The 576,716-nt window shown below is 44.1% G+C and overlaps 6 protein-coding genes across 7 annotated transcripts; 3 read left to right on the top strand and 3 right to left on the bottom strand.

The window, feature by feature from the left end:
- Positions 1-97,710: 97,710 nt before the first annotated feature.
- Snd1 (staphylococcal nuclease and tudor domain containing 1) lies at positions 97,711-501,611 on the bottom strand. Its single transcript, XM_041675559.1, has 24 exons — positions 501,304-501,611; positions 468,272-468,421; positions 461,083-461,203; positions 457,127-457,205; positions 454,885-455,045; positions 454,437-454,528; positions 453,675-453,833; positions 452,367-452,473; positions 449,645-449,735; positions 438,637-438,750; positions 356,232-356,321; positions 320,834-320,934; positions 282,155-282,265; positions 268,662-268,734; positions 245,523-245,664; positions 196,669-196,778; positions 117,550-117,738; positions 105,573-105,714; positions 102,645-102,768; positions 101,782-101,851; positions 100,889-101,002; positions 99,377-99,580; positions 98,395-98,439; positions 97,711-98,294 (listed from the first exon to the last, which is right to left on the bottom strand). The coding sequence occupies exons 1-24, from the start codon at positions 501,379-501,381 to the stop codon at positions 98,229-98,231; spliced, it is 2,733 nt and encodes a 910-aa protein (XP_041531493.1). The 5' UTR covers positions 501,382-501,611; the 3' UTR covers positions 97,711-98,228.
- Lrrc4 (leucine rich repeat containing 4) lies at positions 159,886-163,712 on the top strand. Its single transcript, XM_041675560.1, has 2 exons — positions 159,886-160,020; positions 160,198-163,712. The coding sequence occupies exon 2, from the start codon at positions 160,298-160,300 to the stop codon at positions 162,254-162,256; it is 1,959 nt and encodes a 652-aa protein (XP_041531494.1). The 5' UTR covers positions 159,886-160,020; positions 160,198-160,297; the 3' UTR covers positions 162,257-163,712.
- A 32,804-nt stretch (positions 501,612-534,415) lies between the features above and the next one.
- On the top strand, positions 534,416-539,256 carry Pax4 (paired box 4). The gene is made up of 10 exons (XM_041675383.1): positions 534,416-534,428; positions 534,779-534,909; positions 535,218-535,433; positions 535,721-535,796; positions 536,352-536,477; positions 536,627-536,709; positions 537,064-537,133; positions 537,929-537,984; positions 538,253-538,394; positions 539,105-539,256. The coding sequence occupies exons 1-10, from the start codon at positions 534,416-534,418 to the stop codon at positions 539,254-539,256; spliced, it is 1,065 nt and encodes a 354-aa protein (XP_041531317.1).
- Positions 539,257-543,909: 4,653 nt separating this feature from the next.
- On the bottom strand, positions 543,910-552,615 carry Fscn3 (fascin actin-bundling protein 3). The gene is made up of 7 exons (XM_041675684.1): positions 552,472-552,615; positions 550,174-550,870; positions 549,347-549,465; positions 548,788-548,947; positions 547,595-547,765; positions 547,011-547,216; positions 543,910-544,846 (listed from the first exon to the last, which is right to left on the bottom strand). Exons 1-6 carry the CDS (start codon positions 552,613-552,615, stop codon positions 547,011-547,013), a joined length of 1,497 nt encoding a protein of 498 aa, XP_041531618.1. The 3' UTR covers positions 543,910-544,846.
- Positions 552,616-554,043: 1,428 nt separating this feature from the next.
- Arf5 (ADP ribosylation factor 5) lies at positions 554,044-557,051 on the bottom strand. Its single transcript, XM_041675520.1, has 6 exons — positions 556,891-557,051; positions 556,286-556,366; positions 555,683-555,792; positions 555,258-555,329; positions 554,653-554,778; positions 554,044-554,531 (listed from the first exon to the last, which is right to left on the bottom strand). The coding sequence occupies exons 1-6, from the start codon at positions 556,955-556,957 to the stop codon at positions 554,445-554,447; spliced, it is 543 nt and encodes a 180-aa protein (XP_041531454.1). The 5' UTR covers positions 556,958-557,051; the 3' UTR covers positions 554,044-554,444.
- On the top strand, positions 556,538-563,728 carry Gcc1 (GRIP and coiled-coil domain containing 1). 2 transcript variants are annotated; one of them, XM_041675519.1, is made up of 3 exons: positions 556,538-556,805; positions 559,123-560,220; positions 561,186-563,728. In XM_041675519.1, the coding sequence occupies exons 2-3, from the start codon at positions 559,189-559,191 to the stop codon at positions 562,488-562,490; spliced, it is 2,337 nt and encodes a 778-aa protein (XP_041531453.1). In that variant the 5' UTR covers positions 556,538-556,805; positions 559,123-559,188; the 3' UTR covers positions 562,491-563,728. The 2 variants fall into 2 exon arrangements, with proteins under 2 accessions (XP_041531453.1, XP_041531452.1); XM_041675518.1 differs by having other exon boundaries at positions 558,692-560,220.
- The last annotated feature ends 12,988 nt before the right edge of the window (positions 563,729-576,716 follow it).

Genomic DNA, 576,716 nt, shown 5'->3' with positions numbered 1-576,716 from the left:
CAACAGGGAAACCCTGTCTTGAAAAACGAAAATAATAAATAAATAGATAAGGCATTGTAGAGGAGAGATGGCTGAGAGGTTAACAGTGCCTGATGTTCTTGCAGAAGATCAGAGTTATGGTTCCCAGCATCCAAATGACAGCTCACAGCTGCCTGGAATTCCAGTTCCAGGGAATCTGGTGTAGGAGGTCCTCCTGTATTTGTGTTGCTTTCATTGGGTATTAAAGAAACTGCCTTGGCCCGGTTGACAGGGCAGTACTTTGACAGACTTAGACTTAGAACTGAGTGCTGGGAGGAGGAAGGCAGACAGGGAGAGCTGCCATGAAGTCGTCAGGTCAGGGACACTGAATCTTTCCCGGTAAGCCACGACCTCGTGGTGATACACAGATTAAATGGAAATGGGTTAGATCAGGATGTGAGAGTTGGCCAAGAAGAGGCTAGATATAATGGGCCAGGCAGTAATTAAATTAATACAATTTCTTTGTGGTTATTTCGGGGGTTAAACTAGCCAGGCGGCAGGATGCAGCTCGCTCCTCCTACTACAGGACTCCGATGTCCTCTTCTGCTCTCTGAAGGTACCTGCACACGTATGAGGCACAGGCACGTATGTATGCTCAGGCATGCACACATACACTTAAATATTTAAAAATTAGACATTGGTGATGAGAGATCTGTACACATGTTCATGAGGTTTTGTCAATAGCTAAATTTGACTGAGAGCCATTTGCCATTTTTAGGGACCATTTAATTGTACCAAGAAGAAACTTCTAGCCCTCTGACGGAAGGGTAGAGCTCCGAATGAAAGCAAATTGCTTAATAACGCTGTGGACTGTAGCACAGTGGGCTTTCAAATTTGCTCCTGCCACCCCAAGCCCTTTGCAGATAGCTTTCCATCGGAAGGATGAAGACCCTTCTTCCCTCCCCACACTCCTTCTCTGGGTACTCTAAGCTAAGCTTCCTCACCCTTCAACATGGTCACCTTATACCGGCCCCTGCTTTCGGTCTTGTTAAATTTGATGGAGGCTTCCCTCTGGGCATGCCCTTTCCTCATCATTCCTTGGCAATGTTTTTCCCCTTTAAACAACCTCGCTCCCTCTCTCTCTAGAGCAGCCTGAGGAGAAGGAGGTGGGGCTGTGTGTCAACCTGTCCTTTATGGGATCTCACTCCCTGCTGAACTCTGGAGATAAAAGGTGTTTCTTTATCACCTCTGCTTCCAGGGCACGGTGCAGTGGATGCCAGAAGTTGTCCGAGAGTCTATAAAATAACCACCGAGGAACTAAACTACCCGGTCTCTCTGAATCCCTCGCTCTTAGTGCACTATCTAGACTGACCCACATAACAAGGGGCGCCCAAAGAAGGTCACATAGAGAAGATTCTGTCTGGATGGAAATATTGGGGATGGGCAGGTGGGAGTGCGTGGAGCCAGTGATATCCACACATATCAGGAAGCGCTCTGGTAGGAGAACTGTCACTATGTACCTTGCTGGACATAACCAGGACTGCCACTGACAGGAGGTACCAAGAGGCAGGCTCTGTCTCCCTGTGTGATTCTCTGTAAACACCAGCTCCCTGGTGATGAGCAGACTGCTCAGGCAGGTTGGGAGTTCCCACCCTGGAGCTGTTCAAGCAGGCAGCAAGGGGAGTTACTGTAGAGAGAATTCAACTCAATCATTGAAAAATCGGGCTAAGTCCTCTTCAACTGTACCAGAATTGAACATCCTCTTTTATACCAAACCTTTGTAATAGTTGTTACCTTGAGATAAAACAACAGAAAATCCCATTTCCATTTTCAAGAAATAAGAATTTGAAAAGAAATCAATATAGCTTTCTAATTGATACACGAAATTAAAATGACTTCGTTTATAACTCATAATGACAGAGCTTATATTTCAACCTGTGAAAGTATAATCTCTTCTCGACTTACATACAGAAATGGCTCTACAGGACTCAAGGGTGTTAACGTGTAAACTCCACTCACAGATTATTGTGAATAGTGTTTTACTGCTTGGGAAAATGTGTGGAAGCTGTGACAGACAAGGGACCCATCAGGCTGTCTGGGCAAGCCTGTTTTATGCACTGCACACAGGCAGGCGTGCCTGGCCTCCTCCTTCCTAATGTCAATGGCATGCCTCTAATCATTATGATGGCCAAAGTCACCCTTATTTCCAAATGCCTCCAGGGGTCACCACTGCTTGATGGCCACCACTAAGGCTCCCTCCAGCCCTGAGAACCTGAGATTCCCCCAAGGGCTGAAGAGCAAACCTCCAGAGGTAAAGGCAGAGGTGTCCTGTCCATAGAACTAGCCACGAGTCTGAGACAGAGAAGCAGCTGCTGCAAGTGGATCCTGGAAGGCTCCGCTTTCTCCAAACAGCTCCATACATAGCCGAGGAACCAGTAGGCCCAATGTTCTTCGCCTTTCTGAGGGAGGCTTATCGAAGGCTATGGCTGCCCTAGTGTTTGACCTTCATCAGACAAAGATGATGGTATCCATGCATCAACCGAGTTCTTCCCCATCATCCTTAGGCCCTCTCTTGTTCTTTTTTTTTTTTTTTTTTTTTTTGGCAAAAAAAATTCTCCAAACCTAAAGAAAGAACTAGTCACCTTCACAGTCCTTACCTCCCGAGCCTGTCACCGGAAACAATGTAACATACTGTAGGCTCTTGGGGTCACCACAGAAGGGGCCTCCCAGCTCCCACCTGCGTCCTGTTCCCAGGAGCCTTTACCCACTACTCCTTCGGTGGAAGGTGAGGGAGCCTCTCCCCAAGGGATACGAAGGACAATGACGAGTACCATTTTAACACGCCTCCTCTCCGAGATAAACTCTCTCTGTTCTCAGAATGACTAGCAGCTCCCTGCTCTCCCTCCTCATCCTTCACAGATTTTGACTCATCCTCTTTGCTCAGAAACTGTCTCATTTCCTCTAACCCAAACAGGAAACAAAGCCCTCGCGTCTTGCCTCTCTGTGGAACAACTGCTCCATTGTCCCCTCTTCCCATGCACGACGAGGCAGTGCCCACGCTTGCACGGTGGTCTCCGTCTTCTGTGTGATCTGCTCTCTCCACTGCTACCTCCATCCGGGTCACTAATGGTCTAACCACTAACTCCTGTGTGCAGTGTTCATCTGCTTGAATCCTCTGCATCATTTGACGCCATGAATTATGCTCTCTGTGCCCTCCTGGAGTCCGGTTCTGTTTCCCTTTTCTGACCTAGTCTCTCATGATGTGCTCCTTGGCTCCCTTGCCCTGCTCCAACCTCTTTTCCTTTCCTCTCTCTCTTTCCTTGTACACAGTGCGGTTCAGTGTGCTACTGATCCCCCTTTTCTCTAAATTCTGGCTTTTCACTCCCACGGTTTCAACAGTCCCTGAACACCATGGGCTCTTAGATCCACAGACTTTAGCTCCCCTCCTTTGTTCTGGCCCCAAGCACACAATCAGCCGCTCAGCCTGTCTTGGTATACTCAGTGTCACAGGCCTTTATCTCACTGAGTGCGGTCACCTCCACCTGTGTAAGCACTACACGCCTGCAAGTCTTCCTCAGATGCTACCTGTTCCCAAACCCAGGGGTCCCTCTACCGCAACCACCTCTCAAGCGTCCCCTTCCTCACTGGGCCTTCAAGTACTTTTCTGGATTTCTCCACCTCGAAGAACAAATAACTCATGACACCCCACCCTTTTCTTCTACCAGAAACTTCCACGGACTTCTCATTGTCCACAGTTAAAGCTGTAATTCCTCTGAAGGTTCTGTACACCCTTTACCAGCCTGTCCTGTCCCTCTCCTCTGCAGCTATCTTGAGCCTCTGTAACCCACCTGCTCAGACGGCTGGATCTTTTGCTCCCAGAACAAAGAAGGGCACATTCCTCGGATTCCCATAGAATATCCTCCTCACGCTTCTACAAGTCCTGGTGTCACCTTTGTGGTCTAACTGACAGCTGGATGCCATCTTCAGCCCTATTCTTCTTTGAATAAGTGGTGCCCAGCATGGTACCCGCAGGTAGCAAGTGCCCAAGGGTTATTAACAGAATGGCCAAATTAATGAGTCAGCAGAGGGAATGGTTGGGGTTTTTTTGGGAGGGGGGTAGGGTGGTGGGGAGGAAAAGTCTATATCTGCTTTTTCATTCTATCATAGGCTCTTAAAAATTAATCAGTTTCTCCTTCCCTCCCTCTTTCCTTTCCCTTCCTTCCTTCCTTCCTTCCTTCCTTTATTTATTTTTGAGGCAGGGTCTCACCATGTAGCTCTGGATAGCCTGAAACTCACTATTGTAGACCAAGTTGCCCTCAGACTCACAGAAACCCTCTACTTTTGCCTATTGAGTCCTGCAATTAAAACTTTACATCAAGCAAAGACCTCACTGAGCCAATATTTAAGATGTATGCAAATTACCTGGAAATCTTGCTAAAATGTGATGCTAATTCAGAAGGCCAAGGTGGGTCTGAAACTGTGTTTCCAAGAGGCTTCCAGGGCCTCTTAATGCTGTTGGCTTTTCGGGGGAATCTGTTCTCTGTGTAACAGTTCTGGCTATCCTGGAACTTGACTTTGTAGACCAGGTGGACCCCAAACTCAGAGGTATCCGCCTGTCTCTGCCTCTTGAGTTCTGGGATTAAAGGCGTGTGCTACCACCTCTGGTTTGATGCTGTTAGCCTTTTGACCACACCTAGAGGAGCAAGGTCTGATCTAGGACAAAACTTTCAAGCTTGGCTGAATAGGGTCACCTGGAGAACTTTCTAAACTCCTAATAGGCTTACTGATTATATTGGGCTAAGAAGATAGCTCACTTGGTACAGTGCTTGCAAAAGCCCTGGGTTCGAACACCAGCCCTGAATAGATTGGGTATAGCATAACTTGCTGGGAATGCGTGAACCCCAGCACTCCTACCATGCAGGCAGGGGGATAACGAGTTTAAGGCTATCCTCAGTTACGTGCAAGTTCAAAGCCAGCCTGAGACACTTGAGAGCCTGTCTCAAGAAACAAAAACAAAAAATAATTCATTAATAAGACCATCTAGAGGAGGCAGTCAGAAACTAGCAGGCAGTAAGGTCTGGAAGATTCTGGCCTGAGCTTTTTTTTTCAGTCCTGGAGGATCCTCAGCCCTGGGGCTCAATAGAATTGCCTGGGGTTTTTGCTTTTTGTTTTTTACAAACTGTTGATGCCTGGACCACACCCGTATTAATTAAATCAGGATCTCTGGGGTGGACTTGAACGTCCTATAAGTTCCCTAGGTGAGTTTCCCCCTGGGGTGGAAGCCATTGTCTCCAGGCTGTGCTTAGAAGGAATGGCCACCAATGTTTGGGGGGGAGGGGTGTCACAAACGCAGAGAAAGCAGAGTGTGAAGTTCAGCCTGACTCCTCGCTCCCCGGTCTCCTGCTAAGTGCTGTATAAGGGTAGAGAAGTTAATCCTGACTCACTTCAATGTGGAAGTCAAACCACGCATCTTCTTACTCTCCTGGAAATCATCAAGACCCCCATGGCACGTGGAAGTGTCCAGGCAAGATCCTGTCTTCACCTCACCCCTAAGTCGTGGCCCCTTGAGTTCAGCCAGCCAGAGTGCCTGCCTGCAGGGGAGGTCTCTCGTTTTCATAAACTCATGGCTCAGAAGACCAGCCAGGGAGCAGATGGCATGTTAGCAGCCAGGCCACCAAAGGGGAGTCACAAGGACATGGATTTGCCTCAGCCTGAGAGGCAGAATCGAGCACCAGCCTTTTAAAGCCGGCTACGCGGAGATGGGGCTCATCCACTGCAGGTAGTAGTGCAGCAATGAGCCCGCAGGTGCTCAGCAGGCTGTCCTCACCTACTGCCGCTGGACGTCCACACTGATGGGAAGGTAGAGCGCATAGAAGCGCAAAGGCCTTCGGTTCAAACCTCCTTACTGCCCCCGGAGATGTGAGCTTCAATCCCACCTCCCTCTGCAGCTGTCATTATTTTTTTTGTTTTGTTAGCACACTCGTGTTTGTTCCTGTAGGCAGCAGAAACCCTGAACCTCGGGGTAAAGGGGCTAGGGACAGAGGAGGGAGATGCAGGATGCACAGGGACTTTTGAGACTTTTTTTTTAAAGCTGTGTTTATCTGAAATTAAACCTTAAGTGATAGTTATTTTCTAAGTCCCATAGGAAGGGAAGGAAAGAGCTAGAAGGCACAGCAAGCGCACAGGCTCACCGGGAAGAGCCTAGAAGGAGCCTGCTGACTGAGCTCAGAGTTCAAAGCTTCGGCGGTCTGAAACCAAGATGGAAAACTAGCTTATACCTTCTGTCCCCAGAGGAATTTCTGATAACTACCCTTGGCCAGCCAAGTCCAGTCACTTCCCTGAGTCAGGCCCGACTGGACTGGGGTTAGCCTCGACTCACTTGTCCGCCATTCATTCATTACAAAGGACTGGGTGGATCTGACAGCAGGGCCACACCTGTGCTGGAACCCACTTTCTCTAGAGATGGGACTTTCTATTTTACAGATTCGAGTTATGAAAGACTCACAACACCCTCAAGTTAGAAGAAACTCCATGCTCATCCATCTTCCTATGGTTCTGCTGAGAAGTCTGAACCCAGAAAAGAGTAAATGAGGCCAAAGCCACACAGCAGGGGAGTGACAGAGGTTGGCCGGGACTCAGTCTTCTTACTAATGGAGTCAGCTCTACCTCATGCTCGTGAACCCACTCTGGCCTTCATCATTGAAATTCTGGTGCCTTAAAATGTAAATAATTCACTAACTCCATGATCTGGAAGCAGAGGTGTCAAAAGTGCTTTAGATTCTCTGTCGTGGCATCCCAGCTACAATTGAAGAAGAGCTGCAGAGAATTCTGGGATATCTGGAGACTGTGTTTCTCCCTGTCCCTGCTGTGAGAAGTCATTGCAGACATCACAGAGAGAGCACACCCTCGTCAGGAGACATGGACCACAGCTCAACCCGCGTGATCAGATCGTAGCCTCAGTTTCTTCCTAAGTCCTCTTGCAGGGACTTCCATGAGGATGAACGAGACTGACCATGCAGCCTGGAGCATTGTGTGTGAAAGCTGACATCTAAGTCCCAGAGAGTCCTAACAACCATGCGCTCCTCTGCTTTCTCCAGACATGTCTCCACTCCATGGAGAAACAATCCCCATGCGGCCAGTTCCCCTCACAGCCAGTCAGTGGTTCACCACCTGGTCCTCAGCCCAAGCGCCTTACTCCCCCATCAGCCCACGAGGTGATCTGAACAAGCCCAGCGAATCCTCCTAGAGATGCTCATCACCTTGTCCCCATACAGCCTGCATCTCACAAATCCTTCCAGTTTACTAAGCCCCGGATGTGGCTCTGAGCGCATGCCTCACATGGCCCTGCGTGGCATGTACTGTCTTCCAGACCTGGGCTGTGAATTAGGGACTAACACGCTACTGCCCAACACACCTGACTGGGAGACTCGGTTTACACGTCCGCATGACATTCTTGTCTTCACCACAGCTCACCATTTGATGGCTCCATGAAAGGCATTGATAGACGCTTCGTCCATTTTCATGCTGGCAATGACAGGACTTGCCCAAGGTTACATAGGCAAGAGGACTCACAACTGCTGTTCCAATGGCCATGTTGGCCCTGCACGTGCGGCCTCTGGGTCAGTGGTCCTCAACCTTCCTAGTGCTTTGCCCCTTTAATACAGTTCCTCATGTTGTAGTGACCCCTCAGCCATAAAAAACCATTACCGTTGCTACTGCATGATTGCAATTTTGCTACTGGTATGAATTGTACTGTAAATGTCTGTGTTTCCCTAGGGTCTTAGGTGGCCCCTAGGAAACGGTTATTCAACCCCCAAAGGGGTGGTAACCTGCAGGCTGAGAACCACCGCTCTGCGGGAAGCAGGGGTGTTGTGTGTGAGCGCTGCTCCTCTCTGCTGAAATGAAGCCCCCAGTCCACTTCACCCTTGGGAGAGTGGTGGAGTGATGGCGCAGGATTGTAGATCTCCTAAGAGGTGCAGAATCCAAAGGCTGCCCACACCTGAGACTAGTGCTTCATGGGAGCACACAGGGACACAGACGAGAGAGATCTTGTCCTTGATCTTGTCTCAGTGCCCTTGGGCTCTGGGCTCTAGCTGGAAGACAGCATGGTGGGCAGCTTGTATGCAATACTTCAGGTGAGGAAAACCCCAAACTTCTTAGCCTCAAGAACAAACTTTCACGCCACTGCGATTTTGTGTGAAACCCCTTAGCCCATCCGTTAGTTGAGAGCTGGGGTATGCAAGATAGGGTCAACGGCTGGGTCGGGGTGGCTTTGGCCAAGCTGAAGCTAGCTATTCCTTATCCATGCCTCCATAGGGAGAGGAGAGATGTCTGGTTCCACTCAGTGGAAGCCAAGTTTCTTCCTACAGGCACAGATTGAGACTCTGGTGAGAAGAGATCTTCACCAGGCAGCAGAGAAGTTACCCCCTGACCCAGATTCATCTTCCTCAAGAGCCAGGCTGTTCCAGACTGTCAAGATCTGTCGGGAATTTTGTGAATAAAGGAACCAGGTCTCTCAGCCAAATCTCAGATGCTAACACAATGGTGGCCAGGAACCCTCAGAACAAGCCAACTCTTGAACTGTGGGTGTCACTAATCCCCCTCATGCAGACGGAGGATCCGAGGTTCGTCATGAAGACCGCTTAAGCACGGGGCTGAAGGGAGCATTTGGGGCCTACGCCGGCACTGGGGTTCTATTAGTTCAGCTTCCTATACAGCACCTGGCCGTGAGGACCAGAAGCTGTTCTGGCTTGTCATGCCTGCAGTTAGGCAAGGAGAGCCACAGGGTTCTCTCTGCTACGCGCTGACTTCCAGCACCCAAGGTCAGTCACCTTCCCTGACTCCTCCCTGAGGTCCCTACTCTGAATAACTCGAGAAGCCAGGCCTGTATCGCAGGACATTCTTTCTCCCTTGTACCTGCTGGAGCATGGCCACTCTGCCCTGAGGCTGTAGCCAGATGTTACCCAACTGAACATGAAGGGAAGCCAGGGAGCCAAGGACACTTGGCAAATGACCAGAATTGGGGCCAGGTAGACGACAGCAGCTCAGTACATGGAGACAAGAGAGTTTTGGCTGGAAGACTCTGGGGAGTTCATTGGCCCTTAGTTGAGGGCACATCTTCTTACAGTTTGCATGCGTGTCCACGCTGCCACCTCTTTAACCTGGTCACACGTGGCTTTTCTGTTAGGAAATGAATTCATTTTGGAGAACAGTCATTTCCTTGTGCCTCTAAGAACCGAGGAAACACTGAGGATTTCACAGGAGCTGGGGTGTGAAAAGGAAGCGCCCCTAGACTGGGATGGCTGTCACTCCTTTTCTCGGTCCCAGCCAGGGGGTCTTTTCTTTGCCTCTCCCTCACAGCCCAGCAGCAAACAGAACAATGGCTTTTTCAGAAGAAAGGTCATTTCCTGCTGACAGCGTGTGTGCCAGCGTCAGGCCCCAGAGCTTTCTGTGGGGGGTGGCCACCTCCCCAAGGCCAGACCTCACCCGGTGCTGCTGACCTTGGCAGTGCAATGACAACACCTGGATCTGCCCTGGGTCAGATCTGACAATGCTGGCCTAATCCCTACTGGCCAGAGAGAATATCTAATGAAGAGAGCTGTTTGAAGCTCAGGCTTCAGGGTGGGAACGTGCTCTATCTCTGAAACAGGGTGGAACGGAATGGAAAGAGGCAACTTTTCCCTGTTCCTTCTGCTCATCCCTGGGCCAACTGGGATATCCTACAGGCGCTTCCAGCTCTTCTTGGGGGAACTGGGATGACAAGGGGACTCCCGAAAGGGAGGACTGAGGTGTGTCTGGGATGATCTCACATCACCGTGCTGGTCACGACAGTCAGAATGGAGTGAGCTACAGGCCCCATTGCTTTGTCCTTTATCCTGGACTCCATTGATGCTGGGTGTGTGTGTGTGCTGCTGTCTCCAGCTTGCTGGTGGTCACAACCTAGTAAGTGTGAATTGCATAGAACTCTGCCACAAAGATAAAAAAGAAAAGAAAAAAAGCCCAGAACACACGCCCCTAAGAACCTGCTCAAGTATTAGTCCAGACAGAGTTTCTGAACCATGACATCATCTGAACCCTCTGACCACTCATGGGGGATGGATTCACCCCAGACCTCATACCCAAGGAAGCCTGGATTATAGGAAAAGAGACCAAGGGGGGTATGAGAATGGAGGGGGCGTGTCTTAAGGTTTCCCCACTTCCACCCTTCTTCTTACAAGGGCTGGCTTGCCTTTCAGGGAATGGAAAACTCTTGATTCACTTAACGAATTGAATTGAAAAAGGAGAGCTTTTGTGGGCAGTCTCTCTTTAGAATCACCTATCCCATGAATGTAGCTAGGAATTCCTGGCTACCTAACACAGAAGGCTCCTGTGTGGTGTGTATGTTGAGGGACTGACAGAAGAATCTCGAATCGGGTTCTGGAGCAAATTAGAAATTGAGAAGGCCTGGGACGGCAGCGGTAGGCTGGGGCCAGGGGTCGCTCACTCTCAGGCCTGACTCCCAGAATTGGCAAGAGGAGCAGGCTACGCAGGAGCCGGCCTGGAACTGTCCATGCCGTGGTGCTGAAATCGGAGAGTTGCGGCCTAAAAGGAGGAGCCCCGAGGAGGTAGTGCTTTTGCCACAAGTTAGAGGGGGCGGGTAGAAAGGGATTCCCACTCGGTCCCCCTCTTCTACTTATCCTCAAAGGACGCACACGAACGAGTTGGGACAGGAAGATAGGTTGAGCTCTGAGCAGTATGCAGACGTCTGAGGCTGCGGTCAGCTTGGGGAAAGCGGGCCAGGATCCTCCGGGGAGCAAGGTGCAATCTGGGCCAACCGTCGTCGGGGCCCAGCAGGGGAAGGACCCTGCGCTTCTCTATGACCTCCTGCACTCAGGGAAGAGGCCACGAACGCAAAGCAAGGAAGGATACACAAGGCGTTCCCATGTACACGGGTGACACAGACGCATTTGCACATAGACCTCCTGGAGTAGGTGCACACACCAAATACATCCAAGCAGTTCTGATCACTCTAAACACCAGCACTGGCTCCCACCAGTCACCAAGGTACCTGTCCAGCATCACCCTAGCCTGTGTGGCCAGGACGTCCCTCCCGCTTTGTGTCTGTCTGGGCCGCAGATGTTGAGCCCAAGGGAGGCACAACCAGCAAGGGAACCCTAATTCTAGCCTGAGATTAGGGAAGATGCTGAAGTGGAGCAGTCTGCCCTTAGGCCCACAGCGAGGGAGTGCGACGGGTCACAAGGGTACCTCCTTAAAACAAAAACCTTTTTTCATTCCCCAAACGCCCATTTATGGTGCCAGGACAGTAGAGGAGAGTGGACGGAAGTGTGACTCCCTCCCAAACTGAAGATACCCAGAGGACCAGCGCGTACCTGTGCGTGGGAGGCCCCGCGTGGAGCCCCCTCAGCGAGTCCGGACCTGCTGGCTCCTCTGGTTTCCCTTGGATAGATGTGGATTAGGAGTGGGGGTTACCCTGCTTGCCCTCCACACCTCCTCCTGGATGTCCGTGGGCAACGGAGAAACTCCGTCCCCGGCAGTGGGAAGTTGCCCGTGGCAGAGCGCTGAGAGGGAGTGCCCTCCGGTCTCTGGGCTTGGCCGGGGCTGTTGCGCCCCCGCACCTGCCGCCCTCACCACCTCCCCGGCACCCTCCCGCCCGCAGACTGCGCGGAGCCTGAAAGCCGGGAGCCCGCCCGCCCTCCCGGAGAGTCTGCTGCTGACCTGCATTGACGTCATTGCGTCATTAGGTTTCCCCTGGAAACACTGGCTCGCCCGAAATAGTAACACATTAATTCAGGCCGGGGGAGCAGGAGAGACTGTTTGTAACCCTGCAGCTAACTCTGCGCGCCACAGAGCACTCAGCAGCCCCCACCCCTCCCGAGAGCAGTGCCGGCAGCGCTCGCGTACTATTTTGAGAACAAAGGAAGGCAAATTATAGAATACCAGAGAGAGAGAGAGAGGGAGAGAGAGAGTGCGGGGGATGCCGAGACCCTTTCGCCTTGCACGCGCAGACATCCACGGACACACACACACACACACACACACACACACGTCTGCGCGCCACATCTGGGCCTGTCAACCCTCGGGTGGGTGGGTCCCGCGTTCAGATTCTTTCTTGGACCTGCTGTTGTGTGCGCCGGAGTCCGAGTGCCCAGGATAGGTTCTAGTCAGGCTATAACTTCCTATAAGGACTGGCTTCCTCCCACCACCCGCGACTCAGCACCGCGGGCTACTCCGCCCACCTCCCATCCACCCCAGGGTCCAGCGCAGCCCTGGGGCCAGAGCGGTAGATGCTCCTCCCGAAATTAGGGACACCCTGCCCTTTCTCCTTCAACTGTGCCCCGCCCTACGGGTGGAGGAAACCCCGCAGGGATCCATCCTTCTGCTTGAGGTTCTCCCCACCCCTGGGCTGAGGACGGGCTGGACGTCCTCTGGCGTGTGGTCTAAGAGGGAGCCTCCTCTTAGAAGGTCGACTGATTTGGGAAAGTCTGAGGACCGGGTTGCTGTAGTAAGTTCCCGAATCCTTTGGGCCAAAAAGTGACCGACTTCTCTGAGTGCTACAGGCTTCAGACTTCTGGGACAAGCGAGTCGAAGAAGCAGGCTGTCTAAGGGGAAGCCCCGACCTCAAAGATACTTAGCGTCTGCACTTCCCAGTCTGAGCCCTTGACTCAATCTCTTTCCACCAGATCAAAATAGCAAGCGCCTAGCCTAGGGCTGTAGGCCAAGACAGGGAGGTGGCAGCTGAACCGCAGAGCTCCCCTGAGGCAAAATGCCACCAGGCAAATCCGTAGGGATTTGCTGCGGGTCCTGCAGGGGCGGATGATAAGACCTGGGGAGTGAGGCCGGGTGTGTTGAAATCACCCCTGCCTTCTCCTTCTTCCGGAGGCTCTCAGGATCCTAATGAAGAGGTCCCAGAGGTTACTGTTTCTTCCACTCTAAATGCTGCTCACCTCTGCTCACTCTTGCCAGAGAAGCATGTGACTTGTGTCCCAAGGTTCCTGTCTGCCTGTCCCTGTGTCCAGGGCCCACCTCTCCCTCTGGTAAAGGAAGGAATGGTCTTTCTCACATCACCTGGTAGCTTCCTCTTGACCACGGAGGAAACTCATTTGCCACAGAAACAAACTTAGCTGTCTCTATCAGGTAGAAGCAGACGAAGAACAGGATTTAGAGTAGACATGCCCGATCTGACCTCTGGGGAGTTGTATGGCGCAATCTCCACAAGCCCCTTCTCTCTCCCTGAGCCAGAATGTCCTTGACTGTAAGTGAGGCGTGGTTCCCTTTCATTTAATTGCTATTTCCCTTGCTCTAACAGAAGAATTTAGGAAAGGGAGGGACTTATTTTGACTCAGGCTTACTTCACAGTAGGGAAGATGTAGCTGTGGGAGGGGGTCACAAGTCAGGATGTAGAGGTGGTGGCTGCTGCTGCTGTCTTCTTCCCCTCTTTTTAATCTGTGTGGGACCCAGGTCATGGGACAGAGCCAGGCAGGTTCAGGATGTGTCTTATCTCTTAGGTGTGAAAACACCCTCAAGTCACACCCAGAGGCGCATTTCCTGGGTGCTTCTGGATCCAATCAAGTCGGTAATGAAGATTAATCATCCCCTCCCTCCACAGGGCTGGAGTGTGAACACAAGAGCCAAGACAAGAGTGTGCTGAAGAAACTGTGTACCTCCTTCCTGCTCCTACCCAACAAGGGATTCTCTCAGCTGTGTGTGAACCTGCCTTCTCCGCTGTACATCCACTTCCTGGCGACATATTTGGGTCACTGGTCAAGGGACATCTGGGGAACAATAACACTGAGGGTCCTGTCCCCTCCAAAGATGATACTGCAGTCTCTCCTTCCGGACCATCCATCAGCCCCTGTCTGAGTGCCCCTCCCTTAGCAAAGCAGCTCTAATGTGTTCAGACTCAAGTTCAGGCAGGAGGTGGTGGGAATAGTGATGGTTGGGGGTGACGATCTGGATTTCTCCCTCCTTCTACGGTTATGTTCCAGCAAGATGTGCGCCAAGCCTACGTGGTCTGAACATCTACCCACACCATCCCTTCCCTGCCCATGAAGCTGTGGCCTTCATCTGCTAGTCAGGTTCCCTGCCTGAACCACTACAGGGATCCCATGGTACTCCTCCTCTGTTTTCCCAAATCCTTCAGGCGCAGCGCCTGGCACAATAACCAACATGTGTTTGTGAACAGAGATCAGTAATCCCTCTCTCGAACATCTATTTCCACGTACCTCCTCCCCTAAACCCAGATCAAATGTTGGCTTTTTGGTGCGGGCCTCTGGCCGCCATGGTTGTAGGATTTTATGTTGTTGGTCTCTGAGAACCTGGAAGGAGCGCCTGGTTTAGTCATTTGGATTGCCATTCTCTGAGTCAGGCATGAAGCCTTCTGGGATAAATCTCCTCAGAGCTGGAGTGGGCCTTCCATGTTAGGGCCCCGAACACCTGTGACGGCACTGGTGGAAACGCCCTCACTGAATGACTTTAGCTAGGTAAACAGAAGGACTGTTACTGGGTAAACAATAGCCTAATGGTGGGCTTCTGTTTGCCAGGAAATGTTTCCTTTGCCAGGTCACCTACTGTGGGCAGGGCATCTAGTTCTTCCGCCAATTCAGCCTGTATGCATTCAAAGATCCCACTCTACTGACTTCCTTTTCTGCCATGTTGCTTCTCTCTGCCCGCCCCCCCCTCCCCCCCAGAGATGGCCTTTGCGATTTGATCCTCAATAACCATTTCTTTCTGTGCTTGGAGTGGTGGCCTGATTTACATTACCCATCTCCGTGGGTTCTATGTGGCCCAGCTATGCCAATAGGCACACAGTGGGTGCTCAGGGAATGGCTTCCAAGCTGAGCTTTGCAGGCTCTGCATCGTCTGTGTACACCGCATCGTCTGAGAAAAACGGTGGTGCGGCTGACTGCTGTTCCCACCAGAGAAGCCCACTCGGACAACGGTCTAAACCAATAGAATAGAAGGTCTTTATTAGCAGCTGGTGACAACACTGAACGTTTGGGGTCTCCGTATAGCCCTGACTCTTTCTCAAAATGAGCTTTCAAGCACAAAAACCATGTTTTAGGTTGACATACTTCAGTTAACAAGAACAGTTAGCCGGAAGCAGAACTACAGAAGCCAAAAAAACAAGGTTAGTACATTCAGAGACTTTCCCAGAACGATGGACGTTGATGGACTAAACCTTTCTTTTAGTTTTCTGCAGGTGGTGGTGTCTACGTGCCAAGTTTATAACCTGAAAGGTACTTCCATCATGGAGTCAGTTGTACTAAGGTCTGGTGATGTGGGATGTCCTTCTGTATATGTGTTGCTTTTATTGGATGATGAATAAAGCTGTTTTGGCCAATGGCTTAGCAGAGTAAAACCAGGCAAGAAATCCAAATAGAGATAAAGAGAGTGGGTGGAGTCAAGGAGATACCATGTAGCTACCAAAGGAGAAAGATGCCAGAACTTTACTGGTAAGCCATAGCCTTGTGGTGATATATAGATTAATAAAAATGGGTTAATTTAAGATATAAGAGCTAGCTAGGAATATGCCCGAGCCATTGGCCAGTATTGTAATTAATACAGTTTTATGTGATTATTTGGGTCTGGGTGGCCAGGAAATGAAAGCACAGTCTCTATTTACAGTCTGGAGTCCTTCCAAAATCCGGGGGCTTGTTACATTGATGATGGCTATGCAGGCCTGGGCTGGGAGAGAATTTCTCAGATCCGGAGGATACATCTTAGGATACCCAGCCCCTGGAAGGGACATCCCAAGTCAGCATCTTTCCCGTTTTTCCTTTACCCCGAGGGAGACTGCAATAGTGTGTTTGGTGATGTGTGGGAATGAGGCAAAGGGAAAGAAGGACAGGGCCCACAGTCTGCCCAGGGAGCTGTTGTGTAGGAAAGCCAGTGTTTACCGTCATAGAAATGACTGATCCCTCTGAGGCCCACAGCAGTGTCTGGGGCAGCCGCTAGCTCTCTCCACAGCCGCTGTCTCTTGTGCCCAGCCTTTCTTGGCCACATTGCCCCAAGACTGCCTTAGTATCTACTGAAAATCTCTAGGGGCCTAATGGGTCCTCTGCTCCAACACTTCTGAGCCTATGAGATGAGGATAGAGGATTTCTCAGTGTGGGAAGAGGCAGCCACACCTCCCTTTGCCTCCTGGGTACTACTAGGGTTTCTCCTGCCATTTTCCAAGCCTCTTTCAAAGGACCTCAGTCAGGTGCCCCCAGGAAACTGGGCTAGTTGTGAGAAGTCATGGGGACGAGGAAGTGAAGCTTCTGGGCATGTGCACATTGCGGGCACTGAAACACTGGACATGCCCGGAAGGGGGTTTGGAATAGAGGGACCTCTAGTCACTGGCTGGGCTGGCTCTGCAGCTGAGGAAGGTGACGGAATTCAGGTCTGAGTACCATTTAGAGTGTTTGCTCATGGCTCATTCATCTCTGCTGCCTTCTGTCTTCCTCTGGTGATCTTCAGTTCACATTCATGCGGAAGAATCAGAATGACTCAGGTAAGAATTTGAATGACACGGGGCCTCCTCACGGAAGTCCTGGGGCTTTCTGTGGGAAGCAGGAAAGCCAGGAAAAGAGCCCCCCACCCCAAGCCTTCCACCCAAGACTTGTTCTTGGGGTGTTTTTGTTTTGTTTCTGTTTTTGAGATAGGGTCTCACTGTGTACCCTTGAATGGCTTGGAACTCGCTGTGTAGACCAAGCTACCTTCAAACTCATAAACAAAGATTTGCCTTGTTTGTAGACCTGCAAACACAGAGTGAGTAATACCAACAACCAAGTCAAGAAGGAAAAGCCCCACCCAGGTTTGGAATTAGAACCGGCTTCTAATTGCAGCTTGGCTTGAATCAAGGCAAGAGGTCACTCCTTCCCTACCCCCAGCTCCGGACTTCTTTAACCACCTGATCTATAAATGAGTAGATTTGATTTCAGCAGAGGTGTGGAGCCCTGCTGACAACCTCAGCTTCAGTGGAGACTGGTTCAGAGCTTCAGGAGCAGGCGACAGAGTGGTCTGTTCTTGAGATTTGGTGTAAGTGCTCTAGGTAACCACTGGTCCTCTCCTTCCAACCATCCCTCCACGGAAGTGTGGTGGTTTAAACGAGAAAGGCTCCCATAGGCTCACTCATTTGAGTTGTTCTGTGGTTGATAGAGTGGTTAGGGGAGGATTAGGAGGTGTGGCCTTGTTGGAGGAGGTGTGTCACTATGGGCTGGACTTTGAGGTCTTATTTGTTTGGTTTTTTTTTTTTTGTTTGTTTGTTTGTTATTTTGAGACAGGGTTCCTCTGTGTAGCCCCAACCATCCTGGTGGAGCAGGCTGTGCTGACCTCAGATTCAGAGATCTGCCTGCCTCCTGAGTGCTGGGATTAAAGGCCTGTACCTCAGCACCTGGTGTGGTTTTAAAAGCTTACACCACTCCCAGTTAGCTCTCTCTGCCTCGCGCTTGTTAATCAAGGTGTATGTTCTCAGCGACTGCTCCAGCGCCACGCCTACCTGCGGCTAGACTCTTCACCATGATAGCAGTGGACTCTAGCCCTCTGGAAGTACAAGCCCCAACTTAAATGTGTTCTTTTATAGGTTGCCTTGATCATGGGGTCTCGTCACAACAATAGAAAGACGTTAAACCTCACCCTCCATTGTCTGACAGCAAAGCAGTAGCGTCATGGCTCCTAAGTTCTTCCCCACCATCCAGGAGACTGTCTGTTCATTCTGTCAATCTTTAGCAACCTCAGCTGACACAATGCCACCTCTGCTTGAATTGTTCTCTTCTCATTCCCTGACCTTTGACCGTCACCAAATTTCATTATCCCCGGCTCTGTTCACATTCTGCTCTCAACATCTGTTTGTCCACAGACCCAACTAGATCCTTGGCCATGTCACCACTTCCGTCATGATCTGATTGACTCCCATGTTCACACGTGAGGTCCTGGGAGAGCGGCACGAGCTCCCTTCCTCCATTTCTCTAGAACTGCTGCCCACTAGCCACAATCTCCTGGCAGTGGGGTTGCTTAGGGTGACCCACAGATTCAGGACTACCACTTGGCAAGACCCCGAGTTTAAGCCTTGCTTTCCGCTAGAGGAGCAACTGTGCTTGTTGCTATTTGGAGCAGAGGTGGAGGTAGCTGAGCAGCAAATGATGAAACGGGCAAAGTCTGCCAAGGATCCAGAGGCATGAAGCCAAGAGGAGGTAGGTCCAAACTGAAGAGCAGGACACGTGCCAGCGTAGCTGGGATGGACAAGTTGTGCCACCTGCATTTGGGAAAGGGAAGGCTATGCAGGTGGAAAAAGTAGGTCAGGTCTACCAAGGGATGGCATGGGCTGAACCCCAAGAGAAGGAGGACACAAAGCGGCTAAGGAGATGGGTGGAAGACAGGTGGGAACACCTTGGCAAAGCAATTCTCAACCTGGTTTCCCATCAGGGTCCCTGGGAGATAATTTGATTCAACTTAAAATGAACTAGAGTGTACTCAGACCCTCATTCCCAGAAAATTACCTCTTCTTCAGTTTGGGGTGAGGGCCAGGAATTGATAGTATTTAATATTTCACTTGTACTTTGTGATTTGTTGGCGGCTTTGTATTCTACTGGAAACTATTTTTAATTTGTAATAGAGTCAAGACTTGGAGTGGAGGAAAGTCCTCACTGTTGGAATCTGACTCTCTACTCACAGGCCAGGAAAGGTGCCCTAAACTTCCTGCCTCTTCCTCTCTCTGCTGTAGCCTGATGACGGTAACGTTTCCAGCATCTCCCAGGGCCGTGGGTCCATGAAAATAATGCCTTTGCCCTGCATGCCAGCCCTCTGGGCATCAACCCTGTCCAATAACTTCCCAAACGGTTCTAATGTAAAACCAGGGATGAAAGGCGTCGGCAAAACATAGGTGAGAAAGTTCAGAGAAAGTGGCCTATACTGGAGCTTAGTGTTGGGAACAATCATCAGAGGAAGGAGAAACTGAAAATTCAGGAGACTAGATTAAAATAATAAGACTACATGTCTTATTAAACGTAAGTGAGTCCACAGGGTTTTGGGGGGGGGGGGGCGGTGAGCGTGAGGAATGACTTGATGAACATAATGATATTCTGGAATCTGGGGTGGGTCCGTCCTGACTGGAGGGAAGGAGATGGGGTTCGGAAGACAGTAAGCTCAAGAGGACCGGGGAAGTTGCAGAAAGGGAAGCATTTGAGAGGAAACATAAAGGAAAACCGAATGGAATTTGCTACCTTAGTGAACTAAGGTCTTAGAGAGATTGAGGAAAGAGCACTAATAAGTTCTCACAGCTAAGACTAAGGGTAGTTCCTGTGCTGGATACGACTGTATTTAACTGAGTATCAGTGGCTTAAACCCAATTCAAGTTTAGTTCTCTACCTGTTAAACTTCTAGAACTATTACAGTGTTTCTGGTTTACAAAGTCTGTAAAGATTCAGGCTCCTGACATCTCTATTCTGATGGAACCAGGTACTGGTACTTGGGGTCCAGCATCCATAGATGGAGAAAGGAATGGACGAAATGGCTAAAGAGGACTGGGGGTGTCATTCGTTGTGAAGCATTTCTAAAGCACCGGGTTCCATCCTCTCCCCTACATACGTGGGATGTGGTACCATACACCTGTATTCCCAGAATTTGACAGAAGCAGGAGGATCAGAAGAATTTCAAGGTCATCTTTGCCTACAGTGTTTGGTGTACGCGAGACTCTGAAAAAAAAAAACAGGCAAAAGTCAGGGTCTCTTGAGAAGGCTCCTTATAGCCTCTCATGGCTTACTTATATTCTTTTCCTAAAGAAATATTCGTAGCTGCACTTATTCAGCAGAAAAGCCAGAAAACATGATATCTATTTTCTAATTAGGTTTGCATCAGAATGTCTATGACACCTCTTGTGACAGAAGGAGATGTTAGGGAAGCTCTCATAATCTCTTCAGTTGTCTCGTTTTGTTAGAAGGTAAACTTGAACCATAAGAGTCCACTGGGGAAAACCATGTATAAAATACGTAGGGTTGGAAACCTGAGTAGAGCACTGTGTTCTAAGACAGACAGAATTCAGAGACAGCCCTGTGATCACTGGCTTCGGTTGTACCCGCCTGTCTAATCCCTCTCCTGTGGATGGGACTACAGCACGTGATGGGAGTTTTCAGAATGTTTAGAGTGGCATAGAGGAGAAGCAAGGCAAATGCAGGGGTTAACGAGGAGCGACGCGGTTCATGAGGAGGAGGCAGCCAGCTGCATGGAGAGAAATCTTAGCTCAGTGCTCAGAATCTTCCATGGACTGGCTTCTGCCTCCCTGTCTCCTGTTGGCCACACCCCTTAACATCTTGATCCAGTTCTACCCAACTGCTGTATGCTTGATGGTTTCATCTCCACAGCACCTGGCCTGTTCTCTGCCTGGTCCCTTTACAATTTCCTCCAGTCAACCTCAAATCATGCATTGCTTTACCACTAACCCACAAGGACTAGTGGATGTCTCTTTGTCGTACTTCCATGGCACCCCAAACCTTGCGCCCTCGTATTTTCAGACTTTTACAGTTGGTCATGAGTTCATCTCCCTCTCAAGCTTCTGGAAGTCAAGCACACAGCAGATTGTTTTCGTAGCCACAAAATGTAGCGCCACGCCTGGTGTACAGTGAACTCTCATATATGTGGGCAGTAGATCTAAAAAAGATCCCTCAAGAGCATAGGATGAGGAACATCTATTCTGAGACTGGTAGACAGAATGGGAGGACAAGTGTGGAGTGGGAAGCTTTAAGTGAGGACCCATTATAACCAGGTTCTTCTGCCGCCATCCAGTAAAGATGAATTTTGGCACTTTAATAAGCGAGCTCTGGTGACCTTTGAATTAGACGGTGAGTAATGGGATCTTGATAACCGAAATGGCAGGGGGCAGGGTAAAGCATGTCTATTTCCAATGCAAAGGGACACTGAACCGATAAGAGGAAAAGGAAAATCAAAGGAATAAATTTGGCATTCAATCCATAAATTAATCTCAAGTCTCAACTGCAGTAAGGGACAATCACATTCTCGGTGGTAGGACTCAGGGTCATTTTCCCCTAGGCTTGCTCTCCCAACCATTACCCTGTTCAGTTCCATTTAATTCAGCAGAAGCTAATTATGACCTACTATGTGACAGAGGACTTCCTTTTTCTACAGTGGCCAGGCATTGAGAATGCAGCTACGAACAAGAAAAACTCTATGCTCATGCACAGGAGAATGATTTAAGTGGATTCGACCATTTCATGTGTGACAGAAGCAGAAGCAGGAACCACCCTTCCTCCACTGCCTCTGATTCCAGCCCTAGTCATGGGGGACAAACCTTCACGATCCCAGACCCATATCTTGTTGGCAGTATCTCCCTTGAAGCATACACACTCCAGGTCTGTGTGATCACACTTTGCTCGTGGCCTGCACTGTGGGACCTAACCAAACACAGCCGGATCTCCGAGCGTTGTGAGACTTCAACCTGAGGCATCCTTAGGAAGCTCTTAGGGTAACGATGCCGAAACTGACTCGGGCAGAAGGAGGTGGAAGATGGGTGTACACAGGGCCAGATGTGAGCAGAGACTCCGAATCCATCCTGGACATGTTTTTGATGAGCTGTAAGGCTGATGAACACCCAGAGAAGGGGAGGGAGAGGGTGGGAGGCTCAGATAGACAGAACATGAAACTCGAGTGTTTAGTGAGGAGTGATGGTGAAGGAAGGAGGGTGTCGGTGCGAGGATGACACTCTGGCTTCTGACTCGAGGGACTAGGTCAAAGCCAAAGACACAGGCCAGTGGTTAGGAGCAGCACGTACCAGTAGTTCTTGCAGAGGACCTCAGTTGGCTCTCAGCACCCACGGCAGTCAGTTCCCAACCAGCTGCAACTCTAGCTCCTGGGAATCTGGTCACCCGCACTCACACGCACATATCCACACACAGGCACTAGTGCATAAATAAAGTAAATTTGAAGGAAACTGGATAGATATGTGTAGTGAGCTGGACAGGATCGCCATTACAAGATGGCGCCGACATCCTGTCTTGTTGGAAATAAACAACTCCATAGTTGGCTATGCCTTTGAGAGCTGCGTGTCCCCCGCTTCCGGCATGCACGGTGGATGAGGATCCTTGAGCCTATCCCGATGCGGTCTAGTGTCAGCTGATGGTGGCAGCCAATCACAGGGCGACCCATGTGCCAATTCCCTATTTAAGCAGCTGCCTCCCTGCCCTTCACCCCTTCGCTTCATGCTCTCCCTGCCCTTAGCTCCCTGCCCCTTCGCTTCCTGCCCCTTCGCTTCATGCCCCTTCGCTTCATGCTCTCCCTGCCCTTCCCTTCCTGCCCCTCGTTTCCTGCCCCTTTTGTTTCATGCTCCCCATCAATCAAGGGTACTCCAGTAAAGCGTGATCTGAGTGGAATCCTGATGTGGTGGTTGTTCTTTCTCGCCGGTCGAGAAGTCCGCCATAGATATGGGAAAAACACTGACAAAAGTGTGTATTTGAGGAAACAATTTTCTATTAAGTTCACTGTGTCTGCAATAGAGACCATATGCAAAGGTGGGATGGGGGATGGGAAGAGACAAATTCCCCTGTGTCAAAGAGTAAACCCACTCGCTCACCTCATTTTGTAAGTTAGCAGTTTGCTGGCTTACAAAGATTTGAGTCAGTTTATAAGGAAACAGGCTGGCTCTGGTTGGTGCTGAGCCCCTAGGGCGCCTACGATGGACAACTTCTCCCTGGGCTGCAGTTTGCTTGGCTGCATCTGCCCTCCCCCACGGCATCTCTATAAATAGGTAAGTTAAGGCAACACGGTCGCTCCCAACCAAATGGTTCCAGGCTCATCTTTAGATGCCTCCATCAATATCTGTGAATCAGAGTCTGGGAAAGTGACTAAAAAAGTCGTCTCTATTTAGGATGGAGGGAGGAGGGAGGACCGCGGATAAACTGCCTTTCCTCCGGAGGAGGTGGACTTGAGATTCAGCGACAGAACGGATACTCATGGGGGAACAGAGGCTCTCCCTTCCTTCTCCCACTCCAGAGATGCTCAGCAGTATCTGGGAGCATTTGGGGTTATCCTGACTAGAGGTGGGTGGGGTTTTTTTTTTCTGGTTCTCGTGGGAAGACGCCAAGGATGCTGCTACAGGGGTGTGATGCACAGCCTCCACGTGGAAGAATATCTGGCCCTGAAAGTCATAGTGCCAAAGATGTGATGCCCTGAGTTAGAAGGGTTTTATTTTTAATTTCTTGGGCAGGTGTGAGTCGGTGTGAGTGTGTGTGTGCAAGTGTACAAGGGTCCATTCAACTTTTTTTTTTTTTTTTTGGAAACAGGGTTTCTTACCTGGCTTGAAACCTGTGCCGTAAACAAGGATGGCTGATCAGCAAGCCCGAAGAGTCTTCCCGTGTTTACTGCCCAGAGCTGGGATTCAAAGCATGTGCCACCATGCCCAGTTTTTGTTTGTTTGTTTTGTTCTTAGGTAGATCTGGGAGTCAAACTCAGATCTTCATGTGCTCACAACAAGTACTTTACCAACTTAGCCATCTCCTCAGCCCTATTTTAATGTCCTTGTGTGTGCAGAGTTTACGGCCTTATGCGTGACGAGAACTGGGCTACATTCTCAGCTTTCAATTTCTTCTGAAACACAGAACGAAAAGGCTCTCAGGCCCCTGAGAGGGAAACGGTCATTTATTGGATTGCTGTTGAAGGACAGAGATGATACAGATGATGACTGATTCAGTCAGGATGGCCATTAACACCCCAGCTTTCTCAATGAAATGTCTTCTTTACTCTTTGTCTCTTCTCAACGTTGACTGGCTGAACAGTCTGAATAAGGGCTGGGAATGTAGCTAGGTGGCAAAGCACTTACTTGAATTCACGGAGACCTGGATTCCATCTTCCACATCAACACACGAACGTCGGCAGGAAGCAGCCCCATAGGTACATCATCACTGCTCCTGTGGAGACTATTTTTCCATACTGTGGCATTTTGTGGGTTAAACGATAGCCGTTGGATTGTGACTTACCTCCGTCTAACTAGAGGCTGTGTTTAAACAAGGAACAATGTACACACACACACACACACACACACACACACTTTCCTGCCCTTATGGTATCAGCCACATTTCCAGAGCCTGGAATGCACATGTGGCCCCTGGTTCCTTGTTGGATGCTGTACACAGAGACCATGTCTGTCACTGCAAATGTGGAGGCATAGCATTCTAAAAGAGAACGGTGCTGGCTGTGTCTGGAAACACATCTTAGGGCAGCCTCTGAAAAGAAACCTGAATTCTTTTACTTATCCATAATCCTTAACGCATGGAATGCACGGCGTGCTGTGAGGAGCCGTGGTTGCTCCCAAGTTCATACCTTGGCTGGGGATGCCCCCCAGGGGTGTATGCCTCTGCTCACTGAGGCGGGAGCCTGGAGAAAAGCTTTACCCAGGGAAGATTGCTGTAACTTACCGTTCACAAGGGTGCTATTGATGTTTTCAGAGTAAGAGTGGTTGGGGAGCTACGAATAAAGCATAGTAAGGTTTTCAACACCGTGACAATGGATGGCACTTGGGACTCTGCAGCTCAGGCAAACAGGGCCAGAGCCGTTAGTCTCGCTGGTGTGCCTCTGCAGGTCCACCAGGGCTTCCTCTCTCGGCTCTCATCTTCCTGCGCTTTCCTTCCTACCACCGTCTCCACACAGAGCGGTCTTCCCTCACATGTGGGGGTCTTGGCTCTCCATCCAGTGCTCGCAACCTCTTCTAGGCTCAGGAGAAGATTGCACCCCATTCCTGTGATGTGGGACTGAGCTCATGGGATGAACCTGGGGGGTCAGCAGAAGCGGTCACTGCTCTTCACGGCAGCGCCTAACAGCTGATGTGGGAGCTCCAGGGGTCTCTTTTGGGCTTGGCCACCAGCAACGTTCAAGATGACCTCTGTCTGTTCCACCACCTGGCTCCCGGAGAGGTCACCATGTTGACAACCCTGTCAGGAACAAATGTGCTGTTCCAGGCATCGATACTTGGGAACTTTGTTTTCCCAACATCATCTAATCTATCTGCCCAGTTACGTACTTCTCGTGTGTTTCTCCCTCAGTCTTACTGCCTACGACACTGCCTTCCACTGTGTTTATTAGCTGAAGGTGTTTCCTGTTCCTTGGGAAGAAAAGCAAATTGAAAGTTTTTATATTTGTACCAGTCAGTAGACTTGGGTGCTGCCACGACAAATCTTTTTAATAGATTGGTGTTCTGGAATCTTGAAGGAACAGTCCCTTTACTTGCTAAGGGAAGTATGTCTTTCCTAAACTGGTTAAGTAGCAGCTGTCTTCGTGGTTCCCTGCAAACAATCTCAAGGCAGACAGCATCTCTGGAAAGAAACTCACAGTGATGAATAACAGTCATGAGTCCAAGAGGAGGAAAAAAAATCACTAGGAAAGAAATGACAGGGTCTGTGCTGATCTAGGAGGCAGAAGCCATTCTGCTAGCCAAATGGATACACAGCTCTTGGACCACAAAAAGAGCTCATCCATCCATCCATCCATCCATCCATCCATCCATCCACAAACATTCATTGATGCATGAATGAAAACATGCATTCATTTAATATAGGTGCTGCCCTGATGGAGCTTATGATCAGATGAATGTCACAGACGCTACTTTAAACCCACGTGAGGCTAAGCATAGGCAAAATGGAAAAACAAAGCTGAGTGCAGTGAAGGAAATAAGTGGGGGTCAGATGGAATACATAGGAAGAGACAGAAGTGAACAGCGTCTTTAAAGCGTTTGAGCTGAATCTTTTTATATGTGTACCAGTCAGTAGACTTGGGTGCTGCCACTACTAATCTTTTTAATAGATTGGTGTTCTGGAATCTTGAAGGAGCAGCCCCTTTACCTGCTAAGGGAAATATGTCTTTCCTAAACTGGTTAAGTAGCAGCTGTCTTCGTGGTTCCCTGCAAACAATCTCAAGGCAGACAGCATCTTTGGAAGGAAACTTCAAAGTCATTTGGTCATTGTTTGACCAAAATACCTCAGAGCAATGTGGAGCGAGAAGTATTCTCTTGGCTTCACAGGGCTCAGTCCATCCCAGCTGACAGGGCTTAGCGGAACACATTCTACTGGGCAGGGAGGCTGGGTTGAGGAGGCAGGCTATGCTGGAGACCTGCTTGCTTGCTTTCTCCAACTGTTACTGCACACGCACACGCACACACACGCATGCATGCACACAGACCCTGCCTTCATTTAGGCTAAGTGTTCCTTCTTCAGGTGATCCTCTCAGGAAACCTATTCCGACACAGGTGATTCTGAATTCAGCCAATTCTGAATTCAACAATGAAGATTCACTACTAAACCTGGATCAAAAGATAACAGCTCTACAAAGAGCCGAGGAACATTCTAGACAGACAAACAGCCATGCAGGAAGGAAGGAGCTTCATATCATAAGTGGGGTAGAAACCCCATGCCAGAAAGACAGGAGAACGGATGTGGCAAGTGAGCACAGGTAGTCAGGACCTTACGTCGGAAGTAAGGAAGACTTGGGGACTCTGGGTGGAGAGGAGGCCATTGGATGAGGGGCATGGGTCAGCAAAGCTGCCAAGGCCCAGCAGGAAGCATTACAGGCTTGGCCAGTCACTACCTACCACAACCACCCATCTCTGTGGAAGCAGACAAAGTCAGTCAACAGATAAGCGATAGCCTGTATCTGATAAAATTCCACTTCTGGACAATACAAATCTAAATTCCATAATATTTTCTGTCACCAAATATCATTATAATGGCTTTCCTCCATCATTTAATAATAGAAAGTTGTTTGTTTTTGTTTTTTGTTTTACTTGCGTGACTGATACAGGCAGCAGTCCAGGTCTGGGCCCCAGGGCATGCTGGGCCAGACCCTGACTAGTAGGAGTCCTGATTCCCAGCTCTTGGGCATCCATCCAGCACAGGAGGCTGAGAGCTGGTTAAGAGAAATCCCTCAAAAGGTGATGAAGGCTGTGGGTGGCTCAGTGGAAGCCAAGGGGGATTCCAGACAGTGCTGATGTACAAGGTGTGAGGCCGAGACCAAGGGGAAAGAGGACCGACTAAGATGGTTGCCATTCCCCTAGAGGGGCTGGCCAGAAAGGAATGGGTCGCCAGTAAGAAACCTGACTCGTCACTTTACCGTGGCTTCTGTTGGTGTCTGGAAAGATTCAGACCTGACCTGGAGCCCAGCCAGCTGGAAGTCTCCACATCTAGATTTTTTTTACCCCCTCAAAGCCTGTTGTTTCCAGGGTTTGTGGCTTCAGGCGAATAACCGCTGGTCATTCTTCTTGCTTGCGTCAGGTGACAGAACATTTTCTTAGTTAGTGGTGCAGCCAGTGAGATTTCACTAGAGACGGGCAAGGGATCCCCTTCAGTTTCGGCACCTCAGCCCTCCATCCCCCACCCACTCCCGATCCGCTCCAAATGCCGCAGTGACAGATTTTCATGGTGAGTGGGGGAAATGGTGATATAGCTCAGCCATTGTACAGCGAGGCTTTCCGAAGCTCCCCTCCAACCCCCACAGCCCCGTGAAGTCCTCACTGTGGCAGCCGGCCTACCTGGGCCATGCCTCTGTTTGATTTTTCCTTTCTCCCCATCCCCTCTTGGGTTTCACAAAGCTCTGTCAGGGGCTGGAGCAGAGGGGAGATCCTCGTGGTGAGCGCTGTGTGTCTTGATCATGGTGTATACTGTGAACCCATGTGCCTTAGCTACGCTCTGTGGCTGTGATAAAATACCGCAGCAGAAGAAGCTTATGGGGAAAGCGTTTGTTTTGGCTTACCATTACCGCAGGACCCAGTTCACCACGGTGGGTGAGGCATGGTGGCAGGAGCAGGAGACTGGATGGCCACACTGCATCCAAACTCAACACCATTGCCTGCTCGTGATATTGTGACTACAGTTTTACCGTGGGGGAAGTAGATAAAGGGCACATGAATTTTCAATGTAACATTTTTTTTACCAATGAACGCAAATCTGCAATAATCTCAATAGGTTTAGTTTATATACCTTGGAGCCATTGAGGTTTTTAGCAGGTAAAGACACTGGACACCAGGCCTGATGATCAGAATTTGATCCCAAGATCCATGTGTTGGGAGGAGAGAACCAACTCCTACAAAATGTCCTCTGAGCTCCACATGTGTGTGCCTGTACACACACACACACACACACACACACACAGAGAGAGAGAGAGAGAGAGAGAGAGAGAGAGAGAGAGAGAGAACCCAGTTACATAGCCTGTTCACCCAGAAGCCAGTTGCAGAAATGGCTTCCCTTAGGCTTCCCTTTCAGAGGAGAATTGCTGGTGTGTTACTAAAACAAGAGCCCTATGGTCCAACAAGTTTAGAAATCTGTCTTTGCTCTCATTATCTTTTAAAAATTTCTCCTTGAAGATTTGCACACTGCGGAGAATTGAAAGGTCCGGGTTAGTCCAGCAATTAAACAGGTTTAACTCTGTCTTAACTCAGCAGTTTGCTACATGTGTGATCAGCGCCTCAACTGTCCCGTGTGTGGAGGAACGCGTCTTTGCTGCAAGCAAGCGGACACACCTGCTACGCTAGGCATCTGCCTTTCTTGTCTCTTCATCTCATCTTCCCTTTGCTCTTCTGGATGGGTCGGAGGCCTAAGCTTCCCCAGAGAGGGAACTAGTCTTGGGTTGATTTATGTTCTGGAGTTAACAAGTCATCAGGTGGTATTATGAGATAAACGAGCAGGGAGAAAGGGGTCCTGTGGGGGCAGTTTCCTGAGCAGAGATGGGGCTCTGGAAAGTGCTCCGAAGTAGCCCCAGTAAGGCCACCGTAAGGAGGGCGATTTGAAACCCCAGCAGCCAGTGGGTGCTGAGGCCTTTGCTGTGGGGCAGAGGGAATTCCACCTATGCTGACTTAGTGTCACCACCAGAACCCAGGCCTTGGCTGCCCCCTTCACCCCTGCATTCAGCCAGAGCAATCCTTTGCACAACCCATCTTTCCCCTTTTCCACACTGCCCCTTCTCAGCCTCTAACAATCCTATACATCCCAGACCCCAGGACATGGGGTATGATCTTGAATTTTACATGTGGCAGTGGGCCGAGTGGTGATGGCGCACACCTTTAATTCCTGAACTCGGGAGTCAGAGGCAGGGAGAGCTCTGCAAGTTCAAGGCCAGTATGGTTGACAAGAGCTAGTTCCAGGACAGGCTCCAATGCTACAGAGAAATCCTGTGTGTGTGTGTGGGGGGGTGGTGGTGGTGGAGGAGGCAGGTGCCTGGATAACTCACTGAAAGCAGTTCTGGGTCACTGATTACAGACACCCTTGCAAGGAGGACATCATATAGACGAGAAGACAGAGGCCTGAGCACTGTGGGTGATATATCTGAGACTTAGAACTCAAGAAGGTCTTACTTAAAAGCCTGGCTTCTGGGCAATGGGTGACCCCACCTCTACCCTGCTGAGTGACAGTTCCCTCTCCAGCTCACAGCTACCTCCACAGGACCCCTGCCCAGCACAGCAAGAGCCTGGCACCTGCACCACTTCACAGCTGTTTTCCAAAGCAGCTGTCTCCAGGTCTCCACCTCATTTACTTTTCTAAGATCAGCGAATATTTACTGGGTCTCCGTGAGTCCTCAAGATAGGAGGTGCATGCTTGACTTGACTGTCATAATCTCTCAGAATGGCAAACTGTAAAGAAGATTTTAAATTAAAACCTTACCACAGAGACCACAGGGATATAGAGATGACATTATCTATATTTTTGTACCCAAGAAGTCACTTCCAGATGACATATTGGCATTTTGGTTTTTCTGCTTTGTATTTTCCGTTTATACAGGAAAGTGTATGCAGTAAGTAATATCTCAGCAGTTAGGCAAAATGAATAAGGCAGTTATGTAACAAGGGATTGTCAGCCTTGGAGGCCATTGAGGAATGACCTTTCTCTTGTGGTCGGCTTCAGGCCACACCTCTCATTTCAGCGGTAACCATAGAAAGGGGAGCGCCACAACTGCCCCTTAACATGTAATTACCGATGGGGGTGCACCTTCAGTCCCAACACTGGCAAGGCAGAGGCAGGTGGATCTCAGTGAGACCAAGGCTAGCTTGGTCTACAAAGTGAGTTCCAGGACAGCCAGGGATACATAGTAAGACTTTGTAAAACAAAAATATTAACATGTGAAAAGGTGGAACTTCCAGGGGTTTATGGAGGCCTCTTAGTAGAAAACCACTTCTTCTTTATCAGAATAGTGAGTCTACCTCATGGCACTCTGATCTGTCCCAAAGATGAGAACATCACACACTGTTGTCCTCTTCTAAGAGTCAATGGAGAGCCAGGCGGTGGTGGCACACGCCTCTAATCCCAGCACTCAGGAGGCAGAGGCAGGGGGATCTCAGTGACTCAAGGATCTCAAGACCAGTCTGGTCCACAAAGTGAGTTCCGGGACAGCCAGGGCTATACAGATAAACCCTGTCTCGAAAACGAAAACAAAAACAAAAAAGTATTAATAAATGACTGGGCATGTCTCAGCAGGTAAAGGTGCTCGTTACCAGTCCTGAGGAGTGGAATTCCACCCCTCGAACTTAGGTGGTTGAAGGAGAGAGCAGACTCCCACGGGATGTTCTCTGAGCTTCATGTGTGCAAACAAAGAAACAAATAAATAAAATAGTGTTTTTGTTACGAGCTGGGGGACTTCAATTCCAAATTCTTTTCTAGTAATATCTATGAGGACTCTGTGCCCTTCTCCCCAGAGAGTGCTGAGTAACCAGATCAAACAAGAGAATTGTTTTTATAATGATTCTTTACTAGCAACTTCAATATCCAATGCATCAGTGGAGTTTACAATCTTAATAGGTATGAAGGATTGATAATGGGCAACACACAGGCACTTCAATATCACAATTATTAATCCTACTAAACCTAATACACAAAACCAATTCATAACCTTAATCTAATTTATCACTTATCCATAAGATACTTCTTAACCTTAATACAACTTATCCATTACTTATCTATAAAACACTTCTTAACGTTAACTTATCCATTACTTGTCTATAAAACACTTCTTAACCTTAACTTATCCATTAACATCCTCATCTTATCAATTACCCATAAAATATCTCTTAACATTTCACACACCAAACATATGTATTAACACGTCTATGCTTAACATATCATACACACACAAAATAGCATCATACGACCTGGTATTCCCTGGCTTAAAAAGGGCTTTTTGAATTTCTTCTGGCTCGGCTCTTGTCCACACTGGGGACTGGGTAGCGTAGATTTACTCTTGACCCCGTAGTCTGCGCTCAGGAGATAAGGTTCCGATGTCAGAATATAGGGCCTTGGACTCAGCTTTCGGGTGAAAGAGTCTCGGGAGACAAGGCTTTTAGCTCTCTACTCTCAAAGACGAAGCTCTGCTCTCGGGATGGCAAAGCATTCTGAAAGGCAGAGTATCTTGTCTGTTCTCGGGAGACAGACCTTCACTCTCCACTCTCAGGAAATGCGGCTTTGCATTCAGGATGCAAGGTGTTAAATGTCTGTTTTCGGGAGATGAAGCTCTGTACTCGGGAGACAGAGCACTAAATGTTTAGGCAAGGCGTTTAATATTTCTGCTTTTCAGGAGGCAGGCTTGGAGGATCTCTCTTTCCACAGAGGCCTGATGCCAGAGCCATTGTGAGACGTGAGATGACCGTCCTGCTTCAGCCCTCTCTTTTATTCCAGTTCGACACTGTCCCTCGTTTGATCCTTCTGATAACCAAGTGTCCTAGGTTATCAGTATTTACTGGCCACAGAAGGGTGGGGGTCCCTCTTGTGTGGCAAGATTATTTCGTTACCACAGCTGCTGGGTGCAGCACCCCCCCCATCTGGCAGGGCCAGATGGGTATGGCAGCCTTCAAGCGGGCAAATGTTCTCTTAATATTTCACTTTAGTAATTTTCCACACCACACACAAGAAGAAATGCTTTTACATTATACCAAGTTACATTCTTATTCTATAAATTTCCTGCTCTATCTACACTACAGATTCCCCCTTTTTTATTCATTCAGAGGAATCTGCTTCCATGCTCATTACAGTTTTTAAAAAGACTCTGAACCAGAAGGATGGCTCAGTGGGTAAAGGCTCTTACGGCCAAACCTGACAACCTGAGAGTGTTTGAAGGCCCGCGAGGTGGAAGAAGAGAACCAACGTCCACAATTTTTTCCCTCTGACCTCCACACTCAAGCTGTAGTTCATGTGCACTCACAGACACACACACACACACAAAGAGGGGGAGCTAGAGAGATGACTCAACAGTTAAGAGAACTGGCTGCTCTTCTAAAGGACCTGGGTTCGATTCCCAGCACCCACACAGAGGATGTAACTGTGCAACTCGGTCCCAGGAGATCTAAAGCCCTTTTCTGGTCTCCAAGAGCACCAAGCAAGCGTGTGGTGCACAGACATCTGCAGACAAAACACCCACACACATAAATTCCTTTTAGTCACCTGTCCAGGATACCCCACCCCAGAAAACTGACTCACCTGATGGTTTACTAAGAGTTGGGAGGAGCTAACTATCCCCTTAGTACTTATCTTCCCGCCCCCAGTGTGGTCCCCTACAGAGCTTCCGTGGGGCACTAAGCTTGCCCAATTCCTGAGATGTCCCTCAAAATACATAACGTTTCCTTTCTTACAGTCTCTCGTTCTTTCAGACACCGCTGACCAAAGCCTGAGCATGTTCTTGCCGCACGCACGCACACCGCCGGGCTTCTCCAGTGTCTCTTCCACGAGTGATGTAAAAGGCCTGGCTTCCTCCCCACCCTCCTCCTCCCCCAGCTACTGAAAGTCTCACCTTGTCTGATGTTTTTCCCTTCAACGTTAATAAAATTGTCCTTGAGCTTCATTCTGAGTTGGTTTCTAAGTTCTCTTATTAACAAGACTAAGAACCCAAAAGAGAAGCCCGAATTACTGGCTAACATTACCTCCACTCCATCGCGCAGGACCCCCTTCTCCCTGTGCGAACTCTTCCCACCTCCAGGAAAAATGCTTTTATGAATTGTATGGTCACTAAAAACAATCATGAATATGGGAGGGGTTCACGAGGCCCTGCCCCTCCTGGAGGAGCTATTGGCTGCTAATGGCCACTGCAAAGAAGAAGAAATTTTCTCCGGTGGTGGAGGCGCAGGTCAGTTGCCCAAGCTCCAATAAAATCCCACACTCAAGACCTCAGGGAAACAACCCTAATTAAACTCATTTAGATCCTTAAAACAAAACAAAAAAAAGACGGAAGTAGGAAGAGACTTGATGGTGGGGGCATGATGGGCCTTGATGGGGGGGGTAAGACAGGGTTAGGGTAAATATGATCACAGTACACGCATAAAATTGTCAAAAAATAACTTTGTTAAACAGATTTTAAATGATCACCTTTCAAGTCATTGAAAACGCATTTTAGTTGAGTGTAGTATAGTATACCTTTAATCCTAGCACTTGGAAGGCTGAGGCAGGAGGATTAGGAATCCAAGTCCAGTCTTGGCTACACAAGACCCTATCTCCAAAAACAACAAAGGAGGAATTTTTATGTGTCCGCAGAAAATGTCTGACTTTAATTCAAAACTTCCCTTTTCTAAATCCACGCAATGCTACACACGTCACTGAGGACCTCACTTTGTTTGTTTGGTTTTGGTTTGTTGAGACAGGGTTTCTCTGTGTAACAGTTCTGCCTGTCCTGGAATTTGCTTGGTAAACCTCAAACTCACAGAGATCCACCTGCTCTGCCTCCCGAATGCTGGGATTAAGGGCATGCGCCACCATCGCCCGGCTCAGGACCTCGCTTTTTTCACCCGTGATTCTTTCTTGAGACATCTGTTGGTACTTAATATTCTCATGCATTACTCGGTGACTGCTGAGTGAGGGGAGGGGCCAGGTCTCACGCTCTGCTGGGCACAAGGACGGGAGAAGGCAGTGGGGCTGTGATTGTTCTCCACCTCTGGGAACTGTGTTTGCTTTGACGGTTCTTAATTTGGCACTACACTTTTAAGAAGACCCTTCTTGGTTTGCTCCGGGTTGGAGGTGCTGCTACTCATGACTTCCGGGCATCAGTCTCAGAAAGAGCCGACTTCCGAGAGGTCACATGGGCCAGACCATGTGTCCTGTGCTGCACACGTTCATCATCCTTGGTGGCATATGGTTGTCACTGTTGTGGTGACATGTGGGTTTGACCAGCAGTGTGGCGGTCACCAAAGGACCAACAAAGCCACCAAGTTGATTTCCATGTTCTCCCCTACAAGAGTACTTGAAATGGTCATAGGTTCAAACTTTTTACTTAGCTTCCCTATTTGCAGAGTTGTATAAGACAAAACCAAAATAAAGCAGCAATAAACTTGAAATTACAGGACAACATTTTAAGCCGTCCTTTCTCTGTGTTTCCCCCATAGTTACATCATTCTTTAGAAGCTTGAGGCCCTGTGAGATTGTACAGAAGTGGCGCACACAGGGATGTCTTGAGGGCATGTAAGCTGGAGCCCTTTGTAGCGATCAAGAATTGTGGAGCTTCTGACTTCCCGCAAAAGCCAAGTGTTATAAAAATGAGCCAAATCCCTGAAGACTTCCCCGGCCTCCCCCTTCCTTGAACGCATGCCCCTGTCATGGCTACCCACCATGAGATGATGCCTCCAAGGGACTTGAGCCTTTTCCAGGGCCTGCATCCCGCTGTTTAGACCGACAGTGCCCCAAGCTGTGTTCCCAACAGACCTCGCTCCATTGCAAAGTTGTTCTGCCTCAGGTGCTGCATCACAGTAGCAAAGGGAACCTCCACCCCCAGCTCTCTGCCCTCCTCATCTGGCACCCACCAGCTCACACCTGCACGCTGCTGCAAAAGCCACCCGGAGGAATTGCTTCCTTTATTCCGTTTTCCACACAGCTAAAGGCTGATTTCTTTAAGTGAAATACTTTAAAACTTGGGTCGAGTAAGGAGAGAAATATAATAAAACACCCCATGTGCCCGCTTTATCGACATTATCAATTTTTAACGTTCTGCTGTGTTTACTTCCCATCCATGTTTTATACGTATAGCAACCGCAGCCATAAACAATATAAAGAGCCATTTGCATGGTTTGAAACTTTTTATAAATGGCACCACGCGGCATCCATCCTTCAGGCACTGTAGAGTTAGACATCTGCCTTGATATACGGGGCCATTGTTCATTTACTCTGAATGCTTCGCTGTATTCTTTCAACCGGATCTATCATGATTTATCCATTCTCCTGCGATTCTGGTTGTTCATTATCGCACACAGTGCTGGGGTAGTGGTGAGCATTCCCGTACAGGGTCTCTTTATGCAGATGACAGCTTCTCCGGGGACTGCGGCAGTGAGAAAAATGACTGGGTGTCGGGCGTGGGACTCTGCCAGATTTTGTCAAATTGCTCTTTAAAACAGTTACACAAGCTTTCGCTTCTTAAAGTGCAAACATTTATTAATATTAAATGCCTAATATCCGGCAATGGCGTTTTGGTAGGTATATAATGTGCGATTTCTTGATCATTGTTGAAGTCAAGCAGTTTTTCAGATGGTTGCTGGCCACTTGGGTTTTCCCTTATGCCAAAGCCCATTGGCATCGTTTTCTTTCCTAATTGCGGCATTTAAAATGTTTGATCGGCAAAACTTTTCAGCATATTCTAGATGCCGGCTCGCAGTTATTAGGGTTGTGGTTTTCCCCTCCCTAGTCTGTGTCTTGTCTTTGGCTGTATTCATAGTGTCTTTCAGGGAGATTGCTCAGCCGGGGAATGATTACTGGCTGCCAAGCTGAAGACCCGGATGAAGCCCCAGGTCCCACAGGGCAGGAGAGAAGCCCTCCTACAAATTGTCGTCTGACCACCATGCCCATGCTGCAGCGTGTGCCGCGCCCACACAGATAAATCCATAGTAGATGTGAAAAAGCAGGTGGTGTCTTTTGTTGGAACAGAGTTCTATTTGTTTGCAGTGCTGTGGAATGAACTGGGGGGGGGGGGCTTGGCAAATGCTGTACAGTGTGCAGTAGGCCCCGTCCCAAAGTTCTTGATTTAAATGAGACCAACTTTGCTATTTTTTACAACTGGGAAATTTGGTGCTTGGCTTCAAAAAGTTCTCTCCTTCCAACTTGAGATCATAGAGATTTTTTTTTCTCCTCTTCTAAGAAATAGACAGTTTGGCTTTTCATATTTAATCCATGCAGAATTTGATGTGATGTCTACAGAGATTTTTTTGCCCCATAGAAGTAACAATCTACCTCACCATCATGTATTAAATAGTCTTTCTATCTCCCCATGAATGTAATTCAGCCTCTCCAAAATGAGTGGGCTTATTTTCCAGCAGAAACCTATCTTAATCCGTGGACTCCCTTTTTGTCACTTTGCTAATAGCACACGGTCTCAGTGCTGCTTTTTAAGACATCTCCATCCTTGGCAGGGAGGCCCCGCTCTGCCCCCGCAGCTCCACTGTGTTTCAGGGCCTTCTGCTCTTCCACCACTAACACTAGGATAATTTGTATTGCTCTAAGTTTATAAATTAAATCGAGATGAGCTGATATCTATTCTGCAGCATCTTCTAATCCGGGAATATGACCCATGAACTTTCAAAATACCCCATCTATCCAGACCTGTGTTCTTCAGTGTCTTGGGATTTTGCTTCATACAGGTTTTAGGTAATTTGTTAGATTTAGTCCTAAGTACCTCAACATTCATTGCCATGGTGAATATTTTGTGTTGTTTGCTTCTTTCTCTCTCTCTCTTTCTCCCTCCCTCCCTTGTTTCCTCCCTCCCTCCCTCCCTCCCTCCCTCCCTCCTTCCTTCCTTCCTTTTCTTTCTTGCCTTCCTTCTTTCCTTCGAGACAAGGTTTCTCTGTGTAGTCCTGACTGTCCTGGAACTCGCTTTGTAGACCAGGCTGGCCTGGAATTCACGGAAGTCTGCCTGCCTCTGCCTCTTGAGTGCTGACATTAAAGGCGTGTGCCACCACCGCCCGGCTGTGTTGTATTTTCTAATTGGTAACCACCAGCCATGTACATTTGTTTTTCTTTGTTAACGTCTCTCAGAAACGTTGCTAAATTCTCTTGAGAGGGGGATGACCTCAGCCAACAATTCTTGGCCTTTCCACCTCTGCAAGTGGCAGCCAAGCTACACTGACAAGTCTTGTCATATTCATATGTCTGACCTGCGGGAAACACGGTTCCTCTTGCACAGCCGTGATTGTAGCCAGTAAATGAAATCTCCAAGGACCGAGAGTGCTGACACCGTGGAAGGCATAACCACACCACTGGGATGTAAGAGCCCTGTGTATCAGTGTTCGCACACATAAAAGCAACAAGATGAACTTTGCGGGGGCTGGAGAGATGATGCAGTGGTTAAGAGCTCTTATTGTTCTTGCAGAGGGCCTGAATTTGGCTCCCAGCATCCACGTTACATGGCTCACAAAGGGCTGTAAATCCGGCTCCAAGGGGATTTAATACCTCTGGTTTCTGAGGGCCCCTGCACTCAAATGCACATGCCCACACAGAGACATACAGATAACACACATGCACGCACACGCACGCACGCATGCTTGCTCACATCATTAAAACTAAATCTTTAAAAAAAAAAAACAATAAGACTAAGCTTCAAGCTAACATTGAGGCGACTCCTGCAGTGGGCAGGTACACTAGTGGTCAGGCATTCAGCGTAGCACAAAACTTGGCACCCTGAAAATAAGATGAACACAGTCAGTTGATTCCCACAGAGGAGCATCTATCAATGTAAACTTGGCATCCTGGAAATAAGATGAAAGGGGATCTTTTTCTGAACACAGTCAGTTGATTCCCACAGAGGAGCATCTATCAATGTAAACTCACAATCATCCATCACAAAAAAAAAACACAAGGAAACAGCTCATTGAGGGAGAGAGAGCCCGGAGAAATACCCAGCAACAGAGACAGGGTCTCAAGGACACCAGAGAGTGGAGTCAACAGATTGAAGCATACTCACGTAGGAAACATGCAGAGAAAGAAAGGATTGAATCACAGAACACGGCAGCAAGGAAAGCCATGCAGAAGTGGCCAGGAAGAATGGCAGACACAGATCAGTATGTAGAACTTCTGGGGGCTGGAGAGATAGCTCTGAGGTGAAGAATAGTTGCAGCTCTTCCAGAGGACCTGGGTTCAGTTCCCAGCACCCACATAAGGCAATTCACATTTGCTTGTAACCAAAAGGATCTGACATCCTTCTCTCGCCTCTGTGGGCACTCATGTGCCCATGCCCACACACAGATACACATAAATAAGAAAAAAACTTAAACTTATATACATTCTAAAATGGTAAAAAATGGGATGTTAAAATGAAAAAAAGAGGGGATGAGAACCAGGTAAATCCCAATGAAAGAGTTCATTTTCCAGGTATAGTGATGCATGCTTGTAACTCTAGCATTTGGGAGGCTGAGGCAGGAAGGTCACAGTTCAGGGCCAGGCTGGGCGAATGCAAGGCCCTGTTCAAACACACACACACATGCATACACACACACGTTTATACTTTCTCCAGGTCTAGAGAGAATTAATGAACTGGAAGACAGCAATATTTCAGCACAAATTAGGACAGAAACTAGGTATGAGATAGTTTGGTTTGTGTTTAATAATAGTTCCAGAGGAGAAAAGAGCAAAGAACTGAAGAGACAACAGCTAAGTATTTTCTAAAATACTAAATATCAGTCTTCATTTACTCCAGACATGATACACTAAGAAAATTCTAGAACAGGGCAGTAGTGGTGCAGACCTTAATCCCAGCACTGAGGAGGCAGAGGCAGGCGGATCTCTGTTAGTCAAGGCCAGCCTGGTTTACAAGGCTATGTAGATAACCTGTCTCAAAAAGAAAAGAAGAAAATTCTGTCAATGGAGAAGATGGTCCGCCCACAAGTTTTTCAACTCCTCTCAGGAAGTGGACCCCAATTCCCTTCTTCTTGGGGGTGTGATGTGGTATGTTCTTCTGTATTTGCATTGCTTTTATTTGTTACTGAATAAAGCTGTTCTGGCCAATGTCTTAGCCGAGTACAGCCAGGAGGGAAATCCAAGCAGAGATAGATAGACAGAGAGAGAGAGAGAGAGAGAGAGAGAGAGAGAGAGAAGGTGGAGTCAGAGAGATGAGATGTAGCCGCCCAAGAACATTACCTGTAAACCACAAACCTCATGGTAAAATACAGAATAGTGGGAATGGGTTGATTTAAGAAGGAAGAGTTAGCTAAAAATGTGTATGAGCTAACTGGACAAGCAGTGTTGTAATTGATGTCATTTCTGTGTGATTATTTCGGGTCTGGGCAACTGGGAAAGAACCAGCAGTCGCCATCAACAGAGGTGGGCTAGGTTTCAAGTCTCCCATCTCTCCTAGGGTTCCCCCATCCTTTGTCTTTTCCTTTCATTTTAAGTATTCCCTCATCTGACCCTCCAGTTCACTCCTTTGCTTGTAATTATCCTATTGGTTCATTTTTGCAGTACTGAGACTCAAAATCAACTCCTGGTGCACGCTAGGCAAACGGCCTGCCACTGACCTACACCTCAGCTCCGTTTCGATCATTTTAATGGCTTCATTTTCCATATCTAATATTTTATTTCCAACCAAGACATTTTCACACCCAGCGCTGCACTGCTTCTTGGGTCTTTTTGTTTTCATGTTTTTGCTCCTTATTACTAATATCTTTTTTATTGGCCTATGTTTATGAGGCTAATTAGAAAATTTTGCTCCATCTGTTTTGATATTTATGCTTCTGATCGGGTCTGCAGCCCAGCATGGTATTTTTCCTTTGGAATGTCTGTGCCGATTCTGTGTTTCTGGCAGCTCGCTGAGCAGTGAGAAGGCCAGCCTCTAAGATCATCTCAGTTAGCTCTGGGCCATGGGATGGGGTGGATGAGCTTCATGGTGGAGAGTCCTGGTACCCCAAAACTTCACCTCTCTTCACAAAACGAATTTCCTTAAAGTTAAAATGTGTGGGCTGGTAAGATGGCTCGTAGGCTAAGGGTGCTTGCTGTCATGACTGGCAACCTGAGCTGGATCTCTAGAGACCCATATACTAGAGAACACTGGCTTCCAAAAGTTGTCCCTTTGACTTCCACACATACTCTGTGGCATGTATACACCCCCTTGGCTTCCACGCATACTCTGTGGTACGTACACAATCCTCTTGGCTTTCACACACACTCTGTAGCACTTACACAACCATACATATATGCATTCATACACAAATAAGTAAAACATAATACATATTTTTAAAGTGTGTGTGTGTGTTAGAGACTTTCTTCAGATGTCATAATCTTTGTTTGTCTGCTTGTGGCTCAGACTGGGATCTATAAAGGTGTCTGGTAGCTCTGAGATGCACGAGGTAGGTGGAGAGGGGTGTGGGGTGTGATGGGTCCAGTGGGTGGGCGGATATGGGTGTCAGTGGGCTGTTTGGTATTCCCCGATGTAAGTAGCTGATTTTTCTTTGTTTTTTTCTTCTTTCTGTGTTTGAGATAGGGTTTCATTATAACCCAGGCTAGCCTCAAACTCACTGTACAGCCGAGGATAACTTTGAACTCCTCATCCTCCTGCATCCACCTCCCAAGTGCTGGGATTCCAGGCATGCCCACCACACTCATACAGCCGCTCCTTCTCCTTGGGAATTTAGAGCGGATGGAGGCTGAGCAGTTTCAGCATCTGTGATGGATGCTTTAACTTACGTGTCTTTTGCCCTGTGGCTACAATCTTTACACCCTCACAGCCACTTCCCTTAGTCCAGACTTCTGCCAGGGTGTGGTGGGAGGCTGCTCAGTGGCGGGCCGTCTCAGGAAAGCGTCACTGCTTCCTAATCAGCTTCCAACCTGCGAGTCCATTGACCCCACCTTCACTTCCCACCACAGAAGCAGCTAGCCCTGCCTGCTCTTTGATCCTTTGAGGATGCTGTGGGCAGGTGGAGGGCACCCACTCAACCCTGTCAGTTTGGATATAGAATTCTCGGATCTTCCAAGCCAGGAGCTTTTTGTCTGTTTGCTTCCCAGCTTCTAAAACAGCATCACCGTTAGCCTCTCTTTGGTTTTCCTCGTCCTTGTAGATGTATGTCTAGCCTCCGTGGCATAAACACTCAATGAAATAAAATTGCAAGCTGTCAATCAAAATGATTCTTATGATTTTTGAAGGAACACATATCCCCTGTTTTGATCAGACTTCTAAATATATCCCTTGGATCCCCCTGTCAGTTTGTTTACTTGAGCTATTATCCTGAGGACGCAGAAGAAAAACCAACTTAAACCCCTGTCTCCTATACACGCACAGATCACTTCTGACTTTGGAGGTGGGGAGAGATTTTGCCACATCCTAAGCAAATGACCTTTCAGTAGACACCAGCTGCATGTCCTCCAAGCCTGCTCAGTTCTGACAGTGTCTACCAGAGACGGAGTCACATCCTTACGTCAGGGCTTCAGTCTCCGCGAGCCTTCCTCCCATCCCAGCTGCAAACGGGAGGAACCAGCTTAGCTCTTTCTTTCTTTCTTTCTTTCTCTCTCTCTTTCTCTCTCTCTCTCTCTCCCCCATCCCTCTCTTTCTTCCTTCCCTCCTTCCCTCCTTCCTTTTGTTTTTTTTTTGTTTTTTGGGGGGATTGAGCCTTTTTTTTTTAAACCAGCTAACTAAATTAGGGTTCTCACAGTGTCTGTCTTGAGTTACACTACTTTGCATGAGACTCAGAAAAGTTTATCAATTTACTGAAAAAGATGTTATAAAGAGTATGGACAGAGTTATGCACTTGTCTCGGTGACAGAGGAGGACTCGGAGCTTTCACACCCTTTTTATCAAAGAGTACCTCCGGCACCCCCTCCAGGAACACCCTGTCCGGGTGCACCCCCAGGTACACCCCATCTGGGTGCAGCCCCCCCATACATCCCTTCCAGGTGCACTCCTCTATATCTCCCCCAGGTACACTCCCTCTGGGTGTACTCCTCTAGGTACATCCTCCCCCCCCCCCCCGTACACTCCCTCTGGGTGCACCTCCCCCTACACCCACTCCTGGTACCTTCAAAAGCTGCTGAGCCCAGCCCTTTAGTGTCTTCACAGAGGCTACTGACAGATTGCTGAGGACCAGTGGAGGGAGGTAGCAAGGCCTGACTGATGCTCAGAGACTGCCCCTCCTCTGAACAGCTTCCTTCTTCCAGGCTAGGGTCAGACCCCTCTGGTGTGAGGATCTCTTGACTTACAGAGTTTTAGTGGTCTGTGTTGAGGAAGGACTTCGGAGCTAAGAACTGACAAAAACAAAATGATCTATTTCATATTGCAAAGTGCTGTGGAACAATGGTTTTGTAAAGATTTGTTTCTTGTACTTGTTTGATAGACTGCTGATTGGTCAATAGCCAGGCAGGAAGTATAGGTGGGGTGACCAGGCAGGAAATAGAGGCGGGGCAATGAGAACAGGAGAATTCTGGGAAGAGAAAGGCTCAGTCTGCAGTTGCCACCCAGACACAGAGGAAGCAAGATGAGAATGCCTCGCTAAAAAAAGGTACCAAGCCACGTGGCTAACACAGACAAGACTAATGGGCTGATATAAGATGTAAGAACGAGTTAATCAGAAGCCTGAGCTAATAGGCCAATAGTTTATGATTAATGTAGACCTTTGTGTGTTCCTTTGGGACTGAACAACTGTGGGACCAGGTGGGACAGAAACCTTGGTCAACAAAGTTTCAACAGAGCTACATTAAAATCTCATGGTTCCACCAATTCTTTCTTGTAATTCCAGTTTAGTTTTATACACACTGAGGTTGTATTGCAAGATATGAAATTCAAATCTTTGTTCATTGTTTATTATGCGATGTCTCCTTTATACCTACTATGGGGACTAATTAAAATTGGCATTAATTTTGCTATATCACCTTCATTTAGTTAGTATTTTATGATGTATTTTTCCCTGTCTTTGATTTTCATCCTACTTTATGATTTTCTTTTAGTATATTTAGAAATAGTATAATTCTGGGTTAAAAAAATAATCAAATAAATCTGATCAGTTACCATTGATAGCCAATACATTTATTTCATTGCCTCCTTACACAGTTATTTGTATTCCTGTGTCTTTCTTTGCTTCATTTTCTCTCCTGTCTTTCTGTCGGACTGATTAAAGTTTTCCACATTTCTTGCATGCCTTGGGGCACAAAGACCGAATGCCTTCTCTTTTAACCATGGTCCATCCATTTTTGTTTGTTAGGGGCTGCTGTATGCAGCTGTCCTTGTGTGCACCACTGCGCCCAGGTTTATGTGCCCTGGGGATCTACACTCAAGTCTCCACGCTTGCATGACAGGTGCTTTACCCGCGGAGCCATCTCCCCGGCTCCAACCTTTACATTTTCAATGCTTCACTGCGAATTATCTTGGCATTGCCAAAATGTTAGTATTTCCATTGCCTCGTGAACACTAGTTTAATCACCAAACAAACACCATCTCTGTTTCTACTGTCTCTTCTGAGCTATTATCTTACCTTTCTTCAGTCACAAAGCCTTCCCAAAGTTAATAAATCCCCTAACGTTTTGTCTGTGTCTGAGCTCAGGGCTGTTTGTTGCGTCCCACGTCTTCCTTCCAGGCCCATTTCTCTTCTTGGTGAATTACCTTTTCTTGTAACGACATCTGTGGGAGGCAAATTCTCTGTCTTAAAATATCTCTGTTTTGTCCTTGTTCCTGAATGGCAATTTAGTGGCTTGTAAACGCAGGAGTTTCAGAGCTACTTTTCCACTGTCCTCTGGCAGGTACGGCGGCTTCAGGAAGTAGGCTGGCAGTCTAACACATGAATGCCGCTTATCTTTTCTCTGGATGGCTTTCCCCAGTCCTCTGGGTATCTTCTATATCCTGTGGCTTTTGCAGAGGTCCACTTACTTTTATTTACTTGGCATAGTACCTACAATACATACATCACAAAGAAGTCATTCCTTCTTCAATCTGGGAATTCCCAGCTTCGTCCTCTAAATAGTATTTCTCTGTTCTAGACTCTTTCTATATGTTGAAACTTCCTCTAGTCATTCATCTTAATTAGTCTTTTTTTAAATATCGATTCTTATGTGATATAGTCTAGGCTAATTTTTCCTACTATCTTTAAATCCAATAATAACTTTTCAATTGATTTTTAGATCAATTTTTCAAATGCTCTTTGCATTGCTAGCAATTTATTTCCACTTGAAGGTCTTATTTTTGAATTTTAGAGAAGTTATTCCTTCGGTTACCAATTTGAGCACCTTAAACATACTTATTTTAAAGTATTTCTTTCATAAAAATGAAAAATTATGCATATGTAAGCACACCATGTCCATGTGTGTGCCTGGTGCCAGGAGTAGAGTTCTCCATGATACCCATTGATGGCCCAAGTTTTGGGCCTAAGTCATGTACAGCTCTCCAGGAGGTAATGCAGACCTACCCGTGGGTTGTGCCTGCCTCCTTAGTCAAACAGAAACCTGCCAATAGCTGTCTTCACCATCTGACAAGTCATGACCCCATAGAGGGTCAGCAGCCGGCCCTGGAGTCAACAGTGCAGCCTTTCTGGGTGTGGGTCACCCGCTGGCACCAGCTGGCAGCAGAGATGGGGAAGGAGGGAGAAGATGCGGGACTGACATTGAGCTGCTAGGTTTCCGGTCACGTGCCTGGGGCAGGGAGTAGAAAGAGAACCTCACTCCAAGGACTGCAATGGAACAGAGCCTGTGGGGGATGAGGGATGGGGGAGGCAGAAGCTGGGAAGGCCCTGTCACAAGGCACAAGGCGTGCTGTTGTCAGCCTGACTACAGCTGCCGGGCTCAGGGTGCTGGGATTGACTCTGGATGGGTAGAACGGCCATGCTCTTTGAAGAGCCGTGTTCTGCTGAGAAAGCAGAGTCCCCGTCATGGTAGAGCTACAGAGCCACAGGAAGATTTCTTCTGTGCTCCTTTGGGCAGTGCTTTAACTTAGTTTTTAGGGTAACTGGAAAGAAAAGAAGACTCGAAGGGTTATGCAATTTAGCCCAAATCATCCTGTTAGCTAACAGGGATTTGAACCTCAGTCTGAAGAACCGCAAGCTCTTTGCTGCTGTCCTCAGAGAGGAGCGACACTCGGGTCTGTATAGGAAGGAGAGGATTCAGAGGTTTAAGATAGATAGATAGATAGATAGATAGATAGATAGACAGACAGACAGACAGACAGACAGACAGACAGACAGACAGATAGATAGATAAAAGAACATCCTCCCCAAAGACTGTGGTTTGCTGGGGACCAGCTGGGTGGGAGCCCAACGTCTCTGGTCCTCCCATACCCAGAGTGCTTTAGACACTGAGCTCGCGCGCCCCCTCGTGGTTACCATGAATGCTGCGGATGTGGCACCAACCCCAGGGACCTTGAGGCTCCCTGCAGAGCCCCCAAAATCTTTGGGGGCGCCTGCTAACCCTTCTCCAGTGCCCTTTCTGTTCTCACCCTGCATCTTCCTTCATGCCTAGGCTCCCAGTCTCCTCTCTCCCACGCGTCCTCCTCTTTTCCCGGGTTCATCTGGAACTTGGGTTCCAGTGCAGAAATGGAAAGGAGTCCTCTCAGCCGTCCCCAGTATCTGTTTGCATTCACAATTTGTTCTGGGGTTGAGACACTAAAGCCGACCATCTTGTGCTTGCCCTTGCTGGCGCTGGAGTAGTGTGTACTCTCCCTCAGCCGTCTGAGACTTGCCCAAGAGTTGTGGGCCACATTGTGGGCTTCCGCCTGGAAGAAGTGACCCTACGATGATAATTTCTAGGACCCTGGAAACGTGTCACTTCTAACGGAGGGTAGACTCCTCCGTTAATCAGGAGGTAATCAGACCCAACAGTGGGTTTGAGCAACAGGAGGCCCCATGCTGCAGAACATACCTTAATGCAGTCTCGGGAGGGAGTACGAGAAAGCCTTGCTGAGAGGATTTTCCTCTGACTTGACTTGAGTCCGGGAAGTTCCCCCTCGAGGCCAAGACTCCTTACATGCAAGTCTCCGACCCAGGAACCTTTCTAGGTTTACACCAAGCCTAGCAACCGCTCCGCACAGCTGCCGGGACAGCCGGTTTGGGGGGGTCTTTTCTTCCGGGGAATAATGGCAGTTGTCTGGCTGACAGAGAAACGGAAGTGGCAAGAGTTCAAAAGGGAAGGGTTCTGGCTGGCTCCACAGGAAGGAACGGTTAAAAATGGATTGAACCCAACAGAGAGCCGTATCTGCCCACAGGACACCCATCAATGCATCAAATGCGTCTGCACAAGGGACCTTCACCAATGATAAAATTCCCACTAGAGCGGATGGGAATTCGGGTCTTCCACTCACGAGGTTCAGAAATAAGTGGTTGTGTGAGCATATTCTTGATGTACACTCGTGATGCCTGTTTCTTAGCAAAGCCTCTTCCTCCTCTTGTTTGGTTGTTGTTATTTGAGACAGGGTCTCTCTACATAGCCCTGGCTATCCTAGATCATACGGGCCCTGTACTTGCAGAGATCTGCCCGCCTCTGCTTCCTGTGCGCAGGCTCTGGGTTAAGAGGCCCGCACCACCGCCTGCCTTCAAAGCCTTCTTTTGAAAAGCACCTGGGAGGGGTTGTTCCGAAGATTCCTTCACTTGTTAAGTACGGCTCAGCACTTAGAGCAACAACGCTGGGATTCCAGACATCTTCAAAAGGAAATTGAAAGAATCCAATAAATAGCACTTTTCTCTCTGCCCAGACTCTGAACAAATTGAAAAATCAGCCAGAGTGAGAGGTGAGGAAGAAATCAAACATTACCTTTCCTGCTGGCCAAGTCTAAACTGAAGGGTACACGTCGGTGTGGGAACAGAAAGACCTGCCAATCCAACTTCAGGGGAAGCAGACACTCTCAGAAGGGAATGTTACACCTGAGAAACCTCATCCATATGGAAGAGTACTTCCCCTAATCATGGGGATAGATAGACATCCCCCATCTGACTCAGGAAGTCAGGCATCGTCGGACATGGTGGTGCATGCTTGTAATCCCAGCATTCAGGAGATTGAAGTACAAGGAACCCGAGTTTGGTGCCAGCATGGGCTACCTGCAAGACCCTGTCTCAAAAACAAAAAAAAAACATCAGAACACCACTACAACAAAACCCAAACCAAACCAAACCAAAACAACAACAAACAAAAACCAATCCGCGTTGACAAGCGCAGCTCTGACAATCCACTCTGCAGTGAGCTCCCCTTCCCCTCCACACTCCAGCTCCTGCTCTGCGGAGTGGGAAAGTCTCACTTAAACACTTCCACATTAAACTCTGATGGCTGACAAGCCCTTTCTCATTCATAATTTAAAAGCAATTGCTGAAGGCAGACCAATTCTTGCGAACACCAATGAATATCTAATACAAATAGCAGGATTTTAGAGAGAGCAAAACAGCAGAGCGAAAAGTCCCAAGTAGTTAAGAGAAGGTCTTTGGGAGCAGAAGGGAAAGCAGGCACCCCACAGGCAGCATGAGGCCACCAGGAAGGCTCTGTGATTCACAGATGCATTCTAAACAGGGTGGCTCAGAAAGGTAAGGGGATCTGATCTACAGCAGTGTTTCTCAACCTTCCTAACACCGTGACCCTGATACAGTTAGCTCCTCATGTTGCAGTGACTATAAAATTATTTTGCTACTGTTGTAAATCATAAAAAAATATGTGATATGTGACCCCCAAAGGGGTTGTGATCCCCAGGTTGAGAATCACTGATCTAGAAGCTATTCATGGTCTAAAGAATTTTTTCTGCCAGATGGTGGTGGTGCACACCTTTAATCCCAGCATGCGGGAGGCAGAGGCAGGAAGACCTCTGTGCGTTGGAGGCCAGCCTGGTGTACAGAGCTACTTCCAGGGCAGCCAGGGCTACAGAGAGAAACCCTGTCTTGAAAAACCAAAACAAGCCAAAACAAAAAAGGAGTACCAAATGGATCCCTAAAAATACAATTATGATCATTGAAATTATATTCAGTGGATAGACTGAGCCAAGATTGTGTAACAGGCTCCCAGACCTTTGCAGAACTGACTCATGATGGAAGAGCCATTCATGTCATCAAACTCAACACATATAACATCACCAACCAAAACCAAAACAGAGACCTAATCTATCAAGGTCCATGTCTCCACATGTGCTAGCGTTGCTTTCTGGCCTCTGGAGTTCTGCTTCTGCTAACTGTTCTTGTTAACTGAAGTATGTCAAGCCACGATATGGTTTTCGTGCTTAAAAGCTCCCCCCTGAGAAAGTCTCAGAGCTCAGGGATTCCACACACCCAGTGTAGCCACTGGCTGGCTAACAAAGACGTCCTATTGGCTTAAACCGTGCCCGGGTGGTCTTCTCTGGTGGGTACCCCCAAATTGCCAGCACCAAGCCTATACCAAGCTGACTTTGAGCCCCAAAGCCCCATAGAGGTGAAAGGAGAGAATGTAGTCTACAAAGTTGTCCTCTGACCTCCATACGTATGCAGTGGCACGCACCCCTCCCCATCATGCCATAAACACACAACAATAGACAGCAATGATAAATACAGCTCTAAGAAATGTATTCCTAAGCCACCAGTGGGGTCTGCACTTGTCAGCATCCTCTAAAGGAACAGAACTGATAGGATAGACATATACATATGTTGAATGTATACACACACACACACACATATATATAATCTCGAAAGGGGGGTCATTAGCATGGCTAACAAGCAGTGGTCTGAGTAGCCCAACAATAGCCTCCCCATTAAAAGGCTAAGAAACCAGTAGTTGTCCAGTCTCCAAGACTGCGTGTCTCAGCAGTCCCCGTCTGGTGCTGGCGTCCTGGAGGATTCCTAGAGGGCTGTTGCTCTTCAGTCTGCGTAAGAAGTGCATTCTACCACCGGTACAGGGATGCTTCAGCAACAGGATAGATGAACTTGCAAGAGGGCAAGCAGGCGGGCAAAGCTTCCTTCTTCGTGTCCTTTTACGTGGGTGCCACCAGAAATTGGCCCAGGTTTTGGGTGAGTCTTCCCACCTCAAATGATCCAATGCAGAGAATTAAGAAGAAAAACAAAACCCTAAAATTTCTGGTTTTAGGGGCTGGAGAGATGGCTTAGAGGTAAGAACATTGCCTGCTCTTCCAAAGGTCCTGAGTTCAATTCCCAGAAACCACATGGTGGCTCACAACCATCTGTAATGGGGTCTGGTGCCCTCTTCTGGCCAGCAGGCATACACACAGACAGAACATTGTATACACAATAAATAAATAAATTCTGGTTTTAGTGATTCCAGAATTGGTCAGTTGGCAAGCAAGGTCAGCCATCAGAGTGTTAAAGGGAGGTCACCGAGGAAGTGGAAAAGTTGGGGTGCCTCAAGATGAGTGAGAGGCAAAGTACAGCAATGACCACAAACTCTCTGGCTTCAGAGAAGTCATGCGGAGTGGTGTTTACAGTGGCAAATGCCGCATTCCAAACCAAAGTCAAGCGTTTGCTGAGTCTGAGGGGAACCCCGGCTACTTGGTTGGGGGGAGGGCGCTAAGGCAGAGGAGCATAAGTCCAAGGCCCATCTGGGATATAGAGCTAGCTCCAGGCTATCCTTCATAACCTGGTGAGACCTCATCTCCAAATAAAAACTACAGAAGGTCAGGAAGAACTCAGTGACATGTGCTTGCTTGGCATGCACAGGGCCTGGGTCAACCCTCCAGACTGGAAAATAGGAGAAGGGGAGAGGGGAGAAGAGGCAGGGGAGGAGGAAGGGGGCATTAAAATTAGAGGGAAAGGGGGGAGGGCTGGAGAGATGGCTCAGTGGTTAAGAACACTCACTGCTCTTCCAGACAACCAAGGTTCTGTTCTCAGGACCAGATGGTGACTCATAATCTCTGTAACTGTAGTTCATGGGAAATCCAGCACCCTCTTCTGGCTTCCATGGGCTCCTGTACACAAGTTGTTCATGTACACACACACACACACACACACACACACACACACACACACACACACAAAATAATGGATAGATTTTAAAATGTCTAGGACAAAAATAAGCAAAACTGAATATAGAAAAACAAAAGAGGGAAGAAATGGAACCAGACGTTGCTGGAAAATTATAATAAACTTGAACAAAACCAAGAGCTAAAAAAAAAAAAATACAAGAAGAAAAGAAAAATCCAAACAACTGAGATCAGAGTGGAACAGGAACATTGCTACCTGCAGGCAATACTTGAATAATTTTATGGGAACAAATGAGATAACATACTCTAAGGAGACACATTCCTAGAAACTCAAACTATCAACACTGAATTTAGAAGAAATAAAAAATCTGAACCAACTCATAACAAATAAAGAAATTGAACCAATCATCAAAAATTTTCAGTAAATAAAAGCACAGAACCAGATGATTTCACTAGCGAATTCAATCAAACTTGGACAAGAACACTGGCAAACCTATAAAGCATTACCCTGATACCAAGTCAGATAATCACAGTACAGGATGGCCCAGAGACCTAGGATGGAATCAAACACAACTGGAAAAAAATAGTCAATGAAATGATGCCTAACAATATTCTGCTCTACTCATAGATCGGTGCCTAGTCCAGTTGTCATCAGAGAGGCTTCATCTAGCGATCGATGGGAGCAGATTCAGAGACCAACAGCCAAACAGTGAGTGGAGCTTGGCTAATCCCGAAGAAGAGAGGGAAGAAGGATTGTAGGAGCCAGAGGAGTCAAGGACACCACAAGAATCCAGCCCACAGAATCAACTAACCAGGGCTCATGGGATCTAGCAGAGACTGAACTGACTGGGTCCTCTGCATATATGTAATGATTGTGTAGCTTGTGGGACTCCTAACAAGGGGAGAGGGGAGGTCTTTGACTCTTTTGCCTGCTTTTGGGGCTCTTTTCCTCCTACTGGGTTGCATCATCCAGCCTTAACGTGAGGATATGTGCCTAGTCTTATTGCAACTTGTTATGCCATGTTTGGTTGAGATCCCTGGGAGGTCTGCACTTTGCTGAGGGCTGGGAAAGGGAGAAGGAGTAGATATGGGGGAGAGGGGATGTGGAGGGAGGGACTGGCAAGAGAGGAAAGAGGGGAAACTTCAATTGAGATGTAAGATATGAGAAAAGAATAAATAGACAATTTATTAAAAAGAAAGAAAAGAAAACTGCACACCAACATCCCTTGCAAATATAGACATAGATATTGTCAACAAAACACTAGGGAGTGGATTCTGGCAGTACATTAAAAAGAACAAGAGGTTTTGTCCCATTAATTTTAGGGTGGCTCAACACATGGAAACTAAATGATGTATGTTACGTTTAATGTATGATGAGAAAATAAAGGAGAAACTCCATGGGATCATAGTTGGTAAAGAACCAACATCATTTTGCGGTTAAAAGATAATTCTTGGGGCGGGGACAAAAAAAATAATTCTCAGAAAAATAGAAATAGATGAGGGTTTCTTTAACACAATAAAAAGACCCTACACCGCTCACTGAACATGGAGGAGTTGAGCTGCTGCCTATACAGAGCCTTCACACCTACGTGCTAGTATGCTCAGTACAGGAAGGTACTCTCTGAACGCTCCCAAAGTAGAAATGTAAACACCAACCCAGCCACAAGCCCTTTGATCTACAGCGTTGTCCTGCCTGCAAGATGTTCCGGTGCAATGGTGACACCAACCAATATCTTATTTGACTTAAGGCACACTGTATGAGCTGAAACCCAAACCCAGCACTGTTTGCGTGACCAAGATCCAGTAATTGTGGGATACAAAGTCAATACACACAAATTAGTTGTATTTCTACAAATTATAAATAGATAACTAAAAATTAAGAAAACAATTCCACTTACAATTGCAACAAAAAGAATATAATTTTTAGAATAAATTTAATCAAGGGAATATGACTTTTATACCCAAATTATAAAATATTGTCTGAAAAAAAAAAACAAGAGTCAATAAGCAAATACACATCACATATCCATGGGCTTGAGCACAATATTGTAAATGCTTTCCAAACAAATCTACAGATTCAATTAAATCTCTATCAAGATTTTGGCGTCCTTTTCTAAAGAAATGGAAACACTCTTTATAGACCAGCAAAGACCCTGGAAAGCCAAGACAATCTTAAGAAAGAACCACAAAGCTGAGAGACACAGACTCCATGACTTCAAAATGTATTAAAGGGTTATGATAATAATATTAAGAAGAAGACCTGCAGTGCAGAAGTACAGACAGACAGACCAACTGCGCAGACCCCAGCCTTCAGAAACACCCTCATAGCTATGTAGTCAACTGGTCTTAGGCAAAGGTGCCAACATCGCTCAGTGAGGGAAAGGGTCCCAGGAGAACTGGATATCCATGGGCAGAGGAATGACATCCCCCCTTGTCTCAGAGCACACAAAATTTAGCCCACCACTTGTTGCTAAGTATCAGTTTTTCAATATAAAGTTTACAAAGTGTAAAATAGTTTTCCATAAATATAATTGCCCAAGAGCTAACAATGTGGTCCCTACCCTGATTGCTTTAAATTGCATTTTGGAGGAATCCGAATAAATTGGGGAAAGTGATTTAAATAGCATTTAAAAACATAATGGAAGTGAAAAATTAGATTCAAAATAATTCTTTCTTTTTCTTTCTTTGAATCTGTATTTGGGATATATTTAGCTGCTGGTACATATTTGAAAAGAAATCTAAAGATAAGTAAATTTGGCAGCTGACCCTGAAAGGAATAAAGTACAACGACAACTGAGATAGATTAAAAAAAAAAAATCAACATGACTCAAAGATGCAAGCAGAAGACCCAGAATCATAAACCTCTGAAAGAAAACACAAGAGAAAATCTTCATGACCTTGGATTTAACCATGGTGTCTTAGAAATAATGCCTAGGGAGCAAAGTAGAGAAACTGAGCTTCCTCAAAATTAAAAACTTTTCTGACTCAAAAGACAGCATGGGTGGGGGAGAGGTGTCCCTAAACTCCCCAGCCCCCCATCCCCCTCCCCCACCTATCAATGCCACGCCTGAGGCAGGTGGGAGGGCTATCCCTGCCCCTCGTTAACTGTAGCACTCCGGAGAGAGGCCCCTATGCCACGCCTGGGCAACACCATAGAGCTGGCCCTGACGGTGTAGGTGTGGGAGACCCCAGGACTGAAAGCAGAACTGGCCCGGCCCCTTGCTCACCACTGCAGGAGGTGAACTAGCCGCTGCAATGCAGGAGAGCTCACCCTGGTGGTGAGGACAAGGGAGAGAGCTGGAGGGCTCACCAACCGTGCTGCTACCCAGGTACAGAACCAGGATTATGGGTGGGTCGGCCCCAACATCCACCCCATCTGTGATCTGCTGGAGCACATGAAGGGACCGGCCCTACAGACCCAAAGCGGCAGGACCTCATGACACAGAAAACAACAGGCTATCCAAGGGGAGTCCCAGAAAGGGCCCAGCATTGATAGTATAGCGGAAACCAGAGGCCTTGAGCCAGACCAGTGAGTCTCTGCCATGAACACTTCTTCTAAGAAAATCCATATGGATAAATGTTTACTGCCTGACTCACTGTAGCACACCACGGATTCCATGAATAGATAGATTTTTCTTTTTTTTTCCTCTTAAATTTTATTTTACTTTATTTCGGGGGTGTGATAGTTACAAGGGCAGAGGGTGGATACGAAGGGGTGGGTGGATGAATGGGTTCAAGATGCACGATGTGAAATCCATAAGGAATAAATAAGACGATTATTTAAGAAAGACACTGAAGAAAATGAAAGCAGCTTACGGTTTGGGAGCGAACAGTTGCAAGTCAAGGCATATCTAGGACAAAGATCTAAAGCAGAAGATATAAATAATTCGTTTCTATTTTTTAAAACATTTACATTTTATTTTATGTGCCAGAGTGTTTTGCCCAAATGTATGTTGTGCGCCATGTTTGTGTCTGGTGCCCGTGGCACTCAGACCCCCCAGAACTGGAGCCATGGGTGGGTGTGAGCCACCATGTGGGCGTGGGAACCAGACAAATCCTCACTCAAAAGAGTGCTCTTAACTACTGAACCATCTCTCCAGACCCAAGAGTATAAAGAATCCTTACAAGAATTCACACACACACACACAAAGGAAGCAACCCAATTAAAAGTGGGAGTGGATCAGCCTGGCGGTGGTGGCGCACGCCTTTAATCACAGCACTCGGGAGACAGAGGCAGGCGATCTCTGGGAGTCTGAGGTCAGGCTGATCCACAGAGTGAATTCCAGGTAACTAGGACTATATAAGTGAGACTGTTTCAATTTTTAAAAATTACAATAAAAAAAAAAGAGAGAAGGGCAAGGACTTGAAAAGATATTTCTGTTAGGAAGACATACAAGTGTTCAGAGGTGCCAGAAAATTTGTTAAATACCATTATCCATTCATGAACTACAAATCAAGACCCAGGTGAGAGCAGACTCTGCACCACCCAGAGCGACTGTAATAACCAATTTTGAAAAGGAAAATAGCACATGTTGGCGAGGACACAGACAAGCATCCTTACGTATCGCTGTAGACGGAAAATGATGGGGCCGCTGCAGAGAATCACCGGACAGATGCTCGAGTTAAACATGCGATGTCATCTAACTTAGCAGTCCAGCTCCTAGATGCACACCCAGCAGAACTGCGGGCGGAAGTCTACACAGAAGAAGAGCCGTGAGTGTTCACAGCAGTGCTATTCAAAACAGCCCATAAATGCAGAGAACCAAAGGCCCATCAACTGGAAATAAATAATCAGACCTGCCACACCCACAGTAGAATGTTATTTAGCTACTAGAAAGAATGAAATACTGATAGACACTCCATCATGGATGGACCTTGTTAGTGCAGGAAGTGAAAAAGGACAATACAAAAGACCGCTTGTTGTAGGGTATCACTTACGTGGAATATCCAAAGAGGAGGGAAGCACACGTTGTCTGCCAAGAGCTTAGGCTAAGGGGAAGGGGGAGCGTGTGACTAATGGGGTTGGGGCTTGCTTTTGAGACAAAGAATGTTTTGGAGCTAGATGGTAACGTGTTATAGTGGTAGCCCAAACTAAGACAACACATACAACCAGATTCAATATTTATTAAAGATTTCTGTACTTGATTTCCTTTCTCCTACTTTTCTGAAGTGACTGTACAGACCTCATGGCATTTCAATCCTATAGACTTATTGAAATATGCTTATGAATATGAAAAATGCATTTTCTTACCTAATTGCCATGGATTTTCACACTAAGACTATTAGCAAGGATTACTTGGTAATATCTAATTGAGATTTGTCTCATTGTCTTAAAAATGTCCTCATTAGTCAGCTTTCAGTGATTATAATGAAGCACCCAGGGCAATTAGCTACCAAAATGAAAGTTTTTAGTTGGGGTGCTGGGGGCTCCAGGATCAGGTGCACGCGATTGCTCGGAGCCACTGGCGAGGGTGCTGGATGACAACAGAGACGGTGCCAAAGCCAGACAGCAGAGAGACTCGGGAAAATGGAAATCTCATGGGGACTCGCGGTCTTTTCTTCCTTTTAAGCTGTATAGTTCTTGAATTCACTATGTAATGCAAGTTGGCCCCAAACTGTCTGTCCTTGAAGTCACCATGTAGCCTAAGCTGGCCTCAGCCTCCTGAGTGCCAGGCACAGCTTCCACGGTCCCTTTCGAGGGCACCCCCAGCGACCTCAGGGCTTCCAGGAAGGCCCCGCCTCCCAAAGGTTCTACACCTCGCAGGGGTAATGGTACCACTGGGGAACCAACTAACCAACTTATGTACCTTCAGGGGACATCAGGCGACAGCAACGTGCTTTCAGAGACTGCTGGAATCCGGATCAACACCGCTTTGTTGATCCTCACTCTTAAACCTCCTTAGAGTAGGCCTTCACCCTGGTGTTCCCTTCTTGCTGAAAAAAAAAAACAAAACAACTAATGAATTAACAGGCTTCCCATTAGCAGGTGGCGGTGGCAGCGCACACCTTTAATCTCAGCACTCGGGAGGCAGAGGCAGAGGCAGGGGGATGTCTGTGAGGAGTCATCCCAATCGGGGCTCATTTTCCGCAGTCATTCAGTTGTTGGCTTCCTCGCTCCTGTATTCAGTCCTGTCCTCTTATTTACTGATTTAACATCTGCAGGTGTGTGTGTGTGTGCATGCGTGCACGTGGGTGTTAATTATTTCACACATGAAGAAAAGCTTCCCGGGCGTGAGAGACAGCTCAAAGGAGCTGCGTGTGTCCGGGGACCTGAGTTTGCTCCCTGGAGCCCAGGTAAAGGCTGGAGGGAGAGAGCAGGCTGAACAAAGTTGCCCTCTGACCTCCACGTGCACACCGTTTGCACCATGCCCACACCCACGTCTGCACTAACAACAATTCATTAAATTAAATCAACCTTCTCTCGAACTTTTTGAATGTAGGCTGTTGATATAATACCTTGCCGCTGAAGAATAGGTTAGCCTGTATTTTCTACAAATAAGGTCATTCTCAGTCAGGCATGGTAGTCACATGTCTATGAGCCCAGCACTTGGGAGGCTAAGGCAGGAGGATTGCCAGGAAATTTAAAGTTAGTCTCTGGTGAGACCACTGTCTCAGCTAGGGGTGGTAGCACAGGCCTGTAATCCCAGCACTCAGTAGGTAGAGGTAGAACTGGGAGTCAGAGGCCAGCCTGGGCTACATGAAACTGACTCAAAAACAAACAAAAAAACCCAACAAAACCCACCACAAAACACCAATAACAGCGAAAAACTTAGAAAGAGGGTTGGAGAAGTGGCTCAGCAGTCAAAAGTGTATCACAGGGAGCAGCGTTTGCAGCCTGACACCCAGGGAACAAATCGAACTTCCTCACAAAGGCCCGTAACCTCCGCTCTGAGAAGCCTGAGACTCACCCAAGCTTGCTAACTTCTGGCCTAGCTGAGAAGGTGCAAGTTCCAGGTTCAGGGAAAGACCCCGCCTCCAAAGAAATGGCAGGGGAATGATAGAGGCACCTGGCACCCTCTTCTGGCCTCTGGCGCATGCACCAGCAGCCACACAGATACCCAAATAAGTAAATCTCTTTTCTCAATGGAAAAAAGAAAGTGGAGGTTAATAGTCTCCCACAATAGCACCAGCCAAGCGAGGACTTGGACTTTGAAATGTTACTGTCGCCTGCCTTGTGCCCTTCATTCAGATTTCGGCAGTTGCCCTGACCGCGTCTTTGACAGCGGTACCCACCGGAGGTGGTGCTGTTTCATCTCGTCTTTCCATCTGGTCTCCTCTAGCACCTGGGCCACTTTGTCGTTTCAGCCCACTCATCTTCCCGAGCATCCCTCAGTTCAGGTTCGTCTGAAGCTTTCTCGGTTCACTCTCGGGTTATGCATCTTTGGGAGGAACAGCGCAGAAGCGATGCTGTGTTCTTCTCGCTGAGGCCTGGCAGGAGAGCGTGGATTCAATTTGTCCCACACTGATAATGTTAACCTTGATTAGCAGTTCGAGGTGGCGACTGCCAGGCTTCTCCGCTGAAGTCGTCTCTTCTCCTTAGGTAATCAATGGCTATGGTGAAGCGCGGGGATACCCCGCCACTCTTCCTTTTCCGCTCACTAGTTTTAGTATCGATGATGCTTCCTAGCTGAGTTAATTATTACTAAGAGGGTTGCCAAGTTTTCTGACTCATCATTCTTTCTGCGTTTATTAGTTGACTTCTATTGTAAGGGAAAGCCACAGGTCTGGGTCAGAGGTAGAGTGCTCGCGTCACGTGTGTGAGGGCCTGAGTTCAATTTCTACCATCTCAAGGACACTGACCAGATGTGGCGGCACACGCCTTTAATCCCAGCACTTGGGAGGCAGAGGCTTGAGGACATCTGTGAGTCTGAGGCCAGCCTGGTCTACATCGTTGAGTTCCAGGCCAGCCAGGGCTACACAGTGGGATCTAGTTTGAAAAAAAGAAAAAACAACCTTGCCATTCTCTCTTCCTTATTTCTGTGTATACAACACGATTCCTTCAAATTGACGTGTCAAGTCCCACTTGACTATGACAGGATTTTCTCCTCTTCATGCTTATTACTGTTTTTCTCTTTTAAAATATTACGTGTGTGTGTGTGTGCGCGCGCGCGCGGGCACATGTAGATGAATGAGCAGCCTGGACTACATAGTGAGTACCCAGCTGGTCAGAGCTATCCAACTTAACCCTTTCTCAGAACACAAACAAGGATAGGGGACAACTGAATCAGTGAAGCGCTCGCCTCTCAGGATCAAGACCTGAGTTAGTCTCCAAAACCATGCTAAAAAGCCAGTCATGGAGGCTCACACTTGCAATCACAGCACGGGGGAGATGGAGATGGGGGGATTCCTAGGGCTCATGGGCTAGTCAGGCTAGACTGTTGGGTGACCTTCAGGCCAGTGTGAAACCCTATTTGAAAGGAGTTCTCTGGTCTTTGCATACACACACACACACACACCTGTACACACACATACACACACATGCACACACACATACACACATACACACACACACCTGTACACACACACATGCACACACACATACACACACACCTGTACACACACACATACACACACACATACACACACACCTGTACACACACATGCACACACACACATACACACACACCTGTACACACACACATACACACACATACACACATACACACACACACACTTGTACACACAGATACACACATACACACATACACACACATGCACACACACATACACACACACCTGTACACACACAAACAAGACACAGAGTCCATAAGCTATCATGCAGGAATTTTATGGGACTGGAGGGCTGGCTCAGTGTTTGTTGTTCTTTCAGAGGACCTGAGATAGGGTCCTTGTACCCGTGTCATGTCAGATGGTTCATACCTGCCTGCACATCCAGTTCCAGGCATCTGACACCATCTTCTGGCCTGCATGGGCACCTGCACACATACATAAACATAGATAACAACAACAACAACAAAGATTTTATAGGAGAGTTTTACATAGAGGAAATGTTACAATCACACCCTAAAATTCTCATAGGTTGCCTTAAATATATTTAAAAACTAGTTAACACACTGATGGGCAATTAAAATTTACCATTTATAGACAGCCAGAGTTCAGTTACGAAAAGAGAAAAGAAACCTACTAGAAAAACATGAGCATTGGCTAAACAGGCAAAAGAGAAAACATAAGTGATTGATAAACACAGTGAGGTCCCGGTCCCAGGAGTAACCAAGAAAATGAAAATCAGAACTCCAAGAAGCTATTCTTAGTTACCAGCTTAGAAAAAAATTTTACTCTCAAGCGTTAGTGAAGGCAATGGGAACAGGCGCAGTACGTCCCCACTGCTGAGGAGGGTGCTGAGCGCCATCTACTTGGACGGAGAATATGCGTCTTCTAGAACTGGGAGACCATGCTTCTGTGTTCCTCTGCACAAATGCACAGGTGCCCATGGAAGCCAGAGGACATCTGATTCCATGGAGCTGGTGTTATCAACTGTGTGAGCTGCCCAACATAGGTGCTGGGAACCAAATGCTAGTCCTGGGGGTGGGGGGAGCAGAAGTACTCTTAACCACTGAGCCATCTCTCTAATCCTTTATTGGGCCCCTTTAAAAGTTATGTTTATTGCAGAGGTGGGGCGGGGTGGTGGCAGGTGTTTTGAGAAACCCTGTCTCAAAAAAAAACCAAAAAAATAAAAGTTACAATTATTCATTTATTTAGACAGTTATTTTATGTGTATGTCTTGGTGGTCACACATGCCACTGTGGGGTGTGTATGTGTGTGTGTGTGTGTGTGTGTGTGTGTGTGTTAGTCCCATTTTTGATACATTTAAAGATAAATACATGTATGCCACGTGGTGGTGGCACATGCCTTTAATCTCAGTACTTGGGAAGCAGAGGCAGATGGATCTCTGATGTGGGATGTCCTTCTGTATATGTGTTGCTTTTATTGGTGCGCCAACATGTGCCAGCTAAATCCACTTAAAACCAGAGAGAGTGTTTGGGAAGGAATTCTAGACAGAAAAAAAAAAAAACAGAGTTTAACGCAGCTTCTTGCTCTCTTTGCTGGCTCACCAGCTTCTTTAAGACAGGTGAAGGAAGGCTGTGCAGCCTCTTTAGGAGCCAGCTTCCTGGTTCACCAGTGCAAACGACTCTACTTCTTTCAGGAGGTCTGGCTATGGAGCATTTAAATGGGTTTTGTGACCAGCATGTTACATATTACTTATTGGTACAACATAGATCTGTTGTATACCTGGAACTGTGGAGGTGTGCATGACTCACAGAGGCAGTGAACATGCCTCTGCCATGTTGAACTGAGTGGAGCCAAAAGGCAAAGCAACCTTAGTCCTAGCCACACCGGCTTAGCATTTTAAGAAGCAGTCCTGGTCAGAAAAGGGTTACAGATACACAATAAAGACAAATTCAGATGAAAAAGACCTCTAAATAGATCACGGTGTGTTTAAAAAAATGTACATAGTCTTGGGAGAGAGAAGAAAAAGAGTATAGAGAGTTATAAAAAGAAGTAAATGGTTTTTAAAAAAGTAAAACAAAGTCTTTGAAGAGACAGAGTAAACTTGTAGAAAAAGTAATAGAGTAAGAAAAATAAGCCCCGTAAAGATGGAACATACACAGAGAGTCTGGATTATATATATTTGATGTATTTTCTTTGAATTTTTTGACTGTGAATGAGCTTAGTACAGAGAGAGATTTCATTGTACAGGCTGCTAAGCTAAACCAACATATGTATTTTAAAGATATCTTGACTTCAAAATTTGGGTCTAAGGATTTGTTGCCTTGGAAAAGAAGTTCTGCTTTTGTTTCCACAGAGGATGAGAACCTTCCAGACTAATGTGGCTTGATGGACCAAGACCCTCCAAAAGGTCTTCATGAACACCCCTAAAAAACTTCACTCAACAAAAAGCAGGAAGCAGTTAGGAGAGAACTATGCCTAAATTCCCAAATAATGTTTATAAATGTTTGTTTGCATTTAAAGGGGATATAATATGGAGACTCCTTATGGAGTTGGCTAGCCATTTGGGCAAGAAACTGCTCTTGCCTGAACTGCTTGACTGGACTTGCAGGACCCACAGAAATGACTGTGGAAACTGCCTAAAGAAGATGAGACAGTCCTTTACGGTTCCTGCTTCATGAAAGAGCCTGCCTAAACATGTTGGACTACATTTCTACTTCTGTTTGTGTACAATGGTAAATTTTAATAGATTGTGTATAATAAAAGATTAAGAACTGTTACTCAGCAGAAGAGTCATAAAATTATACTGTAATAGAAATTATATGGATGGAGTTTTCTGTTTCTCAATATCTTCTTATATGTCCATCTTTTCACTTGAAGAAAGCACACGGAGCCTCTTTTTGGAATATCTGAATCACTGCTATCATGACTCTTGTGCTCCATGGCCGTTGTTAAATGGTTATGTGAACTTAAGCACCAAGTGCCATGCCCATCACTCACTCTGATGGAAGAGATGGCTGCTAAGTGGTGATCTGGCAGTAGTTAATACAGGGTGGGCAGAAGCTGGGTTTACATTACAGGCAACATAGAGCGTCTTATCACACTGTCGCTCAAAATGGCACAGAATTTAAAACGTGTAAGTTATTTTTTATTATATTTCTGTTTATATTATGTGGGGAAGGCATGGCATAGGCATGTCTCACAGAGCACATGTATGGAGGTCACAGGGAAACTTCCAGGGCTTGGTTATCTCCTTCCCTCACGTAAGTTTTGGGGGCTGAACTGGGACTGTCAGGGCTGGCAGTAGGTGCTATTGAGCTGTCCCAGTGACATTATTCACTTCTAGAATTTTCCATTTAATATTTTTGGACCATGATTAACAACCGCTAAATAGCTGTGTGATTAAAAGGAGTCCAAACACCAAATAATAACTCCCCCAATATTTTATTGGTGTGGTCTACATATTGCTCGTGGTTTACCAAGCTTACCTATGTTTAATAGCAAACTACGCACGGTTCTCCCCTACTCCGGTTTTCAGCCAATCTTTTTGCCATCTTCTTATATGCTTATGTGTTTTGTGTAATCTAATGTGCATACATGTGCACGTGTTTGTGCACAGTGTGCGCTCATCAAAGATTTCTTCCTCAATTGCTGTCTTGTTTTTTTGAGCTAGGGGCATAGCAGGACAAGCATCTCTCCAGACTGCTTCTGGGGAGGCAGGACTGTAAAGCAGGGTGCCTGGGAGAACTCCTCACACACGTTTCCTGGGGAATGCTGTGGGACCTGGCTTCCCTACGCTCTAGTGATTTCCATAGTGCAAGCCTTTGCATTTCCTCTGCCAAAATTCTACAGTGTCACCGGGGTGTGTGGCAGCGGAAACTCCCAGTCCTTCTATAAACGTGAACACTGCTGGGCCTCACATTAGTTACCTCAGTTCTGTGAACACTCAGCAGTTATCTGCTGCTTCCCAAACACCCTAGTCACTGCCAGCTCATCCCCATGGTTGCCTCCACAGCGACGAATCTGGGATGCAGCTCGGGTGGGTCACACCATCTCCGCCTCGGATTCTGGGCATGATCTGGTGCCAGCCTGAAGGTTCATTCCCAAAGCTGAAGGTCTTGGAGCTCAGGGGTAGGTGGAGGACCTGGAGCCAGCCCTTATGTAGCTGACTGAAGAGGGCCGCCCACCCCACCAGACCCCACCCGACCCCAGCAATCAAGAACATTTGCCGTTTTTCATTCCGGCCAGGAGCTAGACCAGGCTAGCTCCTGTCTTGCCCCAGGACCTCAGGAGAATCTTGCCCAGAATTCCTCCATGCCAAGTCTGGTGCCTGGGGAAGAAGGGATCAGGAAAGAAGCAAGCAGAAGGCGGAACCGTGAGTGGTGGTTGCTACAGGGGGTTAGCCTGCTCAGGGTTCTGAGTTCTAAGGAGATGTGTGCTGTGTCCCTATCTCTCATCCATCGAGCCTTAGTTCAGGATCCTTAGTTCAGGCTTGCCACTCACAGGATGCTCCAGAATATATGTACAACTTAGTGACACGTGGGGAAAAGAAGGCAGGAAGGGGAGGGGCGTGTCATGGGGGCTGGGAGTCGCAGAAATGACTCGTCTGTCTAGCAACTAACCCGCCCCCTTATCAGCAAGGTAACGCGAGAGCAGGAAGCCTGCCTCTGGGTGAGAGCCAGGAACTGGAATGGGAACCCCACAGCCGTCCCTTCCTGTCCCTTCCTTCTCCCTTTGGGGTCTCATTTAGGTAATGCCAGAGCTTAGCAGAAGCTGGCCCACTCCCCTGCTCACCCTTTCTCTTCTCCCTCCGAAGTGGGGGTTGCAGGGGAATGAGGGCTCCTGGGCTCCTACAGCCCAGCCTGAGCCCACCCCTACCCCTCATTGGAACCTATCCCTAGCAGGCTTAATTAACTTCACAAAACACTTGATAGCCCTGGGTGATGGGAGCTATAAAATTGCAAAGTCTGATTAAAAATAATAATGAGAATGCATCGTGCCCATTAGCCTGTTCCTGAGCCCTTAACAAGGATTAATTAATTAATCGGCCTCTTTGCAGCGAGGGGAGCAGGCCAGGGTTATGGGCACCCCTTTAGAAATGGGGTACGGTAGATAAGAGAGGGTGCAGAGAGGAGGCTTTGTCTGACCCACTCTGGATCCTGAGAGCGGCCAGGCTATCCAAACAGCGCTGGCCTGGCCCTCAGCCGCACTCTTTGCGCCAGCCCCTTACTGTACGGCTGGGGAGGTGGCTTCCCTGATCCCATCCTCGGTTTCCTCGTTTGTAATACTCAGAGGGAGGCTGGGATGGTTGCTTTCCAGGACACCCTTCCAGCTTCCCCGCCGGGTGTGACCCAGCACCACACCTGCTGATACCAGAGCCGTCTCTGGGGAGAGAGGCCAGGGTTTTCCTCGGGAAGAGAAAGTCAGTTCCTGCCTTGCAATGAGATTTTGGCTTTTAACCAAGACTGGCGATCTCTGGTGTTCAATCTCCTCCTTTTTGTTTTTTTAAGTAATGCGATAATTTTGTTGTTTGTTTTAAAAAGGATCTATTCTTGATGTCTGCCTGTGTTAGCTTGTACGCAAGTATGTGAAGGAAGAGAAGTTACAGGAGTAAGTTCCCAGTGCTGTGTGGGTTCTGGGGGTTGAACTTAGGCTTCCAGGCAAGTGTCCTTACTCATTGAGCTATTGAATCACCCCCTTGTGTGTGTGTGTGTGTGTGTGTGTGTGTGTGTGTGTGCGCGCGCGCGCGTGCGTGTGTGTGTGTGTGTGTGTGTGTGTGCATGCTAAGTGTATGCAAGTACTTGAGGAGGCCAGAGAGGGTGTGAGCCCCGTGGAGCTGGAGTTACAGGTGGTTGTGAACCGATGCTGGGAACTGAGCTCATGTTCTCTGGAAGAACAGCAAGGGCTCTTAACCGGGAAGCCATCTCTCCACCCCTGTTCTTTGTCGTCTTTTACATAATATAAAATTTACCGTTGTAGACATTTTAATTATCTTATTTGGAGATTATAATGTGATTATATAATTTCCTCCTTCTCTTTCCTCTCTCCAAACCCTCCCATATAACTGTCCTTCCATGGTTTGGTAGCTTGAAGAATAGCAAACTCTCACGGCGGGCGGCCCTCAATACATCCATCTCTACCACTCTTTCTGAAACTGAAATCCTGCACCCAGGAGACATAATGCCTCCCCATCCCTCTCCCCGAGGCCATTGGCCACCATCCTCTGACTTTCTGGCTCTCAGAATTTGACTAATATAAGTACATACCGGAGCGGAACAGCACAGTATTTGCGCTTGTGTAATGAAGTCAAGGTTCGTCCACCTCATTGTGACTGGAGGCGTTCCCACCTTCTAGGAATACGGGAGAGGTGTCGGGAAAGAAAGGTATCGCCGAGGGCCGAAGGGCTTTAAGCTGTTTCTCAGCAGGTGCTTCCAGGCTCCTGGAAGATAAAGGATAAAGGGCCCAGTCTCCAGGTCTGTCACTTCTCACTCATAAATATTGTGAAATGTTATACATTAAAATAAACAAGGATGCGTTTTGTTGCAGAATGCAAAATGCATGAGTTTTTCACCCAAAGCTGGGGCTTGGGAAAAATCCGGGAAAATCCTATGCTTTGAACACATTCTTTTCCAGCCTCGGCCCCTAAAGGAACCTGATGGGCAGTTGAGAGGAACAAGCTCTGAACCCCTGACCTGGCCGGGGACTGGGGGGCGGGGGGGAGGGGTGGGGAGGTGGAGCTGGTTCGCTGCGTTTGAAGGGAGCCAAGCAGCTGAGGTGGCGCGGGGTGGGGGTGGGGCGGGCGGCTTCATTTTGGCTGGTACCCCACTCCCCACTCGAATTCCAACCTTGAAAACCCAAAGCACCGAGAGCCGAGCGCTGCAGTGACCCAACTGGAGAGGTAACTCTCTAAGCCAAAAGCCAAGGGACCTAACTTGAAACTGCACGGTGGAGCGGGAAGCATGAAGGACACAGAGGGAGACATGGCCAGTCTAGAGCCTGTGGCTCCCTGTGTCCCCCAGAGCCTCTCCAAGTTAGGAGGACTCTTCCCAGGGCTGAGGGTCAGTCACCTCCACTGCTGGCCTCTGGGGGAAACCACAGCAAGCACCAGCGTCTGCCACCAGGGGCAGCCTCTGTAACTTGAGACTCCACAATAATTTGGCCTGAGAGATGAGCACCGGAAAGTTGCCCGTTTAATTTAATTTATTTCAATTATATTTTAATTTAAGCTATTCAGCATTTACTCTCCCAGCTATCTTTTCTCATTCCAAGGTTGTTAAATTATTTCGGCTCTTGAAAAAAGATAAGGAAGGAAATGATCAGATGGCCTGGAAGAACAGCCTGATCCCAGGGCCCCCCAACACGCCCCATGTATCTAGCCCCTGGGGCTCTCAAGGCTAGATGGAGAAGTAGCAGGGGACCATACCCCCGATGGACCTGTTCACCTCCCAGATTCAAAGAGTTACCAGCACTGCCTGTCGGCGACACTAACATGAGCCAGCACCCCCTTAGTCCTTGCTTCTTCTCTGGCCCTGCTGGGAGGGAGCAGAAGGCCCATCCCTTCCCATAAAAGAGCATCCCCAGCCTCCACAGTCACGTGGTAGAGCCAAGATCCACAGCCTCTAACTACAAAGAGCGCAAGAACAAGGAGAAGCAACGTGGGAAACATGCCTGAAATCTTAGGCAGCCACGGGGTGGAGGGCCCAGCAGGCACTGGGCCCCAGAGGAGGTCCTGAGCCTCAGCATCCTCGTCAGCCAGAGAGGCTTCCCTGGCTGGGAGTCTCTGAATCGTCTGCCTGAATCCCCAACATCAACTCGGGAATAGGCATTTTAATCAGATGGGGACCACCGCTGAAGCCAGTTGAGCGTACAGTTCGGGCAGCTGTGCATTCTCGAGCATGCGAGTTGCCTGCTCTTCACTTCAGCTTCCAAATGCAAACTGGGATAATACTCTTCTACGGAAAACGGTTTCGATGGCACAGAACGATGAGCTTCATCCATTTTCATGCTGTATCGATTCCTTCCCCTGCTGCTGCTGCGATGATAGAAAGGAAGCCGCCGTGGTTTTGCTTGCTGATTCTGGCTGATTGTAGTCACCCGGAAAGGGGGTTTCAGGAGGGACTGTCACGATTATGTTGGCCTGAGGACGTGTCTGTAAGGACTTGCTACCTTAATTAAGGTGGAAAGAGCCACCCAGCACGGGTGGCAACATTCCCTAGAAAGGGGCTTCTGAGCTTTTTGAGTGTCAAACCTGGGGACCGGAGAGACTACTGCACTTCTGGGGGGGCCTAGGTGTTATTCCCAGGACCCACGATGGCGACTCACAACTGTCTGTAATGCCAGTCCCAGGGTGTTGAACACCCTCTTCCGGCCTACGCAGGGACTTCATGCACGTAGTGAAGAGACATGCATGGAGACAAAACACCCCAACACATAAAACAAAATAAAGGGGAAAAATTTAAGCAGTGGTCAGACTGAGCTATAAACACCAGCATGAGGAACTCACGGCTGTGCGCTCCTGGTAGTGGATGTGATAGCCAACACCCTCAAGCTCTGCACCCTGTCTGTCCTACCGTGATGGGCTCTCATCAGGAATCGTGAGCACAGATTAACCTCTCGCCCCTAAGTTGCCTTCATAGGGGTGTTTTATTACAACTGATGGAAAAGAAGCTAAGAAGAGTGTTTGGCTCACAGTTCGAAGCTGCAGTCTGTCTCAGCGGGGGAGGTCAATGGCAGCAGGTCATGCTGCATTCAGAGTCAGGATGGATGCTGGTGCTTCACCCACTGCCTCCTTCAGATTGAGACTGTAACTCTAGTCCATGGTGCGGCAGCACTCACGTAACTTAGAGTGGTAGACCACCCCCTCTGCCCACTCCCCCAAAGTGAGAGGTGCCCAGAGAGGAGGCAGGGGGTGTGTGGGGGGGGGAGGAAGCTTTTACTTTTTGCCTACTTGTCTTTGCCTCTTGTTTGTGAATGCATCTACTTTGCTGATGCTTCTCTACCATGGTGGCACTTCTTCCCCAACATCAGAATCCAGCTTCTTCAACCTCCTGACATGGACTGAAGACCAGTGTCTGTACAGGAATCCTCCTGGCCTCCAGGGCCTGACTGGGACAGCTTCGTAGTCTGAGCGGGCTATCATGTTCTTGTTCTTTCCAGTATGAAGACATCTGGTTTTGGACTCCCTAGACTGTATCGTATAAGCTGAATATATATATTCAGTTCTATTCCTCTAGAGAACCCTGACTAATACATTTACCTTCTCAGTGAGGCCTTCCCTCCCCACCCTATTTAAAATTGCAGCTCAAGCCCCTAACCTCCAGACTTCCTTCTTTTTCCTGGCATAGTAGCTGTCCCCTTGGCCCTTGGAAGCTGTTGATAGAGGTTCAAATGCCTGGAGCAAAAATGCTTGAGATTTCAGAGGTTTTCCTGTTCAGGAATGTTTCTGGATGTAAATGAGATGCTAATTTTGATGATAATGAGATGCCATGGGTGTGAAGCGCAAGCCCACATACAGCCCCATGTGCATGTCGTATATTTGTTACACACAGCCAGACATACATCAACCTGGAGGTACCATATTGATGCTTCAAAGGATTTGGATTCTAGAATATCTCAGACTTAGAATTTCTGACCGAGGGATCCTCAGCCTGCATACCGTACTGTGTGCATGTGTGTGGCATCTGTGTGCTTCTCTGTCTTAGTCAGTTCAGGTAAGAACCACAGGTGGGTGCCAAAAAACACTTGTGCCTTGCAGTTCTGAGGCTTCTAGTGTGGGGCCAGGGTCTAAACAGGAGCAGGTCTGGTAATGGCTGGCCTCTGTTTGCAGACTGCTCTCCGACCCCTGATGGAAGAGCTAGCTAAATCTCTAACCTCTCCTTAGAATGACACTAATCCTATTTCTTAAGGCCACACCCTCAAAATTTATTACTTCTCAGAGGTGCATTCCAAATACACTGGGAAATAAATTTCAATATATAAATTTGCGTGAGATAAACATTCAATCCTAAGTCTCCCTCAGTAGAATGTGGGGGCCGGGAGGGCGGTCTTCTGTCTGTTTTGTTACTGCTGAGTCAATTAGGCTGACAGCAATGCCAGGCACATAGAAGACATGCAACAAGTGTTGCATGGCTGAATTACATGAAAACATTTGTTTGTAGGAGACAGGAGAGGAGAAGGGCATGTGGCTGGAGAGGGGGGCAAGCCCACTGCTCTCACTTCGCTGGAAGAATGATCTGGAAAAGGGTGAAAGGTGGCTGATCTTACACAGGGACTAAGTTGCATCAGAAAGTCTCTGGAAGGGCATTGCCAGATGGCCAGTGTCAGACACAACCTCTGGTGGTTTCTTTAAAAGGCATGGCTGGTGCTGCAGACGATGAGCGGGCTCAGGTTGGAGTGGAGAAGTCTTTGTTGAGCTATGGTTTGCTCTGCTTGGGCTAGTCTCTGGCTGGCAGCGAGCAAGGCTCTGCACTGCGGAGCCCACCCAGTCGGAGCAGGTGAGGGTTCGTGAGCACCAAGGTCGGCTACGTCCGGTACAACTGGAAGAAGCCAGTTCCAGGCCTCAGAGGAAAAGTCAAAGGGTAGAGGAGAGGTCACTAACTGAGGTTGGAGTAAGGACATGGTTACAGCCATGGGCAGAGACGGGTATGCAGGAGAGCAGAGACTGGGGGACATGGTACAAAGCTAAACACTTTGAGGAGCTCTTTCCGAAGTGTCCTATGTAAGGTGAGTTAACTGCATTAAGAATATTAAATTCTGTAACTAGACTTGGTGGCACATGCCTATAATCCCAGCACTTGAGAGGCTTGGACAGAAGAATCAAAAGTTCAAAGATACGATTGAAACCTCTGTCACAAATAAGTAAATAAATATTAAATTCTAATATAAAATATAGAAGCAAATAGCAGTGAAACATGAGAAATATAAAGTATATACGTGTATTTATTGAACAGATTTAAAATAATGCAACAATAAGAATATTACCTTGTATATTAGTCAGGGTTCTCTGGAGGAACAGAACTGATAGATTATATATATATATATATATATATATATATATATATACACACACATACATATGTGAAAAATATTACATGTGGCGGAAAGGGAAGAAAAGGCACGAAAGTAGATGTGGGCTGAGTGGGAAGGTGAAGCAGATAATAGAGGGGGATATGGTCAAAGTACATGAGATATGCATGAAACTGTTAGATAATCATCATATATGATATTTACCAGTAGCTTCTAATGCCAGAGAAGGAATGTTTCAGCAACAGGATGGATGACCTTGCCAATGAAACTAAAGTCAAGCAGGAAAAAGCATAAAACTTCCTTCTTCCATGTTCTTTCACGTGAACTGCCACCAGGAGGTGTGGCCCAGATTTAGGGTGGGTCTTCCCATCTCAAATGATCCAAATCAGAAAATCCCTCTAGTTGGGTAGTGGCAGCTCATGACTTTATTGATCTCAGCACTTGAGAGGCAGAGACAGGTAGATCTCTGAGTTTGAAGCCAGCCTGTTCTATAAAGTGAGTTCCAGGACTGCCAGGGCTACACAGAGAAACCCTGTCTTGAAAAATCAATGAAGAAAGGAAGGGAGGGAGGGAGGGAGGGAGGGAGGGAGGGAAAGGGAAGGGAAGGAAGGAAAGAAAGAAAGAAAGAAAGAAAGAAAAGATGGATAAAGACCTCCCCAGGTGTGTCCGGCTGTCTTGGCTTTAGTTGACTCACTAACAACCAAGATGAACCACTACACCAAGGTAAGTGTGGTGGCACACTTTTACCATCACTCAGGAGCAGAGGAAGGTGAGTCTCTATGAATTTATATATAAGATGAGAAGATAGCAAGGTACCTAACATCCAAAGCACACTAAACAGGGAGGCACCTCGCCCACTCACTGCCCAGAGCATCTTAGTTCAGCCACACTCTGGTGACACTGGCGCTGGCCCCACAGGTCCAATGCCTAAGAAAGTGAGTCGGTTCTTTACTCCAAACATCCCAGATGTTTTGTCTTGCTGTGGAAAGTCCCTTTTATAATGAGAACATCCCGCGGACTCCAGTCTTTAAGAAACTAAGTAGTTGTTCTTGAGACGGTTGGTTAGGGAGAGCTGAACAGGCACCGCTCAGACTGAGCAGGCAGGGTTGGGCTGCTCTCTGTCTGCTGAGCATCTTGTTCAGTCTGACCGTCCTACCACCCCACCACCGTGACCAGCTGATACAACCAGGACAGGTCACATGACCACTATACCCGCCCCCCCCACCCCCGTCTCTCTGTGAGAACTTCATCTGTGCTCTGAGTTACCTGTTTCTCCTTGCTCCTTCATGTGTGTTTTCAGTTGCTCTAACCTGTATCATGTGAGTTCTTTGTTCTGTCCCATATGTGACTGGTTGGCTGGTGTACAGAGACAATTGCACCAAGGTAGATTTCTAGGTGACGGTGTGTCATGGAGTGGCCCTGAGGGGCAGTCTCTACTGACTGATCGCTTCTCTGACAATTTCAAAGATATATAATGTACTTTGATTGTACCCTCCCACTATTTTCTTAATTATCTGCTTCATACTTCCATGGAATCCCTTCTTCCCAATGGGCCCCCTTCCTACCTTCATGTTTTCTCTTTCCTTTTAGCTCACTGCATTCAATTAATATCATCTGCATGAACATGAGTTTGGAGTTATGTACTTGAATAAGAGCAACTTCCGAGTGACTACACCACTGAAGAATACGATTCCTTCTCTCCCAGCCAGCACCAACTGCCTACGGCTCCTCAGAGCAGAGTGGAACCTTAAAGCCCCTCCGCCTCTCTCCTTGAAGAGATGTTGGTGGGCTCTGTCTCATTTAGGGTTTATCAACCATAGCTGCTGAGCTCATGGGTACAACAGCCACGTCATATCCGGAAGACCGAGCTTCACAGTCCCCTTCCCATCCTTTAGCTCCTACATTCTTTGTACCCTTCTTCTGTGATATTTTCTGGGCCTTGGAGTTGGCTATATAGAAGTCCTGTTTAAGACTGAGCACTAAATTGTCTTTATTCTTAACACATTGACCAGTTATAAGTCTGCACATTTACTGCTGACCACAGCAAGCAGAAGCTTGGGGTGGCACAAATCTGTGGGTGTAAATATAGATATTTAGAAGGTAGTTTAATACCACAGTCATTTAGCAAAATATCAGTAGTAGGTTTGCCCCTTAGGGCCTGTGACCTCAGTAAACTTTTGGCCAGGTTTACAGTGCTAGGTACGAATTTTTGATGTAGGGTAGGCCTAACATCCTAGTCAAAAGTGGTTGGTTACTCCCATACCAGACATTCCACTATTACCCCAGTGGACCTTGGCAGCTTGGCGTTAGAACTCGCAGGGTTTACACCTGAGTAAGACCTCTCCAGCACCTGCTAGCTCTGTGGAAGCGAGCCCCTGCTGGGAACTTATTGCATGACTTTTCTTGGTGAACAAGTATTTGTTCACCTATACAGGATACCACTGTCAATCCAGAAAATTATTCTAGCCAGTACAGCTTGAACTAATAAATTTAGCTGAGTTTATAGGACTGTGGGTGAAGGGTTCCTTACTCCCTATAAATTGTGAAATCTAAGGCAGTTATATCACAGAAGAAAAATATCCCTCTCCCAGCAATTTTTTGTTTAAGTGTGTGTGTGTGTGTGTGTGTGTGTGTGAGTCTGAGTGCAGTACTAGTGGAGGCCAGAAGAGGGCATCCCATCTTCTGGATCTAAAGCTAGAGGAAGTTGTGAGTTGCAGGTCCTCTGCAAGAGCAGTGTGTGCTCTAAACTGCTGAGCTGCCTCTCCAGCCCCAATTCTAGCAATTATTAACTACTTATAGATCCTTGAGAGGAGCCTTAGAAGCTGTGTAAGCCTTGCCCACTTCCACAGATGTTAGCTGAGCCAATCTTTTTGTATGTGTGTGTTTTGGAGGATCACAGTTGATTCAATTTCAGGACATCAATGGCCGGGAGGCCAACAGTCCACAACAGAATTCTTGTGCTCTCTTGTATATGAAAGCCTTCCTTATCTTGCAGACATCAAGTGTAGATAGACTCCACTTTCCAAGGTTGGTTGTGGTACTGTCTCTTGTCCCATAGGCTCTTACCGTATGTCCTTGAATGGCACGAGGAAGTTAAAGTCACCTGGGTCTGGATCTCTGTGCCTGGTGAGGTTGGGAGGTTGTGCTGGGTGAGAACAGAGGTGACGGGACATGATCGACAAGGGGGTACAGTTTCCTCTTTGCTGTCTAGCATGGGTTCTTATGCTGGCAAGCTTCCAGTGCTGGTAAGCAATTGGGCCCCCACGTGATGATCCACATGGAAAGGTTCACTGCCTCAGCTGCGTTCACAGCCACAAAGGAAAAGCATAAAAATGAGACTTGGGTAGTCCTAGCTCTCGGTCCCTGGTTGTAGCAGATGTGACGAGGCCAGGACACACTTGAACAATTGCTGGGCTTGTGGCGCGCGGGGGTGGGGGTTTGCCTGCCATGTCCCTGGGCTACCCAGCCCCAGCTTCCGCCAACCCACCCAGTCCCTGAACTGCAGGTCCAACACGGCACCTCACCGCGCCTCCTCCTGAGAAGCCAGGCCAGGCAGGAAGCCATGATGGGTGGAGAAGCTCCTCTCTCCCCAGCCAGAAAAGAGCATTTCCTCTCTCCCGCTGCTTGGCTCGAGCTCCCCTCAGGCAGCCCGTGAGGCTAAGTCTATAGGTACTGAGAACAGGGGCTTTGGTGTCCATGGGAACCCTGTGCGGGATGAATGGCGGCCCAGAATCTTGGACCACAGGCTCTGACCAGCAAGCCTGCTGCACCCCGCTCTCTCACGTGAGAAGGCGCCCCATGTTGAACCTGGTGGTGCTTGAGTGGGAACTGAAGTCGGGCTGAGTGAGCTAATCAGAGCTGGGGTCTCTGGGGGCAGGCAGGCTGCACGAGCCGAGCAGAAATGAAGCCTCGTGGGGCCGCCAGCATGCGTGCAGTCCATTTGCCGCCTCCTATCCGTCTGCCTCCCCAGGGCCCTTCTTGTCCCTTCCCTTCACAATCATTTTGAAAGGAACATTTTCTCTCCCTCCAGCTCCCAGCCCCACCATCCCTGGCTCCTCACTGCTCTCGGCTCCGCATGCATCTGTTGGTTTCAGACCATTTAGTCTGCTTCCAAGTGCCTCTCCCTCGCTTTTTCAATTGCCAGTCTCTTAGTCTTGCCCCTACACTAACCCTGAGTCCTTCAGCATGGATCTACTGAGCTCTGCACGACGAAAATGGATTTGTCATGACCCCCGAGACTCAGCGCATCTCCCGCCTGCCAGTTACTAGGGTCGGGGTGAAGAGTTGATTAGAAAGTTCCAGGATTTACCAGGAAAAGCCCTGAAGGAACAGAGGCAGCTTACTAGGGGCAGCAAACATGGACTTGGAGACAGACTATAGATCCACACATTGTCCTCTGTGGTGTTGGTGAGGAAAGGAGGGAAGAGTAAGAGTCCACTCACACAGATCCACCTAGGGGATGCAGATGTCTCTAGGAGTTCACTTTGCCCTCATCTCTACCTATGGGGTTGTTTCAGTTAGAATTTCCATTGCTGTGATGAAACTCCATAACCAAGGAAACTTACAAAAGAAAGCATTTAATTTGCTCTTTTAGAGCCCACGATGGCATAGTGAAGGCCTGGTGGCAGGATCATTTGAGAACTCACATCTGGATCCTCAAGAAGGAAACAGAAAAGGAGCACACTGGGAGTGCTCAGGTGCCTTTGAAATCTCAAAGCCTGACCCTCTGATGGACTTCCCCCATAAAAGGCCAAATCTTATGGTCCTTCCCAAACAGTTCCACTGACTGGGGACTGAGTATTCAACATGAGCCCTAAGGCTCCAGGAGTCTTGGTAAATGGCTGCTCAGGGAAGGCATGTCTCTGTTGGGGGACCTCTAATGATACTGAGACAGTCTCAGTGTTCCAGAGAATGTGGGCTGTCTGGAGAGGCATAACAGGGAGCCCAGTGGCCTGGGGTGCAGCAGAACTCTCTGGTCCATTTGCCGGAGTCCTGACCATCCTTTTGGGCCTTCTCAGGGTTCTCAGAAAGGTTCTGGCATCCCTTTCTTATGCGATATTCTGTTGAGTAACTTTGAGAGTCCTCTCGGTACTCAATATTGTGATTTGTTCAGCTATTTCCCATGCCTTTCTGACTACCCGGCTAGACGAGAGCTTGCAGAAGGTAGGGCTTGTGCTGCCCCCTTGCTGGATGCCCACAGTCCTTGGGGATATAACTGAAAGACTACCACCGATAAGAGTGTGGTGAGGACACTTGACTCTTGGGTGTATCTACAGGCTGGTGGTCTTGGAAGAGCATCTACGGGACTCACTCGTGAGAACAGGGAAAATGAAGGTGTGGCCATCACTTCCACTCCCATGACCGACTTTTGTTAAACTCCTTCTGGGTTGAGACTTTCTTTTTACACTTTCTAGAAAACACTGGAGCCATGTGTAGTTCTTCTAGCGGAAGCATAGCCCAAGCAACCTCCAGGAGAGTGAGCAGGGTAACATGACGTCACCCTCTGTAAGCTCCCTTCCAAACAGACACAGTGCTTACTGCGGTGGGCAGGGAGGAAGCAGCAGACGCTAGATAATCCGCCCTAATTATTCATGATTACTGAGAGCTAACACTCTCAGAGCCCTCGCTGTCTGCCAGGCATCGGGCTGGGTACTCTTTCTCTCGATTCTCACAACAGGACTGAGTCAGATCTTCGTGCTGCTACTCCCCACTCCCCTTTCTTTGAGATGTAATGTCACCCTACTGCTCCTGCCAGTCTTGACCTCCTGGCCTTAAGCCCTTCTCCACCTCAACCTCCTGAATAGCTAGGGTCCAGATGCACAGCACTCGGCTTCAGCAGCCCCTTTGTTATATGTGAGGGAAATGAGCCACCAGGAGGCTGAGTAACTTGGCCAGAGACACACTCAGAGCTGCAAGTGGTGGTCTTATCGGTCTACTAAGTGCAACTTTCTTCCCCACATAACAACACTTCCCCGGCTGCTCACTGCACATGAAAGAGCTTTGTGCTGATGTTACAAGCCCGGCTCCATCATTCTTGGGGCTCCCTGGACCCCGGTGTCCCAGTCAGCCCTCAGCGCAGTTCAATAGCATGATAAACCACCATTCCAAAGCCGCAATGGCTTAAAACAGTGCATACCGGTATAAGGGGTCTATGGGCCAACTGCAGCTTGGTTACATTTATCACACAGCCGTGCTGTGTCAAGCATTGACCTTGGGCAGACCTTCAGGATGGGCCACCAGACACTGTCATCAGAAATGCAAGAGTTGTCCAAAGTGCCAGGGTCACAGGGATGAGTTGAGGACAGGGTGACAAGTGAGAGAATTAGATTTCATGAAACATCAAGAGGGCATCTAAAAGCAGGAGCCACCTTAACAAAGGTGCAGGGGTATAAAGATATGGGGGACACTTAAGGAAGGCAGGAGAGAGGAATAGAGTGGATGGGTAGGCAAGCGGGGAGCAGTAAGATGTCCAGAGAGGGAAAAGAGTTGGGCCAGGCAGCCTGAGAAGCTCCTGGACTTTTAAATGGTAGGCTGGGCTGACCAGCTACCAAGGGAAGAGAAATACCAGAGTTGAAGGTGGATAGAGGGTTAGAAAATGGCTCTAGCAGCTGCACGGCTAAGAGCTATTGCACCCCTGAATACCAACCAGTGAGGCTTTTGAGGACCCGGGTAAGGCCGTTGAGGGATGGGTGTGCATGAGTCCAGATCGGAATCACGCGGTTCCCCCACTCCAGCTGAGAGGTCGTGTAGTATATGGCCAACAAACAATCTAAGAATTTTTTTTCCCCCATGGGGCTAAAATAAAGTGAGATTCAGTGTAAAAGGGGAATTATTGCAATGGTGTTTTAATCAATGGCAGCATAATTGAGATAAATCATGTCCTGGTTTGTAAGCCCAGGTGGGTACTTGCAGAATGCTCCTTATTCATCAGCTTTTCATAACTGTAAGGAAACACCAAAGGCCAGCTACTTTAGAGAGCAGAGACTGGGGCTGGGGGAATGGCTCAATCAGTAAAGTTCTTGTAGTGCAAATATGAGGGACCTGAGTGATCCCCAGCACCCACATAAAAGCTGGGCATGGCGAAAACCCTTGTAATCCTAGCCCTGGAGAGCTAGAGACTGGAGGGTCCCCAGAGCTCACTGGTCAGCCAGTCTAGGCAAAGTCACGAGCTTCGGGTTCAGTGAGGGATTTCAAGATGCTGCAGTGTAGCTGGGCCCAAAAATAAGGAGACGAGTGATAGAGAAGGCTGTCCGACATCAGCCTCTGGCTTCTTCTATGTGCACCCGTGTACACACGTGCATACACGTGAATGAATATATCAATCAAGAGCAGAGTTTTAGCTGGGCTCATGACTCTGGAGGTGTCTTGTTCCAACAGCAGGGCATAGGCCCTAGAGAGAGCCCACTGGGCTACATCAGACAGGGGCAGACAGGTTCATGTATTTCAGTCATGGAAACTCAATTCTAAAGACCTGACCTATCCTAATCATTCCCCAAATGCCTCACATTGGCCATAGTGTGTTTAGATTATGCTTCTCCACCCCTCTCCAAGGATTTATTTATTTTAATATGTATTTGCCTGAGTGGACATGTGTCTACCACGTGCCTGCCTGGTGACCTTGAAGGCCAGAAGCTGGTGTCAAGTTCCTCTGGAACAGGAGTTATACAAATGGTTGTGAGCTGCCATGTGGGTTCTGGAAACCAAACCTGAGTTCTCTGCAAGAGCAGTGAGTACTTTTAACTGCTGAGCCATCTCTCTGGCCCTTATCTACTCTTCTATTTTTTATTTTAAAGATTTATTTATTTTATATAGGAGTACTCTGTCTTCATGCACACACCAGCAAAGGGACTCAAATCCAAGTACAGACAGTTGTGAGCCGCCTGTGGTTTCTGGGAATTAAACTCAGGTCCTCTGGAAGAGCAGCGAGTGTTCTTAACCTCTAAACCATCTCTCCAGCCCCCTCTTTTACCTTCTAAGATCAATGATTCTGGGAATTCAGCTTCTGTAGGAGTCTTGTGGGAGTGGACTATATTCTAACTTACCTAGCATTTTGATAATTTTTTCCTTTAGCCAGTTCTTTTTGTTTTGACGGATTATTTTTATTTTTTTAAAGAAAGGGTTTCAGGCAGTCCAGGCTGACCTTGAGCTAAGGATGACCTTCTAACTCCTGGTCCCCTGGATCCATCTCCCAAGTGCTGGGATTATAGGCAAGTACACCACACCTAGCTTAAATTTCTTCTTTAAAGGCAACACGTATTGCCTGCTGGTTGCTATCACAGGCTCTTCCAAGAGCCAGAAGCCTGTGCTAGGATCTCCCCTCTGTGAGCTGCCAGCCACACTCAAAGAGAAGCAATCAAGGTGAGCTCTGGGCTTGCCCTCAAGTGAAGATAGATGGGTTCCAAGGACCCAGCTCAAACATGGTAATTCAGAATCCTTCACCAGTGGCAGTCACAATCCAGGGCTGACAGGAAGAAGCCTGGGGCTACACGGTCACCTCAGGCCTCACTGGGAGCCCCTGGGAGCCAGAGGGACCTCACAACCTTTCTCTTCTCTCATCTTCCAGCCTGTACCTTCCAGCACAGGCCACTCCGGCCATGCCTGAGGCCAGGCCATAGAGCGCCCGACACCTGCCCGGACATGAAGCTCCCTCAGCATGCCAGGCGATGTGGCCAGCTGTCAGGAAAAGGAGGGCGCGGCTGCAGACAGCCTGCTTATTTTTAGCTCTCTTTATTGGCTGGGGCTCTGCAGACCAGGGCTCGGCGTGCGCTCACCGCTGATGTTGTTATTTCTCCCCACCAGGGCTGGGAATTAGTTTATTTCCTAGGCAGCCACCTCAGCAGCTGCCCGCTGTAGCGTTTGGCCCCAGGCAGGCTGCTGTGTGGGTATTATTTTTGATTGACTGTCTGACGGGGCATGAAAGCACCTGGAAGGGGTGAGTGGGCTTGTCGCCGCCCTCCATGCAGCTCAGGAGGTGCCTGGAAGGGACTCTTTAGGATGCAGCTGAGGAGACATCAGGGCGATTTCTGCCAAGCATCTTGGGCCCTCCAGCGTTCCTCTACTGCTCTCTCTGTACTTCAAGCTCCTGCAGGCTCCTGTGTTGTCGAAGCCTGATGCTAAGAAGCAAGAGGCCCACGCCTTCTGGCCGCATGTTGGCCCTGGCTTGTGTAGCTGTTGGCCCAGCCCTTCATGCCCAGGGAGTGCCAAGGTGACATGGTGCCTCAGTTTCTCTTTTCTGCAAAATAAGTAGAATCATGGTCTCCTTAGGGAAAGCTCTGGGGGGGGGGCACCCTTCCTTGATTCTTGTTTCTGGCGACTGCAGGCATTCCTTGGCTTTTGTCCGCATGACTCTAGTCCTTGCCTCTTTGCTTTTTTGTAGATGCCCCTTCTCTGTGGTTCTGTGGCTCAGGTCTCCAGGTCCCTTTCCTTTCTCTTGCAATCCAGCCACTAGGATCTAGTGGCTAGATTTAGGGCCCACCCCCACCAAGTCCACGACGATCTCACATGAAGACTTTTTTCCTTAACCTGACTGTCCTTGTCTGAAGATTTGTGTCATCCCCCATACCTTTCAAGCCTGGTCCTTCATTTGTGTGTTGAAGCCAAACCCCAATATACTGCTATGGAGGTGTTGGGGGATAGGGTCGATAAGGGGTGTAGACATGAGGAGAGAGCTCTTTTCTAAGACCCAGAGAATGACCTCATCCCTGACATCACGTGAGGTCACGCAGGGAGCAGAGAGTGGGCTTCACCATGTACTACATTAATCTTGGATTTCCAGCCTCTAGATGGGCAAGCCATACATTTCTATTATTACATAAGTTTCTATTATTCATAAGCCACCAGTATAAGCTGTTCCAGCAGCTCCGGGAGACTGTCAAGTACTAACTTAACTGTGTCGGTAAGGACCCTATTTCCAGGACTAAGGGTGTGGTTCGGTGGGAGAGTGTTTGCCTACTGTATGTGAGGCCAGGGCACATTCCCAGGCACTAGTCAGACTTAGACGTTTGTTTTAGGGGACCATGTTCAATCTTCCATGGCCAAGTCCTATGGGCATACTTGTAGGGTCTGTTCCCCAGTGCAGTGTGACAGAAGCATGAGGCCAGGGAGCACAAAGTCAGAGGGCATGAGGTTTCTAGAAACAAAACAAGACAAAAAAACCTGCTTTCCAGAAAGCACCTTCTCTTCTGGGATGCTCACTTGCCATCCCGATGTAAATGCGAAATGTGCCCATCATCCGAGCCATGAGCATAGAGTGAATGTGGCCATCAAGCCTGTCTCCTCCCTCACTAGAGGGAAACAGAACATAAAAAGAAGTTTTAAGAGTGCGGGTTTAAACAGAACAGTCCTACAGAATGTGTTCCACCTGTGCAGAGAAGGGAGGCAATAAATCAAGACACAGGAGAAGACCTGAAACCCTCTGAGATGCTGCAGTGCCTCCCTGTCTGACCTCAGCAAGGATGAGAGGTGGGCTGATACCTCAGGGTCCCAGCATGCCCTGCAGCCCCTTCCTGAGCTGAGCAAGGATGAGAGGTGGGCTGATACCTCAGGGTCCCAGCATGCCCTGCAGCCCCTTCCTGAGCTGAGCAAGGATGAGAGGTGGGCTGATACCTCAGGGTCCCAGCATGCCCTGCAGCCCCTCCTTGGCTGACCTGAGCAAGGATGAGGGGTGGGCTGATACCTCAGGGTCCCAGCATGCCCTGCAGCCCCTCCCTGTCTGACCTGAGCAAGGATGAGGGGTAGGCTGATACCTCAGGGTCCCAGCACGCCCTCAGCCGAAGGCTCTGCTTCCCCAGTTGGGACCTCCTCTGTGGAGTCCTGTCCTTACCCTAGCGCCTGTCTCCCAGGGAAGCCCCTCCTCCTTCTCTCCCTCCCGTCCAGATCTAGCCACGCTAGCTCGTCCCTTAGGCTTGCTTTTCTCAGCTTTCCAGGTGATAGGAGCTAATCTGCCAGGCAAACAAACACAGACCCGCCGGGGAGTTAATGACGGAAACTGTCTCAACAGCCAACCACACCGGAGCGGCTGGGCGCACATTTGCATTTGCAGGCGGAAGGGACTCTCTGAAGAGAGGGATCCATGTTAGTGGGGATTCTCAAATTTTTTGACCTGAGGATCTTTATCAGGGCCCCGGTCTTCATCTCCAGAGTGTTGCTCGGGTGGGCAAGTGTGTGCACGCATCACACCCCCAGCCCACGTACACACATGGGCACCGACACGGGAGCCTGCTGGGGAGTCAGTTCCAGGCAGTCCAGGCAGTCCAGGCAGCCTCCTGCCCTGCACACATTGGGCCCGAGGCCTTTGTGGAGCCCCACCCAGGAACGAGTCTCCACGGAGCAGCATTTCAGACAGGTCTGGGTCACATACACACACTACAGGATCTGTTTACTACTGTTTGTGTTTATTTAAAGGTGAAAGCCACAGTGGCGGCTTCTGTGAGCCCACTTCTGGCCTTTAGAGTCCACCTCTCTTAGGATTTTTTTTGTATTAAGGAGAGATAGTTTGTCTCATTCCACTGCCTTTCCTCTCTTGTCTTTCTCCTTGGTGGACTTTTGGGTTGTTAGCCAAGATCCCACATAGCCCAGGCTAGCCTCACACTTGCTGAATAGCCCAGGCTGGCCTTGGACTTGTGATTCTGCTGCCTTGGCCTCCCCCGTGCTGAGATTACAGACATGAGCCACCGTCCTCAGCTCCCTCTCCTAAAGCTGAAGGCTCTGAAGTGTTTGGGTTTGTATGGGTGCTTGCAAAATGGTGTGTGCAGTTTTTAATCTACCCGACTTGTTCAGAATTACAGATTTCATTCTCTCGCTGCTCAGCACGGCTTTTTAACTCTTCCACACACGCCGCAGAGCAATTTCCCTCCCACTGTGCAGAGCCTGCTGTGTTTTGCATCTCCTCCTGACTAGTCTCCTAGGCCTGGGTCCCTCTCCCTCACCACAAGAAACAACGCCAGAGACCCAGCCCCAGCCCTCGTGAGACTGTTCATGAGGCTTCCTTTGAAGCACTTGCTAGGAGCAGAAAAAACTGGACAGCAGTGAGGACTGGTCTTGTGTTGGCCTCGGCACCGCTGCTTCCCTTCTGGAATGGTCGCTTTGGTCAATGCTCCACCTCCTCTGTCTCCATTATAGGACACCCAAAGGGATAACCTAAGGGAGGAATGATCCATTGGGCTCAGGGCTCAGGGAACACAAGGTGATGGGAAAGGCATGGTGTGAGCAGCCGGCCTGAAGCAGGGTCGGCCACTGTCAAGCCTTGGTTGGAGGCATAGACCTATGTACTAGTTAGGTCTCAGGTCTAGAAGGTTCTAGAGCAGAAGTTCTCAACTTGTGGGTCACAATCCCTTTGGGGGTCAAACAACCCTTTCACGGGGTTCTCCTAAGGCCATCTGCAGAGCAGATATTGAAATGATTCATACCAGTAGCAAAATTACAGTTATGAAGTAGGAAGAAAGCTAATTTTATGCTTGGGGTCACCACAACATGAGGAACAGTATTAGGGGGTCACAGCATTAAGAAGGTTGAGAACCACTGCTCTACAGACTCTCAAAAAATGTCACCTGCCAAGCACCAAGTGTTCAGATGGGAGTCTGGAGAGGACATAGAGTGTCCCCTGCCAAGCACCGGGTGCTCACACGTGAATCTGGAGAGCACGTATAACACACAAACCTCACCTAACCACCTTCAGGATTCTTTTCCACATTGTCACGTGGGCTCCCTACTCATAAACATAAAGTCATGTGATGTGAGATTCCCCTCTGTATGCTATGACTATGTTTTATTATCATTGGTTGATAAAGAAGATGCTTTGGCCTATGGCAGGGCAGAATATAGGTAGGCAGGAAAACTATACTGAATGATGGGGGAAAGAAGGCAGAGTCAGGTAGCAGCTATGTAGATGCTAAAAGAGAAAGACACCAGAACTTCACTGCTAAATCATGAGCCTCATGGTAAAATGTAAAATAATAAAATAAGATGTAAGAGCTAACTAGGAATATGCCTGAGCTGTTGACCAAACAATGTTATAATTAATATAGTTTTGTGTGATGATTTGGGTCTGGGTGGCCAGGAAATAAAAAAGCAGTCTCAGTTTACAGTCATGTCATAATATTAAAGTTGACAATGAGGTAAGTTCTGGTGGGCCAAAAAATGTGAGAAGACAAAGCCTATGAACTTGGTCTAACAACATAAACAAATATAGGTGCTACTGTACCCTTCCATTTTCAAAGACTGACTCAGATCCGTGGCTATTTGGGTGCTGGGTGTCTTGTGTTTGCAAGACCGGCTCCACCTGCTCCTCCTGCTCTATGTGCTCCTCCTACTCCACCTGCTCCTCCTACTCCACCTGCTCCTCCTGCTCTATGTGCTCCTCCTACTCCACCTGCTCCTCCTACTCCACCTGCTCCTCCTACTCCACATGCTCCTCCTACTCCACCTGCTCCTCCTGCTCTATGTGCTCCTCCTACTCCACCTGCTCCTCCTACTCCACCTGCTCCTCCTGCTCTATGTGCTCCTCCTACTCCACCTGCTCCTCCTACTCCACCTGCTCCTCCTGCTCCACCTGCTCCTCCTACTCCACCTGCTCCTCCTGCTCTATGTGCTCCTCCTACTCCACCTGCTCCTCCTACTCCACCTACTCCTCCTACTCCACCTGCTCCTCCTACTCCACCTGCTCCTCCTGCTCTATGTGCTCCTCCTACTCCACCTGCTCCTCCTACTCCACCTGCTCCTCCTACTCCACCTGCTCCTCCTACTCCACCTGCTCCTCCTACTCCACCTGCTCCTCCTACTCCACCTGCTCCTCCTGCTCTATGTGCTCCTCCTACTCCACCTGCTCCTCCTACTCCACCTGCTCCTCCTACTCCACCTGCTCCTCCTGCTCTATGTGCTCCTCCTACTCCACCTGCTCCTCCTGCTCTATGTGCTCCTCCTACTCCACCTGCTCCTCCTGCTCTATGTGCTCCTCCTACTCCACCTGCTCCTCCTACTCCACCTGCTCCTCCTACTCCACCTGCTCCTCCTACTCCACCTGCTCCTCCTACTCCACCTGCTCCTCCTACTCCACCTGCTCCTCCTACTCCACCTGCTCCTCCTGCTCTATGTGCTCCTCCTACTCCACCTGCTCCTCCTACTCCACCTGCTCCTCCTACTCCACCTGCTCCTCCTGCTCTATGTGCTCCTCCTACTCCACCTGCTCCTCCTACTCCACCTGCTCCTCCTACTCCACCTGCTCCTCCTGCTCTATGTGCTCCTCCTACTCCACCTGCTCCTCCTACTCCACCTGCTCCTCCTGCTCTATGTGCTCCTCCTACTCCACCTGCTCCTCCTGCTCTATGTGCTCCTCCTACTCCACCTGCTCCTCCTACTCCACCTGCTCCTCCTACTCCACCTGCTCCTCCTACTCCACCTGCTCCTCCTACTCCACCTGCTCCTCCTACTCCACCTGCTCCTCCTGCTCCACGTGCTCCTCCTACTCCACCTGCTCCTCCTACTCCACCTGCTCCTCCTACTCCACCTGCTCCTCCTACTCCACCTGCTCCTCCTACTCCACCTGCTCCTCCTACTCCACCTGCTCCTCCTACTCCACCTGCTCCTCCTACTCTACCTGCTCCTCCTGCTCTATGTGCTCCTCCTACTCCACCTGCTCCTCCTACTCCACCTGCTCCTCCTACTCCACCTGCTCCTCCTGCTCCACCTGCTCCTCCTACTCCACCTGCTCCTCCTACTCCACCTGCTCCTCCTACTCCACTTTTCCTCCTGCTCTTCCTACTCCACCTGCTCGCCTTTCTCCACTTGCTAAGTTCTGCCTCATCACCCTCCAGGCTGCCCTGTGTAGGAGGTTCATTTGACCTTCTTGATTGTTGCCACTGAGGGATATTACCAGGGACTAGAAGAGTCTGGGACAGGAGGTGAATGAAATGGGGATTTATCTCTCTGACTGCTCTGTCTTCAAAAGGTGTCTAGATTTCTTGGACCTTTTCTCAGTGTGTGTGTGTGTGTGTGTGTGTGTGTGTGTGAGAGAGAGAGAGAGAGAGAGACAGAGAGAGAGAGAGAGAGAGAGAGAGAGAGAGAGAGAGAGCAGTGCCTTTCCCTTGTCACTGTGGGCTACTGCACCATCCCTTGTTGGTTTCCCTAAACTCTGTCCAATCATCAGTGTTCACATTCCTTACTGAAGGGACTGTTTGACCTGCTTCCTACAAGGACCCGGTGAATATTTAAAGCAGTGTACAATCACTTCTTGGTGATTTGGCTGGGACAGGGTGTTAAAGGAGCCCACAAAATGATGGGGAGTCTGGATGATGATTGACCATAGACCTAGCTCCTCCCTTGGTCCCCAGTCAAACAACACCCAGACAACATCCTCTCTGAGACACACTTCTCTTCATACCACCAGCTCTCTCTTGTGTCTCCAAAGCCCAAAGTGACCATTGGTCAGCACCACAATCTACTCTACCCTGGGCTCCTTCAGATCTGTGGTTTCCTCTGCCAAAGTCTGGACTCTACTGCCGCATCATAGTGGCCACAGGCTTGTCTTAAAGCCCGGTTTGAGCACCCGGTTTCCTCTCTCAGCTTCTGACCCACAGCAGACTCTTGGTGCCTACGGAGTGCTTGCTGAGAGTGTTTTCCCTGAGCCCACCACTAGTGAACTTTGGCCTCTCCCTGACCTATCTGGGCCCATGGTCTGTCCCTTTTGGAAGGAGCCAATGACAGATGCTGGAAGATGGAGTACAGGGACCCTGGGGGCCAGAGGTCTTGACACTTTAATCGCATAATTATTTCCACAGTGATGTTGGTGCTGGGGAAGATGAGGCCTGCTGCCTGCAAGATGGATGGCATAAGGAGGAGTGAGTTATATTTTCCCAGATAAAAGCACCGATTGCCTATAAACTCTGATTTTGCCTGATGTAAAAGCCACTTTATTGCACATCCAGAAATTACTACCCGTATAAAAGCACATTATTGTGATGTAAAAATAGATTTTTATATAATTTTTTCATGCCACCACCTTGTAATTCCTCATTTCCAAGCACCCCGAGATTGCATTGAGGTTTATTTTTCTCTTTTAATTGTTTGCCATGGCATGCCAATTTATGGTGAGATATTCTGCCTAAGATCAGAGAGAGGCTAAAGCATAAATTTCAGTCATCACTTCATGACAGACAAGGTTCTGGGGCACCCAGGATCCCATCAAACAAAGCCAGGTTCCATGTGACACCACAGCCTGGGTTGTTGAGGGTTCCACTTCATATTCCTCAGGGGAGCAGGGATGGAAAGGGCCTATGCTTCCTCTACTGGGGACCTGCCCTATAGGGTGCATTCCAGCTCTGCCTCCCTGGCTCCTGCCTGTCTGAATATAGCCCAGGAGAGCTGGGCTCTGGTCTGTAGTTCTGAAGCCACACTGGCCTGACCCATCCACTGGTTCCTTGTTATATGGGGACCACACATCCCATAAAAGCTTCCCTGCCAGAACATTGGTCTTTTCTTAGTGTCTCTTCCAAGGCAGATTACATGAGCTTTACTAGGGAGACATGACTGTGTGGTTCGCTTGTCAAAAGCCCTGCCCTGAGGTTAAGCTACTGTTTAGTTACTGTTCCCCTGCTAAAAGGAAGACTCCAAAAGACTCCTGAGGCCCCTGGTGCTGTGTCCTGCATGGATCAGTCCTGAAAACTTGGATGGGGGGGGGGGGGGCTCAGGAATGAAGAAATGACAGACACACATGTGGAAAAGCTGGGATCAGATGGGAAGTGCTCACTTTGATGGAGGCCACGTGAGTTCAGACCCCAGGAAGGCAGCATGACTGAAAGGGGTTAGCTGGTTTTGAGGGGAGTTCTCTGTAGGGGACTAGCTCAGGTTGTAAGCTTCTGAGATGAGGAAGCTGTGGTCCATAGTTGTTACACTGGGTTTAGCTGATGGTCAATCTAGTCAACAAAGGTGCTTGGACCTGAGGAGGTTTTGCCATTTCCATGGGTCTGAGTCATTGGGGTCTTGACATGGCTGTACCTGTGCCAACAATATACTTCACTCAGGACTTCATCCAAGCCCCACAGCCCTGACCTTCCAGAGAGGGCCTCACGTAAGGACCAAGAGGGTTGCTTCCCTTTCCTTACAGTTTTGAGGGTAGGAACTGAGTGCAAGCAAGCAGGAGGCAAAACCAGGCAGTTTCTCATCCTGACAGCCTTCCCTTCCGTCCACCTGGTTCCCAGTCTGTATCTGAGGCCCTCTCTATGGTTCCCAGTGCCAGTACTACACGGGACTAACAGGGAGTACCTCTGTGTGCTAACCAAAAGTGACTAGCTAATCAGCGGGTACTTGAGGTGCCCTCCACCCCTGGTGGACCAGGGAACATGGGAAGGAACGAAGGTGTAAATCACTAGCTCTTGGATTTCAGCGTGCCTCAGAAGCAGCTCTGGAGTGGATCCGGAATGTGACACCTGGGAACCAAGCTTTGAGGGCCACTAGCTGGCTTCAGGCCTTCTGCCCTTCGATTGTAAAGGGGAGGTTGTTGAGGATCGTGTGGAGGGTAGATCAACTGGAGGGCAATCTGGGAAGGTGAGAGAGGTGAGAGGGGAGATGAGAAAGGACAGTTGGTAGAAGTTCCCAGAGACCTGATTAGTACAGAGAACAGGAGTCCAATTCTGCTGTCTCTAAAGCGTCCTAGCTACTCCCAGGGGCCGTCGGCTTCTGCCTGGCTGCTGCGGTTTGGACCTCAGATTAATCTGGGTCAGAATCCTGGAGGCCTTGGGCCTCCCCAGCCTTGTGACAAGCAGTATGCCCATGTGAAAGGGGAATAAGAACCGAATTATCATGGCTTAGGGATGTCGGACCACAAAACCAGAGCTTCGGAGTGGGGTAGTGGAGAGAGTCACCACGGACTTCCAGGAGCTATGACCGCTGGATGGGGGGTTGGTGGTGCACATAGTATAGTGATCCAGGGCTATCGCAGGATCTCCCGGGATGCACAGTGCACGGCCCCTCTGGACCAGAGTGTGATCTCTGGAGGTTACACAAAGGTGCTGAGAACAAGCGCCCTGATTGGGACTGGGCCTGGAAGCAGGGATACACGGCGGGGGGGGGGGGGGGGGGGGGGGGGGCGGCTGCGGAGAGACCGGTTTCTAGCCCCGCCCTATCACTAAAGAGTCCCCACGACCTTGGCCAAATCGCTTCCCCTGCTCTGTCCATCTGTAAAACGGGAGCTTGCTTGGGGTTGAGCCTATGGGGACATTAACTTCCAGGTCTGAAGCTCAGGGGATTTATCATGTGATAGGGGCCCAAATGGTTCAGTTATACTTCCAGCCCAGCCCCGGGTGTCTTTGGAAGCAGGGCAAAGCACAGCCCACGCTCTGCTCATTCCACTGCCTCGCCTGAACCTCTAGGGGGCGATGTCTCCCGACCATGGGCGTGGTTGCCTGGACCAGAATTCTTAAACCCTGTTCCACAGCAGGGCGGTGGTGGGATGCAGGCATCTGATGTGTTTGGCACAGGTGAAGACCTCTGAGGATACAGCTATGTGGTCAGTGGCGACTTAGCCAGCTCTAAATTCTGCCAGACTCTGCAGCAGAGAAGTCTAATATTTCCCCTCAAAATTTGGGAAAGCATCAACCTAGAACAACACAGCGTCTAAGGAGCATGCTTTCCCAACAAGTGAAGGCTTGTCACAGGCTTCCAGACCTCCTGGTGCGGGCGGCGCTCCTTCCTGTGTCTGGTGGGGAATGTGAGGGGGCGGGGTCATCGTAGCCAGTGGTATCTTTCCTTCCCCCTTTCTGGATCTACCTGGAACAATCACACTGATCCGGTCATTCATAATCACTTGCTGAACACATGCTTGGGCACTTTCAGGGGCAGGGCTATATAGATTACAAATAAAACAAAACAAACAACAACAAAACACTCGACAGAACGTGGCTCATCCTGTAGAATACTTATAAAACAGGCAAAAAGACTTCCCGTTAGTTCAGTGCCAGGCACAGAGACCTTCAGCTGTCTCTGCCATGGTGGTCATAATGTAACATTGAGCTTACACTAGAGTGTAGTTCTGCCACCCCTCTGTGCTGTCCCTGGTCCCTAAGTCTGGCCCTGTCCTAGGTGAGGTTAGCTTGCCAGGCCAGGGTCTGGTCCTTACACCTAGATTTCTGGCTCTACGTAAGGTGTTTCATTTGCTTTCAGCATATAAATTCAGGTCTTGTCTGCCTTCCCAGACTCCTCTACTTAGCCACTTCCGGCTGTTAGTTTTGAATCTCTTGGGAGACCGAGAGGAGAACAACTCCTAAGGTGGACCCAAGGCTCCAAGAATCCTCAGGCGGCAGAGGAGCAGTTCCGTGAGTTCAAGGCCAGCCTGGTCTACGTAGAGCGTTCCAGGGCAGCCAGGGTTACAGAGTGAGATCCCAACTCAAAACAAAATAAAACCACTCCCCAAACAAACAAAAGCGTGCGGGGGGGGGGGGGGGGGGGGCTTAGCCTTGCAGCATCCTTCTTGAATCTGAATGTGTATTTTAACAAGCCCCCTCCCTCCAGTGACCTCCCAAGCTGCTGTAGTGTGTGAAGCTGTTCTAGGGCCTGCTGACTGGAACGGCCACTCCCACAAGACAACATGGCAGGATGGTTTTCGGAAAACTCAGTCACCTCTGTGTTTAGAGTCTTCATTCTTTTCACTTCTAGGAAACTTCCTGTTCTTACCCTCAGAATCTTCCCGAAGGAAATAGCTTATGGATTACGGATAACCTTCCAATGCCACCTGCTGACGGGGCCTTGATGGCTCAGCTGCGGGTCCTCTGTGTCCAGTACGGGGTAGGTGCTTATCCCGTGTTTACTGGTCCATTCCCGGTAAATGCAACATGACAACATGCAGGGCAAGAGCTCACTGGGTTGGACCGCGCTGCTTCGAGATATTTCCAGCCCCCCATGTCCGCTGTCAGGGTGCTGTATGGTTTCTTTGAAAAAAAAATCTTGTTATTACATTTATTTCTTTCTCTGTGTCGCCATGCGTGTGACGGCATTTGCATGGAGTCAGAGGACAACTTGCAGGAGTCAGTCTCCCTATACCACGTGGGTCCTAGGGACTGAACTTTAGGTTGTCCAGCTCAGGGGGAAGTGCCCTTATCCACGTAGTCTTTTTCTGCCCAGGATGCTGTATTTCGACAGAATTCCGAATCTTCTGTCCGTGAACGCACAAAGACAAGGACAGCGAATATATGGGACCCACATGACCGTCCCCCTTTCCCACGCTCTGGGCAGACATCAATAATTGATGACAGCTGACTTTCTGGTGTGACCTTCTAGTCTTTTCTCACAGCACCCCAGGGAGCTGCTATCAATTGATCAGACGTGGCACTGTTTGTGACCTTTGCCTCCCGGGTGCTGCCCTCCACAGATCAGTCCAGCTAAGACAAGGCAGTCCGGCTGGAGCTCCAGGATGCCCGTGGTTCCTCACCCCCACCACACTGCCTGTTGTGTATGTGTGCGTGTGTATTCCTGCACCCAGGGAGGTCCTCACAACCTTTGGGTGGCAAGTGCAGCTGGACTCACCTCTGGCACACACACACGTCAAGATCACACATGTAGTTCCTCGGTGTGGCTTTCCATATTCACACCCGACCTCTTCTCATGCCCTGTATATACCCTCACCAGGTACTGACCTCTCTATGTCTGTCCTGTCAAATGGGAATACTTCCAACCATCACACATTGTCTCTCAGCCCTCAGGGCTTTAGAGAATAACATGGAAGGGCAAAAAGTGCCCTTTCATGGGTGTCAACATTTCCGCCTGCCACGGTACCTCAATTTGAGCCTGGAAGGCTCCCTTTATACAACTGGAAGATAACGCCACAAAGACAGCCGCCATCAGTTTTTGATGTCTACCCAGAGTGTGGGAAAGGACAGTTAAATGGGTCCCCTGTTTATTTGCTGACCTTGTCCCTAGCCTTAGATCCATGTTCCTTTTATAGCCAATAAGACCCAGGTGTGCTGGGGCTCACGTGTGCACTGAACTCCTGTGGTGGTTGAGGTAGGAGTGTGGCCTCCCAAGGCAGAGCTTTTTTGGGTGTGACACCCGTGAGGGTCCATCGGTCGCTGATCAGGACTACCGATCAGAATGGCAGTTCAAGACACAGCCGGCCCTACAATAACTTACCCTTTTGTCTGCCAGGTCCAGGTCTGCTGTCCCTGTGTGGGTGCTGGCTGGTTAGCATCTCTCTCTACCAAGCAGAGTGTGATGCATGCTACCGAAGACTGCTGCTCCTTCAGGACCAAACTGTGCTTGGCTTGTGACGAACACTCACTGTTCAGAGACTGGCTACCTCGCTAGTCTCGGGGAGGGTGCACTGCTTTCTCTCAGCTCTGCATCTGTGCTGGTTCTCATGCAAAGGGCCTCAGAAACGTCTTTGTGAATCCTGAGAATTTTTAAAAAATGTTTGTGTGTGTCTACGCGCGCACAGCCGGAAGCTTGCAGGAGTTTCTCTTCTCCTTATCATGAGTCCTGGATATTGAACTTAGGTTGCCAGGTGTGGTGGTAAGCCAGCACTCTAACCCGCTGCGCCATCGGTCCCATCCCTAAGAACTCTTTCGTCTTCAGCTCACAGATGAGAGAACAGCCTTGGAGAGGCTGATGGACTGGGGGTAAGGGTTCTCAGCTAGTCCACGGCATGCAGAACAGTCTAGCCTGCCTGTCATTAAAACTGTGTCCTCCAGCACTATGCTGCGAAGCTCCGTGAGGCAAAGTTAATTTGCAAGTTCTCAACAAGCGTGAACATGTGTGGCCTGGCTGACATCTATCTGTATCAGCCTCTGGCCACAGCCCTGGGCTCAGGCTCAGTAAGGCATTCTTTAACAGAAATTCTTAGCCCACTCAGGCTGGTGAGAAGGCAGCCTAAGAGGAGGCTGACTCAGGTTCCTGCAGAGGAGTTTCCTCTACCCTGAGACACTCCTGACCACAGAGGAGCTGAGTATATGAACACATGGCAAAGCCAAGCATGTGTATCATTTATATAAACTGTAACTTTGGACTCCTCTCCTTCCCCAGTCTCTGGTGCACACCTATAGTATAGCTGAGGGGGAAGCCTGAGAGAGCTGGCCTCTTTGCTAGATCCCAGCAAATCAGACGGTGCCCATAGATCGAGATCATCTGCTCACTGGTTTGCATCAATAACACCCAGTCCCTGGCACAGTCACTGTGCCTGAGGGCCCGAATCATGACTTCATGGATCAGTTCTGCTGACACCCAGGCAGGCCTCAGGGCCCCTGTGTCCTGATAATCTTGACAAGGTTCAGCCATAGTTGTGTGAGGCTCTGATTGGTCCCGCCTTACCCAGTGTCAAGGCTATCCTTGAGATTAGGGCTCTGGCAAAGGTCCCCAGAGTGTGAAACCCCTCACTGCACTAGGGCTGGGCTGTTTCAGAGGAAAATACCTCCCCCCCTCCCAAAACAGGGTTTCTCTGTATCTTTGGAGCCTGTCTGTCCTGGAACTTTCTCTAGACCAGGTTGGCCTTGAACTCAGAGATCAATCTGCCTCTGTCTCCCAAGTGCTGGGATTAAAGGTGTGGGCCACCACCTCCCATCTTGAAAAATGTCTTTTAAGAGAGTAGTGGCTACAACATCTGAGCCATGGCTACCAAGCTTGAAAATCTCAGCAGGTAGCCACTGGGATGCGGTTTCTATAGTTTGACCAGCATGGTAACTTTAGAAGCGTAGTTTGTCAGAAACCCACAAGACATAGACTCAAGATCTGTGGACATTCCAGTTTAAGAAGGGAGCGGGAACTTACAGGTTTCCCAGTGTCCCCTAACACGACTGTTTTCTCCCTACGGGCGAAGGAAAGGTCCCCAGTTTTGCAGCCACACACTGCACTGGGCTGTGGGCAGCCTTCTCCAAGGAGAGCTCTGTATTTGACCAGGTACTGTCTGCTCAAGTCCCTTTCCCTGGAGCCTTCCACAGCTCCTCAGGCGGGGGCTTCATCTCCCAGGAAGTCCGCTTTCCCTTGAGCTCCCACACAGCACAGAAATGTCATGAGCTGTGTACGGTCTTGACGGAGAGGTGGTTTCCGGTCTCCCCAGCATCTTCCTTCCCCTGAGTTTACTATCCACGAGTAGGCCCCTATATGCTCCAGTTTACTATCCACGAGTAGGCCCCTATATGCTCCAGTTTACTCAAGTGGTGTCACAGTCTTGACCCCCACACCCGGACATGTGCCTCCTTGCAATCCCAATGTGGACATCACATGCCTAACCAATGCATTGAAAAGGAAATAATGGTGTAAAATGGGATGGAAGTCCTCTGAGATACACCTCACTCAACATTGCAAGGATGTCTTGTTACCACACACTCATGGCTGTGGTGCCCATCTATTCTTGCATGACTCTTAATGAGGGAACTCTGAGGACATACAGTGTCTGTCATCTTAAGTTAATGCTTGCTCACTCACCTCATCCTCCCCTCATCTGCTCCTTCTTTGAGCCCCAGGAAGTTAGAAACCTTATTGTCCCCAGCCCTCAGAACAGTACCTGCCTGTAACTAGCAACACAGTATGTGTTAATCCATAGGCAGACCCATTCCCATGCTCAAGAAAAACCCCTTAGCTGAGCAGTGGTGGTGCACACCTTTAATCCCAGCACTCGGGAGGCAGAGGCAGGTGGTTCTCTGAGTTCAAGGCCAGCGTGGTCTACGGAGCAAGTTCCAGGACAAACAGACAGGAGAGAAGCCCCGTGTTTGAGGACTCTGGGTCCGCAGCAGGAAGAACTGCCTCTTCTGTAGGTGGACAAGTACCCCGACTTCCCCAACTGAGCCAGGACCCCAGCTCACCCTGCAGCTCTCCGGGGGTCAAGTTGGCTGAGATGGAGCCATGATGAAGAGAAAAATCCCAGGCCTGGGCCGGGAGAGCTACTTTCTGCTCCTGGGCCTGTCGTTAATAAACTGGGGGACCCTGGGTAGGTCACTGTCTCATTTCTCATCTTGTGAAATGAGTCCGGACAGTAACGGCTAGGGCTTGAACCTGAGAACTCATCAGAACCACAGAGGAAGCATGTTAAATGTTAGATTCCCAGGCCCCACCCCACACAGCTTGGGGCAACAGTCCAGAGTGAAATGGATCGGTACAATATTTATATGATAATGAATAAAAACCTGAGCATCAGAAGCGCTTGCCTATGGTTAAAAAACTCAATAGCGCGGCCGCCCCCTGTAGTGCTGTCTACAGGCAACCACTTTTAATCATCTGCGTTTGATCTTCTGGGGGTGACCATCTTATTGCTAAATAACATGCCAGCTCTTGTTTCATCAACTTCAAACACTACCCATTGTCTTCCGGATCTGACAGACGAGACTTCGGTCCCCTGCCCACCCCCACTCTCAATATACTCCTGACACTATTTTTGGCAGCTATATTTTAATGAGCACCCAAGTGATTCCGATGGAGTGGGTCTACCAGCCATGCTTTGGGACAAAACTGCCCTGGGAGACTTTTCGGTAGAGATACATATGCATCCTAACAGCCTGCTGCTTCTTCAAAGAATTCTTTTTTTTTTTTTTTTGTAGTGTCGGGGTTTGAACCGCGGCTCTCATGCTAGGTGAGCACTGTACAGTAAGCTGCACACCCAGCTCTGACCCCCCATTCTGCCAGGCTTCTGGATCTGCTGATAGGTCCTTTCCCCACCTCTGGATGTTCTAGAAGCCTGCCTGCGGGCATCATGCTGGGTTTGGGTAGGGTGTGGAACTGCTCTGTTCACCATTCTGATCGGCTCTTGATGAAGTATTACCAGTGCTTCCAGTGCCAATGATGAGAATTCGCCTTCAGGGACTGGTGTGCCTGTGGCTCTAGCAGCTGGGTAATCCCTGCCTTTGTAACAGCAGGCAGGGTGTCTTCTGAGGTGAATGTGGACAAAGGAGACCACAAACAGGTTTGCTTTTATGTCACCTCCTGGGTCTAAGACACACCAAGTTAAAGAAGGTAGAACACTTAGTGGGAGCCCACTAAATGAAAAATCACAGCCAGGTGAAACTGAAAAGCAAAAACACAGGACAGACAAAGGATGGAGGTCAAGAGGGGTCACCCGTGGGTGATGGCCTCGAGCTTAGTGTGGTGCTGCCCACGTGTCTGAGCTGTGCCCTTGTAACTGAACTTTTCTGAATACGTTTCTTACACACGTTACCTGCAAAGGGAAGGAGCAGCACCAAGTAGCTCCTTCTTCCCTCCTACCATCCGCTCCCACAGCACTGCCCTGGGACTGTTCAGGTAGCAGGCAGCCAGAAACAGGGCTTTTCTGGTGTGGTTTGGGATGCGGGGGAGGCTGAGCATGGCTGGAGCTGGAGCCTGGAGATCCTGCAGGTCTGATGGATTTCAGAATCCCAGCATGGCACCCTGCAGAGTGAAGCCGCCTGCTGGGTCAAGGAAGTGGCTGGAAATGAGATCCAAGCATATTCCCTGGGAAGGATGACAAGACCCTAGGGGACCAAGACTCATGTGCCATCTTCCCCACCTGCTAGCAGCCAAGCTGCTGGGTAGAGGGTGGTGTATGGGCCCCCAGCCCGCCTCCCCAGGCTGCTGGCCAACCTAGTGTAAATATTATTACACTCCCACGCATCTGAAGGACGTTAATTATTAAAACACATGCCACCCAGGGTAGTGCACTGTAATTAGGTTCAAATTAAATTAGCATCCTCTTGTAATTAGGACATCAATAACCACTCTTGAGGCACCGGCTCTCTAGCCCCTCCTTACTGCTTCCCAACATGGGCTAAGGCGAGGAAAGGGGTCCATCTGACTAACTCTCCCCAGGACGTAGAAATAATCAAACCAATAAATAAGGGGAGGCGGCGGTGTGGGCCCGCTTCTCCATGCCTGCCTTCTTTGCTGGCCCTGTGCACAGCAGAGAGGAAGATGATGGTCACTGACATGGACCTTCAAGTATCAGTACCTCCCTGAGTTCTAGGAACTCCCAACACAAAGCCCAGAGATGAGCAAACCATTCCTACCATTTGCCAGACCAGTTTCCCCTCTCAGTGGAAGTTTCTCTAGCCACCTGGGCCCACGGCTTAGACCCTTAGAACTGCAGGGGCACGGCCCACTGCTGGGCTTTATTCCTGTATGGCACAAGTTGCCTCCTTGTCTACCTTATGGGCCCCCTGGAAGATCTCAATGGCCCTGACGTTTCCTGGACCCAATGCTGTGCCGAGGGTTTTTTGGGTATTAACCTGTCTAGTAGAAGCAAGAAGGGAATGAACAGGGCTGGAGACATGGCTCAGGGGTTAAGAGCACTGACTGCTCTTCCAGAGGAGCCGGGTTCAATGCCCACATGGCAGCCCACAATTGTCTGTACCTTCAGTTCCAGTGCAGCTGGCACCCTCACACATACATGCGGGCAAACCAAGAATGCGCATAAAATTAAAGTTAAAAAAAAAAACAAGGAAGTGAACAATTGGGGATGAAACTGGAAAGGCACAGGGAGGGTCCAAGCTCAAGGAGCAAGTTCTAGAAGTCCAGGGGCTGAGGCGGTACTCTGTGGGCTCTTCTGGTATCTCTTGCAGGTGCTGATGCTGGACCAGCATGGACTGAGACAGAACTCACATGGTGACCGTCTCCTTCAGTTCTGTACCCTTAACACTCAGCAGCTCAACAGATGTGGCAGAGAGAGGCACAGCAGGCTCGAGCCTGCAGCAGAGCTTGCCTACCTGGTGACTGCTCTGACCTTTGTCTAAACCAGCCTTGGAAGAGAAAGGAAATAAGAAGTGGGAAGGCTCAGGCATAATTTCAACTGGAAAACTAAGGAAGGCTTATCCTTGGGTGCAGATGTAACCAAGGCAACTGTTACGACAGGGAGATGATTTCAGACCCTTTTACAAAGAGTGGGTTGGCATTTTGCCCCTCTGCAGATTGCACTCATTGTGAATGCAGAGCACCCCGCCTGTGGCCTTACTGGGAGCACTGTGGAGGTAAAGAAATGAGTGAGATAGATGGGCATTCTCTTCTTTATGGATCAAAATGTGAAGGTGTGCTTGCCGACTGGGGGCTGGGTGGCTTCTCCAGGAGTGGGGTGACAAGTCATGGTGGACACCCCCAGGGCTGTGAAGAGTTCGGGGAACGCAGCTCACTCAGCTGTGACGGGTCTGAGTTAAGGAGTACAAGCCTTGTTCTGAGCAGCCCCGAGGGGCTCAAGAGAGAAAAGCAAGCAGAGGGTTCCTGGAGCTGAACTGCCTCCATGTTTCTCCCCACCAATCCTCCTTTCTTCCCTTTGCTAAGATGTATTACTACTGTTTTTTTGAGACAGGGTTTCTCTGTGTGGTTGTCCTTGAACTTGTAGACCAAGCTGTCTTCAAACTTAGAGATCCTCTTGCCTCTGCCTCCACAGTGCTGGGACTAAGGGAGTGCGCCAACACACTAAGATCACAGGTGTATTTCCTACTTTTAAGAATTATGTGTATGAGTCTGGGTATAGTATGTTCATGAGAGTGCAGTGCCCTTGGAAGCTAGAGGAGCCAGAAGCTCCTGGAGCCGGAGCTTACAGATGGTTATGAGCTGTCTGACCTGTGTGCTGGGAACTGAACTCAGGCCAAGAGGAACACCTTCCTTTGTCTAAAGATACTTTCTGAACAGTAGCCCATGTGAAGCCTGCCCATGTGTTTTGGTGGTGTCTGGCTTAAGAGGGCCAGCCTGCTTTCACTGATGCCTCACACAAGGCCAAGGCAGTCTTGGAGTATCACCCTGGTCAGAAAGGCAGAAGGTCATACCATCGGATTTGGTCAAAGTATGCGTCTAGGAAGGGTCAGGGGGATGAGATGGGTAGCTAGACTCTTTCTCTTTGGTCTTGGTCCATCCCTTAGAATTCCCTGCACGTGATGAACTTTCACTGCCTATCACATGACTGCTCTGGGCCTTTCCTAGTCCACAATTATGGACTACAAGTGGCTCTGCATGGCTCAATCTTAAAGATTTGAGATCTCTTATTAGAGTAAAAGCTAGCTCCCTCAGTAGGGACTGGGATCCTTTCCAGAGGTGCCTGTTCTTTCAGTCCTTTTCTCCAAGGGCTTTTATGGCTATTTTTATTTTTTATTTTTAATGGTATTTAGGATTGAACCTAGGGCATCACGTATGCTAGGCAAGCAACTACATCATTAAGCTATAGGCCAGCCCTTTTTAAGGTTTTTGAGACAAGGTCTAAGTTGCTCAGGCTGACCTTGAGTACTCCAGTCTAGGCTGGCCTTAAATCCATGGTCTCCCTGAAGCTGGGATCACAGCCTGAACTGCCTGGCCCAGCTTGTTCTTATCCAGTGTAAGCTCACAGCAGGAACTGGGAACTTCTCATTTGGCTTCCTTTGGGGTCTTTGCTGGGCTCAGGCTGTGGATGAACCCGAGGGATGATCTAGCATTGCAGGCCATGCTATACTGAAGCTCAAGTCCTGGAGGACAGTCACATGCAGTGAGTCTTACATGTCTGCTTTTCCGCAAGATGGCTGTGGTATCCACCAGACCTCCTCCTGGCTGGGGCCAAGAATCCAGTCTTCTGGCTCTACCGAGACAGTAAGGGTTGAAGGGTTGCAGACAGCAGGTACTATTTTATTGGGTCTCAAAGCTTTAAATACAGAACAGGCTGGTGAGAGGGCAGATGCGGTCACACTGGAATTTGAGAACGGATGTATCAGAAGTCACATAATCAACACTTGGACGGAGTCTGGGAAGAAGGGTGGTCTGGGGTAGAGGTGGGTGCCAGCTGGGAGCTGCCTCAAGTACCACGATTATCCCCTTCACTAAGACAAAGTCATTCATGGTTCTTTCCTGATTTGAAGACAATTAAAAAACCCCCACAAACCCTCAAATAAAAATACAAAATCATCCGGTAAAGACTGTGGATGGCAGTGCCACTGTGATGGTCTGCTCCAGCAAGCCTCAGGCTCCCCACCCCAGCTGCAATGCTACCCACCACACAGGAGGCTTCTGTACACTGAAGCAAAGCTAGACCCAATCTATGCTCCCTCAGCTAGGTCTGGAGTTGAAAACGGCCTCCTAGCGGAGGGAAAGGGTCTGGCATCCGTGCTGGGGCCAGGCAGTTCTCCTTAGCGGCTGTAGCCAAACTCATCGGCGTCGTCAGCTCGGAAGTCTCCATAGCGCCACAGGTTCAGCTGTGAGAGAGAGGAAGACAGAAACAACATGGTTCTTCAGGGATCTGGGGTCCAAGGGAGCCACACCTCAGCACCTCCAGGAGCCCAGGCAAGAACTCACCCTGGCACTCTTGGCTGACTCCTGGGCATTCAGGTATTCTGTGATCTGCAGGGCAAGAAGAGGGGAAGTGGTCAAGATGGAGGTGTTCTCAAATGAGCAACTAGGAGTAACCAAGCATGCTGCTGCAGGGTACAGTCTGCTGTCTGGAACTGCTCAACCCGACACTGGTTAATCCATCTCCCTGCATGTCCACCTGGCTATTTATCCCAGCCCTCAAGTCTCTGATGAAACACCACCTTCTTCCTACCATGTCTGCCGGCCCCCATTTAAAACTATGCAACCCCCCCATCCTCTGGACTAGACTTCTATTTCCCCCTTTCCTCCACAGTTATCACCTTGCAGCATTTGATTTGATTAATTATGTTCATTTTCCTTGTCTCATGCTGGAATGTAAATTCCACAAAGTAGGGGTAAGGTTTGTCTGTTTTCATTATAGAGTGAACTCGTAGAAAGTGTTTATCATCATGATGTTGGCAAAGGAATTTCTGGATTATTAGAGCTGTTACAAGTAGCTTCATGCGAGGACATTAAGATAGCCAGTGCCTCTGACCCACAAACGACCAAAACACCATGTGGACCTGTGGGCTGAAGGAGCTTTGGGATGGACTCTTTTGGAACATGGCTATAGGTGGTCCTGGGTAAAAGGACTTGGAGGCGCCATGCTAGAGAAAAGAACTGGGAGGGAAACAGGTTTTGACCCTCTGCATCCCCTAGGAAAGCTCCCGAGTCTGTCAACTGGGACACCTGCAGAGGGAACTTTCTGCTTTAGTTTGCAGTTGCATTCTCAGCCAACCCACAGCTAATTAATTTGTGCTTTAATTAGATTTTTTAAAAACCCCAGCAAACCCAAATCCATTATCTTTCCCCAGCAGGACTGGAGGCTGGTGGATTCCCTGCTTCTGCACTGGCTCTGGGAACAGTCCCCAGTCCCTCATCTGTGACACTGCTTCCAGGACGGGGAGCCCCTCTCCAAATCACGTACCACTTTCTGGAACTGCTTCTCCTTGCGCACCTCCACCATGACCAGTCCCTCCTTCACCAGGCCCAGCCCCACATCGCCTTTGGAATCAGCGAATTGCAGGGTAACATGGGGGCAGCTGGCGCTCAGGTGCTCCACATTGAGCAGGCACTGAGTGTTTTGAATGTCCCGCACCACACTGTCCACAGCATCTGTGCGAGCGTCCTCCTGGACAGGAATATAGCCATGTTAGTGAGGGGGATGTACGAAGGCCAAACAAGAGCTGCCTGGGTCTCCAGGCTGTCTGTCCCTGGACCTCCTCCCTTCAGGTCTCTGTGAGTGACAAGCAGTTCCTGGATATGAAGGAGCCCTTCCTCTACCCCAACCAACTGCACACGAGCCATTCTTACCACCAACTTTTGGACCTTTTTGGCTCAGGCCTCTGTAAACTTCGATGGTCTTGCTCCAGCATGTAGACCCTACCATGTCACTATCTCCCCATGCTCACGGGCGCTCCCCAGCTCAATCTATGGCATTGCCCACATCGTCTGTGATGTTTTCCCGTTGGCACACTTTGTGACCAGGTGCTTCCCACCTTCCCACCTGCATCCAGTGCCCTGCTGTCCTTGGAGGCAGCACCTAGGCGTGCTGCTCTGAGTACCAGGCACCTCCTCAAAGATGAAGCCTCAGTCTACTCACTGGAGCTCCCTGGGGTGGGTTGAGGGGGCAGATGCCGCTGACTGCTTCTCTCTTCTTGGGAATTGGGGCCACTACAATTCTGGGTACAGACTCTACTATCCTCCCTTCCCCCTGCCTCTGGGCTCCTTGCCCCACCTTGCCTGTACCCAAGTCTCTCTCCCCTACTCCCTGACATGGCTTTCACATCACTCTGCACCATCTTAAAGCGCCCACAGTTCTAATGTCTAAATCCACAACTCTAGGCGCGATCTTTCTTCCATACTGGACCCTGTGTAGCACACTGGGGATCCTCCAAGTTCCTCAAACTGTTCCTCCTTTCCCTTGACCAGCAGCAACACATCCCTATGTCAGGATTCAGTGCACATTAGCTTCCCCGCCTTGTCCCACCTCTCTGATATTACCGTGTGTTTCTGAGACTTGCCGCCCGCCCCCCCACTTCCCAGGTGGTCCTGCCCTTATTTCTAGCCTAGATTGTCAGGACCATTTCCAACCATTCCTTCCAATCTACCCCCCACTTACAAAGCTATCAGAAACAGACCTGACCACAACATATTTTGGTTAAAAATGCTGTTGCTTCTCTACCTGCCTTAAGATACAGAGAATAATCTCTTGCTAGGACACACAAGGCCACAGTATCCAGGCCCTTCTCTCTTGCTGTGGGGATGGAGTTTTTATACCAAGTGCAATGTAATTCACCAGGCCCACCCAGTGCTTAAGAACAAACCGAACTGCTATCATAAAACACATTTCCAACTTCTCTTCCCAGGCTGAGGGGCCTGCAGCAATGGCTATGTCAGTCTGTGGGTCCCCCTGAAAAGAGGATGAGCCTGAACTCACATCTTGGGGCACCTGGATGAAGGCGAAGGCATACTCTGTGGCTTGTGCTGGCAACACACGAGTGCTGAAGGCAGGTGGCAGGGTACCCAAGCGGGTAGATGGCAGGATCTCTCTCTATAGAGGAAGCACCAGGACAATATCATCACACACCCAGTGATGTCACTTGCTTTGGGGATAACCCTCTATACCAGGCTGCCGGGAACTTATTTTGGGCCTCTCCCACTTGTTTGGCTCAGTTCCATTTTGCTAGTCTCCTAGGCTTTTCTAGTTGGTAAACCAGCTGCTGGTGGGCAGCTATTATTCCATGCCTGCTCGCATGGGCCTGGTACTGGCATACCCAGAGGCTCCCTGCAGTTAAGATAGTCATGGAGACACTGGGCTTACCTCATCACCCCCCTTCCTTTCAGTACCCTTCGCTCTGCCACACGGGCTCCCTGTCTAGTACTCCCTAGGGGAGGGTGCTCACATCAGAAAGGGTCCTGACAGTGCTGGGCATGCCTCTGGTTCTGGCCCAGGTACCTGGAGCCACTCCAGTTACCGTTTTACTGTCTGCTTCCAGGTACCCAGTATGGTCCCAGACCTGGACTTTCTGCTAGCAGATCCTCATAGCTCATCTTTGAGGGCTGAAAGGACAGTAGATAGGCACTGCCACACCTCAGGAGTGTCAAATCCCTTAGGGTCTATTAGTGTTTGAAGGCCTCTGGCCACATCTACCTGTACTTCCTAGTAGTTCAGGGGGCCTGGCCTGTTTTACGAAGAGCAGAGGTACCCAATGTGTATGTCCCATCAGTATGCAGGACTTTTGAGAGATGAGATGGACTTGACTAAGGGATCTACCAAAAGCCTGATAGTCTCTGCCTTGCCTGTCTTCCACCCTGGTCCCCAGCACTCACATTGCCGTAGTCAATGTAGAAGACATGCACTTTGGCAGGGGACTCCACTTTTTCTACCCGAGCACGGTACCTGCAATGGCATCATGGTTAGAGTTTGCAGAATCGTAGTGCCAGGAACCTGATCCCTGGAACATAGCACTTCCTGCCCAGGGTCTCTGGGGTCATAGAGGTCAGTTTTCAGGGTACGGAGGCCCAGGCTCAGGGAGCTCTGGACAGTATCTATAGGAGTCGGAGTGGGGCTGGGAGCAAGGAGGGAGAAGGGAGCATGTGGAGCAGATTAATGTGTCCTTGGGGCATAAAGCAACAAGAGTAATGACTAGATTGATGCCTGCTGTTTAAGCCCAGCACACTAAACAGCAGCTGTAATTAGCCGGCAGATCTGTCTGGGAGGCTGCAGCAGGGAACACATCCAAGTCACTTCGTCACCCAGGGAAGGCCATGGGCTCTACCCTTGGTAGATCATACATGAGTGACCTTCCGGCCTGGAAGTGCTGCTGCTTGTATCTGAGACAGCAGAGGTGCAGGGTTGGCTGGTAGGTCCGGGCTCATTGTGAACAAATCTTGAGGAGTAAGGGCTGGGTTGGAGGGTATCAATCACCAGTTTTACGATCCTGGTGTCCCCAGGAAAGGGGGGGTGGTACCACTTTATCCTACAATCTCTGGAGGCTGGCTAGATGACAGTACCCCTTCTCCCTGACTGAAGGTGGATACCCTGGAGATCTGGTAGAGGCTGTCACCAACGACCCAAGAGAAAGCAGATGCTGTACAAATGCCTGCCTTAATAGCAGCTTTGCAGGCCTGGGCCCTAGACTGCTTCTCCACCCTGCTTAGTCCCAGTTGCCCTGTTGGCCCACGAGGCTTACCATTCTCCATCTACAAATTTGGCAATGCAGAACTCTCCCCGGCGGGGGGCGTAGGAACCCTCGACAGGAGGGTGATTGGAGATGTCATTGCGCATGTTCTCCATCAGCTTTTCCAGCTGGGTGCCTGTAGAAAAAGGGCAGTGAAACTTGGGGCCTGATTTCTGGGTGAACCCAGGGACTGAGTATGGCGTGAGGTTCCAGAGGGCACCACGCACTGGTTACCTCAGCCAATACAGGGCAGCCCTTTGTGGCTCCCAGTCAAGCAGCTTCACGCCAGCCACATTCAAATGTGAACTGATGACTTGCTTATATCTCGGGCCTTGCATGCGCACACCTTTCTAATATACTGGCCACGGTGCAGGAGCCCTGGGGAATGTACCTGGGTCTTCTAAACTCTTTTCCCAGTGCTAGGGATGTAATTCAGGGCCTGTGCATCCTAGAAGTACACCAATGAGATACATTCCTTGTGGCTAGGTCTTGACTGAAGAAGTAGGTAGGCAAACAGATACTGAGCAAGGGTGAGCAGCTTCAAGAAGAGCTGTTAGCCTACACCCCATGTCTTAAAAGAGACAGCTGGATTTCATGATTAGCAGGAGCCAATCTGCCCAGTGTCTCTTGGAGGCAAAAGGATGGATTCCTTATAATCACAGACAGGAAAGGACCTCAGAATCAGAGCCTTGAAAGATGAGGGGGAATTGAGTAGGGATAGAGGCTCCACCTATTCAAACAGGCACCCTGGCCCTTGCTACTCTGTAAAATTCATGCTGAACAGCACTTCCAGTGCTGCCAGGTTGGGGTCCCCTTTCTACCTCTTCTCAGCAGGGTGCAGCGCCCCACTTTCCTGCCCAGTATTCCTGGCAGAGGGTCAGCCATCCCTTGCTGCTTACCTATAGCTCCTTGACCAGTTTTGGCACTACCCAAGGTCTCCTTTTCCTTCTCTGGCCCCTTCCTGCAGTGCCTTCCCTACCCCGCTTTGCCAGGCATCAGTCCCCTGGGGCCTGTCCTTTTATGGCCCTGCTGGCCCAGATTCTAGTTCACCCTCACAGCCTCCTTGCTCTCTTTCACCTCGTAGGTGAGGACAGAGCTGGCATTCTTCTTTCCCTTCAGGGCTGAGCTCCACTGTAACAGGTGCAGAACACATGTTTATTGTGGTTAAACTTGCCACCATCAGCCTTTTAAGTTCCCTGTCTGTGTTTATGTTTCTGCTATTACACTGTGAGCTCCTTCAGGGCACAGACCACAGCTCACTTGTTTGTTTACTTGCACAGAGGCCTGGTAGGATTCCCAGTGCATGCATGGTGCTTACTAATCCGACCATACTGAAATGATCTCTGCATATGCACACATGTCCTCTTCTTAGGCTAATGTTCACCCACAGTCCTGGCATTGATTCAAGTGAGTGGTGAGGCCTCTGGGCTCCTCCATAGTGTTCTTGCTCACAGATCCCCAAGCTCCAGGGACTGGGAAGCAGCCTTCACATTGACAGGTGCTCCTGAACTGGTCTACTTGTAGTTTATTGGATTTCTGGGTTCCAAGGCAACAGAAAAAAACAGGCTCCTGCCTCCTGCCAGCAGCACAGCCTCCTGGAGGTCCTTAGATAGGGTCTGATTGGTCACTTGCAGCTCAAGTTTTTGTCAGATCCTTTGTGAAGATGAGCTTCAGCAGGAAGGGGACAAGGTGAGAGGATGTGCCTTGAGGAGCCCAAATGGTTCAGAGAAGGAGGCTACAGATTTTGTTCATGTATTTACCAGAGCCAGCAGCATTCTCTCTCGTACTTATTACGATAAGCCAGTGACAATATTCTAGGAATATGGACTTTTTCTAGTCCTTTTTCTTTCCTATTTCTGCCTTGGACACCATTCTCTCCAATCATCCCGGCTTCCTACAGGAGGGAGTCACACAGAAGCTTGTACTGTCAAGCTGTGCCTCTAAACACAATGGGCCAGGAAAGGTGGTCCTTCCTAGTGGAGCTCTCAGCCAGACCAGGATGAGGAATAAGGAAGTTTTCCTTAGTGAAATGACACCGCCACCAGACCAGGATGAGGAACAGGGAAGTTTTCCTTAGTGAAATGACACCGCCACCAAAGCAGCTGACAGGGAAATATCATTTAGGGGGAAGTGGCTGAGACGGGCTGTTGGTAACTTGGAGCAGGTCTGGGAGTAAGATGGAGAAAGTGAGGCAAAAACCTTATCCTGCCATCCTGGGGCTGCCCAGGTCTGCACACCGCACTGCTAGGATTTTGCTCCTTGGACCAAAAGGAGGCCCTAAGAGCTTACCCCAGCCCCAGAGCAGCAAGAAGAGGAGGGAGGTTAGGGAAGTAAGAGAGGCGGATATGGCTGCTACCCCATGCCCTCTAGAAATCTGACGTCTCTGGATGGGGACCCTGGCCATCCGAGGCAGACAGAGGATAGGAGAGAGGAGAAGGAATTTCACAAAGACAGCTAGGGAATAGCTTACCCTAGAGCCTGCTTGTTGCCATGGGAACTGGCCACCACACTTCTATACTAACCTCTGTAGAAGCCCCCACAGAGAGGTGGGGGGGCAGGCTCCTACCCCTCTAGTTTACCCTAATAAGCAGGGATCCCTGACCACATCAGACAATCTACTCCATGATTCCTGACATACTCAGGCAACAAATCCTCATGCCCAGCCCTGCCAGGGGTGTCTGGGAGTAAAAGCATTACCTAAGAGTCTCAGAGAGCTACCCAGATGAATCTGTAATGTCACCTGTCCTCAGAGGACCTGCCTGGCCTGCCACATCCCCAGGTCCACTCCAAGGCTCGCTTGTGAGTTTCTGAGGTGCCCCTTAGGCCCAAGAGAGATGGAGACAGGAGCAGTAGCAGTTGTACGTTCCGTGGGAGGGAGTCTGGAACTCTTGGCTCCCATGCTGGGATCAGCATTTTAGGCTTCAGCACATAGCCACTCACCAGTCTCCACGTCTTGCACATAGAAGTGCAGGTCGTCCGTGATCTCAGTCACAAACACGGGCTTGTAGCTGGCGGAGCGCTCCTTCTCTTCCAGCACAGGCAGCACCTCCTCTACAGGCTGCTCCTCGTAGTGGGCCCAGACCTGTGGGAGGAAGGACATCAGCTAGGGGCTTTGGGTAAATGGGGTCATTCTCTAATCCCAGCACACTCAGGGAGGCAGACGCAGGCGGATCTCTGTGAGTTCTGGGCCAGCCTGGTCTACAGGTGAATTCCAGGTCAGCCAGGGTTACACAGAGAAACCCTGTCTCAGAAAACAAAAACAAAAACAAGCTCCAGGATCTTACCCCAGGCTTATTAAATTATAATCTAAAGAGCTAGGGTGAGAATCAAACCAAAACCAAACCAAGTTTCAGATGATCCCATGCATAGTAGAGCGTGAGGATCCCACCACTGAGCTGCCACGGCTGCCTGCTCAGTTCCTCTGGTTTCAGATCTCCACCTCCCCTCCCATAGTACTCTGCAAGGTCACTTCTGGGGCTACCCCCCTTCCTCAGGCACTCCAAGCTGTGGAGGGGAGAGGGGGACTTGTCTCTGTGCAGAACTGTATCTCCTCTGCTCTGAGCCACTCACCTCTAGCAGGTTGCTCTGACCTCAGCTTAGAGGCTCAGCCACCCCTCTCCACCCTTCCCTCTCTTCCTTCCTTCCCCAAGTCCTGTGCCAGAGCTGCAGCAGCTCAGAAGCTGATTCGACGTGACAGCGCGTCAAGTCCAATCCTGCGGCCAGGAGATTAGCCAAGTAGTGAGGCCTGTCAGAGCAGGGGCGGGAGGTGGCTCTCCAGCTGAGCAGCAGGAAGCGGCTGGGGAGTCAGGGGATAGGACCACACGTGGCATCATGAAGACATACAGAGAAGGAAAGGAATGGTTTAGTATTAGCCAGAAACCTGCATGCTCACTGGTGCCATGCACCTAAGCATTCTCCAAAGATCAGTGCATTTGAGCCTCACCACAACCTTTTGAATGAATATAATACTATTCCAATTTTGTAAATGGGGAAACTGAGGTACACAGGTTTGCAATCAGACGTAGGTCCCTGGTGCTGGCCGGGTGTCCTGAAGGCACTATGGGCTATGGGAAAAGCTTAGAAGGCAGAAAAGCTTAGAACCCTTTACCTTGTGTTTGATTTGAACAAGTCATCTCCTGGTCTACTTCCTTTGATTAGAACATTAACATACAGTCACCGATATTCTCAGCTAATGAGAGATTCTTGGGTGGCCCCTGGAAGGAGCAGAAGGGCAGGTAGGCTGCAATTATGGACCTCCTTGGGTTATCCCCAAGCTTACGCTTCGGCCTTTTATGTGACATCAGTGTGTGTTTTTCTATCAAAAGGAGAAGCAAGCAATGTGAGCTTTCTGAGTTTAGGGGATGCTAATGGGAGTGGTTAAGATCCATGTAGGCCTAAGTTTACTACCTGCTACACAGAGAAGTGCTTTCCATGCAGCACTCGTGGGGCTGTACTTTGTGGCCGGACTCCAGTTGCCAACATTTGTGTTCATCATGACTAGCACTGCTCTCATCCCAGCACCGAGAGACTAAAGACATGCACCAGCCGCCCTGGTTAGCCAGGAGAAGCAGCCAGTGAACTGTTAATGCACAGCTCCATCTTTGCTAAGGGTTCACAGGCCCATGTACCTCTAGCTAGTCAAATTCCCTAGGAGAAGACTTTGGGGGATCGTCACAGGCTATCAAATAAGGCTTTGGCTCTTTTGCTAGGCTTCTCTGGCTGCAAAGTATCTACTCAGCCAGTCATTCTTATCGCCTGGGCTCCCAGACCCTCTAGAGCCCTTGGAAGTCCACAGATCAATAGGACTCACAATGCCTCTAAGACAAGCCTGTCACCACTACCTTGAAAGCTAGAGCCACCGCCAGCCACCTGGCTGACCCAGCAGTCTTCCCCTTACTGCCAGCACCCTGCTTCTCACCTTCCATCTCTCAGCACCCCACGCTTCAGCTGTCTGCAGCAGCCCTTTCCTCCTGCTCCTGCTCGGTCTACTGTTCTCTAGCCTTTCCTAATGACAAGATCTCTGTGCTGGCTGGCAGAGGGAATTCTGGGTCTGGGAGCCATTCAGAGACCAAGCCTACCCAGCCTGGCTTCCTGGCTGCGGCTGCTAGGGAGGGTGCTCCTCAGCTGTTGATGAATCTGGAGCAGACTGACAGGTGAGAGCAGAAACTGCTAATGAGTCCTCAAGTGAAAGAGCCTCAGGCGACAGCACTGGGTTCCCTCCCTGGGGAGAAGGGGTGGAGCTTTGTTCATCACAGGCTCAGGTGGGCAGCAAGCTGAGGTTGCCAATAATGCAAACCAATGCCCGACAGATGCTCCCTGCCACAGGTTTGGTGGCTCCAGGTCGGCTGGAGGACAAGGGGAGGCTGTCTTCTGGGCTGAGAAGACAGTGAAAGCAGGATGCCTACCTATGGAATGGCAGTTCCTTGTTTCCCTCAGGGGAGAGGGGGCAGCACAGCTATTCCTTGGGACTTGGCAGCCAGTGGTCCTATGTGAGTTGGTAAATGCCAAGTCTCTTTTTTGGAGTGATGGAGTCTGTCTGCTGGGATGGGTGTGGTCCTCACCCTTAGAACAGGTCCCCCTGTAGAGTGCTATCTCAGGAGGAAAGCCCCTATAGTCTCTTGGGCTCACAACTCTGCTGTGCTCTTGGTTGGGACAATCTTTGTGGATATTCCTCTTCCTGGACCCATGAGAGGGTGACAGGAAAATTCAAAGACCTTTTCTAGAAGGATCAGTGACTGTGTACATAGACACGCAAAGAGTTAGGGTTTCACTCCTGATGGAGGAAGGTCATTGGCTAATAAAGGCACTGCCCTGGCCCATTTTATTGGTTAGAGGATAGGTGGGAGGAGTAAACAGAACAAAATGCTGGGAGGAAGAGGAAGTGAGCGCAGAGACTCCACAGCTCTCTCGGGAGCAGATGCCTGAGAGAGAGACGCCATGCCCCGCTCCCGGGATGAAGCTCCGACCCAGGATGGACTAGGCTGGAATCTCCCCGGTAAGCGCACCTTGGGGTGCTACATACAGATGATTAGAGGTGGGCTAAATTAATATGTGAGAATTAGCCTAGAAGAGAATGGGCCAGGCAGTGTTTGGAGGAATACCGTGTCTGTGTAATTATTTCGGGGCATAAGCTAGCCGAGCAGGCGGCCGGGGTGCTGGGGACGCAGCCCCGCCGCCCTTATTACTTCATATGGCGCCCCACGTGATAGACTAAATCCACTTAAAAAACCTGAGAAGGCTTAAAAATAAGGGAGAGAGAGTTTAACACAGATTTTTGCCGTTTGTTGGTGGCATGCTGTAGAGAGATTTCCTGATTCGGCAACAGTAGCAGAAAAAACGCTGTGTCATTTTAAAGCGCGACTTCCTGGGGCTGTGCCGCCATTGCGATCTCTGTCTGGCTCCTGCGGGAGACAGAGCTTTTGAATAGACCATTTGGAGTAAAGTGCTATGATTTGTTTGATGGCAACTAGACTCGCTGTGTTCTCGGGTCTGCTCTCCTTGCTAGAGGCAAGCAAGCGCCTCATCTAAGAGAGGCTTCCTGACTCAGCTTCTCTTAAGAGGTCCTGCCATGAAACACTTAAATGGTGTTGACGAAAAGCTGAACGCATGCTTTTCGATTTTCAGCCGTAGCAGGAAAAAAGCTGCGCCGTTTAAAAATGCCAGCTTCCTGGGCCATCCTGCCAGGGCAAACTCTGACTGTTTGAGGCAGGAGAGCCGGCTACGGAGAGAGGACTTGAGTGTTGTCTGTTGTAGCTCACTTGCTGGCAGGGACCTTGAAATGCCATACAGTTGTTGCAGTAAACATGGCTACAGCCTGAATATCCGCTATGAGGCTGGAAAGCTAAGGAATGGACTGGATCTAGCTGGCAAAGCCACGCCTTTAATCCTACCCATATTGCTCAGTAATTTAAAGGCTCACGTGGTCAGAAAAAGAGAGATATACAGTAAAGAGAGATTCAAAGACAGAGAAAATTTCTGAATGGTTTAAAGTGTGTTAAAAATATATGCAGAGTAAAAGTTGAAGTTCTTAAAGTAAAAAACAAAAAAAGGAAGAGAGTTGTTGTGTGTGGTAGCACACGCCTTTAATCCCAGTGCCTAGAAGGCAGAGACAAACGGATCTCTGTGAGTTCAAGGTGTAGCAGTGTACACCTTTAATCCCGAATGCCTGGGAGGCAGAGACAGGCAGATCTCTGAGAGTTCAAAGACAGCCTGGTCTACAGAGTTACTTCAGGTCAAAGATACAGAGAACCTGTCTCAAAAAGTAAAGAGTTAAAAGTAAAAATAAACAAAATAGAGGTTAAAACAAAGCTGCACAAAGATGGAAAATACACAGAGAATTTTGATACTGTATGCTATTATGCTCTCTTTGAATTGTTTGAATGCTGAGGAAAGAGCAAAAGCTACTAAAAGATATTTATTTATAAATACTGCTGAACTAATCCAACATAGATATTATGAATTTGGATCTAAGGATATGATACTTTGGAAAGGAGTTTCTTATTTTGTTTTCACAGAGGATGAGATGCTGTTCATTTCTTCTATTCTGATTTGGTATGATGGACCACGCCCTCCTGAAGGGTTGCAGTGAACATCTTCAGAAAATTGCTTCGCTCAACTGCCAACTGAGATGAAACTAGCACACAGGTTATACCATGAAAGACCTAATTAACGACGCCCCCATTCAGCAGGAAGCAGTTTGGAGAGAAATAACTGCGCCCATATTCCCAAAAAATGTTTATAAGTGTTCTTTTACATTTAAAGGGGGATATGATATAGGTATGAATAATTTGCATTAGTATAGATTTTGCTTTATTGATAGAGATTTACGGTCAATTTTGTTATATATATAAGTGTTTCTGATTTTGATTAAGGTATTGTGATTGTATAGTTCATTTAAATATGTACTGTATAATTAAGAAATATAGGTTGTTAATGGATAATCATCGATAATAGTAAAGCTTGTAGTCATGTTAGTTAAGATTTTCTAGATGTGCGTAGATATATTTTAGATAGGCATTCTTCATATTTTTCAAAGATTATAGAATATGGCATTTTAAATGTTTTAATAACTGAGGACTTTTCATGACAATGAGACACTCTGCTCCTGGCAGCACCAATGTACTTCAAGAGGAAGATGGGCATCGAAGAGGCACCTTATGGAGTTTGATAGCCATTTGGGCAAGAAACTGCTCTTGCCTGGACTACTGCATAAACTGGACACAGAGAACCCACAGAGAGAGGACTACTGAACTTGCCTAAGGCGAGATGATCTTTCGGGGTTCCTGATTCATGAAAGAGTCTGCAAGACATTCTGCAGGACACAACAGATAGTGACTGAACTGACTTTGAATTTTCCTGCTTTATGGAAATGTCTGCTGGATACCATGGGCCTGAAGGCTGAAGATGGATGCCCCAACGGTACAAAAGAACTTTGGGTGACTGTCCAGGCAGCGAGATGTCTCTGTCATTTCTAGAGTTTTAAAAGTTGCTTTTTTCTTGTTTGCTTAGGTAGTATTGTATCTTTCTGGAGTCTTTGATGGAGTTAAGAATAGTTAGTTATAGTTATAGTTTTCCTTAGTTATGATAAAGATTATTGTAACTTTTACTTGATAACTGTTTTGTTATATGTAATTTTGCTATGTTAAAGTTAAAGCTTTTTTTTTTGTTTAAACCGAAAAAGGGGAAATGATGGAGGAAGGTCATTGGCTAATAAAGGCACTGCCCTGGCCCATTTTATTGGTTAGAGGATAGGTGGGAGGAGTAAACAGAACAAAATGCTGGGAGGAAGAGGAAGTGAGCGCAGAGACTCCACAGCTCTCTCGGGAGCAGATGCCTGAGAGAGAGACGCCATGCCCCGCTCCCGGGATGAAGCTCCGACCCAGGATGGACTAGGCTGGAATCTCCCCGGTAAGCGCACCTTGGGGTGCTACATACAGATGATTAGAGGTGGGCTAAATTAATATGTGAGAATTAGCCTAGAAGAGAATGGGCCAGGCAGTGTTTGGAGGAATACCGTGTCTGTGTAATTATTTCGGGGCATAAGCTAGCCGAGCAGGCGGCCGGGGTGCTGGGGACGCAGCCCCGCCGCCCTTATTACTTCATATGGCGCCCCACGTGATAGACTAAATCCACTTAAAAAACCTGAGAAGGCTTAAAAATAAGGGAGAGAGAGTTTAACACAGATTTTTGCCGTTTGTTGGTGGCATGCTGTAGAGAGATTTCCTGATTCGGCAACAGTAGCAGAAAAAACGCTGTGTCATTTTAAAGCGCGACTTCCTGGGGCTGTGCCGCCATTGCGATCTCTGTCTGGCTCCTGCGGGAGACAGAGCTTTTGAATAGACCATTTGGAGTAAAGTGCTATGATTTGTTTGATGGCAACTAGACTCGCTGTGTTCTCGGGTCTGCTCTCCTTGCTAGAGGCAAGCAAGCGCCTCATCTAAGAGAGGCTTCCTGACTCAGCTTCTCTTAAGAGGTCCTGCCATGAAACACTTAAATGGTGTTGACGAAAAGCTGAACGCATGCTTTTCGATTTTCAGCCGTAGCAGGAAAAAAGCTGCGCCGTTTAAAAATGCCAGCTTCCTGGGCCATCCTGCCAGGGCAAACTCTGACTGTTTGAGGCAGGAGAGCCGGCTACGGAGAGAGGACTTGAGTGTTGTCTGTTGTAGCTCACTTGCTGGCAGGGACCTTGAAATGCCATACAGTTGTTGCAGTAAACATGGCTACAGCCTGAATATCCGCTATGAGGCTGGAAAGCTAAGGAATGGACTGGATCTAGCTGGCAAAGCCACGCCTTTAATCCTACCCATATTGCTCAGTAATTTAAAGGCTCACGTGGTCAGAAAAAGAGAGATATACAGTAAAGAGAGATTCAAAGACAGAGAAAATTTCTGAATGGTTTAAAGTGTGTTAAAAATATATGCAGAGTAAAAGTTGAAGTTCTTAAAGTAAAAAACAAAAAAAGGAAGAGAGTTGTTGTGTGTGGTAGCACACGCCTTTAATCCCAGTGCCTAGAAGGCAGAGACAAACGGATCTCTGTGAGTTCAAGGTGTAGCAGTGTACACCTTTAATCCCGAATGCCTGGGAGGCAGAGACAGGCAGATCTCTGAGAGTTCAAAGACAGCCTGGTCTACAGAGTTACTTCAGGTCAAAGATACAGAGAACCTGTCTCAAAAAGTAAAGAGTTAAAAGTAAAAATAAACAAAATAGAGGTTAAAACAAAGCTGCACAAAGATGGAAAATACACAGAGAATTTTGATACTGTATGCTATTATGCTCTCTTTGAATTGTTTGAATGCTGAGGAAAGAGCAAAAGCTACTAAAAGATATTTATTTATAAATACTGCTGAACTAATCCAACATAGATATTATGAATTTGGATCTAAGGATATGATACTTTGGAAAGGAGTTTCTTATTTTGTTTTCACAGAGGATGAGATGCTGTTCATTTCTTCTATTCTGATTTGGTATGATGGACCACGCCCTCCTGAAGGGTTGCAGTGAACATCTTCAGAAAATTGCTTCGCTCAACTGCCAACTGAGATGAAACTAGCACACAGGTTATACCATGAAAGACCTAATTAACGACGCCCCCATTCAGCAGGAAGCAGTTTGGAGAGAAATAACTGCGCCCATATTCCCAAAAAATGTTTATAAGTGTTCTTTTACATTTAAAGGGGGATATGATATAGGTATGAATAATTTGCATTAGTATAGATTTTGCTTTATTGATAGAGATTTACGGTCAATTTTGTTATATATATAAGTGTTTCTGATTTTGATTAAGGTATTGTGATTGTATAGTTCATTTAAATATGTACTGTATAATTAAGAAATATAGGTTGTTAATGGATAATCATCGATAATAGTAAAGCTTGTAGTCATGTTAGTTAAGATTTTCTAGATGTGCGTAGATATATTTTAGATAGGCATTCTTCATATTTTTCAAAGATTATAGAATATGGCATTTTAAATGTTTTAATAACTGAGGACTTTTCATGACAATGAGACACTCTGCTCCTGGCAGCACCAATGTACTTCAAGAGGAAGATGGGCATCGAAGAGGCACCTTATGGAGTTTGATAGCCATTTGGGCAAGAAACTGCTCTTGCCTGGACTACTGCATAAACTGGACACAGAGAACCCACAGAGAGAGGACTACTGAACTTGCCTAAGGCGAGATGATCTTTCGGGGTTCCTGATTCATGAAAGAGTCTGCAAGACATTCTGCAGGACACAACAGATAGTGACTGAACTGACTTTGAATTTTCCTGCTTTATGGAAATGTCTGCTGGATACCATGGGCCTGAAGGCTGAAGATGGATGCCCCAACGGTACAAAAGAACTTTGGGTGACTGTCCAGGCAGCGAGATGTCTCTGTCATTTCTAGAGTTTTAAAAGTTGCTTTTTTCTTGTTTGCTTAGGTAGTATTGTATCTTTCTGGAGTCTTTGATGGAGTTAAGAATAGTTAGTTATAGTTATAGTTTTCCTTAGTTATGATAAAGATTATTGTAACTTTTACTTGATAACTGTTTTGTTATATGTAATTTTGCTATGTTAAAGTTAAAGCTTTTTTTTTTGTTTAAACCGAAAAAGGGGAAATGATGGAGGAAGGTCATTGGCTAATAAAGGCACTGCCCTGGCCCATTTTATTGGTTAGAGGATAGGTGGGAGGAGTAAACAGAACAAAATGCTGGGAGGAAGAGGAAGTGAGCGCAGAGACTCCACAGCTCTCTCGGGAGCAGATGCCTGAGAGAGAGACGCCATGCCCCGCTCCCGGGATGAAGCTCCGACCCAGGATGGACTAGGCTGGAATCTCCCCGGTAAGCGCACCTTGGGGTGCTACATACAGATGATTAGAGGTGGGCTAAATTAATATGTGAGAATTAGCCTAGAAGAGAATGGGCCAGGCAGTGTTTGGAGGAATACCGTGTCTGTGTAATTATTTCGGGGCATAAGCTAGCCGAGCAGGCGGCCGGGGTGCTGGGGACGCAGCCCCGCCGCCCTTATTACTTCACACTCCCAGGCTCTTGACAGAGGGAGGAGCTGGGAAAAGACCCCTATGGCCAAGATGTTTTCCAGGGAAATGTGAGTCTGGTCTCAGCAGCAGGGCCCAGACACAAGGAGCCTGGTAGAGTTAGTCTCCCCTGATCGTGAACCATTTCTGGGTGGATTGATGCTCTGGTGGCGGTAGGTTTACGGCCAGGCTGAAGAAGCGTTTATTTTCTTCTTTGGTCTGTCTTGGAGAAAAGCACTGCTGTGCGGCTTCACAGCTCTGGCTGCAGCCCTAGCCTTTTCCCTCCCCTGTGCCTGCTCCAGGCTGTTCTGCAAAGCAAGTGTCTCATCTTCTCAGGTTCCTTCTACACCTGGGGCTTTTTAGGACCCCCTGTTGCTGCAGCTACCATTAGGGAAGGAGCCTATTATACTGGGCACAGGGATGGGTCAGAATGGGTCAAGATTGGGGCTGTCTCTTCCTGGTTTCTGTACCCCTGGTCCTTTCTCTTCTTTGTGTTTCTTCCCAGGGAATCCCAGACCCTCTTCCTGCCAGGAGAGAAAAAAAGTGTACAGGGAATTCACAGGCTGGAGTCTCTCCGATCTAAATCCTATTTAATATCCCTGCTCACTAGGTTCCAAGGGTGTGACTGGCATGGAGCCAGGGTGGCAGAGGCCTTCAGATGCACAGCAGGGAGGCCAAGCTCAATAAAAACTAATCAATGGTTAATCCAGCTGCGTTCAAGACCCTGCTGGGATGAAAGAGGGAGAGAGGAAAAGGGACAGGAGAGGAAGAGAGAGAATGTGTGTGTGGGGTATCTGCCACCTGTGACTCCCTCCTTGTTCCTATCCAGAACACCCAAGGGCTGAGGAAAGGGAGGTCTTATGGGGCACAGGGAGGAGTTAAACCCAGCAGGGAGGCAGCTGAGTTCTCCAGCCAGACTGAGCTTCTGATCCTAGTCTGTATTGAACAGTCTTAAAGAGGCAGCTCCTAGGCTTCAGCATCTTCGGGTTCCTCCAGAGACACAGTCACTAATGCATGCATGCACGGCCACATTGTCCAAATGGTTCTACACGCACCTGCTCTCACAGTCTCTCAGCATTCCCTTTCCTGGTTTAGCCTGTATGTATAAACATTTGCACATTGTAAAAGAAACATAATCCTTTACTCCTCAATAATAGAAGCAGTCCTCAGGAGGTCACAAGTGAGAAATGCTGGGCTTTTTTAGCGTCACCTGAGATACCCAGGTTCTTTGGCTCCAAACTCCTCCATCAGCTGCTAACTCTTGAGACTCACTAACAGGTTCCGCAGACAAAGCTCCTCCCTAGAAGCAGCCCCACTAGGAGGTGGAAAGCCAGGCTGGTTCCTCAAGATCCTAAGTGGACTGGGATTTGCAGGGGAGGGACCCATGGGGAAGGTGGCCCAGGATAGAGAATTGTGTGCTGCATTTTAATTGGACTGGAATGAAAATGTGCAGCTCATGTAAGTAATTAATCACTGGTAATTACTCCTTAGCATCATCAAGTGGCACCAACAGAATGACAAGTCTACTGTGCAGTAAATAAGGATGCCTCGTGCTGTACCTGGCAAGGAATCTAGCCAGCACCCTCAGGCCAGATACCACTCCCTGACCTTACCTAAGTCCCTCTTGGACCTGAGGAGGCAGCTTCTAGGCTGCTAGTGAGTTCTCATGTGCTGAGGATTCTGCCCTAGGCATAGATACTGCCTTTAGTTTACAGCCTTGGCCCTCACTGCTGCCAGCCTGGCCCTCTATGCATCTATTCTGGGACAGCTGAACCTTGTAACAGGAGATCCACTGTGCCTCCAGTCCCTGCCTCAGACAGATGACACAGGGATGGCAGTCTTAAATTCAGCTGTCATAAAGAGTGTTGACCTCCTTCCCCACCACTCTCAGGAGATGGGGTTTCAAGTGGGCAGGAACTGCAGCAAGGAAAAAGGGAACTTCTTCTGATGCCCTGAAGCTCCTCGAGACCGCAGACAGTCTCTTGTGCCTAGCCTGGGTTTCTAGGCCACTTCCCTATGGAGTCTGACCACCTGTGCTCTCCTGCCACCAAAGTGGGCAACACCCGTCCCAATTCCCAAAGGATGACTAAGGACAGAGATTCCTAGGTCCAGTAATGAAAGAGGAAGGAGGTCCTGAGCCAAGAGGTAGCTGCTTTGGACTGAGGAAGAATACAGTGTGTTAGGGGCACAAAACCCCCTAACTCTATTGGCAGGTGTCTTGGCTTTGGGAAGTGGATTTCAAGCCAGATGGCTGCCCTATGGGGAAGGAAACATTTATTCTTGGAACAATTTATGGTTTAGCATAGTTGTCCCACGAAACCCTCTTCAAGCACAGAGGAGCCCTGACAGATTGGTGGCTGGCTGATTTATCCCATTATTAGGTAGGCTATAAGTCAATGGAGACAGGCCAGTATGGGAGGGGGTCAGCCCAGCTCCCACTCCTATGCCACAGAGTTCCTTAATAGTCAATTTGCGTCCAAAAGCTGCTTTGGACCCACCCTGTCTCTTCAGTGTCTGCAGAGAGATAGGCTGTAAATCTGCTGTTCTAAGGGCTTCCATGCATCTCACTGGGCTGCTTCCCTGCAGGGCAGTAAGAAGGGAATTCAGAGGTGGGCTGCCCAGACCCTTGGTGGGCTCTGACAGAGAAGGACAGGTTGACCCCAGGCTCTTCACCAGTAGTGTCCTGGTCATTTCTTCTAATGCTCCAGGGTCATCTATAGTATCCTGCTGTAGGTCTGGGACACTACTGGGAATCTTACAGAGTGACAGCCTCTGCCCACTGCAGGTCCTTAGAAGGCTATGGCCCAAGGTGGTACCTTATCTTTGGCTCTGTGGTGTGTGGAAAGGAGGAGGTAAGAAAAGGCACATGCCACGGAATGATTAGCACACTCCTGTACTTGGTACCTTCTCTTTCCTCTGCTTTGCGGCCTCCTCAGCAGACAGGAGGGGCTTGTAGTAGGCGCTGCGCTCAGCAGTGAAGTGGACCTTGGAAAGTGCTTGTTCCACCAGCAGGACGGAGAGGTTCGCCCCATCCATGTGGAGCCAGCCAATGAAGTTGCCAGCCTTATCCATGCTCTCGACCTCCACCTCCACCTGGGGACAAAAGACAGCTGTGTGGGTACAATTCTGCACAGGTGCAGGTGTGAAGGCTGAGAGTGATACCAAGGCTCTCAAGCCTCAGTAACTCCTACATTCATTCTACGTAGCAGAAGCAGCTAGAACCAGAGAATTCTTGAGAGAATGTATTGTTGACATGGGTGCAGCGATGTTAAGGACCCCAATGTCTTAGTCCCATGGGAAGTAGTAAAACCTTCCCCACACGAGTCTCAGGGATGACAGCACCTTCCTTGAGTGTGGGTAGGAAAGCTGACAGTGTGCAGCAAATCTCCACATAGCTTTTCCACTCATCAGGTTTATAGCCTGAAGACGGCTCCTACTGAGTTCGCTAAACCTGCCTCCTTGTTCAGCTGTATGTATGTGTCTGTATGTATATGAACCCAGCATCCCTATTCAACAGTAAATAACTATACACTGTGCTTTGGTGTCTCCATCAGGGAGCTCAGGACACCCGATCCCAGCTTTCTGTGTTGTGTGTTTTGTCTTTTCTTCATGTCCTCGCCGCCCCCACTTAGGTCAATCCTGGCAGCTGTGTCGAGCATAGCATTCTAGACTCATCATTCCGCTGTCTTTTCCCCCTTCCTCTTGGTATGGAGCTCCTGGGGTGCAGCTGACTCACCTTGGTTAAAGGAGGCCCTTTGCTTACTGTGTAGGAGTGAGGGGAGAAACAGGCTGAATATGGTGCACCCCACCCTCCCTCAACCACCACAGTTCTTGTGGGGAAGAAAGGCAGGTTCAGGAGCAAGCCAATCCCTGGGGAAAGGGAGACTGAATTCTTCCAGGAAGAACCGAAAGGATTAATGTTTAATGGAGGTAATTAAACAGGCTTCCAGAAAGCAAGTGGGGGGAGGGGGGAAGAGGACAGGTAAGGCAGAGGCTGTGGGTGGAGCTGCATTAGCACACAGGGCAGTTTGGGGGAGCAGGGCAACTCCAGAGGTCATCCTTCATAAGGGCAAGTGGATAGGTTACCACAAGCCCAGACATGCAGCAGAGTTTGAGGGTCTTAGACCATTTTCATGAATGGCTCTATCCACAGGACCCCAGAGCTGGCACAGACTCTGTTCCTCCAAGTTGGTGGCTCAGAATTGTGTCCTTTGGGGAGGTTGCCCTGACCCAACCTCAGAAAAGCAATGGACCACAATAAATTCCTTCCTTCTCTCTCAATCCCTGTTCTTCCTCTGCTAAAGGGGACTATAAAAAGCCTTTGCTGCTAAATGTAAAACTTGTATTAATTTAAATGGCTTCAAGCTCGATTAAGCAATAAAATGAATGTCTAAATACCTGGGAATTCTCAGAGCCTGAGCTGGTGCCAGTGGCAGAGGGCTAAAAGGAATGAGAGGGTAGCTGGGAAGTGTCCGGTGACATTACAAAAGCAGAGAGAGGTGGCTGGGTTCGGAGGGGCAGAGACAAAATAACAGAGATAAAGGTAAAAGGGGAAGGGCCAGGAAGGAGTTTTTCACTGCTATTTTGCTCCTTAGACCCGTTCCTAATGAGTGGAAATGCCAGTTTAAATTGGGGTGTAGCAACCAAGGGGGCATGCAGAGTTCACTAGGGTCTGCAGAAGAGAATAGATTCCATCTGGCCTCATTGTTGAGTGTGCAGGTAAACCAAGGCAAGGGGGTGGAGTTGGCCCTAGCTTGGGCAGAGCCAACAAACGCAGGTGGTCTGACTTGTTTTTTACATTGCTCCAGACAAGCTCACTCTCTCCCCAGGCTCCCCAGCTTGTCTCAGGAACAGTCCCTCCTCCAGCTTCTCTGTTTTCTGAAAGGTAAAGCCGACCCTTCCACCATCCAGACATAGGACCCTGGAACACTTCAGCAAAGTTACATGTAGTGGGAAGAATCAGCACTTTTGCCCGGTAGGTGCTAAAATAGGCTTCTCCTTGCTCTGAGTCTAGCAATTAACTTGTGAAGAAGAGCAAGGGGTGCTAAGAGTTCAATGCTCGATCTACCTCTCAATAGTTCAGGGCACCGCAAACTTGACTGTCCTGCAGGGAGAGGACCTGGTGAGCTGAAGGGGCCATCAGGACTGCAGTAACAAGACAAAAAAAAAAAAAAAAAAAACTGGGATGGGCATGATGTCACTGTGGAAGAAGACCACCTTTCCTTTGCCTTAATTTGCCAAGTTTTCCAAACAGGCTAAGGCCAAGAAGCAGTAGGTCCCAGAAGAACTCGGGGGTGGCAGTGGGAAGAACAGATGGGCTGGCTGCCTTGTGTTTGGAAGCTCAGGGGACATGTGCCCAGCCAAAAGCAAATGGGGCTGGTTCAGTTCCCAGCCAACATGGAGTCTAAGCCCACACCAATTTCCTCCTTCTCTGACCTGTCATGTTCCAGAGTTTTAGTAGCCAAGAGTTTGTTACCCCCCACTAAAACAGAGGCTGTCGTGTCCCCGCTCCCCATGGCCACATAGCATCCCTCTAGGCTTGGCAGGCCCCCAGGCAGCTTGCAGTGGGCCAGTGTGGTTTTCTGCAGCGGGTTGGGCTGTTGGCACTGATGTAAGAAGCTCAGAGATGGGTTGCTGAGGCAACCAGGCAGGAACAATCTCTCTCATCCTACACATTGCCATGCTCAGACCTCGCTACACATGGCAAACCCCAAACTGATACCAAATTCTCTGAAGACAGAATACAGATGCTTTCTCCAGGATTTGCCAGGGATAGCCCAACTAGCAGATGGATGTATCTGGGGCTAACTCATCAAGGAGCAGTGGGCTCTCCCTGGCAGGCAAGCTCAGACCTCGCATGTATCCAGCTTCTTTCTGCCTGCCACTGATGTGCTAACTTGGGCTTGACAAGTCCCTAGGCCCAGCCAGGAGCAGAGGAAAGAAATCTCTGGCCTTGGGCAGTGTGCAGTCACTGTCCCATCTGGGGTTGTAGAAGGAGATAAAGCTGTTGCCAGTAGGGCACAGCTTCCTCTTCATTCCAACTGCCAATGACATAGTAATTTCTCAAACAAACAAAGGCTCTCAGGGGAAGGTGTCCGGGCTACTGTTTTTGCAGGCTTCCGAGTTACTTGGCTCCTGGTCTCTGCAGTCAAGTTCCATGCTATAGCTCTACTTTCCTGGATATACCTAGGCTTGGATAGGTGTTATCTGTGACTCTTCTCTGGTGTGGAGAATTGTGGGCCTCATGAGCAGAGGTTAAGCAGGGAGCTCCCAGAGTGGAATGCACGGCCAGCCTTCTCTACTTGTCTCCTTTAGACTGACTGCCAGGAACCTGTGGTATAACAGTTAACTAAATGAGGATCTACGCCCACACAAATTCTAGGTTTAACTCCAGGACTTGGACTTCTGACATTCCCTCCTCACTTCTCAAAAAGAGCCATGGATGGCTGTGTTTATTAATAGTTCTAGAGACTTAGAATACTTAGAAGGCTGAGGCAAGAGGATCACTTGAGCCCAAGAGTTCAAGCACAAGGCAGGAGGCATCTGTGTAAAACAGACACTACACAGAGACAGATTAATTTTTGTTTGTTTTGAGGCAGGGTTTCATAAAGCCCAGGCTGGCCTCAAGTTCATTTTGTTGCTGGGGATGGCCTTGAATTCCTGATCCTCTTACCTAATTGTCCAAGGAGTGTGCCACTATGCCTGGTTTTATTCTTTCTACTTAGAGTGCCAGGAATCAGTCCAGGGTTATGTGCGTGCTAGACTATTCCTCTGTCCACACACTCCATTCTTGTTATCCATGATAGTATTATAAAGTGACCATGAAGACTGAATTAGAAAAAACTGAATCATTATTCCTAGAGGGAATAAAAGGTTTAGGAGGGCTATAGAGATGCTGAGCTGTTAAAGAGCAAAGGCTGCTCGATCATCCAGAGGACCTGAGTTCAATTTCCAGCACCCCCATGACAGATCACAGCTGTCTGTAACTCCAAGTACAGGGGACCTGACTCCCATGCCAAAACACTAATGCACATAAAATAAAACATAAGTAAATGCTTTCTTTTCTTTTAAGGTGGGGGCGGGGGTTTGAGACACAAGGGTTTCTCTGTGTAGCTTTGGACCCTCTCCTAAAATTCACTCTGTAGACCAGGCTGGCCTCAAACTCATAGAGATCTGCCTGCCTCTGCCTTCTGAGTGCTGGGATTAAAAGGTGTGCGTCACCACTGCCTGGCAATAAATGCTTTCTTTAAAAATAATAATTAAAGAAAAAAAAGGTTTAGAAATCTGGAGTCTCTTATTACCTGTTTGCCAAATATCTAACCTTATTCTAACTAAATGTGTTTGTGTTTAAAGACACCTTATTTAATATGTATCACTGATTCATTTACACCAAGCTCTCAGCACCATAAGAGGTCAGACCTGAATGATAGTTATGTAACATGTATTTTTTCTTTAAGGTAAATCCCAGCTTTCTTGACATACTCTTGCTTGGGACCATTTTCTATGACAAAAATCACTAAGAAAAAAAATCACTTGAGTTTGCTCCCTCCAAAACTCAAGACACTAAACAGATCACAAAGAGAAAAAATTATTTATACTCTGAGAGCTAAAACAAGAAAACAGAGTTATCTAGGCATACTGCACTGCCTTTAATCCTAGCACTTGGGAGGCAGAGGCAGGCAGATCTCTGAGTTCCAGGTCACCCTAGTCTACACAGAGAGCTCCAGGCCAGCTAAGACTACATAGTGAGACCCCCATTTAAAAATAAATAGATAAACTAAAACCTCAAAACACTAGGTACTGTGGTCTATGTCTGTAATCCTAGCACTTGGGAGGGGGAGGGCACAGGTAGGAGGACCAGGAGTTCAAGGTTATTCTCATGTATGTGGTGAGTTTGAGGCCACCCCTGGCTTCTTGAGATCCTATGTCAAAAAGGAGGTGGCAGTATTGCTTTGTTCGACCTGAACTGGGATTGTGCCTGCCAAGTAACTCAAGCATCTTGCCACGCTGCATGTTTACAAATGACTGCAAAAGCACAAGAATTGATCTTGGGGTTAGTGAGCATGTAAATTTGCAAACACAAAACCTGCAAATGAAGAGGCCTGACTACATATAGATCTCTGTGGGGAGAGCTATTCCTTACAAGTTTCCTCAGATTACAGACTGTAGCTACTGGAGATTTATTCCTGTGAAATATACAAGAAACTTGCTCTTGCCCAACTGGCGATTGCAAGCATTAACCGAGATCTTATCCATGGAGTGCTGTATAAACTGCAAAAAGCTATCGGATACTGTCGCTTCAGCATCTTGGAATGTTTTTAACGTGACTTGGGCTCAGTAGTTTCTGTGTGTGGGGGGGACTCCTACAACGCACGGGACACAAGGAATTCATATGGACTGCCATACTCTAGGGGTGGGCATTTGGTGTTTACATCTGTGAGCGGTCATGGTCTTGAGGTACTTCAGGGTATGTGTGTGTTTATATAATAGTAGACAGACAGTGGCTCTGCAGTCTCCCTTTGAGTGTATGACAGTGCTGAGGCCTAGGTGGACATGGTTCTGGAGGAGGCAGGTACTTCCTGACAGACTCTAAGGGGCTTGGGTCGCTGAGCTGACGATCAGATGTGATCATCAGGAGTCAGAAGACACTTGTGGGTTGGCGTACTTGCTCTTGTCAGCGTTTCTAGGCCTCTGCCCTTGATGTTGGTGGAGTGACTGTGAGTTTTGTGGCTGCTGGACACCTGAGCTAGACCAGGCTCAGTGAGCTGTGTTCTGCTTGGCTTCAACGTCACCTTTTCTGGCACCACCAGCAAAAGGTCACCCAATGAATACTTGGGGAATCACTTTGCTGCTTCTGGCTTTTAGGGAGCTAAGTGGAGAAGAGAGGTTGAGTGTGGGCTGTGGAGACAGGAGGCCCGACTTCAAATTCATCTGCCTGCACTTTGGTAAATCATTTCACTTTTCTGGACCTTAAAAAAAAAAACAAAACAAAACAACACGACAACAACAAACCATGGTAGAAACTTGGGATTTCAGCAATACCTGTGTATAAGTTATATACACAGTGTGTAAGTGTTTCCTCATGACTTCTATCACCACAATTTTCCCTGCTACCTGGTAGGAGAACTTATTTCATGCTCAAATGTTTTCATCCTACAAATAGAACGTCAATTTAACCAGGGAATGAAGCTTTTTTTAATACTCAAAATCCTCCCAGAGCTTGGAAATACCTACTGCTAGGGTTGTGAGGAATTAGAAAGCACATGGATCTGAGAATCTGAAAGACTGTAACTCAATCCTTCACACTAGCTGTGAATTTTGGAGCAGACCAAACAATCTCTTTTAGAATTGTTCCATTAACAAGTCTAGAAACAAGGAGAGGGGGATCTGTGCACTAAGTGGAGTTACATGAAATGCTTCTTCTCCTATCAACTAATGCCAAGAGCTCACGGGCAGCTTCTACATCTCTGGGCTGGTGACATGCAAAAGCTGTCCTGCTTGGTCAAGCCATGCGCTGAGCTCTGCACACGGGGGATCAGTCCCTGATTAGTGAGCCCTGTTGTTCTCTGCCCTCCCAATGGAACTTTGGGTTTTTGACACTGGGGGTTCTTCTGAACAAGAGAAGGTAAGCCAAATGGGATTGACAGGAAGTACTCAGGTATGGGTTACTCCCCAAATCCACCTAAACAGACAGATGCCTATCTGCTTGTGTGTGTATTGTGAAGGGGTGGGAGCTCAGAGTCAACCATGCCCCGGGAGACAGAATGCTAGAGACACAGGACCTGGCCTGTTTGTGTGGGCTGGGGCAGCCAGAGGGACCTTCTGCCTCACAGTGGGACACACCTTCTTGCTCCCAAGCACATTAATGTGCCACTAATGAAATTGTTCTGGCTTATTTACCAAATTAATAAAACAGCACAGGCGGTTAATCTGCAAGTCTCCTAATTACTGAAGAAGAGCTCCTGGTGCCCAGGCAACGCGCACACCTCAGTGCCCACCCAGCTGGGTTGTGGGCTCTTCCTTTCTGGCTGAGGCTGGGGTAAGAAAGGCAAGAAACAGCAAGAGGAGGAAGAAAAGGAGGAGGAGGAGGAGAACTGGATGCGACCATCAGTGCTATTGTAGTAGAGGGAGGATGGTGGTGACCATCAATTTGTGTCATTTCTACAGCTTCTCTCTCAGTGGCCTCTGTGCCCTCACTTCCAGAAATATATACTCAGTTTCTGTCTCCGCCTCCAAATTGTCCCCCTTTCCCCTCTTGTCTGGATTCTGTCCAGCTCCTTAACACAGGAACTACTTCAATCAGACAGGCAGTGGGGCTGAGTCATTCTCCTGCTCTAAGTGGGAACATACTCCCTGCCTGGGGTGCAATGCAGGCTGGGGAGCCACTTGGGGTTTGCCAAGGGTGTGGAGGAAGGGAGAGAAGGAAAGGTCAGGCAAAGCTGATAGTTTCATAAATGCTAACACCTCTGGCCTTCCTAGCCATTTGGCTTACAATTTCTGAAATCTCTCCTTGATATGAATGTGAGAGTGCAAGCACTCTTGGGTTCGACTTTAAAACTGCTCGGGTATTAAACGAGAGGAAGTGAGCTCAGCCTGCTCTGGATGCCCAGGGGTACTAAAGAGCAAAGGTGTATAGCCACATCCTCCGCCTGAGGCTCTCCTGGGGTCCTGGTGTAGGAAGGACATAGAAAAAAAAAAAAGAAAGTATGTATCAGAACTTGCATCTTCTGAGTTAAGTAAGGGAGCCTGGGCACCAAGAACAAAAGAATTAGTAGATCTGGGAAAAACAGCAAGGGAAATCCATGTTCCAAGCAATGAACACAGGCAGTCAAAGGAGATGGTTTACACGGGGTTTACTGGCTATGGGCAGGGACCACACACATATACCAGCCTTTCCTATGTTTGCCAGAAGGATGGAGAACAGTAGTCTCTCCCCTAGAGCACTGGCAGAGCCTCTGCACAATGCCTAAGGCAGCACAGAAAATGACTGGAGCCTCCCGTCAGCCTGGGCTCCAGGGCTTGGGAGCCTGGAGAATGCCTGGAACACAGCCCCAGAGCACTGAGAAAGACTGTGTACATGTTGTACACAGCTGCAGGTTTCTCCAGAGGGTGGGAATCTCCACCATTCTCATATGGGCCTGACTCATGCTTTCAACTCCCTCAAGTCACTAGTGACAGGCAGACGGCCAATGGGCACGGTAGCGCATACAGAACTTTGGAGGTTAAGATAGGAGGATCATTGAGTCTAGCTTGGTTTACACAATGAGGTCTTATCTCAACATAATCACCACCATCACCCAGCCAACCAGCCAACCAGCCAACCAGCCAACCAACCAACCAACCAACCAAACAGTGGGGACTGGTAGAAGGGAGCTAGGTCACAGGGATATGACTTTTGGAAGGACCACCTTGTAACAGAAGAGCAAGTCCAGTCCCCCCTCCCCCTTTGTCTTCCGTTTGTGCCATATACTGTATTTCTCTCAAAGGTGCTCCAGATATGATGCCAGTGCTGGTGGCAATGCATCCTCTCAGGTTTTCCAAATAAACTCATTAAAAAGCAAAACAAAACCACAAACTACCTAGTATGTATCATTTTATTCTCTTTTAGCAACACTAGTCAAAGACTTCAACCCACTCATTCTGCCCAGTCTTTTGTGAGACTGTGAGTAGAATTCCAGGGCAACCAGAGCATGACTGAGCTCCCTTTACGACACAGAGAGGGAGCCATGCTATGGAGTGGGTTTTCCACTGTTGCTGATGCTGCATGAAAGCTGTAGTGTGCTGCCACGGCCAGAGTGTGAACGCGAGGAGACACTTCACCTTAATATAGTAGCAGTTTAACACGGCCAACTCAAGGCTTCCCCTCGCCACCACACACATACCAACTTCTTTCAGAGATGATGAACATTAACACAATGCAATTAATAATTCAATGCTCTGGGAGCTGGGAGGCTATGCCTATGAAAGGCCTCCTGGGTCTCATTACTGTCAGTGCAGTACAGTGGGGAGTGGGCAGGCTAGAGGCAGGCAGCAGCAAGCTCTTTCATGTGCTGCTGGCATGTGTGGCTGTCCCCACCTCCTTGAGATGCCCTTTCACCTCTACACTACACGATCCTTTATTATGCTCAACCCAAACTAATAATTGCCTTTCTAATCTCTTCTCTGACATCTTAGCACCAGGCTATGCCAATGCACCAGGGATGCCCAGAAGTCCAGTCAGGGTGGCACAATAGCAAGAGGGGCCAAGGAGCTACTGGAAATGCAGGGTGAGCCTGCATAGCAAGTGAACTGACTAGGCTAGAAGGGCTTCCTTCTCTTCTACCTCTAGGGTAGGGGTAGGATGATGACAGGGTGGGAATACACTTTTGGTCCTGCCTGAGGCAGAGAGGCAGAAGCCAAGGCATTAGTATCGTTGGAGTCTGCTGGGAAATGCAAACCTGCTGACTCCAGGCCTTTGCAAGCGGTAACACAGTTTACAAACTGACGCAATCTGTTCCTTTGGTGCAGACAATAAGGAAAGCAGACTGTTCATCTTCCTAGGAAAACCCCAGGCTGGAGGCCGGAGGGAGAGTTAACTCTTTCTTCCCCAAGCTTCATGCAGGGAGTGTGACAGAACGGGGAAGTGCTTGTACCGTTCCTCACTAAGCAAGAGGTAGGCTTTGAGATCTTTTAAGTGGTGCTGACCCTTCTGGTGCTTGCTAGCGACTATTGAGAACGGTCCTAGCCAAAGGGAGGTGTGAAGACTGCTTTCCATCTGGTGCCTCCACACAGCCTTTCTACCAGAGGCCTTGGCTCGGGTCAGGAGTCCTCTGAGTGGCCCTCTCCCAAGCCCAGCCAGTGTATTCTCTGGCTTCAAAGCTATAATGCCTTGGAGGGACAAAGTTAGGCTTCAACCTATTTTTGTAGTAGGAAAATCAATGTGTCTATGATCTATGGAGTTGCCTGAGGTTAGCAAATCTCTTGCATGGACTATAAGTAACTAAATGTCCTATCAGGTCATGTTCAAGGGCAGTTTCCCACTGCAGACCCCAATTCTTAAACTCCTTTACCTGAAACACTGTGGCAATGTCACTGTGAGAACTCTGCTATTAAGAACCACTTAGATTGGCACCCACAGTTATTTCTCTCCCTCCCATCCATTTTGAAAGGACAAAGAAATCACAAGACACTGGGTCATACCCTCTTTCTGCTTCCTTAGGCAGCGGCTTCTGTCAGTCATCCCCTACCCCGCCTCTCTGCATGCTTTCCCCATCACTCTGCCTACTAAATCTCACCCATCTCAGCAAACCTGGCCTGACCACCCTTTTCTCCCCATCCAGAGTGCTTTCTGCACATGCCCACTCCCTTCTCTTCCATTTTCCCCATCCAATGTAGAAAGTTCCCATAGCCACTATTTCCACTATTGCCATTGTAATAATTTCTTTGTAGACATCATCATTTCTGACCTTTCAAATATCTGACCAAGCTAAGAAACCCCTATCTTTCTGAAACTTTCTCTTTTAGGTCTCTTCTCAATCTTGGCATCGTCTCCACATTTTTCCTTGATTTCAATTGAGAATTCTTCCCCAACAGCATGACCTCTGAATAAGGATATTCCCAGGATACAGCTGTGAACAGTTCTTGGACTCCACTACTCTAAGTGGTCAGAATCCCTGCAACCTAGGCCTCACTACAGGATTCCACCCCACCAGGCAGAGACCAATGACGTGAGTCCAGCCCTCAGTCTCTCACCTTCCCTGTGAAGTCTACTCTTCCCGCATGTCAGCACGGCTCCATGTGCTGTCACATATGACCTCTGCTCCCCTGACTCAACTTACTGCAATTCTCCCGCCTTTTATCACTCTTACAACAGTACCACTCTTTAGGTTGGGTCTTGGCTGTAGGCAACACCCGCCTCACTGCTGTCCTTACCAGCCCGTCTATGTTGTATCTTACAGCCCTCACTATTCTAATCTAGTCATGCCAAATGCCTCCTATTCTATATACATGCTCTGCTGGCTGTTCAGACCTCAGCACGTTATTCCCTTCGGTTGGAATGTTCTTTACTACTATTTCAGCTGCAAACTTCTCCCCATTAAGATTTGGCAATCCCATTTTCACTTGAACCATGCCAGTATACACCGAGGGCTTTCTCTCATGGCTCATCTCACCTCACCAACACAGTATGAGAATGGAAACTTCCTACTGGTCTCCGGTGAGCATTCAATAAGCAGACGAGAGGTTTTAAAGTCCTGGATTCCCTTAGACTGTCATCAGCAGACTCGGAGGAAGTACTTACCACTGTAGCACAGGAATGATGTGAGAAGCACATCTCTGCCACAGGGCTGGCCCACAGTTACCCTGTTGTAGCAGACCTGCCCATGGGAGCCCAGTGGGCCAAAGCCTGGCCTTGGTCAAGGCAGTCAGTGCTGATTGAGGACTCAGATGCAGTCCAGACATAACGAGCAGAAGGGGCTCTTTTGTAGTTGGCTTTGTCTGGGACGAATATAACTGGAGCGAGGATGGATTCCTGTATTTATCCAGGCATGAGTGCAGGCAGCAGCTGTGTATATCTCCCCCTGCTTACACATCCATCGCCTCCTGGTTACTGAGCCCTCAGCAAGGAAGAGGAGAAGAGCAAAAGCAGACTGACACATGAGGCCAGTTCAGGAGCTAGGCGGGTGAAGCAGATGTGGGGATGAAGCCAGAGAGGCCAGTGCTCAATCTTTCAAGCAAGGCTTCAGATGGTAAGTCAAGCCTCTGTCACTTAGGGAACAAGGACTGGGAAAGCTTTATGCTACAGGTCACCTGTGAGTGCCAGGAGGTCTTAGGTACTCTGGGGGAATGCAGAAAACTTGGGCTGTGGCCACAGGGTCTGCTCACAAATTATGGGGGCATTGTCTTTACTATCACCTGACCTCTTAGCAAAAGGGACACAGATACTCATTCCCCTTGCAGACCATAAAAAGGACCACAGCAAAAAGCTGGGACAGAAATCCCACACTTTCAGCAACTGTCTCCTTCCCTTATCACCCATCCTTGCAGACCATCTTGAGGAAACCCCACATCTGTCCCTACCATCTTTAATCCATCCTCTCTCTGTCCAGTCCATGACCATGCTGGCTATGGACAAGTAAGGCACCCTTTACTGACCTGTGCTTAGCACTGCTGCTGTGGGCTAGCAGCAACTTCTGGTCCAGATCAGTACACCCAAGAACAGAAAGTCCCAGGTTCTCCTTGGATTCCTTGTAGGCCCAGGAGAGAAGAGCTCTGAGCATTTTGGGGGCTATACCCCTGTCTAGGATATGTTTCCAAACTGTTTCAATCCTTACCAGAGAGAAAAGAAAACATCCTCTGAGATGATGCCGAGCCTGGAAGACTGGTCTTTGAGCCCAGGCAGTATCAGGGCTAGGAGGCTGTTCTGTGTCCACCTTTCTGCACACAGAACAACCTGATTCTTGCTTTCTGTGACCCAAGGGGCGCATGATCTCCCTGGCATCTCAGTAATGCACAGAAAAGCCCATGGGTAAAAGACACCCATTATAAGGCTTGAGCATGTAAACATGAAATAAGGATAAACGCAGCCTGCCAAAGGCCAGATCGGCCTAGTTAATGACTGGGCCCTGCCCTCCTCCATAGCTTGGGTTTCCTCACTGCTGACTTTTTATTGCTAATGACAATTATAATATGGCATCACTTACCCTCTCAGATTGGAGCCCTAATTGGCTATAAACCCTTCCAAACACTTAGTGTAGGGCTGGAGTTTGCATTAAGACACTTCTTGGTTACAGTCAGCAGTCCTGCCCTCAGTCGTACCTGCCTTATTCTGCGGCAGGTCCCAGTGTTCCCTGCCCCACAGAGAGGAATGGGACAATGGGCCTGGGAGAACTACAGTGGAACCATGTTCTTCCTTCACGTTACTCACAGCCCACGATACAGGCTTTTATACTCATCTGGGCCTAATAATCAGCTTCTGAAAGTTTTCAGGTCACTACATTAAGGCGAGATGCAAACAGGGGAAGTATTAGTAACAAGAAAGAACATGCATAGAGAGTCACAGCTTGGCTGTTGATGGACTCTGTCTTCTTGAAGGAACTAGTGTAGTGTTTCATTAATCTTGATTTTTCTTCCTTTTAATCTCAACTAAATGTCCCAAATACAATTCAGTGTAACAAAGCTCCAGAAGCCAGTTGGTGGTCCCTTTGCCCTACTATCTGCTCAGGCTGATTCTGCCCTGTTCTAAGACAGGGAATAGCTGGCCTCATTCACTCCGTTCCACCTCCCGGCTCTGTTGCACTAGGCAGAATCCCATAGCCACCTGCTCTCTGCTCCCTGTGGGGGAACTGCCTATAAGGAAGGCGTGCTCTAAAACTGGAGAGGAAATGAGGATGCTCAGTGTCTCCTAAGATCACCCAGAAGTCACAATTAGCATCTAAATCCTTTTGACCTGAAGGGAGGACCTGGCATCAGTTGAGCTGCCTCTTCTGACAGAAGACACTTGGATGCAGCTACTGCTGTCAACACAGCTTTTCCCACTGTGGCCTTCTTGCCACAGTGCCCTCGGACAAAGCTTTGAGACTCCTGCCACCAACCCGCCACTCAGTGTAAATACCATTTAAACAATTTGATTTCTTTCAATGCCTTCTGGGGGTACTCTCTATGGCCCGCTGCTCCTGAGCTGCTTCCTGGAGTCAGTGGGCAAGGAAATGCAGAGCATGAGGGTCAGAAGCAGCAAGCAAGAGGGAAAAGGCCAATCCTAATCTCCTTCTAAGCAGGGACTTACTGAGATGCTGCAAGGACCACGGTGGTGGGGGTGTTGAGAGGGGGAACCGAGGATATTCTCAGCATCTCCTACTTTCCCAAGATGAAGCATGTTAGTGTGAATGTAGCATCCCATTTCTCGTGGTATTTCAAGGACCCTCTGTTCTGCCTCAGCAGGCTGGTTTGCTTGCTGTGTGAGCTGCTCATTCCTACCTCTGACATCCATCCCTACATGTCTCAGGGCCACAAGCCTGTGTCAGGACTGTGATGGTTGGACGATGAGTCTCCCCTGCACAGCTACGAGAAGACAGAACTCATTCTGAGGGAACTGTCCATTTACTGTAAAGAACAGTATGGTTAGTCCCTTCTTGACGTTGCTATCCAGAATCAAGAGCAAAACTATGAACAGTAGCTTGTAAGATGCATCCCAAGCCCTTCTGTCTTCCAGGAAGCTAGCCTTCATCCACTTTTCCCAACAACTAACTTCACCTTGGTGTTTGTATCTGCCCTGTATCAACTTGCTCATGCTTTCCATGACCTTTTAAGTGTTCTGCCTTCTGAATGAGGTATTTGTTTTCCTGTTTCTATTCAACCCATTTGGATCCCAAGAGCTTGTACAAGTGTAGCAGGATTCTAGGCAGTGCTGGAAGGGGCTTGATGGCAGAGAATCCTGCACTCCTTGGGGAGAGACTATGCTTGGCTGGGCTCTTTTGCTTCTGGGCAATTCTTTCCATGTGGCTACATTCCTGGTTGCTATTCAGATCTTTCTTAACACAGAGAGCTTCCAAGGCCAGAAGAAAAGACAGGTTTACACTGTAACAAGGTCCTGTGTCTACTGCAAGGGAAGATCAACGTGGCTCAGGAAGATACAACAAAATTGCAGAAGCACTAAGGATACCCAGCTGAGCTGATGAGAGCGGTAACATCCAACAACGAATGACCACGATCCTTCAAAATGGAAGCACAAATGCCAAGGAAACAAGAACACATAAAAATCATTAAGGATATACAAAGAGGCTGAGGTCTCTCAACCAACCCAGGAAGCATTATTTAACATTTGCTAAGCAGAACAGCATGGCATAAGACACTGCAGCTGATTTAAAAGTGGGAAAAATGCAAAGAGCCTGAGATTTAGTTGAGAAGATACAATGAAGCCACATCATGTCAATTAGTGACAAAATGTCATGTAAAACACATAACAACTCACCGATATGGACGGTAAATATCAGATGGGTTCAGAGGAGAGCCTGAGACAGCTTTGAGGGACAGATGAGCAGTCAGAACACTCTTTAAAAAGGGGCAGGGCTTTAAAGGATAAACAAAGACAAACCTGGGTAGCACAGGGAACAGCTTTAAAAGCAATACATATGGGAAGGGAAAGAACGTGATGACAAGATCAGAAGATATAAACAGATGTTAGAGCAGGGAAGAGAGGGGCTGTGGAGGAGGAGGGGCAAATGCAAGCAGCCTTGAACCAAAGCTCTGGAGGACTGACCTTGAGAGAAGGCTGGATTCTGGACACCTTTAAGAAGGCAGAAAGGAAAAAAGGAAGGATGGGGACTTGAACAAGATGAACAAAAATTCTGTTATAATCATGGTTTGGGGGATGAAGGAGTGAGAAGAAATAAAAACACACTGTGGTAGCTTCTTAATGGACCATGAAGTACTTTCTCCCCAAGTCATACTACACAGAGAGAGACCAAAGAAGAGAGAGAGGGGGAGGGAAGAAGAACAATTAAACGACAATGACAGCAACCAAACAAGGCCCAGCCATTGCGAGGCTAGAGAGCCAGCATCAGTTTTCACTCCTTTACTGCAGGAAACACAAGCACTATGCTGTGTCTTACTCAGCCTTCTCCATTCCAGATACTTCTGTCTTTGATTTTGGTAACCATATCTATTGACTGCACTGGTTATCAGTGCAGTCAGATGACTTGGGTTCAAATTTAGCCTGTGCTGTTTCTGAACTCTAAGAAAGGTAATTTTAAATCTCTGCTTACACTTCTTCAAGCTGTGACACATGAGTAAAACGACAACAAAAAACCAGAGTCTCCTTCCTAAGGTTTAAGCAAGTTAATGTGTAGTAGTCAGAAGCGGCGGGGCTGTGTCCCCAGCACCCCGGCCGGCTGCTCGGCTAGCTTATGCTCCGAAATAACAACACACAAACTGTATTCATTTAAACACTGCTTGGCCCTTTAGCTCTAGCCCTTACAGGCTAATTCTCACATCCCGATCAACCCATCTCTAATAATCTGTGAGCACCGGTCTTACCGGGAAAGGTTCAGCATGTCTAACCTGGCGGCTTTCTTCATCGCGTGCGTCTGCCCGGGAGAGCGGAGCATGGCATCTCTCTGAGGCGTCTGCTCCCGAGAGGAGAGCTGTGGAGTCTGAGCTCACTTCCTCTTCCTCCCAGCGTTCTGTTCTGTTTACTCCTCCCACCTAAGGGTGGGCCTATCAAATGGGCCTAGCAGTTTCTTTATTGCTTAACCAATGAAATCAACAGATTGATATATGACATTCCCACATCATTAATGCATATTAAGCTCTTTAAACCATAGCTAATATACAACAATGCTTACTGTACTTACTGGACTGCACACATTTATATATGAAATAGAAACCTAATTTGGATGTACAGGGTGACCAAGTTCTATAGTTTTCGATGGAAAAATGATTGGGTTTTGGCCAGGGTGTAGCCTAGCATTCTTGCTTTAGACCTTGGCTTCTAGAATATGCAGGGAACTTCCCTTCCCCCTGAGAAGTTGAGTGTGAACTGAAGGCACTGTTTCTTGGCCACTGGAACTCTCACTTGGCTGAATTTGCAGCAGATTTAAGGCTTAGCAGGAAGGATAGGGCGTGAGTGCGTCTCCAGTCTCATTTCTATCACCTCCTACCCCCTCACGCCACATAGACCCTGCAGTCTCGCACCTTCATGTCTTGCTGCTTGTGGTAGATATTTCAATAGCCTTTTCTCCTTCCTTTTCCTACTCTTGGGCATTCATATGGTCAGCTCCAAGATTATAGTTCCCAGTCTCTTCTCTCACTGGTGAGATTTAGCAGAAATCTTGGAACAGGACATGTAGGAAAGCTGTTGCTATCTTTGTGCTTTCTCCTTTTGAGTCCCTGGCTAGGAGGAAAATCTGAATGGTGGGTGAGCCAAGAACAACTGAGCAGGGTAAAGTGGCCTTTCTATACACACCCAGAAACGTACCCTGTTGACACTGGGAGACACTGTACTGGTACTGGGCCACCTACCTCTGAGCTTCTTTTATGAATATGAAGAAAAGGTTACTCCTCTTTCAGCAAATGCTGTTTTGGTCTGCACTGAGTGCAACTGGACACAGCTGCTGTGTCGTAACCTCGCTCTGGAGTGCAAGCCCTTCTTTTACTCCGCTGAGCCAACACCTGTTTGTCCCCACTGACTAGACCCACAGCATTTCCTACAAGATGTCTTACTCAGTCCCCTGCTGTGCACTGAGGGAATCCTGGGCAACACAGAGCACAGATCATCCTCTCTGACTGTGTAAGCGTTTGTCAGCCTGCCAACTCCTTGCTACTTGACTTCATGGACCCAACTCCTGCACGTGTCTGATCCACACAGGAAGTCAACACATGAAAGATAAATACATACACTAGTCTACCACTGGCATTTATCAATTTGTCTTTGCTCTTACATAATGTCTGGCCTGAACATAAAATCAACAAAAACACAGTGCTGGGCCCATATTTGGTGCCTGGGGCTACAGTCTGGCTTATTAAGGCTGTATCCAGTAGGCTTGTCTAACAACCAGGCTTGGCAAGGGTGGATGAAAAAGAGGTAAGTTCTAGGTAAGAGCTGTCAATTCCACATCTAAAGGGACGGTCAAGGAAAAGTAAATGAAATCAACATTTCTCAAGTTCTGGTTATGAGTGCTATTCCTGGAAGAACATACATTAGACATGACACATGCTGACTTAGTATGCACAATTGTTTATAAAAAATGCTTTTTATGGTCCCTTTCTACTGATAAGGACAAAAGGCTCGCACTGATTTGGGGTACTGCTGGGGCTGGGGACCTAGCTCCATGGAGGAGCATGCCTAGCAAGTACAAAGCCTTGTGTTCACAGACAGGTTAAAAACAAAGAAGAGGAAGGAAGAAAAAGGAAAGGCTAGGGAAAGGGTGCTCTGAGGTGCTGCTACAGTTAGAAGCTCTAACAGGCTGTTGCACAGTGGGAGGACTACTGACAATGACGACATACTGTGCGTCTAAGGAAGGGTGGGAAAACGGGCTCAGACCTCTAATCCCAGCACTCGGGAGGCAGAGGCAGGTGGATCTCTGTGAATTCAAAGCCAGCCTGGTCTACATAATGATAATGAGTTCCAGGACAACCAGGCCCTGTCTCAAAAAAAAAAAAAAATCCAAAAAAAATCCTCCTTCACTAAATAGATGTGTAAGTGACATTTGAGAAAGACGTTTACAATGATTTAAAGACAATATAGTGTATATGCTATTGAAACATTATATAATGCCCTATTAATATGTAGTCATTAAATTTAATTAAAAGCATATTAGAGGGGAAAAAAAAGGTGAAAGTTATTTGGTAAGTGCAGGCCAGAACTTGAACTCGATTCTGCCTACTTTCAGAAGCTGGCTCTTGTTGCCAACCTTTCGGCAGAGTGACTGTAGGCATCTGGAAGCACCATACTCCCAAATACCTAAATTTCCTGAAAGAACTGAAGTGGAGGCTCTGGCCAGGAAGTGAGGAATGCAGGCAAATTGAGAGAGGACAGGAAGCAGCCCTGGGGAGAGGCATCTGTCTTTCTGCTGGCCTGGTTGCTTTGCTCTTGGCCTGGGTGATGTGTCAGTGAGAAGGGAAAGTCATTAGGAAAGGCAGGTCCCTCATCAGGATCTGCTTGAGCAACTATTCCCAGGACCCCTGCTGAGCACTCCCCTTAGTGGCTCTGGGCTCATTACCCTCTGGGACTCTCCCTGTCTGTTCCCTGCTGACTGTTCAGAATGGGCTAAGCCCCAGAAAGTAGGCAGTCACCTCCTTGACTGTCTAGGAGCCACCGCAGCAACCTCTTCTTGGGCTTCCATGGGGAGGTGGTCCAATGGCATCCCCATTCCATTTCTCCCAGCTTTTCTCCCTCTGTTGAAGCAGGTCCCAGAGAGGGGCTTAACCTTGGTGAGTCCAAACCTCTGAAGCAATAGGACTCCTTTAGATCTCTGTGGGGAACATCAAACTGACAAGAGCAAAGGAAACTGGCCCACAGTGCTGCCTAGGAGAGGGCACAGGATGCTGAGGAGGTAAGGAGAAGTACAGGCTCAGTGTGCACACCCTCCCTGCCTCCCCAAGCCCTCACTGTGCCAGCTGCTTTTAACCTTGACCAAAACAAAATTCTTCCGACTTCCCCAACTGAGAAAAAGTGAGTTTATAATGGAAAAGCCCAGAGAATTTATTGCCGTAGAGATGAGAAAATTTAAAACTCATAACTACCCTGCAGGCCAATAGATCAGGCAGATATCCATCCTATTAGAACAACTCGGGACTATAGATATCCATCTTATTACACTAAATGGTTAAGAAAGCCTGGCCTCACATCACAGAGATGCTCCGTATCGTTTTCTGTTCACTTTCCTAAGTACATTCATCAGCCCGTTTTGTCTCCTCTGCTGAGATCGGCCCCAGAATTACAAACTGCTGAGAGGCAGCAGAAGTTTTAAATTAAGCATTCATGGGCGTAGGTGAGCTTGGGAAATGATGGTGGGTCGCAAGGCAGGCAGGCAGGCAAGATTTAGTGCCTCCTGTGCGTGTATGTGTCTGTGTGTGTGTGTGTGTGTGGCGGGGGGAGCTGAGGCTCATCAACAAGTCTGGATCAAGCCTGGGAATGAGAAGTCAGGAAGAGGGAGAGGAGAAAGAGGGCTAAGGAGAGGAATTTAAAAGCTCTCTGGTCAAAGGGCCAGACATGCTGCATGACAAAATGAAAATCATTGGAGACTTTGAGCCACTGCTAATGCCATCTTCCGTGAGAGGCATAAATATCTGCTGTTTAGACCAAAGCATATGTGAGGTCAGCCAGGGGCAAGCCCCCCCCCCCCCTTCTCTTTGGTATTTCCAGCCTACACCTCTTCCAGTGGGTTTTGTTTCTCCCAGCACTTGCCAGAGATAAAGCAGCTTTATGGACAGTGACTTCTGCTACACTCTGGGACTCCCTTGGGCAGGACTCCTCTCCACTCCTCTCTGACTTTCCCTGTAAGGTGGAATCGCCTTTCTGTTCCTGCCTTCTTGCCATTAGAGGCTGAATCCTGGGGGATGCACTGGGATTGGGTCTACACACAAGCTCTCCTGTGCACACACTGCAGCAACTGCTCCTGCTGGCCATGGCAAAGGAGGCCTGGGGGAAAATCACAGATGCCTCACTGACAACTATCTTAACAGTGATGGGTGGTAGTGGGGAGACAGGCAGCAGCAGGCCCAGTTCTCTGTGGGGCTGCCCCCTGCACCAGCCATTCCCATTACCTTGTTTTATTTTCTTTTATTGCAGAGCGGCTTCAGCATGTGGGCAATAAAGCTTTGACTGCTGCACTCCACAGGCCTAGGGTGAGGAGAGCCCAGCTTGACAAAGTAGGGCAGTGTGGAGAGGAGGCACAAGCAGGGGGCCCATTCCAGCAACCGCATCCCCAGCATCCCCAGGGCAGTCATACCAGAGAATCCTTCCTTGGTTTGAAAGGTCCTTTGAGTGTTGGCAGAAAAAGGAGCCCTCTGGAACTGTGGCTTTTCCCCGGTCTGCTATTCATTCAGAATCTCCATTCTTGTGGGTTTTGCAAGGTAGTCCTTCTCCATCAGAGAAGCCTCACGTTTCTCAGTTGCCTCGGTCTACCCCTGCTCCTGGACTGACCTCTTTCCTCTGCTGCCCAGATAGCCAGCTCACTCGTATCTTTCGAACAGTTTGTGCTCTGGTCTTCCAAGAAGTGAGGAAAAATACCACCTTGCTAAGAGACGGGGCCACCGGCTGCATTTCCCCCTTGGATTCTAAGAACTGTTCAGACCCTGATAGGAGGGAGGGGGTGGATAGCATCACCTGCTCAGCTTCAGACAGAGGTGGGATGGACCCTGCTCTTCTCCACTGAAGAGCCTGTGGAGCGGCCCTGGGAAGTGGGAGTGCTGGAGTGGCTGAGGGCTGGTGAGGGGCTCCTTGAAGGTTCAGGTACAGGCTTGTAGGGGATAAAAGAGGCTTTAGGGAGAGGAGAGAGGCGGTAGCTGGCTGGCTGCCAAAACACAGGGTGGCAGAGCTTTCTGCGGCCCCAAATGGTTTACAAACATAGAACCTTTGCCAAAGTGTGTCCCTGTCAATTCTGAAAACCTTAAAGCCTCATAATCGCCTCTCTAATGAGACTCTCTAAAGAATCCCTTTCCCACCAATTGTCTATAACCTTTACTCTAGCTACGCCCTACTCAATATACACTTGCAACTTTTTTTTTTTTAAATAAAACTCATTTATGGTTTACTTTGTGCCAGTTTAGGATGATTATGTATCAGTTTTTATGCTCTGGACCTATACTGTCTATACAATGACAGCAGCAATGACAATAGACAGTAGCAATAAAGGCGAGTTGCTACAGGGAGGGGGCTGGGAGTATTGGTCTCTCTGCATAATTTTAGTGACTATAATTTTCCTGCCCAGGGGACCCACCAATATAATACTGAAATTCCAAGAGCAATGATTTTCAGGGCATACATGTAGGATGGCACAGCCCACTGGGTCCTGCTTTGGACAAGAAGATGGATTTCGTCTGATTTCCCTTGACGGACGAGTTGTGTTCAGCAAACAGCCTGGCATGCAGCTGTCACTCTGATGCTGAGCTCTGACAGGCATCGATCAGGCTGCAGTGTGAGCATGCATATCCACGCACAGCCTCATCAACACGCCTGCTTGGAAGACAGTTTTGTCTGGGCCAAGATGTCTGTGCACCAGCCTTCCTCCAGTAGATGCTGCTGACAGGGAGCCTGTTCCAATGGAGGGAAGGAGGAGAATGGAACTTCTTCAGAATACCCGTTCCTAGGCAGGAAGACAAGCTATGGCAGTGAAGGGGAATGAAGAGTGGAAGGAGGGGCAGATGCATCCTTGACAGACAAGCTGCCAGATGGATGCTTGTTCAGACAGTTGAGATGAGCAAACCGGGGCACCAGGCTAAAGCCAGGCATAAATGGCTTGTAATCTGTAAGCCTGGACAGGGGAAAGGAACAGTTGGCAGCTCTAGTCTCTCTTCCTGCCTAGCAGCTGTGCTTCATGCCACCTTCTTAAAGCCTTAGGGAATTCCAGAACATTCTACTGGAACCAGAGGTCACCTTTATCTCCCCACGCCCACCTGATGCTGACACTCCCAAACCTCTGACAGATGAATTTCTAGTAAGTGTTTCAGTACCTGGGAGCTTTCTTCCAGAAGAGCTCACCTTACTGTTAGGCCATATGCTCTTTCAAATTCTCTAATCTTTGTGGTCAGAACTCCTAGTGGTCTAAGTTTTGTACTCCAGCACAATGTGGAACAAACAGGATTTCTTTTTTCTTATTATCTGGAAAAGCTCCCTGAGTCCAAACATGCCTTCGAGAGGAGCTTTAAGATGGAAGGAGAAGTGCGTGGAGCAGTATGCAGACAGCATACAAAGGTGTGGAGCCACACTGGGAAGGCTCCTTCCGTTTTCATCCCCATCCTAGTGATTTCCAGCCCGTGACTGAATCCTGTACGTCACATCACTCAAGTTCCTTCCTGGGAGTATATCAAGAGGAAAGGGCGCTAAGATGTCTCAGTGGTTAAGAGCACAGACTACTCTCAAAGAGGACCCACATTCAATTCCCAGCTCAAATCTACTGTAACTTCATGGGGATTTGATGTCTTGGGCCTTGCTGCAACTGCTCCTCACATACATACACCTACATATAGACCCACACATAGAAATAGTAAATCTTAAAATCTTAAAAAAAAAAAATCTTTAGGGTTGGTGAGTTGTCCCTGAGGCTTGCTTGAGTCTGATCCCCCAACCAAGATAAAAGTAGGAGGGAACTGACTCCACAAAGTAGTCCTCTGGTCTCCACAGGAACATTGCGGCCCCCACCTATCCACCCCCACACAACCACTTGCGCATGCTTTCACACAGAACTGAATTATGACAACAGGATTCAAAACTGCGGCACTAAGAAGGAAGCACAGCATCCCAGATACTACTTAGCGGTGGGGGATAATTACCTCCTGCAATCCATACTATTTCTCTGTCAATACGATTTTTATCATTCACCTTGCACTGCTGTAAGTGTACAGTTTGTAGTATACACATCCCCCTGGGGTAGTTCCAAATGAAGTGCTGTTAAGCTGGGTCACCTTCATCTTGTAATTGTATAACTGATTTCTGAACTTAAACAAAGGATGCAACTGGCAAATTATGGTTCACGTTTACATGCAAGCTGTAGTCCATCTCTCTTCACCCTTGTAAGAAATCTCACAGTTTAGTTTTCCTGTGTAAAAGAAAATGGTCTTGTTAGTCCCAAATAATTTTCTAGGCCTCTACCCATGTCTTTGGAAGGCCAGACCCAGGGTCAGAAATGTGTGTGATGGCACCAAGTGGCTCCACGCAGAGGACCCTGTGCTGAAGGCTGCACATGTAGCGCAGGACTAAAGGAGCCAGGCTGTACTCACTGGGTGTGAGGTTTGCACTCAGCAAAGCTACTGCCATCCACAGTGACCTAGAGCTGGATTGCTGAGGCCATACTTAGAATGGAGGTAAGACAGACAGCTCAGAAGTATCGGGGACTGTGGGGCCTTCCTCAGGTTGGGAAGACTGACACAGTCTGTCTCCTCCCTCCTTCCCATACCAGAACCACACACATAATGGTTCTCTCACATTAGAATAGAATTTTTTGGAGAGCACTGGCAGGGTCACTGATGGTGTGGGAATGAAAGGAAGGATCTTAGCAGGATTACAGCAAGGACATTATAAATGATACAGTAAGTGGAGAAGGGTCTGTGCCCAAAGACTGTGAGACAGCACGGATGTTGAGACAGGGAGGATCAAAAACTCAGCCAGGACCTAGAGGCCAAAGCAAGCTTCTGCAACGATTATTTCAGTGATCAAAACTGTTGGAAATCTGAGGGAGGGGAACATGGATTTTACACGACAGTATCATAGCCTATCTGGTGGTTCAGCAGCAGGGTTCTTCTTGCTTCACTGTGGTCACTAGGTTGCAGAAATCAGTGAGGCTGGAACTTAAGGGTCAGTGCTGTCAGGGTGGGTGATCTGCGCACACAGGCAAGGGGGAGGTACTTTCTTCTCTCAGGACCTATTTGATCACATTGATCCCAATTGTCCAAAATTAAGAAAAAATGAAGTTAAGACTGTCTGAACACAGGTATTTTAGAACAAATTGTCTTTAGAAGGGTGTTCAAATAAAACTTTCCACATGGAAAAAAAAGGAAGATGAGAAAGAAAAGGGAGAACCAGGTAAACAGTGTTCCAGGCTTCTTCCTTTTAATCTTTCTCCTGCACCCACCCCATCCTGGGCCTTCTTACAAAGTCCAATGGGAGTCATCCTGTGGTCCCTGAAGTTATGGGATAGACACGCCAACTAGGCCTGTGCTTTTTGGTTCAGAAAACGGTACTGCCTGGAACATGTTTCCTTGATCCTGCCTCTTCAGATTTAGCTAAGCTAAATTTAAAGATCCCAAGACAACCAAGGATCCTTTCCCCATCTCATTGCTCTAAACCACGCCACTCGATCACTCCTTGAGTGCTGGGCTCTCTGGCACACGTCCTGACTATTAGCATCCCTGTTTTATGGGTGGATCTGGCTTTGAAGAAGTGAGGTACCTGAGGTCTGAGGCTGTAAAGCTAGTAAGGAGTTGACAGGGCTAGAACTCAAGGATAAATATGGATCCCACACCAACAATGTCAGGCTGGAATGCTAACCTGATGAAGGTCTAGTCTCACTGTTGTATTCAAAGCTCTTCACTCCTCCCCACAGGAAGTGGCTGGGGAGCTAAATGCTTTAGAACCATGATGGTGGTGGGGCAGATGACAACTATAACAGTTACACATGGTCACTGGGAGACTGGGCAAGACGGGGCAGAATAAGCATTTAGGCAGATGCTAGGGAGGAGCACCAGCAGGGCCCTGCTTCTTTTCGCAAGGGTGGAGTATGTGCTAGGGGACTTGATATGACATGTCAATCATGTAACTCTCTACAATACTGAAATGCAGGTTGAAATGGTCTTGATTTTGTTCCTCTAAGGGCAGCAGAGACAAAGGCTAATGGGAAAGAGAAGGGAGCAGATTTTGAGGGCCTTGGCTCCATGTCCATCCCACCCTGCACCTTGGAAATCAATGCAGGGCCAAAGTATCTGTGGCTGCCTGTAAGGAGATTCCAAAGGCTCTGCGATGGTTAGAGCACTCCCTAAAGCCTCTGCTCTCTGGTAGGCAGGAAGACCATGAACAAAAAGCCATGAGAACACCTAGGAGAAGCTTCAAAGCAGAGGGCATTCTCTACAGCTGACAGTGTACCGTGTTGCACCAGCAGGGCAGAGAGGCCACAGGGGAGGAGCAAGGATTATTTGGAGAACTGACATGTTGTTCTAGCAGCAGGGAGGAAATATGTACATCTCACATTATACAAGACCTTGATGTCATACCTCCCCTAGAGGCTTTCTGGTCTCTTATCTACCTCCATACAAAAGACTGCTGTGGGTACTATCTTCTCCTAGCCATACAGCTAGCCAAACCACCATGACCATTCTTTATTTTTCAACAGGGTTTCTCTGTAGCTTTGGAAGCTATCCTGGTACTAGCTCTGGCTGGCCTTGAACTCACAGAGATCTACTTGCCTCTGCCTGGAATTAAAGGCGTGTGCCACCACTGCCCGGTCTATCGTGACCAATTTTAAGGGACAACACACATTACCTTCCTCCTCTTCTGTTTCCAAATAAGCTGTGAGTTTCCAAGTTTATTCCACACTTTCCAATCACAGCTAATTGAACCACTTAGCTTAAAGACAGTAATATTTGTCATTGTGAACCATTAAGAAATGTTTCTCAATTGAAACTGTTATATGTGAGGCCTGCTTTAGGCTAGAAGTGCACACATACACATATGTGCCCACCAAGGCCTGTGGACACACTCACCATGTAAACATACATAAACTAATAGCCCAAAGAGAAATTTTGTAAAAGTGCAGTCAGTCAGTGCTGGCCAGCCTTTCTCTGTAGAGTCATCAAATTAAAAACAATACAACCAACAGCTCTAATTCAGGGCCTAGAACTACATACAACTCTGGTGCCACCCCATCACAGTGCTTTTATCTCTGAGGTCAGAACAAAAGTGCAGAAAAGGAATGGAGAGGAGATATCATATCCCATATAGCAATCAAACCCTTTTAGGGCAGAAGAAGGTAGCAAAAAGGGGGAAGAGGAAGCCCCTCCTTACCCCACAGTGTCAGGGTTTGTGCTCCATCCTCTAGACTCTAGAGGCTTCCACTAGTAAGCAAGATCATACCTGAAGGGCAAGGCCCACAGGCCCCCAAAACAACCTCTTGCAGTACCTATGTACAGTCCTACCAGGCTCTGGAGGAAGAGGTAAGGGCTCAGGGGAAGCAGCGTTACAGGCTGCTTTAAGCCTCATCAGTTCTGGTGACTGAGGAACAGTCACAATGAACAAGAGTATAGTGGGAAGGTAGGGGTGACCCTGGGAAGATTTTAATCCTTTGGCAGAAAGACAAGAATGTGCTTTGTCCTGAGAGCGTCTTCAATAATGAGTGGAAACAGCTCTGGGCAGCCCTTGGCTCTGCCACTGCTTTATGCTAGTGTGACTTTAGGGAAAACCACTTAAGCTCTCTGGCTTTGCCATACCTCAGCCCTTGCAGGGGGATGGGACTGGTTTCTAGCTTCCTCCCAGCTTCAAGGGCCCTGGTTTAATCTTGGCCTCTGCACCTTGAAGTTGCATGCTCAGTGCCAAGCCATACACTACTGTTTCCTTATGGGCTAAGACAATGGTGGACTTTGGGTTCCTACATCTTTTGGAGCTCTGGGATTGTAACATAAAGGATTTCCACTTCAGTCACAAGGCTGCCCCTTCAAGTCCCACCTAGTAACATCGAGCCCCATCAATTAACTAGTAGGCATGTGTTGTTGGGATCACAAACATCAGAAGGAAGGCTGTGAGAAAGGAGAGAGTCAAATGTTAGCTTGATTTTTTTTTTTCTTTTTTGATTTTTAGGAGGGAAAAAGTGTGTGAGGGGAGCAAAACATAGGTGAGGAAGCTTCAAGCCTACCCTAAACCAAATTCTGGAGCCAGTAACTGAAACTGGTTTTCATGAGCACATAGAAGATAAAGAAATCATTAAGAAATGATTCATGTGCATAAAAAATAAGTTATATTGATCTCCATGGTGGGTGGGTGGGGTCACTAATGGTTAAGACAGGGAGGTGATCATCAACATGCCTTTGCCCACACACTGAATTATTTTAGGTAGGTCAATGACAGGGCACTAAATGGAGAACCACAAACTAAGTTATTCCATTTTCAATTATCTCTCAGCTCTGATTATATTAAGAAGCAAGTCCCAGTGTGCTGCTAATCTGCCTTTAGCATCTCCTTAACAAAAGAGGGGCAGAGCCTTGAGGGCAAATGGGATTGCCAGAGCCCAGGAAACCGCTTCTTTATTCTATGCACTGTGCTTGCTTTTAAAAAAAGGTTTCCTTTCATTTACGATAAGTGACACTTCTATTTAAAAAAATTACTTTAGAAAGACTGAAGTGATTTTAAATAAAAATATTAAGGAATTAACAGCTGGTGGCAGAAAGGGGGCTGTGCAGGCGGCACTTAGGCTCCCTGATTCTGTGACCTAGCCCACAGCCATTTCCCTCCTTCCTCCCCGTGGGTAGGACTTCATCCTCTTGAGTGTGGATCAGGGAAACACTGACTGGTTTCAGTTGTGTGCCATGGCCCTTTCAAGACTAGTGTTCCAACACACACAGGGAAGTAAAATACACAGAGTGCACAGTGAACCAATTTTACTGACACAGTCATTAAAATGTTTTCTAAAAATCCATCTAAATCCAGATATAGTAAGTACATTCACTTCTTTACCAATATGCTAAGTAACAAGGTTATTCCCCCCCCACCGCCGCGATAGGGTTTCTCTGTATCTTTGGAGCCTGTCCTAGAACTAGCTCTTATAAACCAGGCTGGCCCCGAACTCACAGAGATCTGCCTGTCTCTGCCTCCCGAGTGCTGGGTTTAAAGACGTGCACCACCACCACCTGGCTACAAGATTTTAAGGTAGGTCTAAAACCCACTACAATTAACTTTTTTCCCTTTAGTTTTCTTTTATGTGTATGGATTTATTTATTTATTTTTTGCCTGCATGTATGTTTGTGTACCACATGCATGACTGGTGCCTGCAGAGGCCAGAAAATGGTACTGGATTCCCCTGGGACTGGAATTCCAGCAAGGTGGAACTAGAAGGTGTCAGGGATCGAACCCTGGTTCTTTGAAAGATCAGTTTTAACTGCTGAGCCATCTCTCAAGGCACTCCCAACACCGCCACAATTTCAAAGGAGTGACAAGAGTCATATCTACATTGATTTTACTATAACCTACATTCATATTCAAATGAAACGCTAGGTTTTAGTAATGGTTAATAAAAATAAAGATACATTTTTTCTTATGTAAATCCATTGAAACTATAAACTGCAGCCTGTTAGTCACTGGGTGGGGTAGGAGAGTTCCCTTTCTGACCCACATATTGGTTTTGGGCATATCATTCAGATCTGGATAATGTGGATGTAAAAGGGGTCAGCTGACAGGCTTTTAGGGAAGGGTTTTGTTTTGATTAAAACAAACAAACAAACATAAAATTGGAACCTATATTTTTCCTGCATTTGGAGACTGGTGTATAAGCATGAAATGCCTGGAGCTATGGCAACCATCTTGCAGTCAAGAAAGACACCTGCTATAGCAGCAACTTAGAGAGAAGGAAAGTACTAAGGAGCCTGTCTCTGGGGCTGCATTTCTGTTAAAGTAGCACATCCTGGAGCTGCCGTACTTCTGAGACTGTTTTTACATGTAACACAATTATCCTCATTATTAAAGCTGCTTCAAAGTTTTCTTACTTGCATAAAACAGCTGAATGTGACCCATGATTTTTAGCAGTTATGTATGACCTGTTCAGCCCCTGTAACAAAGCAGTCACTGGATCCCGCAGCAGGAGCAGGAGCAGGAGCAGTAGGGGTTGTTGTCCTTGGTGGTCTCTCAGGCTCTGCAGCGTGGAGTGGAAGGTCTGTCTAATGAGAGCTGACAAGTGACGGCCACAGGACTGCTGAGGACAGCTCTTAGCAAAGGGTGCCACCCACAGGGCTGGTGCTCAACTCAGACCTCCACCCCTCCATTCTAGGGGCAGCTGTTGAGGGTGGGGAGGAGGGGGCAGCTCGGCACAGCTGTAAAGTCACCTGGCAGTCAGCAAGTCAAAATTTCATGTTCTTAACTGGTTCTGAACCAAATGTCGAGGCCGACTCACTCCAGCTCTTCCCAAGAGCACCTTTTTTCTTTGTTTTTCTTCAGAAGCCTATATCTGCCCCTAGTTTCCTTCCTATCAGTGTGCACATTTCTCAGATCGTAAATCAGATAGAAAGCTTGGAGAAGACATCAGACAGACCCTGTAATCTCTGCTAATCCTGTAATCGGGAGCTAAACCCAGGACACAAATGGATTTGCAAAATAAGGATTTCAGAAACTCAAATGGTATTAGCAGGTCTCCGAGACAAATGCACATAACAACCAAATGAGATCCATCAATACAGACACAGATATAGTCCACACTAACCACCTGGAAAAAATAAAGGAGCAGATGCATGGCAGACCTCCGGAGGTGACAGTAAAGCCATCTCTTCTTCTGAAAGGCTTCTTGTTCCTCGTCTTTTTTTTTTTTAATGTGCATTTTAAAATTTCATTTTAGCTTTCAATGGACACATAATAATTATACATATCTGCTTTGATATATACACACATTGTATAATGATCGAATCAGGGCAGCAAGCATATCACTTTACACCCTGAAATAAACAACATGACTGGTGAGGTGGCTGATTAGATAAAGCACTTGCTGGCAAAGCCTGACTCCACTCCAGAACCCACATGAAGGCAGAAGGGGAGAACTGACTCCTCAAAGTTGCCCTCTGACCTCTATATGTTCTCCATGGCATATAAAACAAAGACGTATGCAGTGCATTACTGTGAACTAGTCACTTTGCTGTGTAACAGAACCTCAGGACTACTCACCCACTGCTTTACTCTGTACCCACTGATCAACACCCATCATTTTCTCTACCTTAGCTTTGTTTTGGAAGATTCTCTTCTGTTTGAGAATAGAAGAGCAGGGATAAAAGGGATAGGAGAGGAGAAGGGTAAGACAGCTCCTTTTAAAATTCTGATTTTTAATTTTTAATGATCATCTTTGGTACAAAAACAATGAGTAATCCCAGCAAGGTGAAAACAAGCAAATAGTTTAAGGACTGTGTTGAATGGTTTTTGTTTTTATTTTTTTATTTTTCCCTGAGACAGGGTTTCTCTGTGTAACAGCTCTGGCTCTTGAACTCACAGAGATTCTTCTGCCTCTGCCTCCCAAGTGCCGGGATCAAAGGTGTGTACCACTGCCTGGCAAGGGGTCCATGGAAAAAATTCTGCAGAAACAAGCTTTCAAGATACCTGTTTCAAGTTTGCTGCCCTGATGCAGTTCAGGGGACAAAAGCCTCTGGGAAGCAGTAGGCTGGCTTACTCTACAAAGTCTGCTTCTTTAGGACCCTGCCTGCCCCTTGAATCCAATGTTTTTCTGTGCTTGTCCAGGTTGCAAAGCTGCCTGACCACATGGGACATAGACACGGGAACATACAAATCTTAAATGCCAGCGGTCCCACTCGACATAAGAGCTGGGTCTGGACAAGCTATTTCCTTCAGGCAAATGGGAGTATTTCCTTGGGTTTTCTCCTCCAAGTTCCTTGATGTGAAAGCAATAGTACAAACGAGGCCTTGACTAGGGTGACATCTTTGCTCCTACCTGGGAGCAGGCACTGCTCAGGAGAGAGAAGCACAAGGCAGTGCAAGGAGCCCTGCTCTGCTAGCTTTTGTTACTGTAGACTTTCTCTTACTTTGCTCTAACCCTCTCTTGGTGGCTTCAAGAATAAAATAAGGGCATGTGATCTGGTAGAAAAGGCAAAAACTTGTCTTATGACACTGTCCTATTTAATGCCCATTCTCCTGACAACGTGGCGTTGTTCATGATGAACTATGTTTTTTTTTTTCTTTTTTGGCATGTGGGTTGTGTATATATGTGTGGGTGCACGTGAAAACGCAGGGTTGACATCAGCTGTCTCCCTCTGTTGTTCTCCACCTCTATATTGAGAAACGGTTTCTCAGTGAGACTGAAGCTCACCAATTTGGCCAGTCTGGCTAGCCAGCACTGAGACTGACACAGGTTTTACGTGAATTCTAAGGATCCAAACTTGGGTCCTCACGCTTGCACATACTTTATCCATGGAGCCACCCACCTCTTCAAGCTCACTCATTTTTAGCCTGGTCCCTTGATCAGTGAGATATCTGGAAGCAGCAAATTTTGAAAAGTGAGGTTTGTATGAGAAAGGTAATGTGAAATGGGGGTTCAGATCGGAGGTGGGCCACCTGAGCAGACAAAATGCAGTGTGTGGCTGTCTCAGGAAGAGATCAGACGGAAAGGGAGGTGAGTGACCTGCAGGAGGCCAAGCACTCAGAGCCACCCCTCAATGGTCAGCCCCTCTTGTCTTTTAGACTCACATATGAGCCTAAGACCATAGAATACTATTCAATACCCATTTAGTACCTTTTTTCCCTAGAAAACAGTACTTAATGAGAATGGTCTCATTCACAAAAGCAAGTGAGTCAAGCTAATGTGCTTAGAAAACTCATTAATAACGAAGAACATCTAAGAAGAGACAGTGTCAGGTGGGGACGGTAGTGGCAGGAGCCAACTCCTTAAGAGGCATTAAGCATGGGGCTGGGTAGTCATTGCTGTGGTCTGGTTGTGCTTGGCTTCCATCGGCACCAGGATGCCTCTTGGTATTAGTTTAATAGAGTCTTATTCTGCAGCTGTCAGCTATGCGGGCACAAAGGGTCTTATTTCTTTCCTTTTACTAGCAGCTTTAGTTGATTAGGAAATCAAATGGCTCAGGTCCTGCTGGAGGAAAGTGATGGACCAGCACAGAGGGGAGCTCATGCACAGTGAGGCTCCATCCCCTCAGGGCTTTAGGGATCCCACCAGAGAGAAGTGATGTCCCTACTTTGTTGGTCGTTGGTCTGTTCACATTACCTCCTTTCTTTACTTCCTGCCCCTCCTCTAAGTAGACACAGCCCTGAATAGATAGATCCCACTGACTGGCAGGCAGACTGCCAGAACCCAGGCAGGAAGGACAGAGCTCTAGTTGCTCTATGTGTTTGGGATCCCAAGAGGGTCTCTTTGGGGAGGGATCCCCAAGTGCTCTATGCCAGCGCCAAAGCAGCACCAAGTTGCCTGGCCAGAGAAGACACTGGTGGGGGAGGGAGAGCGCCTGCCCAGCTCACACGCTGCTTATTTGCACAAAGAGTCTTTCAGAGTTATTGGCTGGCAGAATTCCTCCCGGGCTTTTTTCAGCGCTTGTGCACAGAATACCAATCAAGCAGTCTCACTGGGCTGCCACACAAACTAGCCACAGTTACCAAGAAAGAGGTACAGAGAGCTCCTCTAGCCTGGCTCCCAGGAGGTGAGTCCCACCCAGTCCCTCAACTGGGAGCTGCAGAACTGGGACTTCAGTTTACTCACTAGAAACAGAACCCCCTCAGTCTGGTGTCCTTTACAGAAAATTTTAAATAGTCCACAACAAAAAGTTCCTATGTGTTTCCCACGTATAGCACCTTTGGCTGGTAGTGACACAAAAATTGAAAGATGAGGCTTTATGGGGGGCAGTATTCTGGGGTGCGAGAGAATAAATTTCAAGAGTCAGGCTAGCCTTAATTTAAAGAAATTGGTTCCAGTCAAATCCAGAAATTATGATAGGAGCAAAAAGTAAATAGGAGAAAATATATATATGAACCAACTACCTAACCAACCAACTAGGAGCACTCCAACCTGTCTAAGCATTTATTTCAACATCAACACCCACAACACCCATCAACAGGCAAGTCCCAATGGCCGCATTTGCAGGTAAAAGCTGCATTGTGAAAATGTGGACTAAGAGCAGGCTGAATGACGAGTAAATCCAGAAGCTCATATCAGAATAAAAGGAACACAGCATCCAGGAACCTGGGTGCCAGCCAACCCACCCATAGTTCACTTGATGACTCATGGGGAAGCCATTGGTGTGGCTGGTTCTGGCATTCCCAGCGCTGTACTCCCTCCACCTCTGAGCATCAGCACCCCTCCTCTGGGTAAGGACAGGATGCAGTGAGGGTGGTCACCACAGACACTGAGACATCACTTTAGCCCCAAAGTATATGTCTTTTGATTATCTCCCAGAATTCCCTAGGACAGGCCACTGAATGCATGGTAGAGGAACCCAAGTTGCTAAGTCAGTACAGAATGACAAACTGTTATATCAGTTGGAATTAGGAAAATCCTAGTCGCAGCTAAATCTGGCAGTGTAGGACTAAAAACAATTGATGAATTATATAAAGCAGATTGGTGGCCAGAAATGATGATCTATAAAGAAAGCAAACAAATCAAGGAGGTTGGCAGAGAGAAGGTAGCAGCGAAGTGGCACTGCTGTATAAATTGAAGGGTTAAGAATGGCCTGTGGGTCGTGGAAGAGCTGCAGGAACTCACACAAGAGGATCCAGCAGGCCAAGTTGAAGAGATTAAAAACAGGGAAGCTCCAAACTTGAACATACCTCTTAAAATTAGCGCCAAACTGCAGAGAGTGAACGCAGAAAGCTCCCACTTACTCACACATTCTAAATACTGACTTCTCAGTAAGGACTCCTAGAATATTCCTGGAAGAGTGGCCTTATGTCTAGTGACTTTGTTTTGTTTTCCTTAAGAACACCCGTGGTGGAGGGAACAGGAATCTTCCCTCTGGGTAAAAGGAAAAAGAGTGGAAGACAACACAGAGGACGGAGACAACACAGAGACGGGCCTGGGCTCCCAGTCCTGCTCCACACTCAGTTTGCTTCCTCTCTACAGTGTTTTAAGTTAATTGAGAGCCGGTTGATGAACCTGCTTGTCCTGCTGCCATACAATTTTAGGGACTGACAGCTATTAGAGAAGGGACAGAAGGAGGCAGAAGTTAGGACTCTTCACCCAGTCCCAACTGTGCTTAAGCTCAGGAGCTCAGTGGGATATTTATAGTAGCCTTTAAATTTACCCAACTTGCCATAGAGGGAGGTAATGGGGCGCCCTTTACTGCAGCTAGTGGTGATTGTCCTAACATTCTTTAATTAGCAGAAAGCGTTGGCACAGCCACTTTCAAAGCATTTGATCTCACTGTCCTGGTGTTCTCTATTTCAGACTCAACAGCCCTCACTCCCTTAGCAGAAAATGCACTTTAGCAGAATTGAAAATGACAGGCACATGCATATGTGAATGCAGGTATGTCTGTACACCTGTGTCCACCCAGCTCATTACTCACAGTCACAACCAGCACGGCTTTCTGTTGCCTTCATAAAAGTGTCTTTTAGAAATCAGCAGGAACTAGAAAAGTCAAAATTGAGAACTGAAACAATTTTGAGATGACCAGGATCCTCTTTAATTTTTCTTGGATTATAAAAACAAAGCAGACAAATTTTCACTTACATTTTCAGATAATAAAGCAGAGTTAGGACAAATGCTATCCATGGGGGGAGGGGTCTGCATTCTTCCCCATGGGCCTAAGAACAGTTCTTGTTTTGAGATAATTATTCACTACTGTAATGAAGGGATGAGAACAAGAAAAAAGGGCCAATATTGTGCTTCCATGAGGGTGTGTAATAAACATACTAACAAATATACAAACAAGATCGTCTCTGGAAATGGTATAAAGCTGATGAAGTTGGTTAATGTGATTAAGCCAGGTACGTTAAGTTTCTGTTGGGAGACCAGCTCAAGAAGTTAAGAACATCCTGGTATCTGATGGCCAGTGTAAATGTCATGCTGGAAGTATGGAGAGTTTTGACAAAACATCAGTGCAGAGGTTGAAAGGAAAGAATGAAGGCTGAGAAGCTGTGGTAAGCAGTTTGGTTGCTATTCAATTTATGAGGCAAATGGAACATTTTAAGTAAATCAATAACATAATCTGATGTAATGTCACCAAGACCACTTTAGTTGCTATGGAGATTATAAAAGGCACGGGTAATCCATGCCCAGCAGAGATTACTTTGGCAATTCTGAATATAAGTTCTGTGGGCAAGTGAGACATTGACACACTGATAAGCCCAGCAGAGCACACGGGAATTTGGTAATATTTGGGATCTGTCTCAAAGTCTAAAATAACTAAAAATAATAGTATTAGGGGCTGGAGAGATGGCTCAGTGGTTAAGAGCATTGCCTGCTCTTCCAAAGGTCATGAGTTCAATTCCTAGCAAACACATGGTGGCTCACAACCACCTGTAATGAGGCTTGGTGCCCTCTTCTGGCCTGCAGACACACACATAGACAGAATATTGTATACATAATAAATAAATAAATATTTAAAAAAAATAGTATTAATTGCTAAGTGTGGTGTTGTTTGGAAATGAGGCCAGCCTGGTCTATATAGTGAGATCATGCCTCAAAAAAAGTATTAACTGATAGAAATAGTAAAAACCACTTTGTAGCATGAATGAAGAATTAGAAGTTCTATACTAGCACCCATATTAAAAATAGATGCTATTATTACTATTTACTGAGGCCAACTATAGATTCCAAAATTTGTTTGCAGTCCAGTATAAAGCAGAATTAAGTTAACTACTTTACACATGAAAATCTGAGGCTTTTATAAAGAATTAGATATATGTAGTATGTAAGAAACAGACCTAAGATTTTAAGTCCTGTGTCTGACTCCAGAGATACTGCATAGCCACCACTGTGCTCTAATGCTTGCTAGATATGCACATACACATGTGCAAGTACGTACGTACACACATACATGCATACATATACACGCGCATACACACGGCATGTAATGTATCTTGTAGACTGTAGTTTAGGTACATGCATGACTTTAACTGATACATCACATGTGCATCTGTGAGGCACTTAATTGTAGGTGTGGACCCCTAATCCATGATCTAGTTTGTACCTGGGGCTCTTGGTTATCCTGCTGGGCCCTACCTCTAACCAGAAACATCTAAATTACAGACAGGAAAGAGAAGACAGTGAGACAGTGTGATGATGGAGGCAGAACCTGAATTGATTACTGACAAGGTAAGGGATGTCTCTAGAGGTCAAGACCAGTCAAGATTCTGGAAGGAGCAAAGTCTTGCTAGATTCTGAACTATGAGCTTCTAGATATCCAAGAGAATTTGCTGTTTGACGTCATCAACTATGTGGAAATGTGTTATGGCAGCCACAGAAATTGAGTCACTCATTACTTCAGTAACCATAACGAAACTTAAATCTACTCGTCAAAAGCATAAGTACCTATACATTCTGAAAAATGTTACTAAATTATTATTGCTGTATATGGCTAATTAAAGAAGGTAAACTATTGGGGTCTGGATATAGCTGTTTATTGGTGCTCCATGGGACCTTTTGGATTGTTGGCCCATATATGTGACCGTGACAAGAATGGCACCCCAAGCTGACTTTCCCAAGAAAGGAAGAGGCAGCTAGCAGTCAGGAGGCTTGTCTCTTCACTACAATCTGGGAGCTTACCCACAAAGCCTGGGGAAACTATTCTCAGCAGAAAAAGAGGTCTCTGCATTCTGTGCAGCTCCTTGTAATCCCCCTCACACTCAAACCACCCCCCTTTTGAGACAGCATCTCATATATCCCAGGCTGGCTGAACTCCTGAGTCTCCTGAACTCTGGGGTTATAGAGGTGTTCCATCATAGCCAGTTAATGCAGTGCTGGGGAGAAACCCAGGCTTTTGTTAGATAGGTCTGAGCTGCTTCACAAGGCCAGTTCTTTGTAATTGTTATTAGCCATCTTATCTTATTTCAGCTGAGGTTTACAAAATTGCTCTTGATAGGCCTTGAGGAGTCCCAACCCCAACTCTCTTTGATACTGGGGACTGAATCTAAGGCATTAAGTATTGCCAAGCTAAAGATCTACCACCAAGCTATGTTCCTAGCCCACTCTGTTACTTTCTTATTTAGTTTTAACATCCCCCATATCCTTGCCTTTCTTTAAAAAAGCAGAGATTTAGAGAAAATAACAGTGAAATTTGGGGCACTAGGAAAAACAGATAACTTTCAGGGCATGTGTTGCCCTGAATCATCCACTCAAGGAAGAAGAGCCATTTTATTTATGACTGTGGACAGTGACAGCATTGTTTGACTATGAGCTCTCAAGGAAGAAAAGTGAAGTTTCCTTTTATGATAGACAGAAACCTCCATGACCAGGTGATCCTAGACAGGTGAGAGGAAGAAAATTAGAAACACAAGAGTCCAGGTGTTCATTGCAGTGGACAGGAGGAGGCGACTACTTCCTACTTTTATTTTTATCTTTTTAAAAACCATTATAAATTCACTAATCAATATCTTTCCTTGTCTCTTTGGGGGAATAATTTTCATATTATTTTTCCTTCCTTCTTCCTGTCTCTAAAATCTCCCCCTTTAAACTTTACTCTCCTTCTTTTCTTGTTGGACTTCCTCAGAAGGGACCCAAAGGCACACTGAAAGCAAGATGGTACCCTGCTATTTCTGGCAAACCCTACAAGGCATTATGGACATCTAGTGGCTGCTTAGGATAATGCCTCAGGGACAGTGGTATAATCAGAGTGGGGACTGTGGTGGCCTGACACCCCCAGAAACCTCTGTGTGACTCCAAGTCATTGGAACAGCATACCAGCACTATTAAAGCCCCATCCGTACCCCGAAACCAGCAAAATATAACATGTTTGTTCACAAAGAATACAGTGCAGGCATTTGGTGATATCTTGAAGCCCAGGGTTTAAAAGCCAATAAGCCACAGAAAACATCTAGACAGGACTGAGCTCAGAAGGGACAGACTTTGATATTAACTAGCCATGTAACTAGTTAAGTCATTGTGCCTCTCTGAGCTTCCTTAACATCAGTAAAGTGTGAGATCAAATCAAGATGATCGATCTCTCTTTCTCTCTAGATGTCTAGATTAAACTGAAGGAAGCATTCTCTCCTCAACTTCATGGCCCATCTCCAAAGCTGGGCTACAATCCCAAATGATCAACCTTTTCCCCAAAGCTGTCTGAAAACGACTATGAGAACTAAAAAGAACGTTCTAGTCCATTTCCCCAACTTTATACATAAAGAAATCAAGATTTACTTTATGATTCATCATGTCTAACAGTGACAGGAAAAAAAATCAACTAGAACTCAGGTATCCCAACCTCAATACAAGGCCCGTTTTTCAAAATTGAGCTGCTGACCGTTCCCAGCCTCTTGAACTCTTGTCTATGCGAAAACTGACTGTTCTCAGACCGGTGTCCTCCTATTTAAGTGCAAGTTACTTCTTCTCATTTCTTGGTGGCACCACTCCGAACTATGGGTGTGAGGGGCAATATACCACAGGGAGAGTTCAGTTTATCTAGAGTAGAGGTCACAGGATTCCTAGTCCAGGAGGACTGTGTACTGAAGGCCTCACAGTCTCTTTAGTCTTCTCTGTAGATTCAGGAACTGTGCTGGCCTAGCTGACCCACTGAGAGCAAAGCAGTCCCAAGTAGAGCTCCACTGAGTTTGCCTTCATCAACAGCAGCCACATTTACTGCGAGCTCATTCCTATGTGGTGGTTTATCCAGCTCAGCCCACCCATCCTATTCCACCTTCACAGTGGAGGGGTGGAGGGCAACAGCTGTCATTTGCTGGGCCTGGAGCTGAACAGATGGGGCTGAGTTTGTCTACACAGGCAGGAAACCAGTTCAGGCAGAGTCCCTCTTCTGACCAAGAAAGGAGGAGCACCATACCCCAGTGTGCCACCCAGACCTTGGTGATGCCCCTGCCTTCCCTAATAGCACAACTCTCTTCCTGCTCAGTGGCAGCTGATCCCCAGGTTCACGTCTCTTGGGGCTTTAGTGAAGAGCGCAAAGAAGAGCTGGAGACACACCTGCAACTCCAGCACTTTAAAGGACGCGGCCAAAGGATTCCATGACTCTGAGGCCAGTTTGGGCTTTAAAATGAAATCCTGTCTCCAAGTGGTAGAAGACAAAGAACTGCTACAGAGTCGAATGGAATTAGATCTCAAAACGAGGGAGTGACTTACCTCAGCTTCTCATTTCTCCTCTTGCTCTCTCATTACCAGTGAGACAAGTTTACAGGACGTATTTTTTTTAGCCCCTCCTCTGACACTCTGATTTTTCATACACCCTCCACTGAATGCTCAGTCTCTCCCCAACCTTGCCCTGAGTAGTGGATACAGCGGATATTGTGTTAGTGATGAAATCGCTGGCCTCATGAATTGAAGACTGACTTGAAAAGCTGACTGTCACTAACTGACAGTCGGACTATAATCAAGTTATTGTTTGCCTGAGCTAAGTGCCTTCACCTGGAAAATGGAGACAATGGGCAATCGTTTCACTGGGGTAAAGAATTCACCAGAACTCTGGAAGAATACTTGGAGGAATCATTTCCATACCCAAGACCCCCAACATCAATCTGTGTAAGGCCTTCCAGGGTTCAAGTCTTGGTGCTATAATCTCTCTCTCTCTCTCTCTCTCTCTCTCTCTCTCTCTCACACACACACACACACACACACACACACACACACACAAGCTCAGAAATAGGTTTTTTCCTTGACAGCAAATGTAAGCTATAAGGTCTTGGTAAAGGATGAAGACATTAAGTTGCCCACACTGGAACTTTCTAGAATTTGAAGGTTTAGATTTTTGGGCAGTCAATATTAATGAGTTTATGGCTGTGTTTGAGTTCAGAAAGTTGGGAAATTCTGGGCTTCAGGATCCTTAAGCAACAGCGCACCTGGGAACAATGGAGTTAAACAAGCATGCTTGTTAGACAACAGGGATTGTTATCAAGGCAAGAGGCTGGAAGGAGGGAATAGTAAACTCATGTCAAATTCTACTGGACCTACATCACAGCGCTAACCTATAGACTGTTTCACCCTCACACAGCTGAGAAAGGAGGTTCTTTTATGGGGTAATGGGTTAGTAAATACTGACCTACGTTTTTACATTAGACTGCCAAAGCATGTTTAGGGGCCAGAACTCCCTTTCCAGAAAACAGCTATAGGAAGCTGCTAGGAGGTGCTCAGGGAGTCCCAGAGAGAGAGGCTAGTGCAGCTCATGGGGCAGAAGGCATAAAGCACCATCCTGGTCCCTGCAAACCAGGGAGGGAAAGGGGGCGACAGGGAGGCAAGGCTGCAGCTCCATGAATGAACCGTGGGTTGCGCCATGGGTTCTGGGAGCTCACCTCAATCCTTCCCAGGTTGTCATTCCCTCAGCTCCTTCAATTTGGTCTTTCTTTCCACTGTTTCCCGCCCCCACAGCCCTCATTAAGAAAACTATCATTTAAAGCCCCGGTTACAGCCGGGGGTGGGTGAGGGTGGGGGTGAGAAAGTGTGCGAGGGAGGGGACTGTTAAGACAGGCTCAGAGCAAGGCAAAGCTTAGGTTCGTGGTCTTCTGACTCAAATCAGCCCTTGCGTCCCCAGCTGCCTGCCCCTGAGTCCACACCATCCTGCAGATCCAAACTCCTGGCCGCGCGGCCAGGCACCCCGTGGGCATTCAGCGGGGGTGCGTATGACGCGGGCATTCGCAGGAGGTCGGCCAATTGCAGCAGCCCTACCGAGGGCCGCCGCACCCGGGCCCCTGAGCCCAGCAGTCCAGGGCTGGAAGGTGCTGGGTGGCCCGGGTGGGGGCCGCGCAGTCTGCCGCTGCAGCCCCGCACCGCTCCAGCCTATCAGGGGCCATTCAGCCACTCGCTCCGACCTGACCAAAATAGCTGCGAACGCCTGCGACTAGCGCGCGGCCCCTCACTTGACGCTCACTCCGACTCACTCGCCCGCTAGCCCTCCCGGGCCGCTCCGAACGTCTGGAGGGGGCGGGGAGGAAGCTGCCGGGGAGGGGGGAGGGGGGAGGGGAGCAAGGAGGAAGGAAGGAAGGAAAAAAGGAAGGAGGGAGGGAGGGAAGGAAGAAGCAAGGAAGGCAGGCAGCCCTCCGCGACTCGGGGCTGCGCGGCGCGGGCTGGCGCGCTCTGGAAGGCGCGGCGTTAACCCCTTGAGGGCAGGCGGCGGAGGGGGAGCGGTGTTAAAACATAAGAGCACTGCATCACGCTAATCTTCTCCCCAGAACAGTATGCGTCAGCAGTACATTCACGTTCTGACTGAAGGACAAAAGGATGAGAGAGCAGTCTGCGTGGCTGCCGCCTGCAACACCGCGAGCCCGGCGCGAGGAGAAGACGGTGGGTGCCGAGCGCAGGGGCCCCGTTGCTGTCGCCGCCGCCGCTAGCCAGCAGGGACCATGTTCACGGGCTCCGGAGCGTTTACCGCAGCCGCGACCCCCACTGCTCACGCCGCTGTCGCCAGAGCTCCGGCCGCTGCAGCAGTTCGCTGGCAGCTCGGCCGCTGAAGACTCCGGGAGCCCCAACGGCGAACTCGCACTCTCCGCACAAAACCGGGGCCGGCGGCGCGCGGGGAGCCCAGCAGTGGCGGGTGGCGGCGGGCGCTTGCGCGCTGCCAGGGGCTGCGGCCGCCGCCGCCGGACCCGCGCCCGCCCCCGGAGTCCCTGAAGGGGCCTGCGGTGCGGGCGCGACCGCGGGCGCTGCGCGCTCCTCCGCTCGCGGACCGGGCCCCGACGCCACGTCCACGCTGCTGCCCCTCCGGGGCTGGACGGATTACCGCTCCTCGCGCCAGCAGACGGCGGGACTGGAGAACTGAGCCCAGTTTTTGTCTTTTTAACCCTTTGGAGAAGAGGCGAGGAGAAAGGGGGTGTGTGCCTAGGGAGGGCGAAGGCGCAGCGAACACCTCTTAACTCTCGCAGCTCCGCGAGCTCACGACTGCAATCATCTGCCGCCAGCTCCAGGCGGCCGACGCCGGGAAAGCGGAGTGGAGAGCAGCGCAGCAGCCGGGGAGCGCGGCCTGGGCGGCTTCGGGGCGCCCCCGCACCCCCATCCCCCGCGACAGCCCAGGGAGAGGGCTGGGGGCGCCGGAGACACACTTTGGCGATGAAGCGCCTTCCCCCGCGGCTGGAGCGAGCTGGTGCCAGGGTCCAAGGACAAAGCAGGGAAGCGCTGGTGGCGCCGCTCCTCAGGATCTCGGGGGGGCATGCACCTGCATAGCCCGCCGGGCCTTGGCTCTCCCTGGCGCGCCTCAACTCCGCGGCTTCGCCGGCTCCGGATTTACTAGAAGCCATTTTGTCTCCCCCACCCCTCCCCTCCCCGCTGCCCTCCCTGCCCCCACCACTTCCCCCTTTGTTAATTAAAACTAAAGTCAGAATGGGAACGATGTACCCAGCTCCCGTGGAGAAAGCTTAAGGACAAGGCGCTAATTCTTTCCTGCTTTCCTTCCGAGGTAGGTGACAGCGAATTGGGTGGGGATGGTTGCAACGTGGGAGAGAAAAGTCTTAGCTTCTCTATGGGCTGGCCTTGGGGGTGGGCTGGTGGATGAGGGGCCGCTCTGTAGTTTGGCAGGATTTTTCTAGGCCGATCTGCTCGTCTCTAATCGCCCCCTCCCCACCTCCTTCTCCAGATGGAAAGAGGAGCTCCTAGCTCACTTAAGCCGGGGTAAGGCTGGTTCTCTTTTCCAAGCCAAAATCCCAGGCGATGGTGAATTATGAACGTGCCACACCATGAAGCTCTTGTGGCAGGTAACTGTGCACCACACCTGGAATGCCGTCCTGCTTCCCGTCGTCTACCTCACGGCGCAAGTGTGGATTCTGTGTGCAGCCATCGCTGCTGCCGCTTCAGCCGGGCCCCAGAACTGCCCCTCCGTCTGTTCCTGCAGTAACCAGTTCAGCAAGGTGGTGTGCACCCGCCGGGGCCTCTCTGAGGTCCCGCAGGGTATTCCTTCCAACACCCGGTATCTCAACCTCATGGAAAACAACATCCAAATGATTCAGGCCGACACCTTCAGGCACCTCCACCACCTGGAGGTCCTGCAGCTGGGCAGGAACTCCATCAGGCAAATAGAGGTGGGGGCCTTTAATGGCCTCGCCAGTCTCAACACCCTGGAACTGTTTGACAACTGGCTGACTGTCATCCCCAGTGGGGCCTTTGAGTACCTGTCAAAGCTGCGGGAGCTCTGGCTTCGCAACAACCCCATTGAAAGCATCCCTTCTTATGCCTTCAACCGGGTGCCCTCCCTCATGCGTCTGGACTTGGGGGAGCTCAAGAAGCTGGAGTATATCTCCGAGGGAGCTTTTGAGGGACTGTTCAATCTCAAGTACCTGAACTTGGGCATGTGCAACATTAAGGATATGCCCAATCTTACACCCCTAGTGGGGCTAGAGGAGCTTGAGATGTCAGGGAACCACTTTCCTGAGATCAGGCCAGGGTCCTTCCATGGCCTTAGCTCCCTCAAGAAACTGTGGGTGATGAACTCACAAGTCAGCTTGATTGAGAGGAATGCTTTTGATGGGCTGGCTTCCCTTGTGGAACTTAACTTGGCCCACAATAACCTTTCATCTTTGCCCCATGACCTCTTCACTCCCCTGAGATACCTAGTGGAGTTGCACCTACACCACAATCCTTGGAACTGTGATTGTGATATCCTGTGGCTGGCTTGGTGGCTTCGGGAGTACATTCCCACCAATTCCACCTGCTGTGGCCGCTGTCATGCTCCCATGCACATGCGAGGCCGTTACCTGGTGGAGGTGGACCAGGCGGCCTTCCAGTGCTCTGCTCCCTTCATCATGGATGCACCCCGGGACCTCAATATCTCTGAGGATCGGATGGCAGAACTTAAGTGCCGGACTCCCCCTATGTCCTCTGTGAAGTGGTTGCTGCCCAATGGAACAGTGCTCAGCCACGCCTCCCGACACCCACGGATCTCTGTCCTTAATGATGGCACCTTGAACTTTTCTCGTGTGCTGCTCATAGACACTGGAGTATACACATGCATGGTGACCAATGTGGCAGGCAACTCCAATGCCTCGGCCTACCTCAATGTGAGCTCGGCCGAGCTCAACACCCCCAACTTCAGCTTCTTCACCACAGTAACAGTGGAGACCACAGAGATCTCACCTGAGGACATAACACGAAAGTACAAGCCTGTTCCCACCACATCCACTGGTTACCAGCCGGCATATACCACCTCTACCACGGTGCTCATTCAGACCACCCGTGTGCCCAAGCAGGTGCCAGTACCCTCAACAGACACCACCGACAAGATGCAGACCAGCCTGGATGAAGTCATGAAGACCACCAAGATCATCATTGGCTGCTTTGTGGCCGTGACACTCCTAGCTGCTGCCATGTTGATTGTCTTCTATAAACTTCGCAAGCGGCACCAGCAGCGGAGTACAGTCACAGCTGCCAGGACAGTAGAGATTATCCAGGTGGATGAAGACATCCCAGCAGCAGCGTCTGCAGCAGCAACAGCAGCGCCATCCGGTGTATCAGGTGAGGGGGCAGTAGTGTTGCCCACAATACATGACCATATTAACTACAACACCTACAAACCAGCACACGGGGCCCACTGGACAGAAAACAGCCTGGGGAACTCTCTGCACCCCACAGTCACCACTATCTCTGAACCTTATATAATTCAGACCCATACCAAGGACAAGGTACAGGAAACTCAAATATGACTCCCCTCCCTCAAAAAACTATAAAATGCAATAGAATGCACAAAAAAGAGCAACTTTTGTACAGAGTGGGGAGAGACTTTTTCTTGTATATGCTTATATATTAAATCTATGGGCTGGTTAAAGATTATATTAAAATTTAAAAACAAAAAAAAATTAAAACACAACTATTTTCTAACTTGTAAGTTCTATTTAAACGGGGAGGGAAGGGAATCTTGGCAATGTTGTGGGTAGGAGCCTCAAGTCAACTGGTGTAAGGTGGAAACTGCTCAGACAAAACAAGCTACAACAACCAGCACCCCTAGAGAGGCAGGGTGTGGACTGCTGGGGGTAGGAATGATAGATCGCACCTGTCATTTTTTAGAAGATGCTTCACATGATATAGGAATACAATTTCTACAGACATCTTTCTTAAGCTGAGAGCTGTCTTTACAGATCTATCTTATAAAAAATAATTTAAAAAAGCATCACAAATTTGTACTCTGCCAAAATGTTGAGAGGCAATAATTTTTTTTCATAGGCAAAGGGGACGATAGATCTGTAAATATATTTTAAGTAGGAAAACCACCAACATTCAAATGAATCCTTAAAGGGGTTGTTTCTTTGTCCATGAGCACAAGTCCTCTGGGTTTGTGCCCTGAGACTTGCATGTATCTCCCCCGACAATGCTTCAGGACAGCTTAGAAGAAAGAGAGCTGGCGTAGCTCTCAGTGGAATGCTTTCACACTGCACCAGATTCCTGCAGTTGGGCATAACCCACTCTGCAAGGCATGTGTCTATTCAGGGTTTCCCGGGAGGAGGTGGCCAGAAGGGGGTGCGGCATTGGGAAAGGAGGGAGGCAGAAAAGCAGAGGGGATGATTCACAGGAGGCCATAAATTAGCATTGTAGCATTGTGCCGAGTCCACCTGTTGTTCCGGGTATCTGACAAATGATTGTAGACAACGATGACATTTTATGATTTTTCAGAAAAGATCTTGTTTGTTTAAAGGTGGAGAAAGAGGAGAGGCTGGGAGTAGGGGAACTTAGGGGAGTGGAAGCTTTTCTCATGCTTGGGATTTGGTGACTATTCTAAATGCTGATTCATTAGGGATTATTACAGCTGATGCCAACTGGTTGTGGTGATGGAGTGGGGGCAGAACATGAGTAGCGAGGAAAAAAGGAGAGCTAAAAAGGGCACAGGCTCAAGTTAAAGAAGCCTTTGCCAACCAGGATGTTCGGGGGGGGGGGGGGAGATGTGAAACCCAGTTACAACAAAAATGACAAGCGGGCTCACACAACTGAGTTCTGCATGGAGTCCTGTTGAATGGGGCACCATGGAGGGAAGCTTCCCTCCCCTAGGCCTACCTCCAGTAGAGCTATAAGCAGGGGGCAAGATCTGTTATTCTGGTCAATTTAATGATGTAACTTTCAGTTATTATTTTAGCTTTAAGAGGAAATAAAGGGTTCAGATTTGAAGGGGGTGGTATGGGTGGGGGGAATGCCAACAAAAGAACACTGATTGTAATGTGAGAAAAGTGTATTTTTGTATTTTAATAAATATTGTTCAATTTTTAATTCAATGTCCCCAAAGGGTTAAATTGAATAAGAAGACCCTGAACCTATACAGTCTTATAAGTATTGGCCAAGTCATTTATATTTAAATAAAGGGGGTGGGGGGGAGGGAAGAGGCACGATGTGGGGAGGGAGACAATGTTAATTTTTTTAAAGTGTGGGAAAATGCTAAAAGCTGTCAACCACATTTCTTTAGTTTAAATAAATGCACCCCGACTCCAGTGCATCTTCCACGAGCTAAGTGTGTTAGTCCCTGGCTTTGTTGGGGATATAACCAAATTCCCCATGCCCTGGAAAAGCAGGGGAAATGGGTCAGCCTCAGCTCCTGGGACCTGGCCAGAAGTGAACTGCCACCTCAGCAGAACCTGATGGTCAGGCAGTACCAGCTCTACCCAAGGACCCTGGGAGGCTTGGATGTAAGAGGGCTGCAGTAATGTAGTTTGGCTGCAAATTCCCATAGGCAGTGCTGTTTCCCCAGGGCCGAATAGTCAGATGTGTGTTGAAGGAGGTGGGGGTCTGGCTCTGAGGTTCACAGAATGATGACTTCCAGGGAGGCTCCATGAACAAGGACCCTCGTCAGCACATTTACACTAATGCAGAGGATGAGGACTGAGTGGGTGTGATCTATCTGGCACTATGGAGGGAAAGAAGCAGGTAGCACTTTGCAGCAGTTGCAAAGAAATCGTCCTAGGTATACAGATCATTTCTGGCCATCAGTGCCTAAGATAAGCTGGTACGCACTTACATGCAGGCAACAACGATTGGTTCTCTCTGTCCTTTTAGCACTCTACCTCTAATAAAAAAAGAAAACTGCAGCAGAGCAAAGGGTGGGACTTGGCTATGATCAGATGAGAATTTAAGAAATGGCTCTGTCCCCTAGTGCTACACAACACAACTTGGGCTGTTGGGAACAGCTTCCCGGGTATACACTCTGAGGCAAGTGACAACAAAGTTGCTGCCTCAGCACCACAAGGTGGGGCGCTGATTTCCTAACATCCCCTTCTTTTTGTGACAGCTGTCTGGGAAGTCAGAAATTCTGCAGTAACTGAAATGACAAAGGTCTGAGGACAGAGGCGGAGGAAGAATCCTAAGGAGGAATGCCTTTGTTCTCCCATGAGCATATTCCAGTCTGAGAACCGGAGGGAGAACTGCTTCCTAGAAGGAAACTGAGCGATGGGGGTGGGAGGATAAGAAGGGGGACCCTAGGCAAAAGTATCCTGGGCATGTCAGGGACAGGTCTTGCCCCAGTGGGCCTATCCTCTGGCCTGGCACTCTTCCGCAGTTAGGCGCTTGGGACAGTTTTTCGGAAGAGCCTCAGGAGCACTGAAGTGAGGCTCCAAGGCTGTGTTAGTGAGTCATTCTCAAGCCTGGCTGGCCAAGCTGTAAGGCTGGTTACCTGGGAATGGAACGTGGGTTGGTAGCTCTTCAGGGGTAGTTATAGCAACACATTAGAGCAAAGACTGGCTAGTATGGAATTACAGACTTTTCATTACAGAATTTTTAAGGCCATGAAAATTACTTAGTCTAATTTTAAAAAATATTTTCTGGTCAAGGAAACTGAGCTCCACAGAAATGAAAAGACATACCCAAGGTCATACTGAATGTGGGAGAGGTGGGACTAAAGCCTGGGTCTCCTGACTCTGAAGCCAAATGTGTTTTCTCATTAAGGCTCTTATTGGCTAGCAAGAATGTGTTTCTTTCCATGCTAATATGCAGCTAAAATGGGACTTCCTACAGATACTTCTGTGTTCTCTTCTTCCATAAAGAGCTGTTCTCTTTCCACCCCACCCAGCTCTGCTACTCTATAAGGCCTGACCACAACTGACAATGGGAGCTCCATGTGTGCATAAGTGCTGGATTCTGCACATACAGCTTCTGGAGTACTAGACCCAGTGGCAGACAGAAACTGCAGAATCCCACAAAGGGTGGCAGCTACAGGAGAAAGATGAAAGTAGGTATGTTGGTGTGTTTCCAGTGAGAAGTTTGCCTTCCTCCCAGCCACGGACTGGGGAGCGTTGCAATGTAGGTGACTGACCAAGTCTTAAAGTTCCTATTGGAGAAAACCTCTACAGGAGGGGTCTACTTATACGGCTCAACAATGATAAGCGTGGGATGGAAGAGCAGGACCTTAGTTCCTCGTCCTCTGCTACCTACCTGTCTAGTTTTAGCTCATTTAAAATGTTCAGATCTGTCTGTTTAGTGGGGGTGCGGGGCATGTGTGACTGCCAGAGGACTATATGTGATCTGAGGCTAGAACTCAGGCCGTTAGGCTTGGTAATGAGTGCCTTTACCTGCTGAGCCATCTTGCTAGCTCACTGGCCTTAGTTCTTTAAATGTCGCCTGTAGTTACCATTTCTATAATCTATAGTCTTCTCATCATCCTGGTGTGATAATGCTGCACCATATTATCAGTGCAGGTAGGCAGGCTAGTCTCTAAGGCTTACAGATACTAGTTTATCGTGGCTATAGAACACGTATCGAGGCCAGCAACTTAACTTCCTGGGTAGACCAACGCGAAAAGCCCTCCTGCAAGACAATTCCTATTGTTTGCAGGCAGGAGGCTCAGAATCAATAGCCTCTGGCTTCCTGCACTGGCCGGTGACTATGAACAGCAAGAGGGTTAGGTGGGTCCTTCTTACACCGGGCTTCTATCTCAGGAGGGTAGGGTTTAAAATTTAGGGTCTACCATTTCAGTGCACTAAAGCAGTAAAGGCTTAAAATTAGAGGAGAGAAAGGAGAGAGAACACTTATATATCTAAACATATGTCTGGTTTTATCTCCTCTGCTGGCACTCAGCACACCATGCTTCCGCCTAATGCAGGCACTGTTCACGCCATTTCTAAACTCTGCCTCAGCTAAACTGCGAGGCAGTTTGGCTCCTTTGGTCTCCCATCCACTTAGAAAGCACCCTTTCGTTTGCAGGGGAAAGAATGGCTTAGCTACTGAGCTGTTTCCATCTTTGCTTTAAATTAAGTAAACTACATCTTGAGCAGGTTTAAGGAATTTAAAAAGTAGGTCATTATCATTGTTGCCCCCCCCCCAGGGTCCCCTCATACACATGAGGGGTGGTTAGGGAACATGATGTTTGCAAAATAGATTCTGGAGCCAGTATCCTTGGTTGAATTCTAGCTCCATACTTCCTAGCTCTAACTTAGGCAAGTACTTAGTGTCTTCATCTTACAGCTGAAGACAGTATTAATTAGTATGTACTTCACTACTTCATAGGCTGTTGTACACATTGAAAATTGTATATCTCACACTTAGAGTGGTGGCTGACATTGTATAGTAGGTACTATATATATATATATACATATGTATATATATATATATGAGTTATTTGATGATATAAGTATACAGACCAAAAGACTAGTGCCTACCATCTCCCCTATCCTTCAACCTTACGTATACTCTCAGTATTCCAGAGAGAAAAAAATCGTTATCTAGAAGTTGGAGGCAATGCCACTTACAAGCCCAAATATGCTGGAAAATATGGTTGTACTTTATTTCCCAGGAAAACTCTGTCTTGTGTTCTGTACCTAAAGTAACTCTGTAGCTGGCCCACACACTATCTTAGTCCAGAAATGGATTACATTTTTTGTAAAGGTACTTCTACTGATAGTGATGTTAAAGACTGGGGGCTGGAATTGGATGTTTCTACCTAGAAGGTTTTGGTCTTTAACAAGATGGCGAGCTTTCTAGTCTCTTCATCTATCTGTGGATCTCAATGAGGCGTGGGGGTGCAAGTGAACCAATATTATCCAGGTCAGTGATAAAAAATACTTCCTTACTATGAAGGCCTTACCTTACCAGGCCTGGAGGCGGGAAGGGGAAGCAGCAAGATGGAGAAGGCTCTTGGCACAGAGAGAGCTACTGGGGCTCTTACAGAAAGTGGGCTAGCACCATGATTTTAACAAGTGAGAGGAAAATGAAGCTACATAGAAGAGACAGAGGCAAGTGTCTGCATGCAGTTATTTAGTAAGGAAGATGCTGGCTGTACCCTGGATGGCAGAGGACTGCTGCTGCGACAGTGATGGCATGAACAGAGGAGATGAAAAGCAGGGAGATCAGCTTTCCAAGCTGAAAAACAATGCATTTTGCTTTCCTAATGAGAAGCTAGAGTTAGACTTAAGGATGATCATAGGTTTTATTCACTGGTACATGCCAACTTTGCTGCCAGAACTTGGGCCAAACCACACCTACCTACAACAGTCCTGTTGCCTCTCTTGCAGGCTGTCCACTGTTGGCGAAAGCAAGCCAGTCTTCAGGTGGTACCCTGAAATGGACTCTGGCAGCTCTCTTGGGTCTGCCATGAACTTGCGTCCTCATTTTTAGTAGGTATACAGCTCACTATTTACCCTCAAAGGAAGGATCTATAGAAATTTTGATGAATTCAGTGCTTATGAATACTTGTAGTGAGTCACAGAGTAGGCCTAGACCTGTGTGGAGATGTTAGAGAAGCCGTCTTGTCAAAACAAGTCAGCACTTGAGAAAGCAGCACATCTCAGAGGCTTTGGAACCTGTATCTGGGGAGCAGTGAGTTGAGAGGCCACTCTAGCACCCAGTGTCAGACTCAGCCTTTCAAGCTCACTCATTCTGTGTATCCAGTTACACAACTAACTAATGACCAATGGTCACATAAATTATAAAACAGCAACAGAGGAGCCCTTGACACGTTTATTTCTTTAGTATCCACCTACCTTCTGATATACCCACTCATAAAGACACCCTTCAATTATCATACCAGGTTTCCTTTCATAATCTCCATTTGAGTCTACTCATCTCTATGATAGGGCCTAAGAAATTCCAAATGATCTTTCCATTTAAGAGTGACGGCTCTTTCTTACCTCTAGTGGTTTGCACGCTATGGCCTCTCCAACGTTATCTCTTACAGTTCCTTTAAGGTCTCAACTCTGGTTTTTCCTGTCTCGGAGCTGGTGGTATTTTAGTCATTAGTTAAGTCACTCTACCTGCTCAGTGAGTCAGCAGGCAGAGGGAGAAAGGCTTCACAAGCTGTTCCTTGGGCAAAGTTTGCTTTTCTGGCCTCAGGCTATTTCTTCCCAGTCTTCAAGGTCTGCATTTCTTCCTTTATCTACCCACTCATTTGGGTTCATTAAAATCATTCAGACAGTTGCTCCAACTCAAGGACCCCCCCCCCAATAGGTAAACTGAATGAGTTATAGACAGTTCTCAACATAGGCAGTTTCAGCCAGGAACCAAGTGCCAGCTGTTGGTCCTAACTAGAGGAATGCTCAGTGCATCCGAGAGCTGAGGTCTCAGGCACCTGCAGCCTGTTCCTGCAGCCTGGCAGCCACAGTGGCTACAAGTGATAATCTATTACCATTCCAAGAAGACTTAATTTCTGGACTTAAAGGAAGTCGGATAATACTTTATCCTATTAGTGTCTGCCTGTGTGAACTGACAATGGCTTCCTTCTGACATGACAGCACATTCTTCCAATTCATCTCTTTAAGGTCAGGGAGAGGGAAGTCTGGAGAATGAAAGGAAGGAGGAAAAGAAAAACACAAGGAAGAGACTGCCAGAGGAACCAGGGAAAGGAAGACTACCTTTTTTTTTTCATTTTAAAAAAAGGATATGGCACCCAGATGACGGCTGATTACCCCAAAGCACATCTACATCTGGTGTGTGCACGTCAGATTGGTTCGAAGCTACAGAGAAAAATGACTATAACAAGATGAGAGTGTTGTCCCGTTACAAGTTCTTCATACTTAAGCTCACGGTGTCAGCCGTAGAGCTTTCCCTTCTTTCAATCTCTCTTCCTGGGTAGAATCATGTCATCTTTACATCATAGGGTTTTTAATCAAGGTGACAATGGGCACTGTGGCAGAGTGTGGGCTTTTCGAAGGCTAGGGATAAGTTCACAGTCAAGAGTGAACTCAATCAAGAATTTTATTGAACTACCCCAGTTTATTTATGAAGACGGTGAAACCCAATGAGATGTGATTTGCTAGTATCATGCAGACCAGACCCTGGCAGGGCCACCATAACATTCGACTCCAGGGGGTGCCATGCATGGAAATGGCACGGTAACTGGTGACGCCCGGAGTTTGCAATTCTGTACAGTCTCTAATAGTTATTTTGCAGGGGGAGAAGGAAGAACTTTCCCACCAGTTCTCTAACTTGTGCTTAATGCTGGAACCCAGGAGTTCAAACAGTTAAGAGTTGAGCAATAGGCAACTTCTTTCTTTTCAGCTGTTAAGTATTGCAGGGCACATGGGTTTAGTGGCAGTACAAAATAGATAATCAAAAGGGACCTTTGTTATATAAGAGGTTTTTCCTTCTCTCTAAATTGGTGGAGGGCAGTAAGACAACACCTGCCTCTGTATAGGGAAGGCTGAATCATTTTTGCGTGTTAGCCTAGCCTTTAATGGCTGAGCTATCTCTCCAGCCCTGGAAGGCTAAATCCTATTAGAGGTTTGCCAAGATCATGAAGCCCATAGGAGAAGCAGCACAGTCTAGAGTCCTGCTTCCACCTTCCTGGCTTTCCTGTTTTTTTTTTTTTTTTTTTTTTGGTTTTTTGAGACAGGGTTTCTCTGTGGCTTTGGAGCCTGTCCTGGAACTAGCTCTTGCAGACCAGGCTGGTCTCGAACTCACAGAGATCCGCCTGCCTCTGCCTCCCGAGTGCTGGGATTAAAGGCGTGCGCCACCATCGCCCGGCCTTTCCCTGGGGTTTTACGGCAATGAGGCCCTCAGAGGGAATGCTCATGCTGACTTGGGGGGACTTACTATTAACCATGGGGCAAATAATCCTTTCTTGGGAAACAAAGTGGCCCTAGCTACAATTTTATCACATATGTTTAATCACAGTGTGCTGCTTTCAGGGTGATTTCTCATGAAGTCTCTGTATTCTAAAAGAACAGACACTTTCAGCCAAGGCTGTCTCTTGACCAAGTTAATTTAGCAGACATTTGCTGTCTTGGATGGGGTGGAGATACTTTAAACTTCAGAGGTGGGGAAGAGAAAGAGGAGGGCGGGGGCTTCAAGCAAATGAGTTTCCATCTATTAAGGAGTAGTAATTTCTGCTAGTTCCCCTAGAGACCGGTCCCCTTCAATAATGGCCTGACTCTAATGATTCCCACTCTTAAGCAACAGCCTGTGTTATGCTGGTGTTGAGATGAACTGTGCCAGAGAATTCCCTTTTTCTCAGAGGAGCTGCTATCATTATGGAGGAGAGATTAGCCAGCAAGGAGGATGTGTTCTCAGTACTGAGCTAGGAAGACAAGCAAAGAGAATGTTCTTCTCTTGAAGGCTTGATACAGAAGACTAGGACCAAAAAAAGATGGTGATAAGCAAAAAGAATTCCGTGCGATGGTCAGCTCAGTGGACCAGGGGAGATGGCCAGTGAAAGCCTATGGACTTCCTGACAAGCTGATGAATCCCATGGGAAAGAAGCACCAGCTGGTTGGCTAAGAGGTATAGGAAGCTTTTGGGTGTGTTCTAAATGCAGGCCTAATGCAATAAAAACTGATTGAGAGTACTAAAGTTATGAAGTGGGAATAAGGTTTTGATTGTTTATTTTTTTGGAAAGAAGGGGAATTGTTTTCAAGATCCCAAATCAGTCATTCCCAGGGCAGATGCACAACTCCGAGGTTAGGGTTACAGCTGTCACTGAGGCTGTAGAGACAGCGAAGGTGCTTGAGCTCATCTCTATTTTAACAGACTGCAGTCTGGTTAAGCTAATGATGTGGCGCTAGCTAGTGTGGAAACCATTGCCAGCCAGTCTTGACTAGGGGAGTAGGGAGTCCCCTTATTTTGCCCCTGTTGGCTTTGCAGTGATGGAGATGGGCTGCTTCCAGAGGCTGCTTTGCCAGATGTGTCAGCAGGCAGCCTGGCCAGAGAGCCTGCAGTGCAGACAGATGCCCTGGGCTGTATTCAGGATGGCAAGACCCTTTATGGTACTGCGGCTCAGCTCTGGGGCAGTGCCAGAGCGGCAGGGTAATTGTCCTCAGCCAGATCCATTCCCCCCAAACCTCTTCAAATATGTGGGCCATGGAGGGAGGCAAATTTAATTAAATTACTGTGTCATGGACTGCCCTTCCTCGGCAAGGGCTAAAAATGGGCTCATGCTGACATGCAAACCCATCTGTGTACTGAGAGCATGTGTATCTTCGTGCTGAGCTGTCAGCAGCTGGAAGGGGCTGGCAGTGCCTAGGGCTGGACAGTTACCTGGCCTTTGCTATACAGTAGGACAGAGTCAACAATCCAACCTGGGCCCCATATAGCTCCATTGACCTTTTCCTTTTCATTTAGATGACTGAGTGGCACCCTGCCCCTTTCTGCACCAATTATTTCTCCTCAGATGCCTCTCCTGTTGGCACTCAGGACTTTCCCGTAAGGCTGTGTCCTGCACTGTGCTGGGAGATACAATTCACGACTGCATAGGCAGGTTTGTTTGACTTGGCAGGAGATGGAGGGGTCTCCCGGGCGACTCTCAGAGTGCTACTTCAGCAGTTCCCTCCTGGCAATGGCTTGCTGGAGAGAGAACTCTTGTCAGGTGCCAGAGTAAAGCACAGAGTTCCTCTTCCCTTTTCATGTACAAGTGGCCCTGAAGGTATAGGACCTGAGCAGCAAATAGTCAAGAGATGGCTTGGCTGGGCCTGCCAAGCCTATAAGGGCACTTCATTTCGCTCTTGGAAGTCCAGGCCTTGCTGCCTTTGTCTGTATACTCCACAAGTATACAGATGCTGCTACTGGAGCTGGATGAGGGCTTCCCTCTGCTGGTGAGAACCGGCCTGTGATGGAATCTGTGGGGAATGGCTACGGCAGACACTTGGTAGCACAGTGGCTTCCACTGTAGCCAAGACAAGAGTCAGGCGGGAACCGTTTCTCAGCTTTTCCCCAGAGAAAACAGAACTCTCAGGTTTGAAATTTTGTGGGATACAACCCTCAGAGCCTGAGGGGTGGCCCTGTAGCAGGCCATCAGGAAACCTTCCTGGGAGACTAGTTGTATTCACATTTCCTCTCTCATGCCCATTCTGACATCAGGCAGACACCTGCAGGACTGTAGCATAGTGCAGGTGCCTGTGAGGTGACCAGCCTCTGTGGGTCCCTTTTAAGGCAGGTTTGTGGAGTAATTTGGGACAAGAGAGAAGAACCTACCTACCCTGAACTGGAAGTCTCTAAAATGGCAAGACAAGAATACAGCGACTTTCTTGTTGTCTTGATACTGCACTGACCATTCCAGGGCTATTCTCTGAGCCATAATGAGGCTGGGGATAGACAAGTGGGTGGAGATGGTTATCTGTCACATGTGTTGCTGGCTAGGTTTGGCCGAGAATCTGATGGCTCCTTTAAGGACTATGGCAAGTACTGTCTATTTAGACCTTTGGAATCGACCTCAACAACCTAGACTATCTCTGTAGGCTGCTTATAGTCAGCATTTCCACACGACTAGATTTTATGGATTAAAAAGAGCCCGTAGCTTATGTTTCCTATAGTTAAATGGTTAAGTAAGCATGGTAACAGGAAGAGAAAGTGACATCTAATTCTAGACAAATGAGGTTTGAGCAGCCACAAAGAGCACAGAAGTGACCATACTGGGTCAGACTGACTGTGTGGTTTTATAGAGGAAAGAAGGTTCCTGGGTGTTCTACTCGACAAAGAATACTTTCTCTGTACCCAATGAGACAGAAGTTGCAGGTAACTGTGGCATCTCAGCAGAACAAGTCTGTTAACCCCACTCCACGAGCATGACCTCAGCTGCGAGTACATACGAGGCAGAACACAGGCATGGGCCTCTCCGGGCCTCTCCAGGCCGCTGTCTTCTTTTAGTCAGGATCATTTCCAATGACTGAAACTATCCTTGCCCTACAGCAAACATGCCAAGTTCTACAGAGTAGAAACCATCTTCATCTTGAAAGTCTTCCATAGGAGGGGTTCACCTTGAGGGTTTATACGCCTCCTCATCAGCAGCTGGGGACTGGAAGCCTTTTCCAGCTTCAGCAGAGCTGTTCTCAGATGCCTGGGAGGTCTCATTCAGGCAGAGCCCGATAGATAGGCTAGGATCTCCTATGTAGTTTGCAGTCCTGCTGCCCAGCAGTAAGCCACCACGGGGAAGGTTGGGGACTGTCCTGCAGTTGCTGCCGTGTTCTTCTGTAAAAGGTCAGGCACCCTCGGCCCCGTGTGTGTTACTAGTTATTAACTTCTCAGAAGGGGCCAAGGTAAAGAGAAGTGGTTGATTACAACAGAGTGTAACAGTGTACTTACTACCTGTAACACACGAGGCGGACGAGAGAACGAGCAGTGCTGTGAAAGACTGCCAAAGCCTGTGATGGCTAGAAAAGGAAAAGGAAAAGAGAAGTCTCTGATAGTACCCTTCACTGGGTTCTCTTCTAGCTCACGCTAGTCCTTGGGAGGTAGAGTGAGTGCTGCTAAGGTTCTTTGTAAGACTAGATTAGTGCTCATACAAGCTAGAAAGCATTTCTCACACAGAATGAACTGAGCCTGGGCCTGTCCTTGTCCCTTGGGTTCAGTTCATTTTGTCTTTAAAATCATGGAGGAAGCTTAATCTATGTACTAGAACATGAACTAGCCATGAGTTGTCTTCATCTTGGCCCAGGTTGACCTGTAGGCAAGTTTGGTTCAGCCACCCCCTCATCTCATAGAAAAAGGGCAAGAGAGGGGATAGGAGTGGCAGACGTCTCTGGGTACGGCTGGGGCCATCTGCACTACTGTGAATCAAGGTTGGCTCAGACAGAAGGCGCGAGGGAGGAGGTGCAGCTGCTGATGGCTCCGACAGCTTGGACCTGTCCAGGCAAACAAGCCGCTCAAGTGCAAGAACAGCCAGCCAAGTAGGCAGAGCACAAATATGGACTTAAAGCTTGAAGTCTGACAAGATACTGTCTGGTAGAACAGTGCCTGGCCTTGCCTGTTTCTCACTGCTGTGGCAGGCTTCTCTGCTACTGAAGGGTGGGACGTGAGGCATAGGAACTAGGGGTTGGAGGCAGACAAGCATTCCTTGAGCTAGAGTTTAAAACTGTCATTCTGGGGATTGGAGAGTCACCTGTGGATTATTCTTTCTCGTCAATATCTCTGAAAGGAAAAGTAAGCTCTTGTCTATAGATATATTTATCTCCGCTCTACTTTAGCGTTCAATGTTGAAAAGCAGTGGGCCTTAGGTATGCTGGTGTCTCTCTGTTACACTGCTAACTACTCAGATGAGGATCTGTCTCAGCATCACCCAAGGAGGGAATCCCTTGTGTGGAAGAGTCAACTGTAGGCTGCTTAGGGAGTGAGGCAATAGTTTGGTTCCTTTTACTGAAGACTCCTGAGGCAATGCTTCCTTCTCTTAGGTGCATATTAGCCACACTAAGGAGTCATTAGGTACCAGGGTTTAGGTATTTTTCTCCTGGAACCTCTCCCACCTTCACTTTCCCTTAATCCACCTTTGCTCTAGAACCCAGGACCGCCCTGCCCATGAATAGCACTGCTTACAGTGGATTGTGCCTTTCTACATTGCTCTGTGATTAAGAAAATGCCTCACAGATATGTCCAAAGGCAATGTGATGTGGTAATTCCTCAACTGAGATTCCTTCTTTCCGGATGTTGACAAGAACTAATCAGCATTCCTGACTTCTTTATTTGTTTGTATGCCTTTGTAGAACCAGTTCTGTGGCCAGGGATATGCCAAGTTCAAGAGAACATAAGGACATGCTAGCATTTAAACTTTAGGTCACATTGCAATCTCCAGGGGTGACACTAGGGACTTCATGGTTTTTAAATCATCCAGGAGATTAGAAAGCTCTTCTCTAGATTGAAAAGGCAAGGAGAAGAGTGGTGAGACACATAGCCAAAAGAAGCATGAACTACTGCCCAGAGTTTTCCTTCTGGTTGGGTCGGAGTCACTTTTGAGAGAGCTAGCCAGGTGTAAATGACTGTGGTAGAAAATAAGGGAGAACCCTTCTACAAATGTAGCACCTTCCGAGGCAAGGTCAAGAAAGGAAAGATGGCCAGGACCCAAGAATAACAAATAGGAGAAACAGAATCAGAAACAAGGAGAACCAAATCACTTCTTTCTCTGAGACTGTTCCCAGTCAGCCACAGGCGCCTTTCTTGGTGAACACAGGGCAACTCCAGATTGCCCTAGGGTAGGTTCACAGGCCCAAGTCAAAGAAGAACCAGTTTTAAGTGAGGCTTCCAGGTCGGTGCAACTGCAACCCTGGCCTTAGCCTGTTCTTGGTATCCTAGTTTGCTTCCCTGTTGCTGTGATAAACACAGGAGGAAAAAGTTTATTTTTTTACACTTGGGAGTCAATGTGTGTCACAATGTATCATCCAGGAGGCCAGGGCAGGAGCTGGAGGCAGGAACTGAAGTAGAGACCGTGGAAGAATGCTACTTGCGAACATGCTGCTCAGCAAGTTTTCTTGTATAACCCAGGACCGCTCTGCCCATGAATAGCACTGCTTACAGTGGATTGTGCCTTTCTACATTGCTCTGTGATTAAGAAAATGCCTCACAGATATGTCCAAAGGCAATGTGTTGTGGTAATTCCTCAACTGAGATTCCTTCTTTCCGGATGTTGACAAGAACTAATCAGCATTCCTGACTTCTTTATTTGTTTGTATGCCTTTGTAGAACCAGTTCTGTGGCCAGGGATATGCCAAGTTCAAGAGAACATAAGGACATGATGGATGCCCTTGAGATTATGAAGCATATTCGACGTGGCTAGGCTGGGAGGGACGACAGCAGGCGGGTATATATGGCAGAAATGTGTGCTTAGAGCAAGCCAGAAGCAGAAGAAATCTCAGCTTCCATCTGCTCGAAGAGTCCTGTGGAGAAATGCAGTGCAGGGTATATCATGGGTTTGCAGAGTAACCACCGCAGTGCACTTTCAGGAGAGGACAGGAGAAAATCACACACAGGCAATATGAGTTGATTGTTAGGGCCAAGACTGACTTTCAACCCCGCAGGGAGCCAGAGATGACCCAGTCCTTTGGCACAAGCACAGGGTGGGTAGATGACCTCAACACTTCTCAGGCAGAAATCTGCTAAAAGGACTGCCCTAGGAGTTGGCAGCCATGCTCTTAGTAAATACCTGGGTAAAACTGTATTTATTCTAGGCTGATAAGTGACCTATATCATCTGTAGTTTCACAACCCTCTGTAGGACCCTGTAATGACACACAGATTAGCTAAATGCTCAGGTGTAAGTAACAAGGCCCCCTGAGTAAAGATTAGCCACCAGCTTGCCTCTGACTGAAAAGGTGCTTAGCCAGGGTCCTAATCAAGGCCACGGTGCAAATGTAGGATAGACGCTCCAGCCTGACTCCAGAACTCCATTTAATTTGGCTGTACAAGCTGCTGATGGTCTCACCTGCTAAGCAGCCAGAACAAAATAAAATAGCACTCGAGAGTTGGAACAACGTTGAGGACACAAAGGAGCGTGCACACACACAGCATGGGGGGGGGGCAGGGAGGAGAGAGAGGAGACAGACGCGGCTGAGAGCATATGGAAAGTGGGTACAAACTTCAGCTCACACCAGTGGTAGCCAAATGGCGTTGGGTAAAGTGCTTCGAGGAGAGGAGAACTATCTTCGACCATGCGTCACAGTGTAGGTGCAATCAGCGCCACTCTCCCTGGTGTGGTCAGAGTTCTCAGGATGGAGCATGCAGCTTTGGCAAGGGATCACAACAGCTCTCCATGCTCATTGTAGAGGGAAGGTGGAAGGCATGAAGCTGTCTACTTGGCTACTCCTGGATTCTAATCTTTTTTTTTTTATATTTATTGATTTATTATGTATACAATATTCTGTGTGTATGCATGAAGGCCAGAAGAGGGCACCAGACCTCATCACAGATGGTTGTGAGCCACCATGTGGTTGCTGGGAATTGAACTCAGGACCTTTGGAAGAGCAGGCAATGCTCTTAACCTCTGAGCCATCTCTCCAGCCCCCCTGGATTCTAATCTTTTGTGTTCATCCCGTCAATAGATTGTGAACTGCTTATGAGTTGGAGAGATCAAGTTTCTGCTGATAGAAATCCATAGTCATGAACAAAGTCTAAGCTGACAGCTTAGGGCATGGTGGTCCAAATTCAATCTCCCAATATACCTATAGTTCTTAACCTTAGATGTATACTGGAATGCCTTCGGGAATTAAAAAAAAAAAATCTAAAAACATTTTAATTATACAAAAACTGTGAAATTAAAGACTTGAAACCCTGAAAGTAGAATACTGAAAGTAGGGAGTACTCCACATACCCATCATGTAGATTCAATAAATTCTTCACTGCCCTTCTATATCTCCCCATTTTCTTTGCTTCAGTGTTTTAATATATCCTAGACATGGTGCCACTTTATGTACTTCAGTATGCATCTCTAAAAATATGCGGTCATTTCCTTACATAACCACAATGTTATTATCACACCTACCTAAATTAACAAAGTGTTCCCTTGGTATCAGCTAATGTACCTGGGGAACTTGGGAAAAATAAAACCCCCAAACTGGTGATTGATCAAACTAGATTCTCTGGAGGGAGGTCCAAGCAGTAGTAGCTTTCCTATGCCTCCTTGACCTGTGTGTTTCCAGAGTGAAGAATCCCTGCCGTGGGGTCAGAAGCAAGTGCTGCGAATATCCTCTATTCCTTTATTGATAAAACATGCTAAGAAGAAAACCCCCAAATCAAAGCCTAAAACAAGTAAACACAAACACCAAAACCAAACCAAACCAAACCAAACACAAGAAAGCATGACAAGTCACAGATAGAATAAAGACAAGGAAAATTAAAACATAAAACAACAAACGAACAAAAAAAATCCCAACCCTTGCCCCCACCCCCAAACCTCAGCAAACCACAGAATGGAATCCCGTGTAGTGCAAGGATGCCTCTGTTCAGGAGTGGAAGCCCACTCACTTGATGCATCAGATACATCAAAGGCCCAAGCAGCCTGAAAGGAGGGTGGTTCCCAGCTGCCCACGCTGCTTGCAGAGCCCTCAGCACCGACACTAGGCCAGACTGAATTATTTCTCTTCTTTTTGTTAGCTTTTCTTGCCTCTGTACGTGCTCTATCTAATATTCTGACTAATGCTGTGCCCCAGCACCTGGGTCTCAGGGAGGATTAATTACATAGGCTGTGGTGAGGGGGTGCACCAAAACTTCTTGGGTGTTGGCAATGGGGTATAAGTAGTACACTCTTCAATTCTACTTATTTATTTCATTTAAGGAAATAACTAAACAAAACATCCTGCAAAGAGATGAGGCTGTATCACTGTAGCTAAAAATACCTCCACTGAAGGCGGCCGCTCACCAGCTCCTCAATTAGAGATGCTACAGGGCCCTTTGTGAGCTGTGCAGTGTTGGCAGCTCCACGGGGGCTCTGGGAGGCCAGGGACAATTTCTGGAGAAGTGACTTTCTACTGCTGGGTGGAGAGGGACTAGCTAATAGCCACTAAGTCAGCATCTGAGAGACCTGAATACTGCAGGTAACTTCTATATCCCTCTTGTTTCGTGGACCTAAGTCAATAACGAGCCAAAATGATAGATATGATATATTTGAGGATGACCCAAAGTAATCGGGTTGGCTGTTCTTGATTTCCTTGAGGGTTACATGTATACCATAACCAAAGGAGGCGATGATGTCATCCAGCTTGCCACAGGACATTTGGGTGCTGGACAGGAACTTAGAAGTGTATTTCAGGGATATGAAACCCAGGCGAAGCCTGGTGGTGGTGCTGAGGCAAGGGCAACTTTCAATTCAGGCTGACATGAGAATAGGGACACTGTGCAGAGGCACAGTGCTTCACAGTCTTTCTCTGGGTTTCTTTTCTTCATTGTCTCAATGTGTAAAGGTCATTTAGTCCAACAGTCATTTTTTACTGGGGAAGATCAAATCTCATGGAGGTCAGAGTTGGTAAATGGGATTTCTGATTAGGAGTCTAGTATTCCACCACACTGTACCACTCCCATCATTAACATTCAACAAGTGCTAAAAGAGCTACAGGAAAAGGTACCTGCAGCTCGGGTGCCAGAGGGACCAATGAATATGAGAGTTCCTGATGACCTGCACTCCAAAGGCTCTGGGGAAGTGAAAAGTCACACACAGCAACTGAGTCACGTATTTTGTTGGCAGTAACAATTCTGCAGACCTGTGGCTTTCACCCGAAGTTCTGTGGCCACTCCCTATTTCTGTCTGGGAAAACAGGAAGCACCTGGCGTAAGCATGATTAGTGCCTGTTGGGAGAAAGGGGGTCAAATACAAGGCCAAGGATGATTTTCTTGATACTGAAAGATGCTCTCAAATAAAGGGCATGAGGAGGTGGCCACAGAGATGTCTTGGTGGTTAAAAGCACTTGCTGCTTTTGCAGAGGAACAATTCCTATCACCCACATCGTGGCTCACAACTACCTATAACTCCAGTTCAAGGGGATCTGATGCCCTCTTCTGGCCTCTGCAGGCATCAGACATGCATGTAGTGTACAATACATACATGTAGATAAAACACTCACACACATCAGATAAAAAAAAAACAACAACAACAACAAGAGGACAAAGGGATTTTTAAATATGAGTGGTCTGGGGCCCTGCACTGTCCAACATGGTAGCTACTAGTCACATTCTACTACTAAAACTTAGCTGCAGATTCATTCCGTGTGTGTGTGCGCACAAGAGCACCACATGTGTTTAGTATCTGCATGTGCCCAGTGGCCAAATACTGGACAGCACAGAATGAAGAACCTCTCCAATACAGAAAACTGTGCTAGCGTCGCTTGACTATGGTTGTCTTATCTCATCTCTTGCTGGATAGCAGTTGTTTCTGAAATTCCTTTGTGCAAGAATTGAACTTAGGAAGCCAATGAGCTTCACGATTCACTCTCCAACAAACCCAATAATCCTGGATCTTGAAGACGCTAATAACTGACCACATCAATGCATCAGGGCAGTAAGCTCCCTAGGTCCTAACCCCTCATATCCTACTGCCTGTCTACATGTTTACAGCTACTTTGACCTTTGTGTATTTTGCTCAGTTGCTATTTTACACTATTTTAATTGATGTTTAATATAGCTTAACTCTGCATGGTGTTCCAAGGCCCTCTCCAGGGGGCCGCTCACAGGCAGAGTCACAATTAATAGCAATCCCCAGGAAATTATGCCCTGTATCAAAGTTGTCATTGCACCGTATAAATGCTTATTATTACTATTGAATTCTCCAGCCCTGACACCTCCCTATGTTTACTAGGTAGCAGATAAACCTCTATGTTTGTGCCTTCTCTACTCTACCACACCACCAGAACTAAATATAGCCCTTGTGTGTATGTTTAGCTCCATTTAGCTAGGCTTTGAAAAAGGGGGAAAATCAGCTAATAAAATTAAATTGCTGGAAAATGTGATTTGTTCCTCCCCCACTTGAGAACCCCTTAAAAGACAAACAAGAAGATAGAGAAGATGGTGGGGGGGTAAGAATCTCAGCACAGAGTGAGAAAGTCGTCCAGACCCTGACAACGTGGCACAGCTCTCCAGAGGCCTTCTGTGAGGACAGAAGGAACAGGTCCCTGAACATATGATATCGGGGACAAGGATGGAACTATGTGTCAAACCTGAGTCAGGGACTTTAAGGACAATTTAGCTAGGCAAGTTGAACTTTCCCCAATCTCTTAAATAAAAATCCAAATAAAGTAAGATGCCCCTGACCCCACAAAAAGAAGAAGACAAAGATGCCCCAATGGACAGCAGTTTATTCCTCAGGGTTTCCTTTGGGTGCACCTGAAGTTCAGATTTTAGCCTCAACAGACAGCAGCTTTTCTACAACTGTACACCAAAACCATGGAAAATTCCAGTTCAATCACATACCTGCCCTCCTCTCCCTCTGGCAATTTTTCTGATCCTGTGTGCTGTTAGTTCTGCAACTCTGGCCTAGGTGACTTCTCTGTGGACTGAGCCTCCTGTCCTTGTCTCACTGAAGTAAAGCAATCTGAAGAAAATTCCCTTGTTTACCTCTTCTGTCTGCTTCATCACACACACCCACTCCTCTGTAGACACCGCTGTCACATTCGTATTACTTGTACTTCAGCTGGATGACTAGGGATGGTGGCTGCTGCCTCAGAGGTACTGTGGAGGAGATGGCAGTGTGGAAACTATGGGAATGTGTTCAAGTGATTTAACTTCATTCCTCAGTTTGTCTCACCTGCGACAAAATGCTTGGCTTGGGCTCTATAACCTCGGGAGCCATTCTAGCTAAGAAATGCTCTAACTCAGTATTATGAAGCCTATGCTCAAGTCCTTGGAACAGAATGGGTCATACTTACTTCTATTTATAATTTTTTTTGCACTCAATGCTCTATGGAAAAATGTAGATTGCTATTCTAAATTTTTCTGGCCAACAAAGAGAAAGTTCTATTTTAGTTTGTTTGACATGGAAATGTTTATAATGAGATTGAATTTCCTGTATTATATTTGCTTTGCCTTCTTCCATCTTTGTCTAAAAATGGAGTTTCTAAAAAACCAGAAATGCTTTCTGTATTCAGGGCTAGCAGGAATGAGGCTGTCTTGGCTGGAGGAAGAAGATGGTGTGAGTCTCAAGCCCCAGTGGAGCAAGACGATGTGCCATCTGCTGCACTAGTTGCTGCATCTCCAAGTCATGCCCAGTCTGTAGTCTGCTGCCTGTCTTAGGAGCTGAGCCCCTAGCACCTCCTACCCATGGCAAACCTCGAACCTCTGTACTGTGGCTGCCAAGATGATGCGAAAGCAGGGGGCTACTTTCCAATTAGGAGAAAAACATATTACACAGAAATATAGTCTTCATTTCCTTTTTTTCCTTCATCATCTCCAGCTATTTATAAAGCTTTGGCCTAAAAAGCAAAGCTGTTGAACAAACCTGAGGAAGAAGAGGGGGATGTCAGGCTCCCCTTACCCCATCCACGCAGGACACTGGTTTGCGAATGATTCATGGGAAAAGAACAATCACCCTGCCGGCAGCCTCACATGTAATTAACCAACCTGACAGACAGCTGGCTGTCTTCTCCAGATCTAGCACCCGCAGATCACATAGTCACACTGAGGTTTCAGTGACGTCTCCCCACTGGAAGAGGGACATCCAAAATAGTGACCTCGATACACTAGCACTCAGGAAGCATGATTGAGGTGGCAGTGCTCTTCTGGACAAGCCTGGCTGGGTGCAGCCTCCTGACATCAACAAGCAGCCAGTCCTGGGACCACCATTCCACATAGATTGCCATTAACTACATACTCAGGTAAGTGGCTAAGCAGGGCTATCCTCCAGGAAGCCCCCCAAATATTACTTCCCCACCAAAACTCAACCCAGGAAGATGTTTCTGGGAATTAGCCTACTTTGCATGATAGCAGTGAACCTCAGCACGGATGAAGGGGCGGAAAGGAGTACTGTCCAGCTTGAATGAGAATTTTTGGTAAGAAGCAACAACATCCCTATCTCATCTCTCTAAAAGAGAGATGCAGCAGCTGGGTTAACCAAGTCTTGGCCCTGTAGTTGGTACTGACTTCCCTCTTTCAAGTCCTGGGATTAAAATCAGTCTTTCTTCAGGTATGTTACCATGCGCAACACTGAACTTTAAAAACGAGCACTTTGTTGTGAAACGGCTTAATGTGCACATTTAAAACATGTTCCTGTCACTTTTTCCAAGTGACAGTCAGAAGGTATGACCAGTGAAGGCAAACAGCACACACAGGTACACATGCTTATTCCATGCTTATTTCTAGAGTCAAGAGAAGCCGATAAGAATCACATCTGTGTTTTATACCTATGTGGACACAAAATCCCTTTATCTTAAGAACCCTTCCTTCATGTCTCAAGCCTCCCAACATCCATCCCTTGCACCTCACATTCTTCAAAGATGAGCCCACTTAGTGCTGAAAAGCCGCAGAGGAATGCTAAACTGTTACACCATCAGTAAAACCAGAGCCATCCATAGGGGCCATGGCCTTTTCATTCACCATACCCAATTTACATTCTATAGCAAATAGACAATAAAAGAATGGTATGCACTTTTGGGAAAATGAGAGAGGGTGCTTCTGAGTGATAGAGCAATGTCCAACAACCGGTGCCAAAGCTGCGCTTTTTCATGGCACAGCACATATGGCAAGCTCCTCAGATAAGCCATGAAGTCAAAGAGCAGGTCCCAAAGCAATCTTATTGTTCTTTGTATTTTCTCCCTCTTTCGTGCCCATCTTTGATTGGAGAGCCAAACATAACGGTTCTTTCATTTTCATTAAGGCAGCCTAGAAACAGAAGTAATGCCAACTGCAGATCAGCAACCCAACAAGCAGATAGTCAGTGGCTGCATAGGAGGAAATGGATAACTTATGATAGATGAATTGGTATTGCCTGCCATTTTTCCTTGCCATCACTTTAATCAATAAGGGAAAAGGTGAATTGCTATTGATCTCTTTAACACCCTTAAACGATACTGTACAAATTACAGACACACAAGGGGAGTAGGTAAGGAAATGAAAAGAAGAAGGATGAAGTAAGTAAGTCCAGGCCATGAGAAACTGCTTTTTCCTGGAGTGGTGTAGGCATGCTTGGTGCCCCTGTGACTGTGTCACAAAGGGCTAGGCCCCTTCCTCAGACTTTCAAGGTCCAGGCACAGAGCATCTCACACCTCTACCTGCTTTTCACATGCTGCAGTGCTTCTGCAGGGCAATGGGGCTCAATAAATCATACAACTGCCCTTGACGTTGCAACATCATAGGGCTTCCAAGGTCTCATGAATTTCTAAAATTGCCATTCTTTAGTGGTATTGAGCTGGGGTATCTTAGCCACTGACTATTTTGTATGGAAAAGCAAGAATACACAGCTTCAAGGACAATCTCTAGCAAGCCCTAACAGAGCCAGGAAGGCAGATACGCAAATATGGTCTCATCCAGACAACCAGGGAAAAGGAGCATTAGATTCATGGGCGTAGCACCCATAATAGGAAGATAAAATATTTAGTGTCTGCTTTGCATCTTCAGCGTAGAGCTTCATTCAACAAGTTAATTACAAGGAGGATTATGAGAACTACTAAGTCCTCTGGGTTAGAGTTTACTAAAATACATTGCTATCAGGACCCAACACTGCCTTGCTCATCTAGAAAAAGTCAACACATCACAAAGATCTGATACCAGAGAAAAGGGAAAATACCGATCAAAGTTTAACCCAATGGAGTACAGAATTATCCCCAGCTCCAGATAACAGTTCTGTTATTCCATCAATTGGCTCCTAATTATTGAGATGCTGGTGAGAAGAGAAAAACCTCTGGCCAGCACTCCCTTTTCAGGTCACTAACACTCTCAGGTATCTCCTGGGCCAGTGTCTCCTGAGGAAATTCCCGATGTCTGAGCATTCCCATTATTTGGCATTCTTAAGGAAGTAAGGAAGAAGAGAACTTAGCAACCCCAGTTTTGCAGATGCAGCGGTCAATGTACCATATGAAACAGAATCCAGACTTAAAATTGACATATGAAATCAGCAAGAACCCTCTTGGTACTCTTGCTTAAATGGTTCTCTAGAAACTACGACTCAGGTATAACTGCATAATTCTGAAAACAGTGACCCCCCCTCTCCCCAGTTCACTAGTATCCCCACCTTCTGCCACAAATACCTGAAAGGCCAAAACACAGAGCAAAATTAAATGCAAGTTAGAAAGCTGCTGATGTGCTGAGAGCAGAGGTGCTGAGATGAGAAGGAGTAAGTGCTTAAGTGCACCCCAGGCATTTGGAAATGGCCACATCTGCAGTCTTGGAAGCTGAGGGGAGAACTCTGGTTCTCTCTGCCAGGCAGGCGGAGAGTGCGTCATATACTCAAGAGATGGGGCACACGGCTGTGGGAGGGCATGGCAATAAGAAGCAACTAGTCCCCCTCCTACAAGGAATCCTCCTATTCTGAAAGTGACCCTATTCTAAAATTACCAAGTGGCAGTTGGCCAGGCCAAAAATCCATATTCAATCAGTGGCAATGGTCTGTTTGTTGCATTTTCTCATAGAAGGTTACAGTGCTCCCATAAAACCTCCAGGTCAGAGGTTTTAGATTGAGCACCCTCGTTCCATGAGCACTCTAGAGACCTGGAAAGTGGCATATGGAGCCGTGTGGGCACAGATGGAAAGGATCTGTAGTAGCTGCATCATCTCCCATCTCTAGCCAACTTCTGTCTTTACCACTATAAAGAATTCTACTGTACCATGAGACAGGAAACGGAGAAAAGGAAAGCACAGTGTTAACCTGGGAAGAAAAAGCGCACGGGGAAAGGGCTTCCAGTACACTCTTCTCATCCTTGCTTCAGAAAACAGCTATCACTTCTACAGTGATGGTTCCAGACAATGCTACTTGTCGTTCTTTTCCCATCCCTTTCTGTCCTGGTTAACACCTAGATCTTTCTTTAGGGCTCCTGCTGGCATTTTCCTAGGTTCCAAGTCTTCCAATTTAATACACATCCAGGACAAACATATGGTGAACTTAGACTGCTGTGACTGCGGGATAGAAGCATGGGCAAAAGCAGCACAGCGACTTCATCTGAGGACCAGGAAGCCTGGGCTGCCTGGGGTCTACAAGGCTGTCTTCTCTCCTTCTCTAGTTGCTATGACCCTAGGAATCACACAAGACCAGGATTCTTATGTAAGTAGAAGAAAGCAGGGAACCCCCATGGTAGTTTAGGTAGTGAAGACACTTAGCCATTATTTCTCAGACACCGACAAGTGACTGGCTCTTCCCTCTTGTAGTGATGGTTGGCCTTATCAGTTCACAGTCAAATCTAGAAAAGCCCTCTTGCAAAGGTTAACACCCTGGGGGAGCCCTTTGCTTTTTTAGTGAAAGTGGTACTGCTCAGAAGAAAATGGTTTTGATGTATGGGACATGAAGAACCAGAGACAAAATGGCCTGGTCTTATCTTACTTAGAAAAAAAGACTGGCTCATGCCCAAAGCTCTTTTGAGAACTTAGATGAAGTATGGCAAATGTGTTTCCATTCAAGTTCCAAATCTATCTAATGGGTAGGAACTTTAAAAAAAAAATTTTTTTTTTCTCCTTCTGAGTCAGGGTCTCACTATATAGCCCTTCCTGGTCTGAACAGACTATGCTGGTCTCTAACTCAAACGACCCGCCTGCCTCTGCCTACCAATTGCTAAGATTATGTGCCACCATGCTCAGCTCAGTTGGTAGTAGCTTCGAAGAACTCGGAAAAAGGATCAAAGCCCTAGGTCAAAGTATGCTGTAACTGGCAAGAGTGTCAGCTATGGCACAAGACCGGATTGGGGTGGAGGGTATATTTACATTTACTGAAAATGGTCTGGGAGTGAGGCAGTGGATGGAACATTACTTTTTGCTGATTCTAATATGAATATTGTTCATAGCACAAGCACCTATATCAAACCACCACAATGGTACTATGTGGGCATAGTGTTTTATCCACATTGGAGTTTGAATCCCACATTAGCAAAACCAATAGACAACTAATGTCAGTAATAAAATGATGTTGCAAACTGCTGTTCATGGCGTGTTCACTATCTACTAGGTCCCGCGTTAGTATTTACATACACATCTCATTTTCACAGTAACCAACAGTACAATCTTTATACAACTGAAACAATGAAATGTCGCAGTTCCCAGTGAATTGCAGTACAGTGAGACGGGCCTTGTTTAGAGATCAGGTAGGAAATGGAAATGAGGATCCAGGTCTGACTCTTCATATGTTACTAAGTTTTTGTTCAGTGACAAAGAAGAAAAAAGATGCCCTTAAAACAGAGTGAAGATGAGTCTGAGAATGAGCTGTCCCCTGTGATGATGAAACCCTGTCGTTTGGGCCAGGTTTAGCGCATCTCTGCTGTTAATTCCCAACCTTGCTCATAATCGTATTTCATGCACCAAAGCATTTCACAACAGACCATTGGTCACTTTCATTTTAAAAATCCATTTAAGTTCAGCTGACCAGAAACTGTCACGGGTGGAGTAGCAAGTAGGAAGTTCATCAGAGGCTCCCCAGTCTTTGGTAACAGACACAGGGAGTGGGTAAGAAGCCAGAATTAAGGTCAGCTCATCCACCAGAACAGTCACGCCTGTGTCCTTGGGGGAGTCACACGTGGAACAGCACAATGTTACTGCTACCTGGAGAGCAAATGCAATCTACAATCTGCTTGTCCTTTGCTTGCGGTTCAGGAAGTCTAGCTATTATATATTATGAGCTGTGTTCTAAAAAAGCATCAACTGAATTATGCAATACCAAAAGAATGGGAAATTCAGGCAGTGGGGTATGGCTTTGAATGTTTGGGACAAAAGAACAGGGCAACACTAGGCCCAAAAAAGTCTCTAAACACACCAATATAAAACCTTATGGTCACTGCAAACAGTGCTGGGGTCCTGCATGAAATCCTTTTGACTAGTAGGGGACAGGTCTGTATGGTCATCTTTAGTTCTGAGGGAAACATCCGCCAACCCGAAGACTGGAGATGAAATAGAGAACTGTTTTCCAAACCAGGCTTTAGCAGGGAAGGTAGGGAGTTCAGTGTAAGGTGCTTTGCCTAAGAAACAAAAACTCTGAGCTACTTGCCGTCAGCCCTTCGTTATTATATTAAGAATATTAGCTTCTGCTGCCCTGGTTTAAAAAGAATCCTTACCTTTGAAAGCTCCAGAAGTGGATGTTCAGGACAAATACAGAGGAAACAGAAGGCAGGGACTGGTTCAAGAGCATCTACGACATCCCAGCTCTCCTAGCCCAAAACCTTACGTGAGTGTGTGTGTGTGTGTGTGTGTGTGTGTATAATATCCTTTTTCTCTTGATAACACTTTTCCATTTGTTCTGTTCACAAGACCTCCATAGCTCCTGGGAGCCCAAAAGGATGAACATGCTTGGCAAGAGCTGTCCCCTCCAGGTCCTGCTATAAAGAACATACCCTGTGAGAATAGACAATGTCAAATCTGCTGAGGGGCAGCAGCTCTACTTAGTGTGTCCCTGTATGAAGGGTCTTCAGGACCCTGTGTCTACAATAATGCTCTCAGAGACAGTAAGTACACTAGCCTTGCCTTGAGACATCGCTCTAAATTAAGTTCAAACAAGCACCATGGTACATTTTGGTGGAAAGATGCAAGAAGAAATCATGTTTGAGTCTTTCCATCTTTACCCTGGGACTGATCTGGGTCAGGACTAAAGATGAAAAGAAGAGAATAATGTGCCAGGATTGTCTTGGCATTGCCAAGGGTGCTGCTGCTTCTATTTGGGGAGGAAAGTACAACTATCAGGTCCAAGCACTATATTTCTTACTTAATTTTTGATGGAACAACAGTCTACAAACAAGCTGACCTGGCAGAGAAAAACACAAGTCTTTCAAAGGACAGTTTACAACAGTGGAGACCAGGTCCTAAGGGATAGGGAAGATGCTTCTGCTGAAGAGAATTTTCTTTTCAGAAACAGAATCACAGCCCTGAGGCCCTCCTCCATGTCCCAAAGAGGACACATGTCTTGTGTTCTATGCCATGCCTTTCCCACCCTCACTTCCAGCAGTAGTGACAGATGTGGACACTATTTTCTAGAGGGAACTGAGGTCTATCAAACCTAGACTGGACAGCCCCTATGACACACAGGTAATAGGATCCTGGCCAAGCCAATGACAAATTAGCCCCAGCAACTGTTTCAGAAGAATGGATGTAATTCTATGCTTGACTGGCTATGAAAGTTCTATGCATAAGAGCAGAGGAACAGCAGAGCTGAGCTAGCAGCTCTGCAGAAAGGAATCCCATTGGAGCCAGCACGCAGGCTAAGAGTGCTGAGGAAGGCCACTGGAAGCTGCCCTAGGAGTTAAAACTGACCAGGGAACCCAGTAGGCCAAGGGAAGAAGCATGGTGGGGGGCATTGTGATAGCAGCACTCACCTAAAACATTTATCTTAAGTCCCCCACTCCCCTGAGAAAAGGTCTCATTATGTAATGTAGTCTGCTTTGAACTCAGAGGCATCTTGCCTCTGTCTCCTCAATGCTCCCAACTGAAGGTGTGCACCATCACACCTGGCTTTCTGACATCTTATGATGCTATTTTCATTTAGAGGCTGTGATAGGATTTGAAAACTCTTCTCTCTGGAGGTTAGAAGTACCCAGAAAGAGCTTGAAGCCCCAAAGTGAAAGGTCAGATAATAGCTTGATATTCACATAGTGTTTACAACTCATCTCAGAACAGAAATTTGTGGGTATCTACACTTTAAAACAATCCCTTGGAGCTGGGTGGTGGTGGCACACACCTTTAATCCCAGCATTTGGGAGTCAGGGGCAGGTGGATCTCTGAGTTTGAGGCCAGCCTGATCTACAAAGCAAGTTCTAGGACGGCCAGGGCTCCACAGAGAAACTGTGTCTTGAAAAACAAAGAAACAAACTCCCTTTGGGCTAACAACCTAATCAGCAAAAGTGGATGACAGAAACATACAAGGGAGGGAGACAGGAACTGTATTAAGAAACTGAAAGAGACACTGGTAGCGGCTTCTTTTAGACCACTGAAGTTTTTTGTTTTTTGTTTTTGTTTTTTAAAGCACTGAAGCTTTTCTACAACACCAAACATCATTGTTTACTTTTGTGTAAGCATCATGATTAGAAAGATGTGGAAACCCTGAGAGGACAGTCACAGAAAGGTCAAGTTCCTCAGTCAGCCTCAGTATTCTAATGCCTTCCTTCCTCTCCCGCTTTCTCAGAGAACTGCAAATAATAATGGAACAGGTATTTTCCCCAGCCCTACAGCTGTAGGGGAATAAATCACGTCTGAGTATCTTGAAGACAGATAGAAAATGGGAACTACGAGCATCATAGGCCTGCTCTGACACGGAGCAAATATGAAACAAGTGATGAGACACAGGTTGGAGAGGTGGCCAAGGCGCTTTATAAATCAGAGATGGCACTTTACCCAGAGAAAGGAAGCCATGTCTTTGTAAACAAATGCATGCCCAGAGCCAGACCTGCCTCCAAAGAGAATGACTAGACACACAGGAGCATGGGTACACCCTAGCATATGGAAGGAAGCAGTCATATAAAACGCAGGGCCCAGAAAAGTCAAATAGCACATGAAGCAAGCAGGTTATCAAATAGTGAAAAGATGGAAGAACTATGTAAGAGCAGAGAAGACCCCAGGGAGACAGAACCACAACAAATCCCTCATGCCCCAGAACAAAGCCAGATGGACAGTTCATGGAATAGCATCAATGTTTGACCTTTGGAAAAGATCCTTTAGTTCTAGACACTCTGGAGTTGAAACAATGATAAAATATGGCTTAAAAAGTGATCCCTTTCTAATAACAGAATTAGCAGTATTTGAGGAGCAAAGCGCTTGATCGGGAGTGTAGATATTTCTATTTTATTACTGCCTCCCACCAGCTATAAGAGGAACAGGTGGAACGGCGTTCCTGGACTGTGAGAATGGGAGAGCAACTTTGCATACATTTGTTGTGAGATACAAAACGAGGCTTAAAAAACAAAAACCCTAGAAAGTACTATAAAATTAAAGTTCCTTTTCCCGACTCCCCTATGTCTGAGAAAACAGCAGTGAACTATGATCAAATTGAGCTTTGAAAACCATCGCTGAACTGTCAAGGGTGGGTGCGAAAAGCCTTACCCGCCTCCCCACAAAAATCTTTTAACCATCGTGGGGGAAAATAGAGATGTTTTAAAAAGGTTGCACAATATCCCCCTTTCTCCTGGACAGTGGTTATGATAATCTAGAATAAAGCAGTTTCTGTAGGAAAAGTGAAGCACAAGTGAGCAGCCTGCTTATTTTTCCAGCAGGCAGTTATTAGTGGCTCGGTGAGGGTTCCTAGTGGACACGGCAATCAGAAAGAGTGGGAGAGCAGGTTTCACTGGGTTCATCCTGGCCAAGTGAACTGCATTCTGGATTTCCCAGGGCTCAGCTACCCTCAGCACCATTGCTACGATCCTTCCTCCCATGGCTTTCCTTAGCAGGGAGGAGGCTACATGAACAGATGGAACAGGAGGCTGAGAGGACACAGTACTCAGTGCTTGAGGGTCACTATAGGGATAAGCCAGAGGGTACACAAAAGGCATGAGGTTAGATCAACCTTCAACCCCCTTTTCACACAAGAGGCACTATAACATGAAACCTAAATGAAGGAGATGGGCAAATTTCTTTCTCTCCTCCTTGCTAAACTTTCTTTCCTATGTATACTATATTCCTCCTCCTTAGATTAATCAAGATAGGGCCATGTTCTTCCAAACAGGCATTTTTCCCCTAACAGCAACAGTTGCATTTTATAATGCTATAGTTTTTGCATTTTAAAAAATACATGGGTTGGGGGTCAGAGGAAAACTAGGGCTCTGCCAGTGTTACTGAAGCTGCAGAGTGAGTTCCCTAGGGAGAAATCTTCCCTCTGATGCTATCAGGAAGAAGGGAAATAGGTCAGGGCAGTAGCCTGTATTTTCCGCTGGAGCTGTCCAGCATGGGGGTGTCATTATCCAGGCATCTTCAAGGAGCAATTCTAAGGTCTTAGAGAGGACGAAGGAGTCATCAGAAAACACTGGGAATGATTACCAAGCCCCTGTAGACTCGTCTTCCTCCAAAGCTATACCTGCTAAGCCTGAAAGTAGGAGAGAGTTAAATTGTAAAACTGACACTCTGGGATCCTGTCAGAAGTAGGAGGATCATGAGCTTGCAAACCAGCCTGGCTACATTGTAAGACCCTGTCTCAAGTAAACATGGAGACATTGATCTTTTATTAATAACTGACAATTTCTTCTTTAAAAGTTTAGGTTTCTCCAACACAGCAACAAGCAGAGTGCTGGCAAGTAGTGATGGCTCGGTAAGTGTATGCTGGCTAGCTGGCCTTCTGGAAGACGATGTCAAGAGGAGTACAAATGACTGTGGAATTCGTGACAAAGGCCTCAAAGGGCTCTTGGATGGCTGGATTGCAGATCAATCTTCTAGACAGAAATACCAAGGAAAGGCAGCAAAAAATCATATTCTCAGGACCACAAGATGACTGAAGTGTGAAGACCTAGAAGTTTGCACTTTTAAGCCGGTTATCTACCCATTAGCTAATGCTATCTCTCATCCCTATTTCTGGGAAGACGCTAGCAACAAGCACAACTCCCTGTCTGGGAAATTACTCTGGATCTTCCTGTCCTTGGCAGTGTCACAGGGAGTTGCTTTAAAAAGGCAGCTGTATGGTGGGGGTGGGAAGGAGAGGATAAAATATGTCATTAAGCACATGCTAGCCAATGGGAGATAGCACTTACAGCTCACACAAAACAACAATTTTAAGTTCTATACCTCAGAAGCAGCCCAGCCTCAAGGACAGAGACTTCTCAAAGTTCTACATAGTTACCATAAACCATTTAACCCAATTTAGCAGTCTAAACCACATGGATTATAAGCAAACTTTATCTGCAGCCCATCTGACTTCTGACATCATTACTCAACTCCACTACACTGACTTATGGTATAAAAGCAGTCATAGACAATGCACAAAAGAATTACCCTGGATATATTTGAGTAAAGGTAAGGATTTAAATCCTTGGAGAGGCCCATGGCTGCTCTGAGCCATGATCAGATCAGAGTATCAGCTAATAACCTGGTATTTGACTTCTAGCTCTTCCCGCCTTGGGACTGGCAACGCCACCTGCATGCCGGACCACTGCCCTGGACCAGAATTCCTAAATTCAAGAGAATTGAGGCCAAAAGGAATCAATGGCTAAGGCGAAGCATCTGGTAGAAGACAGGGAAAAGTGGTGTAATGAAAAGGACAAGAGAGCCACTTAGGAAAATGGGACTGAATGGTGGCTGCAAATGTCAGTAGTTCTGTGCATAAGGAAAGCATGGTAATCAGGTCTCAAGATATGGGAGAAAAGCTCTGTCGTCCCTTTCAGGCTCTACATAGGGGATGGGGATGGAAAAGCAAGCAATTTCCTACTCACTCAATACAGAGGGAGAGACACATGAGGATCTGTGCCCTGTTCATTCAAAGCCAGGAATATATCCTCAGCAAACGGCACTGTTTCTCAGTGTCCACACCCTGAAAGTCAGCTTCCCATTCTTTTCTTGACAGAGGTCTGGCCTTGGGACAGTGACTATAATACTTTCTGTTTTGACCTTTCTCTGATCATGAAGTGCTTCCACTTATGGAGAATCTAGTAAAAACTTTCCCTTAGTAATTCAGGTTTATAGTATCTGGGAGAAAGCAGGCCAAGGTAGAGAAGCCCTGGGCCCAAAGGCGATAATGTGAACAAAGGTTTAAAAACTTAAAAGGGAAGGTGGGATAGAGCCAAGGACAGTCAAATTTTTAAATACCCAGTTATGCTTGATTATCAAAGGAATAGGCATAAGCACAAAATCAATGCTCAACTGCCACAGAGCTCCAGCTCTCCTGCAGTCACACAGGCACCGTACCAGTGCCTGGACCTCTGTCCTTCATCTCTGGAGGAGAGGAAGGCAAGAATGTTGCTTTCTAGATGTCTTATGGACGCAGGGAATAGTAAACAAACAGCACTTTTGCTAAATGGCCCTCCTTTTACTCTCTTACCATTCAGAAACCAGTTTTCATCTAAACTATGAAGGGAAATGCCCAAGAGAGTTGGCTACAGCTGGCTCCTTCAGTCAACATCTTAAATTATTTGAGGTTTAGGCCATACTCCCATTTCCTCTGGATAATGACCTTTCAAAACAGTCTGACCAAGTAATCACATCAGCTGCTAAGACAATGCAGAACGTTTGTTATAGACAGACCCTAAACAAAGGGCTACGAAAGATTAGGTCACTACAGTCAAGGAAGATAAATATCAACTTCGTATTAGACTAAGGTTATACAAACTTATATATATGGTAGAGGCATTAAAGAAAGTGGAGAAGAGTGCCACCTTTTCCACCAGTAAGTATTAAATATACACAGATAAAGGTAAGGCCACAATAACCAGGAGACTGTCACCCAGGTGCCAGAAACAAGGCCAAGGAGAAAAGGAGTAGGGGAAACAAGAATTGAAAGAGAAAGAAAAAGGAACATTGGTGGTTCTCAATCTGTGGTGGTGGTGGCGTTGAACAGCTCTTTCACAGGGTTGCCTAAGACAATGATATTTACATTACAATTCATAATAGTAGCAAAATTACAGTCATGAGGTAGCAATGAAAATGATTTAATGGTTGGGGGGGTCACTACAACATGAGGAACTATATTAAAGAGTCACAACATTAGGACGGTTCAGAACCACTGCTTTAGGAGATGTTAGTCAAAACAAAGAAAAGTCAAGTCAGGTGAGATACAATATACAGATCAACTTCTCACAAATGTCCCAAGGCTTTCCTCTCCTATGCACGCATATGAAACCAACAATAATCTGATGCTACACCAATCTTACGACTTGGAAGGCAGAGGCTGACAGACCTCTTTCAAGGCTAACCTGGTCTACTTAGTGAGTTCCAGGAGAGTCAGAGCTACAGAGTGAGACCCTATCTCACTGTTACTTCCTGTGATGCCTGCAGGTCACAAGCCACAGTGGACTCACCTGCTTTCCGAGTTCCTGTGTAGCACAATACTGAAAAGTCTACACAGTCAGAAGGAAAGTCTAAATATTTGCCCCTTCCATCTCATCTCCAGGTATTAGACACAATGGTATGGACTCAAACATTAGTAGAGGGTAGGGGCAGACACTGCTATCTTTAAATGATAAAAATTCAAGCTACAGTGTGTGGTTACAAGATGTATGTGTAGCGGCAGCAAATGTGTCACCATCAAGGACCTCTACTCTCACGTATGTGCACATCTTAACAGAGCGGACTGAGAGCAACGTAAATGAAATGAGCCGACTAGTGCTGCACACCAGCCACGGCACGGCCAGCACCGCAGAAGTAGCATCACCCAGGAAGCTGCAGTTGATATTTGGGAAGTGGAACAGATACCTCTTGAACAGAGATGATTCAGGATTTATTTGGCCAAATTCATTTCTTTTACTCAAACAAGAACGCAAGTTTGTTAGGGAAATCACAGACAGCAGGAGTACTGCGTACTGCTGAGTTTAAAAAGGTGGGACCTCTCAGAGCCTGGGCAGCCCAACACAAGCCCTTAGGGCTGAGCTGTTCTTCCGTAGCTCCCAACGTTAATGTAATGGCTGATAGTTCAAAGGAAATGAGCTGCTAAGAGTTTTTACCCAGGTTTGCCCAATACCAAACATTTTGAAGCCCCATAGATCTGCTGTCAAGGATCTGGAGTGAGCGATGAGAGAGCCCCTAGGAGCGCAAGACTGCAGCTCTGTGCATGCTCTCTAACTGGAGTGGCCCAACAGACCCGACTAGGGAGGAATCGGGCAGAGGCAGGTCCTAATCCTAAGCCTGTCCAAGGCACACTTCCCACCATTCTTTGCTTGTGCTCATTTAGCAGGATGAATGGCTGGCATACTCCTAGAAAGAAGATATATATCTGTTGACGAAGACGAGTAAAATTAGCAGGTCGAAGGGCACCACGGCAGCAGAGAGCCCAACTCCTGCCTGCAAGAGTCAGCCCAACAGGCAGATACAGAAATACAATTAAATTAAGTCAGAAAACCCACTACAGAAAATGCAATTACTCAAAGATACAAATAAATGTTCAAAGAAAATTGGCCCCTGACAGGGTTAGTCAAGCTTCTAAATCCAGCTGGAGGCAGGCAGCTCAGGCTAATTCGCCAAGGAGGACTGTGGAGCTGAAGTTCTCAACATCAGGATCCCGGCTGGGCTGGCCTCATGTGCCAGGTTATCACGAGAAGGAATAATCTGGGGGTGGCTAACCAGGGCGCAAAGAAATACAATGTGGGCAGACACAGGGATGGTTCATGGATGGCAAAGCTGGGCAATGGAAAAAGGCGACAGACTCATCTCTGACATGGCAGCAAAGGCTGAGATCCTGGGGGCAGGACTGTGTATCCCTCCTGCAGAGGAAGCTACAGGAAATGGCCTACCTCTCGCTGCAGCACCAGCTCCTTGGTGAAAAGTGTGGCTTCCTCACTGAACGGCTCTCCTTCCTGCACCAAGCCTGGCAGGTTTCGTGCTCCTCTGGGACATTCAATGCCTGTATTGAGAGAAAAGAAAAACCTGTGAGAAAGTGTGCAGAAACACTCCTCAGTCCACCACTCTCAACCTGGGAGGAATCCTCACCATGGCTCCCCTTTGGCCCTTCCTGGTTTTAGCCAATGCTTATAGAAAAGGCTTTCCTCACTGAAATCCCACTGCCAGCCCAGTCATGGGCTGCTGGAGAACAGCTGCAGCTGGCTCCCAGACACCTCCTCCTTACTCTCTGACTTTATGCCAGGATCCAAGTGTTAATTCAGTGTCACGTTCCTTTTCAAATAAACACCCTCTCTGTCCTTAGGCTGTGCTTTGTATACTAGTGTACTACTAGCTTTCACTCAGAATGAGAGGCAGGAAGAAGCTAGAATACTGAAGAATGAGTAGGTGTGTAGTCAGAGATACTGGCTCCACAACCCATTTTATCATTTATTATCTTCATGGCTTTGGCTAAACTACTGAGCAAAGGCTCAGCTCCCTTTGTCGGACAGATAAAAACCTCTACTTTTTAAAGATGCTGTATTAGCCCAGGAGAGAGTATGTGTGCAAGATACTAGAACAAGGCTGGCTATTTCAGCTTTTGATACCATCACCTTTATCATTCTTAGCAATTCCCACACTTTGACTCCCACAGCAAGCCTATAACATTCATGAGCATAGAAAATTGTCCTGTATACTTGTTTCCAACGATGGTACACCGTACAAAATACACACCTACTGGAAAATCTAGACTGCCTTTTCTTTCTTCGATTCAATCACTTATTTTGAAGATACATTTATTACTAAGAGTAGTCATAAGTGATAGATCATAAAGTATGTTGTATTTTGATGTCTGGATAAGACATAAATATTTCAAAGTAATTCAGACTGCAAATGTAATTATGAAGGAGAAACTTGATCCAGGTAGAGACAGACAGGAAAATAAAGTGATGACAATCCAGAAAAAGAAAAGTGATGAAAATTTGTGTCCCAGTTTCTGACCTCTGCTGGTACCCGATTCTGCGATACTCGGGGCAATAGTGGTCCCATCACCAACAGAACACTGGCTCCACATGCTTACGAGTAAAGCAGGTTGTTCCCATTTCTAATACAGACTCAAGATTCCCAAAGCCCAGAAGAAAAGGAATAGGCTCCATGTCTGGTTCTGAGTGGCTAGGCTTCCAGTAGTAGAGATTACGCAAAATTAAGCACTAGGTGGTAGTGGTGGGGTACAGTAGCAAAAGAGAGACTGCAGCAACCGACATTTTCTAATTATGCAAAGATGGGATAGCTTGAAGGCCCTATGCCAGTCATGTGGCTAGAAGATCAACAGGGCTGCTTCTTTCCCTGCATTAGTGTCTATGAGAGGAGTAGAAACTTGATTTTCTAAAAGACAGCAAGAACTCCAGGGGCCAAGAACCTCAGGGAGAGATGAGGCTAGAGCAAAATGGAATGAAAAATAGTCCATGTTTTTCAAGACATCAATAGCCAAAAACACTTTTCATTTTAGATCTGCAAACTAAGCAAGAGGAGAATTGCCAGGGAGAAAAATAAACGATTCTGCTGAACTATTTTGCCACATACCCGTAGATGAAGCATTGCTGCAGAGACAAGAATAATGCAAAAGTAAGTGTTTGGTCTGTTGCTGATCCCTCACAGCAGAACTGGGGTGCTGTGAGGTGGGTTGCTATGTACCAGGGACCAAAACTGGGAGCATCAAGGTCAGAAACTGAGGGATGGGAAGGAATTATTGTAATAAACGGGTACCTCAAATCTCAGAATCTCAATAGTAAAGTACTAGCTTTAACCCATGTCACCATTTCAGTATTCTGAAATAGCAAGAAATCAGTCAAGCTGCCAGGACCTCAGGAACACCCTATGGGATCCCGATCACCAGATAATGAAGTTGAGAGAGCATGACAGCTCAGTAGATCCAGGTAGTTGAGCAGATCAAGCAGAATTGCCTTTAGACAAGGGTCCTTTGGGCCTGTGAAACAAGTTCACTCATTATCTGTGGACGAAAAATAAGTGTCTTGCAGTCGCTCTCCATTTCCTAGCAGCCAGGCTTCAGCTAATCCAGAGGAAGAAGCCAACATTCACAACAATGCTAGTTCACATGGGTAAAGGAAGAAATCTCTCTTGGATCATTTCCTTTGAAAATACCCCTGGTCAAAGGGCAAGTGAACACCAGGTGGAAGACTACAGGGGGCAGATGGGAGAAGCAGAACCTGCTACAGGGCCAAGGTTTGCAGGCAGAGGTAGGAGAGCAGGAAGAATCTCACAGCACCTGCAGATATAGGCTAGTGTAGGCCCAGGAGATGGTGCAAAGAGAAACACTTTTTGCCATGTCTCACGGCCTGAGATCAATCCCTGGAACCTATGTGGTAACTGGAAAGACTTCTGGACACATTGTCCCTTGATTCTATACCCACGTGGTGGTGTATGAGCATAGGCATGGACACATACATACAAGCATACATAGATAAATCAACATGGAGGTCAGAGGACAACTTGAAGGAACTGGCTCTTTCAATTCAGGTTGTCACGTGGCAGGTACCGTTACTCACTGAACCATCTCAGCAATCCCACATGTATATTTGCATATAGCATACATACTTAGATATAGTCAAATCCCCACAAACTGGTGAATCTTGACTAAATGCATAGTGATAGTCTACTGTACTGTAGCCCATTAAAGACAAAAACTAAGATGGTTTTGGCACTGGATTGAAGACTTGAGTGGGTGGCAACACACAGCATGAAAAACACTGAAAATGAGAAGCAAAGACAAGACTCGAAGGTGGGCAGACCCCTGTGGCCTTGGAGCATCCAAACCAAGGGTTTATCAGGTTCCAGACTCGCTTTTGTGTCCAAAGGGATCAAGAAACAAAGAACTGTGTCTGGTGATGAACAGGACAACACCAATTTTAACCTGTAAGACCCAGGAAGTGGCTGGATGCTGCTGTGATCCAGGTGAACACATCGAGCAGGAGGTGGTCTTTATCCCCTTCTGCCCAGGATCCATGGCACAAGGCAGCCCAGAGTGCACTCCACCTTGTCTGAATCAAGGCCTCTGCTGCTGGGCTACCATCCCCCTTTCTCAACAATAAAATGGACAGAAGAAACAGAGAGTTCCCAAGCTCTGGAGTGCCTCAGACTGAAGACATGGAGTGAGTCTTAGAGACTGTCTCTGGCCTATGTCTGTGGTTCTGAATCCTGCACATCACTGCTAACAGCTGCCTTTCTTGGTAACACACTGGAGAGGTGCTGCATGCTGATAAGGTATGGCCTAAGCTGTGTCTCCAACGCCACAGGTACAGAGTAAGTGCCTGTCTTACCACTACCCCGACAAACCACACAAGAAGCAAAAATATTTTAACTTGAAAAAACACCATACCTAAGAAAAATCCTGAGCATTTTTGAGAATTTTACTTCCCTACAATGCATTGTGGGGATGACATGAGATGGTATCTTAGGTCTGGAAAAGGCTGGTGAGCCATATACACTCTCTGCAGCTCATAAAAACCTTAAGGTCTATCTACCTAAAGGTAAAACTCATTATTTTTTTCATGCTTTTTGCGGGCTTTCTAGCAAATGAATGGTTGAACAAAATTATTTGAAATAAAACACAACATAAAAGAACATTTTCTTGATTTTTGGAGGATTCAGGGGGAGACATGATGTTAGGACATCGTGACTCTGGCTTCTGCTTTGCCACTAAGAACTATTAAATGTCACCAGCTCACAGCCTCTGTCTCTGACAGGAAGGGTCTACAAGGTCTAGCATAGTCATAAAAATCCTACAATTTTCAGTTTGTCCTTTTGAGCACCCAAGACTTGACTTTTGGAGTAGAGAGTGCTTCCTTTCAAACTTAAAAGGCTGGGCTGCAGCATAACAATCTATTAAAAAATTATACACTTAGAGACAATGACTAACTAGTGCAATTAACAAAAAAAAAACCACTTTGGTCAGTCAGTTTTGGAACAAGAAGAACAAATTCTTGCTAATGACAAGATAATGGCCATATAAGAGATTCTATTGATGGTCAAGTAAAGGTTATGTATCACTCTGAATATTTTAGAAAGTATGTTAAATTATGTGATAATTACACTACCAGACTTGAAGTGTGTCTGTTCTTTCTTGTACTGCACAACGAGAACTAAGGGGAAATATGGCCAGTTTGCTTTGTGTAGAAGTGACAGCTTCCCAATGGCTGTTAATCCAGCAAAAAGTCAGGCATTATCAGAGGGAGAGAGAGATAGTAGAAACAAAAACCAATCTGAAGGATTAGTCAGTGGTGCTGACTGCTTATCCACGGCGCTTTCTGCGGCCCTTGCCAACAGAGGGAAGAGAGCAGGAGTCTTCCTGGGACACTCAGACATCTCACAGCTCTCCTATGCCTTCCTCCTTGTTTCACTAGCCCAGACTAGACACTATGTTGGAGGGTAGGGGCACCGGTGTGAGAGGAAGACTGTGCTCATACCGCTAAGCTACCGGACAGAAGGTATCCCCCTGTACTACTGTGTATGGCACATTAGTGGTGACTGAATCAACTACTTTAGGGTTGTTCACTGTTAACAACTGATAGACAGCTGAGCGCTCATCTCATCTGTGAGACTGGAGGCCGAATGCTATGGCTGAGTCAATGGTGGGCTTCCCGGGCCCAAGCAGCGATGTGCTCCCCACACAATGTTGGTATTTGTTCTCATCACTCCACAGCTGAGAACGGGAAGCAGAAGTGGGTAGGAGGGATGGACAGCAATAAAACCGTGTCCTAATAAAGACAGCAGGTGACAGGTGAGCAAGTATGACCCTTTCTGGAACTGGGTCTGCACGTGCCATGTGTAAAGCACAAGCCTGCCGAGGAACCACAGGAAGCAATAAGCCACAGATTTCCTCAGACTCATCTTCCAGATTCTAGGACCCGTGAGATGTGATCCTATTTAGGATCCCTAAGATGTTCCTATAAATCTCCCTTCACTACCACCACGAGTTATGGGAGTCTAGTATTTCAACAGAAATAAAACCGAAACTTGCACAGAAATTGCTTCTGAGGGTGGGAACTGTGTCATATTCAGAGTTTATTTTTTTCTACACCAGACACCCAATACATTGTCAAGCAACAAAGTAGATTCTCAAGGAGTGTTGAATGAATAAGAGTGAAAAATTCTGAGAAAAAGAAGTAAACATCAAAAGACAGAAATGGCAAATTCAGTCACCACTAAGGTGCCTTATATAGTAGAAGAGGGGCTACTTCCTAGCGGTAACAGCTTTCTGAGTTCAAAGTCTTTCTCATTCAGACCCGCCCCCTTCCCACATAGTGTCTGTAATGGACTAGATAGCATTAGCGACAGGGAGGAAGAAGGATTAGGTGAGCTGGGAATTTCTAAAGGTGCCATCAGGCAGAAAGCAAGTTCTGCTGAATGTATGGGTCTGGAGTGACCCATTTGGAAGACAGAGGTGTTTTTCTGGATAACAGAAGAGGGGTTCACAGAACCCTTAACTACTGATATCCCAGTCTCCCACGGTAACATAACACTTCCAGATGAGGTTCATAGCATAGCCACACCTATGTACCCTAGAGAGTCACAGCAGAGATGTTTAGTTTGCAACACAACAGCAATGCCCATGTATGATCAGCACTGGAAGCTGATGTGGCCACATGGAAATGCAGAAAACTGGAGCACCCTTTCAGAGAGCAGGAGAAAATGACTCAGGGCGGGGAGGCCTGCTTTTAAAGGGAAGATAAGAGTGCTAAATCTGTAGAGCTCAGCTACGCAGTGACTAAGAGGGCGACATGGGAACAATCTGCAAATATTTGAAAGGTGTAAACACCAGAAAGGAGGGGATGCTCAGCCTGAGCAGGGCTATAATTATTAGGGGAAGGAAAATCTGGACAAAATATTGGAAAAACAGTGTGGCGATAACTACTGGGTTATAAATAAGTTTCCAAATAACAACGAGAATGTCGTTATTGAATCCTGAAGCTGAGAGGTGTTCAGCCATCCCTTTCTTACAAAGAAGCTCACACCAATCAACTATGAGTTTACTTGCTACATTTAGGGACAGATCTTAATAATAATTCAACTCTAAGTTTTTCTGATATAAGTACTGCTGGACCCCTGAAATTTCTACATAATTTTTGTTGATCTAATCACAGAGGAGACAGTAGTTCTGGTGGGAATTTTAGAACAACAACAAAAGGCTTTATCTACTAGGAACATGCCAGGGAAATAGCTGAAGTGGGTTTGGGTACAGACACAAGGGACAGACAGCTAGCACAAAGAAAGCAGACTGTCTCATTGAGTGGGCCATCCTCCTCTCTAGTCTCTAAAACCCCAGCCAGGAATGCTGTTGAGTTTTCCAGATGGAAAACTGTGGATCCCTCTTTCTTCCTTTTATATACACAGCCCCCTGGAGGAATTGTCAAGGACAAGGCAAGGCAAGAGAGAACACCAAAATAAGCTTCCTGTCACACTGATTGCACTTCAATACCTTTGCCTGCTTTCCTGCTGCTGCAGCTACTCAATTTATAATCCACAGGCTCTCCGCAGAGTTTTTACCCCCAGATTCAATTAGTTCCATTTCTGTACCTTCCCTGCCCCTTTCTCCCTGCCAACAAACACAGTGAAAAAACCCAGTATCCATAGAGAGCACAGCACTTCAACTGTGAGCAGAGACCTGGGGTGGGGGTGGGGGGAGTACTTTTAGACAGAAATCCCCTTCCTTGGTGCTAAGAACAAACCCTCAGCCATTCATGACAGGCAGAGGCCACCTGCTTAGCTATAAGGAATATGGTTACCACTTAAAAATTGAATCAGTTCAAGTTGTTGGTTCTCAGAACTGTTACACATCTCATGCACCAAAAGCTTGCTTTTAGGTTCTCGCTCATAGGTTTAAGAGCCACTGGGAAGTCTTAAGCTGCAACACTGCCAATAGATGAGTTAAAAATCAAGAAACAAGCCGGGCGGTGGTGGCGCACGCCTTTAATCCCAGCATTTGGGAGGCAGAGGCAGGCGGATCTCTGTGAGTTCGAGACCAGCCTGGTCTACAAGAGCTAGTTCCAGGACAGGCTCCAAAACCACAGAGAAACCCTGTCTCGAAAAACCAAAAAAAAAAAAAAAAACAAAAAAAAAAAACAAGAGATAGCACACTTGTTTTTCAGTTTCACATTCCTAAGATGGTCTAGAGAGAAAGGGACCAGTTGGCTCTAAGAGTTAGTTCTGTGTGGTATCAGGCCTCAATTTATATAAAAAGTTCAGAACTAAAAGTCAGGATTTTACATTGCCTCAAATTCTTTATTCTCTCCCTTTTCTCTAAAGACCTACTTTGTTTTCTCAGGGAAAGCTAGAATCCTGTGGACCAATTTTGAAACATGCCACTGCTAAAGCTTTTCCAATGATCAGAATAAAGGGATGAAAGAAGAATAAAGGGATCCTAATTAAAGGGATCAAACATCTCAGGTAATTGTAGTCAAGGGAGTGAGAACTGGGCAGGAGCTAAGAATGAATGCTTTTAGTTCAGAGTTCTTAAGGATAGATTTTTATTAGGTTGTTGTGGGTTTGCGAAGTTTGATGCATCTGTGGAAAGACTGGGGCCTGGAGTTAATTGGGTACAGGAACAATAAGCCCAAGCCTTGACAATGCAGTAGGAACTGCAGCTAGCTCTGAAGAAAGGGAGGGGAATAAGAAGGAAGAATCCTCAGTCAGTGGTGCAGAGCGGGGCTGTTAAGCACACTTTACGTTTCTCTGGTAGAAGCCTTAATAGAGGCCTTAGTCTGCTAATATATCCCCATTCTGTTGTCAGCTGAGGAAAGGGACACCGATTTTTCCACCTCTAGTACATGGCACCCGGTAGAAGCTTGTAATTGTTTGCGAACACAAATGCCAGGAGGAGAGAATCTAGTAGAAATAATATAACAAACCTGCTACATCAATCTCTATCCCTGAGTTTTGTATGCATCAGAGTTAACACTTGGAGAATTAAAGAGGAATTCTAGTGATACTTATTTCCAGGACTTCAAGGTGAGCTTGTGCTAAATGCAAATCATTGGTCATGGTAAGTGGAAGAGACAAGGAAGGGCTGGCTTAGAGGCTTGACACTAGATTTCTCATTCTCAGTCTAGCTGGGCAGAATGCATAACCCGCTCCTCGAAACCTGATTTACAGCCAGCTTTAGACACCGAAGAATCACTCCCCAAAGGGAGAAAAGCTTTTCAGATGGAGTTGGCATAGCAGATAACAATCAAGCCTGCACTGGAACAACCTTTTATAATTCTACCTATTGCAGAGCAAGATCAGAAAACAACTGAGTTTTAAAGAAAAAAAAATTCTTCCTGATTAACAAGGCCTTTCTCTTCCATTGCACCCCAAGAGCATAGCTTAAAAAAAAGTGGCAGGCTGTCTTCAGGGTGTTTTGGGGAGGAGGCTCTGGGTTCTCATGCTCATTGACTGCTATGAGCAGCAGCTGCAAGGATGCTCCTGTCAGCTAAGTAGTAGACGAGAACAAATGGGCATGGGATGATGTGGTACTCTCCGGTAGGTCCATCCTGGAATTTCTCTTCATCATCCATATCAAAAACACTATCATTGTATTAGCAGGCAGAAAAATGAAAAATTCTGAGGTCAAAAAGTAGAGCCACAGTAGCCTTCCAAGTAACAAGAAGGCTCCTACAAGGCGCTGGCTTTTATGTAACAGGCTGTGGAGACAGCATTCCCCCAGAACCAACATCCTGTGCCTGAGCAAAGAGGGGGAGTTGGTTTCTATGAGAACCTCAACTTTGCTTTTACTGACTTATTTTAAACATGGAACTTTATCTTTGAATCAAACAGAACTTAGATTTATTTTTCTTTCCCCCCTTTCATTTCTGGTACCAAAGGGTTCCCTGTCTTAGTTTCTTTTATCCTATGCTAATGGGTAACAAGAAAAATTTGAATTTACCATCCAGACTCTGAAAGAGATTAGCTTCAGGGTAGAGAAAAAGCCACAGGAAGTACCCACGTGGCTCTTGCAAGTACAAGCTTCCAGAAGGTGTTCTGGCACACACCTGGCAGCCAAATGTAAAAGCTACTTACTCGCATAAATTTAGAGTGACTTCCAAACCAAGCTGTGTTGTGTTATTTGAACAAAATGGTTTTGAGATGTGTTCAGTGTACTTCCAAACTATTGCCTTTCTTGAGCTTTCACTCAGTGAAAATTGCTCTGGGCTCCTCCTCTTGAGGAGAGTGAATTCCAAGTGTTTAGAAATTAGTATACTTAGCTAGCAGAATAGCGGAATAAGAAAAACAGCTTCTGTCAGAAATACTAAAGCCCATAAATACAGAATGGATTAAAAAAGAAAACAGAGAGAGAGAGAGAGAGAGACAGAGAGAGACGGGGGGGGGGGGGGAGTCCTTTCTCTTACTAACTTTAAAGGAACAAGGAAAAGAAGAAAATAGAGTCAACACCCAGGACACAGGAAAGCAAAGGCGTGCTAAAGAGGCAGTGCTCTCCAATACGACAGACTTCGGACACACAGACAGAGCATGTCCTGATATGTGAAGCAGCTTGAATTCTGGGGTTTAGGTAAAGAATGACATTCCTTTTCCTTTTCTCTGGAGACAGAGTCCTTCTTATGTAGCCCGGGCTGGCCTGGAACTCATGTTCTTCCTGCCTCTACTTCCCAAGTGCTGGGGTTACTACAGTCTTTGTGGATTACCAGACTCTGGAGCAGGGGTCAACAGCCAATGTCCTGAGAACTGAGTCTCCCCACCACCTGTTTTTGTTTTTTCTAGATACAGTTTTACTGTGTAACCCTAACTAGACAGAACCTGTTGTATGCTCCAGGCTGGCCTCTAGCTAACAGAGATCCGCTGGCTGACCCACCACTTATTTTTGTTTACCTTACAAATTAAGATATGGTTTTCACTTTTGGGTGGCTGAAGAAAAAAAAAATCAAAAGAGTAATATTTGTGGTATTTGAGAGTCATGAGATTCCAATTTCAGTGTCTATGAGTGAAACTTTGTCAAAAGATGGCCACATTCACTTATATCTATATGGCTATTTTAATGGTACAAAGACAGTTCGACAGTGTGACAGAGACCATAAGGTCTAAGAAGTCTAAATTATTTATTGTCTGGCCCTTTACAGAAAAGTTTGCCAGTGTTTATTCTCAAGGATGTCATTTACTATAGAAACAAAATAAAACAAGAAAACTTTCAGGCAAGCAGAGGGCTCACCTCCTACAGTTACAACAGTAGACAGAACAAACAGTAAGAACAGTGTAACTTATACCACTAGTGAAAAATACACAATCTAGAAAGTAGAAGAGAAGGACACTGGCTAGGCAATGTTCATAGCACCTCATTGCTCTTCCCTAGACCCTGTCCTATGGTAACCTTTGCCATCAATGTTCCTTGTATTCATGAATCAGATCTCCCCAAGCAAATCATGCACTCCCAGTTCAAACCCGGAGCGTGTATTCCATAAGCCTTTCTTGTTTCCCTCCTCCTGCCACATCCACTGCACAGAAGTTCTTGCTCCTATAGCTTCACACTCAGGTTGCCTTTCTAAGCACAGAACCAAGAGGTCCTACAGATGTCCTGACAGCAGTCTACACCGTGTCAATCCTTCAGAGGGCTCTCCCTCCTCCCCTAGGCTTCTCTAGTTGTTCCAGCATTCAGGGCTGCATGATAAGTCTCCTGTCATGACAGGTCTCATGTAGGCTAGCCTGGCCTGAAATAGTCAAGGATGACCTTGAAATTCTGATTCTCCCATTCTTCCCAAGTAATAGGATCGTAAGTATAAACTGCCACACCTGGCTTTATGCAGTATTGGGGATCAAACTGAGGGTTCTGTGTATGATCGGCAAGTACCCTCTTGCTTTTTTTCTTTATTTTTTTTTAATTTTATGTGCATTGGTGTGAGGATATCAGATCCCCTGGAACTTGAGTTACAGACAGCTGTCAGCTGCGATGTGGGTGCTGGGAATTGAACCTGGGTCCTCTGGAAGAACAGTCAGTGCTCTTAACTGCTGAGCTATCTCTCAAGCCCCCACACCTTGCTTTTTTGAGACAGAGTCTTACTATGCTTACTATGTAGCCTCGGCTGTCCCAAAACTCTCTGTGTAGACCAAGCTAGCCTTGAATCCACAGATGTGCTGCCTAGTGCTGTGATTAAAGGTATATACCACAACCCCCAACCTTGCCTCCTATGCATCCCCCTATGCATCCTCATTCCTATTCCCATCCACCCGTACCTTTCTTTGTGGTGATAATCATGGAGAACAAGCCTCCCAGAATCCTGAACTGTCCTCCCAACAACACTAACTTCCATTTCCAAATGTCTGAAAGAGATTCCCCTTTGGGTGCCCAATTAATACCTCAGATCCAGTGCACCTAAGCTAAACTCATCTTCAGCTGCTCCTCATCCTGTGTTCTCTCCATGCGGAAGCATGGCTTACTGCTCCTTCTCTCTCCGTATGAGCCAGTGGTTTTCCTTTCTGCCCTCCATTTTCCTCTATAGAAATTTTTCATGCACACAGCTACCAGAATAATCTTCTAAAGCTCACATTTTACTCAAAACTCTTGAGTGGCAGCCTGCACTTCATCAAATAATATCAGAATTTAACAATCTGACATTCTGGGCCCTATAAGACTGTGTGTAATTCCTTGGGGCTATATAAAACCTCTGCTACCCATCTGACAGCCTTCACATATTTGAAGACACAACATCTACTTTTTCTCATCCTTACGTCTTATTTTCTCTAGAATAAACATTCAGGACCCCCATGAGACAAGAGTTTTGATTTCCTACTATCTCATTCTTTTCCCTTTTTAAACCTACATAATATGAAGTCTTCCATCTGGAAATATCTTTCTGGTTGATTTAATTAAAAAGGTCTAAAGGGGTGTGAATTGTACTGTGGGGAGCATTTTCCTTTTGCACTACTAAGAGTCAGGTTCAGGAGTTTAGAGATGTGTTGCTTTAGGGAAGACGAGGGGGCAGGGAAGGTGGAGACGGTGTCTGATTCTTGCCCTACTCTGGGCAGGAAGCTACAGTGACAGCAAGACTTAGCCAGCTGAGGAAAAGCCCTCCCTAGAGGTGGGGGAGGTGGGACCTGTCATCTCTGAGGCTTCTGGCCTTCACTGGCTCCCTTCCCAGTCCATTTCCATTCTCATCTCTCAGCAGCAGCCCAAGGCACAGTGGAGACCCTGGTGGTGTTGTGACAAGTAGCCTATTCATTTCCTTCTCTCAGCCAAGCTCTCTGGGGACAAAAAGGAACAGCAAATCCAAACTACTGCCCAGAATCCACTTTGCAGAATTCAGAGAAAGACTGCTCTACCGAAACAATTATAACCCGTTTGGAAGACCTGAGGGGGAATGAAAAGGATCTTTGGTTTTCACTGACGCTGAAGCACTGCAGTGGAGACCATCTCAGGCACCACTGCAGCCAGTGCTCTGGGAAGGAAGGCAGAATGTGCACTTAGTAAGGCTTTAGCTCCTGTCACACAGGAGCGACAGCGCAGAGAAGTATTAGGATTTGAACTGTGACACTGGACAGAAAGCTCCAATTGGGAAATGAGAGAAGAAGAGGCCAGCAAGAAGGAAGCATCAGATAGCAGAAAGACCAGCTTCCCGAGATGAACCTGAGCTGATGGGTTGTAACTGTCCATCCATGGCCAGAAGACTGCCCTAACCTAACGTGCGTACCACTCAGGACACACAAGACACGTGCTTGTAGGGTGGGGTTGGGAGGGATGGTAGTAGAGTGCTTGGGGCTGTAGGGAGAGTGAATTTCCTGAACACAGCTCTCAGTCCAGCTCATTCCCTGATGATGATGCCTGGTGCATAACCATAGCCAAAGAGTGTAGGTGCGGGGTGTGCGTGCGTGCGTGTGTGTGTGTGTGTGTGCATGTACGTGTGTGAACAGGAGGCAAGAGCATGTGTGAATGCACACATGTAAAGGCTTACTTACCCAAGGAGCGAGGGCAAAGAAGGGGAAGAAGAAAGTATGGGAAGTGGGGCTGAAGAAATAGGACTGGCCTTTCCTAGGGCTGAAATCAGATATGGGATCCCAACAAGGGAGATGGTGGCTATTACAAAAACCCTGGTCACTCAGAAAGCTTGAGACCAGGCTGTGCCTACCTATCACAGGCACAGTGGGAGAGCCTAGAAAACAGTGGACTAGGACAGCCATACCTGGTCATCATTCCTGGAGGAAAGGTTATTCTCTTCTAGGCATATTCTGGTGGTCTGCTCCAAAGTCTCATACTGTATGCCTGCTTTCTCTCTACCTCTCTCACATATGTAAGCAAGGAAGCAAGGAAGCAAGCTCACTGCTTCTGAGTTGTTCCACCATCCACGTCTTTTCTACTATTCTATGCAAGAAGCTGGTGACAAGAACCCTAAAGTATAAAGAAAAATATAGCGCTACGTATCCTTGTGGAACCTTGGAGCTGCATGTTGTATGGTAATGTTTGAAGCAATAATGTATTTGATGTAATAAATACATAGGTTTTGTCATTAAGATAATTAATTATACGTCTTTGAATAAAACAAAGCAAAATAAAAGTGGCCACTCCTGGACAGGTATCTTTCTGGGCTTTGCCTTCCACGATTTAGCAACTATTTGGACACACTATGGCCCATTAAGGCTTCCCTCTAGATCAGAAGAACGCGATTAAATCTCTGAACATGAAATGCTAATTCTAGGACTATATAACCACGCATGCGTCAGCATTTCCATCCCAGGCAGCTTTTCTAGGAGGTACTAGTTCCTGAATGGCAAAGAGGACAGCTGTCAGCAAAGGGTGGGCTCAGTGAGGCCAACTGCACAGCACAACAGCCACAAGAAAAACAAAACCAAGATAAGTGTTTCATATGGAGGCTGCTAACCATAAGGTCACTAAACTAGAACATCCTTTGTTTGTGATTCACCCAGCCCGAGCAGAGAGTTGTACATGGTGGAGTAGGACAGGTGGGTGCTTGGGTAGGGATGTCGTCTAGCCAGCCTTGAGTCAATAATGCTCTGTCAATAATGACTGTCGTGTTCTGGACTACCAGAGTATGAACTTATTACTTCTCTGCATACGCAGACACCTACCTGCTCCACACCTAGGGAATAAGAAAGCATTAGATCTCTCTTGCAGAGGCAGTCTGCTGAACACGTAGATATTCACCAGGGATCTGCAGGGCAGGCAGGAGTGAGAAACTGTGAGAAACTCTAATGGATCACGATGGATTGAAACCACTGAAATGACTTTGTGTGTTCAGAAAGGGCTAGCATTTACTATTTGTTAGGGTCTCTACATTCTTATTTCCCTTTTACCAATGCTCTGGCAGAAATGTTGGAACATATTAATCTTTGTAGTTGAGTGATATGGTTTAAAATACTGCAGGGCTTGGCTGCCATTCCTTCCCCTGGGGTCTCAAAATAACTCCACACAAATCATCTTTGCTAAACACTCACTCAGTCAGCTCTTCTCTGCTAGTGCACACACACATCTTATGTAAGGGAAGAAGCCACCCAGCCTGCTGGAAGGTAGTGGCACTCCCAGAGAGGCACCTAGAAAGAACCTTACAAACGGCTTAGCCTAAATTCCTTCTTTATTATTAAAAGAGGAGGGAACTAGAAATTAGAGCAGTTCAATGACCTACACAAGTTCACATAGCAATCAAGGGCAGATTAGAGGCCCTATCTTTTGACAGGCAGTTCAAGCTGAATGCACTTCATCTCATTTGTCTGGAGTCCTGATTTATCTTGCAGAATTCTGATTTTGGGTATCTTTTCCTAAATCAAGACATAATCTGATATTGTGGACCTTTGAAAAAACATTTTAGATATTACATCCAAGCTCACATGTAATTAAAAGGGTTCCAAAGTGCACGAAGATGCCCCACAGCATATTTGAGAAGAAATTAGCATAAAAAGTTACAACACCATGAATGTTAGCTTCTGTTGTGTTGGGCACTGGATCAAGTACTTTTGAAAAACATGTACCTTGCTATTTAATGCTAGAGCTATTATAATTTGCACATGAGAAAAAGAAGGCAAGGATAAGTTAAATAAAGGATACGCCCATAAGTCAAACCTATTCTGGCTACTCTAAAGCTCATGTTTATGGTGAATGTTGAAGCCCCCTCAACATGTGATACAGCATAGAATTTCCAAAGTTGGAATTTGTAAGAGACTCTTAATTATTTTATTCCAACTTTCTCATTCATATTCGATGAAAACCAGGAGCGAATGGAGCATCCTATTACACCACCTGCTTCCTCCTACAGAGCATGCTTCTGCATGAGTGCTCGAGAGAACACAAAGCAAAGGAGCTGTCCAGTCAGATATGAGGATGCTTGAGCCTTGGTGCATGTGAAAGGGTGAGCAATTCACCATCAGTTTACCTCCCCGCCAACTATTTACTAAGTTCCTCCTGTGTTCCAACTGTGGAATTTGAACTTCCAAGGTAGCAGGTGCCATTTTTAAGGCTGGATGTAGCATGCGAGCATCGAGGAAGCAGAAACGAGTAGACACCGGCTAGAGGAACTCAAGCATGGCCACGTGAGGGGTCTGTGTGTGCTCGGGATGTTTCCAATGACAGAAAAGACAGTCTAGCATTTGGAATGCAGGACAAAAGTAAGAAAAACTCAGTCTCTCCCTGAGAATTATCAATGTGGCCTTTGGGGATAGAACAATTCCACCCTGTGGAAGATGTCCTGTGAACTGCTGGATGCTGGCATCTTAGCTGCCCTCGGACACCACAGGAACACTGGGAGCACTAGTGAATCAATTTCAACTCTGCTCCCTCTGGGAAAGCACAAAAGAAATTCTGTTATTCTCTTGCTTCTTGACCTTAGGAAAGTCCTGGCCTCAGAAAACATCTGTATTCCATGGATGTTCTTCCCAATATATTTCACTGTAATTTTACAAACATAAAAATGATTATTTCAACTCTGTATAACCAGTATTTAAACATAACTTTCGAAATGCTATCAGTAAGATTTAGTTTTAATTAAAATTGTGAGCTATCTCAGAACCATTATCACAGCATTCTCCTTCCCTCTGAAGAAGTCTAATCATCAAGCCTTGTGAGCAGAAATTCAAAAAGAACTAAGAGTTAAAATTGGGCTATTTTATAATCACCTACATCTTATAACTCTTATGGAAATGGCTTTTACTATATTACATATGTATACCAAATAACATGTCAATCTTGTGTTGAGATAGCTTCTAAAACAGAGTGGAATGGGTTAAAGAGTTGGAGATACTGGGCTGACAGGAGGTCAAATTTGTTGGCAGAAGAATAAAGAATTTGTCTCAGTGGAAGATTGGAATTGAAAAGCTCAAAATACTCTTTTCAAAAAAAAAAAAAAACCCACATTGTTCTGACTTCCAAAAAGGACGAATCAAATGAATCAAATTGGTCTCCTCCCTCTGTTCCTAAAGAGGCAAGGCAGGAAGTGCTAGAGTAGGAAGTACCGGTTCCAGCTTTAATGGTGCTGTGTGACCTTGGCCAAGCCACGTTCACTGAGCCTCCGATATTCACTTGTTAAATGGCAACAACAGCCCTTCTTGAAAGGCACCAGGATAAGCACCCAAGGGGAGAGGTAGGGGACAAGGGAAAATACCATGGAAGGGGAAGTGTTTTACACAAATGAACCCTCATGGAGAAGTTTCCCCTTAAGTTTTAGGTTACTTACTTAATCACACTCCAAGTCACTATCTGAAAATGGCCATACGCTCAAGACTTCACTAAACTCAAGAGTTACCTTTTGGAAATATTTTTAAGGTTAGTTTCTTAGGAGATGAAGAGTGGTAATAGCCAAATGTAGAATGAACCAAGAAAAAGTAAGTATGGATGGGTACAATACATTAAAAAAACAACTTGATTCTAAAGGGCACGGCAAGAGTAGATACGAGCAAGCCGCGATGAGCAGGAAGCAGGAAGAGCAGACAACAGCTGGGAACTCAGGAAGGGAGGGAATCAAGCCACAGCCTTTCATGCTCCTGAAAACATACAGCGGGGATGACAACAAATGACAGCTACAGGAAAGCAGAAATCACATTCCTTGCTGATTTTCTCCATCATTGCTTTGGCAAACTTAGTGTATTTTTTTTTTTTAAACCACCCCCATCCCTGGCAGTATTACTTGTGCAGGCAGTATCAATGTGACACAGAGTTTTCTCTATGGAAGCAACGGCGAGGAAATCTGATTTTATTGAAAATGGGAGTGCTAACTCCCTAACCCGGAGATCAACTTTTCAGCATGTTCTCAAGTTTAGACCTTCTGACTCTCCAGTCTTCCCGATCTCCAGAAAAGCTGTGAGGCAGACCAACAGATACCCTCAATGTTTCTGACGGCAGGAGGATTCTGCTACTCATGGGATAGCCTTCATAAGATAGAACTGCTTCTCTAAAATGCCACCTGGCTCCTCTTTTGAGACATCTGTAACTCTACTTAACTTCATGTCCGCAGTCATCATCTATGTTGGCCAATGAACACCTTGCCTCTGGCTTCCACAGTCACCTCATGTGCACAGACTCACACACACCTGTACACACTTAAAAATAATAAAAAATATCTTTAAAAAATGGTGCTTCAATCACCTAGTTGGACTCAGAACATAATCATTTTGTCCTAAGGCTATTTAACCACTTAAGGAAAAACAGGCCCAGGAGGGAACTGTCAAAATAAACGAGAAAGCAGCTGCTGTTGTAACTTGAGGTCAAATATATTTTATTCCAGTTTTCTAAAGACTCTAAAAGATTACAGCGGTGGTTGAACTGATGTCCACTACAGCTTTCACTCTGAGGTGAGGGATTATCAGTTCAGCAACGGCAAGCTAAGACCATTTTATGCTGGAGTACAAAATGTAGAGTGGAGACCCCAGAGCAGCGGGTTTTCAAATTGTGGGTCACGAACCTTTAGTAAACCTCAATCCCCCAAAATATTTATATTATGATTCATAACAGTAACCAACAGTTAGAAAGTAGCAACAAAATTAATGTTATGGTTGGGGTCACTACCACATGGTGAGCTGTATTAAAAGATCACAGCATTAGGAAGAGTGAGAACCACTGCTCAAGTGGATGAAATCCCTGCTAATGCCACTAACAGCTTGTGACAGAGATAAGCCCACTTCTTTTCACCGGGTCTATTTCCTCACCTACAAAATGGCTGAACAGATTACAAATTTTTATGTCAGAGTATTGTCAGGGTTGCCTATGGGACAACTCTACAAAATAAAACATTCTGGACAAGGTTGTTAATGTCCCATACCATGACCCAGGATTAATATAAGGAAAACAGAAAAATGTTAAGAAACACAATTTTCTCTCACAGATCAATTATGTGTATTAACACACATGAACACAACACACACACATATGCGAACAAAACACAAAAGAATCTTTAAAAGTAGAAACCAGAAACATACACATCCTGCTGTGAATGGGTTTGTCTACATCTGATAAAGGTTACCCACTGCCATTTGATGAAACTGCTCTTCAGTATTTTCTCCATGGAAGGATGCTGCTCTTCGCCAAAGAAGCAACTCTTTGCACATGTCAAGAGAAATATACACATATGTACAGAGAGTCTCATTTCGTTCAGCTTCAACTAAGCTCATGTATTCTTTAGCAAACACTTCTCTGTTTGATTTGTAGTCAGCTTGGTTACCCAGCACTATTTGGGTTTCAAGGCTTAATTTATTTGATTATATTCATTCCTGCTCCCCATCTTCCTTCCAGCGCAGCAATTCGAAACAGTAAGAGAATCTATCATGTTCCCTTATGCAAAGACTTTTTCAGCTTTATGTCAGCAGTCTGGAACTACCTTTTCTTTTTAATAACAGTAAGAAAAGGCACTAATGTAGCTATCATGTTTTTCTACACCATTGCTATTTTCTATTTCTATTATATAGTATGATATTAATATGCTACAGGATCAGGTTCTACCCCTTATAGAAGGAGCTGAGATAGGTCAGGCTGGTCAGTTTAGAAAGGGAACAGTAAGCCAGCTTCTAGTTAAGGTGGACCACCTCTGCACCTCGTTCAATAAACTGCACATCTTTGCTTCCCAGTAGGTCTCCAAGGCCTGCTGAGAGTGGACACTGGCATTTGTGTTGAATCATTCTGGTTAAAAAAATGGGAGAGAAGCTTGCTTCAATCCAGGCCCTCTTTCTGCTTTCATAAGCCTGTGAAGATACTAAAATTGAAGCATCAGAACAAACAGAAGCTGATGATGGCAAGAGAAGAAAATGCGGCTGATGAGATGATCTCACACGGCAGAAGTAGTATTCAAATTCTGGTGGTTTTGGCTCTAGATTTTGCTTTCCTCCCTCCCTCCTTTCTCAAAAATGAGTGCTTGTGCACTTTTTAACAGTAGCAAACAATCAAGAATTTAATTTATTTGTTTTGCGATCATCTTGAAGTTTCTTCTATTTCCAAGCTCACTTTTCATTTAGCTCAGAATGAAGCAGTCTAAATCTGGATCCCAATATCATGCAGCTTCATTTGTAAAGACTATGCAAGTAAATGCCATTTGTGTTTACTGTATGAAAAAACCTGCAAGTAATTATTTAAAAAATATATGTAGGTAGCAATGCTCTTCCCTTATCCACAGTTATCAACAGTCAGCTACAGTCCAAATATGTTAAATGAAAATTTCAGAAATAATTCATAAATTTTATACAGCATAACAGTGTTGAATCTCAGTACTGCCCAGTCACTTAGCAGCCAACACGGGGATCAGGTTCGACTGCTTTGGTATCGCAGCACAGTGTTCAAGTAGTCCTTATTTATTTAATAATGGCCCCACAGTGCAAGAATATTGATGTGGGCAACTCAGATATGCCTCAGAGATGCCATAAAGTGCTTCTTGCAGATGAAAAAGTCAAAGTAGAAAGACACTGAGAGAAAGAGGGGAAGGAGGGTTAGAGAGACTGGAATCCATATTCACACTACACTGAGAGGATAGTGAATCTTTATGTAAATCTATTTTATGATTAGTTAGTGCTGTTAAACCTCATATCATACCTGGTTTATAAATTAAACTTTACTCTAAATACTTATGTAAAACAGAAGTGAGTATACATAGAGTCTGGTACTCTCTCCAGTCTCATTTATCTACCAGGAGTCTTAGCACTTTGTGGACAAAGAGAGACAACTCACTGCATTTTAGAATATTATCTCACTACAGTAATCAAGTGGTTTTAATGGTGTAAAGTAGGTAAATATGTATTTTGCATCACCTACAGTTCTAATTAACTATCTGAAAAATGTGCTATAGAATGCCCACATGTGGGGCTGGAGAGATGGCTCAGCGGTTAAGAGCATTGCCTGCCCCTTCAAAGGTCCTGAGTTCAATTCCCAGCAACCACATGGTGGCTTACGACCATCTGTGATGAGGTCTGGTACCCTCTTCTGGACTGCAGGCATACAGGCAGATGGACTATTGTATACATAATAAAAAAAAATAAATACTAAAAAAAAAAAAAAAGGAATGTCCACATGCACAAGTGGGCTCCCACGGTCCACCTTAAGACTCTTTCTCACCAGGGGGGGACAGAAGGTTGACATCTTATGGTTTGGGGCTCTACTCTCAAACCAAAGCCTTGACAATGCCAAAAGTTCAGATGAAAAAGAAGGGGCATGGGGGCTGGAGAGATGGCTCAGCGGTTAAGAGCATTGCCTGCTCTTCCAAAGGTCCTGAGTTCAATTCCCAGCAACCACATGGTGGCTCACAACCATCTGTAATGAGGTCTGGTGCCCTCTTCTGGCCTGCAGGCATACAGGCAGACAGAACACTGTATACATAACAAGTAAATAAATAAATATTTAAAAAAAAAAGAAAAAGAAGGGGCATAATAGGCACTAGGGAATTCCCTTTCCAAAGACATAAGTTCTCCTGGGAGTCCCCGTGCCTTCATCTTTGGATGTTCCAGGGCAGCTGGCAGGAAAGTACCGAAATTCACAGAGGTTGGATTTTTATTTCAATTTCATGTTAACAATGCAACATCTGATTTAACTCCTTAAAGACCCTAACCTAACCAAGCCCTAACCTCCCAGTAAAGCATCACTCAGAGAAGATCTGAATATCGATGGGACCTGGTCCATTTATATTTCACAGAACAACCCAGAAAGACCATGGTGAATACAGATTCAGTGTCTACTGTCTCAGCTCGAATGTCCCCGGGGTGTAGAACATAACTGAATTAGAAAAGTCATATAACCAGAATGACTGGATTTCACTATTCACTCACTGTTAATTAACCTCAGCTAGGGTCTTTCTGCTCTTCAACAAAATGTGTATGTCACTCTTCTCTTGATGGCAAGTATGGAAATGCTCCCCCTGCCACCATTACAGAGGAGTGGTTCGTATTGGGGGGGAACAGGGTGAACTTCCAGAGCGTTAGGACGTTTGCTGGGGAGTTAGGGGATCAATTCTAGCTGTTGCAACTAATGACTTTGCTAAGTAGGGAGAGTAAGGCCAAGACTCACAGTATGACCAGGAAATTAATGAGAGGTCTGCACGAGAAGCTTAAGGAAACAGGGTGTCTATGTCAGCAATAGTAATACTGGCTTAGGGATTGTTCCATGAACCCAAGAAAGAAATGGTGAAAGCAGAGATATCACTGGCCCCTTTCTATCATCCCAACCGTCAACTGCACAGGACGAATGGGAAGCAGTCTAGACAGTAGTCTCCTCCACCTCTTTTTCACTCAGGTGAGGGTAGACGGAAGAGTGGAAGCAACAGACAGATGAGGAGCACAGAACACCAATGGACGGGTTGCTTGCCAACTAGTAAGACATAAAAGCCTGTGCTTATGATATACTTTTTCATGTTTTTGTACCATGGAGGACTACGCTGCCATATTAGCATTAGAAAATTAGAACTGACTGCTCATACAGCAAATATTTAAGAAGTCTTACTTACTATGGGCCAAACATTTTTCTATAGGTTCATCAGTTCATTAGTTGAAACAGAGTATTTGCTTTTGTTACATACTGTGTTAGATGGTAACAGTCTTGGAGATGGACCTGGGGGCAGGGGAGATTAAGTACTACAAGGTGCTGAGGGCTGTTTGTAATTCTGAAGAGGGATAGAGAAGATTTTATGGAAAATGTTTCATCTGACCAAAATGAGAGAACTGAGTTATCATGGGGAAAGTGTGCAAAGGTCTTAACTCGGGAACAGACAGTAGAGTGGGAAGAACAGAAGATGAGGCAATAGAGAAAACACAGGAAGAGGTAGACAGGCCAGACGAAGAATTGGCTTGTTCTATGCCTGGAATAAAAAGCCATTGTTAGCATGGCATTCCGGGATGGATAAATATATAGACAGCTATGTGTGTGGGCAGAAAAATGACTGTGATAGAGTGTGTGGAGAAAACGCCTGTTGGCATCCCCAGGACCCATGCAGATGCGTCAGGACATACTACAGAGTCCCGAGGGCCACTGCTATCACATGTCTAACAATGGATTTTCCCACTTGTTTCCAGTGAAGACACAGGGCATAAGCAACGCCTGGGAAAGCTCTGCCAAAGCACTGTCCCACCTTTTCCTGAACTCGTGGGCTGCTGCTATTACCATCAACTACCATCCTGGGTTGGTGCTAAATTAGCCAATTAACAACAACAACAAAAAGCCCCACATAAATGTAGCTTCTGATGGCTTATTCATTTTTATTAATTGGCTAATTGAACATTGCCTTAGATCTGTACTAAGAGTGGTTATGGGTGAACACACTAGCATGCTGCACGCTTTCTCTCACTTTTAACTCCCATTACAGGCCACATTTCCCATGTATGTGGAAACCCAGGTAAGGTAAGTTACTGGCTCTACTCTATCCTCATACCTAATGCCTCCAACATGTTGTCTGGAGGTTTACTCTTCTGTAGCTGGCCCTTATTTTTGCATTCTGCAGAAGCTCCAGAGAAGGAAGGAGATGGTTGCTGTCAGGGAGATCTCCACTTGATTTTTTCCAAATGCAGCAGGCAGAGTTCCACAGAGAACGAGCAGATACTCTGAGCAGAAGCACAGCTGAAAACAAGGCAAAGCAGCAACTGAAGACAAGACTCCATATTATCCAGGGGTTTTCAGATAGCTTCACATATAAGCCTGGGCCTCTTTTAAGAACCCAGATCCCAGCAGTGCAAGATTCTACTATAGAATATCCCTGGCTACCTCTGTACTCAAACGCGAATGTCAGGGTGTATCCTAGTTTCGTGTTTCAGGGTTACCATGCACGGCTATGTATAACTGGGCTTTTTCCTCAGTTAAATAAGAATAAATGTTAAAATGAAAACAGAATTCTTACAGTATAAAATTATTCATTGTAAAGCATGTAAAAGCATTAGTGAATACTGAGCACCTGCTGAAGTAATTCAGAAGAGTTCCACACTAAACTGCTGTGCTGAAAAGACCATGTGACTAGACAGTGAGGAAGTTTCTAGTAGGTGAATTGAACCCCGAATCTGGATGGATCTTTTATTTTTGTTCTTTCAAGGGATTCTACTGTGGTGGTTTAGAAGATATTGGCCTCCATAGGCTCATATATCTGAATGCTTGGTCCCCAGTTGGTGGAACTGGTTGAGAAGGATTAGGAGATGTATCACTGGGGGCAGGCTTTGAGGTTTCTACAGACTCCTCAGATTCTAAGTTCTCTCTCTCTCTCTCTCTCTCTCTCTCTCTCTCTTTCTCTGTCTCTCCCCTTCCCTTAAGGTTGTAGATTGAGATGTGAGCTCTCAGAAGAGAGGACTTTCACTCTTTCCAATTGGTTCACACATGAAATTCTGGAGACAGACCACACCTTACTATGCTCATTATGTCAACTAATGTGATTTAGAAGCACCTTCTTGCCTGACACTTGCTCCTACAGAAAGTACTTATGTAGGATCACTGGTATCGTCTGACACATCCATCTGATATATCATGCTACATACAGTGTGGAGCTTGGGCAATAGGGTGTCTAAACTCTTCATCTTAGGAAGCATGAGGATCCCTGAAGGGGAAGTTGGGGTAGAGAGCTAGCAGGGATATGGATTTCTGTTCAGTTGGCATCCACAGATACAGAATTTGCAGTGAGGCACACACCAAGCAAAAGGCTGAACAACTAGGCCAGTGAAGTGACACTCACGGCTGTGAGAAGGGTTGGAACAAACAGATTCTATAAAATGCATGGATTCCTGAAACTATGCCCGAGGCAGGTCCGGACAGGGAACCCAAAGGAAGGCCTGTTAAGAGCTGCATCTTTTTTCACCCTACTATGTTGAGCCCTAGATGATTTTACTACCCACCTCCTTCTCCCTATCCAGAGCCCCTGGCTAGGAGGTGAACAGGAGGTGAAGTGGTTTCCCACACTGGTGTCTGGTGCCGAGATGAGTTATGGGTGCACTCTCATCTCTCTCTCTCAAGATAAGGTGCAGCTCTCTGTGGGAAACGCAGGCAGATATATATCAGTGCCCTAAGCAACAGAGATAAATGTCATAACTCCAGCCCCTGTCCATAAATACTCAGCGGCGGGAACAACTTTAAACAGCCCACTGTGCCCAGAAGAGGCAGAATTTAGTGGGCTTTGTTACTTGCTCATGTGCTGAAAAAGCGCTTTTAGGAGAGTGTTAAATAGGCACATTACGCAAGCTCATAGACCCAAAATAAATAAGGCATCCTCCTTCTGTGGACACCACCCACACTGAGAGGCTACACGCAGCAGCAGGGAGAGCAGGAGACGTTACAGAACTGACAGAGCCTGCTCTTGAGCCAGTGACCTTCAAACTGGGGAAACTGGGGGAAGCAAGAAGGCAGGGAGGGGAGTCTCCATCGGCATATCCTTGTGTAGTCTAGGGAGATTCCTTCTGAATTAGTGGTATTGAAACAAGAGAACATGCTGCTGGTTGTCACCTGCTGTCCTGTACCTCCTGGAGACTAGCAACTTGCTGGGGTGTGTCCAGTGGAAGACTTCTTGGTATAGTATCCTGTATGATCAAGGTGGCTGCTCTTTGCCTTTAAAGTCAGGACAGCTTGCCTTTTGTACCAAGCTCTGTTCCTAAACAATCAACTGGCTCATCTTGACAGATCAATGAAGCTCTCCAGCTCCCTGGAGATGGATATATTAAGTATCAATCATGCATATTATTTTACAATATAATCACTCTGACAATTAATCCACAAGAAACATTGCTCTCCAGATCCTAACTTTTGCCAACACAAATACAAAACTCTTGGAAAGTAGTCACACAGAGGAAGACTGAGCTCCCACAGGAGAGAAGCTGCACCATTCAAAGCTGAGGACCTAAGAGAGAAAAGGAGCAGGCCTTTTCTAAGGCATGCTTAAGTCTCTTTCATTCCTTTTTCAGAGACCTGCAGAGCCATGTATAACCAGAGAAATATAATCAAGTAGAAATGTAAGGGGCACCATCTTACCATCTAATAGCAAAGGCTCCTTGCATCAGGAGGGTTACACTAGCATTCTGGAGGCTAATGTATCCATAGATAAGATCTTCAGCATACGCCTCCATTCAAAGACCCACTGTTAACTTACTGAAGGTGCTGTCCTGTGTAGTCAGGTCTCCAGGACAGTGTATAATCAATAAATACTTGCTAAAGGGAAGGTAGGGGAAGGAAAGGTGACTACTAATTCTTCGCGGAAGAATACTTGCCTAGTCACCCCATACCTTCCGGTCTTTATTACTTGGCCTCCATCTTGGCTTATAGGAAGACTTAAATGAAAAACTTAATTTTTAAAATCTGTTTATGTTGGTGGTGAGTTTCGAACCCAAGGTGGCATGCATGACAAGTAGATACCCTGCTACTGAGCTACAATCCCAGCCTAGACAGTATCATTATTTTTAAAGCCAATACTACTTCTGAAACCTAAATGTTTGCCCATCCCAAACCTAAGAATTGCCTTGCAACCATTGACTGGTTAAATTAAATCTGTGTCTTCTCCTCCCCACTCCTGGTGGTAGTGGAGACCAGTGAAAAGGCTGAGATAATAGTAGCAGCAGGAGAGACCAGGGGAGGAAATGATAACTGCCAAATTGGATAAGCAGTTGCTGAAGAAATGAAAATTAACAAGAGCTGTTTTCCAATAGCTTCCAAACTAAGTAAAAAGACTCTGCAGATGGAATAGATAAAAGGTTTCACTGCCTCAAAAGCACTTTCTTTGGACTTTTCTTTTCACTGCCCAATTAGGATTATGATAATAGATCAACTAAGGGGTTTGGTGGGAGTTAAGTGAGATGAAAGGAGAAATCCACACAAAAACTCTGAGCCCAAAGTCTGGTTCAAGATCCATACACAAATGCCTAACTCCAGCTCAGGTACTCAGTGGTGGAGTAAGTGCCCACGATTCTGATTCCCAAAACCCCCCAAAGTTTACTTCATGTCTACCTCTGTTTGACTAGAGAAAGGGAGAAGAAAAAGAAGCAAGAATAAATAAAATAATAAAGAGGAAATACGCTTAAAACTAAAATCCTGGAAAAGAAATGGGAACTGGAATACACAGGTGTGTGTGTGTGTGTGTGTGTGTGTGTGTGTGTGTGTGTGTGTGTAGGCCCCGGCACTGCGCTCCTTTACCCCTAGCAAACCTTGGCTGTCAGGCAGCCTCACAACTCTTTCCTTCAGCAACATCCTTCTCAACCATTGGTAGATGGCTTTTCTTAAAGGGTGCTATGGTCACCCAGCCTAGGAAAAATGGCCAAAAGTCTGTTAGTACAGTGAATCTGTTTTACAGGCATCTACATAATTACTGGCCTCAAAATATCAGGTATCTGACACTTTCAAATTTGACAAGCAATATCAGAAAACAAACTCACATTTTTGTAAGCTGTCACATCAAAAATGAGCTACCAGCACAGAAAGCTACAGTAAACAGGCATAAAATGCAACTGAGCTGCTTTCCTCTGCAGCTGACAGATCTGCTGGTGATCTCCAAAGGCTCCTAAAGCCACAGGGCAAGAAAAATATAAGAAAGCTAAAAGTTCTTGATTGCCTGCCTAAAGCTAAGAGGTTCACACAAGTTAGCTCGCTCCTGTTCCCAAGCTGGTCCTATCAATTTGTGCGGCAGGTGTGTGCCCTTTGGAAATCAGTGATGATCTCTATTTATGTTTAGTCTACATTCCTTCAGGTAGAACAGTCTCTGGAGACTTAGAAATTCATGTTGGTGCCACAAATACAACTTCTGAGCCAAAATACTCAGTAAAGGTTATCCAACAAAAAACCAAGACCAAAGACTGGGCGAAGTGGTACAGGCCTTTACTTCTAGCACTTTTGAGGCAGAGGCAGGTAGATCTCTCTGAGTCAAAGGCCAGTCTGGGCTTCACAGTGAGAGATCCTGTCTCAAAATAAAAGACACCAAGACAAAAAGCTGTCAAGCAAGGAACCTGCAGGCAAGACCATGAATAACCTTTTGGCTTCCTGTTTTCTCTTTGGTTCAGAGCTTAGCCTTTATTGGCTGAACTATCATTACACAAGTTGTTCTTCTATTTACTATTGAAAAAATGGAGACTTCAAAAATTAGTAGACACAGTGGTTCAAGTCAGTAATCTGAAAGGCCAGTCACAGGTAAATCATAAGTCCCAGGCCAGCCTGGGAAATGCAGTAAGACCCTTCCTTTAAGCAACAAAAAAGTAGACAAATTTACACTTACTTGGAACATACTTATTAAGTATTGATTATAAGCCAGGGACTGTTAGCCTTGGAGCAAACACAAGCAACACATCAGGAGTAAGGTCGGTCGGAAAAGTCCTCCATTAAACAAGCAATGTGTAAGTGGTGGGAGAACTTCAGAACACAGACGACGGGAAAGGGCTAGTATTTGCTAGCAGTCAGAAAAGGCCCCAGGAGAACAGCACTTAGATACAGACAAAAGATTCAACAGGAGCTCCTTCCTTCAATGTGGCAAAATAGATTCTTTAACCTACAAGCTCAAATAGAACCAGGAAAAGAAATAAAGGCTCCTTGGTTAGAGGAAGTAGGCTTTTCTTTTTCCAGTGGTACCTGAGGCCATCTGATGACCCCATAATATCTTAGAAGAGCCAGATCCAGGATTATAAAGTCTCATCTTGGAAAGCCTTTACTCATTTAGCCCCACATTTCCACCTCTCACTTTTAGCCACCAACAAATTATCTTTATGTTGTAGAAGGAATCCTACAGCCTTAAGACCACTCAATGCCACCTTCAGACATGGTCTCTCTACATAGCATAGGCCGACCTTGAACTTATGATCATCCTGCCCCAGCTTCTAGAGTTCTGGGACTACAGGTACCACCATGCCTGGCTCTCAACTCCTCTTTTAATATGGTGTGAGCATTTACCACGAGCTCTATCCTCATAACATATCTGGAAACACACATTCTAACAATGGGCATGATGCTGTGCATATGATGCTGTGATATGTAGAACTCTATTCACCCTGAGTAGCTGGGCTGCTGAACGCAGCTACACATTCACCCTCCTTTAAACACTTGGCAATCACCACTCACTCTACTCTGTTGTTATGTGTGCGGCTATTTTACCTAAATATCTGTCTAACCATGTAGTATTTGTCCTCTGGCGACGGGTTTTTCATCTAGCATAATGACCTGAAGGTTGGTTTATGTAGCTGTGGTTAACGACAGGATCCCCCTACTTTCTTTGCATGTCTCTACCATGTTTTCTTTATCCAAGTCTTTGACTACTGTGAACAACTCTGCAATGGATATTGGGGTACAAACATTTCTTGAGACATTGATTTCATTTCTTGAATATATATAAGTTCGATTAATAGATCATATGACAGCTCTATTTTTGAAGTTTCTGAGGAATCTGATAGATGTGGTAGGGTACACTTGTGACCCCCAAGGCAGGACGGCTGCCACAGCTTGAATGTCAGCTTGGGCTACAAGGTGAGCCTGGGCTAGCAGTGAGGGACCTTTCTTTTTCAAAAAAGGTATTCAAAATTTGAGGAATCTCCATATTGTTTCCCACAGTAGCAGGAGTATTTTACAATTATACCAACAATTCACAAGGGTTGCAATTTTTCCACATCTTTGTTAACATTTACTATCTTTGGTTTATTTGTTAACATCCACCAAATTGCCCAGATTCTTTTAAGAGACTGTAATCTTATACACATCTGAGATTGAATGAGCAGACCATGGCCACCTGATATTGCCTGCATACTCTTCTGGGTGGTAGGTTAATTGGCCCATTCTATTTTTCTACACAGACAACCTGACTATGGGAGTCAAGGAAGAAAAACATCTATCACAGATCAGCAAGGTGTGGTCAGAATGACAGACCAGCTCAGACTGCTTTGCAAAGAGCCTCCATTTCTTTAATATGGAAACTGAGGATAAGTGGCAAAGCACAAACTCAAACAACTGTGAGTAGGCAGACTCATTAATGTGTGTGTGTTTCTGTGTCTGTGTAATGTTTCATAATTTCCAAATGTAGAAAGAAGCCAGGGAGGGAAGGCTAGACTCTTTCCACTCAAGAGTGAACTGAGCCTGAACTCACATTACTGGAAATGTGTTAGAAATACTGAACTCCTTGACACACAGCATAGACAGCCTCAGAGGCCACATTCTGGGGCCTTTCAGGATACCAGATCTCACTGGGGGCCCAGTGGCCAATGCTTCCAAGCTCTCACCCCAACATAAGCCCAGAAGTCCTCACTCAGCATTCCATTTGTCTTTCAAGCACAGCAGAGAAAAGAATGGAGGAGGGTAAGTCTCTTTATCTTCTATTCAGCATAAAAGGCAGTTCAGGAAATAACAAGGGACAGAAAAACAAAATGATGGAGCACTAAACACAGCTGGCATTAGCGCTGACAAAGGCTCAGAGAAGCACCTTGTCCTCCTTTGGAGGATCTAACCTGCACTTAACCCTGTGCTCCAGCCAGATCCTGACACAGGAGGTCGGCGGGAGGAGAAGGAGCTGGGTACAGACCAAGCTGATGTTTAAAAGTGCAGATTACTTCTGAGATGCGCAGTTAAGATTTCACATCCAGGCACATGCTGTGGATGAGATGCTCCCCCCTCCAAACAAAACAACAACAACAAAAGAAACCAATACAGAATTTTCCCTTGGTCATTGTTGTTTCCCTTGCTCTGCAATGCTGTTGGGAGGAGTGATTCCGTTTTAAATGTAATAGTTAAAGCTGTAAAAGTGTGTGCACATTTCATCTCCATGCAAACATTAAGAGATTAAACCGCACCTACTTTAAACTTGGCTCATTAAAGGCAATCTTCCAACTAAGTATTGAACTTGAACTGCCTTTAAGTCTGATGCAAATAAAGGCCAAACTATTTTACTTCCATCTTAAGAATTTAGAGGAAACAAACTTGCAGGAGGTGGGAAAGCTGAATGAACAGAGAGTTTACCACTCCAAGTGATTTAAGAGAGAACAGGGATTCATTTCATTCCAGTTCTGTTTTCTCATCTTTTCACTTCAAATCTCTTCACAATTGCACTGTTCCTGTAAAATGAGTCAGGGGATGTGAAAGTTAAGGTTCTCATGGCAACTGCTAGTCACACAGGAGTACTGGCAGTTACTAATTGGGCTGCTGCTAAAGGTGTACCCTTAATATGCTGTGTGTGAAGGGGTGAAATAGCATTCTAACGGAATCTTAATCTTCTTTCTTAAGTTATAAGCTTTCAAATTTAAGGCCCTAAAAATAAACAAAACCAAAATTTAGGAGGTGGCACCTTTAATCCCAGCAGTCAGAAGCGAATCTCCAAGTTCAAGGCCAGCCTGGTTCACAGAGTGAATTCCTGAACATCCAGGGCTACACAAAGAAACTGTCTTGGGGGAAAAAATAAGGAAAAGGAAACAAACAAACAACAACAACAACAACAACAAAACACAACCAAGAAACAAACCTCATATGTGAGAGATGCCTGCTTCCTTCCTATCAAGGGAGTTGGTTCAGTAAGGGCCAATGATCCACGCATCCCACACCTGTTACAACTTTGGTCTATTGCCCACCCACTAAACTTGATGGCCTGGAGGACTAACCTTCCTCTCCCCTATCTTTGAGTCTTTTTTTTTTTTTTGTTGTTGTTGTTAGTCGCTGTTTTGTTTTGTGGTTTTTTTTTTTTTTTTTTTTTTTTTTTAAATGTAGCCCCTGCTGGCCGTGAACTCACTTGCCTCAGACTCAAAGGGCTGAGGTTAAAGGCAAGTACCACTATAGCCTGGAGAGACTCTGAGACTGGACACACCAGTCAGAGGAAGCACAGTTACCAACTGCACTGGCATAGAAACCAAGTGAATTTCTTGCTCAGTGTGCTTGCTAGCTGTGTTTGGTTCACGGTACAACTTTTTTTCAAAAAATGAATCGTCTTGCTTAACATCTTTCATCACTGAGATTATTCTTGGCTTGTTTCTAATACAGATAAATAGCACAACAAAGCTATAACCCCAGCAAGCAAAGAAGGAGGAATATAAGGAGGGCAGACTATGGTGAAGAAGGGGCACATTCTGGAGACAGGATCAAAGACTATACCTAAACAAACAGCTTGCCTTAGAGATGCTGATAAGAAAATTCAAAGCAGCTTCTCAACTTCTTTTGGTGCCAGCACAGAAGCTCATGGTCCTCATCTCATTAGGGCCCTAATTGCTCTTCTGAGGAACTGGATCGATGACATTAGCATTAGCCCTTGGCTAGCTCACCTTTGAGCTCAGGACACTTTAAAACTAAGCTCTGTCATCCAATTAGAGTGTTTATCTGATGAACCAAGGGAAGACACGGGCTGTCTTCTGAACTGTCATCTCCCACTCATACAGATTACATTTATGCCAGGGTGAAAATTTAATCAACTCAATTTACTGATCAGCTGACTTGATTTCAAACTCAAAATGTAAGCGTAAGGAGAACAGTTCATAAGATCATGGCCTTGAAAGAACATTAGCTACTACTTAATATAACCCAGAGTGACACAGCTAGGGCTATACCTGTACTTAGTGATTTGGGGAACAGAGCCTACGAAAGTACATACAAGGAAAACCAGTTACAGGGAAAGACATGTGTGCTGTATGCAAGCAAGCAGTAGAATCTGGACAAGAAACACAATCTTCCATTTTCTTATCCACTTTCCTTTAAAAGTATTTCTAATTCATGTCTCAAATTCTGACAACCAGAATTTGGTTCCTTGACCTTCACTTTTGTGACCCCCTGTCCATTTAAATCAAAGCCGCTGGAGGTAGATGTTAATAGTGGCTTCAATATTTGCTGCTATGAAATCAAGACCATTTTGAGGAAGATGTAGCATGAAGTGGGCTGGTAGGAAAAGATGACAAGACAGTGCAAAGTTGGAAGAAAAGTCCTCTCTTTAAAATCTCGTGCTGTAGACAACAAGACGGCAGCCTAGAGAATGGGAAAAGATCTTCACCAACCCCACATCAGACAGAGGTCTGATCTCCAAAATATACAAAGACCTCAAGAAGCTTAATTAACATCAAAAGAACAAATAATCCAATAAAAAAAAAAACAAAAATGGAGTACAGACCTAAACGGAGAACTCTGAACAGATGAAGCTAAAATGGCTGAAAGATACTTAAGGAAATGCTCAACATCAGAGAAATGAAAATCAAAACAACTCTGAGATTCCATCTTACACCTATAAGAATGGCCAAGATCAAAAACACTGATGACAACTTATGCTGGAGATGATGTGGGGTAAAGGGAACACTCCTGCATTGCTGGTGGAAGTGTAAACTTGTACAGTCACTTTTGAAATCAGTATGGTGATTCCTCAGAAAATTAGGAAACAATCTACCTCAAGACCCCGCAATACCACTGTTGGGTATAAACCCAAAGGAGATCAATCATACCGGAAGGACATGTGCTCAACCATGTTCACAACAGCATTATTTGTCATAGTCAGAACCTGGAAACAACCTAAATTCCTCGACCAAAAAAAAAAAAAATTAAAAAGATGTGGTATATAATTAATTATACAATGTATGGAGTACTACACAGCCGAAAAAATGACATATTGAAATCTGTGGGCAAACTGATGAATCTAGAAAACATCATACTGAGTAAGATAACCCATACCCACAAAGACAAATATAGTATGTACTCACTAATAAGTGGCTTTTAGATATAAAGCAAAGAAAAACCAGACTACAATTAATTCACAATCCCAGAGAATCTAGACAACAAAGAAGACCCTAAGAGAGATATACATGGATCTAATCTACATGGGAAATAGAAAAAAACAAGATCTCCTAAGCAAATTGGGAGTGTGTGGGTTATGGGAGAGGGTAGAAAGGGAGGGGAGAGGAAAGGAGGTGAGTAAAATATATAGCTAAATAAAAACAATAAAAAAAAAACCCTTCAGGCCATAAAGAGAAAAAAATGGATGAATAAAATCTTGTGCTGTGAAATTTTAGACAAGGAGTCCAGGGTCCTGGAATATGAGCTACCATTTGTGTCTTTAAAAAATTATGACTGTGTGTCTATGTGTGTGGGTCAGTGCACAGGGAAGGCCTGACAACAACTTCGAAGCACTGGTTCTCTCCTTCAATGATCACATGAGTTTTGTAGGCTGATCTTACGTCAGGATTGTGCTCCAAGCACTTTACCTGAGTATTTTGCTGGCCTCTAATCATGAGTTTTCGTGGGCATGCTGGAAGCACTGGATATGAGTCCTTTTTCTCTGGTCAGCTATAGCTGTCAGCAGTTTAGAATGCAGATTATCAAGAAATTCCACATGTTTTTGGAATACCATTAAACAATAAACACACTTGCAGGTAAAGGAATCATTTTGCACACATTATTAGTTGAAATGTGAAGATTATAAATCTTCTATCATATCTAGTGGTAGCACAAAATAGACAGCAAACATGCTGATATCCAGGACATGCACACTCAATCTATAGGCGTCTACATAAGTTGGAAACTATGTTCTGGGGGGAACAGAAGCCTAAAACTGCTGGAATAAGCATGGCAACAGTAGAATATGGACAGAAAACCAAATAAAACAAGATAACTTTCTTCTCATTTCTTATGAACGTGAGTGGCAATTACACCAAAAGCTTCTGACTGTACACACAGATGGCAAATGGGCCAGTGTGTTAACAATACAATAATGAATAAATGAAGAAACTTTGTTCTGCTTTTGAAACTTATTTTAAAATCATATCAAAATAAAAAAGTACAAGGTTTGTACATACCTCTGGCAATAGCCATGCACTGTGGGCAAGCTGCTGGGATTGCTCAGCAGCATGGACAACCCCTTGTCAGTCAACACTGTTAAAACTTCCTCCCCATCTTATGCATGTGTCTCTCCACACCACTACACAAGGCCATCTATTTAACCCCTTTAGCCAAATCAGAAAAGAGGGCTCCCTAGTGGTTAGCAGATCGATCCTCTGTCCCTCTAACCTGTTCTCAGCTAAAGTACCACCAGGACTAGGCAAGTTGCTTGGCCTTTTATTAGTAAAGCAGCTGAATAATTTATAAGGGTTGCAAAGGGCCCATTAGAAGTGTCCTGGCAGTAATAACTGGCTTAGGACTTTGCTTACTCAGGGCTAAAGTTTAATTTGCCCATAAACACCCCAGCTCCATAAAGCCACCCACAGGTCTGACCTGCTCTCTCAACAGTCACATGTCCTACCCATGCACTCACCTGAGTATGAATGTTCTTACTGGTGTCACCTCTTGGGCAAGGAAAACAAACCCAGTACCCAAATAATGGCTAAACACTTACATGTCCATTACTATATTTCCCAAGAGGGCGGCTGTTATCAACTCCTTTCTAGCTTTGCTTTTGGTTATGCCTCAACAGAGGTGCTACTGGGCTGTTCTCTATCCAGCAAGGGCACGGGCAGATGCAATGAATGAGTAAAGACTGGGAATCTCCTTTGTTGCATGTGCAGATATAAAAGTATTTAAATAGAAGAGTAAGATCGAAGTAATTGTGTTCATTGCCAATACAGGCGCTTATATTCTAAAGGCTTAAGCAGCAAAATTAAGAAAATCTTGTCTGTTTTTTTTTTTAGCACGTTAATATACTTTTCTATACCTCAGATTTTTCATTTGTAAAATAGGGATTGTAATGTTAATTACCTCAGAAGGCTGTGGTTGGAGCTAAATCCACAACTATAGTAAATAATCACTAAGCAAAAGCTATTATTAGAAGATCAGAACAGTAATGAACCAGAGAAATTCCAATTCAACCTACTTATCCTATGAAAAAAACAGAGGCTAATGTACCTGTTCCGGGCTCTGCAACTTTGGGGCAGACCACAGAAGTATTCTGGTTTTCTTGAGAGAAACCCAATTTGGCTTTAGAACTGGCATCAGAACTGCTATGGCTTTACCACTCTGTGGGAACACAGCGAGGGTAATTTATTTTTTGAATTTTTAAATAATCAAAGTGCAACCCCCTGCCTCTGCAAAAAGGTCAGCCCATTCATTCATTCAAGTTCAAGCACTATCCTGTGCACTGCTGTGGTGGGTTAACAGCGACACGACAGGCAGTATCTGTCTTCAAGCATCTTACATGCTGCAGACGAAAAGCGTGTGAGAAGTGGATGGCAGGAACTGGAGCCTTACCTGAGGTCACTCATGCCTTGGTTGATCTCTAGAAAGATGGCATTATAACACTAGCTTCCACATACACATACATGAATATGCATGAATACAAGTGATAAGAAATTAGAGTGGCATTGCCCTAGAAGAATTTCACTCTTGGGCTATCATATCATAAACAAACACTATCCACTAATGACTACATAAGAACAGGCAGGTCTTTGGTCTTACCTCCCAGGTGATTCCAGAGGAGATGTGTGGGTTAAGGTAAGAGCAGAGTAATCAAAGCTGAATTCATAAAGCTGAAAGAGTATGCTTTCAGGTGAAGTTTATTTCTCTTCCCTCTTGAGGTTAAATTCTTAGCCCTTGGCATTTGTGTTATGTCCCATGAAATTCCTGCCTCAAGAATCTCAGATCAGGGGATCAAAGAGCTATTCTTAATGTCTCAGTTCAGGCCAACTGAAGGAGGGAATGGAGGCAGAGGCAGGCTACTCACTCCAGCATTTAGCGGCCCTCATCCACAACGGGGCCATTGAGCAGAAGCCACAATAGAGGGCTGAGAATAAAAGGCTGAAGGAAAGCATACAGAGTCGCCTTGCACAGACTCGGTCATTCATCACCAGGCAAGTGCCAATATCTGGGAACAGCAATCTCAATTTCTGCAAATCCTCCAACCTGCAACAGCTGCTAGTGACTCTGGTGGGCGGCTTTCCTGCTTACTAGAGTTTGCAATACCCAGTCTGGCCACGAGCCAAGGAGACATTACTTAGGGTAGAGCCACGCTGGCTGCAGAGAGCAGCAACAATGGACTTCACAGCTTATAAAGCAGCTTACAAAGGGCTCCCGTGTATTTCAAAAAGCACTTCAGATAGCTGGTGAGAGAAGCTATCTGCACGAAACGCAGTCAGGCAGTTTATTCCTAAACCACTTAATTCAAGGTTTCCGCCAGAAGCCAGGATATAGGGGAGGCAGGTACCAAGAGGGCTAGGTGTCTAGGACTGTGTGGACACAGTTAAGGCACATTCTTCCCTGAAGAACCAGCTCAGCAGGATGGGAGTGACTGGCAACAACCAGCACTTCAACCGGACAGCCAATGTAAGACAGACGTTAGGCTACAGGATTCCGGGGCTCTTTAGTGAGCTGTCTATCTGCCTCCATTGCTTTCATCAGAACCCGAAAGTAGCATTTGCACATGTTACTGAATGGACATGCAGAGTGGTATCTAAATGCCCACTGCCATACCACTGAATTGGACTGCCAAGGCGACACCTGCCAACATGTCTTCTGCCCTGCCTTATCACTTGGAGTCTCTGGGGACCAATCACCACTCCTTGTTTTTAAGGCTACTTTGTAAAGCACAGTTTACTTTCCAGAGAATAGGTTAAACAGGAAATAGGCCCAGAAACCAAAAGAAGACCTAGTATAGGATGTCTTCATGAGTGGTAAACACTGAATGTATTCAAAAGGATTTTTCTACAGAAGACATACAAAGGTATGCAACAATTTCATATTAAATTTTTTTTTTTGGTTTTTCGAAACAGGGTTTCAATTAATTTTATCTTGAATATCAACTTTTCATGCTGTTCTTTCTCTCTCTTTCATGTTTCATGTACAGGCTGGACATTTTAAAACCTGCAATGTAGCCAAGAAGGTATGAATTTCAGATCTTTCTGTCTTCACCTAGAATGCTGGGGTTACAGGCATGGTTCACCAACCCTAGTTATTCGGTGCTGGGACTGAATTCAGAGTGTCCTGCATGCTAGGCAAGCACTTATCACCCAAGCTACTGTCTTCTGTCTATAAGGCCTTAAAATGAATTTCTTGTGTGCTTTGTTCAGAGAAGATGAACTAATGTGAAGGTGTGTGGTGGAAATCGGCACAGGCTGAACTGTGATACGGTGATGATATAAGTGGAAGGACCCCTCACTTGACCTTGGCGTTCATTTAGTGATCTGACTTCAGTATTTACCTGTCGGGCAGAGTGTGAATGTTGTAGGGAGAATTCTGAATTGGTACAACTCAGGTAAGATGTCATCATGAAACTAATTAATACAATTAGAAGACATACAGAAGTCTGCATCAAGTATGATCAGTATAATTTAGGAAAGCAATACAGCTCAAATGCTACTATGTGGAAGAAACAAAATCGATCAACCTAAGCCCTTCATTCTACTAGACCTATCCACTCAAGGGATTAATAAATTTGATGGGACAGTATGTAATGAAAGTTCAAACTCACAGCAGGAGGCAGATCTTTATGAAAGTGGGCTTAGAATACTTTTTGCCTGTGCCATATAATTTCTTTACTGTTTAGAATATAACATAGGTGCAGTAATCACACATATTAAAGCTTCAAGATTTTATTTTAGTTTTGAAAATCAGTGCTAGGGACTGAGCTTACACATACTAGACAGTAAGTGACCAGAGAGTACATCCCAGCCCCAGGCCTCAGGCTCTGCATTGGTGAAGTACTTGTATGTGGACCACCAGCCTCAGAGGTAGCTCTTTATATGTTATTTATTCAAGAATCTATTAGCAGAATGACTATCAGAGGAGAAAAACTCTTAGAAAGAAGGAAAGTAACTTAGATCACCTGAAGATTTGACTGCCAGAATGTATCTTTATTTTCAGTATGAATTTTCTGAACCCCTTTGGTGTAATTTTAATTGTGTGTATGGGGGTAAAGAACTGTTTAACAAAAAGAGAGGAAGGGACAAAATCAGGTGCTTGATTATAGAAAAAGCACAACAACATGGGTGAGACCCTCATTGAGCAAGCATTCAGGGGGCCTGGGATGGTTCTGGTCACAGGTCTACAGTCCATAACTGTGCAGTTTTCACCTGGGTCTTGGTTTAAATATGATGAAGTTATCATCTGCCAGGAGCAGGAACAGGAGCTGCACAAGAAGATTTAACCACCGAAAGCTCTCATCTTGAGGGGCCTGCTGCTGTGCTGGCATTTTATACGCTAATATGTACAGCAGAAATGTCCAAATGTCCCCTTGAAGGCCCCACCATTTCCTTTGCTTCCCCTGCGGTGCTGAGCAATAACCACTGACTAATCCCTTTAAAAAGAGGAAGATGCGAGCACAGATACAAGCAAGAACAAGTTTCCGTTACCATGTCTTCCCACCCACTACTCGGGAAGGAGAAAACTCTGCTCTTCTCAAATCAAAGCAGGCTGCTTACAAGGAACACCACGTGAACGAGAAAGATGGCCACTCTACGCAATATGCCTATTTTGATATGGAGGGTTGGTTGTCGTTAGCATTTCCCAATCAGTAGCACTCACGAGTAAGTCTAAACTTGGAAAAGAATAAAAAAAAAATCCTATTAAACAATGAAAATCAAGAGTAAAAAGAAATAGCAGTTTGCTGAAAAAGAGACTAAAATATATCAGGGTTCTACACGAGTTATTTCTGCATTCTCTGCACATACAACATCATTCATGAAGAAGGCAATGGTATAAATATAGCATAAATGTCGTCTGCTCTGGTTTGTAATTTAAAATGCAAATGCTAATGAGTGAACTGGTGTATCAGCGGAGTTAATAACCGCATGCCTAGCACAGGGGCTGCATCCAAAACACACAGAGAAGAGACAGACACCATGTTCCAATTTAAAAATAAAAACACCCAAATTAACCCTAGAAAAATCACTAGCAGATGTACAAGCTCAGGAAAAGGAGGCACACAAGGGCAGGGAAGTGGGGACTTCTCTGATAGTCTGCTGACTGGTAGACTTAAATATCTTCCTCCCCAGTAAAGGTATGCATGAGGGTTCATAGTATTTAGTCTACTGTAAAACAGAAGGAAAGACTACAGAGAAGCCAGAAAGCTCCAATGTGAAGTTTTCCCAAAGCCCATTCTAGAAGCCTGCAGGGAGCCAGAGAAGATGTACATCTCTTTATTATAGCATAGGCAAAGAGAAAAGAAACCATGGTTAAAACTTTTCATAACTTCTAAGTAATGAAAATAAATGAAAAAAAAAATAAAAGCTCTAGGCCGGGCGGTGGTGGCGCACGCCTTTAATCCCAGCACTCGGGAGGCAGAGGCAGGCGGATCTCTGTGAGTTCGAGGCCAGCCTGGTCTACAAGAGCTAGTTCCAGGACAGGAACCAAAAGCTACGGAGAAACCCTGTCTCGAAAAATCAAAAAAAAATAAAAATAAAAAAATAAAAGCTCTAGTGATGAATATTTGTGTCTCAGATGCCATCCACATATTTTTGTTTGTTTGTTTTGGTTTTTTGAGACAGGGTTTTTCTGTAGCTTTGGAGCCTGTCCTGGAACTAACTCTTGTAGACCAGGCTGGCCTCGAACTCACAGAGATCTGCCTGCCTCTGCCTCCTGAGTGCTGGGATTAAAGGCGTACGCCAACAGCTCTCTCTCTCTCTCTCTCTCTCTCTCTCTCGCTCTCGCTCTCTCTCTCTCAATCCCTTTTTTCCTCCCAAGCCTACATATATTTTTAAATACACAGTAAACTGTTTAGAGGTTTTCTTCGTCTTTGAATCTATCTTTACTACAGATCTCTGTTTTTCTGACCACGTGAGTCTTTAATTTGCCAAGCAATATGGGTAGGCCTAAAGCTGTGGCGTTGCCACCATTCTTTAGCTTTTTTTCTGAGAGTCTAGCCTCATGGCAGAGGTACTAGCTGCAGCCATGTTTACTGCCACAACTCCATGGCATTTCAAGGTCCCTACCACAACCAAAAAGTATGCAGTCAGCTTTTCATCAACACCATTTAAGTGTTCTGTGGCAGGACCTCTTAAAAGAGCTGCAAGGTTTTGCAGCTATAGCTGAATCAGGAAGCCTCTCTTAAATGAGAGTGCTTGCCTCTAGCCTGCCTGAGAAAGTGCTGCTATCAAGAAGCCAGGCTTAACACTGTTATTTTGTGTCTAGAATTACTTCCCAAGCTCTCTCAGGCTCTATGTGGATGCAGTTGTCCATGTGGGCGCCATTCCCTTTGCCTCATTCTTGCACTTCCGAGGCCAGTGCTGGCACCTCTGTATCAGATTCTGGAAATGCTGCTGCTGCACTGAGATGATAAGCAGCTCTCAGGGCCTTCTTAGTGGCCTCATACCTGGGGAGTGCTTCCCACTTCCAGGAGTGCAAGTCTGTGAGGCCTTCTGAAGGCCAACTAGAGGGATGTGCACGGTGGCCCAAACCACGGACAACTTAAGTATGCAGCTCCTACTAAAGCTGTACAATCTTGTTCAAATCCAGCCTATAATTGTGAACAAACTGCAAGGGGAGAAAGAAATGACCTGGGGCAGAAGAGAGGGGCAAAGACCATTTCACTGTTCAATGATGAGAAACAAGTTAAGTGACGTAAAACCTCCTTAAGCTGGTTTGAAAAGATGTGAGAGGTAGTTCCCATAGCAACAAAGATACATTTTACAGGTAGTGTTAATGATACAGCTCACCCTGGGACTGCTTACTACAAGACGTCACAGCATTTCTCTTTAAAAAGAGTATTCATTAATTTTTCTGTGCATGGATGCTTTTCCTGCCACACAGGGCTAAGCACCACATGTTTGCTTAGTGTCCATGGAAGGTATAGAAAAAGGTGCCAGATCTCCTGCGACTAGAGTTATAGATGTGAGCTGCCATGTAGGTGCTGAGAATCAAATCTGGGTCTTCCACAAACAAGTGCCCTTAACTGCTGAGCCATCAGTTCTCCAGCCTCCCTTTAATTTTAAATCACCAAACCACTTTTACTCTCTCTATCTTACATCTAGGGTCTGCTTCTACAATCCTACTGTGTTGGGGATTGTGGACCCCAGACCCCAAATTTCCTGCAAACAACTTGTTTTTCCTATGCTTGCAGCTGCACTGAGCATGAGACCCTCAGGAGTTCCTGATGGCAGGGGAATGGTTTTTGGTGGCCTTGCAGCTGAAAAACCCCAAGACTTGGGGTGTGGCCATTTAGTCAAGGAGACCCTATATAAGCTACCATGCATTCTTGGCATGCGTTTTTCAAGAGTGACCTCCCCACTGTGTGTGTCTGTGTGTTTTTCAATCTCCAGTCCCTTGTCCAGCTCGTGTTCCTTCCCATACTGTGTAGCATGAAGAACAGGCGTAGTTTGTTACATTTCTGGTCAAACAGACGTCCCCATAAGGCTCAGTTAGTGGAGACTAGCCCAATACAGGATGCTGTTACATCAGTACTACTAAGTGGCTAATAGACAATGCCAGCAAGCTGACAATAACCCTATACTGAAATGTATTCTGAAAAAGCCACTGAATGGAATGGGCACAGCCAGATGGGTGCTAGTACTGGATACATGCCAGGAGAGCTATTAGATTTCTTAAAACTTCTCTTCATCCTTCTCTGCCCTAAGAAGACTCAGAATAAAACCCTTTAAAGTAGGAAGGAAGGAGGAGGAACTGAAAAGAAAATGCTAGTGGCGCTGCTGCTGTTGGCTAATCTTCAAGGCTCTAACCGGTTTTGTTTCTAGCCAGGATCACCCTTATCTCACCTAAACCAAAACCTCTGAAGCACTAGCAGCCTTCTGCAGATTAGGAGAGTCAAGAGGGAACCTTCTCATGACTAGCCAAGGCACTTTCTTTGGTACACACCCATGAGATGGTGTGGATCCAACACCCAGACTTAGAGGCCCACAGACACTTGACACGACTACACAGAGGGTGCCATGACGGTGACTATCTTACTCTCAGGTAAGAAGCCCCTGGCTACACAGGTTAGCACAGAACTGCAGAAGGTCCTTGCTGCCTCCCTCATCACCTGATCATCAGCATCATACCAAGATAAGCAGGATGGTCAGCACAAGAAAGTTGAAAACTAGAATCCTTCAATGCAAGGCCTGAGGCTGCTTTGAACTATGCTGAACAAAATTCATTTTTACTGATGACTTTATTACTTTGCCTCAATAAAAAATATATTTGAAGTGGCTACTGAACAAATCGAAGCCCTTCCTCTCTTCCCCTGAAACACTCCACCATGTCCCACAGGCCTGACCTTTTGAGAACTATGGCTCACCCCCAGATATGGGCATTTCTAGGCTCTTACTAATCAAGTCTCTCTCTTCTGATAGAATCCATTGAAATACCACACACCAGGTTGCCCTGCCTTAGCCCAAACCAGTAGTCAGTCAACACTGGTCTCTGAATCTACAGCTCTTGGGATATGGAGCAAGATGGCCTTAGCTCTCTGATAGTAAAACAATGCTTGTTACTGTTTCAGAATCTCCAAGTGCTTTTCGGTGTTTGTAATTTCAGGTATGCTCTTCTTACCTAGTGTTTTGTTGTTGTTGTTGCTATGGCAATATTCCTGCTTTAGCCTCCCATGTGCTGGGATTACTGATGTGAACCACCAAGTCTGGCTACTTTATCCTTTCCCCGTTTATGCTTATATATTCTTAGTTGCTAGTGTGCTATAAATTTATCATGCATTTCTGTGTTCCTAAGATGATGCCCAGAGAAAAACATTACTAAATAACCATGCCATTGACTGTCTCATAACTTACAAGGCAGCCCATTCTGGGGACTGAGTCACGATCTAAAGATGGTAGACAACTGAGCTAAAAATCAGAGGTTTGCATCCTTAGCTGCCTGACCAATGGTGAACCTGCAGAGACTTCAAGATGAGGCCAAAGCACTGAAGCTCAATGGCAGGAAAGCCCTTGAGAAGGATGTTTATGTACTAACACAGAAACAGAAAAGTCACGATCACTACTACATCCTTTAAGGAAACTCTTCTGAGAACAGATACAAAATTGTTCGGCCAAAAGAAAAGTTCTGAATCTTCTTGGATGTTCAAATGCTACCTCCCCTGGAAGACTTTTCCCTCCCTCAATTACGTATTCTTTCCTCTGTACTTTTGCTATGCTTTGAATCTGGCTTGCCATCCTGTATTACGCTTCCCCCATGCGTGTCTGTCCCCAGTGGACTTCATGCTGAAATCTATCTGGTACAGTGGCAGTGTTGGGAGACAGGGACTTTAAGGGATGGATTACTTATTGTAGGAGTAGGTTAACAGGAGTGACTTTGTCCCTCACAGTTTTTTTTCTCTTTTATTCATATACTTGCCCTTCAGCTCTTCCACCCTGAGCTGAAGCAGCAGGAGGTCCCCACCAGAAGAAAGCAGCTGCAGGCACCACCAGGATCTTAAATGATCCAGCTTCCAGAACTGAGAGCCCAAATCTACTTTATACACTTTTTTCCTTTCTACACTACCCACTCTAGCTTAGGTATTTCATCGTAGCAACACAAAAGGAACTAAGACAATTCTTATGGTATGCTGCTTATACTTTTGATAATTCTAATTTCATTATTCCTTGGCTTTATATGGTTGTTTACCCTACAAGAGCATAAATAATCTGATAATTTATGTATCTTCCTTTGAATAAACTTGTGAAAAACTCTTGGCCTTCTCACAAATGTTTCCCAAACCTGTTGTACTAATTATTACCTAGAAGTGACCTTTTAGGATGATCTAAGATGAACTTAACTCTAACGTGGCTACGAAAAGAGTTAGAAACTTCAGGAAAGTGTCTTGTCAAGCTGTCCATTTCGGGTGATGGGTCCCAACTAAAAACACACAGGCAGGGGAGACATCCAAACTGGGAAGTCCCAAGAGAAAGAATACCCCACTTCACAAATATCCATTAAGTTGCAATTCAATTAAAGCATCTGAAAGGAATTCATAAGTATCAGCAGACCCTGTAATTGCTTAATTAAGGATAGAAGCCCAGCAAACACAACCACAGTAACAGCCTGATTCATTAGCACCTCTGTGATAGCAGAATGGGATTTCTCACTTAAACATACATTGGCTTTAATTGTGTAATTTGGTTAGGCACTGGTAATCAATGGGGATTCACCATTCCTGGGGCCCGGAGATGAGAAGGATACTCCTGTTTACCTCTCCTCCCTTCTGCTCATTACAAGTTTTTGGTCTATTGAAACAAGCAGTTGATATTCCCATTACAACAGGCGAGAGAGACTTTAAAGTGAAGGAAAGAAATGAAACACTATTCAAAGACGTTCAAGGTGGAAGGACAGACACATAGCCACACCTTTTATTCACCATGCACAAACCCACTACCACTCATTAAAATGCAGGCATCTAGAACCTTATTGCCTCCCTAGTCAGACTGCATCCCGGGGGGAGCAATAATCAGAAAAAGAGAATGAAAAGTAAAATAGATGCCAAAGGGCAGGCAAAGGGAAGCCTCATTTTCTAGTCCTGTTTCATGTGCTATAACCGGTTAATTATAAGTCACCTGCTGTGACTCACAGGGAACCCCTGCCAAGCGGCTGCTGCCTTCTAGGCAGTTTGTCCCATGAGTTCTGTGTAAGGTGAGAGCTATCTACCCTGGCCCCTCACCCCACTCACCTTGGCTTGTAACTCACCAGACTAGATCCACCCCCTTTAAGAACAAGGGAAGGCAAACAGAGGCATGTGTGGGTCTCAATCTAGGTTGGTAAGAGATCCCAAATACCTAAATATGACTCATTATGTTACTTTAACCCAAAGGCTCAAATTATTCTTCTCTTTTAATTCTGGAGAAAGCATTTTGTTACAGGATACTAACTTGATACCTGCTATGCTTACTCAGTATGACAATTTCCCAAACTGTGCCTTCAGCATGGCCCAAAAGGACTTATGTGATTCACACTGAGAAAACTTCACGCAAAGTCATGGCAATAGCAGGACATATACTCTATGTTCACAAAATGTGAATCAAGAGGCACAAGATTTACAAATATATGCTTCAGTCTACCTTAGACAAGATACCAAAATACAGCTTAAACACACATGACAAGTGAATGTAACCTGAAATCAAAGAGTACAGGTAAGCTGTTTTTGTTCTAAGAGAAGGAATGTATGAAGCTTACTAAATGCTACTCAAGGAAAACTGATGCTTTAAAACAAACACAAGATCCCAGGGGTTCTCGGCTTCCTGCTAACTCAGGACAGGAGCATTTGCCTCTAAGAACAAAATGAGTGTGTAAAGGAGGCCACAGCAGCAGGCTTAGGGACCTTGAAGACTCTCAGATTTGATGGGATAAGGTCATCCGCTCGCTGACCAAACCTAAGCCAGGTGCTGAAAGGACTAAAGGGCGGGAGCTGTCAGGAGGCACTGACCTGTTAGCTGCAGCTGACTCTCCCAGCCCCACCTGCTATCCCATCTGACTAAACAATCACTTCCCGTACAGGGGTGCAGGAACCGTGACAGAGAGACCAGCTGGCTCGGGCCAAATGCCACTCCCTATCAAGCTGTGGGGCCGTCTGCCCAAAAATGGCCACATAAAAATGGAAAGTGTCCACCCCACCTTCAAGTACAGAGGGCTCTCCAAAAGGCTGGGATTAATGAGAACAGCAAGGAGGGAACTGATCACAACAAATGTCTTGACTTTCCCCTTGAGAATTAAAATGCAAAGTCTTTCCTAGCTGCAAATAGAGACCATTTTTGCTGTATCATTTTATATGATGTGGAGTGTATATGACACCTATCTTCTACCATGAGAACAGACTGTTGTAGGTAGACAGTCACAACTCAGGTTTCCAGGTCTATGCTTACACTCCCCTTCACTGTCACAAATAGTCTCTCTAAGCAGACTCTCACTCCACCCATGTTCTAGTTAACTGGTAACTCCTCCAGGCACTGTGCTCTTATTCTTCCACAATCTCCTTCATTTCTAGGATTCTCAATGAGGATCCTCAACATTTTAAACCACACATTTCCTAGGATTTTTTTCTGTCTTCCCCATCCCTGCACACTCCTCTTTGGAGACAGCACCTCATCCAGGCTGGCTTCACTATCTAGCAGAGACTGGCCTCAAACTCTTGATCAGACTGCCTCCATTTACTGAGTGCTGTGATTATAGGTTTTAACACCAGGTCTGGCTATTCCATCTTTTTTTATATGAAGATTTTATTGAGTTTTTATCTAGCATTTTATAACTGGTTTAAGAAAAATAATAGCTATACTTGATAGCTTTCCAACTCCAACATATCACCTTCATGATTGAAAAGTATGCCTCAATATTAGAAGTACCCAGGACACAGACATCCCTTTTCGTTGTTACCCAGTCAGCTCTTTTTATGCAGTATCTTTCATTCTCTGTTAGATTTTTTGGGTTGAGCAATCTCTATCCGTTAAGTTTGCTCCTTTCCATGGTATTTTCCAATCATCTGAAATCTGCCTTTGGTTGAAACTCTGATGAAAATATACTGACAATGGTCACCTGTGATTTTCTGATTAATATACAAGCTCTCTGTCCCCTTAGCTACATGAGAACTATGCTCAGTGGTCTTTTGTTACTCCCTGAACCATACCTTTTCTGCCTGCATATGAATCCTTAACTTATGTTGGAGTTTCTGGGTTGTTTACTCCACATATGGAGTGGATTAAACTACTCCTAAAGCTGTGTTGGAGGCACACAAAGAACCTGAAGTACTACATACATACAGAGTACTCCCTGACCTGAACATTTGAACATTTCCATGGAAACTATAAATATTACACACACAAAGCCAAACCAATTACCCCATTCCTCTAACCAGTTCCTATCACCATGTTGGCTTTGATTATGGCTTTCATAATCTACTCCAAGGCTCAAGCCAACAACACTTGACATTCTCTCTTGCATTCATCAGCAAATACATGCTAAGAAATATAATCAGAAGGTGGTAGACCTGATAGGAAATGTCTAGACTTTATTTTGTGAAAGTTAACACAGGCAACGTCTAGGAAGTATGACGATTAAAATAATGCCAGGTCTACAGAGGAATTGGTTGATGCAGCGTCCGACAGTAACATGGCTTCCTTCTAAGCAAGGTTTACAAGCAGCACCCTGCAAAACTCTCCTACCAAGCACACACCTTGAGCTGGCTCCATTTAAGGAGCCGAGATTAGAAACCAGTGTTTTTTTACTCTATGGATCTGAGGTCAGGTTCCCGGGAAACACTCAGACCTTTTCTATTTTCACCCTGAACTAAACTCCATACTGCCAAAAGGCTAATTTTGGTTTTGGGGGTAGATCAGAGAACGAGCTGAATATATACATTAAACCCCAAAACAAGAACTCAGAGCCAAGAAAGCTTTCAGCTAGAGTCTAAAGAACAGGGCACAGATGCCACAGGAACAGACTTGCAGCATCCTGCAGCTTCACCTTACTATAACTGCCCTCCAGTCAGGTGTGGATTTGATTCAAGCGTCCTTCCCACAACTGCCCATGATGAGCATGGAGTCACATGTCCCTTGGGCCTTTCAGGAAACCTACAGAGCTGGGGAGCCACCATCAAACTGGTAGGAGCCTTGTCAAGGACAGACAAGGAAAAGCAGTGAGCTGCACAGTCAGGATGTTCAGGGAAAGGTTTACCGCACATAACTCAACCCCTTTAGCTGGGGCTTGAGGGAGCTCCCTTATATAAATGAGAGGTTCTCGGTGCTTCCCAGAAAAAAAGGGGCCAAAGAAACCTGGCAGCAGACAGATAGAAAGCAAGGCTCTTGCTTCTCTTCAACCACAGCAAATTCTATTCAAGAATTCCACAGAATGCTGAGGCAACAGGACAGTAACAGAAAAGGCAACCTGCATCTGGGGCACACAACGGCACGTGTCCTTTGTGAGTGGATGAATGAGGGTGAGGGGTGAGAGGATGGAATGACAGCCTTTCTTCAAAGACCACAGTTTCTGCAAGGGCTGAATAGAAATAAATACCTTTATTATTTTCCAGCAGTGAAGAAATGAAGCGGTTTATTCCCTGAATACATAAATGTAAGTTGTTCAGAGAGCACAATTCACACAGTCTCGCTGGCTGGGGAAACATTAAGCAACCCAGCAAGGCAGGCTATGAGAGGTGAACAACTAGACAGCAAAGAGAGGAAGAAGGTTTGCCCAGCACGTCATCCTCAGTCAACAAGAATTATTGCAGGCGTAGGAACCTGTGAAAGCGGTGTCATGGCTAGATTTTCCTAAAGGACTGGGATTCTGATAACATTTGAATAAAAGAAAAAGAAGCAAGTGGCATCACCTGGGAAACCCCAAGGGTAGTGCAGTTCATCTCCCGAGAACTGCTAACTACTGAGATGGCAGGAACAGATGAACTCAAAAGGCTAATGCCAAGTAGGAGAATTCTATTATTCATTTTCTATTCCTTCCATCTAAGTAGGGTGAGTTTCTGTGCTGTCTTGCCAACTATTCTCCAAAGGCCTGTATTTGGAGGAATGGAGGAAAAACAGGAGGGCTTGAGGCTCCAAGGAAGGACAATGGGGGTCACTTGTGGCATGCACTCACCCGCGAGCAGGAAGGTGATGAGGCAAGTCTCCTTAGGCAAATAGAGCTTGAGACGAGAGCCACTAAAGACATATTCCACCACGGCCTCAGAACGGCCTGCCCGCTGAAGAAAGGGCAGGAACTGCTTTGCTTTCTGGGTGTCCTGATGAAGAAAAAAAAAAAAAAGAATTACTGAAGAGCAGTGGATACAAATAGATGTTCCTTTGTCTTTGGGATAAAATAGTCCAGAGAAAAATAAGCAAATAACCACATAAAAATCTGAAATTTTGAAGATATGACACAGATGTGGTTCTCATGTGACCTTTGTAGAAGAAATATTGTCAAACAACAGTTCCAGAGCATTCTCAGTGCTTCCTTCCACACAGTAACTGAGCACTCAGTATATGTTTGCTGGTGAATGCCTAGAAACTGAGTTCACGCTTGCTCTGGGGCAAATAAAACCGAGATCAGAAAACTAATTACTGTTCTTCTATGGCGACTAACTGAACCTTGTTTAAGCCATGTCACACTGCATCTACAATCCTTGTAATGGAAGCCAGGTTACATAAGACTCCAAGCTCTCTGGTTTCTTAACTTTGTTCAGAATCTGGTCTTCTCTGGACAGCAGCCCAGCTAGTAATGCTTCATATGCATATTGAAGAGATGTAGGTGTGTCTGTGGTGTGTGTGTGTGTGTGTCAGAGGAATGCTCTCCCACCCAGGGAAATATATAATAGTAAACTGTGTCCCATGAAGACAAAGATCATATCACATTAGCACAAGTAATTATAGAAATTTAAAAAATCCCATCAAGTATTTTTCAAACAGTTTTAATGCATCAACACCAGTCCATGCATTCTGCTCAAGAGAACCAAGCAACGCTATTGGCCACACAGGCGCTAAGGGCTTTCATATTCTATCAGTCTCTCAAGCTAATTAAACCGAAGATGGAGTACGCAAGCATCAAAATATCACATTATGTATGCTGGGGGAATAGTGGCTGGATTTAAGAATTTCTGAGGTCTGCAGTACAGCCAGCAGAACTGCAAACCCCCTCTGAGGACAGCCAGTTCTGCATACGTTTCTGACTTTTGCCATACAAGCACTTTGCGCTCAACCAAGCTCTTCCTTTCTGATGCTTCGTTCTCCTAGCAACAGAGCTATTGTATCTAAATTAATGTACATACAATAATGAAAATTTAACAAGCCATCCATTACTACAGAGCTTCCACAGCAGCCAAAGGTGCTCCTCTCATTCAGAATCAGCAAAGTAGGCTATGATGAAAACAATATTTATAGTAATGAGATCCATCCTCTCTTCAAACAGAGTCTTAGAGAAAAGGAGAGACAGTCATCCATTCTCAGTCTTTCTAAAGGCACAATGGTAAAAAAGGTAAGCTAACAATGAGCTGTAGTGGGCTGGAAACCCCCCTAGTGAACACTTATGTGACACATATTTTACTATACACATACAGAAGGAAAAATGCCTTTCTGGCAGTTGGCTGAAGTCCAGAACAATCAAGCAAGACAAATGTTCCAAGGGACAAAAGCACTACCTGATTCAAATCCTTTTGCCATACTAGTCTAAATTTGGGGCATTATTCATGAGCTGAGACAGTAAGTCAACAACAATTATCAAATTGATTATTGCAAATCATGAGGCAACCCAATATCACTGAAAAAGAAGTCTTCCTCCAAACATGGAGTTATCAACATTTTCCAGAAATAGACTTTTGCTCATCACTGTCTTTTGACTATATCTGGGCGGGGCGGGGGGGGAGGAGGACTGACTAACACACACACACACACCCCTTTAATGGCAATACTAACAAGGAAGCTGTGTCCTTATCCTCCCCATTTGGCTAAGCTGGCCAAGGGGCAGGGTAAAACATTCCCTGCTTTATCAGAACAATCAAGCAACCCAACTGCTCTCTATGTAATAAAATCCTTAGAGGGCCTTGATTCCACTCATGTCTACCAGACTGTCTCCAGAATGACACATAGAAAGGCATGCCATTGACTACGGCAGGGATTTGAAGCAAAAGTCAACAATGAAAACTGAAGGCAATTGAAGGCATGGACTTTAAAGGCTTATCTTGTTTACTTCCAGATGCAAAATTATAAAATACGACAAGGAGTGCCCATGTTCTTGAGGCAAGGATTCAAAGGCTTAGCGAGGAGACGAATTGGCATGGAACACCCATTAGGAGGAAGAATGGAGACTTCATCCAAGTTGACAGCGTTTTAAAAATGAAAGGATCTTATGAAGTCAATTAAACTGACTGTAATAACCAAGAGATGTCAGCTCTTTCGAATCTCAGTCACAGCCACAGGATGGTGTCTGTCTTTTCTTGTTAGGGCAAGTACTTCTCTGCTTAGCATGCTCTTTTTCAATATAAAAATTCTTGAGACCATTTATTTCAGTGGCTCAGATGAAAACAATAGTGAAGAATACTGGTGACTTTCCTCGGGTGATGTAGCCATAAATCACCCTCTGATAATTTAGATGTAGAAATTATATTAAAATTCAGAGTATATTACAACAAAATGGACTGAATATGGTTGGGTCAGTTGCCTTTCAAAAACCTTGTGCAAGCATGGAAAAGTGTTTTGAGTCTCACAGACATTTTTAGGGTTAGAAAGAGAAAGGTAAGCAAGATAAAATTTGATTATGAGAAATAAAATATAACAAAGACCAGTTTCTTACTCTATGAAGTCAAAGATACCAGCAGATCTTAAGGCTAATAATACTGTGGTAAAGTTTAAAGATATCAATAGCATGATAGTTTTCGTCCTTTGCCAATAACACAGAAGCACAACTCACTCAGGATAACACTGAGAAGCGTAGCACAGAATGCTTGTTTCAAGGCAGTATTGAGTACTTCTGCTTCGATGGCTCGGCTCCCACCCTGGGGTTTTCTGTGTGCTGACTTCCTCAGAAAAGGACTGAGAACTACCGCCATAGTTCCCTGCCACTATACTGGCTCAGGCTTGGAGAATCCAAGCAGACAAATTAGATATGGTTCTTTGTTATCTATGCCAATATTCTCCTCCATTGGTGTAAATAATAAAGCAGCAGCTGCACTTCGGGGCAGAAGTCTTTCCTTTGTGCTGCACTGGTAGCTTTCACATTGCCTGTGCTTCACAACAAGCCATGCACATGCATTTTTTTCTGTACTCTGAGAACAGCTAATTCAAGGTTGCATTAGCCACGTTTAAGCTGCTATTGTGGATGGCATCTCTTTAAGAAATGTTTCTGCCTCCTCAATACACCTTGAAATTGAGAAAGTAATGATGCAACAAACGTGCCCGGGTAACTTCATTTCAAAACAGTTAAGATTTAGACCTTGAATTTAGAGCAACTGGACTTAGAATGACCTCCAAGAAAGACTGGACATTCCTTAGAGAGAGTCAAAGAATATAAAGACGTCTTCATTCTGCCCTCTTCTGGCTTAGGCCCAATCTTTCAAATGTGGAAACATGTATTTACTGTATGTATGCATCACAACATGCACATGGAGGTCAAAGAACATCTTCCAGGAGTTGATTCTCTCCTTTCACTATTTAGGTTCTAGAGACTGAACTCAGGTCATCAGGCTTGTGGTCAAGCGGCCTTTACCTGTTGAGCCACTTCCCCGGCCTTCCACTAGACCTTTCTGTGGCTATGTAAAATTGCTCTTAACAGCTAGCCTATAACTCTTCTCTAAAAAGTATTGTCTTATGGGTTGGACATGGTGGCAGATACACATCATCTCAGCACTTAGAAGAAGGAGGCCGCTTCCGGAATCCAGGGTTACCCGTGGCTACAGAAGACCTGTCTTGCTTGCCCTGGGCTCAAGCCCTGGGACTGTATAAACTGAGAGTGGTGGTGCATGTCTGTAATTCATCACGGCACTAGGAAGTTGAGGCAGGAGGATCACAAGTTTGAGGTTATTCTCAGCTACTTAGTGAGTTGGAGGACAGTCCAGGATAAATCAAATTGCCTTAAAGACCAAGATAAAACCAAACCAAACAAGTACTTTCCCGTGGCTACAAATGGCTGTACTGAACTAACTTTATAGACCAGGCTGGCCTCCAACTCAGATCCACCTGCCTTTGCTTCGAGTGCTGGGATTAAAGGCATATGCACCACCAAACCTAAAACTAATTTTTTTAAAAATAATTTTGGAAAATACCAAAGTTGGTGGAGTGATAAAGTTGGGAGAACTGATGAAGTGGAATCCTAGGACAGCAGGTGCAGGTGAGGGCAGTATGTACACAGTTTCAGTCGCCTGCATCCGAGAAGAAAACAGCTTACAGAAACGCGAGTTCATGAGGCTGTTTACATGCACCTATTGTCAGCAAAAGAAATCCTATCATCTTCTCCCCAAAATCCCTTATGGTAGACATGAAAGATCAGAGTTCTCAAAAGAGCATGGGGAAATGGGAAGAGGGAAGCCTACTTGTTACCAGGTAACCACTCAGGATTATCATGTGCAGGCCTCAAATGAGAACTGTTTTTGTTTTTTTTTGTTTTTTGTTTTTTTTTGAGACAGGGTTTCTCCGTAGCGTAGTTCCTTTCCTGGAACTAGCTCTTGTAGACCAGGCTGGCCTCGAACTCACAGAGATCCGCCTGCCTCTGCCTCCCGAGTGCTGGGATTAAAGGCATGCGCCACCACCGCCCGGCAAAGATTTATTTATTAATTATGTGTGTACACAGCATCTGCCTGCATGTATCCCTGCAGGCCAGAAGAGGGCACCAGATCTCATTATAGATGGTTGTGAGCCACCATGTGGTTGCTGGGAATTGAACTCAGGACCTCTGGAAGAGCAGTCAGTGCTCTTAACCTCTGAGCCATCTCTCAGCCCCTCAAATGAGAGCTGTTAATAAGGAAGTTCACCAGGGAGCTCACATCACCACAAGCACTCTTCCGCTAAAATCAACAACAACCTGGAGCAAACCAAATCACATACACAGGTGAGGCTGTTAATACAGATGAACTCTATCAGCACCCAGGAAGCGCAACAGTGAAGAAACCAAAGTCCCCAGGGAGGTTTCTTGGGGGTACCACAGGTATTTTTCCCCTTAGAATGCCTCTTCCCGTCTACAGCTGTCTGTCTTACTGGGCCCCATCAGGGCCAACTAATAGCAATACATAGTCAGTGAAACAAGAGGGCAGATACAAATAAGAATGTGAGATCAGAACTAATCGCTAAGGACACTGAAGCAACCGTGTTCTTCCATTTTAAAGACCCTTGTGATCACTCGCTGCCAGTTTTCTATCAGTGCAGGGCTCTACGGACAAGGGGGATTACTTCTGCAGCAGCCCAGAAGACAAATCACAGCTACGTCGCCTACCAGAAAGGCAAAAACACCACTCATCACTCCACACTTTTCCTCCATTCCACATGCCTGGTTCCGTGGCCACAGGTGACATTTTAATTCTTGGAGTGGGTTTATGATTCTCCGTGAGGAGCCAACTGTACAGCATGATAATCTCCTGAAATAAATGGGGCTCTGGTAGGGAGGACACTGGGGAAAGTACCCCAGCTCTAGTGTTACCACAAAGCACTTAAAACTCTGAAGCCACCCTTTCCTGGCTAGCTAATATTTCACAGTAAGAGTGTGTGAGGGGGGTCTGGTATGTGTGTGCAAACTTCAGCATGCTACACATTTAACAGGAATAAAAAAACAGGTGAGAGTTGCGGAGAAAAACACTCAATAGAACAAAACGGCAGTATAACAATTTTTTAAAATTTTTTCTTATTGTTTTTATTGAGTTATATATTTATCTTCATTCCCCTACCTTTCTCCCTCTCCCATGGTCCCCATGCTCCAAAGTTACTCAGGAGATTTTGTCTTTTTGTACTTCCCATGTAGATTAGATCCATGTATGTCTTAAAGTTCTCATTATTGTCTAGGTTCTCTGCTTTTTTCTTTGCTGGTTTTTCTTTGCTTTATGTCTAAAAGCCACTTATGAGTCAGTACATATTATATTTTTCTTCCTGGGTCTGGGCTACCTCACTGAGTATGATGCTTTCTAGATCCACTTGAATGCAAATTTCAAGATGTCATTATTTTTTCCCCACTAAAGGTGCTGAAATTCGGCCATCAATAGTCTCTCATTAAGTGATGTCTGGATTACATCTTCCCCAGTCGTTGGCTTAGCTGCTACATCACATTACTCAGGTTTCCCACACGTCAGAGCACAGAAGTGGGTGTCCAGGCCTGAGCTCCATTTCTTCAGAGGACATCTGCAGATGCACAAACTGGTAGAAATCTGCTCTCTTGAAGTTAAAACTTCTAAACCCTCATCTGTTATTGAAGAAACGCAGCACAATTGGCTAAATTAAATTTCCAAAGGGAACCTACAAGCTAAGTACAGACGAGAAGCCAGAATGGAGTGCTTACCACTGGAACCAGGAGAAGAGAGAAACTTTAGTTCCATGATGGCCTCTCTTCCAAATAAGGAGGAACTAAATCCTCTGTGACTTGACTTTGTAGACAGAATTATTTCAGGAAAGCTACAAAGAACTGGAATCTATAAAAGATTCATGTGTTTGACTCTGCTGACAATCTGTGTCCTTCTTTCTCCCATATTCAATACTGAAGAAAAAAAGGAGGACTTGGTGAACGCTAGAAAGATAAGATTAATTTCTGTGTTGAGGATAAAAACTCACAAAGTGGTGTGCTGACTGACAGTCAGGGCAGTCCTAGGCAGACCATGTGACAGGCCACAGAATATGCTCTGGATTTTAATGAACAGTTCATCAGCATGTCAAACAAATTGTACAAACTATGACATCTAACAGTACCCTGCAGTAGAAATGATACAAACACAATGGGAATTTTCTTAGTTAGGGTTTCTATTGCTACAATGAAACACCATGACCAAAACGCAAGTTAGGGCTAGGGTGGAAGAGTGCTACTCTAATATGCATGAGGCCCTGGTTTCCATGCACAGGACCACGTAAACTATCACGGTTGTGTAAGCCTATAATCGTAGAACTTCACTGTGAGTTCAAGGTCATGGGATACAAGTAAACCCCTTTTCAAAAGGGAAAAAGTGTGTGTATGGGGCACATTTGTCACAGCTCACAAATGTGAATTATATGCTGAAGGTAATATATTTTGCCTGCACATATTTTAATTTTTTTTTTTTTTTGGATTTTTCGAGACAGGGTTTCTCCATAGCTTTTGGTTCCTGTCCTGGAACTAGCTCCTGTAGACCAGGCTGGCCTTGAACTCACAGAGATCCACCTGCTTCTGCCTCCCAAGTGCTGGGATTAAAGGCGTGTGCCACCACCGCCTGGCTTTTTTATTTATTTATTATGTATACAATAGTCTGTCTGTGTGTATGTCTGCAGCCCAGAAGAGGGCACCAGACCTCATTACAGATGGTTGTGAGCCACCATGTGGTTGCCAGGAATTGAACTCAGGACCTTTGGAAGAGCAGGCAATGCTCTTAACCACTGAGCCATCTCTCCAGTCCCCATATTTTAAATTTTAAAAAGTAAAAATTACCTGAATACGAAGAATGTACTTCCTTAATTTTAAATTCCAGGTAACGTTTACCCTAGTCAACTAACATCATTAAGTAGGAGAAACATGACAAGTTCAAAACTAACAGTTCGCTAGTTATTTTTATATGAATTAATATAATAAAAACCTGAACATATCAAAGCACTTTAAAACTTCTAAGCAGAAAATGGTTTAGATGAGACAGAGGTTAAGAGAATAGGTGAAACAATCTAACCAGTTTTCCCAAAGTTGCATAACAATGTTTCAACTCTTAGGCAATAGTTAAAAAGAAAGCTGCAGGAGCAAATGCCATCCTCAATAGACCAGAGTCCAAGTCCTTTGTTCGGATAAGAAAAATCATGGTCCATGCTGTATCCCCAGCACAGCTTGTGGGAGGTGGGGGCAAGTAGCTCAAGGCCAGCTTCATCTGCATATGGAGCCAGCCTGGGCTACACTAGACCCATCTTAAACAAAACATACGCAAAAATGACTCAGAGGGTAAAAAATGTTTGCTGCCAAGCTGACCAGCTGAGTTCAATTCCTGGAACAACACGATATCAAGTTGTCCCCTTATCCTCTAACCTATGCTGTGGTCCATTTGTACCTCCTCACCCAAATAATAAGTGTAAAAAAAGAAATACCCTACCTGGAAACAAAAGCAGTTGATTTGATTTAACGTGAATAAAATAATAATTCTTAAGTAAAAGAAAAATTTTACACAGGTTTAGAGACTGTTCTCTTTATTGAATGACCTTCAGCTTCCCAAATTTAACCAGCTGAAATAAGCTGTGAGAATCATTCAATTTAACCTTTAGAAATGAAGTTGTTGCCTTTTAGTGGTAAAAATCTGCATTTTATCATCAACAGGAAATATGCCGTCAGCTTAGTCTACATATAAGCTAAGATGGGCATATAAATTGTGGATGTTGGGAGCATATGTGTGCTTTATATAAAAAGGATGACAGCATACACCTAATACAATAAGGAAATACATACACTAACTTGATCTGTTCCTGTCTTCAACCCCCATGTTCTTTCTTCATCTTTTCTATTGTTGTTTTGTTTTTTGAGATATGTAACCCTGGCTGTCCTCTGTAGACCACAAACTCAGAGTCTGTCTCTGCCTCTCAAGTGATGGGATTAAAGATGCCCAGTTTAACCCACATCTTTAATGAGATGCAGTGTAGTCAAGAGAGTAGAGCTGAGAACCTAGTGAGGTTCTTCCCCAAGACCTCTATTTTCTTGCCCTCTGCCCAAATCATCTCAAACCCTCTTCTTACACCTTTTCCTATCTGTCAGTACTCTTTTCAATAGAACACAATTATAACTTTTGGTTCAATTGGTTGGCATGCTTTTGTCCTACGATTCCACACAAAACAGCTGTCTCTTTGGAGATCCTCCACTCAGAGGTTCTCCAAACCTCCTGCTAGCCTTGGCATGAGGTTTGCCAGCCTTTCCCCACATCAAGGCTCTGGAAATCCTTCATGTCCTTTTCCTGCACTGTGCCTCACAGATCCACGTCTTTCACTCTCTTTTTGGTATTTCCTGCCCCACCCCCCCGCAACAAAACAAAACAAAACAAAAAAACCAATTCATATTTCACAGAGGAAATGTCTTACCTCTCTGAAGTTAGGCAAATGAATACAGAATTGCTTTATATTTCTATTCAGGAGAAAGACTATCCTATTCAGATAGCATCCAATCAGTAATAAATCCCTTTCATTATGCATCAGTACATCAATACATTATACTTTTGATAGTGCTGAATGCTTTAGCTATGATAAAGTTATTTTATTATAAAACAATTGTAATTACTCTAAAATTAGGCAGGAGACATGGCAATTTTTTTCTGTTTCAGAAGTATCAATTTGTAAGGAAAAAGTATTTACAGGCAGAGCATACCAAACTGGGAGAGACACCTTTCAATTATTTTCCAATTAAATATTCTGCCCAAACATGCAATTTCTTAGTGTAAATGCCTCATTTATCCAAATAAACCTTTAAATGGACGAGGCAACACTGAAAAAAAGCACAACATAGCCAACTGGGAAACCCAAAAAGGCTTATACTTTCAACAGTTCTTTGCCCTTTTCTAAGGATTAAATAATAAATCTTGGGGGATGGTAAGTGGGGGGAGGGAAGAGGCAGGGAGTGGAACAGAGAAAAATGTAGAGCTCAATAAAAATCAATATAAAAATTATGAGAAAAAAGAGCATTTATTTACCTATTTATTTATTGAGACAGGATATCATTATGTTGTCTTTTCTGGCCTGGAACTCTTGACCAGGTTGACATGAAAATTACAGAGGTCTGCCTGCCTCTGTCTCCCAGTATTAAGATTAAAGGTGTGCTCCAGGACTCTCGGCACAAATAACAAAGTTTTATGGTAATATCATAATTGTGACTTCAGAAGTGAGGCACGAGAGTGACCTAGGATGGCATATGGCACTTAGGATATGAAATAAAGTGTACCAACCAGAGGCTATAACTGGGTATCTATTGCAAGGCTGAATTAACTGACAGGTGTAAAATATAATTTTTCTTTTAAAATTTCAGACAGATTTTTATTACTTCCAATGTCTCTTTTAGGTTAGAGGTAAGAATATATTATAGAATCAGAAAATGGCTTAAGAGATAATTAAAATGAAGTGTGCGGAGAAAAGGATTTAAAGATGGCTTGACGAAGCACACATTTTCATTTCATGGGCAAATCAAGAACTCAGGGGCAAGGAAATTGATGCCATGCAAAACTCTGCCCTACTATAGTAAAGAACACAACTTCGGAAAAGGATTTTAAAAATGTCGGCCCACAACATAAAATTCAGAAAAATGTAAGGTAAATGTCAAATAGCTATTAGATGGGTCAAAGGCATTTTCCCTAAATATTTTCTTTATGTAGATTACTGACTGAATAGATGTAAGATTATAAATAGTGAGGTCTCAACCATACATGAAGTATTCACTGGTCCATAATGTTAACTAAAAGCATTTTTATTATGCTTAATTGGGTCTTTTCAAAGTTTGGTGCTTTTAGAGTTAATAAAAATTAGATAATTATACAATTTGGAAGAGAAAGTTCAAGTTTCCTCAGTAAGGAGACAAATATAAACCATTGTGCCAGAAACTTACTAACTAAAACAAAAGGTAATATTTTGAATGACACAAAATGTATCTAATTAAAAATCCCATTATTTTACTCAGTAGTTTTTAATAATAGTAAAATATGTTGTTTTTTTAAATCTGGTACTGTTTAAAAACATCTAACAGTACTAAGAACACCTAGGTCCTCTTCTAGAATTGATTGCATAGTTGAGAAAAAACGTATTTTAGCAATGAATCCTCTCGGGTGTTTAGTCAAGGTTTGTCCTTTTCTAACATCAGTCTTGCCACTCTGTGACTTCCAATGTTATGCAGAAAATTTTAATTTCATCCAATCCTCTCTGTTAATTCTTGGTTTTATTTTCTTAGCATTTGGAATCCTTTTTAACCAGTTATCAAAATACGAAAAACAAATGGCTATTAAAGATGAAAAATGATGAATGTTCTTAACCATCAGATTATGCAAATTAAAACTGTATTGAGATTCCATCTTACCTCAGTCTTTCATACACACACAGCGCACACAGACACACACACACAATATCAAAATCAAAACCAAATCACAAGCCCAAAAGAAGCTGGCAAGGATGTGGGGGGAATCCGTGTATTTTGCTGATAGGAATGTAAATACTTCCAAACATTAAGGACATCATTATGAAATTTCCTTAAAACAAAACAAAATGAAAAGCTACAGCATGTCTAAGTTGACACCGGTGTTTACTACAGCACTATTCCCACAGTCTCACTATGAACCAGCTCAGTGCCAGGAATGCTCCTTGATTCTAAGGGATCTAAACAGAGGACTTCCTGGGGGCAGGGAACACCAAGTTAAGTAGCTCTTCTCCAAAGGAACAAAGGTTTAAAACAGACAGCTATGGTTCAAAGCCAAAAGGTAAAATAAACAAACAAATAGCAGAACTCACACATCAGCACGATGCCAGAGAAGAAAGGATAAAATATGGGGTGTGTATCCTGTGCGCGTGTGTGTGCATTTAAATCTGTGTGAGTGTGCGTGCATGCACACTCTGTGTGAATACACATATGGGTAGGTACTGATAGAAGTTAGAAGAGGGCATCAGATCCCCTGGAGCTGCAGTTACAGGAAGTTGTGCGCTGTCCCACATGGGTGCTGAAAACAGAACTTAGGTCCTCCAAAAGAGCAGTATGAGCCCCAGACCACAGAGTCATTTCTCCAGCCTCCACAAAAGAATGTAATGAACCATCAAGAATGGCATTATGTCATTTGCAGGAAAACTGTTATCACAACCTTTTGCTACTTACTCTTAGATTTTATACAGATACAAAATGCTATGTGCATAACCATCTCTCTCTCTCTCTCTCTCTCTCTCTCTCTCTCTCTCTCTCTCACACACACACACACACACACACACGGCATGAAAAGAAAACTGCCCATTAAACTTACCACTTTCTACAATGAATACATGCCAACTGATAGGAACTTCTGAAAAAGGATAAAGTGTCCAGTCTCTACTCTGAAAAGAGCTTACAACACATACACAGGTGAAAGGGGAGCATAAATCTGGTTAACAGGTGTACTGACAGAGAAATCTTCCTGGCATGGATGTACAGATTGACTGTTCTTTTCCGCTTTTCACCTACTTCTAGTAGATTCAATTAAAGAAAGTTTTTCTGTGTAAGGGGAAAAAGTGCATTCTTACAACTAACATTTAAGACTAATTCAGTTTTGCCCAGATAAACTCAACAATCACTTAGGTCAGACAATGTCCCTCCAGCTCTCTGGAATAAGTTTGTTTTTACCTTTTGAGACAAATATTTTTGATGTTGAATAGTCTGTAAAAGGATGTGGAAAACATCATGGGAAGCTGATGTGGAATCTGTTCTATGATTCAAAGGGTTCTAAGCAGAGTGCTTCCCAGCACAGATGACAAACTAAGCAGCCCTTTTCAAAGGAATAAAGATTTAACAAGATCATTATGATTCTAAGTCAGAAAGGTACAAAATAAACAAACCTCACATATCAGCCTGGTGTGAGAATTTAAAACTGTGTTCCGAGTAAGGCGGGTCACGCTGTAAAAACGCCTCAAAGTCATGCTCTACAACAGATTAATAAGGCGTACCCACGATTCCATGCAGAAGCGGGAACAGTTGCTAAGAAGCTTACAAAGCAATGAAACAACCCCACAGAGAAACATCTTCATGGTACTTATGATGTAGATCTTGGTGTACTGGGGGATTCAAAGCCTTCCTAAAGCAATATGCAGTGCTTACTCCTAGCCTCATTCTGTAGCTTTACAATTCGAGTACTAAGGTAAACCACACGTGAACACTATATTTACCATATGGGAAAATGAATACTCCCACCAAAGAGTTATTTGGGACAGTCCTCTGCATTGCTTTTGCATGACATCTTAATTAATTCTCTTGCCCCACCCCTCATCAGTCACCCATTTATACTAGTTTTTTTCACTAATACAGATCCAGTTGCCTTCCTATGCCCACTGACAAAACTCTAGCTCCAGCCACTATTCACTTGTCAGGCCACCCTGAATAAATTGTGGTCATTGGTGTACAGTCTCGCAGGACTCTGCTCAAACCCCACTGTAATTCTATAAACAACTGTATATGTCCATAAGAAATACATCTGTCTGATTTAATTCTCAATATCCAGCACTATGTTTAGCATTTAGAACGCTCTTACGAAATACATTATTCATTCAACAATCTGCATGAGAAATGCACTAAATAACAACAAGTCCAAGATGGCTACGTTCCATGTCAAGATGGCATACGTTCCCTATCAAGATGGCATACATTCCATGTCAAGAGAGATATAAAGCAATGGTAAAGACCTTGAGGATAAGGAGTCTGAAACAGAAATACTACAAATGATGACAGCTATCACAGAGGACTTTCTGTGTGCTGAGTAGACTGCTAAACAATTTAGTAACAAATAACACATAGTCTCAACCATTGCTCTCTGTTGGGCTCTTGTTCTGACAATTGTTCAGAATACTTTGCACGTATTAATTAAGTCAATCATACCACAATCTAAAGAAGAAAGTGCCATCATTGCACCCATTTTACAGACAGGAAAGTTAAAAGAAACAGTAATTTCCTCAGGGTGACAAAGTAATAAGTAATGGAGTCCTGACTTGCATTTCAATAATCTGACACTAGAGCCTATGCTGCTGCTAATGCTGGTTCTATTCAAGAACAGCACACTCTTGAAAAATCCATTTACACGCCTACTCAGAGTTACTAACCAGTAGTTAATTCTGAACTTACTGAGCTAGTATCAGTTTTTTTTCCAAATAGATGTTCACTCCTTGAAATGAATTACTTGATAAATCAAATCTAAATAAGGCACTGTAAATAAGCACAAAAGTGACTTGTTCCTGTTAGCGGTTTAGAAGCTAATAAGGAGAGTACCAACTTTAAGTTTCCTATTTATCAACATATACAAGGTTATAGTAACATGGTTAGGTAAGTGCTAAAGACGGACATGATCAGAGGGCAGAATGGACGCAAAGGGACATAAACAAAAGGAAGTAGAACAAGGGTCCTAATGAAGAAGAGACTACATTCAAAAAAGAAAGGCCTTCTGCCTGTGGTAAAGAGTGAATGCAATTGTCTCAGAGTTTCTATTGCTGTTAAGAGACACCATGGCCACGGCAAAATTGATCGGAAAACATTTAACTGGGGTGGCTTACATTTTCAGAGGTTCAGTCCATTATCGTCACGGTGTGACATGGTTGCATGCAGGCCGACTTGTTGCTAGAGAGGGCTGAGAGTCCTACATCTTGACTCAAAGATACTAGGAAGTAGTCTCTCTCATGTGAGCATAGGATATCTCAAAGTTCATCTCCACAGTCACACACTTCCTCCATCAAGACAATACCATTCTCCATCACAACAATAAGCCACAACTCATACACTCCTGTAACGCCACTCCCGGGGGGGGGGGGGGCATTTTCTTTCAAATCACCACAGCAATCAAAGTCCTTAATCTGAGAAAATTCAACTGTAGGCCAGGGAAATGAATAGGCCAGACTGAGTGAAGCTTCTATGTACATTGCAGCAGAGCACAAGAGAACACAGGTCTTTCTCCAGATTAGAAACCCCACTAACAGCTTATGCTCTCAGAAGCTTCCAAATCCAATGTAGTATCAGAAATTCTAGAACTTCCTCCTGGAAACACAACTTCCTGAAGAACAGAGCCACAAAGGTACCCGGATCTCTATTTCAAGACTATCTGGATGTTTGCAGAGTTTCCAAAATTCTGTGTGACACAGTCTTTAGGGAATATGTTGGAAACATGCTAAATAAAGGCTTAAAATACAAGCAAGCAGAATGTCTATGTTAGTAAAATGACTTGCTTTGAAACGCTTACATAAGCGATAGCCACAGGACAAAATGAGTTCAATCTAGGCCTAAGTAGTTACCATGATGAAGCAGAGAGTGGAGCCAGGGTGGCACAGAAATACCTCAAGTTCAATCACATCACTGTGGACACGAGATACAACAGAATCCAGTCGCACACCTCAACCCAGGAACCAGGAGTGCTAGTGAATGCCTTCAGAATACCCTTACATTTATTTACTTATACCATATTGGGTTCATGAAACAGATTCACGGAGCAATATCCATGTGCTCAAAGAATGGAAGAGAAAGAAGATCATGAATCACTGATTATAGAATCTATATGTAGAAGTGCTTCTCTCTGGAAAGAAATACAACTTGGTTCAGAAAAAAATACCCCTAGACCCCAAATTTTCTTGCAAGTTTCTCTGAACAAAGGAAGGGTTATGCCTTAGTTAACTGAAATGGGATGTCTGCTTCAGTTCTGGCTCTAGTTCCTAAGGTCCCTTCATTATAGACTAAGCCGTAAGATGAACTGAAGCCTTCACTCCTTAAATTGTTTTGGGTCATGGCATTTATCACAGCAATGGAAAACAAACTTGGACAGAACTTGATATTATGGAGCTCATCCATGTCCACTCACGAGTAAAGTCAAATTTAAACAAGAAATCAGAAGGAGCATGGAAAAGTTTATTATCACTCATTCATTCGTATTGGAAGGAGGATTTTCTATAACACAATTTATGTCAGTAACAAATTAAGGTTACTGAATACGTAGGGATCAAAATGTCTTCCTCGTAAGAGGTGACAAACAAGAGCCTTGTGTGATCTGCTTCCAGGAAGTCACGTGACCCAGCATTTCTTCAGAGGTATTAAGCAGCAGAGCTGGGACACAGCCAACCAGTGGTCAAGATACTGTACCTTGCCTTCGATTTCCAGATTTCCTACCCTAACTGCTGTATTAACTTGATATTTCTTCCAACAAAAGCCCGTGGAAGAGTGCTAGGGAAAGTGGGGTGTATCTATATCCCATTACTAAGGACAGAGGCAGGAGGATTCCATGATTCAAGTCAGCCTGAGCTACTAAATGAGACCCTGTCTCAAATATCCAAAGGTCTGAGACCAATAACAGTGATATCAATCATCTCTAGACCCCAACCCTGACAAATCTGAGTGAACAGAATGCCACTCCAAGAAGGTATATAGAATCAGACACTTTGCGGATGAAAGAAACATTCACGTTAAAAAGCTTCGTTTTAATCCATTTATTTACGAAAAAGATTCAGGAGAGTGAGGAGCAGACTTTTACAGTCACTAGAACGCTGGAGAAAATTTGCTGATTTTTACTTGATGAAAATATTTAGAGTAGAAACATTGAATTTGAAGCTATTTCTCTCACAGAGCAGAGTTCGGCTATGTCTCTAAAAGGACCACATGTCTTCAGGAATTAAGTGGATCTCTACCAGCCCTGCACAAGCCATATTCTCTCTTTACAAAGGGGCAAAAAGGACCAGGAAAAAAAAAATCAACAAAGAGAAACTCACAGAATTGTTATCACCCCAGAAGAATTTGTAAGGGCAGCAGCCAGCATTCTATTGGAAGTACACGAAGGGATCTTCCTGCTCATTTCAAAGTCTTGAACAATTGCCCCGATAATACTCAAAACTAAATAAAAGCCAGAGCCCATGTCCTAAATTTGGTGCCCTACATTGTACAAGGAACACAAAAGAAATACAACTCAGTCAAAAAAATGTATTAAAACTCTCTAAGAAGTACTTAAACACAACCACCACCGACTGTAGTTGATGCTGAAATATAATCCGGTGAAAGTTCTCATGGAAACCATAAATGCTTTCTGACTTGTTTGGAGGAGAGTGTGCCCTTGCAATCCTAGGGAATTTAACAAGGGCTAAAAAAATAAATTAGCTACAAAAGACTCATGTGGCTCTATAGACCAATCCTCTCTTCTGCCGCAAACCAACAGAACAATGCCCTCCACCATGAGTATGAGGGCAAATGACTAATTCAACCTTACTGCCACAATCGAGGTGGTCTTGATGACATCCAAATCTTTCTACAGAGATAGTAGGAGTGGGGTTCAAAGAAGAGAGATGGAAAGGAAGTGGAATTGGGAGAAAGAGGGACAAAAAGAAAAGAAAAATGACAAAACAAAAAAAACCCCAAGGAAATACAGAAAAGGTGTGCATAACACTGCACGCACATAATCCCACCTGTCTTGCTGAGGCGGGAAGACGGCAAGGCCAGTCTGGGATACACAGTGAGCTCCTGTTTCAAAAACAGAACAAAATAAACGTCTCAGACCATCTCTGCAGCCTGGGAGAGGCTGTTAAGCTAGCAGTCCCCTTGCCATTATAGATGCTGAGCACTGCAGAGTTGTGGGGTATGGTTTTGTGTGGAGAGAATCCAAGTCAATTAGACGCAACACAGTTGAACCGTTTCAAGAAAGAAGAAAATAGAGAAAGAAGTATCTTCTTCTAGGTTAGCAAGAACTTGAGCTTCAAAAGCATGGGTACAAGAAAGACAGGAGACTAACAATGCTACTGCTATAGCTTCTGACCAAGGTACAACCTTTTTTTATGGAGCACAACATGGTTGCCCTAGAGAATATGGAGTCGACAGTGAACTAACTCTTTTTGTTTGCCCAGACAGCAAATATACAGCCCAGTAGCATGGCTAGTATGGAAATATAGCTCTCACCCCAGGCCACTCCTCTAGGCCAGGAAAACCTCATTAAGAAGCACAGATCTTGACCTTGGGCCATCTGTACAGTAATTTAGATCGTAGCTGGCCCCAAAGACAATTAGGACATGCTGTGGGATTAAGGCAGAGGAAGGAAAGAAAGAGATCTTAAAAATAAAGTTCAAAGAATAAGCACTTGTATCATTGTCAGTGCTTATAAAGAATAGAAGGGCAGCTGAATGGAATTCTAGAATCTGAAGAGAGGAAGAAGGGGCCAAAAGATACACTAGGGGAACTGCAGTGGGCATGACTTAACAGAGTCCTGATAAGGTTTGCTCCTTGACTGGACTTATCAAGAAACTTCTCTCCCTCCAACTCTTTCAACATCAAGAAGTAGTTTTTGTTTTTATATTTATTTGCTTGTGTGTGCCACTGTGTGAGTGTACCATCAGAGAACAGCTGACAGGAGGCAGTTCTCTCCACCGACCACATGGATTCCGGGGATCAAGGTCAGGTCATTAGTTTGGCGGGAAGTGTCCTGCTGAGCTATCTAGCTGACCATCTTTTTAATATTTTTCAGCCAAAAAGAATAAATATTCTTCTTATTCTTCCATCAAGATTCAGCTCCATGTGGAACTGGGGAAAGTTAACACTAAGTGCCCCAAGTCTATTATAGAATGGAAGACAGTTTGTGGTATCTCAGGAGAACAAAAGCAGTGCTGCACAAGAAAATCAGAAAAGGGAGGAAGAGCTTCCCGGAAAACAAAACAAAACAACAACAACAAAAAAAAAAAACAAAAAACCAACCAACCAACCAAACAAACAAAAACCCCACACAAAACCATTTCATCTACAAACCTGCCTACTTCAACAGAGGACTCCTAACTTTCCAATTCAAGACCTACTGGTTCACCCTGGAAGTCTTCTTTCTATGGTTCAATTCACTTCAGGAGTAATGAGCCCATGATCAGATTTTCTCAAATCTTGTCCCCTGCAAAGCTAGCCCTTGTACCACTCCAGACTAAACCCCCACACAATTCTATCACTAATATTTGTGTCTTCAATAGAATCAGCCAGAGAGAGAGAGAGAGAGAGAGAGAGAGAGAGAGAGAGAGAGATATTCAAAAACAGTATGAAAACTGGGCAATAAACAGACATAAGTTGACAAATGTCCAACAATGCCCGGCAGTTCAACAAGTGAATAAGTGTGAAATTAACAGTTTTCATCATAATATCAGAAGATCCCCCATTCTGGCAGTACAACACACCTTGCTGTTTACAGAAACATGATCAGACAGGCAAATACTCCAACTTCTTCTGATCACCAAATAACTAACAGATGAACCGATAATCAAACACACAATCATTAAAACTCCTCACTCACGAGAGTAGAAAGACCAGAGATGACAGGAGAGGAGACAAGACTGGAGAGGGCATAGGCTCTCACCTCTCTTTGTGTCACCAGTTAACAACACTCAATCATTAAAATTCCTCAAGCATCAGAACAAAGAGAGCAGAGATGACAGGGAGGAACTCTCAAATACACACTGACTCACTCTAACTCCCTAAGCACAAACGGGAGAGGAAGCGATGGAGGCAGAGGAAGCAATGTGTACTCACAGTGCTGGCTGCCCTCAAGGGGTGGGAAACTTGTGCTCTCTTACTTTGGAATTCTCACTGACTTGTTTCATCTACCAGAACAACAGTTGGCCATGCACCAGCCCTATTTTATTACCTGTTTCACACTGTGTATCTACAGGAGACAGTATTTATGGCAGAAAATGCTGTAGCAAAACCAACAATACTGATATGTAAAGTTCAACTTTTTTACACTAGCAAGGAAAGGAGAAGAGACAGGATCAGGAAACAACTATACTTACTGATAATGAAAGTGTGGTGTGGATGTGTGACTGGAACAGTCCCCACAGAACTGCCTTTAAACAAAAAGAGATGCAGAACCAGGCCAGACAAATTTGTGCTTGGATTCACATTAGGGGTACTAGGCCCTGAAATGAAACCAGACTTTAAGAAGGTAAAACAGCTGGTGCTTATAAAAGCCTACTTTCTATACCTGGAAAAACGAGAAAATATAGAAAGTTGTCACTTCTTGTTTATGAGACAGTGTCTCACTGTGTAGCCCTGGTTGACCTACGTAGACCAAGCTGGCTGAATTCACTGAGCAATCCTCATGAGTCTGCCAGTTCATTAATTGATATTTTAGGACCTAAGTTACTGGCCTGGCAGTGAGGACTCTTCCTTAGAGGTCACCCTGAAAATTAGTGTCAAAGATACAGATGAGCCAGTTTTTAAACAAGGCATAGACAAACAGAGGTCTATCAAATTGGACAGGTGAATTGCGTATCTTACAGAAATTCAACCTAATGCTAAATAGAATCTTCCATTCATAAACCTAGAATAGCCCAGGCCAGTGTCTCATTTCCTAAGAGTTCATTCATTCTCACTCTCATGCCTAGGTCCTTATTTCCTACCAGACACAGTCAGCCAACACATGCTCATCCCTGGCCTTGTGAAATTAAAACTCCAAGAGAAGACATATGAAGAATGGCACAGACTTAACTTCTAGAGACACAGTTAACTCCGGGACAAAGCCACAGGCTAATTGTCTACAGTCACGACAGGACATCTTCTGCAGAGCGCATTTCTTGAGTGTCTTTAGGACACAAAGTATATACTTATTCCTATTTTATTTTATTTTCTCCAAGGATATGCACTGTGGTGGGAGGAGAATGGAGGACAGCATTATGCATAAATAACAGTTTGCAGTAAATTATTTTGGCAGCATAGTGCATATACTGTCAGCTCAACAAAACCTTCCATTTATCATGACCTAAAACTGAAAGTGATAGTCAATCTGGGGCCGTACGGGAGCACAGCTGAAAATGTAAGAGATTAAGAAACTTTTATGAAGCTATTATGTAAGTGTACATCACACAGTCATTACTACAGGGGTCTATTTTCCATCGGCAGCACGCTGCTTACCCATGACCCTACATGCCTACCTGTCCCCCAGACAGCAAAATTGCTGGCATGCTCCAGGGAGCAGAAAACCAATACATCTCACTTAAATAGCACAAGGGCACCCAACCCATACTCATACTTAACACTGTGATGAAGGGACAGGGAGGTGAGAAAGGGGAAAAGACAAACCTCCTCTATTACACAGGCCACCAAAAATTGCAGTCGTAGCTGAATAATCTGTGATTCAAGCAGACAAGGTCATATCTGACATCTATTTAAATTGAATAGCTTTTCACTTCCAGTCTTCCACCTGCTCAAGCTTTCCTCTTTTATTTATGTGGTCACTGAGGGACATTTAACTGGCATTTATTTTTAAGTAACTTAAGAGCAAACCATTTTTTTCCAATATACAGACAAAAAAAGAGAATAAAAATAGATCCATAAAAAAGCCACAGTTGAAGGGTGAGTCGGTGGGTTAGGAATAATAATGTAAATAATGAAGATTAAAAATTGAAGGGAAGTTTGCACAAGTACCATCGATAGCAACAATCACAACTAAAGGGCTAAGAAACACCAGAAAGCATCACGATCAGAAGCATCATGGAAGAGAGAAGGTCAGCACTGAAGATTTCCTGATGCTGTCCTTTGAGGGCCTCGGGAAATCTACCTCTACCCCACTAACGTTCCTGCCAGAGCAAAGTCTATAGCCGGAATGTAAACTTGGGCTACCTAACCTCAAGCTGTTTGTTTATTTGGGGGAGGTGCAGATCACACTAGTGTGATTTACTAATTTGTTTAAAACATGTTTTTCGTTTTAAACGATATAGTTTCCCAAGGTTTAATTCAGCTCTGGAAAGGTCCTGGAGTGTAAGTTTTACATAAACATTTCCACAGGCAGATGCTTCTCATGTAGAGGAGCTTCCACTGTGTTTTACAAAATGAGTATTTATAAAATGTTTTTCTCTGCAGCTGAGCAGTCCCCAGCCTTATGATACCAACCTCTTCAGCTATTAAGAAAAATATTGTTGAGAGTACCACAGAACATACCTATAGAAACTAATAACATATATACAAGAATAACTCGCAGGCCAGACCCCAGACGAAACAAGATGAATAGCAGAGTACTGGATGCATCACCCCTGGCAACAATTAGCCTTAGCACACGCACCCAGACACTAGCTAAAGGCTGGAAGGTCATTAGCAGGTAGTTTCTTGACCTGTCAGGATTCTAAGACACACACACACACACACACACACACACACACGTTATCATTTTATCTCACCTACTAGAAGAGACCATAACTTAGAGACTACTCCTAGCTCACATGACATAGACAACCCCGTTTAATCTGCTACCTAAGCTAACTGCCTATGTTGAAAGGAAAGCTCACTGGAGTCTCACTGCTTCTAATAGGTATGAGGGCACCCACACAACAAAGATTTGGCCAGACACATTTACAATAAGCCACTAATACAAAAGGCTGTAGCCAGGCATGTAAACATGGCATAAGGAGAGGACATTATACTCAAGTTCTTCTAAGCACTAGAGGAGTTTGTACTGGTATTGTAATCTTGAGGCCCAAGGCACATGCCTTGCATGTCTATGTTCTGATTCACTGGTTCTTTCTCCTTCAGTTCCAGGTGCATTGTGGTCCCTCTCACCTGATGGCACATACCAATCCCCTGTTTGGTCGTTACTGAGTACAGGCGTTTAAAAGGACAGTGTGTATCCTGGATGGCTTCCCTGGTCACCAGAGTGAAGTCAACACTGCATCAGTCAGCACCCCTTAGCTGCTCTCACTTCTCTTTCCCACTTGAATGTAGGTTCTCTGTCTCTCTGCCTCTCACACATCACTGTTAGATTCGCAATGCCTACAGCAGTTTCCACGCGGAGTAGGCACTTACTAAGTATCTTGTAGGAAAAGCCCTCTTAAAAAGCAGGGCACTGCTCAGTCTGAAGAGATCTTAAACAGGCATGGGTAAGTGTTCACAGCAAAACACTGCTAGGGACATAACCTGCTGGGGATTCAGAAGTATTCTTCACCGATTCTTCTATATATTGTCTATATTTATTATCTCTTAGCACAGTCACATAGTCCTCTGTTCAGCCCACCTGACAGGCAAGTTGTGAGAAAAAAACTCATTAGGAAGTCACAAGTAATTCTTATACTTTCTCTCATAACCTACACTTGACCTTTATCATGAAGAATTCTCATTCACAGAATAGGTTAAAAAAAAAAGCTAATTTTACTTCAGTACGACAGGGAAGCATAAAGTATCGTCTAATCTCACAACACTTAAAGACTACAAGCAACATAGAGACAGCTCAGGTGAATAAATAGAATGGAGGTTTAAAATTATCCTTTTCCATAATGCAAGCCAGAATTGTTATACAAACACGAGTGGGGGGTGGGGATCAGATTTAGGGCCTGAAAAGCACATAGCTACAGAAAGCACATAAGTGGAGTCCTTCACTGAATAAGAAGCACACAGGCTCTTGGAGGCTCTGAGGCCACAGCTGGATTCAAGGGCACAACTCACCCCAGAAATGTCAGCAACTCGGTGGATGGGCACTTCCTTCTTGCTGTGCAATCCTTTGCCATTCTTAATAGCTCTGTAAGGGCAGAAGAGAAAAACCCATTAGGAGGAAAACCACAGCAGAAAGAGTCAGGGGTGTGGGAGGGGAAAGGAACAGGGACTGCTGACATAAGATGTACCACTACACAAACCCGGTATACCCTGCTGAGCAGCCGGCCTGGGAGGAGCAGTCACCCGACATCCTCTCACCAGCCAAGTTACCAGCTAGCAATGCCTGGTAATCAGAGAGCTCCCTTACTTGTTTCCAAATTAGAGGCATTGTTCTGGGCACAAAGGAAGAATCAGTAGGAAGTGCACACTCCTAAGAAGCACAAGTAATAATGTTTCGGTGCTTAATTTTAAATGTAAAATATGTAGCTAGTGTCCCAATTCTAATGGAAATAAGTTCCTCCCAGGTAAAAAGATAAGTTGCCTGGAATGAAGCAATATTGTACAGAAAAGGCATTTAAAACCAGGGAAAAAAATAGTGAGAACTATATAACTGATAGTAAGCATCATTGAATTAGTTGTGGGTGGTAATAGCAGATTTCACAAATCTGACCTTGGGTGGTTGGTACCAACCTTCCACCTCTTAACTACCCAGCACTACTAGACATGGTTACTAGTGAACACAGAAAGTCACAATTAGGCCCTTCCACTACTAGAGAAGGCCCATGTGGGTACTGTTAGCTACAGACCTAAGTATAGTAAAGTTTCTGGGATTCCTACAATAGCCTTAGTAGGGTCTAGGTTCTAAGAAAGCATGGAGAAAGTTGCTAGAGCAGGATCAGCGCTCCTCCTCGGGTCTGCACATAAAGGGTAGCAATGCTTCTTTAAAGAGGTTATTCTGGGGGGAGGGAGGGAATGTCACACCTTGTTAACCTAACCTCAACAAACCAAACCAGGAAGGCACTGCTCACCACGACCTAGAATACTTCTTACCTGTAGCTGGTGCTCTGACAATTCATTAAGCCATACCAGGCATTCTGTCACTCACTCAACTGACTCGAAATGTTTTTCAAAAAAGAACAGAATGAAGCTTTCCTTTTCTGTGTGTGGCTGTTTCCAACAGTGAACAGTTTCTGAGGGAGATTCTTAAGTGGTATAGCTTCTTGTAAGTGAGTAGTACAGGACCCACGAGTGGCATAGCTTCCTGTGAGTGAGTGGAACAGCTACCTGTAAGCAAGTTGGTATAGTGCCTGTGAGAGGAATAGCTTCCTCTAAGTGCGTGGTTGGTATAGCGCCTGTGAGTGGAATAGCTTCCTGTAAGTGAGTGGTATAGCTTCCTGTAAACGAGTTGGTAAAGTATCTCTAAGTTTGCATAGGGGGAATTAACGGTGGTATAGATGTTTGCCATGGCTCCTGTAAATAACCTCAATAAGCTCATGGGTTCATCAAGACAGACTTATGTAAAATTCTATGGCTTGTGGTTATCCTCCCTCTCTGGGGTGAATACATACCTATTTTAAAAAATTATGCTTATGTATTTGACATGTTTGTGTGAGCATGTGTATGTATACCTTCAGAGGCAACTTGGGGAGTAGGTTTTTCACCCACCAAGTGAATCCAGGGAATAGAACCCAGGTTGGCCATCAAGTTACAGCAGGGAATGGGATCTTCCTCCAGGAGATATGCTTTTTCTCCTTCCATGAGACTTAGTGTAGTCAGGCAGGTCAAGGACCTGGTTGGGGAACCACCCCAAGAGAGGCAGGTTCACCTTAAGATGCAGTACTTTTTCCTTCTAGTATTCCCATCTCCTAGAGCAGGCCCTAGGAGCTGCCAAGGGGTTTGGCAGGGTCTATCTGCCCTACTGAGTCCTGACTTAGAAGGACTTAACTATTTTTTTTTTTCTTTTCTTCTTTCTTCCTCTTTTGGATGCTGGCCAGAGCCTACATATGCTTTGGAATTCCTCATACTTTGGGCTTCTTTATTCTTTTTGTAAAGCTCCAATCCCTGCCACTGGGCCGACCTCTTGGGCTTATCTTTTCCACTCACCTCCTCTGGGTAGCCCAAGAATTAGTTTTCCTATGGCGTGTGCTTTCTTTTAAATCTTAGTAAATTCTTCTTGTACTTCTGTTTCAGTCTCTTAATTTTTTTCATTAAAGAGACTAAGAACCCGATAGCAGGCACCTGACTTCCTCTATATTATATGGTGGGTCAACTGGAACAACCTAAGATTTCTCTTAATACTTCTTTCCTTCATTTAAATCTTTAAGTCAGTGGAGAAAACAAACCCATTGCTACAGACCTAGAAAGAATCAATTCACTCAGCTACTTAGATCCCAAACAAAGGCCAAGAGGAAACTGAATGGAAATTCTTTTATTGTTGATGATAATGGCAATGGCAACCAAACTCTGGACCTCAGATATGCTAGCAAGTGTAATAACCTAAGTTAATGGACCCTTAGCTCCAAGGAGAAATTTTTATACTAACAATTTATTTTCACAGGCACCTACCATGTGGTCACAATTATATCTTCCCATGATTTCCAAACCACAGCCTTTAAGTCAATGAAGTCCATTTTCTCTTACATACTGTACATATTTGCTCTTCCAGGTTCTTCACTTGAAAATTAAAAGAGCAGTCATATACTTGGAGCTAAGGAGGTGGCTCGGCTTAAATAAAAGACCATTTATTGCTCTTGAAGATCAAAGTTTGGATCCCAGCACTCAAGTCAAGTAGTGCAAAGCAACCTATAACTCTAGCTTCAGGGGATCCAACACCCTCTTCTGGCCACTGAAGGCAACCCATTCATGTGTACATATATAAAGAGACATAAAAATCAATAAAAAAAATAAGAGTGGTCATTTATCAGTAGTCAGTCTCAAAAACAAATACCACAGTTAAGTAAGATGTCTCATGCTTATAATCCCAGCATTTGGGAGAGGGTAGCAGGAGATTGGGAGTCCAAAGCCATCCTTGGCTATGCAGTAAGTTTGAGGACAGTCTTGGCCGCATGAAACTATGCTACAAATAATAACAGCAAACAAAAACATCCTGTTTTTAAAAAAGAAAAAGAGCTGCTACATCAGTAATTCTAAAGCTAAAGCTGAGTTATAGGTCAGGTAGTTTCCATGAACTCTGAAATGGCAGTGAATTTATATACACAAATACTGTGTGCGCATGTGCACACATGTAAGTTTAGTGTGGAGCTGTAACTGGCAAAAAACAAATCTGCATTGCTTCCTGTTCTAGTCTTTCTACAGCTAAACTTCAGGCCCTTTGAGGGCTAGTTAGGATAATGTCCTTAATGTTTGTTATAGAACTTAACACAGATTTGTATTTTCATTATTACAGAAACACAAGGCCATATAGTTCAGTTAAAGTGTGCCTAGTAAACCTGAACAAGTAAATAGGTGGGTTTTTTTTTTGTTTTTGTTTTTTGTCTGTTTCTTTGTGTACCCTTGCTGTCCGGGAATTTGCTCTCTAGACTAGGCTGGCCATGAACTCAGAGACCCGCCTGTGTCTACCTCCCAAGTGCTGGGATTAAAGTCACATACAACCACAGCCTGGCAATAAATGTTTCTGTAGAATGTTGAAAATTCTTCAAATTACAGACATGGATCATGCCAAAGTTGCTGAAGGGCAACTATTTGAGAACTGCTGGCTCCTGTGGATGTGGTGTCACGATTAGTGCTCTAGGGCAGAGTACAAAAGAACCCCATCTCCTCACATGCGCCCCCTCCCAGAGCTCTGACCACTGTAAACAATAAACGGAATGACTCGATTGTGATGATAAATGACTTAGAAGAAGTAAAAGTAATCTCAACAAAAAGGTTACAAATTAGAACAAAGAGCGTTAACCCTCCTACACCTCCCACGGTTTTGAGCCACACTGACACAGGACTTCAGCATGAACCAAACACAGAGATTCTTGAAACATAGTCACAAAAACCCATTTGGCCTTGGCAGCCGAGAAAGCAATAGGATTCTGCGATTCAGAAATGAGGCATACAGCAGACACAGGTGCAGAATGACAGGTGTGTCTGAGTGTATGGGGGGAGGGGACCTCTAAGATTATGCAGCTGCATTTTCAACAAATGAGCATTACTAATAAGAAAGACAGAAAAGATGGAGAGCACACAAACTGGAAAAGAGGAAATTGAGTCCTGTGGTCTAGGGAGGTGGGAGGACTAATGAGTCAGTAGATATCATGACTCGGGGGTCACACGAAAGAAATGAAGGCACATGCTGCTGTGCGAGGCATGACAGCGGGACCGCAGAGAGAGGAAAGAGGGAAAGGAAGGATTATGAGCTCATACAGAGGGATGGTCACACAGTTGCTAAAGATAAGCAAATGCTACTGGTCTCGGATTAGGACCAAAGGAGTATTAGTGCTAGGTAGAAATAAGTGGTCATCAAGGAATCACAAAGGCTCAGAAAGCAGATTATTTAAAACTGCCGGAGTGACACTGCTTTATAGTTTTTGCTGTCCTGATTACAAAATCCATCATAAGAAAAAAAAAAGGAAATGACGCATAATTCTATTTTAATGTCTTCTGAGAGCTAAAACACACATATCTCCCATTTATACTTAAAAAATAGTACCACCGTGGATAAGTTTTTTGGGCACATAGGTTTTTTTTTTTTTCCCCATAACAAATGGGTAAATGAACACTTCTCTATGTCACTGATTTCTTCATTTTTAATGGTTCTACAATAAATCCATCTCATGGATCCATGGTTCAGAATTAAACAATCATCTATTGTTAGATATTTCTATGAATAGATTACTTGCATTATTATAAATAATGCCACAAGGAATAACTTCTAAATAAACTGGTGGACAGTTTGTGAATTATCTCCTAACATAAATTCAGAGGCATAAAACCACTGCTATGTCACAGAGTGAGGAAGGAGAGATTTATCTTCTGTACCTCCCTTTCCCACAGGAAAGCGGACAGAACACACTAGCTTCTATGGACACGAATGGTGGATGCTTCTAGATTAGAGAATGACTTTCATGTGCAGCTTACTCCTTAAATGTATCTTTGCTTCAGCAACTATTTACTTATTCATCTACATAACCTACACATTGTGATTTTCTTGCATTCATCACAATAAACTTGACAGAGTATATTGTTTAACAGACAAAAGGCAGTTATAGAAGTTTTATATTACTTTTGAAAAAAATCACATCTACTTATTTATTATGCAGGGGGATTGAAAGCCAGTTCTTTCCCCTCTTTCTACCACGTAAGTCCAGCAAGCATCTTTACAGTTGTTGTATTAAAATGTAATGTGTCTTTTGACTTGAGTGAAAAGCAACACATTTTAGAAAATGCTTTTCCAGCTATGCTGACTTGAACCTGCTGGTATTCTCTGCAAGTTCAGCTCTCTGAACTCAATGCAGAAGCAGGAGGAATAGGAAGTAATCCTTCTCAATTTCTGGGTCCAAAGCAGGAGGGGAGCAGAGGCAGCTTAAGATAAAATAGAAATGCATGAAGGAGGTTACTAGAAATTGAGATGCAAAGAAGCAAGCAAATAAAAGAAAGCTATGAAGAACTCACAAGCAGCTATAAATACTGTGCAATGATGGATCAGTGTTTAATTACAAAAAATATCACCCTTCTAAGATATTTTTTTTCAAGGACTATAACCAAGTAGGCTAGAGACATACCTAATATAAGCTCAGCTCTCAGAACCACTATAGCACCTAGCATTGCAGAGGAAGGAGCTCATCAAGCACATGGCGCTGCTGATTATCTCACATTGGTGAGATAACCTGGTGGAGGCTACTCAGAGGCAACAGAACTAAGGAGCCAGAAACTGTATATGAAGGAGATCAGAAGTAAGGAGTACAAAGAGTCAAGCATGCAGAGAAATTAAAGCTTGTCTGTTCCATGCCTTGTTCACTTTGCTTATAACCATGGTTACAATTGCTAAAGTAATGAAGACTAAATCTGCCATAAAAGGTCACATAATGGGATTTGCTTTACAGTGGTCAGGAATTGTTTACAGTGGTGTTTCTCAATTGGCTATCACTTCACTGTTACAGTTTATTTCAGATTAAAACTGTATTCATCATATGATGATCTTCAAATGTGTCAATGTTCTCTGGAAGGACCAAGAACTCAGCTAAAAGGACAACAAGAAGGCAAAACAATGGACAAGCTGCTCTGAAGAGGCCAGCTGCACGCACTGGGAAATGGTGACAGTGATCAGATGGTCGGAAAGGCGAGTCTGGAACAATGTCCTCTGAAGGAATACAATCAGCACAGACTAATGACTGCAGGAAATATTATGTAAGACGTGCTCATTAGCAGCTTAGTATCTGACTGTGACTGGCAGAACTCCCCACAAACCTGGTACCCAGGGGAGCATACTAAGCAAAGGGCTCCAACTTAGCCCCCTGCCCCTCAGTCACCAGCGAGCTCTCAGAGCTTACATCAGAACCAGGGGTGGGGAAGGAAGAAAAGAGGATGAAGAGCGTGAACAGATCCTCTTAATATCCTAAAGGAGAAAACTCATTGAAAATGGAGGCATTATACAGCTCTCCAGAAGTGGCCATTTGTGCTGCCTTAAATGCAGACTGATTACTGCTATTTGGATGTTGAGTGCATCATCTTTTCTGAAGAAAGGGAAAAGCTAAGTTTCCCCACATTCAGCTGTGTCTTCAAATCACTTCCCCACCACAGCTCGTTTAATGCATTTTCCTGTTATCACATCCACTTGCAATAGCTGATCTACCCTACCCCCAACAGTGAACCCCTCCCCAATCCACACCATGTGCTGATGTCAATTAGCAACCTCATGATTTTAACACCAAACTGCAATCCAAAAGTGGGGGTGGGGGTGAGGAGGAGCACCTCCAGAGTTCAAAAGAAAGGAAGCCGGAAGACTGTTTCAGAAAAAGGCCACTCTCCGTTCTGGGCTCCAAACTGCTCTGCTGTGAGATGGCACAGCTGGCAGAAGAAGCCAGACGAGGATCCCTCTACTTCTGCGTTCTATGATGTTCAAGCTAAAAGCCAGAGTATCTTGGTGTTATAGGGACTGGTGAATGAATGATCAGGGAGAGAAAAGCTTCTGGTAAAAGCTGTTCAGTAGTTCCAGTTTTATTTAAAGAGAATTTTCACATGTTGGGGCCATTAGATTCAAAGTGAGAAATCTTGGTTTGTTTAAAGATGAACCATTAAACTATTGAGAAGGTAAGAGCAGAGGCTGAACAGAGAAGAAGAATTTCAAGGAGACACTCTCATGGGAAAATGTAATAAAAATGAGAGATGGGATAGAAAAAGATGAAGGCAAACATTGTTAATAATAAATAGGATGAAAAGGAAACACTAAGAAAACAGGTGAAAACGAAAATAGGAAAAATAGCAGTATCTAGAGATGCTATTCAAATTATGTAATACCCATCCTTTAGGGATTACACGCTCTGCAAAGGTCTGAATCTATTCTCGTTTTTGTTCTCTACCATCATTCTCAATGCCTATGACCCAGGATATACTCAAAAGACTAACGAGGAGAAATGAATGGAAACCATTGCATGCAAGATAAAGCAGAGAAGAACAACTCTTCCTGAGAGCAATATCTGCTTTCTTGGAGTTTGGATTATTTCATATAATCCAAACCATGTGATAGGACATAACAGCTCTAACATTTTAAAATACACAAATATTTGCAAGGAACATACATTCAATTTCCACACTAATTTTCTTGTGGGCTTTACGGTAATGAAATTTGCTGCCTGTTCAGCTTAAGATCTGACATATAAGTTCATTGACTTTGTCTACTGTCATGATGTTTACATTATTATCCATCTATCTGTCCGCACATCCATCCATTTATCTAATCTATCTACCTATCTATTTACGTGTGTGTAGGGGGATCAGAGGACAACTCTTGGGAGTTTCTCTTTTCACTCTGCTGAGGCAGGATGTTTCCTGTTTCTGTGTTGCACAGCTGCATACTCCAGGCTAGATGGCCCAAGGCTTTTGGGCGATTCTCCTGTTTCCATTTTCTATTTCAAGTAGAAGTGTTAGGATTGCAGATGTCTTCCTGACTTTTAAATTTTGGGTTCCAGGTATTTGACCCAAGTCTTCAAGCTTGCTCAGCCAGAGTTTTAGTCCTCTGAGCCATCTTGCTGACTCCATTTGGTCTTGGTTCTGTGGCGAGGATGTTGTTCCTGGATCTTGTACATATGAGACGTGCTGAAATAAGGCAGGGAGAACTGCACCATTTTTTTTTTCCTTATTTGTTTTTAGAGGCATGACCTTTTCCTATTTCTTTAAAGTTTATAGAAACTTTTTTCTGTGTGAGAATAGCAGGGGAGCAGCTTTGACTGAGCATGTGTAGAAAAAGGGCATTTCTCTCCCTGTGGCCCTGAAAACACTTCAGGAAACTTGAAATATGCATTCACTAAGTGATGGCTATCAATTCGAGGATACTGGATAGATCAACGTGACCCCTAAGTCACCAGGAGTCACCTGATGAGAGCAGCACACCTCATAACAATGCCACTGAAATTGGCTTAGCAAAGGAGAGTCATCAACACATACAACCTTGATCAGACTCTGACAGTTTCCCCGAGTTTCAGCTAGAGAAACCTACAATGAAAAGTTCTGCCAATCATGCCGAAAAAAGCAAGAGGCTGATGCCTGTGGGGTTTGGAGACTGGAGAGAGAACTCAGCAAGGCAGGAGCACTTGTTTTTTGTTGTTCTAAAGAGAGAGTTTGCTCACTCAAAAAAATGAGTTCTTGGAGAAGCCACACACAGGAGAGAGAAGGGTAGGTTTATGCTTGCCTCTCAGAGACTAAGGACAGCACCACTTTCCCAAGCTTATAGGGTGCCATGAAGAAACAGAATATACATGAAAGGAAGAAGGCCTGTCCCTTTTTTTGCTTGAAATAATCCTAACTTTATTTCTTATGTCCAAAATAAATCTAACGTCATTTAAATCTGCTCAGATGCTATATTGCTCAGTACTATTGTTTTCCACAGTCAGGTGAGGCATCAATTTCTTTTTTTGCATATATATATCTGACCTTGAAATCATAAAATCTGAGATGAAAAAGTACCTTAAATGAATAAAGCCAAATTCCAGAAATAATTAAAATATTAGGCTGCAAGCTATGCATGATAGTACATATGCATTTAATCCCAGCATTTGGGAGACAGAAACAGTGTGAATCTGAAAACAGCCTCTCCATTTACACAATGACATCCAGGTCATTCAGGACTACATAGAAGGGCTGTCTTTGTTTTGTGAGATAGGGTCTTACTATTTAGAACAGGGTGGTCTGAACTTCCATTCCTCCTACTTAAGACACTCAACTTTTGGGCCTACAAGCACATTAAAATATTATAGTTCTGGAAAAAAGGGCTGTTTAGCTACAGAAGAGAGAATACACATTGATGTTATTTCCCATTTGTACAGACTCAAAGAAAGCATGGCAGCAGCCACGCTTTGATCTGACTCCAGGCATTACCAGCTGGTCCTCAATATGAATAACATGTTCAGTGAAAGCCCACATGGAAAGGTAGGTGTGGTAGCCCACGCCTGTAAACCCAGCACTCTACAGATGGAAAAAAGCAGACCCCCACCCCACTCCTGGCCGCCCTCAGGGAGTCTGAAGCCAGCTTATGCTCTACACTGTCAACAAGAAAAGTCCAGAGCGATGGTGTCTCCCATGGGGGTGAAAAATGCATGTTGGTCTTTCCAAAATCAAACTGGATGTATTACAACAAATACAGGGGATGGAATATGTGACATTTTAATAGCATTTTCAGGAAAAATAATTTTGGGGAGCGGTTTGGAAATACTTCAAAAGGAGCTAATAGGTATGTCCTCCAGGAATCAGATGCTCTGATTAAAGTGTAAAACCCTTGTCTAGACTAGAGTAAATCAACGGGTTAAACATTAGAACCATGCAGAGAAGAACTATGGGATGCCTCACAAAAGGAAACAAATTCAGGTGTGTCACAGTGAACGTGGGTCATGTGCATCTAAATTATTTTTGTAAAAAATTCTAAGGACAAGCAATTTTGAGCTGTCAAACCCTGGGACAAAAATCAAGAGCTTCTCACTAGAACCCAAGAGAGAAACAAGGCCCAAGAGTACCCCCCAGGAAATGCCAAAACCTTATCTTGCCTGGACACAAGGTAAAGATGGAGGAGGTGGCTGATGACAGACACCTGAGCTAGAAAGGAAGGCAACCATTGGGGAATTAACAGGATTATTTATTCTTTAAACAAAGAAATGTGGCTTCTTCTAGATGGTCCAGGCATTTGAGACATAATAGAAGTTGCCCATAAGCAGACAAACAGCTGAATAAAGGCTGTGCACGGGTCAGCGAGCTGAAGAGAAAGCAAAGGAGAGCTTGTTTCAAGCAAGCAAGTCAATGCACTGGAATGCAACTGGCTGGCTGCACAGTGGGGTCCTTACTTCCCAGGCTTCTCACCTGCACTCCAGTGAGTGCCTAAGTCCTGCCCCTTGAACTTATCAGACAACCTGAGAAAGGCTGGCAGGTCACCAGCCCTTGCAGAGAAAGTAGGAGCTGCAGAGCCAGGAGAAAGCTCATCAACTCCTAGGCTGGCAGCTGTGCTGACCTGAGAAGTCAGAGAAGTTAACAGGCTGCCCTTTTCCCAAAGCTTACAATGTTTCTCTAAAAGGATTAACGGCCAAGCAGTACACTGGAAAGCAAAGTCAATGGAAGAGCATGTTGTGTCACTGCAGATTCCACCAGCCGATAACCCCCAAAAAGCAGGTAAGCAAGGTTAGGGGCTAGGAAATCTGAGGCAATCGACATCATTGTTGGAAGACAATCTTGTAGGAACCTGAAGAGCTTCAGAATGGATGACTGACAGGAATGTAGCAGATGTTACTAATTTGGCCTTTGCTAAAGTGTTAGATATACTAGTAACTCAAGGAATTTTCCTAGGGAAATTAATTCAATTTGGCTTGGTTCAGTACACAATCACTGAAGATTAAAGAGTGGCTGAAGGAACGATAAACAAAAGACAGTCCATGTTGGGAGTGACTTGGGGTCATCACCAGAGCATTTCTTGCTGAGGGGTTCTATTCATGGCCCGGAAGAGGAGTAAACAACTCACTAATGAGATCTGCAGAGGACTCTAAGCTGAGAGGCAGAGAGAGAAACCTAATCGACAGAGCACCAAATCACACAGCAGAGTTCAACTGGAAACATGAAGCTAATCCATCTAGGGAAAAAGAGCCCTAAACTTGGATACTATTCAATAGACAGGCAGGATGCAGGACAGAAGCAGCATGTACAAAGGGCTGTGAGTTATATAACAGAGCCAAGGATGGGGATATAGAGGCATCATGGGGAAGGAAGGGTGGACCGAATGAAGGTAAGCTGAAACAAAACAGTGTCTGCAGATAGGTGGTTTGGAAAACAAGTCCTCAATGTGAGAGATCTTTCTGAATGTTGACAAAACCACCAATCTCGACATAGTGAGAATCTTGGTCTTTCTTGACTCTCTCTCACCTGGTTGGGGGTTAGCGTCTAGGAGATCGCCTTGGGCCATCATCCTAGGGATCACTGACAATGGCACTCCAAAGAAAAACCACTTCAGCTATCTTGGTTGCTGGCACTAATCCTTTATGGGGCCTGTACTGCCTTCAGGCAATGCCTCCCGGCCTTGGGGAAGTGGTTAATCTTTCTGCATTTACTCAACCTGCAACAGTGCAAGGGCTTAGAAGCCAATTTTTCCACCATCAGTCTGAAAGCAATGGCTCAACACAATTATCCCTAGGTAGTTCACTGCTTCAGCAAGCAAGCATCTTGTTACATTACTTCAGCACAAAATCTGCACTAAAAAGGCTTATTTTCTTCTTAAAACCTAAATCTCCCCCAAATTTCCTTCTATGTGTATAATCATTAAACAACACCGAGGCTATTTCTAACAGTGTAATAAGAGCTGACTCTGGCCACCCTTTCCTGAGCTCCTTTGCAGATTATTTCCATGCCCGCCTGCCAATTAGAATTAGGTGTTCACGTGTAACACGGTGAACCCAGACCTAGAAATATGGTCATGTATCCCATCATTATGTAAGTGGTCCTTACACTGTTAATGCCTCACTTGCTCTTGTTACTATCAGATCACAATGGCCAAGCTGCCCATCAACCCACCCCATGAATTCCACCAGTTTGGTGAAGGTCTATTTCCTGAAGGGTCTATATAATATTAAGTGTATCGGTATTTCCCCTCATGGTGCTTTTGAGTATACTATATTCGTATAACAGCAGAGAGAGGGAAGACCAACTATCTTTGAGAAACACGCATTATGAATCTATACCACATTTTGTTACTATGTTGCTATTACTTGAGGCAGAGTCTACTTATAGCCAAGGACGGCCTGAAACTTGCTGTGAAGCCCAGACTAGAACTCAGAATTCTCTTGCCTCACCCTACCAAGTTATTAGGCAAAGGGAGCCTTATTTTTAAATGTTACTAGTGAACATCATTCCAAAGATATGGAACAATTCATGTGTAGGCTGGACAAAGAAGAAAAGCCCAGAAGAAAGAATCAGAAATGTCACAACAGGTTGACTTCTCCACTGACATTCTGTGTGACACTCTATCACAATGTAGGATATGAGAACAAGAGCAAGAGAAATAATCTCATTGACAAGGTGTGAAACCAAAATTGGGTAATATGTGCCCAACTCAAGGCTTCTCTAACAGAACGCATAATCTCATAATGACCAAACTTCTTAACTAACAGGTCCTGCAGGCCACGGAAAAACTAATGAGTGAGGCAAATCCATGCAAATCACTCTGATACAATGGAGATATTTTGCAGAGTCTAAACGGACTCCTGAGGTATCCATATCAGTTGAGCAGACTAAAGTCTCTAAGAGTAGGAGCCTTGAGGGATGTCAAGGCAAGAAATCCAGCTGTGCACTGTGCTTCTCCTCGGGGTAACCAGCCATAGGGATGAAGGACAAAAGTAAAATGTCACAGGGTTTCTCAAATGCTTTCCTGCCAGCTGTCAGAAGTGTTTGAAACCAAAACTCATTTCCTAATAAATGTTTTCATTTCCTTTGTACATGACAAAAGGTTCAGAGGTGATAAATGGGAGAGGAAGGGAGGGGAGGCCTCTGAAGGAAAGCACAGAGCCAAATGTATTGCACCCATCGTCAGTTTTTTCCGACAGTCCCAGGAATGGCGATGATCACCATACGATTATCAGACATGATGTGCTCACTCACATCCAGGCTTCCTTCCTTTTATAATCCCAACTCAGGGTGGCCATATTCTACAAGCTACTGATTCAGGATGGCGGGGAAGACAGGAATGGAGGCCTATGTTTAACCAATGCCTTTCTTGTTTTCCACTGGCAAAAATTCTAACATAGAAATGATTCAAGCTCTATCTGCATAATATTTCCAATCTATTCTACTCAGGCTCAGGCAGAAACACAAGAGTGACACAGAAAAAAGTGGTGCTATCAGTCTCAGTATGTTTAGTAAGTTCTCAAACTTACCTGGCTTCTGCGGCCAGCAGCTCATCATAGTGTGAGGATCTCTGGTCATCATCCTGCCGGTATCTGATCACTGTGGCTAGGCCTTTGCTGACAAGAGCCTCAGCAATGTTTCTGCAACAGAAAAGAGAGATCAGTCAACACTGGGGTTGCACATGGGGCTCAATGAACAGAAACAGTAATAGCACCTGGAGGTGGCAAGGCATTCTGGCAGGGTAGGGAAGAGGCTAAGCATGTTTAGACCAGTGCACTGCTATGCTGGGATCCAAATAGAACAGAACAAAGATACCCAGGCTCAGCAATTTTCTTGTTAGTAGCATCATATCTACATCAATCCATACAAAACCAGCAGAAGCTCTCTGTACGAAGCCCACATTAGGCTGGGCTATTTACAGAATGTTATAAACAAGCCACTGCCCTCAAGAAATCTGCTCTAAAATATCAGGCGCACAAGATAAAAAATGAGCACATACAAGCATGACCTACATTTCTCAGTCTCCTTCGCAGACTATAGGAAAGGCTAGAATGCCTAGTTGTAATTCTACAGTGTTAGAAACATTGGTGGAACACGATACTCAACACGTTTCTCTTCTCACAGCTCCCAACACTACATCTTCCACCTTAAGAAGGCTTGGAGAAGAGCCAGGAATGAACTGGCGAGAGGGAAAGACGGAAAACAGGCATTCTGGTAGACGAAAACCAACCAGGGGACAAAGGAAAAATAAAAGAGGACTAAAACCAGAGGTAACAAGTTTTGGAACAGCATTCCAACTGATGACAGACTTCGGAGGAGAATCCAACTTCAAGTGATTCTCACACACACTGTGCCCACTACAGAACGAGACGTGCCCCTTTAAAGATGGTATGCAGCGACTGTCCTGAGAACAGTGCATGGAGAATGGCGCTCCAATGACCAATGAAGCTCTTCTGCATGGCTTCTCCCCAACCTCGAAAGAGAACTTTGATATCAAGAAGCAAATGCAAACAAACAAGCAAGCAAACAAACAAACAAATAAATAAAAGCAAATTTTAAAAAGTTGACAAAACCAAACGTTGGAAAGAGAGAGAAATGATATTATTGCTGGAGAGTGGTGGTTATGTCTTTTTTTGTGTCTGTCATAATTACACCAAAGGCCCCATCACACCATCTGGTTCGCTGCCCTTTGGGGAGAGGGTACAGTAAGCAATAGGCTACTGTGCCATATGCTATGGTTTAGTGCTGTTTGATAATGTAGTTGATTCTTAACACACTGGTGATCCTCGGAAAGCGGCAGCTCGACTAAGCTGTAACTACATGTTTAAATCACGGAAAGATTCTATTCATCTAAACCTAGGAGAATAGACTTTTCAATGAAGCAGCACAAAATATGATGGTAAAGTAAGGAGGAAAAGATGCTGTGGCTGAGTCTGTTCTCATTATATGCCCCTCTACTGCCTGTTTATCTACTGCCAGCAAGATATTAATATCTCCAAGCCGCCATGGAATTAGCACTTCTTAAGATCCACACCCACAAAGAGGCTGCTCTGCTGGCCACCCTGTCTCCTGAGTCACTGCATAAGCGTGCTGGCAAACGCTGTCATTATCACAGAGCTGTGTTTGGCAGCATGGAGAAAGCACCAGCCCCAAATCAGCAGATGGAGATGTTGATTCGTGGTGAAGATTTTAACTAAGGTTGTCAGCAAGGAGTCCTACTAGAGCAGGAGAGTGGCTATATCCACCAAAGAGCCACCAAGCTAGACGGCTAGGGAGTGGCTTGCAAGACAACTCTACTTTTGACAGGTTATAATGTCTTGGTGATTTTAAATGCCAAGAGAATAAAGAAATGTTTGTTACTGCATTTTGAATTACTGAGCACTGACATTTTACAGTTGATGCATGAGGTCTAGGAGAAAGCTGGAATGGCAGAGCAAGCAAGAAAATTTTCATGAAAACAGGTTTCAATATGAAAATCTGGAGAATACGAAGCAAAACAGTGCAAATATCTCATGATCCAGTTTCATTAATACACTCAAATTCATTCCCAGAATTTCTGAGTACCTGCCGGGCCAACAGAGAACGTGGGTACAACCCTTCCCTACTTATTATCAGCCTTGCCCTTCACATCCATCAGCAAATGTTTACGAACCAATTTAAGCCTGTCACACAACTTCCAGAGAACATGTAGATTCCCAATTCACTCCACACCCTGCCCACTACTTTCCTTCTCCCTCCCCCTAAAGCTCAGCAGCTTTTAGCTTCTTTTCCTAATTACAGATTTTCCCTGAAGGAACAGTTGCCAGTGCTAAGCTATAGAAGAATAAAAACACAGGAAATAATAACAATCTCATTACTGAGTATTTACTACATTCCAGGCATGTGACAGTCACATGCATTTCGTCTTGGTGAGAAAGCATGAGCAAGCCTCATGCAGTAACAGTATAACTATTAGCTGTCTGTTTCTGTCTGTCTGCCTTGACAGACAAGGTATTTGCTCTGAGTGTGCAGGGCTCATGGCTTTCTTGCTTTATACCCCACTTTCCAGCACAGGCCTGGGCACAAGGTGGAGAGTGATATATAGATGAATTAACTTATTTAGAATAAAAAAAGACATTTTTAAAGTGGAAAAAATTACAGCAAGTTAGTTTGTTTTAAAACATCCAGAAAATTGAGATTTCTTATGCTCTAAAGCATAAGAAAATGTAGTCATTTTGTAAACAGTGCTGGAATTCTAAAAGGATTTCGCTAGCCAAGTTTGTTGAGCAGATAAAAAAAATTATATGCTTTCTCTAATTTTTCTTTCTTTTCCATTATCTGAGACTGAATTTGGAAAGAAGAATGGGAAAGAGCACAAACAGACAAACAGAATGAGTCTAGACCTTGTACTTGACTGACTAGTTTATTTCTTCTGGCTGCTAACAAAAGGCTACGAGATTTTTCTCCTGGCAAAAGATAGCTTAGAACACAACACGAGTGCCTTGGTCAGGTGCCCAAGTAAATAAAAAGAAAACATTAAACCATATTCTCTGACATTATACCGTTTTCTGGAGTGTGTCAGTAATTCCACCACAATTAAATATCTGGCACAATGGCTAATTCACAATCAGCCTATATAAAAAGAGACCTAACATTTTATCATCCCTCTCTGTATTGGTCAGAAAGAGAATTAATGCTGGGATTGAAATGCTTTTCTAAACTAAAGGAGACATTCGGGGTTCTCTCAAGTATGAACTGTTGGTGTTGAGCAGAATCAGGTATTCACAGAAAACACATGGGCATGGGGTCACAAGGAGGCGTTCCTCTTCACTGCCCACTCTTTTTTACGCTGCCAGCAGGTTATAATGAACCTAACTTCCCTTTAGACATAGTTTCAAACCATCAGATCCCATATTCTACAAACATGAGCAAAGGGACATTGATACACTCATGAAAGAGAATTAAGAGCTTAAAAAGCAAAATTTCAACTAGAGGCCTCTAAGCACTTAAGCATATTTTTGCTTACCTTTCCCATTGTCTCCCTAGACTTCAATATTGAAAGTAATAGAAAAAATACATTAACGAATAAGACAAGTAATTATCTACAATTGTTGGGATTGCTTCAATAATACATGTGTATAATTTCTTAAGTCCTTGGAGTTCCAGAAAAGTTGCACATGCAATACAAAGAAGATATGGCTTTCCCTGAAAACAAAGCCTGATGTGTTTTGCTATCATCTGTCAATACTTGAGTGTGTAAATCGTATAAATCAAGTCATTTCCCACATTCACAGGAAAGCAAACTTAAGATATTAACAGGCACATTGCTATCATCTAATCCACGAACCAACTGTCCTAATAATGGACATATTATGAGTATGAGTCTACATGGGAGATATGTTCTAAGATCACCAGTGGGTGTCTAACTAAAGTCAGCACAGAAGCTAAGAAGCACCTAGTCCTCTGCATTCATGGTCCATGTGTGAGATTCTGCCAACATCCTGATGAAAATGTTCACAAACACAAAAAGTCATGTTTGTTAGTTAATATGTAGTGACATTTTTCCCATCATTATTCTAAATAATACAACTTAACATTCGCTTAGCAGTATTTATATTGGATTAATAGTATTATAAGTAATTCGAGGAAGTTTAAAATATATAGCAGGATATGTATAAGCGATATGCAAATACAATGATATTTTATATATAAGTTTTGGTGTGGTTTGGTAGGTGCACTACTTTTCGATTTCTTCCTATTCACTTAAACATATGTACACATGACAAAGTTTAGTTTGTAAATTAGGTATAATAGGAGATACAGTAATAGCAAAACAATCATAGGAAGATGGCTCAATGGTTAAGAGTATTGGCTGCCCTTCCAGAAGACCAGGGTTCAATTCCAGAACCCACGAGGCAATTCTCAATTCCAGTTCCAGGGGATCTGATAGCCTCATACCAATGCACATAAAATAATTTTTTAAAAGTGTCTCAAAATACTCCTTTATATTTTCACTTATTTTACTTTAAAAGAAGAACTTGTAACCTCAAATATTTGGAAGACTGAGATAGAAGACTGCCCAGTTTGAAGCCAGCCTGGTCTTTGGTATGAGACAGTCTCAAAAGAAGCATGCTGTAGTATTTCTTTCATAGATCTGTTTGCTGTATGACTGCTATTGTGATTTCAGGACCTAATAAGTTAAAATACTAATAACTTGAAGGCAAGCACATTATCATAACAGTCAGTTAAAAAACTCAAGATGCCTACTAAATGACAAAGGAGAGGGTAGTACATACAGTGTACCTAGAGTAGAATGTCTACTAAATCACGAGTGGGGTAGCACACAGTGTACATAGAATGGTCAGAGACAATTCTCATTGAGAGCAGTGTGACATAAGATGGTGAGGTTTCATGACTCAGAAAAGCACCTGATCTAAACTTACATATGATTATTCCTGAATTTTTATGTGTAGTAATTTTAGCCTTCAACTGACCGTGAGTAGTGGTTACTGTAGGTAAAGAGAGATGCTGTAATTCAGAATCAGGTGCTCAGTTAGGTTTTCTATCTCTTTAAAATGGAAACATCCCTGTCTTTTCTTTGACAACATGGAGTTGAGCTTTGCTGCCTGTTTTCTTTTGTAGGCACTCTCTGCATATTCCTTGGCTGGCCTGGAACTCACATAGATCTGCCTGACTCTGCTCCCAAGAGCTGAGATTAATGGCATTTTTCAAAGAGGACAGGCCAATTATTTTGTCTTGTCTATTCCTTTGTAACGAGAAGTCATGTAGATAACATACTGATAATGGTATATTTGATAAATTGGTTAGAACAGTATCTGCCAAATGTCTTTACTATAGTTACTCTTTCTACATTAATAGGCAGTTTATGATGGAGCATTGTGAACTATATAATTTTATCCCTCATCAAACTCCCAAGTTATTAATTTAGTTCTCTTATAGTCAGCTCACAGAATCTCATCTCAAACAGAGTTATAATCTGTAGCTGCTGTTTTGGTATTAAATTATTCCCAACATGGCAATTAGGATGTGTTTGGTCCTGTAGGACCAGCCATGACAAGCTCAATAGAGGCCTGAGTCTCAGTAGTTTACTCTGAGGCAATACCTGGTTCTCATAAAGACCACAAACTGAGATTACCGCTACCCAGGAACAGACCATCCAAAGGAAATTCCTAATGCTCCAACTACTTACTGTAGATAGGATCACCTTCCGACATATACCCTGTCAATGAAACTTTTCTGGTTTTTGCCTTTAAATAATGCCTTCTGGAAGGGCGGGGTACCTCCTCTTGCCACTGCTGTGCTGAGGAGATCCCTGCCGACTTCCATTGTACACACAATAAATCTTGCTTTTGCATTTCAGTGAGTAGGTCTCCACATAAGAGACTTCAAGTTTCTTGCAAGTCTGGTCCTTCTTGGCATCTGCTTCTTAGAGAAGCATTACCAACAAAAAAAGATGTAACATAAGGACCTGCACAGCATCCCTCCTTTCCATACCAGTAACTCTCTTCTTTTGAGTAAGGGGCTTATCTTTAGTGTGGTTCCCGACAAGATCCATACTACTGAAGAGAACCAGACTTGGATCACTGCTGTCTCCTCCTCCTTAGTTGTTGGTCAGGCACTAGGCTTAGGCTCTGAGCAACCTTCCTATATATAATGTGAACCAGGCACAGACTTTGCCCTTGTGCAAATGCTATAACCACCTTGGTACTTAAATAGGACTATCCCCTGAGCAGATATGCCTCCTCTGAGCTCTAAGTGCCTTCAGACGAAACTGTTTCCATTTCTTTACAAACACCAAGCACCACTGACTTTCAGAGTCAAATTATGAAAAGACAGGGAGTTTCTCAAGAATGCTCTTACTTCATGAGCTGACTAGACATGATGCATTTACCCATCTGGTTATATCAGAGTCAAAGAAAGCTACTGCATATTCAAAAGAGTAAAAAAAGACATAACTTTTCATACACACACACACACACACACACACACACACACACTTTTCTCTTACACATTGTATGACTTCCTTGATTTGGCACCTAGAAGTAGAGTTAACTAAAATACTTAACCTGATAAATAGAAACTGGGTAAAATGGATAAAGATCTTAAGAGCAGGCAGAGGAATAATAGCCGACACCTCTGTGGGCCACCCTTTTCACTCTCCATCTGAAGAGGATAACAGATAATTCAGTGCTCCAGGCTCCAAGATATTTTATCTAGGTCCTTTGAGCTTAAATTTTTTCCCACTTAAAAACCATCTGCATTTTATCAGTCAGTGAGGTGTCCATGGAGATTACAAAAGGAGAATATTTTCCTTAAGGCAAACACATGTGGGCACATATTTAGAATAAAGTAAACCCACAAAGAAATGCTTTTGTGACATATTTTAGTAAAACTTTAAGGAAAGGACTGAAATGATAATTAAAAGTTCAATATATGCCGCATAGTCACCTGTCGATGAGGAGACACATTCTCAAGTATATGTATATACTTACATACTCACATACAACTTTACAACAATTAAGACTTGATGGTCAAGTGTGGCTCTCTGTCTCTATCTCCATCCATCACCAGATGAAGGTTCTATGGTGATATGCAAGATATTCGTCAGTATTGCTATAGGATAGGGTCGTTTCAGGTTCCCTATCCTCATCTGCCCAAGGAACTAACTGAGGACATCGCCTTGGGCTCCTGGGAGCCACTCTAGGTTCAAGTCTCTTGCCAGCCCTAAGGTGGCTCCCTTAAATAAGAATTGTGCTTCTGTGCTCCCCTATCCAGCCTTCCTTTATCCCAATCCTCCTGTTTCCCCAAGTTCAGTTTGGATGTTCACCTTCCTAGACATGGACAGAGGGGGGAGGACCTTGGACTTTCCACAGGGCAGGGAACCCTGACTGCTCTTTGGACTGGAAAAGGAGGGGGAGAGGAGTGGGGAGAGAGGGAGAAGGGTGGGAGGAGGGGGAGGGAAATGGGAGGCTGGGAGGAGGGGGAAACTTGTTTTTTTCCTTTTCTCAACAAAAAAAAAAGACTTGATGGTCAAATTTCATGCACAAAGTGCTTGTATACAGAGACATGATACGTACAATTTAGGTTTCTCTCACTTCTAGTCCCCAAAGGCTACAAGAGTACAAGGCTGGAAAGTTGTCCTACTACTTTTTGCACACAGGCTACCCTTTGCTGCAAGTGCCAGTGTTCTCGCAGGGCTGGATTAGAGCCTCCAGAACTCCAATCATGACTGCTGACACAGAAACGGCTGGTCTTCCTCTTTTCTCATCACCTGTTCACACAAATGTGATGGTGAAGCTGACCGACACCAGAACCCATGCAGTGCTTATGTCTGTCTTTGCAACTCAGCTGAGGAGTAAGGAAACAACGGTTCGATGAAAAGACAGAGACAGATCAGAAGATCCTCTGGAACATTCTGTGCATATGCATGGGAAATGTGAGTTTTCTGTTTGTAGTAGTTACTCCTCTTGAGGCTCTGACAAAACCCCTGACAATAGTTCCTTAAGGCGCACAGTGTGAGGTATTCAGGCCCTTTGTGGCAGGGAAGTTATGGCAGCTGGAGTATGGAGCAGCTGATCACACTGCATCCCAGAGTCAAGATGCAGAGAGATAGGAATGCTCAGCTCGCTTTTCCCCTTCTGCTCATGCCTTGGTGCTGTCCACATTCACTGTAGGTCTTTCTTGCTCTATTAATCCTTTCTGGAGGCATCCTCGTAGACACAGCCAGAGATGTGCTTCCGTGGCCACCCCAAATTCCAGAAAGCTGGTAACAAAGGTTAACTTCCACACTACTGCACATGCCTAGTGGCTGACAGTTCCTCACACAAATCTCCATAAAGTCTATTCACACGGAGACCTACAGCATTCATAGTCTCAGAGGCAGGAACCCAGCACTTTTAGACTGGTGACAGACTTGGCTTCTCTAAGCTAGAAAAAAAAATATGTCTATAAAGGGTAAGAGCAAAATCCAGCACAAGGCAGGCAGACTGAGAGACAATGGGCAAAGAAGAAAAATCTTAAACAGAGTATTTCCCAACCAGATCTCAAAAAAGGAAAAAACCCACAAAATGAGGAATGGCTTTTAAAAGCTAATAGGATTACCTTCCTAAGGAAGGATATTCCCGTACCAATGCCTCTGGTCTCATTTTTGCTTGGCTGAATGGGCCCAGTCCCACCTTTTCCTACCCAGACAGCTAAGAAGAACTTCTCAAATAACCAAGAGCATGTGTAGACAGGATGTTTTGTTTCAGAATCATCAATAATTGGAAACATTGGAGGCGGTACATAACTTTTATAGATTTCCTAAATTTTCTTTCTATCTTACCTTGAGTTTCAAAGTTCCCCTTAAACTTATGTAGTTCTAAGATGGATTCAAATTGATTTTTAAATCTTTTCCATTTAATAAGTGTCATCATCAGAATAGTCAGGCAGATCTCTCTCAGTATCTACAACACAGGCTGAAAATTAACAGGAAGATTCAAATGTTTGTGTCCCTAGCTTGTTTTAGTAATGACGGCTAAGTAAGAGGGAATCAAGGACTATTAAGGGCCGAATTAAGGTGCAGTGAGGCTTGGGGCAAAGCATTATCACCAGAGATTCGTAGTGCCTAGTGTCTAGTGTCTGTCTTTGACAGTCTACCAGTCTAGCTGTGATAGTATGAAGCATAACATGGAACACCCGATCTCAAACACCCTGGCAAACAGGCTGGTATAATTAAAACTCATGGGCCTAGAAGCACACAGCATTTAGGAGGCTAAGGCAACTCTAAGTTTGAGACCTGCAGGGGCTGCAGACTGAGATCTTGCCCTCACCGCCAAGGGCTATATATAAGTTGTAACCTAGAAATTCAAATTCCGTTCTTATGGCCAGGTGTGGCAAATACATGTCTCTAATACCAGCACTCAGAAGACAGAGGCAGGAAGGGACCACGAAGTTTCAGGCAAGCCAGAGGTACTCACTGAGAGCCCATCTCAAGACATGAAACAACCAACAAAGAAAAAAGAAAACCTCTTGGAAACAACGACTATGTGTATTAATAGATCAAAAAGTCACTTTTCCTCCTGGGGGAAGGGATTGATAGTGCATTTCCAAACCAACAAAACATCTAGGAAAGTTAGAACAACGATAAGTATGGAATGTAAGCTGTAATAAAATAACACCCATCTTCAAATAGCTAGTGTTTTCTCTGATCTTTAATCATCATGGTAAAAAGAAGAAAAGATCACAGGGAAGGGAATGAAAACTATGAAGAATGGACTCAGACTTTAGGAGCTCAACAGATGCATTCTTAGAAACCAAAGGCTACCCATAAACAGACGGGTGCAGACGCTTTGTGAATGAAGGTAGGAAGTAAAAGGAAAGATGGAAAAGGGGGGGAAAGAAAAAAAAATCTCCTGTGAATACTGCTGCCTTGCAGATGGGTTAAACATTGAATTGCTACAGCATTTATCCATTGAAATTTCATTATTAATCACTTAATAATGATTAATCTTAAAAGCTAGGCTTACATTTGATCAGTAATCAATGCCCCAGCCTCAGAGACCATGCTCCGCTGAGTTCCAACAGCATTCGTCAGACTGGGAAGAAAAGAAATAAAACCAGAGGTCTAGGATCCCAGCTTTTAAAAACTGAGTGATAAAGAGATGTTGTTTCATATTCGCACTGCCAAATAGCTAATTTTATATGCTGACACATCTATGAAGCACACTTACTGCCTATTCCAGTCATGTTCTACCTACCATGGTGTGCATGCTTACCTTGATCTCCTGAAAGAACAATTGACAGGGAAAGCAAGATAAAAAAAAAAAAATATGGTTGGGAGCAGTAGAATTAAACACTTAAGCCCACTTAATGAATCTGGCTAGTGGAGAGTATAGTTTGAAAATATGGGCCAAAGCGGTTTAGGAAAAGGGGGGAAGAAGCATAACATCAAATAGTTTTGCTCAGTAAACAGACATTTTTATTTTGCCCCCAGGATTTCTGCAGTGCCGTAATCTTATTGCCATCTTTTATTTGATAGTCTCATTTATTCGGCAATATCATGGTTACGGCCTTATGAGACAAGTAAAACTAGTAATCTCCTCATTATGCCAGTTCCTCTCCAACTACCAGGGCACTTCCAAGTGGGTCAAACACCTGAGGAAGTGAGGACAATGACGGATGTGGCTCAAGTCAGAGGCGGATATTAAGCAAGTACTAATCAAAGAACACCGGCCCTCAAACAGTTGGCACTTCCCCCAACCTCTAACCATCACAGTCAAGAAAAATAAAATGAAGGAATAACATAGCATGGGCTTGTTTGAATCTCTCTCTATGACAGAGAAAATGACAGTAACCACCAAGGTCATCCTATGGCAGAAATGAGATTCTTTCACTGGAGACAAGTACATGCCTCATAAAAACCAGAGCAAAAAATAGTAGAAGCAGCCTTTTAAAATTATTATATGTACATGTGCATGCCTCTGCATGGGTAACATACACGTGACTGTGGGTGCCTGGTGTGAGAATTATAGGTGGTTGTGAGCCACCTGAAGTAGGTTCTAGAAACAGAATTGGGGCTCCTCTCTAAGAGTAACAGATGCTCCTAACTGCTGAGCAATCTCACCAGTCCCCAAATCTAGTTTAAGAAAAAAAAAGTAAACGGTCTAGCAAACACGTGCTTCCAGCCCAGCCAAATTGGTCTACTCATTGCTAAATATTCCATGCATTCACATTTCCAACTATTTGCAGGACATGTGAATTTGTGTGATTCATCATCACGTAAAACTCAGCATTTCAAAAATAAAATGCTCTTTCCTAGATTAAAAACTTTGCTGAATTGTACCAAATCACCTCCTCCTTCCAACTGCAGGATCAGTATACGGGCAATCACATAGGCCTCCGATTGCTCTGATTCCAGAAGAAAATCTCTGGACTCAAACCTCCATGCTTTCTTTCTCTATTGAATATTTTCTCTGTTCTTTCTCATTAGCCCTGTTGAGATTTCCACTGTCTCTTTTATATTCTACACAGCATCCCCTACCTGTTTGTGCTGCAGTGCCGAACAATCCTTAACACGACCAGCTCAATCCTTCCAAAGTATTTAGATGACAACTAATCCTCATTCTCAAACTCACCACCACCACCACCACCAGTCATGTGTGTAGAGAGTTTCAACGTAGAAAGCAGCGTGAACTTCCTACATCTGAAATGGTGTTGTATGTGTGTGTAGGGGGACACGGTATGAGACAGAGAACTGACACACACATTAGCACTTATCTGCAGTTACTGTGTATTACTGTCTTACTTTCTATACGCATCTTGTCATATCACCTAGATTGTATTCCCTACTGGTCTATGAAGAGCCACACACTTAGTAGGCACTCAATAAATATTTATTGGCTAGCAGACTGATTTCACTCACTGAGTTCCCAGGGGGTCCTGTAGGCTGTCAGATGAAAACAAAGTAATAACTGACTGAGTCATAGAATTTTTGAGTAAAAAGAGTCTACAGAGATAAACTAATCCAAATGCTTCCATATAGAGATGAAGACAGAGATACAGAGATAAATTCAGAAAAAATGGTAAACAAGCTGTTTAAGTGAAAAACAGAGACAGACACCATCACAATGGGCATCTCAGAGCACTCTGAGTCTCAGACCATTTCCCTTTATTATACTGCTGTCCTATGAAACAGGAAGAATATAACATGCACATAAATGATCTAAGATGCCCTAATGAATTAAAATTATATCAGCACATTAAAAATAATCTATTCATATAAGATTTTAAATTTGACCACTCTAATACTAATAAGCTTGTTAAAATACATACTAGATATTTAATTACAATAATTTGTCTGCCAAGGGGAGATTCAGGGGACCTATTGGAGGATGACTTGAAAATGACCAGTGACTTCTCTTTCCCCCTCAACATATATTCTAACACAAAGCAGAAACATTCGTTAGAAGCGTAGCAATGTTTTCTTCATCCTTGCTTTCTCTGCTCCTGTATCCATTGAGAAACAGCATTTTACAATAGGTCAGTGTATTGACTCTGGGAGTGCACCTTCATGATAAAAGGAGGTATAAGGAAATGGAATTACTTTAAAGGAATAAAAGAGGAAAACAGAGTGTGGCTTACTATGAGGTGAAAACACTCCTGCCTTCTTTCCCTGGGTGATCATGAAGACCCTCCTGTGGGCTTTTCAGTCTCACAGCAGGCTTTTCTTTGATAACCATCGTCCCCACTCTTGCCTCAAGTCATTAAACTACGGGAGATTCTGACTGGACAGTCTCAATGGAAGATGATCACTAGTGAGCACCCTTGCTCCTACATCTAGCACATTGCTTTGACAGCGATAGTCAGAAGTTCACAATGTCATTTTGCCCATGCAGTAGCACCCAGTGGAGGTGGTAAGGGCTTTATGTCCAGGCTACTTCTAGTTACAGCAATTATAATGCTTCCTGCCTCTTACTATTCTAGTGACTGTTGTACCACCTAATCTAGTCTTAGTCCCATCTAATAAATCTCTCATATAACTAACTCTCTTCTCAGTACAGTCAGAACTGCTACTGTTCTTTGCATCCAGAATCATCTTATCAGATTTAATAGTCTCTCACATCATAAAGATTCATTCCTAAGAGTTAAAAACAAAATGGCCTCGCCAATGGCAAAGGGCATTATCTCAGATACTTGTTCCTCAAGAGGTTGATGCAGGAAGATATGTTATGTTCCTAGTCTGCCAGAGCTACAGAGTGAGTTCAAGTTTGGTCTGGGTAAATTAATTTTATGTCTCTGTTTCAAAATAGGTAAAAATCTGGGGTGAGGAGGGGGTAAGGAGGGATGGAGATGTAGCTTAGTTCATCAGTGAGTGTTTGCCTAACATTCATGAGGCTACAAGGCTCAATTTTTACTACAGTGGTTCTCAACCTGTGGGTTGCAACCCCTTTGGGGGTCAATGATTCTTTCACATTGGTAGTCTGGGGCCATTGGAAAACACCAATATTTACATTATGATTTATAACAGTTATGAACAACAGTTATGAAATTATAACAGTTACAACAGCTATGAAGCAGAAATGAAAATAACTTTACTGTTGAGAATTAACACACATTAGGAAGTGTATAGATGGATTTGCAGCATCAACAACTAAGTAACTAAATAGCAAGACGTACATGGTTCCCACTTCCCTCGAACATGACACAAGGGAGCTCAGGCCCAGGATGAGGGGCAAATGGCATCTGCAAGGCTCAGCAGTGCTGCCTCTGCTCCAGTGAATCACTCAGGTTTTGCTGTACTGGTAGGTCCAGGGAAGGTGGCAGGACAGCCTTTGCTTAGAGGCAGCACTCAGCATTTAGTTCTTGTTGAAGTATGGGAAGAATTCTACTGTTACTCTGTCCCTGAGGAATTCCTCAAGGTATGCTCTCATCTAAACATGTGAAACTCTGTATGTGTCCTCAACCATCCTGAAAGGACTGTTACAGATGGCTCTGCAGACACTAACTAACCCAGGTAACGGAATGAAGTTCAGTGCTGCCATATCCAAGAAAAACACATTGAAGTACAGAATACATAAAAGGAGAATATTTTAAAGTAAAAAAAAGAGCCTACTATATTCAGGCAAAGTATTGATTACAGGAATTTATACGAAGGAACGAATAGAGTTAATAAGAAGAAGGTCTGTTGATGGTAAGTTTATAAACAAAAATTATGCCCCAACTACATTTACACTCTTAATGGATAAACAAATCACAGGCTGCACACTCGTTACGAGTTGAAACAACTCCATAGCTGTGGGCACCAAAAAGTTATTAGATTGCAGTTTTGCTTATTTTATTCGTTTTCTAAAGCTTTGCAAAAACAAAAAACAAAACAAAGCAAAAAAAAACCTTTCTCAAAGACATTTTTACTGTTTTGCTTTAAAAGAACATCTATTACAAATACATGAAGAGAGAAAACACAGAGAAACAGGTGCAAGTGGTAAAACAGAAAATTTTAGGAATGAAAGTGGTCTATCATCATGACCAAAGACAAGCCACACAGTGGGGACACCTTCAATCTTGAAGCCTGTGCTGTACTCTCTACTTCCTCCCACCGTCTGGGGTCACAGAGCATTCTGGGTCCATCCAATTAAGTCAGTGAAGCAGAAGATCTGGGCTCTTACACCCATTTTCTCTGGCTTCAGGTACTTAAAATTGTGCCAGTTTCCACACCCCTAAAATGAAAAATTGTATTTAAATGCCTACAAAACACCTTCTAGAGCATAAACTATTATCATTGATTTTTTTTTATTAAACCAGGAACTAAAATTTGCTGATCAACAGTCATTGAGTACACATTATCAACCTTCTAATACCGTCAATCTTATATTATTTGGTGGTAAGCAGACTGTGTGTCACTTCAGTAGGTATTTAACATAACAGAGTTTATACGATCAGGGTGTGGAACAGCATGCAAGCACTAAGAATTCCTTCTAGGCCTAAAGTTAGAGAGACTCTGAGGGTCCTCTATGCTGTGCGCGCACTGCACTGGTAAAAGGTGGAAGGTCAGAATGCTTAACAAAGTTATGAAAAATGTTGATTGTCCCACCCCTAGTTTTAATATCCACCTCTTGTTAAGCTATAATATATGATTTAAACACTCTGTAACACAATAAAGAGGAGAGAGAATGGGAAAGTGGATAGTCGAGTATTTCTCACTAGGGAAACAGATACCCAAACATTAAGATTCCTTATTGGCTAACACATTTTTACTTTAGCTAATTGCTTCTTTTTATCTGCAACTGGCCAAGCTCATTAGCAAAAACGTGTTCAAGGAATAGATTCAAGAAGGAAGAACTGACATGAATAGAACTGCCACTTAACAGCAATTACTTGTATTTCATGTACCAGCTCTGGTACTGTGTAAAACGTGGTACTTACTTATATCTCAGCACTGAATATGCTGAGAATCAAACTCGTCCTCACATTTATACAGCTTGTCAAGTAGTGTTTTGGTCTACTAGTTTATATCAAAAAATGTAAGTAGCAACAACACCATGTGAAAACCACCATGTGATGCTTTCTAAGCAATGACCATGTGATTCACAATATATTAAGGACCACAGGAAATACTAGACGTAAGAAAATTTCATCAATATAGCCAGGAAAAGTCAGTTGCCTGCTAAATAGTGCAGTCCAACTCATGTCGTTTTATTTGGCTAAACTGAAACAAAGAAATAAAAAAAAAATTGGGTGGCAAATTTGGGTCTCAGATCACAAAATTAGAGGTACAGATTAGAAAAAACAACAGGAATAAACACTAATGCCACATGAATTAGATGGATTTAAAGAGCATATCCTTGGATGATGTAGAATGGTCAAAGCTAAAAGCCAAATAGCCAAGGAGAGAGTTAAAATTTCTTTTAATTCTTCTAATTAAGGTGGCCATTAAAAAAAAAAGCAATAAGGAGAGAAGTTAAATGTAGATATAATAGAATAGAGAACCAAAGAACAGTTTTAAACTTTACCTTAAAAAGGATGACTTCAGGAGACTGAGGCAGGAGATTCACAGGTTCACAATGAACCTGTTTTAGCAAAACCAACAATTAAATTAACAAACAAATAAAATTGGATTGCTAATGGTGCCATGTCCTCTAAAAGACTAGATTCTAGAACATCAATAGAGGGACACAGCGTGGAAAGAAAGGGTATGAACTCTGCATGGTAGGAAAGAGGAGATGAGAACACTGGCATGAGGAAGCCAAGTTTGGGACTGAGAAAGCAGGGTGTTGAAGATACGTTCCCGACAAGCCTGCATTTGCTCCCTAAAGTAAGACGTGAGATGTTGTGAGTAAAGGCAGATGTGACCGAGCAGAGGGTTTGACTGACACTATTATGGAAACCTCAACTAGTGGTTGTAGTGAAATAAAAGCATGAAGATAGCATATATTGAAAACTGACCTGATAGTATTATACAGTTAGAACTGGAAAGGGGCAGGGGCTGTGGTACCAAGGGCCTGTCGAAAACACTGCTGTGTTCATTTATATTTGATCTGTCAGATGTGCATAGTAAAGTAGTGACAGAAAAGAGCTGGTGACAGAACACTTCATTACATAAACTCACCACCTTCGTGATAAAAATGGTTCTCCATAACACCCTTAGGTTCAAAACACCAGGACTAAACGGTTCCTAGATAGAGAGACAAAGCTACAAATGAGGAAACTTGTAGCTTTTAGACTTCCCTATCTAAAATGCTTTTAACTCAATTTGCCAATCTAAACATTTGTAAGTCAACCCACAAATCCATTAAATTGGAAAGACCATGACTCGATAACACACACCTGGAACTATTTCTTAAACAAGCAAGCAGTCACTGGTTTTGCCAGCTGTCTGAGAATATCTCAGAAAGCCCTTTTCTAAGTGCTCATCTTCTCCCCAAGATCAGCGCATCCTGGACTGACAGGAAGAGGAGAAAACAACCATGAGGGCTGTATAACTGGGGTGTAGTATACAGCCTGGGGTGTGCTTTAATAAGCCGCACAGATGACTTTGGTGGCACATCTGAGGCTGAAACCATTTTTAATAAGCATTAGTATTAGCATGTTGGCCTTGAGAAGTGAGCAGTACACACAAATGGAAATGAAAAGCGGGTGTGTGCTAAGCTGAGCAAAGAGGAATAAAAAGCTGATGATCAGCAGCACACAAAGGTAAGTAGAACTCTGATTTAATGAAATATAGCAGGAATACCATTTGTAGAGGGAAAAATCTGTTGGATCAGGACTGCCCCCTGGAAGAATGCAAAGCCAAAGGGTTTAACCTAATGGTTATTATTTTAAATCTCGAATAAAAGCCAGAGTAAACATGTCCAGTTTCTGCTTTTCATTTTATCTGTAAAGTTCTTTTCTCAGGATTGACAACAGTGTTTTTGTTATCTGTTCAGCATCTTTCTTTGAAAAGAGATTCTAATAACACAATGCTAGAAGTCTAACTTCCCTAATCATTCCAGTTTGGACCTTCTTACCAAAACAGAAAAGGCCCATCTGAAACTCCTTATAGAGAGGATGAAAATGCCCTTAAACTGGAAGAGCCAGGGCTAAGAAAATGCAGACAAGGGAGAAACCCCAGAGATCAAGCTCAGTCAGTATCTGTGTCCTCAGAGGTCCTGTGGTGGCTCTCTCACCAGACCCCTGCCTGACCGCTACTCTGGGCAGAAGCTCATTCCCCGCAGACTGAACACTGCCGGGAAGATGACCATTCTCTACCACAGTTCCCAGAATTATCACAACAGATTGCCTAATCTTTTACATTTAATAAATACGTGTGGTTATCCATTCGAACCTCATCAAAATTGGTCTTCCCACACTGCTGGTGTGGGAATTGACCCCTCCATACCTTGTATTTTACCAATGAAAACTACCCATTTGACTCAAGACTGGGAATGAGGCTGTTGCAGGTGCATTTGAAAAGGAATGTACTGAAAATAAAGAAGAAATTGTCTCAATTTGATCAGCAAAACTTACTGTGCAGGGAGGCAATTATGAGATCACACCAAAAATCCCAATGGTATACAAAGAAAAAAGCAAGTCAACTCAGTTATCAAGACAAACGAAAAGGAGAAAGATCCTAGAAAGAGATAAGGAAAAATCAAATGAGTAGTGCCAAAGTGAAAGAATTCTAGCAGCGTAGACTCCTTGTTCTGTGTAGAAAGTTGCCGGCAGCCATTAACAAAGAATAAAGAAATAGATATAGAGAAGAACAAGAACATTCTTGTAGGACCACAGAAAGAGGTGGCTAGCCCAGAAATGGTTTAAACAAGCCAAGTTTCTGGTAGGGTCCAGGTAAGAAACCACAAGAAAATGTATGTGCATATAGAGCAATTCTAGATTTCTTTAAGGAAAAAGGTCAGACATAGTGGTACAAACTTCAATTCCAGAGACAGGTGGACTTCCCAGTAAGAGATCAGCCCAGTAACAGTTCCGGAACGGTCAGAGCTACAGAAAAACCGTTTCCAAAACCAAAAAATATAAAGTCGAGGTGAAGCTTTCTCTTTATCCTGAAATATCTCTTTATAATATTTATTAATCTACAAAGGTTTTTATTTAAGGCATTGCATTCAGTTTTACTCATGCCAAAGCATATGTCTATGATAGAAGAGACAGTTTTCTTTTAGTTTCTCTACCTACAAAATGATCTACAGGTGCATGCCAATATCTCCACAAGTCGCCAAACAGTGGTTGGTAAATTCACTGCCTGCTTCAATAATCAGTTTCTTGGAGCACAGCCATGCCTGTGTGTTTGTGTACTGACTGTGGCAGAGTTACAGAGGTGCACTGGAGACCATATGACTCTCAGAGCTGAAAATGTTTACTATTTGATCCTTTATGCAAAAAGTGTGCAGCCTCTACCTTACATCACTGCTCTTAAAACTGACCGTAAGAGTTTACTTCCAGAACACTACTCTTACAATTAGGAGGCCACACTGTAAGAACGACTGTTATACTGAGGTGTGTATAGGGAGCTCAGGGTATGGGGGGAAGCACAGGCTTCAAGCAATCTTCATATAGTTCCTCTGAAGCAGTCTCAGGCTGATTCATGTTCTCCAAGCAACTGAAGAAGTGCTTGAAAAACAGCAGCCTCTACGAAAACTCAGGATAAAGGAGACTTCCTCTCTCCTGGAATAATTTTCTGGGGGGCAGGGAGGAAGAACCTGTCATTTATTCAGGCTACTAAAACTGGCCAAAGACACCACGGTAAATAAGCCTGCACCTCTTTTCCAAAGAACACTCACAGCGCTTCCATTAGGAGGAAAGAGAGCAACCAACACTGTCATCTCTGCTTTTAGCAGCAGCAGGACATCCAGCAAGAAGCTGTGTGGAACACCGGACTTGCTGAGCAATGTTACCTCCTGAAGCTTCTATGAGGGAAAAATGAATGGCTACATTTAGATCCTGCCTAGCCCACAGGAAGCCTGGTGTGCTAGGGACCACTGCTGTTGCTGTTAATTTTCATTATTATTAACACTGTCTTGGCTGTTGCTCTTGCTACACTCAGTGTCTGTGGAAGAGGCAGGGGTGACGATGGACGCAGAGTGCACAGTCTTGGAAGTATATTCCAACTGTAAAATTCTATAAATTAGATAAAAGGAGTTCAAAGACAGATATCATGGTGCATGTTCTCACAGAAGGCACCTTTCAGAGAGAGGATGAAGAGGCAAACCGCGATTTCACAAGGCCAGAGAACTGTCTAGAAGATGAAGCTGTCAGAACGGTCCTGGGAGGAGGTCACCCTGAGCTGATGGAGATATCGTGGTCACCTCGTAGCAGCAGAGCACGGCCTTGGGAGCACACCCTTCCATCCGCAACAGAGTCAATCACACATGTCACTGCAGAGGCAAGATTCATGGCCCCGGCAACAGGCCAGTGTTATTCAATATGCATGAAATCAAAGTTTTCATCATTGCCAGTGGTCAAAGGCCATTGAGTGTTAAATCCCAGAATACCAGGATTAATGAAAGAGTCATTAAAGACCCAGCACTAAATCACTTCTGTAGCCAATGCTCAGAGTGATGTCTATAATACATTATAAGGCTGATTAAAAAGAAACAAGTTCCAATTTAGAAATAAATTACCTGATCTTTTTAAAACACGTTGGAAGCTATCACAGCAATTTTGTTATTATAAGAGAAAGAGATGGTGGGCAAAAGAAGTTATGTCAGTAATGGGGACTCATCATCCTAAAATCACTGGGCAATAACTTCCAAAGACATAGTAGCAGAGTCAGAAGAGTTCTAAAAACTGTTCAAATTTGACTTCTGCCTTTGACTTTGTCATTTTTGGGCTGAAGGTCACTAACACCTATGGTCCAGAAAACATAGGCTTGGGTTCAGTACATTTTAGAGTAATTAGAATTTGGTTATAGATCTGTTTCCCTGCATAATGATGCCAATCTCCACTGCAGGCTTTCTGAGTCGCTATGAAGAGAGAAACAAAACTTCTACCCAGGGAATAAAGCCAAAGGAATTTGCAGGTAGGGCTGGAAGGAAGGACAGTCACATCTGGTGACCCTTACAAACAATCTTCAAATTCACACTGAACACCTAAAGGTAGGCATAATCTATCTATGCATTCCCGTTACCAAATTTCTTGACTGAAAAAAAAAAAATCACGGAACCACAGAGTTCTATCTACTGTTTTAGGTTACACTTTTTAAAGGTATTTGTTCTCAGACAGGCTATGGGTAAGGTTTTAGAGATGCTACACCTTTAATCTCAGCAGATTAAAGGATTAAAGGGAGGCAGAGGAAGGTGGATCTCTCTGAGGTCAAGGCCAATCTACCAGAGCTAACTCTAGGAAAGGCTCCAAACTATAGAGAAACCCAGTCTTGAACCCTCCCCCCACCCAAAGAAATACTGTTAATCCAGTGGATCCAAACAAAAATTGGCAACACATTCAGCCCTCTGTATGTGTGGCTTCCACACCTATGAAGTCCACTAACTACATGTCAAAACTATTCAGAAAACATAAAAATAATGCTTACAATGTATATACAGACTTCATTCCTTGCCATTATGACTTCAACAGTACAATATAACTACTACTTACATGGAACCCATTGAATTAGGTATCATACTCAACTGGAGAAGAGCAAGTACATGGGATTATATGTGCAGGTTATATGCAAATACTGAACATGTATGGTTCTGGGTATCTACAGGGGTCCTGGAATAAAGGCTCTGTAGATACTGAGAGACGACAGTGCTAGGCTTGACAATCCTCTCTGCCAATAATAAAGAATGAGATTATATTTCTCTCCTTAAAAAGATACCTTGAAGGCCTTGCTAAGGTCAAGTGATCTAATTCTAAAATCCGTGTTATATCACCATAAACGGTGTTCAAACTATCTGACCCCAGATAGTTTGTTCTATCTGTTCTTGGTATGCTGGCTGAAAGACCATTTACAAATAGGAAGGCAGAACAGAAAGCAGTCAGAGTTAAAAATGGGGTTATATCTAGAAGGGCATCAACATAACACAGCAAATCTCCTCCAGGATATTAGTTGGACTGAAGACTGCCAAATAGTCATGCTTTAGTCATCAAAACACACATTATTAATTTCAGACACATCAGTCTCTACCCAAAATAGAATACAATAAACTATTCTTCAAGGCTATTTTATTACAGGCTTAAAATTAAGTAATGTTTACAAATGATATTTACTGAGCCTGATACACGGATAAATGACACTTCAATTTGAAAGGTGTTTATTATTTGGAGATGCAGTTTGAGCTAATTATCAACAGAGTCAACAAATGAGGTTAAGACCAATATAACCTAGTTTCTGTTGAAGAGAAAATTTCACAATACTACATCGATAACTAACCATTCAAAATAAGTAAATAAATAAATCTGAATTCAATGACCAGTCAAAAAGTAGGGCTAAAAGGAACCTCATAAGGTCCAACCAAACTACACTACTGTTCTCTGTGGAATGCATATTGGCAGGATAATGGCAACAAGATCATGGAGGCAATTAGGTAGAAATCACTATGAGGGCAGTACGCAGTGACAAATGCCTTTAAACTCAGGGCTGCAGAAGCAGAGGTAGGCAGATGGATTCCAGGCCAGTCAGAGCTAGTTAGTGAGACCCCTTCTCAAAGAAAACACGAGATAACTGGTTGGGAACATCTGAGTGCACTCACAAAGGGCAGGCACCTTGGCAGACTTGTAAATCCCCACTCTCAGGTAGGATAGCCACTTTATGGCTATGTCACAGGGTATGGCTGAGTTATCAAAGAAAAAGTCATGGCTAGATGCTAAAAAAAACAACAAAAACCCGCTTTGTGGCCGCGGCTTCTCTCAACCATGAGCAGCAGTGACCATACCCCCTTTGCCAGACTCAGCCAGCTGGGAAGAAACACAGGATGAAAGGAGAGTATCAGCAGTGCCATGAAGTATCCCATCCTGAGCCTGAGGCAGATCTAGCTGTCACCAACTCGTCTCTAAACTGCGCTGAGATCATGTACTTTCTAAACAGAATTTGAATAGGAGAAATCAATCAAATCAGAGAAGGCTGCGCTTAGACACAGGAAGTGATAGAATGAACGTCTGTAAGCGTTCATTTTTCCTACTGCTCTGCTGATTTGGGAGCCTGATGTTTCCTCCATATGCGTCCTTCTTGACTCAATGTGAGCTCTGCTCCAGACCAACAGAGTAAAATCTACAGGCATGAAATCACTATTTTAAAAACCTAAGCTTTAGTACTTACTTAAATTGGGGGCATGTTGCATTGTTTTTTTACAAGTGCCTCACAAGATTCTAAATAAGTTTTGTGAAAAAACAGTAGAATTATTTTTCTAAAAAAAAAAAAAACAACTCAATTTCTTAAGAAATGAAGGGCTAAGAAAGACTGAGTACAATCTAGGCCTAGTACCTGTGCCCACCTCCCAATCATAAAGTTGCCAGTGCACATGATCGTCAGAAAGTAGCAGAATCCAAGAAGTATAAGTAGGAACAGACCAAATGCTGTTAACTGTTTCAGAAACAGCAACTTAATCCTTGAGGCTTCTATTTAGGTTGGAAGAAAATAGGGAATTAGTTGGGTATAGCAACCAAGGAGAAGTTCCCTCATCTCTTGTCTCTTCACAACAGAACTTGCCAGTTGCTGCTATACTGGAGTTCTTGGGCAGCTGGGCTGACAAGAGCCCCCTCCCAAATGTACATATTACTTGGTAGGGAAGGGGAGCTCTCTGCCTCTCTGAACAACAGGGACAAACTCATGACCATTCTGACAAAACCAGGCCTATGTATCTAGTTTATTATTAGCCTGACATTAAACACCACTTAAAAACAAAACAAAACCACACGCCCACACAAACACATACCCCAAGATGGAAAATTACACAATGCCATCTGGAATGATCTGCTCTGACAAAGCAGAACCTACCTGCCAGACCTAGTAAGTCCAAACATAGGGACAGGACAATCTCACAGTCTCCTTCACATTCCTTTTGATGTGCAATCTAAACAATAGTTTAGATTCTAGAAGGCTGTCACTCTGTTCAGAGAATACTAAGCCATGACTAGCTGAAATGGAACTCTATTCTACTGAACCCAATCATTTTTGAAAAGATAGAACAAAATTGTTTTGTCACAAAACGGTTCTCAGGGAGAAAGCTCAAATTAAGTTTTTGTCTTATTTGGATGGTGGGGGACAGGACAGAATTCTCCACCCTGGCCTATTACAGTTCATGGCCACAGACCAGTCAGTTGGCACAGGAACGGGGGGGGGGTGCTTTTGTTCCCCAGAATTTATTAGTACCTGGACCAAATCCAAGGTCTACCGTATTGAGGCCTAAAATGTGGCAGCTGCTGGAGACTTTCACTTCTCTACAAAGTCTAGAAGTCTGTAATTAAGAGTTCTAGAAATAAGAGCCAGTGAAACCTAACTATACATGGAAACAAAATTGTGTGTGTGTGTGGGGGGGGAGAGTCAAGAGTTTTCCTAAGAATTGAAAAACAGAATTTTCTGTTTTGCTTAGTGAGTCATCTTTCTAATATAAATGATATCTGAGCCCAAACAAGAGGTTAAGAACTTTACAACATCCGAATCTTTCCTTCCTGTGGGGAATGAGGTGGGGGGAGGGGAATAACTTGGTTTCCTGCTTTGAAATACAATAAGCAACTAAGGAAACTCTGGGGAACCTTCTCTTGGTCTGATGTATCCACAACTGGAGACTGCAAAGCGACACGTGAGGGAACACACACGTCTCAGAAAGGGAAGGTTCTGAGAGCACAGTGTTGGCAAAGTGCAGTGCAATACTTCTTGCTTTAAACAGACAAAGGATGTTGCCAATGCCAAGATGATTTTTTTTTTTTTTAAGGAGGAGGATGGCATGAGGACCGTAGAAAGCTCCCCTTGCTTCTGACAGCTGATAAATCACAATTTCAATACAATGGAGGAACAAATTAGAGCAACAGTTTGGTGACTTTTTATTTATAAGCAGATGTATCAGAAACCCAAAAGGCTCTATGTGAAACCCATAGTAACATGTAGAAAGCAGCCTCAAACTCCTTCACCAAGCCACTGCTCTTAAACAGCTACAAATCATATCATAACCTTATCTCTGAGGCCCTGGCTAAATCTCTTTAAATTTGACATCTTTCCATAATTTAAATTCATTTTTATTTAAGGCAGAAATGTTCATAAAAACAACAAGGAAAAGAAAGCTATTTTAGAGGGTGCCAAACTTCTATTACATTAAATTGGTGGCCTTCCATTTTCACCACTTCACAAACAGATGTCGCCGGCAGGTGCCTGGTCCACCAGCTTAGAGCAAGCACAGGAGGAAGATGCTGCATACTAGTGTTGATTCCACGGCATCTGGGATGATTAACTACTAGTCATGGTGCATAAAGTTTCTTGAAATGGTGAGAATGGCACAGACACTACTCGACATTTATGCAAGAACTTGGCAATCAATACTGTCTTGTGTGAACAAAGGGCTCTACCATCAACACGATGGTAAAATCTACACCATAACTCAAATGGGACATGAGTTTTGTTTGGTCATTCCTTGGGGGGGACAGAGGGTGGCAGGTGTTGGGGGAAAGAGTGTAAGATTTGAACCTAGTATCTTAAATATTCTAGCCAAAGAAATGTTCTACCAATAAGCACTCAGGTCAGGCAACATGCTACATGAATGTTTCGGTTAATTAGTTAGAGAATATTTTCTGTGGTTGAGCTCATTTGAATGTAATAAACAATAAAAAGATAGCATACAAAACAGGAAAGAAAATTTGCAGTAAATGAGGACTATCTAAGAAAAGGAAATGGTTAGAAATATAAGAGGGAGGGAGAGACAGGAGAGAGAAGGGAAAAAAGAAGAGGCATTAGGTCCACAGGGACTGGCTGGACATCTCTAACAGCAGTGTGAGGCACACCACTAATATCTCTAACGTGCAGACACTAAGCTGAGACCAAGATTATACAGCTATCTATTAGTAAAATTGAAGGGTTTACTTCATGTCTGTTTACTTACAAACTCCACTGCGAGTATGGGCTACAAAATCTGAGGGACACAAAAGAATTTGTCTCAGAGCCAAGCAATGGTGGTGCACACCTTTAATCCCAGCACTCAGGGGGCAGCTGCAGTGGATCTCTGAGTTCAAGGTCAGCCTGGTCTACAGACCAAGTGCCAGGTCAGGCTCCAAATCTATACAAAGAAAGCCTTTCTCAAAAAACCTAAGAATTTGTCTTAGACTACATCTAAATAAACACTTTGTTTCTACTTTTAACCTTTTTGAAAATGTCTGTACAATCTCTATTGCTTTTTAAGAGACCATTCAGCATGAACTGCAGCCAATCTCTTAAGCATCAACATAACTGGGAGATAGAAAAATCTGTAAAAACCCTATCCCTATTTCCTTTAACACTTTATAACTGTGCCAACTACAGGAATTATAAACACTAAAGGATTGAAAATGATGTAAAGAACCTAGAAATTTTGGATATTGATAACCATGTCAAATGTCCCTTCTAACTGCATCAAGTGCGCTAGCCAAAGAAATAAAGAAGGAATGCTTGAAGGAGGTCAGAACGGCCAGACTAAAAACTATGCCCACCATCTGTCCTTTACAAGGCTCCGACAAAATAAGGCAAAGGTCAACACAGAAAAAGAACAAAGCTCTCATGATGATGGCTATGAAGAATGCATGTTAAGCGCACAGCAGAAAATATGTGCAGATTCTGAAAGATGGGAAGCAGAAGGGATCAGATTGGTGAGGAAATGGCAGCATGATCACTAAGAAGACAGAAAACTTGGAGCATATAGAGGAAGCTCTGAGGACACAATCAAAGCATTCATTGGGAACCCCAGTCAAAATAGCTGCCTGCACAGATGGAGCACTCCCAGGTCTGCCTGAATCTCACAGAATCACTGTCTGGTCTGACACCTGGAAAAAAAACTCAACAATTACATTTATGAGCAGGCATGTTATAGGCATGTCTGCTGTCCCAGACTTGTTATGTGTAATCCCAAAAATATGAGTTGTTTGCAGAAAACATTTTAAAAGGCTCATGAGAAAAAAAGAGGGCTGTGGATATTCCACTGAAGGCTCATGGATCTTTGTAGACCAAAGACTTACAAAAAGTGCATTAATAAAATTATGTACAACATTGAATATGTACTGGCAGAGTGGCTTTAAGTTCTTTGGGTTATCTTGTCTCATCCTTCTGGATAAGATTTGAAGAGAGAGGTGCTTTGGAAACAAACCGCTTTAATCACAATATAAAAACCAACACCAGTAAAGTCTTTGCCATTCCACTAGTCCACTGTTCTCACGTGGAAGAGTTCACCTTCACAGATTTGTGTCCTACACTGTCACCTTGCTACAGAGGACACCCATAAGACAGAAGAACGTAGAAAGGTTTTAGAAACCACTAAAGATCTAATACCTTATATGAAAAGAAGCTGAATTGTAGAATCCTCAATTGAGAGCTCTAGATTTGGTAGCCACTCTTCATTACTCCACAAGTCTCCTTTAAAGGTGAGAATACCCTTTAAACAAATGTGACTTCCAATTCTATACCAAAGCCAATGCAGACAATAGGAAATATAACTTTGGAACAACCAGATAACTTGTGTGGCCTGGATGTCTGAGGGACTTCACACAACTCTTCGTAGACAGTTCTGCCCTGGAAAGTACATAAAACTCCCTCACAGAACCATGTAGGCCATTGAGAACTTGATTTTATGACAGTGATTTCTTGCTCCGGACCTGATATTGAAGAAACACCCTAGAAGGAAGGCTGATTCTGATACAGTTGACCATTTCCCATCTGAGATGGTCTGGGGTGCAGTACTGCGATAAGGAGGAGAATATCATCAACTATGAAGAATCTGCCCTTCTCCATAAATATGCCAAAATACCCAATCACAGAGGAAACAGATACCTCTGATAACAGAAACAGGTGTTCATTCTTTTAAATACTATTCAGAGACTATAAAGAAGACTATATTTATAAACTAGAAAGATGGTACTATAATGGTACAAATGTGTAATAAATAGAAATTAAAGCTGAAGCAAAACAAAATAAAGTGGGCTGCACTGAAATTGTACAAATTTTATGAAGGTTGGAAATCATTCTGGCTTAATATATAGTTATGATGTCTAACATGGTGCACAGAATATAACGAGCACTCTATAAATACATGAAAAATAAACTATGGGTAACTAAACGGATAAACAAGTATAATGAATGAATAAGCAAAAAAGTGAAAGTAAGTCATGTGTGATTAGCTGGTCAAATAAGACACCTGAAAGATTTAGCTGAAGGCCTCTCTTCCGTTATTGAAGAAAACTATAAAGGAAGATCTTTAGAAAAAGCCATGGCAAAAGGTCAACTATGAGTAACATTTACAGAAGTAAAGAAGAGAGTCAAACAGGGAGAAACTAATCCAAGATATAGGTTTAAAAAAAAAAAGTCTAGAATCAAAGTATGGTGCTGTATGCACATGTATTTCTAGCACTAAGGAGGCCAAGGAAGGTAGATCTTGAATTCAAGGCCAACCTAGCAGGGGGCTGTCTCAAAAATAAATAACATCACTTCTGTTTCTTGGGGGGGGTGGAGATTCTTCATACATTTGGCAAAGACAACTGAATGAGACTCCTAGGACAGAGAGGGCCAGAGTAAACAAGCACCATGGGGAGCAGAAACCAGGAGCAAATCCAGCCCTGGGAGCCAAAACTGGTGAGTCCCAGAACACTGGCAGATCAGGACTGAGACAGTGACCAGATCCAGTCAGTGATCTCCACCACAACACGGCTTCTGCAGGAGGAGATCCAGACCAAGACTTACAGAAACAAATCAAAGCCAGCAGCCTAGGCCAAAGTAGGCCCGAGACAGCAAACTCCAAGGTAGCAGACAAAGCATAGGAGCACTGAGCTATCTCCAGGAACAAGAGTAACCAACGGGGTAACTAGAATTGTGACACTGACTGTACCACAAGGAATAACAATCTGAGCTTTGGATTCACTCGCACCTAGAAGATTATTCAACAGAATCTCAGACAGCCCCAACCACACCTATTAGAGGAAAAGATGAGTAGAAAAGGTAAGATGACATGCTACAACACAAAGAGCAACACAACACCAGTAAAACCTAAAGACCCTACAACAGCAAGACCTGAACAACCACATATGGATGAACCAGAAGAAAATGATCTAAAAAATAACCTCAAGAGAATTCTTAAAGATGAAAAGAGAAATTACCTTAAAGAAATGGAGGGAAAAACAAACAAAAAAAATGGAAGATATCAGCAAAACACTTAAAGAAAACTAAGAAAAAAAAAATCAAACACATAAAAGATACTATTAGGGACATTTAATCTGAGATAGAAACAATAAAGAAAACACAAGCCAAAGGAATTATAGAAACAGAAATCATGAGAAAAAGATCAGGAACCACAAATGCAAGCATGAACAGCAGAATACAAGAAATGGGAGAGTCTCAAACACTTAAGATACAATAGAGGAAATAGACTCATCAGTTAAAGAAACCATTAAATCTAACAAAAGCTTAACACAAAATACCCATGGAATATGGGACACCATAAAAAGGCCAAATCTTAGAATAATAGTTATAGAAATAGGAGAAGAAGTTCAACTCAAAGACATGGAAAATTTAACAAAATCATAGAAGAAAACTTTCCCTACCTAAAGAATGATATGCCTATGAAGATACAAGAACCTAACAAAACACCAAATAGACTGGATCCAAAAAAAAAAAAGTCTTCTCAAAACACTAAACATACAGAGTAAAGAAAGAATATTAAGAGCTGCAAAGGAAAAAGGCCAAGTAACATATAATGGTAGACCTATCAGAATTACACCTGACTTCTCAGTGGAGACAATGAAAGCCAGAAGGTCATGGTCAAGCATTATGCAAACATTAAGAGATCAAGAATGCCAGCCCAGACTGCTATACGCAGCAAAACTGTCAATCACCATAGACGGAGAAAACAAGATATTCCATGACAAATCTAGATTTCACCAATACCTAGCCACAAACCCAGCCCTACACAAAATACTAGACGCAAAACTAAAACCCTAGGAAGATGACTACACCAACAAAACAGAGATAATTGATGATCTCATTCCAACAAATCCCAAAGAAGAAAATATGCACAAATTAACATTACCAACGATGAAAACTAAATTAACAGGAGATAGCAACCACTGGTTATTAATATCCCTTAATGTGAATGAACTCAACTCACCTATAAAAAGGCACAGGTTAACAGATTGGATACAAAAACAGAATCCATCCCTCTTCTGCATACAAGAAAAGCATCTCAACTTCAAAGACAGACATAGTCTCAGAATAAAAGGTTGGGAAAAAAATATACCAATCAAATGGACCTAAGAAACAAATGGGTGTACCTATCCTATTATCTAACAAAATAGACTTCAAGTTAAAATAAGTCAAATGATACAAAGAAGGACATTTCATATTTGTCACAGAACAGTCAATGAAGAGGAAATTTCAATACTAAACATCTATGCCCCAAATACAAGGGCACGCTCATATGTCCAAGAAATACTGCTCAAGTTTAAATCATATATTAAAAACCACAAACTAATAGTGGGAGACTTCAACACTCCCCTCTCACCACTAGACAAGTCAATCCAACAAATAAATGAACAGAGAAATAAGAGAACTAACAAATGTTATGACTCAAATGGACTAAACAGACATCTATAGAATATTCCATCCAAACAGAAAAGAATGTACCTTCTTCTCAGCACCTAATGAAACCTTCTCAAAAACTGACCACATACTCGGTAAAATTAAAAAAGAAAAAGAAAAAAGAAAAACTCAAGAAATACAAAAAAATTGGAATAACCCAAGGTGCCTTATCAGATCTGCATGTTTTAAAACCAGAAGTCAACAGCAATACAAATTCAAGAAAACCCGCAAACACATGGAAATTAAATAATGTTCACCTGAATCATCAATGAGTAAAGGAAGAAATAAAAAGGGGAAATTAAAGACTTCCTAAAATTCAGTGAAATGACCACACAACATACCATAATTTATGGGACACAATAAAAGCAGTGTTAAGAGGCAAGTTCATAGCACTAAATGCCTACATAAAGTAGCTGGAAAAATTCCACACTAGTGAATTAAAAGAACAAAAAAGAAGCAAACTTACCTAAGAGAATTAGACGGAAGGAAATAATCAGATTGAGAACTAAAATCAACAAAATAGAAAGAGAACAATACAAATAATCAATGAGACAAAGAGTTGGTTCTTAGAGAAAATTAACAAAATAAACAAACTTTTATCCAAACTAACCAAAAGGAAGAAAGAGAATATTCAAATTAACAAAATCAAAAATGAAACAGGGGACATAACAACAGACATGGAGGAAATACAGAGGATCATCAGGTCATATTTTGAAAACATGTACTCCACAAAATTGGAAAACTTAAAGGAAATGAACAACATTCTGGATAAATATCACTTATCAAAATTAAATAAAGACCAGATAAACAAATTAAACAGACCTATAATTGCTGAAGAAATAGAAAACAGCCATCAAGTCTTCCAACCAAAAAAAGGCCAGGACCAGATGGTTTCAGCTCAGAATTCTACAAGACTTTCAAAGAAGAATTAATACCAATACTCCTCAGATTATTCCACACAATAGAAACAGAGGGAACAATGCCAAACTATTTTTATGAGGCTACAATTACTCTGACACCCAAACTACAGAAAGACAATACTAAGAAAGAGAATTATAGACCAATCTCATTCATGAACATTGATGCAAAAATACTCAATAAAATACTAGCAAATCGAATCCAAGAACACATCAGAACCATCATCCACCATGACCAAGTCGGCCTTATCCCAGAGACGCAGGGATTGTTCAACACACAAAAATCTATCAACGTAATCCACCATATAAACAAGCTGAAAAATAAAAACCACATGATCATCTCATTAGATGCTGAAAAAGCATTTGACAAAATACAACATCCCTTCATGATAAAGATCTTGGAGAGAACAGGGATACAAGGAACATACCTAAATATAATTAAGGCAATAAACAGCAAGCCAACAGCCAACATCAAACTAAACGGAAAGAAACTCCCAGCGATTCTACTAAAATCAGGAACAAGACAAGGTTGTCAACTCTCTCCATATCAATATAGTTCTTGAGATCCTAGCTAGAGCAATAAATCACCAAAGGGAGATCAAGGGATACAAATTGGAAAAGAAGAAGTCAAACTCTCACTATTTGCTGATGATATGATAGTTTACAAAAGTGATCCCAAAATTTCTACCAAGGAACTTCTACACTCATAAATACTTTCAGCAATGTAGCAGGATACAAGATTAACTCAAAAAAAAAAAAAAAATCAGCAGTCCTCCTGCACACAGATGATAAAAGGGCCGGGGAAGAAATCAGAGAATCAACATACTTCATTAATAGCCACAAATAGCATAAAATATCTCAGAGTAACTCTAACCAAACAAGTGGAAGACTTGTATGACAAGAACCTTAAATCTTTGAAGACAGAAATTGAAGAAGACACCATAAAGTGGAAAGATTTCCCATGCTCTTGGGTAGGCAGGATTAACATAGTAAAAATTGCAATCTTACCAAAAACAATCTACATATTAAACGCTATGTCCATCAAAATCCCAGCAAAAAGACCTCGAAAAAATGGCACTCAACTTCATTTGAAAAAGCAAAAATCCCAGGATAGCCAAAACAATCCTGTACAGTCTGGGGAATCTTTTTCAGAAGAAGAAAGAAGAGCGGAAGGGTGAGGAAAAGAACGAATAGAAACATAGCTCAGCCATTATAAACTACTCATCTTACAAAGGACCCGAGGGGGTTCCCGACAACCACATTTAGCAGCTCCGGGAACTCAACCTCTAAAGGATCCAACAGCTTCTCTGGGATTCCACAAATACCTATATTCAAAAGTGCATATATTCAAATAATTAAAAATAAAACTGAATCTTAAGGTGCTAAAAGGATGGCTTAGTGGTTAAGGTTGCTCTGTCAAAATATCTGGGTTGGATTCTTGGCACCTATAGGGTACACTGGCTCATAATCATCCAGCCAATACTTATAGAGAATCTGATGCCCTCTTCTGGCTTCCACGGGTACTAGGCTCAAAAGTGCTGCCTAGATATACACGCAGGCAAGATACCCATACACATAAAGTTAAATAAATAACACAAGCCTGATGGTCCTTAGGAGACAGCAGCCTCAACCACTCCCTTATTGGGCCTGCATTTATCAATATTGCAAGACAGTATTCCCCGAGAACAACTTCCTGATCTGAAGCAAAGCTTCGCTATCTCTTGGGCTCTCCATGGAATGCTATGAGAAAAAGAAAAAGAGAGTTCTAAATCAACTCGAGAAATATTCAAGTCCACAGAAGCCAGGCAGCCCACTCAACTGCTACTGTAAAGAGGAATCTAGGGAGAGAGAAACCTCTCACATAATTTGTGATCCACAGGTGCCAGTATAAAAAGCCACACTGAGGATCCATAAAGCAATGATGCTATCAAGTAATCAAAAACCGAAAGCTTTAAAGAAGCAAGACAAAATATTTGAATAAAAGAGACAGATTTGCCTGAAACTCAACACGATTTTCAAGTGAACTTGTGCCCCGCCATGTTCCTATAGTGCCTCATAGGGCACATCTCTTCAATGATTGCTGTACTTGAGCTATCAGAGTCATCTACTGTCTCAAGTGTTTAAATCACTTAATGACACACACAAACCAATGCAAGTCTCTCTATTGCTCAAAGTGAAAACTGCACAAATCAAGAAGCCCATGCCTCCCAGAAAACAACCATCTCTTTTAAATGCAGGTAGGGGTGGGGTCTGGTCAGAAAGAGAATCCTTTCATACCAGTTTAGTTTGAAAGTGAAATACTTCTGCTATGTTTTAGGAATTGAAAACTGAGGGGTAGATTGGCTAACAGAGAGAGCTTCAAAGCTATGGAACCTGCGGCAGAAAAGCTGGAGATTGCATGATACTTATGCTTTTATTGTGACTGAGGAGGGAGGGACTAACCAGGATTAAAAGGGAATTATTCTAGTAGAGTGAGACAAGACAGCCCAACGCTTCAGTGGAACAGCTGGAACAAAACTCCCTGAAAATCAAAACTGAAGAAAAGCAAAAGTCAGCCTGTTTGCTTGCTAGTTCAAAGTCTGACTCAAATGACTATAGGAAAGGGAAGCTAATCTGTGAACAACGCATATACAGAAGAAGGGGTTCACAAAGATGGGGCTGAGTCTGCTGGAGACCCAGAAGTCCTACAGCACTCCCTCGGGCAGCAAGGCCCTATATTCATACAGGTATCAAGATGAGTAGCAGAGGCTATGAAGGGATCAAGAAAGGTGAGGCAGGAATACAGGTGGAAAACACAGAGCAAGCCTGTTACAAAAACCAGACCATCTCTCTTAAAAAGTAAGCTTGTAAGATAGATATAAACCACTGTAGTCTGTACTCCCTGTATGAGCCATTCTTTACCCATCTGTAGACATGGGCCCCTCCACCATTTCACCATTGTGAAATGTGCCATACTCTGAGCAACATTGTGGAATGGCTCGGCTGACAATTGCTGAGACGGCTGTTTCCAGGGGTGAAGTTGGGAACCTGGTAAAATGGAGTGTGTAACTGTGTGAAGCTTGACCCTAATTTTATTTGTGGGTGAATTTTAATAAATTTTAATACAATATACAGAAAAAATATGAAATATAAGCTGGTAGATTTTTATGGATTTGCTAAATTGGAACTCAAAGTAATTGAGAAGTCCGGCACAGGGAAAGGTCACCCCAGAAAAATTTCACTTTTCAAGAAAGCACTGGCAAAAAGGAAAGAATGAGATTTTAATCACTGCAGCTAATTACATAGAGGACTAAATCACAAGAAGAGTTATTTAAGTGTCTTAAATACAATAAAAAGTAATTAACAGGAAGCACCATCTTGACAGCTTCACATCACAAACCAGGCCTAAAAAGATCAGCAAATCCCCAACTCGGGAGCTAGAGAATGAGAAAGCCTCAAGGTTGATCTCTTTATTTTTTATTTAAACTGTTTTGATTAACAGATAACAGCTCTTGCCAACTCCACAGTGAAGTTAATCAAGAAAAAAAATTAATCTATCAGAGGAATGATGAACCCTGTCTGCATCAATTCCTTAGATGGTTAGACACTGGGAGCTGCAGCCTGGTTGACAAAAGCAAGGACCTGGGAATCACATCCCTTCCATACATCAAGGGAAAACCGTAAGGGTTTCACTGAGCCCTACTGAGAACACAGACAATTCACACATTTTGCATGTGTGGTACATCTAAAAGTTTCTTTTAAAATAACCCTCTAGGGGCTGGAGAGATGGCTCAGCGGTTAAGAGCACTGACTGCTATTCCAGAGGTCATGAGTTCAAGAGTTCAATTCGCAGCAACCACATGGTGGCTCACAACTGTCTGTAATGAGATCTGGTGTCCTCTTCTGGCCTATAGGCAGAATACTGTATAAATAAATAAATAAATCTAATAAAATAAAATAAAATAAAATAAAATCACCGTCTGCAAGACACCATCTCATCTGCCTCTCTCTTCCTACTCCCCTGGAATCACCAACTCCAAACGTGCTCTTCCCGTCAGGGGAGTTGCAACAACAGGAGAGCCATGAGGTGTGGAACAGGCCACATAGGCATGGCAGCCTGCAAACCTTTGGACAGGTCTCTCCTGCACTGCACACTAGTCTGACGAGCCTGCCTTCCAGAGAGGAAGTGCTTACTACAGAACACCCTTAATATACCCATACAGCCCATGATCACAGCAAGTACAGGGCAGATGCTAGTGACAGGGACAGAGGCCCACTCTCAAAAACTTGGATTTGTTCAGTCGTTTGCTTTGGTTCAAAGTCAAGTTTTTCCCAGTGGTGCTTGCTATTTTAATTATACTTCTTAAAAAATAACATTAAGCAATGATATGTAAGTACATAAGGAATAACTTTATGATTTTTAAAATGCCTGCAAAACAAGTGAGCCACTTGGGAGGCAGAGGCAGGCGGAACTCTGTGAGTTCGAGACCAACCTGGTCTACAAGAGCTAGTTCCAGGACAGGCTCCAAAACCACAGAGAAACCCTGTCTCAAAAAACTAAAAAAAAAAAAAAAAAAAAAAAAAAACAAGTGAGCCAGAGAACTGTAACAGAAAACGGAAAACTTTGAAATTTCTACGGTTCTGTAATTAGTATTTTTAATTCCTCACTTCAGATGCTGTTCTCTAGGATACCAAGTAAGTGCCCATGTTTCTCACGCACTGGAGATCTGAAAATACGGGCTCAGTGGGTACAGGTGCTGCTCAAGTCTTGACAGCTTGTTAGATTCCTGGAACCTAGATAGTAAAAAGAAGAGAAAGAACTCCTTCAAGGTGTCCTCTGCCCTCCACGTGGCAGATTCATGCCCTACAACCCACATATCTGTACAAAGAAACCTAAGAAAATTGATAAAGCTTAGGTAAAACCCTCTTTTCTACACAGTTTTAAATAAGTAAGCATTAAATCAGAAGAAAGGGGTCTTAATACAAATTATTCCTCAATGAGATAAACATTTGAATTTACTTATTAATAACTCGTTTTTCTACAATATTATTTTAGCTATTGTTTATTTTTCTTTTTTTACTAAAGAAAATTCAGGGATGAAAGGAGATAAGCAAAACCAAACCAGTTGCACATGGAACACAAAAACAAGTCTGGAAGTTCACCTGAGAACTAGGGAATCTATCATTATTATCAAGCTTCAAAAACAAGTAAAGGAGAAGACTCTCAATTACTGTCCTGACTAGAACAAACAAACCTGACGGCTTACCCTAAAAGCCTATCTGGTGCAAGTGCGTATGTGTGCTCGTGCAAACACACGCCTGTAGTTACCCAGGGAACAAAACACACAAGTACTTCTAGGTATGCGTCCTGAAGGGACCCGAACAGCATTACAGTTAACAAACCAGTCAACAAGTTCCCTGTGCTTTGTGTCTGCTGGCTACTGGGGCTCTGACAAAAAAATAAGAGGAGACAAAATTCCTAGGGAATGATAGCTTCAACAATATTGGTAACCTCTAATATCAAGACTATATCACGTCTCTCTTTTCCAAATAAATCAAGTACAGAATACATAAGAAATGCAAAGACCTCAATAGCCAAAAAGCAAGTGATTGAACTTCGAAATAGGCAAATCACTGGAATAGAAATTTCTTAAAAGAAAGCATAGAAATGGCCATATTAGAACATAGTCGCCGGGCGGTGGTGGCGCACGCCTTTAATCCCAGCACTCGGGAGGCAGAGGCAGGCGGATCTCTGTGAGTTCGAGACCAACCTGGTCTACAAGAGCTAGTTCCGGGACAGACTCCAAAACCACAGAGAAACCCTGTCTCGAAAAATAAAACAAAAAGGAAGAACATAGTCACTGTCACTAGTGACAAGGCATATATAAAAAAAAGTGACCTGAAAGGACAGTGAAGTATCACCTCTATCCAGTCATGGTCAGAACAGTAACAAAGGCTGTTTGCAGAAAGGAGATCTCGAGCACTATTTGTGGGACTGTAAACAGCACAGCCATTATAGAAATACTAGGGAAGTAACTCTCTCTCATTCCACCTAGTGAATCCATATTTGGTGGACTATTAAATAAAAACCTGAACAGAATGATTAAGTGATAAAATAAACTTGAACCTGAAGGTCTGAGTTACAGGGCAAAGCCACAACTCTTTTCCTAATGTGAAAATACATTAAAGTTGGCTGTCCCAGATTATCCTAAAAAATTAAAGAAACTCAAAAGTCAGTTAATGAAGGAATTCAAATGAGGTCATGTTGGCGTCACCCCCAAGGCATAAATAAATATTAAGACAACCAACTACAGTTGGTTCCCAAGTATCTGATTTTTGGCACTATAAATTGATTTTTAAATATACTTTTGTGGTATGTATGTAAGACAATCAACTTTGATGAAGTGTTAAACGTTGGTGGAGGCCATCTGCCAAAAATAAAGATGCATGTTTGTACAGACATGAAACTGTTTCCTAGGAACTAGAGAGCAGGCACAGCAACCTATAGAAACGGCTATTGTTTTCTCTAGTCAATTCTAATACAGGTTACTAATCTCCAGCATTTTCCAATACAAAAACATACACTCAGTTTGAAAGAACTGGTGATAAACTGATAATAAATACAAGGTAGATAGAGTGACGACCAAAACACGACCTAGTTTTCCACATTTCAAAATAGTATCTGATCAGTCAGAAGCTGACACAGGAGTGGGAACTCCCTAAAAATAGTCCTTCCATATGCAAAAGCAAGAATGAGGGGAGGCTTCTGCCCCATAGGAGAATTCTAGATGTTATGTATCAGAAGCTACGTAGTAAAATGTATTTATCCCTTTTGGGTTATTGCTGTCATTTATATGCATATCTCATACTGGGCTTCATTGTACGTTCAATAAGACAATCCCTCTTTTGATGAAAGCCCCATTCTTTGCTTCCCCTTCAAAGAAATGAAAAATACCAGTTTGGTAACAAAGAACACTTAGGACTGTTAAGGAGGGAGGTAACAAGGATAGTGCTGGTATGTTGTATGCATAGTAAGAACTGCTACTGGGGACTGACTGACTGTCTTACTATATGTTATGAGAGCATGGCCCAGCAGGTTTCCTCCCTCTATTGTCAGAAACTTTCCTTGAAAGACTCTGATCAGCAAGACTACCCAGAGACATAGAGACCTTGAAATGCAGCTGGGGCATAGCCAGTACATCATCTCTATAGAAAGAAAATGTCCACTTAGTTTAGCTTCTCTCTCCCTTCTAAAATTCACCTTTCTAAACCAACATACAGAAGCTCTTAACTAATTTTGGTTAGTACCTAGGGACAGCTTGATATTCAATAAATTGCATTATTAATAGTAATAATGTATTTCATAGGGCCAACCACACAGAGCTCAATAAATCTTAAATAATAACAATAATGGAAGTATATGATTAGCTAATGAGTGATTATAAAGTACTATACAAATATAAAGTGCCACACAGGCACAAAATTATACTCCACTGGGTTAAGTGCAAGAGAAAGCAAAGCAATGCGAAGGGGGGGCATTTGACTGAGCAGAGTATTCAGCTTCTTAAAACCAAAGCCAAGTCTCTGCCAGTTATAACACTCACATTCCTCCAATGGTGACAGTGGCACAGGTACGCTCTGAAAAGGCAGGCACCGTTTCTGTGGCTGGGCTGGCTGGTCTAATGTAGTCCACAGTCACATTGACCTGGAAATAAATAATCAAGAGTGTTAGGTTTAGAAGCCTATGACATCTCAGTGGCAGTCATGGACACTTGCACAGTCAGCTCAGGTAGACTTTATTTGTCTGAGATAAAAGCAACAACAAAAAGTCAGCTAACACATAGCAGAAAAAAGATCTACAAAAGACATAATGGAGAAAGGACAGTACCCAGAACACACCAAAAGCTCTTGAAGCTAAGAAGAACAATTTGATTAAGAAATGTCCTAAGACTCAAACAACACAAAGACAATATATAGATGATGAGAAAACATTGGCAACAATGATCCACTGAAAATCTCACTAGGTAACTGCAATTTCAAGCAATGGAATATGCGCTGAGGATGGTGCTTGGTAATAAACCATTTGGCTGCCTTGTACAAGACTCTACGTTGAATCTTCAGTTTTGCAAAGGTATCCCTCTATCCTATGTTGTGGAGGGACAGTTTTAGTTTTATAATCTGGGATAATACAAAGGCTTTGCAAGAGTCTGGAGCAAAGGAATTCTCATTCACACCTGCTGGGAATGCAATCACCATTGATATCAAATGTTGGAAAGCAGTTCAGTAATTTCTTAAACAACTAAGCATAAATTCAGAAATATCTCCTTGAATTTACTTGAGAGAGTTGAAGACATGGAAGTTAGCAGTAGTTTTGTTCACAGCTGACAATAATTAGAGGCAATGATGGTGACCTTCTGGAGATTAATAGAAACTGGGAAATCCTGATGGTGGACTATTATTCACTACAGAAATGAACATGAACAGATACAGAGGAAGCTCAAATGTGTATTATTAAATGCAAGAAGCCCATCTGCAAAGGCAACATACTGCAGTGTCCTAAACCTAAAGCCTCTCTAAAAGAATAGTTTGTTTTTAAAAAGAAATTAAGAAAAACACTGATTGAACAAAAGTCCTATATGAGACAAATTCTACTGAATCTACTAGGTTGGCAGAATTCTTGAACCACCAGCAGATGTTACAACAAAATAATTCTTAGACCATTTCTGCATCAAACACCTGTGTCTAAATATATGAATTGCCTCCTCAGAAAGACTGCATGAAATTTCAGTCTACCCTAACTTCTCCTGGGCCAAGTAAAGAACCATCAAGAAGAACAAGATGGCAATCACAAGGATGGCTGGATCTGATTTCACAGTGTCTAAATCGAAGTGACACATCTAACTAGGTTTAATAGCAACACGGTTGGAGTTAGGAAGGTTTGAGGGGGGATAAAAGGTATACTAGGACAGAGGAGACCAGAAGAATCATTAAGTTTTCAATGAACAAAGAACATGCAAACAAATAGAAAGCTGCATGCATAAAATGAGAACAGAGTACGATAAAGAAACTGTGACGATACTGAACAATACTATCTCTTTATGAAATAGTTTAATATAAGTGTGTTCATATGTCATAACTAATTATGTGGGATTCATTAGGGAACATTACAGGTCATATCTGTAAGCTTTGGTTTGGGCCTTAGCCAAGCTTTATATATCTACAGTAAAGACAAACTCTGACTCACACAGCATGAAGCCATTTATTTCTAAGTAAAGAATGCCTTTTCTAAGTACATCTAAAGACAGCATACTGTACAGATATTAAGTTCATGTATATTGCTAGTCAACACCAATCCAATCCTTTTAGTTTGTCTGTTCTTCACAAACGTTTTAAAAACAAAACAAGAAGGGACTCAGGAGATGTTTCAGTTGGTAAAGTGCTTCCCACAAAAACATAAGGGTTTGAGTTCTATTCCCAACGTCCACCAAAAAAAAAAAAAAAAAAACAGGACAACAGCAGATGCATGTAAACTCAGCACCAGGGGGCAGAGACAAAAGGACCTCTAGACAAATTGGTGAGCTTCAGGTTCAATAAAAGACTTCTTTCAAAAATAAGAAGAGAAAGACATCTAATGATGACTTCAATTAAATCTCTACAAATATGTTATTAACACATACATACAAACATGAACACACATACATAAGTTTTTCAAAAACCACATACATAAAAGAGTCAAAGATCTTAAAATTTCAACTGTCAAATTACTAACCTGGAGACCACCAAATCATACTTTTAAATGTGGGGAAAAACTGCCAAACCAAAAAATAGGAACCATATCAGAGACCAGGCACAAAGAATTGAAACTGGGTAAATCATGAAGATGACTTAAGTAAGGATGGCTCCTAAAAGCAGGCATCTGCACTCAAATGTTATAAATATGAGAAATGTGCAGAGACAGGGAATTAACCTACAAATACTTCAGAGTTTTAAGATGTTTCCTTGTATATAGCTGAACTCAGTTACTATAGGACAAAGTCAGGACAAGACATGGAAGGGAGCATGGGTGATGCAGACTCTAGAAAGAAGTGTCTAGGTAAGTTAGTTCACTCAGAACTCTGAAGAAAAGGCCTCCAGCCTAACTATAAAAGTAAGAAGCTGTAAAACTAACAAGAGTATCTGAAGCCATGGAGAAAAGCACATATAGGAGGTCAAAATGTCAGCCAAGCATGAACGGGTGGCCAAACCAAGTATCAGCCACAAATGGGAAATCTATCTCACAACCTTTCCCCAAATCTCAGGGACCATCCTAGAAGAGGGGAGCGGAGATCTTAAGAGCCAGAGGCCATGGGACCTGCCAGGATCACTGCACTTAGGAGCTCACAGCGGCTATGGTAGTCTGCTCAAGAGCCATACGAGATCAACCAAGTCAACAGTCCAGAAAGAAATAGCAAGGGTCTCATTAGCCCCACCTAAGCTGAGAAGCTATAGGCAGCTGATGGGCTACCAGGAAGGGAGAGTTGATTTTCTTTAAGGGTGTGGCTTCTGGTACGGTCATCATATTCCGGGAGATGGTCCATACCCAGAAACATATGGACTGCAAAAGTGAGCTGATGAGTTATTAAATTTAAAAAGAGGAAAAAAGGGAAGTGAAGTTGGGGGAGGGGGGGTAAGGTGATAGGAATGGATCTATGAGGAACTAGGAGACAAGAATATGATTTAAATACATTGTATGAAATTTTCGAAGAGTTAATAAAAGAATTTTTAAATAAATGGAAACAACAAAGTAGACATACCCCTGAATTTTCAATAAACCATTCAACAAATTCATGCCCCTAATTCCTACTAGCAGGAGGAAAGAAAAAAATTATCAATGCTTAAAAATGAAGTGAATCACAAAAGTACCTTATATATGCTAATGTTAAGCTGCCTCCTCAACCAGAGATGAAAGGGGTCAGCTATTAGAATAGACGTATTACTGGGAACATTCTCTATTCAACAGTGTCACAACAGGAGTAGTTGTGGTTATGGTGGAGTAAGGACAACAGCAGAACACCTGTGCTTCCAGGCCAGAAGGTCAGCCTGAGGTGCCCCCCAGGGACTGCCTACCAAGGGAACCCATGGGACACACCTCCCACACACACCCTTTAATATTCACTAATCAAAAGAAATAACAACTACATTCATCTTTCAGTTAATTATTTCCTATGTCAAGAGAAAGAGAATTGCAAATGAGTCAGAGATTGAAGAGCTCTTCATGGCGGCAACATTATTAAAGAAAATCTCAGATACAAACGAGGCTCTGAGAATAGACCACAGCCAAGATACACACCTGCAGGCAACTATGACAAACCAGGAATTAAAGTCTATGTGTAATTAGCATTTATGTCCCTCTCCTGTGGATTCTCAGATCTGTTCCTTTACTTGGTGTTTTTCATCTCCAGATATTCATCACTGACCTGTCAATCACTCTGAAAATCCAAAGTTTAAACAAGTTCAATTAAAATGACTGGAAAACTTAGAAATGTCTGTCTGAATAAATGGTGACTTGTATTCCATGTTTTTGCTAAGTTGATATGAAATGGCCTGAGTTAAGAAGAGAAAACTGATTAGTACTAAGTTGGTCCTTCCTATGTTAGCAAAGATGCTGATGATAATGAAATGATGGAATATGATCTACTGAAGGTATGTAGAAAGAACATTAATGGCAGATGCTCCAGAAATGGCTGCTCGACATGTGTGTGGCATCTTCACATGGACCTGAGAGATCTACATTGGAGTTTTATAGTACTATTTAACTTTATAAAAGACAGTCTAGATAAAAATGGAATATTACATCCTAAGTTCTTTAATCTTTGTAATTTATACCTTCCTTTTACACAATTAACTTAAACACACAGTTAGTAAGCACCAAGAGTTTGACGACCATGTCTTTTGTTCAGTGAAGGAATTGGCATGTGACTTGCAGTAATACAGTAAATATTTGTTATATGAATGAATGTATGTAATCAGGAATATTTTCAGGCTCAAAATTCTGAAAGATACCTTTGAAATGAGAAGATAGGGCATTTTAAGGACACTTTGAGAAGGTGTTGGCAACTCTGCTGTTTTTTATAACAAGAATAGTGATTTCAACTGTGGGTGTGGTGATGGAAGCCTGAGAAAGGAAAGCATTTTAAAATTGTGATGAAACTCCAATGTTTACCAAGAAAAAGGTAACTAGCATGAGAGACAAAGCAAGTAAAAAATACATTATAGTATTTCTTGTTTTGCATTTCTGTCTGCTGTAAAGCCTGAAAGCAGCTGTATAAAAAAAAAAATAAAATAAAATCACTCTGGACCATGCTTATACTCTGAGCATCTATGCACATTCTTCACTTAAGGAATGACTTGAAAACATCAAAACACCAAAGAACTTGATAGATGCTAATTTAATAAGGAAATGTGACCTACCTAAGTGTTAACAGTGGGGTAAGGAGAAGAGCAACTGCATATCCACAACATTTCCAGTTAATGGATTAAGTTTACTTTTAATATATATACAGCTGTTACATGAAACTATTTTGCATAACTACCACATAATCCTACCTATTAACACAGTGAATCATAAATTCACAGGAAGCTACAAAAACGCTCTAACTTTAGAAAGGAGCTCTGTTATCACCTGTTCTGACTGCAGAATTTGTATGTAGTTATAGAGAGCATCTATGAACCTCTGACACAGAAAAGACGGCATCATCTGGGCCTAAATCCAAGTCACGCTGCCCAGAAATAAAAGGGAGTAAAACAAGAGAGCTTCTAAAGCCAGGTAAGAGGACAGCAGTGGAGCAGCCAGGCTGCATACAGAGGTGGCTCCCAACAACCTCACAGAGCAGCTGTGTGAACCTGCAAGTGTCTCTGCCTTGCTCTGCTTGGAAGAAAACCGTTAGTATGCATGAGACATTAGAACAGGGCATGACTCTGAGTAAGTACCATGCAAGCATCACTTATTTTTAGATAAACAGTTACTGATGTTCTCAGAACAGTGCCTGGCACAGAGTAAGTGCTAAATAAGTATGTATGAGATAAACAAACACACCTACACATACATATATGCATAAATAAGACACATGTTGACTCAAATCATTAAACTGCTGAAATCATTAGACAGACAGACTCAATTAACTACACTTTTCTCCTTAAGGAGTCACAGCAAACAAGAATGTGTACCTCATCCATATTCATCCCAACTTAGAGATAAGTAGATCTTATTTTAAAGAATGACACACTATTTAGTATTTGTTTAAATGTTTTAAGGATTAATTTTGCAGGTACTAGTTATTGAATATTTTATTTACTGAAGATAATGAAGGAGAATGCTGTGAACCATCTCAATTAGTAGGTTAACTGGAGAAATTCTGTGCAGGATACTTCTTGACTTATTAAACGAGGAAGACAATGAACAAAGAAAGACCATGAGTACGTTTGTTTGTTTTGGACTTAACAGAACCTTCCACACATACCCCCTAATATTTAAATTATGCATTCTTAATCCTTTCCTTGGTAAAAACTACCTTATGTAATCATTCTTAAAATAATGAGATATATATATATATATATATATATATATATCAGTTTTAAACAGGTCAGTTACCCACTCATCTAGGGATAAAATAGCCTCAAAACAAACTGCTTTTGATGACCTTTCCACATATAGTTATAAATGAATCTGAACGACTGTCACTACTGTCATACTGACAAACTCACCTGCTTCTAATCAATATGTGACAGAAACACGAGGAAGAAATGAGAGCCATGTGTACATGTTTACATCGTGCTAATAGCAACATTGGGTATTAAAAGAAAACTGATGGAATTAATCTTATTTATTTCATACAAAATTTACAAACTACAATCATACCAACATTAAGCTAATATTGAGACTGTTTGTACAAAGCCTCTAATATTTGGTATGTTTTATATGTACAGCACACCTCCATTTGGACAACCTCAGCCCAGGTACTAAAAGCCACATACAGAGGCGACCCAAGTCGTTGATACCGTATTCCTTTTGCAGTGCACAAAAAAATCGTTTATTTATTTGATCTGAGCTTGTTGTGTAAGTTTAAATGTACCATGTGCATGCGGGGAACTTACTGAGACCAGAAGAGGGGACATTAAACCCCTTAGAACTGGAGTTACAAGCAATTGTGAACTGCCATGTGGGTGCTAGAATCAAAACTGGGTCTTCCCCAAGAGCAGTGAGATCTCTTGAGCTCTGAGCCCTCTCTCCAGCCCCCCACCCCCAGTACAAGAGTCCTAACCTTGTTCCACTGTTATATAATCCTACTTCTTGGTTCTCTTTTTCTCTCTTTATTTTTACCTGTGAACTTTTAATATCTCTTGCTTTTACAAATCCTTGTGAAGATTCTGAAAACAAGTATAAAAATATGGTATAAAAATGTTTATTCCTGTTTTCATTTAAAAATATTGTTTGACTAGACAAGAGAAACAAATCATATACTTCCTTAATTCTAAAAGCTATTTCTGATGTCTGAATATCTGTATAAAAACCAGGGAGGGAAGATCGTTCTAGTCTTTCAAGTATAAAATATACTCTGCTCAACAGTTTGGTTTATTTGTTTTTCCCTATTTCTGGTACTGTTTGAAGTGGAACTAGGAATCAAACCAGGGCTTTAACATGCTAAACAAGTACCATTAAGTCACACCCTAGCTCTGCTCAGTAGTTTCATGAAGGCATTTTCAATGGTGTTTGCTAATTCTACAACTGGATTTTTAAAATTAACACACAATTCTAGTCTTCTTTACCTTAAGGGCTAAAGTTTATCCTAAGATAGGTGGTAACTGGATGGTAACCAATGCATATGTTAAAAAATTGTTTTTTTTAAGTTAACGATGATACATGTTTTTTGCAGAATTATTAAAAAGAAAATGAACACGAGTTTTTACTTATTTAAGCTGAAACTTGTGTTTCATCAGCCATTTTGTGTATTGGTGTGTCTTAAATTAAGATAGTCTTTATAACAAGCATTCATAAAGACATACACATTCTGTTGCTTCATTTCCACTGCAACAGACCAAAGAACATAAACCAGTGCTCGTAGGCTACCTCTGCGATCAAGCCTGGATTATTCTGGAACACCCCCTTCCAAATCACTGTAGTTAGGTGCTGAGACTGCGTTTCCTCTCCTGTGTTTGTGCTGTTCTCTCGTCTCCAACCACGCTTCCCACCTCCCTCATACACATCTACTTAACCACACTTCATTCTCATCAATGGAGTGGTAACCTTAAAAACCTTTAAAAGCCCGGAGTCACCTTTCTTACTTGATGCTTTTCTAACAGATGAGTCCCTTACTTCCACTATCCCACCCCAAGCACATATACATCCCAGCCTAGACGGGCAGATGCTTTAATCTGCTTTGAGGGAAAAAGTAAAACACAACATACATAAGGAAGGTCACAGGAGATGTTCAGAGTCCATACCTGACATTTAGCATTTGGCTAACTGGACATCACTGCTGGCTGATAAACCTTCAGCTTGGTAAATATTTAATTAAAAGCACACACTCAAAATTCAAAAATATAAGATGAAATGTTTTATATAAGGAGCCATGTGGGACTGGCAAAGTAGTGATAGCTAATCTGACAGCAAAAATAACCTGAAAATACAGTGTACCACTAACCATAAAACCAAATAAAAACAAATGAGGAGATACAGTTTTGAAAATTAAAATTATTTTAACTAAATTTGATGGGGATTAAAACTAAAGATCACCACTTGAAAATATCTTCTCAGATGCCAGCATTTTCATTAAACTTGACTCTTGGAAAGGATTTATCTATTTTTATTTTACATGCATTGGTGTTTCGCATGTATATCTTGTAAGAGTGTCAGATCCCTTACAGCAGGGGTTACAGACAGTTGTAAGCTGCTATTTGGGTGCTGGGAATTGAACCCAGGTCTCTGGAAGAACAGCCAATGCTTTCAACTGCTGAGCCATCTCTCCAGTCTCATACTTGTTTCTTAAGTCTTTAGAATCCCACACGTATAAATAAGGAGTGTAATTGATGTTTGTTCTAATATTCCATTATCTCATTATTATGTCGCTATCATAACTCGAACCCACAACTTTTAATAGCAAGCCACTGGTCTCTAAAGGCAAACTGACCAAGACTGTCCCCTGTGCTCCTTGGCACATTCCAGCTTATTCCTTAAGGGACAGAACTTGAGGGTGGGTTCCCCCCCCTCTGCTGTACAGTGTCAATCAAAGTCATCTGTGTCCAAAATTGCCAAGGTCATCAGCAGTCAGGGGAAATTAAATCAGAACGTCTAGAAGTCTCCCTGGAGGAGTTCCAGCCATATAAGCAGCACAAAAACATGAAGCTACTTATGCCTTTGTGGAGAATACGTACAATGTCAGCCAGTCTTTAAAACAGTAGCAGCAATGAAGAAGAGATGATACTTAGTAAAGGGTATGCACAAAGGGGTTGTGCTTAATAGCTGGCTTTTAAGAATTTCTGGGAGCAGAGTGTGCACTACTTCAGAATGTGCAAAAGTAAAAGGTTATGGTACATCTGTTAATAAAGTCAGTCTATGAAGATTTGCAATGTCCTCTACTCACTGTGAAGAAAACTTGGGACACCTAGGAAATAAAGAAAGTATGGAAAAGCTACCCTCTATCAGCACAGTGCAGAACACTCACTTCCTTTTCTCCGGCATGCTCATAAGCTGGCACTGAGAAACCATTCTGACTAGGGATAATGCATTCAAGGAAGTTAACTAAAGGCCAATGTTAAGATGGTGAATTGGCCTCACAGAGCTGTGTCGTGACCTAAGAGATTTGTAAAGAAAGATGTAATCATTCTTTAGGATTTATTTGGAACAAAATACAGCCCAATAATAGATCACTTTGTATTAATAGATCACTTGGCATCATAATTATTCTTAGTTTTGTGGCTAAGTAAGCATTTCAAAATAATTGACCTTTCTGCGGACCAAACGCAGGACTGCAGGAATGCTTTACCACTGAACTGCATAAACTCACTCTAGGAATTTATTTATACACAGAAATGAACCTTCCACTTCCCCAGCCCTCGCGATCCTATCCTTAAATTATCAGATAAATGTAGCAAAAATTGTTCCTCAAAATTTAGTTTCGCCATCTGATGCATCAATTCACTCCTGGGTATACATTTTAAAAAAATGTAAAACAGGGTCTTTACAAAAAATCTGAAAGCCCATGTTTTAGCAAAATTAGTCACAGTAGCCAAAATGTGGAAACAAGAAATGTCCATCAATGGATGAATTGATGAACTAAATGTGGCACTTAGGACGAGCATTCAGGCTCAAAGGAAGGAAACTCTTGACATGTACGACAAGAGGTACTGTGAAGGCTTCATGGTAAGTAAAAACAAACATTACATAAAAGACACATAAAAAAGGGACAATGAATGTCACCATTTAAGTGAGGTGCCAAGAGCACTTAAATTCAAGAAGGCAGAAAGGACAATGAAACTTGGCAGGGGCTGGAGGGAGGGATAAAGTTAATGACTACAGTTTCGGTTTCCCAACATGAGGAAGTTCTGGAAATGGATGGAGATCAGCAGGGCACAATATTTTAAGATACACTAAAAATTATTCTGCAGATGAAGAGTGCGATGTGCATTTGAACACCACTAGACTTCAACTCTCCTTGGATACCATGGGTCAGCAACAGTTTAGCAGCAGTTAAGACAAATCTAAATTAAGTCTGACAAACTCCTGAAATTCTTGGTTGCATGAAGAAGCCAGTTCTATCATATTCCCAGAGAAAGAGGTGGTTCTCAAAGGCAACTGATAATTAGAAATTACATTTAATAACTTCAATAAATATAAATAGAGATCAAAGGCACTGCTTCCATAGCACAACACCATCTACTTTTCCTGGGTTAACTGCACTTCCTGAAAAGAAGAGCCACCCTTCCTGGAACATGCTGCACAGGAGGTTCTGTGGGATCTACACAAATGGATCACTATTCCCATGAGGCACCTGGAGAACAGGGTAAGTAGCTCTGACTAACTTGATCTGTCTTTTGATGTTGTATACCCTGACACATTTCTTCTATGAAGAATGGCCTATCCCTCCCTCAGAGATCTGTCACTTGTAAATCTTTGAGAATTTTGTGGAATTTCCTCACTTTTACCTACTTCTTCAGTCACTACATATAGTAATTTCAATTTGTACTTCTGTCTAATAAACTTACACTTTCATGTGCTTCTCCAAGTGGTATTTTTTGGCACTATCAGCAAACTTGTTATATCTTGGAGTTCCTGTTACCATGTCTGGTAACATTTAAAATGGGATGTCCTTTGGCTGAGCAACTCTACTCCTGAAAACTAATTCTACCAAATGTCCCTTTTTCACTGATGTGGCCTAACATAAACATGAAACTACATGCTGAGCCCAGGAAATATGAGTTGGCAGAGCCACAGGCTGTCTTTTTTAGCAATGTCAATAAGACGATGAAGCTGCTGAAAGCAAGGGAGGTCTATACAATCTGTGATGGGAAAATGTTCAGATAAAAATGTCATTGCTCAGTGATACAGAAATGATTCCATTTGGCGGAACAAAAATAAGTATAGGATCTGGAGGGGCAAAAGTAAGCAATGCATAGGATCTGGAGAGCAAAAGTAAGAAATGCATAGGATCTGGAGGAGCAAAAGAAAGAGATGCATGGAACCTGGGGGAGCAAGAGTAAGCTGCTTGGGATCTGGGGGAGCAAAAATAAGAGATGCATAGGATCTGGAGGAGCATATTTGGCACAGAAGAGTTTATTTCTTTAGTTGCTAGTGGATTTTTTCTGTTGGAAGTAAATAAAATTAAAGAGAAAACAAGATGAATGTTTGTAAACATTAATGGTAGAATAACCTGAAATACACATATAGCAAAAACATGTACCTTCAAAAGTAAAACCAATAGCAACCTGCTCACAACTAGGAGCTTACATGTTGAGTATCTATTTCATCACCATTGTCCTCCACATCGAGGCCATGGTCACTGATCAGCTGTACCTGCCAACTAGCAAGAATTATACAGGACTGGCTAAGCAGTTAGAAGAACATGATCGGGAGGGCTTCCGGGTGCCCACTGGTGTGCTGTTGCCATGGCAGGTGGGCATCACTGTCTGCAAATGAACTGCCAATCTCACTATGAGCTGATAATGATCCTGCCACCACCACCTGCCTGCCATATGTTTTCCCTACTTGTCACATAACAAGGAACTGCATTTTGGCATGCTGATCACTGACAGTTTGACACTACTGTTGATGTTTGTTGTACCTCACTGCAACCCTTCACAGAGTTAGAGAGAAGTGGAAGAGGGATAGAAGACAAGGCTGGCCACAGTGACTATTCAGTATGACACAGCATTTTGTGGCAGAGGGGCCAGCTTTCCTTTAGCTCTAAGATTGAAAGTTCTGGGGTTGTAGGGCTCTGTCCCATCTCTACTCAGCCCAGTGATTCTACTCCCCATTGTGAGAGAAAAAAGAAGCTCGCTTTTCCCACCATAAAGCAAACATCTTCTGTTCCTTAAATAATCATAATACACCAAAGGGGTTTCTTTGTTTACTGTGATGTAATGCAGAAGTAAGCATAGGGTGAGGTATCAAGAGTCATAAAATGCAAACCTATGGAATACCGCTCCAGAGAAGGGCATAATTTGACAGGATGTTACAAAAGGGGGAAATGTGGTTGTATACCAGCAAGCTGGTCCAAAATGTGCTCCTTTAATTAGAACCCTAACTTCACTGTATACAACAGAGAATCTAAAAACACAAGGTTTAAGCCGGGCGGTGGTGGCGCATGCCTTTAATCCCAGCACTCGGGAGGCAGAGGCAGGCGGATCTCTGAGTTCGAGGCCAGCCTGGTCTACAAGAGCTAGTTCCAGGACAGGAACCAAAAAGCTACGAAGAAACCCTGTCTTGAAAAATCAAAAAAAAAAAAAAACTGTCAGGTAAAAACACAAGGTTTATGACTATTATGAGCCAAAAAACTAGTATGTCCTGAAAAGAGGTTTTCAGTAGAATATAGGTGACAGATAGTGGCACATAAGAGATTGCTAGAACTGCTTTATACATGCTACCAAAGTCCAGATAGCGATAAGAATAAGAGGAACACATTCCATAAATTTGGACATCACTGATTCTAAATGAGGAGACTCTGCCCACATTTAACTGCTTGCTTATAACTTCTCTTAGCATGTTAAACACACTGAATAAAATGCCAGCCAGCCAGCCAGCCAGCCAGCCAGCCAGCATTAGCACCAAGAAACACCAAATGTTTCTTCAGTAATTACTCCACCTAACAGGCAGATTTACCTTTTAGTTTAAATAAAACTCATGACATTTTAGTAACATAAAATTCACCATTTGAAATTCCAAAGCATAGGGCTGGAGAGATGGCTCAGCAGTTAAGAGCACTGGCTGCCCTTCTAGAGGATCCAGGTTCAAGTCCCTGCACCCGCATGGCAGTTCACAACTCTCTGTAACTCCAGTTCCAGAGGCTCTGACATCCTCACACAGACATACAAACAGAAAAAACAAAATTCCTAAGTCTATTAACAATACTTCAACCATAGCAATTACTTAATTCTAATATACAATCATCAAAGCAGAAAGCAACCTTGTATATATTAAGCCAATACTCTAACTGCTGCTCCCCTTACCCTTGGCAATCACCAATAGTTACTGCCCCTATGGATTTCACTGCTCTGAACATTTCACAATGTAACCGAATATTTCAAAATTTGCTGCCTCTTTTTTTTTTTTAAAATCAGGACAGGGTTACAAGCTTTAATTATCTATAATATGCAGTCAGACTTCAGTGCTTCCTAGGGTAGACGGTATGATGGACATACTTGTGAGATTACACCATAAATAAAAGTATGTTAAGAAGTACCACTTCACTAGTAAGATCGTATGACAACACTGGGAGCCAGCAGAGAATGACTGATGACATACATAAAAGAACTAACTGTAACAAACAAAAACTAAGTTATCAAGATCAAGCCATGTCAATAATGCAATCTCCTAGTTTGCTAACTTCATATAACATCGACGAAATCTATTAAACTGGTAACGGGGGACTCTCTAAATCAGTGATCTAAACCTGTGGGTCTTGGGGTCACATCAGATATCCTTCATATCAGATATTTATACTATAATTCACAACAGTAGCAAAATTACAGTTATGAAGTAGCAACAAAACAATCTTATGATTGAGGTCACTACAACATGAGAAACTGCATTAAAAGGTTTCAGCCTTAGGAAGTATCAATCAGTTCAAAGAAAAGGAAACTCCCCCAAGACAGTTATCTGTGCAACATAAACTAGACAGACATTGTACACAGTGTGCAACTTCATGTGGGTATATAATGTAGAAAGACAGCACCCATAGACTTCTGCATTACTCTGTAAACACACTGAATCGGGGGATTCAAGTTTCAGGGACTCATTCTCCACCTTGGGCTTCTAGAAACACCCCCTATATAAAGAGGAAGGGATCTTGGCCTGATCTGCTGCCTGAGGTCATCTCTAGTTAACCTGATTCCTCTTCTGCCCTTACTGCTAGGAGTTCATAGTGAGAAAACAATTTTTTTCTATAACACAGTAGTCAAAGGATAAAGAGAAATGGCTCATAACTCTACTTGTCAGTTAACATGGGAAAGAACTTAATCCTTTTAAAAGCTGCTAGAAAAATGGTTTATTGGGTAAGAACACAGGTTTTTCTATAGATGACCCAGGTTTGATTCCTTCCCAGTACTATGTCAGCTCACAAGGATCTGTAACTCAGGCCCCAGGGGATGTAATGTTCTTTTCTGGCATTGATGGTCACTAGGCACACATATGGTACAGATATACAAATACACAATATATCCATACACATACAACAATTTTTGAGGCTATTGGTTTAGTGTGTATGTTTGTGAACTCCAAGGTGTATACATACAAGACAACATAGATTTTGTAAGGAAGTTCTTTTCCTACCATGTAGGCCCTGGAGGTAAAATTCAGGTCATCAGGCTTAGCAGCAAGCCTTTACCTTCTGAGTTGTCTTGCCTGCCCTATTCTTATGACAGTACAAAAGTCTCTTGTCAGAAAAGTCTCTATTTTAGACTAGGAGCTAAGTCAATGCCTGATGAACAAGGAAGTTTTGAGCTATGAACTTCTATCTTCATGTCAAAATATCAAGACAGAGAGCTAAGCTTAGAGAGCTAGGGATGGTATTACTCTTTAGACTTTCTTAATTTTCTATGTGTGTGTTTTCCATGTATGTATTTGCATGACAAGTCAGAAGAGGGTGTTGGATCCAGTGGAACTAGAGTTAGGGGTGGTTGTGAACCACCGTGTGGATGCAGGGAACTGAACACAGGTTCCCTGCAAAGCAACAAGTGCTCTTACCTACTGAGCCATCTCTCTAGGCACCTAGTGATGGTATTCAATATTTCACCATGATAGCACTGCCACAGAATCCCAGGCAATGCTATGGAAAAGAAGAAGAGCCAAGCTCCTAGCAGCTACAGAAAGCAGTGAGGACATGTCCAATCAACAGGAGAAAGCACCCCAATACAATAAACAAGACTACGCAAAAGTACTCATGTCCCAAGAAATCAGCAAGTGTGGCTTCCAAATGCACACGAGAGCTTACTGCAATCACTGCCCAAGACCTTCCTGTAAAACACTTTAGAGGGACATATCTGAATCCCAGACAATTCCACTGTACAATTTAGTATAACAAGGAGGTTCAGGAAAAAGGAGTGAAACTTGCTGTTAGAACAAGCAAAATGCTAACTCAATATATTTACTAAAAAAATGAAACAAAACAGTAAAGTAAATAAATTTTTAAATGACTAGATTCTAGAGTAATTATCTAATAAAATAGATAAAAAGACTATTATATACGGTCTCTTAATTTTCTTCATAAAAGACAAACCAAGATGCATAGGCACAGTGAGACCGAATAAAAATTATGTGGTTAAATATAGGATGTGTATAATGAGTGATTACAGATGACAAAGCATAGATTGAAATGTTGCATCAAATCTAATGAAATGAATATCACTTAGTGACATCAGCTATAATTCCCATGAGTATAAAATTTAATATTTAATGATAGCTTTGAAGCTAAAAGTACTAGAAAAATATCTTAAGGTCAAAGGAACTGTAGACTTGTTCAGACAGTGTAACCTGGGGGGGGAAATTACTAGAAGCATGCTTGTACTCAACAGGTCAAATTTATTTAGTGCCTTTAAGTTCCTATTTTCTTATTTCATGCCGGAAAAACTACTATGGTTATATATAACATTAAAAAAATAAAAAGACCCAAATTTGGCAAATAAACTACCTGTGACCTAAGATCGAGATGTTTGCAAAACTTCCCCATAGTCAAGAACTAAGGAAATAAGAAATACCAAAAATGACAGCCTTATTGCGCATCAATTAGCTTTTAAAGCAGCTTTAAAGGGTGTGGGGGGATGGGTAGTGGGGATGGTACAGTAAATGGAACTGGTAAACTCAGCAAAATCTACACTAGCATGCACAAGGACCACATCCAATCCCGTAGAATCCAAATTAACAACAACAAAAGTCAGGTATGATGGAATATATACTTAAAAATCCCAGCACTGTGGAAGCAAAGACAGGCAAATCCTTGGAGCTTGCCGGCTAGCCAATTTAGGCTAATCTGTGAGCCCCTGATCCTGGTGAGAGACCATGACAAAAACCAAGGTAGACTGCTACTGAGGAATGACAGATATCCAGTTTCCTCTGTCCTTCATACACTAATACAGTTCCATGTACATGTATACAAGATGGGGGAAAGAAGGAATATGCATGAGACACCTGGATGTGTAATCAGCAAAGAAATCCCCTATATTTCAGCATCTAGAATGTTACCTTTACTAACGAGATGGCTAAGAAGGAAACATAAAATGTTTAGAGTAACAAAACTGTATAAATCAGAACTTAGTTCTGGGTATAATGTTAAAGTGAATCTTAAACCTAAACTGGTTTAGTCTTCAAAGGAAAAACTGATACAACTGGCCACAAGGAATGCCCCAGAGCTGGTGTTAAACCTGTGTTCTTTCTCTAATAAATAATGGGACAGAGATTTCATTTACATCATAGAATTTAGCTTAGATTCATGCAAAACAAAGTTAAGACTTCAATGTTTTCTTGAAAATGAGGAACAGGCTAGCAGCCTATAAAGAACTGGGGAGGAAAAATAATTTTTCTGAACTGGCAGATAATTTTTCTGATATAAATAAAATGACACTGCTGGTGAAAATGTGATAGAACTGGACATTTTATTTCACTTAAGTGTTTTGGCAAATATACACTTAACTTTAAAAGTGATTCTATTTAAAGGTAAAACCATAAAGAAAGGAGAGGACAGTAATACAGAATTGTTTTCTTCCTAGCTAGTCTGCCGTAAACAGACTACATACATTTTACATAAAGCAGCATTTCGACTCCATTTTAACGTTCAGCATACCCCATATATAATACTACAGTAAAATCTTTACTGCTTAACTGCTGATTATAGTCATCACACAGTAATATCAACCCTAACAAATTTCTCATTCAAAGCATCAAGATACTTTAAGCAGAATATGCTTGTTGCCCATGTGATCAGAAGTAACTGACTTTATAATATTGCTTCAAATTTAGTCAATACCTGAATTAATCAATGACAGTTCAATTAACTGTGCCACATTTAAAATCAAACATGTTCAAGGAGTCAAGGTGTGTGTGTGGACGGGTGTTCTTTGGAAATGCTGGAGCCACTCAGGGAGTCAACAGGAAGGGCATGCAGCATTTATGCCTCGCTAATGACTGGATGGTTGGATTACTAGATGGTTAGATCAGCATATGGGAAATCCTTAATTTTAAGCGTTTAAGACTTTTGGTGAATAAAACCAAACTGGTAGGGATATATTTTGCCCTTTCTTCAGCTACAATCCTCAGGTGTCCTGCCAGTTCCCATGGGAACTCTGGAACTCTCTCAAGCTATGGAACACGCCAGCAAACTCAGAAGGCAGGCAGTGGGAAGGAAGCTAAAGGTCTCTCCCACTCTACCTTCTCCAGGCCCACTCCACTCACTCTAGAATTCGGGACACCGTTATCAGGGCTTCTGGGCAGCAAAAGCCTTTCTGAAGGACATATAGCCAACTTCAGTCTTACGCTGTAGGTCATCTCTCTCATCAGTACTCAATGTGTCTTTCTATCCTCATTGCTCATTTTTACATGCACACTACCTGCACATTTTGCCTTATCAGGACATAAAATAGAAGAAGCTCATGTTACATACAGCTCTCTGTTCTTAATTTTCCTAAGCCCTGACTCCAAAGTTTGCTGATATTGATCGAGCAGCTGAGATGTGCCGAGCACCGCACTAAGTGCTTAACATATATTATGTCATTTAATGCTCATGACGGCCCAGGTTAGGTAATGCTGCCCAAGGGATTCACACTCATGTCTATGTGGTTCAAGGCCCACATACTAGACCACTATAAACAGCCAGCAACAGGATATTGATTAAACCTTCACTTGGTATTAAATGATAAAAGTACCTCATGAAGAATACAACTTAACATCCCAGGGAAATCATCGTGCTGAAGGTTACAAAGCAGTAAGTACCATGTAATTACCAGCTAAAATGAAAATTATGCTAATAGCCACATTCATAAAAAAGACTGGACTGATATACACTCAAGTGTTAGCAGATGCTACCTCTGGGAGGCTAGCTTTTCCTTTATCCTTTCCTCTTGTTTTAATAATAACAAAAAAATTAAACCATAAACAAGAGTTGCTTTGTGATGGATGAAGTGGGAACTAAGTGACAAAACAGAACACAATATCATTAGCAAGGGCAGTGTAGACAACGGCATTGCCAGTGTTCGTGAAATTTATAACTGCATTTTCAAGTAGAAAAATTATACCCACAGAGACAATTAGGATGGCTTTTTAAAGCACAGCAGCAAGCTTTCCTGAATTGCAAAGATCAAATAGGCTAAGGTTTTAGTGTCTGTATTTACACAGAAATGAAACACAAATGCAAAGATACTATTCCTGGTTTTACAATCCTCACATTTAACTATATTTATGGTGATTGCAAATGTGTAAAATGCATGAACTTAGCTTAACCACCCACAAACATGCTTATCTATGGAGCCTGCAGAATGCCAAGGGAGATGCCAATGCTGCTTCTGGGGACATGCACTTGACTAGAGAAGTCCCAAAGCACAGATCAGAGTGCAAGGCCTTTCCTTCAACTCTTTATTAATATTTTAATTTTGAAGTAAGTGCTATTCAAAATAATTATAAAAAGACAACACAACATGAAAAGTACAATATTATGGTTTTTCTAGCTAAAAGAAGATGATGTGAAATAATTTAAATATTCTGTCTTGTTTTCCTATACCACCCCTCTGCCTTTCTCTATGTATGTATGTGTGGGGAAATCCCATCTCCAAATTGGCCTTCTTGCCAATTACTTCAGAGTGACTGTTTCAAGCAAATAAAATTCCAAAATCCATAAACTTGTCTTAATGTGAGTTTGAAAATCTTTAGGAACAAAAAGAAACACTGCTTTATCCATTTACATGTCTTCTACCCATCAATTTTTCAGCCTACATGTCTATTTTTAAAATGTAAAAAACAATTTATATTATATAAGACATTTAAAAATTCTCTATCAGTTTAAAAATTAAATTTTTATAAGAAGTCCTATAAAGAAAAGTATCTTTGCTTGGCTATAAAAATCTTATCAATGTAAAAAACAGAAATAATAACAAAAATTTTTTTTGCAAGAAAAAGAAATAACACAACAGGGAACGAGAGATATGCAACCTGCCCTTTTAGCCAAGAAAGGGTTGGCTCTCAAAGTGATATGCCAAACTTTGTTGCCTCCCCATGGAAGCCTTACCCTCTCTGAGGAGTGGATGGGGGCGGGGGGGGGGGGGAGCAGGAGAAGAGGGAGTGGGAACTGGAATTGGTAGATAAAATGAGATCGCTTTAAAATAAATAGATAAATAAATGTAAAGGGTGATGAAGGAGGGAGGGAGGGAGGGAGGGAGGGAGGGAGGGAGGAAGGGAGGGTGGGTTAGCTCTGTACAGGGATGAGAATCCACAGCCAAGAAGGGAACCATCAGAGCCAGATGAGAACTGCAGCATTGTGCATACAAGGGAAACATAGAATCTGAAGCAAATCAGGGATCATCTGAACAGGTGTGTCTAAACATCAAACGCGGTATTTGTGCTTGAGGCAGGAACAAAGTGATACGCTATTAGAGTACATACAAGGTGACAGGCACCCGGGCTCTGTGTGGCCAACCAGAAGCCCTCATGGAGGCGAAGGCAGAAGGCAAGCTAAAAGGCTGGCTGACACTCTCCTTGTTCATATTTCCTCTCTTAAAAAGAGTAGTAAATGTCAATTTAGACAGGGTTTTAAAGTTAGCACAATATTACTTACTTAGTCTAAAAAATTCTGTGTTCATCCAAGAGGCCTCAAGCCTAAACAAAAACTGGACCTATTGGGTAAACTAAGAAGATCTTCTAAGAGAGGCTACAGCTTCATCAACTTTGGTAGAAAACCAAACTTCAAGCCTTTGAAAGGAAGAACAGAAACAAGAAAAAAAATAACATTTAGCAAACCACTGTTTTCTTCTTAAAGCCAGGGAGGTCCCAAGGATATTACAGCAGCCAAACCGGGCATTAAGGCTGTTGGAGGATACACGCTGGGAAGGAGAGCTCAGCTTGGATTCTGACATCAAAGGTCTAAGAATTGCTGAGGAAAAGGATGAAAGGTGAAAAACAAAGGGGAAATGAGGGGAAAGAAAAGAGCAGAGGAAGAAAATAAGGTCAGAAAGACAGAATGAAAAGGAGCTTATGTTTATGAAGTAGGAGATAATTGCCGCTATCAATATCTCTTTCAGTCTCTAAATGATGAGAGACATTATACATCTATCTAGACTCAGCAATTTTGCTGCCATTTTCTCCTTGGAAATCTATGGCTAACAACTACCAAATCAGAAAACTGAAGAGCAGCAACATGACTCATCCTGTCTTTCATCTTCCAAACCCTGCCGTGCTGTGGAGTTCACACTGCGTGCAGCATTTCCTCACACTCCTGCCAGCAAACAAACTCCACCGCCAGAGAAACTGCAGAAAAATGTGAAGAAGCACCTGGCCAGAGTCAAGGACTCAGTCATCTGGATAGATTTTAATTCCTAGAGCCATATTTCAAAATTTAGTAAACTGATGAACTGAGAGACACAAATAAGAGACCTCAAAAGTGAGAAAAGGATTTGGACAAAATATAGGGAAGGAGAGAAGAGAACACACCTCCAATAATAAATGGGCTAAAATTCTAACTATAACGATTTTAAAACTTCAGACAGGAGCTTTGATCATAACTCAGTACCAAGGACAGAGGTGGGGAAAGAAGGAATTCAATGTCAGCCTTCAGGGGTGGGGTGAGGATTGGAAAATAACACATAATTAAGGCTGGAATGGGGGTATAGCAAAATGAAATAGCACTTGGCTAACATATGAGGTCCTGGTTTACTCCCCAGGCTGAAGGTGGGGGTACTCAAAATCATTTCCGAGAACTCATGGGTTCGAAAGATGGCATGATCAACAAACAGACCTGAAACATTCAAGGTTCCTCCTGGACAGCACAAGATTCACCCACGGGTCATAGGGCTCTCAGGAAGTAACCGGCATACATTCTTCCATATTAGGTATTTATATTCACTCATCTTTTTAAAATAAAACAAAACCATTAAACTTCCAGAACTGCAAATTAATTAAGCAGAGCAATCAACACAAAACAAGGCAACAAATCATCAAGAAGGAGTTAATGAATAGCTCCTTGGTACAAGCTAATCCCTCCTTTTGACCATGGGATGATACAGAGACACAGACAGGGAAGTAGTGAATTAACTCTGGTCCAGGGCTCCAGCAATAGAGGGGTAAAAACAAGGACCCAGCAATGGAAATCTACCCGAGCCCTCATGATGGCCCTCTCTAGAGACACTCTAGGAAAACTATACACTTGTAAGTCAGTGCTGTTAGACTTTGATACCTAGACCTTTAGTAAGATCACATTTTTAGAAGACTAAAGCAAGATTCCCTTGAATTTTAGAAATTAAAAATACCATCCTCATCTACATAGCAAAATCAAGGCAAACCAGACTCAAATGGACAAGGAAAAATATAAAGAAATTAATTCTTCCCATCGCCAAGGTCACGAAAATTCCCTCTCTCTCCGTTTCCGTGTGGCTGGGGACGGAAGGGACAGCACAGTAGGTCTGCAGTAGATGTGCAGCTTGCATTTCCATTCTGAGCAGCTGTCTGCTTAAATTACCTCCGTGGATCACTACGTCTGAGAAGCTGATGCTATCAAAATACCATGGACATTGTAGAAATGAAGAAACGGTCAGTGTGAACACACAAACCATGCACACAAAATGCTCCTTCTACACTGTAGAAAGAGAATCTAGACCGCCAACAAATCTCTCAGCTCTCCAGCTTCACATGATACCAGCCCACCCAACACGTTTACTTCCATGCTAATCAAAGTCCAGGCTTGTAGGGCCCTGGTCTCCCTTATTCCTGTGGTGCATTCATGGGGACAGTTTATGATCAACTAACTAAGCTTCCTGTGTGTTTCTGTGCTATGCCTGCCCCACCTGGTGGTTAGCTGCAGGGCATTTACTCCATTGTTAATATGGTAATTTCCCACCTGCCTGGGCGGAGATCCTTGTGCAGCAGTTAGGTACATAAGGACTCCCCCAACACTGAATAAAGTGGCATTCGGCTGATCTCCTTTCGAATGACCCTGGTCTCTCTGTGTCTTCTTTTCAATCTCCAGGCCCTTGCCCGACTGTGTTCGGTACAGTGACGCGCGAACTGTACCGAGGGTGTAACACCAAAGCGGGTGTTACACAGGCTACCTTCAATCCCTGAAGAAAGGCTGCTGTGATGTCTTTCTCTCATTCCTGTTTCCCTTCCTGTTGTGTTTATACGAAAGATAAGTTAGAGGGGTGAAAATCTGGCCTGGAAGGGCAATGTGGGTTTTTAACTAGACACCGTTTCTCAGTACACCAGTGAGGGGCTGAGCTCAGAAAAACCAAACAAGAAGGCACATGACAAAGTACAGAAGTGGCCAGCTGGAGCAAATCACTAATTTGTTTAGACTGTGATGGGAGAATAGGAGCATTATGAAGACCAACATGGGCCAGCAGGGCATGTTCAGGGTCTACTGACCCTCTGTCATTTAGAGCAATAAAATAATAAAGGGGAATTCAAGCCAAAAAGGGGAAAAAACTCATCACCTACTAGTTCAGCAAATCTTTCTGTCATTGGTAGGGAGAACAAATAAAAAGTGCTGCCCAGTCTCAGTGTTGGAGAAAACACAGGAAAAACCCCAAATCACCACTTAGCAGTGACTTCTCTAACTGCCTTATGCTAGGTGAACCTGGAACTGAAGACATTAAGACTCAGACATCTTGTAACCAAGTAGACAGAAGGCTAAGCTAAAATTTTTAACTCATAAACAGAAAAACAAAAGAAAGCATATTTATTCTGCTCTTGGTTTGTGGTACAGTGAGTCATTAGCCTGCCTATGATACCTGTGAATCAGAGCACAAAGTTCATAAGCATGAGGAAAGGAAATAAAAAGCAGTTGGTAGGAAAGCCACTGCCTAACTATGTCCCCGACACCACCTCCTTGCTGAGATGAGGCTGATCTTCCTAAGATATTCTCATACCAGGACCTCTCCCTTGGGACTCAAGGAGACCCCTGGCTGATTCTTAACAGCAGACAGATGTTTGTCCTGTGGTGGTGGCAAAGGTGGTCAGGGAGCACCAGAATGTGGAAACATACTGAATGAACACCAAATGTGGAGCGGAGAAGCTGCGAAGAGCTGTGCACTCCACAAGAGCTCAGAAGGAAGGTATGTTTGAGACATGTTAAAAGAGAATAGAGAAGGAATAGAGACTAGGGGGAAAAAAACAGACAAAAGATAAAAATTAAAAAAAAATGAAACAGACTTGTTTAAAATTACAGTAATGTATATACAGCTCCTTTCCGGGGCTTTTATGTTCACTCAGAGAGTTAGATTTTTTCGGCAGGCAATCAGGTATCACCAGAGTGGGTGGCACATCCAAACTGTGCACAGAGACAGCAAGAGTGACAGGAGGGTGAAAGGAGACACATACTAGCAGCTGCAGGAAAATGAGTTAAGGCAGGGCTGCAACAATTAAAATGAGAGATTAGGAGCTGCTCACTAAAAAATCCAGGAGAAGGAGGCTAAGGGAAGCAAAATTCAGCAAATTCATTGACCAAGAAGCTAGGTTAATGGCCAGGAAACTGCTGATATTTTGGGACACTAACAGTAACATTAAGAAAGATCAATAACCAAGCTAGAGCCACTTACAGGTAAGAAAAAAAAAACCCCACATCATATGGAATCCACAAGCTACATTCTGGACTGGCTACAAGACCTGACACTCAGATATCCACCAGCCAGCAAACCAAGGAGAAAAGAATCCTAAGTAAGTCAGCAGTATGTGTGTGTGGCCACCCAGGGCTAAAGTACATAAGATCACCCAGCAGGTAAGACCTCTCTGATCTGTGACGGATAACTGTGATCTGCACAACTCACATTAATATTTATCAAATACTGCCAGGGGACACTTTTCTGATATCTCGCCAGTTATTTAAATTGGTCCTCATTCAGTTTCACACACGCTGATGTCATCTTATCCCAGTTAGACGATAAGCAACTTTTAAGAGATATTGCATTTATTTTTATTTCACCACCAAGAAGGAGAGAAGCAACTGTGATGGCCTCTTTTAAAATATTAGCTCATGGAGAGGTGCTCGTAAGGCTCTGTTCCCAATGCCTGGAATACGGGTTAAGACTAAAAAGTACCAGATGCACAATAACAATAAACTGACTTCACTATGCTGCCTTTTAACTGTTTGAGTGTTCATGTCCAAAGGTGTCAAGGCCCACAAACTAAAGAATGACCCCACAAACTATTACTTCAGAGAACTACCTTCTCATCAGGAAAACCTGGCTCATTCCAGCCCAGTTGTTAAGCCAGAAGAGGTGAGAAGGCAGGGTTCCAGAAAGACCTTGACAAAGAGGCAGAAGACAGTCAAAACTCCAGTAGCCCCAAAAGAAAAAGCTAGAGTTCATATAAGGCTCACAATAAGTACACAAAATATTGATAAAGCTACAAACAAAAATTATCTCTCCCAGGGTGTGTTATATTTCAAAATGCTAGTAATGATCAAGGAGGAAGGTTCTGGGACTGAGATGGCCACAAGAAAATGTAGCGAATGGAGACAACCATAGCCTGAGATGAGCCTCATGACAAAATGGGAAATTCCTATCAATTGCTCTATAACTGTCCCCTGGCCTGAAGGATGGCCGGCCAGCCTGACTATCTAGGAGGACAGACACAAAATAAGGGAATAAACCATGCCATTAGAGGACCAGATTTTACTCCATGCGTTATGGTGATAAACAACCTCATTCGAGAAATAAAAATCAAGAAACCAGACACCAGCCAACAGGGAGATGACCAGATTAAAACAAACAAACAACAAAAAAAGTACTTTTCTCAGTCTTAGTGCCCAGAGCTACTATAACGGGGCACCATAAACAGGCAGGCTGACTATTCCCTCAGTATTCTGGAAGCTTTGAGCTAAAATCAAGGTGTATCCTCCCTCGGGCGGATTCTTTGGGGGTGGGGGGGTAATTCTAGAGGCTCTGAGTAATCACTGCCCTTCCCTGTCTCCTAGCTGATAACAAGAATCTCTACCTCCATGGTCATACTACCTCCTTCCTATACAGAAACCCATTTAACCTAGTAGGATTTCATTTAAATTTCTCTGCAAAGATGCTACTTGTCATCAGACCACATTCTAAGGCTGCAGATAGATAGAATTCCGCAGGGAGAGGATACTGATCAAATCACTATGCATACATTATGGAAATATCATAAAGTAGGCTTTGTCAGTAAAGTGAGTGTGTGTCAGAGGAAAAGATACCATGGGAGTAAAAGTAAGCAAGGCCATTCTAGCTATTAATGAGATAATTTGTTTCAGCAAAAAGCAAAAAGTACTGTTCAGAAATTAAATGCATTTAACTATGAGCTCTTTTCCTTTTGTTTTGTTTTGTTTTGTTTGTCTTTTTTGGGGGGGAAGGTGTTCTAAGACAGGGTTTCTCCACGTAGCCCTGGAGCTCACTCTGTAAACCAGGCTGAAATTGAACTCACAGAAATTGCCTCTCCCTCAGCCTCCCAAGAGCTGGGCTTGAAGCTCTTATTTTCAAGTGAACAATTGTATTATTGCATTTATATAGATGCATCTCTAAAGTAGCACTTTTATGACATAGCTAAGGAATCAACAAAATTTCATCCTCAAAATTACGAAGAGACTTTTATATCCCATCTTGGAACACATGTACAGATGATAATAATGTGGAGCCACTTCAAGGGCCGAAGCACATACAAAAGAGGCTTCAGAAACTCAGAGGTCCTTAATGATAAAGCTCACTATCTCTGAATGTGTTCTTTTGACAATGACAGCTTTTAAAAAAAATTAGTAAACATATCTATGTTGTCCCTGGATAGACCCTCATAGGCAAATGAAACTGTGGGAAAAAAACTATAGAGAAAAGATGAATGGGGCTTCTTCCCCCTAAAATGCACATCTGGTGAGTTCTGCCTCACACCCTTCCACAGCACAAGATGTTCTACACACCAGCATTGAACTTTTCTATTCTTTGTAAACTGGGAGGTATAGGAAGTGGAAGATCTGCAATTCAGCACATCTTCTAGGGTTTTTGGCACATAACAGTTATTTTTAATGTGGGGGGAGAAAAGCCTGTGCTCTCCCTACCCCCAAGCACAGCTGAGCTGATTCAGCACAAATCTACCCCTAAAATAAAATTTCAGTTTGCAGAAAATAAATGTGGAAAGTTCCAGCTCCAAGGACAAGATTCCAGAAAAGCTAACATTAAAGACTGGAAGAGGATGGTTTTAGACAAGACCACTAACAAACCATGTTACAAAGGTAAGAACCAATACAAAGGTAAGAGCAGCTTTGGAGTCTCTAATAGTAAGCAAAGTAATGAAAGAGGGGAGTGAGCACCTTGAGGATTTCATCAATAAGCAGGGAGCACCTTGAGGAGTCTCATAGACAATAAATCATTTCTCACAGGTGAGTAAGCACACAGAAGTTTCCAGGAATGCAGCTGAAAATTCCAGTCTCTTGATTTAACTTAGAGATGCTTTTGAAAAGGATATTACAGTATGTAATACACAACAAACTACACCAAAGAGCCATATACTCAGCTCAACACACTGAGGATCCCCAAAGCGCAGAGGTACTTAGCACAATCTGCAGACCAAAGAAGAAAACAAGAACTCTTTATCGAAAGAACATTTAGGTGGCAGCAGGAAGAAAGCTACCTTGCCGAGCTTCCAGAAATAAACAGGCAACTCCATGGCCATTTCTGTTAACTGCCTGTCGGCAAACAAGGGAGTTAACGGCTTCATAAAGAAGTAGGATCATTGCTGAAACCCAAAAGGTAAAGACTATACACAATAGACCTTGGTGTCCAGTGGATGTTGGCCTAAGCTCTTCATGCCCAAAAGGAGTCTTCTGCTAGATGATATAAGTCATCCAGAGCACCTCTTCATCTCCTGAGTGTCTCCAGTCACTTGTTCAAAAATTTACAGCCACACTGATGGCAACAGCTGGCATTGGAAGGCAAGGACAAGCCTCATCATATAAAGCTGTCAATTTAAATCACAATGCATTCACAATCTGAGGGACTGTTTGGTCATTAATGTAAAGAACTTTTCCATAGTGTGGATGAATCAAATTAATATGAAGTGAAATATGTGGAGATGACAAAAAATGTTTTTAAAACTCAAGCTAAAACACATCAGAGGTAGTTAGGAACAAGAATTCCAACCCTGCTGGGTGTGTGCTTCGTATTCGGCACAACTAATTGGCTAACACTCTCAAACAGCTAGTCAGTTAAAAATGAGTGGTTAACAAAAAGGCCCGACCTGGTGGCCAGCCAGAGAAGCTGAGGGCCTCTCCTCCAGAAGGCTCTATGCACTTGAGGAGCTCATCCAGGCTGAAAGAAAAATAGCCCTTTCTAAGATTGTGGCTTTGGCACCTTCAGAGATCTGTTCCTGTTCAGAAGAACAAGCATCTAGAAGTTGTTGATCCTCCAGACTCAGGGGTGGGAGGTAAGTAGAGGGTGAGCAGCACCTGTCCCTCCCTCCTTACTCTCAGATGCTCAGTTCATATCTGTAGCTATGCCTAAGGATTAGGGAGAAAGAACTAAAGCTTTGTCACCATCTCAGCCACATTGCTCTTGAGCCCCTTGTCTGTGTGAAGTGGGAAAAGCATGCAATGTGACTGTGTTCTATAAACACCCCCCAAACCTGACAGGGACATCTCAAAGACTAATGAGATAATGTCTAGAGTGCTGTAAGCACTCAGAAGGCAGATACCTCCTCAAAGCAAAAGACTAGGACAAGGCAGATGAAGAATCAACTTCTTGTAGCATGTCAAACGCATACTATACACGGAAATTGACACTGCCCCTAAAGTACTATGGCCTTACTGGCATTCAAATCAGTATACACACAGGGAAAGAGATCCTTCTGGATTGGTCTTTAATTCAACATAACAAAGTGAAAGCATATGGGTAAAGTATTCAATTTCTATGGCTTTTAGGATTTTATCTGTAAAAATGGGACTATTCTATACTTTTCAAAGTGTAGGTAAAAAAATCAAACATGAAAATATGCTCTTAAAAATTCAGTGCCTATTGTGAGAGAAAATTCAATAAACAGTGGTTGCAACTGGTCAAAATACATGAATGGAAAAGGCCTGGAACTTTGGAGATAAACACAAATCTCTATAAGTACAGGAACAGCCTATCTGTATAGCTAGTTCCAGGTTAGTCAGGGCTGCATATGAAACCTTTTAATCAAAATACACAGGCAGAAAAAATACAATACCATAATATCATTAAAGAAATAAAAAAAACTCTTACCTTGATCTCAGTCTAAAAACGGCAATCCTGCCTCCAAAAATCTAAGAATGAGACTGTGTCTGAGAGCTGTCTCCTCCCATTTTATAATCCTCACTATGGCTGGGGTCAAAGGCCTGCACCACTGGGATTAAAGATATGTACTGCCTGGATTCCATGGCAACTAGTGTAGCTACTGAGATTAAAAGTGTGTGTTACCTGGACTGGAGAGATGGCTCAGAGGTTAAGAGCGATGCCTGCTCTTCCAAAGGTCCTGAGTTCAATTCCCAGCAACCACATGGTGGCTCACAACCATCTGTAATGGGGTCTGGTGCCCTCTTCTGGCCTTCAGGCATACACACAGACAGAATATTGTATACATAATATATATATATATATAAAGAAAAGTGTGTGTTGCCACTGCCTGGTCTGTAAGATGTATATATTAAAATACAAAGGAATTGCCACTACCAAAAAGTCATACAAAAGTCTTTGCCAAATGACAACAATGAAAGAGTTTATAAGACATGCTTAGATATTTTAAATATTCATCTAGTAAGAAGAAAGCTATAACAGTTAAGTTGATCAGCCTAGCTCCCAGAAGCATAATGTCCCAGAGCACAGACATCTACAGCATATAGCATTAGCCATTTCTCGATTTATCTGGGGTTACTGAATAAAGGAAGCCATCTTGACCAAGACTACTTGAATGATTCAGGTTAATCTAGAGAGTCTGACATCAAATCCCTCCCCACTTTGTTCTTATCTTCTTATTTTTGGGTGCAAACTCATCTTTACAACTTGAACCCAGTGATTTTGAAGTTAACTGACATAGTAAAAATTGACTGTGCACCTACTATGCACATGAACTCTCTTTCTGAACATGAAGATCATAAGACCTAATGTACATAAAAAAATAAACATTATAAGAGTGGTCACTATTTACATACGGTTTCCCACATACAGTATTGTAAACTATGAAATGTACACATATGGGAAAGCAGGAAACACCAAGAAGATTTTAGGTCAAATTTAACTTGCATCTTAAACGACAAAAATAAAGTAAACAGAAAGGGGGAAATAAAGAAAATAAGACACAGGGGACCACATTGTGCTGTAAACAATGGTAGCAGGCCACCAAGAGCAATGGAAGCCAGCATTATTTGGCAAATGCACGGTGTGAATGACATTGATGAAGATTCCATTTTATTAGCATTGCATGGAAAAAGAGACAGGAAAAAATCGGCAAGAATGCTGCAGGAGAGGCTGGAGAAAGGGCTTAGTGGTTAAGAACACTTGCTGCTCTGGGCAAGGATTCATGTTTGGTTCCCAGCACCGATGCAGAAGCTCACAAATGGCTGCAATTCCAGTTCCAGGGTATCAATCCAATGTCCTCTTCTGGACACTATAACCACAGGAATCCACATAGTTCATATACATAATTGCAGGTACACATACATAAAATAAAAAGAAATCTTAAAAAGATGGGTGCAGAAGCCCAAGCCAGAAGAGGATACAAGAAGAGCAGTGCAATGAAAGGCAGAGGGAAATTTTAGATACACAGGCTCCAGCCTCCGCAGGTCTACAGGCTCCAAGTTTACAGACTCAATCAATAGCGAGTTACACACACATGAAAAAAGATGTGAGCCTAATTTACACATGTGCATTGCTCTCTCTCTGTCATTACTTCCTCAGCAATATAGCATAACATCTATTTATATAACATTTACAGTATATGAAGTATAAATATTCTAGAGATGATTCAAACTATTTGCAGGGGATATGCACAGGTTATATGCAAATATTATATCATTTTATAAGGAGGATTTGTGTGAACATTTTGGCCATTCAATGAGGTACAGGAACGAACACCCTATGGCTACCAAAGGGTGAGAATATGCACATACAGTTGGTGAGTGTCTGGGAAGACCCATGTGTAGACGGCTTGGTTTCCACAGAAGGAATTGGGTTGTGACAGCATTCTTGGGAGGTAGACCCTTGATGGAGAAAGTAGTTAATAGCATCCCACCTTGGGAAGACGCTTAGCTCTTCCTAGCTGCCATGAGGGCACAGGTCCACAGCAATGGGGCTGATCATGAAGAGGACCTCTGAAGGAATGAGTGGAAATATACCATTCTTCCCTCTAAGTGACTCACAAAGGAATAACTGGCACAAAAAGATAATTAATTCCCAACGAACCAGAAAAGAATAGGTGGCATGTCTGATACAAGATAATAGGTCAGTTCTAAATATGACTGATTTGGCTATGGAGATTATTTCTGCCTTGCGTTCCAAAAGTACATGTTTTAGAAAGGTGGATTCTTAAAAGAGAGCAACAATGAAAACAATCTGGGGATGAAATAATCTTCAATGAAGGATTTCTAACCCCATAATTCTAAAATGTCTGCATCAATCACGAAAAAAGAAGGCTAATTTTACAAGCCAAGTTAGTTAACAGAAAAAAAAATTTCAATGACATAAAAATGAAACAAAGGCACCAATTAGTTTACAAATGAGTCTCATCAAAAGATTTATTAAAAGGAAGCTACGGTGGCCATCTACCCCTAGCTTTGCTGCGTCTGTGAATTCAGGCTTCTTGCAGTCATAGCATCTCTACCATTTTTGACCCTCAATTATTTAAACACGTTCCAACTCTGAATACAATGGTTCCCATGGTGATAGAAATTCTGCAATTAAGGGACAAGAGTTACAGGAATGATTCATATCTCAGTGGTAAATGCCGTGTGACAAGGGAGAAAATACTGGGACTCAACGTTACATGCTCTGTGAGAAAGCTGAAGGAAATCCCCAGTGAAGACCCAGTTATTTCACTGAAAACAAAATGACTGAGATGGGCACTCTCACTTTTTCACATGAGCTGTGCTTTATGGATGTGGAGGGGGCGGTGCATAGACGAGCAGGAAGGCAGACACAAAGACAGACAGACAGACAGGCAGACAGAGAGATCGAGGTGCATAATGTGAAATCCATAAAGAATCAATAAAAACTTTTTTAAAAAAAGTCACATCCTAGACATTGAGTGTTAAACAAAATAAATGAAAAACTAAAATTATCACGAAGTTCAATGTCATGATGAGCCAGGGAAGATATAAGCAGGAAAGTCATTTACCATGAATATCTGTCAATTGAGATCTTAGTGAGAGGACAACAGGTAATAAATAGGGCAAGAAGAGAATGAGGTGATGCACACCCTCAAACATGCACCCCCCCTTTAGTATGGAATACATGTTTCTTTGGAGGAGGCCAACATCCTGATCCCACAGCTAATCAGTTACCACATTAACCTGCACAGTAAGTACAAAAGTGGGAAACTCAATAGAAACAACAATGTAATCATGATGCCAGTCGTATGCTGATTCATTTCTCTTGACCTGAGAGTCAGAAATCAATATAAAAGCGCAGGGCCACTCTAAATTCCGAAGAAAAATTACTCCTTTTAGGGAACACACCTTCCTAGCATCTGGACCAACATGAAAGAGAGTAGCATCTTGTATTCTCATAGCAAGGTGCTGGGAAAGGAGAGGCAAACACTACCCCAGTCCACAAATGATGAAAGCAAGACTCAAGAGCAGTCATCCTTACTAAGGCTGTTTGGCCCACAGCCAGACTGAAGCCTATGTAAATAGATTCAAACCAATGTGAATGCTCACAGCTGGAAAAGAGGCCATCAAAACTAATAAAATACCTTAACATTTTACCTTCCATCTTAATTCTCCACATTCTAGACATCTCTCAAAAATGCCATTATCACTGACTCTCGGGGAGGAGGCAGAGAGGATGATTTCGCTTCCACATCTTCCTTAACCTGTGACAGGCTGCCCTAATCAGCTTTTATGCACACAGACACACATGCTCCTCACAGTGGCTCCTAATCAGCATGTACCATGCTGAACAGCTGCACAGGTCTGAAGGGAATTGGCAGAAATGTGCAATGATGTGCTAGCCATCCTGCCAGCCCCCCCGAGGCAGCAACTGCCCTGCCTGCTCCCAGACGCCAGAGCTCATGGGTGCTGACTGTCATAACTGACAGGCCCAGAAGACAGGCAAGTGGTTTCAGGTGGTGAATCAGGAAAAGTGGTTAGCATGAGAAATGCTCCAGCCCAGCAGAGCTGAGACGCATCCAGCTCCCTACATGAGGATACAGTATTCATCATTTACACAATGTCACTGTGGGGGACAAAGCGCAAATCTCCGCACGAACGGAATTTAATCAAGCCCCTTGCAAAGGAACCAGTAAATGAAGCTGCTCCCACTAAGAAGGCACATAATTGCTTAAGAATTGACATCATGCCTGACACTTGAGGGCAATCCTTTTGTCTTGTGATGAAGGACTTGACAGTGGCCTGACACACAGTCCTTGAGAGCACAGGCCTGGCTAGCCCCCCAGGGCTACTCAGCAGCAGCTGCAAAAGACTGTGATCTGTGTGCCCAGAGATGACACAGAATCACAGCAGGAAAATATGTAAAGGATACTAGTGACTGCCATAATATGACAGACCTTCCCACATGAATCAATTATGTAATGTCACTTCTGGGTGACTGGACAGGTTTCCTTCAAAAATCCATGGAATTCCTTGGTTGTCTATGTGCAACTGTTTATAAGACAGTGAATGAGTGATATGATATCAAGTGGAAGGGATGGAGATGTTAGACATTACATCAGATAACAGGGGATCTGGAAATTGAAAGAGACTTAAAGCCATCATTTGCACTACACTTCATGAATGAATATAGCGCTCTGTCAACTTTTATACAATGACAAATGAGCCTATTCTCTGAAGGAACCTGAGGAGATTTAATACTCATTTTAGGGAATCCAGATTGGTGAATTCAACTTACATCCAACTTCAAAATATCCTGCTATGATTTGTCATGCTACTACTAACCATGATATATAATAAACCTACTTATTTATAAAGTTTGTTTATTTAAGATGGGATAGCAAGTAGTCTAGGCTGACCTTGAACTCTTCCCTGCTTCAACTTCTCAAATATCAGGACAACAGGCATTTTTCACCATGGCCAGACAAGCGACTATATTTATAATTCAAAAGCGTGTGTGTGTGTGTGTGTGTGTGTGTGAGAGAGAGAGGGGGGGGGGGAGGGGAGAGGGAGAGGGAGAGAGAGAGAACATGTTTGTAATCCCAGAACCTCGGGAAAAAATGCAAGAGTTCAGGGAGACCTTTTGGTACACTGTATGCTTGAAGCTGTCCTGAAACACACTGTATCTTGTCTGTAAGAATGGGTGTATCACACACTAGCTGAAATCCAGAGTTGTCTTAAACTGTCAAACATCCTAAGTCTACGGGAGGAGTAAATAACATGAGTTTAAGGGTGAAGACCAGATCACACTGATGTCTGTGGTGTGTGTCACTTCAGGAAGACACAGGATCAAGGGAGATAAAACCCGAGAGCCATGCTGAGCTGGTCCACCCTTCATTGGCCCTGCTTCTCACTGGACACCGCAGCAAGAGAGCTGACACCTGCTGGCCAAACTCCTCAGCGCACACAAGGGAAACCATGAGCCCCAGGAACCCTAGTGGCTTAACAGAATATAGCCAGGCTCCAAAAAATAGAGAGAGTAGGCAGAGTCAGAGGAGAAGCCATGCAGCCTCTAGAAGGAGGCTTTATTAAATACTCAAGTACTCCAGCAGGAGACAGACGTACCGGAACTTTGCATGTAAGACACTGCCATGTGGTGAAACAAAGATTAATAAATATGGGTTAATTTAAGATACAAAAGTTAGAAATATACTTAAGCTATTGGCCAAATAATATTGTAATTAATACAGATTTTTGTGTGATTATTTCAGGAGTATGGGTGGCCAGGAAACAAATAAGCAGGCTCTGGCAACACAGGGGTGCTGCAGAGGTAAGGGGAGAATATGTGGGGGACTGGGAGGTGAACGGAATTGGGGTGCATTATATAAAATACCCAAAGAATCAATAAAGAAATTATGTTTAAAAAAAAAAAAAGACCAGACCTAACTAGATGATAGTATTCTGAAGTACTATAGTATGCAGAAGATATTTAACAACAACCCATAATATGAAGTCTCTAAACTAAATGAAAATCCTAAACTAAAACATGCTTTAGAGTCCCTTCCTGAACAGCCATCCCATTTGTTTTCTTTGAACTAATCCTGGACTTTGGAATAAGAAGTCGGGGGAGGGAGGAAGGTATATTAAAAAGGCCACTATTCATAACACTTGAAGAATATTGCCATAAAAGTAACAGTATAAGGACGTGCACTCTAGCCTTTAGACTGCAAAGTCAACATACTACCCAGCAAGCAGCCTTTACAGTGGCTCCTGAGAAGCCACCCAACCATTGCCCATTAAAGTCCCTGCTGTTCAGTAGCTGGAGTAGGGGCTACTGGAAATTTCAAAGGCCAGGTAGAATTAACGTACAATCCATTTCCCTACACATATTCTTAACAGAGAACAGGACTTCTCTCTCCTGTAGTCATCTTGCTCCTCAGAAGCAGAAGAAACACACAAAAAGCAGCAACTTTCCCTCACTACTAACTCCCATGGTCCCATACTTATAATGGAGGTGGCGGGAGAGAATAGAAGAGCCAAATGAATGCAGCATGGGGCAATACGCAATTATTGAAACTGGAATTGAGCCTGGAACTTGCCGTGAGAGCACTGACAATCAAACTATGGTCAGGGCCCCAATTTTAAACATCTCCCAAAGGGGACCACTTCCTGACACATAGACACACCTCTCTTCATATCAAAGTAATTCCACTAGACTTGTTCGGGAGTATCATCTGCTGCTAAAAAGCCTAGAAAGAACCTCGTCTAAAATTATCACTCCTAAAGCATGAGACCAAGTCCAAACGTTTACGAATGCATGCTCATCACTTACCTTCTTCCCGATGAGCTTTTTACGAAGGAATTCCCGGGCCTCAAACATGTAGGGAATGTCATACAGGGGACGCAGCTTCTTATTCTTATCCTGCCCCAAAACAACAACAACAAAAGCTATTAAGAATGGAAAAAAATTAACAAAGGGAATACTCTAACACACAGGAATATATGTGAGCCTGTCTCCTATGATCACAAATATTAACTAAGCTAGACCATATAACTAGTTACTAAATTGTTGGTTGAAATGCTTCTCAACTGGCAGGCTCAAAAGGAGTGAGTGTAGTGATCCAAACTGGAAATGAGCAACACTGAAGAAATTCAGTGGACTCTGGAGCCCACTGGACACACTGAAGAAATTCAGTATACTCTGGAACCCACTGGACACACTGAACAAATTCAGTGTACTCTGGAGCCCACTGGACACACTGAAGAAATTCAGTGTACTCTGGAGCCCACTGGACACACTGAAGAAATTCAGTATACTCTGGAACCCACTGGACACACTGAACAAATTCAGTGTACTCTGGAGCCCACTGGACACACTGAAGAAATTCAGTATACTCTGGAACCCACTGGACACACTGAACAAATTCAGTGTACTCTGGAGCCCACTGGACACACTGAAGAAATTCAGTGTACTCTGGAGCCCACTGGACACACGTAAGCACGCACGAAATCTAATTTCAAAACTGCCTTTAAGTGCCAACCAACTACTAACTATATATAAACTAGCTAATATATATATTATTTTATAAAAACTAGGTGATATGTAAATTTATACAAAAATATACTTACATATTAGCTACTTTATATACAGCTGGATTCAAAACAAAATGTAATACAAGAGATCCTAGATACAAAGTAGCAACACCAAAGATGTGCTAAGAATTGAGGGAAATGAAAAGAAAGAAGTGATCCAGCAGAGGTTTGTTGACATAAAATCTAATGTATTTTCAGGACAAAAACAGAGCAAGGAAGAGAGGGGAAAGGGTTTTTTGTTTTTGTTTTTTTTGGGGGGCGGGGGTTGTTGCTGTTTTCGAGTCAGGGTTTCTCTGTAGCTTTTGGAGCCTGTCCTGGAACTAGCTAGCTCTTGTAGACCAGGCTGGCTTCGAACTCACAGAGAGCCGCCTGCCTCTGCCTCTGGAGTGTTGGGATTAAAGACATGTGCCACCCCCACGAGATGTGGAATGTATTTTCAATGTGTACAACCTGGCTCATCACCTTATGGACCTACTACACTCCTCTTCCAAGGTTGCTCCAAACAGCCGTCACCTGCAGATGATGAGAAAGTCTTGATAAAGTGAGAGGAGTGGGAAAAAATAGAACTTAAGAGCTATGAGAACCTTTTAAAGAAATGAATTATCAGAATCTGACAGCTCAGAGAACAGAGGAAACAAAATGGCAGACATACAACACTGAGTCACGATGGCAGGGATAAGAAGTCCAGAGTGGCCTGCCTTTGGTGGGGGTGGAAACTGGGGAGATGTGCTTAAAAAAAGAGATTATATCCAGTCTGATATGGCGACTTCAGAGTCTCTTTCACATGGGGCTTGAAGTTCCAAGACAACAAAGATCCTACACATTTCTTTCTTCTTCTAGCTCCTCAGAGGCACACACAGGACCTCCCGTTTAGTGTGTGCTCACATTAAGTGGGTATTTGTGCCTTCTTTTTCTCCTTAAATAGCTTTCCATCATTTTAAGGCTCTATTCAAAACTCATCCTAACGTCAATATTAAGGAAAAGGAAAATGAAGTAGGTGCTTCCTCTCAGAAGCTCACTAAGCTTTGATGTATTGAACACATAAGAAATTTCAATTCAGTGCCATGGACAAGAAAATCTCATATGAGAATGTAAATAATTCTTTCAGTTACAAGAAATTTTGAGCATCACATTCATCATCCCACTGTCATTGACTTCCTTTGTGGAATTAAAGAAAAAGAAAAGGATTGTTGTCCCAGCAATTATCAGAAAGAGAAGGCACATAATTTCAAGAGCTTGAGTGTCCGATCTCAGAAAAATGTCTTGCATCAACAGGACCAGTACCTATGCATATGTATGATCCTAACATGAGAATTACACAGCCAATTCTCAGAACAGGAGAAGAATCAAAGTGGACATGCTGAGTAGGAGCTGCACGGTCTAAAGGGAATGATGGGTAATTTTTAAAAAAGTGTATTTATGAATATTTAATAAATGTCCTGAAAGTCAAGTATAATCAAGGGACCACAACTTAAGAAGTTGTTGTGCAGCAGGAAATAAACCAACCTCAGAAATGACAGAAACCTGAATCTAAAAGTTCAGGTTCCTCCCCGAGGTTCCTAGGGAGAAGAGACCCCCCAAGCAGTCTGCAGTTGATGGATAGGAGTACAAAGACCCGGCTTACACCCGTCATCACTCATGGGAGGGTGGGCTGCTCTGTGGTGTGGTAAGCTTTGGATCATTTGTGCTCCTTTAAGGACCATACCCACTTCTGTAAAACCAGTAAATTCTTTGTTTTGCAAAGATGGACTTTGTTGGAACTGTCTCTTTGATCCATCATGAATAAATGTTTGCTGCAAATATAATATTTAACACAGAAGTACTGAAAAGAGTTACTGATGACACTCAATGGCACAGAAGAACTGCTGACAGATTTTAGTTATGAGCAATGGACAGGATTTTGTTTTGTTTTTCAGTAAGGAGAGTCAAACCTGAGTTTGCACATCTTCGAAAAGACCTCTACCACTGAGCTCCATCCCAGTTCCAACAGGATTTTTAATAAAGACAAAAATCAATCGTTATCAGAATCAGCCCTCAGGAATAAAACAGAACCAATGGATTCACACTCACCAAGCAAGAGAGAAAAATCTATTTACAAAGAAGAGCAGTATGATTACAAAAGTCTTAGTGAACAAAAATGTTTTAAATTAATTGAACAAAACACCGATGTTTACCATTCACAGCCTTACGCCGTGCCAAGAAATCTGAATTTCCACTCCTTACCTACCTACACACCCTGAACCTCCACACAGGAATGAGAAAATGACACTTGACTGTAATGCTAATACTAAAATTGAAAGGCAAGAAATATAATTCTGGAAAGTATCCCAGAGAAGGCCACAGGATGATATATACATTTTTATGTAAACAAGAATAATATTTTCAAGGTACTCTTGGGGACGGGGCTGATACAAAATCCCCTCAAAAGAAGAAAAGTGAGGAAACAGTATGCCAGCAAGCACCCTAATAATAGACAGGGGAAACTCGGAGTCTGATTATGTCTCTCATGGTGCTAGGAAAGAACAAACAGCACAAGCAGAAACCAGGGACAGCAAGGGCAAACAGAACGATCTTGTTACTCTAACCCGTCAGAACTAGGAGCTATTGACATCTACAAACATCTTACAACAGAGATATTAGAAGTCCCTAAGAAGCCACAAAATAAAAGCAATTCCTCTAAATCACCAGGTACATAAAAGCCTTTGAAATCTCTAAGAGGCAATTGAGGTATGGGATGTATTCTGGGGAAAGAGGACTGCAGCTGAATCTTCTGCTAAAAAGGACTGTCTAGTTTAGATTCTAATTTACATGGAAATATTTTTTTCAAAATAAAAATAGAAGAGAATGCTTGCTTTATCTGGTGGGCGAATAATACACAAACCAATATGTGCTGTGATTACCATTCCTCCTGAGAACTGACATTGCGTGTAGGCCCTGCAATGACTCACGTTAGAGACAGAGAGATAAGTGCAATCATCTGTCCCCCTCCTCCAGCAGGAGGCCCAACACCCACAGCTCAGCACATGAAGAGACATCTGGCCTTTTGACAGGAGGCATTTTATTTTAGGCCAGTAGCCATAACAGGAAAATGTGGGGTCAAAGATCTTTTGAAGTACAAAACAGAGACCTCCTGTCAAATCCTTGCTTTCAGGCTTTTCCAATCCTATCCCTAAAATCTTTGGCATAAAATAGGAAGTTTGAGTGGAGTGCTGACATGTTATGCTTGTGGCAGGTTTACTGAGATTACACTTTCTGATGATGTGGGAGTGTCATATATCAATCTGTTGATTTCATTGGTTAAGCAATAAAGAAACTGCTTGGCCCTGTGGGTGGAATAAACAGAACAAAATGCTGGGAGGAAGAGGAAGTGAGGTCAGACTCCACAGCTCTTCTCTCGGGAGCAGACGCCTCAGAGAGAGAGAGAGAGAGATGCCATGCCCCGCTCCGTGGCAGACACACGCCATGAAGCTCCGACCCAGAATGGACTAGGCTAGAATCTTCCCGGTAAGACCGGTTCTAACAGATTATTAGAGATGGGTTGATCGGGATATCAAAATTAGCCTGTAAGGGCTAGAGCTAAAGGGCCAAACAGTGTTAAAATGAATACAGTTTGTGTGTTGTTATTTCGGAGCATAAGCTAGCCAGGCTGCCGGGGTGCTGGGGATGCAGCCCCGCCGCTCTTATTACTACATTCTGAAATTAATGGGAGATTCAAGGAGAAGTGGTCATCTGAATTCAAGCAAAGAGAACTTAGTGCAAATCACGGGTACTGGGAGGGTTCAAGACAAGACAGAGATACGAGGCCTCCAGACCAAACAAGGGAGATGGGAGAAGCAGCTTATTTCCCAGCAACCTCAATTTACATTCCCCACTCAAAATACTTAAAGGGATGTGATTGACATGAGGATCACCATTATCTTTGGAGGAGAATTTACATTGTAACAAGGGAAGCCAGATACATTGGAAAATTAATATAGCAATCTAGGTAGAACATGATGCTATACTACTACAAATGGGTGGAAGCAGCAAAGAGGTAAGCTGTGGTCAGAAAGAAATACAAGAATTGAAAGACAGATACTAAATAGAACGTGGAATGTGAAAGGAAGGCAAAAATCAAGGATGACTTTTGGATCCAATGAGTAGGGGACATCAAATGAAGAGGGAGACCAGATGGTGTGGACTAGGGAAAGAAGCAAGAGCAGGAGCGGAGCTGTGGTCCTGCAAGCTTCAGCTGCTAAGATCCACGTGGAGACAAGTGGACAGCTGGATGCACAAACGTAGAGCTGGAGTGTGTGTGAACCGGTTCAACAGTCTGAAAGCGGCAGCATGGAGAGTGGTAACTGGCTCCTCCGGAACCTGTCTAGCACCGAGAGGTAACGAGTATGTGCAGGGAGAGAGGGGAGCTAAAGTGATGGAGCAGATGGACTCATCAGTTGTATCAAATACTGAAATGTGAAGTAAGCAAGACAGGGGTGAAGGTTCAAATTCTGATACCAGCCAAGAGTGGTCTTGGTAAATTCAGCAGGGTAGTTCTTGGGGATAATGCTATGTCCAAATCCGCTAAGTCCCCCAAAAGCCAACAAGGAGACCGAGTCCCCTACGTAAAAGCAAAGAGCCTTTATTTTATGCAAGTTTGCAAACTCGATCTCTCTGCATGTCCAATGTACTGGAATAAACGGAGAGCCCCAAGCTCAGTTACAGTAGGGTTTTACAGTAGTCGTAAAGGTGTAGGTGAGGGGTTTCTGAGGTTTATGACTCCTGATTGGCTGACATTTGTCTAGGGGTGTCCTAGTGAGTGTGTGCTGGCAGGTGATCCTATCTACAACAGTTTGGAACATTAGGCATTTCCTTTGGATGGTCTGTCCTTGGGTGGTGTTCGGGTAATCTCAGTTTATGGTCATTCCTGCAACCAGGTATTGCTTCAAGGTAAACTACTGAGACTCAGGCCTTCATTAGACTTATCAATGGCTGAGTCCTTCTCTGGCAGGTGATAAAGGTTGAAGTGGGTGATCTGTTCATATTTAGCTTATCATGGCTTATTCCTACAATAGTATGAATAAAAGTCTCATTAGAACTAAAAATGAATATATTGAGAGAAAATTTCTGAAAATTGAGAGAAAGCAAACAAACTAGTTGTGCTGAAAACAAATAGAAATGAAGCAGGAGCTGTGAAAAAATAGGGTGAAGAGTTTGAGGTTTCAGATGAGAGAAATGACAGGCGATAGCCCAGCAACGGAAAGATGGGTGTTCTTAGATCGAGACGATGACCACTAAAGCAGGGTTGTTAAATACCAAAGGGGGCAATGGCTTTACATGGACAGCAACCTATTGCTGGTCTACATTTGTATAGATGCAAGTTTCTTTTAGGTTGAGGAACAGGAGGTGTGGTGGAATCTTTTCTTCTGATTTTTCAGATAAATTCACTCATGGTTAGAAACTCTGACAAACTGGAAAAAAACACTGAGGAGAAAAGAAGCAAAGACTACATTCAGATACTTTACTAAAGAACTCAAAATAGTAAGCCGATGAAAAAATATAATTTTAATAACCAAAGAAACATTACAACTGTAACATTGACAAAAATTCTTAGAGAAAGAATATGGAGAAACTAAAAATGCCCTTTACCTACTGACAGAAACATAAAATGTCACTCTGGCATGGTAATGCACACTGATGTCGGGATGGCACACCCCTCTAATGAATGCTACTTAGTGTAGACCCCAGGCCTCATGCAGAAGACATGTATATCAATATCCATATCAACACTGTGATAGTGTGGTCATGTAATGGAATAAAACAATCATGCTGAATTAGAGCAACAAAACCATGGAATAAATGTGAAAATATTGAAAAAGAAAAGGAAGTTACAGAAAAAATACAAAGAGTATTATCCTATTATTCACAGACCCATGTCAGCAGCAAAGTTATAAACATATACACAGATATGAAACACAGCTAATAGTTGCTGATACAGAATAGAGGAAGATAAAGGACAGTGGACTAACAGGGCTAATGATGATATGCAGGGACTTTCGTACATAAATGTAATACGTGACATTAAGGGGCAAATATGGGATAATGTCAAGGCTGAAACAGAAGCTGGGTGTTTATTACCACGAAACCTAGCTGATCACGTCCACCCATTCCTCACCACGTCTTCTACTTTTATTCCTGTGTGCAGCAGACGAACTGGCTACTATTCCCTCACAAAACACACATTATATTCTTGTCCTCTATCAAAACAAGGGGAAAAAAGCCAGTCCGCACAGATGTGGCTTTCCATGATGCAAAGGGAATATTTAACTACAAAATGTGCCATGAAATAAATAGGGTCAGTAAGAAGTTTGACTTTTGTCTCAAAAATAAAACAAACTATAACACATTAATTAATGTAGCCAAGCAGAATCACACTCTGTGATGATCTTAAAATTGTTGAATTAAAATAAGAACAGACATGATCAGACTTAAATGAATAAAATTTCAAACAGTAAATAATGGACCCGTCCCAGAAGCTCTGCCTCACATGGCTTTTTAATAAACAAAGGCTGCAATTTTCATTTGAATTACAGACTTAAAATAGGAACAGTATCACATGCCCTGGGCATATTTACAATCAAGGACCTTTCAATTCCCTTGACAGCCAGGAGACAGGTCCACAAGGATAGCCACTGGTTTGTAGTCCTGAACACAGAGAGCAGCACACTTCCACTATTTAAAGTCTGCTAAGCACAAAGCTACACGGCAGGAGAGGTGAAGTTTAAGCGAGTAGCTCCCTTCGCCAAATGAGAGTGTGCACACAAGCTGTACATACTCAAACACATACCAGGAGTTGTTGCACTGAGGGTAGGGCGGGGGTGGAGGAGAGTTTTATTTCTTAACTAGCTCTATGTGTACTCCTCACTCAAAATACATCTTAAGAATAAGCAAGACACAAATATGGGTAAGTACTAAATTTACAACCAATACATTTCATACAAATCCCAGGGACCGAAAGAAAAAAGTGAAGGTCTATAAGCAACACTTGAAAATGCTGGGAAGCAAAAAAGAAAGAATAACAAATGGGCTTAGTCTAGAAGCCAATGTCATGAAAGAAAAAAGAGATCAGAGGTTTAGAAAAGCTGGAGTGAAGAAAATGGCTCAGTAAAAATAACAAGTAGGTTAATAACAGTTGGGACATTCAATACTCCTTGACCATCTACACAGATGACAAATGGTGACACTCAAGTACTGATGGGAAGACAGTTTCCAAATATTTCTCAGTACCAACTCATCTAACACTAGGAGTAGATTCTGAGATTCTATTACTGAGCAAGCCAATTTGACCACACCCAAGCAGGGATCAGGCAGGCAGACACTCACTCTTTCCCGAGGGCCAGTCTTACACTACCATGGTAACAGGAAAGGGGCAGAGGAAGTGGCAATTCCACAAAACGGTCCCAGTTACAAATGTCTCCTGGCAAACTGCCAGCAGAACAGTGTCACAGAACCAAAAGAGTGAGTGAAGTAGAAATGAAGGCAGCCTGTGTCCTTGAAAGGACTGACCCCTTATCTCCAGTGCACAGCACACGATGATATTCCACAGGAACCTGCATATCCCAAAATTAAAGAACCATTTTCAAGACTATCATGTAAGAAAAAAAAATCTCCCTCAAGAGACTGCTCTTCTACTCAATTACATAAGCCAACTAAGAGCCTTTTCAGAAGTGCTTGCTATTTATTGCTCACATGCAGTGAGAAAGGGGAGGAAAGAGAACAGACAGTCAAAGTGGGAAGGAATTGGCCGAATGCCAACCCCCACCCCTAAAGACACTATCAAGACTTTAAGAATAAATAGCTTGAAGGCTCGAAGGGTCCTAACCACTATTCAAGTAGCAAACCTTGCATAGTCCCCTCACCTCACTGCAAAAGCTTCTGCAGGAAGGAGGAAGGGAAGAATAAAAGAACAGCACGGCACCTCACAGACCTAAATGCCAAAAGGAGCCAAGAATTGCAAGTAAGAGACTGTGCAGCAAACAGAAAGGAAGGTCTCAAATTCACCGGAAAAAAAAAAAAACTTTAAAAAATTAAAAAAGGCGGGCCCCGGGATCTGCCCCATCTGTCCTTCCTGCACAGGTGTGACTTCCCACCTTTCCTCCACCCACAAATGCTCTGAAAAGAAAAATCTGCTCTGATGAGGAACAATGGCAGCACCACCTTCTGTAGAGGAGTGGAGAGGACCTAGGAGACAAGTCCGGGATAAGAAAACAGCAAGGACGTGGCACACTTCAAAAGAACAAAGTTCAAGGTCAGTACCCCAGAAGACAGCCATGAAATGAGGTGCCATTCTTCAAACGTCTCCTGGCACTAGGTAATCAGGAATGAGCGGACCACTTGCTGCCAACCAAATAATGGGAGTCTGGTTCCTGACTATGGTAGGAGCTACAGGTCTACCTGGTGTGGTGATTGGCTTCAGTTCACTCCAATGACTGTCAACATGATCATTTAGCTCTTTAAATGGTTTAGATAAGTTCTCATCTAATCGAGAAAATAAGTGAACTCTAAGTTCGTGCTTAGAAAGCAGGCTGGAAAATACAAGTTCCATGGGAAAATCTACTTAGCTGAGTTAAGTTTTACAACATCAGACATGGTGTTAACAAGAGAGCTAATGTCAAGAGACAGAAGAGATAAGGCACAGTTACAGCACTAATCACTTCCTACATTAGTACTATAATTTAATTACTTCATAGGGTCTTATCTTACCAGCCACACCTCACAAGGGAAGAGGTGTGTGTGTGTGTGTGTGTGTGTGTGTGTGTATCTATGGTTTCTAAAATGTAACCAGCATGGGGCCACACCATTGCAAAGTGTCAATGGTGAATAAAAGAAGAAAAAATGGAAATATTTCTGTCAACTCAAATGTACTTACTGTGATAATGGAACTAAGTAAAACCGATACAGCTCTGAGTGGGTTAAAAAGGAGAGAGTTGCCACTGAAGCTCCATAACATGATTGGCAAATCCAATGAATAAGGCCTCCCTCATATTACATTAGCTGACTAAGAATACTGGCCATTAATGATCGTTTCAGAGCACCTAGGCTTGAAATCTCACTGCACAACTGTGAAAATAAAAGCCAAACAATCAATATGCTCTTTTTAATTTAGCCCGGTTTCTAAGACAGAATGTCTATGAACTCTAAACAGACCTTGTACTTCCCATCCTCCTCCCTCTGCCTTCTGAGATCTGGGAATAGAGAGAGAGAAGCGTGTGTGTCCATGTCCTGTTTCATTATATCTTTAAGGCAATTGCCTGTCTCTTTACAGGTTTAATACAATGAACGGGAATCTTTGGCTTGGGGCGGAGGGTGGGAGACATGACACAATCTGCCAATAGCCAGTAGTGATTAGAAAATCAGAAATCCTTACAGAACACCAACTACTATTCAAGGATAGCTGAACTGATAAACTGAAAATGCCCCCACTGTAACAGTTCAACACTAAATATATTGCTACAATTAAATCAAACAAGTAACTACCTGAGATGAAGTAAAGAAAGAAAAGAGAAAAACAACCAAACCCTCATAAATCTAAGATGAATTCTAAACAAAAAATATTTTGGAGCTAAGATGAAAGAGAGCTGAGGCTATAACTTAGTGTTGGAGTGTCTGCCTAGCAAGCAAAGGAAAAAGCAGTACAAGATTGCCCCGTCCTTCCTTTGTTCTGGAGGAGTAACAGTCAGAGATACGACAGGGGTGAGGTTTTGCTAAATGAAATGAAATCAGCTGCTGTTCAAATGAACAGATGGAATAGAGGAAAAATGAAAAATAATTAGCATCTCTGAGAAGAGTCTCTTTTCTACCTAGCTAAAAACTCTTGAGACGAACTAGAAACTCGAGTCAGTGTTAAAGGGGAAAAGTCCTTCACTGGACTACCACAACAAGCCAGAGTTTACAGGCAGAAGAGAAAAGGAGACTGGAAAAGTATTCCTCAAAGACAAGAGCTCTGCTGGGATGTAGCTGAGCGGTAGAGCATACACAAAGGACTCACTTTGATCCCCAGCACCAGAAAGAAAAAGACAAAAGTAACAGTAATAGATAAATAATGAAAATTTAAACAGTGAAGGCAAAAGGTAACACAGAGGTTTTGGAGGTAGAATATAGGTATCCTATATAGCAGCAGGGACCAGTTAGCTCACAACTGACTCTGCCCTACTGGCACTGCATTCCTTTTCATTGAAGGCTCAGAATTAAGCAACTGGCCTCAAATCATCTTTTCTAGTAATGTTGAAATCTTCTCCTCCATTTTTTGCCCATCATACCCATGCTAAAAACGGAGAGTCAATGTCCTCAGAAGAAACAGCCCTGGTAAAGCACAGGCTACAACCAGGTGAAAGCATCCAGCACAGCAAAGTGCTGCGCGAGCCCTCAAACAGCTCTCGAAAGAGAAAGGATTAGAGCAGAAATACATCTCTTACAACAGGACACCGATGTTCTCTACAACCAACAAGCGATGGGATGGGTCTATTTGGAGATTGTATCATTCTGTAGATTCTCTTTGTGAATATCTTTTCTTCACCATATTAAAAAGGATAATTATTATAAAAGTTTCTTCCTAGAACAACACAGAAGGAAAACTGATGCTCGGTATGACACTATTATCTAGCTGGTGCCAGAGGAAGCTTCAGCTGAGCCAGAGTTCCAGTCCAATGTATGCAACAACTTCTTGTGCATTTCGAAACAGGAGACTGGATTATGTAAGTGCACAGCAGAGAGACTTCCCTTTAGACGCCAACTTTCTGTTGGCCCAGTTGCATCCCTCCAAGGTTTAAATTAAGCTGCCTACTCTCCGTCATACTACGGCAGGTACCCATCTAATAACACAATGAAGACCACTTCCCTTTACTGTATGGTGTGCATGGCATGAACCCATTTACCACCCACTAATATAATGAAGAAAAAGGGGCAAGTGAAGAGAAAGGAGACTATGAAACACAAATACCACAAAACACCACAAACCCCTCATACACACACGCGTGCACACACACACACACACACACATGCATACACGCACTATAGATAACACATGAAGCAAGGACCTTAGCAAGAATGCAGTGGAGGTTGTTGTTAGTTGTCCTTCACCACATCTGAAACTGACCACAGAGCACCTGTTTGTCTCCTTTGGCTGCCTTGATTGGGCCCCGTAAACAAGTTCACAAGTAACAGAAGCCCAGAGGGCAGCGACCTGTGAGTGCAGCCGAGCGAGCACAGCCAGGGTTCTGACTCCACAGCTGTTTGCCCGGTGAAGAACTTGAGACTGGCACACAGATCTCGAAGAATAATTTTTCAATTCTCCAGATCAAGCCACAAAAGAAAATGAAATTGTGCCTATTTAAAAATATTTTTATGGGGGCTGGAGAGGTGGCTCAGAGGTTAAGAGCACTGACTGTTCTTCTAGAGGTCCTGAGTTCAATTCCCAGCAACCACTTGGTAGCTCACAACCAACTGTAAAGAGATCTGGTGCCCTCTTCTGACCTAGAGGGATACATGCAAGCAGAACATTGTATGCATAATAAATAAACAAATCTTTAAAAAAAAATATTTTTATGCCCACCATATCACCGCTAATCATGACAACTAGACCTTAAACTTTACTGTTGCTGGTCTCCTAACTTAAACTTTACTGTTGCTGGTCTCCTAACTTAAACTTTACTGTTGCTGGTCTCCTAACTTAAACTTTACTGTTGCTGGTCTCCTAACTTTTGCCACAAACTGAGCCAACACTACTCCAAATTTCCTTTTAAAATTACAGTAAAGCAAAATGAACTGCTTGGTGCCTGCTGCGGGACTGGCACATTAACATACAATTCTGTAAAAATCCACACAGCAATCAACAGAGCTGGAATTATGAGCTTTACTTCTGAGATCTGAAAAATTTGATGTTCAGAGAAACAGCATGCCCCACCAGTAAAACACATGTCAGTGTAAAAGACTTTATGCCGCTGGGTTCATCTTATCCTTTCAGGATTCCCATATTCTGCTACTCTTCTTTCTATTTGCATTGTTTAACCAACCCATGTGGTCTGTTTCCTGTCTATATGTGACACAGTAGCCAGAAGTATTCTCTGTATAACTGACTAGAGGACAGCAGTGATCCAAGTCTCTGTTGAACCTGGAGCCTCACGTGTGCAAGGCTTTACTAGCCCCTGTCTCCAAGGCTCAGATAAACCCATTCCTGAGAGATCAAACTCTGTTACACCCGTGGCCAGATCCACTGTGCATATGTGCACAAACACCCAACCAAAAAGGCCATTGCACATGAAAAGGTTTCCATAGTTCAAATATGTGATGGCAGAGAAATAAATGTTTGAAAGATTTAACAACTGGCGAGGAGTAAAGCAGAAGTCTTCCAAGCCAGTATGTATCTAATCTACAGAGCCTGCAAATTACACAATAAGGGTACAACTCTTCTTGAACAACTCTACTGAACACTCTCACGGCACTGAATCATTCTGTGGCTTTAAAGCCCAACCACAAGGTAAAGAAGGAAAACTCAAGTTAATTTCAACATGCCAATATGACTACTGTATTATGGAGCAGGATGTGAATAAAGTAAGGACTGGTACAGACAGCAAAACTCAGTGGAAACCTGACAACAGCAACCCAATACATTTCTCTACAATTATTGGTCTTGCTATTATGTACTTTGTTATTCGGTGAACTCTAGAAATATCTCTTAAGGCAACTGTTGAGTCGGGGAGGTAAGGGAATAGAGTTCACTGGTCCCAGCTGTGGGAGAAAGGCAATGGAAATCACTACTTCACAGAGTTAGTTACAAAACGAAAAGGTTAACAAGTGTGTTTCACAAAAATGTGTGTGTGTATACATAACACACTTTGTGTTTTGTGTGTTTTACCATAATAAAAATAAAAATGAGCACATTCAAGATAATATTCCACTGACTCTTTAAGAGAAACATCAGGCATGTGATCAAATTCAATTTCCACACTACAAGAATTTTCAGATACAAATATTGATATTAGGTTGAGCATTAAGAGATTACTCAGTTATAATTTATGAATACAATTGATCACGTTGGCCCATATCTGATCCCAAAAGTGATCTTCAAACTGTCTGCTTCTTAAATGCGCCCCATAAAACCACCATTTTATATTATTTATTTACCTGAGTGTGACTGTCATCTCAATTAAAGCCAATTAAATCAATTTATCAATTAAAAAAATCAAATGTTTTGCAAAAACATGTTTAAGCCTGTCTCCTAATGCTCAAGAGACAGAGAAAGGTGGAACTCTGGAAGTTCCATGCCAGCCTGAGTCACACAGTAAAATCTTGTCTTAAATAAACAAACTAACTAACAAACAAACAACAAGATCATGCTCAAGCACCACAACTGCTTCGCAAGAAAACTTTGAATTATATGGTCAAACCTCCTCTCTTTCCTCAGCATATATGGCCCAAGCAGGTACATGCATCCCTTATATCCTTGAGGAGCAAAAGCACCATATTGGCTTCTTGATAAAAAACACCATTCTGATGCAAGATGTCCTTCTGTATACGATTGCTTCATAAATAAAGCTGTTTTGGTCAATGGCTTAGCAGGGTAAAGCCAGACAGGAAATCCGAACAGAGATAAAGAGAGAGTGTGGGCAGAGTTGGAAAGACACCATGTAGCCGCCAAAGGAGAAAGATGCAGGCAGAAGCCATCAGAACCTTTCAGGTAAGCCACAGTTTGTGGCGATACACAGATTAACAAAAATGGGTTAAATTAAAATGTAAGAGTTAGTTAATATGAAGTCAAATAGTATTGTGATTAATAAAGTTTCTGTGTGATTATTTGGGTCCGAGCAGCCCAGAAACAAAGGAGCAGCCTCTGTTTACACCCATTTAATTCTCAATTATATTATATTTATATTAAATATGAATATTATATTTATATTAAATTATATTTAATTCCTTTTTACAAAAAGGAGAGGCTCAGAGGAGTGGAGTTCCTTGGACACACTACTCGGAAGACAGACAAGAATCTGAACCAACTCCAAGATCAATGGGCACTGGAGACTATAACAAGGCAACTAAAATCCCTATGCCTCCTTGGTGTAAGAGAAAAGCAGTTCCTTTGGTCTAAGCACTAAGCCCTTGCTCCTAGAAGAGCAGAGCTCAAGTGTGAGGAGAAAAGGGAAACTAACTGTACTGTGTGTGAACCAACTCCCACTCTCTGGGAGAGCTGGACAAGGTGACCTCCTCACCTGGAGCTGGGCTCTCCTAACCATTAGATGACAAGAATGCTGGGCAGCTCCGACAAAGGCTGCTGACTGTGAGAAAAGTACCCAGGGTCACTGCTAATGAGAAAGCCAGAGCATCTTGCCACCCAGCCACACAATGTTTACCTAATAAATCTTACAGATTTGAGCACAATCCAAGATCAGGAGGTTACTATAAAACAAAACACCAACAAACTAACAAAATAAAATTCACAACCACACCAGTCTGAGAATCTTCATCATTACTTCTATGTCCTTAAAAGAGATAATACATAAGAGTTTGCCAACAGAAGGAATCCAATGTAAAAGAAAAGGCTATCCTAAAAGCATAAACAAATGTTTCTTTCTCAATGCTCTGAAGGCAACACCTAACTCTTACTCTGAGGATACTCCTCATTTTAGAATGTTGTGACTTTATTCTTCTAACTTTCAGTGAGGAAAAGTACACAGCAGAGAGGTCCCCAACCTGAGTTAGATGGAGAGCCAAACTCAGTAAGCAGATCTAACAACTAATGTAACAAGCAGATTATGAGAGAAACCAACCTCTAAACACCTGACTTTTTGCAGAGTGCATACTAAAGTTCCTAGAAAGCAGATATCTTGTGCATCCTGGGGAATACCTTCATGCTGCTGGTCCCAAATGTTTAGGCTAAAATTAAGTATGCAAACAGTATTGTTATATAGGATATTTTCTCTGTCAGAATGGAAAGTGTAAAATTCCCTTACTTTACCTGTAAAAAAAATTCAATAATTTACCTCACACTAATTATAAACTCAGATTTGATCAGGCAGGGCTAAGCCCAAGTTTATGCGTGTATAATTTATGAATTTAAAAAAGGGGTTGCCAATCGATTGCAGTATAACTAAGGGCTATGCTTAAGCTTCTTAACTGAATTAATATACTGACAGGCAATTGATAGAACTATAAATTTACCATTAACTGCAAACCACTATGAGTTGCTATTTGGCAACAATGAAAGATCCTGGCTTATAAAGTCAGCAAAATGTGGAGAGGTACGACAAGAGAATGGACTGGAATTTGGAGGAAAGGGAAAACAAAGCCATCACACAGATTTTCCTGAATAAGCGTGAAGTAACCTGGGTAAATCAATTACGCTGTTTAAAAAGTATATGCATATACACCAGTTACTGGAGAAACTGTTCTTGTTCTCAACAGGAGAAAGGGGGAAAGATTGATATGCAGGCTAAGAATTACAGGGCTGGAAACAAACATGAGGCACTATGAACAGCAGAAGGGTAGCAGGACGCAGAAACTTGAAAAGGTGGCAAGGGTCATAGTAGGACATTTAAGCTAAAATTGAAGGATTAATGGCCAGTTGTTACAAAGATCCACAGGCATATGGTGTGTTTGGAAAGTGATAAGTTGAAACCCCATGGAAATGAAAGTTTGAAAGGGAGAGGGGAGAAGACTAACAGCTCCAGTGATCCAAGGGAAAAAGAGAACTTGAAGGAAGGTGTGGCAAATGGAGCCCAAACATTGCAACACATCATAATAATAACCACATACACAGTAAAGCTAACACACCCATATGGGTGGAAAGGGCTGCTTCCGTCAAATATTAGGCAACTGAGTAGCTGGGAAAATGGCGGTATCTAGTTTATATTCATCTTCCAATAATGAGCATTAGTTAAAAAAGAGTTCAGGTGAATGCTGGATTTAGTTTTAAAAGAAGTAAAAAGTCATCTATTGAATGATTAAAAGATAGCAAAAGAGACAGACAGTTGAGCTAAATTCCATCTTAGCAATCCAGAAAGATGTGATCATGAATGATTCACAAATACTCTATGCCCTGATCTGCTAATTGCAAACTGTATGATCTGAGAACTATGTACTTGTCTCCAGCAGGGACTTAAAAGTTATTCATCTCTGTAGCCCCCGGCACCTGGTACTGTGTCTAACACATGGTGCACTGCTCAATTAATGTTTGTTGAATAAAATTACTTAATCTCTCTGGACTTCAAATTCCACCTCTGTTTAAAAAAAGAATTGGCAAGATCTAAATGATGTTCCTTCCAGCTCTAAAGGCCCATCAGCCTAGGAACGTTACATTAAATGGGTCAATTCCCTATGATTCTTTGCAAATGTGCCATGTTGTACAATTCACATTCAACCAAGGGCATGAGGACATCAAAGCTGTGCCACCAGCTAGGAGTGAGAGTACGTGCATTCTTGAGCAGCTCCTTTGAGGTGGAAATATTTCTATTAAATCAGGTCAAAGAAAGGAAATGGCAGGTAGAGCACATCAGACAATGTGATGAGCATAGCTTTTTCCACCGTCTCCACTCCCCAGCATTAATTGTCAGTCTGTCCAGAAATGGGCACTACATGGAAATCTTCAAAATGAGAAAGAAACTTTTAAAATGTTCATTTTCAAAATTCCAAAAGCAAAACAATCTGTAAAAGTCTTAGATCTTCTAGACCCAAGCTGTTTAAACGTTTGAATCCCAGCTGGGAACTATGGAGAAATGAAAAATAGAGAAGGAAGAGAAAGGAAGCCTCTAGAGCACACATAGCCCCAGGGGTGGGAAGATGTGCAGCACTCCACAGCATCACTAACCAACGAGGAAATAATCAGTTTCTCCTTGTGATCAAGAATGGAAGATCGTTGGATCAGAAAGCAACCGTGTACATACTGTGAGAAAGTAGAAAGGCCAGATAATCTGGTTTATGAGTTAGTAACCTCGGACTGTGCCATGCCTGCTCCACCACTAAAGTTAACCAGGTTAGGTGAAGAACTCAATAGCCAGAAAAGCTGCAGTTATTTTAGGCTGAAGTTACTGACTATAAGCTGTCTCTCAACCTCTAACACCAGTGGCTCCTCAAATCTCTCCAGTACAACCTACAAAATTTAAATATAAAATATTTGATCTCATTCAACAGGACTGTGAACAGATGGGAACTATGCCAACAATTTAAACTAGACTAATTTAGCAAAAAAATCACAATTACATAGGTTTTAGTAACGATGCTTTTGCCTGAGATCATTGTTAAACATTAACCACTCAAATGGTCAAATGTTCGTAATTGCTGGATTTTATTACTTGGTCTTCTCTAGTATCTAAACTAATGAGCAAACATTTAGTGGGCCATCATGCCAATCAATTCAAATAGAAATCAAATAGCATTGTGTAAAATTTACTGTAAGAAAAAAAAATCTCAACAAGATAAAACAACCAAACCCTTCTCATGACACAGACACTTTTAAAATGACCTGTTGGGTTCAGAAAGAAGGTTCGGTGGATCAAGGTGCTTACCAATGAGAAATCTGACCCTGAGCCCACAAAAAGGTAGAGAGACCTACACCACAAAGTTGCAGTTTGACCTCTAGACTGCATGACATGGCACACATGCACAGTGTACAGCCACACACAATATTGTCTATCTCCATAGCTACTATCTTAGAGCTTTTAAATCATAAACTGATTTTATAAATGGACTATTAGTATAGTCAGTTGTAGCGGCAGAATTTAAGGAACAATATAATAAAGAGCTACACCTTTTCCACTCCAGTTGCCATTGCCTTGAAAACATCTCTTTGTGAATTATCATTATTTACTTCATCTAATTTAGCTCTAGTAAAGCTAAACTGTTCAAGAGGAGAGAAGATAAAAGAATAAAGCAAACATTAATGGCTCTGCTTTTTTCGTTCCATTTTATTAAGAGCTTTATGTGGTGTTCAATAATTACAGATATTATCCCTTCCAACCACACACCAACGCTGTAAGCTAAGAGTTCAGAGTAGCAAGAAGGACTTAGGAGTAAGAAATTGTTCCAAAGGGCAGATGAACAAGTGAGTAAAAACAATAAGAGGAGGGTGTGCCCAGACATTTCCTGAGAGGTGGGAGAAATTACAAGCAAATTTATATAACTGAACCAACCATTGAGGCATTTCATTCAGTCAACAGCACATTTATGTACAGCATCATGTCAATTTAATCGTTTCTTGTAATTTAATTTGAATAGTCAATTTTTAGAAACCACGATGCACATGCATACACAGAAGCAACCAAGAGAAATATAGAAAAGGATCAAACAAAAACCAGCAACAGATGAAAGGGAAGACATTAAGGATAGAGTCCTCAGGGTGAGTTGCTACCCCAAATCCTGATCTCTATGGCTTATTTGAAAAGCGAAGGGTATTACAAATCAGGAAGGCACATGGGTGAACAAAGAAATTTTTTCAAATGTGATTTAAAATGAGTCATACTCAGTAACCCAGACGATATCATTTACTTATCTAACTGAACAATGTATTTTATCCAAGAGGCCATTAAGAAGACGTTGCATTTGCCTAAAATACATAGTGATCAATTTAAAACAAAATTCAAGAGAAAATGACATGCACATAAAATAGAGCATGAGCTCCAGGTTTACCAAAAAAGTCTGCATATGATAAAACCCTGGATCATTAGGTATAATCAAGAAGTTAAGACTAAGAAAAAGAAAAAGCTGAAACTGAAACCTGCTATCAACAAAACATAAAACTGGTATGGCTCCATGCTTGATGCCAGGAAAAGCATCCTGAAAATTGCCCCTCATATTTTTTAGATGTCTTTCCTAATGCAAGTAGATATGAAGCAGGAGATGAAATTGTTTTCTTTTCTTCTGTGCATGCTTGGAAAGCAGAAAGGTATAAGAAAGTCCGAGACTAAATAAACAGGCAGCATAGCAGGGGTTATTAAGGCAGCTACACCTGCAATCTCAATACAACTTAAATTCAATGATCTGTGCCAAGAGTCAAATAATAGAAAATTTTAAGTATCCAATATATATTGTCCTTAAACACTATCCTGTCAGCCACCATTAAATACCATTTTGCTAGCATGTAAAATTGGTATTTCATATCTAGGGAGTATACGATTGATAACTCTGGGAAAGATTCAAGGCTTTAGACAAACATTTGAGGTTTTGCAAATAAACATTAAGAATGAATTCAATAGCAAGAATGCTAACTAAATTTCATGACTATCGAACTTCTAGCAATTATAGTCACCCAGAAAGATACTGAACTGTTAAATTACTTTTAGAACGAAAGGCTTAAATAGCTCAACTCCCTAGTGGCTATCACAGGTAATATTTCTTAAAGAGTGTCATCTCAAAATTAATAAACTTGTACAGACATCTCATTTCTTAAGTAGAATGCATCAGATGTCACAAAAGGAATCAGTATCAGTTCTGTCTTTGTATAACTGGACTCAGCTCATGAAAGAAGGAGTCATTAAACAATCTTGGGAGAGGCTGCATGCCTTGCCCTGGCTCATTGCACTGTTCATCTTCCAATTAATTTCTGCTTGGGCATCCTTTTCTCCCTCCCACAGGTAATCAGAAGTCCTGTCTTTCTTTCACACACATCAATCCTTGATTGTCAAGTTTCTTTAGGCCTTATTGCTGTCAAGGCACGCATGGCTTTCTCTAAAAATTATTCTCATACTATAAGTGATCAAAGGTATTATTTTCCCTCTTCATTAACATACTAAATTCCAATTTCTGTCATTTCAATACCAATTAGAGCTCAAGAAAACACATGTCAATGGACTCAGAACTGACAAGGTGATGTCTTCCCCAACAGTCACAAAATAAAACATAAAATAAAAAAAGTACAATGTACTAACTCTGGGCTAATAAATTACTCCAGAATGAAAGACAGTCCATCACTCTGAAATTATGCCTTTTGAGAAAAAGTTCTTCACTCTTGTAGGAAATCATGTCAGGCGTAAGGGGTAAGGACGCTTCTCTTCAGCTTGCAGACCTGAAGATGAGCTTGTTTTCCAGAGAGAAGAAAAGGAGGCAACAGGACAGAACAGAGATCAAGGGGAGTGGACAAGGACTGATTATGGGAGAGAGCCAGGGACAAATTATGAAGAGCCCAGTTTTGCTGTCATAGCTCATGTGAAGTGAGGGAAACTTCTGGGAAGAAAGGTGACACAATTTGAACTTTACAAAGACCGAGTAAGCAGCTATGTAGGAGAGATCGAAGAGGATACTTCTAACAGGGCGTCAAAAAGCTATGTATATGAGACAGGAAATGAAAGCTTCCCCAGGTTGTGGGGATGGGGGTAGAGGTCTTGGGATAGTACTGTGCAGTTTAGCTCTGCTATCTGTGACTAAAGAAAGTGATTATTATATAACATGACCTAGGTGCAGAAGTCAACCAAAGTGGGTAGGGTTCTCTTCATTGTGTTTGCTTTAAAATACACAGACATGTAATATCTGTTACCCATAGGCCACCTATAGCAGCACTGGACATTAAAATAAAGATAGCCCAACATAAAATTGAAATTTTATTTAAAGTATTAGAACTTTTTATTGCAAAACTTGTGTTTTTAGTGACTTGAATGCATGATTCTCAAACATGAACTCTGTATATAATAACGCCATGTTCCAATGTCAGAGGATTGAGCATATCTACTAAGGCATCAATCTAGGTGTGGTGGTGGTTTTCTATAGATATATCTAAGAACCCTCAATATTCCTATTTAACATGTTTCCGAGCAATACAATTAAAATGTCAACATTAAAAAGAGGAGATGGCCTGGAGAGATGGCTCAACATATAAGAGCACTGACTCTTCTTATAGAGGACCAAGGTTCAATTCCTAGCACCCACATCATACCTTACAACTCTAAATCTCAAATGTGGGTCCCAAGGGATGTGACTGCTGGCCTCCACAGGCACAGTGCTATCAGGCAACACTCATACACATAATAAATAATAAATATTTAAGACAAGCATGGTGACACAGGCCTTTGCTCTCAAAGAGACAGATGTATCATTGAGTTAAAGACCAGCGTGATCTACATACACAATGAGTTCCAGTACAAGCAGACTACACCATAGGGAGACTCTGTCTCTCCCCACTCCCATAAATAAAAATAAGATTCTCATCTTCATGCACAACAAAACCAATTTTTATGATACAGTTTTGGATTAGTCTTCAAAGTATAGCTCATAAAGAGCTAGATATAGAAGACATTCAATAAATACAAGAGGCAAAAGAACCAGCAAGTATAGCCACTACAGGACCCATGGGAAAGGGTGAGTGTGTTTGGCTTACAGCCTCCTTTTGCCAAATGCACCCAGCCTATCTCATAAGCACTGGTCTATAAAATCTAAAAATGAAAGGAAATCCATTTCCCCATGACATCAAATGACTGTGGCAGCAAGAAGCTTTTGCTAGTCTGGTAATACAATATTCATCAGGGGGAATGGGAATTACAGTGTTCTGCTAATCACTGTCACCAGACCAATACCTTGTCAATCACCAAAGAGAAGAAGCCTATTCCTCGTGAGTAAAACATATCCACATCTAATAAGGCTTCAGAAAATTAAAAAGGCTAAAGAAGAAAGAATTAGGCTAATGCAGAGTTTAGGTAACAGCTGTCAGACATCACTTCCATAATAGCGGGCACATCTGGTTAATCTGCTGGGAACAGCACCATACATAGATCTGCATACCCAAATCAAAGGTGGCATACTAGAAGGTGACTCACGCTGCCTCCGTAGGTGGCATCCTTTAACAAAAAAAAAAGCCAAAATAATTTTCCTTACTTCCTGTAAGTGTCATCTGATCATTAGTCCCCACACTCCTGCTGTATCTGTTGAATTTAAGAAGAAATCACTGGTCAACTACACTACTGCTCCAATTTTTCTCTTTCCTACCAAGAAAACTAGGGAGCAAGATAATCCTTCACTGCTGAATCCTTCTACTCTTCTGCATTTCCATATGAAGCAAATGTATAACAGTTTAAAAAACAAAATCTCAGTTCAGATGACTAAATGCCCACCATGATCCCTGATATTCAAGATGGCCAGGAGCTCCCGTGTACACAATCACGCAGAGGTTCCAAGTGGGCTTTAGCTACTTATTCTCCCTTCCACACAACTTTAAAGACCTAATAGCCTGATTGAATCATGACTCTCTTGCCAAATTAAAAATCATTACTCTGTACAGTAGCCAATTAAATTCTATTTTCAGCAAACTAACAACCCATATCTGCACCCAAAGGACTGTAACCTATGACAGAATGAGGCTTAAGCAGAAAAATAAACTCCAAGGCTGCTTGAGGTATCATAACCTCAAAGGAAATACACCCCATCTAAGAGCAGAATGATATCACATTCCTAGTGAGAATGCAGTAACTGAGCACGGCTTTGCACAGTGCCTTGTGCAATGAATCACAGAGACTACTGCTCCGATGAAGATCTACTAAAATAGCTTCACCTTTCTCCCTGAAAAAAAGCACACCTCAGCTGTACTCAACGACAAGGGAGGTCAGCATTTAAATTCATCTTTGCTTTCTTAAGGTGGTCAAAAAACAACAGGAGACTAAGGATAAATCCTGTTGGTAAAGCTACTGCCTAGTATATAAGAGGCCCTAAGCTTGATCAGCAGCAGCACCGCCCCCCCCTCGAAATACACACATGCACCCCATTAAGAGCTGTTACTAAGGATGTGAATAAGACAATCCAGAGGAGACTCAAAATACTGCAGCCTAACTTTGAACACCCAAGCAGGAAGTGGCCATTTCTTGAAAAAAATGCTACACAACTCAGGCTAAACTGATGTGGGAAAGGACCTGAAGTGAAAAGAGGAAATCCGGACCAGGTTCTGATAAGAGCTACTGTATTTCTATATGTTGGGTTCCCCGCTGTGAAATGATTATTATGAATAACTCAGGTATTGATCCTGTGTATTCATAAGACTGAAAATCTAAATGCTTTGGAGCAGTTTTGTTGCTAAAGCAATGCTTCATTACAACTACTCTTGCCTTGGCTTATATTATTATTATTATCATCATTATTAGGAAAGCTATCAAACAGACACACGGGCATCTGATCGCTTTGTTCTATAAGGCTAACCAGTGATAATCCTTGGATGAAAGGTAAGACTGGAAGAAGAAAAAAAAAGTTAAGATGTGCCAAAAAGTCACAAAGGTTCATAGCCAGATTTCTACCCCAAATGAAAATTCAGAAACAAAAGTCTCTTCCTCCTTTCCTGACTCCTATGAAACAATGTCCTGCCATTATCTCTGGCCAAGCAAGGTGAAAAAACTGGGATCAGCTAAAATTACAGAGGAAAGCAGCCACAATGGCTCACCTCAGAACTTGGGAGGGAAAATGAAGAGGACTACAGTCATTTAAGACCACTCCGTATTACATACTGAATTCTAAACAAATCTGAAATACAGTATAAGATCCTATATCAATCAGTCACTCACTCAATTTGCTTTAAAATTATAAAGGAAAGTCAATGATCATAGCAATAAGCCAGTCCCATTTTTCTTGAATTCAACAGTTTAGTTTTATCAGTTGGTATACTGGATGTATTTTCAAAACAAAAAACTAAAGCAGGCAAGATAATTGCCATAAGGTATAGACAGCTTTAGCAAGAAGTACTTAATATACTTATAATCAGTGTATAAGATGATTAAGAATAATGCATTATTTGTTATGACGAACCTAACTGGTCTCAACATTTTATGAATTAAAAGACCCACAGAAACAGAACGCTTATGGGTTATATGGGAACTTGAAAGTCTTTTCACATCTTCTCCAGGTTCCTACCATACAGTTAGTCAACCAACATTTGCCTAAACCCTTCAAGAAAGGATGACAGCGTCCTCCTGTGAATACCCACTCTCACCAGACACCTTTGCTTAGACAGCTGTTTTTAGTTACCCCTCCCCCCGCCAAACATTGTGCAGAAATAGGATGCGTGTCAGATCCGAATTTTACTATCCGGTGTCTTGTGGGAAAATCTCTCATGTTTCTCACTACAAGGCAGTGTTAGTGTCTCTGCAGTACAGCCTAATAAGAAGTCATAAAACTTGAGATTTCTATAGCTCAGTAAGATTCTAAATGCTGCCAGGATCATAAAGAACTCACTCTTTAGAGACAGGACACCTTAGGCAACTGAACCCTAGTGTGCTGAGAAATCAATCTTCAGGAACTTGGCCACCTGTTGCTCTGGTCTTCTAGTTGGTCCAAGTGGATACATAGGAGTCTAAAATTAAGGATTTTGTCTTCTCATTGTCTAATTTGTCAGTTACAGCACTGAAACAATTCTTGCAAAAGAGATAAGACAGACTAATGGTGTCATTATGATTAGTGAGTTAAACTGCAGAGGACACTGGGGCAGGTTTTCATTATGTTAGGAAGAAAAATGACAATGAATGATATCTTTGAAGAAGTAATGATTTCAGGTCAAAATTTGAAATGACAAAGAAAACAGCAATACAATAATGCTGAAATCATTCCTATTGGGATTCTTACTGGATAAGTTAGCCTCAGGGGCTTTACATGGTCACTGATAGCATCAGTGTCTAGAAACTAAAAGGCATTGGCAATGTTGACACCTTATTATCCTAACTAGCAAAAGAAATCTGACACAGGGACCCAGCTCACTATACATATACTACCATCCTGTTTACCACAAAATCCTTTGTTTGCTTTACGTGTTGGTTCAATTTTCTGACAAAAACTACCTTGTCTATTCAGTGTAATATGAAAGTAATTACAAGGCAGACTGAACAATGGTATAACTGCTACAAAGAGAGGGGGGAGGGAGGGAGGGAGGGAGGGAGGGAGGGAGGGAGGGAGGGAAAGGAGGAAGAAGAAGAAGAAGAAGAAGAAGAAGAGGAAGAGGAAGAGGAAGAGGAAGAGGAAGAGGAAGAGGAAGAAGAAGAAGAAGAAGAAGAAGAAGAAGAAGAAGAAGAAGAAGAAGAAGAAGAAGAAATAATGTGTAACATAAAGTCTGGAGGCAGCTCAGCAGGAGAGGCAGCTTCTAAAATATGGAATCTTCCAAAGCTTCTTAGAGATGGTCCTACCTGCTGAATGCTGAAGAGTGGGGAACATAAAACACCACAGCAGAAGAGAGCAATCAGGCAGGAGCAGAGCAGGAAAAGGAAAGCGGAAAGAAAGCATGAAGTATACATGGGAAACAATCTGGTGTGAGAAATCATGCTGTTCTTTTCGATGAATAAGCTCCTCCCAGTTTTGGTGGGTCAAATCTTCAATAGGCATGACTGTCCCATTTAGCATTTTGGAACCCTACCGACTAAGTGTTTCCAATGACACATACATTAATTATTTCCTCATATCTCAAACTTCTTATGAATCACTCTAAAAGAAAAGTATGCATAAGGGCATGTAAGAAATAGGTATTGAAGCAGAGGCCATAATATAAACCTATGAAACTTCCTTTTATTGCTATGAAATGGGAAGTTTTTTAAAGTTAAACATGAGTAGCAGTGTAAACGTTGAAGATTAACTTTGCGTGCACATATATATAAAGAAAGAAAGAAACAACTAGAAATAAAGTGCCATTCAGAGGTATTTACGATGGAAGAAGAAAGATAAAGTGGAAACAGAAATGTTCAAAATGTGTTCTGTTCAACAAATTAAATGACTCTAGCAACCAAGAACTCCACGTATTCTAGTGTAATGTCACTACCACTCATGTGAAAGAGCAGAAATTTCTTCATGTGCTGCAACAATCCCCTGACACCACTGAAAAGCTGAACTATGGGTTTGGCATAGGAAATTTTGTATGCAAGAAGGTACCTTGGCTTATTACACATAGACTAATTAGTAAGCAAATTATTTGTTAAAATATTAGCATAACAAATCAAATTAAAATGACACTTGAAAATAGGCCATTCAAAATAAAAGTCAAGAAAACTAGGATAATATATATTACAACGGAAAGAGAACAAAAATATCAGACTTAAGCGATGAAGCCAGTAGCTCTCAGTTAGGCGAGCTGCATATGTAATAAATGAAATGCTAAAGCCTGAAGTTAAACACCTTAGGGATCCAAAGTGAACTGGACGAGAGACACTAAATAAGCTTGAGAAACGGTAAAAGCAAAGAGCTATATAATGTTTGAATGCCTAGCATGTGCAGGCACTATGTAATATCCATCCAATATTCAGACTAAGAATGACAGTGCATCATTTTATAGACAAAAGAAAGTAGAGTAAAAAGAAGTTAGATTGATCATTACAAACCACATAAAGACTTAAAACCCAGGTCAGTCTCATTTAAACCCTGCCCTGTTTCTACAACAGCTGAAATTACTATTTGATGATAGCAAAGTAAGCCACTGTGTAGAAGACAGAGGAAGACAGGATCGGTAAGGGAAAGGAGAAATGTGATTCAATAGGCATAAGAAGAGAATAAGGAAAAACCAATACTAAGTTCTGAGAGCTGGGCAAATGTGGTCATGAAGAAAGAAGAAAAGGCCTTTGGGCTATCTTCCAGATAAAGTAAAGCAGAGACATACCAAGGAAAAAAGGATAAAGGGAAAAAAAGATAATAACTTTCATGAACTTTTCAAGGTTTACTATAAGTCTTCTATATTTAAGAAAAACACTGTGCAGCAGCATTAAAAGAAAATCTCAAAATAGACTGATTTGCTTTCAAAGCTGACAAATCCGCTGCATTCCCTTTCAGTCTCTGAAATACTTTTCTACTCTAAAGACTCCTGCGGATCTACACTTTCAAATCAACACTGTCACATCCTACTTAAATTTAGTAACAGCAGGTAGTGCACCCTTCACCCATTTCACTTCATTCCACCTATGGGCAACCAGGCCTCCTCTACCATGGATACTGGAAGTTGGAGGAAGAAAACCCACCCAAAGTTACAGCATAAGACTGTGTAATGCTCCCTCTACCAAAACATGCTAATGATGAGTATCTATAACTGCTCTTCAAGAACTGCAGAAGCTTATTTATGCCATCTTATTTACATATGTTAAACCACCCCGGTGCTCATGTGACTCTCTAAATCCAATCCCTGCTTGTTTCCACTCTATAGGGAGGTGGACAAGAGTCAGGTAGGGTGAGCAACAGCAACTGTGACCTTCCTCCTAGTAGACTGGGCACTGGATAGCTTCTTAACCCAAAAGTTACAAAATCTACTCATTGAATGGAGATTAAAAAGGGCCCTAATGACTGAAAACCAGAGGTGAATGCACAGCAGATAGAAGGAATGTATCATCACACTGTGGGTGACAACAGGAGCAAAGAAAAATGTACTTTCTCTGAGTCCACAAATCCCAAAGGGTAAAAGGTCATGTTGTTCTTAAAACTAATTGGTCCCTGAGCAGAAATTTCTGTCCTGAGTTGGAGTTAAATGGCACTGAGCTGGTGTAGTCAGAAGCCCTAGGCAAAAGGAATGAGTATGACCCCAGCATCTTCATTCCTACGGCTGGCCATTACCATTATCTCAAGCCTTTGGTTATGAGAAATTGCCCAGTGTCTAAACACCCAGCCAGCACTCAGATGTCGGAATGGCATAGCAACTGGAACTTGCACTTGCACCTCCAACACCCAAAATTTCTCTTTTATTCACAGTGAGTGGATTTTTGTAACTGTTAAGAAGCTACCCAGTGCCCAGCCTACAAGCAGCAACGTCACAGCTGCTGTGGCCGCTGCACACCGTTGCTCACCCAATCCCACTCCGGCCCACCTTCCCATAGAGGGGAAACAAACAGGTGCACTACCAGGCAAACCACGCTCTCTTTCGGCACAGTGACTGGATTTAGAGTGACACTGGCATTAGACTACTCCCTGCAATTTCTTTCCAAATCCGTATGTATGCATTACCAGCCACTCACCCATTTTACGTAATATTTACAATTATTAAATATAATTTACTATATTTAGCAGTTAATTATTTTAATCCTCTGCTACATTAGTCCTAAAAAGCCCTTGTAAAACTGCTGTGATATAAAACTTCATCAAGCACTCTGACATTCTACTTGAAAGCATTACTATACCCTACACTTAGCAGCTTCTTAAAACAAAAACTGGGAAAATACAGAAACAAGAAAATATAGATATGAATAAACTATTTACAAGGGATAGTCAACTTGGCACGTGAAAGTCATGAGAAAAAATGGCAGGTCCTTTCATTAGAGTAATTTCAAGGAGTGTCCTTTGCTTAAGATCAACTCAAACAAATCAATTGCTCAGGTTCTAACGGGTTCTGTTCTAGAAGCAACAATGAGACAGAAGAAATGGGGAGTTCATGCCAGGTATTAAACGAGAAGTTTTAAAAGGATGGACTGGGCTAGAGCAAGATGCCAATCACTACTTAAAATGAGAGCTAGCTTCTGAAAAGAACAGAGATTATTCCAGAACACTGCAAAAGACTTCTATGCCCAAAACTTAAGCATTTAACAATAAACAAACAGCTCGGGTAAAGAAAGCAAGATTAAAGAGATTTAAACCCAGCTGTGGGAAGACAATAATCTTACAACATAAAATGGTAACAATAAAGCCATGTTTTAGAATATAAAAATAAAAATAGTTCAAGAAACATGAATATTTTCTAAAATAAAATATTCAAATATAGAAAATTTAGAAATCATCTAAAAGCCACACACAAAAGAAGACAAAAATATACAGCCAGTAAGATAAATCGTGTCCTCTTATCAAGGAAACTTCTCTCTGAAACAGACCACTACAGAAAACCAAACCAATCAAACGGCACAACTACAAAGCCTAGTCCCAACTGACAGATCTACAATGCAACTGCCACACACAAACTGCTCAGGGGTCATTGCAGAAGAGGGGACAAAAATAATCTAAGAGCCAGAAGAACACAGAGTTCTCCGCGAGATTGTCTCTCCTAGGAAAATCAGAAGCTACACCCACAAAGTCTCACCAATATGACTGCCTAAACATGAGCCAAGCAAGGACAACAACAGGCATGCTAAAGTGGACAGAGGAAAGAATAGCAGACAACTCAGAAATGCTGAGAATGGAAGGAATAATCTTCCCTGGGGAAGATTACACCAACTGGCTATGTATGCAATATCAAATGATCAATCCTGAAAACATACATACAAGTAACATTATACAGACTGGGCATGTGTTTTATATATTAAGAATACACACATACACCACATACACACAAATGGTTGGAGGCAGAAAAGAATAGTGAGAAATGATATATTACAATCTGAAAAATAAAGGTGGGCTGGAGAGATGGCTCAGAGGTTAAGAGCACTGACTGCTCTTCTAGAGGTCCTGAGTTCAATTCCCAGCAACCACATGGTGGCTTACAGCCATCTATAATGAGACCTGGCACCCCCTTCTGGCTTGCAGGCACACGTGGAAGGAATGCTATACACATAATATAATAAATAAATATTTTTAAAAAAGGTGATTATTTGTATGCATTTTAATATATTTCTATAGATATTTCTATAGATATATTTCTATAATAAATAATTCTAGATGGGGTGGGAGGAAGACATTTCTAAAGGTATTAAAGCAAAAAAAAAAAAAGTCTACAATTCAAAATCCCAGAGAACTGAGACAACAAAGAGGACCCTAAGAGAGACATACATGGATCTACCTACTTAAATTGAGAGCATGGGGATTATGGGAGGGAGGGAGGGAAATATATAGCTCAATAAAAATCCGTGGAACACCGGGCCGGGCGGCGGAAGGCGGCCGGAACACCGGGCAGAGGAAGGCGGCCAGAGGACGCCCAGCACAGCCGGCGGGGACCAACTGGGACAGGCTGGAACCGGCGGGGACCAGAGCAGCAGCAGAGGACACAGGCTGCTGGTGGCGGGAACCATCCCAGCAGCAGAAGCAGGCTGCAGGGACCGCGCGAAACACCTAGAACAGATCGCCCCACTACAATTAAACCAAAGAGCCAGAACCTGGAAACAACCTAGATGCCCTTCAATGGAAGAATGGATGAAGAAAGTATGGAATATATACATATTAGAGTATTACTCAGCAGTAAGAAACAAGGACTTCTTGAATTTTGCATACAAATGGATGGAAATAGAAAACACTATCCTGAGTGAGGTAAGCCAGACACAAAAAGAGGAACATGGGATGTACTCACTCATATTTGGTTTCTAGCCATAAACCAAGGACATTGAGCCTATAATTAGTGATCCTAGAGAAGCTAAATAAGGAGAACCCAAAGAAAAACATATAGGCATCCTCCTGAATATTAACCTTCAGCAAGCGATGAAAGGAGACAGAGACAGAGACCCACATTGGAGCACAGGACTGAATTCTCAAGGTCCAAATCAGGAGCAGAAGGAGAGAGAGCACCAGCAAGGAACTCAGGACCGCCAGGGGTGCACCCACACACTGAGACAATGGGGATGTTCTACTGGGAACTCACCAAGACCAGCTGGCCTGGGTCTGGAAAAGCCTGGGATAAAACCGGACTCTCTGAACATAACGGACAGTGAGGACTACTGAGAACTCAAGAACAATGGCACTGGGTTTCTGATCCTACTGCACGTACTGGCTTTGTGGGAGCCTAGGCAGTTTGGATGCTCAACTTACTAGACCTGGATGGAGGTGGGGGGTTCCTTGGACTTCCCACAGGACAGGGAACCCTGATTGCTTTTCGGGCTGAGGGGGGGGGGGGCTTAATTAGGGGAGGGGGAGGGAAATGGGAGGCGATGGCTGGGAAGAGACAGAAATCTTTAATAAATAAATAAATTAAAAAAAAAATAAAAATCCGTAAAAAAATACAAGAAAGAAAGAAAGAAAGAAAGAAAGAAAGAAAACTTACAAGCCTGGAGTAGAAGACTAACTAGGACATTAACATAATAGAAATATAGATCTAATTACAAAAACTAAAGTGCAGCAATTTATGTCAAGTATTGACATTTCTCCATTTCTAGTCAACAAGGGCTTTCTTGCCTAAAAAGAGAGGGAGTAGGCACTCAAATCTGCTTTAAACAACACTGGATAGCGCACAGCAAAGACATGATCCAAACAGAGAGCCTGCTCTCTGACTTAGAGGAGACAGCCAACAATGGCCTCTGCTCCTGTCTTATGAGACTTCATAGCAGGATAAACACAGTCTGGAGAGGCTGAGGTAGTCAGAGTTCAAGTCAAAGAGTACCAGGAAGAGGAGATCAGCGAAGGAAGAGAACCACAACTTGACGTAAAGACATCACTTGGGCCGAGCACTGCTCAGCATGCCAGTGTGCAGAAAATCAAGCTAAGGCCAGGGAAAGGAACATTAGAAATAATTAGAAAAAAAGATGCCAACATAGTCATATGATCTACATGATATATAATACTCTCATACAAGGTATTTATACAAGTCAAGAAATAGGTGTCCATATAAATGCTTACACATAAATGTTCATAGCATTTAAATAAATTTTAAAAAACTAGAAGCAAACCACCTAAATCATCATCAAATAAAGGAATGAACAAACCATGTCCATGGCATTGCCATATAAGCGAATACTATTTAACAGAGAAAAATAATTACAGCTACTCATCACAATATGGAAGCTAAAGAAGCTCGATTTAAAAAAAAAATTTCATCTAGCTAATTCCATTCATACAAAATTACAGCAAATGCAAACTGATGCATGGGAAGAGAAAGCAAATGAGTGGTTGGCAGCTGTGGGAAGGACATGGGGATGAATACAAAAGGGCACATGTTCACTCTCTTGTCTACAGTTATGGTTTCGGGGTTATATATAGAGTTCCTGAATCTTTACAAATTATGCACTTAAATATGTAGTTTTCATACAACACCAATAAATCTCAATACAAACTCTTCTTAAAAGTACATGATGCAGGGCTGGGGAAACAATTCAGCATGTACGCAAAACATCCTGAATTCAAATCCCAGCACTGATATTAAGTTTAGTGTATCTTCTTGAATGCACCTGAAACCTTTATCCCAGAGCTGTGATGGTGGAAAGATAAGAATTACTGGGGTTAGCAGGCACCCAGCCTTGCTCTGGGTTTATTCACACACTTTGTCTTACAGGAATAAGGAACAAAGTGGGACACTCAACATCCTGCTCTGGCCTCCAAATGCGTTTACTCACATGCACACAAGCACATGCGCACGAGCACACACACCCCTCTCCCAGTTCCATGGCGCATTAACAACTTGAAAATCAGAAATAAAGCAACATGTATATAATGGCCAAAATCAGGTTGAGAGAGATCTATATAAATAGTTTAGGACTTTGGAATTAAAGCTTGACACTCATAAGTAATACTAGAACCTAAGAGGTCATTCTTACTTCCTGCAAACAAGCCAAGAAATCTGACCCAGATGGTGCAAAATGGAAACGTCTTCTAAAGAAAAGACTGTAAAATTCCTCGCTGCTGACCTGTGTTCTCTGCTCTCCACTCACTCTCAACCAAGGGTTTCCTAGCAGCGATGACTGTGATCACACTGAGGCTGGAAACAGCCTCGAGAACAGCTGTGTGAGGAAGCCAGGTGAAACATGACAAACCAGGGCAGCAATGGTAAGAACTGGCCTCTCAAACAGATTCCGAAATAGTAATTTTTCATGGTCACTTGAAAGCCAAAAGCAAATTTTTGAAGAAAACTAAAATAAAATGGACACACCTACCATGTGTTGTTCACGTAAAAGCTCTGTGATGTTTTTGTTTGGTTATAAACTGTAAAACGGAGAACTGCCAAAACACACTAGGTGATTTCAAACAACAGGAATTTATTTATTCCTTCTGAGTTCAAAGTCCAGGCGTGAGAGCAGGAACCTAACAAGACCCTGTTTCCTCTACACAGTCTCGGGGGTTCTTCCCTGCCTCTCCCAGATCAGGTCTATAGGCTGATGGTAAACCTTGGTGCCCCATCTTACCATAGTATCGCCCCAACTTCTGCCTCTGGCTCTATTTCCTCCATATCTGTGTCCTTATCTATTGTTCAGAGGATACCAGCATTGCACACGTGATGACAAAGGCAAAGATTCTATGGATATGTAGCATTTTTGAGAGCTTCTAGGAAGGGACACAACTGAACTCACACCAGAGTCTCTTTAAAGAGTCAGTAAGGAGGAAGAATGAGAGTTTAGTTGTGGCAAGAAGCAATGTTACTACTAAATGCACAGTGATGGCCGTGTCATGTGAAATTAAAACACTTCAAAACTGCTGACAAAATAAAAGTATTCATGCCCACATGACTGACAAGTAAACAATGAATAAATGAAAAATAATTTTCTTGTGGCAATATACAGGCAAAACATCAATGCACACAAAATAAAAATATTTCTGTTTTATAATTTTGAAATTATAATCACAACAAACATCTCCAATCCTTATTTCAACCTAATTCCCTCGTTAATCAGATTTTTTAAGGCATTGCTTGAATTTTCAAAGATACTATTTTTGTAACCAAGAGGGAAAAAGTTAAAGTTTTTGTTTTAAATGAGAAGTGACTTGCTTTTAAGGGAAGTATGAGTCTTGTGCTTTGAAAACATCGTTTTAAAGATCTGTGCCACTGTGTGCTTGTGTGTATTCATTTGTAGATAACACTGCGGTAACAATGTCCTGGATCAAGGACAAAGATTAAAGGACAAATGGAGGCTTCTCTACCCAGCGTTCATACCAATCATGTAACTAGCATAACCTGAAAATTAAACCTCTCTGGACTACAAAATGGGACAAGTTTCATAATTAAACACTAAAATCAAGACAAACATAGCAAATAAATGTCTGGTTTATGTGAATTTTGCTGGGTTAGAGCAGGGGAAGTTTATGACTGACCTGCAAGACGAACGTTGAGAATATTTATTTATATTTCTTGCAAATAAAAACAAAAACAGAGTTGTGCATAATAGTATATGCCTGTAACCTCAGCACTGAAGAGGCTGAGGCAGGGGGATCCTACATCGGTAGCCAAGAGTTAATAGCTGGAGATGGCATTGGCTGCCTATCCTGTACAAGGTCTCTTTTGGAGGATGATCTTTATGTTTCATAACTTTTATTTTATTTGTTTGTTTTTCTCAGTTGTGATGAGATCTCATGTAGGACAGGCTGGCCTTAAACTCCTAATCCTCCTGCTTCCACCACCAGAGGGCTAAGATTATGAGCATGCATTACCACCATGCCCAGGTACACACAGTCAGAGACTGGATCCATAGTTTCGTAGATGCTGGACAAGCACTCTTGAGCAACTGAGCAACAGCCTCAAGCCCATTTTTATTTTTAAGCAGTATGTTAAGTCAAGTGTTACCCCATGCCTGTTTTAAAATAACCATAGCTAAAAGAGTCACTTTAGAAGTGAGGGCACAAAGCCCTCTATCTATTACATAGGGTTTCCAGCCGAAGGCAACAGTGAATGATAAGGAAATATGAAACCTCTGTTCACATGGAAAAGATCCATTCACCTGAGGTCATTAAATTGACCAGTGAGAAAAGATACATACATTCAAGAGTCTCCTCCAGGCCCAATTCTCTGAGATTCAAGGGCATAGCCACTGTTCTTTCTTTTTCTTGGTGAAGATAAACAGCATTAAATCTAAGTGAGTTTTCACTGAAATAGATGTTCCAATCCCATCTTCCAAAGCCCCTCTACGTTGATTACATTTATGGAGACTGCTTCCAAAGAGGTGCCAGATAAATTATCTCCTGGAAGAGCAAATACCAATGGTGAACAGTAAGCAGTGTGTGTTTTTAAAACAGAAGGCGAGGCTGAAACCAAAGAACTCAGGTGTTCCCAATCAACTGAAGAATCTAAAGTCTGTAGAAATTGAGAATGGGGCTTAAACCAAGTGATGATGCATGATAAGAGCTATCACATTTAATCAGATGAGCGTCTACTTACTTTAAAACACATTATTTCAGATGCCACTATCTATTATGATATTTAACTGAAGGAGGGGGTGGTGAGTGCTTTTTAAGAAGTGATATATATCACCAATAAAGTAAAGACAGCAGGATGTTTCATAAATACGAAGTTCTACTTTCCATCCATCATAACTGAAAACTCTTATTGGCGAAAGCTATATTACAGTTGTTCCTGTTCTTTACACTCCTGTAAGATTCCCATCAAGTTAGATCAATCTATCTGCAAGGAGAACTCAAAGAGTTAAGTATATAATGCAGCACTAAAGTGGGAGAACATGGATACAGAAGACACACAGCTAAGCCTCGGCTTGGCTAACATCACCCATTCACATCACTTTCACCAACACTGAGATCTAAAAACTTAAATTTGATCCCTTAAGACACCGATAGTATATGTACACTAAGAATTAGCCTGTGGCCCCCAAGCTGATCATGTTCTTTGTATCAGCTCACAGTGAATAATGATCAGAAGGCAACTGGCAAGCACACAGCCCCCAGCTCGGTTTGACGTATGGTCCTGTGACAACATGATTAGAAGAACCATTTCTCTTATACCAAAATACTAGGTCCAGATGTCACCCTGGTGCCTAGAAAGGATGCTGCATGGTGACAGCTGTTAGATGCCCCATGTTGAATAGTTGCATTCTGACCAGACACATGCTTTGGCCATGAGATATCAGTGCACTCGTTAAACATTACCCCAAAGAACTGTGCCCACCGAAATTAAAAATTAACATCCTCTCTTGCTTTTTTTTTTTTTGTTGTTTACTTAAGTCACAGTAAATAAGGGGCAGTTTTGCAGAAAGATGATAAAGGAACTACTGCATTTTATATAATTAAGCAATAAGCATACAGAAGCAATTAAGAGTATAGCATGAAATAGCAATAAGCATTCAGCACAACACAAATTACTCAACCCATTCATTTCACTGCACTTTTTTAATTTAAAGAACTGGTGACCCAGATAAAGCACTGAACTGAAAGTCAAGCAAATTCGAACAGTAAGATGTAGTGGTTGCAAGCACATTCTTTGGCTAGGCCTAAGGTCTATTCTCAAGGGTTCTTTCTACTCACCAGCAATTTACCTTTGTGTAAGTATCTTAAAGTAGCCAGCCCTCAGTTTTCTAACATCTTAAAATAAAGGGGGGAAAAGGCTAAACCTTATGAGGCCTTGGCTTCTGAGTAATCAGACAGTAGAGGTTAAACTCTTGGCACAAAGTCTGACATGGGTAAAGTTGGAGGGTGTTATGTGCTATCTATCAGTACCAGTACAGCACTACCAAGACAGGCAATCCCTCATCCTTCAAATTGCTCTACTGCTCTGAGTTCTTTCTTCCCTTTCAAAGCACTTTAATTCTGCCATGCAATGTTAATCTATACTCTATCCTAAGGTACCCACCCACCATCTCCATCTACCCTTTGTAGAAACACCTTTGCAACCTCTTGGTAAGTAGCATGATACTGAAAAATATTTGAGTTCTACAGAGGTGCTAAAGAAATACCCGAGCACTGAATGAAAGAATGAAGCATGAATGAACTTAATTACCAGCTTAAGACCTTTTGGGTGCTGGTATTCACTGCCTGCCACACTGTACACTGAAGGGGAGTGGCACAACGAGGAAAGCTAGGTGGCAGCAAGAGGTCTCCAAGCAGTTTTACTTCCTTCCATTCAAAAGGATGCTGCTATACAAATGTTTCAACCCCAAGGAGACCGTAATATGCTTTGGTGGAATAAGCCTGACTCATAAATATCCTTATCAGAGGGAGTCAAAAACTATTTAATTCATTACAGGCTGGGGGTTTAAAAAGCAAGTAGTGGACTACAAAAGGGGACAGCTGGGAGTTAATACAACTGCCCCTGTAATGGAAAAAGAATAAAGAGGAGAAGGCTAGACTCTCGTTCTCTCTACTCTGTTCTCTGTCTGTCTTTCTCTGTCTCTCTCCCCTGTCCCCAGCTTGCCACATGAAATTCTGCATTTCATCTACATATACAGGAATACCCAGAACTTTAAAGTAAGATTTTACCAACATAACTTAAGAAAAAGAAAAGACATATTTCAAAGAATCACTTGCTCCTGTTCTATTCTGGCACAGTAAACAGACCTGAGTCAGTAGAGACAGCAGCAGCTGATATCTAACAGAAGAGCTACCAGGGAAGGACTGCCATAAAAAGAAGTAACTGCAATTAATTGTGCTAAAGACACCAAAATAATCCCCTAAAATTCAGCAGTAATTCAATATAGCAGGTAGTATAAGTCAAAGAATTTAAAAGAGCTGGGCAAACATGTTGACATTCTGTGAGCAGAAATCCCAGCCTGCACTACCCTGAGGAAGCAGAGAGGAGGTATAGCGGTGTCGCTTCTAAAAGGTACCAAAAAAAAAAAAAAAAAAAAAACCCAAACCCCACCCCTGCCTTGACCACTCTAACTCTGCATCAGGAGCTGACACATTTCCACTGGGGAATCAAGCAGAATCCTCTCTCCTACGTGAGTCATGATGTATTTACCTCTCCGAGGGTAAATCATAAACTTCAGAGAGCACTATAGGATCACCTCACATATGTGTATAATTCACTCTCTCAGGAGGAAGATGGTGTGGATAATGGAGAAGGTGGAATTTAAATTATTACTGGCTGGCTGTCTCCTACTCAAAGAGAAGGAATTTGACTGTACACTGTTCCTGATCCCATGTAATATGTCTGTCTAAACAACCTGCAGAAAACAGTTGAGTAAAAATGGGACTGAAGAGATTTCGGGTAGGGGTTGACACTATAGACAATCTTTGTCATATGTTCTGATCTTAAACATGACCACCATGTCATTCTGACATCTGTTTGTTTGATTGTTGTGTGTATGTGCATGTACACAGAGAGTATGCATGAACCATGACACACTCAGGTAGAGTTCAGAGAACACTTGTAGGAGTTGATTCTCCCTGTCCTAGTTGCTAGGACAAGTGCTCTCCACTCACTTTCCATCTCTGACTTCCCTTCTCACAGTAGAAGTGCTGGGCTCACATATGCCTGCTTCCAGGGACAAACCTTGTAGGCCAGATTTGTTTGTTCGGCAAGTGCTTTACCCACTGAGCCATCTCCCTGGCTCATTCTGATATTTAAATTAAAAGCCACAACTGTGGCTGAAGAGTTAACTACCCCTTAGCAGTTAAGAGAGTTCACACACGAGCATTCACACATATACTCTTAAAATAAATCTTTTTTAAAAGCCATGACTCAACTCCCCCTATATGATAAGGTACAAAAAGAATATGAGCACCAATATACATTTGAAAACAGGGAGCAGAAAAGACTCACACAAAGAAAGACAAGCAGAGAAAACAGTCCTCGATATCTTCAATAATCCCACTTAGATGGGTATACTGGTAAGGCCATATGATAAAGGATGATGAGCCTGCATAACAAAGCAGTCTTAGTGACTGACCATTCTGAGTCACCAAGCAGAACCACAACTGTTCTTGTTGCCTCTGTAATCACTTAGAAATTCTTTCCTAGTAGACAGGCAGGCTGGCTCGTAAGTTTGTTACAAGGGAAAGCAGAAGGTCCTTTGAGAATAAACAGTGAACAAGACAGAAAAGAAGTGAAAAGACAGACTTTGATTAAAGTCCGAGAACATAAACACTGACTCTAATAAGAAAAGAGGGAAGGTGACAGGCTGTTAATGAGGTGTTGGGAGCTAGCCATGCAGCCCAATACATGTCCCAGATTACGTGGGTTGAGGAGCATATTCAATGCTTCAGCTTCCTTTACCAGAAAGGCTTCTACTAACATGCAGCCGTTCCCTGGGGCTGCCAGGTCTCTGTAGAAAGGGGCTGAACACACTAAACACTCCTCAATTGAATTTCAGATGGTGCCTCAGCTGCATTAATTCTCTGTGTTATTCTGCACCTACTACTTTCACGCCCAAATCAGTGCTCCTAAGCCTATTATAAGGAGCAGTTTGTGAAGGCAATTCCAAACACAGACATTAAGCCATGGTATGTTTAGCTTACTCAGACCAAGGATGCACCTAGACTTCAAAATTAAAGGAAATAAGCATTCACTCCTATTGATTCTGTAGAATGAGAGAAAGGGGGGGAAAGGATGGCATTAAGGACTTTGTGACACTGCCATCCAGAAATTATGTTCTTCAATCCCCAGCATTGATCACTGAAGATAACAAAGAGATGTTAGAATCATTATTAGAACCAAAGAGTTATTAGAACCTCATTAACAGAGTCCAATTACAGACAGAAAGTCAAGCTATTTTAGTTGAGCATTCATACCAATGGAAAAAAATAGAGCCTTCTTAATCACTTTCATTATCAAAACAGACTCCCTGCTGGAGCCTTTTAATTGGAAGTCTACCATTTTAAAGACATTTGCATTATATCAAACTCTATTGACAGGACTAATAGAAATAGCTTCTAGCTCCTAGCTTCACATCTTCCAAATATGTGAAGCAGCTGTGGTGATCCAATGAAACAAAAGAGACGACCAGGATAGGAAGCTGGGCACCCAGCATGCAAGCATCTGGTTGGAATCTCACCATACTGTGAAGGAGCCTTTCTACTTGTCATCTCTACTATGTTAAAGATGGAAGGGGGCATGAGAAGAGAACACCAAGATCAAGCCTACATTATGTATAACATGTCCTAGAGAAAAGGGGAAGCCATCTACTAATAAATGAGCAAAATTAGAAGCAATGTAGATGAGTATGTGACCATGAATAGTATTGCATGCCAGATATTTTATACCAGACAGACATCCCTCTCCCATCATCTGTCTCACACATTCTCGACCTAAACACGCCAGTGCAACAGTGCTACTGTCATGAACTCTATTTTGTTATTTCTAGAGACTAGAAAACTACACAGCACATTACAAACAACAGAACATAGGCACTAGAGCCTGGAGGACTCCGCCTAAATTAGACAGGGACAGGATGGTAGGGAAAAGAGGAAAATATTTAGCTGCACCAAATTCATGGCAAGAGAAATTCTGTGAAACAGCAGAAATAAGACAGTGTGTGAGAAAGAATTTATAAAAACCACAACAACCTATCTGTAATCTAAACCCTCACTTTGTGCTATCATCAGAGTCCAGTGAGGATGCCATGAAGTGGAATGTGTAGAACAGACTTGGAAGCTGGGAGTTTACCTTCAAGCAGGGATCCAGTGGGCCTGATAGCTGGTGCAAGCCTGTCCTTTGCTTCCAAGGTGGTGTGGTGCCCTGTTGGTACATCTTTCACAAAGGAGGAACGCTGTTGCCCTCACATGGTGAGAAAGCACAGAACTGGCTAAAGGGGAAACAAACTCCTTTTTATGGGCATCAATCCACTCCAATTTGGTGACCTAAAACCCTCCCTTAAGTACATGGGGGGATTAAGTTTTTAGCACATAAATTTTGGGGGAAACATTCAGACCACACCAGGCATTAATCACAAACTGTGGTTTTCTGTCCATAGGATGCAAGTTCAACTGAAGGAAATATGAATGCTAAATAAACATCCTTACATGTGAAGAAAGGAGTGAAATAGGTCTGGAGGAGCTTCACACCTATTAATTATATTGTTCTCCCACAATATTCATCAGTTCAGGGATTTACTACATTCTTTATCCTTCTTGATAAATGAAAGACTTCATCCTCTAAAACTTCTACAAAAGAAGGATTTTCAAGAGTCATGGAGAGCTAACAGAAATACTCCTGAAGCCTCAGCAGCAAAATCTTTAATTGAAGGATTTAAAGCTTGTTCCTTAATTCAGGACTGTCTGCACTTGCCAGAGACTGAGAAAAATGAATAGACAAGATGTTGTTAGTACTGAGTTTTACCAATTACAAAAGACCTAATGTTGCCACACAATTCCGTGATATATTATTATTGCCAAGTGGCACAGAGCTTAAGGGACTTTCTCAAAGACACAGAATACCAAATACAAATACATGCTTGATGACCTCTGTTCTAACCAGTCACAAGCAGTCAGGCTGACTTAAAAAAAAAATCAGCAATGAATGTTAAATAGAAATTCAAAATATTTTGGGAAGCTCCTCAATCTCTGAGTTCACTGGCAACGAGCACCAGGCAGAATCTTCTGCATGTTATTCTCCAGGGACAAACCAATAGCATCATGGGCAGCTGATGTTTAAAATAATCACCCAACTGATCACAATAGTCCTCTCATAAATTTCTCTTTGGTTTCTCAAAGAGCATGTTGTTAATTCGGTGCAAAAAAACAAACACATAAACAAAACAAACAAACAAACCAGACTTTAATCTCCTCCCATTCATCAGTGACCAGCATGGTTCCACCCATAGGGGAACCATGTGTGCAATAGTTCAGCCCGATTTCCCTAGAATTTTAGCTTCAACTGCTTGGTTTCTGAGCCCTCAGCAATGGGAGCAATTTACCTCGATCGACTTCACCAATCACTGTTGCAATTTAGCTAAGACATTTCCCAAGGGCCTATTAGAAAAGGTTCCAATTTGAAAACCTCACATCTGATCCTACAAACCAGTCCTGGAAACTAACTTATAAATTATTTTTTTCTCTGATCACAAACCTTTCAGTTTAATACAAAAATGAAAACAAGAAATAAGAAGACATGATTTCTGAAAAATCAATGCAATAAAAGTTCAAATAGACTACCATCAAAATGAATTTTGTTTGATACAAGCCACAGCCTGTTATATGTGTGCCAAGGCTCCATTTGGTAACTCTATAAACTCTGCACTCAGCAAACTGAAGGTGGTGACTGAGACCAGAGGAAACCAGTGGCAGCATCTGCAATACAGCAACATCTGGGACCTAGCAAGTACATGGTGTTCTTCCAGAGTTAGGGTGAAAAGAACTCAAACTGCACTATCAAGATACTTCCATACTTGCAACCATGCTACCAAGAGAAAGACAGAAGTACACACTATAGAATAAAATGCGCAGAAGGAAGCAGCCAGCTTCTTGGAAACAAAGAACTTCTAAAAAATCATGAATGGCTAAAAAGTCAGCAACTTTTAGATAGCCTCTGAGACACTGATAAGAACTGCCATCTAGTGCTAGCCCATAGGTAACTACATCATTACGTGAAATCAGACTTAAAAGACCATGCAATAGGGGCTGGACAGATGGCTCAGTGGTTAAGAGCACTGCCTGTTCTTCCAAAGGTCCTGAGTTCAATTCCCAGCAACCACATGGTGGCTCACAACCATCTGTAATGAGGTCTGGTGCCCTCTTCTGGCCTGCAGGCATACATGTAGTCAGAATATTGTATACATAATAATTAAATAAATAAATAAATATTTTTTTTAAAAAAAAGACCATGCAATGTATCAGAAGGTCTTGGTTTATGCTTTTGTAGAATGCAGTGAAAGTCACTGTTTAAAATAATAATGCCACAAAAAAAATATATAGGGCCGTGAGTAGAATGACATCCATCAGATTCTCAGCCAAAAGTTTAATAAAAAAGAACATTTGTTAGCAAGTGTCAATAAATCAATGAATATTCAGTTGCTATTAGTAGAAATAACTAGAAAAATGAATCATGCTTAATTTGACTAAATTACTTGGTATATGTGATTTTTGGACTCAAGTACATGCATCTATTTTATAACAAGAGAATTATCCTAGATTAAAAAGGACAGCATTACATAGCTTTGTACCATTATTTTTTTACCAGGTCTGCCTGAAGTCAGCCTGAACCTGAAGGGTAAGAGAGTTCCAAATGCTCGGGAAAATGGCTCCTATTGGATTCTAAACAAGGCACCCACAGGTGGCATGGGCCAATCCAATCCTGTTCTCTGAGGTAGGAGAAGCTAAGATATCAGAGATTTCTTACATCCCCTACATCTGTGTGGAATGGGGGCACATTCCCGGTTTCAAGTGGTATTTTTATGTGAGTTTCAACTACAGGTGACCAAAAGGAGTAGGATGGCAGGACAGTGACAGACTCCTGGTCCTGGCGGCACTGACGACAATCAACAGCCACACCACATTCCCGTCATAGCTTTCCATGGGACAGACAGCATGTTCAACATGCCCAGCACCTGGGAAATGCTGCTGAAAGGGGGTCAGTTCTGAAACCACATCCAGTTCCTCTCTCCCTCCCCTCTCCGACCAGTCAGAATTCCTTCAAATCCATCAACTAGAGGCATATCAGAGAACACAAAACTGTAAGAGTTCATACTAAAACAGATATGCATCCCTCAAAAATGTGTTACTATTCTCATTTTTTTTCAGGTAGTGGTTATTTTTCTTACACACACACAAAAAAATGTTACTTGTGCTAGGATGCCATGGGTTCATTAATTTTAATAGGTATTTTTAAAATTTCTGAATTGTCTAATACAGTTAATATCAACTGTTACAATTAATGAGTTACTCTCTAACTTACAATGAGGTTCTCATTAAAAAAAATTTCCAAAAACTCAAAGAGAAACATAAAGCATAGTTCCTGTCAGAGAAGCCTCGTCAGCTTTTCTAGAACATATTCATTTATACAGACGACTCTCAGAAAAGGTCCAGGAGCGTGTGTTCTCAGCTCTTATAGAACATATTCATTTACAAAGACGACTCTCAGAAAAGGTCCAGGAGCGTGTGTTCTCAGCTCTTATAGAACATATTCATTTACACAGACGACTCTCAGAAAAGGTCCAGGAGCGTGTGTTCTCGATCTACTCAACTCTCACCCAAGCACAATCGTTCCAGTCGGGGGGTGGTGGCGCCTTTAATCCCAGCACTTGAGAGACACAGGTAAGCAGATCTCCCTGTGAGTTTGAGGCTAGCTTATTCTACAAGAGCTAGTTCCAGAGCAGGCTCCAAAGCTACAGAGTAAACCCTGTCTCAAATTAATTAATTAATTTTTAAGGGAGCTGTTATTTCACTCTGGCCGAGAACAGGATTTGTTCAATCCTGCCATATACTTACCTAGTTCAGCACAATCATAACTGTTCTACATATAAACTAACTGTTCTTTCGTTTTCGGTCACTTAACAATGCATGCTAATAAATTTACAATAGGTAATTTTTATAATTTTAATAGATGTAAAATTAGAATATGTACTCTATATAACTCAAAATATATATTTAAAATTTCTGCACTTTACTAAAAATTGTAGCAATTTAAAAATCTTTTATTTCTCTATGTCTGGATATTTAGCCTTCCTGAGAGACCATGCTATAAGGGAACATTATCAGGGATACAGTCCTGCTCTTCTTTTAAATTCCATCCTTAGGTAGAGCTACAAGAAGACTAACTGACAGACTGTACACTGGTGATGAAGCCACCTACATATTTAGCCACGTTTACAATTTGGGTCCCTACAGAAAAGAACATGACCCCTACTGCATATACAATTTGTGTGCATGTGTGCCCATCCTTGTGTTGGTGTAGAGCAAAGAGTACACTTATTTTCTGAGACAGTCTCTTAGTGAACCTGAAGTTTGTCATTAGGACTACACTGGCTGTCCAGCAAGCCCCCATGATTGGCCTGTCTCAAACCACCAAGCACTGAGGCATGCCACCCCATCTGGCTTTTATGTGAGTGTTAGGAATCTGAACTTACTTGGGTCTTAGTCACTTCAGATATAAATTCTACACCAAAGTCACTCATTGGACAAAATATCCAACAAACTAGCTTAAGATTGAACTATGTTCCTTCAGAATTCATGTTAAAATCCTGCTCCCAACGAATATTTCTACAGACAGGGATTTCAGAGATGCGAGTGAATGAAGAGGGTGTCCTCACAGTAGCCCAATGTCTAGTGTCCTAATAAATGTGGACATCAGGATGTGCGTACAATGGAGGGACAACTTCTAAAAAACACTTATTTACAGACATGAGGGATCTTCTGAAAAATACTTACAAAAACCTATGAAAACCTCTGGTTTTTACCTGTAACCACAAAACAAAGTGGAATGGAGGGGTTCTATATCAACCTCCACCCACTACATTACAAGAATAATTAGAAAGGTATTTCTAAGCATCTCTATCACAGATTTCCCTAAACAATCAGTAATTTGAAAAACAAATTATCAAGGTATAACCTTGGAGAATACTATTAACATTCATACCTATTGTACAGAAGACATCCCTTCAAAAGAAAAAGATGAAGACAGGGTAATTTGAAAAGACAAGGGCTTTAAACAAATAAAAGTAAAGACCTGCAGGACATGAAACTAATTTTAACAGCTTTCAAAGCAAGATGGTAGTTAAAAGTGAAACCAAATGACTAATAAAGGTAAAAAAGCCTTCTAGAAAGTCGCGATCAGATGGTGAGTGAGACAGTAGGCTAAGAACACAACTCAGCAGCTCCTGTCTTTGGCATGGTTGTCTATTTGTTTGTTTCGCTGTCCTCCCATTCTCAACTACTAGAGGAGGTAAAATACACCTTGGTGTACTAGAATACTGACCAGCGCTTTCTCGTCTTGACATTCCAAGAAGAACCCACCAGAGTATACCTGACAAAATGACGACCATAGACTGCCTTGGATTTAATCACTTGGGTCTAGGGATTGACTTTACAAAATAATTCACATATAGATTTTCTAAAAGCGTTATCTGCCTCAGTCCTCACACAATAGGGACACTAGTTTAGATTCAGGAATGATTAACTTAGTTCAAGTCCATGAAGTTGAACTGTAATTAGATGCAGGCAAAATATTTAAAGCCTTCCAGCATGCTAATCTTGTATCTGATGGCCAAAATGCTAGAGCTAGGTGGCCTAGAAAACCATATGGAGATGTGACAAGAACTGTGCTTCCCAGAAGCCCTACTTAAGGTATATATGGAACTCAACACACCACTTGAGATCTATTTTTAAACCTTGCTATGGTGCTTAAATGTTCCCTACAATTATATTATGCTATAAGCTGAGACTCTGAGAATCTACAATTTGATAAGCACAGTTTGCAATTAAAATGTACATTTCAACTCAAGTCCACATCCTCACAATACCAGCAGTCAATATATATATATATATATATATATATATATATATGGAAACACAGTCAGGCCTCAATAACTCAAGAATAAACAGCTTTATACACAGTTAAAGACCTGCAACTAGACACAAAGAATTCCATTAAAGAGTTCACAACTCAAAGATGAATTTCAATTAGTAGAGTTAGCATGAACAAACCCTTGGGTTCACTTCCCAGCACCACATAAACCTGCTACGGTAAAGCATGCCTATAAACACTATTCCCTATAAAATTATGGCAAGTGGAATTAGATCAGAAGTAACAAATAAGCAGTGATTAGTGAGACAAATAAATGATTAATAAATCAAGTTACAGAAGCCCAAATCTAAATCCTAAGTGATGGCATTTCTAGACAAAGCGCAAGTTGTTAAGGAAGGTACACAAAGGGAGCAGCCTGTCAAGTGTCAGAACTGCAAGAAGGGCGTACGAGGAGGGACAGGAATAGAAAGAGCCACGTATGTTCAGCAAGATTTCTGCTTGAGATGGAAGGGTACTGACTGGGGTGCCACTGGGTACCGTGGGGACAAACTAGAACAGAAATAAAAGAATTGGTTACAGAGGAAATGACCAAGTCAGGGGGATGAACCTTATGATGCTGGGTTAAGGTATTGATGTGAATAAATGGTGTGCAATTCTTAAGAGATGCAGCTACAAAAATAAAATCATGGGGGGGGGGGGGGTGCATGCGTGTACACATACAAGCATGCACATGTGTGTCAACATATTTATCTTCAAGGTCCGGTTAACTGACAGGATCTGAAAGAAACAGTCCAGCACTCTAGAAATAAGGTAAACACCTAAAGCCCCGAACTTAATTTTAAATGTAATTTCCAACTAAAAACAATAACAAGTCTTAGAGAAATATTAACTCAAGAACTGAGTTGGTGTGATTAAGTTTCATTCCGGAAACCATGAAGTTAATGACTAGGACATACACAGAGTCAGTTTAAAAGGTACATCACTGGCTAAATCATGGGCAACTGGGGCACCCAAACTAAAGATACTATTAATGCATTATTCATTGGATAAAGCATAAAAACATGACTCGATATTGAAATAATTTAAAGAGAATTTACATAGTTTCATATGCCTCCCGCAGCATTAATTGCAAAAAAGAAAAAATTCTTTTACAGGGGGAAAAAACAACAGATACCACCCTATATAATACATTATTATCTGTTCAGTAAAGAGGTTCTATACACTGTCTAACAACCACTATGTGCTTGCTATATTAACAATCTCAAAGCAACAACACCCTTTTAAAGCCCCTTATTTCACCAATAGTGTCAACCAAAGCAAATACTTCTTACTCCATGGTCCAAAAATCCTCTGAAACAAAAGAACGTAAAACTATACTCAGGAATGTTTATTAGCAGTTCTGCTACAACAGGCAGACTAGCCCTACCCTGGGAAAGATCTAAATGGCATGAACAAGAGCATGAATAACCAGGTCACAGTGCATACAATGGAATACTATACAGGAAAACCACTGATACAAATAAGAGCATGTATAAATATCAGATGCTCTCCTGTGTGGAAAACAGTCAAAATCAAGATACCTATTGTACGGTTCTACTTAAGGAAGTTCAAGAAACAAACACAACTGAATGATGATGATGTAAGTCAGATCACACACTGGCTCAAACATGAAAAATATTGCTTAGGAATGAGCATATAAGAATGTTCTGGAGCCCTAAAAGTATTGTACACCTTGATTTGGATGGTAAATATAGTTGTATATACAACTATAAACTCATTAAATCCAATGTTGTTGTACATTATCCAGTGACTAAATGCTGATCTCAATACAAAAGTTTTTTTTTTTTAAGATTTATTTATTTATTATGTATACAGTGTTCTGTCTGCCCACATGCCAGAAGAGGGCACCAGACCTCATTACAGATGGCTGTGAGCCACCATGTGGTTGCTGGGAATTGAACTCAGGACCTCTGGAAGAACAGGCAGCTCTCTTAACCTCAGAGCCATCTCTCCAGCCCCAAAAGTTTTTTTTTTTTTTAAAGCTTGTTGAAAACAGCAAAGATAGACAGAGTCATACCATTTACATTTAAATGAAGAATAACTTTTATTAGTACTGGGAATAGAACTGGAAATTATTTGAAATTTGTACCACTCTGCAAATATATTATTATCCCTGGCAGCAGCTACCATTTCTGCTTCTTAAGCCATAAAGAAACTGTACATTTAATTTGTTTGCAAGCAGGTAAACAATTGGAAGGAGCCCTCACCGTACAGTGTCACAGATTCCAGCAGAGGACAAGCACTGGACTGGCTGGCACAAAGGCTGGTGGAATGAAGAACCTCAGGGTGTGCAGAAGTACAGTAAGAAGCAGAGGCAAAGAGGAGTGGAGTGAGAGGCTGAGATGCTTTGCTCAGCTGTGTCAGAAGAATGAAGAAGGAAGTACACCTTCAATTACTTCTACTTTCTGGCTGTCTTAAACTAGCCAACATGCACTTGCAATACTCACCTGCCATAGTTCCCTTCTTCTCCGTCCCATACACTTTGAAAACCAAACAGATCAGATCGGAGGAGCCTAAATCAATCCTAATACAGATATTGTAAGGGTGATACAGCAAGCGAGAAAAGGATGGTTAACAGGCAGCCATATCATCACTGACTGGGTGAAAATAGTGCATATTATCACACCGGACCCCCTCACAGGTAAATGATGCATAATGGTGACACCACTTCATCATGCTCTGGCTGCCAAAGATTTACTTTAATAAAAGAAAAAAAAACTGGTTTTGTTTCTTTAATGCAAAAGTCTTAAATTCTTGATTGCCTGCCACTTCAATTTGGCACAGTTTACACCCCACATCCAAAGGAATGCATGTTGGTAAGTTTCAAAGTGGTGAGAGTCGGCTACTTAGATACCTTCCCTAGCCAATGTCCCCAGAGAAGAAGCCATGGAAGTGGAGCTTCCCTTGCTGAAACTATCCCATCATCTGACTAGCCTTACAGTATTATTGACTCCTTGGGGCTTGTTTTCAGTTTTCCTCCCAGAGAAGACATCTCTCTGGGTCCAGAATTACATTATACTAAATTCATAGAAACCTCTTTCTTCTTCTCTGCAACTAGCCTCATTTCTCTTGTTTGATAACTGGTTTCATAAGCACATGTAATCAATTCTAGTCATCAAGCCAAGATTCAACTACCTCATATTGTCAAGTTCACATTTAAGAATGAGAATTTAAAATTAAAATACTGCAGATCAAAAGCCACATACTGGATATAAAATCCTTCTACCCAGAGGCCTCAGCACTCTCCAAACTAAAGACCAAACTCTAGACACATTGAAGACAAAACTCTAATTGTAATTGGTTTGTAAAAACCATAAGTTTATCTACTGCCCACTGGCATTTATCAACTCTAACACTTCAAAAGCTGATATTACAGCTCATTTTATTTGAGCTCCATAAATCCCCAGACATTCATAAGTATCTTTCAATTCAAATCCAACTGACTTTCATTTCATTGAAGACAAATGGAAACACTAAACATTGTTTAAAAAAAATTAATAGGCTGTTTCCATTACCAGGCCCAGACTACAAGTATTTGTGGAGTAGCACACTCTTGTATTTGTGGATAATACTCCTACATTCATATAGCACTGCAATCCCATTAGCAGCAGACTTAAATTAATAAAATTGTTTGTCTTGTCAGCTTGTGTTACACGTTGTACAAACTTGTTAGATAATCAGCAGAGGCATGACAATTCATTATCCTACAGGGAACCGCTCTGAAACCAGCAGCTTCCGCTTTCAAATGGAGCTACCACGTCAAATTAGAATATCATTTGCAGTCGGCTGCTGCACGTTCTGAAGGGTGCAAACATGCAATGCTGCATGCTGTATTTGTTTCTCCTCAGCAGCAGAGAGTGTAAGGTTCACTCCCAAATGCAAAGGCCCCAATGGATGCTCAGGATCAGCAGAACCATTTATTTTGAGAAGTACCCAAAGCAAGACAGATTCTACTTCTTCAAGTCTGCACCTTGGTTGATCAAAGGGAAAAGACAGGAATCAGATTTTACACTGAATTTTGACACAATCACTCACATCAAACCACCAAATGCTGTTCTTCTAACACAGAGAAATGGAAAAGAGGAGAAATATACTTTTCTTGGACTGAATTGCCTTTTGGCCTACCTTCAGTCCGATGCCTGCGTCCTTGCTGTAACTGCACAGCGATGGGAATATTTAGATACCATAACACTGGCTATGAGGGAACAAGATACTGCTCTCTTACAGGGCTCTGTGCTACCCAATATGCAAGCAGTGACACAGAGAATTAAGTTAGCATGAATCTGCTCAGCTATTTCAAACCAGAGGAAGTAGATGTCAGTTACAAGAGATAATTCTTGGCATCATTTACCCAAAATACAAATTGGTGACAGGTGGAAAACCTTCAGCCAAATGCTTCTTTGAGTTCCAGAGATCACCCCCTACAATGTGGCTCCAGAATGAAGCACACCTTTACAAATTTTAGCAAGCTGATAGATACAATAGACACACTCATCTAAGTACTAAAAAAACAGATAAGTAAGTAAGTTTTTGAACTGTAAGAATGGTAACGGATGAATACTATAACCCTTTAGTTTCTGTATGCTATGAACACTGGACCACCAAATCAGTGAACCTTGGCAAGGCAAAAACAATTTTAACTTTTCTATCCTCATGAAGGAATGTGGATTCCATATTCAGGGCGGAATAAACTTGGCAACCATCCAATCTGTCACACTGTTTCAAAATACTGTCTGGACTTCTCGGGACCAGATAACAACTTTCCATTGGCCATGTGGCTCCAGGAAAAATTTCTTCGTTGGTATTTTGGAGTATGAACAAAAATCAGGATGAACAGGCTCTGAACTGCCACACCTCCTTAGTTCTGTGATACTGGTAAGAAATCTGGCAGCCTGGATCTCAACATGAACACGAGCTAGGCACAGCCACAGCCAACCTGTGATGAGTATAGGAGTGAGAAGCCGCTGTTCTTTGTTACTACAGAGCAATTTCCCATAAGGAGACTTAATAAAAGCTATTAGAAAGTTGGTCTCGGTAAAGGAACTGATGTTACAGTTTTTAAAAAAAACAAAAATGCAAAATGACCCACGAGAAGAAAGAAAATGTCTCCTCCTGATGGTACCTTGAACTTGAGCCCTATTCTCACTCGGGAAGGTAACATGGGGGCTCATGATTCAGCAGGGAAAGCTCTTGCTGCCAAACCTTTCTAATCTAAGTTCAACTTTAACACCCACACCCACATGTGGTGGAGAAGGAACTGACCTCCACACACACCACCACGTGCACACACACACACTCTTCAAATGTAATTTTTAAGTTAAAAATGTTTTAAAACATATACAATTCAAAAAAAATCATTTTCTACTTTCCCAACACAAAATGCTATGACAAAATAACATATCATATTTAATCTATCTGCTTCATCTTTCTGTGCCTCCTAGCTTGTTAGCAGATTTCCATTTCCAAGTCACTTCTAATTGATGTCACTCTGGACAAAGCATGAACAAAGTACCAATGCTCCTGAGAACCTGCAGCACTGCAGAACAAAGCAACTCTGGGAAGACACCTGACTACTATCGCACTGGGATTTAGACAGGTAAAGTAGTAACAAAAAAGCAACCATTTCATAGTAATCAATTGTTATAAAACTTTATTAGATGGGCAGGGCTCAAGGAACGGGCCATAGTAAGAGTTGAAATGTGTTGAAATTACTGAATAGGCAAAAGTTTTTTTCATGAATACAATGAGGAGCAAAGCAAATCCACAAGACTACCCTGCCTCGGCTTACTTAACCAGGAAGAGGACACAGCCTGAGGTTTCTGCAAAAGCATCAGTAGGTTTTTCTGAAATGAAAATGCACAAGCATGCAGGCTCCCTAGAGCCTCTCTTGTCCCACCTTCACCATGGCCCTGTTCCTAAACCAGTAAGCACCCTAGAGCCTCTCTTGTCTCACCTTTACCATGGCCCTGTTCCTAAACCAGTAAGCATGGAATAAACAATCTGGAAGGGGTACTAGGAACTGGGGTTCTGTGTTAGATGACAGAGAGAAAAAGGGCTTTTTCCTAATTACAAAAACATGTTAGGAGGTCAATTTCATCTCAAACACTTCTACAAACATGTGGGTTGAAATGCCCAAGGCTGCAGGAGCGTCTTCCACCCTGTCTCTGTCCTTCAGAACCCAGTTCACTGTTGCCTATCATCATTACACCGTTGCAGTCAGAGCATCCTCTCCAAAGCAGAGTACTCCAAAAGAATTGAAACCCAGACTCTTCTACATCAAACTCAGCTAGCCACTTGACAGGGAGCTGTTATTCAGAAGTAGCCACTGGACTTTCAGCACTCTGCAGCTCTGAAGGGGGATGCTATTTGTCCCTAAAAACCCAGGAGTTAGTGAAGATCACTGGGTCAATATACCCTGTTTATCTCCATTCTGCCAAAGCACACAAATAGGAGTTCAGGGAATCACAGCTGATCGATGCTGTGCTGGCCTCAAAAGGGAACACTCCTCAGACAACATTAGGGAGAGGGAGGCTGTGCTAGGTTCAGAAGCCTTGTGGCCTCGCCTTGTCTGAAGGGTGGGTAACACTCAGTAGCTCTAAGCAGTCTTTGTTTTGATACTTTGAAGGAATAAAAAAGTCAGTACTTAGAGAAATTACTTTTTCAATTCAAAATTTAAAGGTTAAATTTTTCTTTGCATTTGGATGCAGTCTTTATTTGGGTCATTAGTGATATCAGCCACAAAGCAGGAGTGAGTGGTTATAGAGATATAACAGCCTTCAGAACTTAATATTGGCTCAACATATGCTACTTGGATTTACACAGGACAGAGGAGTGTACCTGTCCCTCCTTATCCCTCACTCTAAATTTCTCTCCTATTGACACATGAGAAGCAACATAAAAGCCTAGAGCTGAGCCGTGATACAATAGAGCAGTGTGGCTGGCAGTGAACTGTATGGGTCTCTATAGAAAGGAAAGTACTCATCGTTATGAGCTGTCTCCCGTGCTTGGAACACATAGCTATTTAATAAGTGTGTGTTGTTGAATGACAGGTGAAAACAGGCACTGCAAATACACCAGGGGCTTACCTTCGTGCCTCTTCTTTCCATACCTCCACATACTCATTTTCAAGAGAAGAGAATGAAAATCACTCATGAGTTACAGAGGCCAGAGTGACCGGTACAACTCCTGCCGGAATAAGCTCTACAGTTCTGTTTGGGTAAACCACATCTTAAATGTTGTCAAAAAAAAAAAAAAAAAAAAAAGCTGAGAATAGAGAGGCCGAAATGCTACATCTAACAAGATGGCTGGCTTTTCTGGATCTCTGCCAACACCCAGCCCCATCGATCAGATATTCACAGAGCAGCAAGTAGAAAGGAAGGGGAGCGGGCAGGCGCCAGCCTCACACTGGACGCTACTTAGGATTCAGGCAACAGCTGCACACCGGGTAATGCTCCCTGGAGCAGTCAGCTGGGGAGGCACTGCGCCTCATCCTCACTAAGAGCTCCGGCTGCAAAAATGCACACGCTATTTGGACAGCCAATTGCCCATGACTAGGCCAGTGTCCACATGGTGCTGAGTAACCAGGGACCGCAATAGGGTCATTTGTTCAGAACAATCCTGGAATACTGCAAGGACTCTGCATTGTTCAAATCCTCCTCTAGTCACACATTTGTGACAACGGGGTGTTGCTCTGAGTCATAACAAACCCCACACTTTTATCTTGCAAACAAAGGAAGACAGTCTAGAATGTCACCAGGCCAAGTGAAGACAGATTCCCTTCAGTCAATTTTCTTTTTAATTAGTATACAAGGCTACCTTGGAAAAGTTTCTGAATTCTATATAAAACCAGGGAAAATACAGAAGGTAACATAAGAAGTTTGTCATGGACAGTACTGACAAAAAGGCAGCTTTACCACTGACATTTGAAATAAAGTACACCACTCTGGCAGTAAAAGGATCTATCCTTCATATAAGGCCCAAATCTGCAAAAAGCTCTCCAGAGAAGCTACATGTTTCTGTAGACCCAATGGAGCCACTTATAACCAAGTCCAGTCATGCACTTCCATCTCTGAACAAGAGGGAAGAAATTAGTACACCTGGACAAAATCACCCACCATGGAGTTCAAACGCCAAACATTTATAATAATAGAGCTGAATGCTTATGATGTCTACTTTTCTAGTTAGATTTCAAGAACATCACCGAAGTTCCTAGTATGTGCGACCTCTCTAGGGCTACTGGTAACCAAAACCACTCTACCATATACACAGATAAGACTTCTGTTACCATTACAAACACAGCCCAAAGAAAGCTAGCTCACATGGAAAGAATTATGTTCCTGGGTGTAGAAGAGAAGTCATATGTGGCTTTCTCTCTGTCCTTTCATTGTTACTTAGGTTCTCCAGCAGAACAGCCTTAAATTGCAGACCATTCTGAGTTTCAAAAATGCCCTCAAAACTAAGACTGTCTTATAACACACTTAGCAGTAAAACAGAACCTAACCTGAAATCGACTGTTAGTAAAACCTGAAGAGAGTTGAGTGACTTTTTTGGCCCATTAAATGTGAATATTCATCCTGCACTGAAACAAAACAGAACACTAAGGTGTTTAATTACAGGGGTGCTAGCCACAACCCACTGAGGGTAATATGCAATTAATATACTGTGTATGTACTATCTAACCTTTCTCTCTGGGGCACACACGTATGTGCGTGCAAGCGTGTCTTTCATTGCTCTCCACCTTCTATGATGAGGCAGAGTTGGTCAGTTTGGCTAGTCTAGCTAGCCAGCTTGACCAGAAAATCCCCTCTATCTTAACTTCCCAAGTGACGGATTGTTTGCAGGCCACCGGATCCTCTTGGCATTAACGTGGATTTAAGGATCCAAACTCAGGTCCTCACACTTGCACAGCAAGTTCCTTATCCACTAAGCTACTTCCTGGACTTCCCACATACGCTTTCCAAGATCCAACTACTTCCTAACACAAACTGAGGATCTGTGAAAAGGGATATTGACCTCCTTTGCCCTAACCTTCCTCTCATTGCAGCCCCTCTGTGAAACTCTGGGCTCATGGGAACCAGTACATTGAAAGCAGTCCAATCTTCTAGCCCAAACTTCAGCTCTCTCAGTACTGACTTTATGTCCCATCTGCAGCTGGCACAACCTCTAGTGGACTGACAAGAAGCTTTTGTTCACCTCAAACATTTTGTTGCCACATAGAACATTACTTTAAGAAACTGCCCCCATTTTTGATCTTCCTTGTAATATTTCTATTCAAAATTTCAGCATACTTGAACCTGCATTTGTGGCTATTCAGTCTACTAAACCAACACTAGCTATTTTTATTCACTGAATTCCTATCCTCCTGAATCAAAATATTAAATCTGTATTGACAATTTTGTGCCCAGTAATACAAAAACCTGACCCTGTCTCAAATTTAAAAACAACAACAACAACACACCTTACAGGCTCCCTTTCCATGGTTCTAATCATCATTAGTACCACCAAAACCCTCGACTGCAGAGTGAATGCTCCTGACATAAAAGTCAAAAACCTTCAATGATTTTTCAGCCAACAAAACAAAACTAAAACATCTTATCTTTGACATCATTTCAATTTTAGATTGGCACCTGGTCTTTTGAAAAGATATATATACACTTACATATATGGGGGGAAGGGTGCATGCAAATACAAGATATAAGATTCCATATATGCAATAATTATCTGAATGGGCAATGAATGCCAAAACATTTATACAATTGTTTCAACTAAGTTAAAAAATTAATAACAAAATTTAAAACATAAAAATATACACTAACAAAGAAATACACAATAATTCACCTCCAGTCATGCTGAACTAACTATGCACTATACTAGCTGACTACTCAAATTGCTCAAACTGAATGCTAACAGCCTTGCCTAGTCACACATGGAACTCCTCAAATATAAGTTCAAAGTGGCCAGTCACTGCCGTGGACTAAAAGGGACCATAGACTAGGCATCAACTAAGTGACAATTCCAAGGTTCAAACAAGCATTTTTGTTCTATAAAGGCATCAGTTTTTGACCTAAGACACCACCACACTAAAATGATGAATGCGCACAGGGAGAAAGGAATTAGAAAGAAAAGGCCAGCCAAACAAGCCAATCTGAAATAGCTGCCAATGAAATGAGGTTCAGAAAATTGTGGAGGAAGGAGAGACTTTTACTCTACCAGCAGGATTCCTATGTTTCCATTCTTGCGTTCCCTCTCTCATGCCCTTCTCTGATGAATCTGTGACATTACAAACAGATTTCTCATTTAAGCATTCATTGGCTCCTGCTATTCACTCCCATCTCAAAGAATGATTCCTGGAGCCTGAGGTACAACACTGTTGTTATGGAAATGAATGTGAGACCCCAAGGGCTAAGACTCAAAAAGGTGGTATAGCAGTCAAGAAAGAGCTGAAGGAAATCTTTAACCTTGTATCCATAAGAGAATTAAATGATGAACTTGGCCTGCTTCCCTAAAACACTGAAATGGTAGTTATCATACTTTTTAAAGGAATTTTTAAAAAATTATAACACATAATAATGGCAGACAGAGTCTTTGTTATAAAACCAAGGGGGACGGGGACATTCTGGGGATGTTTAACTCCCCACTGTGACCAGAGGTGCTGAGAGATAACATACAACACTTACACACAGGTGTGCACAGCTCAGCATCCTCAGCAAATTAAAACACTTAGAGCTGAATACGCTGTGCAGAGGAACCAACAGTAGTCAAAGACTGCTGGGTATGATAGCACTCCCTCTACCACCGACATTTTTAAATGGCCCGGGCCATGGAAACTATTACTGTCGGCTGGTAATCAAACCATACAAGGTGTCAGGAGCTTTAGGATGCTCTAAGACCTCGAATACCCAGTGGGGAAAAGAAGATAAAATCACTTATGGGTAACTCTGTTGCAGTCCCACAGAGGAGAACAGAAAACATGTATTAATCATAACCTAACAAGATGTCCGCCTGCAGGAGTCAGTAGCAGTGGGTTAGAGCAAACTAGGCAGAGAAGAGTCTGCTAAACCGAGTAAGTAGCAGAATTCTGAAATAAAACATAGCAGCATCCTTAAGTCCATCTACATTAAAAAAAATATATATATATTCAACAAGGGTCCTTGTTTCCACCCTTTCCCCAAATCATCACTCAGTGGAGTACCCCTTCCCAAATTCCTTCCTTCTTGCTAAGGGTGCTCAAAAGGCTAGTATCTTTGTTTGAGGTTGCAGTTCTTGAACTCAATCTTCCTAACTATCAGAAGATTAGGAAAGAAAGCTCTATTCTAGGACCCTGTAATTGCAAGGTGAAAGAATGCAAATGAGACAACAGAGCAGAGTGGTCAGCTTAGGGTGTAGGCATCCTAAGAACTAGCTTCAAGCACCCCCAAAACACTGGGGAGCTACATGTGTGTCTTGTATGTGGGACAGTTTCTAGACCACCAAACTCTCTCTTTCTATTATTTATTTCACACTTCTCCAAAATCATTTCCTTTTCCACACCTATACTTCTGAATTTAGGGCAAGAGGACCAAGATGAAAGATTACCATCTGACAAGGGACTTTAGCAAGAACATTACTTTCTTGAAAAGAATAAGGGAAAAAAGATGGCTATATACAGGTGATTACTTTGAGAGAAAGCAAAGGACACCAAGAGAAAATGAGCATCTTATCATGTAATAATGGCCCAGCTCAAAATGATTGTGGTACAGAAGAGTCCAGAAGTGGAAGAAATTAAGTGTCCAATCACTCATGCAGGAGTGTTTTCTTCATGTTCACTGTACACACGGTTAGAACTTGGTAGTACACGTGCATACAGAAGTGAAAACAGACTAACTCAGCAACATTTTATCACGAAACATAATGTTTTCAAAATCACAATGTACATTCACAAAGGGAAGTAACCATAACAAACAATATCTTTAAGTCTACCTTAAAAAAAGACAAAATGGATGAAAGCATGGAAGAAATACCAAAGAACAGGAATTAAGATATACTCAGCATACCTTCATTATCTATTAATTATAAATATAGATCTTCCCTAAATCAATGCTAATTGCAAAAGGAATATTCATGATCACTGCTAAATAAACAGATGTTTGACTAAACTTACAACTTAATCACCATCATTAAAGATATATTATAATCTATCATTAAAAATCACCACATACAAATTTTATTTTAAAAAGGTTTTTACAGCAATTCTGGGTTCTTCATTAAAGTCAGCATCATTATATATTTTAAAAAATATTTGTGTCTATCTGCAATTTATTTGCCAGCCACTAACAGACAGGTGCAAGGCATGTGAAATTAAATTAGACTTCAACAACAGGTAAGATTCCTCCACTAAAACCACTAAAATTGCCTTGGTTAATTTCATTAAGAGAACTCAAAATTGAAATATACTTCAGTTTTGGTATAATCCAAGAATGGCAGGCATACATGGTCCAAATAACTACCTTAAAAACAAATAACTATACCTGTCTTGAGCTAAACTCGTAAATCATGGATTTCTTCATAAGAAAACAAGGTCATCTGCAAACTGAAATGTTCTTTTAAGGCTTGCGAAGTAAAAAGAACAGTCTCAGGAAATTCCTGAAATTTACAAGATTCAGAAGATACCTTTCACGAGGTCATTTAGGCAATAGCAACTTCTGGAAAGAGAGGCCTCTATAACCTGGTGAGCCACCTGTAAGTGATGGAATTATTTCCAATGTAGCATCTCAAGCTTACCACAAGCTAGCACATTCAGACTTAAACTAATCTCTTTAAAACAAAGCTCCAGTGCACTTTACAGAAGCAGCAAACAGGTTATTCAGAGGACAGGGGAGACAAGAGAAGGAAAGAGAAGGTGCTGACCTTTAAATGTGCTACCAAAAGGCCGGGGGGCTATTTTGCTAGAAAGTAAAGACATCACCTTCTTCCCTGGCATCAGAGAAGTGACAGTAAATGCTTGCTGACATTCAGCAAAATGACAAGAGCTGCCTGTGGAGTGGCCTTCACAAAAGTCTAGGTAAAAGCAAACATTTCAAGGGAAAACACCTTGCACATTCTTACGTTTAAAGCACAGAAACACCCCCAATGACTAGCACCTGCAGGTTCACGGAGTCTGGCTGGAAGGCACCTCAGTTTCATTCATGGCATCAACCTCTCCACCAAATTCCTCTTTGCTAGTTTTGAAAACATTCTTACTATACTGGTTATGACAAAAATGTTTTAAAATATGAAAACAAATCAATGGAGCAAGGGAAAGATGGGTGAACAAGAGAAACAACCATGATTATCATGACAGTACAAGAGATCAGACCAAACAAGTTATGTCTTCTTTGAAGTAACTACCACGGGGTCCTATCTCTATCGGCAAGTTATCACAGGCTGCCTTGATCAACATGCGCTCAAACTGTTCCTATTACCTGACTGTAAATTTCTGACAATGGCTTTGCTCTGAACACCTGTGACCCATCCACACCCTAGAACAAAACACTGTTTAGAGCAGTGGTTCTCAACATTTCTAAAGCTGTGACCCTTTAATACAGTTCCTCATGTTGTGGTGATCCCCCCCAACATAAAATTATTTTCACTGCTACTTCATAATGGTAACTTTGCCACTGATGTGAACTTCAATGTAAGTATCTAATATGCCCGATATCTGATAGGCAACTCCTGTGAGGGCATGCCCTCAAAGGAGTCAGGAACCACATCTTGAGACCACTTGTTTAGAGCAAGAACAAAGTAACGACCTGATGGACTAAACACTTCCAACATCCCTAGGGTTCAGTGTTGGTGTAGCACTTCCACATAAAAAGTCCATCTGTCTGCCACATTTCCTTTACACATCCTAACAGCGGTGCAATATTATGAGGCAGAAATTTATAGAAACTTTTAAAATCTAGATTGGGGAGGGGAGGGGAGGGGAGGGGAGGGGAGGGGAGGGGAGGGGAGGGGAGGAGAGGAGAGGAGGAGAGGAGAGGAGGAGGAGGAGAGAAGGGGCCACTTGTGCTGGCATATGTCTTCAATCCCAGCACTTGGGAGGCAATACAAGGATGATCTCTGTGAGTTCTAGGTCAGCCTGGTCTACGAGCAAGTCCCAGCACAGTCAGGGTTACAAAGAAATATGACCCTCAGTGACTATGGAGGACCCTGGGGAGTAGCTCTAGGTGCCGACCAAGTAAGTTCTGTGTCTTTTTTAACCAATAACTCCTCAAGTAAAATTTTATCCTTCTCAAAGATCTCTGATACAGTTTGACAGCTGAGACGTTTTGTCAGTTTAAATGGACAACCTCAACAAACAAATTTCAGTAAAACACAAATTTCAACAAGTACAAGTTATCAAATCTCTCTCACGCTGCTCTTCATAGTCTTAACAATACTTTCATTATGCAAAAAATATCTGTCACAGTCATTCTGATATAAATATGCAGCTGTTTAAAACTTATATTCACAAACCTAAAGGACTCTTATCAGTTCCAGGGAACAGAATTGAATGATCCACCTTAAACAGATCAGATAAACCTCTCTCAATTCCATGGTCCTAATTTTTCCCCCCTAAACTTAACTTTGTCCTCTGTTCTGCCAATATCTTAAGGAGGTCTAAAAGACACCAAACATTTCCATACCGCAAACACCGGACAGGAGCAAAGAGACCAGCTACATCAGGATGTGACCAGCACCCAGTTTTCTCAGGTTCTCCCCACCCAAGACGACGCCCACAAATAAGCAGAAAGCAGCTTGAGAATCCGCTGTCCCAATTCCTTTAACCTGTTGTGCCTAACCTCCCGCCTTTTTATTATAAAAAGGAGACAGAAATGTAATAGTCTGTCCTGTCCCTTTAAGAGACAAGCCCTGCCCACTCCCTCCCCTGTCATATCCCAGGGCAGGCAGATCTTCCTTCTGCTTCCAGTATGTGCTCCTTTCTTCCCTCCCTTCTCGGAGGCAGCATCTGCCTCACTCCCTTCTCCCCCCCATTCCCCAAGACTTTAGGGACACACTATGGTGATAAGTAGTAGGACTTTCAAAGAGTCTGTGCTACCCTAAAATACATAAGTACACAATGTTGTATTGTTTGTTAAAAGCAAAGTTTAAGAAGTGAAGAAATCTACTATGTTCCATTCTAACTAGATCTTTGACAATCAGACCCCATGAAAAGGGACTGGTTCAGTCTTGTTCCACAAGTATTACAAGAGATACAGCTGAGAGTGATATTAACAAAGGTTGAGGAAGAAAGAGGAAGGGCACACCAACAGGTCACCTCCTTCCCCCACTGGGCAGCAAGCCCTAATAACAGTCACTTGTTGATGGAGGAAGGTCATTGGTTAATTATAATAAAGAAACTGCTTGGCCCTCATAGGTTAAAACATAGGTGGGAGGAGTAAACAGAACAGAATGCTGGGAGGAAGAGGAAGTGAGCTCAGAGGCCATGCTCCCCTCTCCCGGGCAGACGCGATGAAGCAAGCCGCCAGGTCAGACATGCTGAATCTTTCCCAGTAAGACTGGTGCTACACAGATTAATAAAAATGGGTTAGACAAAATATGAGAATTAGCCCATAAGAGGCTAGAGCTAGTGGGCCAAGCAGTGTTTAAAAGAATACAATTTGTGTGTTGTTATTTCTGGTGTAAAGCTAGCTGTGCGGGAGCCGGGCGGGACGAAAAGCAGACCCACAGCTCCCACAACAACTTGTGGCACAGCAAGCCTAGAGATCTGATTTAAACCAGTTCTGGTTAGGTTTGGGAGGTGACAGCAATACTTAAAACTTCTTAAATGATTTCAGTTAACATTTTTAAAGAACAAGCAAACAAAAAAATAAGCAGATAAAGTGGGGAAGAACATGTAATGGGGAGGCATTTTATAAAAGATGCTTCAAAAAATAAAAATAAAAAGCACTCAATACTTAAATCCTTTCGTTTTATTTTGTCCTTTTTTCACAGTACTATGACGCTGGGATCAAACACCAAGTCTTGTGCATGCCAGGCAAGTATTCTACCTAGTTTTTCTGCTTAAGAAGGACAAGAGTGTAGGATGAAATGCCCATTTACATAGCCCAGCTACACTACACACATTCTCAAGAGAGAATCAAAGCTCCCAGCCACATTGGGGAAGAGGGGTTGTTGTTTGTTTGTTTGGTATTTGTTTTTTGAAATAGGATTTCTCTGTATACAGCTTTGGAGCCTGTCCTGGAACTAACTGTAGACTAGGTTGGCCTCGAACTCATTAAGATCCACCTGCCTCTGCCTCCCCAGTGCTAGGATTAAAGGCCTGTGCTCTGCCCTGTGGGAAGTCCAAGGACCACCCACCTCCATCCAGGTCTAGTAAGGTGAGCATCCAAACTGCCTAGGCTCCCACAAAGCCAGTACATGCAGTAGGATCAAAAACCCATTGCCAATTGCTCTTTGGGCTGACGAGGGAGGGGGACTTGGTTGGGGGAGGGGGAGGGAAATGGGAGGCGGTGGCGGGGAAGAGACAGAAATCATAAATAAATAAATAAATAAATAAATAGGTGCCTGTGCTACCGCCACCCAGCCCACAATCTGGTTTTCAAATCAACCACTGGTCCAAACTATAGGAAGGAAAAGAAAAGTGAGGATGATATCTCTCCTCCTTCCAGAGGAGACAGATAATAACTGCTTCATAAGGGAAGAGATTTCCAGAAGGGAAATACTAAAGTTCGCCGTTGAAGAAATGAGTGGCAATGATATCCATATTAAAGAATAACTGAAAGTTATCCCTCAGTCTAAAAGAATATGACTTCTTCACACAGTTTTTAAGGTGAACTAATAAAATATTTGAAGCGATAAGATTAAGATATCAAAATTCTCAATCATGGGCTCCCACCCAGAATTATTCCCACAAGATCTCCACTGATACTAGAGCCACCCCCAAACATGAAAAAAGTAGGGGCTTCAGTCATTGCTGTACATCAGAAGCTTTCTTCTAAGCTCTGAGAAAAATTGGGGAAAGAAAGGGAAAGCTAGTTCAGACACACCTCTCAGAATTCTAATTTGGGAGACCTGGGACAGGGTCTCAGGGATAGGAGCTCCTCAGGTGGTTTTGATGTGCAGCCAAGGCTTCGAATGTGCACACTGAAGCATCCACATTTAGCATGCTTGCTCTGCGGGCCGTGCTGATTAAGCCCTTGCAGACCAGAGCAGGCAATAACTGGTTCCATTCCCGATTTCCAGATGAGTTTCTGTGGATCACAGCCTCTAATTTAGTGGTGGTGAGACGTTGATGAGTTCATGGCTTTGCTTCTCATTAGTGTTTTACTGCAAATTGTGTGTGTTTTTTATTCCATGACCATGTAAAAAGTAAATGCTTAAAAAATATGCAAGCTACCTGCTAAAGAAGTGATTTTTATTCATTCAACAAATGCTTGATGAGGAAGAGAAGGAGCCCCCACTGCTACACATACACACACATATAGGTGGGCATGTTTCTATCAGAAATGAGAGGCTAGTTGTTGCGGGAGGTCCTCCCACTCCTCCAGCCTATCACCGCTGAGGTACCAGCCCACTGGGGCGTGGTTTCTCTCCCTTTAAAAAAGCGCCACTTCCGTCTCCGAGCTCACTTCCTCTTCCTCCCAGCATTTTGTTCTGTTTACTCCTCCCACCTATCCTCTAACCAATAAAATGGGCCAGGGCAGTGCCTTTATTAGCCAATGACCTTCCTCCATCATTTCCCCTTTTTCGGTTTAAACAAAAAAAAAGGATTTAACATAGCAAAATTACATATAACAAAACAGTTATCAAGTAAAAGTTACAATAATCTTTATCATAACTAAGGAAAACTATAACTATAACTAACTATTCTTAACTCCATCAAAGACTCCAGAAAGATATAATATTACCTAAGTAAACAAGAACTAAGAAACTTTTAAAACTCTAGAAATGACAGAGACATCTCGCTGCCTGGACAGTCACCCAAAGTTCCTCTGTACCGTTGGGGCATCCATCTTCAGCCTTCAGGCCCATGGTATCCAGCAGACATTTCCATAAAGCAGGAAAATTCAAAGTCAGTTCAGTCACTATCTGTTGTGTCCTGCAGAATGTCTCGCAGACTCTTTCATGAATCAGGAACCCCGAAAGATCATCTCACCTTAGGCAAGTTCAGTAGTCCTCTCTCTGCGGGTTCTCTGTTTCCAGTTTATGCAATAGTCCAGGCAAGAGCAGTTTCTTGCCCAAATGGCTATCAAACCCCATAAGGTGCCTCTTCGATGCCCATCTTCCTCTTGAAGTAGATTGGTGCTGCCAGGAGCAGAGTGTCTCATTGTCATGAAAAGTCCTCAGTTATTAAAACATTAAATGTCCTATTCTGTAATCTTTGAAAGACACGAAGAATGTCTATCTAAAATATATCTCTATATATCTAGAAAATCTAACTAACATGACTACAAGCTTTACTATTGTTGATGATTATCCATTAACAACCTATATTTCTTAATTATACAGTACATATTTAAATGAACTACACAATCACAATACCTTAATCAAAATCAGAAACATATATATAACAAAATTGACCTTAAATCTCTATCAATAAAGCAAAATCTATACTAATGTAAATTATTCATATCTATATCATATCCCCCTTTAAATGTAAAAGGACATTTATAAACCATATTTGGGAACATGGGCGTAGTTTTTTCTCTCCAAACTTCTTCCTGCTGAATGGGGGCGTCGTTAATTAGGTCTTTCATGGTATAACCTGTGTGCTAGTTTCATCTCAGTTGGCAGTTGAGTGAAGCAATTTTTTGAAGGCGTTCACTGCAACCCTTCAGGAGGGCGTGGTCCATCATACCAAATCGGAATAGAAGAAATGAACAGCGTCTCATCCTCTGTGAAAACAAAATAAGAAACTCCTTTCCAAAGCATCATGTCCTTAGATCCAAATTTCAAAGTTAAGGCATCAAAATATCTATGTCGGATTAGTTCAGCAGCATTTATCAATAAATATCTTTTAGCAGCTGTTGCTTCTTCCTCAGCATTCAAACAATTCAAAGAGAGCATAATAGCATACAGTATCAAGATTCTCTGTGTATTTTCCATCTTTGTGCAGCTTTGTTTTAACCTCTATTTTGTTTATTTTTACTTTTAACTCTTTGCTTTTTGAGAAAGGTTCTCTGTATCTTTGACCTGAAGTAACTCTGTAAACCAGGCTGTCTTTGAACTCTCAGAGATCCGCCTGTCTCTGCCTCCCAGGCATTTGGGATTAAAGGTGTACACTACTACACCTTGAACTCACAGAGATCTGTTTGTCTCTGCCTTCTAGGCACTGGGATTAAAGGCGTGTGCTACCACACACACAACTTTCTTCCTTTTTTTTTTGTTACTTTAAGAACTTTAAATTTTAGTCTGCATATATTTTTAACACACTTCAAACCATTTAGAAATTTTCTTTGTCTTTGAATCTCTCTTTACTATATATCTCTCTTTTTCTGACCACACGAGCCTTTAAATTACTGAGCAATATGGGTAGGATTAAAGGCGTGGCTTTGCCAGCTAGATCCAGTCCATTCCTTAGCTTTCCAGCCTCATGGCTGAGGTACTGGCTGTAGCCAGCAAGCGAGCTTCAGCAGCCTGTGTTTGCAAACCGCAGGGACCGCCTGCGTAAAAGAGTCAGAGTTTGTCCTGGCAGGACAGCCCAGAAAGCCGGCATTTTTAAATGGCGCAGCTTTTTTCCTGCTATGGCAGAAAACCGAAAAGCATGCGTTCAGCTTTAACCGTTTAAGTGTTTCGTGGCAGGACCTCTTAATGAGCTGCTGGCTTTTGCAGCTAAAGCTGAGTCAGGAAGCCTCTCTTAGATGACGCGCCCGCTTGCCTCTAGCAAGCAGAGCAGACCCGAGAACACAGCGAGTCAAGTTGCCATCAAACAAATCGTAGCACTTTACTCCAAATACTCTATTCAAAAGCTCTGTCTCCCGCAGGAGCCAGACAGAGATCGCAATGGCGGCACAGCCCCAGGAAGTTGCGATTTAAAATGACAAAGTGGTTTTTCTGCTACTGTTGCTGAATCAGGAAATCTCTCTACAGCACGACACCAACAAACAGCAAAAATCTGTGTTAAACTCTCTCTCCCTTATTTTTAAGCCTTCTCAGGTTTTTTAAGTGGGTTTCGGCTGTCCACATGTCTGGGCGCCAACTGTAGTAATATGTGGGCGGCCGGGTGTGGGGGACGCAGCCCTGCCGCCCCATATTACTACACTAGTTATCCTCAGCGCAGGAGAGATTACAGGAATCAGTTTTTCTCTAAACTTTAGCACCAGGCCTGAAATGTGTACTTGCAGGCAGAGAGAATGTAATTACAGGCCGCCCCAGTACATGCTCAAAATGCACAGTCCACCAGGAAGAGGTGTGGCTGCTTTGTGCTGAGAAATAAGGGAGAACAGGACTGGGCCTCTCTTATCGCTCTCCAGTCCTTTTCTCGCCAGTCTTTAGCCACCATGTCATTAAGACTTGGGACAAAAGATCTGGTCTCTACTTGCAGAACAGTTTCTCAAGAGACCATCTCATAAGCCTGATTTCATGCCCAGACAGAGGTAGGTGCTTTAGAATGCCTGGAGCACCTTGGCCAGCAAGCTAACTCAGGTAAACCACTGTAACAGAGAAAAGCAAAAGGACCAAGTCCAGTTTGAGTGGTGCTTTTATTTCTACATCTCTTTTCTGCTGCTCCTGCTAGGTCTTACCCACTAATCTGCCCTACACTCTCCAGGGTCACACTGTTCCTGGACGGGGCGTTTAGTTTGGATTTATTTCCATATACCCAAAGTCTTGTTTGCAGCCAGAAAGTGCCAAGCCAGCCCTTAGGATGCGGGTCAAGCGTGGCCATATGATTAGCACAGAAGAAACCATGGCGTCTGTCTGGACCTCAGAAAGCACCCAGCACCAGGGAGAAGCAAGTTATTAAAAAAGACAATAAAATAAATAAATCAGCCTTCTGGGTTCACATAAATATTTCCTTAATTGGTAAAAGTGCAATAAAGGGAATATAGAAAGCGTGCCTAACATTTAATGGACTTTAGGTAAAATATTACACTTTCTAAAAGTTACTCAAGTGTGGCACGAAGCCTACAAACTAAAATTACTTTTCCAAGTGACCAAGATACTAATTTCTTCAGGACTACAGAGAAAGGCCCATATAAATGTCCAAATACCACTAAATGATCTTCAGTCCTGAGCCCATCTTCTCTCTTCCTGAAACCGCCAAAACGTTAACAGCACAAGGTCCTGTTCTTCTCACCAGAATAGAACCAGAAGAAGCAAAAGCAGCAAGCTGCACACCTGTGCACAAATTAAAACGCCCCCCATGCTTCCTGCACCTGGCCTTCCAAGTCCTGTCCCAGCTCCTACAACTTTCTCTCCAGAGCTAACAAGACAGGATGCAAAGGACGTCTATCAGAGGTTGTGAGTGTGTGTTTGGAGGGTGGGAGTCACACTGGTGACTTCCTACAGTACAACAGCATCTGGTAACATCCTCATCTTCTGTGACTATGTGCAGTGACATGATGATCACCTTTGAGAGAAGGCAGTAAGAAATAGCCCCCAAATGTAAAACTAAACTAGTAAATAGACAGAATAGGGCCTCCCCTGCTGCTGCTGGACGTTCCCAAGTAAGGAGATGAGCCGAAGGGAAAGAGGCTAAGTTAGGTACTGAAGTAATACAGGGCTACTTCTTAGCCAGGAGGGGAAGAGACCACCCAAAGTAAAAGGCACATAAAAATAATCTGAGACAAAAAGGCAAATGAATGTGTGACTGCTGTAGAGGGCCTGGGATGCCTTCTGATCACGAACACGGGTGGTTAAGCACAGTGTTACAGTGACTTCTGGGGGAATTATTTCTCAGCTGCTCACTATGCTTCCAAGCGTCCAACCAGTAGAATGTGCCATGAGGGAACAACATGGAGTCCAGAGAACACCGTTGACCTGGGGCTGTGGATATACAGTTGACCTTCTGCTTTTTGTTATGATAGGAATTTGGGCTTCTGGAGCCTTCAAAAGTGTGAATCAGCACTGCCTGTAAATCCTACATCACTTCTTGAGCTCAAACAAGACTCCGTGGACAGTACCCACATTCCTCAGAGACACAGAAGGGCTGTGGGGAACCCTCATTGTTTCATTTCCACCCCCAAGAGGCAGCATCCTCCTCAAGACAGAGGCGAGCTATATTCCTTTAAGCTAGCAACTGTGGTTGTAATTACTTTGCTGGTCACAAGAACTATTATATGTTAATTAAATATAATTGCTTCACATACCTCTATGTGGAGAGGACTGTTTTATCACAATAGGGTGCAATTTAATAATATGCAGTATAATTGTGCAAATTCAAGTGGGCTGAGACACAGCAATGCTGCAGGTGCACACATAAGCACTCCTATTCCAGGGTTACTATTCCCAGCCAGGGCAGCAGAAGAGAGCAAAGGAACCCAGGAGCAGAGTTTCAGCCTTCTGTATCCTTTATTTTAAAAGTGGCAAGTCTACTTAGGGAGAGAGGGGTGCTGCTGGCAACCAAACCCTAGGGTCTGGATCCTGGCCCACTTCTAAATAACACAGACAGATAAGGAATTAGGTGATTAGCGAGTGTACTGCCAGCGGGACTAAACACCAGCTCCTCTGGGAGCACGTATCTGCGGAGCAGTGCTGCACAGAGTGCTCTGGCGCACGCTGCCAGGGGCACCTCTCATCTGAATGGACCTGATTCTCAGGCTTTCTACTTCAAGGCACATTTTCATTTTAAGTATAAAGATATAATCATAAAAATTGGAGATAATTTATATCTCCAAAAATAGGTGGCAACTGGTTAAATAAATTATGGTTCATCCGTATTATTAAAAACTATGTAACCATTAAAAATTCTGTTTTATGAAATTATTTAAAGGCCAGGGGAAATGTTCTGTTACAAAAAATGAACAGAGATGGTAGTGAAAGGCCATGAGATATTAACAGTGTGATATTTCCTCTGGCTTGTAGGATTTAGGTAATTTTTATTTGCTTATTTAAATTTTTCCCAAAATTATAAATGAATATTATACATTTATAATCAGGGACAAATCTGTAAAGACGAGAATGGGGTGTAAAGTTGAAAGCAGAGGTTTAAGCCTCCCTCCCATTAAGATGTAAAGTTAATGATTTGGTATTAAACAGACAGTGAACTGTCCAGGAACTCTCAAGAGTACAGAGACCTCTCTAAAAATGACTTAATAACTGAGAATATAAAAAGGGTAGGCCTCACTGTTGTGAACTGGCAAACCTAATATGGGAGAGAAGATGATAAACAATAAAGTGGACTGGGGCTCACTCCGTGTTACAGCGCTTGCCCAGAAGGTTCAATGCCAGTGCCATTTAAAAAGAAGGAGGAGGAGGAGGAGGAGGAGGAGGAGGAGGAGGAGGAGGAGGAGGAGGAGGAGGAAGGGTCAGACAGAGGGAGAAAGAGGGAGAGAAAGGGAGATGTAAAATTGGGTTCAACTCTTGTCCAAAATTAAACATTTAGAAACACAAATTAAGTTTCTTCTGTACATCAACTTTGGTGCTTTCAAATCTGGCAATACAAAATATTCTGATTTCGTAAAACTATTTTGAAAAAAGAAACTATGTACTATAGTAGCAAAAATGATCAGTTTCTACTTCCAGAAAATTGAAAAACAGGACTATAGAAAAATCCATTCTACACTAAGGGAAAGGGCCACCAACCCATCAAATCTGCATCCATGTTCATGTGACACATGGGAAAACAGGTGAAACTTGGCTAACCCACTTACTAACCTCCAGCAAAGTACAGAATCCACCCAACCTTGTGTCCTCAACTCATTAGTCTAACCAAGTAACTATGGATTCAACAGAAAGCCCAGGGGCATCCAGATCCTCAGGGCCAGCACAGGCTTCCTCAGTGTCCTGCAGCCTCCTTTTCTCACGTTCCATAAATAAATACAAACCCCTCTGTGACAAAGAGAATGTTGTTGGCCCATCCAAATATGCTAGTCTTTCTGAGAGTTGGAATTCACATCATAAATGAACATACTCAAAAGCCTTTAGACCACATCTTTGAGAGTTTATTTCACATAAGTCAGTACATGGCTATCAGCATTTCTCTTACTCTAGCTAGCTCTGAACAGACCTGAGCACAGCTCCAGTAAGCCCTAACAAGGGGCAAGCTTTCCTTCACCTCAGTCTTAAAACAATGCCACCCAAAACGCTAAGCCCACACCACACACTTTTGTGCACATAATTCTAAAGGTAACTGAGGATTTGCTAGACTATGTCTCAACACTGACTTCTTTATAAGAGTCATGAAGCGCCTGTATTTTCTTCCAGGGCTACTTGCACAAGCCAGAGCCAAGCCCATTCTTTAACTGTTCCTTCTTCCAGGTTTCACCAAGTTCAGCTGACAGAGGTGCAAACCCTAATCATCAAAGTAGCCCTTCTTAAACCTTTTCTTTTGTTACCATGAAGTGAAACTGACCTGAAAAAAAAAAAATACTAGTCCTCAACTAACCATCAGCTCCAACAGTGTTATAAACTCTTCCCTAGAAAGCCTTGTTCTCAGGAAAGACCCTCCCGCCCTCCCGCCGCCTTTCACTGGCACCTAGGGCACATTCTAAGTAAAGAGCACCACGTCTCGTTAGCAGTGACCTTGGAGACGTGGTAGTGCTTATACAGGAAACTACTTCTAAATCTAGCTCAAAAAGAAAACTGGCATTGTCAGAAACCAAACTCCTGGGAGACAGCTTTGTTACCACCCACTCTTCAACTGCGACGAGTAACAGCCTAAAACAGTGACTCTCCAGCTAACGTCTAGCAGCTGTGGAAATGAGCATTCTGGGCCCAGTCAGAGATTTTAATACAAGGACTTGACTACTGACACATTAAGAAAAACTGATCTGGCCTCCTTTCAAAGGAAAAAAAGCTCAGCCAGAGGTTATTGTGAGAACTAGCAGGGCACAGAGCTGTGGCAGGGAGACAAGGGCAGTGGCGGGTAGTGGCAGACCCTGAATACACACCGCACCTCCACTGTTCAATTAAAATATATGGCATCAGCAGAGATCCACTTAATCTTTGTCCTCGGAAAAGTCCTGTGTAAGCCCATAAGGCTTGCAGTTCATTTGCAGTAAATGAGAAGCAATAATGTTGGGTAGCCATATTTGCAGTGACTCTAACTTTACCAATCAGATGATTTGCCCTTGTAGAAATCTGCATCGGGGGATACCTTAGAAGCACATATATGGGCATCCATTTCCTAGCAGGGAAGGGAGCAGAGGTAAAAGAGATATGGCAAGGTCAAAGAACAGCTGAAAACACCAGAGTTCCTAATCCCCAGCTTCAAAACATGAGGTCAATTCAGGGCCACCACGATGCTGAAAGATCCCTCGGTATCCAGATTGGTTCTCCAGGCACACCATATCACAAGCCCCCCTAACATGGGGGGAGGGGGTGGATAATGGGGCTTAAGATGTTCAAGCCCTTCTAAAATGGCACACTAGACTTGTTTAGGAAATAATGGCAAGCATTCCCTAAGTCTTGGATTTGATCCTTAGGATAAGAAAATCAGCACATGTTGAATACAGATGCAATTTTCCCAAAAAAAAACTTTTCCAATGCACAGCTGCTTGGATCCATAGAGAGGGACCCCTCACTTACAAAAATCCAACTGTATACACACATATGGATGGGAGAGTCAACATTGTATCCTTGGAATGTTATGGGGTGCTGTGTGTCATGCTGCATGTAAAATCGGGTTAGTTCTACTTCCACAAGAAGCTTTACATACTTGAATTGGTCAGCCCAGCTCATAACAAGCAAACAATGAAAGGCTGCAGGGTTTTAGCTGCACTGAGTCTCTTACTGGCCAGAAACCTCCAATAGCACCAGAGACTAATTTCTATACCTAGGACTGGGAACTCCCTCTGCTACAGGACCGCACTCCTCTACCTGCTCTTCTTTAATGGTAGCTCACCCTGAGGAGCAGACATAACCCAGAGCCCTGCTATTTCTGCATCAGGGCACCCCAGAACTAAGTGTAACTTCACCTGCAAACAAGAATACCTGTTCTAAAGGAACCAGCTACTCTTCTGAGAGGACTGGAGTACAGAAGCAAGGAGAGTGAGGCTAAAAGCTTTCAGAGAGAGGAGGGGGCACCAAGAGCAATCCACCAGGCAGGCCACAGTCAAGCTCTGACAGAAAGAATCCAAGGTGGCTCAAACAGCTGGCAGAACTCAGCCATATGAGCCAGTGATGTAGCACACACTGGAAGGGATGAACAAGGCTCTACGATAGCTTCTTTCCCCCTTATAAGAAATAAGGGGTGAATAAAATGGGCTGCTTTGAATGATGTCAAGTCTCCCTCCTGTTAAGGTGCTAATCTGGACATTCCAAAAGCCAAACCAGCACGTGGCACTGTTCTACCAATCTACCATGCAGAACACATTATTCCCTCCCATTAGCTGCAGGGAAAGGTAAAGAGGGTTCAAAAGGAACAGGGCACCAGTACAGTTTGTACCCCAACTCATGGGGCCTAGGCCTCAAGCCAGAGCCAAAAGCCTGACAAGGGAGCCCTGGGCAGCCACACATCAGCACTCCCTTACAAAGCTCCACCTAAAGCTCTTGCACACCAGTCATTCTAAAACAAGCCATCCAGCTGGAGAAGCAGATGCTAAGCCGGCTCCGTATGAATAAGAACTAGGCTTTCTCCTAATTGCAGCCCACCTTACACAAGGCAGTCAAACACGGAAAGAGTCGAGCCCTCCTGGTCATCAGGAAAGCACCTTCTAGTGGTCAAGTGGCAGAGTCACAGTTAAGGGCCAGTGCCCTCTACCAATCTGCAGCAGCAGATTAAGAACACGGAGCTGCGATGGCAACACATTATATAACGGAGTACCAACTATACGCTAGGCGGTTAGCCTGCAACAGACTTGAAGAAATGAGGAATCTACTTGACCCAGAAAATCAAACTGCATAGAGAGAGAGAAAAAGAAGAAAGGGAGCAAGGAAGCAGAAACTAAAAATTATAAGCATCTAATATGTAGAGTTTCCAGGATCTGCTTTCACCGAAGCCACAAACTCCGAGGACCAGTGTGTAACCAAAAAGATCATGTGATATTTCTGCTTAGCCTTACCAAGTACGCCACATAGTTAAACAAGGACAAACTGACTCCAAGCAGAGAAATGAGAAAGTAAAGTACAGAGTTTCTAGAATGTCTTCCCATCTTAACTGCACAGGAGTCCTGTTGTGAAGAGCCCTATACCAAGGTGAACATAAATAAGACACTTAGCTGGTAGAAGGCAGCCGTACCCCAAACCAGCCGGGCTCACGGTAGTAGGGGAACTAAGAACTATAAAGTGTGATCACCCTATAAAATGACTACAGATTTTCAAAGAAAGGCTAAAATGAACAGTGACACCAAAAATATGCCTGACCAATGGGACTGTCATTTGCTAGGGAAAAGAGAAGTGTGTGTGTCCTTCAGCTCCGAAGAGCCTCTGCTGCAAACAGTGGGGTGAAGCACGCTACTTCATCCATAAACCATCATTCACATGCATGTGAGTGCGCGCACGCACGTGCGTCCTGAAACTATAAACATCTTGTTAATACAAATAATTCCTCAGAATCACAGAATCTATATTATACGAGGAACTTAAATGTTTGGTTTCTAAACAGAACAAAAATCTCCCAGCCCAAAGCTAATTAGCCCACCAAGGATTGAAGCCTACAGCTCTGGCCTGCAAAAATGCAAAGCACTGGATGACTACACTAAACTTGCCTTGAATATAAATGTTACATTTTTTAAAAAAAAAAATGTAATTTGTCTAAACACAGTGTAGGTAGTTCTGCAATCAGCACCTCATAAATAAAGAGAGAAAGATGACGGGAAAGCTCTCTAATTGATTTTAAAATTAGTTCCAGCAAAGAAATAATCTGACAACCAACAAGGTCAACAACAGAAAGTGAAGGAGGAAAAAACTAGGCCTGGGTAAAAAGTACACCTAAAGACATCAATGACCAGCACACCTGAAAGGAAGGCATCTGGAACTCTGAGTAAAAACAGAGGTGTCAGAAGAGTCAGACAGGGACTGATCTTCAAAGACACTAAAACCCTGCAATTAACCCCTTTGGAGGATTGAACTCATGCTGCACTGTTCTAATGGAATATAAATAAAGGGAAAAACTAGACAGGGAGAGGCAGAGCTGGTCAAGCAATGGCAGAAACTAAACTGAAACAGAGTAGGGAAAAGAAGTAGCTGCAAAAATCTAAGCCAGCTGTAAACTACCCAGAAAAACAAGCAACGCAATTAGGGGGCAGGTGGGAAACAGGAAAGCAGAAACTGACTCCTGAGACTTAAGCCCCAGTACATGGGCCCCAGCTGAAAAGACCTTTCAGCGGCAGTCCAGGGGTTAACAGAGGATTGAGAGCGGGTAAAATGATGCCCCCTCAAAAGCAATGTATGGAGTTAAGTCTTATGCCTCAGCATATGGGATTTAAACATTTGATAATTGGCTGCTCTATTCATAGTACTCTACAAGATTCTGAAAGAGGAGATAAGGATGAGAAATGCCACGCCTGGCCTCAGCAGCATTTAGATTTCACAGCAGAAAGTAGGCGTGCACATAAACGTGTGGGGTGTTGGAGAGAAGGAAAGGGCTGTGTGTATACAAGTGTCTGACCTAACAGGATTCTTAAGAATGGAAGCAAGACAGGGAGAGCATTAAGGGGTCAGGAAACAGTAAATGACGGTGCCGCCAAGTCCAAAAACAACAGAAAACTACTACAGCTCAGTGGGGCTGAGAAGCAGGAGGAAACATGAGCACACAGCATGAACAAGATTTAGATAAGTTGAAAATGTAAGACTGTGTGATGGTGATGATTAAAGAAACAGAAGAGAGAGATGGGCTGAAAGAGGTAAATGTACAAGGTTCAGAGGATTAGCCATCAAGACCCACTAGGAGATTGTTAAAATCCTACAAAATATAATATGAAAGAAAGAAGCAAGGGGATCTCTAGCTCAAGGAATGGAAAGAAACTATAATTTATAAGAGGGAGAAAAAAAAGCAAATCAAACGCAACAAGACGGGCGCACGCTGTCTTTTCCAGTTTAAAATACACTGAAAAAGAACAGTGGAGTGTACGTTTTAGGAAACTATCTGCCCATATACCCAATGTCTTGACCTTTTCACCTTGCCCACCAGTAACCTCTCCAGCTGAGAAGCAAATCACAGCAATGTTTCCAGTGATGGCACCTAGATATTAATCTCAGAAAACAGGACATTCTGAAATCTTAAATAGGTGAGCTAAGACTCACCTATCATCTCCTCATAGTAATTTTTTTTCAGCCTTCAATAAAGGAGGTTTCAAGTGTTCACCTCAAAAATGCCCAGATCAAACAATCTGGAAACGGGTACAGAATGCCTCTGCCAGTGCTCTGACACAGACTATGTCTTTTGATCATGTTGCCACGGTCCCCAGATCTCTCCATTGGAAACCGGTGAAATGCTATATCCATTTCAAAGAGCTTCTGCTTGTCTCCAAGGTCCTTAATGCCAAGCTGGAGTCCCTCTCTAATTTGCTGTTTGCCTTATGCTCCCAGTTACAAGCCTGAGATCACAATCAGTGGGTTTATTGGCTTGCCCCACTTTGCTCGGGGACTCAAGTCCCACAACTTTCTCTTGGTATGCATCTTAGGAGCTACATGGTCTGTCTGAGGGTCCAGAGGGACCAGTCACCTATCTTTCAGAAGTCCTAACCAGAAGGAACAGTCTGGGAACCACTCACAATTATGTCTAAATGGCAAAGCACCCCAGGATCTTGCGCAACAACAGAATAATCAAAACTTGAATCAGCCTTGCCTCTGACAAAAAGCCCTCAAGAATCCCAGAGCATCCTGAAAATGCAAATACCTGCCCTGCTGCTCCTCTCTACCAACTGCCTGTCCAAGAGTCCCAGGGGCCACAGGCCTTAGAGAGTAAAGTAAAGGCAGCAAGGGTACAAGAGATTAGAAAGACCCTTCACTGGCCAGGTCATAACTTTTACAGGCCCTGGTGTGAAAGAGCCTCTGTGGTGTGTTCACTGCGAGGAGGCTCAAAAGTAGGGAATGGAAATGGATAGATATCAAAAGCAGTGGGCTACCAGCTGGGAAAGCTTCTCCCCTTGGATTTCCATACTTTCCTGAGTACCAAGCTCACAGACATAGAGTCCAAGAGAAAAGAGGGCGAGCCAGATGTGCTACACAAAGGAACCTGAGAAAAACCTCTGCAACCAAAAGCAAACTTGATCTACTAAATACCTGGGGGCTGGGCAAATGATGTACCAGTTTTTTGAGGTAAATTTCAGCTCCATCTCTCTGTGCCAACTACAATAGCACTGCAAGAGCAGACTTCATGAGGGAATAAGTCAGCCTCTTCACTAGATGCCTGGGGGCTGTTTCCTTTGTCATTAACACTCCAAGTGTAACATAAAGCCCATGGCAGCTCTGGGCAAAGGAGCACTAGGCTTCCCAGTTTCAGATCAAAGCCAAGAGCTCCCTAGGAAGCCCTGAGATTGCACAATGTACTATCTCCTTCAAGGCAGCAGCTCAGAAAAGCCAGAGCCTTTCCCTAACTAAGATTTAGCACTTATTTCTTTATGGCAAACAACTGGATAAAGCAAGCTATGCCTTTAGAGAAACCCTGATGCCTGTACAGGTTCACAAGAGCATCACATGTGAGCTCTAAACAGACTTTCAGCATGAAGGAGTGTCTATCGCCCAAGAGCTGGCAATGGATTCACCTGGAAATCCAGAAGCAAGACCAAGACATGCAGGCACACCCAACGGAAGGCTTCTGAGGAAATACTACATACTCCTGCATTTAACCCTCCCATCACACTGTCCACCAACAAACCAAGCTCCAATAAAATACAGGATCTGCCTGGGCAATACAGGAAAGACTTGGGGAAAAAAAGCTGCTCTAATCTGTGTTTTAAGTGCTTCCTCTAGATCTAATTAGAAAATAACCACAGAGTGGGAGAGGAAAGTATACAGTTAGCCATAGGCAAAACCTTGTCTTCCTGTAAAATTTAAGAAATGGTGCAAGAAAAAGGAAAATTCTACTTTTCCCTATTACCAGCACCTGCCGTGCAATTTCTAGATTTCTCCGAAGATCTGTTTTAGCTGATGATAGGCTACTAAAAATTTCTAGGGAAGGAGGAAGAGAAACGATGAAGAGAATGTGCTCTTTAGTTTTCTAAAAGGCAACGCCATGGGGTCCTCCTCTGGAGCTCAAGAGGCCACCTCACAGTAGAAATTACTTAAGGCCATCTGCCTGCCCATAACAGTGCACACACCCAAGACTTCTCTCCTGTAATCCTTCTAGCTCTGCATCTGCATCCTCTCCCACGCGGTTCTTTTGTTTATATAGGACTCATACCATAAGATATTGGTTATACCTTTCTTCATCTCAAAGCCACTGACCCTCAAGAAAGTACCTGGTAATTAGACAGGGGGTAATTTCCCAAGTGCATGCCTGAAGGCCCTGTATTCCATCCACCACAGACCTTCCTCTCAAACAATCCTCAAGCATTCTGGGTTTCTGCAGTCACATGGCCACTCCCCATTTCCCAAAAATACACCATCTTTTCCTCTGAGATTCTACCAGATCTTGTTCTAACTAGAGCAGGAATATATTTTGTGCGAGCTGTATCTTACACGAGGGCATCAAGCCAAAGGGACGAAGACAGAACTGGAGCTGAAATGCAGCCTCTATTCAGTGTGCCAAGCACACGCACTGACTGACCCGAGGCTTCCGAGGGGAGGGACATCCTTTTCTAACTGGCACTAAGGTATCAAATGACTTAACACAGGGACTAGCCCCCAATAGCTCTACCTTAATTTTTTTTAGTTTTTTATTATTTATTGAAACAGGGTCTCTCTATGTAGCCACCGCTATACTGGAACTCTCTAAGCAAACCAGATTAGCCTTGAACTCAAAAATCCAGCTGCTTCTGCCTCCCAAGTGCTGGGATTAAAGGTGTGTGCCACTATGCCTGCTTCTACCTTGACAATTTGATTGGGCTTCCTGCCTGTCATAGGTAGAAACACTGGAAAGTAGTAAAAGAAACTAGAAACCTGAAACTCAAGAGTATGTCTACTGCCCAGGCTTCACACATCTCTACAAATTACAGTACCCTGGGAACTGGAGATGAGTTTTCTTCCTACACCAATAGTGTAAATTTTTGTTAACTTTAGAATAAATGTAGAAGAGAATCTTGAGCTCTCTGTAAGAGCCCAGGGGGATTCTTTAAGGAGAAAGGCAAACACTCTGAATCTGGAGTAACAGCTACAGTCCTGTTTGTCACACCATTCTCCCCCAGGTCAATTAAGGCTTATCAAAAGAAAATCAGAACTGCTCCTTGTAGATCAGTTTTGTACAAATGTAAATTACTTAAAAAAAACTTGTAAATCAAAACATTGACAGAAGAGTTCTTAAGTCTAAAGACATCTTTCTCCTTGGTTTAAAATTCCTCAAGACAAAACCTAAAAACTTTAAAAGTCTTTGACGTATGACCCTTACCTAATGACCAAGCCGTTTGCTTCCAACCCTAGCATCTACGTATCTGCTAGTCTATTCGTGCTTAAACAAAAATAACTTCAGGGCTGGAGAGATGGCTCAGTGGTTAAGAGCACTGTCTGCTCTTCCAGAGGTCCTGAGTTCAATTCCCAGCAACCACATAGTGGCTCCAAACCATCTGTAATGAGATCTGGCGCCCTCCTCTGGCGTGTGGGTATACATGGAGGCAGAAAGTTGTATACATAATAAATAAATAACTTCAAGTTTGTCACAAGGCCCTCATGGTGTATCCTGAACTGTTCCCAGGACCTGTACATGCCCTGGCCCTGCCTATAGTTTCCTATCATCCAGGTGGCACACCACTGAAACGCTATCCTCAGTGGCTATCCATTCTGTTACCACAAATTCACCTGATTCTTGTCATTAATGTTTCCAGAAAAGATATTGTCCCCTCCCCATTTTTAACTAACTTCTAACTACCCTTCAAGCTTTAAATAAGTGTCATTTCTTCAAAGAAACTCAGATTATACACTGTCCCTAAATTTTAAGCTTTTGTACAGCACTTAGTAGCAAATTATTTATATACTTCTACTAAATCTCAAAGTTCGTGAGAGGAGCGATGGCATATCCCAAAACAATACCAGGTGGCCATCAAACACTGATGGCGACTAGCCTCTTCATCTCGGCTTTTCAGGCAGTTCTGTCCATCCAAGTAGCCGCTAGCCTCATGCAGCTACTTAAATATTAAATGAAGCCAGAAAGAACTGAAATGAGGTATGAATGTAAACTATAAACCAGATTTCAAAGGCTTGGGGGGATGACAAGAATTTACTTAGTAATTTAGTTTTTAGGTGTAACTAACTAAAATTGAGAAGAACAAATGTAACTGGCTTGTGTGGCTTGCATGATAGGTCTTCAGTGCCTTTCCTCACAAGTGCTTACTTCTCATCTTTGAATACAAACAGTTTCTTAGGGAAATACCAGAACAGCCAGTCATGCTCAGGGATGCTATGTCACTGACTACTGGGATCCCTTCGTACAATCTTCTAGAGGAATTTAATGGACAAATAATGACAATCAGTCTTCATTTCTCTCAAAGCCATATGTCACAGACTATTATAGCTGAGCTTTACTTGGAACTTTCTTAAAATGAACTAAGAGCTCAGGAGTGAATAGAAAGAGAAGGGGGTTGGGAAGCAGGCAAAAAAAAAAAAGAGAGAGAGAGACAGACATAGCTCATTTTGGTAGGAAACAAGAAATGTTATATAACCAGAATTCAGTCTGAGTTAGGAAAATCAAAAACAAAAAAAATCAACAACTGCCCATCAACCACTAGGCTAGAGGAAAGTATCTTTCACCAGCTGGGGAGCTCCAAATGAACCTGGAAAAACTTGAGTTCTCAGTAGGTTAGCTCCTTCTTCAAAAAACCTATTATTCCACCTAAGCTCAATACCACCCATCCCCTAAAACTGCTTAGGATCCAGCCACATAGTCTACATTAACATAATGCTTTAGCTAATGATGCAGACATAAAAATTAACATTCAGGAATTTCCAAGTTGTGGTTGCTGTGGGAACCTTAATTCCAACTTCAGGGCACAGATGCAGACTCGCGCACACTCCCAATCCTCATCAAACTAGAAATGTATATTTACTCTGTGCAATGAGGCACAGCTACAGTTACTGAGACAACCTCATTTTGGCATGTCTAAGCTTTCATGCATTTAAATTCTCAACCTTGCCACGGTACTGTTTGCTGCCTCCTCTACAAAGAAAAAGAAAGCAAATGAACTGATTGGCCAGACATGAAATCACCCATTCTGTATGTTTTTTATGCATGATCTGATTCAGAAGACAATCATGATTTTGATTTTACTCTGAAGGGCTGTCTATAAAGTCCTACACAAATGGAAACGGGGTTTGAAACTCAGCTTGTAAATGCGCTACAACATGTGTGTGCACAAAAAACAATGGAAGAGCAAATTTCACATCTTTAGAACCTCAAATGAGATAAACAAAAAATGCAGATATCTACAAAACTAATTTCAACCATGATGTTTAATTTCTAAAAACTGCCCTCTCACACTAGTTTTCACCCAAGGCCTAATTCTATAACCAGTCAACATAAACACTGAAGTGAGCAAGAGTGATGGCAAGACAAAACCAAACCCAAATATTCTCAATCCTTATCCCTACCACCTCAAATGTCAGAATTATAGGAAGAAAATAACCACAAAATCTAACTTCAATCTGCCTACCTGTACACTGATGACCAACTCTTGTTGGAATTTCATCTAAAGCATAATTTCTTAGAACTGAACTCACTCAAATCATATGATCAGGCAAGCATTCATTCATTCAAGGATTTAGCAAATAGTACAAAACAATAAAGATAGTAAACATTTGTAGAAAGTAAGCAGGTAACCCCAAGGAGCATAAACACAGATTCATTTTTTTCCCTAAAGCAAAGACATAAGGAACTACCAAACCAAAATGACCATCAAAAGCAGGCCCTGTAAGTTGAGTTCAGAATTTCTCCATCTTATTCTCTCAGAAATAGCAAGGTCTTCTTCAAATAAAATGCACCCGCTATCTCAAATATACCAGTCCTAACAGCTCTCAGCTCCCGGGGGAGGAGTGCCAATAGTGATTATTTGAAATGGGACAGAGCAGAGGCTATGGTTTGAGCTGCAAATATAAAGGCATAATACTTGCACAATTTCAAAGACTTATCCTTTCACATATTTACATACGAATATTATAGTTAACTAATTTTCTGGCTTCTCTACTTGTGCAGAAGTGCAAAACCTTCCTGAGTGATTTCAATAAGAGTATCCCCCCTCCACATTTATGTATTTGAACACCTGGTCCTCAGTTAATGCCGATATTTTGGAGAAGTCTAGGAAGTACCTTGCTAGAAGAAATATGCCGCTGGGTGTTGGCTTTCACATTCCAAAGTCTCGTGCCCTGTGTGCATGTTCTTACTCCTCAACCCTCACCCCTGTGCATGCAGTTCAAGAGGTGAGCATTCAGTTCCGGCTGCCATTGCTGCTTGCTGCCATGTTTCCCATCATGACAGAATAGAATCGTATTCCTCTAAAACTAGACATCAAAGAAACCCTTCCTTCTGGAAGTTGACTCAGTCATGATGTTTTCATCACAGTAATAGAAAACTCACTAATTCACTTCCCGGTCTCACCTGTACGTTGTCTCCCTCCAACCTTGGTGGTCGGATGCTCGACAGGTGGATGGTCTTGTAGACTCCAGAATTCAGCTTCACAACAATGGCATCAGCATTTAAAACCTGCATTACCTGTAAGTAAGAAGGCAAAAATGCTTAAAGTGGCTTCAGTAGTCCTTGTTACACAGCAGAGTCAGGCCCACCACAGGCAGATACGAAAGATGAGATAAGCAGCCATATACGGTAATCAATTCCCAAAGACCTTATGATAATCTCTCAATAAAACAGAAGTTATTTCATTCAGAAATATGATCCATCTTTATTTCTTGTGCTTACCTGTAAGGCTGAAAGACTGACTAGAAACCTGAGCCAGATGTGATCGTTCAAGGTTATAATCTAAACCCTCAGAACACTGGTATAAAAGGACCACTGTGAGCTTGAGGCCAGTGAGGGCTATACTGTAAGTTCCAAAATGAGACATCCATGGCTAGACAGTAAACACTGTGTTTAAATAAGAATAAAAGTCTTTTTTAAAAAATCTAAATCCAGTCTATACTAAAAATTTTCTTGATCCAAGTTTAAAACTAAATATCAAAGTTCTAACTCAAGAGGCAAAGGGCAAAGGTTGAATTAGAAAATGGTACCCCTCTCACTGCATGAGAAAAATCTAAATAAAATGCCCCAATAGAGAGCAGGAAAATCAAAGACAAGTGAAGGACAGAAAGAACTGTCAGTTCAGCTCAGGGAAGGAGCCGCTTAGCTGTTAATCTCACAGGCAGAAACATTAAATTGCTAATATACTGCCTCAGCTACTCCACAAGCCATCTTTTTAGAATGCTACTATGGACATGTCTGGTTTTAGAAACCAAAAATCATTAACATTGCACCCCGCTCTCAGCTGAAAACGATTAACTTCCAGTCTCGGATACAAGGATATCTATTTGAAGGGCAAAAGCAAAAATATTTCTCTGTGAAGGTTAGAACATCTGTACACCAGTATGTACAGAATAAAATGCCATTCACACTGGGATAGTACCACATCACGGTACAACCAGAACCTGTGATAATGGCCACCAATCAACAATTCACCCAATTATATCCAGACCCTGTTGTTTTAAGGCTGTTTGGGATTTTTTTCTTCTTCTTCTTCTTTCTTTGCAAGCATTACAAGTAGCTACTGACTACAAAATATTGTCACCATCCATTCCATTTGCAGAGTAAAAATCAGGCTCTTCCATGCTTCAATCAGCAACCACCAAGTGGCTGAATTACAGGGTCAGCTGCCACAAAAGGAGGAAAGACTGGCAAAATTTCTTTCCTCTTGTATGCATGAAACAAAAGCAGCTAGACAGTTCGTTGTCATAATGGACAGCACACTGGGAATGTCTTAGGGGGGCCTATTTAATGGAAGATTCTTCAGCACAAAATACATTCATTTTCAGACTCATCCAAAAACAGCTATTCTCCACCTTTACAAAGAACCAGCCAATCACAAACCAAAAAATAAATAGATGATAGAGAGATAGAGAGATAGAGAGATAGATAGATAGATAGATAGATAGATAGATAACAGACAGAATAAGGGATGCTCTAAGGGAAAATCTTAAGAACAAGCAAAAACAAGCAAAACCCAAAAACAAATTAGAAAATGTGTACAACATAAAATGGCAGTAGCTAAGTACCATCAGACAGAAAAGAAGGAAAAAAGAAGACAGTTAAAACCAAACTGTGTGTCGATCCACAGAAGGCTGATTATGGCTGGCGAAAGGAAAGATCTAGGTTTGATCATTATGAGTAATGGAAGTCGCAGGGAAAAAAAGGCCAGCGGTCAGAAAGATAATGAAAGATCTAACCCAGACTAATGGAAACTAGGAATTAGTATTTATCTACTATGTGTTAAGATGAACCTGAAACTCTGAAAGCAGCAAAAGGCAGTATTAAGTGGTCATCGTTATTTTACTATATACTCACAGCAAATCTGAGTCCAGAGAGTTAACCCTAAAATACAGAGATTCTCCTGGTCAAAAACTTAAAAATCAGACATAAATAAATAAATATATATCATAAAGTCAAACTAGGACCAAGTTAGGGCTGGTTATCAGAACTTGGTAGTATCAAAGGGTATAAGACCCTCCAAATCCAAGAGTTTCCTTTATCAATTAAAAAAAAAAAGCCATGAGGAGCTTAGATACTGCCTATGAGATACAACCAAAAATATAAATTCAATTACAGGAACCAAAAGAAAACCTCTATGTATGTTACCATCTAGACATATTAATGCCAAGAAAAACTCCTCAATAAAATATATTCCCAAAGCTATCAAGAATGGCTAGCAGGCCCAAACACAAAAGGTCCAGTGACTTGTCTATCTTTCCAACCCCTCACTTGTGTGAAAAGAAAACAGGTGACAGACAGGACACCTGACGTATGTGGGCTCCATGATGTATGCTATTCTGCAATTCTAACTGCAAACCACAGAGGAGAAAAAAAAACTCCTCTAAGCCATACCAAGCAAGACAGCTACTATTCCAGCTAACAATGCCTTCAAAAGGATAACCACGGGTAAATAAGGTAATCTTCAGTCATCTCAAATGCACACATCTCACAATATTTCCAAAATCTTACTCTTGGACAGATCGGTACTTACTCCCAAACTGAAATTAACCCTTATTAAATTGTCAGTTGCCAAAAACATGCAGAACTTCCTTATACTAAGACATGAGAAATTTCTGGACAGCCCTGGCTTTCGAGCATGCTCAGAGAGCAATGACACAAGGAAAAGTAGCACAGTGTCACACGTTCACCCTGACTCCAGAATGTGACAAGGTTAGTATTCATCACCCCTTATAACATGATAATGATAGCAGCAAATGGATTCTAAAAGCTTAAATTTTAGACCACAGTAGCAGACTCTCTGCTTTGGCATATCCCTGATTAGCAACCTCCTCTTCAGAACTGCACACTCTGGCGCTGCCAGGGATGCAAGGCTTAGCTTTCTGAGAGAGAGCAGGAGGGAAGAAAGGAAGTTGGGGGAGGGGAGGACTTTCTATTTCTCTGTAAACTGTGTCATTACTGCCTAGAGAATAAGCAAATGCTTACAGAAACAAGGAAGAAGCGGTAAAATACGAGATATAGACACACACTGTGCGATAAGTAAAATACAGAGTGGCTCAACTCAGTTATGGACCACACTCTTCAGATAACTCAAGTGTGCTCCCACAGCTCGCTTCCACTAGAAGTACGATCTCTAACCAAGCCATCCTCATGCAGGCGCACCAAGAGATCACCCAAGGCTCAGGAGCAGAAATCTATAAGGAACAAGTCACCATCTGGACTCAAGATTAGATGCACTAAATCCAATTCCTTCCGCATCATTTGAAGTCCAGTTGTAACCGGAAAAATGTCTTCGTGATGGTAAGGGATAGGCTAAAGGCTACCAAAAGTCAGGAGAACTACAGAGCTGTGTCAGGGGAAAGAAATATTGATCCCTTTCTTTGGCCCCCTGCCACACTGCCTATTTGCACAGCCCCCTACGATGCTATTAGACCAAGGGCCACAGCTAGAACTCTGCAGCGTGCATCAGATGGCAAAGCCTGCCTTACAACAGCTCTCTGGGCTATGGACACTCTGAGTGACAGCCCAGACACAGTCAACAATAGCTCTCATACTACTACCAATCTCAGTACCACAAAGAAGCAAAGCAAGCATCAACCCAAATAGGGATTCTACAGATATAGCCACAATACACACCCTTTACCTCACCAATATTGTGACATATGGCTGTTTCTCCTGCACCCTAGCACTGTGTGCTATGTCTGGTCTCCCTGGTTCATCACAGAAGTACAAATGCAATCTTGCTTTTTTTTTAAAAAAAAAAAAAAAGTAAATAATCAGAAAAACATCCCGTAATAAGCAAATTAAGCACAATCATACCAAATACTATCATAGATAACTAAAAGGAAAACACACATCAGACAAAATTCCTATGAGCAACATCCTACAAAATACCTCACTGCTTCTCAAAATGATCAAAGTCACAAGGAAAACAAGGAGAGGCTGAGAAGCTATAAGGAGGTAAAGTATCCAAATTTAATGTTACTGAAAGAGAAAAAATACTTTACAAGAAATCTAAATGATATAATAATGACTTTAATTAATACCAACAAATCAATACTGGTTCATTAATTGTAAAATACCAAAGGCTGGCGATGAATATGTGGACTCTTGGCATTGTTTGTTCTGAAATGATCCTAAGAATCCTCTTAAATCTCTTCTCATTCACATCTGCAAACTGTACTGCTAATGAAATCTTCTGTAAGTCTTAGCCTATGTACACTGCAGAGGAGGCTAATATTCCTGCCAAAGTATCCCTATACTTCCTTTCCTTATGCAGGCCTTTGATAAGGTCAGGCAAGTAACAAATTTTTCATTTCTTTGTTTTCTGAGGTCTCTGTGTGACTGCTTGGGAATATACTGGCCTGTTTAGACCACACCAAACATATTAAGTATCTTTGCTTAAAATTTTAACATAAAGCCATTTCCGTTCAGCATAAAACTAGAAAATAGGCAAGAAAAACAAAAGGCATAAAAATTATAAGAATATAATAAAATTAGAATGCTCACAAAACATAAGAAGAAAACTCAAAGATTCAACAAATATTTAACAAACAAATTAATTAATTAAGTAGTGGAAGACAAAATCAGCTATTTCTATTAGCAATAACATCTGAATTTCATCCCAAATAGCGAGTACCACAAAGAACAAAATCCTCAGGAATAACAAGATGTTAAGAAAGAAAGAAAGAAAGAAAGAAAGGAAGGAAGAAAGAGAAACTTGTACAATGCCAATTATAAAACATTGTTGAAGGAGCTGGAGGAATGACTCAATTAGGAAAGTGCTACCTGTGGAAGCATGAGGACCTCAGTTGGGATCACCCCTACCTTCGTAACACCCATGTAAAAAGCCAAGTGTGGCAGCACATGCCTGTAATGTGTGCACATGCACACATTAACCATTTACACAGGAAAAAAACTATTAGACAAGCCGGGCGGTGGTGGCACACGCCTTTAATCCCAGCACTCAGGAGGCAGAGGCAGGTGGATCTCTGGGAGTTCAAGGCCAGCCTGGTCTACAAGAGCTAGTTCCAGGACAGGCTCCAAAGCTACAGAGAAACCCTGTCTCGAAAAACCAAAAAAAAAAAACAACAACAACAACAAAAAACCAAAAACAAACAAACAAACAAACAAAAGTTAGACAGCAAAGATAAATAGTAACACATCCCATGATTATGGATTAGGAGATCTAAAACTGCCGATATGCTAATATTATTTTTGGTGGGTTGTTTGTTGGTTTTGTCAATTTGTGAATTTAATGCAATCCTATAAATACATCTGCTTTCTTTTCTCTTAAGATGCAATGCTTCACAGATTTACATATAATCCTTATTAGAATACTATTGTCAACTTGACACACTCTACAACCAACCCGGAGAGTTGCTGAGCACACCTGGGAGCCATTCCTTAAGTGGGTTACCTGAGATGGGAGACATCACCACCACCACAGCCTAGGTTCTGGACAAAATGAAAAGGAGATGAGAAGCTAGGCACCGGCATGCATGCATTCGTTGCTGTCTTGTTCTCACTGGGCCTATACTAAGACTAGTGCCCTCAGACTCGGTCTCTGTAAGAACTCCCTTGCCAGGATAACTAGGAGCTAAATAAAGCTCTAGTAGTTGCTTTTAGTCAGAGTTTTACCACAAAAGAAAAGGAGCCAAGAGAGAAATCGGTAGCAGAGGTGGGACCGCTGCTGTGATGAACAGAACTGTGTGGTTCTTAGGCCACATGTGGAAGCGTTTGGTACTGTAAGCTAGAAAAGCCAGTGAAGGCTAGAAGTATCCACTGTTTTCCCGTGTGTATATGCAGCGTGACAACTGTGTCACATTTCTACCTTGCCTCCCTGGCAGTGGACTGTATGTTGAATTGTGAGCTATCTCTCCAACGAATTGGCTGTCAGGGTATGTATCAGAGTGACAAGAAAAAAAGCATGATAACAAGCCAATTGGGGTGCATCTTGCAGTTTTACTACATGTGCCACTTAAAGGAGCAACAAAAGAGGTTTGATGGGTTGTTCCTTGTTTGATTTTGGCTTGCAGAAATTAAAAAAAAAAAACTGTAACAAAATTCATACTGGATCTCAAAGGACCCAAAATAGGCAAAAACTAGATGATGCATGATTCTTTATCTCAAAACTTACTACAAGGCTACAATATAGAAAGCATACAGTACTGTCATGAAAACTTGCAAGTCAGACCAATGGAATAGTGCAAAAATGCATTATGTGATCAAAAGGCTACTGACAAGAATGAAAATTCAGTACATGAAAAAAGATAGTCTGCAAAAAAAAAAAAAAAAAAAAAAAACACCCGGAAGATAGAGACATGCATGAAGCAATGAACTGGCTCCTTGCCTAGTGCCACACTAAGAACTGACTCAAACTGGATCCATCACTTAAATCTTAGAATTTAATCAATCACTTTTAAATCTTAGAAGAAATTTGCAGAGCAAAGGCTTCACTATTTTGCATCTGGCAACGATCTATTAGGTATAAAACCAAATCAGACTGCCTAAAAATTAAAAATAAACAAAAACAACCACTGTGCTCCCAAAGCACAACAATAAAAGGTCAACCTACAAAATGTGAGATATTCTAAATCATGTATCTGACAATGAGTTTAATAGCCAGAATATTTGCAAAACTCCTAAAACACAACAACAAAACCAAGCAGTCCAATTAAAAATAAGCAAAAACCCAGGGTTCAATACCTAGCACTATGAACAATTTTTGAAAACTGAAAAACAGGCAAAGGACTTTGACATTTCCCTAAAGCAGCCCACAGAAATAGACGAGCAGAACTCAACACCACTAATCACTTAGGTTAATGTAAAGCAAAATTATAACAAGTAATAATTTTGTTATTTGGATGACTTCTCCAAGAAAATAAACCTGGGTAGAGGATCTCAGAAACACAATTAAATGATATAGCTGTGATGCTAAATAACTCTTGAACTGGAAGCACAGCAATATGGTGAGTGTGTCAAAATCAATTCCGTGCTAGCTAAGTGATTCCATTCTAGCAGACCCATGCTGTATCCATTGCCACCTTACAACCTGATCTCCAATGTTGGCCTAGGCTACCTCTGCCAATCAACTACTTGGGCTCTCGGACAAAAGTCTCAAAGGATAAGCTTGAAGGATGGATAGCGTCACATCCTTCCAAAGCACAAAGGTGGCTGCTGCTTGTTTATGTTATCAAAGAGAACAAACATGAGGTCTCTAACAAGTGGAGCAGTGAGAAGATATCTCTTGGGGACAAGCTCTTTTCCCTTCCCCCCAACAACGCTATTCAGGTCTGTGAAATCTGCAATGCTCACAGATCCAGCAGTAGGGACAGAGAAGCCAAGCCACGTGCTCAGGGGACCATATGGCTACAAACTGCACAGATCAGCTAAAACGCCACAGGGAAGGCAGGCAGGGAACTGGCAGGCCACAACAGGCACAAAAGTCTCAGGCAGGCTCAGCTAATCGCTGTGAAGGGGACATGCCTCTCTGCTAACCTGGAGAGACAAGAAGAGCCCTCTTTCGCAGTTCTTTGTTTGAGGGATAAAACCTCTTAAGCAGATGATGGAACCAATCTTTCAACAGGCCACATATAACAAGAAAACCCTTAGTTGAGTTTCAGTTCATAGTGAACTTCTTGACAAACTCTCCAGAAATCAGCTGTCACACCTCAAAGTATCCTGTGAGGAAGTCAAGAGTTATCCTTGCAAGGATTTCCAGTTATTTTAGTCATGTCCTATACAATTAAAACCTTTAAACTGGGTAACTGTAGAAGGAAGAGCCCCGTTTGGAATAGACTGGCAGGCCTGTGGACTTCAGGCTGTAGATGAGGGCCTTTGTTCAACTTCCTTGAAAATTTACTGGGCACCTTTCTTTTGTTTGGGCTGGAGAGTGCAAGGGGTGTTGGAAATGGGACTGAGGATTGAACCTAGGCCCACATAAGTGCTTGAAAACATCCTACCAATGAATCACACCCCAACCTCTTAACATTTTCAATTGTTCAAAAATGACTGTCAACCCACAGTTGGTTTGGGGTTACCAAAAGAGGCAGCCTGCAAAGCATCAACAGATTTATTATGTTCTCCTGTCAGAAAAAGTTAGCCAGTATTTCCTCGGGCACATATTAAAAATTAAGGCTGCTTCTATCAAGTAATATTTCTGAAGACCTATTTACAAATATGTTCCAACCACCTCTAAGGCAATAACTATCATTTATAGATACTTACTACACTCTCTAAATATGGGAAAAATTACCGGCTTACATGAATAGCAACCTTCTGGAGATTGGTTAAATAAATTACAGTATAGCTTTACAATGAGATATTAGGTACCTATTAAGGAAGTTGATCCAAACACTTGCTTTGTTTCCTTCTCTAAACAACTATTTTTTAATTAAAAAAATTTAAAGAATATGTTTAACATTTACATAAGCTCAAGAATATAAAGATAATTGGAGAGACAAATACTGCAAAAGATCCTGAAAGTTGGTGGGTAAATGGATGAGCATCTGACTCCTGAGCCAGAAGTGAGGAAACTCAAGAGTCAACCTAATAATATATTAAGCAGAGCCCCAGCTGCCCGGAAAGACTCGGGAACTACCAAATCAGGCATCTTAAGAAACAACCAAGGGGCTGAACACCAGGATTGGCTTCAAATCTCTGAAACAGCTGTTAAATTTCAAGACATATGCCTAAAACCCAATTTCGATGCTTACAACTTAGTATTTTAAAACCTTATTCTTAAATGACAAGGTTTATCAACTACCCAAAAAGCCTCTAATATGAAAACTAAGGAGCCAAAATAACTAACATGAGGACACAAAGAACATGAAGGAAAACTGCAAAATAATCAAAGGTATTTCCTCAGACAGCTAAGAGATGGGATAAATTCTAGAAGTTTGATTTAAATAGCCGTGATAGAAGAGATGCATTCAAAGAACAGATGAAATTCATGGGACGGGGGGAAATCACACATGCCTATAGTCACAGCACTCCTTGGAGGCTGAGGCAGGAGGATCTCAAGTTCAAGGCAAGCCCAGATGATCTAATACAACCTTCATCTCAAAAGCAATAATACAACATTTTTTTAGAAACAAAGAAAACAGGAAGGGAAGATCCAAACACTAGCCACGAAGAACACCATACAAATGAGAAAAGGTCTAGAAAGGGAGAACAGAGAAAATAAATGAAAGGCGGCAAAGCAGTTTAAAAAGACTGAAGGTCTAGACTCTCAAGGACAATGTTACATCATCATGACACCAGAATACCAGGCTTAAAACAACTGGATAATTCCTTTTAGGAAAAAAAAGAACCATACATGGTGGAAAATATCAGTCATTTCAGATCACAAAAAGGGGGGGAGGGGGAGGAAAAACAAACAACGACAAAACCCTAGAAACTAAGGACAACTGAGCAATACTGTATCAATTCTCGTGGGAAAAAGCACCTGCCACACACCCACTAGATTATCAACTGAATATATACGGAAAATAGATATGAATGGCTTCAAAACTTAACCTCAAGTAGTCTGTTGTCATGAAGTTCGGGAACAAATATGCCACCAAAATCATGTAGTAAATTATCAAGGAAATGCCACAGGATCCAGCAAGCAGAGTCCTAAGCTGAGAGCAAAGCAAAAACACCTCCTGTGATCCCGGCAAAGAAATCCAAATGTGAACCTCATCACAGGGAAAGAGCAGTCCATCAGGCCCGGTCAGCACTGTCTAGGGCTCAAGACAGAATTACTGAAGCAAGATCAGCAAACTGAGTGAATGTTGAGAAAAAAACCTAGGTAGACAGAGAATGTGAGAGCTGAATTAATACTATGCATAATATATGTGCATGTAAATGTTTTAAAAATTACTAACTTGGGGATAAGAGGAAATAAAAATTAGTTTCAGTATGCAATATAGCTATTAATAAAGTAATTAGCACTTATAAGGTAAATACTATTAATTTAAACAAAGTTATAATCATACTGGAAAATGTGGAAGGATATATGAATGTTAATATCTAAATACATATTCTCCCATGGAATGTACATTAAACAGAGAGATTAACATCACTTATCAGCTACCTAGGCATACAATAAGGAGGGAAAGAGGCCACAGCTGAGCTCTGTAACCTATTACTTTGAGTAAGGTATGATGGGAGGGGGGGGAGGGCTTGGGGAGGAGACAAGGAAGGAAAGAGAGAGAAGAAAATCAGTATCAGAATCTAAATTTTACCATTATATGACAGTTTGGGGATTTCTCAGGCTGACAGTGCCACCTAGTGACTTTCCAACATAAATTCATGGTTAAGTGACAGAGACAGCCACTGTCCACAAGTAAAGATATCTAACCCCTTTGCCTATAAATAGACAAAATCTTCAGTGCCTCTTAGCAAAAGCAAAAACAGGCTGAAAACTTCATAGGATTTAGGAAAGCATGGAACTAAATTACTCGAATTACTGAAACCTTAAAAGGAAAATCTTTTGCACAGTACTGTGATAGAACCACTTAATTTATTCAACAGCTCTAGTTGTCTGGGAAGCAAGCATCCACCCAAAACACAACAGCCAATAAAGAATTCAGGGCAGGGAAAAGTGAAACCACAAGAGTTCTAGAGAGAATGAAGAGAAAGATGAGGACACAGGAAACCCTAGAGTGACAGTTGCAAAGCAAATAAAAAGATGTCTCAAAAATGAGAGCTATTTTGAGCTAACATGCCCACAACTTTAATCCTAGAACTCATAATGAACTTATTTTAATTTACAATGAGAAATGCAATGCGCGCGCGCACACAGACGGTGGGGGAAGCTCCTCTTGAAACAGTCAAGAGATACAGCAGTTCTAATTATTCAGATCCTTGTATTATCACTGGCCTGGCAATGGCCACTCTGCATATCAAAATGCTGAGAATGACTCACCTTGGCAACAAACTGCTTGTCCTTTTGGTCCAAATTAGCAGTAGGAGCCACATAGTCTCTCCATATTCTCAGCCTGCGCTCCTTGGCAAACCTGGCAACAAAGCAAGGGCGCAAGGTCATTCACTGACCAGTGCATCTCACCTGCGTCCAGCAGCACCACAGAAGCAGGCGACAGAAAACCCTACTACCCTCCCCTGCGGACAGATCCGGAAGAAAGACCACCGCCAAACCAGAACAGAGTCCGACTGCAAATGTAAAGTGTGGAGCAAACAGAAAAAGCAGGCTGTATGAACATAATAAACTTATGAATGGCCCTCTGAGACCCCAGTATTCAACTGCTGGAGACTGGAGCCCACAGGTCCACCTAAATAATTAACTCTTTGCTTTATCTTCTGAGTGAGTGCAATAATACAGAGTAATTATTTTCTTGAACAAGAAGGTAAACATGACTCTTTTTAAAGAATCACAGGTCTGCCCGATAGCCATCTGAATTGTAAAAGGGTTACCAGCTACCAGATTGAATTCAGAAAACACCAACAGTGTATCTATCTAAAGTATACTTGAAAAATAGACAAAATCTGCAGACTTTCACTAATAAAAGCTTAAAAACCATGTTGTCAGGAATTCATTTCAAAATATTAAGCCCAGTAGATTATTTTCTGAGCCAGACCAAGAGTGGAAAATTGAATATATGCAAAGATTAAAAAAGAAAAAAAAATCAATGACCAGCTGCCTTAAACTATGAATAGTGGACGCATGTGCAGGGGGAAGGAACTATTATTTCTGAAAGCACATTGCAACCATTCTTTTAAGCTGCACTGAAATAGAAAAAGACAAAGAAGCATGTAGTAGTTGTAAAATACATAAAGAATTTCCAGAGAGAGAACTATAATTGTACCCACAAAACAAGTAGCTCAGATATGGCATGCAAAACAACAGACAAGCAATTATACACTGAGATATGACTTGCATTTTTCTGGCCTAAGTCTGTTTTGCAGTGATTCTCTTTAAAAAAAAAAAATCTAGTCTCTTGCAGCTGTTAGAAAACATAGATATTATTTTAATTGTACTCACTTTCTTCAAAGACAGGTAGGAACTAAAAAAATGTCAAGAAAATTTATCAACCAAAATAATAACTTAGAACAGTAATGAGAAGAAAATAGAAGTTTCTAAACAAGAGTAAAAAAAAAAGGAGCATAACAGAATCAAGTATTTGAATAAAGGCTATTATATTTTTCAAATTAAATTATGGCACAATATACAACTTTTTGTTTTGTTTTGTTTTTCTAGACAGGGTTTCTCTGTGTAGCTCTGGCTGTCCTGGAACTTGCTCTGTAGACCAGGCTGGCCTTGAACTCACAGAGATTCACCCGCCTCTACCTCCCAAGTGCTGGGATTAAAGGTGTGCCCACTATCGCCTGACTTTTAAAAAGTTTAAAAAGTAATCTCTCTGGCTTTTCATCGAACAATATACATTTGTCAAATACGTCCTATCAAATGACCCAGATTAACATATGTTTTCAGAAAAACTTGCAATGTCTCTGCTTATAGGCACAGGAGGATATAAAAATCCTCAGAAAAGGTCTTACAAATACTAGAGTAGTTCTTTTTTATTATTATTATTATTATTCTTTTTTTCTTTTTTTCCTTTAGCTGTGTATCCGAACTGGTAAAAAAGCTAATTAACAAAACCATTGTAATTTTAAGATTCTGAGCTACGGCTCCGTGCCGTGAAACTTGAGGCTGGCCCGCTGTCATAGCACTCAAGTTTCTGCTTTCACGCCAGTGTCACTTCTGTCCACACTGTCCTGGAACTGGATGTTCAGCTTTGCATGGTACTGTTCCCAATCAGTAACACTTGGTACCTGCTCTATTTTCTTCCATCTACCCCACCAAATGTGAGTTCAGCTAAACATCTAGCTAGACGTGGCCGTGATAGCTAAACAAGCTACCGGTCTTCAGAATCTCATGTCTTGTGGAAAGTCATCATTGGCACTTATTAATTAAAACCACTTTCAAACACACTGAGCAATCAGCTTGTATGTCCTGGTCTCAATTAGGACCCACAGGCTCGAACCTCTCCATCATAGCTCTAATCTTGCTTGCCTGTTTGGGAGCAGCTGAAATGAGTCTCAAATTTGTTTCATTTCAAACACCTAAAACAAAAAGGGGACCTTGGAGAAAACTGACTTAAAAGCATTTAATAAGAGTCAGGTAGAGGTGGCCCACACCTGTAATCCCCAAACTTGGGAAGCAGAGGTAGGAGGAGCTCTGTAAGTTTGAGGCTGGCATGGTCTATAAATTGAGTTTCAGGACAGTCAGAGCTGTTACACAGAAAAAAAACCTGTCTCAATTAAAAAAAAAAAAAAGTAAATCAAGTAAAGTGGCTGGCAAGGTGGCTCAGTAGGTAAAAGTGCTTGCCACCAAGCCGAATTGTCTGAGCTCAATCCATCCCATGTGGTGTAAAGAACCCACTCAAGTTGTCCTCTGAGTTCTATACACTGTAGCATGTGCAAACTCACATACATACCCTGAGGCCTTACTACCCAGCATTAAGCTAACCTGGACCTAAAGTTTAATGCCTGAGTCACTCCATATGATAGCCCTTCTTGTCTTGGAATTTCCCAACTCCTTTACCGAAATAGACAGTGCCACAGCTGGGTGAGAGAATACGGCCAGACTCTTGCCCTGAATACTTAGCAAGGTGCCTGGCAGGCCTTACCTCTCAGCTGCCCTCAGCTTCTCTGCACCCCGGGTGTAAACTGCAATTGACCAATCCACACAGCGTGCAAAGCCTTCCTTCAGAAGGAGCTCAGTGATGTTACCATTCTAAGAAACAAGGTACAAGAGAGAACAGACACAAATCACACATCATTGCCCCAAGAGATCACTTCTGTTTCCGACAGCGAACACAGCCACTGTCGAGCTGGTACTTCAAGTTTTCTAAAATAACAAAAAGGAGTTTCTCTAACTAAAAAAAAAAAATTACACCCAAGACACGGGACACCAAGACTCCTTCCAGCAGCCTTGCCCCACATCCCAACACCCAGCACTGCATGTCTATTTAACAGGAGCAGAATAAATGTTAGCGGCACTGAATGGAATTGACATCTCAATAGCTCTTCTTGGGGGCAGAGGAGGACGTTAATCTGTGGAAGAGATTACTCCTTATTCTTCTCTGCCCCTAAGAGTCAGCACTTTCTCCCCTTTGCAGAAGCAGAAAGCTAAAGAACAGACTGCGGGAAAAGCACAAGCCCCATTTTTCCTGGTGAATAACAATTCATATTCTACTGTGACACAGAACCATCTGGCAGGGCATGGCCAGAGAGTCAGCACTCCAGAAGAAACAGACATGACCTTGGCACCCTGAAAACCAAGCCTCCCAGCCTTCTACAGCTGCCCTCATGGGAATCATCTAGCTGGAAAAGTTAACAGTAAATTAGGTGTGTATTATATCTCCATTACAATAGTGAAAACCCACTTTGTTTCCACAAAGCAAGGTCACTTCTTGTGCAAGAATAACATTTATCACATTTACCAAAATGCACAAGAGGGTCAAACACCTAAAAATCACAACTACAACCACATTATTTAAAAAAATAATAATAATAATAGTTCCCACTCAAATCGGAGTTAGGAGGTAACTAGATAAAGATTAGAATATGGGAAATAATTGTTCCACATATCAGTCTCCTTTCTGACTAATGTGTCAATACTCCAGGCTAGCTGACTTCTACACCTACATGAACCTTCCCAACCCTCCTTCCCCACCTCTAGAGGATGTTGATAACCCTAGTCTTCCACTGGCAACTTTCAGACTTCCCTTTATGAAGTCAGGAACATTTCAGAGGAATCCTGCATGACAACTAGTATCTGCACAGAAAAGGCTCAAGTCATTAGATGATAATAATACTAAAAGTATTAATTAAAAGTAAAAATTCGGCCAAAACTTCAGATCATGTTGCACAGAAAGAACAGCAAACTGAACACATGGCGGACCCACCAAACCCAAGCAGAAGGGCACACTCACTGGATGAAGGATGGTACCCAGAATGTTCTGATTGTGACAGCTCTCCAGAATAATCTGAACATCTCTCTGAAGCAGTCTTGACTCCGTGAAAAACTTGGCTTCTGCAGCAAAAGGCTCTGGTGTTTCACTACCATCTGCTTCTCGACGAAAAGTTGGGCACTAAATGAAAGTAAGGGTGATGAGGAACGCAGTTTAAGTAAGCCAGATGCCCTGCACCCCCACCAGGCTTTCCCAGGGGCATGAGGACCACAGCCAATGCTCAGGGAGTTCTCAAAACTGCTCTTCTGACCATCTTTAAAGCACCAGACCAATCAAGCTTCTTGTCAAAGGCAAAGAAAACATACCATGTGAGGAAGCATTTTAATTTCCTTTGAAAATGTCCCCTTACCAAGAAAGGATCAAGGCAGTACCCTGCTTTCGATCCCTAAATATTTCAAAAATACATACGGGTATTGTACATGAATTCAATTCCTATCTAACAAGTTTCAGAGCCACACAATGCCTCCTCCCCTTTGCTCCTGGCCTCACATCTCCAACAATGTCCCATACTAACAGGCCTTAATTATGTGAAATCTAATAGAATTATCTAAGAAGCTTACACCTAAGCTTCAAAACCTAAGTTACAAAATAACTAGGAAGTACTCTGGCTCATAATAGGAAGAAAAGTTGGTCCCAAGTCTCCAAGCAGAGAAATCTACCTATTACTAGACAGACACTCCCACAAACCCCAAGCCCACTGTGCAGCCCAGTATGTGCTCTAACCTTAATCCCTGACAACATGACGGTGACAAGGTAGTGATCTGGGAGGAGCAGGGCCCGAACCACACTGCCATCTCGAACATGCTCGATGATAGCTGAATGACAGAACAGACATCTTTGATCATTAGAGAACATTGTTCCAGGGTTATACAAGTTTCAGGGTTAGTTTTAAGTAGTCTTGAGAACAGAAAATAGAGAATGTGCAAAATACTAACAGCTTATGATCAGCAACAGTACAAGGCTAGTCTCTGCCATACATAACTAGTAAGCTTTGTGAACCAACTCAAAGCCCCTTCCAAAGTGCCACGGTGTTCTCTAACTCTTAAGGATTCCCTTTGGGTACTAAGCAAGCTAAAGAAAGACTCACTAGATCTTTTAAACCCCAAAAATCAAAGAGCACAAACAGAAAGAAATCACCCTGAGTTTGTCTGCCTTCCCCTGCCATCCTCACCATTGACAGGCTTCTGGTGGTGTGAGTCCACAAAATGCCTTGGGTTCTCAATGGTGTACTTGAGGTCCCGGATGGTATGTGAACCATTCCCCTCACTCCACATCCCTTTCTTCGACGCTTTTGCTTGTTCCTCACATTCTGAAAGCCGATTCTGCTCTGGGCTGGGATATGAAAGATAAACAAGCTGTGGTTACTGAGTTCACAAACAAAGCTATGGGCTCTTTGCCAGTTGGTTTCTATGGCATCTTGTCCCTTAAAAGAGACCAAGGCATTTATTTAACCAGAAAAATCACCATAAGCACAATTTCCAAATTTGTTCCTTCAAAGGAGAGATGAGATTCTAAGAGCATTTAATGAGAGGATCTAAGGAACACGTAGTCCTTCTGCCAGTGAGTAGAAAAGAACAAGTTAATGGCTCCAAGGGGAGCCACTCCAGGGGGTACAAATTCATTTAAGCATCCCAGAAGCTAGGCCCAGCTCAGCAGGTTCTGGTGCAGGAGGTGACTAAGAACCACCCTTAACACTTTCTCTATCTACAAATTAAGGCTGGGGCCATCTGCAGAGTGTACTGCTACCAAAGATAATGTTAGCTCAAAATTACTTAGACATCCACAAGGCCAGCTAGACAATGAGAGTTTGAAAATAAGTCTCCTCCTTCATCAGGCAGGAAACCAAAAGTAGTACTGCCCAAAAGGAAAATATAAAATACTTCTTAAGGTGGGAGGTATAAAGTGCAGAAATGACTGTTTACTGACACTTCTGAGCTAAATGTAGGAAGCAAGGAACTACAAGGTCTTTCTTTGCAGGATTCCAAACACCTGGAGGACCATCCACAGCCATGCACACATTGGATTTCCTCTCCTGGTCTCTAGGAATTTCTATCTAAGCAAACATGACCTAATAGTTCCAAAGAAGTTTCTGGTACCTCTTCCTTCTCTTCACCAAAAATATATCCAGAAGATTCAGAGATATCAAAATTCACAGTAAGCAGAATTTATTGCATTATGGGGGTTGCAGAAGTAGGCACAAGTATAAACACTGTGAAGAGACGACATTCAGTCTGGCGGGGTTAGTGCTCCAGAGGCAGCAGCACAAAACTGTTAAGGGGTTTTTCTTTATTCATTCCAGTTGCAAACTGAATTCCCCAAAAAAAAACCCACATGGCAACAGTAATCATGCCAGTAATTGTTCTTAAGTGAGAACTGTGGCATGCTTCCAAAAACATCACCTAAAAACAAATGTCTTAATTCATCCAATTCCCACAGGCACACACAACAATTTCAGAGTTCAACAAGTCTCCTTCCAATCAGGAAAGACTGCAGGTACATGGTGATTGACCTGGCCCTAAGTCTCAAAGGACAGAAAGGTGGCAAACAGTATAACTGTGCCTTTGGCTCATTCCCATAAGGGTACACCTGATGCAAATATTTATTCAAAGTCTTTTCTTTGGCTACTGCAGTCATATAACATAGCAAGGACTTAATGGTTTAAATAGCATGTTTATAGGCTCTAAATTACTGATGTAGCATATCACTTTTCAGGGACTAAAGTGTTAATTAAAGCCAGCTGCAACCCACCCTACTGAGAATACTAGTGAACAAGATTTATGTACCATAAGCCTTCCATATAAACACACACACACAGATTCTAACAAGTTAACACTGGCTTTGACTAGACAAATATGTTTTTATCTATTAGTGACGTATCCACAGATTCAAGACCACAGGGTCAGAAAAGAGTTTTTACTAACCTTCAAGGCAGAATCTTTTTCCCCCCTGCAGGGTTCCTTACACCAAAGGAGACATCACATCTCTTTTGTCAATATCCCCATTAGAATGCTAGCACAGCCTAACTCTATTCACTGCTATATTGTTAGTGCATAGAACCCTGATACACAGTTGAGGTTCATTCAATATTTGGGCGGGCGGCTGGGTAAATAGTCTGGAATTGCATATCTATAGCCTAAGACCCACTAATTCATGAATTAAAAAAAAAAAAAAACTTAAACCCTGCCTAGTCTCCAGGCATGTTTTTAAAGGAGGTTAGTACCACTAAGTAAACACTTAGTGAACTCCTGGCTCAAAAACAATCTAGGAGCAAGAAGATCCCAGAAGAGATTAAAGCACCTGGGGTTGTCTGTCTTGGAAAGAACAGGAATGAGATGAAATGAAGTAAAACAGTTTGCAGTGACTACCAACTCCTTGGTGCTCAAGAAAGAATGTCATGAGTACTGCATACTTACTTATTGGCTCTCATGCCTTCTCTCCGGGTGGCCAAGCCTTCTGCAACAAGTGACTCTGCAATGTTTTCCCCATTAGTATCTGAGGAAGAAAATGAACCACATTAGTATCTGAGGAAGGAATTAAGCACAAGAGCCAAACCTACCTCTGCTAGCAACAGTACACAGGATGGGCTGTTTTCACTCTTTAGGGAGGGAGGTACTGTGGGGAACAGAGCCAGCAGAAAAGCGGCACTGGGCTTCACAGAAAACTTCCAAACCATCTTCTTTCTAGGACATGTTTCTTTGTAGGACTTTGTTTCTAATTTCCTAGGGTATTTCTAGGCCAAAAACAATCCTGGGAGCCATAGGAAATTCACACACGGCAGGCAGGCAGCTCAGGAAAACAGGGAGAAACACAAAGAAGACAAAACCTGCTCCTGAACACAAATCCAGCTTTGTAATAGCTTGGAAAAGACCTCGGCAGCCATGTAGTCCGCTCTCAGTCGGAGACTGCACTTGCCCCACTGGGTTCCTATGAGAATTAAGTAACACGTACAAATCACAAACACAGTGCCGGGGCAGGAATTAGAAAGAGGCAGATAAACTCAATAGTGCCATCTATCACACTTATACCAGAAAGTCCACTCCTCTCCATGTCATAGTCTCCAAGACAAGCCACAAAGCTTAAGACTGACTCTTGTTCTCAGAGAAATACTAAGAAGAAAATGTCTGGTTTTCTCTTTCACAGAGCAGCCATCAGGACAGGAAAGAAAATGATGGTAAACATAGAACTCAACCTGATTAAGGCTCCACCTAAGCATAAGGTTCCACCTGAAACATTAACTGCATTTCCACACTACTGAAAAAGCTTTTAGTCTTGGTATGTCTCTTAAATCTTTGTCAGCTAAAATGATAAAGGAAGACACCTTTGCAGGAATCACTGCGTAAAAATCCTTACTATGGCAAAGAGCAAGCTCCCAGAAAAACTGTAGCACAGCAGCCTAGCTGACAGGCAGTATCAGCACAGAATGGATGTCTGCAAGAGTTATAGCGACCTGGTATACTACACACTGACTTCCTCAAGCACTAGTAAGTACATGTGCATAAATACACACAAATGCACACACCTCTAATGCCTCATCTAGAAGTTGAACATCTCTACAAAGTCAAATTGCATAGGTCTTTTCCTACCAGAGAATGTTGAGGACAATGTTTATATATACAAAAGACTCAAGGTTCTGCAGCTAAGAACTGGCCCTTTGTCCTGAGGTTACTGTTGAATCTAAACACAGATTTCACTAATACTAATAAATATTACAATAGTTTCCTCAAAACACAAGAATTCCAGGGTGGAGAGTCGAGCTAAAAGATGTACCAATGAGGGAAAAGTTGTGTACCAAGAGGCCAAAGAGTCAGAACATAGAAAAGAATAAAGTCCAGACACAAACCAAGTGAGAGACCATAAGCCCACTACCAAACACATCCCGAAGCTCTTAGAAATGCTCTTGTCACAGAACACTACGTAACTCTGACGCTTTCAGAAAGTGAGTTCTCAGTGGGCGGCAACTTAAGAAGATTCAGAATCATCAGGACACAACTTCAGTTGTTTCCAGGGGCCAAGTGAGGAGGGAAAACATTCCCAAAATGTAGGTGGTGCCAACAGGTGGGCTCACTACCCAAATAAAAAGGGAAAAGAAGAAAGTGAGCTAGGTACCAGCATTCACTGCCTCTGACCACAGATGAGATGTGGCCAGCCACCTCACGGTCCTGCTGCCATGTCTCCCCAGCAATGATGGGCTGTATCTTTACACTGTCCAATCAAAGCAAACCTTCCTTTCCTTGAACTGTTTTTTCAAGAAAACTAAATTAGCACAGAATATTTCTGAACCTAAAAAGAGGAAAATACAATCCCTTATACTGAACCTTCAAAGGATGCAACAAAATGTGATAAAAAGGGAAGAAAGGTAAACATAATTATAGTGACATTTTGTTTATAATCTAACAAAGTGTGCCTGAAGATCAGAGTGCAAAGCAGCCACACTAGTCATCCATACAGGCCAGGCAGTGGTGGCAGACACCTTTAATCCCAGCAGCCATACTAGTTAACCATAGAGGCCAGGTGGTGGAGGTGGTGGTGGACACCCACCACTAATCCCAGGACTGGAAAGAAACGTAAGACGGGAGGAAACCAGTCTCACTCTCAGCCTCAGTCTGAGGATTCGTGGAAGCAGGATCACCCATTTCAGTCTGAGGAAGAGGTGAGAACTGCTGGCAGGCTGCTTTGGTTTTCTGACCTTCAGCTTGAACTTGTATCTGACTCTGGGTTTTTATTATTCAGGCTATATGTATCTATAAGCCAAGGATCTCATCCTTAGATGTTATCTATCAAATTATAAATAAGAGGGAGGCACAAATAGATAGACATCTGCAAAAGTCAGAGGACTAAGCCTTGGTGCATACACTTTAAACGGCAGCACTCAGAAGGCAGAGGCACTCTGAGTTCCAGGGCAGCCTGGTCTACATCACAAGTCCCAGCCCTAAAAAGTTAATACTAATCATTCTTCTATGTAAGTTCTAGGCTAATCACAAGTTCTACTCCCCAACCCTCCATTAAAAATAAAATTCAAAAGAACTGGACAAGATGGCTTCAGTGTCATTCTCAATTCACTTTTCTAAAATTTCTGCAACTCAACTCAGTCTTAATGGGATGTCATTAGGCTTGCCTTCTAATGCTGGCCTAGAGTCAGGCACCAGCTACTAAGTCAAACAGATAATCTAAGTTGCTATGATATTAGAAAGACTTCTAATTCAGATAATTTAACAAAAGACTTCTTATTAAGCAAATGACAGTTTAATAACTAAGTCTTTCATTGTCCCATTGCCCACTCAAAAGACTATTCCCCACTTTCACGTTTCCTTTATCCAATCCAAAGAAGGCCACAACATCTAATATCTCGTGAATCATTTAGCCTAGCTAAAAATATGCTTATATGTGCATATGAGCAGTTGTGCGTGCACACTAAATTAATGATGATGTAGACCATGTCAAAACTAGTTGTTTCCCATATCTTTAAACTCTCAAGAGCTTACAAGTGAAGAAATTAGGCCTTAGAGAGAGGTAAAGGGTAAAGGGATACAGAATGGAAAAGTCAGAATTCTAACCCCAACTATCCGATACCAAACCCTATTTTCATTCTATTTTATTTCAAACCATAAGCAGATTTTTAAAGTAACAACTGGCCCCAAACAGATCTTCTTTTGCTAAAGAGTCCCCAGAAAGAACAAATGCCACAAGATAAAAGAATACAGAATAGGAAATCTATAGGAATTCAATTATCACTCTGATCCCAAAGCACAGTGCTGCTGAGTGCCTTCTATGGGAAGAAGAATGCTATAGTAAACCACACCAAGCCAAGAAAGCGCAGGAGTGAGCAAGGATCAGGGTTGCTGGACAGGTGCCCTGTTCTTATGTGTCCGTGTCCAGAAGCAATTCCCATACAACCCACAGCATCTTCTAGAGTTAATGTCCAACAGAGGCCTGGTATGGGATTGTCCTCTGTATGCTGTGAATAATACTGGTTAATAAAGAAGCTGTTTGGGGCTTGTGATAGGGCCGAATAGAGCTAAGCAGGGAAAACTAAAGTGAATGCTCAGAGAAAGAAGGCAGAGTCAGTGAGATGCCATGCAGCCAACAGGGACAGACGTGCCGGAACTTTACCCAGTAAGCCACAGTCACAGATTAGTAGAAATGGGATAATTCTAGATTTCACAGCTAGCTAGCAATATGCTTAAGCTATTGACCAAACAGTATTGCAAATAATATAGTTTCTGAGTGATTGTTTCGTGGTCTGGGCAGCGGGGAACGAACAAGAGGCCTCCTACTACAGGGGCCCATTCTGGCCTTCTGCCAAATTAAAACTGATCCTTGGAAGGACTTAGGCTCTAAGGGAAATGAGTCCACTCTTCTTGCTGCTCACCTTTTCCAAGGTAGATCATTCCATACTCTCGCCCCTGGGGAGTCTTGTTTTCTATTGTAAAACAGACTTCCTTCCCAATCAGCTTCTTGCGAAGAAATTCTCGAGCTGGAAATGCCCAAGGCTGAAATACAAAACAGAAGTGTCAGGGGAAAACTGCCTACTCCAGATCCCAACTAGTAGCAAATCAACTTCATGTCTTCACTAAAAATTTTTAGACACTTAACCTCAGTCTGGCCCTGTGCTGGGCCAAGGACATGAAGAAAAAACACATACAACTGACTGCACACTTAGGATCTCCTAAAGAGGCTCTAGCAGCAGCTGGATGACTAGCACAGGCCCTAAAGCAGGCCTCAGTTTTCCAGACACCAGCACTTTCCTCCGCCACTCTCTGCTCAGTTACAGCTTACTTCTACACGATATTTGGCAACATTTTTATAGCACTTACCACGTGCCTGCCAGTGCTCTGACTGCTTTCTGTAGATCATCCCACTCCCTGAAATGGGAAGCCCCTCCAGGAACCACCTAGAGGTGGAACATCATAAATCACAACTACCACTGTCATCTGCTTGTCTCCCTCCAGTTCCCGAAGCACTTGCCTTAATGCCAGATCAAGGCAGAGCTGGAACGGGGACAAGCTTTTATTTAGTGCTGTTACTATTGGGGGGTAAATCTCTGCTCAGGTAGGAGCCTTATTTATGCCACTTCTACTACCGTTTCAAGGACAGCAACAAAGTCGAGAGAGCAGTTCCAAAAGTGTTTGTTTCCTCTCCTACTTCTACTCCAGTCAAAAACCCGGGATCTGGACACCGAAATGGCTCAGCAGGTAAAAGCTCTTGTTGCACAAACACAACAGCCTAAGTTCAATCCCCAGATCCCATGCTGCAAAGGAGGCACCTGAAAGCTGTCCTCTGGCCTCCACATGCATCTTGTTTTTAACAGGTATGTGCATGCACACATACACATGTACACACACTGTAAGTAATAAACTTAAAGATCCTAGAATCTTGGGAAGACACCAGTGAAGCTCTTGATAAGGAGCAACTTATAAATGGCATTATGATTATTTCCTCTCACTTATTCAGGACAGACACAAGCAAGGGGAACACATACCCCCATAATGGGGAACAAAGTTTCCATGTGAACAGAGACAAAGAGATGGTCTTGTCTACCTCATCACTTCTAGGATAATCCAGGTATGTCTAACACATAATCCACAGCCCACAGTTCACAGCCCATAGGTAGCTGATAATGGCTATAAATGCTACCCAACATAAAATAGTAAATTTAAGAGACTATTGTATTTTTTACATGTGTGTGCAATTGTTTTTCTCAAGTGTTTAAGCATTTACTTTGTAGATGGCACTGTGTCACAATGCACTGTGTCACAGTGACAGAAAGTTAGACATGCCTGGCAGAAAAAAAAAAAAAAGTTCTCCTCTTAAGCAAGCCTATCAGAGGATAGCCAGGACCCAGCTCAGAGTCCCAAGTTCCTTTAAAACAGAAAGGGGGAGGAAAGGGCTTAAGCAGCAAACAGCAATCAACATACTAAGAATGCCAGCAAGCATAAAAGGAAGCGTCTCTCTTTACGATTCAATCTCATTCACTGCCCTTGTCATCTCTTCAAGTCACAGTTCAGCATACACATAATAAAATGCAGTTCAGAAAATTAAGTGGCCTGAAATAACCCTTTCTGTCCAGGCAGCTTATTTCATGAGGTCATTCAATAAACTTTGACAAAGTTTGAAAACTCCTATCTATAATTTCCTGAAAACTAGAAGCCAATGGAAGATGCAAGTCATCAAAAAAATGCTGTTATTTAACTCCAATGGTGAGTGGCCATAGGAAGAACTCAGCTTAGGTAAGAGGTCCAAACCAACCTCACACTCATCTATATTGCTAGTCTCTTCTCAAAGCACCAACAAGCAGAGAGACGAAGCACTCGACAGCAATGCAGAGTTCACAAACCACTATGTCTCATTTTTACAATCACCTTACTCCCTAAAAATGAAGACCTTGAATGTCAAAGTGAGGTCTGATAATATATGATTCCAATTATAAAATTGCATCACAGAAAACATTTCTAAATCAACAGTACTGAGCTTCCTATATTTTTACTACTTCCTCTAAAAATGTTCAAAATCTGGCTGTCTTCACAACGCATTAATATTCAAACCTCAGAAACATAGTACTTTAATACCCGAGAGAGCTCAGCAAGTGCTCCAAAGGGAAGCATATTTATCACAGGTAACAACACTCACCAAGTGTCAGTTCACAAAGAAATAAATACATCTCCAGACTCTGTGAGAAATCCTCCAGTTTCTATGCACCACAAAGAAGCTCTCTAAAAGCTTTTACGGATTGCTCAAATAGCATCCATTCTTAGTCCCTCATGTTTTACAGCTCATCTGTCACTAGCTGGTCAGGCAATAAAAGAAAACCACACTGGAGGCCTCGAAATGAAATATGCCTGATCCTATAGAGGGGGAAAGTCACCAGTGTCTAGAATGTTTTTCAAAGCCAGGCCTTCTTGAAGCTTTGTTCTATCCAAAACTGGGAATTTGCTACTGAATAAGCTATTAGCAACAACAGAAAATACACAGAGTTTGACCTTGTCCCTTACAAGAGCAAGGGAACACTCTGGGAGGCAATCTTTATGAAACTGAGGCCAGTGTCGACCCACACAGGATAGCCAGGGAGATGGTCTGTCCCAATACTGCCTGCCAAAACTGGAAGAGGCCAATACAGAGAAATGCTCCAAGCATTGCTCAAATGTCACAACAGCTAACCAGGAAAGAAAGCCATGGTCTGTCCATAGGATATTCCAGAGTTTCATGTAAGAAACAAATACCCTTAATAGATGAAACTTGAACTACCACTTCTCTTTAGGGTCCCCAAAAGCAGGGAAGCGGACAGCCTGCATTCCATGCTAAGACTCAAACAAAGTCATGATGTCTGAAGTCATGAAATAATAGAATGTTTTAATTCCAATCTTCTCTTTGGTCAGACTCCTAAAACTACCGAGACCAGATCAAACCAGAATCATGTCAGCTGTGAAGCTAGATAATTTGGTACATGACCCAATTCTCGGGCCTCTGTCTCTCCTCTTACCCATTCCATTGTACCACCTCTACCACCTCTCCCTACCATCTCAATCCTCAAAAGCTACAGTCAAAGTAGAAAATCCATTTCAGAATTTCCCCTGAACCAGCAGAGAGATCACACACAGCAGGCACTCAATTAATCTGCGGGAAATAAATATATAACCAGCATAGTGCCCATCAATGCAGTGTCTAGGCTGCTTGGAGTATCTAGGCAACGCTGGGGATTAGCCTGGCACAGGGCAGTGAAGGCTGGGGACGTACAGCTTTCATTTCCACAGGACTTATAAGAAAGCTGAGTGTCACTGAGGGAAGATACCAGGTGGGAAGGAAAAAAATAATTATGAATGATACTCAGGGCAGTGATACATAAAAAGCAAATGAATAACGATGTCCTTGATTCTTCTTGAATCTTCTTTCTTGTGGAAAAACTAGACAACGTTCTCCACGTCAATGGAAAGCTGGTGCTTCACTGTGCCACTCGGTTTCTTTTCTCATCTATTCAAGCGTGTATTTACTGTATTCCTGCACTGAGTCAGGTGCTGACCGGACATAGGGACACAGAGAGAGAGAGAAGGGATTGAAGAACGCACAGTCCAGTAGAGAGACGCAAACAACTCAGGGATAAAACGCTGTGAATGCTCTGAGAACACAGAGATGGGCAGGGAAGGAAATGTCAGGGCTGTGTCTTACAGCGGGTGGCCACCATCACACTGGCGGGGAAACACTCCCGAAGGAGAAAGCAGTATGAGCTGAGGGCAAAGGCAGAGGGGACTGACTCCAAAAGCCTGGGAGCAAAACTGAGTGCTGGATCACCACTGGGCCCATAACCACAGAGGTGCTTCAAGGCCTGTGATGAATGAGTCAATACCAAGCAGTTGGCCCTGAACACATAGACGTATAAGCAACACTAAAATCAACTAAGCAGAACATATTTATAAGTGTGTGTATGCGTGTATGTGTGACAATAATAACTGGAGAATAAGAGACCTTGAATTTGAGGAGTAGCAGGGAATGGACACAGAGAAGTTGGATGGAGGGAAATGACATAAATACAGCATTCAAACATGAAATTCTTAAAAGATAAATAAAATAGTAAAATAAGTATTTTTTTAATTAGGAGAAAAATGAAAGTCATAGCACAAATGGACTTGTGGTCTAGGCTAGGAATGTAGCTTGTCAGAGTAATGAGAACCACTTGGTGTCTAAGATAACGAGGAAGAGTATGAAACTATTGGAGGTATGATGACACCCACCATTAATCTAAGTACTCAAGCAGACACCCTGAGGCCAACCTGGTCTACATAGGGAGTTCTGTGTAGATTACAGATTGAGAGCCTGTCCAAAAAGGGGAGAACAGAGATCTGAGATCTCTGGAGGAAGTATGATAAGAAAGAAGTCAAAAGGCACATTGTTTAAATGTCCCCAGCACAATAGAAGAGGTAAAAGAATCATATCAATAGCAATGAAACATGGAACAGGTCAGAGAGAGGCAGAAGTGGGGAGGGGGCACTCGGAAAATGAGAATTCTCAAGGAGAATGAGATTTCTGCTTTGGGTTGTGAGGCGCTGCACGCCAAGGGTGTGGGAGGAAGACCAGACCATGACAGGGTAAGAACTAGGGCTTAGCAGGAAGGAATAATAGTCATAGCCTGGGAAAGAGTGACTACAGCTACCAAGTACTCCATCTCAGAGTTACTCTGTAGATGGCACTGAGTGAGCCAGTGTACTTCCAGAGAACTCTTCCGGGTCCCTGGAAAGGGCTTGGTGACACCAAACTGCTCTCGAAAAGAGAAAGCACCGGACTGTAAACATATGCTCCACTAAGATGGAGCACCAGGTACCTGCCAAGAGTCTGCTCAGACTCCACTGCCCTGCTACACAGGAGACAGGGCCCCAGATTCTCATCCATGGAACAGGAAATTAAACAAACCTTTCTTAGAGGCTGCACTGCTTCTTCCTTTTAGGGAAAAGAGCTTGATGACCTCTAAGAAGAGGCAGCTCTTTACCTCTCAGGAGCAATCAAGTATTCTATGGCACACAGCTGAAGGAAGAGAAACGCTCGAAGCAGTGACTTACCCATCTGATGCTCACTCAACGGCTGAAGAAGGCCAAAAGAGGTTTAATCTTCAGTACTTGATCTAGCAGACTAGTGATTACCAAACATTTATTAAGTACTTTGTGATGCACTAAGCACTTCATGCTTCCTTATTTAATCCTCATTGAGCAATCCAGAGGTAGATACAGACACTACATTAGTCTCAACACTTGTAGTTACTGATGGAGGACCAATGACTTTAATGTATTTAGTCATTTAGAATCTAACCAACTACTGCTGATAGAACAATTATGGGTGATTTTTCTCCATCTCCATTATCTATAATGCTATTTCACTATCGCCTTATTTAAAAAAATACTATTAAAGATGAAAAGAGCTAAATGTTTTCCTTAAATAAAAGCTTATGAGCTATTACCTTTTCTTCTTCACTTCCTTGAAAGGGAAAAGCAGAGAACAGCCAATTACTAATCTCTATTCGAAGTTACTAAGATGGAGAGGAACAAATAATTAAGAGTCCAGAAATTCTGTTTCTGACCAGAGAAACACAGCTAAAGGAGAACCAAGCACCAACATTTCCAAGTGTAGAGAATCATCTTCTCTCCACCTCCCACACCAACTGGGATGGACAGCAGCTATCCAGAGAGAGGTAAGGATGTAAGCAGTCAAGAATCAGATGATGTGAGAAGCCAGATAGCCAGGTGTTAGAGTTGGGGGTGTTGGAGGCAGAGAGGTGAGAAAAAAATCAGAAGTAGCTTCTCGGAGCATACCACAGTGACAAGCTACAAGTGGCCCAGAAACAGTTAAAACTCATCCTTAAAAAATCTCATGTTTAGGGCCAAGGAGATGGCTCAGCTGACAAAGGTGCTTGCCACCAAGCCTGAATCATGAGTCCACCTGGTAGAAGGAGAGAACTGACTACCACAGGTTGTCCTCTTACCTCCACACAGGAACCTATGCATAACACACACACACATACACACACACACACACACCCCATTTAAAAAATAGTAATAAGAACTCATGTTTAGGGGCTGGGTTGTGGAGTGTTTGTTTATCACACATGAAACCCTGGGTTCAATCCCAGTGGCATATAAACCAGGCTTACTGTCACATTCCTATAATGCCAAACGCACAAGGAGGATCAGAAATTCAAAGCTATCCCCTCCTGTTTAAGTATGAAGTCAGCTTGGGCTACATGAGACCTTATAACCAAAAAGTCAAGGATTAGGAGCAGGGAAGAAGGAACTAGATATTTCTCAGTAGTAGAGCACTTGCCCAGCATGTGTGAGAACCTGCTTTCAAGTCCCAGGACTGATAAAAAAAAATACATAAAACTTTAGAGTTTCATAAATTCAGATAGCTTTGGGGATATAGGCAACTGTAAGGAAAGGCTAGCACAAGCACTGACAGGCTATCATTTATAAATTGTTACACTGATGTGACATTAAGTCTGTTCCCCAAAAGTGAGACAGGAGGCCTACAGGAGAGGATTGGGGACAGCCCTGCTATCGTTGTTGCAATTAACCAACCATGAGGTAAAGAATCATCTGGGAAATAAGCCTCTGGGCATGTCTGAGGGGCTGTCTTGACTTGGTTAGCTGAAATGGGAGGACTCTCCCCCCCACAGATCCCATCTGTATGGAGGAAGGAAAGGAGGGAGGGAGGGAGGGAGGGAGGGAGACAAGCTGGCAGGCAGGCAGGCAGCTGGGCACAAGCACTCATCACATCTGCTTCCTGGTTATTCTGATGAGATCAGCTGTTTTCTGCTCATGCTACCTTGACTTCCTTGCTATGATGGACTGTACCCTTGAGTTCTGAGCTGAATAAACTCTTTCTCCTTTGAGTTGCTCAAAGAAAAATGAAAAGCAACTAACTCAGACAGTGTTTGTATAATGACAGATGTAAGCTTCTAGGGATATATCCAGAGTCAGCCTGACAGAAAATACTCACCATGAACAGAAAAGAATTCCACCAAAGGGGAGAGCAGACTGCCAACTAGACCCACAGCCTCAGAAATGCCTAAGGACACTTACCTCATCTGGTGTATCCTTGCCATCTGGTTGTGTGGCAGCCGCCCGTCGGGCAAGATTTCCAGCGCGAATGTTGCTGAGGTTGATCTGCCTCTCTGGAGGAGGACCACCACGGGGCTGCCCTCGGACAATGATGGCACACCCAGAGAGAACCTACACAGGTTAAAAGAAGAGAATGGTGGTCTGAAAATAGTATCACATAATGTAAGCTGTATGATAATGAATCCCCGACATCTAGAACGGCACCTTGCACCCCAGGGTCCCCCAAATATATCCATAGAATGAGGAAATGAACAGAATTTGGCTTGAATTTTGAAAGAGAACTTATCTACAAAGAGCCTTCGTCCAGATTCAGAAATGATGGACTCAAAAATATAAGTAAGAATTAAATAAACAACAGAAAGGCCATAAATGAACAGACTGGGATAAAAAGACATGAGACACAGAGGGTAAAGACCTTTGTAATTTTATCCCAGCATGCATCAACACTGTTCTTTTCAATTATTAATAGGTTAATATCTCCACACTCTCCATTCTAGAATGAGGCAAACTAGAACACTTAGAGAAAGGGAAAGCTAAAGAAAGGAACCCTACATAATCAGGGCCAAGGGCAGGAAACACCAGAGCATGTGCAACATCAAACGAGATAGACACAAGTCCTGCTCTCTAAAAGCCCACATCCTGAACACTAACATTCCTAAGTGTGTCAGCTTCTTTCTACTCCTGCCTAAGAAGCCTAAACAAAACCTATTTGCAACTGTGAAAAGGCTCTGAAGTTCACTGGCATTAACTTTTAAATACCTGAGGGGCTGCAAAAGGAAAGATTTTGAGTAAGAAGAGAAAAAGAGGCACGCAGTAAAAGGACACAAGCTACTCAGACTGCCTCTGCTTAGTGAGGCTACTCTGACAGACAGCGGGGCTCACTCAGTCTGCAGGGTTCTCAACTCCATGCTTGGACACAAACAGCTACTGAAAGGTTAGTGTGGAGGCTACTGCTCAGAGGAGAGCTGATGTGGGAGTGTCATATATCAATCTGTTGATTTCACTGGTTAAGCAATAAAGAAACTGCTTGGCCCTCATAGGTTAAAACATAGGTGGGTGGAGTAAACAGAACAGAATGCTGGGAGAAAGAAGCTGAGTCAGGGAGTCGCCATGGTTCTCCCACTCCAGACAGATGGAGGTTAAGATCATTCCTGGTAAGCCAGCTGGTGGGCTACAGCAGATTATTAGAAATGCGCTAGTCCAGGTGCGAGAGCTAGCCGAGAAAAGGCTAGATAGAAATGGGCCAAGCGGTGTTTAAAAGAATACAGTTTCCGTGTAATTATTTCAGGTAAAGCTAGCCGGGTGGTGGGACACAGCCCGCCGCTCCGTATTTCAACAGAGAGCCCTGTGATGGAAGCTCCCTCTGAAGGAGTAAGAGGGGAAGACTCTTCCACACACCCACTAGCAGACATTCTTCCTCTCCTCAACTAATGCTTTAAAAATTTGAAAAATTATCATAAATACATGATTCAGAGAATAAGAAAAGTAAAAAAGTGAGTAACCACTATGCACAAGCCAGAACACTGCCGGAAGTGTTGGTGGTTTGAATGAAAATCCCCATAGGCCCACTATTAGAGGTGTGGCCAGCTGAAGGAAGCATGTCACTGGGAAGTGGGCTTTCAAGTTTCCGAAGTTCAAGCCAGACCCAGTGTCACTCTGTTGCCTGCCAAACTGGATGTAGAACTTTCAGCTCCTGTCCAGCACCATGTCTACCTGTCATGCATGCTTCCCACCATGACGATAATGGATTAAACCTGTGAACCTGTAAGACAGACACAATTAAATGTTTTCCTTTATAAGAGTTGTCATGGTCACCAGACAGTGCTGGCACATGCCTTTAATCCCAGCAATGGGGAGGCAGAGGCCAGCCTGGAATACAGTGTGAATTCCAGGACAGCCAGGGCTGTTAAACCAAGAAACCCTATCTCAAAAACAAACAAGCAACAAAAAAAAAAAGGAGTTGTCATGGTGTCTCTTCACAGCAATAGAAACCCTAAGACAAAAGTCTATACCAGGCCGGACCAGGCTTTTGAATGCTTTAAGCAGGGCTTAATGAGCATGAAAGACAGTGGTGCAGAGGGTGATTTGGACTGCGGGTGCCTGGCTCAAGAGGTTTCAGAGATGAATAATATTAGTATGTGGCATAGAGACCAATTTTGTGATATTTTTGCAAAGAATGTAGCTGCTTTCTGCTTATCCAAGGAAAAAAAAAATCTACCTGAGGCTAAATTCAAGTTATGTATTAAGAGCTTTGGTGGAGATTTCCAGAGAGCCTAGTTTTGACTAAGTTGTTTGCTTTTTAGTGACCGTGCTTATGCAGATTTGTAATGAAAAGGAGAAAACTGAGCAAGAAAAAAAAATACAAAATGTACAGTTTGAGGAGAAAGGGGGCACCAGGAAAAGTTCAAGGAGACAAACAGATCAAAAAGCCTGACATTAAAAGGAATAAAGGGAGTGGTGACCTCAAGGCAAGATCCCACCCAGCTAAGCTTCCAACTCGTAAAACGGAACTAAAGAAAAGCTCAGAGGCAGGTGCAGTGGCACAAGTCTTTAATCCCAACGAAGGCAGAGGCAGGTAGATCTCTGAGTTGGAGGCCAACTGGTCTACAGAATGAGTTCCAGAACAGCCCAACGTAGGCAGTAAACCATCAAAAACAGAAAGCAGGGCCGGGCGGTGGTGGCGCACGCCTTTAATCCCAGCACTTGGGAGGCAGAGGCAGGCAGATCTCTGTGAGTTCGAGACCAGCCTGGTCTACAAGAGCTAGTTCCAGGACAGGCTCCAAAACCACAGAGAAACTCTGTCTCGAAAAACCAAAAACAAACAAAAAAAAAAAAAACCAGAAAGCTGGTCAAAATGTACTTGAACAAAAAGGCCATGTTCTAGTCCCAGCAAATAACAGAATTTGACAACTGTAGCCATGTGGTTCTGACTTTAAAGTCACGGATATAAGAAAGGGATATTCCCCACCTCGACTAAGCCACTGAGGCCTGGCTTATGTCAGGGGCATCCCTGGATGGAGGCCCAAAGAGGCCACTGTATGAAGCTATGAAGGCTAAGCCTCCATTACCTTAGAAAACCCAAGATGTAGCCGGGCAGTGGTGGCGCACGCCTTTAATCCCAGCACTTGGGAGGCAGAGGCAGGCAGATCTCTGTGAGTTCGAGACCAGCCTGGTCTACAAGAGCTAGTTCCAGGACAGGCTCCAAAACCACAGAGAAACCCTGTCTCGAAAAAGCAAAAAAAAAAAAAATGAAAACCCAAGATGTGTGTGTTAGAGGCCAACCTGGTCTACAGAGCAAGCTCCAGGACAACCAGGGATACACAGAAAGAAACATTGTCTCTAAAATCAAGCAAGCAAGCAAGCAAACAAGCCAACAAACAAAGAAAAACCCACAACCAAAACCAATCAACCAACCAACCAAAAAAAGTAAAGTTCTCTTCCTCTGATAAGAACTTCAAAATATAAACTGATTAAAGATTGAGCAAGTATTTACATGTGTCGTTGTAGAGTAAAAAATAGAGCAGGGCAGAGCCTGGTGGGGAAGCCTGCGATCTTTGCTTTACGGTATCAACAAGAAGAACCATTTGGTTTGCAGAGCAAGTTAAGAACCCATACGGACAACTTCATAAATCTTCTCTCAAAATGAAAAGTAGAAATGGGTTGGGGGAAAAAAAAGAAAACACAAGATGTTAAGAGAGGCCAGAGTCACAGGATACCGGCTGAAGAGAGCTGCTAACAGGGAGTGAACCAGCCCAAGAAAGAAGTGTGCTGCAGTCAACGAAGATTAATAGAGTTGGAGATCTGCAGTGTTTTGACATCATGGAGATGCAGAGTTTGGAGTTCGCCCTGCTGGTTTTCAGTCTTGCTTTGGTCAAGTAGTCCCTCATTACGCTCTTTTTCCTTCCATTTGGAATGGTAATGTATATCCTGTGCCATTATATGTTGGAAATATGTGATCTGGTTTATTATTTTGATTTTAGACAGATTACAGTTAAGAGAATGCATGACTTTGAGAGACTTTGCTTTGGATTTTTAAACAGTGCTGATACTGTAATAGACTACTGAGACTTTTGAAGGTGGACTAAATGCATTTTGCATTATGATACGACCAAAAGTCTATGGAGGTCAGGGAGTGGAATATGGTCATTTGAATGAAAATGGGACCCAGAGGCCCATAGGGAATGGCAGGTGTGGCCTTGATGGAGGTGTGATTTTGCTGGAAGAAATGTGTCACTGGAGGTGGGCTTTGAGGTTTCAGAAGCTCAAGACAGGCCCAGTGTCACTCTCTTTTCCTGCTGCCTGCCAATCTGGACGTAGACTTTTCAGCTCCATCCCCAGCACCATGTCTGCCTGTGCACAGCCAGGTTTCCCACCGTGACAATAATGAGCCTTAGAAATGTTGCTGTGGTCACAGTATCTCTTCACGGCAATAGAAACCCTAAGGACACCCCCATGTCCTTTCTACTCATCTTCTGATGCCCACCACCACTCTGACCACGAGAGAGTTGTTCCCTTGCTCTTTTGCACACTTGTGTCCCATTCATCTTAAGTATCTTTAAGCAACAGAACTTCATTTTGTCTATTGCTGAGCTCTACTAGTTGAGTCTTCTATACAATGACATTTATTTTACTAATTCTTTTTAGTAAAAATCTATGCTGATGTGAAATACAACTCATTTTCATGACTATGGTATTTTATTGTATTACTCTATCACAACTGATCTAACCACTCTACTACCTGTTCATGAGAATTCTATCAAGCAATATGCAGATCCTAATATTTTTTAAACTAGCTCTCCAGTTGATGCCTCCAGTGCCCTAAGCACACAGACCTTGGCCTACATCACTCCACTGAGGCTACACAAGCAAAAACTTGTTCCCAATCCAGTTATAAGAAAATGCTCTTTGGGGCTGGAGAGATGGCTCAGAGATTAAGAGCACTGACTTTCCTTCCAGAGGTCCTGAGTTCAATTCCCAGCAACCACATGGTGGCTCACAGCCATCTGTAATGAGATCTGGTGCCCTCTTCTGGCGTGTAGGCACACATGCAGCCAGAACATTGTATACATAATAAATAAATAAATCTTTAAAAGAAAAAAATGCTCTTTATTTTTAACCTTTCTTCCTTTTTAGATTTTACTTTTTATTCAAGCATGTCTTTTGTGTCTGTATGTGAATATGTGCATGTATGTGCATCAGTACCCACTGAGGCCAGAAGGCATCAATAGATGCCCTAGAGCTGAAATTACAGACAATGATAAGCCATCAGGAATTGAACTTGGGTCCTATGAAAGAGCAGTAAGCACTCTGAACCATTGAGCCATCTCTCGAGTCCTCATTGTACAGAGGTCAGGGTCAACAGCACATCTTCCTCTATCACTCTCCACTTTATTTTTTGAGGCTGAGTCTCTCACAGAACCTAGATTTCAATGATTCCCTAGCCAACAAGTTGCAGAAATCCATCTGCCTGTCTCCACCTCCCCAGCTGAAATTGGAGGAGCAGGGCACCATGTCTGGCTCTCTTATATAGGTACTGGGGATCAAATTCAGGTCCTCATGCTTGTACAGCAAGCACTTTACTGACTAAGCCACCTCCCTAACCCTTTCAATTCACGTAAGATTCTCTGTGTATTCTTTATTATTAAATATACTAATTTAATCTCCTAAAGGCTGATTCGTCATGACAAGGACTCCTATCTCCGATTGCTCCAGCCAGAAAAGACTAACATGGGTACAACTTTCTTCTGAAATGGTTTACCCATTGTTTACTGATGGCATTAAAGGCAGGAAAACACTGTGTCTGCAGGGCAATGTGGAAGAATGAAACCCATCTGGTAAGGAAGACTAGTTTTCCTCCTATTTATAGACTCTGAAATCATTCAAAATACACTATACCCTTCTTGCAGTTATCTATAACACATTTTCCAAGCATTGATAAACTGCCTTGCCAACAGTTCTTATTCAAGTCCTTCCTCCATAAAAATATTCTAAAAGACTTCCATTATTGAAACTCTTATACCCAATAAAAACCAAGGGAAAAATGCTTAAAATATCTACATAAAACATGAAAAAGAACAACATCCTATAAATCAGATTTCTATTTCATATTGCATCAAGCCAGTTTTCATAATAAACAGATGCCAGGTTTTTCAAAGTTAATTAATTGATTGATTGACTTTTCAAAAATGCTTATTAAATACCAACAATGTGTGGGATATTGTTCTAGGCAAGCTGCATATTTCAGGGGAATAAAAGACAAAAGTTTCTGTTCCTGGAGAGCTGACGCTCAAGTGGAGAGACAAACATACGCGAGGAAAACGTAGCATTTATCATATTTTTAATTTCAGAAGAATAAAGAGTGTGAGGAAACTGTCATGGGTAATTGATTTACCAAAGCTCCACTGACTGATTCATGTTACAAACTTTCATGAATAGAGTAATTATCCTTAATTGCTAATTTATAGGGCATAGAAAACAAGTCATATGGTTACCACTTTATTCAATTAGAATAGTAAGATGACATATTCTAGAAAAATGATCTCAGGACTACCTGCTAGGAGGATTGTGAAACCAGCTGTCATAATGAGTCAGTCTGAATGAGGTTATGAATATGACCCTTCTCGGCTCTGCCTATAAAGGTTGCAGAGGGATGTGGTGGGATTCAAAGGATCTGGCTTCAAGGCACGAGTCAGACAGCCACAGAGGGGGAAAAAAATGGGATTTCAAACTGTTCAAAGCCACTTACAGGGTCACTGGGAGATTTACGTACAGTGAAATACTATATGGAGAGCCACTAAAATGTTGCCCAGCAACAGAACACGACATTAAATCTTCACAAGGTTCTGATAAATGACTGCGTATACTTAACTCTTGAACATCCAGACCACTGTCATCACAAGACAGAAAACTAGATAATACACTCTCACTAGTTATACAAACACAATCATATATATAAATACTGGCTAGTATTTTTCCCAATTCAAGAGCAAAATCATCTTGGTCCAAGAAGGGTATCTTACTGGCTCTGCAAAGAGGACTGGCTCACCAGGGCATTTTTATCTCTTATAAAAGACATGTGACAAGGGCAACATTGACAACAGAAGGGCCAATATAAAGGATTAATGGCAGGCAACTGAAGATAGATAGAAAAACAGGTCCACATCACATCCACACACTTACAATCTAGTATACGTTTTGAACAAAGGTGCCTAGATAATTCAATGCAGAAAAGTAGAACTTCCAACATAGGGTGCAGCCACACACAGAAGGATGAAGCTTGATCTCTATCTCACACTATAAACAAAAGAAATTCAAAAAGAATCACAGATATGAAAGCAAGTCAAATTTAGAAAAGTCTGAGACCAAAACAGACATGTAATCTGCATAACCTTCCGTTAGATGATCACTTTTTAGATACGACACCAAAAGCACAAACAACCAAAAGAGAAAGAAAGAAACAGAACTTAATCACAACAGAAAGCATTATTTCAATACACAGCAATACCATGAAAACAAGGCTGGTTTCAGCCGCTAGGCCCTAAGTTCCAAACCTCTGTATCACAAGACAGAGGCAGGTGGGGAGTGGAAGAGAAAGAACAGTGGGTACAATAGTTGTGAAGCATATATAGCTCAGAACTGTTTAATATCCAGAAACATCCTAAGAAACTGAATAAACACAGAAACAACTGGAGATACTAAGTTTGGAAATTTTCAGTCTATCAGGGAACAGCATCCTGCCAACCAAAGCTATTGCTGCCAAAGAAAGAATCATCTCTTGAGAATCAGGCAGTCATTCAGGAGGGCTGGAGAGATGGCTCAGGAGGTGAGAGCACTGGCTGCTCTTCTAGAGAACCCAGATTCAATTCCCAGCACCCATATGGTTGCTCACAGCTTTTTGTAACTCCAGTTCCAGAGGATCTGACACTCTCACACAGACATACATACAGGCAAAACACCAGTGCACGTAAAATAAAATAAATAAAATTTTAAAAAAAAAGAACAAAAAAAGAAAGGCATTCAGACAAAGCAGGCAATCACAAAAGAACATGTGTGAACCATGAGATAGCCCAGAACACTTGTCTTCCTGCTTCAGTCTTCCTGATTCCCCACCCCACCCCAAAAAATCAAAAAGCAAGACTAAATTAAAGACACTACCATTCAAAAACAATTAACCAGAAACGTAGGGCTTCTCGGACCCTGCTATTTCTCTGACTCGTTCCCCAGCCAGTAACACAAACAGGTTTTCAGGTTGTTAATCTCAGCATCACCAAAGGAGTCAGAAGAGAGCATTTGGACTTTTTCTTTTGCAGCTGAAGACTCGGAAAGCAGATGGCTACGGTGACTTCAGCCTAACACCACATGGTATCAGCACACAGAAACAAGTGCTTGGGAGCTGTCTCTGCAGCCTGCAGAGCTGGTGTCAGAGACCAAAGTATTCAAAAAGTCAGGGGCTGGAGAGATGGCTCAGTGGTTAAGAGCATTGCCTGCTCTTCCAAAGGTCCTGAGTTCAATTCCCAGCAGCCACATGGTGGCTCACAACTATCTGTAATGGGGTCTGGTGTCCTCTTCTGGCCTGCAGGCATACATACAGACAGAGTATTGTATACATATTAAATAAATAATTAATTAATTAATAAAAAAAACCAAAGTATTCAAAAAGTCAGCCCCCATCAGCTGGAGGCTCCAAATCACAGCAGCATTTGTGAAACACACACACCACCACCACCATCATTCTTTTTTTTTTTTTATTTATTATGTATACAATATTCTGTCTGTGTGTATGCCAGAAGAGGGCACCAGACCCCACTACAGATGGTTGTGAGCCACCATGTGGTTGCTGGGAATTGAACTCAGGACCTTTGGAAGAGCAGGCAATGCTCTTAACCTCTGAGCCATCTCTCCAGCCCCCACCACCATCATTCTTAAAAATTTTAAAGGCCAGTATCAGATCTAGCCCTCTGACCTTGATCTACAATCAAGAGCAAAACTAAATCTATTCTTTTTAACTTTGTCCAATACGCAATAATGATATTTGATACTAATTATGGACTGGCTATGATAATAATGCACAGCAGCCTAAATCGATTACAGAGCACAGGAAATGCCAAGAAATCATAAATCATTTTCTCTATCATCTTCTGTTTTATAGACGAGGAAAATATGGCATAGTAATGTAATACCATCCCAGCATACTTTCCAGTAAAACCTAAATACTACATATATGAGAACCATTACCTGATGTGGGATTCCCCTCTATAAGCTGTGAATACCATTGGTTAATAAAGAAACTGTCTTGGGCCTGTGCAGGGAATAGAAGTAGGGAGGAAAAATTAAACTGAATGCTGGGAGAAGGAAAGGCGGAGTCAGGTAGAAGCCAGGGAGCCCACAGATGTACTGAAACTGCTGGTAGGCCACAACCTTGTGGTAATGCAGATTAATGGAGATGGGTTAAATTAAGATGTAAGAGTTAGCAAACAAGAAGCTAGAGCTAATGGGCCAAGCAGTGATTTAAATAATATAGTTTCTGTGTGATTATTTCGGGGCTGAGCAGTCAGGAACCTACAAGTGGCCCCTTACAATAATGAACCAATACTGGAGACTTACAAAAATAAGTACTGGCAAGCCCCTGTACACGTGAAGCTTCCCCAGTAAGACAGGAACTCATTCTCCTGGAAGGCACAGCAGGGCTGTTTACAGACCTTGCTCTCCACCTGCCAGTGGGCTCTTTTGACTGCCACAGACTTAGAGAATAAGATCTGCTATTCAACCACAAGACACACAGAATACAGGGAGAAAAGACTCGTATGTAGTGGACCCCTTATCATTTCAAAGAAATTCATCCCAGTTGTCAAACAACAACAACAACAACAAAAAAAATACAGGACAATAGTCACATGACCTGATCAAAGAAAGAAGCAAACGTAAATAAAGCCTAGTCACAATGGCTACATCTATAAAACATTCCTACACATAAGGCTCAGAGAACATTGTGGAAGAGGGGTAGGAAGACTGAAAAGCCAGAAGATCAGGAAGTTTCCTGGGAAGACTGTTCTCCTAGTAACATCAGAAGCTCTACGAATAAGATCTTACCAACATGACTGGCCAATTGGGAGCTGAACAAAAACACCAAGAAAAGTCAAAGTGCACAGAGAAAAAAAAAGCTCAGGAGGCCTCAATCTACACACAAACTATAGGAAGCTGAGTGAAGCTGTCCGGAAGGGGTGACCTTCTCTAGGGAAGAGCAGACCAACTGGTTGTCCAGTGTCAAAATGGTCAGTCCTAAAAATAAACATGCATGTAACATTATATGGACTCAGGTCATATTCAGGAAAGATATGCATGTAAGTGCATATATGCATGCAATAATAATTGATAAAAGGCAATCAATAACCTTGAAGGAGAGCAAGAGAGGGTATATGGGAGAATTTGGAGAAAAGGGAAAGGGGAAATGTTGTAATTAATGTAGAATCTCAAAAATAAATAAGCAAAAAAGTAAATGAACTCCAGATCCTAAGGATATCATGACAAATGTGCCTTTGAACCTTCTACCAAATGATTAGGCTCAGGCACTCTGCCTTAAAGGTACAGAAAAGTACTACAGTGATTAGAACTCTTAACCCTCAGAGCCTAAAGAAAAAGGAATTTCCTTAAGCATTATAATCTAAATAATAATAATAAAGTACAAAGAAAGACTAGAGCATCAAACCAAAGTACGCAGTAAAGATCAGGAAGAGAATATTACTTTCCTGAACAATGAGGAAATAAAGTTGGCAGCATATGCCTACTGGACCCCCATACACTGAGATTTAATTCTGAAGAGCCACAGAACATAGTCTAGTGTTGCTCATAACTCTTATATTTAATATCCTGATATGAAAAAAGAAATCCAACACAGATTATCATGAAGAATTAAAAGTCCTCTGGTGAGGAAACATGTTCATTTGAGGAGTAAAAATGAAGGTGTGATGTTTGTTTTTATAAACAGTAAATAAAGCACAGAAGAGATGGTTTTTTAAGCACTTTATTTCAGCTACACATAAACAGCAAAGGCACAATTTGGAGGGGAAAAAAATAAAACCAGTTGAAACCTTCCAAAAAATTTAAAAAGAATGCTGGGAAAATTTCAAAAGAAAAGCTTTCTTTCTACCAAAAGAAATGGAGATCCAGATTGCCAAAATCCTGCCATTTCTAGGAGAGATCATTTCCACTGCTAAACTATCAGTGCTACCAAGTGCTACCAATGGGTCAGAGGGGGGGAAAAAACCTCACTGATGGCATAGCTCAAACTTTGCATGGACGAGATAGTTTCAATCCTCAGAACCAAGAAAGCAAGCAAACAAAACAAGTATATGGGCTGGGGGGAAGGGACGACCCGCATGTGTGCGACTATTTAAAAACCCAAATCTCACTCATCTGCATGGGTTGGCCAGATACTGGTGACGGGTCACTGGAAGCTGAGGAACCAACTGTTAACAGCAAGAAATTGGTCATGTACAGGAAACAGCAAACAAGAGACAGGAAAGCAAAAGCTAGATTTCTCACTGGTGAAGAAAGAAGTTACATATACAGAAAGGCTGGAAACCCATGGTCGGGATTAGAGACTAATGTAAACTAAACCACTGCTTCTGAACACATACAGATAAATATAAAAACACAGACATCCACGTCACACGTGTCTTCCCTACTCCCATCCACTAAGAGGGCATGACAACCTGGTGTCCAGATCCTGCTTTCTAAAATCCTCTCTGCTAAAAAGAGCAAAACTCCTTGAGAAACTGGTAAAATCAGGAAATTGTTATTTGACAACAATCACAGTAATAAGAGACTCAAGCAGGAATAATAAAAGTGGGGAACCAGAATCTCCAAATCAACACAGGCCGTTGCCACTGCTCTTGCTTGGCCATCATAACAGATGGTAAAACCCAACTGCTGAAAACACATATACTTTGGTTGTAGGACATTGGAGAAATCAAGGTAAAGTCACCTAAGAACTTCCTCCCTGATGGCTAGTTTTCACAATACCAATAGGTGCTATGCAGGCTACTGAGAGAGAAAGTCATCGAGGGTATTCACCCAGTGCTGACGCCAGCAAGACATAACCAATGGTTCAATAATGGCATGAAGGTTTGGGGGCTAAGTAACCGCTTTAATTAAATTTGATTAAATCTGAGGTTTGCTCCATAGGGAGAATTTATGCCAGTCAAATTTCCATGGCTCTAGAGATGACAGGTTCTACGGAAAAACTATTCCTGTTGTTTTACTAAACGTACTGTTGTCAAACTGCCTTGTAAATACTTATATTTCTATATATAGAGTGGTACTGTTCTCAACCTTGGTCAAAGTTCCTTCTTTTTTTCTACAGTAATATAAAGAATGACAACTAGTCAAAGTGCTGAGAACAAGCTGCTAATGGGTTCTCAACTCTAAATGGACATCTATATCACCCTACAAGGTTCAGAGAACATCATGAAGAGGGAAAGCTGTAAGTACCAGAGGACAGGCGACAGGTAATGTGAAATGCTGTCACTGAGTTGTCACATGGCTGACCTCTCCGGACCAACTGCACCTAGGTCACCTGCCAAAGACCTGCACAAGAACAGTCAATGAGATCAGCCAGTATTCTAGTCAACAACACTAACTGGACTCCAGGGGTCACAAGGAAATTTAAAAAAAAAGAAATGAAGATGGGAGGAGGATGTGGTGGGAGTTGTCTTGGGGGAGAGGAAATGAAAGATTTTGGGGTGGATATGATTAAATATATTGTATACATATATGAAATTATCAAAGAATAAATAAAAGATATTCTTAAACAAAATTGAAAAATGCTAAACACACAAGCATTGCAACAGAAGCCGTTCTGGAAGCTCAGTAGCAAAGCACACACCGTTAGAACTAGACTTCACAGGTAGTAGACCGGCTCGCCTCCTCACCCGCTGTTCTTCCTCTCGCTCTGACCACACACATCTTCTAGAGATGGAGTACAAACTACAGTGCTGTTCCATGTCTCACCTCTTTAATCGTGATCCACTCACTGCTTCATGACAGAGAATTCAAACCTTCCCTCACTATACTGCTCAATATTGTGGCCCCAAGGAACACCTGTGTTCTAAGAAGATACCCTGTCTTCCCAAGCCAGTCATCTACTGGGTGTTCTTTTAAATACATAAGATGTAATAGAAAGAGGCTGCATATTTTAAAAGTCAGACCTTACTATTAATATCACAAGAGTTTTAAGAAATAAATATCAAATTTGTAAGTATAAATGTCCTATAGTCTCAGGCATTTGAATGCTTGGTCCCCAGTTGGTGGCGCTGTTTGGGTTAGTTTGGTAAGTGTGTCCTTACTGGATTAAGGGTGTATTGGGGGCAGGCTCTGAGAGTTTAAAAATCAAGACACTCCTAGTTCTGCTCCCTGTTTCTGGCTTGTGCTTGCCAGTCAAGATGTGAGTTCGCAGCTGCCATGTCTACTGCTTCCTAGCCACAAAGGACTCTTACCCCTCTGGAACTGTAAATCTAAATAAACTTTTGTATAAATTTCACTGCCCATGATAATGTATCACAGCAATAAAAAGTAACTAACACAAGGTCTGAGCCAGATACAGTAAACATCGCCTGAGGGACTAGGGCAGACATCTGAGCTCTAATCGAAAGACTGGGGAAACGCAGAGGGGAATTCACTATCAATTACTACATAACTAAACTTTCTTTTCTTCTAAGGTTTCCTATTCCTGTCCCTACACGTTAGGTGCTGTCTGCAGTGTGGGCTGTCTAAAGCACAGGGCTAAGGCTGCATTTTCAAGTGGAGGAACCAGCAGAGGCTGGCTCTATTACAAAACCAACCAGACTACAAGCACTTAACACCTTGGCTGTATGACTTCGATGAGCATGGCCATGGAAAAAAGGGAGGGAAAGAAGACTGCTGAACCCCATCACCTTTCAAGAGATGCTAAAGAACAAATGAGCAAGCAAGGTGGTGATGCTCAGGAAGCCCTGCAGATTACAGACCAGCGACACTGCAGATCCTCGCACTGTACCAGACCCAAGGAATCAGGATCTGCATTTTAACAGGAGCACCGAGTGACTGGCATAAATAATGAAGTCTGAGGCGTGCTGTCCATGGATTCCCACCCTAATTGTCTAGCTTGGTAATGCTCCAGAAAACAGAGCTTAAACTTGGTTTCTCAGAGATGCCTTCCCTACTCACAAAAGTCTGTAGCTCTGCACACTCCTCATTCACAGAACTTAAGACAACATGGGATGAGTCTGTAAGTAACAGTTTAGCATTAGTCTTCCTTCCTCTGGGCTGCGAGTTCTGTGGCTGCAAAGAAAGGGCCATGTCTACCTCGCTCATCATGGTAGGCCCAGGCACAGGACAAGAGAAAGACTTAAGCTTTTTGTTGCTAATATTACAACCAGTACTGGATTCTAGAAAGTGAGAATAAAACCCACTAACACACTCTTGTCCTTAAACAATTCCTAAGTTTACAGGGTTTTTGTAGAAGCTAACAAGAACCAAATCCTAAGAGGACAGTAACACTCACTCCTGCACTCTATTAAATGACAACATGCAGCACAACGTTCTCCAAGGCCCCCACTCCCTCGCCATGACCGGCCGGCAATCTATGCATCCAGCTGCCCTCTCTTTTGGCTCCTCCACCCCAGGGGACCCTTGCCCAGCCCTCTCCCTCTGCCTCTAACAACTCTAAGTTCCCTCAGCATCACTCCACTCTCCCCCAGAAGCTCGTGTTATTTCTGGCACTATTCTCTCCAGCTGCTTCCTCAGTGCTCTCATCAGACGTCGAATTTCCCTTGTTACCACCTTCAAGAGCGTCTTCCTAACTCATTTCTAACCACTCAATTGATTTATTTCCTGTGAGCTGTCAAGTCTACTCTATTTTCAACAGAAACCACTCAAATCTATATCCCTGACCACTTTGGAGAATCTCCTAATTAACTGTTCAATATTCAATTGTCTTTCCACTTTCTTCATTCACTTCCCATAACCCCAGAAGGGATGGTTGGTGTCTGAGCAAATGCTATCTATCATCTCTTTTCTAATTATATTCCCCATGATTTTGTATTTGTTCTTGATTAGTAGACAAGAGTCTCTCAGATTTACAACCCAAAGCCTGTATCCAAACTCCATGATAATAAACGTGCATCTAAATGCCTAAGTTTGCAGCAAAAAAGAGCAATAGTGTTTATTTTTTCTTTCAACTCAATGAGAAGCATAAGTGAATGAGCACAGAAAACAGTGGATAGGGATACACAAAGGAAAAGGAATAAGCAAGCCTAAGCCACCATCAATCAAGCTATATCACTCTTCCGCAAACTTAAATCTCACTCCACCTTTCCAGACTTAGACTGAAGTGGCAGAAGTTAGCCTATTTTATATAATGGAATACAATGCAAACGCTAATTTTGTTGGTATTATTGTTCTTGTTGTTTTGTTTCTAAGATTTATTCTTTGATGTATAATAGTGTTTTGCCTGCATGTATGTCTGTGTACCACGTGCATGCTTGGTGCCCTTAGAAACCAGAAGAGGAAACAGGAGTTACACACAGTTGTTAGCATTCATTCATGGCTTATAATTGAACCCAATGAAGAACAGCCAGTGCTCTTAATCATTGAGCAATCTCTCTAGCTCCGAGTTTATTTAGAATAGGACTTTACCATTTGCCTCAGAATGTGGCCAGGCACCATGAGAGACAAAATGAATAAATATTATAACTTTCAATCCCACCCATCAACCTAAGGGAATGGTGCTAACGATTAAAGTCTATGAGTGAATGAATACATACATAAAGTAGCTGGAGACATAAAGTCAGTTGGTAAGCCCTGGGTTTGATTGGTTAAGTGTGGTTGTACACACCTATAATCCCAGCACTTGGCCTCAAAGTTATCCTTAGCTAGCCTGGGCTAATGAGACTCTACCTTAAAAATGTTTACTGTGTAAGCATGAGGACCAAAGTTCAGATCCCAACACCAATGCAAAAAGACAAATATAGAGGCCTGGAGTGATAATGGCTCAGTAGTTAGGAACACTGGCTGCTCTTCATTAGACCTGTATTAAATTCCCAGCATCCACGTGGCAGCTCACAAACATCTGTAATTCCAGTCCCAAGGAACTGGATTCTCTCTTCTTACCTGAAGGCACAAACATGCATGCAGGCAAAAATAGTTAAAAAGAAACAGATAAAAAACAAAGTCAGGAATAGCATATCCACAAATCCAGATACCAGGACTCTCTAGTTAGCCATTCTAGCTGAAAAACTACCTTCAAGTTCAGTGAGAGATTCTGTGCAAAATAAAAGATGGCAATGACAGAGAAAGATTCTAGACATCGGGGATGTCAGGCACCCACTAGAGCCACACATTGCACATGGGGGAAAGGCGAAATTTGAGACAAGGTCTTACTATACTTCCCAAGCTGGTCTCCAACACTTCCCCGTTCCCGGGCTTCAGTAATCCTCCTGCCTCAGTCTCCTTAGTAGCCAATACTTCCAAGCTTGTGCCAGCAGATCTATCTGCTCCAAAACCCCTTGACTCAGATCTGATGATCTTCCAAGCTTGTGCCAGCAGATCTATCTGCTCCAAACCCCTTGACTCAGATCTGATGATCTTCCAAGCTTGTGCCAGCAAACCTATCTGCTCCAAACCCCTTGACTCAGATCTGATGATCTTCCAAGCTTGTGCCAGCAAACCTATCTGCTCCAAACCCCTTGACTCAGATCTGATGATCTTCCAAGCTGGCAAACATCCCCACCTGCTCACACTGCTCACACCCATCTCCTCACTAGGATGTGCTTCTGTGTCGATGGTAGAAGTACTTTAATAAACCAGTAAATGTTCCTCTGGACTCTGTGATATGCCTTAGCAAATTAATGAAAGAGAGGTTTGTGGTTGGGAGATATGGGTTACAACCTAGAACTTGTGAATGGTATCTGAAGGGCTTCTACTGTGGAACCTGACACTATCACCAGGTAAATAATGTCGGAAGTGAGTAAGATATGTACTTGGTGTCTTCTTGGGTGGGTGGGTAGGGGTGCTGTGTGGAAAATAACCCACACATCGGTCACAAAAAGGTTCTGTGGTAAGTCTGAGAGCAGATGGGGAAAGCATTTGGGGGCTATTTTTCCTTTCCAGAATACTTTCTAGAACACAGCTTCAGCCTACTTTGTGCATCTTGAATAATGGATCAAGGTTTTTCCCCATATATATTCTGTACATATGTCCAAGGTGTTTCAGAACTGAGAACACATATGTAGCAATGTTCAAGATTTACTTCCTGTCAAATTATGTACTATCACTTCACAAGCAGGAAGCAATTCTCCAAAAACCATGGTCATCTTTGCAAATCCACAAAAAAAGTACTCCTGTTGAGCAAAGAAACTTTGGGGCAATGTGGTGAGAAGGGCAGAAAAACCAGGAATGCAACTCCAGGAGTCCTCAGCTGAGTACCTATGTCCTGCCCACTTCCCCCAATTCCAGGGCCCAGATCCAGAGCAAATCCCAATCCAGGGCAGGAGAGGGAAAAGCTACTGAGTTAGCCATGCCAGGAGTCTCTTAATTTCTCAGTCACAGCACTGCTCTCATCCTGTCCCTGAGCAAAATGTACTGTGTCCAATACCCAACCATCATCAAGTGACAGGAAGGAGTAGAGAATCTTTGTACCATGCACAGCCAAATGAACCAGACCAGAAATATTGGAATATGGTAAGAAACAAAAAAGCCCATGCAATTACTGTTCTTGTTTGTGTTTGTAAAGTTATATGCACGTTTCTTTAAACACACAGCAATAAAGGATTACTGAACATATTATTCAAGAATATTATTCTGAAGAACACTGAATGCTTATTTTTGCTTGTGTGCAAGGTTAACAGAACAATGAGGAAAGAGGCACTTCAACTTGCATGTTACCTGCAAAAACTTAAGTTTTTCCAACAATTTCAAGGTGTTTCAGAAGTGAGCACACATGTAGCAAAAGTTGAAGATTTGCTTCCTGTCAAATTATGTACTATCACTATTTGAAATGCTGATTGTCAATATTAGATCTCAAAATAAAATACAAATCACAACCCTACCACAGACTTTCAGTCTTTACTGATGAACTAGCACATTTTTCTTACCCTTAAAGTCCTAGGCAGTGTCAGAAAGGGATAAAAGCACAAGTCCCTCGTCATTTAACTGTTCCTGGCTTCCCCCAGACATGCTGCTGTTCCACTTTTCAAAAGAACTCCTAAGAATTCAATTAAAATTCTTATTCCTCTACCCAGGCCTGGGAGGCCTATGACTAATAAGACAAGGGCAGGGCGGCCTTAACCACAGGCTGACCTGTGTCCTAGGAGCACCCACGGGAGGTCTGAGGAGATTCTACAGCTCTCACCAGAGGATTTTAACAAGGTAACTTAGCTCTTAAGTAATAGAAGCAGCCCTCAGCCTCTGGGCTGTAAAAGGGCTCAACTGCCAAGAGCACTAATACAAGTAATTACTGCATACAGAATAGCAGATCCCAGTGGGACCCCAGCACCCAGATCAGTTCTGGTTTCACCATGCAATAAACATAGAGGAATAGCATATCCTATTTTTCTTATTAAGGCCTGGGACAGTCCCTTAACAGCTAAAAAGGTAAGTTTACTTGATACAATGATTATGTTTTGGGTTGTTACCCAAATAATGATGTTTCAGATATTAAAACTACAAGACAAAGAACCTCCTGGGACAGAATTCATGAGGTTGAACACTTCACTAATATCACATGAGTGTATTTCAGGGACTGGAAACGAAAGCTTTGAAGTCCCTTTTGCTTTCCTTCTCTAGTACAAAGGTCCAGCCATCCTTAGTCTCGCACCTGAGTCCGGAGGGCTCACCTGAGTGTCCCCTCCTACACCTCACTAGTTTACCCACCTTTGCCTCTGTCGAGACGTCTGTCCCTTACACCATCTTCTCTGGAAAGACGTTTTAAAACCAACCACAACTAAGACGTGACTTCTCTAGCATTTTACTTCTAAGAAAGCCAAGGACATTTAAATTCACAAGTTCCTCTTTCCACTACAAGCAAAACTACTTCTCTCCAGTTAGCAGCAACCAAATGAGACAGAAAAACCACTCAGCCCAAAGCTTTGGCCAAAATCCCACAGAGCCCTGGCTGTCAAGCCTAGACTACTTGTCTCCCACAAAGGACTCTCGGCCACAAAAATCCTCTTTCCATCAAGCCATAGAGAGCTACCAGTGGGGACTCAGGGCCATCTACACCATTCACGCTGCTCTCTGGAGTTCCGTCCCTACACACTCTCCTGTACTTGTTCTCCTGAGTTGACGGTTACTGTCATTGACCCTCATCACTCAGATCAGGACAACAGAGACAACAGGGACAAAGCCTGGCAGTCTGGGGTAGACAGGGATGGAAAGAACCCCCATCCTTAAGTGGTTCTAAAGTCAGGTACAGTCTATGCACAGAATAGATTTCTGCTGATTGAACATATTTCTCATTCCTGGAAGTTGGGGGGGAAAAAGGAACCCTCAAATAAATTGGAATTACTTAGCTCCCCCTTAAAACAAAGGAACTAGTGAATGTTTTAGACGATAGTGGAAACTGTGTTCTGAAATATCCCAATTTCACTTACGGCAAGTGTTTTTCTGGGAATAAGGGGCACGTGGGACAAAAGAGGCCAGAAGAGAAGGCCACCTGCTGTACCTTAGCCTGTCCACCACACCTGTGCCACCAGCTCCGAGCATCTGCACACACAGTACATTTCCATGCTTCAATGGGCTTCATCTTTGCTAAAAGCAGTTTAGCAGATGGCATATCTGAACTCAAGTCGCATTTCCGCCAATTACCACTATGTCAGAGACCCCTGGAATTTTAAGATTCACAGACCTGTAATGTCTCTCTGACCTCCAAAACCAAAGAACAATCCAAGCATGGTAGTGTACACCTATAACCTCAGGGAAGATCACCAGTTTGGGGCAGCCTGATCTATAGGGCAAGTTACTATCTCAATATTATAATACATACAAAAATTATCAGATATCATACTTTAAAGACTCTAATGGCACCACTAGAAATTCTTAAATTCAACAAGCACTTTCAGAGAGTAGCTGAATATATATAAGAAAAAAAACCAACAGACAAGCATCAGTAGTTTGGAACAGGTGTTATTTTGACTGTTTCTGTTGTTGTGTTATCTGTTTTAAGACAGGATCTCATATATCCCAGGCCTGCCTGAAACTCAAATGTGTCCAAGGATGATCTTCTATTTCTGGTCCTCCTATCTGCATTTCCCAAGTGCTGGTATTAGGGGGGCATGGTATCACACCCAATTTATGTAGTACTGAGGACTCAACCCACAACTTCCCACGTTAAATGAACACTATATCAACTGAGCTACAAACTCAGCTTTTCTCCCAATAACAAACTTGCTGAAAAAGAAATCAGGAAAAAATAAGTCACATTCACAATAGCTTCCAAAAAGGGAGAAAAAAAGGCAAGGACAACCCCACTCAGCATCATCGCGCTGGCAGGAGGCGTTTCTCATGGCTTGGCACCAGACCAGACATTCACCAATGCCTAGAGGCAGAGTACCATGTCCACAGAACACGTGGATGAGGGCATCTTCAAGGGCACCTGATGAGCAGCTGCTCAAAGACTACTGGCTCCTCTGTGATAGAAAAGGCTGGGCGAGAATGGCTTCAGTAGGCAGCATGGTCATATGCTTCAGGAATAGTGGGCATGACCTCAGAAAATAATGCCTTTAAGGTCCCGGGACTGAGCCCTCTCCAACCTCTCAACCTTCCTCAGGTCTCTGGAGGAAGTGCCAAAGAATAGGCTTGTGCCATGAGGACCTCAGGGCCACCTCTAGAGGCCTGTTCTCCCCCAATACAGGATATCCAAGGGTCTTCCTAGTTGCTGCCTTTCTCTGTGCCCTCCTTCTCAACTACAGGCATTACGGCACCCTTCCCCACCCCCAAAGGTCCTGCTTCCCACACTTTTCTTCAGACTCTTGCTTACTAGAATGTATATTTGGCTGTCCAGCTGAGAATTTGGCTCAGCTTGCCCTTCAAAGACAGCATAAGACCTTGGCCGCCCTCAGGGCCAAGCCATTCCTACTAGCCAGCCACAGGAGGGAGGAATGATTAAAAATCCTAGTCACAAAATACCACCCCCACCTGACATACACCACATACCACACCTCTCTCTCTCTCTCTCTCTCTCTCTCTCTCTCTGTCTCTCTCTCTCTCTCTCTCTCTCTCTCTCTCTCTCTCTCTCTCTCTCTCTGTATGTGAGAGAGAGAGGACCATTTGTCTGGATACAAGTCTTCCAAGCTGAAGACCAAAGGCCAAAACAGAAGTAGGCAGAAGGTAGTATCTTCGCTGGGTTTGTGAAGCTTCCATAAGCCCCACTGCCAAATCTCATACAGCCTTTTGGGGACTTGGGGTCAGAGGCAAAACAGCTCCTCTGCCATTGACAAGCCTTGCCAGCTAAAATAACGTCTCCAGATATAAAGGAGACAAAAAAGTACTAAGTGAAAGAACTCCACCGTAAAAACTTTAAGATCAAAAATTAAACTAAAGAAACACCTATCATAATCCTGAACTAGGAGATCATTATGAAAATAGCTGTATTAACTGACAGAAAACTACAGATCTAACTCCATCCCTACCCAAATTCAATTACGTTCTTCAAAGAATTAGAAAAGGCAATCCTAAAAGTCACACACAAAAGACTTCCTACAGCCAAAGCAATCCTGACAGCAGGGCTGGACGTGCCACCGTAATACCTACCTCAGAGTACACTACAGAGAGGCAGTACTGACACTGGGACAGGCATGTAGCCCAGTGACACCGAAATACACCCATACGGTCACAGTCATCTAATTGTCTACAACAGTGTCAAAGACATACCAAGAAAAAAACCTCTTCCATTAATGTTGCTAGGAAAACTAGATGCCCATGTGCAGAAGAACAAGACTAGATCTGCACAAAAATCACTCAGACTAAGGCCTGAAAGTTTGAAACTACTAGGTAATTGATAATATATTCAGTCAAGTTCTTTCTTTTTAGACTCCAATAGCACAGGGAAGAATCCCAAAAACTGATAAGTAAGACTACATGAAATTAAAACTCTTCTCCACAACAGAAGAAAACAATCACCAGAGTAAAAAGACAGCCAACAAAACAGAGACTGGGAGAAGTTTCTTGCCAACTAAGCATGACTGAGGATTAATATCTAAGATGTATAAAACCACAAAAGCAAACACCAAACCAGACACGGAGGCTACAAAGTGAGTTCAAAGACAACCTGGGTCTGGGCCAGCCACATCAGACCATGCCTCCAAAACACACACAGATAATCAACCAATGAATGAGCTAATAAACACAGAGACACTTTTCAAAAGAAGAAATACAAATAGTAATTATTTGAAAGTGTTCCATAGTCTCAGCCATCAGGGAAATGAAAACTAAAACTGCTCAAGATTCCATCTCACTGACAGCCATGTTTGGAGGCAGCAGCCTGTAATCCCAGCACCTGGATAGTGGAAACAGAAGGATCCTGACACCCCGGCTCAAAAAGGAGTAGGGAATTCTGGAGAGATGGCTCAGTAGTTAAGTGCTTACTTACTCCTGCAAAGGAGTTTTGTTCTAGCACCCACTGCAGTGATTCCAGGGATACCTGATACCCTCTTCTGGCCTCCGGGTGACCAGCACACACATGCACAGACACACACATCACACAAATGAAAATAAAATAAATCCTTTTTTAAAAAAGAAAACAAAAAACAAGAAATGATGGTGAGTATATTACCCTTATTCACGTCTGGTGGGACACTTGTGCAGCCATCATGGAAATCAGAACAGAGGTTCCTCAAAGCACCTCATGACCCAGATATGATTACATGCCCATCGACTCTAGGCCAACACACCACACAAACATTGGTACATTTACATTTATTGCTGCACTATTCTAAGAAATGAAGCCAACTTACCTATATATCCACAGATGAAAAGCTAAGGAAAATGTGGATTATATACACAGTGGAGTTTTACTCAGCCATAAAAAAATAAATAAATAAAATAAAATAAAATCATGACATCTGGAGGAGGTGAATGGAACTAGAAATTATGTTAAGCAAAACAAGCCAGACTCAGAAAGACAAATACTGAATATTTTCTCTCGTGTGTGTGTGTGTGAAGAGAAAGAAATGAAACTGAAACCAGGACCGTGAGATTAGAGGGAGAGAGCATCCGTCCTCTTAGGGAAGGTAGATGTGGGGAGAGAAGGTGATGGGGTACCTGTGATGAAGCAGGAGTGGAGACGACTGGGGAGAAGAACAGGGAGCAGTAAGGTGGGGGAAGTGGACAGAGTGGGGAGGAGGATAACTATGTGAAAATGCCATGAGACATTACTTTGCATGTTAAATTTATTTTTTTTAATATTTATTTATTATGTATACAATATTCTGTCTGTGTGTATGTCTGCAGGCCAGAAGAGGGCACCAGACCTCATTCCAGATGGTTGTGAGTCACCATGTGGTTGCCAGGAATTGAACTCAGGACCTTTGGAAGAGCAGGCAATGCTCTTAACCACTGAGCCATCTCTCCAGCCCCTGCACGTTAAATTTAAAAATTAATTTTAGGAAGGTAGCTCGATGGTTAAGAATGCTTCATGGGACTGGAGAGATGGCTCAGCAGTTAGAGCACTGGCTGAACCAGGTTGAGGTGGTGTACACCTTTAATCCCAACACTCGGGAGGAAGAGACAGCTGGATGGATTTCTGAGTTCAAAGCCAGCCTAGGCTACAGAGTGAGTTCCAGGACAGGCACCAAAGCTACACAGAGAAACCCTGTCTCGCCTTTAATCCCAGCACTCGGGAGGCAGAGGCAAGAGAATCTCTGTGAGTTCTAGGTCAGCCTGGACTACAAGAGCTAGTTCCAGGACAGGCTCCAAAGCTACAGAGAAACCCTGTCTTGAAAAATCAAAAATAAATAAATAAATAAAAATTCACACACATAAAGTAATATTATGTGCTTCCTGTTCTTCCAGAGGATTCAGGTTTGGTTCCCAGCACCCACCCCAGGAAGCGCTAGGAGACCTAACACTCTTCTATAGGCCAAAGGCTCTCCCTGATTGTTGATGATACCACGTCTAGCACAATTCCCACACTAAGGGGGGGGGAGAAAAAAACCTTTTCTTGTGTATTCACACCAACACTTCTGATACCAAATTGTGGGCAGGGCTCTCCACAACAAGCAATTCTCCATTGCTTTGCAGACACTCTTTGGGTTGCCCTGCAATTCAGTCCTGGCATGCATACTTGGACTTACAAAAGTTAAGAGTGGTTCCACCTGACTTCAGACAGCTTCTTCTGCCTCAGTTTCTCTTCTAACTGACCTGTCAGACACTGGAGTTCCCACAACCCTCTTCCCAGGGTTATTAACTTTTAGAAAAACTTGAAAACCTCTTCTGCTTACTTGATTACTGAACTTTAACAAAGGGAATCAATTCAGAAACAGCCAGATGGGAGAAAAACATAGAGTAAGATATGAGGGAAGGGTGTGGTTTCCATGCCACCCAACTAACACCTTCCGTATGTTCACCCACTCTGATGTTCACCTCGGAGACACAGCGGATTAACACAAGAAAGAAAAATGAAAGGGAGCTGGGACTAGGTGGTGGCAGAGCATGTGCATGAAGCCCCAGCAGAGTTTGATCCCCAGCACTACATAAACCAGGAGTGGTAGAGGCAAGAAGATCCAAAAACTCGAGCTTTTCCTCAGTATAGCCTAGAATGGGTAGGAGAGAGAGAGGGAGAGAGAGTAGAGGGGAGGAGAGGAGAGGAGAGGAGAGGAGAGGGAAAGGGAGGGGAGAGGAGGGGAGGGGAGGGGAGGGGAGGGGAGGGGAGGGGAGGGGAGGGGAGGGGAAGGGAGAGAGAACTTCCAGAAACCAAGAACAGAACGTGGGAATTCAAAGTTGTCATATCTGTAAAAGATACTAAAGACTTCCGTAGCAATAATGTGCCAGGATATTGGTGCCAAGTGATGGGAAGATCTTGGAAATCTATGCAAATACAAGGGAAAGTGGCAGATAAGTGTTAAAAGGAGCATATTGCCTAAATCAGGCACATAAAATAACTTCTCAGCTGTCAGTGATGACCCAGGAACACCATCTGACAGTCACTGAAATTGGACCCTGATGACAACCCAATACTAAATAGATTAAAAGCAATGCAGGATCCCGAAAGCCATCAAAATAAATGCCAGAAGAGAACCGCTCACAAAATCCTGGCATACTCAACCCTACAAGTGCACTTACCCATCATGTGTCCTGCCCCTTCAGCTACATAAGACAGTTTCAAAGTTAAGCAAATCAGTGCGTCCCAAATGCCAGTCTCAGGCCAATCACAAACTGAACCTCTCAGGATCATAGAGAAGGGGCTTTTCCAGACACAAATTCCCAGGCCTCCCCAGATGCTAATTAAGTACTTCTCCAAGGTGGTCCCCATACAATGACCTGCTTTAAAAAAAGTAGGGATTATTTTTCTTGCTTGAGGTCTTCTCCTGAAAGGATTTAAAAAGGGTTTTCTATTTAAAAACAAAAACTGAAGTCCAGCAAGGTGGCACTTACTGAAACGGAGGCAAGATTATGAGTTTCCGGCCAGAATGGACAACACAGTGAGAATAAATAAACACACAAATGAATGAATGAATGAATAAATACAGCAAAAATAAGCAAACTGAAAAGAAACCCTGAGAGGAAGTACTAAGAATGCACAGATGAAGATGGCTGGGAATAGAGCTCAAGGTAGGCATGCCTGGTCAGCAACGGCTCGGCGCTCAATTCCAAGCATAAGAAAAATAGATAAAGATAACTCCTATATGTAAAAAATGTCTAGAAAAATAACAGCTGACCTCTACGCAAGGAGTCCCTCAAAGACCTAGACAAAAGCAGACTCCTCCCATTAATTATTTGCTCGAGTTTCCCATTTATCCTTCCCTTTATAAACCAAGGCCTGCTGCTGCAGGGAAACACGAGGGCATTCAGAAGTAGGTGGAGAGTGGAGAGATAGAGCCCACTCAGAGCGAGCAATCGTACCCACCTGCTGATCCTCAAGAAGCCAGTGCCTCCCTCACTCTACCAATTTCCATCCACACTGTTTGATCAGCCTAATTCATACTCTTTAATCTGCCACACTAGAAAAATGGATTTCAACTAATCCACCTTCTGTAAAATAAAAAAAATTAAAAAAAAAAAAGTGGGATAGCCAGGCAGTGGTGGTGCACCCCTTTAGTCCCAGCACTTGCAAGGCAGAGGCAGGCAGCTTGGTGTGTTCAAGGTCAGCTTGGTCTTCAAAGCTAGTTCCAGGTCAGCTAGGACTATTGCAGGAGACACCCTGCCTCAGGGGTGGGGGTGTTTTTGTTTGTTTTTAATTAAAAAGCAGTGGGAACAGAAAGCACATTTCCTGAGGGATAAGCACCAATTCAGAGTCAAGCCTGCCATAAGGTCTGTGATTTCTCAGCTTTGTTTCAGTGTGCCTAAAAGAAATGTACCAGCTCCCGGTATACACAGCGCTACGGGACTAGAGGTTTAGAGGCAATGAGTCACTGTGGAATGGAGGTAAGCTGAGGCTAAAGTAGAATGTCTACATAAATTCAGATGAAGAACCAAAACAAATGCATGAAGGCCAAAACTTTGATCTCCTGGCTCCTAGGCCAATGAGCTCTGCCACTCTGCTTCCCAGGGGCAGTATTAATAAACTGGATTTCACTAACTGAGGCAGATTCTCCAAATACCTGTCTATTATGCAAGGCTGACATCACAGGACCACCCAAAGCAGATCACTTCCTACACCATCAGCTCAGTGAGAGAGGATGCTGCTCTAAGTCACTCATCACCTTTACATTCACATCACAAACTTCAGCACCTCTCAGAAAAGGCACCTGTCACCAAGTCTACTGACCTGAGTCAGTCCCTGAGACCCACATGGCAGTACAGAACTGACATCCCCACCCTCTCACACACACAACACCTAAAAATGAAACCAAAATTTCATTAAGTTTACTACACGTTGCTTGACTTCCTAATTTAAAAAAATAAAAGCCAACTGAAACTACTGTTCATTTTTGAACCATTAAAGCTAAGTGAGACAAACATATTAATTTATCACATTAAGTCTCACTGGAAGTAAGTGAAACCCCACAACACTCCATCTGCATTAGAAGCTCACAAGTGATTCAGCCATAAAAACAAAAAGCATATGTCATTCTACCATGAGAGGAAGTAGCAACAGAAAGTGGGTATGTATCCATTCTCAGTAGTACTTAAAATTTGACTACATCTACACTACAAGACTTGAGTCGCTAGAAGCCCACAGTGTCCCAAGCCTGCAATCCCAATGCTCGGGAGGCTGAGGAAGAAGAATCACAAGTTTGAGCTCAACCTGGGTTATGTCACATGTTTCCAAAAAAAAAAAAAAAAAATCAACTTCATTGAGTCATTAAAAAAGTACTGTCCACCGATCACCAAAGCCCCCAGGCAGCCTAACGAGCACAGATGTGCTCCAGCCAGTTTCCCAGCCCACCTGACCATCAGTTTAAACTCTTCACTGGCACAACTAAAGTGTACCAGGTTAATAGTACTGAAAGGAACTTGTAGCAGCACTCAACTCCCTAAAAAAGCTAATGCTAACAGAAGCATTAACACCAACAGTGGTGGTGCTCGCCTCTAATCCCAGCACTCGGGAGCAGAGGCAGGCGGATCTCTGGGAGTTCGAGGCCAGCCTGGTCTACAAGAGCTAGTTCCAGGAAACCCTGTCTTGAAGAAAAAAAAAAAACACCAACAATGACAGATACTACTTAACTTCTACTTAGAATGTGAACGCTATTTAATCCCCAATTCTGTCTGCTTTAGCATTTGTTTTCATCCGTTTCCATCACAGGAAAACTTGGAAATAGTGGACTATTTCATAGGATGTCAAAACAGCCTAACTCTTGATCCTAAGAACCAAACCTCAGCCTCTCATTCCATGCATTTATTCAGTAGACTGTCAGCTTCTGATCTCACCAGGATACAGGAGCAATTACTACCCCTACTGCCTGCTCCTTTCCCAGCCTTAACCACACGTTATGTAATATCTCGTGTTCAGTCCATAGCATGTGTGAGACTGAACTTAAAGACACTGAAGAACTACTGTAAAAACACTGGAGAACAATCATCAGTGGAAACCCCACAGCTCTGCACTTGTCATTTCTCTGCTGGAAACACTTCCCTTGTGGTTGGCTCTTTGATGTCCAATAGATTTCAGTGCAAACGCCAACTGAGAGAATTCTTTCCTAAACACACTATTTAAAGGAATCACCTCGCTCTTGCTCCCAACCACCCTGTTGTAGTCCACCATGTGAATTCACTATGCTCCATTAGATGCTTACTTATTCCCTTCTTTACTGTCTGACTCCTCCATGAGCCATAGGATAAAAACCCAATGCCCAGATAGAGCTTGAACAAAAACTAAATGTTCAATAAAAAAAAGTATCACAAAGCCTGGCATAGGGGCACATGCCCACATTCCCAGCTCTCAGGAGGAAAAGGCAGAAGGACTGCCACAAGTTTGAGGCCAGCCTGACCAATCAACATAGTGCTTCACCTGTCCAGGGGTAGGGCGGAATATAATTATTTACTATTTATTGAGTTCCGTGGCAGCACTACTATCAGCATAACTAGAGCCAGAGGGATGCTTCATTTTCACTGAAAAATCTCAGAAAGTGTTCAAGATACAAGAATAACTTTGTGTTCCTTTACTGATCTTGATTGAAACCTCCCATGCATAACCACTGGAAAATGGGCAATGTCAAACCTACAGGGAAAAGTATCCTTATTCTACTTCTGTGCACATTGACTCCTCAAAAAGACTTTCCAGCTACCCTATACTTCTGAATGGTAAACAAGGGTATCTGAAGTAGCTCAGCAACAGGGATGTTTTTGTTTATCCTACGTAAAATAAGCACATACCGAAGGAAGCAACTCAAAAGCCACCTGTGTGGTGCATGCTGGTAATCGCAGCACTGAGGCGGAGGCAGGAGGATGGGAAGTCCGAGGACACAGGAGTTTGACGACAACCTGGTCACAGGAGACTCTGTCTTAAAAACAGAAAAGTCAAGCAAGTCAACATCAACAGGCTACTCTGTCCCCACTCAAATCTCAAAAGAAACACACCTCTTAGTGCAGAAGTCTAAAATACATTTAAGTATAATGAACTCAATTTTAGAAACAATCTTCTACAGGCTATACTTCAAAGAAATGTCCACAAAGCTACCTGGGAGGAAATTTACACTTCACAACAAACTGGCAGCGAGAATGCTTATGGAAACAGCAAGCTAAGGTCATTCACTCTGAAGACTAACCAAGGGTCCTTTCCCCTTCCGAGAGAGTGAGTGCGGGACTCCACAACCCTCCAGCCTTCCACACCGTGCAGTAACTGGTAAGCTACTTCCACATCTGCTTGCAACAGGCACGGAAGAACACGCCTCATTCTACAGCTGTCATGTGCGCCTGCCTGAGGAGGTGCGCACGCAAACACCAAAATTCAGAGCTAAAGGTAACTAGGTCAGTAAAGCCAAAGACAGCCTTTTCTAAGTAGCCACTAAGGGGATGACCAAACCTCACCTATGGAACATCTGCAGACACGTTCTGTCACAGCTAGAGGAAAGTCTAGCATAGTATTCAGAGACTCAGAGCGGGGAGCTTTCACAGGTTCAAGAATAAGATCGGATATGACAGAAACATGTAATTTCTTGAGCTGCATTTCTGCCCACCTGCATCACTGCTAGTATCCCAACTCAAAACACAGAAATCTGTGTTCATTTTTCCCTCAACCTGAGTAACAAGATAGCTCCATAAAGCTTGTGTCAGCTTATTGCCCACTTCTTCCATAGGATACTCCAGAACCAACCATCTTTCCCCAATCTAGAAAGTACATACAGCCACTGGCATCACAGTTGGTTTTTTTAAATACTAGTGTGTGTGTGTGTGTGTGTGTGTGTGTGTGTGTGTGTGAGAGAGAGAGAGAGAGAGAGAGAGAGAGAAGAGAAGAGAAGAGAGGGAGGAGAGAGGAGAGAGGGAGAGAGAGAGAGAGAGAGAGAGAGAGAAGAGAGAAGAGAGAGAGAACTACTCCTCACTGAAAAACGACTTCTACCATCAACTATTTCTGACCCTCAGATCAGCCCAGTGCACAGGACCTGAATGCTCCCACTCAAAAACACACCTTCGACTACTCAGTGTTCCAATTTCTGCACCCTTCCAAAAGGCCGAAGAAAGCAGCATCTCTGTTTTCTGTCAATACCTGCAAGAAAGCTCTCCACCCTCCTTCGCAGACTTCTTACAAAGCAGTTTCTAGTACCACTGGAAACTATTACTCTCCAAGAAAATACAACTTCGCTTAGCAGAAGAGCTTCAGAGAGCAATTTACCACTGGTTGATTGTTCATCCCAGACAAGCCTCTAAACCGGACACAAATCTGCTGCTGGTAACTCACCCACCCACCCTCTTCAGTGTGGGCAGGGCGTGCAGCAGCCCATGCCCCGGTACAGACTGCTCAAATCACTGAATTTTAAATGCCACACAACAAATACTCCTAAGCACACGGCAACCATACACACCAAATGAAGTCACACAACCACAACAGCAGCAACCAGCAAGTCATGGAACAGCACCTAATCTTTTCTCAACTCAATTACAGTCAGCTTCCACTGTTCTATAATTTGTGGTCATGCATTACCGGCCCCACCCTTCATGTTAGAAAGTAATACCCTGGAGTCCTAGAGTCCTGGAGTCAGGCCCCACAGCAGTTTATACTAGCTTGTGTTGTGGCAGGCAGACCTGGGTTCAAGTTTCGCCTCTGCCTCTATTTACTAATAAAAAAGGTACCTGGGTAAATGAGCCTATCTGAGCCTCAGACTAGACATCTGCTTACCAGATGATACAGATGAAATGCAGAGAGAACCCAGCTGAAGACGTGAGTGACCACTGATAATATAGTATCCACAGGGGAAATACCCTGGAGGCTGCCAACATTGTTGGAAGCAAAAATAGGTTCAGCTTCCTACAACTCCCCTCCTACAAAAGGGCCGCCTTTAAGAAAAAGTCAAGCCTTAGTAAGAAAACTAAAAAATCCACTGCAGGCCACCAAAACCACGCCGGACAGCTAAGCGATACTCTGTTCCTGTAATGAAGAGAAGACCAGTGTGAATGAAAAGGGTAATGAAAGAGGAAGCACTTCAGGAAAATTCTTTCAAGAGTCAAAATTTCAGAGAGAAAACATGGACCTTGGAAATTCCCTATTACTTCTAATGAATTCTGACTGTCTGTACATAAACAGAAAAGGCAATAAGGCAATACTGCATATCCCAAGAAATCTCAGCTGATAGCTGAGATTTATCTAAGAAATGAAGACGTTAGCATTCTAGGAATCTGGAGATTGAATTTACACACATAAGCTGCAAAATACTTGTGTCTGAGAGTGGCACATGTTTGTATACATACTTGGGTGTATGTTAGGGAACATGTGCCTGAGTGCTCATGCAGAGGCCATATAAGGCTACTGGAACATAGGAGAACATCTCTATCTTTCTCTATCACTCTTCACCTTATTCCCTGGATAACGCTTAGGTTACAGGAACTGGAACGGCCATGTCCAGCTTGAATGTGGATTCTAAAAGATTTGAACCCAGGTCCTCATGATTGCACAGCAAGCACTTTTATCCAGAGCCACCTTTTCAGGTTCCCCTAAAGAAAATATTAACTCTGTGAAAGACAATAGGACAGCAAAAGGATTGTTTAAAAACTGGCTCTTTGAGGAAAAAAATATCTTCCACTCTGGAGGGAAAAATTGAAGTTATGATATGAAAAGCAATCTAAAAGAGTACAGTCATCTCAATCTGAAAACCTGTTGTTAACAAACAAGAAAAGTCAGAGCTCATTGTGGTGGGGGGGGCGCGGTTAAAAAGGACAGATCATATAAAAAAATAAAACAGATTTGTGCTACAAAATTAGCATGGGAAAGCCGGGCGATGGTGGCGCATGCCTTTAATCCCAGCACTCGAGAGGCAGAGGCAGGCGGATCTCTGTGAGTTCTAGACCAGCCTGGTCTACAGAGCTAGTTCCAGAACAGGCTACAAAGCCACAGAGAAACCCTGTCTCAAAAAACCAAAAAAAAAAAAAAAAAATTAGCGTGGGAGTGAGGGTGATAGAATTCAAAATTCCGAATGAAGAAAGTGAAGGTACGCAAGTGGGCAGGATCTGTACAGGTTAGAGTCCTACACAGGGAATCTGAACACCTGGGCTCTGGTTATTGGCTCCAATCCAAACTGCCATGTGCCCTTAAGGCAAGGCACTGGCCTTCTTTAAAACAAGTCTCTTTACCCTTAGGAAGTGAGGAAATACTAATTAACATAAGATCCCTGCCAGCCTAAGGCAAAAGTATGCAAAGATCAAAAGCTTTCAGGCCTTACAAACTGGACACAGAGAGAAAGTTGAGAAAACTTTGTGTAAGTAACTGAGAGTCAGTGGAAACAGAAAAACTTCATGACAGCTAAGCATTCCTGGGGTTCCAGGAAAGAAAAGATGTCAGGATCTCGGAAAACAGCGAACTGATCGGCATAAGTCAAAATGGACCGAAAGAGGGGGATGGGAAGAACTATCCATGAACTATCTCCGTTAATGTATCAGTAACAGATCTGCTTCTGGTAAACAGCCAGGGGCTCCGAAAGCCGCGATCAGGAGAATCACTGTGACCGAACCCATGACAGGGTGACCAGAAGGCAAAAGTCAAGGGGAGTTCGTGCGGGGTTCTGCCAGGTGAAGATTCGGAGTGGGTGGAGAGTGAGGAAGGGGCAGAGGAAAGGCGAACTGAGACCATGCAGGCTGACGGAAGGGGAAGGAGTCAATGCCTGACTCCCGCTCCAAGGCGACAGAGGGGTCCGGGTCTGGGGCCCCGCTCTCACCATCTTGACGATGCCCCGCTGCACGGTGGGGACCGCGGGTCCCCCGGAGGAGCCGCCGCTCTGCGCGGAGGAGGCCATGTGTGGAGCTGGAAGGGCAGCGAGTGGGGCGGCCGGCCGGGCTGGAGGTGTCAGGATAGGTGTCGGCGCTGGGGAGAGGTTGCAGCGACGAGGAGCAGGCAGGCAGGCGACAGGCTACCGACGGCGGACTGGATGGAGGCGCCAGGCGCACACTAAAGCAGCAGCAGGACTGAGAGCAAAAGAGGAGACGCGATCTTCGCCGCCGCCACACGTTCTACTCGCCGCGCAAGCGTGCCAGAGCGCCACCGCCCTCCGGCCAATTAGCGTCCAGAACCCGCCGGACCTCAAGCCAATAGGCACGCTGTTCGTGAAGCCCCGCCCCTTGGTTCCAAAAAGGGTGGGGAGCTCCAGGAAGCGCTGAAAGAGCTGATTTGCGGTGACGGGCGAACTGTAGGGCGGGACTTCCGGGGAAGTCTGAGACAGTGCTGTCGGGAGGTGTAGTGGGAAGGAAAGGACACGTCAGCATCTGGCCGTGGGGCGCGGGGAGCCATGGGAGCACCGAAGGCGGGGCCGGTCGCGCCCTCCTGCCTGGCCCCGCCCCCGCCCCGCCCCGCCCCTCCGGCGGCAAAGCGGGCACGTGAAATACCTGCACACCCTGTCTGAGCACCAGGCCTCTGGTCCTGGACCCAGGGAGTCTCAGTGCAGGTTGCTCTCGGAGCTCCGGCGTTTCCCCTCTGCAGAGTAGAGGCGACTTTGGAAAGTCGCAGTCATTGGGCAACCTGCTGATGTTGGTCTTGACTCGGAAAACGGCCGCGGATCTTTACCACTGGGGTAAAGTGAGCTCTGCTAATGTTTGTTGATGGAAGGAATAGCGGAATGACGCGTCCTGTTCACGCGGAGAATGACCTCGTTTTCTGATTTCTTTGCTGCTCCAGCTGAGCTTGGAAAAGCCTTGGGATGTGCCATCCCAGAACTGGGCAGAAAACCCCTTACCTCACTCCTGTCCTCAACAATTTAGGTAACGATATTGAAGTGGGACAGGAAAGTCATATCCAATTGGATGTTTAGGGAGAATTTATATACTTGGAGTGCCCTTTTGTAAAGCATAGGTCTTTGTATGTATTATTTAATAATGAAACCTGGCCTTACGCTAAAGATACTTTTCACTATAACTTTTTTAAAGAAGTTGTGTATTCACCGGTTCCTCACATCAGAATCAAGTTTTGAGGTTAGCATCTTTCTTTATCTCTAAAGTCGAGTGTTCCTGATCATGAGTGCACCCTGTTCAAAAACGCAAAGCGGTCTTTACTAGTACACTCCACCGGATTATATACTTTATCAGTATTGATGAGGGCTTGGCCAGTGTCCTGTTCTCTCAATCCGGGTCCTCAACTCTAGTGAATTTGACCTTTGTAGCAGTTTAGCCACCCTCCAGAACATTTGAAATAGTATCAATTTATAGTTGAAACTGTAATTCCAAACATCTCACTTTCTGATCATAATTACTGTTCTTCTTCCATACTCATCCACTTCATTCTCTTTTGACTTGTATTAATTTTCTATTTCTTCACAACCATTGATCATGCAAGTCAATACTAACAACCAAATTGTATGGCGCAGAAGCGTGCACAAAATACACTGCTACATACTTTTCCCCTACAATATGTAATTTAGTCCTTGGGACAAGCCTACAAGGTACTTACAATCTGTTTCTTCAAAGGAGGGCATTGATGTTTTGTCTGTTTTAAAGTGAACAGGGACCTCAAGATGGCTCCACAGGTACAGGTGCTTGCATGGAAGCCTGTTGACCTGAGTTCGATCCCTAGGACTTACACGGTGGAATGAGAAAAGCAACTCTTGCAAGTCGTCCTCTGACCCTTCATGCAAACTGTGACATGCACGTGCACACACACACCACGCACATACATAAAGAAATGTAATTTTTAATTTTTTTAAAAAGATTTATTTGTTTATTTTGTATAGTGTTATATCTTCATGTATGCCTGCAGGCAAGAACAGGGCACCAGACCTCATCACAGATCATTGTGAGCCACCATGTGGGTGCTGGGAATTGAACTCAGGACCTTTAGTAGAGCAGCCAGTGCTCTTAACCTCTAAGCCATCTCTCCAGCCCTTTTCTAAAATCTTTTTTTTTTTTAAGAGCATGTTTTGGAACTAGCTCTTGTAGACCATGCTGGCCTCGAACTCACAGAGATCCGCCTGCCTCTGCTTCCCAAGTGCTGGGATTAAAGGCACCACCACCGCCTGGCTTAAATTTTTTTTTATTAAGCAACGCTAGGCCAGGATTTTAAGGGATGGAGTCAAGATGTGACTAGAACTGTCGACCACACATAGTCTGATCTCAGGTATTTGCCTGCTTCTCTGGTAGACAAACATACCTCCTCATCCTCTGCTTGCTTTTATAGAATCCAGAGCCCAGACAAAGATGTTTAATTCTCCAATCAACCTCCATGGGAAAAACAGCACTCTGTGTGAGCCTTCTGTCTCCTTTCTTCAGTCTACCTTCAGCGTCATTCAGCCCTCTGCACCATTGCCCCTTGTTCTTACTGTAATGCATTTTTCAGTCATGCCAATCCCTCAACTTCAGAACAAAATTCAACTCCTTAGCACAGCACATCTGGCCCCGAACTACTTCTCAGACACTTATTCCTCTCTTTCTTTTATGGTTCTAGTGTTTATTTATTTATAGGGAAGCCCCCACAAAGTCTAGATCGGACTGTCTAGAACTTTCCACAGTAATGGAAATGTTCTCGTTGTGCTCTGTCCAGCATGGTAGCCACCAGCCGGCTGTAGCTAATGAGCACTGGAGATGTTGCAAGTGCAACCGAGGAAGTGAATTGTTAATGTTATTTCATTTTAATTAATTTAGCTCACATTGCTTGTAACTATTGTGTCACACACTGCCCAACTAGGTCATTAAATTTTAGTCTTGCTATGGTGTCTGTCACCAGGATCTTTTATGTAAGTTTTTAAAGGGTTTATAGATGCCTCGTGTATCCATACCTGATTAAAGTGCATAATGGCACACAAATGCATGCAGCCAAAACACCAAAGCACATAAAATAAAAACATATCATTTATAAAAAAGTTCATTCTGGAGAGGTAGCTCAGAGGTTAAGGGCACTGACTCAAAGGACCTGAGTTCAATTTCCCAGCACCCACATGGCAGCTTACAATTGTCTATAACTTCAATCCAGGGAATCTCATACCCACTTCTGGCCTCCATTGACACTGCACTTAACATGGTACACATATGTGCAAGGAAAACAACCAAACAAGTAAAAAATAAAATAAAAGCCTAAAAAAAATAACTGCATAATGGCATAAATCACCTTTTTTCTTCTTATAATGGTTTGTGAGATGGGATCTCCCCAAGTGTCTCAGAATAGCCCCAAACTATCAACTTTCCTGTCTCAGCCTCCTGAGACCTGGGATTGGAGGTATGTAATAGCACTTTCTGCTTTAAAGCAAATTTCTAAGGAACCAGTCCAAAGATTTTGCTTTATAACATTAGAAGTGGAACTCAAATTCTGTTTTAAGAAAAATAAGGAAGGAGAGGGAACGACCAGCTTACAAATCACAATCCCAGAGAACCTAGACAACAATGAGGACCCTAAGAGAGATATATATAGATCTAATCTACAAGGGAAGTAGAAAAAGACAAGATCTCCTGAGTAAATTGGGAGCATGGGGACCTTGGGAGAGGGTTGAAGAGGAAGGGAGAGGCAGGGAGGGGAGCAAGGGAGAGAGAGAGAAAGAGAGAGAGAGAGACAGAGAGAAAGTGAGCCAGGCATGATAGCTCATGCATCTCTAGTCCCAGCACTGGGAAACTGAAACAGGAGGATTTTTACAAGTTCGAGGCCAACTTGGTCTACGTGACAAATGCCAGGTCAGTCAGGGTTCCATAGCAAGACTCTGTCTCAAAAAAACCAACCAAACAAAAAAAGACAATTTATCCTATTCTTTGAGATATAAATATTTTGTAAGCCTTGTGGTGCAATTTTTTACTAACCCAAGGAAGATACGTTGCCTTGTCTTAATTATTATGTGAAGGATTCATGGAGGTATAAAACTCGTCTATGTGAGTTGAGTAATGGTTACAAAACTTGCAGTTGGTCAACTTTGAACCTAGTCTTTCTGCTACTTGGTGGCAAATTCAACCTTTGTTTCATCCCTCTGAATGGCATCCAACCTTGGTGGTCTATAGTCTTGTACAATTATACAGTTTTACTCCTGCTGCAGCTGTTGGCTTTGAGCACTGTTGAGTTTTCACTGTAGCCTGCCTGCTATCCAGATTTCTAAAGACAAGAACATGCGCAGATCTCCAGACAATGGTGCCACCTTTGTTGTAGGGAGTCTCTAAAGATGGCCAAGCAAGAATGAAACCTGAGCATTTCTTTCTATCCCTGGAACATGGAAGCCAGTGATTAGCAAACTCAGTTACAGAGGCTTCACCAGACAATAGCAAGCTCTGTTAACTTCAAGATAAGCATACTTTTCCCCTCACAGATCAACGAGTGAGAAGTACATGTTCAGAGACACAGCCATGCCAGTAAAGCACCTGAGCTCTCTTGGCTTGTCTCTCAGAGCTGCAGAGGAGCTGCTTCAGCTCCATGCACTGGAAGAAAAAGAGGAGGCAGGGTCAGTACCAGAAATAGCTGCCCATAGCCAAGAGGTGGTGGCTCATGCCTTTAATCCCAGCACTCGGGAGGCAGAGGCAGGTCTGGTCTACAGAGCGAGTTTCAGGACAGGTTCCGAAGCTAGAGGGAAACCCTGCCTTGAAAAACCACATTTTTTTAATCAGGAAAGCATTAGTTTTCTTGGAAGTACCTACTGCAAGGCCTGGCCTCTTCTCACTGCAGAGGCAACAGAGATGGCATTTAGATTGAAAAGGCGGAAGAAATCAAGAATGAGTAAATGAAGAAGAAATCAAGAATGAGTACTAAGGTGCCCTCAACACTGGACCTCTTCTTTACTTCTAGCTCTATTCTGCCCTCTTAGGACTCTGACTTATTCCCTATCTCATACCTTCTTCAAAGTAGAATCCCGGTCCCTCATACTCTCCAGGATCCAAAAGCAGAAAGCTTGTGTTTTAACATTGCTGGCTCCGTGTCTCCCTTCTAAGGCAGACTCCCTCAACTGCCTTTCAGGGAGATGCAGAGCAGGGATTCCTGGCCTTGGTTGTTCACAATGGTTCCAACAGTTCTAGCTCTACTATGGAACTCACTCCAAACACACTCTCAGCCACTTATTGCTCAGTTCAGACACAGTTCCCCCTCCAACCAGAAATGAATTCTCCCATCCCTGTTTACCCAGACCCTTTGAAAAATACTTTTCCCAAGTGATGTGCTCTGTAGCCTCCTGGTACTATAGTTATTTATGTAGTGGTTGAACTGACCTAAACTTTATTATAATAAGCTCCTGTGAGTCATTAACATTTATGTCCCTTGTTGGCCTAGCATTGCTTTCTTTCATTCCTGTAATCTCAATAGTGAGCTAAGGCAAGAGGGTTACTATGAATTTGAGGGCAACCTGAGCTATATAGTGAGTTCCAGGGTAGTATAGGCAATAGAGACCTTGTCTCAAAAAAAACAACCAAAACAGAATCTGGGAATATAGCTCAGTTGATACTATGCCTGACTAACATGCACGAAGCCCTGGGTTTGATCCCTACCACTGCATAAAACTAGGTGTGGTCACTAGCACTCAGGAGGTTGAGCCAGGAGGATTAGAAATTCAAGGATATCAAATTTGCGGCTGCAATGAAAACTAAATTTTTAATTGGTTCACATGTCTGCATAGAAGATGGAGACAGTCTTATTTCTCTTATTCTATAAGTATTGAGGATATTTAGAATAGAAAATGAGATTACAGAGAGGGTTGTTATCATTGAACAATTTTTAATTAATTTATTTATGTTCTAGGTGTATAAATGTTTTGTCTGCATGCATGTAGATGTCCTACATGCCTACTGCCCACAGAGGCCAGAAGAGAATGCTGGATCCCCTGGAACTGGAGTTGTGGATGGTTGTAAGCTATCATCTGGGTGCTGGGAACTGAACCCAGGTTCTCTGCAAGAGCAGCAAGTGCTTTTAACCAATGAGTCACCTCACCAACAACTCATTGAATAAATTAGACATAGAATAACTCATTGGGACATGAATAATTTTTAACTCCTGCACCGGGCAGTGGTGGCACACGCCTTTAATCCCAGCACTCGGGAGGCAGAGGCAGGCAGATCTTTGTGACTTTGAGGCCAACCTGGACTACAAGAGCTAGTTCCAGGACAGGGGCCATAGCTACAGAGAAACCCTGACTCGAAAAACCAAAATAAATAAATAAATAAATAAATAAATTAACTCCTGTTTACAGTAGTCTATGACTCTATTTCTTCCTCTTCTCAAGAAACCATGTGTGTCTTAATTTCACGTAGGACAGGCTAGCCATTAAAGCAAAAGAACTAATATAGGTCACTATATTACTTAGTGGCCTAAAGAATATAAAAATTTGTCTCTCTCTCATGTAACAGCCAAAGACAATGGCTTTCCTTATTATCTAATTTTCCACCTATTGGTAGTCATTCTACCAGAAAAACTGTTCTGAGCATATTCTGGAGGGCTACTCAAGTTCGTCTTAATACTGAGTCACATTGGAAAGAGTCCATGGAAGTGAACTTACGAAATTAACTCTGAAGATTTCACACACAGCCAGGTTTAAGAAGACATTATCAGACTGCTTCATCCCAACCATAGAAGAAACAGCATGCGGTATGGAACAGTGATCTGGAGCATCTATTCTATCCTGAGGAATCCGACCACTACCCTTCTAGTATTTGGGCTCCATATAATTGGCCACGACTCATAAATTGGTAAATGGTTGAATGTTTGGCCATTTCTCCTTCCATACAAAATAATCAAGTAGGTGCACCGCCCCGAAAATTGAGTGGATTTATTATATTCATCACTGTCCTACAAGAATTCCCAAAGACCAGACGGTGGTGGCGCATGCCTTTAATCCCAGCACTCAGGAGGCAGAGGCAGGCGGATACTGTGAGTTCGAGGCCATCCTGATCTACAAGAGCTAGTTCCAGGACAGGCTCCAAAATTACAGAGAAACCCTGTCTTGAAAAAAAAAAAAATTCCAGGAGAAGGGAGTGGGCAGATGCAACCAGTTGACTTCTGGTTTCTTGCATATGGAACATAGCTACTGGTACCCAGACCTGAATCCTCTCTTCCACTTCCACCTGTTGTAAGAGAGAATTGCCTGTAAGGCCATACGTGCAGCTAGGAACCAGAAGGCAGAACAGCAAGAATAGGGGCGTGGGACAATGGAGCTTGTTCGTGCAGATTAAGTGTGCCTTCGAGGCCTACTTTAACCTGGCCAAGTATGTGTGTGTACACATACATACATATACACATAGATGCATATATTTGATGACGCAGTGCTGCTATAGGCACTATAGGTATAGATAGCTAACTTTATGACCTGGTTGGTCAGATATTTACTGGGATTTGATGGACTACTCAGGCTGCATAATCATCTAGTGGTCCAAGGTTAAACATTTAGTCCGTGTTGAAGCCCAGTTACAGGCCAAATGACAGCTTATTATTCTCAGAGACCTTGTTGCAGTACTCCAATGATCCGGCCTATGATTCTGTAAGATTCACTTGACAGCATGACTGTCTGCCACTGATGCTCAAGCACCATTGGTCTGCTGAACTCTGTGGCCACGGGACAGAAAGTTTACAGGGCAGCCTGGACCAGCTGCGCAGTCTTCCCTTGCTCTGGGTTCCACTCAAAACTCGTCACTCTGTAGGACGCATCTGCCGCACTTGGCTTGGAAGTTTGAATCCTGGTCCTCGATGTTTTCTCTTACTACTTCATGAAATTCAGATCAGTCACCTAGGCAATGCTTGTTACTTGGACAAATCTGTTTGATGTTATCATATATGTGTTCGAGTAAAACTAGGATTCTTTAGGAGTATCTAAAGATATTAGGTGTATTGTCACACCACCACATAGACTACATGTATAATTTTTTTTTTAATAAGAGACATAGTAGCTAGTAGGTTTATAGTTAATTAAATTAGACACCCAATTTTGGAAACCATAGAACTAATTTAAAAAAATTATTTTCATGATTTGTTCTTCCTGGTCTGGGGGAATGACAGTTGATAAGCCACTTGTTCCGTAAGCCACATAAAAAGCCAGGCCTGGTGGCACACAAGTGGACTTGCAGCTGTGCTGCAACCTCTGGAGCTTGGTGGCTGACGAGGTAAACCTGATAGTTTCCAGCACCTCAGGCTGTTCTCTCACACATGCATGAACATATCCACACATACACATGAATGCATATACGTACAGTACAGAAGTGAGTACAAAAGTTTGTTCCTCCAACACCTGTCTTATACCAGATGCTATTAAGTTTCTCTGGAGAAACAATCTAAAAGAATGTGTCACTAAATCTATCTGTCTCTGCTGATTTAAGAACTAACTTTAAATTTTTTTTTTGGATTTTCGAGACAGGGTGTGTGTGTGTGTGTGTGTGTGTGTGTGTGTGTATAGAATGGATGTGGATGCCTGTGGAAGTCAGAAAAGGGCATCAGACCTCTGAAGCTGAAGCTACAGTTGGTTGTGGGAAGCCCAATGTGGGTGATGGGAACTGGAATCAAGTCCTCTGGAAGGGCAGGAAGTGCCCTTAACCACTGAGTCATCCCTCCAGCCCCAGGAATAACTCTTGTAATGAAAAGGTTGGCAAACCCAAAAGCCGCAGAGCAGGCTGGAGAGCCAGAGATGACACCGCTGAGCGTGGCACCTACTGTCATAGGCACTAGGAAAATGTTCTGTCATTTAGCTCTGTCCCCAGCCTGATTATTGAAATGTTCGTGTGGTTTAACCTCGTAAGGTTTATTTTATTGCTTATATAGAAAAACGACAACAAGTTGAGGAAGGAAAAGCAAACAAATATTTTGAGAACCAAAACATTGATGTGGTCACATTGTATATTCTCAGCCTTTTCGATAAAGTAGCACATAGAATAAGAAGACAGCAGGAGTCTCTATGAAAGAGAGGCCCTGGGGCCCTTTCCAAGGAAGGCAGTGACCTGAAATGATCAAACCTCTGGGGTGGCATGATCCCCACCAGGAAGGCAATGTCAGCTGTGTGAATTAAGAGTTACCAAAGCAAGAGGTCAGGAGTGCAGGGGAAGCAGGGACATGAGCCTGGGGCTTGATGGCTAGAACGTGAGGGTGGGGCAGCCCCCCAGTTAAAGACCAGAGTACAGACAGACATGCCATTGCTCCAGGCAAAGGGCAAGGGTGGAGCTGAGACACAGCCAGAGATCAGAGGGCGGCTTAAGAGGTGCGTGGCCCACTCACGGTGGATTTCAGGTGCCCCTTGCTGGATCATCTCCAGATTCATTCTGCCAGAAGAGAAGTACTGAGCCACGTTCCTCTGTAATACTACAGAGACACCAAACCCAGCAAACCATCGCTGAGACTGTTCTTTGTGCTTCAGAGTGGCATAAATTCCTATAAGAGATTTTGTGAGACAGCGAGACAGTTCTTAATTCCACAGCCCCATTGTTCAGCAGGGAGTGGCTAACAGAGTTACTCTCTTGAGGGTGCTTCCGAGTATAGCATGTAGCTTCCTATCGAAACTGAAACAAGCTAAACAGTCAGAGAGTTATGTGTTGTTTATACATTTTGATAATGAGACTCCCGCCATAAGGCATCTGAGCCGTTTCTCTGCCTGGAGCTTTGCCCCTGAAACAGAAAACAAAGATAGGCAAAATCTCTACCTTCTGAGAGCCAACGTTCTAATATTAGAACTCCAGGGTACTATCAATGTGCTAAGTGATTCTCAACTTGTTGGTCACAACCCCATAGGGGTCAGATATCAGATATTTACATTATGATTCATAACAGTAGCAAACTTTATGAAGCAGCAATGAAATAATTTTCTGTTTGGGGTCACTACAATATAAGGAACTGTATTAAAGAGTCACAGCATTATGAAGGCTGAGAGCCACTATGCTAGTAGATTTTAAATTTGAAGTCTGCAAGAAATACTTGTGGGGGCTGGAGAGATGGCTCAGCGGTTAAGAGCATTGCCTGCTCTTCCAAAGGTCCTGAGTTCAATTCCCAGCAACCACATGGTGGCTCACAACCATCTGAAATGAGGTCTGGTGCCCTCTTCTGGCCTTCAGGCATACACGCAGAAGGAATACTGTATACATAATAAATAAGTAAATAAATAAATAAATAAATAAATATTTAAAAAAAAAAGAAATACTTGTAACGAGGACAATATAAAAATAATAATGTAAGGTTATATAATTTTCATGGATCAAAAGAAATGTATTTGATGGCAAGAGCCGGCCATTTCCCTTGATACAGAATTTTTAAGGCATTTATTACATAACTATCTAAAAAAACTACAACAGGCAATATTTTAAAGTTTTTTGTTGTTGTTTTTTGTGTTTTGTTTTGTTTTGGTTTTTTGAGACAGGGTTTCTCTGTAGCTTTGGAGCCTGTCCTGGAACTAGCTCTTGTAGACCAGGCTGGCCTTGAACTTACAGAGATCCACTCATCTCTGGGATTGGATTAAAGGAATGCACCATCACCGCCCGGCTCCAAAGTTTTTTAAGAGATCAAGAAATATGACTTCTCTTGTATTAAGTCCATGCAAAAACCTAATGAAATATTTTTGGATTGCAAGTTAGTGAAAATTACATGGTAGAAAAAGAGTAATCATTATAAAAGAAGAACTTTGCTTTAAAAAATAGGACCAGGGCTAAGGAGGTGATTCAGTTCTCACTGTGCAAGCATGGAAAAGACCTGACCTGGAATCCCCAAGAACCCATGTGAAAAGCCAGGCATAGCTGTGCATGTGTCTAACTCCAGATTAGCGGGTAGAGACAGCCAGATCCCGGGAGCTTTCTGCCTGGCCAGCCTAGCTAAAAACTTCTGGTGTAATAAGAAACACTTATCTCTACAGCCGTAGTTCTCGACCTGTGGGTCATGACCCTTTTGGAGGCAGAGCAACCCTTTCACAGGGATTGGATGTATATCAGATACTCACATTATAATTCATAACAGTAGTAAATTATAGTTATGAAGCAGCAATGAGATAACGATGGTTGGGGTCATCCATAGGGAAAACATTAAAAGTCACAGCATCAGGAAGGTTGAGAACCCCTGCTTTGAAGAATTAGACTAGGAGCTATAAAGGAAAACTACAGATCTCTTCCTCTGGCCTCTGGGCAACCTGCATACCATGTGCATGCAACACACACACACACACACACACACACACACACACACACACTATGCATGTGAATACACAAAAAATAGTCCCCAAACACTGAATTATTCCCACCCACAATCAAAACACATCAAAAAGAGAAAACTAAACCTTCTAAAATAGTGTAAGTGAACCAAGTGAAGAGGTTAATGTGTAGGCATTCAATAACACAGACCATCTTTGTGAATGAAGTTTTACAGAGGAGCCTTAAAATTGGATTCCTTAAACTCGCCATGATTCTGGCGCTCCACTTATTTCTTCTAGTTTGGGATGTAGCTCAATGGTTCATTGTTGGTTACACTCAAGATCTTGAGTTCAGCCCCCAGCATGAGTGAATGGGGATGCAGGAGGATTTTGAGGCAAGCATAGTGATACACACCTGGAATTTTAACACTCAGGAAGCTGAAGGGGGAGGACCAGAAGTTGGAGGCCTGCCTCAAAAAATAAAATCCTGTCCTGACAGCACTGGTTCAGAGTGGATGGAGTATAACCTTGAATAAAAGCTTTTAAACATGGTTCAAGCCTTTTGACCTGATGACTCTATTTTGGGACTGTTGTTCTTTTTTAAAAATGCTCCAAGATCCCCGTGGCAGTAGGCAGCAGAAATGCTGTAAGTCCCAAATGGTGGCGGCGGGCCATGTGGTGGCAGGCAGCGGGCCCTGGGAGCAGCCAGTCCCAGGCAGAAATGGCTGCCGGTCCCAGAGCGGCGGCCTGAGCGGTGGCGGAGGGCCATGTGGCGGCAGACAGCAGGCCCTGGGAGCAACCAGTCCCAGGCAGAGACAGCTGCTGGTCCCAGAACAGTGGTGGCAGGCCATGTGGCAGCAGGCAGTGGGCCCCAGGCAGAGATGGCTGCTGGTCCCTGAGCAGTGGCTGGTCCCAGGCAGGGAGACACATGGTGGGCGGGCAGAAGACAGAAACATGGATAGACCCGACATGCAGGGTGAGGTTGAATGTTTATTCAGGGGGTTATGGAGGAGGAAGGGTGAAGGGGGGGACAGAGAGAGAGGGAGAGAGAGAGAGAGAGAGAGAGAGAGAGAGAGAAGAGGAGAAAGAGACAGAGAAGGGGGGAAGCAGAGAAGTGGGGAGAGAGGCAGAAGCGAAGCTGCCTCTCTGAGAGGAAGATGGAAAAGAGAACGAGCTCAGGCCGGAAGCTGAAGATCATCCTGCCTCAGCAGATGGGGAGGGGAATGGGTGTGGCTTGTCTCTTAAAGGGACCAAAACCATAACAGGGACAGCTCAAGAAATATTTGTCTTAGGGCAGAATGAAAAGAGTTCAAAACAAATGTGGCCTAAGGGTTGACAGGAGTGTGGCTGTCACGATGTGATTGTGAAACTTAGTCCTTGTGAAACTTGCAAGTTGCTTCCCATCTCTGAGTCTCACTTTCCTCATCTGTAAAATGGACTGCTGTGAAATTGGATGAGATAATGAAGAAAGAGTGCCCAGAAGTGAACTTAGGGTACCTAGGATCTAGCTCCTAATCAGCTTGGAGATGGTGACGATCTGGAGAATTTAAAACCACTGAAAGTCAAAAAGACAAACAGAGCTGGGGATGGAGGTAGGGCAGATAGATCTCTGTGAGTTCAAGGCCTGGTCTAAGAGTTAGTTACAGAACAGTCTCCAAAGCTATGGAGAAAGCCTGGCTCGAAAAACCAATAAATAAATAAATAAATAAATTCAGCAATACCACTTTGGGGTATATATCCAAAGGATGCTCAATTGTGCCACAAGGAAATGTGCTCAACTATGTTCATAGCAGCATTGTTTGTCATAGCCAAAACTTGGAAACAACCTAAATGCTCCTTGACCGAAGAATGGATAAGGAAAATGTGGTACATTTACACAATGGAGTACTACACATAAGAAAACAATAACGACATCTTGAAATTTGCAGGCAAATGGATGTATCTAGAAAACATCATATTGAATGAGGTAACCCAGACACAGAAAGACAATTATCACATGTACTCACTCATAGGTAGTTTTTAAACATAAAGCAAAGAAAACCAGCCCACAAATTACAATCCCAGAGAACTTAGACAACAATGAGGACACTAAGAGAGATTTACATAAATCTAATCTACATGGGAAGTAGAAAAAGACAAGATCCCCTGAGTAAATTGGGAGCATGGGGAGCATGGGAGAGGGTTGAAGGGATGGGGAGAGGCAGGGAGGGGAGTCTTATTCTTTAAAAATATCCCTTGGGGTCCCCCTGCCCCGCAGCAAACTCCGGCGGGTGAGCAAGCGACTACAGTCGGCGGCGGTGGCGGCGGGTCAGACATATAAACACAGGAAATAGCCATAAATGTTTATTAAAAAGGGGAAGGGAGAGAGAGAGAGAGAGAGAGAGAGAAGGAGAGAGAGAGAGAGAGAGGAGAAGAGAGAGAGAAAAGAAGGGAGAGAGAGGAGAGAGAGAGGCAAAAGCCCCATGTGAGAGGAAAAGCAGGAAGAGAGCAGGCAAGGCGGAGGTCAGGAGTTAAAAGGAGTGGGCGTGGCTAGGGCAGGGACCAAAAGAACAATAGGGAGCAGAGAAAAATGTAGAGCTCAATAAAATCAATAAAAAAAGAGTGACTTCTTTTTGTTTAATTGGTTTTTATTTTTGGAGAAAGGGCTCTAGTCTGTAGTTTAAGCTAGCCTCATACCCATCAGCCTCCTGCTTCAGCCTCCTTGAAATGGCTGGAATTACAGATTCTTGTCCCCACATCCAGAAAGCAGATGTCGCTTCCAAAGCTAGATTATTTAAAATGCTGGATGCTTCCATAGTGTTCTTGCACTCAGAACCCACCCCATCATTTTTCCTTTAAACTAAAAATAAACAAATTATAATTAAGCAGATCCCAATGAAAATTTTTATTTCTGCCTATTGTTTTCTTCAAAGATTTCATACCAGTTGCGATTGATTACAGGGTGGAAATGATGAACTGTCCACCAATATCATATACTCCTCTCCACCCCCACCTCCCACAACCCCCCACCCCCACGCCTTGACCCCCACAAGTATTTGGGTGATCACAGGGGTTGCCACCATTTTGCTGGCCAAGGCTCATAGGCAGGACAGTACTCAGTTGGCTCCAGGGTCAGGCAGTGGAGAGAGGAATTCTGAGTCTATAAACCCTGCCTTCCCACTCTCCAGGCCAATACAACCCGGCATGTGCTCTGAGAAGAGAGCAGATTGCCTCTTTTTGGCAACAGGATGATTGATAGTTGTAGGGCTATGCTGTTATAGCCTCCAGACCAGAATTCACCAGGTGAGAAGTAATGACCAGGAGTGAGTCCCTTGTGGCCATAAAGCAACAGCCTGGAAAAGTAACAAAAGGCCCTTTCCTATTTGATTATTTTGTTTAGCCTTGCTCTGTTGAGAACTTCAGTGGACTGCATAATTCATATACTCATAATTTTTAGTAGCTAAAAAGCCTCCCGGTGCTAGGGAGATGGCTCGGTGAGCCAAGTGGTTGCTGCACAAGCGTGAGGACCCAGGATTGGGGCTCCAGCATCCACATAAAAGCTCACGCCTGTAGCCCCAACACTGAGATCAGAGAAGCAGATCCATGGCCTCCCTGGCCAGCCAGTCTAACCTTAACAGGGAGCCCAGACTCAAGGAGAGCATCTAAAACAGTAAGAGGAGGGACAATTCAGAAAGAGATCCCAGCATCTATCTCTGGTCTCCACATGCACCTGCTTGGGCAAGCACCCCCCCCCCCCGCCCCCACCAGACCCCCGCCTGTTGCCCTCCATTGGTGCCTAAGCCAATTATACAAATGATCTTCAATTTTCAATTTAAGTGGGGTGAGACAGTACTGTATTTTTTTTCTTTTTCTTTCTTTTTTTTTTTTTTATTTTTGAGACAGGGTTTCTCTGTAGCTTTGGAGCCTGTCCTAGAACTACTTCTGTGGAGAGCAGGGTGGCCTTGAACTCACAGAGATCCGCCTGCCATGCTTCCCAGGTCCTGGGATTAAAGGCACGTGCCACCACCGCCCAGCAATCCTATATGTTTTCTGTATATTATATTATCTTGTGAAATTCCTATGGTAATCCTTTAACAGAAACATTTCCATTCTAAGGCAAATGAGGCACAGGTTTAGGGAAATTCCAACCCTCCTTTCAGCCTCCTGAGGCGCTGTTTTGGGAAGCCACTCAGAGGTCATCCCACCCAACCCACACAGAAGCTAATGTCATTTTTTACAGATCTCTCCTGTTTTACTTGATTTCCCACGTGTGTGCTGTTTCCTTACCTCACAGGCCTGCTCTCTACTCATCCTTGCTTCCCCATCAGGCTTTTTCTCATCGCTGGAAGAAAGCACAAGGCTGGTAACACAGAAAGCAATGGCTTCCGTGCTGTTCTATCTCCTGCAGAAACCTGTGTCGAGCACTTGGAATACCTTTTCCTGTTTCTTCGACTTTATTGCCCTTTTCTTTCTTTCTTTATTGGTTTTTCGAGGCAGTGTTTCTCTGTGTAGCTTTGGAGCCTGTCTTAGAACTCTGTAGACCAGGCTGGCCTCGAACTCACAGAGATCCGCCTGCCTCTGCCTCTGCCTCCCCAGTTCTGGGATTAAAGGCATGTGCCACCACTGCCCGGCTTTTATTGTCATTGTCTGTTAAGAAAGTTTATACCTATAAATTAACAATCAGACTCTCATAACTCCCTTTTTAGGTTAAGCAGCGCTGACAGTAAAGCGTCAAAGGCCCGGGACTAACTAAGAAAGGTATTTGTGCTGAAGAGACTGCTCATCCATTAAAAGTACTAGCTGAGATTCCAGGGGATCTGGGCTCCATTCCCAGCACCCACATGGCCCATCACAGTCATCCAGAACTCCAGTTCCAGGGGATCTGACACCCTTTTCTGGCCTTCACAAGTTCCAGGCATGCACATGGTACATAGACTTACATGCAATCAAAACATCCATACACTTAAGATAAATTTAAACTTTTTACAGAAAGATAATTTGTTTTAATAGCCCTTGTTTGTCTCAACTCTGTCTTCATTTCCCTGTCCTTTTGGGGTGAAAGGGGGGCTCCTTTTTTCAGGTCCTTGGTAACCAAACACTGTCCTCTCCTCACTTCCCAGTAAGAGTAAGTGGTTGGCTGGGTACCCAGGCAGGACCCCATTACTCTGGCTCATGGCTCTTGTTCCACCCTGACTTCCATTCTGGAAGACAGAAAATAACTTGAGGACTGTGACAGTCAGGGAGACCCTGGCCAGCTCTGGTCTCTTCCTTCCCCTGGGTCTAAGAACTGTCAGGAAAAGACAAACTGAGCCTAAGAGGAGACCTAAAATGGCCGTCAAGGACACAGTGATGAGGCGAGAGTAGGATGGGCGCTATTGAATGGACCACACAGAAGGACTTTCTAGTGAAGATGAGAACAGAGATGACGTGTTGGTGGAAGCTGGGGGAATATTTCCTTGCAAGCTGCTCACTTACAGACCCTGTTCAGGATGCAATGCAGGCCAGTATAGAACAGAAAATACCCTGTTCTTATGGCTTAGAAGGGCCTGGCCGTCCCTCTGTCAGCCTCAGGGTTAAGGGTGGTTATAGAAAAAGTGTTAATCAAAACAATGGAATTGCCAGTTGGTGGTGGCGGTGGTGGTGCACACCTTTAATCCCAGCACTTGGGAGGAAATGGAGGAGGATGTCTGTGAGTTCCAGGCCAGCCTGGTCTGCAGAGCAAGTTCCAGGACAGCCAGAGCTACACACAGACAAGCCCTGTCTCTGAAAACCAACCAACCAATCAACCAAGCAGAGGAACAAAATACAATGGAATCGTTCCTGCTGTGGGTTAAATTATATCTTTCCCCAAAGCGGAAACCGAAGTTTCCAATCCGAGTACTTCATAACGTGATTGTATTTGGAGATGAGTTTTTGTAGATATAACTATATCTTCTCCAATGAAGTCATCCCAACACAAAGTAGAGCTCTGTTCCGATATGACTGACGTCGGTAAGTAAAGGATAAACGTGGGGAGTCACACGTATGCAGCAAGAACAGCGTGGAGGATTTGGAGTTGCACTGCCAGACTGACGAAGCTGCCAGAGTCTGGAAGACAGCCCAGCCCAGACCTTTCTCTGTGTCTTCAGAGACGCCTCGCAGATGTCTTGAGCTCAGACTCCTGGCCTCCAGAACCGGGAAAAGACAAATTCGCATTGTTTAAGCCACTTGGATTTTTAATCCATTGTTATGGCATCTTTGGCTAACTAATTCCTTTCTTGTAATTAAAAATGAAAAGCTGGAGTAGAGTCACTTTGATAATTAGTAAGCTGAGCTCTCAAACAGAGACTGCAAAGACGGTGGCAGAGCCTGCATCTCAGTCTCGGCAGACGAGAGCCTGCATCTCAGTGGTTCCAGGCAGTGTGCTCCCTTCCACTCACTTGACATTGGTGTCTCTGCTCTTGATGAGTCAAAACACAGAAGTCAAGCTGCTAGGGGCCTCCCATGCCTTTCCCTCATCTTGCTCCCACATGTTTCTTCCCACTTCGTTCCTTCCCCTTTTGTCTCCTACTCTGTTGAACAATATTTTACATTTACTGCCAGGCAGTGGTGGCACACGCCTTTAATCCCAGCACTCAGGAGGCAGAGGTAGGCGGATATCTGTGAGTTCGAGGTTAACCTGGCCTATGAGAGCTAGTTCCAGGACAGGCTCCAAAGCTACAGAGAAACCCTGTCTTGAAAAAACAAAAAACAAAACCCCCAATATGTTACATTTATAATTATTGTGTGTGTGGTGTGTGTGTGCACACATATGAGCACCTGCATGTATACATACCATGGCATGTATGTGGGGGTCAGAGGAAAATTTCATAAAATCTGTTCTCTCTCTCCATCATTACATGGTTTCCAGTGATTGTGCTCAGGTCTTCAGGCTTGCACAGCAAATACTGTATCCGCTGCATCATCTCACCAGCCACCCCCCCTCCTTCTTCCTTTTTTTTCTTCTTCCTCTTCTTCTCCTTCCTTCCTCTTCCTCCCTTCTTCCTCTTCCAGCATGGATAATATGTGCTTAGCTATGTAGCTAGTGTTTTCTGATTCCAATTCCAATTGACTTTATTTTTACTTTATGTGCATTGGTGTTTTTCCTTTTCTTTTTTTAAAGATTTTATTTATTATTTATTATGTATACAACATTCTGCCTCCATGTATGCCCGCAAGCCAGAGGAGGGAGCCAAATCTCATTAAATTACAGATGGTTGTGAGCCAACATGTGGTTGCTGGGAATTGAACTCAGGACCTTTGGAAGAGCAGCCAGGGCTCTTATCCACTGAGCCATCTCTCCAGCCCCATTGGTGTTTTTTTCCATGTATGTTTGTGTAAGGGTGTCAGATCCTCTGGAACTGGAGCCACGGTTCTGACCTGCCACGTGGGACCGGGAATTGAGCCCAGGTCCTCTGGAAGAACAATCACTGTTCTTAACCTTTGAGCCATCTCTCCAGCCCCCTTATACCTCTTTTGTTTTGGTTTTTTGGCTTTTGTTGTTTCATTTTGTTTTTTTCAAGACAGGGTTTCTCTGTGTAGCCTTGGCTATCCCGGAACTCTCTGTGTAGATCAGGCTGGCCTTGAACTCGGGGAGATTTGCTTGTTTCTGCCTCCCAAGTGCTGGGATTAAAGACGTGTGCCACCACTGCTTGGCTCTCTTTTACCTTTTTGACCAGATCCAAGAGAATTTCCCTCCGGTTTGGAAACCTCTCCTGTGGGGAAGAGCTGCCCACCACCATCGCCTAGCAGAAGTGTTCAGTGTTTCTGTGATGAATTTCTCTCACCTGTCTTCGTACTGGAGATGTGGGAGCCATGGCTTCTACAGATGTTTCCTTGCTTCAAAGACCCACATCCATAGACTTGATCTTCTTCTTTTTTTTTTTAAAGATTTATTTATTTATTTTGCTTACAGTGTTCTGTCTGCATGTCTGCCTGCAGGCCAGAAGAGGGCACCAGATCTCATTACAAATGGTTGTGGGCCACCATGTGGTTGCTGGGAATTGAACTCAGGACCTCTGGAAGAGCAGTCAGTGCTCTTAACCTCTGAGCCATCTCTCCAGCCCTCTCCAGCCCCCAGACTTGATCTTCTTCATCTTCCTAGAGTGACATCTTCATTATTGCTCAACACTCCTGTGCTAACATCTCCCTTCTTCTCCAAAGCTCACCAAATGTTTCAAAAGAGCTTTCATTTGTTTATTGAGATGAGGGTGAGGAAAGAGGAGGGAAGCGGAAATGTGTAAGGACTTCACTCTAAAAATTATCACAGTGAGCTGGGGCTGCGCTTCAGTGGAAGACGAGTACTTGCCTAGTATGAGCAAGGACCTGAGTTTGGCAAGCTCACAGAGACAGAAACTAGAATAGACACCACCAACCGTTGAAAGTGAAGATAGTTATTACTTAAAGGGCACAAATTTCTGTTTGAGGTAATGAAAAAGTTGCAGTGATAAAGAGTAGTGGTGTTCATATAGCATTGTGGCCGCACTTAACGCCTCTCAGTCGTACCCTCAAAAGTAGCTAAAATGGCCAACTGATGTGATTAGCATAATTAAAAAGGAAAGAAAATTCCAGAGGTAAGAAAATGCACATCTTTACTACTGATTCAACATAATCACGCCTCTCTCTGGGTTACTAAGATTAGCTTCTTGGGGCAATCATGCTAGATAATTTAATCGATCTTCTTAGTGCTTGTTTTGAAATACATTCCTGTTTTCTCAAGGGATAAATTATTCTCAGACTCAGCTTCCTCTAACTATGTTTATAACCCAAAGGAGGCCACACCCACACTGCTGGAGTCCGCTGCTGAATGCCTTCCCCAGAGAAAGTCAGACTTGTGCCACGGGATGGGGAAAACAGATGTCTCGTCGCTCTGTTCGTTGTCATATCTCTACTGTGACTCCTTTGTCACCTCTGTTTGGGTGCCAACTGCCTTTTCTGACACCACTCTTGGGGTCAGGGGAGGTATCAAAGGAAGGCAACAGGGGCGCTGGTATTACCAGTTGCCATCGTCACTACAAACTGCAGGGAGACTGAAGGGGGCGCCCGGGAGCTGACCCGGAGCAGCCTCTACCCGCCACACTCCAGGTGACTGAACCAGGAGGCTGAGGTCAAGCAGCTTTGTCTCCAAATACTGTTCAGTCACTCGCAGCATCTTTAACTACATATTTAATTGTAAGAAATTAAAAAAAAATACAAATACAAAACTAAGAGAAAGAATGCAAAGGGCTGGGAGACTGGAAAGAATCCGGTATATTGTGAAAGGTCTAAATACTAGAGGGCGGGCGGGGAAGGGAACAAAAGTCAGAGATAAAAAGCAGCCTCCCTTGCACACTGGTGTCAGTGTCTTGCAGGGGTGGAGGGGGGATGAAGCGCTGCAAAATTTAGCCAGAGCTTAAGATGTTGACTTCCAGAGAGGAGAGTCGAAAGCAGAGCGCTGATCTGATGCAGAACCAAGAGCATCTGAGGACTGCTAAAGAGGAGGCGAGCTGAGGGTTAGGGTTGAGGGATGCCATCTGGGCTGGAAATGAAATCCATGGCCATGGGTTATTCAGATCTGATTATCGTGCTGAACAGTGCCAAGCCAAAGACAGTAATAAGACTTTATTTATAATTGCCTATCTTTACATAGCTTGCTCTCTAGGTAAAGCAGAGCCTCTGTCAGGCTGAGCAGGTGTTGTTTTGGGGACCTTTGTGGACACAGTGAGGATGAAGAGCCCTGGATTTCTGGGACAGAGGTAGGATCCTTATCAGGAGGGAGGGAGTTTTCCTTCTCATTTCCACTGGGTCTGGCTAAGCAACGGAAGGTTAGCCAAGTAGAGTATTCCAGGTGGCAGATTATAAGCTTATTTTCAGTGAGGATTAAAGAGAACTAATAGAATCCACGATCACTGTAACCTAGCCAAAAGTCCACAATGATAGAAGTGGGAGGCAAAGGCAGGAGAATGGGTGGAAGCTCACGGGCCAACTGGCCTAGCACACACAGCAATAAAGAGACCGTCAAACAAGGTGGAAGTCTGGGACTGACACCCAAGCTTGTCTTCTTGTAGTGAGCCGGACAGGATCGCCATTACAAGATGGCGCCCACATCCTGTCTTGTTGGAAATAAACAACTCCATATTTGGCTATGGCTTTGAGAGCTGTGCGTTCCCGCTTCCCGCATGCGCGGTGGATGAGGATCCTTGAGCCTATCCCGATGCGGTCTGGTGTCAGCTGTTTGTGGCAGCCAATCACAGGGCGACCCGTGTGCCAATTCCCTATTTAAGCGGCTGCCTAAGAGGCCCCCCCCCTCCCTTCGCTTCCTGCTGCCTCTCCCCTCGCTCCCTGCCCCTCCGCTCCCTGTTCCTCGTTTTCCCGCCCTCTCGTCCCATGCTCCCCATCAATCAAGGGCACTCCAGTAAAAGCGTGATCTGAGTGGAATCCTGGTGTGGTGGTCATTCTTCGTCGCCGGTCGAGAAGTCCGCTACATCTTCTGACCTTCACATGCATATTATAGCACATGTGTGTATACACACACACACACTCAGTGAGAGAGAAAGAGGGAGGGATATCTTAAAATGCAACTTTTTGTAATTTCAAAAGCCACAGGACTATTTGCTAAGCAAGGTAACTCTGGGTCAACAAAGGGATGTCGTAAGATAGGCCAGTGAAAGCAGAGATCGCAAGGGTCAGCTGCAGACGCCCAGAGCCAGGAATGTCAGCACTACAGAATTAGGGCAGGGAGGGTGGCCTGGGAATCTCTTAGGCTAGACTGTAATCACTGAACTCAGTCAGTACACAGAAGTATTAAACTATTGATGCACAATTGATAGAGGAGGGAAATGATGTCTATGTGTTACTTTCATTGGTTAATAAAGAAACTGCCTTGACCTTTGATAGGACAGTAAATTAGGTAGGCAGAGTAGACGGAACAGAATTCTGGGAGAAAGAAGCAGAGTAAAGCAGTCGCCATAGCTCTCTTCTCCGAGATGGATGCAGGTTAAGAATATTCCCGGTAAGACACCACCTCGTGGTGCTACACAGATTATTAGAAATGGGTCAATCAAGATGTGAGAGTTAGCCAGTAAGAGGCTAGAGCTAATGGGCCAAGCAGTGTTTAAAAGAATACAGTTTCTGTGTAATTATTTCGGGTAAAGCTAGCCGGGTGGCAGGAAGTGGCCTGCTGCTCCTATTACAACACACAATAATTATAACAATAACAACAGCAAGCACATGGAATGCTCTTATATGTGTTAACTTACATAATACAACAGTCCAGATGAGGCAGCCATATTCTTTTCTTTCTTTTCTTATGTTGTTTTTTGAGAGAGTCTCACTGTGTGGCCTGGAACTCCCTGTAGACCAGGCTGGCCTTGAACTCACAGAGGCCCACCTGCCTCTGCCTCCTGAGTGAAGGGGTTAAAGGTGTGCACCACCATGCTTGGTTCATTTTATGGATATTGGAGAAATAAAATACAGAAAGTTGTTCAGTGAAACATGAGAAGAAAGATACAAGGCGAAAGGCAAGTGTTTTGTTCTTTCCTTTTTTCCACTGCCTTTCTAACCTGGCATAGGTTCAGTAATTATTTTCTGAAGTAACCATTAGTAGATCCAAGATCATGCGGGTAGCACAGCAGGTCGGTCTGGGATAAACACGAATGTGCTGGGCCAAGATGTAACTACGCTGTCCTAGGTACTGTTAGAGGATAAGGACTTGGTGCGTGTCATCTGGAGCTACATCTTGATAAGCCTTGCCCCATCCTAACCTTACTATCCGAGGGAACACTGTCTAACTCATGTAAATGAGGCCAGCACGACCCTAACGCTGAGAGAAAACAGTGTGGGAGAGGAAAAATGCCGAAATGCATGTGAACAAATATATTAAAATCCTCAACAACATGGGAATACATCGGATCCAGCAGTACAAAGAGAGCTATATACCATGACCAAGTGCGATTTAATACAAGTAGACAATTCTGGTGAAATATTTAAAAGTCTGTTAATGTAATCCACCACATTAGCAAGCTAACAATGAAGAAACCACATAACTATATCAATTGATAGAGGAAAAGCATTTAACAAAATCCAATACCCATCCATGACAAAGAACAACAAAACAGCAGCTACCAGCCTCAGAAAGTTACATAAAAGGTGAATTTCCTCAATGATTTTTTTAAAAATCTTCAAATTTCCCACAGACTCATCATTTGTAATAAATGTACTATTCTGGTGGGAGATATTGATAATGTAGCAGGATGTGGATATGTAGATGCAAATGTAAGAGGAACCTTCGAGTCAATTCTGTTGTGAACCTGAAACTGCTTTAAAGCACAAAATATCATACATACATGCACACACACGCACACATACACTTAGTTTTTATTTATTTTTAATTTATTCTTCTCTCAACACATTTAGTTTTTTTAATTTAATTTATTTATTTTGATTTTTTTTAAATGCAGGATTTCTCTGTGTAGCCCTGGCTGTCCTAGAACTCACTCTGTAGACCAAGCTGTCCTTGAATGCAGAGAGCTGTCTACCTCTGCCTCCCGACATGTGCCACCATGCCTAGTCACACATTTAATTTTTAAAAAGTTTTTAAAAAATGCATAGATCATTCAACACAATATCAATGAAGAAGAATAAAGTTGGATAATTCACACTTCTCAATTTAACACTTACTTTAAAGCTACAAGATAGCCTAGCATTAGTGAAAGAATAGGGGCAGAGATCAATTCAACCACACAGAGATAAAGAAAACCATACCAGTACTGTCAACATTCCTATTTTATTTTATGTGTATAAATGCTTCACTCTCAGGTTTGTCTGTGTATTATGTGTGTGCCTGGTGCCCACAGAGGTCAGAAGAGAGTATTGGATCCCCTGGAACTGGAGTTATGGATGGTTGAGTCACCATGAGGATGCTGGGAATGAAACCCAGATCCGCTGCAAGAAAAATGTTCTTAACTCTTGAGCCATCTCTCCAGCCTCCAGTCAAATACTCTTGATCAGGGAACAAAGGTGATTCAATGAAGAAAAGCTAGTTCTTTCAACAAATTTGAACAATTGGGATATATTTTTAAAAATGAACATAGGCTTAGATTATACATTTCAAAAATGTCAAATGAAAAACTATAAGACTTCTGACTGGCAAATACCAGTGGTGGATACCTGTAGTCGCAGCCCTTGGGAGGTAGATGCGAGAGACTTAGGAGCTCCAGGTCATTTTGGCTACTTAGTGCATTCCAGGCAAACCTGAACTTCATCAGATCCTGTTGCAAAAAAGCAAAAAGACAGATGTACTATTACATGCACTCAGGAGACAGAGTCAGGCAGATCTCTGAGTTCCAGGCCATCCAGGGTTACGTAGTGAGATCCTGTCTCAAATAAATCAACAAATAAGTAACCAAAACAATACACCAAAAGAAAAAATTATCACATACGCTGGGCTTGGTAGCGAATGTCTTTAATCCTAGCAATGGGGTTAAAGAACCAAATGGATCTCTGAGTTCAAGCCCAGCTGGTCTATGAAGTGAATTCCAGGACAGTCAGAGCTACAAAATAGGGAGTCCCTGTCTCAAAAAACAAACATCAAAACAGACCATAGCAATTTCTGGCAAGGATACAAAGCAACAAGAGCTGTCCTCTGCTCTTTCTAGGGATGTCAAATGGTGTGGAAACATTAGAATATACTTTGGCAGGTTTTTTCATAGCTAAAAATAGTCTCACATATAACTGAGCAATTGTGCTCCTAGTATGTTGAAAATTTGCGTGTACACTAAAACCTGCGCATAAATGTTTATGCTAGCGTGATTTATAATTGTTCAAACTATACAATGTTCCTCATAGGTGAACAGGTAAACTGTGGTTCATCTATACAATAGCTTAGTGTTTAGCAGTAAAAACAAAAGAACAATCAGTATATGAATAAACATGGATGATATTAAACAGATACTTGCTAGCTGAAAAGGTGACATATTCCATGATTTCATTGTATGATATTCTGGAAGAAGGAAAACTATAATAATAATAAAAAAGTTCAGTGTTTATCAGGTATTTAGGAAAAGGAGAAAGGTTGAATTTGGAATGACAATAATTCTTAGTAAATCTACTATTCCATATGATGACATAATTGTGAACACATCTACAAAATGTTACAACAGAAAGAGTAAGCCCAGTTATGCAATTTTGAAACACTCACGTAAGAGGTCAGAGGGACCTAAAAAAGAATGCAGAATGTATCAAAGCAAACCAGCAGCTCTGGACATCTATGAACAACCCGCAGAAGTGGATAGCAATAATGTTGCTACTTTAGGAAACTTTGAGTGGGAGAGGGGTCAAAAAAAAAATAAAGGTAGGAGAATTTGTACAGAGACTGGAGATGTAGTCCAGTGATGGAGAAATTGTCTACATCAATAGGTCCCTTAAAAAAAAGCTCCTGCACTGAAATGAACAGATGTAACTAAGCACTGCTCTCTGGTGGATAAGATGTTACCCAGGGGCAGTTGTGTTAACCATTCTGACACAGGATTGATGTGTACTGGAACTGGAAAAATTGTTAAGTAGGTGGTGGATTATGTTTTACACCCAAACATGGGAGAAACAGAAATGGTTCCTGTACTAATGGATTGCAATGAACAACATCACATTTATTTTACTATAGATTCAAATGCATACATATAGAAACATGCATGTATTTCTTTGTTCTGTTGGTCAACTGGAAGAAACTAGAAGCGTTGACATCCTATTAGAAACAAGCACACGCCTGGCGGTGGTGGCACATGCCTTTAATCCCAGCACTTGAGAGGCAGAGGCAGGTGGATCTCTGTGAGTTCGAGGCCAGCCTTGTCTACAGAGTGAGTTCCAGGACAGGCTCCAAAACTATAGGGAGACCCTGTCTCAAACAAACAAACAAACAAACAAACAAAAAAGAAGCTAGCACCCTAGTCCCCAGATTTTGGTTTCTCATATTATTGTCCATTAAAAGGACTAGAGTTCCTTGGAGAAACAGATGGTTCTAGGAGTGGGAAATAGACAAGATAAACCTGGAGTATCTTTCAAGTGTCAGAAAGTAAGGATGCACTGTGACAATCACCCCCAAATAAAAGTCACACAAACTCCATGTGGGTTCGGCCAGTGAGGGCATGCTGAGGGGACAAGGGACTGATGACCAGCCCTGAAGCAATGAAGCAGCAAAATTAAGTAGTTCATTTAGTTATACCCCAAAGAATAAAATAAGTTTCCTTAGAAATAAATACATCTATATTGATTCCTACAGAACCTTACATCGTGATTAATAGCCAACAAATAAATTATTGGGCACATAGATATGAGAGAAGACAAATATTCAGAGAAGCTCAACTCGATTATGCAGACAGCGTTCTCAAGTAAGTGACTAGAACTCCCCACCCTTTAACTACGACTTACACACAGCAGCTTCTTCAGAAAATTGCAGTATGGAATGCAGGAGAGGTAACTTAAGTGGACAAAACAGACACACACTACTTCAGCTAGAGGACCAAGGTCAGCATCAACAGCTACAAACCATGTTAGCCTGGGTACCCTCAATCTATGTGATAGAAACAGTACCGCACCTCTTTGCTCTTTTTTTTTTTTTTTTTTTTTTTTGGTTTTTCGAGACAGGGTTTCTCTGTGGTTTTGGAGCCTGTCCTGGAACTAGCTCTTGTAGACCAGGCTGGTCTCGAACTCACAGAGATCCGCCTGCCTCTGCCTCCCGAGTGCTGGGATTAAAGGCGTGCGCCACCACCGCCCGGCTTACCTCTTTGCTCTTTATCCTCTAGCCCCATCAGCGATGCGCAGGTGGGAACCAGGTGTTGTGCTATACACCTGTAAATCTCGCCACTAGAGAAGCAGAGGCAGGACTACCAAAGGTTCAAGGTCATTTTCAGTGGTATTTGAATTTGTGACCACCTGGGCTACATTAAGAGTCTGTCTCATAAAAAAAAAAAACCAAAAAACAAATAGACAGCGCCTTTAAACCTCCCAGGAAAGGGATGGATGAGGAGAGGTTAATCAAGGGGACCTAAGCCAGAAGGTCTGGGGTGCCACCATTGCTCAGTAATATGTATAATGTAATGTATATTTCAAAAAACTCTAGTAAAGAGTATCTTGAATGTTTTCACTGTGAAGAAATATTAAGTTTTGAGGAGATAGATATGTTTAAGCTCACACAATGGATATGGGTATCAGACATCACATGATACCCCATAAATACATATGATTTTATGCTTTTACATAGTGGAAAAATAAGTTAGAGGCTCTTTCAATCAAGGGGTGGTTTATAAAAAAAAAACTTGATTCCATAAAACCAGCCCAGTTATTAAAAACAGAGGGAATCTAAGGGGAACTGAAGGAGATGTGAAGACAGACGTGAAGTGGTCTCCTGGATGGGTCCTGGAACTGAGGTGGGAACATAAGGGTAGAAGCAGGGAAGTCAGAAAGGACTTCCGTGAGCAACAGCATCAATATTGTCTATTAGTCACAACGCATCTACCGTATTACTGTAAAATGCTGACGGGGTAAACTGGATGGGGAACGTATGCCAATTCTCTGTTCTGCCTTCAGAACTTCTCTGTCATACGGTTTAGTGAAACAGACAACTGGCTGCTTGTTGTACAGCCTCAGTGCCAGGCGAAGTAAGGCACTGGGGTGAGGGCAGCCTTAGCAATTCCTAGGGAGCCCCAGTTTGCGGGCCTGGTGGCTGGCACAATGTCACCCTTAAGTTCTCTCTTACTGTGATTGCAGGCACAGTGTCTCGTGGGGTAGCTCTAGATCTGTCCTTTCACACCCAGTGGGCTTCCTTTTCCTGTCTCTAGTCTCTAGTCTCTCTGAACTTCTTGATTCCGCTGGGAGTCTAGTCTTAGAGAAGAACCATCCCAGCCGACCTCCCCTAGTCTTGTAACAAACCTGGGCCAGGCTTGAGCTCAGAGATAAAGGGCTCGATTTTTTTCTGTGCGCTACCTTTCTTGGGGGAGCAGGGGAGAGCCCTGGGCCTTGTAGACTCTGAGCTGAATTGCAAAGGGATTTGCAGGCAGACAGAGTTCTGACACTGGAGGATAATCAGGTCTGGAGGAGTAGAAGGTTTGTACGAAGTTTTGTGGGCTGTAGGGTGCAACTGTAGCGTGACTTCTACGCTCAGGAATATCCAGGGAATTGGAAGAACTCCCATATTTTTGCAGCAGAGGAACCGCTTGGACTTTAAAGTGGGAGGTTCCGGCTGCAGGAAAATGACTTTGGATAGGTGGCGCGTGCGCTCTGGAAAACTGAGGGCTGGCAGAGAGATGGGGCTGTCTTTACAGAGGGAAGATGAGGACCAGGACCCCACAGCCTACACAAAGGCACCATAGGGAGGGGAGAAACAGTCTGGAACTGGCATCACCTCCTCCAACAAGTGCCAAGAGCTCTCGGGAGGTGCCAGACAAAGTCAGCAGGCCTGTGCGCCAGCCGCGCCCTGTCCTCTCCAGCTTTACGCACGGGTTAGCTCGCCTTTTAGCCTCGCGAGGAAAACAGGGAGTAACTCCAGCCATCTCTGCTAAGGATAGAAATTTTTCCACAGTCACAGACCCCTACCAGGAGTTTCCCCAAAGGCAGGAGCCAACGGTCTAGGCTCCCTCTACACCCAGGTGCGGAAGGAGCAGGAAAGGCCTTGGCTGGCCCAGGAGAGGGGCGCACAGCTTGGCTGGCGTGTGGCAAGACCTTTGAGTTAATGTATAATTGTGAGCAGATGGCGGGGGCTGGCGGCAGCCTGGGGGCTGGGCTCAGCTAATGAGGGACAATTAGCCCCAAACACGGTGGGGGCAGCTGAGAGAGTCAGACAGTGAAGGTAGATATTTGCTCCTCAAACAGTCTGGCGCGTTAGGCAGAGGGTTGAGCGACTGAGCCTTTGGGCTTGCTAGGCCCCCCGCCAGGGCCCTTTCCCCTTTTTTTTCCTCTCCTATCACCTCTGGGTCGAAAGCTTCTGTTTGTTCAGACCCGAGAGCCTGTTGTAAAGACAGAGCGAGAGGGTAGTTTATGGGGGAAATCTCTGCCACCACCATCTGCCAGGGCTTGTCCTTTCTCCCCCCTGACACCCCTACCTACACCCTCATGCAGCTGTCTATAGGAAAAGCCGGTCAGGGCATGAGCCTTGAGCTCCAAGATGCAAGGGCAGATCCAGAGAAAAGAATAAGGCAGGAGAGGGAGGACGAGAGCAGGGATGCCCTGTGCCTTTTTGGGGACCTTCTTTTGCCAGGCGTAATTAAACAGAGTGCCCAGCAGCCCCTAGCTGCCCCTGCTGGAAGAACTCTTCTCGCCATGGGGCATGTGCTGTCCTGCCCATGGTGCTGAAAACATCTGTCGCAGTCTTCCCTCCGGTCCAGCGCTCCAGCCCAGCCTGAAGATGCTGGAGCAGACTGGAAGAGGAGTGGAGTATGTGTCAGGGTAAGACTGAGGACCCATTTCTGTGATGCATTTGGCTTTGGAAGACAAGAGTTTGCAACTCTAAGCTCCAGGTTCATAGACGATACCCACTTCTGAAACACCACCAAAACCCAAAACATTTACCAATGAGATCTTCTAGTTTTTCCTCTTACTTCTTGGTCTAGTCTTAATGCCTTAAACAGGGTTGCTTACTTGAGCATCACTTCTGTGCCTGAGTTACAGAATCTGAGATATAAAATGGACCCCAAAGTCTTTCTACATCTGCTCCTTCGCACCCTTGCAAGCGTCTGCCCACAACAGCGATGGCACCAAGGCTGCCAAGCACGAAAGTCTGTGTTCCCTTCCAGCAACCCACTCCCAAGGAACAACCTCCCCACCCACTGGTTTCCACACTCCAACAATGGCCCAGACAATCTGTGGTGTCTTTTGTGAGAACAGGAATATCAATTTTAAAAATTTAATCTAAAACTACCCACCCAAGTAACACGGAGTCCGGAAACATCCAGAGGTATAAGAGGGCAGAATAGACTGTGTGTGCTTCCTTAGAAACTCCACATGCATTTCTGGTCATCCTGACATTCAGTCCCACCAACCTAGTGCCGTTGGGGTTCTGAAGTCCACGATGGCCCTATTTCCAGGTGAAGACTCATTCTCTGCGTCATTTCAGGCACGGAACGACTAGAGAATTGGTGAGAACCCTCCTGGGAGAGAGTTGACATGTGCGACCCACGCTTCTCTGTCCATTCTCCTTCTCTTGAGGTTTCAGATGCCAACTCAGATTGTACTCCATCAGGCTGTATGTCATTTATCTTGTATAATAATACACACACTATCTGGGGGTTGACTCAAAGACTCTGACATATGCAGCATGGCTGGGAAACTGTATCAGGGCTTCTGGAATGTTCTTTTATATTTCTATGCATGTGAAACTTTGGGACCATAGTCTGAAGTCCCTCGTCTTCCATGATCCTCATTCTTTTCAAGAATACTGGCCCATGCTTGGGGACACCCTATGCTGCGGGAGCCTGTCTGAGAATGGCTCCATGCTTCCTTCAGGGTGAGTGGACACAAGGTGGACTCTGAAGCCCCGCAGAAGGACCCAGCGGGTCCCTGATTGTGGGTTACCCTGCCTCAGGGCCAATGTCAGCCAGCCAGCCCCATGCACACTTCCCTCCTCCTCTGCTCATGGCCTGTGACATCACTGGCTACTCCCAGAAGGCTGCCCTCTGCTCCTGAGCACAGACTCTGTGTGGCTCTGGACCCCCTGGGTGGACTGAAGCAGCAGCAGAGTGGAGGCTGGTACAAGAGCAGACCACCAGCAACCTCTGGAGCCCCGACAGGAGCCTCGGACCTCGCGCTGGAATTCCTACCTCCTTTCCTCCACCCAGGTAGTTCGCCAGCAGGCTCATTGTCTGCTCTGCCTCTCATACTGTCTCCATGTCTTTGTGTGCCCAAACTCAACTTTCTTCCTCCTGTCTACACAGTTATTCTCCTTCCTGCCCCCTCAACTCCTCAACCTGCTATCTCCTCTAGTGAGTATCAAGTTTTTTTTTTCTGACAGGTTGCCACATATATTGGGGGTGTGGGGGAGGCTATTGGAGATAGGGTTTCCTTTTGTGAGTTAGGGCATGATTCATCTTGTTTGGAGGTCTTTTAGATGTGACTATTGGACCTGCATTCCACAGTAACTTTGGTCACTTGGGAAGGTAGACTCTTATGCATGTTTAGCTGATAGTCTCAGCCCCTGTTCCCTTGTCCCTTGCACCCCCAGCTTCCCTCTCCATTTCTTAAATGACAGTTGCCCAAGGATTAAGCAGGGCTGGGGTAAGAGAAAGAGAATCTCATGCTTTGAAACCAGAAATGTTTTACCTTTGCTCAGAAACTGGCTTCTGAACCTTGAATTTTATTCTCTGAGGGGGTCTTGATTTATGTTCATCTTAGTTTGTGCCTCCATTTTCTTTGTGTGTGTGTGTGTGTGTGTGTGTGTGTGTGTGTGTGTGTGGAGGGGATCTGACTGTCTCACTGAGTTTCTGGAATGCTGAGAGATTGAAGGGGTGTATCTCCAGATACCTAAACATAAATTTAAAAAGGTCACCCTGGCTACGGAACTCAATGAGCTCTGGATCCATTGATGTTTTGCTCCTGCTGGTTTCTTCTTCCTATTGCATTGTTATCTCCATTTAAAAGGAAAGACTCCCAGGAAGAATTCAGGTGGAACTGATATTCTTAACCTCCTCCCTCTCCTGTAACTCCCTACACACTCAGCTTGCCTCTGTTCTTTTCTCCCCCCTCACTTCATCCCAAATAAACAGCAATGTGCTCATGCCTAATGCCCTATTCGAAGTAATTGCTGTTGATTTAACTGAGCCAAGGCAACTTGGTTATTTCAGGAAAGTTGCATGGGTAAACTGTTCCTTGGAGTTACCTACAGCTCTGCCAGGATCCCAGGCACAAAAGGAGACAGCTTCAACTCCTTTTAGTTGCTGTAGAGAGCAGAAAAGACACGACGGTGGTGGATGTTGCTGCACAGACTCTCTTGTGCTGAAGAGGTCCTCTGCTCCCACGAGCAGACAGCATCAGCACCCTTTCTTTCCAAATGCTGCAAGGAAATGCTAGTAAAAATTACAATGTCTGAAAGGTAGCCATTGAAAAGGAAACTTCACCGTGGTATCTAGATTTATTCCATGTTCAAAAGCACCAACAGCTACAACAACCTTAGACCCTGCGATGAGCTGTGCCTTCTAGCAGAAACCATCATCTCAGGCTTTATGTATCTCTCCAATGTGTGGGACCGGATCCCAGGGTCTGAGGGTAGAGCTGAGTCCCAAATCCCCCCACCCCGCTCCAATCTTCCTGGAGAACACAAAAAACAAGGGTAAGGCTGTCCTTGAAGTGCTTTGATGGGAGTTTGGAGAACTGAATCTAGGACCTCCTGATTTACGAACTCTGAACTTGAAAGCCAGAGAGTCTCTGGCTCAAGGGTGTCAGTCAGGCACTGAGAAGGCTTATGACCAGTCAGTCGTCACATTGTCCACTTGGGGAAGAGAAAGTCCGGGTACTGAGAATGTTCCCTTCCACCTCTCAGCCCCTCTTTAATAGATATGTGGGAAGTTAGTTCCTCCTCCTCCTCCATCCTCCTTACCATGAAAGATCCAGTCCCCAGCTGACACTGTGATATCCATCACATAAGAACGTAACAGAATTTTAATGTTTTTGTGTTAGCCAGCCTGCTAACCCTGTCGAAAACATTCCATTCCTTGACCATTTCAAGGGACCACACTTAAATAACCCTATATTATTGCAGAACCAGATCAAAAGGGAGACTTCTAGACGCTGCCCCCTTCAGTCTGCCAGTTGGCGTCCTGTCTTTCTGTGAGGAGGACCAGTGTGAAGCATGCAGCAGGACGGTGAGAGGCCTGGAAGAAGCTGGAAGGATAGAGAAGGGTTCCGAGATCAAATACTGCCGCTGGATCTTGGCTCCCATCAACACAATTTCAATTGTCGTTAGTCAATGTTTTGGGCATGGTTTTCTCCGGTTGCTCCCTCTCTGCTTTACTCTGCTTCTTTTGGATTAGTGCATAACCAGCTCCTAAAGAAAGTGGTTTGTTTTGAGGACCCTGGGAAAAGGTGGGCGCAATCTCAGAGAAAGACAGACTGTGTGGTAGCGGATCAGGATAGAAAGCCCGAGTGACCTTCTGCAAGGGTGGGTGAGGACCTGGACACGCACAGTGCGCTGAAGCTTACCTCTAACCCTCAGGAATCAGCAGTGTGAATCAGCTGGGGGGACTCTTTGTGAATGGCCGGCCTCTTCCTCTGGACACCCGGCAGCAGATTGTGCAGCTAGCAATGAGCGGGATGCGACCCTGTGACATCTCTCGGAGCCTTAAGGTAGGGCCAAACCTTTTGTCCCATAATGGAGACAAGAAACAGGCACCAAGGACCTCTCTTAAGATAACGATTTGGGGCTGAACCCTAAGGGCCTCCTTCTAGAAGACCCTCTTGGAGGTTGGAAAGGGGAGTTTTAGGTGCCCAAGATGAGCTTAGCCACTCAACTCCATGGCTTGGTTCAATAAACCTACCCCCCCCCCCCCCCCCCCCTGCCTTTGCCTTGGTAGCTTCCTTTTGTCTTAGGAATGCTCGGCTTCCTTCTACCTATCACGTCTTCTGTGTCTGTTTCTGCTTCTCATCTGACTCAGGTATCTAACGGCTGTGTGAGCAAGATCCTAGGACGTTACTACCGCACGGGTGTCTTGGAACCCAAGAGTATTGGAGGAAGCAAGCCGCGCCTGGCCACACCGGCCGTGGTGGCTAGAATTGCCCAGCTAAAGGATGAGTATCCAGCGCTCTTTGCTTGGGAAATCCAGCGCCAGCTGTGTGTGGAAGGACTCTGCACTCAGGACAAGGCTCCCAGTGTAGGTGCCCTCTCCCTACCGTGGGGGCTTTGCTGGTAGACTGGAGAGAAGATTCCTTTCTTCCTTGGCAATTTTGTTATTTTAGTCTGGTGTTCAGGGAAACGGGTATCGGCCTTCTGACTCATAAATTTCTCGTCTGAAAAGCGGCAGTAGTCAGGGAACTGAGGAGGAAGTATGGGTTGGGGGCGGAGCGGGCTTTGGAGATGGCGAGGCGAGGGCAAAGGATCTACAGAACGCAATCCTGGGTGTAGACACCATTTTCCCCCATATGTACCCCAACACCCCAGGTGTCGTCTATCAACAGAGTCCTTCGGGCGCTACAGGAAGACCAGAAGTTGCACTGGACACAACTCAGATCACCAGGTGAGTATTAGAATTGCCAGCAGAGACAACCAGAGCCAAATTCTTAGCATTTTGTAGCTCTTCCTTCTGCCTAGTGTGAGGGATTCTCCCTCTTCTTTTCAGTCACCCTCCCAACACTCCCTTAAAGAGGCTCTAGTGGGTGGCTTTGCTTGCTCCCGGTAGAATACAGAGGGTTCAGAAAAATGAAATTGCTCGCTCAGTTGTCAGCCAGTAGTTGGCATGTCTGGGAAGAGAACCTAGATCCCTTAACTCCTAGGTTCACACTAACTGCTAAGGGCAAGGCTAGATAGGGCCTTTCATACCCTTCCTCTACTTCCTTTAGCTTCTCAGAACATTGTCCATATTCTATGGGTCATTCAAGCCTGGAGCAATTCTGTTTTCCCTAAGTAGTACCATGATACTGGGCACATTGTATAGCAACTGCATAGCAAGGAACTGCATACTCCTATAAAGCCGTGCTCTGCTTCTGTGACTGTGTTGTTGTCTAGTGAGAGACCCCAGAAAACCAGAAAGGTCTACATTGCAAATGCCATAAGACATTGTCCTCCTTTGCAGCTGTTTTGGCTCCAACTCTTCCCAGTTCCCACGGTAGATGTGAGGCTCCCCGAGGTCCCCATCCAGGGACAAGCCACAGGAATCGAACTATCTTCTCCCCAGGCCAAGCTGAGGCCCTGGAAAAAGGTGCTGGGCTGGGGTAGACAGTGGGGCGGAAGGTCCTTGGTATGGCAGAAAGGCTTGAGACTTGTGGGCAATGGCTGAAGGGTCCAGGTTGTGGGTGGCTTGGCCTTGGAAAGGAGGGCTATTCAGGGTTTTAACCTCTGTCTCTACAGAGTTCCAGCGTGGGCAGTACCCAGATTCAGCGGCCCGTGGAAAGCTGGCTGCTGCCACTTCTCTGCCTGAGGACACAGTGAGGGTGAGTGATCTCTGTAGCACAGTGTGAGGAAACTGGAAAGGAGAAGAATGTTTTGACCAGGGCTTTGGGTCTGCTAAGGTAGAGATGGCAGCAAGAGGGTGGGGGGGAAAACTTGCTTAGAAAAAAATCAGAGGTGACGTCATCCTTGCTCTTCTGTTGACCGCTCTCCTCGTTTCCACATCCAGGGCTTTTAAGTGAGGAAGGAGACAGAGAGCAAAGGCAGGGCAGGGAGAGAGGGTGCCGGAGTGGTGGAAGGCTCTGCCTTCGGAGTCCAGGCCAGGAACACATGGTGAGAGCAGCTGGTGCCAGGTGGCTGAAGACACAGCCAGTGATACAGTTCCTGTTCTCTCTCAGGTCTGGTTTTCCAATAGAAGAGCCAAATGGCGCAGGCAAGAGAAGCTGAAGTGGGAAACACAGCTACCAGGTGATTTCTGTGCATATCCACCCACCCATCCATCTACCCACCCATCCATCCATGTATCCATGCATCCACCCATCCATCCACCCACCAACCTACCCATCTATTCATCCACCAATCCACCTATCCATCTGTTTATCCATGCATCCACGCATCCATCCATCCATCCATCCATCCACCCACCAACCTACCCATCTATTCATCCACCAATCCACCTATCCACCTATCCATCCGTTTATCCATGCATCCACGCATCCATCCATCCATCCATCCATCCATCCATCCACCAATCCATCCATCCATCCATCCATCCACCAATCCATCCATCCATCCATCCATCCATCCATCCACCCATCCATCCACCCATCCATCCACCCATCCATCCACCCATCCATCCATCCACCCATCCATCCACCCACCAACCTACCCATCTATTCATCCACCAATCCACTTATCCATCTGTCCATCCATTTATCAATGCATCCATCCATCCATCCATCCATCCATCCATCCATGTGCATTTACATAGCAATCCTCATATACCTGGCTCTGTACTAGATTCTGGGCATGTCCAGACCCTGTTCTTAAGGGCCACTCAGTCCCTAGGATCATCCCTTGAATTTTATCATTATTTCTGGTTTCCTAAGGCCTGTTTTGGGAAGAAGACAGCCTAGTTTGTGACATTTGTCTCTTCCAAACTCTGCAAGAAGCTGCTACCTTTCCTGGAACCTTTGTCTTTTACCACATCCCAGGTCCCCATGCCTATTTCTCCCTCTGAGTGGATCCACCCTCATCTTGTAGGTGCTTCTCAGGATCTGATGGTACCAAGAGTTCCCCCAGGGATCATTTCTGCACAGGTACTTAGGAGGTAGGGAGTTTATGAAGTGGGAAGACTGAAGGTCTCATGACTTCTCCTATTTATGGTGAAGGCATGGGTAAAACCCATGGATAGGCAAGGCCTTCACTGTGTCTTCTACAAAGTGCTATCCCTGGTCTCCCATGTGAATGGCATCCTCTGGGGTGTAGGACACAGCCTGGGGGGCAGGTGGTCTTGGGGGTCATGCAGTCCTAGTTCCCAGGCTTTCTCACTAGTGGTTGAGAAGACCCCCAACTTTGCTTTCTTAGCAGTCCCCTGGTAGTGTGCCCCCAGCAGCCCTGCCTGTGCCGGAACCGCTGAGTCCTTCCTTCTGTCACCTGTGCTGGGGGACAGCACCAGACAGGTGTGTCAGTGACACCCCATCCCACGCCTGTCTCCAGTCCTGCTGGGGTAAGAATTGAGAACAGGATGTGTGTTCCCAGAGTCTACTACAGATCCTGGAGGGCTTGGGAAGGGGTAGTTGTGGGTATTCTTCACCTTTTCTGTGGGAGGGTATGGTCCTCCAGTTGGGGATACCAAAGGAATCTCTCAAAACAGCTTCCCTCATTCCTTGTGGGGCTCTTAATGCTGGGGCGTCCACAGTAGCTCTGACACCTACAGAAGGCAAAGGAAGTGGTGCTGAGATCTGAATGTATATACCCTTAGGTAAGTATGTCTCAGCCCTCCGCCTCAGTGACTTTGAGAGGCCTGTAGGACCAATAAGCCCAATCCAAGTGCCAACAAGATGGCTCAGCAAGTAAGAGCACTTGCTGCTGAGCCTGACAACCTGAGTCTGACCCCAGGAAGTTGACATGGCAGGAGAGAATCGACTCTCACGGGTTGTCCTCTGGCCACCACGTGTGTGCTTTGCACATGCTGTGCACACACAGGCATTCGAACTCACAAATAGTGGATAAATTAATGTGGGTGAAAAGACCAGGTTCCCCAGAGTCTTGCTGGTGTCACCCCCATTGCCACCTTTGTTCTTCCTGCCGCTGGCTCTGTCCCTAGTCTTGGTACCACTTCAGCCCTAACCTGTCTGGTACCCCACTGTTGTAAGACTTGGACTAAGGTGAGACCCAGAGACAGGTGGGATCTAATGCCATTATTTCCCCACACAGATTGTCACTCCCTCCTTCCTGTGGCTTCTTCTTCATACATGGAATTTTCCTGGCCTTGCCTCACCACTTCTCCTGTGTACCATCTGATTGGAGGGTCAGGAGAAGCGGCATCAACCCATTACTGGCCACAACAGGCTTCCATTTGGCAGTAATAAAAGCTTTTTTAAAGTTAGCAGTACTTCTTGCGATTAACCTCCTTTTTTTCTCATGAACACCAATGTGCATCTATCTATCTGTCTGTCTGTCTATCCGTCTGTCTGTCCATCCATCCGTCCGTCTGTTTATCATCTATCCATCATCTATCTATCTATCATCTATCTATCTATCTATCTATCTATCTATCTATCTATCTATCTATGTGTTTATCTATCATCTATCTATTATCTATCTATCTATCTATCTATCTATCTATCTATCTATGTATTTATCTATCATCATCTATCTATCTATCTATCTATCTATCTATCATCTATCTATCTATCCATCTATCTATCTATAATCTATCTGTCTGTCTATTATCTGTCTATCTATAATCTACCTATATCTATTATCGCTCTATCTTCTATCTCGTAATTTATGTATACATGCATTGCATCTAGTCATATTTATCTGTAGTAATGAATCTATCAATCCCATGACTGTAGGCATTTATGTACCTATTGATCTATTTAGGTGTTGGGGTTACACATGCACACACATCATATTACATCATAGCACCTCACTCTCCGGTCCTCCAGCACAGGTCAGCAGAAAACAAACAAATCAGAGTCAACAACTAACTAACTAACCATAACATAATAGCCACACCTAAGAAAATTTACTAGAGTTCTTTTATTTATTTGTTTTTGCTTGTTCGTTTGTTCGTTTATTGTTTTGATTCAGGGTCTTACTATGTAGCTCTGGCTGTCTTGGAACTCACTCTGTAGACCAGGCTGGCCTCAAACACACAGAGATCCACCTGCCTCTGTCTCCCAAGTGCTGGGATTAAAAGTATGTGCCACCACCCCTGCCAAGACAATTTATTATAGTTCTTTGGTCTGAACAAATAAACATCAATTTCCTAATTGCATATGTATTTTTGCCATAGCAGCAGAGTGTAAATGACATTTTGAGATTCTCCTCTCCTGTTCATACATGCTCCAGGGGCAAATTGGAGTCCCAGATCTTCTCAAGTCTGTCTGCAAAGAAAGCTGCAGGCTTCTCCCTAGTAGTCTTGGGATGTGGGGAGAGGGAAGAAGCTAGAAAAAAGAAGTTAAGTTAGGGGATATTTGGAAAGGAAGACTGGCTTGTATTTCTAAGTTCTTTCTCCTCCCCATACCCCTGCTTCTTCCCATATAATCCCAGCCTGGCCTTGAATTCCTAGTCCCCCTGCTTCCACCTCCCAAGTACTAGAATCACAGGCACGTGCTGCAAATTCTCAACAATTCCTTGCTCTTCTGAGAGGCAGAGGGCGGATAATGGTGGTAGTGACAGGAGTGGGGGTGGGTGGTGTGCTTGTGTTTTCCACCTGGAGTAGGCACTTAGAGCAAATCCTCTAAAGCTGGCTGTTGAGGAACTGGTGAGCAACCACACATCTATTTATATGTAATCCATGTTAAAATGAACAGTTAGCTACCACGGAACCAGCCACATTTCAAACACCACATGTGGGTTGTGCCTTCTTTTCTACAGCATTTTCACCAACAGAGAAACGTGTGATGATGGTGTAGCCCCGGAAGCCATTTGATGACAAAGACGACACAGCCTGCCCCTCCCCTGACTTCTCTGCTTTTGAGGTGGAGGTCTGCTTGATAGGGCTGCTCAGGAAAATAGGCAAGGTTATAGGCAGGCAATGTGCACAGCACAGTCAGAAAACAGCCTCTCACTCCAGCAACAGGCCTGACATCAACAACGGTCAGAGCTGTCTTATTTCAGCTGAGACCCTTGGATGAGCACAGACAAGCAAAGGATAAAGGGTCACTTGTGGGGAACTGGACATAAGACTGTGGATTGTGTGCATGCTCATGTTTGCACACACATGAGTATCCCTGTATACACACATTCCCATGCTTTTGTGTGTGTGTGTGCATGTTTACAGAATGCTGAGGAAGAGGTTTTGTATTAAAAGACCTGTAAGATGTATTACCTCCTTAGGTAAGACCTGTTTTTTTTTAAATGTATTTATTATGTATATAGTGTTCTGGGCACCAGATCTCATTATAGATGGGTGTGAGCTATCATGTGGTTGCTGGGAATTGAACTCAGGACCTCCAGAACAGCAGTCAGTTCTCTTAACCTCTGAGCCATCTCTCCAGCCCAAGACCTGTTTTTGCAGCAGATTCTCACCTTGCTTAAGATAGCCTTGAACTCTGGAGCTAGAGTAATTCTGCTTCAGCCTCTCAGTTTGCTGGGGTTGCAGGAACACTCTCTTTCTGGCGTAGGTTTGTGTTTAATGCCCTCTTGGAAAAGAGGCCTCCTACTCCCTAGCATTTCCTACTTAACATTTAATTAAAAAATAAATTCATGTATCTTGAGAAGAAATACTGAAACCTAAGGCCATTTTCTCCTCTCCAAATTGAGTCTCTTTCATGTTTTTATTTCGACTTTTCTCATCAGAAGACTTTAAAGCAAGCATTTACTGTCATATGGGGTATTCGGGGACATGGATGCTGGCTTTAAGAGGCAGTCTGCTGTGTTAAATAATAACTTTTAAACACTTTCAATCCTGATTATATCAGGGGAAAGTTGCTTGTGGTCCCCTCAGCACCTCCTTAAACAGTTGCCAACCTTAACAAAAGGAGAGATAGGCGCTCAGCCTGGGCTGTGTGTGTGTGTGGGGGGGGTGTCTAGGATTTCATGGCGTTGCTTTGCTTTTTCATAGTGCTTATTTTTGTAGTCACTTTGTATTTAGCAGCAAGTGATTTGGGTTTTGTTTTATGACAGCGATAAAAACTATTCCTTTCTAAATGAATGTCTATGCGAATTAAAACATTAACAGGACAAGTGGGAGGGAGATAAAGGCTAAAGTAATGAAGGGAGTGCAAGACAGGCATACATTCTGTAGGTCCTGCTTTGACGGCAAGAGCGGTAGACATTAGTCACATCTGAGTACGAGGCTGAGCTCTGCCCATGAGTTATGGGCCCTCAGGTCAAGCACTCCAGCTGCCTGCAGAGGTGAGAAATGGTGAGGGAATGACTCTGCTCCGACTTACTTCACTGCATAGAAGCGAATGACAGTTCAAGGAGACTGGGTGAACAGTCCGGGGGAGCAAGGGATGGCGGGGTGAACATAGGTGCCAATGCCGGCACCCACGTTCCTAAGAGAACATTCTTTCATTTGTTCTAAACCTAGAAGGCATTCTTACAATAGTCTGTTTTTTGAAATTGTAATATGAATACATTATTTTCATCCTTTCTTCCCTCCAATCCCCCCTTTCTCAAATTCAGAGCACTTTTTATTTAAATATGAGACGGGTACAAGATTTTTTTATTTTAAATTTTTTTTTTGAAATTAATATAATTACATCATTTCCCTTACTTTTTCTACTTCTAAACTCTCCCAAGTACCTCCTCTTTTGCTCTCTCAAATTCCTGGCCTTTCTACTTTTTGTTAGTTTTTTTGTTTTGTTTTATACATGTGTGCGTGTGCGCACACATGCGTGAGCTTGCGTGTGTGTGTGTGTGTGTATTCCTAGTTACGTAAACACAACCTACTCTAAGTCTATATGTTATCTGTATGTACATGTTTTCATAGCAGACCACATGGTATTAGATAGTCATTGGGTGTACTCTTCCCTAGAGAAGACTGTTTCTCCAGCTCTCGGCACTCCTTAATCACCTGTGATTCTTTGCCTAGAGTTGAGGCCTCCTGAGATCTCCCCATCCAGAACATAGTTAGGAATGATGCTGATTTAGTAAATTAGTGGTGATATATCCTCTTCCAAGGTCCATGATTTTGATAGCCCAGGGTGTTTAGTTAGGTTTCTAGGACATGATTTCCAGGCAAGATGACCTCATTTTAATTGTTACATACACACACCCATAAGTCCATAAAACCATCCATCCATTCACCCATACATATATACTTACATTCATGCATACACTCCGCTCAGCCCAGATTATGTTACTTGTATGTGCATGGTATTGGATAACCAACAAACACACTAACAGGGAAGGGGGAAAGCCTCACAAGGCCTCAGCCCTAGACAAAGAACTACAGGCAGCTAAGGAATGGTGAGAGCAAGAGAAATAATCTTCCCCAAGGAAGAGTCTAAAAGACATTTACAAGCTACATCTACATTCAGAATCCTTCACAGCAAGGCTGGTTCGTCAAGGGACCATTGGGGAAAGTTTATTGGTTTGGGCTAGGGGCGAGGAGCATGTGGTAACTGGAAGTCTCCTTCCTCTTGTGTAGAATTTACAGCATCCTGGGGAGACAGTCTTTGACCCTCAACCTGACACATACTCGTTTCTTCTTTTCTATTATTTTTAGCTAGTATTCTTTTTTTTATATTTTTATGCTTTATTTAACTTTATTTTATGTGCATTGGTGTGAAGGTGTCAGATTCCCTGCAACTGGATCTTCAGACAGTTGTGAGCTGCCATGTGGGTGCTGGGAATTGAACCCGGGTCCTCTGGAAGAGCAGTCAGTGCTCTTAACCACTGAGCCATATCTCCAGCCCCCTTAGCTAGTATTCAAAATAATGCATGTGTGGTTTGTGTTGTGTGTGTATGTGTGTATGGTTTTTTTAAAAATATTTATTTATTTACTTATTTATTATGCATACAATATTCTGTCTGTGTGTATGCCTGCAGGCCAGAGAAGGGCACTAGACCCCATTACAGATGGTTGTGAGCCACCATGTGGTTGCTGGGAATTGAACTCAGTACCTTTGGAAGAGCAGGCAATGCTCTTAACCTCTGAGCCATCTCTCCAGCCCCCGTGTATATGGTTTTTACAGGGTCCCACTGTGTAGCCTAAATTGGAAATTGGCCTGAAACTTTATTAGCCTCCTGATTACTGAACTATAGGTATTCATCGCCATGTCCAGTTAAGTAGTGTATTTTATTTGGATGATTTATGCATGTGTATGTATATATATCATGCACACACATTTGTTCTGTTCTCTTCTTCACTTGTACTCCCCTTACTTTTTTTTCTTTTTCTTTATTCTTTTTTTTTCAAGACACGGTTTCTATGAGTAGTCCTAGCTGTCCTGGAGCTAGCTCTGTAGACCAGGCTAGCCCTGAACTCTCCCCCTTTTCAAAGGCCCCTTTCCTTCCCTTTCTGCCCTCATGTCACATAGCTATGCTTGTGTATGTATGTTTGAGTGCATATTTACATCTAACTCCCACATATGAGAGAACACCTGCACCATTTGTCCTTCTCTCCTGTCCTCCACCTCCCTTCTCTTGGCCCCCTCCCATTAGACCTCCTCTTCCTTCCTCATAGTTCCCCTTCCACCTTCATGGCATTCTCACGTATATGCACATTCTACACTGAGAGAAAATGTGGTAGTCTGGACCCTATGTCTCCCAAACCAGACACACATATGTTCTTTGAGTCAGATGCACATACGGGTCTTAGGGGTGGCCTGTCGTGATGTATTGTCGCTTGAAACAGGTGTTTTGCTAAACTCAGTAGGAAAAATTGTACATGTATTCTTCTCTTGGATCTTGACTCGGGGTCCTCTGTCCTGTTTAGCTAGACGTTGCTCCTGGAGGCCTGGGGGATTTAGAGTTTGGCAGGCAGCGTCCCATTGACTTGGAGAAGGAAGAGGAAATGGACAAGAGGAGAAAGAATGAAGCAATTTATACCTTTCTGGGTGAGGATAAACATTAAATAAGTGTGAGATGAATTTATAGGAAAAACTAAAACCCCCATCAGAGTTCAGAGAAAAGCCGTGCAGTTAACAAGAAAGCATTTACTAAGAACTTGTCCTTTTGGGTATTTGTCTTGTCTTGTTTCAGTGCTTAGCCTCCCATAATGCTAAGCATAGCCCCTCTTTATTCAGAAATTAAACAGAGTCACTGACTTCTGCTAGAATGAGGATGTAGTAGAGGCCAGGCCACACAGAGCATTTTCTATGTTAGGTATTCCTCACAATTCCCTCCAAGGTCAAAACCATAGTCTGGCTTGCCCTTCAAGGGACAGGCTCTGACTAGGACTGGGCTCTTATGCTCTACAGCGCATTGTCTGCTAGGACGTGGGGCTTGGAAAGAGCCAAACCAAACTCTTAATGGCATAGATACAGAAGTTGAAGCCTGATGGGATTTCATCTTATTTTTCTCAGTTTGTGCCCCTTGTAGACTATGCGGAGAAGACTGAACATACACCGCGGGTCGATATGGTTAGTTTCTGATTGGCTCTTAGCCTTGATAATACCTATGATGTAGATTACTTCCACTTCACACGCAAGGAAACAGAGGTCTTGAAGTGTGAAAGCAATTTCTCTAAGGTCACAATTCTAACTAGAAGAATACTTGCCTGGTGTTTGTGAAGCCCTGGGTTCCATCTCCAACACGACATAGAACCAGATGTGGTAGGGTTTGCCTGTAATCAACCTGCACTCAGGAGGTCGAGGAAGGAGGATCCTGAATTCAAAGTCATCCCTGACTATGAAGGAAGTCAAGGGCCAGCCTGGGCTATATGACAATAACAGCAGGAACAACAGCAAACCTACAGTACTTTCTATAAAGTTCATTTGACTTTCCGAGGCAGGAAAATGGGGCCTCTGAAAGGGTGGGAAAACCAGAAGCAGCATGTTAAAATAAACTTGGATGCCGGGCGGCGGTAGCACAACACACCATTAATTTCAGTACTCGGGAGGTAGAGGCAGGCGGATCTCTGTGAGATAGAGGCCAGCCTGGTCTACAAGAGCTAGTTCCAGGACAGGCACCAAAAACTACAGAGAAACCTGTCTCGAAAATCATAAAAATAAATAAGTAAATAAATAAATAAATAAAAAATAAAAATAAACTTGGTAGGCAGGCTAGGTGGTATATGCCTTTAATCCCCGCACTTGGGAGGCAGAGGCAGGAGGATCTCTGTGAGTTCGAGGCCAGCCTGGTCTACAGAGTGAATTCCAGAACAGCTAGAGCTATATAGAGAAACCCTACCTTAAAAAACCAAACCTAACCAAAAAGCCAAACCAACCAACCAAAAAAAAAAAAAAGATTTTGTGTGCAGAAGAGACTGGGAGACTGGATGGGGATGAATCTGGGGACAGGGACTGTTGCTGAGGGGCAACGACAGCGGTACCTAGACTGACGGTGGTAATTATGAAACAGAGTGTGCTCAAGAGACTTTGGTGGGGAAGCACCCGAGTTTGCACAGTTCGATAAAGGCAGCTAAAGGGGGTTAGAGAGGAGGCTTTGACCGTGACCGTGGAAGGACAGTAGGGTCAGGCTGGGAGGGATGACACAGCATAAGAGAATGACCTTGGAAGGAGAGGACTATGGAAGAGAATCAGTTATGCTGGTTAGAAGGACGAGAAGGTTGAAATCAGTCAAGTTGGAGAGAAATGAGGTTGGCATTTCAGAGAAGAATCAGGGCTGGAGATAAATAAACCAAGGGTAAGAACGGAAATGTCCCTCCCTATCTACAAACATTTTCCCCCCAAATGGGGTAAAATTCTACATCTTAAAGGAGACATAGGCACCCAGGCCTGCTTGTAGACCCCTAAGTCAGAACAACAAAGCATTAAGAAACCCAGACACGATGTCTGATGCTTTTCTTCCCTCCCTAGCAAGACCCGGTTTAGAAGCCTGCAAGGAACGGTGGGGATGTGGAATAAAAGCCTGGAGTTGGTCAGCTCCTGGACAGAAGCGAGCCCATTCCTACGTTCTGGTCTTTGGACCCCACCCACTTCCGTTCTCCTCTTGCGCCCCAGCTCCTGCTTCCCTGACTGACACCACTCTTCCTTACCTAAAATTCCCAGATACATTCTTTGGTAATGTCTCCACTGTCTGCCAATAGTGTGCCACTTCGGTCTGCTCGGATGTAGAAGCCGTTGGGCGCCAGCACCGTGAGCAAGTTGCTCCCCTGAAGTTCTATACAGAAGTTGAGGGCGAATTTTCCCCAAGGGCGGAAGGTGCCAAAAGATGTTATTGACCAGAAGGATCCGCCCTGTGCTGGGGAGGGAAGAACTATGTCGGTCGACCATTTGGAAAGCAGTTTTCTAAGCACTGAAACCTCCAAGGGGAGTTCCCTGAGACGTGCGATACCACCCCCTGTCCCCGCCTCCTCTCTCTCCGCTCCCCTCCCCCGCCTTCCTGCGGGGATCGTATCCTGCCTGCTTTAGTAGATCCTTCTAGACAAATGCAGAAGAACCCCTGGGAACCTCACTGATTCCTATTTTGCTAAGCCACCCTGGAGCCTTGAAGTATGAAAACAAACTGAAATCCTGTTTTTATGATGAGTAGTGTCCGGGGTGGCAGGTTTCCAAGCCCGGCCTGGGACAGAGGCTGGGCTGGGTCAGGGTCTCTGGGTGGGGAAGAGGAACCACTCACCCTGAAAGTGGTAGATGCCCTGGCGGCAGGGCAGAAGGTGAATGCAGTCAGGCCGGTCCATGTTGCACTGTATCAGGTCCCGGTCTGTGGAGGAGCCCACATACCCATACCGCCCTCTTAAGATGAGAAACGGGCGATTGGCAAATCGAATCTCCAGTTCCTCGTTGGGACCTGAAAGAAACAGGGAGGCATTATCTGGATAGGTTGGGTGTCTCTCTAGGGGTTTTCCAGGGGGAAGAAAAGGAGCACGAAGGACACCTAAGGATTATGTCAGCATTTCTCTCTCTCCTCTCCTCTTCTCTCTCTCTCTCTCTCTCTCTCTCTCTCTCTTTCTCTCTCCCCACCCCCGTGTGTGTGTGTGTGTGTGTGTGTGTGTGTGTGTGTGTGTGTACACGGAGGCCAGAGGAGAGTGTCCCGCTCCATCACTCTGCCTTATCCCCTGAGGTAGGGCTTCTGACTGACTGTATAACTCAGTGTTTTTCCTGAAGGTTAGCAGCTAGCGTGCCTCGGAAATTCTTTACCTCTGCCCTCTTCTCTCCAGCGCTTAGGGGATAGGCACCCATACCATATCCAGCATTTTATGTGCGAGCTGAGGAAGCAGAGCTCAGGTCTTCACACTGCTGCCGCAAGTGCTTTCCTCACCGAGCTGTCAATCACTCTAGCCCCAGAACGTTGTCTGTATTTTAACCTTTACCTAACGCTGGCTGTGTGCCAGGTCTTACACTAGGTGCTTGTGAATGTTTGCCAGGGCACTCAGCAGAGCATGGAGCACAAGACATCTACATATTCTTTCTTTGGGATGTGTTAATTGATTTAACCCCCACCTCAACTCTGTGAAGCAGCAGACTAGAATCTTTGTCAGGGACTTTAAACCTGAAGCTCAAAGAGGGTCTGTTCCAGCAATAAGCACTTAGCAACTAAACCCAGATCCAAACCTTCTGATGTCAACTCACTGCTTCCAAAACCTTTTTTTAAAAAAGTGGCTCAGTAGGTAAAAGCACTTGCCACAGAAGCCTAGCGACCTGCGTTCAATCCCTGGAACCCACAACAAGAGAGGGGAACAAAGAGAATGGATTCCTGAGGCTTCTGACTTCCATATGCGTCCTCTCTCTCTACCCGTCCACATGTGAGAGCCTTTGCTCTTGCAGAATCCCTGGCGTGGGTTAGCCCGGGAGAAGAGTGGCTCGGCTCACCTGGGATGTTGGCATTTGCCATCAGCAGGCCATTGGATGCAATGCTCAGGAAACGCCCACTGGAGGACTGCAGGATGATTTTGCCACAATTCCAGTGCACACGGAAGAAGGTGTTAGATTCCAGGGGGTACCCGTCAGCTATGATGGCCCTGTGGCGCCTCTGGAGAGAATTTGGGGACCAGGGACCCGGAGGAAGGTTAACAACCTCAGCTTTTTCCCCATCAATTTTAGTCCTGGGCCCAATTCCTATATCCTCCCCCTCCCCAGCCTCTGTAATTTTCTGGACTATGCCTTCAAAAATCTCTTTTTAAATGATCTTAAAAAAATCATAATTTTTGATTTGTTTATTTGTATGACTGTTTTAACTTGTATGTCTATGTACCACATGCCTGGTGCCTATGGAGCCCAGAGATGGCGTCCCATCCCCTGTAACTGGAACTACAGATGTTTCTGCGTCACCATGGAGGTGCTAGGAACTGAACTCAGGTCCTCTGGAAGAGCAGCCATCTCTCCAGCCCCTCAGAACCTCTTTGTAAGGCAAACATGGAACCAGTCTCACCTGGGCTAGGTAGTAGCCATTGGCTGAACGGAGTTGTAAGGGAAGGCTTGCGCCGCCACATTCATACTGGAACAAGGACATTGGGGTCAAGCGCTCAGAGGCCGCACACACCTCAGCATCTAGAGAGGAAGTCCACACAAGCGGGCGCATTTCAGCTCAGTCCCAGACCCTTCTCCATGTCTACCGCCAGGTTTCCCTGTAGTTTTCCTTCCTCAACCTAGATCATAATAATCTGGAGAAGCCCAGGCAATTTTCTCTTAAAGGCTCATCTCTATCCGTTAGTCTGCCTCCCCAGAGGTCTCTTTGGGGGCTCAGGCTCTTTCTTATGACTAGGTTTAAAATATCTTGCTTGTCCTGTGCTAGTGTGTTGCCTTGACACAAGCTTAGTGTCATCCGGAAATAGGGAAACTTATTGAGGGCTTGTCTCCATCAGATTCCCTGTAGGGAAGTCTGTTAGGAACACGTTCTTGATTGATAATTGATGTGGAAGAGCCCAGGGCCCAGCCCACTGTGGGCAAATAAATGGTCCTGGGTAGTATAAGAAAGCAAACTGGACCAGTCATGGGAGCAAGCTAGTAAGCCCTGTTTCTCTGAGTTTCTGCTTGAGCTCCTGTCCTTACTTCCCTCAGGGCTGCATCGGAACATGGAAGTTAAACAAACCAAACAGAACAAAACAACAACAAAAACCCTTTCCTCCCCAAGTTGCTTTTTGAGCGTGGTGTTTACCGCAGCAACAGAAAGAGAACTAGGACACACCCGGACATTTCTTCCTTTTAGCACCTGCCCCGCCCCCTCTGCCCCATGGTGGCATCGGACCCAGTACTTGCCGTAGACGACTGAGATGAACCTCCGTGTCTTTGACTTCAGGCTGACCCAGGTTGGGAAGTGTTGTAAGATGAACCACTCCTCACCCCTTATAGGACTGGAGCCCAGGCCCAGGAGCAGATGTGTGCCCTGTGGATATAATGTTCCTCCTTCTCCATCGCACAGTGCCACGAGCCCCCTAGGCCGCACTTGCATATGGAAAGCTGTCTTTGAGGAGCGGTGAGGGACCAGCCGGTCTACATGAGACAAGAAATGGTGTGTAGACGTCTCCAGGTGGTAGCATCCATCGTGGAAATGTAACAGGAAACCACATTCCTCTAGGCAGGGGACTGCTGCGTCAACCCAGATTCGGCCCACAGTGTGGTCAGCTCGGGCATAGCTGCGGTAGGTGGGGCTGTAGAGGATCACATGGACATGCAGGGCTGGTCTAGGGGTCCACATATGGTAAGCGGAGAGGACCCTGGAGTTGCAGAATACCACCTCACCATCAGACTCCAGATAACGACGAGAGATGATGCACTGGAGCGTCCACTTGCCATTGCGGTGGAAACGGAGCAGGAAGCATCCGTGGTGGCTAGTCCTCGGCCTGCCATAGCACACGGTACCGTCAGCTTCGCACAGCAGGTAGAGGCCCTGCAAGCTCTTCAGTCGTATCACGGCCTGCGCGTCATGTTCATTGCTCACCAGGAGCTCCCAGGTCTGGAGGTGTTGGGAGGATGAGGGAAGTGTGTTAGCAACTGGCAACCACAACTCTTGGTGCCATCAGCACCTCCAACATGACTAGTCACCTTCCTTCCCATACCTGTCTTGGCATCTCCTTGCTATGAACACTCTACTTGCTCAATTAACAATGAAAAGGATTTCTGAGCTTGGGGGGGGGGGGGGGACAGTGGTGCCTGTCTTTAATTCCAGCACTCAGGAGGCAGAGGGAGACAGATCTTGGTGAGTTCAAGGTCAGTTTGGTCTGCAGAGCCAGTTCTACACCAGCCTGGGATACATAGTGGGAGTCTCTCGCAAAACAAAATAAACAAAAAATACAACAACAAGACAGTGTTCTGGGTTGTCCACCTCCAGAGTCCCAGGACTTCTTAAGACCCAGTGGGGGCCAGAGAGATAGCTCAGTGTAAAAGCACTTGCCTCGAAAACTTGACAGCCTGAGGTCTAGCTCACATTTAAAAATCCACATTTAAAAAGCTAGATGCCGTCTGGTGAGATGGCTCAGTGGGTAAAGGCACTTGTTGCCAAGCCTGATGATCTGAGTTTGATACCCGGGTCCCACTTGGTGGAAGAAGAGAACGAACTGACCCCTGTAAGTTGTCCTCCAACCTCCGCATGTGTGCCATGGTACAGATATGTGGATGAACACACACACACACACACACACACACACATGAATATATAAAATGTAAAAACTAAAAATAGCTAGACACAGTGGCAAGCATCTATAAATCCCGGCACTCCTAAGACAAAATTGGAGATAGAGACAGGAGACTCTCCTGGAAGCTCATGGGCTAGACGGCCTAGAGCACACAGCGTAGGCAAAACCAAGAGATCACTTTAAGGTGGAAAGTTGTCCTGACCTCACGTATGTGCTTGTATACATAAACACACACACACACACACACACACACACACACACGCAGAACCCATGGGATATTCAATATTCACACCTCGGAAAACCAAAACCTTCCTCTCTTTCCCCTGCTCCATCCTTCAATTTTGCTTTATTTCTTTCACCTTGCTACGGACCCTGGATGGCACAGTACTCAGAACCTCCACCAGCAGGGTCCATCTCTCCAACAGAAGTGCAAGAAAGCATCCTGACTCTAGGTACAGAAGTTGAGATACAATAGTTAGGTACACTGAGAGAAATTTGGTCGTAAAGGAGAAGACTTTGCTCCTATTTTATCTCTAAAACAGAGTCCAAGTCAGCAAGCACTTTAAAATATTGCATTACTTTTTCCAGAACAGAAACATGGGTCTTGTACTATAGTCCAGCTTCCTCCGGATGCCTGGTTCTGCTTTCCAGCCTGGACTCCCCTCCTCTCTGCTTTGTGCTGGGATGGAGGGTAGGAAACACTGGAGGCGAAGCAGCTAGGCCAGAGCTGACACTTCATATCTTAGGGGAACGGTTTTGGAAGATGGAACAATGACGATCCATGAACAAAAGCCTGGTGTAGAAGTGTTTCAGCTTGCAACAGCGGAGACTATGCCGCTGATCATGACGGGAATGCAACATGCAACACACACACACACACAGCACTAAAAAAATTGGTTCTAGTCCAGGTTTGCCTTGTTACCTGTCTCCTGCCCAAACTCTTTGCAGTAGTTGTGACTGTACTGTTAAATGCTCCAAAGGTGAGGTAGGTTCCTGCCCAGCTGATGAGCCCAACCCTTAGGTCCTCGGCCTTTGGATGTCTGTGTATCCACTCCACCTCAGCCATGGGGCCAGTGCCACAGGTGATAACTCTGTCCGGCCCAGGCTTCCCCCCAGTGGTGAGGTCCCACAGGCCATATGGCCCGGAATAAGGCCCGTAGTACCCACCAGAAGCCGTTCCCAGAGGAAACTTACCAGGCAGAGGTCTGGCCTAGGGCCCAGCACCTCTGTGACCCGGGAGCATTGTGACTTTAAAGGCTGCCTTTTACCCCACCACAGTGGGGAAAGGGCACTGGCCTAGTAGTATCAATCCATGGGCCAAAGGAAGTAGGCCCAGAGCTTTCTGTATGTCTTCCTGACCAACTCCAAGCAATGAGGTAGGTTTAGACTGGGAATCAGTACTGCAACCTGCGACTGCAGGCCTGTCCCTACCTTTCTTAGTAACAAGATAGGAATCAATCTATTTGCTTCCTAACAAGGGGGTTCTGCTTGGCTCTCTGTGGCTCAAGTTTCCTTCCTTTCTTTCAAGCCAAGAAAAATCTATTGGTCTTTTAGGAATCTTGGGAGGACAAGGTCAAGCTGTTTTGGAAAGTACTTTGCAGTGAAGGTGCGGAAAATGGAAACATAACCATCAAGGATGGAACCACTCTTCTGACTTTAAAGCCTCGGAAGGAATGGCCTAGGTAAGGGCACTCCAGCACTGTGCTTTGCCAAGTCCGGCTGTGTTACAGGTGAACGGGCTGGGCAGAAAGCCAGATCTGCCGGGAAAGGATACCGGCCCCACCCACCAGAAGGCTCTGCTGGATCACTTCCTGCAAAGCTCAAGGAGAAAACCTCCGTCAAGAGCCTAGACAAACTGAAAACATGAGAAGAGGCACGTAAAAAGAAATGGTGGGACAACAGGTCTCATTTAAGCTTCATTGGGCTCCACAGGGAAACGGGCAATTAACTTTGCTTGGAGAATAGCCCAGAGCCCTCGTGTTTTCCATGGCCTTCCTGATTCTGTGTAGATGGGGGTCTTCCTAGGTACAGCATCCCGGTGGTCCCCAGCAAAGGCTCATTGGTGTTCTGTAAAATAAAGCTAATAGATGCCGCCCCGTGCTGGAGTCATCTGGGTAGTTTTAAACACGCATGCTGTTGGGGATGGCTTCAGACCACGTCGATCATTTTTCTTAAGAGTGTCTTGGGACCTATCTTTTTAATGTCCATTTCGCCTCTGTGTACAAAGCTACCATAAAGAACTGCTAAGTAGCTAGGTAAGAGGTAGGAAAAAGATTCTGTGGTTTGTGGAATGAGAAAGGTGGATTTCAGTCCTTAGAATTGAGAAAGAAATGGCTTTCCTCCCCTGAAAACACCACAGGGAGACACTGAGGAAGAAAAGGGCTTACGTGTGTGTTGACCTCACAACTTCAGCTGCTTTGAACCTCTCCCACATTGTCTTTTTGTACCCAGAGTAACTCAGCTTCCCAACTTCCAGGCTACAGACAACACCGGGTACAAACCACATCAAATTTATTACTCAATATCCAGTTCCACATCATAGCACCACCCGGAGCCCTCACTCTCCTCCCCCCAAACCTGGCCCCAAGGGTACACCCAAAACAGAAAATAAATGAAATTAAATCCAGATCCCTGCTCCTCCCCTGTTGGAGGGGGCCTTGGCCAGGAAGCCCTTCCACAGGTCCCAGCAGGCAGGAGAGCAGAGCCCTCTGCACCCAGAGAGCAAGGCTCCAGGCTCCAGCGACAAGAGAAAACATGCAGGCAGGAGCAGGAGCAGAGACCTGTCTGTGGGGAGGAAGAGTGGGAAGGGAGGGCACTGCCTGAGGAGTCCGGGAGTCTGGTCATCCCGGGATGCACGCGGGAGCTTCCGGGCAGCAGGGGCCTGCCCCTGGCTGGCTAACGCTTTGACAGCTCATGGGATAGCCAGTCCAGCCCATCATACAGGCCTGTGCCTTGGGTAGCGCAGGTGGCCTGGACGTACCACTGTAGGAAGAGAAAGAGAAGTAGATCAGCACCAGGGTAGACGAGGATAACTTTATACCATGTCCAGCCTGGGGCTCCGGAGGAAAGGCTGGACCCAGTGCAAACGGGACCACATCCTTACCGTGCGGCTACGCAAGTGCTGGAGCCCCAGCTTGTCAGTCAGCTCGCTCACAGGCATGGCATTGGGCATGTCCTGCTTGTTGGCAAACACCAGCAGCACTGCATCCCGAAGCTCATCCTCCTGCAGCTGAGAGGGGAGAACAGGGGAGGACCTAGGGCTGCACGGAGTTCCAGGTTCCCTACTGACTACATTGTAGGGGAGTTCTGGTTTCTAACTGCCAACTTCTTTGTAGGAAAAACACAGTGTACTGTGCAGTTTAGTGTTGAACACAGGACAGTTATGAGTACGAAACCCCTAAATTTTACCTCCAGAAGCATTCTAATTTAAGAACCTGCTCTAAGTGAAAATAACAAAAATCCCAAACACTAAAAAACAAAACAAAATAACAACAACAACAAAGATGTGAGAGGCTGTTTCTCTTTCCAATGGACAACCTCTCCCTCTCCTCAGCTCCTTAGACTCAGGTACACAAGTATTTAAAAGAAAAAGACCTGTTCAAACCGGGTGAGAAGCAATTTAACCAGAGACACAAAACCTCATTTTCCCCGCCCACAGAGAACGCTGTCCCCAAGCCAAGGGCCCTGTTCCCAGATCCGGATGCTTACCATCTTCTGGAGTTCATCAGCTGACTCCTGGACCCGCTCTCGGTCATTACTGTCTACCACGAAGATGAGGCCCTAGGTGGGCGGAAGAAAGGAAGCAGGAGAGATCACTCCCACCTACGCCCTGCCCTAACCTGGCCTCTTCGAACTTCTCCCATCTTTAGTTGTATCCATCTTCGTCTTCTAGTAAATTCCTATTAATGGTCTACAGAGACCACTGCAAAGCGAGACAGCTAAAAGATGTTCTGTTTGAGAGCTACATTAGACAGTGTGGTCCTAGAACCCTGCTTCCCAGAATAGGACGACCTTAAGTTCTTAAGGAGGACTAAGAGAGAGGGGTGAGGGCCCAGAACTGAGCCAACAGTTCAGTCCAGAGCCATACTGCCCTCTTCTGAGGGTTGTCCCTCCACCCTCCGCCTCCACTCCACCTGAGTGTTCTGGAAGTAGTGCCGCCACAGAGGCCGAATCTTGTCCTGGCCTCCAACATCCCAGACTGTGAAACAGATGTTCTTATATTCCACTGTTTCCACATTGAAGCCTGCAGATAATTTTTTGAGGAGAGAGAGAGAAAAAAAAAAGTTCTGAAAGGAACTCACTAAAATCACTTGGATCAGCCAGGCTGTGGTGGCACATGCCTTTAATTCCAGCACTCCGGAGGCTGAGGCAGGTGGATCTCTGTGAGTTTGGGACCAGCCTGGTTTACAGAGCGAGTTCCAGGTCAGCCAAGGCTACACAGAAACAAAACAAAACAAAACACCACTCGGATCTTTACAGGCACACAAACACAGAAGGCAATGACCACGACCAATGGGAATAGAACCCAGAAGGACCGGAGGTCAACAGATATGCTAGGCTCACGGTCCACACCTCAGGCACCAGCAGGCACACAGAGATACCGTGACCCACTTCTCAAGTAGCCATATCTGGTGTCAGGGTCAGGTACAGATAAGGGCCTCAGGAGAACTGGGAGCAGACCCCGAGAAGGCCCGATGCGCCACTCCCGCAAACCCTTGCTTCATTCTCGGACTCACCTATGGTGGGGATGGTGGTGACAATCTCCCCCAACTTCAGTTTGTACAGGATGGTAGTCTTGCCAGCCGCATCCAAGCCAACTGCAACGGAGAGGGGCACAGAATGGAGACGGGAGCTAGGGAGCCCTCTAGAGATCAGGGAAAGGGAAAGGACTGCCCAGCTGATGGTGATGGGGGCGGAGAGCGGGAGAGCCTCCAGGTGCGAGCTGTTCTCCACCTTCCGGGCCTTAAGGGCAGTCTGGGTGGCGAGTGCCAACTCCTGTCCTTCCAGTGGCCGAGGAGAGAGAGGAGCTCGGGAGGTGGGGGGCCCGGGAGGAAGGCCGCGTTCCTTTGAAAAGTCGTTTCCAAGGGCGGAATCCTCCTCCCTTCTTAGCAGCCGGGCTGGGGCGGAGGAAGCGTCACCCCACCCAGGCCCCAGCTCCGGGTTTCAAGCCAGGGGCCGACACCGCAGATCCCGGCCTGCACAGGAGCGCATCCCCCGAGGCTCTGGCGGTGGGGTGTCTCGCGGTCAGGGTACCAGGTGAGAGGGGCTGGAGGGACGCGGGGGTGGGAGGGCTGCGGCGGGGCCGGCGCCCCATTCGGGCCGCGCGCTCGATCTGCCTCACCCATGAGGATCCGCATCTGCTTCTTCCCGAAGATCCGCGAAAAGAGCGCGGACACCGTGAGGCCCATGGTGGGGCCCGGGGCGGGGGCGCGGGCAGGGACGCGGGGTGAGGGCTGGAACCGGCCGGCCGCGGGGGGGATGGGGCGCAAAAGCAGAAGGAGGAGGCGCCGCCGCCGCCGCCTCCGCGCGTCCGGGCCCGCCCGACGTCACGTGGCCCCGCCCCCTGTTCCGCCTCGGCCCCGCCCCCAGGCGCATTTGCGGAAGAACTGAAGTCCAGCGAGGCCTGGCATCCTTGCCCCTAGCCCGAGGGACTGGAAAGGGAATCTTTCTGGGTCACCAAAGACTGCAGGAGCTTGCTTTATTCTTTAGGCATAGACTTCCATTCCTAAGAAGGCTTTGACAGGGTCGAAAAATGTATTTAAAAGGATCTCAAAGTAGTTTATTTTTTTTTGTTTTGAGACACTATGCCCACTATGTCACTATGTAGCCTTGAACTTGCCATGTAGACCAGGCTAATCTCGAACTCACAGAGCTGCCTTGGCCTCCCGAGTAGATTCTTAGAACAGAAACACTTTTTTCATGCCTGTTGTCGCTCCAATTTCACTATTATCTCTCTTTTTATGAGTGAGTCTCCTCACTCCTTCCCCCTCGGTACCTTCATGTCACAGGAGCCGTTTTTCTGTTTTTGTTTTTAGCCCCTCCCCACCTTTATTTCGAGTTAGTATGTGGGGGTGTAGAGTCAGAGGAGAACCTGTGGGGATATGTTCTCTCCTTTGACGACATGGGTCCTGGTAGACTCAGGTCTGGGTATTGGGCTTGGTGGAAAGTACCTTTACCGCTGAGCCATCTTACAGGCCCCACAAGAGTCTCGAAGGTGTCCCCTTGAGATTAAAATACTTTAATGTTTTGTCACCCAAGATGGAAATCTAAATGCCTTTAAAAGTTGGGTCCCACTCTTTGTTCCGGCCTCTTCAGTGTCCGCCCCCTCCCACACCCTAAGCTATTGTTTAGGAATGATCTTGATCCTCGTAAACTTTTCCACTTTCCTTGATGCTGGTTTCCCACATCTGAATTTACTTCAGTCTTTATTCATTCTTCAAACCCTAACATATTTTTCCTAAGAGTATCTGTCCTTCCTCTAGACAGGCAACCCATCTCTTTTATAACACTACAACCATACATACTACTACCCATACATACATACAACATACATACACAACCCATACATACTAGTGTGAGGACAGGATTTACTTGTTTGCATGTCTGGTTCAGGGTCACGTTTCTTCAGGGTGCTATCTGGCATAGTACTTTATACACTGGTAAGTGGACTGAGATAGGATTCCTAAACTTAGTAGCCGAGTGACATTGGACAAGTCACCTCTCCATACTGTATGTTCCCACAACTGTAAATTGGTGCTAATGATATCCTCTAAACAGAATTTTGCAAAGACAAAATAGCAAGAACTCTTGTGAGACCCCCAGCATATACGGGTATTTAAGGTGGACCTTATAGCTTAATAGTGCCCCTCTAAAAGCAGAACTAAGGAAGAGAACTATTATGCTTTATGTTAACTAGGTGCTGCTGGCCTTGTTTACCTAGTATGAGTCCTGTTGCGTTTTAGGGACATGTTAGACATTGCCCCAAATAGTTAGGGATTTGGGGGCAAATGCAGTGCGACGTCGCCCCCTGTCGCTCACTGGTGGTAGTTTGAGGGCAAAGTTAGGCATCTTCTCCAAACCACTGCTCAGGTGTTCTGGACTTTGCTTTTCCCAACTCTCCCGGCTGGTTCCTCCCTCTCCAGGCAGTCAGCACACCCCGTCTGCGGAAGCCCCGCCCACCTCACGCAAACCGGAGGCGGTGTCTGTGGCGTTTGGCCGCCGTCACTTCCAGTGGACCCGGAAGCGCTGCTGTGGGCAGCCGGGAGTTGTTAGGAAATCGTGATGGATCTGAGCTTAGTGTAAACCCTGGGCGGATCCTGGGCCGGTCCTGGGCCGCAGTGGCCAGCGGAGCGGTTAAGGCGGCGCGGCCTCGGGGCCAGTTTCGGAGAGCCGTGGCTGAGCGCTTCTGCTAGACCAGCGTTGGTTGCCCACCCTCCAGGTTGGAACTGGCTTCCACCTTCGGCCTGGCTCCACAGCGCTTTTACCTGGCCGCCGGGGCCCCTCAACCCGCCCCCCGCCCGGACAGCTGGGTGTGTGGTCTGCGGCCAGACGGCCCTCTCTGTTTCGCTTCTAGATGTTTGTACGGCTCTGTCCAGGGCTGTCAGAACGCTGACGTGGAGCAACCCACTCCAGAACCCCCATGGAGAAGTTTGGGATGAATTTCGGGGGTGGCCCAAGCAAAAAGGACCTGCTGGAGACCATAGAGACACAGAAAAAGCAGCTTCTCCAGTACCAGGCAAGGCTTAAGGATGTGGTCCGCGCCTATAAAAGTCTGCTGAAAGAGAAAGAGGCCCTGGAGGCCAGCATCAAAGTACTGTCGGTATCCCACGAGGCGGATGTAGGCCTTGCAGGTGTGCAGCCACCAGGTCTCACGTTACCTGACTCTGTGGATGATCGGTACTCCACACACAGTGAGGATAGCACCGGAACCGCCACCAGCTTGGATACTGCGGCCAGTCTTACAAGTACCAAGGGTGAGTTTGGGTTCGAAGAGGACAGAATGGCCCGTGGACCTCTTCCTCCAAAGTCTGAAGAGGCCAGTGGGTCAGAGAGTGGTGTCAGTAGTAGCAGTGGGGATGGGCCATCCGCAAGTAGTGAGACAGACAAAAAACTACATCAGCTGAAGACCCAATTGGCTACTTTGACTAGCTCCTTGGCTACAGTCACCCAGGAGAAGTCCCGTATGGAGGCATCTTACCTGGCCGACAAGAAGAAGATGAAACAGGACTTAGAGGACGCCAATAAAAAGGCCGAGGAAGAGAGGGACCGCCTGGAGGGAGAATTGAAGGGGCTGCAGGAGCAGGTAGCAGAAACCAAAGCCCGCCTGATCACACAGCAGCATGATCGTGCCCAGGAGCAGAGTGACCATGCCGTGATGCTGCGGGAGCTACAGAAGCTGTTGCAGGAGGAAAGGACCCAGCGCCAGGACCTGGAACTTCGCTTAGAAGAGACCAGAGAAGCACTGGCAGGGCGGGCATATGCAGCTGATCAGATCGAAGGGTTTGAGCTGCAGACCAAGCAGCTGACCCGTGAGGTCGAGGAGCTGAAAGGTGAGCTGCAAGCTATTCGAGATGAGAAGAACCGACCAGACCCCCGGCTGCAAGAGCTTCAGCAAGAGGCTGTGCGGCTTAAAAGCCATTTCCAGGCACAGTTGCAGCAGGAAATGAGGAAGGTAATTATTCTCGTAGTTTTCAAGCAATCATGTTAACTTGGCTAGGATTTTATTATTTTGCTCTTTTGGTCATTAGAATAGAGACACCCCCCCCCCCCCCCCCGTGTGTTTCATGAGGATCTAATCCAGTCTGGTTTGAGCTCATAGAGATCTGCCTGCCTTTCCCTACCAAGTGCTGGGATTAAAGGCACCCTTCTTCCCACCTAAGTCAGGGTGTTGCTCCAATCAAGGATTGCCTGGTGTTTGTTCGCCTCTTGGGTGCTGGGATTGCAGTCCCGCTCCACATTCCCAGCATGCACTCTGATGCTTGATGCCAACTGAAAAATGGAACCATTGAGTCCTAGGAAATCTTGCTTTGTGTAGTGTTCTTACAGCCGGATGAGGAGTTTCTGAGTACTTCTGGGTCCGAGCCAGAGAGCTATATCTCGGCTTCTGGGTGCTGGCACCTTACCAGTTGAGGCAATATCGTGACAGCTGTGTAGTGCAAGGTTGTGTGTATCTTGAGAAGTGCGTGTGTATAGGTAGAGGGACGGAAGGAAGCAATCCCCCCCCCCCCCCCCGAAACAAATGTCTTGTGTATGCCTTTGGCTGAGGTTTGCCTGCTTTAGAAAACTCCTGTTTCATAGTGTTTCCTTTCCATGAAGCCAGGAATCCAGCTTGGTTTGGAATTTCCAGGAATGTTGGGAGAGGGAAAGAAAGCTGCCTGACTTCTTTAAATAATTCGGGAAGCACATGGTGAAAAGTACATTTAGTGCTTTGTATTCAAGCTCAATGAAAAATGGAAAACTATCATAAAAATAGCCCTTATACAAAGGAACGTCAATTAAAAATCCCCAGTTCCCACTGGTTCCAGGCCATCCTAGTCCCATGACCCTTCACTTCTCTGCCTTGCTCCTCCACCCCCAGGTGACTGTAGGGTTTTGTGACTTTTCTGGATGCATGGTCACCTGTCCTTTGCTTTGCAGACAGCCCTTGCAGAGGATCAGCTTCGCCAGCAGTGTCAGTTAGAAGAGCAAAGGGTAGCAGCCCTGGAGAACCAAATCTCCGAGGTGTCTGAACTGCTGGGCACCTACGAGAAAGCCAAGCAGAAGGACCAGCTGGCCATCCAGAAGCTGAAGGAGCGGATTCTGCAGCTGGACCTGGAGAACAAAACCCTGGCCCTCGCGGCCTCTAGCCGGCCCCCTCTCGACAGCCACGGGGATGAATCCAGTATGGATGTCAATGTCCTGAAGGATAAGATGGAGAAGCTCAAGAGGCTACTGCAGGTTGCAGCTAGGAAGAGCCAGGTGGCCCTGGATGTGGAGAAGCTCTGTGACCCTGAGATAACGCCCAGCTCTGAGGCTGCCGATGGGGAAAAGGCTACCGCACTCTACTACCAACAGGAGCTGAAGCAGCTGAAGGAAGAGTTCGAGCGGTACAAGATGCGAGCCCAGGTTGTGCTCAAGAGCAAGAATACCAAAGACGGGAACCTGGCCAAGGAGCTGGAGGCCGCCCAGGAGCAGTTGGCTGAACTGAAGGAGAAGTATATCTCCCTGCGGCTGTCCTGTGAGGAACTCGAAAGCCAGCACCAGCAGGAGGCCGAGGACTGGAAGCAGGAGTTGGCCCGGCTGCAGCAGCTCCATCGGCAGGAGCTGGAACATAGCCAGCTGGACTTCAGGGACCGCACGCTGAAGCTGGAGGAGGAGCTGCATAAGCAACGGGACCGGGCTCTGGCGGTGCTTGCTGAGAAGGACCTGGAGCTGGAGCAACTGCGTTCCGTGGCCTTGTCCTCCGGGTTGCCGGGACGCAGAAGCCCTGTGGGTGGACTGGGTGGTGGAGGGCTTGGGGACCCGGCTGACACAGCTTCCTCAGAAAGCCTGACTCAAGCCCTGCAGCTCGCTGCAGCCAATGAGCCCACTTTCTTCCTTTATGCTGAGCAGTTGGCCCGGAAGGAAGTGGAGATCACGTCACTGAGGAAGCAGAAACACAGGCTGGAGGTAGAAGCCCATCAGCTGCAGGAAAGGCTGCTGGAAGAGGGCGAGCGGCACCGAGAGGAGGTCGGAGCCCTTCAGAGCCGCATCGAAAAGAACGCCAGGGACCAGAGCAGGGAAGGAGCCAACCTGGAGTATCTCAAAAACATCATCTACCGCTTCCTGACCTTGCCAGACAGCCTTGGCCGTCAGCAGACGCTCACGGCCATCCTGACTATCTTACACTTCAGCCCCGAGGAGAAGCAAGTGATAAAGCAACTCCCAAGTGGTGGCAGCTGGTGGCCTTCTGGCAAGAGATGATATACCTTCTCCAGCCTGAATCGCTGTGCCTCTTTCATGCGGGAAGGGCAGGCTAAGATTTCCCCTGCCTCTTCTCGCATTCTCGTTTATTTCCTCACTGTGTTGAACTCAGAACGGTTCAAAGTAGGATGGGATTTTCTGCCAAGTGCCATTAATGCAACTTTGTCCTTGGGCTTGGGGTACTGCAGATGTTGAGACAGTACTTCTGGCCGTGTGCATGTGGGGCAGGGTAGGGAGAGAGGCTGGGGCAGAGGTGCAAGCTAGGGAAGTGGTGAGAGTCTTTAGAGATGTTTTGTGATGCTCCTAGCTCAGAGGAGTCCATCAGACTTTGGAACATACACAGTAACAGTGTATGTTTTCCTTGTCAGAGTCTGGTCCACTTTTGTTCTAATTTTTCTGGGGACATAAAATCAAGCTAGAAAGAGACCAGGAAGTTCGACATAGTAACGGTTTGTCCAAAGGGCTGTGGAATATTGAGTTCATCCGTGAACTTGGATCCTCAGTTCCAGGAACCAGCCCACCACTTGTGACCATCCTAGAGAGGGTCCTGGACACCGATGTGACCTTGGAGATTTCCCCAGTGATCTGATTTGAGCCAGGACAGGGTTGAAAAGGAACCTCTCTTGCTTAAGCTGCCTGCCCAAGGTTAACTCAAGACGGAGTGGATGACTTCACTGTCTTCCCACCAACATTGAACTTGTATAAAGAAATGAAACCCTTGCTTTTTACAGAGCATTCCAACAATAAGCTGGGGGCCTCCTTGGATACAAGGAATTCCTGCCATGATTTGTTCCCAGCTGTGTTTGCTTTTGCAGGGACAGGAAAGAGGAGGTAATTCGCTGCAGATTCCAAAAGACTGTTATGACCCTCACAGGAAAAGCGCAGTTTGGCTGAAATACTTTCCATCCTATGGGTCTGGGCAAAGGTTAATTTCATTCTTTAAGGAAAGAGAGTGCTCAGAAAACTCAGGTCAAAGCGGTGTCTGTTGCCCAGTTTTTGCTTAGTCCGCCCTTCCTGGTTATAAAGACCTTTGGACCGGAAAGACCAATGTTTGACTATTAATGTGTATCTTTTTGTTATTTGTATTACTGAGATCTGTTTTTCGAAGGTTTGGGGTACAGAAGACAATGTTTTGGATGGGCAAAGGTGACCTGATTATCTACATGAGCAGACTTCAGTGGAACAGAAGTGTTATCTTTATGGAAATACCAGTGGTCATTAAACCTGAGAGACTTGAACTGTGTTTTCTTAATGGTGGTGTCTCTGCATCTGAACACAAGTAGATTATGAACGTCAACGGTGGACGAAAAGCTAGATATGGAGTTCCTTGTACTGAGCTCTGAGCTCGAATCATATCCCATTATGTTGGTCCATGAGCTTGACCCCAGGGAGGAGCACATGAGAGGAGGTTTTCACTGCCTCACATATAACACATTTCTTAGCCTGGAATTGTGTGTGTGTGTGTGTGTGTGTATGTGTGTATGTGTGGCGGGTTGGGGGCAGCTGCAATGGAAAAAGTTTTCTAACGGGATTAGTGTGTGGGCTTGATGCTACCATAGTTACTGCTTCATACTCTGGGAGTAATCTGGGATAAATGCTTCTTTATCCCTAAAATCAGGATTCATGATACTCTGCAAAGTTATCTCAGGACAACAAGACTTCCTTCATTTCTGTAGTAATGGACTTCCTTTATTTCTTGACCTTGCTTCTCTAAATGTAGGATATCCTATGATTGCTGTTATTTCTAGGGGATTCTGGGAAGTGTAGAAAAATCCATAGCTACAGTTGCTTTTCCAGAACTAGTGTTTGCTGTGCTTAAAAAATTTGTCAATTTCATACATTTGTATAATGAAAATTACTCATTTTCATCATGTCTCCAGTTCCTTTTCTCTCATCCCCTCTCTCTTTCTCTGGTATCCTCAACAAGTCCTCCTCTAATTTCATGTTTTCTTTTTTTTGTGTGTGTGTGTGTTTGAGACCCAGAGAGTTTAATTAGAGTCTCTTTCTCTCTCTGGCTTTTTTGGGATGGTTTTTCTTTGTAGCCTTGGCTTTCCTGGAATTCACTCTTTAGACCAGAGTGGATTTAAACTCACAGAGATCTGGTTGCCTCTGCCTCCTGACTGCTGGGTTTAAAGGCATGCACCACCACCTCCTGAGAAGTTTCTCTCTCTCTCTCTCTCTCTCTCTCTCAATTAAAAAAGTCTTTGTTTTTATATGTATGGATGTTCTGTCTGCAAGTTTGTCTGTGTTTCACATGCATGCCTGGTGCCCCCAGGGATCAGAAGAGGTTGTCACATCCCCTGGAACTGGAGTCACAGACAATAGAAAGTTGCTGAGTGGGTACTGGAAATTGAACCTGGATACTCAAAGAACTGCAATTGCCCTTAACCACTGAGCCATCTCTCTAGCCCCTTGATTCGTTCTTGCCCAGGTACTTTGGCCATTTAGGAGTTTTTGTGTTAATCACCACCTGATGCTCTAAGAAGCTGTTCTGATGATAGCTAGGCACAGCACCAAGCTATAGGTATAAACATGAATATTTAGAAGGCAGTTTGACAGCATCATCTAGCTAAACAATAGTAATAGATTTCTCCCTGTGAGACCTATGACCTTGGGTGTTATAAGGATGTTGCTAGTGTGTTTCCCGGCTGCCTGGCAGCTCAGACCCAAAATAATCACACAAAAACCATACTATTTAAATAACTACTTGGCCTATTAGCTCTAGCTTCTTATTGGTTAACTCTTACATCTTAATTTAACCCATCTCCATTAATCTGTGCATCACCACAAGGTTGTGTCCTACCTGTAAAGTTTCAGCATGTCTATCTCCGGCAGCAGCTCCATGGCTTCTCTCTGACTCCGCCTTCTTTCTCTCAGCATTCAGTTCAGTTTTCCCTGCCTAGCTCTGTTCCCCTATAGGTCTACTATAGGCTCAAAGCAGTTCCTTTATTAACCAATGGTAGTTACAGCATACAGAGGTAATCCCACATCACCTCTGCTTTTTGTTTAAATAAAAATGGAAGGTTTTAAACTTTAACAGTAAAATTACATATACAAAATGTGTATCAAGAAAGAATTATAGTTACAGTATTTATAACTACTTTATCTTTTATCATAACTAAGGAAAACTATAACTATCAATTCTTCAACTCCATCAAAGACTGCAGAAGGATATAGCATTGCCCAAGTAAACAGGAAGTACATTGTAAGCAACTTCCAAAACTCTAGAATTGGCAGAGACATCTCACTGCCTGGACAGTCACCCAAAGTTCTTCTGTATCGTTAGGACATCCATCTTCAGCCTACTGGCCCATAGTATCTATCTGATAGACTTTTTCATGAAACAGGAAATTTCAAAGACAGTTCCACCTATATTGGCAGTTTGTCAGTCACTTTCTTCTGTGTCCTGCAGAATGTCTAGCAGACTCTTTCTATTCTATCATGAAGCAGGAACTCCAAAGGACCATTTCACCTATAGGTGAGTTCAGCAGTCATTTCTCTGTGGGTCCTGCGTGCCCAGTTCATCAAGCAGTGCAGGTAAGAACAATTTCTTGCCCAAATGGCTAACCAATGCCATAAGGAGCCTCTTTGATGCCTATCATCCTCTTGAAGTAGATTGGTGCTGCCAGGAGCAGCTGCGTCTCATTCTCATGAAAAGTCTTAAGTTCTAAAACATTTTAAATGTCATATTCTGAAGGTTTCTGAAAGATTTGAGGAATACCTATCTAACTGAAATATATCTCTATATATCTCAAAAATCTAACGTGACTACACACTCGACTATTATAGATGATTATCTATTTACCTATATTTCTTAATTACACATATTTTTAAATGAGCTGTACAAACACAATACCTTAACCAAGAGGAGAAATATACATATAACAAAATTGACCTTAAATTTGTGTCAATAAATCAAGATCCATACCAATGCAAATCTCTATAGCATATCCCCCTTTAAATGTAAAGAAACATAATATTTGGGAATATGGGCACAGTTATTTCCAAACTGCTTCCTGCTTTTTGTTGGGTGAAGTAATTTTTTGGGGGTGTTCATGATAACCTTTTGTGGGGGGGTCTTGGTCCATCAAACCACATTAGTCTGGAAGGATTCCACAGGTTCTCATCCTCTGTGGAAACAAAGAACCTCTTTTCCAAAGCAACATAGTTTGAATTTAAGATACCTTTAAGATATATGTTGGTTTAGCTTAGCAGCCCATACAATGTCTCTCTGTACTTAGCTCCTTCACAATCAAAAAATTCAAAGAAAACAATATACATAATCCAGATGCCCTGTGTATAGTTCATCTTTACGTGGCATATTTGTTTTTATTCTATTACTTTTTAATATTTATTTTCTTTACTAAGACTGTATTCTGTCTTTTTAAAGACTTTGTTTTTTTTAAACCCATTTATTTTTATAACTATACTTTTTTTCTCTCCCAAGCTTACATACATTTATCCAACACTGTGACTCATTTAGAGGTCTCTTCCATCTGGATTTGTCTTTATTACATAACTGTAATCCTTTTCTGACCAGAAGTGCTTCTTAAAATGCTAAGCCCTTCTTATGAACTTAAACAACATCATTGCTAGGGGAAATACAGCACTGTCTGCTTGTCCTGCCAAGTCCAGCATGGTGGAGCTGTTTGGTGCCTCTGAGAGCCTTGTTTACAGCCCCATTTTTAGGCACACAGCCAGTCTATGTTGCCATTAAGCAAGTTGTAGCACTGTTCACAAACCCCATTTAAATGCTCCATAGCCAGACCTCCAGAAAGAGTCAGAGTTTACGCTGGCAGCACAGCCGAGAAAGCTAGCATTTCAAAACTGTGGCCTTTTTTCTGCTACTGCTGAATCAGGAAAACCTCTCTTAAAGGAGATCCAGCATGCAGCCAACATGCAAAGCCCATTTGGGAAAATAAATGTGGCTAAACTTTGTTTGTTTGTTGTTTTTTGTGTGTGTCTAGAATTCCTTTCCAAGCCCTCTAAGGTTTTATGTGGATTTAGTCAACTACATGGGAGTGCCAATTTGTTGTAGGGAGGCCGCTTATTTGTTTCCCAGCTGCCCAGCCTCCCAAAATAATCACACAGAAACAATATTATTTGCAATACCATTTGGCCAATAGTTTAAGCATATTTCTGGCTAACTCTTATATCCTAAACTAGCCTATCTCCATTAATCTGGTTGTGGCTTACCAGGTAAAGTACTGGTGTGGCTACCTGACTTCTCTCTGGCTCTGCCTCCTTTCTCCCAGGATTCAGTTTAGTTTTCCCTACCTAGCTCTGTTCCCCTATAGCTCTGCTATAGGCCCAAAGCAGTTCCTTTATTAACCAATGACATTTATAGTATACAGAGGGGAATCTTACATCACACAGGCTCTTGATCAAGTTTACAGAGCCCAGTATCCAGCCAGGAGGTGGTGGTGCATTCCTTTAATCCCAGCACTTGGGAGGCAGAGGCAGGCCAATCTCTGTTAGTTCGAGACCAGCCTGGTCTACAAGAGCTAGTTCTAAGACTGGCTCCAAAGCAACACAGAGAAGCCCTGTCTCAACAAAAAAGGGAAACCTCCCAGTATCCTGTGGCATGGGCCTCAACTTTAACCAGGAAAAGGTTGGTTACCCCATATCAATCATGCCACGATTGCACTGGACAGCACACCTTCCCTGGCAGGATATTGTAGCTCATAGGAATCATGTCTGAATAAAACTGTTGATGACTTTTCTCCTCCAGGGGCCTGTGTAGCAGTTTCTGACACTGTGAAGGCTAGCCAGTAGGAAGGAAACTTCCAGCCTAATTTCTCTGTTCTGTGACCAAACTGTGCAATGTCTTCAGCAACTGGGTCCTACCATCCAGTTTGGGTAGATAACCAAGAGAAATGGCAATAGCCTGTATTGTTTAGGGGGAACCTCTGGGACTTCCCTAGCCAATAACTTATAGGTAGATATCCCACACTTTGGCACTGGGATCTTCATTTAGTAATCCATAGGTTCTGGAAGGAGAATTATCCATCTATGGAGAGTATATCCCTTCAAACCTTTAAAAAACATTAATTTTCACCCTCCCTCCTTCCCTCCCTTCCTCTCTCCTTCCCCACTCCCTCCTTCCCTCCCTCCCTCTCTCTCGTTCTTTTTCTTTTGGGACAGGGTCTCTCTGTAGTCCTAGCTGTCTTGGATCTCACTAGTAGACCAGGCTGACCTTGAACTCATAAAGACCTTCCTGTTTTTGCCTCTCAAGTACTAGAATTAAAGACACATCACCACGTTAGGTTGAAGATTATAAATCTTTAATAAAGTAGCAGGTTTTCATCTGGCTTTTTCATGGATCTTTAGTTTTGTTTATCCCTCCCACTCCACACATCTTTGTCTTTCCACCCCTTTCACTATTTAGGTCTTTCTGTCTCCAATCCCTTCTGTTTGGCTCATGTCTGATGTGTTCTGTCTCCTGTCTGTAATAGCCCACTTTCTGGCTTTTATCTTATTGTGTTTTGACTTCTAAGAAAACAACAATCAGGCTAATTTGGGAGTAGAAACGTAAATTATCTTTGAGACAGAATCTCACTATGTAGCCCAGACTGGCCTGAAAGTCACTATATAGATTAGGCTGCCTTTGAACACCCAGAAACCTGCCTTCCTCTGCCTTTGGAGTGCTAGGATTAGTAAAGGAATGTACCACCCTGTGCAACAATATTTTTACTTTCAGAAAGTACCACTAGTATAATAATTAGTAATATTAATATAGTCATCTAAATTTAAGTTGTTATCCCCTATATTGTGTAGCTTATTTTTTTTTTAATCCTCTGAGACAGAGTTTCTCTTTATAACAGCTCTGGCTTTCCTGGAACCCATTTTTGTAGGCCAGGTTGGCCTCGAACTCACAGAGAACCACCTGTCTCTGCTTCACGAATGCTGGGATTAAAGGTGTATAACACACCACCTGGCTTTATTATTTATTTATTTATTATTTTTGTGTATGGGTGCTTTGTCAGCATGTATGTACACCATGTGTGTGCAGTTCCCACAGAGACCAGAAGAGGGCATTGGAGCCTCTGAGCTAGAATTTTAAGAGGCTTGTTACCTGCCATTTGAATGCTCTTTAACTGCTGAACCATTTCTCTAGCCTTGTTTTTGTCTCAGTGAGAAAGGGTCTTGTGTAACTGACCTTGAACTTGCTATTTAGCCAATGATTACCTTTAATGTCTCATCCTCCTGCCTCACCTACCCAAGCACTGGGATTATAGTTGAGTACCATTATACATCTTTTTGTCAATTATTTATATTTCTCTCTCCTTTCTCTCTCTCTCTCTTTCTCTCTCTTTCTTGAGACAGGGCTTCTCCATATAGCCCTGGCAGTCCTGTCACTCACTTTGTAGATCAGGCTGGCCTCAAACGGAGATCCCCCCTGTCTCTGCCTCCTGGGTGCTGGGTTAAAGGTGTGTGTCACCACTGCATGGTTTATTTATATTTCTTTTTCTTTTTCCCTTCCTTCTTTCCTTCCTTTCTTTCTTTTTGGATTTTCAAGACAGGGTTTCTCTGTGTAGCTTTAGAGCCTGCCCTGGAACTAGCTCTTGTAGACCAGGCTGGCCTTGAACTCACAGAGATCTGCCTGCCTCTGCCTCCTGAGTGCTGGGATTAAAGGCGTGCACCACCACCACCCGGCAGTTTATTTATATTTCTAATCGAACATCTTCAATGATTACATTAATAATATACCTAGTGCTATGTTTCTAAACTATCTAAGTCAGGTTAAAGATGCCTTCTCAAACACTGTTTCCTTTCCTTTCCTTTCCTTTTCTCTTTTTTTGAGATAAGGATTTTCTATGTAGCCATAGCTGTCCTGGAACTCACTCTTAGACCAGGCTGGCCTTGAACTCTCAGAAATTTTCCTGTCTCTACCTCCTGGCTCTGGTATTAAAGGTGTGTGCCACCACCACATGGCATGACCTTAAAATTTTTTTTTTAACTTTTATTTTATGTGAATTTGTGTGAAGGTATCAGATCCTCTGGAGCTGGGACTACAGACAGTTGTAACCTGCCATGTGAGTGCTGAGAATTGAATGGGACCTCTGGAAAAACAGGCAGTGTCCTTAACCTCTGAGCCATCTCTCCAGTACCTGGCCTTAAACTCTTAAAAAAATAAAAATTTTAAGCCGGGTGGTGGTGGCGCACACCTTTAATCCCAGCACTCGGGAGGCAGAGGCAGGCAGATCTCTGTGAGTTCGAGACCAGCCTGGTCTACGAGAGCTAGTTCCAGGACAGGCTCCAAAACCACAGAGAAACCCTGTCTCGAAAAAAAAAAATTTATAATTTTGTGTTGAGTGCATGTTGTATTGCATGTGTATGTATAGGCACACATGTGAATGTGGAAGCCATAGGTAGATTTTTGAGCATCTTCCTCTAATATTCTCTACCTTACTTATTTATGTTGTTTTTAAATTAATTAATTTTTATAAAAAACAATCTTTTTTCATTTTACATACCAATCCCAGTTTCTACTCCCTCCACTCCTCCCACTCCTCCCACTCCCTTCACCTTCCCCCCTCACCACACCTCCCATCCACTCCTCAGAGAAGGTAAGGCTTCCCATGGGGAGTCAACAAAGTCTAGCACATCGCTTTGAGGCAGGACCAAGGCCCTCCCCACTGTATCTAGGCTAAGCAAGGTATCCCTCCAAAAGGAATGTGTTCCAAAAATCCAGTTCAAGCAGTAGGGATAAATCCTGGTCCCACTGTCAGTGACCCCGCAGTCTGCCCCAGCCATACAACTGTCACCCACAATCAGAGGGCCTAGTTTGGTTCTATGCTGGTTCCTTCCCCGTCTGGTCAGAGACAGTGAGCTCCCATTAGCTCAGATAAGCTGTTTCAGTGCCTATCCCCATAATGGTCTTGACCAGTTTGTTCATATTACTGCTCCTTCCTCTCTTTGACTGGACTTTGGGAGCTTCAACCCAGTGTTCTGATGTTCAGTTTGTAGTCTTTCTGCAACTAGTGTTGTTGAATTCTAAGTCTTGTGTGTGTGTGTGTGTGTGTGTGTGTGTGTTTGGTTTTTTGAGACAGAGTTATCTCTGTAGTCTGTCCTGGAACTAGCTCTTGTAGTCCAGGTTGGCCTCAAACTCACAGAGATCCACCTGCCTCTGCCTCCCGAGTGCTGTGATTAAAGGCGTGCGCCACCACTGCCTGGCTTGAATTCTAAATTTAAGCCATGCTAAGAAGGTATATTCTTTGGTGTTAGGCTCAAATGTTCTATGGATGTCTGTTAAGTCCTTTTGAGTCATGACATCTGTTAGTTCTCTTATTTTTCTTTTAAGTTTCTGTCTGGCTGACCTGTCTGAAGATGGAAGTTAGAGAATAATCCCACACTAGCTCAGAATTGCGTATAATAAAGGGTTGTTTATTTAGGAGTAGACTCACAGATCACAGTCCTCTGCACTAACGGGGAACAGCAACCGAATCTAGAATCTGGGAGAGGGAGAGAACGCACTTTTCATAGGCATTTATGTGTAGTAATAGGGGTGGCAGGGCTGCATCCCCAGCACCCCAGCCGCCCGCACGGCTAGCTTATGCCCCGAAATAACAACACACAAACTGTATTCATTTAAACACACAAACTGTATTCATTTAAATCACTGCTTGGCCCATTCTCTTCTAGGCTAATTCTCACATATTAATTTAGCCCATTTCTAATCATCTATGTATGACACCCCAAGGTGCGCTTACCAGGAAGATTCTAGCCTATGTCCATCCTGTGTCGGAGCTTCATCCCGGGAGCGGGGCATGGTGTCTCTCTCAGGCATCTGCTCCCGAGAGGAGAGCTGTCGCGACTGAGCTCACTTCCTCTTCCTCCCAGCGTTCTGTTCGGCCTACTCCTCCCACCTATCTTTCAACCAATAAAATGGGCCAAGGCAGTTCCTTTATTAGCCAATGACCTTCCTCCATCATTTATGGTGTAAGAGGCCACACCCAAGTGGGCTGGTTTCTTAAAGGCTACTGACTGAAGGAATTCCTATAGCATCTCCCCCTTTTGAGTTCTAAGCCTAATACAAACTATATATAATAAGAATAAATATCAAGTATAAAAATTAGAATTACAACCAGAATAAACAATATTCAGCAAGGAACATATGCTAGATGTTTCAATAATCGTTCTATCTTAAGGAGTCTAAATCTTTTTTTATGTCCTTTTTATTTTTTTTAATTTTATTTATTTATTTTTTTAATGAAGCTCTTTTTTTTTAAATTTTGTTATCCATACAGTGTTCTGCCTGCATGTATTCCTGCAGACCAGAAGAGGGTGCCAGATCTCATTACAGATGGTTGTGAGCCACACCATGTGGTTGCTGGGAATTGAACTCAGGATCTCTGGACAAGCAGCCAGTGCTCTTAACCACTGAGCCATCTCTCCAGCTCCAGGAGTCTTAGTCTTGTATTAGAAATGACTTGGCTATATTGTAAGAGGAAAGTAACTACAGCTATCTAATTTTCAATCCTGTCAAAGGCCTGAGAAGGGAGTTAGTATTACTTGAGTAGGCAGAAAGTGCAATCAAACAGTTTCTTGTTAATTTTTTTTTGATGCAGGGTTTCTCTGTGTAGCTTTGGTGCCTGTACTGGAACTAGCTCTTGTAGACCATGCTGGCTTCAAACTCATAGAGATCCACCTGTCTCTGCCTCCTGAGTGCTAGGATTAAAGGCACCACCACACCTGGCTCTCAAGCCACTTCTAAAATATGCAGTGGATGACAGAGACAACAGGCTACCTGAGCAATCACCCAAAGTCTCATTTGCAATGTTGAAGCAAACAACTTTGGCTAAGGCCTAGACTAACTGACAGACCATTTTAGAGGCAGAAAAATTTTCAGAACCGTCTTACCCTGTCTTGACAAGGTTTGGCAGACTTTTTGCTTGTATCCTGCTTGTCCTGTCCAGACATTGTGCATTTTGTCAGTGGTCGAGGCATGGGCAATTCCTTGCCCTAAGGCCAGTTTTGCCAAGAAGAAAACAAGCTCCAAATGGAGTGTCTTTGGGCGCGTGCGCGCGCGCTTGCACACACACACACATACACACACACACACACACACACACGCACATGCGCGCGCACGCACGCTTTATAGCTGCGTGTATAGTATAAGAGACCACACCCAAGTGGGCTGGTATCTGAAAGGCTATTGGCTAAAGAAGTTCCCACAGCACCAGAGAAAGAACTGAAAAAAAAAAAAGGCAACCACAAGGAAAGGAATAAAAAACAATTTTCAAGTTGGGCGGTGGTGGCACATGTTTCTAATCCCAACGCTCTGGATGCAGAGGCAGGCAGATTTCTGTGAGTTTGAGGTTAGCCTGGTCTACAGAGTGAACTTCAGGACGGCCAAGGCTACACAGAAAACCCTGTCTCAAAACAACAAACAACAACAACAACAACAACAAAACCCTCCTTTTGTTTTGAAATTGCAACATTGCTGTGGAACTTTTTCTGCTTGTGTCAAATATGCCACCATTGTTCATTATTCTATTCTTGTGACAGTGACATTCACCACAAGTCATGAAACACAACTGCTGACAGCTATCCTTGAACCCCAGTGAGGGCGTCAGTGAACAGACACAAAGCCAAAATGTTCCCAGCACTGAAACCGTTTGAGGTCAATTTATTTTACTGTTTCATTACATTAGTGCGATGTATCTTGAGCATACAATGTATATTCATCCTTCATTATGTTATCCTTTTTTTATTTTTTACTCTGAGTTCTTTTTAAAAAGTATATTTACACTCTTTTTAAATTTAGTTTATTATACTTAATTAAAAGTTCTGTGACAGTCATGTATGTGATGAATTTTAGTCCTTCTTACCCCATAGTATCCTGTCTCACTCCCCCTCCTTCTCGTATCAAAACCCTTCTTCCCTTGGTTCCCTTCTTATGTGCGTGCACGTGTGTGTGTGTCTGTGCTTGTGTGTGTCCCACTGAGTTTAAATAGGACTGTCTGCATAAGCATCAGTAGGAGGTTGTTTACTGGAGCATTGAATTGCCAACAGCTCCTCATGGAGGCGTGGAAACCCATGAACCCTTCTCCCATCCACAGTGGAGTGTCAGTGAGCCCCATCTTATGCAGGTCCTATGCAGGTCACACAGCTGCTGTGAGTCCCATCTTATGCAGGTCCTATGCAGGTCACACAGCTGCTGTGAGCCCCATCTTGTGCAGGGCCTATGCAGGTCACACAGCTGCTGTGAGTCCTGTCTTGTGCAGGTCCTATGCAGGTCACACAGCTGCTGTGAGCGCTGTCTTGTGCAGGTCCTATGCAGGTCACACAACTGCTGTGATCACGTCTTGTGCAGGTCCTATGCAGGTCACAGAGCTGCTGTGAGCTCTGTCTTGTGCAGGTCCTATGCAGGTCACACAGCTGCTGTGAGCCCCGTCTTGTGCAGGTCCTATGCAGATCACACAGCTGCTGTGAGTCCCATCTTGTGCAGGTCCTACCTATGCAGGTCACACAGCTGCTGTGAGCCCCTTCTTGTGCAGGTCCTACCTATGCAGGTCACACAACTGCTGTGAGCGCTGTCTTGTGCAGGTCCTATGCAGGTCACACAGCTGCTGTGAGTTCTGTCTTGTGCAGGTCCTATGCAGGTCACACAGCTGCTGTGAGTCCCGTCTTGTGTAGGTCCTATGCAGGTCACACAACTGCTGTGATCACGTCTTGTGCAGGTCCTATGCAGATCACACAGCTGCTGTGAGTCCCATCTTGTGCAGGTCCTACCTATGCAGGTCACACAGCTGCTGTGAGCGCTGTCTTGTGCAGGTCCTATGCAGGTCACACAGCTGCTGTGAGCCCCATCTTGTGCAGGGCCTATGCAGGTCACACAGCTGCTGTGAGCGCTGTCTTGTGCAGGTCCTATGCAGGTTACACAGCTGCTGTGAGCCCCGTCTTGTATAGGTCCTATGCAGATCACACAGCTGCTGCGAGTTCTGTCTTGTGCAGGTCCTATGCAGGTCACACAGCTGCTGTGAGTCCCGTCTTGTGTAGGTCCTATGCAGGTCACACAACTGCTGTGAGTCCCATCTTGTGCAGGTCCTACCTATGCAGGTCACACAGCTGCTGTGAGCGCTGTCTTGTGCAGGTCCTATGCAGGTCACGCAGCTGCTGTGAGCCCCATCTTGTGCAGGTCCTATGCAGGTCACACAGCTGCTGTGAGCGCTGTCTTGTGCAGGTCCTATGTAGGTCACACAGCTGCTGTGAGCCCCATCTTGTGCAGGGCCTATGTAGGTCACGCAGCTGCTGTGAGCCCTGTCTTGTGCAGGTCCTATGCAGGTCACGCAGCTCCTGTGAGCGCATGTTAATAACTGTGTCCTGTTCAGAAGACTGTCCCACAGCACTGTTTCCCATTTTCCAGCTCTTACATTCTGCCTGCCCCCTCTTCCACGATGTTCCTTGAGTATCGGGGTGTGTGGGTGATACAGATGATTGTGTTAGGGCTGGACACACAACAGTCACTCACTGTCAACACCATAAGCAGTCATGAGACTGTGTTAACTCCTGCTCTCTGTAACTTCCCTGACCAAGGCTGAGAGCAGGGCTAGCCTGTGAGCACAAGGGTAACTAGATACACTGTTATCATGTCATTTTAGCAAAATGACAGTAAAAGGTCCCTCCCTGGGGCTTGTGACCTTCCAGGTCACGAGCTTCTGAACAAATTTACACTCTCAGGCATGCTTACAAGGCAAGCACCTCACTGAACCACCCCTACATCCTCCCCCTAATTTTTCTTCTCCTTTTCATTCCTAAAGGATCCTTGTAATTACATTAGCCATGCCCAGACAATCCAGACAATCTTCTTATCCTTTTTAATTGAACTTAATTGTTTTGAAACAGGGTCTTTTCATGTTGTCTAGGCTGGCCCCAAACTCCTAGGTTTGGTGATCCTTTTGCCTCTGTGTTCCAAGTAGCTGAAACTACAGATGTGAGCCACCAGACCCAATTCCCCTATTTTATTTTTAACGTTTTTTTATTAATTTTATTGAGCTATACATTTTCTCTGTTCCCCCTTTCTCTCCCCTCCCCTTCTACCCTCTCCCATGGTCTTCATGCTCTCAATTTACTCAAGAGATCTGTCTTTTTCTACTTCCCATGTAGATTAGATCCATATATGTCTCTTTTAGGGTCCTCATTATTGTCTAGGTTCTCTGAGATTGTGAATTGTAGGCTGATTTTCTTTGCTTTATGTCTAAAATCCATTTATGGGTGAGT

Source organism: Microtus oregoni, unplaced genomic scaffold, assembly GCF_018167655.1.
Source record: "Microtus oregoni isolate MIOR12 unplaced genomic scaffold, Mior012 000026F_ref0000081, whole genome shotgun sequence".
NCBI classification, from domain to species: Eukaryota; Metazoa; Chordata; class Mammalia; order Rodentia; family Cricetidae; genus Microtus; species Microtus oregoni.
The sequence above is the reverse complement of the archived record's forward strand: the minus strand, read 5'-3'. Positions and strand labels throughout refer to the sequence as shown.

Coding starts and splice junctions, on each gene's coding strand:
- Lrrc4 (XM_041675560.1), top strand. CDS start 160,298: ATGAAGCTCTTGTGGCAGGTAACTGTGCACCACACCTGGAATGCCGTC.
- Snd1 (XM_041675559.1), bottom strand. CDS start 501,381: ATGGCCTCCTCCGCGCAGAGCGGCGGCTCCTCCGGGGGACCCGCGGTC. Junction 438,751..449,644: donor ACAAGCAGTTTGTTGCCAAG/GTGAGTCATTCT, acceptor TCTTACTTACAG/GTAATGCAGGTTTTAAATGC. Junction 268,735..282,154: donor CTGCTGGCCGCAGAAGCCAG/GTAAGTTTGAGA, acceptor CTGCCCTTACAG/AGCTATTAAGAATGGCAAAG.
- Pax4 (XM_041675383.1), top strand. Junction 537,134..537,928: donor GTGGGAAACACAGCTACCAG/GTGATTTCTGTG, acceptor CTCATCTTGTAG/GTGCTTCTCAGGATCTGATG. Junction 537,985..538,252: donor CAGGGATCATTTCTGCACAG/GTACTTAGGAGG, acceptor TTGCTTTCTTAG/CAGTCCCCTGGTAGTGTGCC.
- Fscn3 (XM_041675684.1), bottom strand. CDS start 552,615: ATGGCTGAGGTGGAGTGGATACACAGACATCCAAAGGCCGAGGACCTA. Junction 550,871..552,471: donor AGAGTTTGGGCAGGAGACAG/GTAACAAGGCAA, acceptor CAACACCTCCAG/ACCTGGGAGCTCCTGGTGAG. Junction 547,217..547,594: donor GGGCATCTACCACTTTCAGG/GTGAGTGGTTCC, acceptor TTCCCTCCCCAG/CACAGGGCGGATCCTTCTGG.
- Arf5 (XM_041675520.1), bottom strand. CDS start 556,957: ATGGGCCTCACGGTGTCCGCGCTCTTTTCGCGGATCTTCGGGAAGAAG. Junction 555,793..556,285: donor CACCACCATCCCCACCATAG/GTGAGTCCGAGA, acceptor AATTATCTGCAG/GCTTCAATGTGGAAACAGTG. Junction 555,330..555,682: donor ACTACTTCCAGAACACTCAG/GTGGAGTGGAGG, acceptor CCGCCCACCTAG/GGCCTCATCTTCGTGGTAGA.
- Gcc1 (XM_041675519.1), top strand. CDS start 559,189: ATGGAGAAGTTTGGGATGAATTTCGGGGGTGGCCCAAGCAAAAAGGAC. Junction 560,221..561,185: donor TGCAGCAGGAAATGAGGAAG/GTAATTATTCTC, acceptor TTTGCTTTGCAG/ACAGCCCTTGCAGAGGATCA.